At 43.3% G+C, this 576,716-nt stretch overlaps 2 protein-coding genes and 1 pseudogene across 4 annotated transcripts in view; 1 reads left to right on the top strand and 2 right to left on the bottom strand.

Moving 5' to 3' along the window:
* The window catches only part of TMEM163 (transmembrane protein 163), a 239,318-nt gene extending 132,518 nt beyond the window's left edge, over nucleotides 1-106,800 (top strand). The window contains exons 3-8 of the mRNA XM_030326471.1: nucleotides 5,529-5,572; nucleotides 6,947-7,038; nucleotides 58,559-58,655; nucleotides 95,974-96,085; nucleotides 104,374-104,515; nucleotides 105,792-106,800. Coding sequence (XP_030182331.1) covers nucleotides 5,529-5,572; nucleotides 6,947-7,038; nucleotides 58,559-58,655; nucleotides 95,974-96,085; nucleotides 104,374-104,515; nucleotides 105,792-105,852 — 548 coding nt within the window. The 3' untranslated portion in view covers nucleotides 105,853-106,800. The remainder of the gene's footprint in view (nucleotides 1-5,528; nucleotides 5,573-6,946; nucleotides 7,039-58,558; nucleotides 58,656-95,973; nucleotides 96,086-104,373; nucleotides 104,516-105,791) is intronic.
* Nucleotides 106,801-113,216: 6,416 nt separating this feature from the next.
* Nucleotides 113,217-449,126, bottom strand: MGAT5 (alpha-1,6-mannosylglycoprotein 6-beta-N-acetylglucosaminyltransferase). Of its 3 annotated transcripts, none has more exons than XM_030326467.1 (18): nucleotides 449,013-449,126; nucleotides 401,797-401,846; nucleotides 323,915-324,297; nucleotides 305,090-305,254; nucleotides 251,998-252,074; nucleotides 250,851-250,940; nucleotides 235,043-235,114; nucleotides 232,730-232,891; nucleotides 229,159-229,328; nucleotides 225,727-225,861; nucleotides 219,230-219,363; nucleotides 202,667-202,800; nucleotides 157,310-157,459; nucleotides 147,656-147,802; nucleotides 139,889-140,005; nucleotides 132,701-132,775; nucleotides 119,652-119,809; nucleotides 113,217-113,815 (listed from the first exon to the last, which is right to left on the bottom strand). In XM_030326467.1, exons 3-18 carry the CDS (start codon nucleotides 324,153-324,155, stop codon nucleotides 113,617-113,619), a joined length of 2,226 nt encoding a protein of 741 aa, XP_030182327.1. In that variant the 5' UTR covers nucleotides 324,156-324,297; nucleotides 401,797-401,846; nucleotides 449,013-449,126; the 3' UTR covers nucleotides 113,217-113,616. The 3 variants fall into 3 exon arrangements, with proteins under 3 accessions (XP_030182327.1, XP_030182329.1, XP_030182328.1); XM_030326469.1 differs by having other exon boundaries at nucleotides 323,915-324,294; XM_030326468.1 differs by lacking the exons at nucleotides 401,797-401,846; nucleotides 449,013-449,126 and having other exon boundaries at nucleotides 323,915-324,499.
* Nucleotides 449,127-477,349: 28,223 nt separating this feature from the next.
* On the bottom strand, nucleotides 477,350-479,081 carry LOC115520331 (annotated as a pseudogene).
* Nucleotides 479,082-576,716: the final 97,635 nt, after the last annotated feature.

Below are 576,716 nucleotides of genomic sequence, written 5' to 3'. Positions count from 1 at the left end.
AGATGGGACCTCATTCTTGCCGTAAATCTAGCCTGCAATGGAAATGGCATTCTTTGTGTAACGTTGTTGAGGGGCTCTCTGGCTCAGACCACAGTTGCCTTGCTGGTGCTCCCACCTCTCTGTGCATTTCCAAGGCACTTTGAACCTCCACACCCCTCTCTCAAGCTTGGGGCTTATTCAACTGCATGATTTGCATTTGGCTTTGCCCTAACAATGGGTTGCCTGGGTCTGCTCCGTTTCCCAGCTGTCTTTCTGTTTGAATTTTGAGTTTTCAGTCTGATGGACTTTCTGGCCCATGTGTGACTTAGTCGAGGAAGGTCTTTAACCAGACCTGTATAAATATTTATTTAAGACTTCTGTTGTCTGTGTGCTTCTGGGAGTGTAGCTGTTATTACCCCTTCGACACAGAAATGAAAGTAGAGTGTAGGACAAGAGAAAACCTGGGAGACAGGAGGTTCCATGGACAGAGAGGGACATTTTACTTATGTGCTACACCCTGGCTCACCTGACCCTGATGTGTGCTTCTGCAAACTCTCGGGGGCATTAGCAGTCCACTCAGGTAGGTGATTTAGCTCAGAGAAATGGATTTCAGAAACTGAGCTGTAATGAAGACATGTATGATAGTACGTTTTCCTGTTAGCCAGAAGCCCTGCAGCCTGCCCCCCAGTGTACATCATAAATCTGATTTCTGCTCTTCTGTTTTAGATCTTTGGCTATATTGTTAGGCGTTGGGTAATTTTCCCCCCCAATAAAATGGATTTCCTTTTTCTAATTTGAATGGCCATGTATGATGGTTGTAGAAAAATGTGGAAAATACAAAAAAAAATTGATAGGAAAGAAATCCATTCAAATATCCCCACCCACCAAAGACTGACCACTATCACCATTTGAGCTTTTTTCTAGTTGTTTGCAATGCATCTTAAAAACATGGTTGTACTGTAAAGCTAGTTATACACACGTATTACCCTTCTACCTCATATTTTTGTTCAAACAATAAGGAAATCTATTATTTCACATAACTTTCCTCCACTCCTTCTTGCATCAGGCAAAATGGCCTCACACATACCAGACATTCTATTTCAGGGCCTTTGCACTGACCCTTCTTGTTAGCTGGAAGGTTCTTCTTCTAGGTGATTTCATGGCTCACTCCCTCACCTCCTCCACGTCTTTGCTCAAATGTCATCTTTGCAGTGAAGCCTCTTCCGACCTCCCCATTAAGTTTTCACCTGTGCTAGCCAGATGCCTCCTGACATAGGCCCATCCTTTTTCATGGCACCCAGTGTTGATGACACCTATCATGCCACCTATGTGTTTATTATCAATATCATTATTCTAACTAATGTGCTCATAGAAGCATTAACTAAATGTACTTTTTGTCAACATTTTGAAATACCTTACATGTAGCTTAATTTTTTAATGGACTGTACTTTAATCATCACCCTGTTACTGGACTTTTAAATTGCATCCAGTGTTTTGATCTTATAAATTACATAAACCTATGATGAACCTTTTGTGTATAAAGTGTTTTTCCATATCTTTTTTTAAAATATGTTTTTATTTTTGAGAGAGAGAGGAAGAGAGTGCACGAGTTGGGGAGGGGCAAAGAGAGAGGGAGACACAGAATATGAAGTAGGCTCCAGGCTCTCCACTGTCAGTACAGAGCCCAACGTGGGGCTTGAACTTGTGAACCACGAGATCATGACCTGAGCTGAAGTCGGATGCTTAACCGACTGAACCACCCAGGGACCCCATAACGTGTTTTTCCATTTCTTAGTCATTAACAGAGATTCTTGGACATGGGATTACTGAACAAGGTAAATTGTATTCAGACTCATGGCTGCAAGTGGTACAAACTCAACTCAAGCTGGCTCAAGCAAATTAAAGGAAATTACCAGCTGACATATTTGAAAAATACAGGGGTAGACTTCAGTTGGGGCTGATTCCAGAGGTTCAATGCATGTTATCAGGGATCTGATATCCTTCATATCTGCTTTCCTTTGTGTTGGCTTCATTCTAAGTCAGCTTCTCCCCATTTAGGACAAAATTGCTACCTGTTGCCCCTGTTTTCGTGCTGCCAACTATACAGTCCCATATTGGAAAGACATCCCCTTCCCAGTATTTTTGGCACAAACTCTGGACAGGTTCTCGCTGGCTCACATTGAATTGTGCCCCTCTTGAATCTTTACCTTTGGCTGTGGGACAAGGGTATATGAGAGTGGAGCTGATGATGTCATCCAACACAAACCACACACACTGAAGATAAGGACGTAGCTCTCCCCAGGGGAGACTCAGGGTGCTCTTATCTCAATGGGGAATGGATGTGGGGAAGGTCCCAAAACTATAGATTTTCATTTTACTTAGGAACATTTTAGGAACTTTGTGCCTTCATAGGGGAGGAAAAAAAGGCACGGAAAATGAAGGGAGTCCAGTCACATCCTAAGCATGCGTGTTTGGATGTGCGAGGCCAGCCCAATCAGATGGTGGTCTACTGCTGCTCTCTCCAGGGAAAGGGAGGCAGGAGTGAAGGGGGAAACACAGGCCTCGGCTCCCTGGGGAATGAGGCTCCAGTGGCCTGTGATTGCATGCCTCGTCGGCTGTTGGCGGCCACTGGCTCCCAGAGTGCATGTTTAAATTATGAGCAGTGGAGACAAGTTCTAAATGTGAGGAGCAGAAGTGTTCTGGAAAATTTCCCTAGGGTGTTCTGATAGCAATGCTCTCCGGATGAATTTAGAGGCTCCTGACACTAGGGCACTCCATTCCAGAGCAGCAGTGGTGTTTGTCATGCAGGCCCCGCACTGCCAGCTGACAGCCTCAGCAGCTTCTGTGGCCCTTGCCTTGACCCAGAGCAATCTTCGTAAGAGAGCTCTGCTTCACGGCAGCCCCACTGCCTTCTCTCTGTGCCTCTTGCCAGCTGGCAGCATAATTTTGAGGTCGAAAGGGTCCTTATCTGTCATCCACTGTTGAATGTGCACCTGCCTTCAAGGTATTGCTAGACTTTTGTTGGACCTGTGGTGGCTTTCAGCTACCCTCAGCCAAGTATGATTGTGGCTCTGGGGGCACCTGCTCTGTAATCCCTACCTTGGTGGTCAGTCATCTTGGCTCTGGTCTGCTGTTCTCCAAGTGGGAACTGCCCACAAAGGGAAGCTGTCAGAGCCAAGGCCCTGTGGAGGGCCCCTCAGTGTACCCCAGATTCCCCACACAATTTAGCATTATCTCCCTTTGCAGCTTATCAGGGAGATCAGATGGAGCCAATTTATAAGTAAATGATACATGTTAGTCCTTCCCTTCTGTGAAGGACTCTGGTTAACCTGAAGCTCTTAGTCAAACTTTCCTTGGTGCACGGAGGATAGAATAATATTAATATTCCACTTGTGCTCTAAGTTATTCATCCCCTGGGCAAGCTTGAAGTACTCACCCAGTCAGAACTTTCCATATGATTCTGAGAAGGTTTGAAATCATAGACACTGACTCCAGCTCAATCAGGGAAACCCCTCATCAATGGCCATCTCCTTTGTGGGATTCCAGAGTCTCTAAGGTAAAGTTCCTTGAGTTTGTCAACATAATCAACTGGGTGTACACCTCTTTGAAATCTGTAATCCACTGTGTAAATGTGTGGTCTTACTGAATAGCTGATTAAAGCTTTTTACAGTAACCAGTAACAGTTTACCTCTTGGGAAAGCAGGCAGTCTTCTGGGGTGGCAAATGTGGTACTTTATCCATTGTGCCCTCCATTCCATGGTGCCCAGGGCAGACAGTGATGGGTGGGGACAGTGCGGGAGCTCTTCTTTATCTGCTGTGTATATTGAGCATCTGGGCAAGATGTTAGTAGGAGCTAAAAAGGTTTCCACTGCTGATGAACAAGTAATCCACAAAAAGCACAGAGCCAAGATACTGTAAAAACAGGCTGTAAAGTAAACAAAACAAAACAAAACAACAACAACCCAATACTTGTTTCTGTGAAATTTTATGAAGCTTAACAAGTTACCGAGAACTTGGTGCAAGTCAGGCTTAGCGTCCTCTAGTGTATCTTGGTGCTCAGTGCAATTCCTCAAGGGATCTCCTGCTATATTTGCTCATGTCAATGTGGCCTGCGAGTTGAGTTCTTTGGGAAGAGCCAGAGCCCCTTTGCATCACCACGGCTGTGTTGCCCACAAAAGCTACACCCCATCACTGCTCACAGCTGGCTCTGCCCTTCTCCTTATGCCCAGGAACAACGCAGGGATAATGACGCAGCTCATTGCAAGAGCCAGAGATGGTTGGGAATTGAATGAATTACATTGGTCTTACACAGCCTGAGGGCTGGAGTGTAGCTGACTCCCTGGAAAGGCTTGGAAATGTGAAGAAGCCAGAGGTTCTCTTGCCCCAGAATTGTATTTACCCTATGTTTGTCTCTCCACTCCTTGGTGTTTATAGCAAATGATGGCCAACTCCACTTCTGTGTTCTTAGGTTTCAATTCTCACAACATTAATCAACCATCTAGATTCTCTCTTGGTCTCAATTCTTAATTCACAGAAAATGAAGTATGCTTGGTTCACATTGGGTCAGATGACCCCATAAAAGCTGGGGGCAGGGGCACAAAGCACAATATGGCTGTCCAGGGCCCATTCCTGGATGTTATGGGGAAGACAGAGAATGGGGCCATGTGGTGAGCTGAGTTGGGGCTCAAAGGGTATGGACCTCCATGCCCCACACCTACGCCTCACTTACTCCATGAGTCAATGTTTTTCATACCTGTGCCTGGGACAATCTACTTCAAACCTTTGCTGACCCACTGGGTAGGGTTTTATTCTTTGTTGGAGGGTGGACGTATGCTTGATAATATGGCTTTAAGTCAAACTGAGAACAACAGTCTTTGAAGCTGGACATGGGCACAGAACAGATCACAGAATTAGACACACCACTCAGTTGACTTTCCCCCCAAAAAGGTAGATACATTTTTGAACATGGAGAAATGTCCTTATTACAACTTGTAGACATCTCTTATTTGTAGACGTCTCTTATTTAAGATCATTTGCTATGGTTTTTCCAAACTGTTTTCTTGACGCCTACACTGGATTTTCAGCTCTGATGGGAAAGAGATTTCTCTGAACTGTGTTAGCAGTGGCATGTGTGTGTAGATACCTCAACTAATTACCTGATGATGGGAACATTGTGGATAGTGGCACTTTTACCCTGGCAGTTTCATGTGGTTCCCAGCTCTCTGTTCCCAAGTGCTAAAGTCTCAAAGTCTCAGCAGCCATTTGATTGACAGGTGCTTGGGCATTTTCATTCTGAAGCCAGCCCTTTTGTGCTAGAGGATGCAGTGGGAAGGGTTGCTGTTGCCAGTGGAGTCCACAATCTTTTCACCTTCACTTTACTTTTTTCAGTTCATAGGGTTGACAAGTACAGTTAATTTTTAACTTAATGCTCTTGGAACTTTTCCACTGATATTTAAAAGGCCCTATCAACTATATTAATATACTCATAAATGAGAGAAAATATCCATGAGGTCTTAAAATATGCTGAATAATATTTTCTTTCTTTTTAGCTGTCTCCGTTATGAGGTACAGCGCCTCTGCTTTTGGGTTTGCAGTAAGTAACCTGAAATGTACTTTTATGAAGTTTTGCACGTTTTTCCTGAGCCCACAAATCTCACTCTAGGCTGGCAGTTCAGAGGGTGGTTAGCTGAAGAGAGCTTAGCGTGACAAACCTTTTATGGAAATAGCTTCTATAAAAAAAAAAAAACAACTACAATTTTGAAGGAAACAACAATGATACTCAACACATCTCCAGAACAGATTAGGGGACCTCATTTTCCACACCTGGTTGAGAGGATGGTTTTAGCCTGTTTTTCTCCCTCAAGGTTGTAGGTTTGAAAGTGGGTACACACTGGAGTGAAGCATTTACTGGTACAGGCAGAGGTGTTGGGGTTAGGATTGGGGCTGCTGGCACTAGACAAGTCAGTCTGTAGCCCCATTAGGAGTAACCTGGGTCCTGAACCTGTTTCCTGATGGGAATTGGTCAGAGAAAACAGGTCTCAGATGTTTTATAGGCTAGGCATGTTGCAAGCTTGGGTGTAGTTTCCCCACATTCCTTCAAGACAGTGCTAGTGCTTGGAGTTTTCCAGCTGAAAAGTGAGATGTGGTGCAGTGACTCATCTGGAGAGCTCCAACATCCTCCTATGTAGCTTTAGGGTTTCCTGTACCTGAGGGCATGTGTTCCTGTTCCCAAACCCACTTCTGCCCTTTGATGTGAGAACTTAAAGTTTTGGAGGTTGTAGATTGTTTTCAGAATCTTTTGAAAGGTATGGACAGTCTCTCCAAAAAAATGCCCCCCCCACACCCACCCCTCCCTTTTATCCCCTTTCTTCTGTCTCTGTCCCTCACACATTCACTCATTCATTCAAACAAGAACATTGAATTTTGTATACAATTCTGAAATGTTAGATTTCCCAGAATCCTTGGGGTATCTCACCCTGAACCTTACTCTCAGTCTCATCCTTGAACCTTATGTAGAACAATCGCATCGAGAGCCGGAAACATAGAATCCTTATCCTGAATCTTTTACTTGGGATGTAGGGGAAAGTGCTGCAATTATTTGTCTGCTGGGGGATATGGGTCAGAACAGTACAACTCTCCCCATATCTCCCTGTATCTCCAGAGCGCTAGAAGCTGGGGCCCAGGAAGCAGAGCCCACTGCACCACAGAGTGTGCTTTCTCAGTCCGTGGGAGCAGTGGGAGGTCTGAGGAGAAGCTATGGCACTGCCACCAGGCCGGCATGTCGGGTGACCTCAGCTCCATATGCCCAGGACCCAACATGAGGATGATGAGTAGCTTATATCATGATGATGTGAAGCTTCTTTGCTCTGAGATCACTGGCTCAGATTCCAAGCCTTTGTGTCTTGTGTCTTCACCGTCATGCCTTTTTCACGCTGGAAAACACTAATGCCATGTCTCCTTCTCCTAGTTTGATGCCATCCTCGACGTCCTGTCATCGGCGATTGTCCTGTGGCGTTACAGCAATGCTGCCGCTGTACACTCTGCCCATAGGGAGTACATGTAAGTGGATTTTTATCTTGTCCCAGGCTGCCGAACCCTTGCAAAGGAAGGCCATGTAATTAGGCTGTCAGCATAACTCACCTTGCAACTTTGGTTCCAGGGATGAGAATGAGGACCCAAGTTTACTTTGAGCATGCCTGCTGTGATATCAGCCGTATGATAGGCACCTTCTGGGATGGTCACAGAGATGGGACATCCTTTTATAATTCTCCCTGTCCTCTGCTCTAGAGTCTGGAGTGAATGTATGCTCATTTGTCTGTCCTTCTGTCCATCTATCCATCGATCTACCTATGCTTCAATCCATCCATTCTTCCATCCTCTTTCTCTATGTGTTTTTGGAATCTTTGTTCTCTGGAATTTTCATGCTTTTTTTTTCTTTATAAGTAAGATGACTTTTCCACTGTAATTTATGGGAGATATCTTGAGGGTGTTCTAGATTACCCTACTGGTCTTACATTCCTCTATTAGAGGGTGTGGCTTCTCCCAATCTCTACATCCTGTGCGTGATGGTTTTGTCTTTGAGGAATTTGAGTTTGTGACCATAAAACACATCTTTTCCAACTTGCATCTCTTTATTCCATTTTAAATCTCCAGGCTGATAGCACAGGTTCCAGAGTTAGATATCTTGGCTTTGAATCTTAGCTTACCACTTGCTAGCTCTGTGACCATAGGAAGTTGCTAACTGTTCTATGCCTTGTTTCCTCATCTAGAAAAGCAGAAAAACTACAATAACTCCTTCACAGAGATATTGTATATATTATATATGTATAATATAATGTAATATATGTTATATATATATATTAGAACAGTGTGTATATGTGTATATGTATGTATATATGTCTGTATATATCTATATATATAATAGATATATATCTTATATCTATTATATATATAGATATATATCTTATATCTATATATATATATTATATATATAGATATATATCTTATATCTATATATATAGATAGATAGATATCTTATATCTATCTATATATATATATAAGTTTGGCATGTAGTTCAGGAAACCTTAGCTGCCATCTTTATTATTAGGTAATTATTAAGGGGGCTCCCCTGAGACTGAGCCACCACTAGTCATTTACCCCACCTCTGTACTTTTGGAAAATTTAATACAAATGAGTAAATGTTATCCACAGTGTGATTTGTGTGGTGCCCAGACAGAAGGTTCTCTTGATGAGGATGCTGTGTCATACTTAAATGTATGAATGTTGAGATACAAACGTTAGGTGTTAGGGGACTCTGGTAGTAATATATCTAGGGTTGCATATGCCAAATGGAAAGCTTTTGAAAGATGATGCTATAGCTGATTCACAAATGAGAACGCATTTTATTTCATTGTTGGCTTTAGGTAGAGCATAGAAACTTCTTTTAAGTATTACATATTTATTTAAATGTACATTAGCTCTTTTAACAAATATGAAGTATCGAATGTGTGATGCCCCAGATGATATTGTTCAGGATAAAGTTGATTTTTTTGAGTCAACTTATGGTTGAAAAACTTAAGAGAACAATTGTAGTAAATTGATTTTGTGAAATTTCAAATTATGGTACTATAATGATCAAAGTTGAATTAACAGTGGTCCAGCCAAAGGAGCAGCCAGTGCAACAACCCAAGTGGTTGCTGGCTATGATTTGAGGAATACAGTGAGAACAATCTAGAAATATGCTCACGTTTTAAGAGTTAGTCCTGTCTCTCTCCGAGGATGATATGTTCTTTGGTTCTATAGTTGTACTGTCTGGTGCAACAGCTGCTGGTGGCTATTCTGGCACTTAGGTGTAGCTGGTCTGAACTAAGAGGTGTTGTAAGTATAAAATACACACTACATCCCAAAGACTTAGTAAAAAAAATTAAACATTTTATTCATAACTTTAAAAATATTGATTATATGTTGATATAAGAATATTTTGGATATGGGGCTCCTGGCTGCCTCAGTTGGTAGAGCGTTCAACTCTTGAGCTTGGGGTGGGGGGGGTGTGAGTTCAGGTTCCATGTTGGGTGTAGAGGTTACTTAAAAGTTAAAATTAAAAAAAATTTTTTTTTAATGATGTTTATTTATTTTTGAGAGAGACAGAGCACAAGCAGGGGAGGGGCAGAGAGAGAGGGAGACACAGAATCTGAAATAGGCTGTAGGTTCTGACCTGTCAGCACAGAGCTGGATGCGGACCTTGAACCCATGAACTGTGAGAGCATGGCCTGAGCCGAAGTTGGATGCTCAACTGACTGAGCCACGCAGGCACCCCCAAATCTTTTTTTTTTTAAAGAATATTTTGGATAGATTGGATTAAACTATTATAATTAATTTTACTTGCTTCTGTTTCTTTTTTCTAATGTGGCTTTTAAAAAATTTTAATTACTTATGTGGCTTATATTATAATTCTTTTGGGCCTTGACCTCAAAAGAGAAAGCTCTTCCCTCTCTGTTTTTTCTTACTTTAGAAATAATAATCCAGAATTTGATTTGCGATTCCAGAAGGAATTGAGTTCAGTGTTACTCAATTTCTCTCTTCTAATTTGCTCTTTTAAATCTGATTTCCTTTATGCTGAAATGAGTTTCTTACGTATTAGTCACAAATCTACAAATTATTGTAGCTTTTCCATAGAGTCAGGATCTCTTTGAGCATTTGCCAGGTGGCCTTGAGTTTTCCAAGATGAAAAGACTGATGACAAGAAATGTGTTTTGGTTTTCAGTGATTGCAAAATAGGTACCATTACAAAAATGTATATCTCTCATGATACCCCAAAGGCAAAAATTCCGAGTAGTTGCTTTGATAATTCCCAGATGATAGTTCATGCAATGATGCCAGTGAATTTATTTGGAGATTCTTAAATGTAGGGATTAAAACAATATCCCACAATCCATTGTATTGTTGGCTTTAGTTTAAAGTTTTAATCTCTGCCTCATCCCATGTAAATTAAAAATTCATGGAATCACTGCCAGATGAGAAACTGATGTTTGCGTATTAATGGGCATGAATGAATTATGAGAGGCATAGCTAGAAAAACCACTGGTTTTCAGTTGCTGGAGGATAATAAATGAGGAAATACCCAACTGGTCCTTAGTTAATTCCTCTAATTTGTCCTACTTTGACTCTAAGCTTCAGAGAGAATCTTGAGCTTGGAATTGCCAGTACAAGGAGCAGTGGGACCTTTGTCAGCCTTGCTGCCTGATACTGTGTGTGCTGGCTGGGTGCTTGATGCCCAGCGGAAGAGAGGATGCCTTTAGCATCACCATAGGGTGTAGCCCTCAATCGTTTTGTTTTGCACTCTTTTTTATTGTGGTAAAAAACACTACCACTGGATTTACCATCTTAAACATTTTAAGTGTGTGGTTTAGTAGTATTAAATATATTCATTTTACGGTTGTGAGCTCCTTCATCATGCAAAGCTGAAACTTCATACTTACTAAACAGCTTCCCTTTTCCCTCTCCCCCAGCCCTTTGCAGCCATAATTCTACTTTGTTTCTATGCATTTGATTACTGTAGGTACCTCACATAAGTACAATCATAAGCTATTTGTTTTGTGACTGGCTTCTTTCACTAAATGTAATGGCCATGGCAAGATTAACAAATGGCCCTCATGGTTGAGAAATCTTGCTTAGGTAGACAGTCCTAGGTGTGGGGCACTGATCTGAGAATGAGATGCTCAAACCCAGCATTTCACAGGCGGTTTGCCTACTGGTGTGAATTTAGGCTGGGAATGGGTGGCTGATGTCAGGCAAGAACAAAAGGTCAGGGACGTACGTTCCACCAGGTGTTGGCCAGGTGCTCCATCTGGGATTGAAGCAATGGTTGCAGAGTTGGGGAGGAGATGAAGGCGGTGAGGCAGGTGTTGTTTCCATCAGCCGGGAAAGGAGAGGGACCAGGTGGTTGGGGCTAATGGCAAGGAGGCATCCTGGGTGGTTTAGCCTGAGACTGACTGGGAGCATGGAAGGGAAAAAGCCAGAGGACTGGTTTGTAATTCACCGTGAGGCACATAGGCTGCGAGTATGTGGATGAGAGAGAACACACTGCCTCTGCTTCCAAGGTGGGGGAGGCAGCTTCCTCAGGGAGCAACCAGGTTTTTCTTAGGCCAACTGGTGAGAGCAAGAGTCAGAAAAGAGTCTGAGGATGTGGAGAGTGGGATAGGATGAACGTGTTTTGGGGAAGGAAGGGTGCAGGGCCACACAGGGGGACACAGAGGAGCGTGGCTAGAAGAGTAGGGTGGTGACGGTTGTCCTGGTGACAGTAGATTGCTCTGAAGCCACTAAAAGAATGAAGCACTATGTGTACATGTGCATTGTGATGTCCAAGTGTCATTAAGTGAAGAAAGCATAGAGCAAAACAGCGTTTAGGGTCTCTTCTCATTTGTTTTAACAAAAGAGGTTTGCATCCACACACACTGTTTAGGCATATAAAAAAAAATCTCTACAAGGATATAAAGGAGACTGGCAGCAAGATATCCTCAGGGAGGGGGACTGGGGACAGAAGAAAGAGAGGAGATGCTCTTTATATCCTTTAGACCAGAGCTGTCCAGCAGAAGTCTCTACAATAACGGACATGTTCTATAGCTGCACTGTGCAGTATCATCAAGCCATTACCCACATGTGGCCATTGACCATTTGCTATGTGGCTACATTTTTAACTTTATTTAATTTAAATTAATTGAACCATAAATAGTCACATGTGGCTGGTGGCTACTGTATTGGACAGTACCTCTTTAGGTAGCTCGATCATTTTTAATACATTTTTTAATTAAAATTTTTTTTTAACTTTTAAAATTTACTTTGAGAGGGACAGAGAGACTACGTGCAAGCTGGGAAGGGACAGAGAGAGGGAGAGAGGGAATCCCAATCCTGATAGTGCAGAGCTCAATGCAGGGCTCAAATTCATGAATATCATGACCTGAGCCGAAATCAAGAGTCAGATGCTTAACCGACTGAGCCAACCAGGCGCCCCTAATCCATTTTTTTAAAAACAAAGTTGTTACTAAATCAAAGTCCAGGGGACTTGGAAATGAGAGAAAGGTAGGGGAGGAAGGAGGTGCTGGAGGAGGTGGGTGTGGGAGAAATTAGTGTAGGAGGAACCTGGCATGGCCAAATGACACAGGGCATTTCGCGCCTGTCTCAGCCATTGTCAGCCTTGTGTACTATGTAAGGCCGTAGGAAGTACAGCTTCCTGCTGCCATCAGCTGTGGAGGGCCATCAGGATGCTTGCCATGGAAGGTACAGCTTGACGCTCATTGGAGGCCTCTGACATTTTGCATGATTTCAACACAGGTGGGAGGCCCGTGAACACTCCCCAGTCCCAGCTGTCTCCTTGGGCCATTCGTCAGCTTGCTGAGATGGAGAGGTGGAGGCAGATGGGAGGCTGTTCACCTTTACAGGCTTGAACTTCTGCAACACTGAGGCAAAAACACAACCTGGGAGGCTATTCACTTGTTCCAAATGTACCTCCACATGGCATGATGCTCAGCAGCATATTGGAAAGCAAATTTGAGAGCTCTGGGGTAGATATTCTTAGAGAGGCATAAATCCTGGTGTGTCTCTTCATGTGAAATAAATGGGGCACGCCGGTTCTCACCCATGCAGGGTCCTTGCTCTGTCTTCCCCCCCCGCCCCCAATCTGCTGAGCCAAATGCCTTGGCCTGAAAACTACCAGTCGACAGGATAGCTTTTGATGACTGGTTTCAGCAACATTCTTGCTGCTTTTGGAAACAGCTCTGGAAATTGAAAAAGAAAAGGAACTGATTCAGTCAAGAAATAGCATATCGGCAATTTGCTTTTGGTGTCTGATCTAAGAGGACTGCAAAGGCCAGGAGTTATACCAGGAACATAGTGAAGTAGTACCGTGCCTCCCTCCCCCTCTTTGCACAGAGCATTCGGTCTGTGCCTAAATCAGGGGCTTTGGGAGAGTGAACCATCTTTCCTCCACACTTTTCTAGTGCTCTTAACATTACCAAGCTCTTGAGTGTATTTTGAGTTAAAATACACTCAAGAGCAGAACGTGAACTGGAAGAATAAATAATTTCAGAGAGTCCCTCAACAGCTGATGAGAGCCAGTGTAGAAGGTAGAGAGCCTTGATAGTGGGACCTGAGCTCACATGCCTTGACCAGTTTGGATTTGGTCTTGCCTGAAGGCAAAGAGAGTTGCCATGGGAAGTTCCACAGTCATGGGAAGTTCTATGAAACCTGCCATGACACAGGCATGATATTAATGGGTTGTGGTGCTGTGGGCAGGATGTGTTAGAGAAAGAAGTGTAGGCTTCCTTAGTCTACTATGGGTAGAAATGTGTCCCCCAAAAGATACTGAAATCCTAATCCCCACTGCTACAGAATGTGACGTTTTGGGAAATAGGGTCTTTGCAGATACAACTAAGTGAGATGAGGTCCTAATCCCATTTGACTGGAGTCCTTATAGGAAGAGGAGAAGATACACCAAGACAGAAGCACATGTGACAGCAGGGGCAGTGTTCAGAGTCCTGTATCTACAAGCCAAGGAACTCCAAGGATAGTTGGCAAACGCCAATAGCTCAAGGAAGCAAGGAGGGATTCCACCCTACAGGTTTCAGAGGGAGCGTGGGCCCACTGCCAACACCTTGATTTTGAACTTCCAGCTTCCAGAACTGTGAGAGAGTAAATTTCTTTTATTTAAGCCCCTAAGTTTGTGGTCCTTGGTTACAGCAGCCACTGGAAAACTGCTGCTGTCCCCGAGAAGAGTCTTCTATCAGACCTGCACTCAACTGCTCTGTGACCTTGAGTGACGCACGAATTTTTCGAAACCTCAGTTACCTCCTCTGTGAAAGGGGGTGGGCTGTGACAACTACCAAATGGTGTTGTGGTGAAGATAAGACACGATACTGAATGTGACATGAGTATGTGCTCAAAAAATGTTAGATCACTTATTTTCCATCCTTGGAGTTTTGAAAATGTTTTTTCAATAGTCATACTGGGATACTTTGAAATTACACTTTTGTTTTAATTTCCTTTGAACAGTATAGAACAAAGGACTGCAAGGAAAAAAAAATCTAAAAACCCAGACATATACTCGCATATTGAGAAAGTTGCTTTTGACCTAGGGACATGGGGTAATAGTGTAGTGAGTTAAAAAAAAAAAGATTATTATTGCTTGATTTCCTGATTTCATTTCTTCATCCCACCCCTAAAACAAATCTCATCTGTGTGGAGCACAACAAAGTAATATATGATTTTTGTAAAAAGTTAAGGTGATTCATACAGGTACAAAGGACATAGCAATTGTCAGAGAGCCTTCCAGGGAGAACCATAGCTAAAGTTTAGTTGTGTATTGTGTTGGTGTGTGCGCATACATCTTTTTTTTTCCTACATACATAGAGATAATCTATATATACCCTTATGCAAACTGGTTTTTCTCTACTTACCACCATGTTTTGGACATTTTCCCATCTTTGGATAAATAGAGGTATGTTATTTTTTGAAAGCTATTCAGTATTCTGTGCATGGATTTAACATATTTTGTTAAGTACTTTTCTACTGAAGATGCAGGTTGTTTCCAGCTTCTTGGGGCTAGAAGCAACCTGAAATAACTGTCCTTACACGTTCGTATTGTAATGCTTGCCTTCTTATTTCTTGAGGATAAATTACTAGAAGTCTGGGTCGAAGAATATGCTTATAGTTCTGATGCCCAGTGTGAAACTGTTCTCCAAGTAGGTCATACAAATTTACATTCGCACCAGTATGGGTGAGAATGTCTGTTGACTCACCTTTACCAGCACTAAGTGTTACCATTCTTTTTGAGCTGAGCTACTTGTCCAGGTGAGAAATCGAATTCTCCACGTTAAGGTGCACATGTTTAGTTATCAGGCTGAGCATATTCTCAGATTTGTTTTGGCATTTGTATTTCTTTTGGGAACTGGGTTGCCAGAATTTCAGATGGGAATGAGGATCCTTTTGTTTCCTTTTTGAACCATTTCCCAGACACAGGCTATAGAACTTAGGTGACAAAGAAAGTACAACTTAATAACTGATCAGATCCTTCCTGCCTTGCCCCTCCCAACCCCACCCCCACCATATTCTTTTTTTGCAGTGCCATGGTTTTTTTTTTTTTCTTTCACAGATCTAAATACCTGCATTAATTTATGTATTGGTATATTTGTTGAGTGTCTATTGCCCTCAGAAGACTTTAAGCTCACAAGGGCAAGGGTATTCCTTAAGTGTCTTAATCTTTTAACCTTCTTCCACCTGGCATTTACTAGTTGCTCATTTAAAGAGATGCAGAATGAAAGATTGAATCATGGGAGCTCTTCATCTTATGTAAAGTTTCAATAACTTTTATTAAGATGGTAAGTATTTATTCAACACCTCCTGTGTGTTGGGTATCATGCTGGGCTTTGCGTTAGGCAGAGGTATTATTTGACACCTGGTAGAGAAGGGAAATAGTGTTTCTGAAGGCTCATGGCTGGTAATGGATACAACTGGGGTTTGAACCTACCTTCTGCTTGCTCTGAAATTTCCTTGTAATCATTATGCAACACTGCCTCTTCAAATGATCGTTTGTGTGTCTTTGTTTTACCAGTTTTTCATTCCAGCTCCTTCCCCTGCCCTACCCCCCAACCCTTCCTCCTGGAAATGCCCTTTCTTAGCAATTTGCTGCAAGCCAGATTTAATTGTAAGGGAGAAGAAAAGTGGTACGGATGCAGAAGGATTAAGAGCTATAAAAAAATACCACTGAAAATTCAGTCCTGGGCTTGGGTTCTAACTCTGGTAGGTAGGGAAATGGTTGGCTGCTGGCCAGACATAGATAAACTGCTAGGGCAGTCTAGGGGCAGGATGCCATGCCCAGGAGCAGCTGTCGTGTCTTGGTCCCTTGGCAAATGGCTGCTGTGACAAGTACCATGGCCCTCCTGTGTCTCAAAGGTCTTAGAAATGAAGATTATTTGTCTTAGCTGCAGCCTGGACTTCTTGCATGCTCTTTGAAGCTTTGGTTCTTATTTTCACGCCAAGTTGGCAGCTGCGTAGGGCCTACTGGATCCTGGGCCAAGGGCTCTGTGGGTTTGTTGTGAAGGAGCAGGAACACACCTTTGTCCGTGGCTGTGGCCTCTCCTTTGGCACCCACTGTTGGAACAAGGCATTTGTTGAGTGGAGAGGGTTCCATCTCCAAGGACACCAGGGCCCAACACTGTGAATGGGCCCGGCCCCTTCACCTGAGGATGGTCACTGTTTGGAAACCTGAGCCTGGAAGTCACCATATTTGTCATTTCTCCATCTTCCACTCTGGTCCCTGTGCTTTGTGGTGAACAGATTTAATTCAGGAACCTTCCTTGAAGTGGGGAGGTTTAAGATAGACAGGTGAGAAAGGGGTCATTCTCTTTTTGTGACCACTTTTGGTGGTGGGAGATTTCGGCAGGCTCTTTGCCTTCTCTCAGTGGTCCTATTTTCAGAGGACAGGTCTGTGGACTTGGTTACTCCATAGTCATCTTTGAAGTTTCAGGGTCAGAGTTTTTCAGGGCACATTTCTTCTCCCTTTGGTCTCCAGATCTTTTCCTGTGTGTTAGCTGTTGAACATTATAATTCAATTTAACTGTGTGTAGTACCATTGACTACTGATGAACACCAACTCTTGGTGCTGGTTATGGCTTGATGACTACTTTCTTCTTTATTACAGCTTGCATTTTCTGAAAAATATTTTATAAGGTACATATGCTATTTTTGTAATCCTATCAAAGATACTTTTTCCTTTTGGGGGAATATAAAAAGCAAGCCAATCTGGGAACAAGGAATAAAACTCTCACTCATCTCCTTGATGTTTATGCTGCCTTCCTTTGATTATCCTACTGGGTGCTATTGTACTCAACATCAGCACCACCGGGTGCTTTTACATATGATTACTCCTCTTCTGAAGGGACCTGCCACAGTGTATGCAGCCTTCCTTGGGCAAGGATGTCTATGAAATGATGGAATTTTTCATATGGAATTTTCCATTTTCATGGAATTATGGTGATTTTTTTCTCCCCATCTCCTGCCTTTCTCTAAATAGTTGCACCCTTTGAGTTTTTAGTCATCTGGGTTTTACCAGCGTCTCCCTGTATCAGGATTCAGCCTACTCATATCACTAAGTAGAAGGCATCTACAGGAATATTTGAGTTGTTTGGTTTTTTTTTTAGTTTGTTTGTTTTTTGCCTACCTCATAAAATTGTTAGGAGAAACAAATGAGATAATATAAGTAAGTTGCCTGGCACAGCATTTGACAAATAGTAGGTATCTTATAAACGGGGGTTATTTTTAATAGTAGATTGGCCAGGAAAAATAGAGATAAGGGTGTTTTGATTTTAAATGTTTATTTAGTTATTTTGAGGGGGGGGGGGAGGGGCAGAGGGAGGGAGAGAAAGAATCTTAACCAGGCTCTCTACTCAGTGTAGAACCTGATGCAGGACTTGATCTCATGACCCTGGGATCATGATCCGAACCAAAATTAAGAGACACTCAACCGACTGAGCAACCCAGGTGCCCCTAACCATGTTTTTTAAAAATAACTTTATTAAAATATAATTCACACAGCCTGCAACTCATGCATTTAAAGTGTATAAGTCAATGGTTTTTAATATTCATAGCATTGATCAAAACATTTTCATTGCCATGAAAAGAAGCCCCACTCCTTTTAGCTTCCTCTACTTCCAACTTGCCTTTCCCCTGCTCCTAGTCCTAGGCAATCACTAATCTTTTGGTCTGTATAGTTTAGCCTAATCCTGAGCTTTCATATAAGTGGATTTATACGCTCTGTGGTCCTTCGTGGCTCCACATGTTTTCTTCCTTCCCTTAGTCTTTCACTTTGCATAATGTTTCCAGCCTTCCTCCACTTTGTAGCATGTATCAGTATTTTCTTTCTTTTTATTGTTATATCATATTCCATTATATGGATGTCCCACATTTGGTTTATCCATTCATCAGTTGATGGACATTTATTTGGGTTGTTTCATTTTGGCTATTATGAATAATGCTGCTGTAAACATTTGTATACATGTGTTTGTATGGAAATAATGTTCTTATTTCTTTTGGCTTTGTACTTAAAAGTGAAACTTGCTGGGCTATATCATAACTCTATATCTAACATTTGAAGAATTGTCAAACTTTTCCAAAGTAGCTGCATCATTTTAAATTGCCATCAGCAGTGTATGAGGGTTCCAATTTCTCCACATCCTCATCGGCACTTGTTATTATCTGCTTTTTTAATTCTAGCCATCCTGGTGGGTATCAGTGGTGTCTTATCGTGGTTTTGATTTATACTTGAAGGTTCTTATGCATTTGAAAAGTCACCATACTTTCCCCCTGTTTGTTTCTTCCTCTTGATGCCATAGAACCTTTAGAAGCTATGTTACCCCTGCCAGTAAAGTAGTTTGTCTGGAAGAAGTTTCCTTCAAGAGGCCCACCACCCTATTGATAATGTCCTCTGGCCTCCTTATGGCTCTGCAGAGTCTGGCTTATGGCCTTATAGACTGAGTTTTGGTTTTAATGACACAAATACAGGAGACTCAGATTAATTAGGCTCATAGAACTGATGTATAAAAACAGGATGCCAATTTATTAGTGAATGTGTAGTATGGTCATCATAAGAATCTTGTCTGGATATCCATGTGGTTTTCTTAATTTTTCTCCCTGTTGGGAGAAATACTATCAGCATCTGCTGGCAATGGAAGATTTCCTTTTTCCTTTTCCTTTTCCTTTTCCTTTTCCTTTTCCTTTTCCTTTTCCTTTTCCTTTTCCTTTTCTTTTTCCTTTTCTATTGCATATTTTCAGAGTGCCTGTAGGCCCTAAACATATAGCTGTGGGTTTTATGGTCTGGTAGGGAGTCAAGGGGTTTTTGTGGAATTTTTGTTCTGATCTGATAGGTTTTGATCTAGAAGTTAAACTTTTAGGCCAGTCTTAACCATTGATTTTCTTGCCATGGTTTGGGGACTGTGCTAAGTACTTTCTCTGATTTGTCTCATTTAATCCTCAGAACAGTCCTATGAGGTACAGGTATCACTACCCCAATTATATAGATGAGGAAATGGATATGGAGAGGTACAGTCACTTGCCCAGAGTTGTAGAGCTGGGATTAATGCTAGTGATTTGCACCAAGCCCTGCTGGACTCCAAAGCCTGGTGCTGCCTTCATTTCGGGGCAGTACTGTGTTTGTCCTGCTCAGGTAAGAAGCCCCATGGATTCCCTGTGTGCTGATGACAGGTGTGACCGTGGGCTCAGAAGTAAGAAGACTTAGCAGAAAATAGCTGTGAACAGCCCCAAACTTTAGCCCCAACCTGAGAGGCAAAAAAAAAAAAAAAAAAAAAAAAAAAAAAATCTGTGTTTTAAGTCTGTTTCTGCTACACATAGTGTAACTATCCTTTGCTTTCATTTCCTTATCTGTTAGGTTAATATTAAGATTACTGTCTTAACTGCCCAGCAGGAGATATCAGAAAAGAACCAAAAAGAACATGTTTTGAAGGATTGAAAAAGGTGTGTATACACACATACAGATATCTATGGTATATAGTAAATAAATATTAAATTTTGTGTATAAAAGTAATATAGTTCTTTTTTGAATTAAAATTTTTTTTTTTATTTTTGAGAGAGAGAGAGAGAGAGTGAGAGAGAGAGAGACAAAGCATGAGCAGGGGAGGGGCAGAGAGAGAGGGAGACACAGGATCCGAAACAGGCTCCAGGCTCTGAGCTGTCAGCACAGAGACAGATGCGGACCTTGAACCCATGAACTGCGAGACCATGACCTGAGCCAAAGTTGGATGCTCAACAGACTGAGCCACCCAGGCACCCCAAAAGTAATATATTTCTTAAATGCAATTAAATTAATAAACTTAAATTCTTTAAATTTTAAAAAATTTTATTGTAGTAAAAACTCCTAATGTAAGATCCACCCTAAGGGAATGTTTAAGTGTGTATATACAACATTATTACTAGGGGCACAGTGTGGTCTAGCTGACTTCTAGAACTCGTTCATCTTGTACGACTGAAAATTTATGCCTTTTGGTAGGGCAGCTCCCTGTTTATCCCTTCCTTTTAACTTCTTAAACACAGGTCACCAGAGGGGAAGATCCCCAAGAGGACTTGAGTATTGGGCAGGAAGGCTGCTCTAAGTTTTAAACGGGAGGGTTAAACTCCCGTCCTCCGTAGCCTTCCTAGGGCGACAGGGAGGCCAGGTGTCTCTATTTGCTCTTGTGTTTGTTGCTACAAAGTGATTGTTTAGTGTGAGTCTTAGCACCCAACAGGATTTGTTCCTTGGCATTTTCAGCCAAGAAATCTTTGTCTTTTTCTGTGCATGCATTTTCAATGAGAAAACCTATGCAAAAGATAGGTTAGTGGCATGGAAGTACCCTAAAAACAAGCGATACACTGACCTTACCTGCTCTTAAAGTTTGGATTCTCCCTCTCTCCCAAAATGGCTAAGAGATCATGGGAACACCAGGTTATCACAGGTGAAATTCTTCCAGAATATTAAGGTACATGCTGGCATCTGAAATTGAGTATCCTTAAAAAATAGCAGTGATATGAAGAATTGTTTGGTAAGTCCTGTCTGAGAGAACAGATGGAAGTTTGAAAAAATGACATATTTAGGCCCCTGTATCTCAATACCCTCTTTTACCTGTTTTTTGAGCAAGCTATTTTGCTGGCTCCAGTTAAGACCAACCTGGCTAAACACCTTCCTCAAGGTTCATTTGGTCATTTGGATTGACAACTCAGGAAAGGTGGTCATGGAGAAACTTGCTTTCCTGCCTTTCCCAAGCATAGTAAGGATTCACGGATAAATAAATCTTGATGGACTTCCCGGAAATAACAATGAATCTCAACTTCATCCTGATTTTGAATTCTCCAGGTAATCTGCATTTCTGAGTGGGGAATGATGATCTAGGCATCCAGTTTGTGGTCATGTAGCTGTTCTGTCAAGGTGGTGTCCATTTTGTTTCATATGTGAGAAGGTGAAATGTATTTTGAAAAGGTCCAGTTGTGCTGATCAGATTCCTATCAGGAGATGCATTATCTAACACCCAACAACGAGTTGCTGAAAGCCCACAATGTGCCGGTACTTCCTGAGGTACCAGGAAACAAGAAATCCACCAGGTCCCGCTCTCATGGGCCTGAAAGGAGAGGATGGACAGTAATGTAATTGCAGAGACAAGTGAGAGCTGTGAAGAAAATCTTCCAGGCAAATGTAACCGGGATTATGGGGAGGGGTCCTCTGAAGCCAGGTGTCAAGGAAGGTCCTTGAACTGATACTTCAGATGGTGTGAAGAAGCCTGGAGAAAAGGTATCCCTGGGCAGTCGGGTTGGCAAAACAAAGGCTTAAGGGTGGGATCCCTCTTGGTGTGTCTGGAGGGTTGAAAAAATAGGTTCCTGTAGCTGGACTCAGTTAGTGAGGGAGATGATGCTTTGAGGCGGCCAGGGCTTGGGGACCCTCGGGAGGGATCTTGATTATATGAACAGTGGGAAGCCATGGGCAAGTCATTAAGCTGGGGGTGAAGTGATCTGATTATGTAATTAATGTCAGAGAGCTCAGGTGGTTGGTCACAAGGGAATTCTGCCATTCTTGTTCATATATGAGGCCCTATGTCATTTCTTTAAAAAATGAAAATATTGTTATTCATGTCACTGTGGTACATATTTGTAGAACAATACGTTTAAATTAACAAAATTTAAAGTGAACGTTTTCTCTCTTTCATACTTACCCTCATCCTTTCCTCCCTCCCCCATGAAATATAATCACAATGAACAGTTTGGTGTGTGTGCTTCCAGAATATTTTGTGTGTAAATAAAATATGGTACACACCCATATGCTTTATATACATACACGACTAAGTGTAAATGACAATAGGGTTGTCTTTGTCGACAGTGCTTTTGCAACATGCTTTTTTCCTCCTAATACAAAACCAAGGACATTTAAAAATTTCCTGCCTGTATATCTCACTCATTCTTTGTAATGGCCTCATGGAATTCTGCTGTTGGCTGTACCATAATTTATTTTGCAGTGTCGTATTAGGAATCTGAGTTGTTTCAGCTTTGGCTGTTTTATTTTTTTATTTTTTTATTTTTTAAAAAATTTTTTTTCAATATATGAAATTTATTGTCAAATTGGTTTCCATACAACACCGAGTGCTCATCCAAAAGGTGCCCTCCTCAAGCTTTGGCTGTTTTAAGCTGTGTTGCTGTTACTGCTTCTGCTTGAATCTATGCACACCTCTTTGTGTGTTCCTCTAGGCCCTGTGTTTGAAATATGGGGTACTTTTTTCAGTAATGAGAGAAAACTAAACTGTGAGTTTAACAATCCCCTGGTGCATCCTAGCCCAATCTGTATTCCGAATGAGGGTGAAGGCTGGTCTGTTGGCAAGAACGTGCCTTACACAGGAGACCTGTCGGTCCCCAAGTATGGTGGGGTTGTTGTTTGCCACTGATCTGTAATCTTGGTTATTCATGGGGTGGGTGGTCACTGTGATTGGAAATGCCGCCAGCCACAAATGCACGGGAGAAGGAGGAACATATGCAGGGAAGGGTAGGCTCACCTCTTTTATATGCACGTCCAGCCAGCACTATTCCCCAAGCCCCTGTCACTGTGTGGGCACAGCTGCAGGTCTGTATGAGATTGCTTTCCTGAATATCATGAGTAACTAAAGCCCGGGACAGGCTTACAAACAATAGGCTATGCAAAGCTGGGTCTGCCCTTTGCATAATTAACCTGAGACTCTGTGTTTCCAGCAACGTGATTGTTGGAGGCAGTGGCAAGCATGGTCAGGACCAAATACACATTTCCTTATTATTGAATTGATGCTTTGCAAATATCATATCTTATTAAAAGCAAAGGAACTGTGGGAGGAGGGTTTGTCTGATGAAAGGTTTGGGAGAAAGAAATGACTTGAGAGTTATTTTCTGCATGTGTTGTTACGCCTGATCTCTGTGGCAGTCCAAGAAGTCTGGCCTTATTGAAAGGTTTGGGGAGGAATTGCACAGTGCTTGAGACTAGCTGTGTGTTGTTTGGACCTGAGGTTCAGGTCTACCTCACCATACTGTGGTCAATCTCTGTCCACTGCTTCTTTTTACCTGTTCCAGGGCAGGGGAGGTAGGCACCTCCATGAGATACTATTTGGGGATAGGTTTAGCATATAAGCCAACATATGTATCCCCTGTTTTAAAGGAGGAATTTTGATGGCAAAGCAGAATAAATGTAAACCTCCTTACTCCCTCTTCTGCATCAAAACCAGATTATGATAGAAGCTGATAAAAGTTGGAGTTCAGGCTGGAAAGAATCAAGGCATAGTTGAGGAAATATAGAAAAGAATGTAAATCAGTTTCTTTTTGCACTTTAAGCTTTAAAATATTTGATTGACTCATTTCAGAGGAAGTGTGTGTGTGTTGGGAAAATTTTATTGTGAGAGAAAATCTATTTGCACATTAGCTACTTTCCAGAAATAATTACTTTGATTTATTCCACTCCCCTCCCATCCCAGTGGGGGGCCCAGGTTATTAGATTTTGTTCCAAAGACGGCATATGTTATTGAGTTAAAAGCCTTAAACTAGTAATTCAGGGCTTTTTTCTGAATGCATAAGAATGATTTGTGTAGATTTATTGAGGAAGACTTTTTGGGGCATTTCACTGGACCCATTACATGTTGGGAACTCCATTTTTTTCCTCCTAACTGCCTCTTTAAAGAGTAAAGTCATAGGGTGTCCATGGTGAAGTTATTCCTTGGGCATCTAAAGAAATGGGAACTTTTGTAAGATGAACTTGAAAGGAGAAGGAGACTGCCCCTCCTTCAGCCCCCTACATATTTCTTACTTTTGGTTTCAGACTCAAATGAGGATATGGGGCTTCCTAACCTGCATGATTATAATTTTCCTGTGAAGGCCTGGACTAGTCTCTAAATTGGATGTGGCGTTGGGGCCCTCAGGTGCTCTGTTTCCCTCGCCCTGTGTAGAAGCTCTCCCTGTTGGGGCACCTTGGTGGTTTAGTCCTATAAGTATCTGATTCTTGACTTAGGCTCAGGTCATGATCTCATATTTCATGAGTTTGAGCCCCACATTGGGCTCCACACCGACAGTGAGGAGCCTGCTTGGGATTGTCTCTCTTCCCCTCCATGGCTCATGCTGTCTTTCTGTCTCAAAATGAATAAACTTAAAAAAAAAAAGAAAAAGAAACCCTCCCTGTTGCATTGCTGTTACAACCTGAGTGCTGGCCCATCAGCCCTCACTTGGAAACCCGAAACATTCTTTTTTATGATTTTTGAAAACCAAGTAGAAAAAAAAAAAATCTGAGTAACAGTTAATGATTTTACATTAATGCATATTCATTATTTAAATTTTTTAAAATCTTTATTTATTTTTGAGAAAGAGACAGAGCGTGAGCAGGAGAGGAGCAGAGAAAGAGGGAGACACAGAATCCGAAGCAGGCTCCAGGCCCTGAGCTGTCAGCACAGAGCCCGACATGGGGCTTAAACCCATGAACCGTGAGATCATGACCTGAGCCGAAGTCGGACACTCAACTGACTGGGTCACCCAGGTGCCCCTAACATTTTTTTTAATGTTTATTTTTGAGAAGAGAGAGATGGAGTGTGAGCAGTGGAGCGGCAGAGAGAGAGGGAGACACAGAATCTGAAGCAGGCTCCAGGCTGTGAGCTGTCAGACAGAGCCAGACATGGGGCTCGAACTTACAAACCATGAGATCATGACCTGAGCTGAAATCAGATGCTTAATTGAATGAGCTACTCAGGTGCCCCTTTATTCATTATTTTAAAATTGGAAAATCTCAAAGTATACAAATCAGAATCACCTCTCATCCCACTACCCAGAGACAGTGGTTAATTCTCTTTCCATTTTGGCATTGAGGAGGGCACCTGTTGGGATGAGCAGTGGGTGTTGTATGGAAACCAATTTGACAATAAATTATATTTAATATAAAAATATAAAATAAAATAAAAAGGAAAAAAACAAAACAAAAATAAAAAAAAATCTTTCCATCTCTTTAATGCATGTGCACAGGTTTAAGTGCATTTTTACAAAATTGAGTTAATGTTAAGTGTTTTGTTGTACATCCTACATTTTCCTCACTTTCTAGAGTATGAGCATCTCTGTCATAAAGAATCTTAATAGACTTCACTTTAAGTGTTTCTTAATATTGCATCTTCTGGATGGTCCATTATTAACCATTCTCCTTTCGTTAAATACTTGTTTTTCTTCATTATAATACAGCAAGGAAGAGCCTTGTACATTCTTGCATGTGTCTGATTACTTTTTAGGAAGAAAATTCATTGAGATGGGATTGCTAGTCAGAGTTGTGATCCATATTATTAAATTATTCTGAGAAGTTTATGGCAATTTATATTCCATCTAATAAGTGGCTATTTTCATTAAAAATTTGTTTGAAGAGGCAAAGTGATGTCCATTACAACTCTGTTTACTTGTTAAAATAATTTTTTAATGACACTAGAGGCCTCACTCCAAATTGATTGTGTGTAACTAATCAAAATTTCTGGAAATGTTGTGTTAAATTAGGAGTTTAGTTCACCTAACTGTACCCTCATTTCTCTGTCTTGTTCATGAGAATGTTATGACAAACTTTTGACAGATGGCTTCATAAAATCAAAGTGTACAAGCCAAGGCAATATCCTGGTTTACTAGGGTAGTAAAGCCATCTATAAAGGAAACTAAGTTAGGCCAGTGTGATTTATTCTTGGTGAACCTTGGTTAGTTTGATGAAATCTTTTCATTTTGGAATGTTTGTAATAAATCTAATAAATCTGCTGAATTAAGTCATCTAAGTGTTTGAAGTCAAGTTCTTATTAATCTTTAATTTCTAAGATCTACTTAAAAATATGGAAACCCATTTCCAGACTTGAAGAATTGTTTCTTCCTTGCGCTGATTCCTTTTCAAAGACTCCTGACAGATTCTCTACAATAACATTGAATGATCTTTTGTATTTGGGTTAATGGGTTTTGGGACCTGGATCTTGTTAGAGACCAGGGGCTTCTACAGAGGTCTGTCCTGTTCCAGTTCTGTGTCCTCTTCAGCAGTTTTATTTTCTGTTCCTTGACTGGTTGGAAGGCCAGGAGAAAGAAATGAAGAGGAAGTGGTACTTTTTTGGCTTTTCTTTGTCTTCTAACATGGACCATTTGTCTTGAGTTGCAGCCTACCTGAGAATTTTGCTCTGAATGGCACTTGAAAAGATTTCCTGCTTTTGCCTTAAATATCAAAAAGATGTTTTTCAAAGCTCAGCCTATTTTGGACCTATGTCTAACATAGACTTTTACACTATTCTTTTGATTGTGACTCTAAGTTGACTGAGTATTTTCTTAAATCTCACTTAATCTGAGTTTCCCCCACTGTCATGATGATTTATTTCTGAGCGTCCTTTCTTTCAGTCTTGACATTTTTCAAGCTGGTGGTCTTGGTTTCAACTGGGACCAGAATGAGTCCCGAGGTTAGGAGAGGTAACAGTGGTGATCTTGCCCAGGACACTGGAAGAGCAGGAACAGGAAGGCCTATCAGAGGGTGGTCTCATTGCCACATACTTCTCTGGAAATTATAAAGCCCTTATACTTTGAAAACTTCCTTTCATACATGCTCCTCCCCTTCACCCCCTAGCCTTAAGCTATAATAGAGTAGGATTTGTGACTCTGGGACTTTTTTTGGCAAATATCCTTTGCAAGTGTTAATAATTTGCTGTTTCTCTCTGGAGCATTTTCTCTGACTTTTCTGAAGCCTTCTGAAGTGTCTTGACATGCTTTTGAAAGTTCTTTCCCCTTCGTTTTTTCCTTCCTCCTCCTTCCCTCCCTCCTGTCTATCTCTGTCTTTCTGTATAGTACATGTATATATATACGTACACAGTTGCTCACACACATATAAACATGTACACACATATGTAGACATACACTTGCACATGTGTGCATGCCTGTATAGAGATTTGTGGAGGAACCAGGGGAAGTGAGAGTGAAGGAACAGAGGTGAAGTGGTGAAGAATTAATTACCAAGAAGGTGAGATTTTTCCTAGTTATGGCCAATAAAGATAGTGGCTGACTTAGGATCTTTTTGACTTTATAATGGTGGGGAAGCAGTACTCACTGAATAGAAACCATACTTTGAATTGTGAATTTGGACCTTTTCTAGGGCTAGTGATATGCACTATAGTGCTCTCTCATGATGCTGGGCAGTGGCAGCTTCCAGTCAGCCACATGATCATGAGAACAAGCACCCGATATAGTCAAAACCACCCCGTACTCTCAGAGCCATTCTGATTTTCACATTCAGTACGTTATTCAGTAAATTACATGTACAGCATTCAGTAAGTTACATGAGATAGTCAACACTTTACTATAAAATGGGCTTTACATTAGATGTTTTTGCCCTGATGTAGACTAATGTAAGTGTTGTCAGCATTCTTAAAGTAGGCTATGATATTCGGTAGGTTAGATGTATTAAATGCATTTTCCACTTAAGATATTTTTGACTTATAATGGGTTAACAGGACATACCCCATCATAAGTCAAGGAAGATCTGTAGTCATGTCTGAAAAATAGTCTATGATTGGAAAGGAGGTGAGGAACACAGGCGATAGACTTACTGGAGTTAGTTGCTTGCTAGAAAACTAGTTATTCGCCACTGCTTAGTTTTGAGGTGAGAATTTTTATAGGATGTAACGTAGTTCAGGGGTCAGGGCTTAGACAATGGATGATGGGAGATTTCGTTTGTGTCTACCAGTATACCCACTGCACCTTGCTGTCTCATAGTGATATTTTATATAAGCTTTTATTATTAGCTTTCCCAGTGAAAATTTGATTGGGGTTGGTAAAAGACAAGGCATGGAAGATGAGTCTTAACCATGTCCTTCTTAAAATAAATTATAATGGCCCAATTAGGACAAAGCCAGACATAGAGTTTTAGAAACGGTAACATTTGGAATTGATTTCCTAAAGGACCTATTAGCCCACTGCATTGCTGGAGTGTTTTCACTGCCATGTCCAAAGTAATGTTAGCTCTGGTTTTAGGTACAGCAATTTTATTAACTGCATAAAGGCTGATGTCAGGCAGTTGATTTGTCTAACATAGTCGTACAGTAGGTCTTAATAAAGCTTCTCTCTGAGAGATGGTTGACATGGATAATTTACTTAAAATCTTTTACAAAGTTGGTGGTTTTATGAAATTCTATCGTTAGGCTAAATGATCCCTGAAGTGTCCCTTTTTCTTTGATTAAACCACAGAAAAATGCCTTTCTTTCTCCCTACTGGCATCAGAAAAGATAGTGTTAAATGTGAAGAGTGAAAGTAGCCATGGTTTGTGACCAGTTGTAGGGTGAGCATATCTAGCTTTGAAACAGCTATGAAAGTTTTATGCCCAGGCCTGTGGTTGGCACCAGAGGCAGTCACACCCAGGGGATATCCCAGACCTGGTCCAAACTATTTCTCCAGCTTTCTCTCTTCAGAAATCCTTTTCTGTAGCCTGGCAGATGAATTTGTTGTGCTATATGCAGGCCTGTGGCATTCCTATCTTCTTCTTCTCATGAAGTTCTCCTTCCTGTTGGCTCTTCACTCCACTTACTTTAACCTTAGTGCCCTGAGAGAGACACCCCCCTCCGGAAAGCTTTTCTGGATTCCACACTTGGTCTTCTGGTCTGGAAGGCTGATTGGAAGAGATGCCCCATGAAGTCCAAACAGGTGCTAGGGCAGGCTCTCTGTAGTGTTTTGCACGTGGTGCCCTCTTCCTTTCTGGTATGTTGGGCAGGAGTAGGGGGCAAATTTGGTTTCAGTGAGTCTCTAAATATAGGCTTAGAGGTCAAAGCTCCTTTGAGTGGTTCCAAACTGTGTACACTTGCACCTTTAACCCAGAGGTCAGTCTGAAAAACACACCATCTGTTCTATTGGGCACACCTTCATACAATATTTACGGGGTCACAACAAAGGAAACTAAAGCCCTCATAATGCTCCTCATTGACTGATTTTATGATGAGTGGAAGAACACAGTGATATAATTCAAAATGATCAGTAACTGCTAGGTGCCTGGGAACATATTATTTGCTGCAGTGCTGCTCAGACTCAGGGCCCCAGAATCCCATGAGGACTTGTCAGAGCACACACTGTTGGCCCCACCCCAGAGTGTCTGATCAGGAGGGATGGAATAAAGCCAAGAATTTGCATTTCTAACTAGTTACCAGGTGGTGCTGGTGTTGCTTGTCCAGGGACCACACTTTGAGTAGCAGTAACGTAATTTTTTGAAGACCATGATTCTTACATTTGCTACATATTAGAATCATCTGAGGAGCTTTTAAAATGCTTGATGCTTATCAGGCTATCCCGGTAATTCCAGTGAGCAGGCAACTTGGAGAACCATTGTTCTGAGTGTGTATCAAATTTTAATGACTTACATATCACTCTGGGAGGTTGAAATGCAGATTCTGGTTCAGGGGATCTGGATAAGGACTTGAGAGTCTAATGAGCTCCCAAGTGATGTCAATATTTTTGGTCTATGAGCCACACTGGGTTATGAAGCTCTAAAATACTGGAGTAGAACAGCATGTGTCAACCTCAGCTCTATTGACATGTTGAGCTGGATAATTATTTGCTGTAGAGATGTCCTATGCATCACTGGCCTCTACTCACTAGATACTACTTGGACCTTCCACCTGCTTGTGACAACCAAGTATGTCTCCAGACAGTGCCAAATGTCTCCCAGGGGTGATGGTGGGATAGATATCTCCCCTGGGTGAAAATCAATGGAGGTACATGACTTATTGAGGCTGGACTCAAGAGTCCTTCCCCACTTCTTCACATTTCTCTGTTAATGGAAGTTTTATTCCTTTGATCATGGGAAGAACTACTTATTCATACTGATCCTAAGTGCCTGGAAGAGACTGGAGTAATTCAAACCAAGATGAGTTACATATCTGCTCCTTTGCCTAAGGCAGAGGAAGGTGGCAGGATAGTGATGAAATAGTAGATGCCTGGGAAGTTGGAAGGTTTGAGATGGGGCACAGAAGTGACCTAGTAGTTTTCTGAATAATGGGTTTTGAAAGACGTTAGTGATAGCTTTATTTCTAAGTGAGATTTTGCTTGTCCCCATTGCAGTGATCTCTGAGTTAAAAAAAAAAAAAAATTGAATGCCACACCTCAGTTCCTTTCTGTTAAATAAAGTTTTTGGCATGTGACCTTTTAACAAGTCCATGAATAATTCTCTTAATTGACTGACTGGTGATGTTTTTATTCTGTGATGTAGCAGTCCAGTGACAGTGCACACAATCCAGCCCCCACCTCCACACCCACCGACAAGCTATTAAGTCAGTGAAGGGTGCAAATTGCTGATGTCTTTCATGATTTTGAGCTGGAAACCTTTTTACACAAAGCATGTTAATGGTTAATAAAATTACTGTGTACACATGTGTCAGTCTTTATCCACAGACCCTAATTCTCTAATTTGGCTGAACCACCTCTGGCATTAATGGGGAGATTGAATGTTGAGTTGTGATTACCCAGGGCCTCATTATATAAGCTCTGTGAGGGGCAGTGTCATTCTTTTCCATCTGTCAGGAAGCCAATGGGCTGGTAATTAGGAAGGCAATGGGCATTGCAAGGGCTGCTCAGAGCCACATGGCATTTCTCTTTCAACATGTATGGAATCTGATCTTTCATTCCCCTTTGTTTAAAAAAAAGCAATGGCAGGTTACTTTAATTCAAAATTATTGGGCAGAGAAATTAGAGCAAAATAGGGTACTTATAGCAGTAGGGCAAATTGTAATGAGCCTTAGATAAGCCAGTAGAATATTATGGTGGGAATAATAAATGACTCTCCTTTTTATTGTTCCCATAATCGTTCGTCCCATGTGGCTGGCAACCTGTCCCTACAAGACTGCTTCTGTTGTTGGCAAAATAACAGTCACAGTTGATAAAGTCTCTGTTAGATCTGAGGCCCCCACACAGGCACAGTGGATTATTTATAAATGCACCCCCACTGTAAGACTTTTTGGGGGGCAAATTATCCAATCCATGGACCCACAAAGCCCCAACATGCTGGCCCTTCAGACACTGTTAGTGCCAGAATAGTTTAAGAGACCAACCTGCGTGGTGACACTCTTTTCTTTTCGTTGGAGCTAGCTTCCCCAAATAAAGGGGTGCAAATTCAGATATTTTCTTCTCTCTGATCATTTGAGCCAACATCTTTTTTTGTTTTGTTTTGTTTTGTCTTCAGGGGATTTGGGTGTTGGGCTTATCAGCAGAATCGGACTCTGCCTCTTGTAGGAAAAAAACCCCGGTAACCAGCCCCAGTAAGATGCTCAAACAAAGGCCATCAAAGGACAGTGTCTGGTTCTCAGAAATTTTTCTCTCTTCCACAGATCCAGGGTGGGGCCATGGTGTGCAAGGTATAATATGTGCTTCAGATCATGCTTTGGAGAAACAGAGATGTGGAGCAAGATGACAAGCACACTGCTTGGTGACTGTAGGATGCTAGGTGGCCATGGTGTGGGCTTCTAGTGATACATATGGAGGAGGTCCACAGCCCAGCTTGGCAGGCTTAAACACGCTCCTTAAATCCTTTGAACCTTGGTTTCCTCAACTGCTCCAGGCGGTCGATAATATCTGTCTTAAGGGACAGTTGTGAGGAGTGAATGGGGTAGTGTAGACAAAGCCTCTCCCCAGTGCCCGCCACTTAGTAGGTGTTCTTCATCATGCAGGGCTGGAACTCACTGGTCTAAAGGAACAGCTCTGTCATCTGACATGTCTCCAGTGTTGGAATTACCGGTGAGCTCTTCCTACATGAAGTTTATGTTTACCCGTTGTGCACAGAGGTTATGGTGGTTTTGTGTGAACTCATCAGTGCTCTTTCAAAACTATTCTTCATCAGTCCAACATGTGTTACCCAATTTGGTTCTCGTGGCTCTGTGAGTTGGCCCCCATTGATGAAATGGGGAATCTGGTATCCATTCTCTGGGCACCCCCAAAAGGATCCTACACTCTAAAAAGGGCATAGAGTAAGATTCATATGCTGGCATGTCATGGGCATGGTTGGCATGATTAACATTTTGGACCAGATAATTCTTTGTTGTGTGGGGCTATCCTGTGTATATTAGGAGCTTATCAGCGTCCCTGGGCTCTAGCCACTAGATGCCAGTAGCACCCCTGTCCCAAGTTAATTCAGTAGAAAATGTTTCCGAACATTGCTGATGTCCTCTTATCCACTGGGGAACAGAATCACTCTGGTTGAGAACCACTAACTTGCTGATGCCTTAGAACAAAAGTTCTCTGGCCTCTTGCTTCATAAAATACCTGGAGAGCTTTGTAAAAAATAAACACAAGCAGGGCGCCTGGGTGGCTCAGTTCGTTAAGTGTCCAACTTCGGCTCAGGTCATGAACTTGTGTTTCATGAGTTCGAGCCCCGTGGGCTCTGTGCTGACAGCTCAGAACCTGGAACCTGCTTCAGATTCTGTGTTTCCCTCTTTCTCTGCCCTTCCCCTGCTCACATTCTGTCTCTCTCTTTCTTTCTCAAATTAAATAAAGATTAAAATAAACAAACAAACAACACAAAAAAATGAAAAATAACAACGCCTGCCTAGGCCCTACTACAGACCATAGTGTCAGAAATATCAAGGTGGAGTCCAGTAGTCTGAATTTTTAAAAGGCCCACAGCTGATTCTGATGAGCAGTCAGTTGGGGACCAGAGGCTTCCTGTCATGGTTCTTTTGCCAGAGGCTCTGGGTAGACCTGCTTGTTACAGTTGTCTTCTGCATGTAAGTTTACTATCTGCCCTACTGGCCCATGGGGTGAGTAATGGGAAAGTGAGGTTGTTGAGGAAGAGGCATTTTGGACTTCAGAGGGTGAGCTGTGGGCCCTCTATCACAGATACATGGGAGTATGGGCCAGGAACATGAGAGGAGTTGGCGTTTGGATCACTTACATCCTGTGCATGATCCAAATAGCTCCTTTTTTATTCCTTAAACCCTGTGCCAGGCACTGTGCTAAATAAGCTCTATTCATGAGTTAACTCACAACATTCCTACCGCCATCCCATTACACAGACAACAAGAGAGTGGCAGAAAGAGAAGTTAAATAAGCTCTCCTAAGGTCTTGATTGCCACTAAGTGCTGACACTGCAGTGTGGCCAGACACCAGTTCTGGAGCCCGCACTTTGAGCACTGCTCTGCTGCCTTGGATGGCTCAGCTGAGCTTTCATGGTTGCTGCCAATAATCAGGGCATTACGATGGATGTCACAGAAATTGTGTATGATAATTCCTGATGGGAGGTGTCCACATCCTTAATTAACGAGTTGACAATTCAGTCATTTTTAGGACATTGACCTAGTTCTTTTTGGGGGGGAATGTATGGCTGTGTTAACTACAGAGTGACAGGTTGTCTTTTTAAAACGATTCCTTCCTCTCTTCTTCTCTAAGGTGGTAGTGTGTACAGTTAGATAAATTATAACAAGGTTTCTTCCCTCTGTCATTCTGCATCCCGCCTGCCCCCCCCCCCCCGGCCTGTTGGCATAAGAGTTTGGTTTTCAGATGAGTATGTCGATGGTGGACTGGTCATGTGACCTGTCTTTGCCTCTACTTTGTGTTAAAAATGTGGCCCTGAATGCATTTGGCATGTAGTTATGTAGTTATGCATACCCGCCTCTCCCTGTAGTCGCCCATCACAGTGGACATTCATGTGTTTTAGAGATTGCTCACATCACTTTCCTTTTCTGACTCTCTGAGCTTTTCCAGATGACAGAGCCCTCAGGCCCTCCCCGCCATTTTGGACAGTGCCAGCCATCAGGAGGACTGGGGGCCAGACTCTCAGTGTTCATCTGGCCACAGGAAGCCCATATCTCTTTCTGCCTCCTTGCCCCTTGTAATGATTTGAAGGGTGAAAGTCTCACTTTTTTAAAAAAAAATTTTTTAACGTTTATTATTGAGAGACAGAGACAGAGCGTGAGTAGGGGAGGGGTAGAGAGAGAAGGAGACACAGAATCTGAAATAGGCTCCAGGCTCTGAGCTGTCAGCACAGAGCCTGCCGCGGTGCTCCAACTCACAAACTGCGAGATCAGGACCTGAGCCGAAGTTGGTCACTTAACCGGCTGAGCACCCCAGGCGCCCCTGAAAGTCTCACTTCTATGGTTCTCCAATCCCGTTTATTTGCCTTGCTCTTAGATCTGTGAGTTTCTTGTAAGATAACAGGGAATTATAAATTCCTATAACAGTTGTGCCCAATTGGTTGGAGACTTGAGTCTGGGTGAATGACCCAGTTCTGAGAGCCGTGGACAGATTTAATCTGCAAAAACAGGAGAATGTGAAGCTGCTGTCCTGGATCCACATTTGGTTTGCTCATGTGGATGTTGGTGGTCAGACTCTGAGTTTGTCCTTCATGGTCTTTTTTTTTAAGAGTATGATTGGGGGAGAGGGGCGGAAGGAGAGTGAGAGAGAATCTTAAGCTGGCTCCATGCTCAGTGCAGAGCCCAAAGCAGGGCTTGATCCTTTGAACCTGGGATCATGACTTGAGCTGAAATCAAGAGTCAGATGTTCAACTGACTGAGCCACCCAGGCACCCCTGTCTTTCAAATTCTTTCCAAGGACCTGGCTGCAAGTAGTTGATGGGGCAGTGATTCTGAGAGTGATCCCAGGAAGCAGGATCCTAGGAGAGGGAAGGGAGGAGAGGGGAGAGGGAAATAGACAGGAAGAGAGACAAAGACTGAAGATGTGCTATTGTGGTGGCTTCTGTAGTGGGGGCTTAATGCCACCAGCCTCTGAGAAGTATACCTCATGGCAACCTGGGCTGGGACTCTGTTGCAGAGCATGGAGTCACCCACTGGGTTGACAATTGCAGTCTGAACTGGCCCAGGGGATGTTGTGTGACTTCAAAACCGTCTGCTATACCTCCCAGCCCCCTGCGATATTTCAGGTGATTGAAATATTTCAGGTGATTGAAATAAAAATATCTGGCCCCAAGTTTACTTTGACATGTCTTTGTATTTATTTAGCACTATGGCAGGTTATGTTTAAATTCCTTAATTTCTGCAGTCCTAAGATAGGCAGAATGATAATGGATGTGTAAACACTAACGTTTATCTCTTAAGATGGTGTGATGGGTGGTGATTTTAGCTTGTGCTACTGATTTAGGGACCAAATCAATGGCCTATGTAAACTCAGTTCTGTGTATTAAAGAGAAGACTTAGCCTTTTGCGAATCTAGTAAGAGATAGCAATGTAGCTTAAAGTTCCAGAATTTTTAGGAACTAGCTCTTGAGGCAAAGGCTTAGGATTAATCATTCCTGTGCTTTTCCTAAGTTATAATAGAGTGAGGGTAGAGTATATTGATATTCAAACAATTTAAAATCATTTTTCTTTTAGAAAACCAGTTTCCCAACTCAGTGGATGAATAACATTTTCTTTTAAAATACTCTCTTTTTGTATTCTCTATTTTTTCTCTCTTACTCTGAGAAATGTCAGCCCTTCAAAATAGTAGAGCGTATAGGTCACAAGGAAGTTGCAGAAATAAGTAGATTCAGCCAAAAACATGGTGGATCTTTTTTGCCATCTGACAGCTCTGTAGTAATATATTAAAGGAAGCCCATAATTCACACATTGCTCAGTGTGAAACTTGTATTTTCTTTTTCTTCTAGCTTGCCAGTAGGTAAATGATACCTACTGTTCACATTATATTTTGGTTATGCAAATAAATCTGTGCCTCAAACCTATTGATTTAAAATAAAATCTTTAGTGAGCCAGAATTCCCATTGCTACATTTAGACTAGAATTTGAGAGTGTCAGGACCTTGATGATTAGTCAAAGTTGCTCATTTTCAAAGGAGTGAGACCGAGGTCTAGAGAAGTTGGACTATTTTCTTATTCTTCCCTAAATTAAAGGCAGTGATAGATCTAGAACTCAGAACTCCTGAGCCCCACCCCAACTCAGTGAGTCCAGCAATCCAACAGTTTGGACATAAACTCTGTGCAACAATTTGTATGTTTCAAATTGATAAAGATAAAGAAAATTCCAACCTTATCTGTGTTTCAAGGCTCACAATTTGGATTTGAGTCCAATTCAGCTGTTGACTAGCCTGTACAATCCTGGTCAGGCCCGGACTTTCTGAGCCTCTTTCTCCGCTCTTGCCTGAATCCCCTTCTCTCGGCCTAACTTGTCAGAAGCATCACTGATGAGAAGTCCACAAAGTCTGTGAAAGTTCTCTGGAAGTCACAGACTCTTGCCCACATGCCAGGGCATGTCTGCCTCGAGGAATTCATATCCATAGCACTTGGTCCTAAGATTCTCTCTCCGGATAGGGCATGCTAAGTGATAGGTTTTACCAGAAGTCCCAGGACTGGAAGAAAATGCTATAGGATTAAATTAGAAATGTTTTCTTTACCTACATATTACCAATGTTCAATATTATCTTACTGACATGTGGCATTTTATTCATCATCTTACTTACGTTCACAATTTTCGGAGGGAAGTAGTGTTTTTTGTTTTTTGTTATTTTATCATTCCTTTCTTACTTATAATTGAAAAATTCCGTGTCTTGGAAGAGGAAACATGAACAGTTGAGCTTGAATAGAAGCTTACTATACTGTCCCCCACAACTGTGCTGTAACTGACCCAAGAGCACAGCTTCCACCTGTGCCGCCACCCTGTGCAGGACACACAGGAGATGCTCCGTTAAAACCTGATTAATTTGCACCAAGTTTGAAACTTGATAGTGAGCAGCATTTGATGTCTTATGAGGATACGATAAAAGGAAATGTTAAAAGTGAGGTAGCTGGAGAAGGCATTTTAGAAACTTTCTTTGCATTATAAAAGTAGGACATACAGAAAAGTAAAAGAGAAAGAAGTCTATCTTCTCCCTCTTTGTTACTTTTTAGTGTATTTTCTGCCAAAAATTTTCCCCTAGTTTAGGTTAGACTTATTTGTATTATGTATTTAAAAAAATTTTTTTTAATGTTTATTTTTGAGAGAGACAGAGTGTGAACAGTGGAGGAGCAGAGAGAGAGGGAGACACAGACCTCCGAAGCAGGATCCAGGCTCTGAGCTGTGTCAGCACAGAGCCCGATGCGAGGCTTGAACCCACGAACTGCGAGATCATGACCTGAGCTGATGTTGGACACTCAACTGACTCAGTCATCCAGGCACCCTCGTATTATATATTTCTAATTTGTATATATGAAATTTTATATCCTGACTTCTCAGTTAATATTTTATCATTTGGACACTTTGTTATAGTCAAAAGCACTCTTAAATAGCACTTAATGGTCTCCTGAATAGTGTATCACAGTAACTTCAATATTCCTTTTGTGGCACATTTAACTTCTCCACTTTTCAACGTAAATAATGCTGCTATGAACATTCTTCTCCAAAAGCTTTTTCTTTAGGGATAGATTCCCAGGAGTGGATCAAAGGGAGTGTACAGTTTAACCCAATTACTTTAATACCACAATCAAGTAGGCTAGGAACACTGGAGAATATGTTACTGAGCAAATGATAAGAGTATTTTTTAGGGATGAAGAGAAAGAAAAGATTCAATTAACCAAATCCTGCTGATAAGCATGTGTCCTGAAGGTGCATGTGTCCTGAAGCTTTTCAGGTCCAGAGAGACAGGACAGGAGGGTTGGTGCCTGGTGCCTCCTGGGTGGTCCAGGGGTCATAAGGAGGCTTCTGTTCTTGTATATATTTTTTTTGATTCAGTAAAAATAATCATTCAAGGAGTGGTTTTGTACATATCTGTGACAATGGGATTGCCTGCTTTTTCAGGGGGACTAAACCTTGAGTGGACTCTTTGCCTGCAGAAACAAGCTGCCATCGGACAGGTGTTCTCTCACGGCTTTTTAACTGTCAGCCATGTGCTCCGGTCCAGGGGCTGCTTTTTTGAGATAGCTTTTTGCTGCTGCTGCTGCTGCTGCTGCTGCTGCTGCTGCTGCTACCACCGTAAGACTTTTCCCAGGAACCTCTATCTGTCAGTTTTGCTGCAGTAACATACAACTTCCAGATCTCAGTGACTTACTTAAACCACGCACGTGAATTTCTCCATCATTTCCCACTTAAGCCAAGTTTTGATGATAGCCACGTTCATACGAATGGAGTTTGTATTTCAAGTCTTGGGCTGGGGAAATAACTCCTCTTGGAGGATTTCTGTGCTATTTCACAGGACAGAAGTAAGGCCAAACCAGCCATGCAGAGCTTCTGCTCAGGTGTGGTGTATGGCATCCCTACTCACATTCGATTGGCCAAACGCAAGTCCCCCGTCCAAGACTGACAGTGGGTGGGATGCACAGTTCCCCTGCACAGAGTTGCTGAGAAGCACGTGGCAAGAGAAGGAATGTGGAGGATCAGTTGTTATGAACAGTGATGCAATCTGCCACAGGCCTCCTGGGAACTGACCTCCCCAGTTTCTTCTGACATGCATTCATCCTCTTGTCCACTGCCGTGCAGAACCTGCTCTCAGCATGAACTACCTTTTGCCCTAGTGCAAGGAAGTCTCCAGAAGCAAAGGATTTACTAACCTAGTATGTGGCCTTCCCATATTCCCTTGTCATTTTCCCATCAACAGGTGGTATCTCTCTCTCTTCCCTTTAATTTCAGCGGTCTGTGACTCACTTGTACCCACGGAACACTCTGGAACGATGCTGCATGACTTCCAAGGAAGGCCTGGCAGCTTCTACCTGATTCTCAAGGAACACTTGCTTTGGGGGAGTTGGCCATTCTATAGGAAGCCTGACTACCTGGAGAGACATTGGTTAACCCCTCTGGTTGAGTCCCAGCTGAGCTTGACCTTCCGGTCATCCCTACAGTGGGATGAAGCATCTCTGTTTCCCTTCCTTGTTATCATTTATCATGGATTCAGAGTCCATGGAAGAATATCTGATCAGGCCAAGCTTGGGTTGGGTGGCTTGGTTCAAGGCAGGCTGTAGTGGCTATCAGTTCCCCCTTTGAGAACAGTGGGGATGACAAGGAGGATTGAGGCCTGCTACCACTGAAAGGGGAATGGATGTGGAGCAGAGAAGCCCCAGCAGATGTTCCTAAGAGGTGCTGCCCACATCAGCTGTTGAAAATGCAAATCTAGGGGCACCTGGGTGGCTCAGTTGGTTAAGCCTCTGACTTTGGCTCAGGTCATGATCTCACAGTTAATGAGTTCCAGCTCCGCATTGGGCTGTGTGCTGACAGCTCAGAGCCTGGATCCTGCTTCAGATCCTGTGTCTCCCTCTCTCTCTGCCCCTCCCCTGCTCACACGCTGTGTCTCTCTATCTCAAAAATAAATAAACATTAAAAAAAAAAGAAAATGCAATTCTAATCCTCTTACTCCATCATTTTCAAAGTGGTCAGAGGCTCTGCATGGTTTTCATAAGAAAGATATACACCTTAGCTTAGTACATGATGTTCTTCACTGTTGACCCTTGTCTACCTCTCTGCCTGGCTTCCTGGCCAGGATCCCTTTTGGAGAATTCACTCCAGTCTTACTCAAGCACTGTGATTCTTAAAAAATGGTCGTGTCCACTTTCAAGGATATAAATACAATCTTTTGACTCCAGTTTATGTCCCCAGTTGAACTTTTCTCCAAAACTAAACTTTTATCTCCATCTGCTTTCTCAGCACCTCCACTTGGCTGCCTAGCAGACATCCCAAACATAGTGTGTCCCAAACTGAACTCCTGATCCCCCTCATCCCGCCACCCCTCAAAGAAACCTGCCTCTCTTGTGGTCTTCCCTAGCTCAGGAAGTGGTATCGCCATCCTTCAAGGTCACAAACCTCCAATCATTGAATCTTATTTATTTCAGGCTACATGTCAGCAAAACTTGTCAACTGTACCCTCAGAATATATCCCTGATCAGACCAAAATCTGAATCAGAAGATATCCAGTGGCTCACCCCTTGCACGTTGCATTCGTGGTCCAGAACCCATTGGTTGCCCCTCTGGTGGCCTGTGTCCTGCGGCAGCATTCTGACTGTCCTCCCTGGTTGTCTTTGGCAGGCAGCAGTGATCCTGTTAGAACATGTGACATCCCAGCGTCTCCAAGTCACAGCTTCCAGTGGCTTCCTATCTTTATAAAGGCCTAGATCCTTTGAGTAGATCTAAGAGTTTACATGACCCCTACCCTCTGACCTCACTTTCATCCTTTTCCCCCCTCCCTCGCTCCTCTTAGCCCCACCAGCTGCCTTGGGTGTTCTTCCATCATGGCTGCAGTCTTCTGCCTCAGACCTTGCTCTTCCTTCTGCCTGGAAGCTTCTTCCCCCGTATCTGCATGACTCCCTCCCTAGAGCAGTGCCTGTGGCACAAAGTAGGTTTGTCATGAAAGCATGCTGAACAAGTGAATTCTAATACACCTTTGCACATACTTTCCTTTTCCAACCTAGCTGTTTGGGTTGTTTCAAGTCACCTCCAATCTCAACTTCTCTAGAAGATTCCTGTGTGGTTTAAATTTTTTTGTTTTACATTTATTTTTGAGAGACAGAGAGAGAGAGAGACAGAGCAAGTGGGGAAGGGTCAGAGAGAGAAGGAGACACAGAATCTGAAGCAGGCTCCAGGCTCTGAACTGTCAGCACAGAACCCGATGCAGGGCTTGAATTCGCAAACCGTGAGATCATGACCTGAGCTGAAGTTGGACACTTAACCAACTGAGCCACCCAGGCGCCCCCTAGAAGATTCCTGTGTGGTTTAGATACCCTCTTTCTCTACTCTTTGAGGAAAAGGACTCTTGTGTCCATTGTATCTAGTACATGGCAGGCTTTTTGGCATCTGGTAGACCGTCAGGAAATAACCTTAGTCTCGAGATTGATGCGGTGTTTTTTTGTTTTTTTTTTTAATTTTAATAGGTGGTACCTGCACATTGTTTTAAAAAAATACAAAAAGCATGATACGGTATGAAGGGAAAAGCAAGCCTCTCCTTCTCCCTCTGTTCTCTGCAGAGGCTATTATCATGTACTATGCATAGACAAATTGAATTGATACAGATACTGAGCTGACACTGAAAAAAATTTTTTCCTGAAAATTCCTAAATGGTTCACTTCGAATAACCGGTTTGCCTAAGTATGATTTCTGGATATTCTTATTCTCCTGAGAAACAAAGGTTCATCCTGAAAATTCTTTTCAAATCTTTCTAAAAACCACCAGTCCCCTTCTTTCTTCACTAGGTGGCAAATAGTGAACTATCAGTAAACGTGCCTTGGATCTCACAGGAACCTGCCCCCTCCCCCACCTTCACTTTTGCCCTCTGCTAGCATCATTTCTTTTGAGGTTCACTGAAGTTACCTTCCCTTTGGTCTTCCTGCTTCCACTGGCCTGGTTCCCAGCAGAGTGGCCATAGCCCACCCTGTTTAAAACGGAAATCATTTCTCTGATCAATCCTTTGTTGGTTTCCCATCCCACCTGGAGTAAAGGCCCACGTTCTGGGTATGACCTTGAGGCCCTGAGCGGATGCTGCGTTCCAGCCATGCTGGGCCTCCTAGCTCTTCACTGAAATAAGCTGAGTTCCCTTCTGTGCACAAGCCCTTGCCCTCTGTTCCCCCTGACCAGAGTGTTCTTCCCAGGTAGTTAGCTGCATAGCTTACTCTCCTATCTTCTAGGTCTTCGGCTGAGTGTCTTATCATCAGAGAGAACACTCTTGGGTGTTGGCTGGCTTGAGTGGGTAGAGCAGTGTATGCTTGATCTCAGGATTGCGAGTTCGAGCCCCACCTTGGGTGTAGGGATTACTTAAAAATAAAATCTTAAAAAAAATAATACTCTCCTCATTTCCTCCTCTATGTTGTTTATGTTTCTGTACAGCATATGCTCATTTGTTTACCTTCTCATTGTCTGACTCTCCCTGGGTAAGCTCTGGGAGAGCAAGTGTTTATTCACTTTGTTGTTTGTGGCTGAATCCTTGCATCAGAACACAGTAGGTGTCAAATCAGTATTGATGGGTTCAAAGAGCCTGGGTCCTGGGTCTAGACATGCATTTCCCTTGTAGTGTATATTGGAAGTAGAGGTGTTAGGTAGGGTTTGTCCACTCTTAGGATGGCTGTTCCCTTTTTATTTTCTCTCCTTCCTTCTCTCCACACCACAGAAACAACAATGTGAGACCTGGGGGCCCCAGGAAAATGGCCCTGGGAGGCCAGCCTTAAGAGATGCCTCTTTGACTAAGCTCATCTGGCTGTCTGGGTATTCCTCCTCAAGCTTAGCAAGTCCCAAACTAGACTCCCTGCCAGCTCCCCACTTCAGCCTCATGATGCCTGCTCATCAATGGGCACCACTTCTCTTTCAGCCAGTCTCAAAATCGAGGTTGTCCTGGTGTCCACTGTCCATATCTAGTCAGTTTCCCAAGTTTGATCAATTTAGGTCCTTAGTGTCTTTTCCTTGTTGATCCCTCTCAGCTGTCCTGGCCCCCTGGTAGGGAGTCATCACTTTGTGTTCATGGCCACTAGCACTGTCTCCCAGCTGATCCCCTCTTAGTTTCCCTTCAACCCTGTCAAACCCCACCCCCAGTCAGAGGGTCTTTATAAAGCCCTGATGACAGACACCATGGGTCTTCCTTGCTTAAAATCCTCCAGTGACTTCCTGTCATTACTCAGACATGTGTGTTTCACCTTGATCATCTTTGTCCTATCCGCATACCACCTATGCTGTTATTTACTGAATATTTATCTAAATATAATCTTAATTTTTCCCAATAGAGTCTTTGAAGGCATGGGATGATAACCAAGTTTTTTCCTTCTGTATGTTGAAATACATAACTATTAAATACGACACTCTGGTCCATGTAACCATCTAAGAGCCATTGTGTGTGCCATGGATTTTGCATCTGCCATCTTGAGGGGACTTTCAGGACACAGAAGGACATTTTTCATGTGGTCCTCGCATGGCTGCTCTCCTTAGGCAAATGCTCTAGGAATAGCATCTTCACTTTTTTTAAAATCAAAACATTTTTTAAAAATTAAAGTACAGTTGACAGACAATTATTAGTTTCAGGTGTACAATGCAGTGATATGACAATTATACACATTACAAAATGCTCACTATGGTTAAGTGTGGTTATCATCTGTTGCCACACAAAGTTATTAAAATATTATTGACTAGGGGCGCCTGGGTGGCGCAGTCGGTTAAGCGTCCGACTTCAGCCAGGTCACGATCTCGCGGTCCGTGAGTTCGAGCCCCGCGTCGGGCTCTGGGCTGATGGCTCAGAGCCTGGAGCCTGTTTCTGATTCTGTGTCTCCCTCTCTCTCTGCCCTCCCCCGTTCATGCTCTGTCTCTCTCTGTCCCAAAAATAAATAAACGTTGAAAAAAAAATTAAAAAAAAAAATAAAAATATTATTGACTATATTCCCTATGGTGTATTTTTCATTCCCTGTGACTTTTTTATTTTATACAGTATTGGGAAGTTTATACTCTTAGTCCCCTTTGCCTATTTCATCCATGCCCTTCCCCCTGGCCCTCACAGCCTCACAGTTCTCTGTACTTATGGATCTGTTTCTGCTTTTTTGTTTTTAGATTCCACATGTAAGTGAAAGCATATGTTACTTGCCTTAGAGTGACTCATTTCACTTAGCATTATACCCTCTAGGTCCATATGTGTTGTTGCAAATTGCAAGATTTCATTCTTTTTTATTTTTTAAATATTTATTTAATTTTGAGAGAGAAGGAGAGAGAGCATGAGTGGGGGAGGGGCAGAGAGAGGGGGAACAGAGGATCTGAAGCAGACTCTGTTCTGTCAGCAGCAAGTTTCATGTGGAGCTCGAACCCGCAAACCAAGATCATGACCTGCACTGAAGATGGAGGCTCAACTGATTGAGCCATCTGGGTGCCCTGAGTTCATTCTTTTGTTTATGACTAATACTCCATTGTGTGTCTCTCTCTGTATGTTTGTCTGTGCGTGTATGTATATGTATGTGTGTATATCTATAGATCTATATCTATCACATCTTATTTTTTAAATTTTTGTTTAATGTTTTATTTATTTTTGAGACAGAGAGAGACATAGCATGAGCAGGGGAGAGGCAAGAGAGAGAGGGAGACAAAATCTGAAACGGGCTCCAGGCTCTGAGCTGTCAGTACAGAGCCCGACGCAGGGCTCGAGCTCATGGACTGTGAGATTCATGACCTAAGCCGAAAGTTGGATGCTCAACCGACTGAGCCACCCAGGCGCCCCAATATCACATCTTATTTATCCTTTCAGTTGTTGTTAGGTATTCAGTGCTTCTATTCCATATCTTGCATAATGTAAGTAAACATAGGGGTGCATATATCTTTTAAAATTAGTATTTCCATTTTCTTTGGTAAATACCTAGAGGTGGAATTGCTGGATCATATAGTATCTCTATTTTTAATTTTTTGATGAACCCCCATACCGTTTCCACAGTGGCTGCACCAGTTTACATTGTCACCAACAGTGTACAAGAATTCTTTTTCTTCATATGCTCACCAACTCTTGTTTTGCTGTTGTCTTTTGATACTAGCCATTCTGACAAGTATGAAGTGATAGCTCACTGTGGTTTTGATATGCATTCCCTGTATTAGTGATGTTAGCATCTTTTCACATGTCTGTTGGCCATCTATAGGTCTCTTTGGAAAAATATCTATTCAGTTCCTCTGCCCAGTTTTAGTTGAGTATGGTTTTTTTGTTGGTATAGAGTTTGTAAGTTCTTTTGTGTATTTTGAATAACAGCCCCTTATTGGATATATCATTGCAAATATCTTCTCCCATTCATAGATTCCCCTTTTGTTGATGGTTTCCCTCACTGTGCAAAAGATTTTTTGGGTTTGATGTAGTCCCACTTATTTTTGGTTTTGTTTTCTCCTGCTTGAGGAAACAGATCCAGAAAAATATTACTAAGGCCGATGTTCCAGAGTTTACTGCTTGTGTTTTCATTTTAGTGGTTTTATGGTTTCAGGTCTTACATTTAGGTCCTTTAATTTATTTTTATTTTATTTTTGTGTATGATGTAAGAAAGTAGTCCATTTTCAGTCTTTCTCATTTAGCCATCCAGTTTCCCCAACACCATCTATCAAAAGAGACTTTCTTTTTCCCCCATTGTGTATTTTTACCCTCCTTTGTTGTAGGTTAATTTGACCATATAAACATAGATTATTTCTGGGCTTTCTGTTCTTTTCCACTGATCTGTGTGTCTAATTTTGTGCCAGTACCATATTCTTTCGATTGCTACAGCTTTGTAGTATATTTTGAAATCCGGGATTGTGATACCTCCATCTTTTTCTTCTTTCTAAAGATTGTTTTGGCTATTGAGGTGTTTGTGGTTTGATAACAAATTTTAGGATTATGTGTTCTAACTCTTTTAAAAAAGCTATCACCATTTTGATAGGGATTGCATTGAATCTGTAGATTGCTTTGGAAGTATGGGCATTTTAATAGTATTGTTCCGATTCATGACCATGGTATATCTTTCCATTTATTTATCTTGTTTTAATTTCTTTCATCATTGTCATATGGTTCTCAGAATACAGGTCTTTCACCTCCTTGGTTAAATTTATTCCTAGCTGTTTTATTCTTTTTTGATGCAACTGTAAATGGGATTTTTTCTTAATTTCTCTTTCTGCCACCCTCATTATTAGTGTATAGAAATGCAACTGGGGTGCCTGAGTGGCTCAATCAGTTAAGTGTCCAACTTCAGCTCAAGTCATGATGTCACGGTTTGAGCCCCGCGTTGGGCTCTGTACTGATAGCTCAGAGCCTGGAGCCTACTTCGGATTCTGTGTCTTTCTCTCTCTCTGTCCCGCTCCTGCTCATAATCTGCCTGTCTCTCAGAAATACACATTGGGACACCTGGGTGCGCTCAGTTGTTAAGCACTGAACTTTGGCTCAGGTCATGATCTCATGGTTCTTGGGTTTGCGCCCCACATCGGGCTCTGTGCTGACAGCTTGGAGCTTGGAGCCTGCTTTGGTTTCTGTGTCTCCCTCTCTCTCTCTCCCTCCCACACTTGTACTCTGTGTCTCTCTCTGTCTCTCAAAAAATAAATAAATGTTAAAGAAAATAAACATTAAAAAACGTTTTTAAAAAAATGCAACATATTTCTCTATTAATTTTGTATCCTACAACTTTACTGAACTCATTTCTAAGAGGTTTTGTTTGTTTTCTGGTGGAGTCTTTTAGGATTTCTTTATATAATATCGTGTGATCTGCAAATAATGATAGTTTCATTTTTCTTACCAGTTTGGATGCCTTTTATTTCTTGTCTGATTGCTATGGATAGGACTTCTAGTACTATGTCGAATAAAAGTTGTGAGAATGGGCATCCTTGTCTTGCTTCTGATCTTAGAGGAATGCTTCAGCATTTCACCATTGAGTATGTTAGCTGTAGGTTTGTTATATGTGGCTTTTATCATGTTGTGGTATATTCCCTCTAAATCCACTTTATTGAATGTTTTTATCATGAATGGATATGCATCTTGGTCAGATGCTTTTTCTATATCTATTGAGATAGTCATATGATTTTTATCCTTCACTTTCTTAATGTGGTATACCATACTGATTGATTTGTGTATACTGAATCACACTTGCATTCCTAGAATAATCTCACTTGGTCATGGGTGAATAATCCTTTTAATGCGTTGTGGAATTCAGTTTGCTAATATGTTGTTGAGGGATTTTTTTTTTTTTAAATTTTTTTTTTTCAACGTTTATTATTTTTGGGACAGAGAGAGACAGAGCATGAACGGGGGAGGGGCAGAGAGAGAGGGAGACACAGAATCAGAAGCAGGCTCCAGGCTCTGAGCCATCAGCCCAGAGCCCGACGCGGGGCTCGAACTCACGGACCGCGAGATCGTGACCTGGCTGAAGTCGGACGCTTAACCGACTGCGCCACCCAGGCGCCCTGTTGTTGAGGATTTTTGCATGTATGTTCATCAGAGATATTGACCTATAACTATTTATTTATTTATTTATTTATTTATTTATTTATTTATTTATTTATTGTGTCTTTATCTGGTTTTGTTATCAGGGCAATGCTGACCTTGTAGAATGAATTTGAAAGCACTTCTTCCTCTTCTATTTTTTGGAATAGTTTGAGAAGGATAAGTATTAACTCTTCTTTTTTCACCCCTACTTCTTCAAAGCCTCTGTTCCTAATTCTTTTTTTTAAATTTTACTAAGTTTTAAATTTTAATTTCAGTATAGTTAACATACAGTGTTACATTAGTTTCAGGTGTACAAGCTATTAACTCTTCTTTAAATGTTTGGTAGCATTCACTTAGGAAGCCATCTGGTCCTGGACTTTTGTTTGTTGGGAATTTTTGATTACTGATTCAATTTTGTTATTAGTAATCATCTGTTTAGGTTTTATGTGTCTCATGAATCTAATTTGCAAGATTGTATGTTTCCAGGAATTTATCCATTTCTTCTGGGTTGTCCAATTTATTGGCCTATATTTTTCATAGTATTGTATATAATCTTTTGTATCTCTGTAGTTGGGATTTTGAGTTCTCTTTGATTTCTGATTTTATTTATTTGAATCTTATTTTTTTTTTCTTTCTTTTTTTAAATTATTTTGAGGCAGAGAGTGTGAGAGTGGGGTAGGGGCAGAGAGAGGAAGACAGAGGATCCAAAGTGGACTCTGCGCTGACAGCAGAGAGCCTGACACGAGACTCAAATTCATACACCACGAGATCATGACCTGAGCCGAAGTTGGACACTCAACTGACTGAGCCATCCCAGCACCCCTTCTTCTTTTTTTCTTTTCTTTTCTTTTAATGTTTATTTATTTTTGAGACAGAGAGAGACAGAACATGAGCAGGGAAGGGGCAGAGAGAGAGGGAGACACAGAATGTGAAGCAGGCTCCAGGCTCTGAGCTGTCAGCACACAGCCCTACACGGGGATTGAACTCACAAACTGTGAGATCATGACCTGAGCCAAAGTCGGACGCTTAACTGACTGAGCCACCCAGGTGCCCCTCTTTTTTTCTTGATGAATCTGGCTAAAGGTTTATCAATTTTGTTTATCTTTTCAAATAACTAGCTCTTAGTTTCATTTATTACTTTTTTTTTAGTTTTATTTCTTTTATTTCCATTCTGATCTTTATTATTTCCTTCTTTTTACTAACTTTGGGCTTTTCTAGTTTCTTTAGGTATAAAGTTCAATTGTTTATTTAAGACTTTTCTTGTTTTTTGGGTAGGTCTGTATTGTTATAAACTTTCCTCTTAGAACTGCTTTTGCTGTGTCCCAAAGATTTTGAACCATTGTGTTTCCTATTTTCAATTGTCTCTGGGTGTACTTTAAATTTCCCTTTTGATTTCTTTGTTGACCATTGGTTTCTTGGTAGCATGTTTAGCCTCCTATGTTTGTGGTTTTCTCCACTTGTTTTCTTGTAATTGATTTCTAGTTTTATAACATTTTGGCCAGAAAAGATGCTTGATATGATTTCAGTTTTCCTTAATTTATTGAGACTTGTTTTGTGGCCTAACATGTGACCTGTCCTGAATAGGGGCATGAACATATCCATGTGCAGCATCTCCACTTTTCCCTGAAGCAGGGCCCCATAGGGCTATGTCTTCACACTTTTGCTCATTAAGTCCACTCTGCATTGAGTGTCCTCCCTAGCCTTCCATTTTTTCCTGCTTGATGATTCTTGTCCATTCTTCTAGACCCAGCTCAAATGTCTCACTGCAGAGCCACCCTTCCTTCCCACTCTGTCCCCAGGTTGTATTTCACCACCTTACTCCATTTGTTCATTTTGTTCCTTGCCCATTTTCACATTCATAAGTAATGACTTCCTTTGATGATTTTCCTACATTTGTGCTCTCCGGTGGCTGTGAATAGATGACATTTTCCTTAGCCTCAGGACTTGGCATGTAGACCTTAAAATGTGAACGACTGAAGTACAAATCCCCTTCTAAAATGCAGTTACCTCTGGTGGAACAGTAGCTATAGCTGCGATTGGCTGACATTAGATGAGAACAAGAGTGAGACTTGGCATGTAAACCTGGGGAGTTGGAGGGCTTTACTGGATAGAGAAATGATGCATTCGTTGTGGAGGATACTAAAGGCATGATGCATCTTTGCAAAATTTCCTACAGCGGACCCTGCTAGCCCACATAAATTTACCTGATCCTGATAAGTAGCTTCTGGGCTTGCCTTCCTCCCTTCCTCCCTTCCTTTCATCAAGAAAATATAGAGGATGGATGGATGGATGGATGGATGGATAGATATAAAGAGAATATATACAGACAGCATGCATATATACATACATTGATGAACCTCTGTATTTTCAGTGCAGCCTTTAGAGATGTACTACCTGATGTGGTAGTCACTAACCATATGTGGCCATTTAAATTGTAATTAATAGAAAGTAATTGAAATGAAAGTTTCATTTCTTCAGTTATTCTAGCAACATTTGAAGCACTCAATAGACACATATGGCTAGTGCAGAATAGAACACTCCACCATCACAGAAAATTCTACTGGACTGCGTTGCTATAGAACCTAATTCTTTTATAAATCCCTTGTGTTGACTTTTGTCCCTAACATTGAAGCTAGGAAAAAAAGTCCTGTGTAAATGAGATTTTACTTGGGTGGGTTCTAGTCAGCTTGTATATTCATACGGATATGAACAAAGGGTTGTTTGTTGAGGGAGGTGGTTATGTGTGAGTTGGTGGTTACATGCTGAGGCTGATCTTACAGGGGAAGGTAAGGACCATTTGCCTAGAGAGCTCTGGTTTGAGGGAACATTCCTCATCCAAGCCACTTCCCTTCACATCACAACCTATTCACAGTGCAGCACATGTATGGAAGGTAGAGAAGAGAGATGGGAATGTGGGTAGGAAAGGAGATGGGGTCTAGAGTTTTAGGAGAATCAAGGGTAAGAGGAAGATGGTGATCTTGAGGCAAATGTTTGGCATAGCCATTATAGAGAATGAGAAATGGCTGATAAGCATTCATTGCTCACTTTCTCCTTCCCTTTATCCTGCCTCTAAATGGACTTTGTGGCTTTATTTAAAATGGAAGAATACATGGAGTGAGAGAGGACCTAGAATAAAATAACACAGATATTGTGCCTCTCTAAGTACTTGTGTGTATGCTCATCACTTGACAGTCTTTTATTTTTCATTACTTTAAATTTGAATGATGGCCCAGATTGCAAGTGCTTTGGGCACCAGGGTGAAAGATGATAAATAAAACATTGACACTTTAAGCTGTGGACTGAACTGATTAATTACCAGGGCTACTGTGTTTTAGGGCTTTTGTAAATTAGGGGATGACTAGACAAAACTTCTTCCGTTTGGCTGTTTGGGTCTCATGGAAAATGACTTAGAATTGGTATAAGACTTATGCTTTATTAATGTGAACCACAGACCTTCAAACCAACAATTGATAAGGGACAAGACTTTCAACCTGACATCTTTTTGGATGTGAGGGTATCTGTCAGTAGGTTTTGCCGTTATGATTTCAGAGGCAAGAAAATGAATGCTTACTGCAAGGTTATTCATAGAATTACAGTGCCGTGCACAGTGAGCAGTTTGTCGCCTTTAGCAGAAGAAAAAGAGATGGCCAGTGGCTTTAATCATTTCTCTAGATTTTACTCATCTTCTTTCAGACATTAAATATGTCATGGGTAAGACTAATACAGACTCTGTCTTGACTGTGCATCAGAAACACCAGAAGGGCTTAAAACACAGATCACTGGATGCCATCCCCAGAGTTTCTGATTCAGCAGATCTGGGGTGGACTCAAGAATTTGCTGTCCTAACAAGTTTCCAGGTGATGCTGGTGCTGCTGATCTGTAGACCACTCTTTGACACCCAGTGGTCCTGGTTAAATTCAACTTCAGTATGTGTTCATTTGGGGAATTATGTTGATGGGCACAATGCCTTTGCCTCTTTCTGAATCATTATGTTTTTCACCTCTGGGGTTTGGGCAGGAGGGAGAAGGAATCTGTGTTCATTCCAGTGACCTGGCTGCCCAGTGCTATCAGGCCCATGGACACATTGCCCTTTACTTGCCAGGCCAGCCTCTCCAGGTAAAGGCCAGGATGTGCTGATGGGGCAGTTACCCACCATTGCTCCCCCTTCTGCCTCCTCCCAAAGCAGGAAGCAGCATACACTTGCAGAAAGAAGCAGCCATATAGTGTTGGCTCCTGACCCAAATCTTCCCTGCATCCTGGAGGCCACTGCTCTCCCAGGGTAGTGGAGTTGTGAGGATGTGACATAGATGCCAAGAACCTTCTAGTGGCCAGGTGGTTGACTGGGGCTGGCCTCTGGGAGGGAGTCAGGAGACTGGGTTGTATTTGAGTGGACTTCAAACTCCTTGGGTGATACTGGGCAAGCCCCCTAATCCTTGACTTTCCCATTTTGACCACTTGTGTTTATGAAACACACTTCTTTCCTTCTCAGACTGAAAAATAGCAGAATAACAGAAACTCAGATCTGGTGAGTGGACTCCAGGGAATTTATGAGCTGATGTGCAGAACTCTGAGTGCCTGAGGACAAAGCTGCTATGTAAACACAATATGTTATTAATAAAATGTTAAAAAATAGCATCACACTCTCTGCTAATAATAGCTGGTTTAGGCTGTGAGAGCAACTTTGACACGCAAGCTCCTAGCACTGTTTAAGGAAGGGTGACTGTGGTTTTTGAATTTGCAACACATTTAAAACAGGATTAATATAGGGCTTTAAAACATTTTTAAGTGTATTCACAGGTATGTTTGTGTAGAAAATATGATTATACTTTGGTAAAATTCAACATTAATAAACCAAACCATCAATTTCTTTTGATTTTCATTACATTTCAGAGTGGGTTTACAATGTGGGCTATTCCATAAGCATTTTGGCTAAGGTATTAAGAGTGTCTTTCCCCTTCACGTATGTGTGAGTAAGTAGTTGATGTCCCTTAAACTCCATGTGGGAACACTTAGAAATCAGTTCCTGATTACTTAATCGGTTAGTGACTACATCCATTCTACAGATGCATATGGGGCACCTGCTATGTGCTCCTGTAGACACTGAGCTATAAAAATATGGTTCTTGGAAAAACAGAATATGACATCGGAAGATGGCGGCTTAGGAGGATGCTGGGCTCACCGCGTCCTGCGGATCACTTAGATTCCACCCACACCTGCCTAAATAACCCAGAAAACCACCAGAAGACTAGCAGAACAGATTCTCCAGAGCCAAGCGTAGACGAGAGGCCCACAGAAGAGAGTAGGAAGGGCGGAGAGGCGGTGCGCGCTGCACAGACTGGCGGGAGGGAGCCGGGGTGGAGGGGCAGCCCGCAGGCAAAGCAGAGCCCCCAAATCTGGCTTGCAAAAGTGGAGGGGCCGGAGGGAGTGTGTTCTGACAGCAAGTGGGACTTAACATCTGGAAGGTTATAAGTTAACAGCTCTGCTCAGAGAGCGGGTGGGCTGGAGGACACCGAGACAGAGAATTATGAGCCCTGGACAACAGTGCGCAGCTTGGCTGGGAACAAAGATGCTCGCCAGCACCATCTCCCTCTCCCATCCCCCAGCCAAAATCCCAAAGGGAACCAGTTCCTGTCAGGGAACTTGCTTGCACCTTGCAAACACCCAACGCTGTGCTTCTGCGGAGCCATCCCTCTGGTGGGTCTGACTCCCTCCCGGTGCTGCAGGGCCCCTCCCAAAGCAGATCTCCGAAGGAAAAGCCAGCTGAGCCTGCCCCTCCCAACCCGGTGCACCTTGCCGATCCACCCCAGCTAATATGCCAGATCCCCAGCACCACAAGCCTGGCAGCGTGCAAGTAGCCCAGACGGGCCACCCCACCCCACAGTGAATCTCGCCCCTAGGAGAGGGGAAGACAAGGCACACACCAGTCTGAGTGTGGCCCCAGCGGTGGGCTGGGGGCAGACATCAGGTCTGACTGCAGCCCCGCCCACCAATGCAAGTTATTCAAGACAGCACAGGGAAAGTGCCCTGCAGTTCTGCACTACTCCAGGGACTATCCAAAATGACGAAATGGAAGAATTCCCCTCAAAAAAACCTCTAGGAAATAACGACAGCTAACAAACTGATCAAAAACGATTTAAACAATATAACAGAAAGTGAATTTAGAATAATAGTCATAAAATTAATCACTGGGCTTGGAAACAGTATAAAGGACAGCAGAGAATCTATTGCTACAGAGATCAAGGGACTAAGGAACAGCCAGGAGGAGCTAAAAAATGCTATTAATGAGCTGCAAAATAAAATGGAGATGACCACAGCTCGGATTGAGGAGGCAGAGGAGAGAATAGGTGAACTAGAAGATAAAATTATGGAAAAAGAAGAAGCTGAGAAAAAGAGAGATAAAAAAAAAAAATCCAGGAGTATGAGGGGAAAATTAGAGAACTAAGTGATGCACTAAAGAGAAATAATATACGCATAATTGGTATTCCAGAGGAGGAAGAGAGAGGGAAAGGTGCTGAAGGGGTACTTGAAGAAATAATAGCTGAGAACTTCCCTGATCTGGGGAAGGAAAAAGGCATTGAAATCCAAGAGGCACAGAGAACTCCCTTCAGACATAACTTGAATTGATCTTCTGCACAACATATCATAGTGAAACTGGGAAAATACAAAGATAAAGAGAAAATTCTGAAAGCAGCTAGGGATAAACGTGCTCTAATATATAAGGGAGACAAATAAGACTAGTGATGGATCTCTCTACTGAAACTTGGCAGGCCAGAATGGAATGGCAGGAAATCTTCAATGTGATGAACAGAAAAAAATATGTAGCCGAGAATCCTCTATCCAGCAAATCTGTCTTTGGGATAGAAGGAACATACTTAAACATCATAAAAGCCATTTATGAAAAGTCCATGGCTAATATCATCCTCAATGGGGAAAAACTGAGAGCTTTCCCCCTGATACCAGGAACACGACAGGGATGTCCACTCTCACCGCTGTTGTTTAACACAGTGTTGGAAGTGCTATCATCAGCAATCAGACAACAAAAGGAAATCAAAGGCATCAAAATTGGCAAAGATGAAGTCAAGCTTTCACTTTTTGCAGATGACATATTATACATGGAAAATCTGATAGACTCCACCAAAAGTCTGCTAGAACTGATACATGAATTCAGCAAAGTTGCAGGATACAAAATCAATGTACAGAAATCAGTTGCATTCTTATACACTAATACTGAAGCAACAGAAAGACAAATAAAGAAACTGATCCCATTCACAATCGCACGAAGAAACAAAATACCTAGGAATAAATCTAACCAAAGATGTAAAAGATCTGTATGCTGAGAACTATAGAAAGCTTATGAAGGAAATTGAAGAAGATATAAAGAAATGGAAAAACATTCTGTGCTCATGGATTGGAAGAATAAATATTGTTAAAATGTCAATGCTACCCAAAGCAATCTACACATTCAATGCAATCCCAATCAAAATTGCACCAGCTTTCTTCTCGAAGCTAGAACAAGCAATCCTAAAATTCATATGGAACCACTAAAGGCCCCGAATAGCCAAAGTAATTTTGAAGAAGACGACCAAAGCAGGAGGCATCACAATCCCAGACTTTAGCCTCTACTACAAAGCTGTCCTCATCAAGACAGCATGGTATTGGCACAAAAACAGACACATAGACCAATGGAATAGAATAGAAACCCCAGAATTAGATCCACAAAAGTATGGCCAACTAATCTTTGACAAAGCAGGAAAGAATATCCAATGGAAAAAAGACAATCTCTTTAACAAATGGTGCTGGCAGAACTGGACAGCAACATGCAGAAGAATGACTCTAGACCACTTTCTTACACCATTCACAAAAATAAACTCAAAATGGATAAAGGACCTGAATGTGAGACAGGAAACCATCAAAACCCTAGAGGAGAAAGCAGGAAAAGACCTCTCTGCCCTCAGCCACAGCAATTTCTTACTTGACACATCCCCAAAGGCAAGGGAATTAAAAGCAAAAATGAAATATTGGGACCTCATGAAGATAAAAAGCTTCTGCACAGCAAAGGAAACAATCAACAAAACTAAAAGGCAACCAACGGAATGGGAAAAGGTATTTACAAATGACATATCGGACAAAGGGCTAGTATCCAAATCTATAAAGAGCTTACCAAACTCCACACCCAAAAAACAAATAATCCAGCGAAGAAATGGGCAGAAAACATGAATAGACACTTCTGTAAGGAAAACATCCAGATGGCCAACAGGCACATGAAAAGATGCTCAACGTTGCTCCTCATCAGGGAAATACAAATCAAAACCACACTCAGATACCACCTCACGCCAGTCAGAGTGGCTAAAATGAACAAATCAGAAGACTATAGATGCTGGAGAGGATGTGGAGAAATGGGAACCCTCTTGCACTGTTGGTGGGAATGCAAACTGGTGCAGCCGCTCTGGAAAACAGTGTGGAGGTTCCTCAGAAAATTAAAAATAGACCTACCCTATGACCCAGCAGTAGCACTGCTAGGAATTTACCCAAGGGATACAGGAGTACTGATGCATAGGGGCACTTGTACCCCAATGTTTATAGCAGCACTCTCAACAATAGCCAAATTGTGGAAACAGCCTAAGTGTCCATCAACTGATGAATGGATGAAGAAATTGTGGTTTATATACACAGTGGAATACTACGTGGCAATGAGAAAGAATGAAATATGGCCCTTTGTAGCAACGTGGATGGAACTGGAGAAAGTTATGCTAAGTGAAATAAGCCATACAGAGAAAGACAGATACCATATGTTTTCACTCTTATGTGGATCCTGAGAAACTTAACAGAAAACCATGGCGGGGGGGGGGGGGGAGGAAAAAAAAAAAGAGGTTAGAGTGGGAGAGAGCGAAAGCATAAGAGACTCTTAAAAACTGAGAACAAATTGAGGGTTGATGGGGGGTGGGAGGCGGGGAGGGTAGGTGATGGGTATTGAAGAGAGCATCTTTTGGGATGAGCATTGGGTGGTATATGGAAACCAATTTGACAATAAATTTCATATATTAAAAAAAAATAAAAATATGGTTCTTGCCCTTAGGGGATTTGTAGTGTAATTTTGATTAAAGATATATAAGCAAGATATTATGTAAGGCGACCATCACATCCTTTACATCTTGTCTCCTTAAGAAATGTAAACAAAATTCAAATCCTCTTTTTTGTGCATTGCAGTCATGTGTCTGCAGTCATCTGGAGAAAATAGGTTCCTGTAGCATTACTGTTGGCTGTCAGCTAGAAGCTCAGACATTTGTTTCTTCTCCCACCCCCTACTCCAGAGAAGTATGGAGATGAAAACTTCCTGAAGATGTTGTAAGAAACTGTCTGTAGAAGTGCTAGCACCCAAGTGGTGGCTGGCCTATTTGTGCCTCAGGGAGAGAAAGCTGCTCAGTAAAAAGATACACTACACATCCCTTAGGGATCATTAGACCTGTTCCCTCCTCACCTGGGATGACAGCTCCCTCCTTGCCTTCTGTCCAGGGAGTTGTGGTTTTCTACACCACAGTGGAAGCTCCCTAAGGACAGGGCCTCTCCTGGGTTTAAGTGCAGGACTCTCAGCCCCAGTGCACGTGGGAATTACTAGGGAGCTTTCAAAAAAACGTAGATGTCTGTGTTCACCCCCAGAGATTCTGGTACAATTGGAGTGGTCTCTGAGCAGCTGTTGAAAAAACAAACAAATAAACAAACAAACAAACAAACCATCCCAGACAAGTACAGCATGCCCTTGGGTTGAGAAGCACTGAGTTGGTGGTTAAATTTATCTGAAAGGGTGAATCACAGAGAGTCTCTCTTGTAGACACTCAGGAATTTTTTTGAATGGAGAAAAGCACATCACAAAATTTATATCGGAGGCCTACCCTGACTTTAGGCTCTTTTCCTATAATGGGACTGCTCACAGTCTTTGCAGAGAGGAGTGATTATTTCAAGTGCTGGTCACAGCTGGCCTATAGCAGTCTTCCCTGTGGGCATAGCTAGGTCTCAGGGGCCAGAGCACTGGGGGCATTGATTCCCCGAGCCCTGGGATTCGTTGGTCTTGCTCCAGTATTGTGTCACTAAAGACCCTCTATTAAATGGGCCTCATTCCCTCACGATACCTCTCTTGGCTGCAGCCTCTTTTGCCCCATAGTCCTGCCAGGACTGGTTTACCAGCTCCAGGCTCAATGCCTCAAATCAGTGTTCTTCCCTCCTGCCACTGCATCAGTGAATACTTATTGCCTGAAGTATCTTTTCTCTATCTTGAGCATGTGTTCTCTCCTCCAGGCTCATTATGAGGATGTATGGCACCGGGGGCAGCTCACCCATTTGATTCATAGGGCCAGATCCTCTTTTGCTCGAGTCTGTACCAGGATCCCCAACCCATTCATTGCTTTTCCTACAATCTCTATATTTTGTGTTTTGCACCAGTCTGCAATGATCCCTTCTTCCTGTCTGTGTTTTTGAAAGACTAAAACCTACAACTAGAGTGTGCATTAGAAGCCTACTGAGTGAGCTCCAAGCAACCTTGTTTACCTGCTTATTTCTGACTTTTAGGTTTTGGGGACCATGTCTGTCCACAGGCTCATTAGGATTCTAAGCAAGTGTTACTTCAATGTTAGGTGGGCAATTTGAGGCCGTTCTGTTAATTCAGAGAAGGGACTCCAAGATGGACGAAGAAAAACGGTTTTATTTGATAGCTCAGGGGAAAGGGTTGAGGAGGCTGCCAAGTGATGGAGGCATCAGGTTGGGATAGAAATGATTTAAGGCTGACTGTAGTCATTCACTTTTTCCTCTTTTTTTCGTTTTCATTTCATGTTTTGACTCTTGTATTACTATCATGTCCTCCTGTTTACTTTCCATTTTCATCTTTGTTTCTCTTGCAAGTTGTTGTGTCTGATTTGCCAGAGAGAGCTCCTATGTCCTGAGCCCTCACAGACTTCTTACCAGCCCCCACCCCATTCCCCTGGCCGTACATCCTCTGGTTTTCCCCTTGACCTCATCCCTAACTTGCTCCTGCCTCCTCCTGTGGTGCTTTGGTTGATCTCATCCTGCTTTCTCTCCTCTCCTCTCCTTTTTAAAGAGTTCTACTCCCCTTTGGCATAAACACTCTATATTTTGTTGTTACTAATAATTCTTCTTTTTTATCTTTGGGAAAATACAATAGTGTCTGTCATGCCACATCAGAAAGAGATAGCCAGAGTAGACTTTGCCTTTGTTTAAGCCAACATCGATGGGTTATTTTTTGATGCTCATTTCATCTTCAGGTGGGAAATTTTATTCCCATTTTACAGGTGAGGATATAAAGACTAAAAGAAGTTCAGTAGGTTAGCCAAGAGCAAGCATGGTAAATGGTAAAACTTGGGATGTCTCATGCCAGAGCCTTCACTCTGCTGTTAAACACCGAACCTTCCAGCTGGAAGAGGACCAACGTGTTGTGTTGCTGGGCCTGAGGGATGGATTTAATGGTCTTGAAGTTCCTCCCATGTTGGCACTCATGGGATGCTCTGCGATTATGTAGGATAGTGAGCCCTTTTTCCATGGGGTTGATTTTGCTGATAACACTCTAAATTATATTCTCCTAGAGATGATTCAGTATCAATTCTGAGACTATGGACAGTCATGGTGGGAGTGTGGCAAATTATGGTTGGGTACCAGTGCCTTTTGTGTTGTGTTATTGCATGAATCAGCAGAGTGGACTTCTCACAGTTAAGATTCTCGATGTTTTGTTTCTTTACAGAGCCTGTGTCATCTTGGGGGTGATCTTCCTTCTGTCATCCATATGCATAGTGGTCAAAGCCATCCATGACCTCTCAACTAGGCTGCTCCCAGAAGTGGTAAGGTCCTTCTTCCTTAACAATTTTTCCTGGAGGTACCAGCCTCCTATGTTACCTCTTACAAAGGATTTACTGGGGAAAGTTGGGCAGGTGGAGAGAGAATAAACAATGTTTTAGGAGTGTAGAAGAATGTGAATGATTTGGCAGAGAGAAGCCCTGGGCAAGACAAAAAAAAACTTCACATAGTTGAGGTGGTTCTGGGTTCTGTGTCTCTCTCCTTAGATTTTTTTGACCATTTTTAGAGCAATACGTCTTTTATGTAAGAAGAAATGGGATGATGCTTGTATAGCAGAGTGATCCAATCTGTGCCCTTTGTCTATTCAGTGGTTATTGTAATAAGAATTATTTTTCTCTTTTGCATCTCACACAAATCCATTCACATTGGATTTTTCTGGCACAACTGACATTTGGATGCAGAAACTGGAGGATGCAATTTCATATTAAAGTCTCTTTGCTTTGTTCTTTGGGTGAGAGTCATTACCTGCAGTCTGATTCTCGCCCCCCTCTCTTAGTAATGCTGAAAAAAAAAATCTTTTATAGTCTCCTATCGGGTTATCTTCATAGAGAGCAGCTGGCTTACTTACCAAGAGACGAATATGCTGCCATTACAGTGATTCTCTCTTTAAAAGTCACATAGTGATTTAAATGCAAAAATATGGGCTTTTCTCTTAAGATGGAGTTTGATTTGAGTTTGGCTACATGCACCATCTTAGACAAGGCCTAAATTCTTAGAATTTTCGTTTCACTTTTAGAAAAATATATGTTAATTCTTTCTGGAGTGAGGTATTGCTTGTGTTTATGGGGAGGATTAAAATGAATGGGACATCTCACTGCATTTAGGAGAGAAATGACACTGGCTGCCTGAACTTGCTACCCCCCTCCCACAACTGAAATTGAGATCAGAGCCATCCTTCGGTAACTCACCAGGATCTTCACTGTTATTTGTTGTTGTCACAGGGGCCAGAAGCTTGTTCTTTAATATCTCAGCAATGGCAGAGGAAAGATGGATACCCGCCCATGGCTTTCAGGCTGTGTTGGGAGCAGAGCTAGCTGACGGGAATATTCCTATTTACTCCTCTGTGTTCTTAGTCTCACGATTGATTGTATTCCCTAACTCTGATCTCCCCGTGGGCTGGCATCCTGGACTTTTCCATCCTTTTTCTCCATCAAACTTGCTACCCTATGTTCCATTCTGTCAGAACCCGGACATTAGGTAAAATTTACAGCTGAAAGCATTAAGTATGATTAGTTAAGATGTCTGTCAGATAACATCTTTGCGTTTTACAGGGGATGGAAATATGCCTCCACTCTAATGTTTATTGGTGAGAATTTTCAGCACTAAGCTAGTTGAGACATTCATTTATTTAGGCATTAACCATTAATTTGAAGCTGGGCTAACTTGATAAGGAATGGGTAGCTGTGCTCAGGGACCTTTGCAAGGACCCTCCTTGTCTTTCTCTTGCTAGTGGAACTCTCTTTACCTGGGAACAGTCTCATATCATGTAGTGAAAATACTCCTAAGGGAAGAAGGTCACCAACTGAAACTACACACCAAGATATAAATGTCTGATGCCCTGTCCCATGTGGGCTTCAGAGAGGGCAAAGAGGTCCATGATTTTGCACAAGACTGGACCTGTCCTTGGAGAAGTCACACCCACTGCATCTTTTATCAGTTCTGGTGTGGGATTTAAGAATCAGACTCATTTATGGGCATCTCATCAGAACTCTAAGAAAAGAATAAGGTGGTTTTATTGTTTTGTTTTACGAGTTCAGCATTATGGAAAGATAACAGAGGCAGCAAGAAGGCCTTCTTGTCATCAGCTGAGTGGCACATGGTGGGGTGGGGGGCCAGGTGGTAGTTGACAGTGTTTCAGTCCCAAGTCTTTGGGTTCCCACTTACTGCTCTGGAAGTTTGGGGAAGCCAGCAGGCCATGGCCAGACCCCTGACCCCTGGCCTGCAGTAATTCAGCATGAGTATTTGTCTACATCTGAATTAGGAGGTGTAATCAGATGCTCACAGAAGCCAGTCCTGAACGCAGGAGAAGCTCTAGTGTAACCAGTGGTCTATGGGGACAAAAGTGTGCCTGGAGGAAAGGCCTGCCCTCTAGCGGTGCTGTGCAGATTTGCTGTGCAGGTGTGTGGCCCCGGGGATGTCAAGCCTTCCAAGTCTTCCAGACAGTGGAAGCCTGTGTTTAATGTGAAATAAATGGACAACTCATTAAATGTTTTTGAAAACCCTGGTTGGGAGTGGGTGGACAATTTCATGAAGGCCAAATAAAGTATGCCTGTGGCGGTTGAAACCAGGAAACTGGTCTTCAGGGCCATGATGTCATGAATTTAGGTCCAAGTTACAGCCTCATCCTTGCCCTCAATTGCATATCTGCCTTTTTTTCCCTTAGGGTGGTGGGGGGGAGGGAGGGAGAGGGCACAAGTGAATGAGGGGCAGAGAGAGGGGTGGGAGAGAGAGAAGTGGCACTCACCCGAAGCGGGGTTCCAGTTCACCCAAAGCAGGGCTCGAGCTCACCTGGTGCAGGGCTTGAACTCACAGACCATGAGATCATGACCTGAGCTGAAGTCAGATGATTGACTGAGCCACCCAGGCACCCCAGAACAGCCTTTTAAAAAAAAATTAGGGGCATCTGGGTGGTTCAGTCAGTTGAGTGTCTGACTTTGACTCAGGTCATGATCTCACAGTTTGTAGGTTTGAGCCCCACATGGGACTCTGTGCTGACACTCTGTGTCTCCCTCTCTCTGCCCATGCCCTGTTCATGCTCTGTCTCTCAAAAATGAATACACATTAAAAAAATTTAATTCCAGTGTAGTTAATATACCGTGTTAGTTTCAGGTGTACAATGTAGTAATTTAATAATCCTATACATTTCTCAGTGGTCATCATAAGTGTACTCTTTAATCCCTTTCTCATTTCATCCATTCCCCCACCCACCTCCCTTCTGGTAACCATGAATGTGTTCTCTATAGTTAAGAGTCTGTTTTTGGGTTTGTCTCTTCTTTTGTCTCTTTTTTTCCCTTTTTCCATTTGTTTTGTTTCTTAAATTCCACATATGAGTGAAATCATATGGTATTTGTCTTTCTCGTACTGGCTTATTTCACTTAGCATTATGCTCTCTAGCTCCATCCATGTTGTTGCAAATGACAAGACTTCATTCTTTTCTATGGATAAATAATATTCCATTGTATATATATATCTGCAGATCTCTATCCATTCATCTATTCTCTATCTTCTCTATCCATTCATCTATTAAAATTTTTTTAATGCTTTTATTTATTTTTTTGAGAGAGAGCACGCACGAGCGAGCACAAGCAGGTGAGGGGAAGAGAGAGAGGGAGACACAGAATTAGAAGCAGGCTCCAGGCTCTGAGCTGTCAGTACAGAGCCCAACATGGGGCTTGAACTCGTGAACCGCGAGATAATGACCTGAGCTGAAGTCAGACGCTTAACTGACTGAGCCACCCAGGCACCCCTGTATCCATTCATCTATTGATGGACACTTGGAGGAAATCTTCTGCGCTGTGGGTAGAAATGCAAACTGGTGCAGCCCCTGATGAAAAGAGTATGGAGGTTCCTCAAAATATTAAAAAAAAATACCCTACTATGCAGTAATAACACTGCTGGGTTTTTACCCGAAGAATACAAAAACACTAATCCGAATGGATATATGTACCCCTCTGTTTATTGTAGCATTATTTATAATAGCCAATCAATGGAAGCAGAACTACCTTTTTAGGTGTGATTTCTATCAGGTTGTTTTGACTGTGGGTTTGTCAGAAGCAGCATTTTCCCTACCCCAGGGCTGATCCCTGGTGGCTATTTTTCTTTCTTTCTTTTTTTTCCTAATGTTTATTTATTTTTTGAGAGAGATACATATACACATGTGTGTGCATACATGTGTGTGTGCATACATGTATATGTGCACAGAAGAGGGGCAGAGGGGGACAGAGAGAGAGAATCCTTTTTTTTTTTTTTTAAATATAACTTATTGTCAACTAACATACAGTGTGTACGGTGTGCTCTTGGCTTCAAGAGTAGGTTCCCATGATTCATCACTTTCATACAACACCCAGTACTCATCCCAACAAGTGCCCTCCTCATTGCCCATCACCCATTTCCCCCTCTCCTCCACTTCCCTCAATTTGTTCTCTGTATTTGTCTCTTTTGGTTTGCCTCCCTCTCTTTTTGAAACTATTTTTCCCTTCCTTTCCTTCCCCCTTGGTCTTCTGTTAAGTTTCTCAAATTCGACCCTGAGTGACAACATATGATACCTGTCTTGCTCTGACTGACTTATTTCACTTAGCATAGTACCCTCCTGCTCCATACACATTGTTACAAATGGCAAGATTTTATTCTTTCTCATTGCCAAGTATTATTCCATTCTATATATAAACCTCATCTTCTTTAGTTGCTGGACTTTAGTTCTTTAGTTGATGGACATTTGGGTTCTTTCCATAACTTGGCTATTGTTGATAGTACTGCTATAAACATTGGGGTACATGTGCCCCTACGAATCAGCACTCCTGTATCCTTTGGATAAATTTCTAGTAGTGCTATTGCCAGGTTGTAGGGTAATTCTATTTTTAACTCTTTGAGGAACCTCCACACTGTTTTCCAGAGCAGCTGCACCAGTTTGCTTTCCCACCAACCATGCACGAAGGTTCCCGTTTCTCCACATCCTTGCCAACATCTGTTGTTTCCTGAGTTGTTAATTTTAGCCACTCTGACCAGTGTGAGGTGGTATCTCAGTGTGGTTTTGAATTGTATTTCCATGATGATGAGTGCTATTGAGCATCTTTTCATGTGTCCGTTGGCCATCAGGATGTCTTCTTTGGAAAAGTGTACATTCATGTCTTCTGACCATTTCTTCATTGGATTGTTTTTCAGGGGTTGAGATTGTAAGTTCTTTATAGATTTTGGATACTAACTCTTTATCTGATATGCCATTTGCAAATATCTTCTCTCATTCTGCTGGTTGCCTTTTAGTTTTGTTGATTGTTTCCTTTGCAGTGTAGAAGGTTTTTATCTTGATGAGGTCCCAGTAGTTCATTTTTGCTTTTATTTCCCTTGCCTTCAGAGACATGTCAGGTAAGAAGTTGCTGCAGCTTAGGTCAAAGAGGTTGTTGCCTGCTTTCTACTCTAGGTTTTTGGTGGTTTCCTGTCTCACATTTAAGTCTTTCATCCATTTTGAGTTTATTTTTGTGTATGGTGTAAGAGAGTGGTCCAGTTTCATTCTTCTGCATGTTGCTGTCCAGTTCTCCCAGCACAATTTGCTAAAGAAACTGTCTTTATTCCATTGGATATTCTTTTTTTGCTTTGTCAAAGATTAGTTGGCCATACATTTGTGGTCCAACACTAAGTTCTCTATTCTATTCCACTGGTATATGTGTCTTTTTTGTACCAATACCATACTGTCTTGATGATTACATCTTTGTAGTAGAGGCTAAATTCTGGGATTGTGATGCCTCCTGCTTTCGTTTTCTTTTTCAACATTACTTTGGCTGTTTGGGGTCTTTTGTATTTCCATACAAATTTTAGGATTGTTTGTTCCAGCTCTGAGAAGAATGCTGGTGCAATTTTTATTGGGATTGCATTGAATGTGTAGATTGCTTTGGGTAGTATTAACAATATTTATTCTTCCAATCCATGAACATGGAATGTTTTTTCCATTTCTTTGTGCCTTCTTCAATTTCTTTTGTAAGTTTTCTGTAGTTTTCAGCATATAGATCTTTTACATCTTTGGTTAGGTTTATTCCTAGGTATTGTATGGTTCGTGGTGCAGTTATAAGTGAGGTCGCTTTCTTGATTTCTCTTTCTGTTCATTATAGGTGTGTAGAAATGCAACAAATTTCTGTACATTGATTTTCTACCCTGTGACTTTGGTGATCATATATCAGTTCTAGCAGTTGTTCAGTAGAGGCCATATAGAGTATGTCATCTGCAAAAAGTGAAAGTTTGATTTCTTCTTTGCTAGTTTGGATGCCTTTTATTTCATTTTGTTGTCTGAATGCTGATGCTAGGACTTCCAACGCTGTGTTAAACAACAATGGTGAGAGTGGACACCCCTGTCATGTTCCTGATCCCAGGGGAAAGCTCTCAGTTTTTGCCTATTGAGGATATTAGCTGTGGGCCTTTCATATATGATTTTTATATGATTTTTACCATATGTTCCTTCTATCTTGACTTTCCTGAGACTTTTTATTTAGAAAGGATGCTGTATTTTGTCAAAGACTTTTTCTGCATCTATTGACAGGATCATATGGTTCTTATCCTTTCTTCTATTAATGTGATGTATCACATTGATTGATTTGTGAATATTGAATCAGCCCTGCAGCCCACAAATGAATCCCACTTGATCATGGTGAATAATTCTTTTAATATACTGTTGAATTTGATTTGCTAGTATCTTGTTGAGAATTTTTGCATCTGTGTTCATCAGGGATATTGGCCTATAATTCTCCTTTTTTGTGGGGTCTCTGTCTGGTTTGGGAATCAAGGTAATGCTGGCTTTATAGATTGAGTCCAGAAGGTTTCCTTCCATTTCTGTTTTTTGGAACAGCTTGAGAAGGATAGGTATTAACTCTGCTTTAAATGTCTGGTAGAATTACCCTGGGAAGCCATCTGGCCCAGGACTCTTATTTATTTGGAGATTTTTGGTAACTGATTCAATTTCTTCACTAGTTATGGGTCTTTTCAGATTTTCTATTTCTTCCCATTTGAGTTTTGGTAGTGTGTGGATGTCTAGGAATTTGTCCATTTCTTCCAGGTTGTCCAGCTTGTTGGCATATAATTTTTCATAGTATTCTCTAATAATTGTTTGTATTTCTGTGGTGTAGGTTGTGAGCTCTCCTCTTTCATTTCATGATTTAGCTATTTGGGTTCTGTCTATTTTCTTTTTGAGAAGTCTGGCTAGGGGTGTATCAATTTTGTTTATTCTTTCAAAAAACCAGCTGTTAGATCCATTGATTGGTTACACTGGTGTTTGTTTTTGTTTTTTGGATTCTATATTGTTTATTTCTGCTCTAATCTTTATTATTTCTCTTCTTCTGCTGGCTTTGGGGTTTCTTTGCTGTTCTTCTTCTAGTTCCTTTATGTATGTGGTTAGGTTTTGTATTTCGTATTTTTCTTGTTTCTTGAGATAGGCCTGGATTGCAATGTATTTAACTCTTTAGACTGCCTTTGTTGCATCCCACCGAGTTTGGACTGTTCTGTTTTCATTTTCATTTGTTTCCATATATTTTTTAATTGCTTCATTAATTACCTGGTTGACATATTCATTCTTTAGTAGGATGTTCTCTCACCTCCATGCATTTGGAGGCTTTCCAAATTTTTCCTTGTGGTTGATTTCAAGTTTCATAGGATTGTGATCTGAAAATATGCACGATATTATCTCAATTCTTTTATATTTATTGAGGGCTGTTTGTGATCCAGTATATGATCTGTCTAGAATATTCCATGTGCGCTCAAGAAGAATGTATTCTGCTGCTTTTGGATGAAAAGTTCCGAATATATCTGTCAAGTCCATCTGGTTTAGTGTATCATCAAGGCCATTGTTTCCTTGTTGATTTTTCTGGCTAGAGGATCTGTCCGTTGTTGTAAGTGGGGCATTAAAGTCCCCTGCAGTTACCATATTCTTATCAATAAGATTGCTTATATTTGTGATTACTTGATTTATATATTTGGGTGTTCCAAATTGGATGCATAAACATTTACAATTGTTAGCTCTTCTTGATGGTTAGATCCCCAATTATATCATCATGACCTTCTTCGTCTCTTGTTACAGTCTTTAGTTTAAAATTTAGTTTATCTGATGTAAGTATGGCTACTCCAGCTTTCTTTTGAGTTCCAGGAGCATGATAGATAGTTCTCCATCCCCTCACTTTAAATCTGAGGGTGTCCTCAGGTCTAAAATGCTTTCAACAATATCTAAATCAAGGAAAGAGCCCAAATATCCATCAAATGATGAATGGATAAAGAAGACGTGGTTTGTATATAGAATGGAATACTACTTGGAAATGAGAAAGAATGAAATCCTGCCATTTGCAACAATGTGGATGGAGCTGGAGGGTATTATGCTAAGTGAAATAAGTCAGTCAGTGAAAGACAGATATTATATGTTTTCACTCATGTGTGTAACTTGAGAAACTTAACAGAAGACCTTGGGAGAAGGGAAGGAGGAAACATAGTTTCAAACACAGAAGGAGGCAAACCCATAAGAGACTCTTAAACACTGAGAACAAACTGAGGGTTAATGGGGGGGACAGGGGAGAGGGGGAAAATGGGTGATGGGCATTGAGGAGGGTACTTGCTGGGATGAGCACTGGCTGTTGTATGTAAACGACAAATCACGGGAATCTACCCCCATAACCAAGAGCACACTGTACACACTGTCTGTTAGCCAATTTGACAATAAATTATATTTAAAAAAACTGTAAATGTAAAATGAAAATGTAAAATGTAAAAAGAAAACCGAAAAAAATGAGTCTCTTGTAGACAGCATATAATGGATCTTAATTTTTTATCCATTCTGATACCCTATGTCTTTTTATAGGGGCATTTAGTCCATTTCCTTTCGGAGTTATTATTGAAAGATATGGATTTAGTGTCATTGTGTTATCTGTAGGTTTCACACGTGTGGTGATATCTCTGGTCCTTTGTAATCTTTGCAGCATTCCACTCACAGAGTCCCCTTTAGGATCTCCTGCAGGGCTGGTTTAGTGGTCATGAACTCCTTCAGTTTTTGTTTGTCTGGGAAAGCCTTTATCTCTCCTTCTATTCTGAATGACAGCCTTGTGGATAAAGGATTCTTGGCTGCATATTTTTCCTATTCAGTGCATTGAATGCATTCTGCCACTTCCTACTGGCCTGCCAAGTTTGAGTGGACAGGTCTGCTACTACCCTTATGTAGTAAGGTAATACTCTTGTAGGTTAAGGCCCATTTGTCTCTAGCTGCTTCAGAATTCTCTCTTTATCTCTGTATTTTGCCAGTTTCACTATGACATGCCATGGTGAAGACCTATTTTTGTTGAGTCTAAGGGAGTTCTGTGTGCCTCCTGGATTTGGATGTCTGCTTCCTCCCCCAGATTAGGGAAGTTCTCAGCTATAATTTGTTCAAGTAAACCTTCTGCCCCTGTCTCTCTCTCTCTCTCTCTCTCTCTCTCTCCCTCTCTCTCTCTCTCTCTTTCTCTCTCTCTCTCTCCTTCCCTCTCCCGCTCTCTCCCTCTCCCTCCCTCCCCTTTCCTCCACCTCTCTCTTTCTCATCTTAAGCAGGCTCCATGCTCAGTGCAGAGCTTGACCCATGACTCAGTCCAACCACCATGGGACTATGACCTGATCCAAAATCGAGAGTCGGACAGTCAACCAACTGAGCCACCCAGGCACATCAATGACTTTCTTTTTAATGTAGCTGCACAATTCTCAGAGTGAGAATAATTGCAAGAATGTGTAAGCTTTGACTAAGAAAGCTATGCAATTAGGAATTTCCCAACTATGAAGTATAGTGACTGAACTGTGGCTGTGTCGCTGGGCCCTCGGTGTCGTGCTGGAGAAGCCAGACCAGTGGGCTCTCCAGGGGCCCCAGCACAGGAATCTGTGCCTTCTAGTGCAAGGGCTTCATGACTAAATGGTGCAGTCTGTCCTGCACAACCTGCACATGACCACATAGGATCCTTAATGAAACAGATTCCAAAATAACCTTCTCAGACACTCTATCTGAACTGTGCTTCTAGAAGTCAGGAGAATGGGCAGTGCCTCAAGTGTAGTGGTTGCCTTGTGTCTTCGGGTTGCTTTGAAAAGAACATCACCTTCTTACCGTTTTTACCCCCAGCATGCCCTGCTTATGTTGAGAAGGGACAGGTGGTGTGTTTCTCCTTTTTGGTAGACGTGGGGGCTCTGAAGTTGAAGTGATCTCCTTGAGGTGGTCAGCGGCAGAGCCTAGGCTTGAACCTTTGTCTCCTAGTTCATAGCTGTCTTGGCTGCTGGTACTCTGGGGCTACTATGGTCCTGTTGTTCTTTGGCTTTTCAGGTCTGGCCCTCCTGAGCTCTTGTACTGAGAGGGGCTTCTGCTAGGGCTGTCTTGGAAGGGGAGGTCCAGGCCCCCAGCAAGTCCCATCTCTAGCCTTTCTGGCTACTCCTGCTACCTCCACTCCTTACCATTCTCTGTCCAGATTATTTGCCTCTTGAAAACCCCATAGGCAGGTGAGCCAAGAAGCAATGCAGAATGCTGTGGGACAAGTATGGAATGAGGGAGCCATGGGATGCATGGAACCACATGGAAGGAAGCGCTTTAGGGGAGCTGCTTAGCATGGCAGGAGGTATGTGGGTGTGGCAAGCTGACCTGTTGGAGGTGTGGGCCCCTCTTGGCCTGTCCTTACCCATGAGACCAGTTGCTTAGCCTCCCTGACCCTTTCTCATTTGTAAACTGGAGATAATACTCATGTCAGAGGTTTAGGATAAGATCAAATGAGCCATTTATTTAAAATAACAGTCATTAGAAGACAGTGCTACTGTTGAGGCTGCTGCTTCCAACATTCTGATTTTTGGTGTTTCCGAATCACTGATCAAAGTCACCCTGAGTTGTGACCTGAGATAACCACAGACTTGGTCCCTCAGTCCCCTGGCTGGATGGAGCTGGTGGTGTTTTCTCTGAGATTAGGGGGCCATAGCTAATCTTGGGCCAGTCTTTGGGAGAACACTCAACACATTGTGGGAAGACCTGGCCTCCAAGCCTACCTCCCAACTGATCAGATTTGTGACTGTTCGTAAATCATGTCTCTTCTAGGAGCAAGACTCTCATCTGTGTAGATGGGCGTCAGGTCACCTACTCCACCAGAAAGAAATGTTACAATGAATGTGAAAATGCTCTCTAAGCTGTTGTGCTTCACAAAAGAAAGAGTGTATCTTGGTTCTGATTCTAAGGCCATAGCAGTCCCATCCTTGCTCATGAGCCTCTCAGTGTCCTGTTTAGTTGGACTGGCTCATTGCTTCTTCTGCCTGTAGTGGACCAAGACTTCTTCACCCTGAGCTCCTAGCTATTGTCTGGGTCCAGTCTCCTTAAGTGGTCATGTGGCAGTAATAGTGATTACAATTGTAATTAAAATAGCTACAGATTGGTGATAAATAATATATGGCTATGTGTTGATAATAATAATCATACCATTTGAATGTCTGCTAGTCCCCAGACCTTCTGTCTAGGCACTGAGGATTCAAAGTCAAGTAGCACTAGTGGCTAGAGTTTTTTCATTGCTCTGCAAAGCCCTTGACTTCTTATAGGAGCTGGATTTTGCTCCCAGGGAATTCACAGTTGGAGAAAGCCCCATCTACTGATACATTCAGTTTATGGTGATAAGGGTTGCGATAGAAACAATCATGTGAGAATACAGTGAATGCTTCCATATTAAGCCTAGAGGTGGAGGAGGTGTGTTGGGGCTTTCTTGGAGGAGCAGACCCTCCATATAACATCTGAGGAAGAGTGGGAATTGGCAAGGTGGGCTTTTGCAGAGAAGGGGGTAGGGTGAAGTCTAGGAGGAGGCGGCTGTTATAGGCATAGCAGTGGCAGCAGGAGCCTGTGTTCATGTTTCTCCCCCACCCCCCTCTGTCTCTTCTCTGTTTCCTTTGTGCACCAGTGTCTCTGGGTAGGAGGAAGGAATTGAGAGAGAAAAATGCAAAGAAGGAGGAGGCAAAGGAAGAAGGGAAAAATAACTTTGTGTTATAAGTCAGAAATGTTTGCTTAGCATAATTTTGATTCTTCCTTTAGTAGCAAGGTTGTCCTTCAAGTCTCCCTTGACTATCTGTCTACTAAGTTCTTGTCTCAGATGCCAGCTTACCCACCAGAACAAAGGAACTTCTAGCAGTGAAAGTGAACCCCTTTCAGCTGCTCATTTTCTTGCTCTGTTTCATCTCCAGTCCTTGCTGAATGTGAAGGCAGCCCCTGGCATAGTGGCCATCTTCTTGCATTGGTGTATCTGTTCAACAAGTATCTCCCACACTTGAAGGTTGGGCTGGCTCTGCAGAAGGTCCGTGGTGTTCCCGCAGGAGCCGCAGGTGGGATTCCACTCTTAGGAGCAAAACCAGAGATAAACCTCTCATAAAGGACATTTCAGGATTGTACTTGCAAGGTTACAGCCAAGAACGTGCCCAAGGATTTTCCTACTTGTGGAAGTGACTGATTCTTGAATTCATAGGCTTTTGATTTGTAGGATTTGATACTGTTCCCAGCTCAGGTTGTGTAATGCTGTAGGCTCCTCCTTGTGCAGTAATCTGTACTGACTGTGAAGTGTTTAGCATTCAGCACTGCACTATAGCTTGGCTTGGTAGGAGTTATTTCTAGGCTCTTAAGCCGCAATTACTATGCTCTCAGAGAGTCTCTACCTTATGCAGAGGGTGGAGACAAGTTGACAAGTCTCCTTCCCACACCTCTGTTGTCAGCTTCCTTTCTTCCTACCCTTCCTCTCAGGACCTCTCCCCTTCCCACACTTAACCCTTTGAGCTCCCTCCTTGCCCACCTCCTTGGAAATCTCATTTCTACCCTCATTCCTTCTCTTTCTGGCCTCTTTAGTCACTCCCTGCCTTCTTACCCAGGCATTTTCTCTCTAGCCCTTTTTCCCCCCACCTCCCTTCAGCCTGTGCTGTTCTTGAAAGTGCTCTATCTGAAAACACTCACCCCTCCCTTCCCATTCTTCTTGTCACCTCATTTTCAAACCCTGCCTCCCCTCAGCCTGCACTTGGCAGTCTTACAAGCCCATTTGTTATGGTGTCCTTTTTGAGAAAAAAAAAAACCCTGTTGAACAGAAGGAAATGAGGAAGAAAGGTGGGGCAAGCATAAAGGTTTGGGGCCAGGTAAGTGGCTTCACAGAGGTGCTGCCCACCAGTCAGCTTGCCAGCCTCAGGTTGCCTGAGGCAAGTGCCTCATTCGTGGGAGTGAGTTTTTAACGGTTCCTTCAGCTGTGAGTGAGTACTCTGGGGCAGTGTAGTCTTGTGGCTAAGGATGTGGGAACTAAAGTCAGGGACATAGGTCCCAACTCTGCCACCTTTTAACTAGAACTATCTGGGCAGGTTGTTTATCCTTTCTCTGCCTCAGTTTCTTTCTTTATTTTTTAATGTTTATTTATTTTTGAGAGAGAATCAACGGGGGAGGGGCAAAGAAAGGAGAACAGAGGATTTGAAGCAGGCTCTGTGCTGACAGCAGAGAGCCCGATATGGGGCTTGAACTCACGAACTGTGAGATCATGACCTGAGCCGAAGTTGGATGCTTAACCGACTGAGCCACCCATTCATCCCTGTTTCTTTGTTTTTAAAATAGAATTAATAATGGTACTCTCTTTGTAAGACTGTTAAGAAAACAAAAAGATGTAGGTAATGTACTTAGCATATAACTATTGAATAAATGTTGGCTGATACTGCTGTTGGACCAGAGAAGAAGTTTCTAAGGAAGCTGGTGGACCTTTAGTTCTATAATTTCTGGATCTGCCATCAGCAATAGACAGATCATCTTCAGTATGACATGCTCTCAAGCATAACTCTGATTTGTATTATCTCATACTTAAAACACACACACACACACACACACACACACACACACACATTCAAGGTCTTTGAGATCCCCTCTGCCAATATCTCCTCAGCACTGCAAAAAGAAAGGCAGAAATTTGTGGTGTCAGACATCACTATTGTCCCAGGCTTGTTACCTCAAACAGAATAATTCCATTACCTCAGCAAGACTGACCTCTTCATTCATCATATAGCCAGGGGCCTACAGACTTCTACACAGAAGAAACTAAGCACGGATGAAAGCAGATTCTTATTGGCTTGAATGAGTTCAAGGAGAATAAAGAGTCCAAAAATAGATCCACACATATCTGGTTAACTGGTTTTCGACAAAGGTGTTAAGGCAATTCAATGGAGGAAAGGAAAGTTTTGTCAGTAAATGTTTCTGGAGCAACTAGGTAACCATATGGACAAAAATGGACACCAGCCTTTATATAGAAATTAACTCAAAATGGATCATAATCCTCAATGTAAAATCTAAAACTCCAAAGCTTCCAAAAGAAAACAAAGGAGGACATCTTTGCAGTCTTGGGACAGGCAAAGTTTCTTAGGTATGGCATGAAGAGCATGAACCATTAAAATAAAAAAAAAATTGAAAATTGGAATTTATCAAAATAAAAAACCTTGGCTCTTCCAAGATGCCATTAAGAAAATGACCAGACAGCACAGATAACACCCATGTATATCAGACAAAAGACTTCTATCCAGAATATATAAAGAAGAGCTGATGATAATAAGATCAACAACCCAGTAAGGGAATCCTCCCTTCCATTTCGTCTTTCTCCATAAAGTCTTTATGTCCGGTAGTGAAAGTTTGTTCTCCATAAGGACTTTATACATTTTTATTAAGATTATTCCTTGATATTTTGTGAGCTTTGTTGCTATTTTAAGGGTTAATACTTCTTTCACTTCTATATTATTACTGAATTAACACTAATGATATTTGGATATTGATCTTGTTAACCTATAACCTTGCTAGGTTTTGTTTTGTTTTATCAGTTGATTATTTTGGATGTTTTATTTGAACAACAGCTCCTCTCTCCTTTCCAATTCTAATATTTCTCTTTTTTTCTTATTTATTAGCCAAGGTCTTCAATACAATATTAAATAGTTTGCTGCTGATTTTGGAGTGACTATTCAATTTCTTGTTTGCTAAGAGTACTTTTTTTTTTTAAATCACAAATAGATGCTGAATTTTGAGTGCGATTTCTGTATGTACTGAGATAATTATTTTCCATTAAGAGGTTAATATTTTTAATTAATCAATATTCTAATATTGAGGCATCCTTGAATTCTTGAGACAAACCCTATTCATCCAGAAAGTATTATTCTTTTAATTCATTGCTCATTTTTGCTTACTATTTCATTTAGGATTTTTTCATCTTTGCTCATAAGTGACATTAGTCTAAAGACCCTGTCCTTGTGTACCACATATAATGAGTTCTGTAGCTTTTCTGTTCTTTTTCTGTGCTTTGGAGTACTGGTTATACTGTAGAAATTATTTGTTCCTTAAGTTTTAGTAGAACTTACCTGCCAAGTGGAGCCTATTGCCTTTTGGAGAGGCAGTAAAGTACATCCTCTGTTAAGATAGTGATTTCTAGAGCCAGACTGCCTCTGTGCATTAGCTGTGAGACGTGGACAAGTTATCTCACTGCTTTGGCTCCAGTTTTTTCCTCTGTAAAATATGTATAATAAACACAATATTAGTACCTATCCCATAGAGTTGTAAGAATCAGCCCAGTTAATTCATGTAAAAAGCATTTTAAAAAGTATTCAGCACTTTGTTCTATTATTATTATCACCACTATTCCTGATTTTTTTCCCCCTGCTGCCTCAAACATTTTTATAGTTTATAGTTTTGGAACAATTTTCAAAATTCGTTTTTCTAGAAAATTCCCCATTTTATCTAGACTTTCAAATTTATTGCATTGAATTTGCTCATATTATTTGCAAAAGATTTTTTTAAAAACCTTAAATCCATCTGTACTTATGTGCCTTATTTTATTGCTAATGTTTATTTGTGCTGTTGCTTTTTGTTTTTTAAGCCAGCTTACCAAAAGTTTATTCATCTTTTTAGAAAACCTGCATTTGATTTCATGGATCACGCTGATTTGCTTTCTACTTCATTAAGCTCTCATCTTTAGTAGTTCCTGCTATTTTGTTCACACTTGGTTTTTGGGGGCGGGTAAGTAAGTTTTATGTTTTTTATTTTTCCTTTTTAATTTTTGCTGTTGGCGTTTCATTTTCCCCCGTTTTGTTTTCAGACTAAGAGAGGGACAAAATAGACATTTATGGAAGGTGCAGCAAAAACACTTTGCACAGAAGTGTGTTCTGCACATTGTATCTTTTAGGCGCTGGGCAAGTTTTAGATTCTGACCTCACCTACACTCTGCCAGATAAGGACCTCTGATGGACCCCTGATATATATATTATATATTACATATTACATATTATATATTATATATTATGCATTATGCATTATGTATTATATATTATGTATTATATAATATGTATATTAAAGCTTTTGTTTCTTTTTGAGAGACAGCGAGGGTAGGAGAGGGGCAGAGAGAGAGAGAATCCCAAGCAGGCTCAGTGCTGTTAGTGTAGAGCCTGATGTGGGACTCGAACTCACAAACCACGAAATAACGACCTGAGCCAAAATCAAGAATCAGATGCTTAACCGATTGAGCCACCCAGGTGTCCTGAAGGCCTGATATTTATACATGTGAAAAACAATTCAGATTCTCTGGTGACTGAACCACAGTGAGAGCTCTTAGGGTAACTGAATAACAGAGCAGGGCAGGAGTGTAAGTGTGTTACCCAGTGTGATGTCAGGTTTCCGTGTTGAACATCGTGTACAGCTGCTAGGCTGTAGTCTCCAGTTATTCAGTCAAACACTACTCAGGTGTTGCTGGGAAGGAATTTCATGGAAGTGATTAATGTCTGTAATCAGTTGACTTTAAGTAAAGGAGATGATCCTCAGTAATCTGGGTGGGCTTGATGCAGTCAGTTGAAAGACTTTAAGAGCAGAGAGGAGGCTTCCCTGAGGAAGAAGCAACTCTTCCTGTGGAGAGCAGCTTCAGCTGGTGCCTGTGTTCCAGCCTGCCCTTCTGGCCAGTTGGCCCCCTGGATCTTGGACTTGCCTTGCCTGTCCCCACAGTCATACAAGTCATCTCCTTGCAGTACATCTCTTAATATGGGTACCCTGCTGGTTCTCTTTCTCTGACTAATATACTCACAAATTACTGCCCTGAAGTATTTTCTTTATATTGAGTTTTGATTTTTATCCAAGTAGTGCATGTTTATAATTTAAATTACCATTTATTCTACAAGAGTCATTAAAAAAAAATCACCCCCTTTCTAGAAGCAGCCATTTATAACTTTCAATCTCCACTTCTCTAAGCAGCATGCATATGTTGCTACTTTTTGCTTTGTCATTTACAGGCATGCTTTCTTGACTTCTTACTCTGGTGGGCTCTTTAAGCATCCCTCATTACCTCCCAGTGTATTTGCATTGGCATTTTGATTAGATCAACACTCCATATTATTATGAGGATTGTAAATATTATTTGTAGTTGAGCCTACCTGGCTTTACTTTTTTCTTTTATTTTTTTCTTTCTTGCATTACACTGTGTGTTCCCTGATGCTAGCAAATGACATGTAATATAAATTACACACACACACACACACACACATATGTGCACATTCTAGGTCAGCTCCACAGTTGTTATCTTGGGATCTCATTCACTGTAATCCTGGGTTGTAGCTTACTGGATCCCATGTTGTTGTCTTTCATGGCATGTTCCACTGTTGGGGAGGAGCTTATCCTTAAGTAGCTTTCTAAGAACAGATAGAAGGAAGGCAACATTTTTTGAGACTTAAAATGTCTGAAACTGTTGCTGTTCTAGCCTCACACTATTTGGTAGGTTCCCTGGATGGAAGTGAGTTTCTGAAGCTCCACTGTCTTCTAGTATTTCTAGTGTTGCTTTTTAGAAATTTAATGCTATTTAATAACCTGCTTTTGTTGTTGTTTTTGTTGTTTAAAGCCCTTTGGTCCCTCTAGAAGGCAAGATCTTCCATTCGTCCTCAGTGTTCTGGCTTTCCCAAAGGCTGACTATCTGATTATATTTAAGAAAAATGTATTTATGATTGTATGGGGGTGAGACTTCTCAAATATGATCTTAATGCTAGAGCGGGAGATTTTAACCTAGTTGTTGGGTTCATGGATGGTATTTAGAGGATCCATGAACTTTGGTTGGGAAGAAATCATGTCTTCTTTTGCATTTACCCTTTATCTGAAATTTAGCCTTTTCTTCCATCATAAAATTAGGCAATAAACCACAGCTGGTAATATTAGAGTCCTTGTAACTTTGTCACCAATGAAAATCAGATCTTGTTTGTCTAAGACTAGTTTTGGCAGATATCTCAAAATATTTTTTGTGCTTATCACAAAATAACTGTTCTTAATTGATCTGCTTTTATATTTTGCGATTTAATACATTAATTTAGAAGCACCTATTAAAGCACAGTTTTTTATATCCTACTAGATGTATGCTACTATAATTTGTTTCTAAGTCTACATATTTTATTATTTTATTCTATGCACTTAAAGTCATTTTCTCTATTCTGTGGGTTACTCAACTTTGTGGGGTAGTAGGTAAATTACCTTAACATCTCTTTTCAATGCAGTAATAACCCCTGCCTCCAGCGGAACCTGGCGTGCCCAGTGTGAAGAGCCTTTGTTTTGCTCTCTGCAGTGCATATGCTTTATTGCCTGTTGGGGAACTGTACCAACACACTCAGCAGTGGGGGAGGGGGCCCAGGCCTCTTAGGGACATTGTCAGTTAATCTCACCCCCCCACCCCCACCTTTTAGTCCTACCTCTTTCACTGCTGTTGCAGTAGCACCTAGTGGCATTGATTCCTGAGCTTTCAGGAGTTCTGATATGTTCTCGCCCTTACCGCCTACTCTAAGATTCCACCATTTTTTGCACCTTCTGGCAGGTACAACTCTTTTGTCTACTTTCCCAACTGACATAGTTTTGTGGCTATTGTCCTTGGGGTTTATGCTTAAAAAAAAAAAAAGAAAAGAAAAAAAGAAAAAAGAAAAGAAAAATCCCTGTGCTTCCATTTAGTAGTTCTTGGAAAACCTGTATGTTTGTGACTATTTCAGTATCTTCAGGTGGAATCTCTTCTGATTTTTAAGGCATTGTCAATGTTCTTAGCATTGTGAATTGTTTGCTCTTTTCCTTTTATTTCATCAACCTTGAAAGTCAGGGCCATCAGGCAACTTTAGAGGAAGACTGTCCTATATATCTACGTGTAGTAGAATTTAGGTCAGACAGCTAGGGGTTTGAATACCTTCTGTATTACTGACCAGCTGTGTGACGCGACCCTAGGCGGGTTACTTAGCCTTTTTGTTTGTAGTCATAATTTCTACATAGCAGGAATCTTGAAATGTTTATGTTTAAAATGAGATTAAATTGTCTATTAAGGCTTTGGAAAAAAGCCTTGTCTGTAATGGGCATTAATAGTAGTATGGCTTGCATTGTTAGGATTGTTACATAAGGAAATCTCTAGTTTGATATAGGGGTATTGGCATGTTATTCATACCAACAAAGGTAGAAAAGCAGGCAGCCAGAAGATCGTGCTTCCTTTGTGAAACAGAGCTGTTCAAACGCAGCAGTAGCTCTGTGTCATGAGGGGTTAGCTGACGCGTTTTCATGCTTTGTTCAGGTTTTAGGGACCCCCAGAGGGATCACTTCCTTTAAATGTCCCATGGTTACAGGGGGAGAAAGTGTGTGATTGCCTCCAGAATGGCTCATCTCCAATTCTGTGGCAGTCAGCATTCAGGGGTTAGGATGCTTGCTCCCCGTGAGCCTGGCTTTCCTATCTTGCATCAGAAAACAGCAATCAGACTGCCGCCTCGTGTGACAGAAGCCAGGCTGCCTCTTGGCATGGCAGCCAAGCACTTGAAAGTGCCCCCCTTGTCCCTGACGCAGTCACAGTGCCTCGGCTGACGCCATCTTGTCCTCCTCTGAAGCACCTCGTGACCCTGGCAGTGTCAGCTCTGTGGTGCCCATGGAGCTGGGCATCTGTTCCCTTCACACGACTGCAGGTCCTCCACTGTCAGGGTGGCCAATCTGGCCAGAAATCCCAAGGGACTGGGATCCCAAGCCCCACCAGTGGCCCAGGTCCAGTGGCTGCACAACCTTTGTTTGCATGAGTGTGTGAACACCAACTCTTGACCGCCTGACGTCAAAGTGGTCTGATGCTAATTTAAAAATTGTGAAGTCATTTAATGTGAATCCGTGGCAATTTGTCAATATAATTTAATAACTGGGGGGAAATTGAGGGCTCATGCTTGGTGTAATTTCCTCCACATCTGCCATTTTTCTCATTGGCTGGGGAAGGGGGGTGTGATGAAAAGATCTGAGGATGAGAGTGACTTTTAATTTCACCTGGGGCCATAAATCGATACACATTTATTATTCAGCCAGCACTAGCATTTCCCTGGATAATTCTGTAACACATGTAGTGTCAGGATGATTTGAAATTTGTCCTCATTAGGAAAGCAAAGGACGCCTTTTTTTTGCAAGCATAAGCAAGCGAGCCTCCCTATCCCCCCACGTGCTGTCACACATCTTATGAAAAGGGAAAGTGTTGTTCTTGGGGGAAAGGGCAAGTTGGATTTTCAGACACAGCCCCTGTCTGATGTTAGTGGCCACAGTTCACTGTGACCTCAAATTGCAACTGCTGATGTCAACAATGATAAGGAATAAGCTTAAAGTAGGAGGTGACAAGTGAAACTGCAAAAAAAAAAAAAAATCATTTGTACGAAAGGTTTTCCTGTGAGCAGCACCATGAATAAAATTGCTTTGAGATGAGGCTGTATGGAAAGATGGGGGTGGTTGCAGGAAGGATGCAGAAACTCAGTGCTATGGTGTTAGAAACTGCCTCTGGCTGCTGATCAGCCAGAGACACGGGTTGTCCATTTTATGTGATGGTGTGAATCAGTCACAAGAGGACTATGGCTGGCAGGTGTTCGCTTACCTCTGTTTTGGGGCAAGGGTTACTGGTGGGAGTGATGGGCAGTGTGGTAGCGTGTCTTGCTGCAGTGACAAAATATCATAGATGGGGTGATTTGACCAGTAAACCTTTATTTCTCCCAACTCTGGATGCAGGCAAGTCTGAGATTGAGCTGCCAGCAGATGTGGTGTCTGGTGAGAGGCACTCTTCCTGGCTTACAGATGGCTGCCTTTTTTTTTTTAAATGTTTTATTTATTTTTGAGAGAGAGACAGAGTGCGAGTGGGGGAGGGGCAGAGAAAGAGGGAGACACAGAATCTGAAGCAGGCTCTAGGCTCTGAGCTGTCAGCATAGAGCCTGACACGGGGCTTGAACTCGCAAATTGTGAGATTATGATCTGAGCTAAAATCGGACACTTAGATGACTGAGCCACCCAGGTACCCCTGGCTTTTTTTTTTTAAAGTTTATTTTATTTATTTTGGGGGGGGGGTGAGGGAAGAAGAGAGAGGAAGGGCAGAGAGAGGGAGAGAGAATCTCAAGCAGGCTTTGCACTGTCAGTGTGTAGTCCAATGAGGGGCTTGAACTCATGAACCATGAGATCGTGACCTGAGCCGAAGTTGGAAGCTGAACCCACTGGGCCCCCTAGGTGCCCTCAGATGGCTCCCTTCTTGCTGTTGTCCTCACATGACAGAGAGTGAGATCCTTGTGAGGACATTAATCCCATTCGTGAGGATGCCACCCTCTTGACCCAGTTACCTCTTAAAGGCCCCACTCCTCAATGCCATCACAGTGTGGATTAGGGCTACAACAGATGATTTGGGGTGGGGGGGGACACGTCTCTAGCAGGGAGAGCAGGTGGAGGTGTGTGAGCCTAGCAAGTCAAAGGGGTTAGAAGGTTTCCCTGAGACAGCCTGACAGCCAAGACCTTGGTCAATGACTAGGCTGGACTTTTTAGAGGCTGCTGGGAGAGATTGTTCTAGCAGCTTGTCCACTGGAGTTCATTTCACCCTGGTATTTTGACCTGTAGGTACAGCTCTCGACAGCAGGTGGTCTCCTGTGTTAGGTGTGGGGACCAGACCCCACCAGCTTCCTTCCTGTTTCTTCACCTGTTCCGTACATTGTCAACCCCCCATCTCCTTAGGGAAGCTGACTAGAAAAACCTGGTGTCAACAGGAGGTGTTTAGATTGAATTATAAAAAAGCCTTTCATGTGGAGGGCTGTGAAACTAATCACTAGAGTAAGACACAATGACAATACAGAACACACTTGGTGCCTGCAGCACATGGCTACATCTCAACCACATTATATTGACAAGAAAGAAGCCAGACAGAACAATACATACAGTGTGGTTTCGTTTATGTAAAATCCAGAAAATAGACGAAATTACTCTCAGGTGATTGTAGTCAGAAAGTGGTCGCAGGGGGTGGAGAAGGGGACACATAGGAATCTTCTATGGTAATGGAAATGTTCTATATTTTGTTTTGTGAGTGGTTAAATGGGTGTTACTATTGACATAATGCGTCAAATCAAATGTCTAAAAGCTGCGCCTTTTATTGTATGTTAATTACACCTCAATAAAAAGGTATATCATATTTAAAACAAACAAAACTAATCCCTAGATGCCCCTTTGAGGCTGGGTGTTAGTCAGCTGTGATGAATGTTAGCTCTGTGTTTGTTTGCTGAACTCAAGGCTGATTGCCTTGCCTAACTGCTTCCTTTGACCATTTGCCAGGTCGTAATGTTTATCGGCACCTCTCCTGCACTTGTCTCGACCACCTCCTAGCCTAGCTTTATCCCAGTTCAGAGACAATAACCTGCTTGTTTCCAAATCAGTACTATCCAAGAAAGCTTTCTGTGATGATGGAAATGTTCTAAATCTGCACTCTCCAACATGATAACCAAGAGCCATATGTGGCTACTGAGCATTTGAAATGTGGCTAGTCAAATGAGGAACTGAGTTTTCACTTTTGTTACTTATAAATTTAAATGGCCACACATATGTTTAAATATGAAAAATACTATTTTTAAAAAAAAGATCAGGGGATGGGGAGGGATCACCTCACTGAGCAGGTGATATTTGAGCACAAGTATGATGCAAGTGAGGGAATGAGGGAGCGCAGCGTGAGCGCAAGTCCTGAGGTAGGAGCATGTTCCATGTGCTAGAGAAGAAGGGCAGAGACTGGAGCAAAGTGAGAAAAGGGGAGAGTGGTAAAGGTGAGGGCAGAGGAGTCCGCTTCATCCACTTGGTTTGGTTCAGTTTGGCTGGCTGGGAAGAGGTGGAAAAGATCTTCCTCTTATCAGTGCACATCAGGTCGTAGTGGCTCTCATCTGCCAGGTCAGCAGGCAGTGTAAGGCAGTGCAGGGTCCCTGTGTTCTCCTAGAGAAGAGCTACCCAAAGTCCAGATCCGGCAGACCAAGTTCTCCTGAGCTGATATGTGATAACTATCACACATCTGACAAAGGTCCTCCCCCAGATCAGGATTTATTGCCTCCCCTAATTGCCTTTGAATCCTAAAACTAATCCTGTGGCTTTCACCACATTCCAACCTGGGCTTAGAGAATTAGAAGGGGTTTGGTAGTGTCAGGCTGCCCCAGGAGAGGTGGAGCATGGCTGGGAACACTGAGCTCTGCTACTATTTCTCTGATGTCTTTGGGGGGAATCACCTGCTCTTTCCTAGCCTCAGTTTTCCCATCTGCAGCCCAGATCAAATGGTCTTTAAGTCCTCTTCCAGCTTTAATGCTCTTTCATTTTAAGAGTATGTTATACCGTGTGCTCTCCCTTGTCGGGTGGTGGTCCAGATTTGGGGGGTTGGCTGTGGTGATGCTGGGGTGTGTCTCAATGACTCAGTCTCTTAGATAAGATGGGATTAGTCTTGGTGTAGACTAATGAGTGGGGTGGAAAGCTTTTTGTATCACTGAAGTCTGTCAGATTCTTTGAATTCATCCTGAAGAGATTTATTCCATTGAGTTAAAGCATTGCTTTTCACATTTGGACATCAAGGAAGTAGGAAAATTACAGAGGCATTACTAGCTCTTGGAAAAACTATCTATTTATTTATTCTAATAGGCCGATGGACTATTGGCCTTTGTCACATGTGGTCTGAAAGACAGAGTCTGTGTTGAAAGCAGGCTAAGGTAGCTTCTGCTAAGCTGTCCTGAAGTTTGGGTTGGGAGATCATGGGCAAGAGGAGCTCAGCAACGGTGGTGATGGGCATGGGGAGTGTTCTTGCCATCAAGCCTCTATGTCCCACAGTCCTGGCTGGCAGGGAACAGAGGGATATGTTCAGGTCCATCCCATGTCTGTCTGATATCTTGGAGCGTGAGTGTGAGGGTCAGGCCTTCCAGAATTTCAGCCTTGTTCTCACCGACATCCTGCTTCCCTCCAACAGTCCAGGTAAACAGCTGGTGCTCAAGAACACTCCCTGAGTGGTACATCTTCCCACTCCAAGGTACATCCCAGCATCCTGTTTGACCATTAGAGAACCAGTCAGCCTAGCCTCTTTATGCATCCCCTCCACCCCCAAAATGCCTTTCCTAAGTTAGGTTTTTAACACCACGCTCTTGGCTTTCCCTGAGGGTTAAGATGCAGTGGCTATGTGGATAAACATTTCTGTGTCTTCCATAAAATGGCTTGTACAAGACTGCTGATTATGATTTTGACATCCCTCTGTATACTACAGTATGTTTTTAAGAATTTTTAATTGAATGGGAGCGCCTGGGTGGCTCAGTCGGTTAAGCACCCGACTTCAGTTCAGGTCATGATCTCACGGTCCGTGAGTTCTAGCCCCATGTTGGGCTCTGTGCTGTCAATTCCGAGCCTGGACCCTGCTTCAGATTCTGCATCTCCCTCTCTCTCTGCCCCTCCCCTGCTCACGCTCTGTCTCTCTCTATCAAAAAATGAATAAACGTTAAAAAAACATTTTAAATTTTTAATTGAAGTGTACTCCATATATAATAATTTCAGGTGTACAAAATAGTGATTCAACAATTAAATATATTACAAATGCTCATCACAATAAGTGTAGCTACCATTTGTCATCATACAAAATTATTACGATATTAGTGACTATATTCCATATGCTGGTCTTTTCATTCTTATGACTTATTTATTTTATAACTGGAAGTTTGTACCTCTTAATCCCCTTTACCTATTTGGCCCATTTCTCCCCATCCCTCTCCCCGCTGGCAGCCACCAATTTGTTTTCTGTATTTATGAATTGGTTTCTTTTTGTTATTGTTGGTTTGATCATTTATTTTGTAGATTTCACATGTAAGTGAAATCATATAGTATTTGTATTTCTTTGCCTTATTTCACTTAACATAATGCCCCCCTCTACGTTCATCTGTATAGTTGCAAATGGAACAATTTCATTATTTTTTATGGTTGAGTAATATTCCATTATATTCCAGTATATATACCACCTTCTTTGGCCACCCGTCTGTTGATGGACATTTGTGTTGCTTCCATACCTTGGCTATTGTAAATCGTGCTGAAATAAACATGGGGAGCATGTCTCTTTTTAAGTTAGTGTTTTTGTTTTCTTTGGGTAAATGCCCAGTAGTAGAAGTACTCGATCATATGGTAGTTCTGTTTTTCATCTGGGGTGGGGGGGAACTTCTGTACTATTTTCCATGGTGGCTGCACCAGTTTACATTCCCACCAACAGTGCATGAGGATTCTTTTTCTTTACATCCTCACCTGCATTTACTTTCTTGTGGTTTTGATACTAGTCATTCTGATTGGTCTGGGGTCATATCACAAAAACTTTTTCTTACATTGGAGTAGACACTGAGGTAGATGAGAAAGGATCTCTCCTCTTAGTGAGCTTGTAGGAGGAAGAGACATTGTCGGAAGTAAGTGCAAGGCCGTGTCACGGGACCCATGTGAACCTGGTCCAGAGGGAGGGGCGTGGAGTACAAGTGTTAGTTCTTAGAATGTGAGTTGTCAGGAAACACTTACTAGAGGAGGAAACACTTGAGATAAGTCTATAAAAAGGAGTGTTGACTCATTCAGACAGTGCAAATACATCATTCAGAAATTCATGAGACTGGAAGTCAGACCCTTTGGGCCCATGTTCTACTACTGACCTCTCTAAGCCTCTGATTTAATCTTCATAATAACTGTGCTTTGATCTCTGTCTTTAGACTCACATTATGATAATGAACATTATGTACATTATGATAATCTTCATAAGCTAAATTATGTAAATATTAGTAAGGATCACCTAAAAGGATCCCTGAGATAAATTGCTTTTTAATTTTTTTAATGTTTAAAATTTGTTTAAAGTTTATTTATTTTGAGAGAGACATGGCATGAGCACAGGAGGAGCAGAGAGAAAGAGGGGGAGAGAGAATCCCAAGCAGGCTCCACACTGTCAGTGCAGATCCTGATGCAGGGCTTGAACTCATGAAACCGTGAGATTATGACCCGAGCCGAAATCAAGTCAGATGATCAAGAGACTGAGCCACCCAGATGCCCTGATGAATTGCTTTTTAAAAAAATATAGTTGTATTGAAATATAATGTACATACAGTAAAATTCACCCATAGGATTTGATGGGTTTTGATGCATATAAGTCACAGAACTACCAACACCATGAAAATATAGAATATTTTTGTCATTCCAAAAGTTCCATTATGCATTTCTGAGGTTATTAATTACCCCCTCTCCTTAACCATTGAACTGCTTTCTGTCAGCATAGTTTTCCTTTTCTAGAATGTGATAGAAGTGAAATAATAAATTTAGTCCCTCATGCCTGCTTTCTTTCACTTAGCATAATGCTTTTGCAGTGCAGCCATGTTCTTGCTGAATGTGTTAGTTCACTGCTGACTAGTATGCCATTGTAGGCACACATCCCAGTTTATCCATTCACCATTTGTTGGACATCTGAGTTGCTTTCAGTTTTTTGACACTACGAAAATAGTAGCTAAGGACACTGGTGTACAGGCTTTTGTGTGGACACAAGCTTTTGTTTCTCTTGGTAAATACCAATGAATTTCTGAGTCCTATGGTAAGTCTCCATTTATAAGGAAGGAATGGCCAGTCTGTTTATACAAAGTGATATATATTCCTACCAGCAGCATATGAGAATTCCATTCACCCCACATCTTCACCATTGAGGGTATTACCTCTTTTTAATTTTACTGCTTCTAATGCGTGTGTATGTAGTCATATCTCAGTGCTTTCAATTTACATTTCCGCGTTGACTGATGATCTTGGCTATCTTTTCATGCGCTTATTGGCTAGTCATATATCTTGTTTGATGAAATGTTTATCCATATCTTTTGCTCGTTTAAGAAAAAACTGAGTCATCTGTTTTCTTAGGGAGTTGTAGAAATTCTTAATATATTCTGGATACAAGTCCTTTAACAAATATGTTTGCAAATATTTTTTCCTTCATTTTCTCAATAGTGTCTTTCAAGCAGCAAAAGTTGTTAATATTTTTGGTTAGGTAAAAATATCTCAGTATAGATTTGGTTTTGTTGCTTTTAGGAGTAAGTTTAAGTGTCTTTCATAGGTTTAAAATTAATTGTTGTTTCTAATTGTCCTTTGCCCACTTTTCTGTTAGTTTTTTGGGCTTTTTTTTTTAGAGATTTCTAAGAACTGTTTATATATTAGGGAGGTTAACCCTTTGTGATAATATTTTTTTCCTACTGTGTATTTGTATATAACATATCCCCTGCATATGTTTTACTTTTTATGTAGTAAAGTATATCAATTTTTTGTAGCTTTGAGATGGTTATAAAAGGCTTGCAGCATGACAAGGTCATAAAGAGGCTTGCCAGCATGGACATAATCCAGGTATCATTTACCTTTAATATATTTTTGTCCATGGCTTCTGAGTGAGTAGCTATTTTTTTTTAACCTTTTTGCCCTGATCTTCTATTAATTAAATAAAGATTCAGCTGTGAGAAACCATGGGGCCCACTGCCTTTAACAGTGAAAACTGAATACCTAACCAGGAGAAGGCTATCACCCTGTTTAACAGAGTCCACAGTTCAGTAAAACATGAGAGAGATTGACGAGACCATAGAGGAGACACTCTGGTACATGTTACAGCTGGGAACAAATCCAGGTCCCGCCATTAGCTGAGTGACCCTGAGCAAGTCGTTTAGCCTCTGTGCATCTGTTTCTCCACGTCAGATTCCCACGTGGCTGGGCTATGAGAATTAAATGCGACATGACTGGTATGGCTATGCTTTGAAAGAAGTCAGTGGCGGCACATACCTGCGCGGGTTGCAGTTTCTCATCATTAGCCATATCTGCTCTGGCTTCCTGACCTTTGGGAAGGGATCCTCTCAGAAACTCCTTTTTATATACATTCAGGACTTTCTCAGTCAGCGTGGGAGATGCTGTAACAAAATACCATAGATTTGGGGGCTTGAACAACAGGAATTTATTTCTCATGATTTTGGAGCCTGGAACTCCAAGGTCAAGGTGCCAACAGGAGCAGAGTTTGGTGAGGGATCTCTCCTTAGATGACAAACAGCTTGCCTTCTCACAAGGGGCTCACCTGGCCCTTCCTCAGGGCATGCAGGTAGAGCAAGAGAGATGTCCTCCTCTTTTTAGAAGGGGACAGATCCCATCATGAGGTCCTCATTTTCATGGCCTCATCTAACTCTAATTACCTCCCAAAGGCCTCATCTCACAACCATTGCATTGAAGTTAGGGGCTCAACATACACATTTTGGGGGAACACAGTCCATAACAGGGACTGATGTGTCAAGCAGGCTGATGACTACTTCTCTGTGACATTATGTGGAGAGAGGAGAGCCAGGTGGGCTTGGGTGGGGAAATTACAGAGGATTTCTAGGATGTTGAAAGCTGGTTTTGGGAAAGGGAGTTTGGCAGGTCTATGCTAGCCTAGGTCCTAGGGTTTACTTTTTTCTGAGGCAGAGCAGTGCAGCAGTGGTGAACAAAACCTCCTAGTTCTGGAGGAGGCTTTGAGATGGCCACAATCTCTGTTCTCCCAGACTTTAGGAAAGCGGTTTTTCCTTCAGAGCTGATCCTGGAAGCAGAGGGTGGTTGGTAGAAATAATCCACGGACAGGAAAAGCCTGAGTTTTACATATTGGCTTCTCCGCATTTAAATATAGCATTTACTCTGTGACAGCATTAGTTTGCAGTCTCCTTGGAAGCTTCCTGGGTGTAATCTGAAACCGTCCCCCATAAGTGGAGGGCAGAGACAAACCAAAGAGAGACAGCCCACTCCAGATAGGTAGGTGGCAGGTGTGATAAGCAAGGGGACTTAAAAGGCTTGTCTTGGGCGGCTGCAAGACGAGTAATTTCTGCTTGCCAGAATCTTAAAAGTTTATATAGAGGTTATAACTGCATTCAGTCACATACGTTGTCCAGACAGCCTCAACACCACATTTCTGTCTCAAGGCTGTATCCCTGGAGCACCTTTTAGGAATGGAAGGGTGGGGTGGTGGAGACAAGTGGAACTCACATTCCAAGGACAGAGGAGGGGGTGGGGAACCTCCAAGTGTTCAGGTCCAGTTTACAGGCCAGCTGGTGGTCATGTGTTCTTGATGACCTCCTCCAACATTTCAGCCCTCATGACCGGCTTTTACAATCTTACATGCCCCTGTTCCACCATTCTCTCTGATTGGTCAAGCAAGGGGGCCCATTGGCTTGGAAGTGGCTCATTTGGCAGCTATTTGGCAGATGTCACAGCAACCATGCAGGCATGTGCAAGAGGAAAAACAAGTAAGACAGTGATTCCCATAATCAGGTGACAGCTTTTTCCACCAAGAGCCCCATGATTCAAACAATTTAGTAAGTCCCCTAGGCTGGGGATCACATCACTCGGTATTCACTTGTACCATCATGTGATTTAATAAAGATGACACACTAGCAGACTCATCAGATACGAACAGAGAACCTTCTGTTCAGATAATCGTGCAGTAATAATGTCCAAGGCTATCCAATTTTGGAGGATAGCTTTCTCATTACCGACATTTCAATAAGGACAGGACTTTTGGCTATCATTTAAGGATTGCTGGGTGGCTATAACCTATCCCCAGGCCAGTAGAAGGAACAAAGATGGCAGTCAAATGATTGTACCAGTGGGAAAGAAAAAAATGCCCACCTAGCTTTGAGGATGGGGAGGTTGGCAGCTTTAGAAACTTGACCTGGTGGTGTATGCCCTATGTGTTTGCTGGGGGATGCAGCACTGTCAGGTATGAGGATGATGGATTGGGGGCGAGATGTGACACACCAGACCCCCATCTTTGCCCCTCTTTCAGTGGTGCATGCATCAGGGCAACAGGATCTCGGTGGAGATTAATTCCACCTTACCCCAGGGTTTGAAGTAACTCACCCGCCTTGGCAGACATCGCACTGCAAATTCCAGTAGGTAACTCCTTTTCCCTGACTTGAGAGGGCTTGGTGTTCTCTTGGTGTTGATCCACAGTGAGAGTCAGGGCAGTGGCTCTTTACGGCAGCTTCCATACCTTTATGGTATTGGGGGCCTCGGCAGGGGTCCCTGGTCTGGCATATGGCATTACAGACCCTCCTGATTGCTCATTTAAATGTATTAAGACCTGAGACAGTACTTTAGTCCACCCGGTTGCAGTGGTTTTACTTGTTAGTAATTTAGTCTGCTGCTTTAATACTCTATTTTCCTTTATACCAACCCTGCTACTTATGGGTTATAGGGGAGGTGGAACCTGCATTCAGTGTCATGTTCTTTTGCCTGGTCTTGCTTGTTATGACGTTTGAAATGTGACCCCTCCTGATCACTGTCTGTTCAACAAGGGTGTCCATACATGGTACTTAGCTTTTTAAATCCCCTAAAGGGGCAGCCTGATTTGCACAGTGACATGGGAAAGCTTAGGGCAGGTTCAATGTCTGCCCAAACCAGGGCATATTTAGAACCCTCACTCAGAGGGAGGGGACCCGTTTAATCAATTTGCCACCCTCACCGGTTGAGAGCTGTGGTAGTTGGCCTTGGACTCCTTTGGCAGTTGCCTTGGGTGTTTAGAATACACATGACACGCTGTTACAGCAATATCCAAGTCACTGTGTTTCAAGTGTCGTTTGGCATCCTTGGCAATATGCCATCTCATGACATTGTGTTGGCCACTCTCTATGTACCCAGTGTTCTTTCGGTATCTATTGAAGGGTCCATTTCTGGGGCTCGTTCTGGGATAGGGCATCAGCTTCTTTTTTTTTTTTTCTTTTTTTAAAATTTTTTAGGGCATCAGCTTCTTGATTGTCAGAGGTATCCAATGCCTTATTAGCCAGGATGTAGAAAATAGCAAGGACTGCCTAGGGCTCTTGCAGGCAGACCTAATGCCCCTCCATACATACTGATCCCACAAGGGTCTACTTATGATTCATCCATCCCTTGGTTTCTCACTGTCTAAGCCATAGGTTAATTTCTTTAGGACAGCCCAACTGTCAGTGCCAAGGGTTAATAGCTAGGTTTCACAGATAGCTCTGGGCAGCCAAGTGGCTGTTGCAGTTGATTCCTTCTGGAGAGGCTCCATCTGGAGGAATGCTATACACAGTGCTAGGAGCAATTGCTCTGTGGGGGTATATCAGGGATTGTCCCCTTCCAGATCTGGGACCCAAAATCCTAGGGGCACTTTCTCCTTTGTTGTCTCTGCCACATGTTGTGGTATGACTCATACCTTCTGGAGTCATAGACACATCTTACTCAAATGGTAGCTCTCGATGGGAGATGCCCAGAGCTTTCATCTGTGTCATTAATATCCTTGCCTTCTCAAACATGACTTGCTGCTCTAATCTCCAGTCCCATATGTGCCCTTTCTTTACCAGGTGGCATGAGAGAGAGGGGCACTGTGCCAGGTGGGGAATATAAATCATCTAAAAACTCCAGATCCCTACCAAGGCTTGTATCTTTTTCACACTCCTAGGGGATGAACAGGCTGGTGTCTTATCAGTCACAGCTTCTGAGACAATGAGAATCTTACTTGACCAAACAACTCCTTGAGCCTTATTGCGGCACCTTGGCCTTGAGTTTTCTGTGGGTTCACTGCCCATTTTCCCCCTTGCAGATACTCCAGCGAAGCCTGCACAGTGCCTGCAGCAAAGGCAGTCTTCACATGTTAACGTTAGATCATCAGTGTCATGGGCCTGTTTTACCGATAGGGGGAAAGGAGACACAGGGACAGGTCTTAAGTTACCATCCCATGACATATTGTGGGGCTATGCGGGTAGCCTTGAGGGAGTACTTGAAAAGTTCATTATTGTCCCTTCCACATGAGGGAAAATGGATCTTAGTTATCAGAAACCGTTACTAGTCAGAATCTTTTCTATGAATCTCCTTGACGATGAAGTACTTTTGCAGGAACACTTTTTGTCAAAGCATCAGAATAAAATCTGAAAATGACAAAAGACTTAAAAATGTCCAAGGTTAAAGATTTGAAGAGAATTCATTAAAACATAATTAAGAGAATGTGGTTATTTTTATGACATACATTTTGAAATTATGACTGACAGTGTTTTACCAGGACATACCAGATTTTTAGAAATTTCAAACAAATATGCCTAAAGGAAGTTTAGCAGCATTCATATTTGACAATGCTTCCCAAGAAATTTAACATACCAAATAAGCCTAATTAGTTCAACATCTTCCTTTCATAAGGAGAACATACATCTTTTTTTTTTTTTTTATAAAATTTATTGTCAAATTGGTTTCCATACAACACCCAGTGCTCATCCAAACAGGTGCCCTCCTCAATGCCCATCACCCACTTTCCCCTCCCCGTTTCCCCCCATCAACCCTCAGTTTGTTCTCAGTATTTAAGAGTCTCTTATGGTTTGCCTCCTTCCCTCTCTGTAACTGTTTGTTTCCTCCTTCCCCTCCCTTCCTGGTCTTCTGTTGAGTTTCTCAGGATTTATATAGGTGTGAAAACATGGTATCTGTCTTTCTCTGCCTGACTTATTTCACTTAGCATAACACTCTCCAGTTCCATCCACGTTGCTACAAATGGCCAGATTTCATTCAAGAACATGTATCTTTTGAAATATTCTGGGGACCCTCTGGAATATTCCAAAGTTTTTTCATAGTTAAGATTTCATTGAGAATTTGATTTTGGGGAAGCTTGTAAAAAATACCCAAAGGTTTAAAAACACTTGATTAAATAGGATCACAGGTCACGGTGAAATAATATGTAGTTATCTATTTAACCAAAGTGACAAAGACTTCAAAGGCAAATACAGAAAGTTACACAGTTGTAAAAAACACACTCCCTTTTTGTCAGAAACGCAGTTTTGTTAAGTAATCAAAGACATGATAGAGATAACATGAAGCACAGGAAATTATTTTGACACAACAATCTTTTTTTTTTTTTTCCCTGGATAGATTACTTAAAAGGTAAATAAAAACTTCATAATCTCATCAAAAGAAGACCAATAGTGCAAGAAAACTGTCCTTTTAGCAGATGAAAGAAAACTATGTATTAGTTTTATGTTATTTAGTTCTATGTTATTTAGTTCATGTTTGTTATTAAAGCTTATTTTTCTTGAAGCCAATTAAATAGGGCTCCTTTACAGAATAATTTTGTCAGTACCCTCTGGAGGTATAAAAACAACACACACACATAACATAGATCCATAGACATACATAAACATACAGATATAAATAGAGACCCCATCACTTTCATTCTGAAACCTGATGGAGGCTGATGACTAGATTTGGGACAAAGAAATTCCTCTAGCAGTCTGTACTTAAAAATCCTCTTTCCCCCTTTTCCTCCTCAGTTTCTGTTAGGATTCTTGTGGTTATCTCCTGGGGTGCTTACATTTCAAAGGCAAGATAAGATTTACAACTTAAAGGGACTGAGAAAGAATGCATGTTTTCTCCTAGGAGTGTTTTAATTGCCATTTAAAATTTTCCTTTGTATTAAAGGGTGATGGCATGGGGCTCTTTGGTCTGTTTCCTCACCAGTTACCACCACATCCTCCTCTTCATTCTCCTCACTTTACCAGAGATTCCACAGCTTAGCATCCTAACAAGGCTTTGTCACAAGAGCCTAGATCTTCACTCAAGGTCCTTGCACCCTTCTAGCTTTGCCAAAGGGCATACTAAGGTCTCTGGCTGTTTATCCTGCTCTCCCACCTTGTTGGCCAGCCCTGAAGCCAGCAGAATATCGGACCACTGCATGTCCTTCTCTAACCTCAGCTGTTCCTCCAACTCCAACCTGAACTCCAGCCTCTAGTTGGGCATCAGTGTCCAGCCGAACTGCCCACAGTCGAGGCCAGCACACTGTGGCACCGTTTGTTTCTCTTTGCTCGGTGTCTTTTGTGCGGTTCCTCAGATGAGTGCATTGAAACAACTGGTATTTCTGGGCCACCTCCGCTCTCACATAGTGGTCCACAAGCATCTAATACATGGGCCATCTCTCCCCACATAGAAGTTGATGGCCAATTTAGGATTTACCCTGCAGATGCCTCATTCCTGGCTGGCTCACCAGCTGTTAGTTCACAAGCTCCTCAGGGCTTCCCAGGTGTAATCTGAAACTGGCCCCCATGCATTGAGGGCAGGGAGAGATAGAAGAAAGAGGAAGACCACTTCAGATTGGTAGGTGGCAGGTTTTATTAGCAAGTGAACTTACATATGAGGCTTGTCTTGGGTGGCCACAAGATAAGCAGATCTCCATAAACCTGTACACCAGATCTCAAACGTTTATATATAGAGGTTTTAACTGGGTTCAGACACATACCCCATCCAGACAGCCCCAACACCACATTTCTGTTTCAAGGCTGTATCCTTGGGACAGCTTCTGGCAGTGGGGAAGGCAAGTGGAATTCACATTCTAAGGACAGAGTGGGGGGTGGGGAGCTTCCAGTTGCCCGGTCCAGCTTGCAGGTCACCTGGCAGTACGTCTTCTTGATGACCTTCTTCAGCAGCCAGGCACCGTTTTAAGCACTTTGAAGCATCCTTCTGAAGTAGTATTTCGGGTTCAATCGGAGAACTGGAACCACTCTGAATAGTACAGAATAGGGTTTTATTGCAGGGATGAGACTTTGCAGGGTGGTTGGGGGCTGCAGAAAAAGCATCTGTCAGGCTGTTGTCCTTGAAGTCAGCAGGGCTGCCTGGAAGGAAGGAAATGTGGGTGTAGAGCAAAGCAGAGCAAGGACAACTGGTACTGGAAGATGGACTGGAACTGCATTTGACCCCTACTGGCCTAGCCTCAGAGACATGGGTGATCTGTAGCAGAAACTTTGACAAGCCACTGTGGGTCCCACTAATAGTTTTTCCTCTATTTATTTACATTTCATTGTGCATACTTTTTTTCTGGGTAACAAGTTCCCTACGTTTCTTTTACAGCAATGCTTAGCATAGTTTGGGGCTCGTCATTAGCACTTAGTGTGGCTGTTTGGTGGAATCAGTTACTGCATGGATAATGTGCTTGGGCCCTTTAACACCAATTGCTACCTTTTATTGCACATTATCTGCTACCCCATGGAAGAGAGAATTGAGATTTGAGAGTTCGGGCTTGTTTCCCCAGTAAGCAGTGGAGTCCAGATTTGAGCAAAGGTCTGCTGGTGCATCACTGCCCTTCAGCCAAGGCCCTGTTCAGCAGTGAGCCCCCTGGGCTTAGCAGACCCAGGAGAGGACTGCCAAAGCCATAGTGGCTCTTCTAAAGATGCACCTGGGGGGGCACCCCAGCTCTTTGGGACTCAGATGGGGTGAATGCAGACTTTCTCTCCTTCTGGGAATTTAGAGATGAGGGCTTTGTCAACAGAGAGATTGAATGGAATCAGAAAGGCTTCAGATATGAGGAGAACAAAGTGAGAATTCAGCCTCTGAATTTGGGGTCTCAGTGTGCTTGACTGTGTCATTCTCCCAACTTAGGCTTTCTGAAGCCTGTCAGCAGCTGGGTCTACGTTGATATGTGATTCCTTAATCACAGTTGCATTATGTCCTGTGGGTGCCAACACCCATGATTAGAATGAGTCCCTGCACAAAGGGTGATGGGATTTGGAGATCCTTGCCCCACCCTTATCCTCATCCCCTGTTGACCCTGCTTTGTCACCTCATCCACAGCAGGGACTTGGGATCTGCCAAGAGGCTAAGTTTGATAATTTGAGGAGGTAAAATAATAATAATTCAGTGAGGTGATTATTTTAAAGAAATTTAAAATTTGAAATAACTTTAGATATATAGAAGAGTCACAAAGATATTACAGAGAGTTCCTGTATACCCTTCATCCAGCCTCCCTGGAGGTTAATATCTCACATAGATTACTAGGGCACATTTGCCCAAACTATGATATTACCGAAACTGTTAACAAAATTCCAGGCTCCATTCCATTTTCCCCAGCTTTTCCACTTAATATCCTTTTTCTTTTCAGGGATCCCATCCAGGATGCCATGTTGGATTTAGTCCTCCTTCTCTCCCTAGTCTCCAATTAGTTTCTCTCGGTTGTTCTTTGTCTTTCAAGACCTTGACATGTGTGAAGAGTACTGGTCAGGCATTTTGTAGACTGTCCCTCAGTTTGTTTGGTGTTTTTCAAGATTCAGCTGAGGTTATGGATTTTTGGGTAGAACACCAAGACGTGTTCTCATCATGTCACATCAGGAAGTACATGGTATTGGCATAACTTATTAATGGGTTTATTAATGCCAGGCTTCTCCACTGAAAGGTTACTATTTTCCCCTTTTCATGCCCTATTTGTTAGATACCCATCATGAGCCCAGCCCACACTCAGGGAGGAGGGAATTAAGCTGCACCTCCCAGAAGTATTCACAAAGGATCTGGGCACCTAAGTTAAAATCAACCACTGTCGATTAGTATTGTGGGGGAGATGCTTTCATGCCTTGCAGATATCATGTTTCCAGGGAGGTGACTTTTCAAATGACTTTATTTAGTTTCAAAACTGGGAAAACAGGCTGTCTTCCTTCTTCCCAGCTTTCTGTTGCTAGGTTAGTGAATTTAGATAATAAGATGCTTAAGGAATCCTATTTCTTTGTGTATATGTAATGCTTTATCACATTTCTGCTGGAAGTTGCATTTTAATATTGGAGAGAGTCTGGAGGCTGAGTCTCATGGCAGTGACGCATGGGAGCTCCAGGCTGAGGAGCTCGGTGGACCGTAATGTCATGAGATAGTGGTGCCTGCCTTTGTGTGTGTGACTCATTCATTTGCTTGCAAAGCGAAGGTAAAAACTTATAGGAAGTGCTAAGATAACGTCAATAGCAGACTATATTTTTAGATGCCTTTTCCCCACCTTGACGGCTATATTTGAGCTTCTAATTGCATTGTGTGAATGTAAGGCTAAAACATGGTTCTAGGTAGCTTCAGCCATAATTGACCCTGTGGCCAATTCAGTTGGCTCTGTGTTGAAGTGTTCTTAGTCCAGTGGTGTACTTACATGTTTCCCTATTCTCCAGCTGCTTTTTGAATTATTTGTGAAAAACCCCACATAGCGCATGCTGATTTTCGCATTTTGACCAATTCTGTTATTGATCAGTGATTGCCAAACACTTTGGCAGAATAACATGAAGGGGAATATCCTGAAGGAAAAGAAATACTTAATGTCTAAGGAAATATAAATCTGGATTGTTTTTGATCATCTTTTCCAATTCCCAGTGACACAGGTAACTGAGGTATGAGAATAAGCAACATACTCCCACCTGGTGGCAGCATACTCACCTGATTATTTGTTCTGGGAACAAAGCTGATCTTTAAGGCAAGTGGTTTGCAGATAATCTGCTCTAGCAGGAGGTGAACTGTTGAAATCTGGAACTTTTCTCTTCTAGGATGACTTCCTATTCAGCGTCTCCATTTTAAGTGGGATCCTTTGCAGCATCTTGGCTGTGTTGAAGTTTATGCTGGGGAAGGTTCTGACCAGCAGAGCACTCATAACAGATGGTGAGTAAGGCCAGTGTACCTGATTTCTTGGGGCTGAGCTCCCAGTGAGGGAAGATACTATTCAGTTGCTTGTCCTGTACAAGAGCTCAACAATTTGGAATCTATTCCTCACCATCCTCCCCTCCCCAGGCTGTTTAATGACTCTCAGAGTTCCCATATTAGGGCAGATATCTGGTACCCTGGGAATTTAATAAACTTCATGAGTCACCTCCACTCGGACTTCTTAACAGGGTAGATTGGGGCTTGCCAGTCTGTGGTGTTTGTTAAAAATACAGATTCCAGAGCCAGACCCCAGGAAGTCATAATTACACCAGCGCCCCAGCCCGTTCAATGCACACTGAGATTTGGTGCTGCCTCCATGGCCAGTCCAAGGGGCCAGGATCCCACGTCACACCAGGGAAGATGGACCCTGTCGTGTCTAGCGCTCCTACATGACATTTTGACCACCAGCTTTCCAGTCTTTCCCAAGTGCCACTTCCTTCAGGGCCTGGTGTTTGCTTCTGGACTTGGAATGTGCCACCTTTCTCCTGGGCTGCGGAGGCCGTTTGCCCATATGAAACCCAAGCTTTTTAAGCAGTAAAAGCGGTTTAAAATAGCAGAAGGATCAGCGACTGGCACTGAGCCCTCCTCTTTGCTGTTCTGTGTTCAGCAATGTGAGGGACTCTGTGTGTGCAACCCAGGTGGCCCAACCTGGCTTCTCAAGCTCCCAGGTGAATCCCAGGGCAGGCTGGGGGCGGGCAGGATTTGGCCCACATCAGGCCCTGTGTTTGCTGCTGTTAGAACATGATGCTGCAGTAGCAAGGGACCACCTGGGTTTTACAGAGTTCTTTTGTGCCTGGTACTGTGCTAAGTGCCACGGTAGCTGTGGAAACTACCTCCTAACACAGGATCAGAATCACCTCTTTCAGATTTCTGTCCCATTGTTGTGAAGGGTCCTGGCTCCCAGAAGTGGAGTTGCAAATTAGTAACCTCTCTGAGATAAATGAATTGCTTTCTCCCAGAGCCGGATCTGAAGAACTTGTGGTTCAGTCACATGAGAATGTCTGAGGCCACACCCTGGACCAGTCTTCTGAGGTCTCTGTCACCCACTGAGACACTGTGGCTTTATAGGCAGTTTGCATTAAGCTGAGCCTAGTATATGGTCCCATAAGACTCTGGCCCATATGGATGTCCTTCTCTCTCTGGGGGCACACCCAGAATCTGAGCAGGAGTGGTCTTTCTCTGTGATCTTTGTGGTCTGGTGTTTTGTAACCTGAGAAAGAAAATGCCTTGTGTAGACACAGAGTCTTTCTCTCCTCCGGGATGAACAGCACAGGGTGTGCTTGGCTGAGAGCTAAAGGCTGTATGGGCATCAGGCAGGGGTTTGGGTGTGGGTTCTCCAGCCACCTTTGAGATTCCTTTATGTTGCTCTGAGGGACACCACTCTGACAGGGCCCTGTAGGCCCAAACAGGGCAGAGGCCTGACTGGACCTGGCTGGACCCTGGCTTCTCCAGTGGCGGTTCTGTGCCTCCTTCTCTGTGTCTCTTTACCTGGAAAATGAGGGGCAAAGGAGGCAGATGTGGGGCAGGCTGGGCCGGTCAGCACAGCTTTCCAGGCTCCCAGTGGTATGTCCTCACCTGGGGCTCTTCTTCCAGTCTTGAGCTGGGCCCCTAAGTCACAAAGCCCCCTGGCTTGCAGAGCATCAGCATTTTATCTGTTTACTTGACTGCAGTGGAGACACAGGCAGTGTTTCCCCAGAAGCCTGAGTGTGGACCCAGCAGTCAGACCCGCCCTCCCACCCCCCCCCCATGATCCTGGAGCTTGACCCCTTCTTCTCAGAATAAGGGGCCCTCTGCCTTGAGTGATAGTTTTACTTAAAGTTAGATATTCCAGATACTGAGTTTCTGTTTAGGCTTCATTGTCCTTCTAAACTCCCACCATTTTATAAGGTGTATCAAGAAGACCACAATGATAAGTATGTTTTTTTTTTTAAGTTTATTTTTATTTATTTTGCAAGCAAGCAGGGGAAGGGCAGAGAAAGAATCCCAAGCAGACTCTGCACTGTCAGCACAGAGCCCAATGAGGTGCTCGAACTCAGGAACCATGAGACCATAACCTGAGCCGGAAGCAGGAGTCAGATGCTTAACCAACTGAGCCACCCAGGTGCCCCCATAAGTATGTTTTTTAAAATTTTCACTTCTGACTCTTTAATTTTTACACACAAAACCAACTACACACAAGCAGTCTTGCACCAGGGAGGGGTCATGGCAAAGAGAAGTGGACAGTTTGAGTGATAACTGTTCCACCAACAGGTAGAAGTTGGGGGGGGGCATTCCTGGGAAGAGGGGATGGTATGGGGAGAGAGCCTGGGGTACCTGAAGGGTGCAGGGGGAAGGGGCACAGGGCAGATCCTGCAGGACCTCAGATCCACAGTAGGATTCTGGATGTTTTGTTAAATATTTATCAGAGGAGGTGACATGATGGATGTTTTCTAAAGAGCCCTCTGGCTGTCAGGGTGGAGGACAGAGTGAAGGGAAGGAGATCTGCAGCAGGGAGAAGTCTCTGGGGGAGCCAAGGGGGTGGCAGCAGCTGGGGACGGAGGAGGGCAGAGGGCTGGAGGATGGGGGGAATTGAAATGGTGATAGTATTTGTAAAATGGGCTGGGCTCCGAGTTGACTTGTCCATGGGGTTGATGAGAGACACACACACAGAAGGACAGAGAGCACTGTTGCAAAGTGCAGAGTGGCCAGTTCCCCATCCCAGGCCTGTTACCCATAAGTGGCCCCTGGGGGGTCCGCGAGCTCTACAGTCCCTTGCTTGGTGGGAGCACCAGCCGACTGTGCAGCAGTAATTACAGCCTCCTGCTAACTGGATCATCTGGGGTCCCAGTTTTGCTCATTCATTGATTAGCAGATCTTAGGGAACTGTGTGTAACTATCTCCTTTCTGTCCTTCCATCCCTTTGGGAGGCAGGGGCAGAGTGGGGTTCAGGAGCCATGCCTATCTTTACTGTCAGGGGCTTTTCCGAGGGGCTGGTTCTGGAGGGCATCCTTTGTGGCTGCCTGGGAGTGCCCCTCCCATGGTCTGGCCAAAGGCTGGGGGCAAGCCCGGAGCTTCTCTTCCAAGAGGGAACTAAGTTCTGGTGCAGGAAGGGTGGGCAGGCCTCCTCTGTCACCTGGAGTGGTGGCCCTTTCCACGTTGGAGCTGTGTGTGAACTGGGTCAGGCTGACTCCACCAGATCCTTTGTTGCTGGGTTGTGTCCTTACAGCCAGAGAGCGGATCTTTAGGAAAAGGGGGACAACAGAGTATGGGCAAATTCTGGAATTTCCCACTCTTGCCACACAGTGCAATAAATCTTATTTGGTTTTCTTGCTTTGAATATTCAGTCAACATGAGATTGTTCCTGTCAGCACTAGGCTGAAGTTGGCTTTGTGTTATTTAAGGGGGCGCCTGGGTGGCTCAGTTGGTTAAGTGTCCAACTTCAGCTCAGGTCATGATGTCACGGTTTGTGGGTTCGATCCCTGTATCAGGCTCTGTGCTGACAGCTCAGAGCCTGGAGCCTGCTTCAGAATCTGTGTCTCCCTCTCTCTCAAAATAAACATTAAGGTAGAATGACTTTGTGCAGCAAGTTAATAGTACAAATCAAACAGAGGAAGATTGTGGAAAGGTACCTGGGGGAGGTTCCGAGCTAGGGGCCAGCAGGGACAGATGGAAACCTGAGTTGGGCCTGGGCCAACTGTCCTCATTCCCTCAAGATCTAGAACACCAAGAGGCTATGATGGCTTTCAAACACATGAAAAACTTTAATTAGAATTTTCTGCATAAAATTAATGTGTTTAATTACGCAGATTCTTACCTAGTCATTAAGGTCAGAGCTTCTTAATATTTTTTTAAAGATAGAGACAGCGAGCAGGGGAGTGGCAGAGGGAGAGGGAGACACAGAACCTAAAGCAGGCTCTGAGCTGTCAGCACAGAGTCCGACGTGGGGCTCAAACTCATGAACCATGCCTGAGCTGAAGTCAGACACTCAACCGACTAAGCCACCCAGCTGCCCCAGAGCCTCTACTTAAAGCCTCTGATGTTATTTTGCATTCTTAATGTGATAATAGCACTTACGCTTCACAACAGCTCTGGTTTTAACCAAGGGGTCAGGAACAAGCTGTGAGCCTGGGTGGGGGGACCCAGCAGTGAGTGACCACCGGGCCTTGTGTGCTGCATGCACCTGGCCAGCATTACTGTGAGCTGTGGATTCATGTGAAATGATTGGCTGCAAAGGCTCTCAATTCAGAAGGATGTGGCAGGGCAAAGAGGGGATTGTCCCTTAGTCCCTGGTGCTTGTCCCAGTGTTCTTGCGCAGGCTTACGGAGGTGGGGCTGAACTGGCTCCGCCCTAAGCAAAGGTGAGCAGAGCCAAGCAAGTCGGAAGCTGCTCCCAGAAGGTGTAAGTGAGGGGAGACTCAGTGAATTCACTAGCTGTGTACTAGCTGCTTGCGTGGGTTGGGCCCCCCCGCAGAGCAAGGTGACTTGGTGGAGCTGAGCGGACACCTAGTGGCTGACTGGGGGACTCTCACTGTTCTCTGTATCTTCTCTGAGCTCCACCTGCTTCTCTGAGGGCTCCAGGGGCTCACCTGTGCCCCTGATAAAGATGGAGCAGGGAGCAAATGAATCCAGTGTGCCCTGGGGCAGTGGTCAGCTCCTCTGTCTCCCCCTTTCTTCTAGCCACCCTGAAACAAAATTCCCCCAACTTTGAGAAAGCCCAAGATGTTAACTGCAGCCCAGGTAGCCTGTGTCCTTGTATTAAAAAGGACAGGAAGATTCAAGGGATAGCTGGAGGCAAGAGGGTCAATGCGTGCTTCTCATAATAGGAAGGGGAAATGGGATCTTGATGGATCAGTGGACAGGAAGGAAATTCTGCTTCTCCGGACCTGCTGTTTGCCTACTTCGTGAGGGGTGGAGGCACCACTGAGGATGTGACTGCAGAGGGCAACATCATGGGCTAACCAAAGAGGGAGGGAGGGCCTGGGATGGACTCAGCTGGCACAAAGCTTCCCACTGCCGTGACAAAGGGCTACTGGTGGGCTGTGATGCTTTTAAAACATAGGGTTTAGAAGTGTCTGCTACAGGCGCTGCATGGACAGTGGAGATGGAAAGGATGGTGAGCCCATTTCTTCATGGTCTAGAGGTAGGTGAGCACAGAGAAGCCATAGATAACAACCACACAGGGGCCACACTGACGTGGGGAAGCCAGGAGGCAAAATGGGGTGGGGCCTGCTCTCTCTAGGGCACCTAGAGGTAGCTCTTGGGCTGGCTGGCCATCAGAGGAGACCTCTGGTGAAGGGTGGAGGTGCTCACTGTGGGTGGCAGGCAGGGATGGCCTGGCTAGACATGGGAGTGCAGGCAGAGCCCTCCCTAGCTCCAGGCTCCCAGCAAGTCCTGGCCTCTGTGTCCTCATAGTTCCCTGGCCTGGCCTTTGGAGGATGTGGCCCCCGGATGGGAGGAAGGTGGAGGTGTTTGCCTTTTCCAGTCCCCATCACCTTTATTCAGGTGAAATTGAGTTGGCATCATTCTCCAGGCATGACCCTTGAGCAAGCTTGGAAGGGAGTGGGGAAGCTGAGTCTCCAGGTAGCCTCTGACTATCCCTCTGCCTTGCGGGAACAAAATCTCTGCCTGAGCTCCCAACCTCCCCTCTCAGGTGGGGAGCGGGGGCGTCTCTCCAGCACTCTAACCACAGGCCCTGCCTGGGATGTCTTCCTCTCTCAGGACAGCTGAGTCCAGCTGCTGCTAAGTAGGAGCCCTCTTGGCACAGCCCAGGCCATGTTCCATGCCTTCCTACCCTCCTCTCCTCCATCTATTAACTCATTAATTAATGCAGTAATCACTTCAGCCTCTGTTCTGGGACTTGGAATATATCAAGAGAGAAAACCCCTGTCCTTAAGCTTATGTCTGTAACAAGAAAAACAGTACAAATACCGTCTTCGGAAGGGAAGAGCTCTGCAGAAGGATGATAACAGCACAAATGAGAAAGTAGGAGAGGAGGGATGGGTACGGAGGAATCACTTTCAGGCACTGAGAGTTCAGGCTGGGAAGGAGGCAGCATGAGACACCCCAGAAAGAGGGGTACAGGCTGACGGTGATGAGTCTAGAGGCTCTGGGGGATGCCAGGGTTAGCTGATGCAGGTGTTAGTGTGGTTGGAGCACAACGCACTGGGAGGTCCGTGTGTGTGATGGGGGATTGGTGGCTGGGGTTGCTCATGTCAGCCTTGCAGAGTTTGGATGCTATTCAGAATTGGGCAGCTTTTCGATTGGAGGCCTTCAGCTGCTATGTGGGGAGGAGGGAAGCAGGGAAGATGCTGAAAGGCTATTGCAGGGGTGCAGTCAAGGGGCAGGTGTGCAGGGGTGGTGAGAGGTAGACTTTGGGAGGTAACAGCTGGAAAGAATCACTTGACTGGTCAGACTTGATATTTTGGGTGTGAGCGATGTTAAGGATGGGGTCCTAGATTTTTGGACTAGGTGGATGGTGGCACCATATACAGAGAAGGTAGCAAGAGGGCCAGGTGTTTGGGTGCAAAAATTGAGATTTTCACTTCAACCATATTCAGTTGGAGATGCTTAGGGGTGGGTTTCCAGCTCAGCAGAAGGTCAGAACAAAGAGAGCATGTGGGGAGGACACAGGCAGAGGAGGGGTTCCCACAACTGCACCGGGGAAAGGGGCGCCCCCAGGGGAGAGGAGAAGGATCCAGCAGCAGGCTGGGGAAGGGATGGGTGGAGGAGGGCAGAGAGAAGAGCCAGCCCTGTGAAGCAGAGCACAGGTTATGATCCCTGGCAGGTGGCAGCCTGGTCACTGATGACCTCGCCACGGTGGAGCCGGAGGAGGAAGGGTGACTGGAGCAGGAGCCGTGGCAGGGAGACAGCTCTTCCAGGAGTTGTGTGAAGGGCAGCAGAGCTGAGGTTGTGGTGGAGGTGGCATGGGATTCAGGAAGGAGTCTGAGAAGGGGGATGTGAGGTTTCTCCCAGGAAGGATGCTTCAGGAGCGGGGACAGAGATGAAGTTGGCTCTATGCAGGGACAGCAGCTGCGGACAGTGGGTGGTGGGTTGGTGTTGGGAAAATGATGTAGTGTTGTCTGGACCAACGTGCTCTAAGCAGTCTGTGGTCATGGCAGCAGCAGAGAGCTGGAGTGGGGAGAAGGCAGACTTGAGGGGAGAGAGGGAGGGTCCCATGCAGTGACCATGATTCCTTGCCCGCTAGGTCCAGCTGTTCCCATCACTGGGGAGTGGCCTGCCCAAGTCCACTCCCTGGGTCCTGAGAAAGGGGTTGGATGTAGGCGTTGCTCAGCTCCTCTCTCCCCTGCTCTTTATCTAGAACCTCTCTCCACATGTATGGCCCCCTGTGTATGCACATGAGGTGGTTCAGTCCCGATCTTCGTGCTTGAACCTGATGCCAACGCTTTTGAGTTGAGCAGGTGGAGCTGCCCCAGACACGCAGGGGCGCCTGTTGTGGGGGAGGTGCGTGGGCCTAGAGCTTCTCTCGGGGTTACTGTCAGGCTGAGACAGGTGTGACCCCCGGCGGCCACTCCAAGCTGTTCATTCCCATGTGGCTTTTGAAAATTCACAGGTCAAATGAAGTGGGGATCAAATGAGGCACCGTCTGTGAAAGGAGACTCTGGTCAGTATCTGTTAGCGCCAGTTCTGTTTTGATTGCCATCTCTGCAACCCTGTCACAAATTCTAGACTTTGCATTTCCTTTCTTGGAGAGTGAAAATCCCCAGCTGATGTGAGGCTCTGGAGGGAAAGGACATGGGTTCAGGTAGAGTCCCAGCCCTGCCTTTCTCAATCTGTGTAACCTTCGGTCAACGGGTTGAACCTCACTCTGTTCAGCTTAGCTCTCTCGCTGGTTAAGTGGGATAAAAATCTGACTTGATACGATGCAGAAGATTCCAGGTTGGTCTTTGGTCCAGCAGACATTTGAGCCACCAAGGATTTGAGTGTCTCCTGTGTGCAGATGCTGTCTTGGACCCTCCAAGTTCAACAGGGATAGAAGCCCCTGCTCCTCCTGAGGTCTGCATTCTCATGTGTGGGACAGTGACGACAAACGTGTCACATGGGCCTCGGTGCCTGGCGGGGCCTGGACACTTGCCAAGGCACCATGTGGGTGTCTGAGGTGGTGGCTGTCACTCTCGAGTGCTTCTGGGCAACGTTCCTTGCGGCACATGCTCCGGGATGTGGAGGCACGCCTGGCCTTTGGGTGGTTTCATTGGTGGCTAAGAAAGTTTACTTGGCACTGCTGTCAGCCTCTCTTTGCTGTCTCTCCAGGGTTTAACTCCCTTGTGGGTGGCGTGATGGGCTTCTCCATCCTTCTGAGCGCGGAGGTGTTCAAGCATAACGCGGCCGTCTGGTACCTGGACGGCAGCATAGGTGTCCTCATCGGCCTCACCATATTTGCCTACGGGGTCAAGTAAGTTCTCCTTTTGTCTTTGCTTTCCCAGTGGCCAGGAGTGCCATATTTTTCACTCCTGACAGTCACCCCTTGCACCTGTGACACTCCTGAGCCTGGGAGAGATTAGGTGACTGGAAAAGCCCCCAGCAGGGGTCAGAGGTTTTTGTGGCTGGCACAGAAAGGAGCCAAGGGCTCTTAGGAGTTAAAGCCTAGGCCACTTGTCAGAGGCTTACTTCTATCTGTGGTCTTGAGAGCTTGCTCCATGGTCTTCCTCTTCACTCTTTGTGCTTGAGGATGTGTGTCCTTCCCTTTCTCTGTAATGACACACTGGGTAAGCACCTCCTGCTGCCTGCTTCTGTGGAATGCTTAGGGGGCAGGGCCCAGCAGCATCACCCGGACAGACCCCACCTAAGGAAACTTTTTACAAAAGGGACTTGTCAGTGCAAAAGGACCACTTGTGAGGATAAACCCACCCTAAGTCCTCTCATTGAAGAAATGCTGCCCAGCCATCACTGACTCGGTGTTCACACATCCAGGCTAGAGCCGGGCTTTGAGAGAACCGTTTCTAAAAGGTGTTGTGTTTCTAATTGTTGACACACTTCCTGGCTCCCGTGAGGATAGCTATAATAAAGATGGGCCGTAAGCGTTGGCCAAGATGAGGAGACACTAGAGCATCACCCATTGCTGGTTTCAATGTCAAACAGGAGTCGTTCCTGCAAATGTTCAGCATCGGAGTTCCCACTTCTTGCTGTCTACTCTGGAGCCATGAAAACACGCAGTGACTTGCACATCAACCATCACAGCAAAGTTATTGATAGTAGGCACAACCCAAAAGTCTGTGAGTGGATGAGTATGGTAGAGCCGCACGGTATTCCTCAGCCCCAGAAAGAACGAAGTATTGCCCCACGCCAAAACATGGAGGAACCTCAAAGACATGGTGTCAGCAGCCAGTCACGGAAGGCCACGTTATGTGATCATGTATGTGATTCCACATATACGAAATGCCCAGAATAGGTCCAAGCATAAAGACCAAGAGTACATGAGCAGGTTCCAGAGGAGGGGACCACCGGGGCCTGACTGCAGGGGCGCTGGGGCGATAGAAATGTTCTGGAATTCGACAGTGGCTAATTAGGGTTTGTGCAATCTATGAATATACCAAAACACACTGAATTGCTTATAAAAAGGTTGAATGTTACTGTATGTGATTTATAGCTTTAAAAAAGCCTTCTGTTTGCTTCCCCAAGTGCTTAAGCTCCAGGGCTGTTGGGGTGACCTGCGTGTTTGCTTTTTGCAGACTCCTCATTGACATGGTGCCCAGGGTGAGGCAGACCCGCCACTACGAGATGTTTGAGTGACAGCGGCCAGCGGGGCCAGAGCGGGCTGCTCGGCATCCGCAGGAAGACAGTCAAGAGGACCAGGTTTCCACGCAGGCAGATGGTGCCAATATTTAACTGAACGTCCAGTTACTTTTTAGGAGGTTTTTGTGTTCCTGGGAACAAGGTCTGCCCAGCTGGTCGGTCCACACCGCTCCCCCTTGCTCCACTGCCCCTGTCAAATATGTTAGGACAACACGCACAGGGGTGAGGACAGGCTTCCCCACCTCCAGCGAGAACTGACCTTTTTTACTTCCTGGAGTAAAAATGTTTTTGTGGGTAGGATACAATCTCTACGTGGCAGAAAGCTCCTCTGTGGTGCTTGAAGCCTGATCTGGATAGCACCTGCCCAGACCCACCTCCACTTCCAGACTCTCGTATCTCGTGGCAGATTTTAAGGGAAGACCGTACCTTCTGTCCCTCACCCCTTTACATACCCAGAACCATCAGTATAGATCACTTCCTAATTTCTATCAAGGTATTTCATTAGTTTCATACTGTTTTACTAATCCCCAATCTAAACAGAGTTCAAAAGGAGACCATTCTATTTTTAAAAGTACTTAGTGATACACGTATGAGCTTTGCATGGTTGAACTAAGCACATGACCCTTTCTTGTACATTCAGAACCTGAACATACATGTAAAAACAGGATCCATTTTTGAGAGATGTGAAACTACAGTTTATTTGTAATAAATAATTATATAATCTATCCATTTATGCATATATCTATATGCTGTGTTAAGTGGTAATGGTACATTACAGTCTGTTAGAGATGGCTTGCCCCTCTGTAAGGAACAAGATGTTCTCCGTTGATGTAACGTTAGGTATACATTCTGTAAAAATGTTCCCCCGACACACAACATTCTGTACCTCTGGCACTGCAGCTTGTCCAAGCAACAGTGTCTGACCAATAAAGACCTTTACCTGTTTTGTATGGTACGGGGAGGTTATCTTGGAGCGTCACCGTGTTGGGTAGGTACTCCGGTGTGAAGGATGATGTGGAGGTGGTGAGTGGGGAGACCCTGAAGGACGGTCCTAATGGGCTCTGCAGACCCTGTGAGGTAGGGTGGTTGCACATGCATGTGGGCGTGCCTGGGACTGCCGGGTTCTCCCCAGCCCTCACCCCTGCCCGCCATGCCCCATCTCCCATGGGGCTGTCTCAGGCCGGCTGAGGGGAGGTGGTTCGTTCTGAGGGGTCACTGACCTTGAGTCAATCTGACGCTTCCCGCGTAGCTTCCCTCCTCCAACAGCATTTTGAGGAGGTTCTATGGGATGTTAAAATGTCACATGGGAAAAAGGGTTGACTGTATGAGTGGGTCTGGGAAATGCAAGATTCGATAGGTTTCTTTTTTGCACGTTTTCTCGCCGTAGCTCATCTACATTGTGGAAGCTCAGGGAGGGGAAGCTATGATGTAGTACCCCCCCCAAACTTAAGCATTCAAGTTTTTGCTGGCACTTTTGGGGACCTGAGTCCCATAGATGCATGATGAGAACGGCATGGTGTCTGTGTTCCAGGCAGTAGCCAGGAATACCGCCGGCTGCAGAAAGGCTGGCCGTGACCTTTGCTGTTTCCAGGGCATCTCAAAAAGAAAACAAAGCCCACGAATCCTCTTGCCAATTCTGTTCCCTTGTAGGTGAATGTAAAGCAGGGGGCGTGCTCTGACATCAGTATTGGGGGATGTGATAGAACACTCCATAGTAAAACCGTTCCCTCCCCACCCCTTAAACATACCTTCTCATTAGCATTTTCCACAGGGTGTTTGCAGATGGTGGGATGTCCTCAGTCACAGCTGGATTTGTTCCATCGGTGACCCTGCACCCCCTACCACCGACCCCCAAAAACCACTGCCACCTGTCACACAACAAAAGTTTATTGAAAAATAAAGTTCTCCCTAGTTTTCTCTACAACAGTGGAAAACAAAGCAGTGTTCTCTATGCCGGTACAGTACACTTGGACAGCGACACCTTATTTGTAGAATCCTGCACTACGTCACCCCAGAAGTGAACAGTAAAAAATGGTACCAGGAGCTGTTTGGGGACACAGACACAAACGGCCGTTAGCTTAAGGACATCAAGGTTATGACAGCAACTACAGTAGAAGGGGTATCACCATCTCCTTTGGCATCGATTATCCTGCTCTTGTCCTGTTAATACTTGGGCATGACAGCAAAATGCTTCCCAGGTCTGTCCCACCTTGGCATTGGAGGAGGTGGTGGACTCTGCTAAGTTCCCATCCTCCGGTGCCAGCAAGGCTTTCAAGGCCCGTGGCACTGCCCACCTGAGTGCCCGCTACCACCCCTGCCCCCCCCCCCCCCAGACATAGGCCCCCCACCACAGGAGCACACAGCTGCCCTTTGCTGTGCCTCAACACACGGGGAGGGTGGGAATGGTCCTAAGGCGCCAGAGAATCTGGGGTAAAGGGAACGATGCTTTTAAGAAGGTAAATTCCAATCTTATACCCAAAGATTTACAGGACTGCTGATTCAGTAAAGCATCCAAAGGAACCTAGAAAAACCCTACACTCCAGCAAATTCCTCCATATTCCCAATTGCAGTCTATCCAGAATAGTGCCAAGAAAGACAAAACTCTAATAAATCAAGGAAGAGAGACTAAAAACCCAATAAAACAAAAAGCAAACTGACAGAGGTGTATTGGGAAAACACCACTGAAACGCAGTAGCCCTCAGGAGTGATTCTAACCCCCCCTCCCCCGCCACCCCTTCACGCCCCATGACTCCATTTTTGGTCAGTCTTGGGGGTCCCCAGGCTGAGCTGGCCTGGAGGGGAGGTGAGTCTTCTCGGGGACTGGGGCCAGAACAAACACATGGCAGCTAACCAGCCCAGGGTCTGATCCCTGTGGGTTGGACTGTGGAGGAGCCACCCTGGCCGGCAGGGAACAGCAAAGGGACTTCCTGGGGGATGAGAAAGTGTTCAATTGGTCATTCCTTTCTCCGTAAATAACAACACAGAAAGTCTTTATTATTTCATTTCAGAGGAATGTAGTTAAGCTTGATTTAAGGGGTAGAGTCTGTTAGAGAACTTATTTTAATTTCTAGCTCAAAAAGTTCTGCAGAGAAGAACCCTGGAATGGTCCAGAAGACACCAGAGGGGTGCAGTCCAGCATGTGGGTCACCCTTCTCATCTCCAGTTTACACATTCCTACAGCCTAGTTTCATCTGGGGCTGAAGTCAGGCATAGTTGCAAATCAGTGCATTCACTAACATTTCAACCAGCAGGACGGGCACGCAAGGGGCTTGGATAACCTATACCAGTAATTCCTACCACATTCCATCAACTGGGAATAGTATTTTCCTGTAGGTATTAGTTCCTTATTTCTCAAATTTTATGAAATGCTAATAACAATACTTAACATTTACGAGGGCTTACTACGTGCCAGACACTGCTAAACACTGAATCCTCACAAAAACCCTAGGTGCTACAAAAGCTAGGGTAATTTTTTTCTGCCTCTGAGACTGTACAGCTAATTTGGCCTTTTGCTATAAAAACTTGAGTTTCTGGTTTTTGTTGAAGCCAACAAGAATGAAAGGAACTCACCCTCGGCTTTAGGAAATTCCCACCTTCCTAAAGAAGTCTGGATCTACTTATGTCCATCCATCTCTTGCCCTTGGGGGGTGCGCTGCAGCCCTACGGGATGGATGGGATTAGAACGAAGCCAATATGGAAAATAAAATACTTTCAAATAAATAAAGCAATCCAGGCTTGGAACAGTAACACAACAGAGCCTGTCGTTAACAAAATACTTTTTTTTTTTTTTAATCAAGGATTTGGGGGTCATGGAAGAGGCTAGTACTGTCCCAATTATATACACAATCTAGGTAAACCATCTTGGAGAAATGGGGTGGCCTCCCTCAGTCTGGTCTAAAAAGCACAAATGCACCTGTACATAGCATACGGTTTCATCACCTTTACTAAACCCTGTGTTCCCTAAGGAAACAAAAAGGGTGCCTATTCTTTTCCCTTTATGATGATCAGAAAAAGTGTTTTGGGGCTAGTGCTGCTCATGAACTCAGACCTCACCCAGGGCATGGCTGGCAGGCAGCACGGGCCCACTAGCACACTGGCAACCAGCTGTTCTCGGAGCCAAAGACCCGGAGCGGCCAGGGAGGCACAGACTGGTCTGGAGAAAGCCAGTCCTTCTCCTGAGGGTTCCTGTGGCCTCGTACGGGTGTGTGGGCATTTATGCTGTGGCCCAGGAGGCTTGGAGGGCATTTCTGGAGCCCAGCCTGCGCATCTGCAGTGATACAAGGATGTGTCTTCTAAGCTGGAGGAGTCTGTGATCTTTCTTAAATGGTACCCAGATTCTAAAAACCAATCCCAAAGAAAAGTGAAAAGGCACATCAAAAGTGAAAACAATAAATATCAAAGAAACAGATTTCTAATATTTCGAAACATAGAGCAAACACACACAAAAAAAGCCAACTAAAGCAGTGACAAAAACCCAATCCAGGCAAAAATGCAAAAAGTATCTCCATTTGTACATGTGCAAATCAAACTATATACATGAGATACATGAGGTGTTTACTGGCATTAAAGTAAGTGTGTTTCCCCTTTCAGGAGTTTTACTTCTCAGAGTGTTTATGTTTCAAAGGAAAGCTTTCTCTCTTTTAATAAATTAGATAAATTTCCCTCATTTTTTTTTCTTTTAAGAATTTAGGATAACATTGCGGGGTGGGGGGGGGGTGGGGAGCAGGAAGCCAAATTTCACTTAGAAAAAAAAAAATACAAAAACTTACAGACCAGGCAAGGTGTGCCTAGGACACAGGAAGACACTGATCCTGACTCGGGATTTCTGTCCCTGTGGAAATCATCAATTAAAAATGGGTTTAGGGTTCCGTTCAGTTTGGCAGTAGCAGAACCACCAAAGGCTCCCAGCTCCTACTCTAAGCACCCTTCTCTCCCAGGGCAGCCAGGGACCGTGCCCCTTTCACACAGTGCAGATGGAGATGCCCTCTCCAATTTCCTCCTGTGGGTCACAGACCAGACTTGGGCCACGCTTCTGGTGGCCTGGGAGCTGCTGTACATTTGGGTGTTGCCGCCTCTGTTCATAAAGCCCTGGACAGCTGGGGTATGGGTTTGCCCGGGAAGCAGCAGCTCCCACCTGCAGAACTCTTCTTACTTCTGGCCACTACTGGGCTGGGGGGTGGGCAGCTGGGATCTTCAAGTGCAGGAAATAAAGTGCTCTGCTGGACTGCTTGACCTGAGTCCTGATACAGAGGAGAGGAATGGGGAGGTGGAGAGGCCCTGAGCTCAGCAAACGGGACAGCCATAAATCCCTGCAGCCTTTGGAATACCATGCAGGCACAGCATCTTTCTGGGAATATTGCCTTCCAGCTTCCTTGTTTTCTGAGTCCCTGTGCTTATTTAAACAGCTCTGCAAAATGGGTTAATCTGGCTGAGCTAGAGAAATCGGTCTCAGCCCAAAGGCTCCCCCTGCTGGTCCAATGCCTGCATGACATCTTCACTTTTGGAAGCTCCCACAAAAGCCCAGGAGAGGGCGGCACTGGCCCAGGAATTGCAGCCCTGGGAACTCAAGCAAATTCCTACAACCTAGGGTGAAACCAAGAGACCCATTCCTAGGGAAGAGCTGCTCCTAACAACACAGAAGGCCGTTGCTTCTCTCACAGCAGGCATTGCCCTTGCAAAACTTCAGGAACACACACACACGTATGCACACACACTCACAGACACACACACACACACACACTCACACCCTATAACCAAGACTCCCTTTGGACTTATACCCTTGCTGCTGGGCCCAGGTAGAGGCTGTTCTCTGCTAGTTCCTGAGGGGCCCCTGCACCGATGCTCAGGGCAGAGGTCTCCCTATCAGAAGTCTGTCACACGTGCTCGGGCCACCTGAGAGGTGGGGAAGACCCTGGCTGCTCCGCCTCACCCCCTTCACTCTCTGGGATCAGAGGTACAATTCAGACCCACTGATAGACTAAGAAAAGAAAGGCTGGCTGTGCATTTGATATTACTTCTGCACTAGGGAAGAATCGAGAAGCAGGCACAATCTAACTTCCGCTACCTAAAGGCTCCACCTGCCGTGTGATCCTCGTGATTTAGCTCACTTCCCGAAGGCCCACCCAGCCATCGGCCCTGCCGAACAGTTCTGTCTGGCCAAGGCTGGGCTGGCTGTCTCAGATGGCAGGGAGTGGGCTAGGAAGCACAGGACTGGTGTGGGAGGTGGGGAGCACGGTGCTAGGTGACCAAGGCACTCAAAACCACCAGTGAGGGCTAGATGGATGACACCACAGCTCATAACTGGGATGTTCTGTAAGAGGGAGAAAAGGACTCATTGTTATCAGCATGGAGATGCCAGGGGCTTCACAGGAAACACACACACTTCTAGCCGGAGCACTGAAACAGTGCTGGGTGGGGGCGGGGAACTCACACCAAGGCAGAGACTGGGGACTCCAGGGTTTGGAAGAGGCATCCAATGACTGACGGGGCCAACCTGCCAACTCAGAATATGCCCCTCAGAATAGTCATGCCTTGAGGAAGAGCCAGCATCAGACTCCAACCCCATGCAAGACACACACACCCACACCCAAGGGTGAGCGGCCAGCACTGCCCACCACATTCGTCCTGGCCTGCCCTATTCCCCTGGCCAACATCAGGTCCACTGAGAGCCTCATTTCTGGGACGTCGGTGACATGAGACATGAGAAGGACTAGACACAAGTGCGTGTGTCTGGAGCACAGCTCTGGTGGTGGAACTGGTTCTCAGGGGCCAGCTTCACGGGTGTCCACACCCCAGCTCAGATAAGCCTCTTTAGGGGTAAATAAGCATGACCTTTAGTCCCCCTTTTGTACTTTCCTCCTTCCAGTGGCATTTAAGGGAGGGTAGATTTACCACAAAGTAGCAAATGTCAATTCCTCAGTCGTGTTCTTTCTTTCCCAGAGAGATCCTCATCAGAAATTAGGGCCAAGGGGTGTGTGTGTGTGTGTGTGTGTGATGGGCAAGTGGGAGGGTCAAGGAAAGGAGCTCTCACTGCAAAGCAGCCCCATCTTTGGTCCCTGGCTGGGCTCTCAGAACAACACAGGCACGTCCCCGCACCCAGGAGGTGCACGTCTTCTAGCTGCCATCTGTCAAGCACACACAAGATTTTCTTTTGTTCTGCCACCATCCACTTTGAGGAGCCAGATCCCCGCAGCTGCCCTCAAGCGAGCCACCAGCCCCACAGTGCACCCTGTCTCCCTCCTGCTTCCTTCCGGAAGCAAACGGGAATAATAATACAGTGAAGGTGGACAGTAAACAGTGGGAAATCAAAGAAACAAGACATGTGATCAATCCCTCTTTGCCCTCCCCTGTTCCCCCTCCCACCCACCCAAATAAATAAGTTAATGGGTTTAGGAATGTTCCCATATCAAGTTCTTTCCGACAAGCTCCATTCCTCCTCTGGTTCTGTTTTAAATGCATCTTGAGACTCTCCTTCTACCTCGGAGCAGCCTCATAGACACAGTCTCCTCAAGAAATAAAAAATGAAGTTGTGCCAGCGAGAAGCCAGGCTCCCCACTTGACATCTGCTCTTGTTTCACTTTGGGGAAAACTCTGCCATGGTGCTCTGACCGCAGAAGGAGCAATACCAAATTGAAACCTTCCACCATCAAGTTCAGGCTCTGGCAAGAGTCCCTGAATGACGTCTGCCCCCTGGCCCTGCCCCGATGGTGTTGGGGCCACCGTTTCCCCAGCAGAGTGCGTGTGGGGCCGAGTCAGTGGCCGCTATAGACAGTCTTTACAGAGAGCCACCTGGCCCTTGATGAAGTCCCGGCAGGGGCAGACCCTCTGGTGCCTGGGGTGGGCGCCCGCACAGCTGAACAGCAGGAGGTCACCTTGAAACACACAGTGCTTGTTCTTGGGGTCGAAGGAGGGCACCAAGATGTCCTTGGCCAGCTCTGAGCTTTGGCAGATCACCTCATATCTGGAGAGGAAGAGAAAGGCATGAGGGTTGGAGATGCGGGCACTGTCCTAGTCATTGGCACCTCCATCCCACTTCAGGTGTGGGGAGCACACTTGGTTCATCTGCTGTAGAAAGGACAGGGTAGCTACCCTCTGACCTAGCAATTCCCTCACCACTAGGAATCCAGGCTGGACAAAGGTGTGTGTGTGTGTGTGTGTGTGTGTGTGTGTGTGTGTGTGTGAATGTGTATTCAAGGCTACTTACAGAAGCACTGTCTGTAATGTAACCTGAGGAAGGTTAAGTAACAGAATGAGAAGGAGACTGGGATCAGCTTGTGCTTAAAAAGGTAAGAGGGTTACACCCTAAAGCCTTAACAATGGTTACTTCAGAGGACTGAGACTGGGGCAAAGATGGACATTATTTAATTATTTCCAAAAACAATGTTTAATGTTTTTATTGATGGTTTAAAAAAATTCATGGGACATGGCCTTAGTCTCCCACTGGAGGGCAATCAGATGGTCTCCCAGGGGAGGGTGCTGTCCCAGGGCATCAATTCACTGGACCTCCACAGTCACCTTGGTGTGTGGCAATAGCAGCTTCCCTCCTGCCCACTTCCTGAGACATGAGCGCCTGAGGCTTCTGGACATGTGGAGCATGAGTCCGAATCCAAGCCCTGACTGCAAACCCTTGTGGCTTTGCTTCCTCGGGTTGGGGATAACCAACCGTGTTGGCCTGTTACCTCAAAGAAGAGCTGCATCCTTTTTCTTCTGGCCTGAGGTACACCGGTCCCACCCACACAGTCTCCCCCTTGAACGAGGAGGCCTCAGCAGGTGCCCAGCACCGTGTCCTATATGCCAGGTGGGGACTAGTTCAGAGAAGAAAGTATAGGGGGGCCAGACAGATCTGAGTATGAGTCCTGAATTTATCCCTTATGAGCTGTGAGACCATGGAGAAACGACCAAGCCTCTCTGTGTAGAGGGGGGACAAATAATCCTTAACTCACAGGGGAGATGCAGAAATTAAATTAGTGCTTCCAGAGCACTGGGCAGAGGGTAGCTCTGGGTTAAGTATTTAATAAACAGCAGCCGTTATCATTACTACAACCACCGCCACTGTCACCATGATCACCCTGGCCTGGCAGACACTGGCTCTGTCACCTGCCTCCCTTGCCGGAGGGTGTGAATTTACACACAGGCCAACCATCTCTGTTCTGCTTTGTTCACATAAATCTTGATTCTTGCTGGCAAGATGGGGACCCAGATGGGGCACTCTAGGCTTCCTGCTGCCTCTGGGAAGCTTCCAAATGTCAGGGGAAAAGCATCGTACTCACTGTTATTCCTGCCCCCTCTCGTCTTCCTCCAGCTGATAAACTGTCTGGCCCGTGCCTGCCCTTGCCAATGTGAACTGGGCAATTCCCAGCACGTCTGCTGGGGCTTCTGAAGAGTTCTCTGGGGGGGGCGCCTGGGTGGCTCAGTCGGTTGAGCGGCCGACTTCGGCTCAGGTCATGATCTCGCGGTCAGTGAGTTCAAGCCCCGCGTCGGGCTCTGTGCTGACATCTCAGAGCCTGGAGCCTGCTTCCGATTCTGTGTCTCCCTCTCTCTCTGACCCTCCCCCGTTCATGCTCTGTCTCTCTCTGTCTCAAAAATAAATAAACATTAAAAAAAAAATTAAGAGTTCTCTGGGCCTGCCTGCCTGGTCCCTGGTGCTCAGGAGGGCTTCACCCACTGTCATGTTGTTCCTGTAGTCACCAGGGAGCTCTGTGACTTCTCTAAATGCCCTAACACCTCTGGTCTTGGTGTGCCAGCTGGGGGGTGTGGGTGCCCAGACAGTGATGGCACAGACAGGAAGTGGGGATTTATGGATTTCCTTGAGAAAAAGGGAGTCAGAGATTTGGGGCTATCAGGTCCTTCTCACAGGACCCCTCCACTGGCCTACGCACAGAAAGGGTTCTCCAAAACTCAACTGTGCATTAGAAATGTCCAGATGGAATGTAGCTTTAGAATACAGATTTATGCTTAGGTTATTTCTTTATTTAGGTGAATTCTAGCAGCTGCTAAGTCTTAGCTCCAGCCATCTGCCTAGTAGATGCTGACCCGAGTTGGAAATCTCTACAACCAGTCTGAGACCCCACGGGAGGGGTATAATTGGGAGAAGCCATGAAGAAAGCCTCCTGGCTCCTGCCCCCGGTCACCTAACTGAGACCCTAGGCACATGCTCCTGGGATGTGAGCACACACGTGTGCCTGTTCTGTGAACACGTCTCAGCTGAGGCTGCAGCAGAAGCGGCCTGCCTGGGGATGGGGTCCAAATACCACCACACAATGCTCAAGCAGCTGGTATTCCCCAGAACTCCATGTGACCTGCCACGAGGCAGCTCCCTGAGGGTTCGGCTAATATGGGGCCCCACACACTTGTGGATGCCATCCAACCACCTGGCCCCCAGGGAGCTTTCCCTTCTATTAGCATGTAGGCCCCTGTCCCACAGCACTGGGCAGGCAGGAAGAGCACTCCACCATCCTTGCTGAATTAGTTGCTAGAGTGCATCTGGAAACCAGCCTCCATGCCCCAGCAGTCCTCACTCCTCACCGGTGGATCCCCTGCCTTTTCAGAGCATGTGTGTTGTTTCAGTTTTCCTGTTCCTGTGATGTCTGTCTCTGTCTCTGTCTCTGTCTCTCTCTCTCTCTCTCACACACACACACACACACACACACACACACACTCCCTCTCTCTCTCTCTCACTCACTCAGAGACCCTTAGCACACTGTTTCCTCTCTGTAGGACCCTGTGGTGATGACCTCTCCCCAAATGGCCTCTTACAGGATGGCAGTGGGATTCTGAGGCCCATCAGCTCTTGCTTTACATTTTATAGCTCTTGACCAAGAATAAAAAGGCAAAGCCCCAACTTTGGGGATAGAAACAACCCATTCCTCCTGACATACAGACACACACAGGGTGAAGGGATGCAAACAGGGTCCCATCTGCTGGTCTCTTCCCCGCTCCTGAGTTCCTCCCCTCTCTCACCCCCCTCCCCCTGCCTATTCCAACCCTGAATCCACCAAGTCCCCCAAACTCACTTGTGAACACTCGGACTCAGGCACCAAAATAGGTAGCAAACTTACAAATGAGGTGTCCCATGAACACATGCTCCTGTTTATGGAACTGAGGTCCTCCCTACAGGGCCACACCAGCATGGACTTTGGTTCTAGCTGGGGCCTCTGCCTCTGGACCCCCACCCCTGGTCTGTCTGTGTCAGGTCAGGCCACACCTGAATCATGCATGTTCTATGCACAAGACTTTGTGGTCGCCTCTCCAGCACTTACGACAGGCTCTGCATGAACAGGAGCTCCAGCATCAGCTCTCTGATTCCCCCTGATTCAGGACAAGAGCACAGGACATTCCAAAGGCCTTGATCTATGTGATATGAGGATAGATGGACCTTCAAGGTCACGGACTCCCAAAGACTAAAAGGAGATTACGCTCAGACCAGGCCCCAAGTTGGAGAAGAAAAAGTAGCATGGGCTTGTGGGAGCCACTCATTGCTAATCGGCCATGAATATGGATGAGCCAGGATTGTGTCATAGTGAGGAGGTACTCAGTAGACCACCAGATAGCTGGGGTTCTACAACATTATCGGTATTTACAAGTGCAGGAACAAGGTATTCAATAGGGCTCTTACATTCAGAGAATTTCACGCAGCTTTGTTGCAAAATTAGCATTCACTGCAGCCTCCTTGGGAGAAAACCCACGTAGCTATGATGGGGTTTGGGAGAGGGTTGTTAAGCAATCCCATGGCACAGGGCCTGGCCATGGGACAGCCCCACAAGGCCTTCCACTCTAATGGGCTCTGCATGGTATGGGGAGGTGCAGAGGAAGGCTGGGGAGGCGACTGGTTTTCTGGTCTCAGCGTGGCAGCCTCAAGCCTGCTCCACTGCCCAAGGCTCTTTGGATGAAGGGGCTGTTCTGCTCTGTCTTGGGCACCAGCTACACATTATCTCACCCTCACACAGGATACCCCCATTTTACAGGTAAGAAAATGGGTGGAGCAGAGGAAATTAACCCATTGGCTCTCCTTCCTGTCCCTCCACTGGATCTAGACCTTTGTCCCAGAGACAGGCCTGCTGTGTGGGGCTCTGTCCTATCTGAACCAGGTCGTGATCATCATACATAGGTGGGAGCCCGGATTCCTGCCTGGCCGGGAATCAAGGACCATGCAGTAGAGGAGTCTCACTTGGGTTCCATTCCCAGGATGCAGCTCCTTATGTTTCCTCTTCCAGAGGTGGAGACAAGGAATGTACACGGACAGCTCTGTATGCACACTCCCTAGTCTATCCCCAGCGAAACCACACTTCCAATATAACCAGAGAGAGATACTCAGGGTTCTCAAAAAGCAACCTTGCTACAGAAGTTATCTGCAAAAGGAGCCAATAGGAAGCCCCTCCTGGAACCCGAGAATTCAGGATATGTACTTTGGAAATGGAAGCTTCTAGTACCATGAGTCTTTCCTTAAATATCAGACCACCACCCCCCCGTCACAAAGTTTCACTGGTCGCGGAGTAGGGTGCCACACTGCCTCTCTTCTGGCATTTGTTTTGATAGTGGAATCAAGGTAGCCTCTGAACTCGGCCTTCACATAAAAAGAATGGTAAAAAAAAATAGCATGCTCCACATCCTTGCTTGAGAGCTTTCTTGCAGGTGAGATGCTACAGGCCAAACTCTCTAAGAAGGGTTTTATACCACATTTGAGAATAAGAAGACATACACACAGGACCAGGCCAGCTCAGACCTCTGTACACAGACAACCACAGTGGCCAACCGCTGTAATAGGGCAGGAAGCCAGCATGGGAGACAGGCAAGCCATGGACAGTGAGTGCACTATTCCTGAAACATCCTGCTCGAGACTGGACGGTACCACTGGATGGTACCACGGCTCTCCTCAGTACCTAGGGTTGGGACATAGCAAGTCTCTTAAGGGAAAGTGCTTAATCAGGGCAACTAAGGGGGGAGGGGGAGTGGCTAGGTAATTAAGTAATATGTGGCCCAGGGTGGGTGTAATAGAAATTGGGAGCACAGATTTAGCACGGACAGAGGTCATGACTCAGAGGCCAGAAGAATCCTCATGTAGAAATTTGGGATCTGCAAATGCCAAAATCAAAATGCCAAGCAAAGGGAAATGAATGGGATCACCAAAAGTAATGCAGGCAAGAGGAGAAAAAACTCAAGCGATACAGAAGGCCTCTTCTGGGCACAGCTCTGGCCTGTGCTGCACCCGCCTCCCTGCCAAGGGGCTGGGAAGTCAGGCCTGCTCAGGCCCCTGTAATGTACCGAATTCCAAGGGTGTTGCAATCAAGTGCAAAAGGGGATGGGAGCCACAGCAGGGGAAGGTGGCAAGGGATGTGCCGTGGGCAGTTCTAAGCCAGCTCCTTACGCTGATTTTTCATTCCTCTCGGGCTCCACGCTTCAGCATGGACCATGACCTGCCACCTGCACGGATCAAGCTCTGCAGACCTGGCTTCTGCCAGGGGAGCCCAGGGGCAGGACCCTCCATGTTTGTGGTTCTGCGCCCATCTCCATTCCCACAGATCTTGGGTGTAACATGAGCCAAATGAACACATCCCACAATATCCAATTCCAAACACCGTGTTATTTATGCAAATACAACACCCCCATATGGATTCCAAATATATCAGCATGCCAGGTGATCTCATCTAACACCAGAACTGCTGGCCTAACGTTCTGTGGGGCAGGGCGGGGAGGGGGACCGTGCTGCCACCTGCTCCCCAAACCCTGTCCCTCTCGGCACAATGGCAGCCCGGAGGTGAGCTGGAGTCTGGGCTGGCCCTCCCCACCCCTGCACTTACTTCAGCATGTCTTTGTCCTTGTTGAGATGCTGGAAGAAGGAAGGTTCGCAGATGAGCTGGTTCTCCTGGCACACCTGTTTGCAGGACTGTCCGGGCTCGGCGAGCTTCACCTGCAGGGCACTGAGGGGCGGCCACATCACCTGCCCATGGCAGAAATCCTAAAATGACAATGAAACCATCAGTCCAGGGACCAAGGACTCAGGTGGGGATGCCTGTCACGCCAAGCTGCCCACACAAGGTGAAGCATCCCGCCGAGAGAGCAGCGAAGGCCAGGAGGTGGGAGCCACACACACTTGGGTTGCAACCGGGCTCAGCCGGAACACATCCTTAGGCCAGGTCTTTACCTCTCTCTACCCACCAGCTGCCTCAGCCACAAAGGGGGACAACAGTATCTCCCACGCAGGGCTTGAGGATGAATGGGAGCACAAGGCATGTGCACAGCATCGTGCCTGCCAGTAGCTGCTGTTAATCCTCATCGTTCCCATCCATCCACCATGAGAAGTCACTGCCCCTGAAGGTGTACCTCTGGGCCCACCTTCACCAGCTGTTCTGTTCTGGCTCTGATTCCCAAGGCTTTGACCGTGTCTACTGAATTTGGCAGTTACCTCATATGAGTGCTAGTTCAGACTTCATGAAGAAAGGGAGCGTGCATGTGTGGCTGAGAGAGCCTACTGTGGGGCCACGGCCTTTGTGGCGCTCAGGGCTCGTTAGGTGACAATAATAACGGGGCACAAATGTCACAGCTAGAGAAATAGTCAGAAGATGTAGGATAGGACGTGAAGGGACCTGCCCCCCCAACTCCCTCCCCTCCGGCCCCCCCTCCCCCCACAGAGAGGCACCTGCAGCATAGAAGCTACAGTGGGTATGCAGAATGAGGCAGGGCCAGTCATTCTGGGATCTAGAGGGAGTGCAGGAATCTAGTGTGTCCCAGGAAGTCACAGTGTGGGTAGAGGGATGTGACGTGGGTGGGAGGGCCACTGTGTGGCACGATTGGGTGCCCTGGGTGACGAGCAGACCAGGAGGAGCTGGAGAAAGGGCTGATGAGGAGCAGGAAGCTCTCTGTGACCTGGAACCCCAGGCTTGCACTTGGGCTGTGCTGAGGCAACCCTGAACAGGTACCAGTGGTGGGAACTCATGCATGTCTGGCTCCCAGAGCTTGCTTGGCTTGCACAGTGTAGTTGGAAATCTTGGGAAACTGCGGAGTCCCTGGGCTGTCCAGGCTGCAGAAGGTGGCGTCTGGGCAGGACACCTGAGCAGCCACGTGTGCTTAACTTGTTCTTGGGGCAGACTAGCTCTCGGGAGTACTCAGAGGGGTTCAGGACCCTGGGCTCTGAATTCCACTGATAGGAATGCACCCTACAGACATACGGGGACACATGGGGTTCAAAGAAACCCACACAGGGTATCACAGCGGCACTGCCAGAGTAGAAGCAAAAGACTACAGCTAACTGTTTAAACACAAACTATACTCCAAAATGCAACAGATTCCTATGTCCTGACATGCAGACCTCTTCAGGACATACTAAGGGCTGAAAGAAGCAGGGTGAAGGCTGGTGTACAGGGTGTCTCCATTTGTGTCAAGCAGTGGGGGAGGAGCTGGAAAGGTTCTTCCAAACACTCATCAGCTCCTTACAAGAATCTGTCTGGTGTGGGTGGTGCTGAGAAGGGAACTAAGTAACATGGTCTGGAGTGGTAAGGAAATTTACTTTTCAGTGTACATCCTCCTGGAATATTTTGTGTCCTCATATGTTTCCTTTCCTTGCTCTGTGTACATGAGCTGATTTGTAATCTCAGGACCCTGGGCTCCCAGAACTGGCACCAGCAGAGGAAATGTTTCATACCCCCCCTGGCCCCTGGGCTGGTCACTTGGAGCATTGCAGGCAGGGCCTGCCACTGTCCTGTCCCTTAGCAATGAAGTGGGTGCAGCCCCAGGGAGTGGGCCGGAGCTACACCCAGGAGGGCCCTTTTGTATTGCTTGCATTTTTTTTTAAGTTTGGGCTTGTACGACTTTTAGTGAGCCAAAGAAAACAGAAAAGAGCAAAGGGGACACTCCCCAGGCCCTGCAGGCAGCCAGTTCTGAGGGTACATCCTGACTCATTAGGAAAGTGAAGATGATGACACTGAGACTTCTTAAGGCTCCTGCTTCTCTTCGCCTCCTCCCTGAAAGACGTGATACTGTTACATGGTGAGAAAGTTGACTGGCAGGTAGTGAGTAGTCAGTGCTGGGTTCTATTCTAGTTTCCTCAAATCAGTGACGCAGACCCCAACAAGTAGGGCAAACCCACTGTGGCCCTCCATATCACACAATTCTATAATGAGGGGACTGGACTGCTCGAGGCTGAGTGAGTTTGGTGGCTAACGAAGATAAATCCTTTACTGCGTGTGGTTGAGACACCTTGAACACCGACTCACATCAGCTGAAGACAGAAGATTCCAGAGAGCCTAACAATGCAGAGATGACAGAAATACACTGGATTGTTTAGAGATATTAGGATCCAGGCTAACCTGCTGAAAGTGATGCATGGTGGGAGGGGGAGCAGAGTGTCTGGGCTTACCACAGACGGCACAGTAAGCAGACCCTACTTGACTCCTCAGATTCACGATGATCTTGAACACAATCCATGTGCCTGCTAAGCCATGGGCAGCACAATAACTGGGTGACTGCACAGACCCACGGCACCCCACAGAAGATCACTGTTCACTGGTGGCTGTCCCTCCCTTCCCTGGGAGCATATGGAAATTCACTGGCTGGCCTTTGGTACTCTGTCCATCCAATGAAGATGGCTGTCACCAAACAGGAAGAAGGAAAGCACGTGATGATCACTGGAGTTACTGGTCAGCACTGAGTAGGTGCACAGATATTTGGAAAACGTTAAGTGTTGCTTTTTGGCTCTTTTTCTGGCTCACTAATGCAAGCAACTTTGCTTATGATTCTTTACAAGCCATCTTAGAACTTCTACAGCCTTTAAATATTATAATAAAGAGATTTTAAATCCAACACCAAAGCCTGCTGTGTGACTAGACAGGATGGACAAACACACAGGAAATCAAATCAGATTATACTGTCTATACTAGGAGCCACGTGAGAATTTTTCTTTGCTTCCAGAATTTAGCTTGGCCCAACCCTGGATTAGGCTGGGGAACTGGAAACCCAAGAGAGCTAATGGCTCAAATTCTGGCTTTTATACCTTGTAAGAAAACACAGAATGTCTTTTCTCAGATGACACCTACAGGCAGTTAGAGTGGAGGGTAGTATCTCTACACTTGTTGAGTCTGGTGGACTCTTTTTTTTCTTTTTTAAAGTTATTTATTTATTTTGAGAGAGAGAGAAAGAGCGCAAGCAGGGGAGAGGCAGAGACAGATGGCGAGAGAGAGAGAGAGAGAGAGAGAGAGAGAGAGAGAGAGAGAGAGAATCCCAAGTAGGCTCCACATTGCCAATGCAGAGCTGGATGTGGGGCCTAAACCCATGAACTGTGTGAGGCCTGAGCAGAAATCAAGAGCTGGACACTTAGCTGACTGAGCCGCCTACGCATCCCTGAATCTGGTAGACTCTTAAGACACTGTTTCTCATTAATTCTCAGCCTTGTGAAGAATGTGAAGCAGTCCAAGGAGTAAAACCAGAACAAGCAGAAATACTCTGTCTGCTGTGTTAGGCCAGGAGGTGATGTGCCAAGGAAAGTGCTTCGACTTAAGAGAGAGCAGATGTGAGCTGTGCCCCCGTTCTGGCTCGGGCAGGTTACCCGCTCTGCTCCTGCCTGCACTGCTTGTCCTCGGAGCGATGCTGACAGACTGTAAGGGACAGAGCTGACAGAAGGCTGGCCAACAGCCAGGTGCTGCACTGACACTCATCTCCTGACTCTTGCCCCTCCACAGAGGGGTCGCCTCTGCCCTGTACAGGGGTTGGGGGCACAGCAGCGCTGGCGTCTGCGGAAGCCAGGGCAGCCCTGCATACGTGGAGCCCAGCACATCCTATGAAGGGCAGGTTGGCACTGTGAGGTCTGCGTGAAGGGATGTGCCCTCAAAGCTATGCTGCAGGGTGGACCTGCCCCATTTGCTCATTTCTTAGTCAACCACTCTAGCCGGCCTCTTCCAGGCTCCCTTCAACAGGCAAGCTGAGCTCAAGCGCACATGAACTTTTGAGCCCCAGTCATGCTTGCTTTATGGCTCATGGGGGCTGCTCTGGGGGCCAGTAGGATAAAAATTAGTAAAAATAGCAGCGGGACCTTTTGAAGGTTTGGTGAGCCATCTGGAAACTCTGAAGATGTCCTGGTAAGCATGACACCAGGTGAGGCAGGAGGGAGTGTGGGGACCAGGGTTACGATTCTGGCCACCAGGTACGGTACACCCACAGATGGCCCTCGAGCTCTCTGCCTGCTTTCACAGCTACAATGGAGAAAATATCATTTGTCCTTCAGTCCTTATATAGTTCCGGTGAGATAAAATGAGGGGACTCTCAAGAAGGCACCTAGAGATGGTAGAGATAATATTGCAAGGTAGAACATTATTTGCTACCAGATCCAGAGGTAAATGTTGAATAGGACAGGACAGGACAATTCACCTGTGAAAGCCACCTCTTTGCCCAGGTGCCTGCAGAGCACAACCAAACTGGCAGCCCGGTAACAGGTCTCGCCTCACCTCTGAGTGCAAGCCCTCACTGTTTCCTCCAACCTTGGAACAGGCAAATATGTCAATGCCGACCTGCCTCGTCTTCTGGCTGGAAGCACTCATTCTGTCTTACCCATTCACAGATGCATCCAGTCAACAAAACACTTGCTAAGAAGCAGGAAAGCCCACGGGTTCAGAACTCTGGACTGTCTGGGTTTGAATCTTAGCTCCTCCATTTATTAGCTAAGTAATCTTGGCTAGTTGCATAATCTTTCTCTGCCTCAGTTTCCACAACTTTAAGATAAAGTATCATTTGGTACCTCACAGAGCTGCAGAGGGGATTCAATTAACTACACAGTAGTCCTCCATCCCCCCACAAACCTACTGCCATTTGCAGTTTCCTGTGGTCAACCATAGTCCCAAAGCTGATGATCCTCTGAGGGTTTGTCAGAAGGCCAACAGTAAGCCTGATGCTACCTCACAGTGCCTGAGTGATTCACCTACTTGGATCTCCTGACATAGGTGTTTCATCATCTCATAGCATCACAGGAAGGGTGAACACAAGACAATAAGCTGTTCTGAGAGAAACCACATTCACCTAACTTTTATGATGCTATATTGTTAAAACTGTTTTATTATTGCTGTGAATCTCTTTCTGTGCCGATATATAAACTAAACTTTATCATAGGTATGTGTGCACAGGAAAAAACATATTATATATATTTGATACTACCCGAGGTTTCAGGCATCCACTGGGGGTCTTGGAACACATACCCCGCAGATCAGGGGTAGCTACTATAATGTTTAAGTGTTCAGAAAAGTGCCTGATACAAATACTGCCATCTACAGGTTGGCTCTTACTATTACTCTCTGTGCAAGTGACTTTTCTAGGCCCTTGGGTACTGGCGACTCAGAAAAAAGGAATGAAACCCCTGCCTCCTTATAGTCAATGAGAAAGACAGAAATATATATATATATATATATATATATATATATATACACACACACACACACATATATCATATATGTATATATGTATATATATGTGTGTATACATATATATGTACATGCATACATTATAAATACATGTATACATACATTTATATATACACACACATACACACGTATATATATATGTTCAAAGGTGGTAAGGGCTCTAGGAAAGAATGAGTGAGGAAAAACGGATTAAGATTTGTTAGGGGAGAGGGTGTCTAGATAAGGCACCACTGACAAAGGGGACATTTCAGAAAAGTCTCAAGGAGTAAAGGAATAAGCCCTGCAAGCATGTGGGAAGAACATTCCAGGCAGAGGCAAACCAAGATCACAGGCTGTGACAAGGGAGTGCTTAGCAGGTTTCCAGGGGACCACAGAGTTACACGTAGTAGGAGCAGAGTGTGTGTGTGTGTTGGGGGACAAAAGCAGCAGGAGATGGGGTCCAGGAGGTCCGAGGGAATCACCCCACACAGCTTTGGCTTTTCCTTAAGAGTAAGATGAAAGCCACTGGAAAGTTCTGGGCAGGAGTGAGAGGATGTGCTGTGCTCAGACAAGACAGCAAGAGCAGGAGCAGAGGCAGGATAGAGAGGCTGGGCTTGGACTGACCCAGGCATTGGAGTTCAAACACACCTCTGTGAAACATTCGTATCATGTGGTGGCTTTGAAGGTTCTCATTCAAACTTCACCAAAACCTATTCAAATCTATGCTGGGTGCTGGAAACATGAACATACGTGAAACACAGTCTCTAGGCTCAAAGCCTCAGCGCACAGTCTGGCAAGAGAGGCCAACATTTAAAGAATTACAGAAGAGTAGAAAGTAGAGGTCCAAACAGGATGTAAAGGCCACCTAGAGGAGGTAAATGACTAACTCTCAGGGGATGGCAAGTGTGGTGGTGGGAGCACTCAGTCAAGGGTCCCAGGAAATAGAGATTTCTGGGTTGGGTTTTGTAGGCTGAACAGGAGGAAGTACCACAAACATGGTGCTTTGCAGATAACTGGTGCTCAATAAAGAGCTGTTGAACTGAAATGAATGGTTTTGTCCTCCTGAGGCTTTGAGAGTAGAAGGAGAAACGGACAATATCTTCCTAACTCAGAGTGGCTTTATACAGCCAGAATGAGACACAGTCGTTTCCAATCTGGTTAATAAGACCATTTCGAACACAGAACACTTGCATTCCTCTCTAACAACTATTCCAACCAGCTACCAAATTCCCTTAAATCTGCATGACTATTCTGAAATTTTCCTGCAGTGACTCTAATAAGGAAGGTTTACTGTCAACAAATTTATGAGAAAAAGCAATGTTTGAATGAGTGAAGACAACTTACTGTGGAAAAGAAGTAAGGGTGCTTGCCTTTGCAGTGAAGGCTTAGTCCAAGCATGGAGAAAAAGTGACTCCCAGAAACAGCCAAAGAGCTAGAGAAGATGATAGAATGCTGCCTCTCTGCCCCTCCCCCATGAAGTGGAGGGGCCTGCCTGTTCCTCTCTCCTTGTTTGTGATAGGATCTCCTCCACAAGCCCTCTAGCCCCATCCATCCTGGCCAAACCATCACTACATCCATGACAGATTAGGTCCAAGTGGATTTCTGTAAAAATTCACTGTGTGAAGCCAAGAAGATGGGTTCAGATTCAGGTTTGGGGGCAGGATCTAGAGGAATTAAGGCCAGGAATTTGTGGCAGGGGGAGGGAAAGGGACAGGTTTTAGGCCTTGAAATTGGGGTCTGGGCCAAATTCAGCCAGCTCTCAGAAAGGTAAGGATCACATTTGTTATTTAGGTTATAGCTGGGAGATACAGGGTCTGGCACAAAAACGGTGTTTAATAAAGACTGGATTAAAGACTTCTGTTACCCATTGGTACCCAGCATTCTTGACCTGTGCTGTCCTCAAAAGAGTCAATTTTGTCCACAGGTGGTCCCTGGACTGATTCTTAGCAGTGGGCGTGGATGTGTGTCTCCACAGGTACAACAGAAGGTGGGTGTGATGCTGAAGTGTAGCGAATGGTCTCCATGGATGACCTCTACGCGTGCAAATCAACGAGCCAACAAGCTCACTCTTAAAGCAGTTAGACACAGATGTCCCACATCCTCTACTTATCTTGTATTGAGACACTACCCGGGAGAAAGGAAAATGTGCATCCGCATGCATGTGACTGTTCATAGCCACACTCTTCACATTAACCACAGGAAATAACACACATGTCCGTCAACTGGTGAATGGATAAACAGTGATGTATCCATACAGTGGAACACTATTCGGCAATAAATAAAAGAACGAAGCACTGCTACACGACTCTGCATCAACCTCACAAACATTATGATGAGTCAAAGAAGCCAGCTGTCTCTAGAAAAGGCAAATCTACAGAGACAGAACACAGACCAGTGTGTCACTGGGAGCTGGGGCGAGGACTGACTGCAAAGAGGCACAGAGGCAAAGAGCTTTTTGGGGTGATGGGAATGTTGTAAAACTAGATGGTGGTGGTAAGTGCACACCTCTATCAATGTGATTAAAAAATCATTGAATTGTATCCTTTCACAGAGAAGTTTATGATCTGTAACTTACATGTCAATGAAGCTGTTTAAAAAGCATACCTCAGTTGGGTGCTGGGTTTCTGCAGCAGCAAGTAGCTGAGGCTTTCCGAGAACCTGCTCTGTGTCAGGCATTGTTCTCAGCCCTACATGATTCCTCCATCCACCTTATGGGGTAGGTAGTGTTATCCCCACTGCACAGAAGCAGCAATAGGACAGGGAGGTTAGGAACTCGCCCAAGGCTACAGAGAGTGGGGCAAGAGCCAGACTCCAGGCTCCAGCGCTTAATCATTACTCAGTCTCTCTGAGATGGAGAATGGCTAGGCAAACAGCAGCCATCCATTTTTCCAAAGAGCAAACATTCCCCAAATTAAAGGCAACCCTCTCCCCTCTTTAGTTCCTTTTCATCTTTCCCTGCATCCTCTGTCCACCATTCCTTGCTACCCTGGACTATTCAGATTCACTACCAGGCTTGTCTTTGCATCTAGAACACTCCCCAGGGAGGTTTAAGATGGTCCCCGATAAGCCATATTTCCCAGGAGCTGAAGCTGATTTCACAGTGACTCTTGGGAATTAACTCATTTTTCCCTCTGTATCTTCAGAATGCTTTTCCCATGAATTATACAGCTCTTTAATATGAGCATAGTCATTCTGTGTATTTACAGGGTCTTTACAGGAAGTAGAAAACAAGACTGAGGAACAAATGCATGGTTTTCAGAAATCAACCTGAACATTGCCGTTCCTTCCGAAGGACCCGCTCTATACTCTCTGGCCTGAGGCAAATACCTAAATCCTTCCCAAGAAATGCGTAATGAGAACCTTAACAGGCCTGGATGCTCAGGTTAGTGAAGAAAAATGCTCTTGGTTTTAGATTACAAGGGATTTTTGCCTTGCCACCACCCTCTGGCTTTTCCCCCACGGCTAGAGAGAGCACCTCTTGAAGAGATCTGCTTTAAAAGAGCACACAACCCAAATCAACATTTCCAGTCCAGTAAAGCAGGGGTGGTGTGTAGAGGGGGACATTAGGAGAAAAAAGCAAGTGGTTTTCCTCAAGTCAGGACTCTTTCCCACTGGGTGAGTGAGCCCAGGGTTGGCTGGGTATGAGGTAGGTTTCCAGCTGTCAACCGCTCACGGTACATTGAAGCCTGGGGCTTTCTCAGTTGCGGTCAATTGGCTTCCTCTGGCTCTTGCTGCCTTGTGTGAGCATGACGGACAACCTTGAAAAGGTTCTGAGATAAAAGCTTCCCTGTTCCCCTCGCAGATCACACAGAAGACTCTGAAGGCAGAGATCAGCCTAATTAGGGCTGCAGCACTACTACAGTTCGAGGGACCAGAAGCTTGGGCGGCCAGCACCTCTTCAGAGCTTGAGGCTTTCCTGTTCACACCAGCAACACCCCTCTCTCCAGTCTCACTGCTCTTTGATAATATTCTCTCTGCAGAAATAACAAACACTCTAAAATCCTGAGGCCTGGAGATATTTGTCAGAGGTAGAAGACCCAACCTGTGAGTCAATGGGGTCTTGACTTCCCATCTCCACTCTGAAGTTGGGGCAACATTACGGCTTCAACAAAACTCTCCCATAGAGGCTTGGGATGAACTTGAAACAGGTTTCCTGAGGGATTGTGGGCAGCACTGAAAGAATGTTTAGTAGGAAATGCCCCAAACCAAGATTCCTATAAGGATTTTCCTAAAATACCAATGTGACAGTCCCTCTGCCCTCATCCTCTTGTGCCAGAATCAAATCTGCATTCTTCAGCTGAACCTGAGTGTCGTCTTACTACGTGTTTCCTCCTCCAGCCTGTCCAACCTCACCTCTCTTCAGTCACAGCTAAACTTCTGATAATTCACCACAATTTCTCTTTTATTCCCCAGGCCTTTGCACAGTGACCTGCAGAGTCCTCCCTGTACCCATCGCCCCTCCCCAACCCCAGTTTGCCGTCAGGACTCCTCTCCTGCAAAATGCTTCTGGATAGACTCTCCCCATCTCTCCCCCTGAGTGATGTGATCCCTAAGCATCCCAGTTACATGGTGGCATTGCCTATGGACTTGACCAGCGTCTCTGTGAGACCCAAAGCTACCTGAGGATGGGAATTCGTCCCTTGACATCTTCCCTGCCTCCCAGCACAGTCCAGAGGGAACTCCAGCTGACAACCATTCACCCAGTGGATGGGTGAATCAACAACAGCAGGCAAAAAAGAGGCCTTTGGATTTCTGCGAACTGCAGAGCTCTGCACAAGTCTGGGCCAAGGAGCTAGAGTGAAAGCAGTTGTATTAGCGTGTATTCCAAATCCTAAGGTCCAAAATGAGCTTCTTAGCTCCTGGGACACAGGAATAAAAAGCATAAGCACGTGCACATGCTCTCTTTCATTTATTCTTTCCTTCCAATGGGTGTTACTGTGCCCCTACTGTGTGCTGGGTGGGGCACTTAGGACATAGAGGTGAATGGACCAGGTGTGCTCCTGCATTATGGAGCATTTAGCAAGGCCAATGCGGGGAATACCAGCTTCCTGTGTGAAGGGAAAGCTAGTAATAGATTTACAGCGAACAGCCCACATGAGAACTTTTAAGGACTGGCTGAGATTCAATGGTCTTCAAGCCTCCAAATGAACTTGATAAAGAGTCTTTTTTACGTGGTGGTGAATAACCATCTTCCCTGGGAGGAAGTGGAGACAGGAAAGGAGGAAGTGGTTTCAGAAGCTGCTGCAGGGATTCTAGTAAAATCTCAGCTTGGTTCCTGTAATGGTGGTAAGAGCTGTGATAGCTTAAAACTCTTTGCCAGGGGAGAACCCACTGCTCCTCTCTGCACCTTCGGGAAGGGCCAGCAGCTGGCTCCGTGAGGTAAAAGAAGATGGGAAGAAAAGCTCCAGGGCATCTGCCACCACAGGCCTGGGCTCAGACCAAACCAGCAACAAACTTGGAGCCCACAACTGCAGATCTTGGTCCCCATTATGCAGACAGAAGTTATTCCTACCACCTCCCAGGATATTGCGAGGATTAAATGAGACGGTGTGCCCGTGACATGTTTGGTACTCACGGCCATGACATCTGTAGGGAAATGGCTTTTCCAGTTTAGGATGCTGATGTCGTCATTCTTTTTTTTTTTTTTTTTTTTTAATTTTTTTTAATGTTTATTTATTTTTGAGAGAGAGAGACAGACAGAGTGTGAGCAGGGGAGGGGCAGAGAGAGAGGGGGACACAGAATCTGAAGCAGGCTCCAGGCTCTGAGCTGTCAGCACAGAGCCCGACGTAGGGCTCAAACCCACAAACTATGGGATTGTGACCTGAGCTAAAGTCAGACACTCAAGGGACTGAGCCACCCAGGTGCTCCTGATGTGGTCATTCTTAATGGAGGCATTATATAAAGACTGAATGAGGGGTGCTTGAGTGGCTCAGTTGGTTAAGCATCTGACTTTGGCTCCTGTCATGATGTCACCATTTGTGGGTTCAAGCTCCACATCGGGCTCTGTGCTGACAGCGTGGAGCCTGGAGCCTGTTTTGGATTCTGTGTCTCCTCGCTCTCTCTCTCTCTCTGCCCCTCCTTCACTCATGCTCTCTCTCAAAAATAAATAAACATTAAAAAAAAATTGAAAGACTGAATAAGATGATGATTCAGATGCTTAGCTCTTGGGGTGAAGTCCAATGAGTTGTATCGTATTGCATTATATTGTATCACAATATAATTATAGACTATGATAGGATATATAGCACCATATTATGTAAGCAACAGTACTAGTTTGCATGTATGGAGCACTATGTGCTAGCTCTTTTCTAACCACTTCGTGCCTACAAATTCTATTATTGTCCTTATTCTATAGGAGAGGAAACTAAGACCCAGAAAGGTGAGTAACGTGTCCAAGTCATACAATCAAACAGTTGTGGGGGCTGCAGAGCATGCCCTCTGGCCACTAACAAGCACCCAGAACAGCACACATGCCACCCTGGAGCCTGTGCCTCCTGCTCTCCCCCTCCAACAGCAGCATCCAGTGCATCACCTCAAACCTTTCCTTGGAAACCCACCCTGGACCTCCAGTCTATGCCTACTTACACTTTCAACAAGCCATTTCTATTTTAGCCTGCACAGTCCCCATCCCCTATTGTGTAAAGATCTCTTTATCGCTCCAAGACATTCTGCTTTGCCCTTGAAGAGGAGACCCCCATTTCTGAAATGTGGTCAAGGAGTTCATACTGCTCTGCCCACAGGGGTTCTGAATCTATTTGTAGCTGTGAGCTGCTTTTGAAGACTAAGGAATTGAGATTTTATAGAAGGATGCCAATGGTGCTCTTGGCCTTTACTGCCCCGAGCACAAGCCACAGTGTGCAAGCTCTGTTGGGGGTGATGGGACTCATGGAACCCTCCCCCTACTTTAGAACCGAAGCCCTCCTTTGATCTGTTTTAGATACTTAGGTTTTGTGTAAAGTTTCATTTGAAAAGGGGTCGTGTTTTAAAAGATGTTTGAAAACCACTGAAAAGTCCTAACATATTTGGAATTTTTGAACATGTATTAAGGGAATGCTTAGAACCCCCTGGTTTTAATCCTTGCCTTTTTTAGGGTAATAAATGAAGATCTAGCAAGATCAGAAAACCATTTCTCTCTCTCCCTCATCACCCAAGTCTTTGTGATGCCCCTCAGAACCCATTCTGGGCACAAGTCTGATAGTTATGGAGGTCTTCACCTTGATCATCCAGTCTCTCCCATCCTAAGTTTCCGTTATGACTTTCTACCATCATAAAAAACATTCTTAACCCAAGGACAGGCTAAGTCCCCTGCATGACCATGACAGTGTGTGCTTCAAATTTTCACCAAGCATTTATCCAGCTTCTGGAGTCTTCCAAAGCAGGAAAATAACCACAGAAACATGGTGAGCTCTTAGCTATTCATGAGAGCTCCCTGGGGTCATGGGCCAAAAGAACATCTGAAGAGCCTTACCTGTTTTTCAATGAAAGCATTGATTCTCTGCAACATCCCCTCACATGTGAATTCATATGGCATGTATGGCTCAATCTGTGGAAACAGAACATGGTATCATGAAAGAGGAGGACACAGAACCTAGGACACTTACCCAATCCTCCCCTGATTCACTCACACTCAGGTGTCTCATGAGGGGATAAGACTATGAACTTAGATGTCAACAGCCCTGGGTTTACAACCTCACTCTGCTCCACACTAGCTGTGGGACCCTGACCAAATTACCTACCATCTCTGAGCTTCAGGTTCTTCATGTGTAAAATGGTGATAAGAAAAATCTACCTCTTTTAAACTGAAGGTTATATAAATAAAAAAAAAAAAGAGTAAAGTGCTTAGTTCAGGGTCTAAAACACAGTAGGCATTCAAGAAAAGGTGGAGCGTATCATTTGTTAGAAGTAAAAGCCCCACAGGGCAGGCTCCATGGCTGCTGGGCTGTCTTTGTATCCCAGTGTTGAGCTGGGCAGCACACATAGGAATTCAGCAAACACCTGTTGAATACATGAATGCTCAATGGTGTAAGAAAAACACATGATGGTTACTTTAAGGACCCATTATGGTGACTAAGGCATTGGTCTGCATTAGCAGGTGAGGTGAGCACATACGTAAAGAACTTGTGGGGCAGAAAGAGTAATTAAGTGCCGCCAAGGGTTCAGCCACAGGTCTTGGGAGGCCAGAAGGTCAAAGCAGACTTCTGCTTATGCTGGGCTTTTAAAGCCATTTATGATTCTAGCAAGCCAAAATGGGGAAGGCATTTCAGGTAGAGCAAGTAGTGGGTTAGACATTCAAGAAGAACAGCAGGTGGGTAGAGCTTGGGATCAGGAAGGCTGGTGAAACAAGGCTGGGAAGAGGTTCACTGCATTTCCACAAAAGGATTTTTCTTTTCTTTTAATTTTCTTTTCTTTTTTCTTTCCTTTTCTTTTCTTTCTTTCTTTCTTTCTTTCTTTCTTTCTTTCTTTCTTTCTTTCAAGAGAGGGAGAGAGAGAGAGAGAGAGAGAGAGAGAGAGAGAGGGAGAGAGGGAGACAGAGGGAGAGACGGAGAGGGAGACAGAACGCATGTAACAAGTGCGGGAGGGGTGGAGGGAAACAGAGAGAAAATCCCAAGAGGGCTCCACACCTAGCTCAGAGTCTGATGTGGGGCTCGATCTCACCACTGAGAGATCATGACCTGCAATCAAGGGCTGGATGCTCTACTGACTGAGCCACCCAGGCAACCCTTCCACAAAGGGATTTTTATACTAAGGAGCCTAAGCTTTATTTGATGGTATATACCAGAATTATACACTGTCAACTTCACCATTAAAGCCCTGCTCCTAACAATTGCCTTCTTATGAATTTGAGCATCTTACCAGATTCCGGGATATCCCAGAAGGTGCTTCTCTGGGGTTGGGGAGACAATATGATCAATATACTGACACCTGGGAAAGGGGAAGAATGTAGGTTTTATCTCTGCTGCGCAGTATAATATGCCAACGTTACAAGGCTTGTGTTTTGGGGGCAGCCAGCAAACACCACCAACTGAAATGGAAATTTCACTTGGCACAAAATCACTAGGAATCTAGTCTGTTACAGCTTCAGAGAACCCAACAGTACTTGCCAGCAACGGGATGGAGGGCCACCTTCACTATCTCCCACTTAGGTCTATCTACACTTGCTTATCTCAAATTTATAGGGTGGAGAACTGGATAAAACACTTAAGAGTTGAAGCCTGAGTAAAACGGAACAGTTGACAGAGAAGACATCCTTCCACGGGCAGCCAAACAGCTGGTATCAAGGCACTTTTTCCCCTTTTGTGTGTGTGTTGATTCACACATTATATGTGAAATCTTCTTTAACCATGACTGTTAATTTCATATCTTCACATCAGCAATCATAAAATCACACAGGTTTTATCTCAGCCTTTCCTGCCCACAACCATCCAGATAGAGCTAAAAGAGGCTGAGCCATAAGTATTATACTATTAAGGCAGAGCTATTCTGCAGGAACACAGGTCATTTTGTTCCTTAATAGATCACCTCAAAAGAGCTCAAAATACCTAGAAAACTGACTTCCATGTTGCAAGCCTGCCACTTCTCATCTCAAGCTTTTACACTTGCTCTGCCCTCTCTGACCCAGATATAGACCTTCATAGCCCTTTCTTTTAAAGGATATTTATTTACTCAATTTATGAGTGGTTCTAGAAGCTTTCTATGACTGGCCTACAGCTATGTCTCCTCTTAAAGGCTCACAGAAGGAATGGAAAGAAACTATAGCAGAAGACTTGGCATTTCAAGCTCATTTATATGGTGACAAGTTGAATTTCTAGAGTGAAATAAACATGAGTGGCCATCTGCCATGACATCAACAGATCCAATTATGTGATGGGAAACAGGCTGAATACTCTGGGGCCATTCCTACAACTTATTCCAAAGGTCATTTATTAGAAATAGAAGTGAATTAATTCAAAGGGCTCAATGCAATAAATACAGAAAAACGGCTCTTTCTGTATCCTCCTACAAATCTAACCCAATTTAACCAAAGGGATGCTGACTCATTAATTGCTTTGTGGCCCATTCACTATTTTAAATAATATGAAGCCAAATAATTTTCCTCTACAGGAAAAGCAAAGCAAAAAAAAAAAAAAGTGGGTAATTGTATTCTTAAACCAGCCCTACCAGTGAGTTCCATTAGCCATCCTGCTGTGGACAGGAACAGGGAGGGCCCTCTGTGTGGGAAAGTTCTCCAGACTCCTGGCTTTTGATATAAAGAACACTGCTAAGCCTTTGATGTGGGAGCTATTGTGTGGATTTGAGTAGGGGGCGTGTGATAATTTTCTGCATGATAATCCTTCAGCAAGTCAAGGCCTCCTTGGGGAATAGAATGTAAGGGAATGCTCAGTCCACATCCCTACTTGGAGAAACCCAAGTAGGGCCAGTTGTGGAGAAACAGGGGAAGTGTTCTTGGCCATCCTGCTTTGTGGGAAAAGGACTGCTTTTCATATGGCCACAGGATGGATGCCTGCAGGCTGCACTGTGTAGTTCCTGCTACAAACTTCCCAATAACTTCCCACCTTCTCCTTCCTTTTTTCCTCTTTACCTCCCTTCTTCTGAGATGTACTGTCTCTTTAGTACCCACTCATTAAGTCAGAGTACAGTTCCTACTGGGAAATGCTCTCAGAGATCAGCTGACCCCACCATGGTCCCACCTGACAGACGCGGGTTGGCATCACTCAATGAGAGATGGTCTCAGAAGGTACCAGAAGACCAGGAGTTGAGTCCTAATGATCTCCTCTATCTACTAACTTTAGGATTTTACATCAGACATATTCTGCAATTTCTGTTGATGATTTCAAATGGCAACTAGGTCATGCCATTCCCCTGCTCAAAACTTCCCATCATACTTAAAATAAAGCTCAGAATCCTTGTCATGGCCTGTTTTAAAGGCCCTACACGTTCTGCCTCCAAGGATCTTTTTATGGTCTCCATTACTTTTGATGAGAAATTGGTGGTCTTTCATATTTTTATCTCCCTAAATGTAATACATTTTCCTCTGGCTGCTTTCACATTTTTTCTCTGGCTGCTTTCAGGATTTTTTCCCCTAACTTTTTGTTTTCTGCAGTTTGGCAACGATGTATACTTAAGTGTTTTTCTTAATATTTATCCTACTTGGGGTTCATAGAGCTCCCAGGGTCTGCAGGGTGATGTCATTCATTAATTCTTAGCCATTATCTTTTCAAGTATTTCTTCTGGCCATTCTCTCCTCCTTCTGCGATCCCAATTACACATAAACTGGGCTGTCTGAAATTGTCCTACAGGTTTCATATGTTCTTTTTAAATTTCATTCTCCCCACCCCACCCCCTTTTTGTTTCAATTTGCATAGTTTCTATTGATAAGTCTATTGAATAGTTCACTGGTAGTTTCCTCTGCTGATAAGATCACTGAAAGAGTTGTTCATTTCTGATGTATTTTTCAGTTCTAGCATTTTTTCCTTTGGCTTTGAGAAAAAGTTTCCATCTTTCTGCTGAAATTCCCCATCTGCTCACATATACTGTCTACCTTTTTTAACAAATCTTTTAATACTTTATCTTAGCACTTCCAAGTTGCTTTTGAATAAATTCCAACATCTGGGTCATCTCTAGGTGGGTCATGCTACCTTGACTTTTTGAATGTCATGAAATTTAAAGTCTTGTAATTAAATACGAGAAAGCTTGGCACTAAATTTCTGACCCATTTCTAACAAGCATAAGGATTTTTGTGGCAATAAGTTTTTGTATTAATTTCATTACTGACTTCAGCCTTCATTTAAAAGATATTTATTTACTCAACTTACTTAGTTATCCTTCCCTTTACTTCATTCCATGTTTCTTCTCCTTTTTAAATTTTATATTATCTTAACACACTAGTCAAAAAGATCTAGGTTTCAATCCAGGTGTTTTACTACTTACTAGCTATGTGATCTGGGATAAATTACTTAATTTCTTTATTTCTTTATTGTTTAAAATTTTTTTTAATGTTTATTTATTTTTGAGAGAGAGAGAAAGAGAGAGAGACAGAGTGTGAGTGGGGGAGGGGCAGAGAGAGAGGGAGACACACAATCTGAAGCAGGCTTCAGGCTCTGAGCTGTCAGCACAGAGCCCAGTGTGGGGCTTTAACCCACCAACCATGAGATCATGACCTGAGTCAAAGTTGGATGCTTAACTTGACTGAACCACCCAGATGCCCATAGTTAATTTTTTTTTCATAGTTATTTTTTTTAAACCTCGATCTTTTCATCTGTACAAGAATTAAGTGAGATTAAATGAGACTAGGCTCATATAGATATAGATAGATTCTAGATGTGTAGAAGGTTCTCTCTACATAAGAGCTACTATTATAATTACTCTTTTTTTTTTTTTTTCCCTTATGTGATCTTAGTTTTTGGAATAAGATGGAAAAAGATTGATCAGTGTTTTAAAATGTAGAGCACCAGAGGTTCCATGGGGTGAAGTAGGAATGATCAAGTACAACTCCGTGTGCCTCACTCTCTGTGCTTTGTATCAGGCATTCCCATTTGGTGGACAAAAGGGATCTAGTACCTAAAAAGTTTGTACACAATGATCCAATATTTTCTGCCTTTATATTAGCTTTTAAATTACTCATCTTCAAGGGCATGTGCACTTAAGCAAGTGCTGTGGGTTGAATTATGTCCCTCAGAAAGATAATGCTGAATTCCAAACTCCCAGGAGCTGTAAATGTGACCATATTTGAGAATATGGTCTTTGCATAGGTAACCAAGTTAAGATGAGGTCGTACTGAATTAGAGTGGGCCCTAGTCCAGTATGACCAATGTCCTTCCAAGAATGGGAAAGTCAGGCGCGCACACACACACACAGATTGAGGTGCTATAGCTGCAAGTTAAGGAGTGCCTGGGGCCACCAGAAGGTGGGAGAGGCAAGGAAGAACTCCCCCACTATAGGCTTTGTTTGGAGGGAACATGACCTTGCTGACATCTTAATTTTGGATGTCTAGCCTCTAGAACTGTGAGAGAATAAATTTCTGTTGTTAAAGCCACCAAGTTTGTGGTTCTTTCCTATGGTAGCCCTAAGAAGCTAATCCTCTGAGGGACTCAGGGACTCAAGAAAGAAAGAAAGAACCATCGATCTCCACAGGAATGACTCCCTGGTGGTGGAGCCATGGATGTGTGGCAGATATTCTGAGGTAGCCCAGTGGGGCCACACTCCACTCAACCTCTTCCCCTTTATTCACACTGCGCCTTGGACCCATGCCCATCTGGGTCCACTTCTCGGTTTAGCTTTGCAAATTCCTACTCATCCTAAAAGACTTAACTCAGTGCTGCATTTTCCTGAAACTTCCCCCTACTTCTGCTTCTTGATCTTTTGCATATTATTTTTGGCACTGAACATAGTCTGCAAACACCTATTCCTCTCTCTCTTAATCCACAGGGTAAATCACTATACTGGGTACAGAGTACAGCAGTGAGAGAGAATTCCTGTCCTCATGTTGCTGACAGTCTAGCGCAAATCCAGACTGTTGGTAACAAAAATAAGATGATTATATATGTATTAGTAATAGTGACTTAGTAATGTCAACTAAACACTTATTATGTGGTAGATGGTATGCTTAAGGGCTTTACATTATCTCACTGAATCCTTACCAATACCTATATAGTAGGTAATACAAGCCTACTTAGAGATGAAGAAACTAAGGCTCAGAGATTAAGTAACTGCCCTAGGGGATGCTACAAGTAGGTGGTAGAGCTGGAACCTCAACTCAAGCGTTCCAGCCTGTCTTCAGTACAGCCATGTCTATATGCTTCTCTGTGACAGAGTGTAAGCAGTGTCTGGAAGGAGGAGTCCAGATAGCAGGGTGCACCCGAAGAGCGTCCAAGGCAGTCTAGGGGTTGCGAGAGGCTAATTTGGCCCATTGCTACTGGGTGGTGAGCTTCTACAGGCAGGGAGCTAGCCTCAATTGTCTACAGAAGTGAGTGTCCCCTATAGGGACTCCAGGGGTGCTCTGCATATGGTAGGTACTTAATTGGGGGCACCTGGGTGGTTCAGTCAGTTAAGCTTCTGACTCTTGGTTTCAGTTCAGGTCATGATCTCATGGTTGGTAAGATCCAACCCGGCATCGGGCTGAACAAGGAGCTTGCTTGGGATTCTCTCTCCCTCCCCCTTTCTCTCTGCTCCTCCCTGACTTGCATATACACATGTGCTCTTTCTCTCTCTCAAAATAAAAAAATAAACTTAAACAAAAAGATGTGTAGGTTAAAAAAACCAAATAAATAAATGTTATATAAAAACACTTCCCAGTATTTCCTTAATAGTTCCTATCATTCTTACTTTTTGTAGGGGAGCATGTTTGTGTTTTCCAATCTCGGTGAGAAGTACACAAGTAGGCACTAAAACAAGTGTAATTCAAACTCCTACTACTGTATCTGGGACCCAGCAGTCATGCCAAAAGGGTCTATAGAATCCACACTGGAGTACCAGCTCTGCTCCTGTCTGCCAGAGCACTCATGAACCCTCCCCCGGCCACATCCTACACCATGGCCCTTTTCTCATCCCAGAGGGAAGCTGGCGAGGAAAACTTCTAATTACTCAACCAGAGGGCCTGTGAGGCCCACACATTTCAGTTCACAGTACAGATGGGGGAAAATGGAATAAAAGAGACAACCTTTTGACTTAAAATTGCTTTCACGGCATCCTCCACTTCCTCCTGATTGCTGAGGTCAACCGTCCAAACATGGGGCCGGCCAATGAACACTTCAGCATACGGATGCTGGGATGTCAGCTGGAAAAGAAAGACCACCTCAGTCTCACAGATACTTTTTGTTTCTTCCACCTTCTGTGCTAGATGAAGTGTTATGCTTTTTATGGCATTGTGCTTGCATAGGTAACAAGACATTTTTGTCCTTCCGTGATGATCAAAACCTCCTGAGGACCTATAAGTGGAGACCAACAAAACTGTCAGAGCTCCACAGCTTGAATCCCACTTGGAAAAAGGTCAAAACCAGGGAACACGGCAGTTGGTACAGGTGGCTTCAACCCCCAAAGTCACACCAAGATATAATGAACATTTCACTCTTGGTCACAACCCAGCCCTGAAAATCACCTAGATCAAACTAGTATCTGTTATAAAACACCAATTGGGACAGGTAAGCATAAATAAATTACAATACAGTCAAAAGCTTTAAAGTCATAGAAGGGCGAGTAATTGTATATATGAAATGTGACAGAAAGAAATAAGGCTACAGAAACACAGAGAATTTTGACTTGCTTTCAGGAGTGATCATTAGCATAACACTGGACCCTCAATACTTCTAAAGATAATATGGATTCAGCAAAGTTCTAAATTCAGAGGTTTTATTTTAAGAACAAAGGTGGCCAAAGAAACCCAGTATGAAAGCTGGTGATTCTCAGTTCTTGAAGAGTCCATTCGTTGACAGCTAAATTTACCCCTCCAACTGCCTTCCACCTTTTTCTTGTATCCTTTCAGGCAGTGGTGAAGGGAGCTTTCTGGACATTTGTGAGAGCATTCTCAGCTTGCACAAATACTGGGGGTGCTACCCTTGATCTGTGAATCCATGGGTGAGGACTAGGGAGTGTAGATGATGCCTCACTATGGGTTACAGTCCGGCCAAAGGCAGGCCATCCACTTCCCGTACAGCTTCCATGTGCCCTGCTGGCTTTCATGTGGGTTCACAGAATCTAACTCTTTGGCACGGTTTTAATATAGATTGAATTTCCCAGGAACATAATTACCATGTAAATCAAGGGATGTTTGTACTCTGTTTTCATTGGAACTTCACCAATAAGCTGTTACCAACTTTGGAAAAACTAGGGCAGTAAAGTCAATGTCACTCAGATTACCTGAGTCTCCATTACAACATACCCAAAACCAGTCTGTGTTTGTAGCTCTCACATAAATGGCAATTACATATATACTTATGTATGTATAGACACTTTTTAACTTGGCTTCTCCTTTATAATATCACTTATAAGCAAAAAGGGCTAATCATGTTCAGCTGTATGTTTTACTCTTCTCAGACACAAACTTACTCATTCTAAGGAGGGATGAGACATGTTTTCTACTATAGTTCTTGGGAATGGTATACTTCTTAACTACTTACAGACTGAAATATGTATTTCCTTATTGTGAATGATTTTCCTTTATATTAGAGTTAATGGAATCATTCTTTTTTGAAATTACATAAGTAGGCAGGGCATATTATTTATTAATTTTGTTTCAGGACACAAGAGTGGATGTTATAATATATTTGTAGTAGAAACAGGTACTGGGTCTGGTAGAGTTGAGGCTCTTGCTTTAGAGGCTAAGCTGGTTCTCTTTCTTTCTTCCGTCTCTGGTATCCTCAGAGGATGGGGTGATTTAACTGGCCTCTCTCCATCTCACTCCTAGCCGCCATTCTTCATATCCCACCTCACCACTTGTGTGCCCACACTACTTAGGGCAGGGAACTCAGAATATAGGTCACCAGGCCTCAGCCCCCAGCCGTCAGCAGCATCCTCTCAAGAAAAGCATGATTCTGAAGAGAAGATATCCTAGACTCTGCTCCTGCCTCCTCTGTCAGAATCATGCCCCTTGCTGGCCTGTTACGTTCCCCTTTCTTCTGACCTGTACCCTCTTCTTTTGCTCAGCCACATGGTCAGTGATAGAACCTACAAGATGACCATGGCCTCATAGGCCTGGAAGCACCCATTTTTCTTTTTTTCCCTCAGCTCACATTTTAGATTCAACACCTATCAATGAAGCCCCTGGCTGGCCCAGGCACTGTGCTAATCACCTGCATCTGCATAATTTACCAGGTTTCCGGGGTATCAATGAGGATTTTGAGATTTACAGTGGTTTACAATTCTGCAAGACCACAGTGCCAGGAAGGAGCAGAGCAAATTCAAATCTAGATCCTTCAACAACATATTAGCTTTTGACAGAAAGGAAGATGACAAAATTAAAGTATTTATTGGGTTCTTAAGCAAAGACCACATGAAGCTCAAAGTAAGCTCCAGGCTTTTAATCCGCTCTTACAACTTGCCAACCTGAAAAAAACACCTCAGGACTGAATTTATGCCTGAATTAGACCTTTCCTGAAGATGAGCAAAACGTCACACCATTTTGCTTGGTGGCCTTGAGAACAAACTGATGACTTCTTCCAATGGAATCAGGGTAAATTAAAGTTGCTGTCAATGTCCCTATGCAGCCATTTACATATTGGCAGTCTCTCGCCCCCTCCCCTTGATAAGGTCCCTGTTTTTTTTTTTTTTTTCCCAAGGTTGCTCCAAGCATTTGGAAAATACAAAATGCCGAGGCTTTATTATTTTATTCATTTACATTTATTGAGAGTTATTTAATTTTATGAGTAAGGCGTTTTTGATTCATTATTCCCCTCTGAATGTTATGCTCCTCCCCATTAATTTATTGAGAACCGTCTGATCTGAGCTACATCAATCAGTAAATTTACTGGAGTATAGTTTGTAAAAGTAATGAAAATCTTATTAAATATGAGACATTACTTCAGAGCGGCTATTAAATTTCTAAGGAGAACATGAGTTCTCTTTATGGAAAAAAATCCTGAAGCCAGAGAATTTCTAATGGTTTACAAAATGTCCAAATAATGATTAAGAACCTACTAATGTGTTTCCCAGTATAAAGATAAAAATCCAATTTATATCACATTGAAAGTATGGCTTGAACCAACAACATTACTTAAGGCGTTATGGAACTTTTTCCCTCGAGTGTACATCGTAGTTTTAAAAATTGATCCAATGTAAAAGACAAAAATAAAATGAAACTCTCATTTAGAAACTTAGACTTTTTTTCTCTTCAAAGCAAAGGAGGGACATATATGCAATTTATATGGATTGATTTATACGGATCAATTTTTGCTTAACTGGAAAGACTAGCAAGGGAGCCAGAAAATTGCTTTGTAATTATGTCTACTTGGGTTAAAATTTTTCCATTTGCAGAGTAAAAAAAAAAAATAATAATAATAATTTCTAGAGATTTTTGACCCTTCAACATCTATAGAACTCTCGATAGCTCTCTCCCTGTGAAAAGTAGCTTTGGCCAGGGGGTTTTTGTGGCTTTTTTGGGCTGAAAGAGCAGAGTGAGTGGCCCACCAGGCCTTGAGGTCAACTTCACTGAGTCCTCCCAAAACTGTGTGATGTTGCTGGCTCCCAGCCTGCTCTCTGCACTGTCTCTAGCAGAGAAGGAGACAGACATCGGATGGAACCTGCCCTCCTGCATAAAGCAAAGTGACCTTCTTGGGATTTCCCCGCAGCTCATCAACATTCATGCCTCTTAAGCGTGAAACCCCCTTTCCTCCTTTGCCTTTATAGCACAGTTCCTGCACCACCTCCTTTTCAGTTAACCCAGCACACTCTCCACTTGGCAGAACTCCCAGGAGACACCCTCTCAGTGACTGACTGAGCTGTTTCTTTCCATATCAAAATTTGAGCTCCTGGAAAACAGGAAATGGGTCTTGATAAATTTCCCCAATGCAGCAACTAGTACCATGGACCCTGTGGGGACACAACGAGCATCTGTCAACTGACCTTCTGTATCCCGGCCCTCCTGCGGAAGCCCAGGACTGATGGAGTCATCTGTGTGAAGTCACTTGCTGAGCAATGGCTGAGGATCCCAGAGAGCCATTCTAACTCGAGTCTCATTTACGTACTGGTGGAATTATCTAAAGGGATGGGAGGGACCAAGCGCCTGGTGGGGGCAGCTCTTACGCCTATTCTCTTTAAGCCATGAAAAATCAAAGCCCTTCACGATCTCAATGAAAAGCAAATTACTAAATGATGACAACTGATAGGAAATGATGAACATTCGTTCTTCAATAATTTCATACTGGCTGCTCTGATCTATGTGACATTACATCATTCACTGGGAAACAGATTGTGCTTGAGTGTCCTAAATTTTTTTCAGGAAAAAATACTCATTTTGTACCAAAGAGTCATCAAAATCTTTAGAATCACCAATAACAAAAAGGTGCCAGTTGTCAATATAGTCGTAAAGATGCTTTTGATTTATCACTGTCCAAAGGCTCATATATAGAAACAGCAGTAAAAAGAGACAGGTTTCTTTGCTGCTCATGTATTCAAAAAAAATCACAATGAGGGAAAAAGAAAATCACTACAGAACCACCAGAATAACCGTTGTAGGCAAGACCAACCAACATATTGTAAAAATAAATGGGCAAAAGGTTGAAGAAAACCAGAATATTTGCATACTTTCAAAATATTTTTTCCATTATAGAGAGAACCAGTAACTTCATAGTAAAGACACCTAGCAGACCCTACCTTAACCAAGAGATCAAGGTTAACACCATCAGGAATGAGACATATTGGTATCACACACCTCCTGATATGATACACTGAGAAGACCACATCACTTCTGTGATATTCTTGCCAAAAATGCGTCATCTCAAACTAACCATGAGACAACATCAGTCAAATCCAAAGGGAGCAACAGTATACAAAAAGCCCAACGAGTACTCTTTCAAAGTGTTAAAACTGAATGACAATTAAGTTACTGAACAATTGTCCAGATTGGAAGAGATTAGGAGCCGCGGCAATTAAATGCAACGTAGGTCCTGGATTGGATCCCAGAAGAGCAAAGGGATATTAGTGGAAAAAATGGTGAAGTCCAAATCGAGTTTGTAGTTTAGGTAACACTGGTTAATGTCTTAGCTTTGATTACCATAGTTTTGTAATGTGTTGCCATTAGGGGAAGCTGGATGAAGGATATACCCAAACTCTGTACTATTTTTGAAACTTTTCCATAAGACTAAAATTATTTCAAAACAAAAAGTAAATTCCAACAATTCCACTTGTAGGTATATGCCCCAAAGAATTAAAAGAACCTCGGCAGATACCTGTACACAAATGTTCGCAGCAGCATTATTCACAAAAGACAAAAAGTGTAAACAACCCAAGTGCTCATTAACAGATGAACAGACAAATAATTAAATGTGGTATATCTACACAATGGAATATCATCTGGCCGCTAAAAGGAATGGTATTCTGACACATGCTATGAACTCTAAAAACCTTAAGCTAAGTGAAACAAGCCAGTCACAAGAGAACAAATACTATATGATTTCACTTGGTAAGTTTAGAGAGACAGAAAATAGAAGAGAAGTTGCCAGGGGCTGTGGGGAGGGGAGAATGGGGAGTTGTGCTTAATGAACACAGTTTCTGTTTAGAATGATGAGTAAGTTCTGCAGGTAGGTGGTGGCAATGCTGCACAAGACTTTGAACATACTTAACACGAGTGAACTGTACACTTAAAATGGTTAAAATGCTGTTTTAAATTATGTATGTTTAATCCCCAAAAAAGGGGAAAAAGAAACAAAATTACAAATAATTATTACAAGGTGGGCAGAAGAACTTCAGAGATTTCTTACACTTAAATTAAAATGTGGGCATGATTTATCAGCCCAAATTTTCTTTTTTTTTTTTTTTAATTTTTTCACATCTATTTATTTTTGAGAGAGAGAGAGAGAGAGCACGAGCAGGGGAAGGGCGGGGAGAGAGAGAGAGAGAGAGAGAGAGAGAGAGAGAGAGAGAGAGAGTGTGAAAACATGAATCCGAAGCAGGCTCCAGCCTCTGAGCTGTCAGCACAGACTCCGAGGCAGGGCTTGAAACCATGAATCATGAGATCATGACCTGAGCTGAAGTTATCAGCCTAAGTTTTCTATCCCAAACTCCAAAGGTTCCAGAGAAGTCAGTTACATCTCTGTCAGTTACAGAGATTCCTAGATTGAGATGTTCTCACTGCCGCGGAACATCTTCTTGAATCTTTCCAAGAATCAGCTCTTCAGTGCCAGGTTGAACGCTCCTGGTCTGTGCCCTGGCCCCTCCCACAACACCTGGCACACAGGTGTGCAGTAGGTATTGCTGAGAAATGACTTCCTCAACAGGAACAACTCCTCAATGTGAAGAATTCAAATTTATTTTATTAGCAGAAGGAAAAGCAAGTATGCAAGACGACACACACACAGTTAACCCTTTTCAGAGGTTGTGTGGGCAACAGGTTCTTTTTGAGGATAATCTGTAGATCGCAAAAACCTATGGATCTCTTCCTCCATCCCCTTTGGGACTGTCACCCTGACTGACAGGGAGGGTCAGAAAAGAGAACTCTCAAAATAATCAGCTCGGTGAATTGGTAAGATCTCTGACTGATCAAAAACAATAAGCATGGAAAATGCATTTCATGTTCTTTCTTTTTTTTTTTTGGTGTGTGTGGTGGGGGAGGTGTCAGAAGAATCTACCCGGAAAGGTTTAAAAGTAGCAGAAGTGAAAAACGCATGCTTTAATAACAGCGCTGCTGGGGTGCCTGGGTGGCTCAGTCGGTTAAACGTCTGACTTCGGCTCAGGTCACCATCTCATGGTTCATGGGTTCAAGCCCTGCACCTTTGTACTGACAGCTCAGAGCCTGAATCCTGCTTTGGATTCTTTGTCTCCTTCTCTCTCTACCCCTCTCCCGATCACGCTCTGTTTCCTTCTCTCAAAAATAAGTAAACATATAAAAAAATTTAAAAATCTTAAAAAAAATAATAGTGCTGCTATATTGCATCTATGTCATGGGTTTCCACCTGTGTCGTCCCCCAGTAGAAAGCCCCAAATGACAGGGGCAATCCAAGGACTCTAGCTCATAGAGGTTTCCTCCTCGTGAGCAGCCCACAAAGCCACAGAAATAATAAGAAAATCAATCTTACGGTTTCTTGCACACACCTGTTTCTGACTAGATACAGAAACACCCAGCTTGATAACTCACATGCTCTAAATGACTTGTTTATTGCCCCAAATCGAATCCAACTGCCTTCAGTGGTGATTCATCACCCACTATGGATTTTCAAGAGGATCTCTGAAAGCAATTCAAATAAGGCTTCTGCAAACAGTTCAAGCATCAGAACGGTGCCTCCTGATGGTGGCCTAAAATACCAGGCACATGACTTCAGTCTCTCAAGGTTGACAGTTAAGGACTCCACTGCCCACCCTTTATTCCCCACAGCCTATCGTGGGAGCTGGTTCTTCAAAAATACACATTAGCCAGTTGATTTCTTTCTTCAAAAAATTCTAAACATTCAGAAAGTCAGAGCTCAGTTACTTAGAAGGCTGGAGATGTCTGCGTGCCTTAGGAGAGGGCTGAGGCAGAGTGGAAAGACGCCACAGTTCACAGAGGGACAGAATTGGATGCAAGTCCTGGCTGTGCCACCACCAAGTTAGGAGACAGCATCGGCCATTCCTCCCTGAGCCCCTGCCCATCCTCCGCCTCCTCCTTCCGTCCAACTATGTCCAGTGAGGTTGATGATACCAACAGCCCAACGTTAGGGGATCTGAATGGGCTCCTAGCACTCAGTAAGTAGCTGGTATTCATATTGTTGAAAGTAGAATGATTGTTTTGATAGATGCTTACCTCTCTCAGTGTTGGCTTGCCAATGAAAAAGTCTGTGTTTTTGCTGCTTTTGGGTGGGCTGAACTTGGGATTCAGAAAAGCACATCCATTTGCGATGGCCTCCAGGGGAGCTGGGCCCTCATAAGGGAACCCGAGTCCAACAAACAACTGTAACACAGAAAAGCACACCACATATAAACACATCAGTCAGGACTGGCGTCCCTGGCTCACAGGGGGCTCTTCTGTGCTTCATTCCCATGTGGAAGGCCCAGAGACTCTGGAAGGTTCCCAGACCCTGGGCGGGGATGGGGCGTAGTGGTGGTGAAGAGAAGGAAGCTCACATCAGGAACTGCAAAACAGTACCAGAGTCTTTTACAGGATCATGAAGCTGCTCAGCTCATTATGTTCTCCTCCTTTGTAAAAACAAAAACAAAAACAAAAAAAACAAAAACAAAAGTGAAGAAATACGCGTGGAGGGGGCTGCGGGGGAGGTGGGCGGTTGAGGAGGTACGGAGGTGGGGGTATTAAAAGAATAAAAAACAACAACAAAAACCAAGACCCAACAATAATCTTTCTGTAACTCACCAGGAGACATGACTGGAAAAACACTTGCTTAACTAAACAGAAGGTTTCTTCATTGAAGCAAAGGAACAACAGGCCCTTTCAGTGATGCTGGGTGGAGGGACAGAAAGGTCACTTGGTGGTTTGATTACAGTTCAAACGGAGCTGCTTTAAAATGATGGTAGGTCAGTAAACACAGGTTTTCATAATGGGGTTTTCACTGGGGGACACCAACAACTTTGTTTTTATCTCCCCCCTCAGTCGAGGGGAGAGGGTGCTGAGTGGCTAAATGGGCAGCCAGCAGTCTGCTTTCCCAATGGCAGACAATAGATGGCGGCAAAAACACACTCTTCAAGTCCTCGCGCAAACTAGCTCAGAGCTGCTGGGACAAAGGGGCCTTGCTGCAGCTCCCTGGCAATGGTTCCTGGGTCCAAAAATGAAACGGCATCTCAGGGAAATGCCTCACTGCATATCCCCCTCTCGGGACCTTTTACACTGCTGGAGGGCTGTAAGCTATCGACGGCAGGGTCCAAGTCTGGGCTTGGTGAGATTTGAGATCTCCCTACCACACCAAGGAGCCAATGCTGAGATCACTCCAGCCTCCAAGGGCATATCAATCGCCAAAGGATAACTGGGCCCCAGGGTATCGTTCCTTCTGCCATCACTGAGGAACACCCACACAGCCAGGCCCCCCCGAGAGGGAAGGATATTGGTGAACTGGATATATCGCATGCCTGATTCTCCTTTCCTGGGGCCCTCTCCCCAACAATTCTATCTTTTGCAGCTGCTAAAATCAACTGTTACTTAGAATGGTTCTGTCTGGGGAGACTGGAGTCCAAGCTGCCAGGTTCCCTGGGCACCACTGAGAGATGCAGAAAGTATGTGCTGGGCACTCAATTCCAGGACTGAACACTGAGCTGGCACCTGCTGGGCATACAGGAGAATCACGGAGCCCCCACAGGAGTTTTTCTGGGACAAGAAACAAAATCCCAGGTTTTGTGGCTAGACTCCCTATCCTATGACTGTATGGTTTTTTGCACGAAACAGGGTAGTTAACTTTTTTTTTTTTTTTGCTTGTTTTATCCTTTTGTTTCTTGTAAACCTTGACATGAACAAATATACCATCAGGGACATCCACTGGGTAAACTGGGGAGAGAGGCTCTGAGTGGCCAGCAGAGCTCCCACTATTGGCTGGGGGCATTTCCCCTTGGGCAGATCCACTGGAGACATGGGGGTGAGGAACACTTTGTTAGCAGGAGCCTGGAAGATAGAGGATTTAAGGGGCATTTCCACCACCATCTGGAGGCCCTTTTTCTGGATGTTCTTTATTCTTACTAAGTAGCTGAAAGGAGTGAGATTATCAAAGAGAACTTAAGCATACAGGGTGTGGCCTGAGCATGTGGCTCAGGGGTGGGAATGGGGGGCGGACGCCTGACAGCAGCAGGAGAAATGGAAGGCAAGAGTGGGAAGGACTAGTCCCAAGAGATCACAGCTTTGTTAAATATGAAGAATCCAGGGTTACCATCCTTCAGGCTTTTGAGCTCTGTGATCTGCTCCCTATCAGAATTTGGGAAAGATCTCCCCAGAGGAAAGATGACCTCTCTCAGGTGGTGGTTGGGTACAGGAAAGCACAGGGTTTCCAGATCCTTTTGACTCTGAGAAGAAAGGTGCTGGAACATGCAGACAGGGGTCTCTGTGGGTTTAGCCAGAGACCTGAGCCTACAGTGAGTCCTGACCTCTGAAAATCAGGGCCTGCCATAAAGTGCTGATACCTTCATCAACTCTAAATTGCAAAGAACTTTGGAGGAAATGCAGGAAGCACAATGATTGTCTATTTAAATAGAAAATCCTGGGAAAAAAATGTAATTAGCTCCTTCAGACCAATCTGAACCCATTAATTAAAAGGATTTGAAGCTGTTGTTTAATGGACTTGAATGTGACCTAGGTTTAATGATATCTGAATAACAATTTGCACCATCTTTGCTGCCCTGCTGGCATCAAAATATCTCAGGACACATAAAGTAAACATTTTGGGCTAACTCTCCAAAGCCTCACAATTTTAGAATGAAGCTTAAGCAAATACCATACAATTTCTTGGCAACGAGTTTTCTCGTCACACTAATTAGGATTGCAGGAAATGCAAGACTTGGAAACACCAAAATAACAGTTCTTTGTCACTTCTGTCAATAAGCAATTTTTTCTTGCTTCCCGTGTACTCATTACCTGTGACGTTATAATGGAGCAGATGTATTAAGGTCAAATAACACACTTGAGGTTTGAATCACAAAAGTATAGGCAGAGAGAGTTCATCACCACCAAAGAACATCCCGTAAACTTCTGAATGCCATGGCCTTGCCACACTGGTGCCTTTACCACAGTAAATTTCCTTTTCCCTAGTCCCCAGCTTCCATTGTGCTCCCTACAGATATCTTTAGCATGGGGGCAACAGACACACCATTAAGAATGCATTCAAGCACAGAGGCTTAACTTTTTAGGAGGAAATTGGGCATATTTTATTTATACTTCATCTGGCCTGCAGAAGCCCAGAATCTAATGAGGATATTCCAGATGACAGAACATCTTCACGGCTGCAACTCTGTCCCATCCGTAAGCATTTTTTTTTTTTTTTTACATTTTTTAACGTTTACTTTTTTACATTTGAGATAGAGACAGAGAGACAGAGAGATCAAGCAGGGGAGGGGCAGAGAGAGAGAAGGAGACAGAATCTGAAGCAGGCTCCGGGCTCTGAGCTGTCAGCACAGAGCCCCACACGGGGCTCAACTCACGAGCCATGAGATCATGACCTGAGTTGAAGTTGGATGCTCAATCGACTGAGCCGCCCAGGTGCCCTCAATAAGCAGTTCTAAATCCAGGGATTAAATGCTCTGAAATTAAGTTTTTGAAGTACTATTAAAAGAGAATGGATGGAGCACCACAGATTTTATTCACAGCATAGGATTGGGACATTCCTACATGTTGACAAATGGTTCAGTAAAACCACTCAGTCTTATTACTCTGTGTGAAAGGAGAAACAATTGTTTTAAACCCTTAACTGGAGTAGTTAACATGGACTCCTTTCAACACGGATAAAGGTGGCTCATAGGAAGACTCTACATGGGTTTAGCCAGTTTCCAGTCACTCTTGATGGGGAACAGCAGGATAATCCAAAATAGAAGACACACTCTCAACATAAGCTTTTCTGACTAGTTTGAACTAGCTAAATTGGCGGAGTGGCTCGGGAGGGAGTTTGAGCAACGAATCAATCTCAGCTTATCCAATAAACTGAATATTGGCCCAGTGATCGGGACAATGCGGTAACTAACTGTACGGGGTCTAACTGCAGACCAAAGTTCAAATCCTGACCAGCTCACTTCCTAGTTCTGTAACTGAGGGAAAGCGTTACCTGCCACTTCCTATAGATTATCGGAGGTCCATTTATAACATTCTCTCCACCTATGGGACTGGAGTCAAGGTCACGCAAGCTCTCTACACTGTTCATTCATATGTAAAATGGTGAAAATAATAGTTACTTCACAGGGCAGGTGTGAGGCTTAAATGAGGTATTTCATGCACATGATGTATTTCAAGGTTTGGAACTGAAGTAAACGTTCACTGAACAGTAGTCCAAATTCAAAACCAGATTCAACTTCATGCAGCTGCATGTACATGACCTTGTATTGTTTAGCTGGGGTTTAGGTGTGCCCGAGTTGTGGTTGTGGGTTTTACACAATGTTCAGCACCTGCATGCGTATTTACGAATTCTCACTGTTTCATAAAGTAGCTGGACTTTTTAGAAAAAAAGGGAGAGACGGCCATTAGAAGAGGAAGCAGACATGGTTTACAGTGACTGCCTCATGGAAAGGCCAGTCCCAAGAGCATGTATGACTGCTAAGCCTTACTTGTTTATTCTTCATATAATGATTGGAAATCCCCGGATTTTTGGTAATAGGTATACATTTTATATCTTTAAAAAGAATCCATACAATGGCTGATTGTGGAGGAAATGTATTCTCCTGAGAGGTTATGCCTTCAAGTGGCCTGAAGGGTCCTTTTCTGGACATGTGTCTTCTCTTTTGTACTTGATGATGAAGAAACAGAACAGTGGCCAAAATCTCTTCCATACAGGTTTGGTTACACCCTCTCATGGGCTGCCCAAGCTGCTAACCTAAACTACAAGAAGATTCTCTTGTGAAGAGGTAGAAAGGCAAAGGAGACAAGACAATGATATGTGTCAAGTATGTTTAAGTGCCCAAAGTTTGTCAGAGTCAGCTGCTATGTCAGAGGCTATTTCCTGGAGACCAGCTCACTGGGTAGACACCCAGATTATCCTTGTTTTCTAAAGGTAGCCTTTCAGAAATAAAACAAAACACAACCAAACACAAACCACAATATCAAACCCAAAAGTTCATACACTTCAGTCATTTGGAAACCCCAGTTCATAATCCAATGTGCTACAATTCACTATACATGCACTGACTTGGAGATGGAGATGGTGGGGGGGGTAAGCAAATATTTGGGTAAATTGATAACTGTGGATGTTGGCCATTTTCCACCATGACAGCATGAAATGTTTACCATTAGAAGGTGTGAGGCAGCACAACAGGCCTATTCACGTCACATTAAGGATGGGCTCTCATAGTACTGAGCACAGAGGACTTTCACGATAAGAGATAATTCATGGAGAAGGCACAGGTGAGGGTGAGAGAAAATGGCTGTCACTGCCATAATAAATCCCCACGGTCATGTGCACCATGATGACACAGATGCGCTGTGTTAAAATGTGGCTGATAATCAGTTCCTGTCCTCCAGGAGCAGTCTCATCCTCTTATATGAGTGGCTTCACAAGTCACAGTGCAACATTTTACACAACTAAATGGTTGAGCCTGCTTATAATATCCCAGAAGTTCTATGTCGGTATTACTATTTTTTATTATTACTACCTCTACCTGTGCACTTTTTGCATTGCTATAGTTCCCAGTTTCCGTACTGGTCTCCTCTACCATGCCTGTACACTCGTCTTGGGCAAAACTCCTTAGTCATCCCTGTAGCAAGAATGCCTGGAATGAGGCCTGGAATGTATTCAGTAGGGAAAATGAGCAAAAGAATAAATACTAATAGATGAGATCTTTCCAGCAGTCATGTGTCTTCATGAGGATGAAGAGATGTTGAATGTTTTCATGTGTATTTGAGTGTGTGGATGCACTTTTGTCCTTGAAGTCAGAGCAAGTACTGAATCATCTCGCTACAACTGTGCAATTGTACATACATACATACATGGGAGGAAGAGGGAGAGAGGATTACATGTGTATACAAAATGTTTTCCCCATCTGGCTGGAATAGGAATAACCTTAGATACTGGCCATAAGATGAAGCCTCCTTGACTGTCTGAGGGTGAATATTTCAGCATCTGAGACAGAACGTGGACTGCTCTGTCGGTAAGTAAGCCCTTGGGCTCTCCCTCACAGGCGACACCTGTGTGATGTGTAGGCAATACCACGGAGAGGCAGGCGTGCAGTGTCAGAAGGACAGCGTCGCTTGCTGTGGCAGTCTTGGAGATTTAGGTGCGTGATTCATGAGCAAAGCAAGAACTCAGTTTTTCAGGCATGATCCCAAGATCCCAGATGGCTAATGGATTTCATCTTGACTCTTTCCTTCATTCTTTATATAATTATCTGAAAGCCTTCTACAAGCTAGGCACTGTTCTAGACATTGAAGATGTACTTGTAAACAGAACAAGCAAAGCCCCTCTGCCATCATGGAACTGCATGAGAGTCTGGTTCCAGGGGTGGTAGCCCTGGATTCTTGAGAGACTGGGCAACTATATCCAAGCTCATGGGAAAAGTCATGGTTGATGGGGGTGGGGGAGGTGGGTGCCAGAGCTGGGGATGGGATGGAAAAGGGACAGCATATACTGCATATCCTCCAATCCTGCCCAGGCTTCTAAGTGAGTTCCACAGCTAAGCTGATGAGCTGATAGATTAGGGAAACAGGTCATGACCCACCCAAGTGCTGGAGGGTGAATGGCCAGAGGTCTGGGTACCAAGGGTAACACCACAGACAGCAGTGGCTTTCCCTGCTTGTTTGCCACAGCCAGAATTTGCTCTCGGCTTTTACTGTAGAAAAATACGTTCTCTTGCGGCTCACTCCAAATGTGCCTCCAATCTAATACAGGATAGGAATGCTCCATGCTATCAGGAGCTTCCCATGCTAAGACTGGGGAGGAGGTGGACATGAAGAGGCTAAAATTAGCAAGAAGAAAGAAATCACATCAAAAGCGATGAGGACTTAACCCCAAAATAAAAACATGCCACCCTGTGCTGGCTTCAACTGCACTCCCGGAGTCTGCTGGACTGAAAGCCTTGTCTATAGTCTGCCGATAAATAATTAATGCATCCAAATTTATATTCCTGTTAGAAGAGTCTTTTAGATTCAACAACTCCCTGGCTCTTTTAGCCCCTTTTTAGTGTCACACCAAATTCCTCCATCTTCATAGGCTCCCGGCAGCCGGACTCTGCTGATGACACATGGGCCCCTGTGGCATGCCAGGGCGAAATACTGCTGAGCAAAGGGTTTCCTGGGCCTGGGTGCAGGGCTTCAAAGACGTCTCATAAAGAAAAATAATAAGTGAGGAGCTGATTAAACATCAGTCAGTTCAGCCCGTCTCCAAACCTGAAGCAGCACCAGACTTGCTTTCCTCTCCAGTGAGCCCGAGGAGCGTGTGAATCTCATTCGTTCTACCGACATTTACTTCTCTGTGTCTCCAGTTCTCCACTTTCAACGTGGATTGGAATAAATCGCTTTTAAATTGCTCAGAGACACAGAGGAAGGAGTTAGAGGCAGAAAGGGTTATAAATGCAAAGCCTGACTGGTCTTTAGTGTCATTATTTCAAAGCCCAAGATCCATTCATTTTAGTGCCTGCTGCTGTGTTCTGGGTATAAGGGGAGTCTCGGCAACACAGCGCCTCATTTCCATCATATTTGCCAACTGTTTTAGCCATAATTCCACTCGGAGGGCTTTAATATATTCTAGTCAGACGAACAGGCAATACAAAATGGGATCAGTGACATCCTGTGAAGGCACCCGTTTTTCAAGGATAAATATATGCCCCTCACACTCAAAATTCGGTCTGCAGTCCTTGGCTGTTAGGCAGTCTCTGACATCACGGCCCGGATATTCCAAGCCTCTTCTCTTTTCCTCCCTGGGATATCAGCGGCCTCTGCTTCGGCCTATTCCCCATTCTCTGACAGGGTAAATGGATGGTAGGTAAGTCAGGGTTCTTTTAAAACTTCCAAGGCTGAGTAAGACATTCACGAGGCTGGGTTAATAGGAGTGCGCGAGACAGTAATGACACGCTGTTGAGAGCCAGCGTTGCCAAATGTAATTTTAAAGAGGCTCGAGCTTTTTCCACCAGCTGATGTGGGGAGAAGTAAAATGAGGCAAATGGCAAAAATAGCATTGCCACTAAAGGGCCCGGACATCCTCACGATTCTAAAATGTCATCCTGAGACAGAAAAAGAACAGAAAGCCAAGAGTGCAAAGTGGGGAACACACTTCACTCCGGGGTTGCCACACACGGGCATCAGACTACAGATGACCTTGTAAGGAAATGAAATCTTAATAAATACAAACCAGATCTTTGGCCAAGGAGATAAATAATTCATCCATCTATTTTATTCATGGCACCACACAAATGACTTAGAGATAGAAAGGATCAAATGCAGTTACATATGGAGAAACTGAGGCAGGAGGGAGATGCTTATTCTGTTGGGAAGGGAGTGTCCAATAAATGTTCTCCAGTTTGGGTGTTTATTCAGGAGGATGGTGCCTTGAGGGCCTAACAGACCTTTAATTTGCAATAAAAAAAAAAAAAAATCATGTGTAAGGGTCACCCCGCCTAGGCAAAGTCAGTGACTGTGAGCAAGCCAAATGCTCTAGCCTACTTTCTGCTGTTTAAAATGAAGTTAACAGTACCTTCCCCATCTACGGCTTTGTTTGTGAGAATCAAACAAGGCAGCATATGTGAATATGCTCTCCCAAATCCAAGTATCATAAAATGATAAAAAGTCGCTATTAAGCCACAGAGCCTCTCACCCACTCAGCCTCCCTGCTACCTTAAAAATGAAAACACAGCCAGTCAGGGCCCAGAACTGAGAAAATCACTGTTGGTAATAAGCTGTCCTATGCTTCAAGGCAGGGCTCACACTGGCTTTCTTACTCTTACATCCCTTGCACTAGGTCTGGCCCTTTAAGGACAAACTCTGGTTTATTTGCAAGTCCCTAACATAATTTGGTACTTTCATGGCAGAATTACAGGCACCGGTTCAAAACAACGCATTCAGCATGTCATTAAAATAGACCTCGCTCAGTGGCTCCCCCCGCTGCCTGCATCATGGGGTCTGAAGCTGCCTACACCCTGGGGTCTATGCTTGGGACAACCAGCCCCTCAGCTCCTTACCAAAAGTTACCTTCCACTATTTCCCAGCAATAGAGCAGCTGGGTTGCTTTGTGGCTCTCTCCTGAATGTGTCATCTCTGTCTCCACCACTTGACTCTCCTTCTTGTGTGTCCTAGGTATCACCTGCCCCCCACCCGCCAATTGTTCATCTCCCACATCTTTCACAGTGTCTTCCCTGCTCCCAGAGCCTGAAGGGACTCTTCCCCCATCTGAACTTCTTCAGGGTCCAGTACAAATCTGTGAATGAAGAGGTGCAAGAAAAGCCACTTGGTGGCCCGATTCCTTGAGCAATGTTGATTAAAGAGGTAGGAGAGCTGAGCACCCCAGGCTTGCTGTGAAAGCTGCTTCTTTATCGCAAGGTCTGACCCTCAAGACAGGACCTTACCTTTTCTGTTTGCCACTGTATTCCCAGCCCCTCGCTTGATGCCTGGCACGGAGTAGGTCCTGGGTAAGCAGGCTTTCAACTGTAGCAACCTCTTTCCACAATTCACGAACTTTTAAGCTATAGCTGATCTAGAAAACCACTGCCCAGAAATGACTTCGTAAGTTACTACAGCATTGAAAAGACAGCACGAGAGATTCTGATCCCGTTTTCAACACCAACAGAAACAACCAGTAAACATCACTGATGGATGTTTTAAAAATTCCTATAAACCTACCTTGGTTTCTCGGAGAAGAAACTGTAGGTCCCGCCCACTTAGGATGCCATGGTTTTTCACATAACTGGGAATATTCTTCGTGCTGGAGCCATAAACGGTCGCATGCACTTCCATGTACGTGTGAATAATGTCCAAGTAGATTTTCTTATTCTAAAGAGGGGACACAAGGGGAAGGCATTTTTTTCTTTCATCCTTTTAACAACCTGTCTCATAGCTGGAGGCCACAGAGATGGAGTTCTTCATATGGAAATTGTAGGAATTTGGCAATCTGACCCCCAATATTTCTTTTAAAAGTGATACGCCTGGATTTTGAGGGCAAACATAGTCATATTGCTGCTGTACAATTCTGTAAGGAAGAACAGAAAATATAGCAGTATATTACTGAATACCAATGATAGCTCAAGGCCAACTTTTTTTTTTATCTTTTTAAAGTTTATTTATTTTGAGAGGGGGAAAGAGAGAGAGAGAGAGAGAGAGGGAGTGAGCACGAGTGGGGACGTGCAGAGAGAGGGAGAGAGAATCTTAGCAGGCTCCATGCTGTCAGTGCCTGATGCAGGATTCGAACCCGCAAACTGTGAGATCATGACCTGAGCTGAAACCAAGAATTGGAGGCTTAGCCAACTGAGCCACCCAGGTGCCTCTCAAGGCCAAGAATTTTAAAGTATTATCCTCACTTTGTAAATTATTAGGGACCCAACACTTTGCATTTGGCTCCTCTGCCTTACGGAGGAGGATGTTTGGGGAAGGAAAGCCCAGCGAAGGCAGTCAGTTGGGCTGAAATATTTAGCTGGAGATGCTAAGCTGTCCCTGAGGAATGCAAACATCCCCAGCTCTTGCCAGCATTTCTAGTTATGATTAACGCATCTTGTCAGAACTGGATCCCACCTACTTCGGATTGGGGGGAAGATGAGAGTTTCCCACAATATACATTGATTGGCTCAGTAGCTGGAGAGATCATGAGAATAGCCAGGTAGACAAAAATGTAAAAAAGACTAAATGTAAACTTTGATGAACCCTGAAACATTCAAAAGTAGTTTTATTTTTATTAGAAGCAAAACAAAACCTCTTTTCTGTACTGAATTTCGAGGCACATTTTCTAAATCAAAACCACCTGTGAGGCAGAAGTGACTTTCCCTTCCTCTTCACATTTCCGTGTGACTAAGAAGCACAGGCTGGATTTGGTAGGTTGCTTTTTTTTTTTTTTTTTAATTTGAAAAATTCAAGTTCTGTAATGTTTTCCAGTTGTATAAAAGTGGGACAAGTTTTTTTTCCCCCATTCTAAGCCCGTTTTCACACACTCCAGGAAAATGTATTAATAGCCAGTTTTATGAGTAAAGACTGCAAGGGATGTAGGCATGTGGCATCAGCAGCCACAGAGCTTGGAGACAGGCAAGGGGCTCTCATGGGGGGAGGGCAGCAGCACGTTTCTGCCTCCCCACAAAGTTCTGAGCTGGATTCAGGGTCTGCCCTCTGCCAGGCACTGCCCTGGTAGAGAAGATCACAAAGGATGCTCAATTCTGTGAGACGCATGTCTCAAACCCCATTATCAAAAGTCTTTATGGCTGGAAAAACAAGTCTAGTTCCCATTCTCCATTTTATGCACCAAGATGATTTTGTTCAGAATCAACCAAGTCCATGCCTGCCCCCTAATGTACAAAGAAAATGAACACGTGGACTGAAAGTTTAATTTTCATGCCATGTTTAGTATGGCTGGAAGATACTAAATTTATCACTTCAGAGATGTACACCCTTGAATTAATGCAGAGGTGACTAGAAACAGTTTTATAAACTATGGCTTCCTATTTGTAGGCTGAAACAAATTTAAGATCACCTCGCTGATATAAATTACTTTGAAGGGTTCTATCATACAGTTCTTGTGCCACATGTACCTGGTAACTCCTGTCCCCACAAAACCCCTTCTCAGGGATCCCAACCTCATCCACAGCCCCTGGTAGGTGGGGACGAAATCTGGTGGCCCTGCCCCCTGACACTGCTGACCAGCCCAGGGTGGGGTGTGCCTGACCCAAGGGGGACCCATCTCTAGGCTAGGCAGGAGCCTGGGGCAGTGTGGCCAGGCTCAGGAGGAGAAGCTGAGCCAATAGGAGCCTGTCTCAGGAGCTCAGAGTCTTGTACACAGAGAGATCACTGCCAGATGGCTGTGGGCTATAGAGCCAAAAGGTCACTCAGTGCTGGAATCTGGGTAATTATGATCCAGATACAAGTTCTGAGGAAGCCAGCTGCCAGTTTTGGGGGGTGGAAGTAGAAAGAGAACCAGATGAGAGCTGAAAGGAGGAAAGGGGAAGACTGAGCCAGACAGTTGGTAATAATAGGGACCTAGACATCACCCCTCTAAGCATGACACAGAGAGAGAGCAAGAAAGGGATAGGAGGAGGAAAGGAGATGATAAGATAGAGTGAGAAAAGAAAACAGAGAGACCCAGAAGAGAGAAAACCCGGTCCCACTCCATCCACAGCTGTTCCCTATCCTAAATTTCCCAGATCTTTCTGGACTCTTCCAGTAATAATAACAGCAGCTGCCCAAATGTTTCCCCACCCCACAGTTTGCTTGAGCTACTCTGGGTGGATTCTTATCATCCAAAAGGAGGCCGGTCAGGACATCTTGCTGGGCTTTTGTTCAGGGATTGGGCAGGCCAGGCCTCTCTCCTTTAAGCAAAAAGAGACATTTCCTTGTGAAAAGCCAGCTGCTAACTAGTGAAGATAGACCAAAGGCCCATGAACTAGGTCTGGCCAGCGGGTGACAAAGAAGAGTGAATGGCCCACTTGGTTCCTGTCCTGGAGAATCCTCACTGCAGACAGACACTCGCAAGACTGGGATTCCTGGACCGAATGCCTGGGGAGTGAACAATATATAGGATACAACACATGTATCACCATCAATCCCAGCAGAGGTTGGGCCTCCTTGAAACACAACAAGGGGGCAAGCTCAGAAGCATGTGCAGGGGCTAATAATAAAGTCTGTGAATTTATTAACATTAAGGCCGGGTCAAATCAGAAAGGAGAAATTACCTTCAGAGAGGTAATTTCAGGAATGAGAACAAAATCAAACAGGTTATCAGAGGAAAACAAATGTTTCCAACAGAACTCTAAGCTTTGAAGCTGACCTGACAGCTAGGTGATTCACCTCAGGCCTCTTGTTGCCGCCTGTCAAGAGTTGCGCAGAAATGTGCTGAGGGTGAATCACGCCATGGGCTCCAGGTAAAGGTGCAGGGGAGCCGCTCACACACACCTCTCACTGCCTACTCTACTTTCTCACTCAGTCGGTGCTCATGCTACCGACGCTGCCCTGTGCATTCAGACAGGACAGAAGCTACACTGTGAGATGCGGTGGGGGATCGTGGGGCCTGCTATGCTGAAGAGCATCCCAGAAGGACAGGGCCACTAGTTTCCTGGGAGGTGAGCCAGGGACAATGAGAATACAGAAGGGAGCAGGGCAAATAAAACTCCCCTCTTTCTCTCTTCTGCAGACTATACCAAAGTAGAGTTCTTCCCTGCAAACCTTCCAGGAGCGCAGAGCGCCCAGGGACCACGCTGCAATGTCTGTTCAGCAGGAGCCAACATGGCTGTCCGCTCCATCTTGTCACCATGAGCTTCTCCTGGCCTCGCTTCCCTCCTCCTCCACTCCTACAGCCTCTGGCCTTGCACCTCCTTCCCCAGTAAGGAATAATACTTGCATCTGCCTCAGGCCTTTTTTCTAGAGGCCCTGGGCTAAGACCTTAAGCTCCTAACCCTTCAATTTACTGTCCTCAGGGCTAGTTTCCAAAAATGAAGATTTAGTTCCCCTATATGAAGTTTTCAAAGGCTCTTCATGGCAGTGAAAGATCAGCTTCTCAGCTATGCACACAGGCCCTTCACAATGTGGGCTTCTCCAAGCTTTCTAGCTTCATCTCCTGTTATTTCTTTTCCTTTATGTCAGGTCTACCTACGTTTGGCTCAGTCTTTGCTCCCAAACCTCTTCTGCTCTCCTGCATACATATCACCTGCCACTGCCTCGGCCTGAAACCCCCTTTCTTCTGGCCTCCTTTTCTCTCCTGGACTCCTCCCCATTCATCCTCTGCAAGATGCCAATCCCTGGGCTCACCCAGGTGAAGTTAGCTGCCACCTCCTCTGTGTCTTTAGTACTATTAAATTAATGAAACAAGGAGGCCATTAGACTGAGGTGGCTCGAATGCCACGGTGGCCTACATAAGCTGAGCTGGCAAATGCCTCAAGGTTATGAAATAAAAACGCTGGAGACAACCAATCACAAACAGCCAACAAGGCTGTAAGCCATAGCCAATGAGATAATTTCCTTTCTCTGCTTCGCACCTCCTCTACGTAAGTCTTTCCCCAGCTACTGTCAGGGAAGTGCTCCTAACTGCATCAGGTTTAGAGCTGCCTGACTTTGATTTTTCTTCCAATAAACTCTTAACCTTTTTAATGTGCCTCAGTTTATCTTTTTAACAGTCACTTCCTGCTTGGCCTCTTTGGGCTGCTTTATCATTGTCTTCCCACCCAACAGGACTGTGAACTTCTCAAGGGCAGACACTGAAGACTCAGTGTGCAGGGGCCTGGCACAGAGCAGGAGCTCAGGAAGCAAGTACTGGCTGTATGAGAACACAGAGAGGACACACCGAGCACAATATTATTAATGGATCTCAGACTTAACTCTGCCACTGGGTCCTGCCCACCTTCCCACCCTGCCTCAGAAGCCAGATTCTTCTTTCTGCAACAAAACCTTCTCCCAGCAAATGAGCTTAAGGTCCATGACTTTACCTAAGGGTGTATTTTAATGAAAATAAAATGAGAGGTACAAACCACACAAGCTGTATTTTAGAGACGAGCTGTCTTCCTTATAACCTAGCTCTCTCAGGAGTTTTGAGGTAGAAAGACAGGAGGGAGGAAGGGACGGAGACATTAAATAAAATAAAATAAAATAAAATAAAATAAAATAAAATAAAATAAAATAAAAACACAGAACCCTACACCTCATCAGCCTGTTCTGAAGTCTAAAATTCAACAAGGATGAACAATTCTTTTATTCCAAGATTAGAAGTTCTAAAATGCAAATCTGTGAATTTCAGCAGTGAAGTAGGAACAATTTGCATTATAGAATAATTAGATGTTACAGTCCTTGGCTCATTTATTGCAAGTAACCACCCAAGGTTAAGGTGTGTATTGGGTGTGTGTGTTGGGGAGGGGTGGTCCTTGCTAAGTCTCAGTCAGGCCTCCTAGAAGTCTGGAAGTCTCTGGGAAGCTAAGATTCTACAAACCTACCACCCTTGACCCCTTCTCTCTAAATCCTTACCTTTCCAGGAGAAAGGATGATGTTTAATAATTATAGTGGGAATAATAAGGGGAACCTTGCACTCTTGTCTCCAGCCTGGACTGTGGCCCACCTACGAGCCCATGGGCAAAACAAAAAGAAGGGAATTTTCTTCCTTTCACTGTGCCAGGCTCCACACTTATTCTTGACTGGACCTCATGTGGCATAAATTACAACTCATCCAGGGCAATGGGCGAGTAGTTGCATGTAAGCTGCACTCTGTAAGTATGATACCAGTGGTTCTAGAATCTACCTACCTCAGAGTTTTGGGTGGAGAGGATAAAGAATGGATGTGGAATGAGGGAAAGGGAAGACTATATTCACCAGTCCTTGACTTACTCTCTACTGTCTGGTTAGGTGAACATTTTGGTGTTTGGCCTAAAGAGGTGCTGAAATTTCGGAGATTTCTCAGAAGAAATTTAGACTTCTGTGGCTGAATGGGTAATGTGCAAAGAGCCATCAGCCCTGTTTTTGCTGATGGAACGAGGAATATGGGATAATATCATTTCCCAATTATATTAGACACCTTTTATATGTGCTGAGCTAGAATTGGGAATACAATGTACATGAAAGCTGTTTAAATACACACCTTTATTTAAAAATATATAGTGCTCACACTACCCCCACACCATAAAAAGGGACAAGCTAGAAATGAGTCCCAAGATGGCTAAAGCCTTCGCCTCCCAGCCCAACTGGAACCCAAGCCCGCCCCACCCCCAGACCTTTCTGTCTGAACCCAATGATTTGCTGGCACACTTCCCCATTTTCCCAGCACTTTCAGGTTTCAGGGATCTCTGCCTCAGCACGAGAGCTTTCTGCAATTTAACAAATGCCTCTTAAAGGGCTCTGGGGACCTGCCAGCCAGTTTGTGAAAACAATCAACTCTCCTTTCTACTATGGGAAGGGCAGGAGGTCTTCAAATTGTAAAGCTGGCTTCCCTCACATCCCCTCCCCCCCATGCAAATGCAGTCACTAAGGGATAATGATGCCCCTTACTCTGCTCTGATTGCTAAGGCCAAGAGCAACAAAGCCCACCAGCTATGCTACTGTGCTCAGAAAACAGGCTGATGGGTTGAAAACAGACCCTGCCACCCCTCCAGGTGTCATAATGGAGGGAAAAGAAAACCAAGAGGCGGCCTTGGCAAAACTGAACTTGCATTTTTTTTTTTTTTTTAATAGAGCGTGCATGGGGTCAGTGAATTGGAGACTGAACGGAGGTGACCCAGGAGTCTCATCCACTGCTGACAGAGTGGAGGAGATGCGGTCTTGGTGGGTTTAGACCAGAGCCCAACAACCAGATGTGGTCTAAAAGCAGAGGACAAGTGGCCACTTGGCGGGACTGTCCTGTGTGTCTTCAGGGAAGGATTCAAAGAAATACGTTCACACCGGTAGGCGGTGTAACAGGTGTGAACCTGGGCCTTCTCCTGCCAATTAAGTTGAGGTCCCAAAGGCCAGCAACCAAACAACAGGTACCAAGTACTCAAAGTACCACCACCCTGAAGGGGAGGAGGGAGGTCATCCCTGGGAAGCTGTTGGCTGGTTTCCCTTCTCTACCTAAGCAGGTGAGCAAGGTTCTAGAGGACCACTCAGAGAGCCTCACATGCATCCCTGGGCACTTCTGGGGTACACAGATTAGTGCCAGACCCAAGCTTTGAAACGCCTCATGGTTGGGGCCTGGAGCTGGGAGGATGCCCTCCAGGAGGAGTCAGCAATGGCCAGAGCTCCCAGGGTTTCTCAAAGGAATGGATAATGGTTTCCTTTGGTGCAGGTGTGGACCACACAGAATGGTGCCCAGCTGGATCCTACGGGGAAGGGCTCTGTTCCAGGAGGAGGCACTGGGAGGATGGGCTGCTGGAAACAGCCTTGGGAGGGTGCCATAAGTCCATCTCAGGCTTCTCAGGCAAAGCAGCACTTAGAAGCAGAAGGAAAGGAGCTTAACTTGAGATGATGTTCAAAGTTTCCACTACTAAATCAGAGTAGGTATTTTAATTACTGCACTTGGATGTTCTTAGAACTAAAAGTAACAGAGTTGTTTTTTTTTTTAATTATTAATTGCAAGTTTTATAGGACTTGCCCAAAACTGCATCCAAGGGGCAAAAAAGACTTGTACAATTCAAGAGAGAAAAAAAGTTGTTTCATGTTTGAATTCAACAGAATCCCACTCTTTCAACTTAATGTTTACATATATGAGATGATCTTAGGTAGAGCACAGATAAAAATTCTTAATTTTAATAGTTGTAAGCCTATTAAATATGGCTTAGAAAAACACACCCATGGCGTTTCATGTTCATTAACTCTTTAGGAAAAAGCTAAAATAACTATTTTCAAAATGAGTCCATTAAAAATACTAAGTAATTAATAGTCCAGGTGGGGTATGCATGTAACAAGTCTGGATTTGGTGTGGATGACTTTAGTTTGGAATGCTTAAAAGAAGTGTGTGATAGAGAGCCTCACTTCACTAAGAGGTGAGGAAAGGCCACATTCTGTCATCCTTCCAACCACACTGGTGGCAAGATCATGGCAGGGGACTCAGGTCACTCCCTTTATCAGACAGCAGGACAGAGAAGGGCAAGAGGCACCAGGCAAAATCTGAGCAATAAGGGTGCAGAGAGAGAGAAGAGGTGGGTGGATGGATGGGTCAGAGAGTCTAAAGGAAAAGGTGGTAAACTCCCCTCCCTTAATGTCATCTCACTTTGCAAAAAAATCCAGGGATGGAAAGCTTCCTCATAAACCACACTTTTGCCCCGTGGGAGCTGCCAACTGCATACTCCTCGGCAAACACCGTGCCTGAGGTTCACTCCCCGGGTCTGACCTGGAACGACCTTTTCCCTGGTGAACTTCTCACACTATTTGAAGAAAGTCTTTTTCTTGGGTAAATGTGTGCAAGGCTATTCAGAGTGAAGTGTGTAGGAGACAGCGGACCGGGCTACAACCTGCAGGTTACCCAGTACTGCTTAGATAAGCCTGGACAACCTGCTTTATCTTTTGCAAGTTCAAGTTCCTCAGCTGTAAAATGAGGGGCTTGTTGATTTGAAGGTCCTTTGAGCCCTAAAGTCCACAATTTTTAAAAGATATTTATTTATTTTTGAGGGAGGGAGGGATGGAGGGAGAGATAGGAAGTCAAGGAGGGAGGGAGGGAGGGGGAGAGAGAGAGAGAGAGAGAACAAGTGGGGGAGGGGCAGAGAGAGAGAGAGAGAGAGAGAGAGAGAAAGACACAGAGTCCGAAGCAGGCTCCAGGCTCCAAGCTATCAGCACACATCCTGACCTGAGCCGAAGTCGGAGGCATAATCAACTGACCAACTAAGCCAACCAGGCACCCTGTCCATGATTTTTAAATTGTGACTTAAAGCACCTTCCTCCATGCCTTCCCAGAGGCTACACAGCTAATAGTCTGCAAAGGAAATGAGGCGCAGAGACTGCTGATGGCCACCCAGGTTCCCTCTCCTACCAGCAAACCTGTTCCTGATTGTTTAGTGCTTATTGTTAAGGTGAATAGAAAACTGCCCTCCACTGAAGACAGCCAATGACCTAGGGGGTGGGGGGCAGTTCCAACTCTGGAACCATCCACCTTCCACCTCCACTTCCCTCAGAATCAGACCCAGGCGGGTCTCCAAGTGAAAATGCGTGAAGTACCTGCACCTGGAGCCTTTGCCGCCCAAAGGGGATCATTTGTTAACACTCCTCCTTTAGGTCAAAGATTATTTTCAGTAGTAACCATAGAATAAAGTGAATAATGACCGGAAAAGTGGACACCTTGTTTTCTGAACTTTGGATATGTCAATAAAGAATTAAAAAGGATTACCATGTGAAAACAAAAAAGTAATAGATTATAATACTTTTTAGTAACTTCAATATACTCTTTTATAAAAGGGGAAAAACCTATCTCTATTTTCATCTCTTCCATCACGTTTTCTATTTTCATTCATGTGTTAATAAATTCTGTACATCTGTCACTGACTGTCAGAATCCATTCTTCATATATTCATGCTAATGGACAGTACAGCTATACTTGTCCATCTACCTTATAGTTCATCGCAAAACACTTTTACCAATTTCAAACAATTTCTTTCATATGTTGCAAGACACATATACAACACACAAAGTGACAGGCAGGACACATATCTAACCTGGTTATCACTGCATGCTGGGATGAAAAGTAATTGCTTTCCTGCAATTTCTAGCTTTTCCACAAGTAATTACCTTACAAACAGGAAAAAAAAAAATAACACTTATGTCCAAAATCACAGTTGGCAGTCCTGAAGGGACACATTTCACATGTAGTGACTAAGGTAGAAATCTGGGAAGTGAGGGGGCAACTAGGAAGAGAAAAGTCATTATGAGCCAGAACCCACCTCCCTGGGGAAGCGCATACTGCGTGCATTCTAGAGACAGGGCCCCCCATAGGCCTCACCCTCCTGCGAGGCTCTCCCACCCCAGAATGAGAATGAAAGCTACAGTCTGCTGAACCCCACACAAAGGACAGGGGTTTATACTCCAGTGAAGTGTTTCTCTGTGGACTGTGCAAAAGCATCGGGGGGGGGGGGGTGGGTGACTGTGACCAGTTCTATTAATGTGATTCTAAATTAAAAAAAAAAAAAATACAAAAACAGGATACCATGTTGTAGAGAAACACAGCAACACATAGTCAGGGACTGAAAAACGTTTCATTTTCTACTTAATTTCCTCTAAGAGAATACAATGATTTGATGCTATGGTAGTATTTGTTCTTCTCTTCGGAGCCCTAATGAGTATAAAAAGCACCTCTTTGGGGGTAATCAGGACAACTGAACAGATTCATACAGATCACAAACGTGCCCTCTGATGCCATCCCAGATCATGAGTGCAAAGTCTGCACGGGAGGGTGACATCTCCGAGGAAGACATAATTTAGTGTGCCAGGAAGTTCTCCTTGTTGGAATGGATATAGCCAGGGTGAACAGCACTGCTTCAAAAAGACACAGGACTTTTTGGAGATCCTTTTGCTTGGTGGCTCTTACCAGCAGTAGGCATTCAGGGTAAAAACGGTCTTCGAGAATGGATGGCAGGGTTGGGTCACCTGTCACCAGTCCTGCTTCATTATTCAGAGTCAGAGAGGAGAGAACTGGTCTCTGCCTGTGGCTGCCTTTCCACCGGCAGGCCAGGCCTCCACCCCTCACCCCCTATCCCTGCATTAATCTGAAGTAATTTGGCTGTTTCTGGGCATCCATCCACATCTGTGTAAATTTCAGTAGGCAGTATGGGTCAAGAATGAAAAGATGTAGGGTTTTATTCTTATACCTGCCCTATTATCTCATTGGAGCACCCACAAAAACAAATGAGATTTTTTTTATTGTTATGTGAAGGGGTCACAATTCCCACCACATTGTCTGATACACACACACACACACACACACACACACACACATACACACAAAATCACACACCCCACTCTCCACTGTGCCTCTCCAAGCTCCACCCAGCACTCTGTTATGTCAGAGACAAGGCACAGATCTCAGAGCGTGCAATGTCTCCATGTGCTGTAGGGCAGGCCCTTCACTCCCCAAGGGGTCTTCTGACCTCGACACTGGGCCTCTGACCAAGGGGAGCTCCACCTGTGAGTGAGACAGCACAAGCTCGCTTCTGGTGCTCCTCATCTCTGTCAAGCTAGAGTGCATAAGGGCTGTGCTTGGTAAATTTCCTCTCCAAGGCATTCAGCCCAGTGCCATACCCATTAATACCCACGACTTCATCATGATGGATGTGTCACTTTGTAATAATGTGCATAATCTCTCTCCTCAGAATAGGAAGTGTCAACACATCTTTGTTGTAAAGGCGAGGACCTGACATGTGATAAACCAGGCCATTTAAAACACAAGTTTCTCTTGGGCCCCTTCCTTCCTCTGCTCCAATCAAATGGAGAGCAATGTTCTAAATTCCAGGCATAATCTCTCTGCATTTTTTGAGGAAGCCACAGTGTCCAGACTGAAATTCTGATTTTGGCACAGCAGTGAAGGTTCCCTTCAAAAGGACAGCTAACCACTGGCCTTTACATGAAAGATTGTTTTTTAAGAAGGAAGTGAAAAATACCTCCTTGAAATAAATCACATCTCTTGAAATTTCTTCCCTTCATTCCTGACTTTTTGAAAACATAAAGAGAGCAAAGTAAAAGTGATCAGCTTAATTCATACACATTTGAATCTAAAATGCTGCAAATAAGTGTTTTTAGAAGGAAAAGCAGCTACAGTATCTAATTTAGAAACAGGAGCTTGAAAACAGACACAACTATGATACACGCGGAAGCAAAGCTGAGGTCTCATAATCAACTATCATTTTGGAAAATCTCTTTCGTACTTTTCATACTCTTCTCTCCCACGCAATCAGTACCTTTCCTCCATCTCCTCACATTTCTCAGGCACGGAGCTCTGAAGGTCTTTCCCCAACTCAAATGCCCACCATAACTTGTCCTAGGGACGTAGGTACAGGGAAAAGGACCAGAGTCAGATCTGGATTTCAGCTTGAGCTCTCCCTCTGTGCCCTTGGGTGAGTGGTTTCACCCACCTGCACCCAGATTCTTCAGGTAATAACCACTCTCCCTTCCAGAGAGGCCCCAAAGATCATAGGAGATGATGTGCATAAGTGGTTCTGGAACTACAAAAGGCTGTGCCATGGTTTGGATGTTCTCAGGACTTCACTTTCTAAACTTTGTGTTCTGTACTAGTCAAGCCTTTCTTCTCTATGCCATGTTCATGGCTAACTGTTGCTTCCAGTCTTTGTTTTAGAGACTCCTTCCTCCTTAAATGCTGCCTGCCATTGACCATCCCAGGCAGTCCTCCTTTTGAAGTAGTCAGAGTGACACTTCTTCTTGACATTTTCCTCAAGCAAATCACGAATAGCATGACCTGTACCCTCCCCCTGCCCTGTCTGCCAAAAGACCCCTAATTCCCCCCTCTGTACTGTCTCCTACCTTGCTCAACACGGATTGAGCTGGGTGTGTGTCCTTACTGTCCTTCATTTCCAAGCTCCTGGGGTGTGTGTGTGGGGGGGGGGGGGCAAGGACCTAGTCCATACACCTCTGATCATTAGTCTAGAAACTAAATGAAATAGGAGTCCAAGAGCAGAGACCTCTAAGGTCTGAAACAAGGCAAAGAGCACAGAAGTCTGAGAGTTAGCCTGATACTGAAGATGTGACATTTGTTCAGTAAGACAAACCATGCAGTGGGTAAGAAGGGGTCCACTCCTGGGGAAGATCTGGGCCCAAATCATTTCATGTTTGAAAGGAACTCTGCAGTGACTGTTTAGCAAAATTCAGTTACCATGGTCCCAGATTCCGGGGTTGAGGGGTTTAATTCTCATAGACTAGAATATACATCATGTGACTTAAATGTGTCCTCTGTGATGGCACAGGCAACTCCAGACAGATACTAGTGGAAACAGAGTACAGTCTTTGGAGAAGTCCTCCCTCTGAAATGGGTATGGGGCCCTGCCATGCGATTCAAAATAAAATTCCATTTCTGCAAACAATAGAAACTTTTATGTTGAAGGTAATTAACTTCTTTCCACCTTTTCTGACTATAAAAATTAGCTGAAGCTGAATTTTGCTTTTGGGGTCTGGTTTGTTTGGAGGGTACCAAGTGTTTGCTGGAACCTCACACTCTCCCTGATCTAACTAATCAAGTGGACTGCACAAAGTAACATGCACTGGAAGATTCACCGGGATGGCAGAAAAAAATATGAAAATCTTTGCTTACGGTTTTCAATGTTATTATAATGTACATAGTATTATTACAGCACTATACATTTTTTTAATAAATTAATACCCATGGATTGGGAGGTCCTGATCCGCCCCCCCTTTTTGCACTGACATGGTTGCCACAATCAAAAACAAACTGAAGACCAAGTGGCAGTCTAATCCTGAAGAGAAGCTTGCAAATAACCACTTGTCAACAAAATGGAGTGAACAAATAAAATTCTGTCTGCATCTATTTTTCCTAGAAGGAAGGCTGGGAAAAACCTGATGAAACCACACCAATGCCCCTGTCTTGGTCACCTGTAGTTCCCAATGAGAAAGAGTAATTATAAAAGGGGAGTGACAATTAGCTTTAAAATTCCAGTAGAATGTGGTAAAGGGACAGTGAACATCCTCATTAAAAAGGTTCAGAAGAGGAGGCATTTGGTCTCCTGTGTCTTTGACAGAATTTCTGAGCTCAGGGCTATGTACTTTCTCCCCCACAGTCACCTAACACCCACTTAGGCAGAAACACAAGTACTCCACATTTATTATCAGAGCAGCTTGCCATATTCCACATTAGTTCTGATCTCAAATTTATTCAGGTCACCTTCACACACCATTAACTAAGTTACCCACCAAGCCATTAGGTACCATATGTGCATGACTGCAGGCCTCAGGGTCTCCAGGAAAAAAAAAAAAAAAATAATCATGGGGGAACCCATCTAGCTGGTAGGTCTTCTAGTTCAGCTGGTAAAGCATATGGAGGTAGTGCAGAGGCCAAGGCTTTACTCTACTTGAAAAAAAAAATCACAGTAAGAAAGCTTTCCTTTAAAAAAAGGAGGGACTCTGGAAAAGGCAGGGGGTGCTATCTCAGTGCAGATGTTAGCTAGGTCTTTTCCCCTCAGATGGCTTTTCAGACATTCCCAAACTTAGCATTTATGAAATTTAAATGGGCTAAATTTAAAAGTCAATAAAACATCAGTAAGAATAACTTCAGCAGACTGAGAAACATCAAATATATTTAAATTAAGTGAGTTCATAAAGACACTTAATTAGACTATCACCATTTGCGAGCACTAATGAACTAATGGATGTAGGCAATGAGTCATAATGGCTGAGAACATCAAGGGAAGGAAGAAAAACAGACTTCAGTGTCTCCCAACGTTACTACCCAGCCACACCTATGAAGTGGCCTTGCACAATTACACCCTAATCTGATCAAGCTGTAATATCTTATCTACCCATTAAAGAAAGAGGGGAGAGGAGGAGAGTAAACCACACCACGGGTGTGCATTGAGTAAAATTCAGGCTAGGGGAAACTCTATGGGATAAATTGGTTCCTTTAACAGACTCCCATTAAAAGGGAGTTCAGGAACACCCCCAAGCACAGTGTGTGGCTCCTGTTGGCAACCTGATTGAAGAAAATGAACAGACATTATGAGGCAATCTATGAAATCTGAACACGGGCTGTGTATTCAACATAAAGAACTATCAATTATTTTTAGGTGTGATAATGGTATTGCGGTTAATTTTTTTTAAGAGTCCTTGTATTTTAGAGGTACAGGCTGAAATACGTGGGGGTGAAATGATGTCTTGGATTTGCTTTAAAATAGTCTGAGGGTGAGGGATACAGAGGAGACAGGAAGAGCTGGGAGTTGATAATTGGTGAAGCTGGATGGGTGCATGGAAGCTCATTATGTTATACTTTCATTACAAATTTTCTATGATAGGGACGACTGGGGGGCTCAGTTGATTAAGCATCCAACTTCAGCTCAGGTCATGATTTCACGGTTTGTGGGTCTGAGCCCCGCATCCGGCTCTGTGCTGACAGCACAGAGCCTGCTTGGGATTCTCTCTCTCCCTCTCTGCCCCTCCCCCACTTACTTTCTCTATCTCTCTTTCTCTCTCTCTCTCTCTTTCAAATAAACTTAAATTTTTTTCTGTGATAAATGGATAAAATTTCCACCTAAATAAGAGTCACTATAATTTATTCTGAGAAAAGCTTTCAAACTCTCAAAAGTGAGAACGCTTTTTTGTTTTTGTCCTTGACTTTTGGGGTAAGAGGTGGCAACTTCTAAGCTTTAGACAGCTCTAACCTTATGTTTTAGTTCTCTGCCTCTCCTTAATTCATTTTTTTTTGTGCATCCTTCTAAAACCCCAGCTCTGACCCCCATGAAATCAAACTGATGATTCTGTTGTCTCCTGTGTCTGCTGTGATCACAGAATTCGGTGTGGCAAGTGTCCTGATTCTCTCACAATCACCCAACCATTCATCTTCTGTTGGGGCCTTCTGCTGACAGTCTCCCATTCACAGACACATTTTTCTTCTGGCTTTGGAGCTCTTGGGGACATAACTGAATATCCAACCCTTCACAGCTATGGGACGACTGCTTTCCCCTACTATTCCCTGCTCTTTCTTGTTCCCCTTCAACAAAAAACTCTCTGTGTTGTTCAGGACTGGCCGTGAGGATGGGTGTGATTCCTCCCTCCCCCTCCAGCATAAGGGGACATGACGCAAGAGCTCGCCAGGTGACTTACCGGCAGGTGACTTACTCTTGGCTAGAGAGGACTTCCAGCTGCACAGACACAGCCAGACTAGTGGGTGTGGTGCCCCTGCGTGCTGAGCTCACAACTCTACTACAACTTTCTATGCAGGATTTCAGTTAATCCTCACAACCATCTTAGGAGGAAAGAACTAACTGCTATTTACACCTTACAAATGGACAAATTGAGGCCCACAGACATCAAAACACTTGCAGCAGTAAGGTCATCTAATAAGTTATATGGCAGAATCAGGATTGGAATGAAGCTCTTTGCCACCGTTCTATAAAAGCCAGTCTTTGTGTCAGCTTGTTAAAGAGAACACAATATATGTATCTTATATCTGGTCAAGTGGCCTCTGACATAAACCTACTCTGATAAGGTTTTTGTTGTGTTTTTATTTTCATCTTCACCCTAACTGTTGCTTATGCTGAGATGTCCCTTGCACACGTATTACCTGGGTATATACTACTACCCTCCCCCTACCCTTTCATTCAATACAAAGACTGGCTTAGTACATATCCACTTTGTGGTAGAGACAGCTGTTGGCTACCCTCTTCTTCCTTCAACAGAACCACACTTTGATCTGGGGCAGCAACAGTCCCCACTGAGAGATCATTTTTCCCAATGTTATTAGGAAGTGAGGTAAAGACTGGGTACAACTTCCATGAGGGCTCTTTAAAGTGGCTTGCCTTAGCAGGGAAGTACACCCTTTCTATCCTTCCCTTCATTCTCTTGCATCCTAAGTGGATTGAGGACATAACAGCTGGAGGTCCAGCAGGCATCTTGGACCAAGAGGTAACTTTGAAGATAGGCATCATTACTAAGATGGCAGAGTAGAAGGACAGAAGCAGCCTGGGTCCCTGATAATAGGCCACTAAAATAGCCCTAAATTGCCTTTTTTAAATTCCTAATTTAATTGATATACTTACCCATTCCAACATTCTAGTTTTGGGAAACTACTACTACCATTTTATCTAGTTAGTCCCTCATTTGAATGGCATTTCTTCTAACACCTCTGAGGTTATTTCACCTTTCTGCAGTTTCCATCAATAGCTTGTTCAAACATTTCTTATTTTGCCTCTGACAGCTGCTCATATTCTGACACTGAACTGATTCTCCATAGTCCACTCACAAGCTAATTTTGCACATTTAAAAATAACCCATTACTATACTTTGCAACAAATTTTTGCTTTGACATTCTTTTAAGGATTTCTGTCAGCATACCAAAATGCTCTCAGAGCTTACTGTGATGTGATTCTGGCTGATAACAAGGTGCTACTCACACCTTATCTCACCTTCCAAGGCTTTAGTGTTGCTTAGCATGGCTGTTGCTTAGCTGTTCCATATTTTCTCCATCCATTAGGAACAATAGGACCTCACTTTATAAGCCCTGTGTAAAAAATGTTAGATATATCTTCCTTCTAACAAGCATTTATCAAAGTCTCATTTTTTTGTATTTCTTCCTCCTCCAGAGAATGCTCAATATTCTATACCATCAGTGGTTTTATTATCTTTCTCTAGCGTCATATTAACAACGATTTTTCATTTTCTGCTGTCATGCCCCATACATGTGTTGAAACATATTTTTAAGTAAGTACCCAACCTTACATGTCTTTAAAATTTTTCATATGTATGTTTATAACCTGCTCTTTGGGGCTTACCTTGCTACCTTGCATTTTAGTGGCATTACAAACACTATTGCCCTCCACATTCACCCCAGTTTGTCTGATGTGTATTTGTACATAATGGAGCCCATGTGAACAGGCTATTCAATCAGCAGCTGAGAGTTTCCCAAACTGGGAGCCAGAAGTGAGGGGCTTTAAATGGCAGGAGAAGGATTAAGTGATTAATGGCATTCCAGTCCCCCTTTTATTCTTCATTCTCTGTAGATTTAATATACCTTGTGGTGTATACATGCTGTCTTGACGGGACTGCTGCCCTGAGATTTTTAACGCTTACTTGAAATCTACTTGGTTTTGGGGCCAGTCACTGGATTCAGTTTCTCTTGCCAATCCTGCTGTTTCATGAGTAATATTATTTAGAGAAAGAAAAGAAGTGAGAGAGAATAAAGGAGGAGGTGCAGGCAGTTCTGTTAAAATGCATGTTTCTTCAAGGTCAATAAGCTCATACAGGAAGGATAAAGTAGGGAAGGATGTCGGTGAAGCACGTAAGTCACTGTGGTTCACGTTCTATCTTTCCCCAGCACATTAGTATTCTGTAGACTCAGTAACAGCAGCTTCATGCAAAATACATCACTTAGATGCATGCAAGAAGCCACACAGGGACATGGTAGTACACAACACGCCTGTTTTGTGGCCACAGGCTCCGTCATGGAAGTGCTCCTGTGGGGTTCTTGTCCCTCACTGTGCACACTACCCTGTTTCATATAGTAAAAGTAGCCTCAAATCATCCCAATGTCCCCCACTACCCAAGCATGCTAATTGGATTTGTTTAAGGGTAAAGTTGTGTATTTACTCTAGTATATTACTTTTTAGGCTTTAAATGTGTCTTTTGAAACTCTGATACCATTTTTACTAGGCTTGTTATGTTTTATAATGGCTGTGGGTTAAAGGTGTTTAGATTTGCATTGGCCTTGCTCAACTCTGCTTTTCTCATAAATTCTATTATTAGTCTGTGACTTCATAATTTGAGATTTCTCAGGAATGCAAATACCATGATCTATCAGAAGTGCTCATACATTGAACTTCAAAAATGTAATGGTGACACCAAAATAAATTTCCAGAACTTAAAATAAATGTGTATTCGTAAAAAATCAAATAGTTATGAAACCATTTGCATTTTTAAAAGCTGGGGTTTGATTTTATAAATATTTTATGGTTTAGAGAACTAGGAGCTTGGTTCTCACACACCAGAGGATTGGCCAGAATTAAGTAGGTGAACAAAGAACCCCTGAAAAACTGACCCAGTTACATTCAACACATTTCCTTTAAAGGCAGGCTACAAGCAAGCCCTCAAGGACAGTGGAACAATGTAGGACTAGGAACAGTGGCCGCCTGGAAGGACAGCTGAAAAAGCAAGAGTCTCAAGCAGAGCTGGCATTTAGGTCAGGGGTCCACCACTTTTTTCTTAAAGAGCCAGATAAGAAAAAACCTTAGGCTTTGTGAATTAAGAAATTCAATAAGCTGCAGGATATAAAATCAATATACAAAAATCTGATGCATTTCTATATAATAATGAACTATCAGACAGAGAAATTAAGAAAAACAATCCCATTTAAGGTTCCATCAAAAAGAATAAAATACCCAGGAATAAATGTGACCAAGGAGGTGAAAGACCTGTATGTTGAAAATTACAAGACATTAATGAAAGAAATGGAAGAAGTCACAAATTAATGAAAACATATTCGGTGCTCATGAATTGGAGAAAGTTATATTGTTAAAATGTCCATACTATCCAAAGCAATATATAGATTCAATACAATCTCTATCAAAATTCCAGTGACATTTTTCATAGAAATAAAACAAACAGTCCTAAAATTTCTATGGAACCATAAAAGACCCCAAATAGTCAAAGCAATCTTGAGAAAGAAGATTTCAAACTCCCATTACAAAGCTATAATAATTGCAACAATATATGTTATTGGCATAGAAACAGACATTAGATCCATGGGACAGACCAGAGAGCTCACGCATATATGGCTCATTAATTTATGCAAAAAGAGCCAAGAATATACAACGAGTGAAGGATGGTCTCTTTAATAAATAGTGTTGAAAAAACTGACAACTACTTCTTACATCAATCACAAAAATTAACTCAAAATGTATTGTAGACTTGGTAAGATCAGAGACCATAAAACTCCAGAAGAAAACATAGGTGGTAAGCCCTTAGGTGATAAGCCCTTGGCATGGGTATTGGTAATGATGTTTTTAATCTGACACCAAAAGCAAAAGTAATAAGAGCAAAAATAAACAAGTGGGAATATATCAAACTAAAAAGCTTCTACAGAAAAGAAAACCATCAAAAAATGAAAAGGCAACTTAGAGAATGGGAAGAAATATATGCAAGTCATTTATCTGATAGGGGTTTAATATCACACACACACACACACACCTCATAAAACTCAAAAGCAAAAAAATAATCTAATTAAATAATGGGCAGGGGATCTGAATAGCCATTTTCCCAAAGACATGTAGAAGGCCAACAGGTACATGAAAAGGTGCTCAATATCCTTAATCAGGGAAATGTAAATCACAACCTCAAAGAGATATTACCTCACACCTACTGGAATGGGTATTATCAAAAAGACAAGAAGTAATGGTGAAGTATGAAGAAAAAGGAACCCTTATGCACTGCTCGTGGGAATTTAAATTGGTGCAACCATTATGGAAAACAATATGGAGTTTCCTTAAAAAGTTAAAAATCGAATTACTCTATGACCCGGCCATTCCACTCCTGGGTATTTATCCAAGGAAAACAAAAACACTAATTCAAAAAATATAGGTACCCCCATGTTTGTGGCAGTATTATGTAAAAATAGTCAAGATATGGAAATAACCTAAGTGTCCATCAATGTATAAATGGATAAAGATGTATAGACATACAATGGAATATTACTCGGCAATAAAAAAAGAATGAAATCTTGCCATTTGTGACAACACTGTGAGAAGACAGACCTTAAGGGCATTATCCTAAGTGAGATAAGTGAGAAGGACAAGTCAGAAAGAGATGGACTGATGCCATATGATCTCACTTCTGTGTGAATATATATACATATATATATATATATACACATATGTACATATGGCATATGCATATATAATATATGGCATATATATACATATATATATACATATATATATGTGTATATATATATATATGGCATATATATATATATAAATGGCTCATAGATAAAGAGAACAGACTGGTGGTTACCAGAGGTGGGGGGTCGAGGAGGTGGAAGCAATAGGTGAATTTTATTTTTTAAAGTTTAAATTGAATTAAAAAAAAATATTTTAGGCTTTGCGGACCATGAAGTTTCTGTTCCAACTACTGGCCTCTGACACTGTGGGTGAGAGCACCCACTGACAGTAGTAAAAAAAAAAATGGGTGTGGATGTGTTTCAATAAAACTTTATGAAACAATGAAATTTGAATCACATGTATTTTTCCACATATCACAATTATTCTTTGATTTTTTTATTTTTTAAGCCATTTAAAAACATAAAAACTATGCTTAGCTCATGGTCCATACAAAAACAGATGGTGAGCCTCTGGGTCAGTTTGCCAACCCCTGATTCAAAGGTTTGAGATCTGTTAAGGATGCAATCAACCACGTATAAATAACAATTGGATACCAGCTGGTAAAAGTGAACAACAGTACCAAAAGTAGCCGAGGGTGGCCAGCAAGAGGAAAATTTCAAAGCAAATCTTTTTATTTTTATTTTTTAAAGTTTATTTACTTTGAGAGACATAGAAAGTGCAAGTGGGGGAGGGGCAGAGAGAGGGGAAGAGAGAATCCCAAGTGGGCTCCATACTGTCAGTGCAGAGCCTGATGCAGGGCTTGAACTCACAAACCATGAGATCATGACCTGAGCCAAAGTTGGATGCTCAACCAACTGAGCCATCCAGGAGCCTCTCAAAAGCTGGGTGATGGGCATTGAGGAGGGCACTCGTTGGGATGAGCACTGGGTGTTGTATGGAAACCAATTTGTTAAAGAACTATTTAATAAATAAACAAATAACATACATACATACATACCACCCCCCCCCCCCCGCCAAAAGCAAATCTTTTAAAGAAGTACACAGTTCACTAGCTAGATAAATAATGGGTCCTTGGATAACTTCTCTTTTCAGTGTTTAATTTAAATTAGAGGTGCTTTGTTTTATAAGAAAACTAGAAAATTCAGTAAGTTATGTACTGTTGTTTAAATAAACAAGTAGAGGGGCATCTGGGTGGCTCAGTCAGTTGAGCGTCCGACTTGGGCTCAGGGCATGATCTCATTGCTCATGAGTTCCAGCCCTGTGTGGACTCTGTGCTGGCAGCTCAGAGCCAGGAACCTGCTTCAGAGTCTGTCTCACTCTCTCTCTCTGCCCCTACCCCACTCGTACTCTCTCTCTCTCTCTCAAAAATAAACAAACATTAAATAATCAAGTAGAGGGGCACCTGGGTGGCTCAGTTAAGTATCTGATTTCAACTCAGGTCATGATCTCACGTTCGTGGGTTCAAGCCCTGTGTCAGGCTCTGTGTAGACAGCTCAGAGCCTGAAGCCTGCTTTGGATTCTGTGTCTCCCTCTCTCTCTCTCTGCCCCTCTTCCGCTCATGCTCTGTCTCTCTCTCTCAAAAATAAACATTAAAAAATTTTAAAAAATAATAACAATCAAGTAGAAAGTTGATGCTGTATTAGTATGTTAGTTGCTAACCACAGCTTCTCTCACCCACAACAGACATCACTACTGTTTCTTAGTCAACATAAGAGGGAGAAGTAGTTATCAGCTAATAGAATCCTTTAAAGCAGAGAAAAATGGTAAAAGATACCTATATATCATGAATGTTTTATTTTAACCTAAAACTATAATGCGATCATTCAAGTTTCCTTAAAATGTCATGTAAACTTAAAGGTACTTGCGGAACAATGTAAATGGAGCCTCGAAATTTTTATTTTCCCATTATTTTACTGGTTTCTAAACCACCCATAATTTAGCAGCAAATCTGTTTTCTTGGAGGACTAACCTTCATCAAATCCGTTCAAAGCTACAACCATGTTGGTACATAAATGACTGTTCTTTATTTTCACGTTACATTGCATTGGTTTACGTAAATAGATAATAGTTAATGGGACTATGTAATTCCAAACAGGTATGTGGCATGAACAGGTTTTGTAGCAGACACACCTGATGCTTGCTGTGCAGACAACTCAAAACATGGGTGCAGAAGGTCATGGCCACTGGCCGGGGGTGGGGGAGACTGCGGTAGCTCCAACTTTCTGAGGGCTGCTGGCCTAGGGATGTTTGACAAAGGCAGCAGCAGACACAGATTAACCAGATCTTTGAGAAGTGGAGGTTGGTCAAGAGACCCTTATCTCTACCCTCACCTCTCCAGTACAGTAGTTCTCAACCCTGGAATCATGGTGGGGGTGGTGCAGAGGATGAAAAGCTCTAAGTTTGGTTCACCCACTACCTATACCAAAATCATCTCAAACATCTGTGATCCTGAGGTCCCATTCAGTCTTACTGCATCCAAATCTTGGGATGATCCCTGCTTCTGCTGAGCTCCCGGTGATCCTGATGCATGCTCTATTTGAAAACCACCCTTTGAAATAGCTTGCCTGGCAGCCTAAAACTTCCCACAAGTTGCTACAACAGTGGTGGTTAGCCTTGGGTGCCCACTAATCACCTGGGGAGCTTTCACCTGGGTGACAGAGATTGGGATCCAACTGGTCGGGGGAGGAGCCTGGCCACTGGTATTTTTAACAGCTCTCCAAGTAACCTAAGAGCGGCAGGTAGGGCTGGGGACCTCCACAACACTCCAGGGCTGACATTATAAATGGGCAGCTCCTATAGGCTCTTCCAGATTCCTGAGAACTCAAACCAGTCTCACATCACTGGAGTTTATTAGGCAAGTAACAGTTTTCATTAAAAAATACACATTTTGAATATATTTTTCCCATAAAAGACCTACATCCATACTTAGGAAGGGCCCAGGGAATGTAGGCAGCTAAAATCAACTTCTAAAGAACTGCTCATTGAAATGACTGAGAGAACAGACCTCTAAAGGCCAAGTTCACAACAGCTGAATGCAAGTTTTGAAACTGCTAAGACCATGAAATTCATTAGGGAGTCTGGGCAGGATTTCCGAAAAATGTTGCCATTTCTGGAAACAACCACTCTTACCAGGAATTTATCTGGATACCTGGAACCACAACTATTCTATATAGTCAAGATAATCAGGTCAAAGACAGAAATTCAACTTTCCCATGATTCAGAAAGAAATCAGAACTCTTTTCAACACAAAATGCACAGCCTCTTCTATTTTTAAGGGCTTTACTAGAATTTGGGGAGAGGGTAGAGGTACATTAAAAACAGTACCCCACTCAAAAAAGAGGGGCTTCCATCATTCTCCATGTCCTTACTTTGTTCTACTATTGCTTATTCAACATTTCCCTGTACTATATAATTATTTAGTGATCTATTGCCCTCTTTTCCCTTATTCAAATACAAGCTCCTTGAAGACAAGTTTACAACCTATTTACTCTTAGAGTACCAGACCTTAGAACAATGTCTGGCACCCAAGACACATGTATTTTGAATAAATGAAGCAAGGTTCTTGCCCTGTGGAAAGTTAGAAATTGAATATAACCCACTTGGCTGGGGCAGAGCAAATACACAAATAGCTAAATATGGCAACAGCTAACCACATGGATGGCAGCGAAATAACACGGAATTAAGACAGAATCTTAAGAACAACGGCTCCCATTCTGGTATGGCCCCAACATTTACACCCTTCTCCTTTGACATCTCCATAGCAAACCTGCTGGCAGTAGATAAGGAACTCGAAGCTCAGAGAGAACAGGTGGCTTGTTGAAAGCTACAGGTGCTGGGTGGTGAGGGGGCAGGGGAGTGGTCTGCCCCTCATCAGAGCCCCCCCACTTCCACACTACCTGCAGCACAGCAAGCCTGGGAAAAGTTCACCTGCTTTGTAATGGCATAAAGCTGTTTTCTAACTGAAGTGCAATCACAGACAATAAGGATTTGGTGCTGAATAATAAGATGTAGTAAGATAATAGCTACCATTTATTGCACATTTACCATATGCCAGGAACCACACTGCATGTATATTTCTAGCTTACTCCTGCCCCAAAGCCCGTGAGATGTGTACTATGATCCCTATTTCCTGATGAAGTTTAAAAAAGTTGGTGGGTAAAGAGGTTTGAGAAACAGCGGACCAGAAAATGATCTCTTAATCCCTTTCTTAGCTCTAAGAATCTGAGTGACACCTTCCTTGACTTAAGGGAGAGGAAGCTGCCGCAAACCTTCCTTGAGAACTTACTATGTGGCAGACACTAAATTAAGCCCTCTTTGACCTTCCTTATTTCATCTCTACAGCCCTATGACCCAAGCACTGTCAATGTCATTCTTGTTTTTCCAGAGGACAAAGCTGGGTCCGTGGAGGTTAAAATGTATCCAGGGCCAGGGGGCAACTGATGGAGTCAGGACCAACTCCAGAACCCATGGCCTAATCCCTTCGCCATGGGAACACGGCTCCAGGATGCCAACCACTCTTTTTTTTTTTCTTTTTCTTTCCCTGAAAAAGGCTAGAGCTGCTATTATTAACGGAATCAACAGCACACTTCTCTGGGTCCACCGGTCCACATGTTCACATTTCACTCTCTTCAAATATTACTTTGTTACTCCTGTGTCCAGGGCCTGGCCAGGCAGTGAGGATTCACCATGTGAATGGGACCTCTGGGTGCCTGCCATCAGGAAGCCACAGCGTGGCCCCAGCCGCTGGCTTGTGGAAGTCCCGGCCACATCAGAGGCAGCACTCGCCTACACAGCCACTTTTTCTGGGTTCCAGGTGCCAGGGGACTGTCGCTGTCTGCTGGTTTGCCTGCATGAAATTTAATTCTTTGAACTCCATATCCAGCTGGTGAAGGGGAGCCCTCGAAAGTTACAGATGTTTCCCCACAAGGACAAGAAACCGCTTACACCGGGACCTTTGTGTCTCTTCCTGAGCCGTGACTCATCTGTCTTCTGGGTCACGGCCAGAATCATGCTTCCTTCTTATCTCATTTCTGAAAGAACAAAACTAGAAGGGAACACGGGACCCTGGAGACAAGTAATACTAGCGCGTCATCACAAGAGAATAAAATATTCAGAACAAACGCACATGTGTTTCTGCAAAGCCCTAAGCAAATATTTCTAAATTGTTTCATCCAACATTGTTAATTCATTACAGCAGAAGCTTAAATATAGGGAGAAAGAACTGAGAGAAGCATTAGAACAAAGAAGAGCAGGAGAGAGAGGTAAGAACAGAGAAGAGAAAGAGGGGACAGCAGATACGTGGATGAGGCAAGGCAGAGGGCCTGCAGCCAGGTGCCCATCCACTACAGCCAGGATGCAAAGTGGTGAGCACTAAGGAATTATCCAGGCCAACCACCCACTGAGAGCCGGGGTGCCTCCACAATAGCCACGGCTATTGAGTATCTATGGAGAGATTACTATGTGCCCAGCCCTATAGTACATATGTTCATTGGTGACAATGACCTCAAGCATTCCAGATAACCCTGTGGGTCAGTACCTACTACCCCCATTTTACAGCTGGGAACACTAAGGCTCAGATTAGTGAGGTGTTGGGTAGAAGTGCACATAGAGAGTAAGTGGTAGAGCCTGGAAATGAATCCTGATCTATCTCTAAAGCCCATGCTCTTAATTGCTACATCCTGCCTCTAGGGTTTTCTATACTTATATGACTGGACAGCCTGTTAAATCTGACTGTGGTAGGGGTAAATTAGAGAGAGACAGAGATGATATACTAAAAAAAAATTTTTTGCAACCTTGCCACAGGCTCTGTGTCCCAGCTGATAAGCTCTGAGCTCACACACTCTGGCCCATCCTCATGGTCCCCATGTCCCCTCCATGGCTGCAGGACTTGGGGGCTGTAGGGGCCACTAGAGAACCAGGCACAAAAATCCTTTTCCTTCTGCAATGTCTTTCCAGCACCCTCTACTGCCAGCTGCAAAGGAAAAATATTTCTAGGGCCCAGATTCGTTTTCACAGAGCAGTTAGAAAGGATGAATTTGGAGGTGAGCAGCACTAAGCCAGCATCTGGCAGAGAGTGGAGGGCTAGGAAAAGTGGCTAGGCACATGCTGGGTGTAGAAACCACATGGATTTTGTTGAAGACTGCTAGAATTAAGCCTGAGGAACCTGCCTGGACACACACCTGGTGATAGGGCCAGTGTGAGCATTAGTTTGTTCTCTGTACAAGAGAAGTTGGCAGCAGGTCTGATCTAGAAAGAGGTGCAGAGAAACCAGTTGAGGAGAAAGGACCAACCTATGAAAAAAGTTACCAGTTTTGATGGTAGGATCCCTTGAAAAACCAAGTCACGTCAGCTAAGGAAGCCAGAGCCCTGGGAGGACACAGGCTTTTGACTTTGTCTCTACCAATACTGTCTCTGATGTGCTCTGCTATCCCAACTGTTGGTTTTGATGAAAGAGAAAGGGGTAAGCGAATGTGCCATACACACAAAATCCATTTCCCTTCCCTTCTACCTTGTTATATGAATCTGAACACTCTTGAGGAACAATGAATCTGATTGCTAAGCCAATCACAATTGTACCCTCCTCCACTTTCCCTGCCTCCCCTGTGACCAAGGATGGCCATGTGACCCAGGATGAATGATGAGAAATATACTGGAAAGATGACCAGGGCAAGCTTCTGTGCCTTTTTTTTTTTTTTTTTAATGTTTATTTATTTTTGAGAGAGAGAGAGAGAGAGAGAAAGGGAGAGAGCATGAGTGTACACACAAATGGGGGAGGGGAAGATAGAGAGGGAGACAGTGAATCCCAAGCAGGCTCTGCTTTGTTAGCACAGAGCCTGACGTGGGGCTTGAACTCATGAACTGTGAGATCATGATGGGAGCAAGTCGGACACTCAACCGACTGAGCCACACAGGTGCCCCGGGAAGCTTCTGTTTCTTAATAAAAAGAACAGACATAGCCAGCTCCGGCCCCTTCACCCTTTGTTCTGCTCTGACCACAGATACGATACTTGCTTGGAGCTGCAGCAGTCTCTGTGAGCAGAAGGCAGTAGGCCAATGTGCTAATAAGGATGACAAAGCAGAAGGACAGAAGAGGTCTGGGTCTTTAGTGATTCTAATGTGGACAAGCTGCCCCTACCCCAGGCTGCTGACATCAAGACCTTGTTATGTGAGAGGGGTAAGCCCTGTTTGATCCCTGTTGGTGAGGCATTTTGCTCATTTCAGCTGAATGCACTTCTGGTGGATCCAAGGGAGAAGTTCATGGGCATGCTGTCCAGCTTGGGATAGTTTAATAAGTATTTTCACAAGTATCTCTTGTCTGACTCTTATTTCAGGCATAACAGGTGCTCTGAGCCCATCTGAAGGGTAAGCACATGGTTGAGGCACTGATGTGATTTGGTCAGAGCTGGGATCTGTCCAGGTCTACGGAGGTCGTCACACGTTGGATGGCATCGGTAGAAACACCTACCCTGTGGGCCAACTGAGTTTCAGGTTGGGAGGCGCAACCCTTGCATTATGATCCTCCAAGAGCTAGTACATTCTCACAAGATGTAAGTAAGCAAAACTCATGTATTGTTTTGGATCCTGGCCTCAGGTGAAGAATGGAAGAAGGCCTGGCAGTTCCAGCTGCATCCAATAGGGTACTGGGTAAGGAGGAGGGATCCTTTGCCTCCTACCCATGGCTCACCAACAAGGTTCTTCCAGATTAGGTGGCACTCTGTGCTTAGAGGTGCCTGAGGAGGAATTACCCTGTGGTCCAAGTGGTGAGGGATTTGTCTGCAAAAGCAGCCACACCTTTGCCTCTCCGAGTTATTACTCAAACTGCCAGTGTTTTTTGTTTTTTTTTTTAATTTTTTTAAATGTTTATTTTTTAGAGAGAGAGACAGAGTGTAAGTGGGAGAGGGGCAGAGAGCGAGGGAGACACAGAATCCGAAGCAGGCTCCAGGCTCTGAGCTGTCAGCATAGAGCCTGATGCGGGGCTGGAACTCACGAGCTGAGGGATCATGACCTGAGCTGAAGTCAGGATGCTTAACCAACTGAGCCACCGAGGCACCCCTCAAATTGCCACTGGTTTAAATGACCCAAATGCCAACTCCACAAAAATATCATTGTGGAGTTCCGAGGAACAAAAAACAGAGACACTAATTTAGGATAATTCTTTCCATCAACTGCAGCCAATGATCTACATCACTTCTAGCCAATGAAACAAATTTTATTTTAAATGGGAAGAGAAAAGGGAAGGGAGAAGGAAAAGAGAGAAGAAGGGAGGGGGAGGAGAGGAAAGAAGGGAAAAGTAAAAAGGAGGGGGAAGGGAGGAAATAGAGGAAAAAAGGAAAAAGGAGGCCTTTAGACTAGGCACAGCTTCTCTTTGGCAGGGGGCGTGAAATCCGTGTCTCCCAGACCCTGATTTCCTCCTGGGAAAATGCAGTAGCTGTGCTGTCCCATAGGGCTGCTGGGAAGCTCCTGCCTGTCTGGCATTACTCCCGGCAAGTATGCTAGCACCATCTGGAGGCCTGGCCAAATCTTAGCAGGCTCTGACGACCTGGAATGATCACTAATTGGTCTGGAATGACAGGGGTGTACCCTGTTTTACTCCATTCTGTGCAATGGGAATGGTGTCCTCTGGGCTTTTACGGTGGACAAGTCTATGGGGTAGCTCTACACACTCCTATTCTGCAGTCAACACCCCTCAGCAGCCTGGACGGAGAAGGACAGAGGTCAAGGCTTCATAGGCCCTTTGCCTCCCACCAACCATAACCACTGGCCCTCTCTTCCCTCTTCCACTAGGAGATGCCTGTTGGAACTTAATTAAGGAAATGAGGTGGATTCCCCCAAACCAAGAGCACGTGGACCAGAACTTATGTCTTGTGAGTTTTGTCAGCAGACTCTTGACTTATCCTTCAAAATCACATGGTACTCTACCACCTAGTGTTTGATTTAATTTTTCAAATTCCCCTATTTTTCACATGGCCAGATCAGTACTTCTGTCTCTGACCAAGCTCCCAGAGGGCAGACATGTCTCTGCAAGTCCTGATATACAAGTAGGTTCCTAACTGGTCCTAGATGACAAGAGTCATTACAACAAATCGTTACAAATAATAAAAATGGCCAGATTTTTATTATTGTATTATATTATTATAAAAGTCTTTAGATTTGAGACAAAGGCAAAGAAGTCTCACCCATTCAGTTTCACTAGCTCTCCCACTAAGAATCCTACAGAACTATTTGTCGAAATGTGTCCTATGCCATCATGGATTTAATTCGGCCTCTTGAGATTTGAGGAGACATGTACGAGAAAGAAGAAGTTGCCACAGAGAGACAGAGCCCATTCCTTAGGAGGCCATAGAGAGGACTGGCTACAGTATATGCCACTTCAACTCAAAGCTTGACTCAGCCATTTACTGCCTGGGAGACCTTCACCTCCACCTGCCTCTGTGCCTCACTTGAAAATGGGGTTAATACCAGTGTTGACTTGACCGCGTTGTTTCGAGGATCATGCCTGGCACACAGGAAGTGCTCAAATATTGGCAGTTACCATCGTCACTTCCCCAAGGGGCTCTATCCAGTCAGAAATAGAATCAGGGAAGGGAGAAGCAAAGGCCAGCCAGCTGTAAACATTCCAAATGAGCAGAGATAACTCCAGTGTTCCCTGGAGCTCCACAGTCCCTAGAGGCTGGACCAGGATTCCTGAGGGGGAGTCCTGACTTATCTTGAGTACAGATGGACTCTCAGTACTTGGGGCTGCACAGCCAGATTTTATGAGCATATGCTGCTTATATGATTTTTATTTAAGTATGAAATTGTATATAGACACTAAATATGATTTTAGAAGCACACACAGTACATTTATAATTTTTTTCTAAATTGGTTTATCACTGTGTCTCAATGTTATATTACCTCTTTGTATAATACAATGGTGGATGATGTTTCCAACAAACACCCCACAAGGTGAAATATGCTCCCACTCTGTATTTTTCAGATAAAACTCTATCGACAAGCTCTGTCCTTGCAGGACCTGTTTTAAGGTCTCAATGACAGGACTCTTCAGTGAGGTAGCAGGTTCCACAGTGTAAATTCCATGGTTTAAGCTTCTACCAAAAATTATTTCTCAAGAATTCCAGTGGGAATGGGAAACTACCTGGGGGCCATCTCACACTAGCAGCCACATACCTTTTCTCCATGGCAGTGCAGACAGCAGCAGAAAGAGGTCAAACTGCCTTCAACTGGACTATTTGAATCCACATTCCCAGATTTTTCAGTTGCTTCTCTATTTCCTTCTAAAACAATACTGCTACTTTGCTTTTCTCTCCCAAGAACAACCAGAAATCCAATTTCTGATTTCTTTCTACAGCCACGAGTTTGCTCTCTATGCTAAGCTTCCAAACAAGGGTTGATGTAAAGACCACAGGGAACTCATTTAAAAGCATCCTTTTCTCAGGTATGTCTGAACTGCTCCCCAGCAGTGCTCATGGGGAATGAACTTTATTCTCCCAGGATGAAGCTGGGACAGCCCCGGGACTTTCAATCCTGAACCAAAGAAAGAATGAAGACATCCAAGTTCCTCTCCTCCCTAGGCAGCCTTCCTTGAGTTGGGAGGGTGGCAGCATCCTTGGCAATCTCTCAAGTCCCCTGGGACTGAACAACTTCAGTCGGGCTGAGAAGCTGCAAGGAGGTGTGTGGGAACCCCACCCGCCCCTACCCACCCCCCCCCATAGTTTTGCCCTGGTCCTCAGTATCTCAGGATCCAACAATGCATCTCTGCCCCCCTGGCCCAACCACTGCTGCCTGGCATGGCTGGGTATAGGTATGTCCCCTCAAGCTGCAACTCTGCCTTTGGAAGAGTTCAGACTATACCTAGAATTCTCATCCAAAACAGTTTTCCTATACGCTGTGCTTTAACAGTGTCCAATAGGGGGAAAATAACATCATCGATACATCATTTCAGTTATTCTTACACATCTGTGCCCAATCACATTCAGAAAGCTGGGACTCTCAGACTGCCCTAAGTTCACAGGATTAGGTCTCTCCTTCCAAGCACAGTCTTAACCCTTTCTTGTTTGAATGAACAATATTGCCATGCTGCACGGGTTCTTGGACTTCTCCCCATGCTATTCACCATTTGGCCACCTAAGGCCCTTTGGTCACCACCTGGATGCTGTCCCCCTGTCCACAGTGTGCGCTTTCACACACTTGGACTCGCTTAGTGGCTTCTGTCCACGGACAGCCATTGCTCTTCTCCCTCTGGTTCTCAGACAGCAACTTCTTTCCCCATCCCCTAATCACCATTGTTCCCAGATCGGCTGCCAAACTGTTAGGGTTGGAGTAATAGTAAAAAGCCTTGAGGCAAATTACAACCACAACAGCTGTGTTTACTAAGAGTTACAAATGAACTCATCCCAGCACAATTAGAGCAGGCAGGCAGTGCTTTGGAACCTTCCAGAAGCACCCCACCCTCAGGATGTTCGCTGGCTGCCTCAGCCTCCTGCTACCCAAGCCAGTCCTGGCTTTTGGAGGAGACCCTCTGCTGAGCACAAGGGGCCTCTTTTCACCCATGATACTTTTATATGTTTTCTTCTCACAGCTGCACTCATTCGCACTCAGCTGTTTATGCCTCTGGGAGGATTGCCAGTCTCTGACAGAGTAGGCAACTGCTGGCGGTTCTCACGAGGGGCACCAAGGAAACTACTCTCCACCCTGAGGCCCCTCAAACGCCTCCCCAGCCACCTGAGACAAGGCCTAAAATTCTCCCATTCATCATCCAAACCTTTGGACCATCAGTGACTTTTCTAAAGTATAAATGTTGCGGTCCAAGGAATGACATCAAGACTATCACTCCTCCATACCTTAAGGTGGGTTTGGTTCTCCTAACCATCTCTCAGACTTTATCACCTGTGAAACTGATACGTGCGTCTATGTGCAAGTGCTCTGTAGCCACTCCCATTTCTGCAAAGTGTCATAGGAGTGACTGAGCTAAAAGGCAAGCATTCCTGAGAACCTCTGTCAGCTGACTGTACCCTTGCATGGATTTATTTAGGGGACTTGCTATTACCATGGAAATAAAAAGGCGGATCTGTGGGGGACGGGCCATGAGGCTGGTGTGCTGCCCTAGGAATCAAGGGCCCAGACTCAGGATTCAGCCTCGTAAAACAAGGGCGTAAGCATTGCTCACAGTGTGAGGTGGTTGTTGACCACACGGCAGCCGTGCACCGTGTGTGGAAAGGAAGCAAGTAGAATTTTTCTGTTGTAGGAAAATGGGTGACTAGCTGGCACAGTGTTTCCCAAACTTGCCTTCTTAAAGAAATCACCTGGAACATTTGTTGAACATACAATTCCCTGGAGATTCTGATTAGACTAGCTGGAGGGGAGTCCCTGGCATCTGGGTATTTAACAAATTCCCAGGTGGAATTTAACATAGGGCAAATTTGTTTACCATTGACCTAGATTATGAGAACCAACTTAAGCTTTTGGGCCATTCCCTGGAACATAGATTAGAAATCATTTCAGTAGGAAAAAAAAAACAAAAACACCCAATAAATCAATGCTATGCCAAAGAACACACCAGGTGTCTGCATGGACTTAACACAGAGTTATGGTTTCCAACTGCAGCTATGGGGGGATCTGTCAGTGGAGTTCTAAAGAGAGGTCTCCATTCATAGGTGGAAAGAAACCTGAAGACTTTATTACATTATGCAAGAGCAATGACCTAACAGGTTCCAGGTACTAGGTACAGAGTTTCCAGCCATGCATTTTCCCTAAACAATGCCAACCTCCACCCCCTCACTGCCAACCCAAAGAAAAAACTTAAGAAAAAACTTAGTTTCAACCACAAGGTAACCTGTCAGAGGCAGCTCTGGAAGCTCCTATTAGAGCTGGGCTGCTGACTGGAAAGTGCTCATGGGATGGGCTCTGAAAAAGAAAGAAAAGTCTCTGAGTCTAACAAAGATTTTAAGAACCTATGGTTCCTGCTGGAGCTGTGTGAGGGGAAAAAGGAACTTGGTCTTCTGCTTGGCCCACCCTCATGCCTCAAAAACTGCCAGACTTCTGAACAGGCCATTCAAGAGATGATTTGGCCTGGATGAAACATGGAATTCAGGATTGCATTCAAAGTTCCTTCTCAAACTTTACCTTCTTCAGAGGAAACCTATTCTCTGAGAGAACTAGACAAAAGTATCTTCTCCCTTGCCTCCCCAGTACAAGGTCAAATATTCAAATACCTCTGAGGGCCAAACACAGGGGTTAGAGAAGGCCCTGGAAGGACTGTCATCTCCAGAACAACCCCTAACCTATATGTTGGTGCAGCCACCACTAAGCTCCAGCCAATGTTTGGCATGTGAGGAATTAAGAGTCCAATTTGCCACACCATCTGCATTGTCAAGAGAAGCTCGGACTTCTGGCTTTTCAGATGAACTCTCCCAAGTGGAAAACTTCCCCAATTTAAAAAATATTATACTGGTTAAAGAAAAATGTCTGTGAGTTAAAACTGGTCTGTGGGGTCTGAGGCTGTATCTGTTACTTTAGGCATACAGCTGGGCCTTCACAAAAGAGCAGTCAACTGACCAACATGTTTTCTTTCTTTCCTTTTTTTTTTTTTTTAAATGTTTATTTATTTATTTTGAGAGAGAAAGAGATAGAGAGCGAGCAGGGGAGAGGCAAAGAGAGAATCCCAAGCAGGCTCCACACTGTCAGCACAGAGCCCAATGCAGGGCTCAAACTCATGAACTGAGACCACGACCTGAGTCGAAACCAAGAGTTGGATGATTAACAGACTGAGCCCCCCAGATGCCCCCCTCCCCAGCATGTTTTCTCGATAGTGTCAGCCCATGAATAAATTCTTCCTCCTTGGAGTGTTCCTTCCTGTCCCTCGTCTTCCTACCCTTTTCCACCTGAATTCTACAAACACAGAACCTCTGAGTCACTGGTACAATTTCGGCAGTCCAATGTCCTACTGGAATTAGGGATACCTCTCTCAAAGCCTTGCCAGTGTCCCTTCAGCCAACAATGACAGGGGGTTATGGCTTCTCAGGTGGCTCACCTCATCTTTGGATGGAGCTGACAGTTGAGTTAAGCTTCCTCCGTTATTCTCTGAAAGCTCAGAAGGTTCACTAGCAGTCCACTTCCCACCCTTCAGAAGGTCATTCAGGACAATCTGATTCCTAATTTGTTTGCCATCCCTTTGGAGTCCTCACCCACCCACCCGCCTCAGTGAAGCCTTTTTTTCTTGGCCAGACATGTCATTTCTTCCATCAGCCTACATATAGTAGGCTCTGAGTCCCCCCACATTTTACTCCTTTCAACCCAAAAGTTCTAATTTGCCTAGATAATAATATTAGTAACAGCAAAAACTAACAGACATTAATGAATACCAAGCATTATAGAACTATAAAACTAACAGTTTTACATTTATTAACTCATGTGATCTTCATAGGGACCCTCCAGTAGGTGCTATTATTACCACTCATTTTATAGATTAGACAACAGAAGCATAGGAAGATTAAGGCACTTGCCTGCAATCACAAGCTCATCGGTGTAGAGCCAGGATGGAGCCCCACCAGTCTAGCCCTGCAGTTCATGCTTGTAGCACTGCCAGCCTCACCCAGCAGAGGAAAGAAGTGCCCCAACATACCCTGAGCATTACCAGGAACTGGAGTATGCTAGGTGCCCTCAAATGGATGGGAACTACTGGCCCTTCATTCTACATGTTATGCCTCAACTGAAGGTCCATTATCAATTCTTGGCAGCTTCCCACACTGTTGACTCACATGAGCTTACTGTCAACTAATCCCTTAAATCTCTTTTACACACATGGACGCTAAGTCACAGCAACCTCATCCTTTTCTTGGACAGTTGGTTTTATGGACTCTGTGCCTGGCCTGGCCCAATTATCATCCCTGTGCCCTATTTCTGATGGCCCATAAAGTTGTCCTGTAGGCCATCTTCTCTGTGCCCTTGCTCTTGAAGGAATTAGAGAAGGCCAAGAAAGAGTTTAGATTATAGAATCACAAGAACTCTAGGGAGCAAAACAAGAGAACATTCAGTCCTCTGCCTCATTTTACAGATGAGGAAAGCAAGACCCAAGGGCTAATGAACTGCAAGGAGGCACGGCCAGGGAGTGGTGTGGCTGAAATTAGAATCTGGGTGCCTGCTCTTCCATCCAAGGCTCCTCCAACTGCTCTAGACTGTCTCTAATCAGTGTTTCTGGGCTGAAACAGAAGTACGACAAGGAGAATATGTTCTCTCTGCCAGTGGACAAGGAAACCTCAATGGGTTTAAGATGAGAGCAAAAAGCTTGCTGAAACAGGCAACAGAAACAACAGACCACAAAGCTGATGAGACAGGAAAAAAGGCTGCCCACGGTTTCTCTGAGTTCCCAATGTGATGTTCAAACCTGCACTCATTTGCTTACCGCACAATGATGTGCTTACAGCGGATAGCACCCGGGGTTCGGTTACAGTTAGCACGCAACCAACACTGTTTTTGAACAATCCTTAAGTCACCTACACCATAGTCCTTAGAACTTAAAAGCCAATGGTTTGTTTCAGATATTTCTCTTTGCATTTGGTTTCTCTTTTCTGTTCCCTTCCCCCCAACTCCAAGCTTGTACTTCAACTTGGCAGAAAGGCTATGTGATTTGACTGCACTTTAACATGTGCCAGAAACTGAGCCAGAGAGGAAACAATGCACAAGTGAATGAGGATGGCTGAGTGTCTGCCCTAGAGAGGCTTATACCCCCAGAGGATCTTTCCTACCTAAGCTTGGGGAATAAAACTGGGGAGAGAGAAGGATGTTTTGGAATACCTTTTTAGCAAGAACCATGATTGCATTAATTTTCAAGCAAACTCAATAGAATTGATTCCAATTTCATTATTTCAAAACGTATACCCATTTAACTCAAGGTAGGTTTAAATTTATCTGGTTTATCTCTGCATTATCTGGGAAGAAAAGTCTAGCCAAAAAAAAAAAAAAAAATTCAGAAAAAACAAACAGGACAAGGTTTAACCTACCTATAAAACTGTGTTCGCTTCAAGGATTCCAATACATTCTTTAATTACAAAGGTCCCTGGGGGTTCATTAAAACAATATACTAAGAGCAGCTAATTCCTATTGCAAAATAAGATGGCATTTTTCCAAACTACTCCCATTTCCAATTTTGCATTAATTTAAACTGAGCCCAAGTCAACCAAATTAGTAAGCTAGATAATTATATAGTTTTTAGAATGGGATTCTATCTCAGACTCAGAAGTTGACTAGTCTAGAGACTTTCAACATGTTTGGCTGTTTAAAGCAGTTAAACCCTTTCCCCAGTGAAGTCTTACTGGGAATCCAAACCTATGCCACAGGTAAATCAGAGCTGCTGTGATAGGTGGGGCCACTATGAGGCTGCCCCCTGACTTCCCATAGTAGCTAGTCCCCAGGGCTCCAAAGAACATAGGGGAATAATTATTATTCTCACTCAGGGGTTAGCAAACTTGCTCTGCAAAGGGACAGCCAGTAAACATTTTATACTTTGTGGGAACATACAAGATCTGTCACATATTCTTTTGCTTTTTTGGTTTTTCTTTTTATGACTTTCAAAATGTAAAAACACCATTTTTAGTTTGCAGGCCAGAGGCCAGGTTTGTCCCACAGGTCACTGTTGGCCAACATGGATTTATTCTTAACAGCCCTACGGAGGTATAATGGGCATATAAGAAACCACGCATGTTTAAAGCATACGATTTGATACGTGCTGACATAAAGATCTACCGTGAGCCCATCACACCATCATCAACCACAGTGGACATGAGCCCGCCTGTCTCTCACCCCTCCCCAGGCAACTACCCATCTGCTTTCTGTCGTTATAGGTCAATCTGCATTTTCCAGAGTTTTATATAGGCAGAATCAACCTTGTAGATTCTTTTGATGTTTAGTTCTTGCCCTCAGCACTAATTTGAGGTACACACATGTTGTGTGGATCAGTAATTCATTCCTCTTCCCTAAGACTTCCATGCATACGTTTGGGGGTGCCTGCCCCCAAATCACAGAGATGCCGGCCGAGCTGGCCCCGAGCCGGGCCCCCAGCCTCCCTGCGCAATGTCCTCCTTCCAGGCCATTTCACTGCTCACGTCACCAGGGTTTTTGAAAACCTCCTGACACATCTGTGGGGGCTGCAGAGTCGGCACCCATGTAGCTCCACTCCGTTTCCTCAAATCCCTTCTTCCTGTGTCCCTGGGACCAGAGAGCATAGGGCAATGCCCAGAGCGAAACACATTCCAAGTCGTATGTGAAGATTCCCAGATAAATCAGATAAATTAGATGAAATTGAGAGGAGATGGATTCATTCATCCAGTAGTTAGTAAGCACCTACTATGTGCCAGGCACTGTGCTGGGTAAAGCACCATCAGTGAGCTCTGCCCTCAAGGAGTTTAGAGTCTAACCAGGAGAGGTTGACAGAAAAAGAAATACATGATCACAAAATGATTAAAATTGTTTAAAAGGAAGGAAGAGGATGCTGTGATAGAGGTGGGGGGGATGACATCTGGTTGAGGGTGCATGTGACAGGGTGGCCCCTGGAGGCTAGGGCTGGGGCAAGCCAGAGCCGGCAGCAGCCAGCCCTTCCAGCCGGCAGCTGTGCCCCTCGGGGGGAAGGGAGCGGTGTGTGGGACTCCATGTAGCCAGAGCCTAGGGGAGCTGAGGGAGAGGGTGGGTGCAGAGCAGACACGGCTTGCTTGCAGAGAACCTCACTAAACCATTTGACAGAGACGGCATTTCACCATAAATGTAAGGTGCTCTAAGTTTAAAATGAAGCCACTGGAGGGTTTTGAGAAGAGGAGTAATACAATGCCATTTATATTTTTAAAACAATCACTCTTGGAACGCCTGGGTGGCTCAGTCGGTTAAGCATCCGACTTTGTCTCAGGTTATGATCTCACGGTCATGAGTTCGAGCCCCGGGTCGGGCTCTGCGCTTACAGCTCAAAGCCTGGAGCCTGCTTTGGATTCTGTGTCTTCCTCTCTCTCTGCCCCTCCCCCACTTGCTCTCTGTCTCTCAAAAATATACATTAAAAATATATATATATAAAATAATCACTCTGGCAGCTGCTGCTGCACAGAAAACAAAGTTAGAAAGCTAGGAAGTTAGGGACAGAGAAGGCAAAGCTTGCATCACATTTCTAGATGGCCTAGTGCCCAATTTCTTAGGCCTCTGGCTATGGGCCTACGTGTTGTCTTAGACCATGCTTTAGAACTACATGGTCGTTGATGTTTAGATAAAAAGAAGCTTTTCAAATTCAGTGGGGACTAGATGAATTTGGCTGCTGCTGAGCAGGCTAGGGCTCAGATAAGCCAGGCCCTGGGGGTCCAGAGCTAGTAATAATTTGAATTGCTCACAAAGGTCTATCACTTACTCTTTGCAAAACTGGCTGAAGGGCCGTCGCAGGCCTCCCCGTTTGTGTAGTGAGCAACCAGGAGCAGTGTTTTACCTGTTACACCAGCCTCTGCCCAGGACGCCTGCTGTGCATGTTAGCCACTCAAGCGGACCTTGCTTCCTGGCTTCTGAATCCTGCTCTCAACATGGAACCACCTTCCAGGGGAGGGACACAGGACAGCTCCTCAAGCAAAGGAGGCATGTGCCCAAGAGGGGAGGTGAGAGACAGAGAGAGCCCTGATCTTGGTTCTGGACTTGTCACATCATGTGCTGCAGGACCTTAGCCAAGTCCGTCCTCCTCCTTGAATCAGTTCCTCATCTATAAACCAAGATGGTGAAAGAGGGTTGCTGCTGTCTCACCATCTCATGAGGAATCGGGGAGTGCCTCCTTAAGTGATGGCTATGGAGGGCTCAGAGAAATGTTAACCCTGCACTAAGCTGAGATCCTCTTTCACCACCAAGGCGACAGTTATCCAATAAGCGGCAGACTGTGTGAAATGCCTGTTAAGAAATGCCGGGCTCAGGGAATGAGGCTTTGTCATGGAGTAACAGGGAATTTGGTAAATTGACACTTTGTTTTTCCATGTGCTGCTTACCCATCAGCCTCAATCATACAGAACATGATCAAGAGCCCCTGGAATAAGCTAAAAAGACATCTGATGAGATCCATGCCTAGGACGGTTAGCCAAATGTGTCCTCCAAGAGAGACTTGGTTTACATGGGACATGGTGTAGTTTCAGGGTTGGAAAACTTCCTGTAATGTGTCAGATAATAAGTATTTTAGGCTTTGCTGGTCATAGAGTCTCTGTCACAGCTATACCACTCTGCCATTTGGGTGCAAAAGCAGCCATAGACAACAAACAGGTGTAGCTGTGCTCCAGTAAGACTTTATTTACAGAAATAGGTAGAGGCCCAGATTTGGCTACAGAGCCAGAGGTTGCCAACCACTGATATAGTTTAAAAAAACTGGAAAGTGGGGGCTCAGTCAGTTAAGTGTCTGGCTCTTGAATTCAGCTCCGGTCGTGACCACACAGTTCAGGAGATCACACCACACGTTGGGCTCTGCACTGACAGTATGGAGCCTGCTTCGGATTCTCCCTCTCTCTCTCTCTGTCTGCCCCTCCCATGCTTGTGCCCTCTCTCTTTCTCTCTCTCAAAAGAAATAAATAAACATGAGAAAGTATTTATAAAAAATGGAATCTGAATATCTTTGGACAGGCTTGTATTTACCTGTTCCTCACAGGCTCTATTCTCCATCTTATACTCCCATCAATTCCCTCTATGTCTTCTATCTGGCCCAGTAGTGCTATTCATAATATCACTGTGTGGACTCATTGTGTGCCAAGCCCTCTTCCAAGCATTTTGCAAATATGAAGTCATTTAATCGCTATAGAAATCCTGTTATCATCCCTCTGAGAAAAGAGGCCAAGTGAAGTTAAGAACTTGCTCCCGATCAAGCAGCTGATGCAAGAGGCAGAACTTGAACCCAGCGATCCGGCTCGAGCCTGTGTCCTTGACCACTATGCAATACGGCCCAGCAGGCACAGATGCTACAAAGCAGGACAGCAGATGACACCACGCCTCTCACTTCCTCTCAGGGCCCACAGCCTACCACAGGTTTACCCCATTCTAAGGGGCCAGGTTCCACAAATGTGCTAGTGGGAAATGAGACTGGGTGGGTTGGGTGGGTGGGGGGGGTGAGTAGGTCACTGTAATCAGGTGCTAACAGTAGTGAGAAGTAGCGTGACAGCTGGCAGCCTGACAAATATAGCAGGAAAGCTAAAGGAAAGAGGAAAAAGGAATTATTTATTCACTGGTTGGCCAGCTAGTCAGGGCCAGGGACCTCACACAATCCCCAACACCCCTAAGGCCATGCTATCTGAAATGCATTTTCATCAACAGCACCTGGGTGGTTGTGAGAAACACCCCTGGGGGTCTCAGCCCCAGCCCTGAAGGTCTGAGTCTGAATCGCATTTTAACAAGATGCTGGGTGATTCATATGCAAGAGTACATCCCAGAAGCCCTGCTCTATGTGGTAGTGTTATCATACCCATTTCACAGACCAGGACCCTAAGGCTCAAAGCAGTTAATCACCTCACAAGCTGCCCTGGCTGGTTGTTCAGAGGCTGTGCTTATTCCCCTGAGGTGCTCAAAGCAAGACCTTTAAGACATTTACCTTCACAGCAATGATACATCGGTAAGTAATGAGAACACAAAGGTGGGATCACAACTATGTAAAATGCTGACCCTGCATCATCAATACAAGATTCAGTTAGGCTCAGGATACTATTTTTATTTTTTTTTTAATTTTTTTATTTTTTTTAATTTTTATTTATTTTTGAGACAGAGAGAGACAGAGCATGAATGGGGGAGGTTCAGAGAGAGAGGGAGACACAGAATCTGAAGCAGGCTCCAGGCTCTGAGCTGTCAGCACAGAGCCCGACGTGGGGCTCGAACTCACGGACCGTGAGATCATGACCTGAGCTGAAGTCGGACGCTTAACCGACCAAGCCACCCAGGCGCCCCTCAGGATAGGATTTTTTTTTAAATTTTTTTTAATGTTTATTTATTTTTGAGACAGAGAGAGACAGAGCATGAACAGGGGAGGGGCAGAGAGAGAGGGAGACACAGAATCTGAAACAGGCTCCAGGCTCTGAGCTGTCAGCACAGAGCCCGACGTGGGGCTCGAACTCACGGACCGTGAGATCATGACCTGAGCTGAAGTCAGACGCTCAACCGACCAAGCCACCTAGGCGCCCCTCAGGATAGGATTTTTAAAGAAATATGGAAATAAATAATACAGCTAAGCAAGACAGCAATTAATATTACTTTCCACAATGTTTTGAATGTCTTATTTTTACAAAATCAACCAATTTTTCATTTCCTAATGACTTTGGTAATAGGATGTTGAGGGGCCTTGAATCTGGCCACCACACTGGGTAGACTTCTAGGCACGTGTTAGTGGATGCCAGTGATCAGACTGATCAGTGGATGCCCCAGAGGAAGACATCAAGAACTCAGACCCATAGGTTCCTGGGCTAAGACAGACATCTGTACTTGGGATTAAACTGTTAGCAGTCTCATGTGGTGCTAAGGGTCTTGGCTGCTTAGTGATGCTTCCTAAGTGGGTGCCTTTGGCATTCTGGCAGCAAGGTCCCCTCCCACCTCTCTACTATGTACTGTAACATCAGGGTAAAACCACAGGTCCGTCTGCCATCAATTTCAGGCAGAACTGGGGGGAGCTTAAGAGGTAGCCCACTCCTTCTTAGCCTCTATATTTAACAAATTATGTTTCTTCATAAGCATTTGCAACGCAGGGACGACAAATATTTAGGAGCTATCCTACATATGACTCTAAGGAACAGAAACCCCTTAGGATACTGCAAGGGAACAGAGTGTGATAAAGGGATATATGATCTACAAAAAAAAAAAAAAAAAAAGCTTTGAGGAACTCTGGCAGCTACTTTCTCTTTCTCTGCACATTGCATGGGTGGTTTCTGTCTGTTCTTCTTCCTTCCTGGCTCCTCCAGAGCACCCCACCTCTCTCAGGGTGGTACCTCTCTTCCCTGGGGTTCTGTTCCATCATTCTCTCAACAGCATCCTGTTTCCAAATCGGTCCCACTTCCTCATTACTGCACTCTTGGGAAGCTTCTGCCTCAGCCTGATCACAACTCTGGACATGTCCTTTTGATTCCTGTCCGTGCGGCTCATGGTCCCCTCTTTTTTCCAATGCCAAGGGAAGAATCTCCTGGGTCCAGCTTGGCTTTCTGAGCCAGAATCATGGCTGCCAAACACCAGTGTGCTGGGCTGCCTTGGGTCAGAGGACAACTCACTGAGCCATTGAGGCAAGGGCAGAGGAGGCATGTGGTGGCATCCCCCACTCAAGTGCCCCAGCAGCTAGGCAGATTCCCTCAAAAGAAGGGAGGACATACAACAGGATTGAAGGCACAGCAGATATATTCAGAATTTCAGTGAGTCTTAGAATCTGAGGGAGAAGGAGGACATCCCGAGATGGTCGACTTCAAACATGTACCTGCCCACATGCCCCCCCTAAAATCCTCAGCCTCCCAGGACAGAGGTCACCCCTCTGCCCAAACAGATTAGAAACAAAGGAGATTGGGGGGGGCGGGGAGAGACTGGGCATGGATTAGGAAAAACAATATATAATACTTCCTGTGGGCTAAAGGCAGTGATGAATGCAACCCTGGAAATGTGGATGCACTAACATCACACTTAAGGTACATCTGTTTTCTGTGCACACTCACTAGCCACTATGAGGACGGGGATGTCTTGTTAAAAGTAACAATTCTCACGCACTGTATTGTGTTCAAAAGTTTGAGATGTCCTGAAGTGATGTAAAAACCTCACCACATTTTTCATCTTTTGGGCCTTTTCTCATCCAAGAATACTGGGCAATAGGGGTGCCTCGGTGGCCTTCGATGGTTGAGCATCTGATTCTTGATTTCGGCTCAGGTCATAATCTCATAGTTCATGAGATCAAGTCCTGTGACAGGTTCTGCACTGACAGCATAGACCTGCTTGGGATTCTCTCTCCACCGCTCCTCGCTCCCACCCACCCACCAGCCTCCCTCCCTCCTCGCCCCCCTTCAAAATACATAAACATTAAAAAGAAAGAGTACTGGGCAATAATCTATAAAAGTGAAGTTAACACCCCAGATTTGAGGTATTCGAAGACTAATTTAGACACACTGCCACTCACCCATTTTTAATACTTGGATGACTCATAGTAAGAGGAAGGTTGGGTCATTTGTGGAGTTTCAGAAGGATTTCCAAATCATGCCACAAATCCCTTGGGCCAACACAGCTAACACTTCTGGGTTTCTGACTGGCATCAACAAAATCATTCTTTCAGAGTCAAATATTCCTTTATCCCAAAAAAGGTGATCAAAAAGCTTTCAGAACCAATGTATTATTTTGTTTTTCTAGGGAAACTGAAAAACTGCCAGAGGCACCTAAAAGGAAGCTGCACTTGGTTCCAAAACAGAAGTGATATAATTGCAAGGTCAAGTTCACACAGACATGCAAACTATTTCCTTTGAGCAGGTGTGGAGGAGAGAAAGGAGTGACACTTTTTTTTAAAGAGCCCATGTCTTCCTAAACCCAGTGCCATGATTCACTCACTTCACAACTGAGCTGAGAATGACAACACCCAAAGTGTCCTTTTTAACCTCTTTGGTTGAAAGTCAGCTGAAAACTGCTGACACAGGGCAGGTTTTGATGCAAAGGAAGCAAAGATGTCTAAGTGCATGGGAACGTCTTAAATAACCATTTAGTCTTGCATGATTTTATTTTACTCAAGAGGAGAAAATGAGAAATAATGGATGTAAGAAATAAATCTTATTTACCAGCTCAGGTTTCTTAGCCTCAGCACTGCTGATATTTTGTGCCGGGTAATTCTGTTGTGGGGCTGTCCTGTGCCCTGTCAGCAGCATCCCTGACCTCTACCTCCTAGAAGCCAATGGCACCTCCCTCAGTCATGGCAACCAAAATGGTCTCCAGACACTGCCAAATGTCCCTTGGGGGTGAAAGTGTCCCCCGATGAGGATCACAGCACTAAACTAAGGGAGAATTCTAGTTGTTTATAGCAAAGACAGTTACCTGGAATTAAATCAGTTTCCCTGGAAATAGGCTGATTTAACTGTCCCTTTGGTATCATTAGCATCACAGAACTGAAGAGAGGACAGCAAGGCTTTTCCTTTTCTGAACACAGGGTCAGAAAATCAACAGCAGGGAGTTCTTTACCCCATACACCACTTGTGCTCACTCAGTGGTCAGATTTCCAACTTCCTCAATACAAGAGACACAACAAGAGACCACAGTCCCTGATCATCCGGGAAAGTGATAGCTTTTATGTTTAGGAAGAGTCATGTTTTGAAGTTCTGGAGACTGTTGTGTCCTATACAAACATGTCCTCAATCAAAATTATGGCAGTGGCATACACAGGCAGACTTTGCATATAAAAAGGTTTGGAAGTCATGTCAACAGATCACACTCTCGTCCAGCTCCTCTCCTATTGTACCTCTCCCAGATGGACTCTGGAAATCATCCAGGAGCTCCCCAAGTCCAGTGATTTTGGAAAACTTGGCTCAGGCTACAGCCAAGGATGTGGCCTCGCCCGAGATCCCTCAGAGGAAAGTGCCTGTAGTCAGTCCTGGCAGGCGTTTTCCCTTCCCAGGTAGTTGGTGCTGCCCACAGCTAAGAAGGCATAAGAAGACCACTGCGCTCCCCCAGGCAGAGAGCACTGCTCTAGCTTCACACACCATGTCCCAAAAGGCACAGGCAGAGTCACCTGGTACGGGAGCTCTCCGTGCAATGCCTTGCTCCAGAAAGATATCCAGCCCTTGAAGGGCCCTCGCTTTCAGAAGCAAGTACAGGATGTGAAAGAAGCTGTAACATGTCACTTCCAACAAAGAGTGGAGGGGTTTTCTGTGCAGCCACTGTGCAAACGAGCAGATACAGCCTTTATTAGATACCCACATGCTGAACCGCCAAATCCTTGCATAGTCTTGTTCACTTCTAAGCAGATCCCATTAAGCCCTGGGCACTTGGCTTGATTACTCCCTGGATCAAAGTTAAATTAAATTACCCAACAAGCTTCTTTTCAGAGGCAGAGAGAGAGACACACACACACAGACTGACTCACCTTCCAGAAGCTATCCACTTTGCCATACACAAGGGACTGGTTCTGCCTTTTGATTTCGTTAATGTGGTGGATATCGCTGGAGTTTAGATGCTGCTCAACCACAAATCCCAGAAAGCTGTTGTCTGGGGTATGAGCTGATGTGGAAAGGAAAGGACAGGGCAGTTAGGATTTAATCAGCAAGAAGAAGCAATGATCACAAATTTGAGATAAACCACCTTGCACATAATTAGATGTTTTCATTTTACGCTGTTCTATTTCTTAACCTGGGAAGGGGGAGGCAGGGGATTACCTACTCCCACATATTCCTAGCAGAACCTTCACATAAGAATTCTCTCCAGGATGGATTAACCTGAACCAAATCCTGCCTTCTTCTCCCGCCACCCCCGCCTATAAAATACATCTGTCTGAAAAGCATTCTGCTGTGTGCTCTCCTCCTTCCTATTTCCTTAGCACAAGGCCCGCTATCTCCCGACAGAAATGTTGCCTTCCTGGCTTCACCGACAAATGGCCAGAGCAGGGTTGAATCAAGGGTTCTCATAGGGGTGAGGCCGCTATTGGCAGCCCCATGCCATGTGATCTCATGCCAGCTGGGTAAAAAGGGAGCTGGGGGCCAAACCAATCAACGCCTCCCCTAAGAATTACTCACTAACGGGAGATGTCCTTATGGAACTACACTGAACAGATGGAGGGAATGAAGACAGAAAGAAAGGTGAAACTCACTGGGATGTAAGCCACCCTGAGAAGCCAACCACCACAAGGAGCAGTGTCTCGTCTACAAGACAGACTATCTTGGAAGAGCAAGGCATCTTCCTCTGGATCACTTTTCACATGAGTTCTCAAACTTCTCTAGTTCAACACTTGATCCAGTGGGGAAGCAACCCCACACCTCCCTCCAACACTGGTCTCTTGTGCCTATCATTTTAAGAGGAATTTCACTGGAAGGCAACAATCAGAAAACAATTCTCTGTAGTCGAAACAGAGACCCTCCTCTGCTACACATTCTGCCCAGAGAAATGTGTTTTTCAGGAAATGACCCTGCAGAGGCCCCATAATATTAAATAAAGCAACTGCTCTGCTTGATTCTGACCTGAATAGAGCGGCTATAAATACCCTAAATGGAGAGACACTTAATATTCAGACAAATCCACACAATGCGGGGTACGTATGGCTTTGATCACACTCCTTCCCCAGGGAGGTGGTAAGCACACGGAGCAGGTTGGCCCCCTTGTCTTACTCCGGTTTCCTCAGGCTGCAGGAGCTCTTTCCCAGGCAGGGGACCTGCACAGGAACCCTTTACAATGGGCAGGGGGAGGCCTGTGCAAAGACCTAGGAACCTAAAGCCCCAGGCCTCACTCTCCTCTGCCCCGCACACAGACGAATGAGGGAACGCCAGCGGAAAGCCGTGAACTGTGGACATGAACGAGCTGCGTAAATACTGTGTTATCACCATCTAGTCTCCCAGGCTTCTGCCTAATGGGGGTGACAGAATGAGGAGATAATAGGGTTGTGACTGGGGAGTTGTGTTCGGTCTGGCCAATCTGTTATTTCATTTCTGTGTTCTTGAACAAGTGCCCAGAGGCGACGGCAACGGCTGCAGTTGGCTGGAAAGTAAATGAGTGAATAAATTCTACTGTCAACAAGGGGCAATGGTTGCCTTTTCTTTCTCTTTGAGGAGCTGCTGGTGAGGGGCTTTGAAGGAGGATGAGGGAGGGGAAGAGAGCACAGCACATTCAAAAGGTCAGTAATGCAGCTTAAAACATCTCTTTGTGAAACTTCTAGCTGTCAAAATTCTGAAATAAAAACTGTCTAAACTTTGAGTCTGTCTTTTTTACCTTCAGAAAATGTATACGGTGACTAAACCTCCATGCTTTATGTAATCTTCTCTGAAATTCAGTTATCCAGTCCCTATATGGGCACTTCTTTAAAGGGTGAATTTTGAATCTATCATCTGAAACAACTTAAAAGGTGAAAAAATATAACATACTAAGGTAGAGTCAAAAATAAAATCATCAAAGCCCAAAAAAGAAAAGAATAACTCATACATGTATGTACTTTTGCGTCAAAAACTCCCATAGCTTATGGCTTAAACAGTGAGGGTGAGAGAGCCAACAACCTATTTAAAAAACTTGTGAGGGGCGCCTGGGTGGCGCAGTCGGTTAAGCATCCGACTTCAGCCAGGTCACGATCTCACAGTCCGTGAGTTCGAGCCCCGCGTCAGGCTCTGGGCTGATGGCTCGGAGCCTGGAGCCTGTTTCCGATTCTGTGTCTCCCTCTCTCTCTGCCCCTCCCCCGTTCATGCTCTGTCTCTCTCTGTCCCAAAAATAAATAAAAAACGTTGAAAAAAAATAAAAAAAAAAATAAAAAACTTGTGAGAAACGGTGGACTCTTTACGACTGCTTTACAACTGTCATTTGGTACTAAATCAATTTTGACATTGTATGAACAATTACAGAGACATGCTCTTCTCTGAGTTTTCATGCCAACACTTTATTTCGACTCCCCTCCCTAGTCTGGAGGTGTTAGCTGGGGATGGGCAGCCTGTAAGCGCTGGTAAGGACCGTGGAGAAGACTCAAGGCTGCACCTATCAATGGCACAGCCACATTTCACTGGCGCTGGTCAGACCTCCCATGAATCTTCCCAGGGAACGCCGAACCTGCCACAGGACACCGGGCAAGGGGTACAGGAGGGGTCATGCAGCTGCAACCTGCCCAGGCAGTGATTCAGAAGTAGCCACAGGCCCTGATGTGGCTCCCTTCCAAGGAGCTGGCCAGCAGCTGGGTACCTGCCTGGTGACATCGTCCCTGAGGGCCATGGTCTCAACACACATATTCCTAAAATCAGTTAATAGTAAGTCAAAAGTCATCAAGAGAGACTGAAGCTCTCCGAAATGACCTTTCTGTGGAGATCCAACTTCATCCCAAGCTTTGTCTTTTGCTCTGCCTGAAGATGGGGATAGAGAATTTAGCTGTGGTGGGAGGGTTTCAAAGAGAAAGTATTTACATGTCAAGGTAAATTTTAAAAATTTCATCATAGGGGCACCGGGGTGGCTCAGTTGGTTGAGCATCCGACTTCAGCTCAGGTCATGATCTGGTCCGTGGGTTCGAGCCCCGCACTGGGCTCTGTGCTGTCAGCTCAGAGCCTGGAGCCTGCTTCAGATTCTGTGTCTCCCTCTCTCTCCGCCCCTCCCCTCCTCGCACTCTATCTCTCTCACACCCTCTCTCTCTCACACACACAAATAAATAAATGTTAAAAAAACTTTTCGTCATAAGTGGGATACAGGAAATCCTGCACTTTTGGAAATTACTCATCCCAGGTGGTGAACAAATGTGACTTTGTTTTAAATGGCTAAGATTTGAGTACTGTCTATGTGCGGTGTCCTGTGCTAAGTGCTTTACAGTGACTGTTTCATTTCATCTTCATGACAATCTTTTAACTTGTTTGTACACATGAGAAAATGGGGGGAGATACTTCAACTACCCAAGTCTGCACGCGAGGAAATTACACATTGGGATTCAGAGCCACACCAGCTGGTCTCAGAGCTCAAGCTCCTTAAAACATTTTAACATACAGCCTCGTGGTCCAAGTATTTTATTTTCTGGGCTCTGTCTACAGTGGTAAACATGCTTCTGAGGAAAATAATGCTACAAGGTAGACCAAAGTACACACGAAAAGACCCAAGGGGGAAAAATGTGTCTAAGATTACCCCAGTTTCTTGAGTGACTTATGCTACATATTTGTGGGACCAAGCTGATTTTTTACATGTGACAAACAGAAGGGGATTTGCTAAACATTAACAGTAGCCTTAAAATAACTCAGAACAAGTATTTTCTTTTTTTAAGAAAAGCATTATTTTAAGTACTTTGGAAGCACCTATTTACAAATGATTACAAATCAGCCTGATGGGCTTCCTAAGCAGATCACAGCGATGATTTCTTCTAAGAACTATGGGGAGGTTAGCTTGATAATTCATTCAACAACAACCACTTTAGAGCACTCTGTAAAAAACCAGGTTAAATGCGAGGTGTTGAGAGACGACAACACCAAGAGGAGTCTCTGCCCTCACAGTTTGCCAACTACTTAATAAATGAGGCATTTATTCCTACTAAGCAATAATAAATAACATCCTCATTTCAAATTTAATTCAAGAATTTTATTTGGTCAGGGGCTCAGTCGGTTAAAGCACCCAACTCTTGATTTCAGCTCAAGTCATGATCTCCTGGTCTGTTAGTTTGAGCCCCACATTGGGCTTGGTGCTGAATCTGTTTGGGGAATCTGTTTGGGATTCTCTCTCTCTCCGCCCTTAGCCCACTTATGTGTGTGCGTGAGCACACTCTCTTGCAAATAAATAAGCTTAAAAAAATTGCATTCAGTCAAATCGACCCTTCCTTCAGTGCCTACATCTCTGAAGTCTGTCTTTCCACCACTAAGTCCTAAGCACTTGCACTAAAATGTGCAAATATTCGTTTTAAAAGTTGCTGTGCTGGCCTTTAACCACAGCTGGTGCTTCAGCGTTGAGGACTCCCACACCAGCAGGTCGCCAAGGGCAGAAACTGCAGACCCACCCTGGGCTCCTCCCTCAGCCCTTACCAAGTCCTGATGATGTTCACTTGCTCAAAAATCTCAACCCTCTTCCTCCTCTGCACCACTCTTAGTTTTGACCTTGATTCTTGTCAGGACTTCTGTAATAGGGAAGTTTTTGTTTTGTTTTGGCCTCATCGAAATGACTATTTAGGTTTTCCTGATTATGACAGAGACATAGCCTCTGTGTAACACTTTCTACTGTAAACCATAGAAAAAGATGTAAGAAAAAAAGATACCATCCATCACCTTACCACCTAGAAATAACTACCATTGGTGGATTTTTCCCCTATACTTATGACTTTTTTATCCTAAAATCAAAACTGGATCTTACTATACCTACTCTTACTCACTTACAAATGCACCATAGGCATCTTTGTGGGTTAATACCCACAGCTCATCACTGATTGCTAAATTAGTATAGTATTTCAGGGCATGAACTCTTTCCATCAGCTGGGATGCCCCATGGTTCTGGTCTGCCAGATCGCTTTACAGAACCACACTTACCCCAAGTCATGCAATTCTGTTTTATTTAGGTGGTTGGAGTGCCGCCAGTCCTGACCCCTTGGCTGTCTCCATGCCCCATGCCTCCAAGGATAGACACATAATACAGAAGACTCTACGTGACTATGGCTCATTTTGAAAGATAGGTGTGTGATCCAAGTCCCACATATCACAGCTGCCCCAAGACAAGTCAGCTACTTCAATCACCAAGCAGACACGGTGGAAGTCTAGAGCTGCAGATGTTATCTGTGTGCCCATGTGAGAATGAAGCCAGCGAATCCAGAGAAAGGCAAAGCCAAGAGAGGGAGAAAATAAAGATATCCTCCATGCCCAAATCCAGCTCAACCTAAAGCTGGTTTCAACTATTCCCAGGGACAAGAGCCAACGAACCCTTGTGACCAAGTTGACAAGACAGAAATCCAGACTAATACATCCTACAAGATGTTTAGGATCTACAAGATGTTAGGATCCTACAAGATGTTTCCAACTCGAAATCAACTAGTATTGTAGATGATCACACTCTTGTAGCTCTTTATTTCTTTTTAGAGAGAGAGAGAGAGCGCACACACAAGCAAGCAGGACAGAGGGGGCAGAGCAGGAGAGAGGGAGAGAGGAATTTTAAGCAGGCTCTGCGCTCAGCATGGAGCCCAATGCGGGGCTCGATCCCACAACCCTGGGACCATGACCTGAGCTGAAATCAAGAGTTGGACACTCGGGGCGCCTGGGTGGCGCAGTCGGTTAAGCGTCCGACTTCAGCCAGGTCACGATCTCACAGTCCGTGAGTTCGAGCCCCGCGTCAGGCTCTGGGCTGATGGCTCGGAGCCTGGAGCCTGTTTCCGATTCTGTGTCTCCCTCTCTCTCTGCCCCTCCCCCGTTCATGCTCTGTCTCTCTCTGTCCCAAAAAAAATAAATAAACGTTGAAAAAAAAAATTAAAAAAAAAAAAAGAGTTGGACACTCAACTGACCGAGCCACCCAGGCGTCCCTCACTCTTCTAACTTCTGCAGTAGATTTCTGAGTGGTCTCTGTACCGTCAGCCTTGCCCTTCCTCCTTCCCTGCTCCCTGTTCCAATACATCATCTGTGATAACACAGTATTCTTTGCAACAATCATGTAACTGTGGCAGTTTCTGGCTGAAAATCTTCACTGCCTTCTGGATGAAGCACGGGCCAGTCTACCTGTCATCCCAGCTTCATTTCAGGTCACCCTCTGATACTTCTGCTCTCTGATGACCTACTCGGGGTTTGCAATGCATGTTCTCCATCTTGTCTTGTGCTGGCACGTGTCTGGTGTATCTTTCACCTCCTCCTCCCTTGAAGGCTCAGCTCCCTCCACCTCCTAGTTGAGGGATTCCCTAACTTCCTGACACTGAGGTAAGTAGCCCTCCTCTTAGTCCAGGAAGACTTACAGCCCCGTTCACACGTTAATATCTCCCATGACAGATTGCATGCTCTTTGAGGCTGAACCATGTCTTATGCTGACTCCCAGAGCATAGTAGGAATTGAGCAAATATCTTTAGCACACACGACTAAGTCAATGGGGAATGCTTAATTAACTGGTGTGACAGACTCTTGTAGGTTGATCTACATTAACAAGCATCAGAGGTCATGCCTAAACTATTCCCAGCACCAGGCTCTTTGCACAAAAGTTCCACAACTAAAGCCTGTTCTTCGTGGAATTAACCATTTGCCAAGGTGGCTTATCACTCTATTCCAGAACCTAGTTCATGCCTCCTGACAGGTGTTCAATAAATATTTTTTTAATTGATAAACTAACCTATCTTTGAATCTAGGTCACAAAGTTGAAGATGGGAAGAAAGGAAACAAATGAGTGATGCCGAGTTGTAAAATTTTAACATCACAGGTTTCTAAGTACTATCAACTCATTCATCAGCAGCACATTTGTTGAGTACTCACTATGAGCCAGAAAACAACTTAGGCAGAATTGAGCATAGACCAGTGAATAAAACCAGCATAAATGAAGCTCCCTTTACTGAGCTTACATTCATTTGGGGACACAAAGAGTAAAATAATGCAATGTTACAGATAAAAAAAGAAAAACAATTGGTTTGGTGACCAGTATTGAAATCTAGTTAATGATATGCTGAACACCTATGGATTTTCTTTTACGCATCAAAAAAAAAAAAAAAATGCGGACTAATGAATAGAGAGAAGGGAGACATATGGATTGATAGGTCACAGAACAAGTAAAGAAAACTGTTAATTGTGGAGTCTAGGCTATGGGTTTCTTTTGTACACTTCTTTCACCCTTTTTGTATATTTGAAGACTTTGTTAACAAAGAGGGTAAGAAGAATACTGACTGCCATTCAGGATGTTGGTGCAGATTCTGATGATGTAACTGGCATCATAGAAAAAACTTTACTGAAAAATGCAGTCACATCACCCCAGAAGTTACCTGCTTTTAAAAAAACTACACAGCTAGTGATGTTATACTTCAAATTTTACCAAAACTGAATTTTTTCAAATGGTGGTGATGATGAGCTCAGAGAGAGAAAGAAAGAGAGACAGAGAGAGAGAGGGAGGGAGAGAGAGAGAGAGAGAGAGGGGGGGGGGGGGAGGGAGAGAGAGAGAGAGAGAGAGAGAGAGAGAGAGAGAGAGGGGGAGAGAGAGGAGAGGTCAGGATGCAAGCTAGGGAAACTATCATGTACAGCTGGGCCGAAATGATGGGCACCTGAACTGTTGACAAAGGCACAGGAGAGCAAATTTTTCAAGTGTCAAAAAGCAATTTAGGAGGGAATGGACTCCTCAGAAGAACATCGCTCCTGAAGGCTGAGACTCAGACAAAGGAACTGTAAGCCTGATGCTATCACTCACCGGTCTGCACAGAAATAAAAGGCAAGAGTCCTCCTGATCGAAGTCAAAGGCCAAAAGGCAGTTTGAATCACAAACAACTCCTTGGCTTGTCAGGCCCTAAAAATAAAATTGTGTATGGAAGCAACTGATCTCAGCTGAAGCCCAACAGGTTTATCATTTGCATTAAGGGAAATTGGCTCATTTCTTTAAGTCCTGTTTTGTCAGGCAGAATTTTTTGGTCTACAAGCCACTATTTCAACCGGATCATGCAAATAAACGTGACCGTGAGCCCCAAATTCTGGGAGAAATTCAGAGTTAGAATGTCAACGACAAGAAGAGTATGAAATGAACTCTGGAAATCCCAACCACATGAACAAATTCCATGGGAAGAAAAGAGAGCAACTCGAAGCCACTGGCCCTAAGAAACTTTTGTAAGGTTTTTTATTTATTTATTTATTTATTTTTTTAACCTATTTTGGAGGGGGAGGTATCACTGGCATGCAATGTTACATTAGTTTCAGGTGTACAATGCAGTTTCAACAGAGAAGCTTCTGTAATTTTAAGTTTGTATAACACATCTCACTCTTCCTTACCTTGTTGCATGGACTAAAACAGAACAGGCAATATTGTTCAATTTAATTTAACTCAATTACTATTTTATAAATGCCTACCAGAAGCCAGGAATTCTTCAAGGTGTTGGGAGTTTCAGCAATGAACCAAACAGACAAAAGCTCTATTATATGTCTCAGATTCCAGGGCAGGGGAAAAAAAAAAAAAAAGTGAAGCATAAATGTTGCCTGGTAATACATGGAAAATAAAGCAGGGAAGGGGCACAGGAAATGGGGCGAAAAAGAAGTTGTATTTAAAAGAGGGGGACTCATGGTTGGTCTTACTGCAGTGACATTTGAGTTAAAAACCTCAAGAAAGAGACATAGAAGTCTAAGGGAAGAATGTTCGGAAGATGGAATAGCTAATCCAAGGGTCCAGGGGTAGAAGCGTGCCTGGCCCACCTAAGGCACAGGGCAGGGGGCTACAGAGCAGTGAGGAAGAAGACATGGAGTAAGAGACAAGGCCAGACAGGTACTGGTGCCTTGAGGCCACTGGGATGACTGGTCTTTCCCTACAGTAAGATGCCATGTCTTTGTGAGCATCTTGGTGTCATGATCTAACTTATGTTTTCATTAGTGCCATTCTGTAGTTGGGGAAAATGGAGTCTTTTTATTCTTCATTCAACAATTATTTATCACCAGTGATGTTTACCACTTTAGGTATGGAGGACTGAGCAGTGAGTATGCTTATGGGGCTCACAAGGTAGGAATTGGGGCTGGAACACAGGTGCAAGAATCGTAGAGCAGCAGTGCCTGGCTCAGGGAGAGAAGGTTTTCTGGGGGACAGGACGCTTCCCTGAAGGATAAGCAAGGGTATATGTGTTGGGGGTAAGGGCTAGGGGCTTCCAGACCCAGGAACACACACGCAATGTGCATGTCAGAGAAAACGTGACATCCTGGAAGATGCATAAAAGCCAAGAGGAGGTGAACAGCATGAGACAGACCAGATGGTGTAAAGAAAGGAGAGGGGTGGAGGTGAAATGGGAAGGCTCTCAACTAATGCCTCCAGAATCCCAGCCTGCTCTTCTCTTAACTCCATGACAGCTCCCTGTCTTTTCTGCCCCAAACTTCTACATGTATGGAGAAATGCTGAATACTCCCCAGCCCTGACTGCAAGTGCACAATGTGAGCACCCAGAAGCCAAACTGGTGTCTTCAGATTGTGAATGACAGCCGAAATGTTGCAGGCTCTCAAAACATTAATTCAATAATTAATTAAAAATAAACCAATACAAACGGATTTTGTGTAGGGAACAGAAAATGTTCTCTGATGGTGACATGAACGGTGAGGTTGTTCAGCGGATAGTTGGATGTTACTGAAATTTTCCAATGATGGGATGTCTGGGACAAACTTGCCTGAGACCGGGGGTGAGGAATCTGGTCATCACTGCTATTTCTACTTTCAGCTATCGTATCCAGGGAAGGGGAGGAAGAAACACAACTCAGATAAAGACGTTTCACCACTGATGATGTTTTTACATAAGCCAGATGAAGCTGTGGAAGAGGGTGTCATGCAGGTAATGACAGCTATCCAAGTACGGGTAACTCCAGGTATAAGTCGTCAACTTCAGGGCTTTATTTTCTCTTGGAAATGGGACGGGAAAATGGCTTGCATTCATTTATTGAGGTACAATACACCTTGTTGGGAACTGAGAAAAATAAAAGACAGCCTTTAGGAGTTCACAAAAAGCAGTATGTACCTTAGAGCACAGACTGCCGACTGAAATAATGCCTAAATATAAGGTCAAGCCAAGTCCCTGTCAAGCCCAGAGAAAGCAGTTAATTTTCAACAAGAAACAACAAAAGTTTCCCCAAATAGGTACAAATTAGGAGCTAGTCACTTGATGGACTATAAAACAGCCTTGGAAATTGTGATTTTAAAAGCAGAACCTCGAAAAATATTTTGATCTCTTAAGTGAAGGGGGAAAAAAGGAGATACAGAATTTCATTATGTATTTACAACTACGTAAAAATATACCCACGAAAAATAAAAATAATGCTTATATTAGGGTATGGGGGGCCTTTTTCCATCAGGGGAGGCTTTTTCTGTTTTTGAAACTAGATTACCTTTGTCTTCAATTTAACTGGGATGATAGGGGAAGTCTTTTAAATAGACTCTTCAAGGAAAAAAAAATACAGTTTTGCTCTCAGAGTGATTTGAAGGAAGCAAGAGTGGGGAGGCATCTGGGGGGGTGCATCTTCAGAGACCAGCGGGCTGTCAGGGGGACTGGGGCCAGCATCCAGGGAGGGTTACGGAGGTGGAGAGAGAAGGGCAAAGGGAGGGCACTGTGGTCTCTGATCAGGGATAGCCCAAACCAAGTTGAGCTCTCAAGATCTCACTGTGGGGCAAGAGATGGCCTTAGTGCCCAGCCCACAGGCCACCCGGAGCGTGGACAAGAGGTGAGTGCAAGCACGAGGGGCCCGCCGTGAGGGAGGAACCACCAGACTTTGCAGCTTCTTGGAAAAAATCATCACTCAGTACATGTCGCCGAAAGGACTCAGTGTTGTCTGACCACTCAGTTGGTCCGTGTAGGAGCCACTCAGGGAGGCGTCCAGAATGGTCTTTGATGACACGCACAAGAATGCCCTAATGCAAACCGAATACACAAAGAGAACAGTTTCCATGAAATTCTGAGATCTGGGGCAAACAGTAAAGAAAAATCAGGTTTTTCAACTTGTAAAAACTCCACCAATTTAGGGAGGAGATGAGTTAGAGCAGAAATAGAAGCTGCTTTAAAGCAAGAAGTGTGCTCTGAATGTTTAAAAGCAAAAGCGCTCTGGTCAGGACAACCTCAGGTCACTGATCCTCCAGATGTGTCAGCAATGGTGCCTTTTCTTTTTTTATCCTCCTCTGGGTCCTTTCTGACCAGCTTCCCCAGCCTCCCTCTGCACTCCACACGTGCCCGAACACTGCTAAATCTGGTCACACAACAGCCGGACTGGAAAGACAACAGACTTCTACAAGTGCAACACTATTTCTGCGGAGCCACACTTTCCATTTTGCAACTTACTAGCAGAGCACCATCTAGTGCACCTGTAATACATGTGCAGATTTATACCTCAACTACACAGTGCCTACTATCAACCCACACAGTAAACGCTAGTAAATTTGTCGCATTAAAAAAAATTAACAATACACAAATATAACGTGACACTTCCTCATGTTCAAAGCAACAGTCTTCCCCTTCAGACCACTAGAATAGCCACATTTATCCGGAAGGTGAGGGAATGGATTCTGTGGGGATGACTATGGTAGACCGGATCCACCCTTTTGACACATGGAAAGAATGGGACCCCCTCTTGAGGAGGCACTTGAGTTCTCTGTGGGCAGGCTTTGGGAGTCACTGTTTTGCATCACTTCTCCAGCCCAGACACATCACAACATGATAAAGGTCTCAAACTGCTTAATTTCCTTCTTCATGTCCCTATTTCCTCCATTTAAGACAGTGTCATCCATGAGAAAGCTTGCCATCAACCTGTGATGTGATGGCTGAAGCAACCACAGACGACCACTTGCCTTGCTCAACTGTCTCTTCAGGACTACCAAAATGATTATATTTTTAAGTTTATTAAAAAAAAATTTTAATGTTTATTTTTGAGAGAGAGACAGACAGACAGAGCATGGGTGGGGGAGGGGCAGAGAGAAAGGGAGACAGAATTTGAAGCAGGCTCCAGGCTCTGAGCTGTGAGCACCGAGTCCAACATGGGGCTCAAACTTGTAAACCATGAGATCATGACCTGAGCTAAAGTCGGACACTTAACCGACTAAGCCACCCAAACACCCCGCTGATTGTTTTTTTTTTTATTTTTTTATTTTTTCAACGTTTATTTATTCTTGGGACAGAGAGAGACAGAGCATGAACGGGCGAGGGGCAGAGAGAGAGGGAGACACAGAATCGGAAACAGGCTCCAGGCTCTGAGCCATCAGCCCAGAGCCCGACGCGGGGCTAGAACTCACGGACCGTGAGATTGTGACCTGGCTGAAGTCGGACGCTTAACCGACTGTGCCACCCAGGCGCCCCCCTGCTGACTGTTTTTAAAGTTTATTTATTTTGAGAGAAATAGAGAGAGTACAGGCAGGGGAAGGGCAGAAGGAGAGGCAGAGAGAGAATCCAAGCAGGCTCTGTGCTCTCAGTGCAGAGCTGGATACAGGGCTCAACCTAAGCTGAAATCAAGAGTCAGACACTTAACTGACTTGACTGAGCCACCCAGGTGCCCCCAAAATGCTGATTTTCTAATTCTTTATTCCTTTGGCATTTATTAGCTGTGATTTCTTCATGATTAACAATTTTCTTTCATCAGCTCTTTGATTATCTTCAAGTACAATTTGTCCTAGAAAGGCAGCATCAAAGTTGGATTCTTTCCCTTTATTTTACAGAGTACTGAAGTGGTGCCCTGGCAACTTTGAAAGGGAGACAGATTGATTTTGTGGGTTTTCTTGTTTGGAGGATCATCCTGGACTCATGGAGTATCTGTCACCGGTTTGACTGCAGTCCTCTGTAGCTGTTCTTTGTGATTCTCAAACTACCCCATCTTTGACTCGGGCATCCTTCTGACTCCACCCCCGTTTCCTTGCTTTCTGGCATGTCAACACGTCCCATTATGAAGGTTTCCCGCGCTAGACCTGGGGTCAGCTATTTATCTGAGTACGAGGTTCCCTGTAGTGGGAAAGGTATGTAAGGGTTCCCAGTCTGAGCACCAAGGATATTCCTTACAACTGGGTTGTCTTTACTCTTGATCCTTTTCAAAGTACAGAGCTAGGAAACGTTTCCTTCTTAAAGATAAAGAATGAGTTTATATTGATACTTCCTACTTAAGCTGAAGATTATACAGTCTTTACTTAAATTCTTTAAATATTCCCCCTGATCTCATATCCTGAAAATTGTGGCTCTTGGAGTATACCTGTAAAGGTTTCAAATATCAATTTAAGTATTTCCCATTATGAATGTATGGACCAAAGACTGAGCTTTAAAAGTCACTCCCGAAGTAATTGTTTTCTCTGTGTGGGACACTCACACTCATCTGATAGATAGAACACTGGGCCTGTTTCATGTTTTCAATCTGTTTTCAGTTTTTAGTGATGATTTTTTTTTAATTACATAAAACATTTACATGGTTGCAAAGTCAAAATAAGGTACATTAAAAAAACATCTACTTTCTATCCCTGATCCTGCACACCTTTCCTCCAAGGGAGGTCACTTTCATCGGCTTGTTATTTATGCTTGCATAATTTCTTTCAAAAGTACAGGCAAATCCATACACACTAATGTACGCACACACTGCCTTCTTAGACAGAAGCGAACAGGTTGAGAAGTTGCCTTGCATTTTGGTTTTATCACATAAAGTATCCCAGTCATCTCCACAGACAGTGGGGACTGCCCTCACTGCTTTTTTTTTTTTTTAAGTTTATTTATTTATTTTGAGAGAGAGGGTGAGAGTGTAAGCAGGGGTGGGGCAGAGAGAGAGAGAGGGAGAGAGGGGATCCCAAGCAGGTTCTTCACTGTCAGTGCAGAGTTGGATGCAGGGCTCAAAATCATGAACCGTGAGATCATGACCTGAGTCAAAATCAAGAATCAGATGCTTGACCGACTGAGCCACCCTGGCGCCCCATCTGCCCTCACTGCTCTTTACAGTTCCACATTGCTTCCCTCTATCAGTGGACCATGTCATTCACTCAGTCCCCTATTAAAAACATCTGGGTTATTTACAATCTTTGCCTATTACAAATAGTGCCACAAAAATGACCTGTGCACACACCATTTTTAATTTTTGCTCACTTATCTCTGGGATAGACTCTTAGATATGACCTGCTCAGTCAAAGGAAAGATGTATTGGTAGTTTTGCTAAATTGTGACAACTACAGTCCCCCAGTTAGTACCATGCTCACTAGCAGGGCGGGAAAAGACGGACCCTCACCACTGGAATAGCTATGCTGCCAACTTTTGGATTCTGGACAACCTGATCCTTGGGACATGGTGTCTTGGTGAAGTTAAGATATGCATTTCTCTTTATGATGAGTGAGGGTAATGTGTTTTCAAATGTTTGGAGCAATAAGCTTCTTTTTCCTCTAAACAAGTAATGGCCTTTGTCCATTTTCCTATTGCATCACACCACTTTTTTCTTCAGTTTTTAGAAGCTCTTTATATATTAAAGAATACAACCCTCCAAGATAGAATTTGCTTATGTTTTTGCCCCTAGGTTCTTTTTACTTTTTTTCCAAAGGTCATCAAATGTATCCGTTTTCCCCGATTCCTGCTGAATTCTGAGTCACTTAGGAAATTCATCCCCTTCCCAGGTAAATGCGAATTAATCTATGTTTTCATTTTAATTTTAAGCAGTGAATTTCTTTCAACTCAGTTAACCAACATTGCTGAAATTCTCCATTCACAGAGAATAAAACAGGTAGTTAGGACTCTGAATTTCAACATTGTAAAAGAGAACTTTATACTTTCTGGAACACTTCCTATTTCTATTTCCTGGATACGGGCAACACCATCTTGTGGATGGCATACACATAGCATATCATTCAGACAAGTCTGGCCATTTTAGACACAACTAACATTTGATTTGATGAAAATCACTGGATCGCATCTTATGTTATTTTGTACCACCTCATCCCAGCCCCTCAAAGTTACACAACAAAGTCAAACCAAAGGCTAACTCCAATCATGCCTTACTGTACTGGCCAGCCATCTGACACCCAACATGCCATATATTAGTTTATCCCCTAAACTGTGCTCCAGGACAGGCTGCAATAGCAGGATGATCTAACTCCAGGGACAATAATCATGTTCACCATGCATGTAACATGCTCTCACAAATCCTTCTGGGCTAAATAAAATGCTTGGCCATGAGCTGATTTTTAAATCACCATCTCCCAATTGCCATAACCCTTCTTAACTCTTCGGTCTCATACCTCACATCGCAAGCATGAGTCCAATGTGTTCTTCGTGATGTTTAGTGAAACTGAGAAAAAGGTCATCTTCAGGTGACTGCAGACAAAGGGGAGGGGCAACCACATCGGGAAAAACTAGGCCACAGGTCCCTTGGGTCTTAGCAAAGCAAAGAGATTCACAGCTCAGATGCTAACTCCAGGATGAAAATCTCTGGATTAAAATCATTCTGATAATTTTGGAAAATGTGAATCTCCACTCTGAGCATCCCAATGAACTGATGTTTCACTCACGTGACTTTCATTTCCAGAATAGGACTTCATCTCATCACCAAGGTATGCGGACTTCAACCATAAATTTATTTTTGGCATGATCACTATCAAATTTGGGATTTTCCTCCACAGTCCTCAGCTAATTATAAATGTAATGAGGCTAGAGGTGATAAATTGATAGCAGCAGTAAGAAACGGTAAAAGTGGGAAAGGAACAATACGGAAACAGAAAAACGCAGATACCTACTGCTGGGGTCAGTTAGGACATCATTTTTTAGGTGTCCATTTAACACCTCCTAAAATTATCACCGCTCTTGGCAACAACGCACCTTGTGAGCAAGAGAAAGTGAGATTTTCATTGTGGGGCCTGTACTTAAGAAGCTGATTAAGTATGAAACTGAGCTTAAAATAGTTTCACTTAAAAAAAAAAAAAAGCTGACTTTTTTTCTTTACGAGGTTTGATGCTTAAATAATTAAGACTTATTTTTTTGGAAAGTGTATCTACACGAAAGACCTCATTCCTCATCGGTAATTAAGGGGACCCTATGCAGCACCAAGTGGAATGAACTGTGTTTAGTGGCTGCCAGTCCAGAGTCCACGCGAAGTACTTGCCCAAATGGTTTCCAGTGATACTTTGTGTTGAACATTTTTTTCCTCTAGAAAATTTCTAAGCCTTTTCGCAAAATGCTCACATGGCCTTTCAATTCCAATTAAACAAACAAACAAAAAAACAAAAAAAAAAAACCAGTTACTCCCAAGGGAAAGACTCCACAGCACACATTCCTACAGCTAAGAGCCCCTGGGAAATCATAACCCAAAATACATGGCCATCTAGTTTCTTTTCCCATTTGTCTTCGGTGGCATTCTGAAAAGCCGAGGTAAGGCATGGATACTCACGGAACATGGTATAAAACTGCTGTGGGTTCAGATTCCATTTGCCCCAGGGCGTCTTGTGGCCTTTAGACTGGGCATAGTTAGCATGGTTGAACTCTGGCTCCGTGCCAAATGAGTCCAGGACTCGGAGCATGCACCTAAAAGGAAAAAGCAATGTGGATAAAACTACAACCTTGACCCCGAAGTTCCGAAGTTAAAAGTTCTAATCCCTCCTGCAGGGACAGCCAAAAATGGACAAACACTTTTTAATTGTTTTTAATGTTTATTTATTTTTGAGAAAGAGAAATAGTGCCTGTGTGTGGGTGGGGGAGAGGCAGAGAGAAAGAGAGGAGACAGGGTCTCAAGTAGGTTTCACAACGACAGCAGAGAGCCCAATGTGGGGCTGGAACTCACAAACCATGAGATCGTGACCTGAGCTGAAATTGGGAGCTTAACCGACTGAGCCCATGGGGTGGCCTAATAAATACTTTTAATCAGAAACCCTACTGGGCAGGCAGTGAGAGACTCCAGAATACATATACCAAACATCGCCATGTGTGACTTCTGAGCCCAAACCATTACAAGCAGATCCCATCTGCTCCAGGTTAGCGGACTAGTTACAGAAGATTGCTCAGATACCAGCAAAATAAAAAGTCCCATGATAGCTGGCATTGTAGACTGCCATGGTCCCTACTGTACCCCTAGCTAAGGCTGAGCATATCATGGTACCTATGAGCAGTTGTTGAAGAAACAAAGAATTACCATTTTTAGAAGTGGCTTTGGTCTGAATATTTGTGTCCCTCCACCCAAATTCTTATGTTGAAATCCTAGTCCCCAAAGGTGATGGTACTGGTAGGTGGGGCTCTGGGGGTGATTAGGTCATGAAGGTGGAGCCCTCATGAATGGGCTCAGTGTTCTTAAAAGAGATCCCAAAGAGTTCCTCTGTCCCTTCCAGCAGGTGAGGACACAAGCAAGAAGTCTGAGATGTGGATGAAGGAGAGCCTCACTCAACTACGCCAGCACCCTGATCTTGGACTTCAGCTTCCAGAACCGGGAGCAATAAATGTTATTTCTAAGCCACTCAGACTGTGGCATTTTGTTACGACAGCCCAGACAGACTAAGAGAGAGGTTTTAGTCTCCAGAAAGCACGAGGCATACCTTATCTCTTTCAACAGTCACTTATCATTTTCATCAATTAATAAGAGTATTTAATTTTAGGTAGAATTTAGAATCTCACTCAATAGGCAGTGTTGATTACAAGTATTTAACGGTAACAGAACATTACCCTTTTCTTCCAGAGCCTGAAGAAGTGAAATTGAAGATGTTTCATTGGCTTTTTCAGCAAAGTGTTCAAATTTGGTCAGCCCAATCTTCTCTACCACTTATTTTAAGATCTTTATGTCAAAATTTTTTTTTAAAGCAGTATTTTGTGACATGAAAATTAGATGAAATTCAATTTTCAGTGTTCAAAAATGAAGTTTTCTTTGAACATGGCCATGCCTAATTGTTTACCTATGGTCTATGACTACTTTTACTCACTAACAGTTAACTTCAGTAGTTGCCACAGAGACCATGTGGCCAGCAAAGCCTAAAATATTTACTACATGGCCCTTTACAGAAAGGGCCTGCTGATCACTGCTTTAGAGTACTCAGAGTGACCAATCCCAATCCCAAGAAAGGAATCGATGCTGAAACAGAATTTACTGAATTTGCTTACATTCATTTCATTACTGATTCTCAAAACATTAATGTAAATTTAGCTTGTGCCTGGCCAATAAAAATAGCTCTGTTTTCTGTGGTTATACATCCTCAAAACTTCTGGATGGCTGTTAATGGACCAATAAGCATAAAAGCAAATACATTTTAAAACCCACATTTTAGAATCAGATAATAGCAAGTGAGTTCTAAGTATCAGATTCCATTTATTTCTTCCTTTTCTCACTATTATGAAGGCATTCTCTCAACTTTTTTTTTCTTTTACATCACTGTGTGATTCAGAAAAATAAAATGCAAACATCAGATTGGATTTTCCAGAAAAATCAAGAGTAGACTGCCATTTTAGTGTGAGGATTTTCTCATCAGAGATCACCACCATTTGTTTAGACAAGGAAGGGAGGAAAAGGAAGAGGGCAAAGGAAATACAAGCCGACCATACAAAATGTTTCCTTATTTTTGATTCCTGTGTGGCTCTCAAGGAACATGCTACCATTACACTGACAATTTTCACAATATCACAAAGAACACATCTTCAGCCTGGCAGCCAAGAAGTGGACAGAAATGGAAGCCCACAGTACAGGAAAAAGAAAGCTAGGGACCCAAGAACTGACCAGTGTGTGTTTTCCCCATTCTCTGAATAGCTCGGGAACTTCCTTTACTCTTAATAAAAGATTCCCATTCCTTAACTTATATACTCTTTAATATAAAAACTTTTATGTAAAAAACAAGAAAAAAAAGAAAGAAAAGAAAGGACACTTGGGTGGCTCAGTTGGTTAAGCATCCAACTATTGATTTCAGCTCCAATCATGATCTTATGGTTTATGAGATCAAGCCCTGCATTGGGCTCTGCACTGACAGCATGGAGCCTACTTGGGATTCTCTCTCTCCCCCTCCCACAAGCTCCATCACACATGCTTGCTTTCTCTCTCTCTCTCTCTCTCTCTCAAAATAAACATTAAAAAATTTATATAAAAATCCCTTTTTAAAATTTAAACTTCTAACATTAATTAACCCTTTAACTTATATTTTTAAATAAGATACAAAAGCCACTGGTTGAAACCAGTGCATTTTCTTCTGCGAAAGATGGCATCGTTCAGAAAACAGCAGGGATGACAGTGCTTGCTCTGTAGAAGATCGTTGGAGAAGAGTAGGACACAGAGGGACACACACTGACAGATGGAGCTGCTCAGCTCCTGTCGAAGGGCCAGGGCTGGGACTCAAAGATTACAGTGCTCTGTGCAGGCACAGTGGGGAGAACAGGTCACCCTTATCATGAGAAACCTTTGTCTTGAAGGCTTTGGCTACTTCTACTCATTTGCAATCGACTCTAGCAGGGTATATTCCTCTCTAGCTTTGGCTTGTTATTTTAACTTTGTGTTTTATTGGTTTTATTGTGAATTTGGATCATTAAGATGAACCCTGATGAGTAAAGAGGACTGGTAGGAGCCTAATGCCTGCAAGCCCAGACTTAGACACAGTGCTATTGATGTTTGGCTTCTTCCCAGCAGAAAGCCATAGAATGAATGACTGAATGTCTGAGAAACTGGTAATTCTACATCCTTATACTTAAGCTTTGGTTTGGGAATCATCCATTTTTTTTTAGCTGACCTGGGTTTGTTTTATAAACCAGAGGCAGGGGAATGATCTCTGTGTACAGCAGAGAAGCTTTAACATTATAGTTTTGCTTCTTTGATCACATTCTACAGCTGTGTGTTTGGAACTGGGTTTGTGCTATTAATATTTATGTAGTTCCTCTAATGCCTTTTGTGTGTTTGAAGCATCAGGAACAGCCCGATGACTTAAAAAGATATTTGCCTTGCTGCCCGAGGCAGCTGGCCTCCTTCTAACAGGAATCGCTGCAGTAATGCCAAATGACTCCTGGAACATTCTCTTAGCTGCAAGCCACACTACTATAAGATGGACGCTCACAACTTCCTTGGCAGGACCTACTTTCTACTTTGGAGTTTGATGTAAAATATGGTTTATCTTGGGGCGCCTGGCTGGCTCAGTCAGTTGAATGTTCAAGTCTTGATTTCAGCTTAGGTCATGATCCCAGGGTCATGGGATCAAGCCTCACTGAGCTCTTCACTGAGCGTGGAGCCTGCTTGGGATTCTTTCTCTCTTTCCCTCTGCCCCTCTCCCCCACTCACATTCTCTGTCTAAAATAAAGCAAAAAAAACCCATGGTATATCTTGTACTATTTGTGTTTCACTTTCCTGTGTGTCCTCAATGTCAGCTAAAAACTCATACGAAGCAAAATAGTTATGAGTTTTGCAGTCCCTAGGTATACTAGTTGCATGTAGGCATTGGGTTTAACTGAATTTCTGGGTCCCCACATAAACTGGACAGAATTTACAAATATTTTTCTGAACACCTGGGTGGCTCAGTCGGTTGAGCGTCCAACTTTGGCTCAGGTCATGATCTCACAGCTCATGGGCTCAAGCCCTGCATCGGGCTCTGTGCTGACAGCTCAGAGCCTGGAGCCTGCTTCTGCTTCTGTGTCTCCCTCTCTCTCTGTCTGCCCCTAACCACTCACATTCTGTCTCTGTCTCTCTCAAAATAAATAAACATTAAAAAATTAAAAATTTAAAAAAAGTATCTTCCAAGATCAACAGGACTCAAGGTTTGCTCCTAAATGAAAGATCAGAGTTAATGGATTTAAGGGAATTCATACCATCTACCATCCACAAAGATGAATTCAGACAGTCTTGAAAATGTCTAATCTTCAAAAGGGAAAGAAATGGGCAAGTAACTTTCTAAAGGACCTGTTTGGTCTTTGGATGAAATCTTACCTTCATCACATAGCAAAGACCGCAGGGCCAAAGTCCTAACAGACCTCCTGCCAGCTAGTATCACTAATGTGGATAATTAATTAAAGAAAGGGAAGATAAATATTACACCCTTCCATAAAACCCCTCTGAGATGGTCCCTTTTCATCCACAAGTTTCAAATACCCATCAGTGGTAACCATTTTAATAATGAACAGTCCTTTTTAATTGACCTAAACACTACCACTGAGGACACTTTTCCATCCCAACAGCCCTTCTTAATGGTGAGGATATGTGAGTCTAGAGATGCCCGTAAGGCCTTGTTCCTTTTGCACATCTACCAGATGCCTGCCATTTGCTAAATGCCAGAGAACAAGAGCTCTGCTTTTCTTTCTTTCTTTTTTTTTTTAATACTGAAGCTAAAAAGGGGGAAAAATGATTATTTACTTACATGGCTTATTAACCAGAAAGAAAGATGGTTATTTCCACATAACTGAGAACAAATGTGATGAGAACATAACTGAGATGTATGAAGGTTTCAAGGAAAAAACCAAAAAGAACAGGAAAAAAGGGGTGCAGAAGGTAGAGTGTTATCCTGGCCCAAACCAAGATTCTGCTTTTGCTTTCTCATGAAACTATATCCAAAACAAAATGAAAAATACACAATCTCTTCTCACTGAATCCCTTTCCTCTGTCACTGAGTATTTCACTGCCCAGTGAGAAAAATTACAGCTACTGACAAGAAAATTCTACAGAAAATGGGTGTTTTCTCTACTGTGTTTTGGAGAAGATTCCTACTATTTTGACTTTTTATTTCCTTTGAATTTCTAAAGGACTTGCAATCTGACATAAGCTTAAAGTTAATAAATAATGTTAAACTAGAAACTAACCTGAAACAGACCTAGTTCAAGTCGTTAAGGATTCAATTACTGGTTAAGTTAGAAGAACACATCAAAACATCTCTTTACCCAAAAACAATAAAAAAGAAACACATGGAGGAATTTCTAAGTCATGCTAATTGAAAGATTTTCCAAATGTTTTCTTAGGAATTTGGTTTAAACTGTAGATCAACATTCACTATCAGTCAAGTGGTACTAACATCATGCTTTTTAACCAAATTTAGGTACCACTGACACCATTAAATAAAATATGATGTTTATTTACATTTATTGTAAACTTTGAGAGACCATAAATAAAAGTCAGTACCAGCTGTAGTAAGTGGAAGCTAACAAAAAAAGCATGCTTCTTCAAAAATTATTATTAAATTCAAACTGGATACTTTGCCTAAGGCTGAAACTTACAGCTACACTCATTTTGTTAAAAATGCACGTAAGTGTTACAAGACATGCTGGAGGTATGGTAGCATCAAACTAAACCTTTTTTAGAAAGATTGGAAGAAAATGGAAAAATTGGTAAACTTCATTATGTAATTCACTGTTATTTAGTGCCATGCTTGTGCACGATGTAAAATCATTTCAAACAAAAAAACACGGCCCCACTCCCACACTGCAGAGAACAATGGGTTCTTCTCTGAAGTGATAAAGACGTGCACTCAAGTCATGCTCAGCAGGGGTCTTGTCCTAAAAAGCGCAAGACCCCAGCATTCAGACAACGTATTCACAGCTTTCTCTTCCAAAAATGACAACTGATGAGGGAAAGGCGAAGAGAAATGAGTCATCCTATCAAATCTGAGGAGCACAAGAAGTGACATTTTCCACGTTTTATCCGAATTGTTACTTAAACAAATGAGAATGGCGTAGGCACACTGAGAGAGGTAAGCTGAGCATCAGGGAAGGTAAAGAGGAAGTTGGACCCTTTCTGTTCTCTAAAAGAAATCAGTGAAAAGAATGAATAGCCTTTGAAAGTATAAAGTCACTGTGGAAAATCTGAATTTCAATTAGGAATGAGAAACCCGCTCCACACTATCCAAAAGATAATATTTGATAAGCTTTTTCTGTCTGTAACCATGTTACCCTTGTTAAAAAAATAAAAAATAAAATAGCTCTATAAACTTTAGGACAGCATGTAGCACTTACTGGTAGTGCACCCAGGATGGTCCAAGAGTTTTCTTGAATTGAGCAAGTCCCACAATATCAATATAAATGAGCTCAACGATTCTGTCTCCTACAGTTGGGCAGCCAGATCGGTTTCCTACAACCTTCTTCATTATTCTAGGAAAAGGGCACAAGAGAGGAAACATAAAAAAAAATAATTTATTTCAAGCTAACTACACTTAGCAACATTAATACCCAAATATACCTCCCAAGAATTTTGTCGGGGAGGATGGCATAGCCTGTCTCAATCTGCTGCCTATCCAAATTCTACCCACTCATCAAGGCCTATCCAGAGCCCAGATTCTGACTCTGGCAAAAGCAAATAGTGAGGCACACACACACGCGCGCACACACACACACACACACACACACACACACACACACACACACACTTTGAAACTAAGGAAGAGCTGGCTCTGAATCTGTCTCTACTATCTAAATCCACTAGCAGCTGTGAGATTTCAGACAAGTCACTAACTTCTCTGGGTCTTTCCTTCTCATCAAAAACAAACAAACAAAAAAACCCCAACCTACCACAAAACAGGATTTGTTACAGAAAAGACAGTAAGATAGCAACCTGTCAGATATTCTTTGGGTGGTTACATGAGGCATTAAGTAGAAAGTGCCTAATGTATATCAGATACTCGTTGAGTTGTGACTCTCACTTTCCCCCACATAATCTGTTCTCATTACTCCAGACCATACTGACCTCCTAAATGTCCATTTCTAGCTGCTACAATATAAACTTCTATACTGTCTTATATTGTTTCCTATTTTTTTTCTGTGTCAAATTTTCCTTCCAAGTAGACTGTATTACATACCTGGCACCATGGCTTATGGTTTTTCACTACCCTTTCTTCCATCCACCCATCTCCTCACCCATCCATAGAAACCCACCCTTGCATTGAGAGCACCCACGTACCTGATTGTATGCCAACTTCAGACGCGGGAGAAAAAAGTGCTAACCAAACTACACTGCCATTCACCCAAACATCAGTCATCACTGGTGCCTTTTATCCCTGCCCACACCCCATAACTGTCCTTCACCGAATTATGGCAGTCCTACTTCAAAGGAGGGCTCTGCTCTGCAGCTCCACACTGACACTGCTTCAGGCACCCTTCGCCTGTCATCTGGCCTACTGACCTTACAAGGCTGTGTATTTCTTCCTGAGAATTTGAAAATACTTCTGTACACAGCCAGGTAGTGAATCCTCTCATCTTTGCAGACCACATGTTCTCTGCCTCAACTATACAACTCGGCCCTCATAGAATAAAAGCAGTCTTAAGCAATACATAAACAAACAATCTGTGTGGCTGTGTTCCCATGGAAACTTAGTAACAAAAACAGGCAGAGGACTGCATTTGGCCCGCTGAGCCAGAGTTGGTAGACTCCTGGTCCACCTTGTCTCTTTAGGGGTTCCCAAACTTGTCTGCACATTGGCATTACCTGGAGACATCAAGATACTCATGCCTGTGTCCTATCCCCAAAGATTGTGATTTAATTAGTCTGGGACATAGTCTGGGCTCTGGGAGTCTATAAAGATCCCCAGGTGATTCTAATGTGCAGGCATATTCAGGAACCGCTGCTCTATGTCGCACCCATAATTCTCTTCTTAAATAAAACACATCTGGTCCCATCACCAATGCTTAAAGACCTCTATAGACTTCTTGACCAACAAATTAAGTCTCTGCCTGGTAGGCCCTTATTAAGCCTTTTCTGATCTCCCTAGGAAGCAATTGTCCCTAGGGATCCCACATTCTCCATTTATTCACCCATTCATTCATTCATTCATTCACCCCATCTCTCATTTGCTCAGTAAATAGTCACGAGCATCCAATGGGTGCCAGGCACTATTCTAGGTGCCACATACACCATAGTGAGCAATATTCAGTTTCTGCACTCCCTTGGCTTACATTCTAGCATTCATGCCTCAATTAGTACTAATCACAGTGCAATTAGTGTAATTATTCTATAATATATTAGCTGTGATTACCAAAAGATTGGCATTTCCTTGAACACATGCTGGTCATCTCCTTACATCCCAGAGCAAGAACTAGTGCACAGAGAGCACTAATGAACGACTACTGAATGTACGAATGCATCTACTTCATGGGTCATGTACACAACATGTTTTAAAGTAAGCAGGAGGCAGCACATGGAAGGGACAAGGGTGGTGTTTAGGGGTTCAGAAGATCTCAGGTTGATCTAGATCCGAAAGAAGCATTGTAGTACAGTGGTCAAGAACACAGTCATAGGATAAAACTCAAATCCTAGCTCTCTCACATGTTTTCCACGTGACCTTGAAAACCTTAGTTTCCTCATCTTTGAAATGCAGAAAGCAATGACACTTATTTCCAAAAGTTTGTGCTAAGGGCTGAGTAATATAGAATACATGAAATGCTCAGTATCTGATGCACAGTAGGTGCTTGACAAATGTTGGCTGTTACCAGTCATCATCAATATTCCAGTTGTCATAACTGTTGACACTACACTAATGCCCTTATCATGGTTTTAGCATATAGAACTCATTTAAAATATGACACTGTATCATCTTGCTGATATTACTGCTTTCACCTCAACACTGCCATGTATCAGGTGTGTGGACTTTGGACCTAACACATGTGGCCTCTCCGGGCATCAGTACCCTGGACAATAAAGTAGATGCAGGGTGGGATATATTTTAACACCCTTCCAGCTCTAGAATGTTCTCTCAAGGCATTTCATCTGGAACATTTGACACTGCAACACAACCACTTGGCTGCTGGGTAGAAAGTCTCCGTGAGCAGCTATCCAAAAGGGATAGCTTTTGGATAACCCCCTCCAAGGGGGTTATAAGCATTCCTGCCTAGCCAGCTGTGTCAATCTAAAAAGAGATTAAGAGAGGGCTAAAGCCAGAAGTAGGTTTCAGTGAAACAGAAAAGCCAGGTAGAGTGAACAGAGTCAGACTAGAAAGTTGGCTTTACTGAAAAAAAGGATGGAATCAGAGCTTTCAAGAAACTCATTCTACCCAAATTAAATTATAAAAAAGGAACCTGCTCTGTTGTAAGATTTAGAAAGCTTGAAGTTGAGTAGGGAGTGGTATGAATTTCAGCAAGAGACAGGGAATTAGGAAAGTCAATAATGTTTTCTGGTGCACATGTTGGAAGCACCTGTAATAGCAAAGAATAAGCTCCTTAGTTTGAATTTTCTGGCATTCATTTATGAAGCCTCTGGAGCCTGCAGCTACAATGAAAACATATTATCTTTTTCACAGTGTATGTATTTAGCTCCTGAAAATAATCTTCTTATCTCCTGTTTAGTGAATTATCACTTTCATTTTCCTCCACAAGAAATTACACACTAATAGAGGGCTTTAAGAGTTTACAATTTCTTTTTTGTATTCTGATTTTAAAATTGAAAAGTAATCTCCTTACTCCTTGAGCTCAGCCAGTGAAGCTGAAATCCTAATGTCATGGCCCAGTAAGTACAGAGATGTAATTAAATCACTCCACTGAACTAATTCACCAAGAGGGCCACCACTGAAAGCTGTCTCTGCTATCTTAAATCCAGATTCCTTAGTCAGGAGTCCCAGGTGAACAAGGACCTGAAAAAAACAAAACAAAGGAGAGGCATATATTGATTCCTACTGAACCGAGTACAAACTCCATAGTAACACACCAAAAGCAATCAACCAATTCTAAAGTATTGTTTACGTTCTAATGAAATAATGTGCCGTAACATTTTTCTAGAAAGTACCCCAAAAATGGAAGGAAATAAAGTCACTACTGCCCTTTCTATGGCTATGAATAGGAGATATGGACAATCTGTTTTGAAAAATAAGGATATATTTGGAGAATCAGAATTAATGGAGAGTAAGCCAGAGCAATAAAATATCGTTTTAACAATATTGGTTTTTTTTTTTTTTTCCCCACAGCTGGGATATTTTTAAGGTTTTAACATAAAAAATTTCAAACATATCCCAAATCAGACATGACAATGTAGTCAATTCCAACATACTCATCACATAAATTTCACAGTTATTAACTTATGGCAAATCTTATTTAATGTATACCCTTCATTTTCTCCCAACCACTATAGCTTATGGTGAAGCAAATCCTAGAGAAGATACCCTTTCATCTGCAAATATTTCAGTTTGTATCTCTAGAAGGAAAAAATCTTCAGTTAAAAATATAACGGTAACATCACTATCACCCCTAAAAAACTATTAATTCCTTGATATCATTCATTTTCCGGCTAATGTTTATACTTCCTCAACTGTTCCTTTTTTTTTTTTTTTTCTCCCAAGGGCAGTTTTTAGAGTCAGAAGTCAAATAAAGCACATAAACTGTTAATTGTCTCATTTACGTCTTAGGCTTCTTTAACCCCATCCTTTGGGGGTGGGGAGAGTTGTCATTTATTTGTCCAAGGGACTGGGTAGTATTTCCAGTAGAGTCTCTTACACTTTGGATTTTGCTGATTATACACCAGACTCTTCCATCCCTTGTATTTATAGTAAATTAGTAATTAGATCTGCAGGCCTGATCAAACTCACATTGGATGCTTCTGGCAATACTACTGCATTGGTAGTGCTGTGTACTTCCGCCAGTGGGGACATCGTGTGTCTCTGGTGATGTTAGCAGCTACTGATGATCACTAACTAGATGCATTAATCCACAGGGGTCGCAAAATGGTCATATTCTATCACTCCTTCTGTACTTACTAGCTAAAACATCCCCCTCTCCATCAACTATTTGGTTCTGTTGAAGTACAGTTTACATAGAAAAAGCCTGGTAAATACTTGACTCTTGCCCTTCACTTACCGGTTTTTTAATTACCAATTTGCTCTTTAGCATACTCTAAAGACCATCAGTGAAATTTTTTAAAGGTGTCATTATCAAATCATGGATAGAAGTATATTTGGTGTGTTTCAATAAACCGTAGTTATAATCCTTATGGATTATCACATTGTCCCTTCTTGCCAATGGGAGGCTGTTCAAGTTGGCTTCTAAGTTCTTCTGACATAGTTCTAGTAGGCTTGGAGAGTTACTTTGCTCTCTGGTATGACAGGTGTCCCAAGCTCATCATGTACAACTTCTATCTCAGACCTTCACCAACAATTTTTCCAAGAACCTCTTGGAACCTCCATCCAGTGGAGATGATATCCAAAGTTCAAGGTCTAGAGACTAGGGGACTCTGGTTGATCAGTGTCCATAGCCTTTTTCGATGGACATAGCTGGAAATTTATGTCTCCTCCAGGATAAAACAAATCATAAATTCATTCTGGTACTTCCCCTTCAAACTCAGGATTATAGGATCTTTACACAACATTACCTTACATATGTTATTTCCTCTCTCCCACACTGAAAATCCCACTTCTCAAGGATACTAACATAAGTATTTTGCTTTATTCTAATATGCTCAAGGGATTCACAATGAGAATATCTACACCATCACCAATTACACAATTAGTAAAACTCTTAAAATATTTTGCAGTTTTTTGGTCCTTTGTGATACTCCTTCAGACATGCTGACTGTGCTCTAGTCACTAAGAACAGCCCTTCTCCGTGTGTTTACTGCAAAACTGAGTATGTAGTCAGTTCATGTTTTCTTTTCCTAGTAATTTTTAGGTACGGTTTTCTTGTAGTGAAATTTTGTTTTACACCATGTAAAATGCTTCTAGCACCAAATCTACAAAGTAAGATGTGTTTAGATAAATCTAGTTTCTATGCCTCCATGCTAGTCCCTCTTTCCCCATATTTGACCCTTTTTATTGTGGTACAACATATGCTAACACAAAATTTAACGTTTTAATAATTTTTAAGTGTATAGGTGAGTGGCATTGAATACATCTACAATGTTGTGTAACCAACACCATTATCCATCTCCTTTATTTTTAATTTCATTAAAATTAAAGGATAAAAAGTTTATCCTTCTATTTTTAACAAGATGAGGAAGCATAAATGTAATACTATATATAGGTCATGTGTGCGTATGTACAAAACTTTACGTATACTTGTAGGTATACAGATATATACAATTCTTCCTTTTAAAAATAATGTTCACATTTCTCCACCTAATATTTATTCCTCCAACAATATATCCTAGAGATTATTGCATAGGATTATATAAAAATACTCTATTTCTCACAGCTCACCTGGAATTTGGACCTCAGACTCTTCTACAGAGGACTATTTGGTACCTGAACATTTGGAACTGCTGTCTCATAAACTCAAGGAATCTAAACTAAATGGAAGCAATAAAGTATGACTTGGGGTTCCGCAAGTTCATCTGTATTTCCTTTTCTTGAGGATATCAAATTAGTCAAATTAGGAATACCAAAGTCATTTTTAATTAATTTTTATATGCGGATACTAAAGACTGTTTAATTTGCTCTGCTGTTTGTCATCTGAACAGTTAATCTAAAGCCAAGGCCACTGAACCTATAACTAACAGGGTATAAAATCTTTCACGCTCAGGGTTATTCCAGAGGTTTTCGAATCAAGTCCTCATGAACTTCAAACAAACTGCCTCTAGTTTAATTGACAGCATCTCTCTCTCTCAGGAAGATAAGCCCAAGTACCAACCCAACGTAGCAGCAGTGGAACTTACCAGTTGCCCAAACCCCAGAACTGACAAATACCCCAAACAGGAGACTGCCATTATAATGGAACAGCCTGCTCTCCAAGGCTGTACCTGGGTAGAGCCAAGAGGGTTAAGTCTCCTGATGCCACAGGAGGAGACAGTCAGGATGGTTCAGAGGGAAATCTTACAGGCAGAGATTCCTGCTTGGCTTCACCCAAGGAACATGTGTGCCGGTCCCTGGTAAGCAGGATTATTTTAACTGGGGAGAGGAAAGCCCAAAAATGGCTGTACAAGACACTGAGCAGATTCGCCCTGAGGGAATATCATTGGAGACATGACATTCCTCTTAGTCTTGTTTCCAAGCAAAATCCGATTTTAAAAGAAAACTGGCATCTAACTGAACTGAATTAATCAGAAGCTCACTTTCTTCCGCTTTCTCTTTTCAAGATTCTGCTTTTCTGCCAGGGACTTGATTGCTTGGATCCATGCATCAGCCATTCGCCGGATCCGGAGTCTCATCCACCGGAATTCTTCATGCTTTTTCATCATGCTGTAGAGAATATTAAAATCTGTACGGATTTCCGCCTAGAAACAGAAATTTAATAAAAAATGAACAGAAGATAAAAAGTCAGAAAGCATAATAGTTGTCATGATGTGACATTTGAAAACTTGAAAGAGATAGTCAATTAAATATAGGGCTTCAAAAGTGAGGCTTGTCTGCTGCACAGCTTTGCTTTAAGGCCCCAGGATTACAAATTAAAGGCCCCTGACTGCTGATATGCTGTAAGGGACATCATTAAAGAATTAGAAATTGAGAAAGGCAGCACAGTCATTGCAAAGCCCTGAGTTATATTAAAATGCCTTTTTATTTTATTTTTTTTTACAAATGGTATGCTTGATGTACCCTGAAATTCTCCACACCCGAATTTATCACCCCTTGGATCAACTGGGAGGCAGCAGACTCCAGGAAAAAGTAAAATCAATTCATAACAGGCTTGTTGGCATTATGGGGGTGCCAAAAAGCCTTCTTGTGTCCACAAAGTTAAGCAGGGGACAAATGCTCATCTTACAGTTTTGTCCCAGTCCCAAACAAACAAAAGTTCATTATTTTCTAAGGACTTTAAAGCCAGGAATACCATTTTCCTACCACAGCTAAATAAAATTTAAAATTCAGGGGGCACCTGGGTGGCTCAGTCGGTTAAGCACCCGACTTCGGCTCAGGTCATAATCTTGCAGTGTGTGAGTTCAAGCCCCGCTTCTGGCTGTGTGCTGACAGCTCAGAGCCTGGAACCTGCTTCGGATTCTGTGTCTCCCTCTCTCTCTGCCCCTCCCCCACTCATACTCTGTCTCTGTCTCTCTCTCTCAAAAATAAATAAACATTTAAAAAAATTTAAAAATAAATAAATAAAATTTAAAATTCAGGACAGAATAATTTAAAAGCCAGGAAGAACATTTTTCTAATGTAGTTGGATACAACCAGTGACTGAAACAACAGAAAAACAGTAACACTTGTATTTATTTCATCTAACATGTAGAACATGCTAACTCCCTCTCTCAAGAGTCATCACACTTCATTCTCAAAACTCACCTGATCCCTCCTTGACCCAGCCATCTCCCAAGATTCTCACGGTCTACAGCATGGGTCAGCAAACTGTGGCTTGGGGGCCAGATCCTCATCCTTCTTGCTGCCTATTTTGGTAACCTAAAGTTCCACTGGAACATGGCCATGCCTGCTCATTTATATCCTGTCTATGCTGCCCTCTGCACTCAAGGTCAGAACTAAGCCATTCCAACAGAGACCTTACAGCCTGGTAAGATGAACATATTTACCATCTGGTCTTTTTAAAAAAAATTTTTTTTAACGTTTATTTATTTTTGAGACAGGAAGAGACACAGCTTGAACAGGGGAGGGACAGAGAGAGGGAGACACAGAATCTGAAGCAGGCTCCAGACTCTGAGCTGTCAGCACAGAGCCCGACGCGGGGCTAGAACTCACAGACCGCGAGATCATGACCTGAGCCGAAGTCAGCCGCTTAACCGACTGAGCCACCCAGGCGCCCCTACCATCTGGTCTTTTACCGAAAAACTCCGCTGATCCCTGGTTTAAAGAATAAAGACTTAAGCTTTTGGGGTGGCACAGAAAACCTTTCACAGTCACTCGTGATCTTTTCAATCTCATCTTCCCCCAAACCATCTTCATCCAAACCCCTATGGCCTCGTCCACTGAACCATGCTCTACTCCCTGAAAACCAACTCTTGCACGTGCACCTTTCTGCTGCACATCAGATACACCTTCCTCTCCCTGATCTACTATGAACTCACTCATCATTTGGAATTCAGCTCTAAAGACACTGTCTCTTTGTGGACCCGTCCTAAGCTCTGAAGGCTAAGATCATCACTTCCACATTCATTTCCACCGGACTGTCATTCAGCATTCGCACAGGTGCGGACATTGTTTTCAACCATCACCTTCATTAGGTCACACAGCGCCCCCACATCTGGCACCAGGTCTTATTCCTATGGGTAGCATATCACTCAGGAACCCTCAGAGAATTGCTCAATAAACAGACACTACGGCTTAACTGATTTGACCATCCAAATTTGCACAGGGCTGCGGCTACAAGTTCTTCAGTTTACCATTATTTCAGGTTACAGTTGGCATTTCTAGAAGAGTTCACACATATTACTTAGCATCAGAACCACATTGTAAGCCTAGTTCCCAACATCCCAACTCACCAATGAATTATGATCAGCTTCTTCATAGGGATTTTTTGCTCTCCAAGGTAAATGAGGACACCAGTTTTCAACCTGAAAAATACATCGGAGACATTAAGTATGCTGGTTCACCTGGAAATGATTTCATGTATGAACAAAGCACCACGCACCCTTCCTGGCACATGGTGAGCACTACATTTAAGTGGTTATTACTACTATCAGTCAGACTTTCATGATTTCAGCTAGTAGTACAGAGACAGGTGCCCCTCAGACAAAACAATAATAGCAAAGGTCTTGTGGAGCCCACAGTCCACACTTTACATCTGTCCTTCAAAGTACTTCACAGTGACTGATTCCTTCACCGGGTAACCCTCAAGTGTCTCCACCAGAAGGAGAGGGGGTCTTACGGCAGAAAGGGACAAGACTGAGATTGCAGGGGAATGAGAATGGAAGGCAGGAATGATTCATTATCTGCTGTGGCATGTCTGGAAAGGAAACAGCAGGGCATTTTAGGCACGGAGCTCAATCTTTTATCTCAGAATTAGGAAAGCAGCTGATCGTTTAAGGCTAATTGATCAAGGCTTTCCCTCATTTTCTGGCTGTTCACTGCACACTATCTCATCTCAAGGAAGAAGATGGTAAAAACTATTGGAGAAAGAGATCAAAGGATAAAGGATTAAAAAAAAAAAACACCTCAGTAATCTTGTGAGAGCCATTCTAGAAGATGGACTGCTCTGTCAAATGCACAAAAGTTGAGAGAGTTGGGGGAAAGAGGAAAAGGTTTTACAGAAATTACTTCAAAAAGGTTATGGAAGAAAAGTAGGCAAAAATCACCATTTCTAATAAAAGAAAAAAGAGAACTGCACTGACTAATCTTGCTGGCCATACAATTCCAAGGTGGCACATTACCCACATACAAATATGCAGTGAGATTATTAAAGATGGCTAAGAAAGAGCCATGTAAAGTATTTTTTTCTACAATTTTTCTCTGGTGAGATGGACTTGTAGGAACAGAGCAAGTGGGCAGGGGGCACTCGGAGGGCCAGCGAGCAGGCAGGTACACGTACGGCCACTGCCTTGGAGGTCAGTGACACAGGCTCGGTCGGGATGGTCTGCCCTCCAGCCCTGGGTATGTTTTCAAATAAACACAGCAGTTTCCCTAATCTAGAAATTGCTCTTAATGCAAGGTGATTTTTACTATGACCAAAATAACTGGGTGATTTGCATAAAGCCATCTGCCGCTGCAAATGAAGTGAAAGCAGTAAGTGGAGGGGAACAAAGCTTGGGGGAGGGTGGAATCCCTGGATAGGAAAAGAGCAATATTCTCTTTTTTTTCTTGTGGCATAAAATTAGACTCTACCATATTTGTGAATGACTTCAGAGACTCAAAAGGACTCCCCAGGAGGAAAGCTGAAATGGCTTCTACTCATAAAATACGAAAATACTAGCTTGCCTTGGATGCCCGTGTCTAATTACGGAGACCTTACAGCAATATCACCAGGAGAAGCAATATCTGGAGCTCCACAAATGTGAAAAATGAGGCAAAATCAGCCGAAAAGCAGCCTGCAAGCAGATGAAGCCTCAGCTGGTCCCAGCAGCAGTGCAAACATCTGTACCTTGTATTCTTAGAGCAGAATGAATTATTTAATTCAAATTAAATTTTTGTAAATGCACTAAATAAAACATTGCTATGAAGCATATCTGCAACGTGAAGGCTTCGAATGGACCACAGCTAGCATTTTCCATTGTGAGAGCTTCGTCCTCATACAAGGATGACGAGCAACCAGAGCACAGATCTGAAGTCAGCCTCACACTAAGTCAGTCACAAAATGTTCACGGCAACACGTCAGGATAAAAAATTTCCCCACAAATAGCATAATAGGGAAAGATGAAACAAGACGATGAATAAAGAAAGTCAACCGAAAGGAGAGGGATTAGCGAGACGAGATACTGATAAAGGAGAACACATTCCCTCCTCACTCTTCCGTCCTAAAAAGAATCTTCCAAAACTCCCTCTGATGAAAATACTGTCCAAAGTGATCTTCTGAAATATGACTTCGCTACAGAATATTCAAAACTTTAATTCCTCTTTGAAACTGATCACCCATCTCACTTCTTGTTACTCTAAATCACTGGGTAATATTTTGCAAGGCTTCAAGGGCATCCCTGAAAGTGCAGAATATGGAGTCAGTGTATTGTAGCTTTTAGCAAGGCATCTTTCTGCTACATGTTCACTCGTAATGGAGGACAAACCAATCATGAACATCTTGACACCTAATGAAGATAGTGGGGTTTTAAGGTTGCTGTTTTTGTACACAGTGATAGGGTGACTGGCCAACAAAATAATTAAATTATACATAAACCTATTTCTCCATGGGGAGAAAAAAACACTTTCTTTTCCCCCTGAAACCTCAGAGGATTACCAAGATTGGAAGCAAGCCAGTACTGGCAATAACTCTAAGTACTGAAACAAACAGCCTTCAAATGAGCAACATTTTCCTAAATAAGAATGTCATTAATAACACTCAGGGAAAATCTTGCTCAAGGCTAATAACTCAACCTCCTAATCCCTAATTTTGTTTTCTGCCTGATTTACCTGGGGCCGTTTAAGGAGTCTAACCCCCTAGCAGGGCATCCTACCAAGAAAGCTGGACCCCAGCATGAGCCCACCGCTTTCCTGCTGTGGATGATTTCTAGTCCAAATCATTCTTACCAACTCTTCTGTTCTCAGAACCCTCAGGGCCTGCATCGGCCTGCTCCCTTTTCCCACCCATTCCTTTGGCCATACCTTTCTAACTGTGACCCTGGGGGCCCTCCCTGGGACAGGATTTTGTATTTGCCCTGGGAGCAGGAACGCAGGATGTGGCACTGTCCACTCCCACCCCTGCCTGGCTCCTGGGCACTGGGGGAGCTCTTCCTCACGCCCACTTCCAAGGATAGTCCGCAAATCACCACAGCACGTCTAAGAACTGAAAACCACCTGAGTTCATGGCAATAGGCACACAAAAATCAATAGAGGAGCCAAACCATTACTCAAATAACCTTCAATTTGAAGGCAAACTCCTTTCACAGAACCAATCTTTTTAGCACACTATCTTCAGGCCACAAAATGAAGAGGAAGGAAAAACAGAAAAAGACCAACCACGCTAGAAATTTGGAATGTTAAAATGTATTCCACAGAGAGGGACCTATCTATATATCACCTTTCTGGAATAAGGAGATACAAAATTAACTGATTTGATTTTTGACATGTCCCCTCCCAATGATGTAAAATTCTTTGACCTGAGAAGGTTTTGCAGCTTAATCACACACAATGTGAATAAAAACAAAGGCCCTCAACGGCTCAAGTAGGTCACGCTTACTATCAAGGTCTGTAGTAGAATGGACAATTCATTATACTTAAGAAAAAAGAAATTGCTGGTAGATACATTTACAACTCAAATTAGATTTTATATGTTTATTTTTTTAATGGTTACTTTTGAGAGAGAGAGAGATAGAGAAAATGAGCGGGGGAGGGGCAGAGAGAGAGAGAGAGGGAGAAACCAATCAGAAGCAGGCTCCAGGCTCTGAGCCATCAACACAGAACCGGACCTGGGGCTCGAACTCACAGACTGCCAGATCATGACCTGAGCCAAAGTTGGATGCTTAACCGACTGAGCCACCCAGGTGCCCCTTGAGTTAGATCTTCCAAGAGAGAAAAGAAGTAGTAAGATTACAGCAAAAACTAATAGGAGATTTAACACACAGATGCATGTATTTATGCATAACTGGTATAACTCTTTATAGTAACGTTCTACTCTTCTGAAAGAATAATGATGAGACACTGTTACAGCCTCTTCTCTTGTGATTAATGTGAAGTGTTTTGCTCTAATGGATCACTGACATATAGAATTTCATGCTGTATTTTTCAGATAGTAAGTGCAATCAAAATTAAATGAGAAAAGTGCATAAGAAAGGTGAGCTTATCTCTGGATGATGGTGTTATGGGTGCTTTTCATTTTCTTCTTTATGCTAATCTGCACACGATGATTTTTTATAATGAATGTTTATTAATAGAATAATTTTTAAAGGAATGACATTATACAAGCATACATTTACTGAAGGTTTATAATAAGTGAAGGTCTCTGGGGAAAGAAACAAATAAGCTAGCATGCATTACATCATTTGAACCCCTGAAGAGCCCTGTGACACAGGCACCATCACCAGGTTACATGTGAGGAAATCAAGGCTCCAAGGGGTTGGGGACTTCCAGAGGTAAGCTCACCAGTGAGCTGCAGGGGTGGGTGACGAATGCGGCCTGCCTCTCCCCTGACCGGGACACATTACAGCCATCCTTAAAGGTCATCCTTCATGGAGAACAGATAGCTGCTGAGTAGGGAAAGAGCCCTGAATGTGGAATTAGCCAAAATGAATTCTGCGCCCAGCTCTACCAACAACTAGCATATAACCTTAAACCACTTGGCTTCTAAGTGTTCTCAACTACAAAATCAAGGAGCTGGCTCCACTCACCTCTTGTAATCCGACTGATTAAACTCTAAGATCTGGAAAAGATAATTTTACATCATCCTATGGGGCCAGTTGATTATATATCTGAAGGATATAGTTGACCATGTATCTATTCATTTAATACACTGACTATACATATATAGGCACACACATATACATACATGCATTTGTCATACTGATGACATATCAAATCAAGTTACTCATTCAGATATATACTTAAAAAAAAAAAAGACTTCTCTATCCCACTCCCTACCCCACTCATTCCCCTTTCTCAAGTTTTAAAATGCCAATGAAAATGGTCAAAGATGTCTACACATCAATAAGTGGTTTAGCTCTCCAGACTGGTCCTCTGCATGAAACACCTGAGCCGATTAATATTTTGGCCATACTGTTTGTTCAAAATGGTTGTGTATGGGGGACAGGTGAGGGAATAAAGGATAAAAACAAAAGCTATACTGTCCTGGGAGCCAAGCACTAGGATAAGCACCTGATTACCTCATTTGGTCTTCAAATAATCCCTTGGGAAAGGCCGCTTATCATGCCAGATGAAGACACAGAACAGGAAGGACCCACAGCTGAGGACTGAGACGCCATCTGTCCTGCCCCAGAGCCTATATGCTTCATCCCCACGTGATGTGCACAGAAACCAGACCTCTGTGTCCTACACTCCCGCAAGCACGGTCTTCAATGTTAAAATATTATTGCCTAAATCTTTTATATAAAATCCTTCAAAACAAGTTTGCTCTGCTCCTACTGTGTGGCAAGTGCTATAAAAGCAATGAAAGCAGGAATGGCTCCCTGCTGGCAACTCTTGCCCCCAACGTCTGTTCTGTACAGCAAGAGTGATTGTTTTAAAGCCTAAATTGGATCACATCCTACGCTAACTCAAACCCTTCAGTGGCTTTCTCCTTGCACTTAGAATAAAACACAGAATTCATACTGAGATCCTATAGAATTTCACCTCAATCCTTACGTTGCCTGCCTCACTCCCCCTTCTCTACACATGAGACCATCCTGGCAAGTCCAAACAGAACATTCCTACCTCACACAGAGGTAGGAATCTTGCCAGATTCATGTGTATATATTGGGGGTGGGGGTGGGGGAAGGATACCCAGTTAAATCAGAATTTCAGATAATGATTTTTTTAAAATACAAGTATGTCCCATGTAGTCTTTGTCACCTACTTAGAGTTTTAAAAAAATTACTCTTTACCCAAAATTCAACTATCATTGAGTACCCTGTATTTTACCTGGTAACCCTCAGGACTTGGGCATTTGCTATTCTTTCCATCTGAAACACTCTTCCTTCCAGAGAGTTCCGTGTGTCAGTCCTTTACTTCCACACTATGCTCTAACTTCTCTTCAGAGAAGCCTTCCTGACCCACATACTTGGCCACTCTGTGTCCTTACTCTACTTTTTTTTTCCCCCTTGGAACACTCACTACTTGTGCAAATTATATTCACAGTTTGAGTGGTGAATAATTCAAAGACATGACTTGAGCACTAAAGATATTCACGAGGATATGCTTTTCCACATATGTGGCATTTCCCCATTTTCATCACTTCGTGAGAACCTTCCAACAATACAACCAAGGCAGGTGAGACAGGCTTTCCCTTGATCTCAGTGAAGAAGAACGAGATGGAAAGCTATAGGCAACATAGGTAGTTGTATCCAGGCAGGCAATGGAGCCTCATGTGTTTTCTAGAATACGGTACTATTGCCCCCTATCAAGGGAGGCAGGAATGTTTTCAGCAAAAAGTTCCAATGTGCAAGAGGGAGCCAAGGGCTGAGCAATCCAACATAGTTCTCTGGTGGTTAGGGAAGGGTAAGAACTTAAACCAAAGCTACAGTAAGTATTCCACGTGCCAAAAACTAGTAAGGTGCTAAAGACAGCATGTCATAGAGTTTCAAAAATCCACCCCAAATCACTGCAGGAGAAGCAGCGTCAATCTTCCTTCACACAGGAGAGGCAGCAAATGAATTCCTCTGCAGCCAACCACACGGAGATGCACTGACATGCTTCCTATGACCAACCAGCTGTCCCCAGGCATGCTTCCTGCTGTGCAAGGCCCAGTGGCAAACTGGACCCACTGGGCTGCATCACACTTTGATAGCCAAAGGCACCCAATTTACACAAGTAGTCACATTCTAAACACGGGGAGAGTTCCTCTTCTCTGTTCATGGGCAATTTTGCCTGAGGCATAGTTCCAGGCAAATAATGCTAAAGTGACAGTGAGAATAAAACATGGGCAAAAAAGCTGTGTCTTCTAATAAAACTGGTCCATTCCATTCTAACCATCCAATCTGAACCCCTGCAACGCCTCATACGTCTAATATGAAAGAGTATTATCTTCAATTGTTAATAAGTGCTGGAAATACCCCTGGCTTCACATCTCAAACTTAATGTTTTAACAGATTTTCAATGCTACAAATTTCACATTTTTCTCAAGGTTAGAAAGTTGATAGCTGGGAGAAGTTAGAACAAATAAAACTTCTATTGCCTTTTTTTTAAAAAGCCTTTAAATAAAATATTTCTTTCAATAAATATGTATGCCAGACACCATTATTTCTGTGAACAAGAGACAAAAATCTCCCCAGAGATTAATTTCCACGCACTTGTTTTTAATAATGGATGTTAGGGGCTCCTGGGTGGCTCAGTCCGTTAAGCATCCGACTCCGGCTCAGGTCATGATCTTGCGGTTGGTGAGTTCAAGCTCCACGTCGGGCTCTGTGCTGACAGCTCAGAGCCTGGAGCTGGCTTCAGAATCTGTGTGTCTCTCTCTCTGTCTCTCTGCCCCTCCCCTGCTCATGCTCTGTCTCTGTCTCTCAAAAAATAAATAAATGTTAAAAAAAATTAAAAAATAAATAAATAATGGATGTTGATGGTCACCCCAGGACCTTTAAACTTATTGTTGCCACTGCCCACTTAACACCTCTGCCAGACATGTGCACCTCTTACTCTCTCACCTCCTTCAAATTGGTCCTCAAATACCAACCTGTCATCTTCTCAGTAGGGCATTTCCCTACTGGTCTATCTAAAACTGACACCATCAGAGCACCTGGCTCGTGTCAGTCGGTAGAGCATGTGACTCTTGATCTTGGCGTTGTAAGTTCGAGCCCCACGATGGGTGTAGAGATTACTTAAAAATAAAACCTTAAAAAAATAAAATAAAACTGACACCATCATTCCTCGTAAGCACTTCTTAGTACCCTCTCCTGTCTTATTTTTCTCTACGTCACTTATTGCAATCTAAAAGATATATATTTTACTTTTGCTTTTGGCTGTCTTCCCCTATAAAACATAACCTTAATGAGGAATGTTCACCTTTCTGTTCATTGTTATATCCGCCAGCACCCAGCAAAACCCGAGAGCAATGAAGGCTTCTGGCACCCAAACTGTGCTCTCCTACTAACAGGAATGAGTGATTCTTGAAGAAGTGGCCAATTTCAGGTCTAGGGTAGAAATTGTGTAGGATGAATCTGGAAGATTTTGTCATACTAGATAAATAAAAACTATTAGAAACCATCAGAGTCATGTCAAAAGGATTCAGAAGACAATATTAATTGGCTCCCGTTGGCCAAAGAAAGGGCAGTTTGAGAGCCAGTAAGAAAATAATTGGAATAGATTGAACATATCAAGTATGTTTTAATCAATGACTTCATAATGATAAAACCAAAAAGCATACAAACAAAATACTGGCCCAATGGAAGATGTTAGTAAACCAAGAGAGACACAATGGTTCCTATGAGAGCTGCCTCTCCTGGCAACTACATACTAGAGGAGGGGTCACCTCTCCTCATCAAGTATTCCTGGTATATTAAGAAGGAACCCCTAATGAATTAATGAACCCAGGTGCCAATCATCAACAGGTGCTAACATCATAAAAACAGAGACACTGGGCACTGCATGCCTCCTGAGAGAAGTAGACAATACCATCCATGGAGAAGTTTTGCAAAAAAAAAAAAAAAAAAATTAAGTCTGACTCTGATCAGGTCTCAGACCTACCTATCAATTTACAGGAAATAAAATGGGGAAAGAACCTGATTATACAATGACACAAGGATGTAATCATCAGAATTCAGAGTATAACAAACTAAGACAAATGAAGAAGTTTCTTAAAAACAAAACAAACAAACAGAAAAAAAAGGGGGTGGGGAAAGAGATGGAAGGAAACCTAAAATTAAAAAGAGACTTTAGAGACACCAACAATTCTAATGTATGCTCACTGCTTGAAACCCAGTTCAAATAAATAACCTTTAATTTACAAGACTGCCTAGAAAATGCAAACACTAACCTGGGACTATATGATATTAAGGAATTATGTTAATTTTAGATATAAGATGGTATTATTATCAGTTACACTGGGAGTAGATTCAGGATTTCAAGGAGTCTTAAAGATGCATTTTGAAACATTCAAAGATCCTAAGACCTTTGGATTTGCTTCAAAATAATGGAACCAGCGGAGGGAGTAAATGAAATTGGCCATGAATTGACAACTGCTGAACTGACTCATAGGTACATGGGACTTTGTTATACTCTTCTCTTTGGTATGTTTGAAATTTTCCACATTAAAAAAGTTCAAAACATAAAAATTTTACAGTGATTTTATTGGCATGCAATTGAAATGGCAAGAGACAGTATTGAAAAGTTGGCAAAACACAAATTGGAGGCGACTGCACTGAAGCCCTGTCTGACACATGGGTTTCAAGGAAGGAGCCAAGGGGTGTTGGTGTGAGGTTTGCCAGTCTTGGAATTTTCCCTTCTAATTTTTGTTAAGGCGGCAGGCAGAGCAAGAATTCTAAGCACAAATGATGTCGTATGTGAAACTTACCAACAGGAGGCGTCACCAAGAAGATAAGCCTGGAGGACTGTGGGGGAGTCTGAGCCCACAGAACCAACAGATCCGTTAGGGTGACTGACAAACACTGAGCTGTAGACTCAGGAACTGTTTTAAAAAAATCAATTTTCTAAGGATGCGTTAGAATTCAGGTAATAAGAGCAGCGAAAACACACGGATGAAAAAGGTACCAGTAAAGGCTGAGCTCAAAAAGTAGAAAGAAGATCATAAATTTCTGCCACCTGCTTTACTGCCAAGAAATATTATCTCACAGAAAGGGGATTCCCCATCTCAAATGGTTACATGTTTAAAAGGTATGTGTTGGTTTTCTCAGGCAACAGTCTAGTGATATTTTTAAAGAACTCCCTGACCTGTCCCAAAATGTTACTTATGTTTTTTAATTCAGGTTTTCTCCCGCAACCGAAACAGTCAATTCTTCATCGCTGCCCACTCTGACAAATTAGTCTATGCAACACCATTTCTAAGTTATCTCTAGCAGCCAACACAGCCCATAAATCCAAATCATTGTACTGGTTATTAGGATTTCATTTCATGCTCGCATTCACAAACATTTAAGCTTTCAACCTTTGCTGTTGGGCATTAATCTTGGCATTAATCAAGGGATTAAGTACGCTGAATTTAAACTCAAGGTTAATAGCATACTCAGCCAATATTAGTTTTACATATTGCCAAGGGAAAACAGAAAGAGGCAAAGACCTTTCTGCCTGTTGTTTGTGAAATAGAAGACACAGATTGATGAGTAAGGCATGAAATTGCTTCTTTTGTTCCTTCATGAAGGAGTCTCACACACCTACATACACACACATACACACACACTCATTAGTCCAGCCCAAATTGGCATTTGAAGCAACAGGCTTCTATAAATCCTAAGATCCAGCCATCGATCGCTGGGTAATTTGCTTATTTCCGAGCAACTATACATGCAAAGGCAACATAAGTGTTTAAAAAAAAAAACAGCACAAACAAATTAAGAAGTCTAGAAGGGTATGATAGTTGCTAGTTGCTAGAATAACTGTGTAAAGAGAAGAAGAAAACTGTGTGGGTGTCAGGTATATCAGCATCATCTATCAATGTAATATCAAGAGAGGTAAAGAAATTCATTCTAAATTTCCTAAAATCTGTTAGCAGTAAAAGGCCCTGCAGAGAGCTAAGTTAATATACCTGAAACAATGACAGAGTAATTACTTTATAGAGCCTTGTCTCTATGAGGGGAATAGTTACATGGCTCACAAAAACAGATACAGAGAATAAACTGCCCGATGATCTGGAAATGCAAGGCTGCCTAATGAATCATTCATTCACTGTCACCACTAGGAATGGCTGAGCACCTGGTTTTCATGAGTTACATCCTCAGGAGAATCAGTGCTGTTTCTCCTTTTGAGGGAGGGTATCAAAATTTTGAGTATTCAAAAACTAGCAATGAAGATTCATTAATTCAAATTAGCTCAAATAGAGAGCCATATTTCAAACACAACAGGCTTGGAACATAGAAGTGAAAGCAAAGTCAAAGGTAGTAAATCACTTATTTACCTGAGTTCAGTTTTCCTTTGACATGAAGGGGCAACAGTAACATCAAGTGCAGAAACACTAAGCACTTGACCTCTCTGAGCCGCTCTGATTTGGCTATTACTCTGAGCGGGGGAGAGGTTTAAGTGAGGTTGTACATTTGAGGTGTCTGGCCTACAGTGGGGCTCAGTAATGTTTCATTCTTCTCCTAATGTCTTCCATCAAACAAGGGCAACACCAAACTCCTTACCACCACATCCAGTCCCTAGTCCACATAGCAAGCATCTGTGGGAATAATGTGGGGAAATATTGATGGTTGCACTTTCTGGGATTTACTAAGAAAGACGTGTAGACTGCAAGTTGGTGAGGGTACAAGCACAAGTTTACAGCCCCATAATTCAGTGGAAGTTGGCACATGGAGACGACCCAGGGGAAGAAAAATGAAGGCAGAGTGCCACCTCCTAGGACCGGGCTGAACCTCAAAGCCTCAATTCAACTGGTGACTGACCGTTGTTACTTCAAGTCCTTTTTTTATCTGTCAAAGCTCTGAGGTTAAACACAGAGATAGAAGCCAGAACTGGCTCTTCAAGAAGGATTAAGAGGAAAAGTCACTGGTACATCTGTTGATCAAGTAAACAAATCAAATGAAGATGTCTCTCTTAATTGTCCTTCCAATTCCAAGAGAAACCTGGCATATGATATGTGGTTAAATGAAGTAACAAAAAAAAGAAGGAAGGTTTCAAGAAAGCAAGAGGGAAAACAAAACAAAAGCCGAGACCAGAAACCAGATGCTGTCCAGGATTTTTAAAATACTAGCACAGAATTAACTGGCTTTAAAAACCACCTCTAGTCATTTCAGATTAACGACGGCAGGGACGCAATGTTCTTCCACAGGGCCAGCTCACAGCTCCAATGCAAACACAAGGGCCATATGCAGAGAGAAGTCACAGGGAATGGCTGAATTTCTACATTACCAGAAGTCAAAGGATCTAAAATTAAATTAGAATGATAAATTAGAACCAGAAATTGGTTCTAATTATAAAACAAAATCGAGCTCCCACATAAAATGTCCCCATAACTGAACGCAAATAATGACAATATCAAAACCCATAAAAGTGCCGACCATGTTTACTGAACGTCATCCATCTGCCCGGCTCTATTCTAACCATGTTACCATATACACTCAGGAATTCTCACGGTAGGATCCTTTAAAGACAAAGTTAAAATTACTACTTTTGAAAGGCAGTATTTGCCATCCAAGAGGCCACAGTGGTGAAATTCTTCTCCAGCTCTTAAAGAGTACCTATTAAGATGCTATGATAAAACGCATTTTTTTTTTTTTTTTTTAAAGGCCAGAGTTCCAAGGTTATTTTCAGACTTAAACTAAAAGGGTTTCCTGGTTCTCTCCTCAGGGAAATTCTCTCCACCCTGTCCTGGCTCCACCACCTGCCTCCATTCTTCCTCTTCCATTAGACTCTTAATGAATGCATACCATGGTGCCAAGAAAACTCCTTCTCACCAATTGCTGACATTCATTGAATATAAGGGAGGTTCAGTAAGTGCTCACTGAACTGAATTCAGCTGAACAAAAACAAAAGCCTGATCATCTGCATAAGAAGAGTGAGGTAAAGGTTAATAAAGCACCATTCCACACCTTGGAAAGGGAAAAAATAGTTACAGGTTCTGCAATGAAACACCTGGGCTCCAGTATTAAGACTACATTGGGGCGCCTGGGTGGCTCAGTCGGTTGAGCTCAGGTCATGATCCCTCGGTGCTTAAGTTCAAGCCCCACATCAGGTGTGCCACGGTCAGTGCAGAGACCACTCCTGATCCTCTGTCCCCCTGTCTCTGCCCCTCCCCTACTTACACTCTCTCAAAAAAAACCCAAAAAACCCAAAACAAAAAAACATTAAAAAAAGAATATATGTGGGGCGCCTAGGTGGCGCAGTCGGTTAAGCGTCCGACTTCAGCCAGGTCACGATCTCGCGGTCCGTGAGTTCAAGCCCCGCGTCGGGCTCTGGGCTGATGGCTCAGAGCCTGGAGCCTGTTTCCGATTCTGTGTCTCCCTCTCTCTCTGCCCCTCCCCCGTTCATGCTCTGTCTCTCTCTGTCCCAAAAATAAATAAACGTTGAAAAAAAAAATTGAAAAAAAAAAAAAAAAAGAATATATGATTCATCACATCTTTGCACAGCCCAGTCTGTCCCACACTCATCAGAACCTCACTTTTCTCTCACCTTATCGACATCCTTCCTTCACTGTGAGTTGGGTTGCATGGCAGTTTCAACGGAAGGGAACTGGGTCACCAATAATCTCAGTCCCTTTCCATCTGGACTGTTCTCCCACACCTTCCCAGCTCTGGCTCAGGAGATGGAGGGAAGGCTGACATAGGAGGTAATGCTCTACCTGTAACTCAGTAGCACACCCAACATGCAAACTCTCAGAAAGGCATGAAATTAGCCTCACCTGTCAATCAGGGAGCACAGCTGGACTCTGGCTGAATTCCATCAAGTGGAAAGAGGAAGGCAACTTTTGAAAATTAAACTGAATGAGGAACCTTTTCCTCAGGGCTAGAAAGGTGCTTCTAAATTGACTTCTCACTGGAGTACAGGTTCACCCAAGACCCCAGGCCTTACTCCTCTGGAGAAGGAGATGAGAAGGTGGGGCACAGGCCACCTCAGCCAAAAACATGCTCAAATGCTACAGAATTAATTTGCCGGCAGTCTGCTAATAGGAGCATCACACAACCAACTCTCTGGGCTTTTAATTTCCGAGAGGTATTTTAACTATCATTAGCTCTGAGGCTTCTTATGATGGCCATGGGGTGGCCATGGTGTGACCATGTTAAAAAAAAAAAGTCTCATGGGGTGGCCATGGTGTGACCATGTAAAAAAAAAGAAAAAAGGTCTCAGTGGATCTTAAAAAGGAAAGGGACATAAAGTAAAGAGACACATTGCACAGAATTCAGGGCCATAGGCCCTGTGGCAATACTGGTTTGGCCTCCATCCCCCAAAGCTGTTCCCTGTCACCCTGTGACACAGAAGAGAGGTGCCTGAGTCCCACATGAAAGACTATGTCATTTAGGCTCAAAACAGAGGCATTCTCCTAACTGTGTGGTAGCATCATGGAGCCGTTATTATGGCAATAGCACATGCAAGGGCACATCCTCTGAAATTAGACAGCACCCAGTTCACAAGCCCCTCGGGCTGCCTTTGTCCATGAACTGTGGAGGGGAAGCCAGCTTTTGATCCCCTACTCAGTTCTTCCCCTGTACTTGTCCCCATATGGTCTTGAATCTACCCCACCTCCACCATTTTCTCCAGGGTGACATGAGAATCATCAAAGCCTGGGACAAATTTCAGATGGTCTGTAAAATGTCCTGCAACACTTAAAAAAAAGAAAATAAGCTGCAATTTAAATTCAAGGGTAGAAATGGAAAAGAAGCTCAGATAAAAAGGTAAAAGGAAATAACTCAGCCTGTAAGCAAATTGCTAACTCAGCCAAAAAGCCCAGGAAAGGATGCTCAACATCATTGATCATCAATGAAATGCAAACCAGGGGCACCTGGGTGGCTTAGTCGGTTGAGCATCCCTTTCAGCTCAGGTCATGATTTCATGGTTCATGGGATCGAGCCCTGCATCAGTGTCTATGCTGACGGCATGGAGCCTGCTTGAGATGGTCTCTCTCCCTCTTTCTTTGCCCCTTCCCTGCACACACACTCACACACATACACACACTCTTGCGTGCACACACACTCTCAAAACAAATAAATAAACTTTAAAAATTTTTAAAAGAAAATGCAAACCAAAGCCACAATGAGTTACCACTTCACATCCATTAGCACGGTTACTTCAAAAAACAAAAAACAACAAGGGCTGGAAAGGATGTGAAGACACTAGAAGCCTCATGCCTTGCTGGTGGGAATGTAAAAGGAGCAACCACTTTGGAGAAGTGTCGTGGCTCCTCAATAAAATAAAAACAGAATTACCATATGATTCAGCCATTCCACTTCTGGATATACACCCCAAAAAACCGAAAGCAGGGTCTCAAAGACTGAGATGTACAGCCATGTTCATAGCAGCATTATTCACAATTGCTAGAAGGTAGAAGCAACCCAAATATCCATCAATGGATAAATGGATAAGCAAAATGTGGTATATAATATAATGTGGTATTATTCAGCTTTAAAAAAAGAAGGAAAGCCTAACATATGCTATAATATGACACGGATGAATCTTGAGTTCATGATGCGTAGATAAGGCACTCACAGAAAGGCAAATGCTGTATAATTACATGAATAATGAGAGTAGTCACAAGCAGAGTAGTCACAAGTCAAATTAGAATGGTTGTTTCCAGGGACAGGAGGAAGAGGGAATGGAGAGTCATTGTTTAATGGGTAGAGTTGCAGGTTTGCAAGATGACGTGTTCAGAAGGTGGATGGTGGTGATAGTTGCATCGTAATATGAATATCCTTAATTCCACTGACCTATACACTTAATGGTCAAGATGGCAAATTTTATGTTACATGTATTAGACTAGATTGTTTGTTTGTTTTTTACTTTGAGAGAGAGAGAGAGGGAGGAAGGGAGAGGGGCAGGGGGAGAGGGGGAGAATCTCAAGCAGGCTCAGCCTGGAGCCCCACATGGGGCTTGATCCCATGACCCTGGGATCATGACCTGAGACAAAACCAAGAGTCAGATGCTCAATCAGCTGAGCCATCCAGGTGCCCCTATTTTACTAGATTGTTTTTAACTGAGGAAAGAAAATGTAAATAGCTACATTAGCCCGGGTTTTTTTTTTTTTTTTCCCCTCAAGGGAAAAAAAATCACCCTATTAAAGAGCAGAGAACCTATTAAAGAAGGAAAAGACAGGTCCACCATGTAAAAACAATACACAAATTTCAGGCTGTACAACAGGCTCACCACTTACTTCCACACCCTGAAGCCAAAGAAGCAACTCACCTCACTGAGGTAAATAAAGAAAGAGCAGGTGGACCCATCCACTCCGTAGTCTGCGTAGCAGGGATCCGAGCGCCACATATCTTTCATCCACTGAAACAACAAGAGCCAGGTAAGGACATCTACAAGCAGACCGTGTTCGGTGGCCCTGTACATCCCATGACAGAGAAGGCTATGAAGGGCAAGGAGAAGTGAATGGCTCAGACTGGGGCCTGAGGTTCATTGTCAGTGAGCTGAGGTCAGGACAACAGATGCCCAGTTTCCAGATGATTCACAGGTAGACGCTGGCTTGAGCTGGGCCTTAGCAGAGGTGCTCACGGTGGAGGAAGGCCGTGAGACCACCAGGCAGTAAAGCCCAGGACAGGCAGTGGCCAGGCGAGTTTTATCAAGAGCAACTGCCTAATCAAAACCCCTTTCGCCCAGAGAGCTACAGTTGCATAAGCCACAGGACAGGTCCTGGAACAGACAGTGTGAATGAGAGCAGGCGTGCAAGGTGTGCATGGCATGTGTGAGTCCCACAGAGGAACCATGTTAATGCTTCTGGGGTTTGCGCTCACCATCCTAAGCATACACTGGAACCAAGACTTTTCTCTGAAAACTAGTGAGTAGGGCTGTGGTCTCCCTCAGGGCAGGCCATATAAAAAGAACTTTTAAAAAAAAAAATCCCAAGAGTGAAAGAGTGTCCAAATGTCTCAGGTTACTCAGCTGCAAATGCAAATGTGACATTTAAATCACAATCTGGAGACCTCGTGGCAGGGGGGCCTGGGGACTGGGGGAGAGGGAAGTTGGGCTCTATATAATGGCAGCTCCTTGTCAATGGCCCTTGAAGGATCACCTGCTGGAGGCTGGGAAAGCCAGGGGGAGGCAGCTTCAAAGACACAGCAGGAGCCCGAAGTGGCCCAGGCTCTTTCACTCTGACCAGTTAGAGCCATTGTGGACTGACCCCATGAAGTTGGCATAAGCACACAAGGGTTGTCATGGCCACAGCCCCAAACTGGCAGAATTGAGGCATCCCTTCGATAACTCCCTTAAAGGGCTTGCTTGCCATCTGTATTGCTGGGGAGTTAGAGAGAGGGGAGGGGAGGAGAGGAAGAGGGTGTTAGTGAAGACAAAAGGTGAAGGGAATGAATAGACATTACTTGGGCCTTACCTTGATTTTCCCCTCGCAGTGGGGGTAGCCATCCATAGGAGGCAATACACATTTTTCTTGAGCTCCATTAATGATATCTGTAAAGATGAAACAGAACAAAGGATACCATGAAGTTTATGAAACACAAACCTACCATCTTTGTAAGCAATGGGCAGGGAAAGAAACAGAAACAGGAAGTCTATACTGGGAGCCATGCTCTGACCTGTGGAAGCTCTCCAGCTGCCAATAGGTCCAGCTGGCCTGCAGTGAGGACCTGGCCCAAGAACAGCCCACCTGTAGGATGGCCAGAGACCTATGATGCATGTGGCCCAGCCTGAACGGGTGAGCTACACCAATCAGAGGGTTTGCTTGGAAATTTGCAACTTGGTAAGAGAAACCAAACAAGTGGAGAGCAGGAGATGAAGCCATGAGATTGGGAGGGACCACCAGAGCCATGTCAGGCTGTGCAGACAAACTGAGGTCAGGAATACCTTCGTGACATGTGCTTGAGCTGAGAAGCTGGCAAAAAATAGGCAAATAGAACAGTAGTATAGAGGAGGAGAAAGCCACCAGACACATCAGCAAGGTACAGCATCTTCTGGACGTGGTTCTTACATTTCTGCAAAGATCTCCTTATGCTTCAAATATTTCCTCACAGTAAACTCCCTTTCTATTAGCTAGCTCTAGGGGATTCCTATTCCTTTTGATGACAAGAGTCAGAACAAAAAAGAATGCCTTTAAAAAGCTTATGTTTAGTGGTGGACCACAGACAAACAAGTAAACCACTGAACAACAGTGTAATAGACATTATGTTGGGGCGGGCCAAGGAAGGACACCCACCCCAGTCTCTAGGGTCAAAGACGACTTCCTGGATCTAGTGACATCTTAGTGGAGATAAGAAGATGAAGCAGGAGTATGCCAGGTGAAGGGGCAAGGTAGAGATGGTGTTCAAGGAACAGGCTCCAAATGCAAGGACGCGCACTGAGTCGAATGCAGAAATGGGAGGTACTGAGTGGTCAGAAAGGAAATCAGGCAGGGCCCAAACCAGAAAGACTTCAAGCAAGCACCCTGATAAAGACTTTATTTATTTTTCAAGTGTTTATTTTTGAGAGAAAGAGAGAGATTGAGCGAGCGAGCAGGGGGAGGGGCAAAAAGAGAGGGGGGCAGAGGATCCAAAGTGGGCTCTGTGCTGACAGCAGACAGCCCATTGTGGGGCTGGAACTCATGAACCACAAGATCATAATATGAGCCAAAGTCAGATGCTTAGTGGACAGAGCCGCCCAGGCGTTCCTGCCCTGATAAAGACTTTAAGCTGAGGGAAGGGAAGGGCAGGGCACTGAAGGCTTCTAAGAAAGGAATAGTTAAGATCAGACTTATGTTTAGGAATGATCATTTTAGCTGGAAACTGGGACAGCTCTAAAACTACATGTTTCTCTTTGAGGACCAACTGTATTTTCCAGACACGTTTGGAAAATGTCACGATTACTTATGGCTGACAATTTTCTGTTCAAAGTACTAATGAGAAATTAGATCCCAAACTACAGTATTGTTTGACTGTGCTATTGAAACAATGTTGGTGGCTGCTGGGGCTAAAACAGAAATTGTACCTGTCCCTTGAAAATTAGTTCCTCTGACAGCCTGAAACAGATTCTTCACCTCTTGATTCAGTGTTCTCATCACCATTCCACCCGCCACCTGGATAACTACAGCATAAAATCAATACCCTCCTTCTCATGGACTGGAGGCAGCGTCATTTAGTAGTGAACATGGACGATACTTAGCTTGTCAGAGACTCTGTTTCTCTGTCTGTAGCACTGAAATAACTGTACCATTATTTCATCCAGCTCTTATTAAGTAAGTTAATATTTGTGCAAAGTCTAGTCTGGCACTCCCAACAGCTGACTCTCGCCACAGACCACAGTGAGTGCTTAAAAAGTTGGCATTCGCTACATAATTCCATGCCACTTATACTCTATCTAAGAAAGCAGTATTTCAAAAGCACAGATCTTCTAGAAACGCATTCTCTGTGTTTTTGAGATAAATGCAGGCTTGAGGTGGTACATCTCCCTATAGCTCTCCTCCTTTCTCACTTGTAAGGGGACAGCCAGCCTCAGAATCCACTAACAAATGCCTCACCAAAGGACAGAGGCACTTTTCAGTGACTACTTATCCTATTTTTGTCTCTGATTTTGCTTGGTAACATTTACCAAGCAAATAAATAGCACAGGATCCAAGACAGCAGAGTCTGAAACAGCTGGGGGTCAGGGCAATCAGACATTTAGAGGGATGATTACGGAGAAACTCCCCCCTTCTTTCACACACTATAAGCACTACACCAGTTCCAGACATCCAGAGCCAGAAATTATGGAAACTAGAGACTATAGAGTTAGAGGTATGGTACCATGCAGTGAACAGAAATCACCAGATGGTAACATAAACCAGTAAGTCCACGCAGGCCTGAAAGGAAAGCCTGGTTGCTGACAGCGTGGGTCCTTTCCATAAAGAGTTTCAAGGAATAACAATATGTTATGCCAAGGGTTGGCAAACCTTTTCTCCAAAGGACCAGAGAGTAAATATTTGAGGCTTGGCAGGCCATACTGTCTCTGCCACAACTATGCCACTGTGGATTATAACAGGAAAGCAACCACATATAATAGGAAAATGAATGGGCGTGGCTGTATTCCAATAAAACTTTGTTTTCAAAAACAGGCACAGACCCCTATATTTGCTACGCCAAGACAGTCACAAAATGAGGATCCTAGTTGCTGCAAAGATCTGATGAAATGACTTTTTTGAGGACTCCTGCAGACACTCCTCTGCCCCTACTCTTTCGCCACCTGGTTAAAGCCCCGCCCTCGAAGACCCAGCTCAAGATTCACCCACGGAAGAATTAGGCCCAATCCCTCCTTCCCATGCCAAACCAGAATTTAGTTAGGATTTAGTGCTGCCTCCCTCTCAAGTCCCTCTCACAGCAGTGAGTGATCTCGTTCTTTCTTCCACATGTGCCCACTTGCCTCCTAGGATGTAAGACGGTGATGGGAGGGTTATGTCTCCATGCCCCATCACCAGGCACTCAGTAAGTGCCGGCTGACTGAATAAACACACCTGTTGCACCTGCTTCGCCTCTCCCCGCTGACTCTTCAGCTCACGGACAACCAGACTGAGCAGAGAGACCTGTGCTGGAGCAGCGTTTTTCCTTCTCTTCCACCTGGCAGTTCGTCAACTAATCCATAAGGGTTTTCTTTGCAATTCCATTAATTTATGACGGGTTTTCTATTTAGTTACAGAGTGACGAGTTTGCATAAGCAATGCCGTCCAGAAGTGGAGTTAAATGGCTTGAGGCTCTGGGGTTGGAGGGATCCATGAAAGGAAGAAATAGAAAGTGCTGGCCTTCCCAGGGAGGGATGGAGCTACTCCCTAAATCCAACCACCAGTAACCTGACTCCCAGGAAACTGAGCACAACTCCCCATCACCTCCCAGGTCCTAAGGGGTCTCAGCACATCTAAAAGGAAAGCTCCCCGTTTTGTTTCGATCACAAAGACGAAAACTCATTCAATGACGTTTTATTAGTCTGTACACAGAGGACACTGCTACCTAGAGAAAGACCCTGCAATATAAGGTTGGTTAAAAAACAAAAATTCAGGTCAAAAAAGGTTAATGTTACCGCTTTTCAGGGGATATTTAGCTTACTTTATATTAAGCACTTTCAAAAAAGGGACTGGATTCTGCCACAGTATGTTACCGGAAGCTTCTTCTCTTTGACATTCACCTGATGTTCTTTCTCCCAGTGTCAAATTTTTTCATGGTAAAAGGGCAAGGGGAAAAGAAAGATGATCACGTAAGCAAAGAAGCTCAGCTCTTACTACTGTTCAGGATTCAGTTTCATCCCTTACCCTCCCAAACCAGCCCAAGTGTGTCTTTCACCAAAGACTTCACCTCTGCACTGACCGTATAGCATTGTCAACCAGGTATTACACAAAAGGCAGACAGCCTAGGCGTGAAAATTGTGTTATTTTATCAGTCACCTGGACCCACACAGTACAGCAGGGGCTTGGATATTGGGTTTAACCTAAGAAAACACTTTTCTTGGGGCACCTGGGTGGCTCAGTCAGTTAAGTATCCAACTTTGGCTCAGGTCATGATCTTACAGCTCGTTGAGTTCCAACCCCACAATGAGCTCTGGGCTGACACCTGGGAGCCTGGAGCCTGCTTCAGATTCTGTGTCTCCTTCCCTCTCTGCCCCTCCCTGGTTCACACTCTGTCTCTCTCAAAAATAAACAAACATTAAGAAAAAAAGAAAACCCTGGGTGCCTGGGTGGCTCAGTCAGTTAAGCGTCCGACTTCGGCTCAGGTCATGATCTCACAGTTTGTGAGTCAGAGCCTCGCGTCGGGCTCTGTGCTGACAGCTCAGAACCTGGAGCCTGCTTCGGATACTGTGTTTCCTTCTATCTCTGCCCCTCCCTAACTTGTGCTCTCTGTCTCTCAAAAAGAAATAAATGTAAAAAACAATTTTTTTAAAAAAAGAAAAGAAAAAAAACCCTTTTCTTATGCTCAAAGATGCTCACCACTCAGGAACAACACGTGTGCAGGAGGAACAGAAGTGGCAAAAGAGGTCATAAACACACACAGAGCAGGTGTCCCTGTCAAGTGTGGAGTCAAGTTCTCCGTGACAGTCCCCACATAGGCATATATGCTGAGGGAGAGATGTGCTGAAACAGTGGCACTTTCAATAAATACATGGAAGCAACAGAGACAAAGAGATGGAATCAGACACACTGAGGATTTTTACTCCTGCTTGCCTGCCTCTGAGGAAGGAAGGAGGGCACAGACAGGCTCAGAGACAGTTGAGGACAGAAATAGGTGATGTAGGAAATGAAAATGGGTGCTAACTTCCCCGGAGGTATCACCTGCCTTCCTAAGGTGCTGGCACATACATGGTTACATTTTATACTAACCACAGCCTCCTGAAAAGGAAGGCAGTGACCTCATCTTATAGCTTGGAAAGGGGAAACTTTAAAATCCTCATCACTTACCTCCAAACTCAGCCCACAGTCACCAGGACTGTCTCTCAAACGCCTGCTGCCTGCCACGTGCTGAAATGTCAAAGCTGTATCCCTACAAGACATGGGCTGCGCCCTCACGGTGTGGGGGTGGAGGGTCCTCATATGACAGAGCAAGATACACGTTACCTGAGCCAGCCCCCTGGAAAGCAGGACAGGCCCATCGGTGCTTTGGCCCAGTGCCCAACACAGCACCTGGCACACTGCCAGATGCACAGAACTCTTCTCAACAAACAGATGGACGCATATAACAAAGGAGTGAAAAGCTCAAGTTCCAGAAAAGGGAGTAAGAGAGACAGAAGAAAGGGGGTAGGAGATCCTCATGTCTAGTAACTGTACCAAGCATTTCAAGTTCTGGATTACACATCAATAGAGGCAAAGGAATTTGGGTTTGACATAAGGAAAAATGGCAGGAAGGTGCAGCAATCAAAGAAGAGTCATTTCGGATGCATGGAGTAGGACATGGCCTATCCCCCATGTGAATTAATTCACACCTTACTGGATTTTAAAAAGAGAGGCTTATAGTTTTGTGAGAAATACAGCATGTATGTCATCACATTTTACATCCGATGCAAGACTCACTGGGTACCGTACAAGGATCCCTCTATGTTTTAGCTGCCCACTTCAACACACATACACGGAGAGACTGTCGTGTGCTTATTCAAAGCATCGTCAACTACTAACCATGCTGCCTCATGAAACACTCACCGATGCTAACTTCAAGTTAATAATAACTGCTCTTTACTGCTGAACAAGAGAGAAATCAAGAGATATACATATATATTTAAAAAAAGAAAAAAGAGGAGGCTGTAATCAGGTGTCATCCTTAATCCTGATTCTATCAAGGCTCCTAGGTGGTGTTGTATATAAGAAACCTGAGTCCATAATCCTAGGCAATGATGATAAAGTGAGGACGTGGAGGGGACAGAGAAGGGGAGGGGGAGGTGGTCATAAGTGAGTCCCACACAGAACAGTTACTTCAGAGTGAAAGCTGACCTTACCAAGAAGACAGCTTCCTCTGTCAACACTCAGTTTTCTGTATATTAATTATAACAAGGATCACTAGTGTTTGAAATGGCACTTGTTTTCAAGTGTGGAACACTGGAGAACATATTTATACAACAGTACCATTAACTCTGGATCTAGAACTGAATATGCATCTGAGAGGTTAAGGATGTCTGATTCCCTCAGAGCTATTTTATAGGGAGGGGGAAGGAAAGTAAAGAAAAAAGTAGGTTAAAAAAAAAAATCTCAGAAACCTCACCCCAGGAAGTTTTAGGGAACTGAGTTTAGTCTCCTCGTCCACTTCCTTTGCCAAAAGCTTAGATAACCATCTACACGAGTGAGGGCTCGATTCCGCCAAAAGTCACCCCACATATATTTCCTCTGAAAAGATAAAGGGTCTCCAGTGATTGCATTTTGTGTGTAGGACAAGGCAGTGTTTCTCTCAGAACACCTGATAGGAACATGCAGCCCCCGTTATCAGATGGCCCCTGCTGAGCACCCACGTGTGCACGCCACTGGCCCAGCTGTTCCTCGCCATCTGGGAACGGACTCCATCTCTGCGCTCAGCCTGGAGACGAAACTCCTGCCAGCACTTCCATCAGCTGGCCTGGCTTCAGGAGCTAATAGCAATAAATCGGACAGAAATCAGCCATGGTGAAATATAATCTCCCATTAAAAATGACCTCACCGGTCATTCTCAGCTTGGCAAATATTCATTAAGGGCCACTTTACATTGGCATTATAAAAAAAGTGATTTAATTTCTATAACTGAGTCACTCCAGCCCCAGGGTTCACGGGAACAGGAAGCTCTCTGCCCACCAAAAGGAGCCGGGGACAACAGTGGGTAACATACACAACTCACTCACAGACCCTGAGGGATATATACTGGGCACCTTGAAAAGAATGGTGTGTATTTTGTTTTTTAACTTGGGAAGCTAGAAATACAATCATTGTGCCAGAAATTTTTACAGTTGCAAAGGACTTCTGAAGCCCTCTCAGAAAATTGCTGATGTTTCCTGATGCGTTTTAGAGGTTTACAGAGATGAAGTGCTTTATTCATCCAGTGATTAAGGAAAACTCATTAAGCATCTCCCATATGCAAGGTATGCTACATGTTCAAGCCAGGCCTCTATCATCTAGTCAAGATTATTACCACCACACTGTTCCCAGCTATTAAAAGGCCCACCACTACCATCACCACCACCTTCACGTTCAGCACAGGGAATCTCAAAAGTCAATAATGAAGACTGAAATGACAAATTCTTATTCCTTGCTACACCTCCAAGGGCCTTATGGACTTGCTCAACACTGAGAGCCTCAGGACTGCCCACACACCAATGCTGTGGGCGTCATGCAAGTCAACGAGAAAATCATATTCAATGTACAGCTTCTCCAGGTACCTTTCAAGAATGGAACCAATATGGAAAAAGGCAGTTGTGAGGACCATGAAAACACAGTAACAGCCAAATAATCCTAGAGTATTTATGCTGCCCTTTGTCATACCCTCTTGCAATATTGTTGTGGTTTTTTTCGGGGTTATCTGCCAAACAAACTTTCAAGTCAGCATTAATAACGTTTTCCATGTTGTTGGTGAAACATAATTAAAAAGAGGACCTTAGCATAAGATTTCCAGTGTGAGAGGCCAAGTCTAAAAGAATGTCACACACACACACACACACACACACACACACACACACCACCCCTCCATTCTGATAACACTCCAGGCACTTTCTATTGATAAAAACATGTCAGATTCCTAGGAATATCCAGGCAAAAACAGGGTGGTTATCACACACCTAGGAGCACATATGTGTAGTGGGCAGAAAATCTGCCACTGACAAGAAAAAGAAAGTTTACCATCATTAGTCATCAGGGAAACGCAAATCAAAACCACAGTGGGATAGCATGTCAGCCAGTAAAAGAGCTATAATTAAAGACTCAGATAGTAACAAGTGTTGGCAAGGATGTGCAGAAATCAGAATCCTCAAACACTGCTGGTGGTAATCTAAAATGGTGCAGCTATTCGGGAAAACAGTCTAGAAGTTCCTTAAAAAGCTAAAAATAAGAGTTACCATCTGATCCAGCAATTCCGCTCATAGGTACACACCCAAGAGAAATGAAAATGTTCTGTCCACACAAAAACTTATACACAAATGTTCACAGTAGCATTATTCTTAAGAGCCAAAAGTGGCAACAAACCCAAATGTTCATCAAGTGATAAATGGATAGACAAAATGTGTCACAGCCATGTGACTATTATTCAGTCATAAAAAAGAATGACATATTGCTTCATGTGACAACATGGATGAACCTTAAAAACATTAAGCTGAGTCTAAGAAGGCAGTCACAAAAGACAAATAATTTCATACATATGAAATGTCTAGAATAGGGAGATCTATAGAGAGAGAAGTAAATTGGTGGTGGCTTAGAAGTGGGGGAAGTAGAGGTTGGGAGGGGGTAGTGAAAATTCACAGTACAGGATCTCTTTCTGGGGTGATAAACATGTTCTAAAATTGTGGTGATGTGGTAGCACAACTCTGAATATACTGAAAGCCACTGAAATGTATACTTTAAATGGATGAATTGTATGGTACGCAAATTATCTCAATAAAGCTGTTACAAAAAATCATAAAAAAAACAAAAAACTGCCACTGGTTCTTTCAACAAAGACTGCACCTACATGAGCATCTGTAATGCTTTTAGCACCCTCCTAAGAAGTGTGTCTGCAGGAATACAAAGCCATCTTTACCTCGAGGGAGTCTAGAATGTAACTAAAACTCACACAACAGAAAGGGTAGTTAACATACTGTGCAATACAGAATATGATCTGGCAACAACAGACCACAGATGTGCAGGCAAGAAGAGGAAGAAGCTGAGTGCAGTGGCCTAGACTTCTCAGGCCCCCTGCCCTTCTCTCAGTTCTCATCTCCCTTCATGCCACCGTTTGGCTGAACACCTGGCCACCCAGTTAGGGCCTCTCTTGTAGCTCAGTGGGACTTTGTTTAGGTCAAAGAGATGGGATGGGAGAGGAAATTGTCAGCAACCTCCAACTTCAGGCCAATCCATGTGGCTGAATCTATAGTTCTTGCCCACTTCCTGTGGGCTGGAAGATGGACACGCAACGGCCTGGCAACATGGGGGTCAGGAGTCCTGAAGGGCCGGTGCGGAGCAGCACCGTCAGGCCTGGACTGCTTGTTACTGGGTTATCACATGAAACAGAAACCACCCCGACTCATTTGAACACTCATTTTTAGGTCTCGGTGTTACAGGAGCTTAATTTGTATGTGTGGTCATCAGCAAACAAGTGAGGTTTCTGTTGAGCTTTAAAGTACAAGTAGGAATAGTCAGGAGGGAATGTGAGAACTGAGCACACAGACGAACAGCAATAGCAACGGCCAACATGGACAGAACGCCGACTACGCCCTCCTAGAATTCATTCCCGTGCATTATCTCACATCCTCCTCCCAGGAAGCCCAAGCAATAAATGCATGTAATCCCCATTTCATAGAAGACACTGAGGCCCAGAGAGATTAAGTAACTTGGCCAAGATCACAGAATCAATCAGCCCTTCTTAACCCTCTCTGCACATTAAAATCACTTGGGGAGCTTTTAATAAGATACCCCACCCTCCCAAGGTTCTGATTTAAATAGTCTGGGGAATGCTTCAGCCACTGTCCCTTTTTATGCTCCCCTCACCTCAGATGATTCTAATGGGCAGCCACCGTTAGGAACCAGTCGACTAAATGGTAAAATAAGGCAGGGAAACTCAAGAAGAGGAAAGGCCAGAAATGGAAAACAGATTTTTATCTCACATTCCAACTCCCAGAGTGTTCTACCAAAAAAGCAAGTCCATCCCCAGTGGATAAGCATTACCAATCAATCATCAATGTCTGAGAGGGTGAAGGGGGACCAAGTTGGCTAAAGCAGAGGACGCAGGACAAGAAATAAGGTTGGAAAGGGCAAGCTTTTGTAGCACGTCACGCTACAAAATCGTGAATTCCAGCTTAGGAGAACACAATTCGCGTCCACAGGAAACAGGAGGATGGCTGCACACACTTGCAAAGTTGGGTAGAATGGTGTGGGGCAGTAATTCAGAGTCAGTCTCTGAGTAGAGAAGCAACATGCTGAAAAACACGAAATAAAAAAAAAAAGTTTTAAGGGGGCACCAGCCATAGTTTAAGAATAAGATTTTGACCATAGCACTCTAAAAGATACTACTGTATGAAGTCTTCAGGAAAAGAGTTTATATCTAAAGTGAGTTGTCATCAAGGAGTCAAAATGTGTCTTTTGCTGGTCAGGAAACTCAAGATATTCTCCAACACAGGGTCTATAAAGACAGTAGTCAAGGTTCAACCCCTCCTTTTCATTGATAGCAGTTTCTAATGCCTTTCTTAAATTGCCCTTGAAACGTCATTTTCACTTAATTAAACTCTCACCAGTGCCTACTTTGTAAGTAAGTAGTAAATCCTTTGCAAATTTTCACAGGTATTTTTAAGAGGACAAGACATCAGCCTCTCAAGTTATAAAGCCATAAAAACCTGTGCTCTCTAATCTTCAAACGGTAGATTAATCCTCTCAAAAAATGCCATCATGGCCACCATGCTGGATGTCTTCTCACTAGGAAGCAACTTGTTCCTGGAGGAGGCATGGTAAAACATCCTAAGACAGAGCAGCACTCCTGTACGCTGTTATTTTCAAGTACTTGACCACATCCCAGCCTCAGCCATGGAAATGGTAGAAAAGGTGAGCAAAGAATTTGTACTGTAAAGGGCAGGACTGGAAGGGTCATCTAAGAGACCTCAGCAGGGAATATCTCTCTACAACTGACCAGCTGGACAACCTAGGCAAGTTAGTGAACCATCACGAGTCTACATTTCCTCATGCAATAAATAAAGTCAGCAAAACCTTCTACATCTGAGTTACCACTTCCGTGCCAGGTACTACGCCTGGTGTTCATTCTACTGCTTCACGTCACCCTCAGGACAACCTTCAAAGTCAAATGTGGAATGCCGAGGGAGATAAGACCATGAGGAAGAGAGACTGCCTCCAACACACAGAAACGTCCCCACACCAGCTCTCATTCACTCAATTCATCTATTTGCTCAATACCCTTGTCCTACTGTCTGCATACACTTTATGTCTGTGTTGCCCATCTCTGATTCATTTTATGTCACAATGTTTGGGAGAGTGTGAGATACAGGCAGTGATTAAAATGCTGTGGATTTATGGAAGGAAAAAAAGTTCAAGTCTTTTGAAATAAATAGCACAACAGCATGTACTATATATTCTAATAGCTCTGGGATTAGAAAATAAAACTGAGTTTGCAATATGATTTGGATAATCAGAGTTCTCTTTATGCATAAATCTACATGTATTCATTTCTATGCAAATGCCATATTCTGTAAGTTTATACTTAATTTCTGCTATCATTTCTTCTGCAACAAAATGTTCTTTAGCATTTTAAGTAATAATATAAGGGACATAAAATATTCCACATGGGTACTATACGCACACACACACACAAACACACACACACAGTTACAATAAATGAGCACAGCAGTCATTAAATTGGGAGAATACATGAAAAGCAAAAGAAAGAAAAAGGAAAACAACAAAAGAAAAAATTATACTGATGTCATATTTCCAGGAAATAAAGTTTCAGTAGGTAATATTTTTCAAAATAACATACCATACTGACAGATTTGGGTGCATCCCCGGTCGTCAATTTATGTTTAAGAAAATATGCTGGAAAGTAGGTGACAGTCATTAAAAATTCAACACTATGCTTGCAAAACTACATCAAATACTCAGGTTGGGGACCCAAAGTGATTTTTACACCTATTTTTTTTCCAATAAGCCAGGTAGCACACAGCCCTTGCTTATTGGAAAAAAAAATAACTTGCCCTTCTCACATGAAGTTGACTGGTAGAGGAAAGAAAGCATAATGCCCCGGTTGGAACAGCAGCATGCCCCTGGAGCATGGAGTGTATGCCCCTTTCTTCATCTCCTCCAAATACAAGTGATTCCATTTTTCATCTAAACAGGTGACTTAAGCAAAGCTCACACGTTTCTGACTGTTCTCTCAAATTGCCAAAGGTGCTTGGAGTTTGGGTTTTCTTAGGAAACTAGAGAAATGTTTACACTGTGTGTGTGTGTGTGTGTGTGCGCGCGCGCGCGTGTGCACATGTGTGTTTATTTCTTTGAAATTGAAGGAGAAAGGGAAGAAATACAGGGTTAGTAACTGTGGGAGATGGGCTAGGCTATTTTAATTGTACCAACTGTCAAAAATAGGTGTGTTCTTTCCACATTACACAATGACCCTTTTTTGAATTGCCTGTCACAAGCCTTTATGGCAGCTGCTATAAAGGACAGAGATTCTAATTGGACACCCAAGACATCTACAGGCAACAAGGAAGTATTTTGATTATTCTTTACATAGGCTATCAAGATAAATTTTTATTTTCACTCTCTCATAGGAACTGAGGTTTTCATTTTGTTTTGGTTGCTTGGTTATAGCTTCCCTTCTCCCTTTTTAGCATGGAAAAATAAATTATAAGTTAATTTAGAATTAAGATGACACCCTGATAGTAAGTTTGGGCTACTGGAAAAAGAAACTGAAAATCAAAAAAAGAAGCTAACGTCCCAGAATACTGAGGATGTAAGTTTGAAGAAAGGCTGAGAGCTGCTTAATTTTTAGGTCTCATTTGACTTACCCAGAGTTGCATGAAATCTGCTAGGCCATTGGCATGAAACCTACACACTATGCCTGTTAGAAAGGTGCTTGGCTAGGTAGGTCTCTTAAAAATGAGGCTGTCTTACAACTTAATTCCTTTTACCTCTCCTAGCCCTTAGTAGGTTTTTCTTCCTGTGGAAAGAAATCATGCCTGGTATTTAGACCATGTAAATTTGGACAGGGATACTCAGCTTATCAAGTTGTAAGAGTAATGTGCACATTCTTACATACTGTGTTACCCTGAAATCCTATTCATTTACTCAATAGAAAAGGCTAGTAAATGAAACTCAAAGGTTTTCAAATGCCTGGGAATTTGTTTCAGGAAGTGGTCTATCCTTAGACTGGAATTTTCATTTTTAATTCAGTCAGTTCTTGGAGCGTTCTCATCTTCTAGTGGGGGGATTATTACTTGAAGATCTCCTTCAGAAGACCCGTCTCACCATGCCAGTATCCAAAACAAACTGCACTCACTCACTCCCTAGCCAAGGTGTCCAGGGCAGAGGGAGGGGCACACTCTCCTTGCCAACCTAGAAATGGTGGTTATTGTACCAAAAGCAAAAAAGACCTGACATACATACCAAGGGGCAGGAGAACTTCAGAGCAGTGATAGGAAAACAACTAAAACTGTTTGCTGGCCGTGGCAGACTGCTAAACTGCCCTACTAGGGCAGTAACTAGGTGATCAATTTAATTTGGGATTTTTTATAAAAGAAAGCTGAGAAATTATATACTGGCAATTGTAGAGAAGCTTACCCTGGCATAATCTTCCCACAGGTAATACTTACAATAAGACAATGAAGAGTAAGGAAAAGGGGTAGACAGAACGAATTTGATCCTTAAAAGAAGTGAACTGCACTGCCCTGGATAAGATCCACATTTATATCACTTTGCCCCTGAGGGGGACCTCTCAGTCTGGGTGGTGAGAGATGACTAGGAGGTAAGTAAAAGGCTACAGTCTTAGGATTATGTTTGGGCAATCAGGGTAGCCAGAAATTGAGATAGGATATCCCCAAAAAGAGGGAACCAAAGAAGGGGAGCCCTAAAATCCGCACATAAACTACCCTGAAATCTTTGAATTGCCCCATAAGAGAGCATTTGTAGGAGAGACTCCATGGAAAGCTCTAAAGGTATTCAAAGGCTGAGCTGCTATTTACTGAAGGGGAGTCTGAATTTGAATCCTCACAATACAGAGAGGTTTGGTTAACATTTCAGGCCTTCCACTGGAACCCCAGAAAGTCCTTGCATCAGCTCCAGGACTTAATACTTCCTAAGACTAGGAAAAAAAACTGAAACAGGCATACCCAACCAACTATAAAATCAAGTCTTGGTAAGTTCAAGGTAGTAAGTCAGTAATTTAACTGCCTGCTAGAACAAAAATCAACACTCTTCTGAGGACAATAACAGAATACAGACACACTACAATGTGTCATTATTATGTCCAATATATAATAAAGAATTAGTATACAGGCAGAGACAGGAAAAAAGTGAACCAAAGTCAAGAAAAGCAGTAAACAAAAATATATTCCAAGATGATGTAAGTGTGGCAGTTGACAAAGAAACTAAAGCAGCTATTATAAATATGACTAAAGACAAAGAAAGGAACACTTAAAAAAATAGACTGACAAAAATAGAACTGAGAAGTTCATCACCTAAAATGAAAAATTCACAAAACGGAATTAACAACAGTTTGGAGATGCAAAAGAAAGGATCAATCAACTGGAAACAAATGGAAATTATTCAATCTGAAAGACAGAAGACAATAAAAACTAAGGAGAAAACACTTACAGAAAAGAGACAAAATGGGGAAGAAAAATACTTAAAAAAATAATGGTTGAACACTTTCCAAATGTGGTGAAAAACATTAACTTTAGATCCAATATCTCAATGGAACACAAGCAACATAAAGACAAAAACAATGACATTTCTCAGCACCACACTGCTAAAAGCCAAAAATAAAATGGTGAAAGCAGCAGAGAAAAATGAGACACATTACATAAAAGGGTACAGAGATAGAAATGTGACCTGACTTCTCATCAGAAAAAGATGGAGGCTAGAAAATAAAGAAACAGTATTTCCGAAGTGCTGAAAGAAAACTACCATCACCCTAGAATTTTCTACCAGCATTCTTTATCTCTGCCCTTGAAAAATGCTGGCCCCGCAACAGCCATTTTCAGGTAAGTAAATGATGAGAGAATTCACCCCAGCAAACCTGCATGGCAAGCAAGAAAGAAAAAAGTTCTCTGTGCTGAAAGGAAAATAGCATCAAATGGAAATTAGAATCGTAGAAAGGAATGAAAAGCGTCATAAATGCTACTACCGGGGGAAATATCAAAGACTATCATTTTTTCCTTCCCTTAATTTCTTTATCAGTTGACCGTCTAATACGAAAGTCATAATAGGGTATAGTGAGGTTTAAAACATTTGTAGATGTAGGGGCGCCTGGGGGTCTCGGTTAAGCGTCCGACTTCAGCTCAGGTCATGATCTCGCCGTCCTTGAGTTCGCCCGGGTCGTCCGGCTCTGTGCTGACAGCTCAGAGCCTGGAGCCTGCTTCCGATTCTGTGTCTCCCTCTCTCTCTGCCCCTCCCCCACTCACGCTCTGTCTCTCTGCCTCTGAAAAACGAATAAACCTTAAAAAAAAATTAAAAACATCTGTAGATGTAAAATATTTAACAATAGAACCAAGGGTGCATGATTAATGGAACTAAACACAAAGTTAATAAATATTAACCCTAGGCCGACTGTGCTAAGTTGAAAAGGTATATCAAAATCTCTAGAACAGGGGACAGCAAACTACAGCTTAGAGGCCAAATCTGGTCCATGGTTCACGGTCCACTGTTTGTTTTTTGTGGATTTTTTTTGGTAAATAAACTTTAATGAAATACAACCACACCATTCATTTACACATTGTCTATGGCTGCTTCTGCACTACAATGGCAGGGTCAAACACCTGTAACAGAGATCATCGGTCCACGAAGCTAAAATATTTATTATTATCTCGTGTTTTATGAAAACGTTTGTCAACCCCTTTCCTACACAGTCCTTTTGTCAGTGTGACTATTTACAGATTTTTTTTTTTTTTTTTTTTTTTGGGCATCTAGGAGCTAGAGCAGTGATGATTTACTTCCACCCAAATCTCTTTCATTTCAAGGCAAAGGGCCCCAGTTTCTATAGAACATCCACATCCCAAGGTGAGAGGCAAAAAATAAAAACAAGAGGTATTACTATTGTCATCATGGACTCCAGTTTAGTCTTCTGGGTTCCAGCAGGTTCTTACTTTACTCTAGTTAACATATATCCTCACTTCTTGGCTGCCTAGCCTGCATTTCAAGCTCCAGGGTCAGACACAAAGACTTAGAGAAACTGTTAAACCAGCTCCCACTACTCTGTAAGGTCAAAGCCCTTCAACAAATTCCTTAACATACACACTTGTGTGGGCATGTACCTGCACACACACACCCACACACATCCGCTCCGAGTGTTCTACGGTTCTATTTAATCCCAACTGCGAGACAAATTAGCAAAGCCAAAATTGGTTCCTTGAAAAGATGAATAAGATGTATAACCCTTAGCAAAAGTGATCACAAAAAAGAGAAAACATACATGAGCAATATAAGCAATTAAAAAAAGGATGTTACTACAAGTCATGCAAACGTTAAAAGAATAAGAGAAAATTATTAACAACTTACAGGAATACAGTCTACTACTTAGAAGAAATGATGAGCTTGTGTATTTCTGGCAGCATTATTCCTATTAGTCCAAAACTGGAAATGACTCACAGGTACATTATCAGGAAAACAGATAAATCAATTATGCTATATTCATAAAGCAGAAAACTACTCTGTAATTTAAAAAAAAAAAAAACCCCTACTGATATAGGCAGCACCATGGATGATTTCTAAAAAAATATTTTGTTGAAAGAAGCCAGACACAACAAAATGTTTATACTGTATGATTCATTTTTATGAAGCCCAAGAACAGACACAATTAATCTATGGTGATAGAAATCAGAAAAATGACTGCCTATGGGGGAGGGAGACTGAATGGAAGGAGGCAGGAGAGAACATTTTGGGGTGATGAATATGTTCTGTATCTTGCCCTGCAGGGCTGGTTTTGTGGATGTACACATTTATCAAAACTCATCAAATGGTGCCACTTAAGATCTGTGCCTTGCATTCTATGTAATTTTGCTCTGACATAAAAATTAAGCTAAGTTGCTTTAAAAATGTATGCTTTCTCTGTGATTGAGGAGTACAGATGAAGGAACACTATTTTCCTTTGCTAATCTCCACTAACCCTTTGCCAAGCACCTTCAGAAGGCAAGGCTTATTCTCCAATAAACTCATACAGGTCTTAAAGCATCTCAAATAATTGTACTTTCCAGGGCCTCCAATATCACCTGTTTTACTGTGGAGTGACTGTGCTAGGGGCTCCCTTAGTTTACACTGGTTAAAAAAGCACAGAGAGAGCTGACATTTAATCTTTGTTCTGGAAATTATAATCTCAGAGCCAAGTACAATCTGTTGGTAATGTGTTTTTCTCGATTACTGACTGCATCTAGGTGCCCCTTATTTGGAGTGGACTAGTTAATGGAGTATTTACAGTCCTCAGCCTGAAGCTCAAGAGGGGTTTAAATAATGGCCTTTGCTCTAAAATGTAGCCACGTGTGTGCACAAAGAGTCAGCAGTCCTGAAACATAATCATCCGAAAAGACACTTACAGAGGAAAGCCTGTGATTTCACTCCTCCCTGTCTGTAGCCTTTGACAGAAATCACTTGAATTCAGTTTACAACATGCAACCTGATTTCTCACCCTGTGATATGTGGCTTGCTTCCTCTCAAACTAAGTGCCTAAACAAGTACTGAAAAGGGAAAAGAGTCTAAGTGAGGGAAACAGGAGTAATTAGGAATTTTTCATTTTTCTGCAATCATACAGTAATTAACTGAAGGGTCAGAGAACAGTTGCTCCTGCAAAAGTTACAGTGAACAACCAATACTGGGAGGAATTAATCTCACTTTACTTCCATTCTGTTCACTAGAACACAGACATTAATTTAATCATAACTTCTGCCACCTACTTGCAGATCAAAAGGCAATCACTATACATCACATCAACGAGAAAGAATAAATACCATATGATCATTTCAATAGATGCAGAAAAAGCATCTGACAAAGTACAACATCCATTCATGATAAAAACTCTCAACCAAGTAAGTTTAGAGGGAGCACACCTCAACACATATATATATATTTTTTAAAAAATGGCTAACATCATCCTCAGCAGTAAAAAACTAAGAACTTTTCCCTTAAGATCAGGAATAAGACAAGAATGTCCACTCTCACCACCTTTATTCAACATAGTACTGAAAGTCCTAACCACAGCAATCACACAACAAAAAGAAATACAAGGCATCCAAATTGGTAAGAAAAATGTAAAACTCACTATTTGCATATGACAGGACACTACATGAAGAAAACCCCAAAGACTCCACCAAAAAACTACTAGAACTGATCAATGAATTCAGTAAGGTTGCAGGATACAAAATCAACATACAGAAATCCATTGCGTTTGTATACATTAACAGAAGTAACAGAAAAAGAAATGAAGAAAAAAATCCCATTTATAACTGCACCAAAAAGAATAAAATATCTAGGAATAAACTTAAGGAAAAGAAAGACCTGTACTCTGAAAACTATATAGCACTGATGAAAGAAACTGAATACTAATGCAAAGATAGTCCACGCTCATGGCCTAAAACAACAAATATTGTTAAAATGTCCATACTACCCATAGAGATGTACAGATTTAATGCAATTTCTATCAAAGTATCAGTAGCATTTTCCACAGAACCAGAACAAATAATCGTAAAGTTTGTATGGAACCACAAGACACCCCAAATAGCTAAAGCAATCTTGAAAAAGATGAGCAAAACTGGAGGTATCACAATCCCCGATCCCAAGATATACTACGAAGCTGTAGTAATCAAAACAGTATGGTACTGGCACAAAAACAGACACCGATGAATGGAACTGAATAGAGAGCCCCAAAATGAACCCATGATTATATGGCCAATTAATCAATGACTAAGGACACAAGAATATGCAATGGGAAAAGACCATCTTTTCAACAAATGGTGTTGAGAAAACTGGACAGCTACACGCAAAAGAATGAAACTGGACCGCTTTCTTACAACCTATGTAAAAATAAACTCAAGATGGATTAAGGACCTAAATGTGAGACCTGAAATCATAAAATTCCTAGAAGAAAACACAGAACACAGAGAAATTTCTCTGACATCAGCCATAGCAAGATTTTTCTAGATAGGTCTCCTCAGGCAAGGGAAAAAAAGCAGAAATAAACCTTTGGGACTACATCAAAATAAAAAGATTTTGCATAGTGAAGGAAACCATCAATAAAACAAAAAAACAATCTACTGAATAGGAGAAGGTATCTGTAAATGATATATCCAATAAGGGGTTAATATCCAAAACATACAAAAAACTTTTACAACTCAACAACAAAAAAGCAATCCAATTTAAAAATGGGCAGAAGACATGAACAGACATTTCTCCAATGAAGACATCCAGATGGCCAACAGACGCATGAAAAGATGCTCAACATCACTCATCATCAGGGAAATGCAAACCAAAACCACAGTAAGACATCACCTCATACCTGTCAGAATGGCTATAATAAAAAAGACAAGAAATACAAAGTGCTGTTGAGGATGTGGAGGTAAAAGAACTCTCAGGCACTGTTGGTGTGAATGCAGACTCATATAGCAATTGTGAATAACAGTTTGGAGGTTCCTCAAAACATTAAAAATGGAACTGCCATACGATCCAGTAATTCCACTACTATTTACTCAAAGAATACAAAACCACTAATTCAAAAAGATACATGCACCCCTATGTTTACTGCAGCTTCACAATGGCTAAATTATGGAAGCAACCCAAGTGTTCTCATCAATGAACGAACATATAAAAAAGATGTGGGGTGTGTATATAGCATTGAATATTACTCAGCCATAAAAAAGAATGAAATCTTGCCAATACAACACAGCTGGATCCAGGGAGTATTATGTGAAGGGAAATAAATCAGAGAAAGACAAATACCATATGATTTCAGGTGGGGGGATGGGAGAAATAGGTGATGGGGATTAAGAGTACACTTATCATGATGAGCACTGTGTAATGTGTAGAATTGTTGAATCTCTATATTATACACCTGAAAGTAACAGAACACTGTATGTTAAGTATACTAAAATTTTTTTTTAAATAATACAAATAATAATAAAATATAAAAGTAAAAAGCAAGGATTCTAGCAACATAAAAAATAAATGTCTCATTTCTTGGAATGAAAACTCCCTAGAATCACAAGAGTAGAACAAGGATATTATTAAAGATAATAAAAAAATTTTATAAAGTAATCACTAATGAGTTTCATAACTATATGACAAAAACTGAATGATACCAAATGAGAGATATTCACAGAGTTCCATGAATGGCAAAGGGAAAGCCAGGGAGGTGGAAGCTGGGAAGAGGCAAGGTTTATATGTTCCAGGGATGAGTGCTTCCTATAGGAAGGGAACATTGCCCAAGGAGGTTTTTGGACACACATTATGGGGTTAAAGACAGCTTTGAAGAGGAAACTTCTTTTTTTTTTTTTTTTTTTTTTGGATGGAGCCTATCCATACCCATTTTGAAACTGTTAAGGAATAAAAGACGAGAGAGGGGGTAAATATTAAATGTTTATCTAAATATTATGTTAATCCTAGATAAGAGAGGGAAAGAATTTCTCCAAGTTCTTTTAGCTTTTCCTCCCATTTGGCTTGGACCTACCACTATGGAATCAGAACAGACAGTGCAACCACCCTCATCAATACTAGTAGTTCATCATGCTGAAACAAGATCCTGATGCAGATGTGTCCCATTTTAAAAAATATTTTGTTTTTGAGAGAGCACGAGTGGGAGAGGGGCAGAGAGAGGTGGCGGGGGGCGGGGACAGAGGATCTGAAGCGGACTCCGCACAGACAGCACAGACAGCAGTGAGACCAATGCGGGACTCAAACTCACAAACAGGGAGATCATGCCCTGAGCCAAAGTCAGACACTCAACCAACTGAGCCACCCAGGTGCCCCCTATTTTCAAAAATAAAGCAAAATCAAAGAGTTACAGAAGTTTACATAGAAATCTTGTTTCCATTTATTCAACTTATTGAAGGTCATTCAAGTAACTTTCAATATCCAACACAGCCTGCAGGTGTAGCTCAAATTCTCCCTTTTGCATGAAATTTTGCAAGAATACTTCAGCTCAAGTAGATACCCACAGGCTGCCTGTGAACTTCTGTAAAATTTTTCATCTGTACTGCACCCTCTAGAGCTTGTCTTGTGTTCACTTTGTCCTCTAATTGGGGTATGTTTGCATGTGCACAATAGCATAACCCAAAAATAATTGCAAAGTCAATAAAGACTAAATTCTGCAGGGTCAGTGGCCATGTACCAGTCTATTTTTGTATTCCCCAGAATAACAGAACAACAACGGCTCCCACAATTGATACAGGTTCTGTGAATTAAATATGGTGATGGTGGTGGGGAAGGTCAAATATGAACCCCTAGGGAGAAGGAGAAATGACAAGCTCATGTGTTTCTGGTCAAGATGGAAAAGTGCTGTCAAAAAGACCTGGGCAAAAATATTATTCTCAAATGGGGACATCTCTCTTTTCAGAGGAAAGGGGAAGAATCATTTTTTAAATGTCACTTTCTTACTCCATTCTTCTTTCACCCTCCTCATTCAGAGCAAGTTAGAGTTTGAACCTGCATTCATGCTTGTTGCCTTGCAATCATCTCAGCTTTTACACATTATACCTAACCAGCCCAATTCCAACCCATGGCCCCTATGAGCCAAACACAAATAGCCCCCAACCAAACATCAACACTCAACCACCATAGAAAACCACCCCTTCCCCTGTTCCCAGCCCAGATTTGGTTCTTTGAGGTACTTCGGGTAACATCTAACGGAAACAGACTTCAAGGGACCATACAAATTCATCTGTGGTCTTGAATTTATGTCACAATGAAAATAGTTTCCAAGAACTGGAAACTGAGAAATTTATTTTGTTGGTGTTAAATTTTGATAAGCAAAGATTTGTACCAACAGAATTTGACTTGAATGATGTCCAGTTCCCTTAAAAATAGCTCTGCAATTCTCTGGGCATTATTAGAGATGGTGAAAAAAAATATGGACAAGACTTATGGAGTGGAAAATGGAAATAATATTCTAATGCTAAATTTTTAATTATATTATTTATTCAGAGAATTCAACATTAACATATAAAGAGATACACATTTATACTCTAAAAGAAAATAACTGACCTTAAACAATTTAGCTAAAAAGAAAACACAATATTCTTATGGACTTAGTTTTTTTAATAATCTAGGTTATTTTTTCTAAGTCTTTATAGAAATAATTTGCTAATGTTGCCTTTTTCCTGATATTAGGAGAAAAGCATTCAGTTCTTCTCTATTCAATATGATACTACCTGTAGATTTTTCCTATGATGTTGAGAATTTTTTTCATGAGTCAATGTTGAACTTTCTCAAATGCTTTTTCTCAATCTATTAAGGTGATGTGTGATTTCTAACCTTTGTTCTATTACTATGGCATTATGTGAATAATTACTGAATGTTAAACCAAACTTGCATTGTTGGGATAAATTTCAATTAGTCATGATGTGTAATCCTTTTTATATGTTGCTGGACTTGGTATTTTTGGATTTTAAGAATTTTTGTGTTTGTGTTCATAGGAGTCCATAGTCTGTACATTTCTTTGTGAGGTTTTTGTTCAACTAAGTAATAGTGGATGCATAGAAAGAGTGGGGAGGGAATGCCTCCTACAGTTTATGAAAGTTTGTGAAAGATTGGGATTACATCCTGTTTAAATATTTGATAAAGTTCACAAGTAAAGCCAAGTAAGCCTGGAGTTTTCTTTGTAGGAAGAGTTTTCAGGACTAATTCAATTTCATTATTTGTTATCAAGTTATTCAGACATTTTTGAGTCAGTATGGATTATTTGTGTCTTTCTAGAAATCTGTCCATTTCATCAAAATAATCTACTATGATGGCATAAACTTATTCATAGTATTCCCTTATAATCTTTTAAATTTCTGTAAGGTCATTAGTAATGTTCCCTTTTCAATCATGATTTTGGTAGCTTTATCTCCTGTTCCCTTTTTCATCAATCTACCTAAGAGTTTGTCAATTTTCTTGATCTTTCCAAAAAACCAACTTTTGGTTGCACTGATTTCCTCTATCGTTTTTAAATTTTGTTTTAATGTTTATTTATTTTTGAGAGAGACAGTGAAAGAGTGAGCAGGGGAGGGCCAGATAGAAGGAGAAACAGAATCTGAAGCAGGCTCCAGGCTCTGAACTGTCAGCACTGAGCCCGACACAGGGCTTGAAACATGAACCATAGGAACACGACCTGAGCCGAAGTCGGACGCCCAACTGACTGAGCCACCCAGGCGCCCCAGATTTCCTCTATTGTTTTGATTTCTATTTCATTGATTTTCACCTTATATTATTTTCTGAATCCTGTTTGCTTTGAGTTGGTTTTGCTCCTCGTTTTCTTGTTTCTTAGTGTAGAGGCTTAAGTTATTGATTGAAACCTTTCTTCTAATATTAATGTTTAAACTTCTAAATCACAATGTGTTATCAACTCAACGTTATAGTTATTTTTATACAATCTTAAACAAGAAAAAAAAAACATACCCACCTCTATCTATAATCTTGTATCTTTGTCCATACATTTGTCTTATATTGTGTTCTTTACTTCTTTGTGTGGATTCAAAGTTAGCATCTAGTGACATCTTTTAGCATAAGAGATCATTTAGTTTTTCATGTAAGGCAGGTCTACTTAGCAACATATCTGAGTCTTCATTTGTCTGAACAGGTTTTCATCTTGCCTTCGCTATTGAAGGATAGTTTTGCTGGAAGTGGAATTACTTGCTGTTTTTTTCTCTTACACCACTTTGTACAACACTGCTTTCTAGTTACCACTGTCTTTGATGGGATAAGTTGTTTTTCTCTTATTGCTTTCAAAATTTTCTCTTTCAATAGTTTGACTATGATGTGTTTATGTGTTAATCTCTGTGTTTTTTACTCTGGATTCATTGAATATATTGGTCTTTATCAATTTTTTTTAGGTTTTCAGCCATTATTTCTTCAAATGTCTTTTCTGATCTTTTTTTTTTCCTCTTCTTCTTCAGCTCCTGGTGTGTGTGTGTGTGTGTGTATGTGTGTGTGTGTGTGTATGTATGCTATATATATATATATATATATATATAGCATACTAATATGCTTGAATACACACAGGTCTCTGATACTTTACTATTCATCATTCTTTTTATACTCTATTCTTCAGATTGGATCATTTGTAATTATCTTTAGGCCCACTAATTATTTCTTTTGACATCTCAAATATCACCATGGGTCCCTTTGGTGAACGTTTTCATTTCAGTTATTTTACTGTTGAACTCTTGAATTTCCATTTGGCTCTTTTTTATAGTTTCTCCCTAATTGTGTCATTGTCATCATATTTTCCTTGAATTTTTAAAACATGGTTTCCTGACATTCTTCTAAAAGGTGTTTTGAAGTCTTTGCTAAGTTCGTGATCTGAGCCCACTCAGTTTCTAGTAACTACTTTTCCCCCACAAGTATACATCACCTGCTGTTTCTTTGCATGTTTCATAAATTTTTGCTAACAATAGACATCTTGGATATATATTATAGCAGCTCTGGACTCTGATCCTCACTCCACCTCCAGAGCTGTTGTTGCTATTTTTTTGTATGTTTAGCAATTTACTGAGACTAAATCTGTGGAATGCATTTCCTCCATTGTATCTGGCTGTTGAGATGTCTGTGCTTAAGTTTGTGAGTTTTTTTAAATTTTTTAATGTTTATTTTATTTATTTTGAGAGAGAGACAGAGCCTGAGCAGGGAGAGGCAGAGAGCGAGGGAGACACAGAATCTGAAGCAGGCTCCAGGCTCTGAACTGTCAGCACAGAGCCCGTCGTGGGGCTCAAAGCTACGAGCCTTGAGATCATGACCTGAGCCAAAGTCGGCTGCCTAATTGACTGAGCCACCCAGGTGCCCCTGGTTTGTGTTTTAATTCTAAGTTTTTAAAGTGTTTAAGCTTAGAGTCCTAGGGATCACCCTTATGTCTGTGCAGCTTAGTAGCCAGCCAATATTGGTCTGAGATCGGTTTGTCAGTAGCATATTCAATATTCAGCAGTATTTAAATCTCTCCAGGCTCTTATTTTCTGCTATGTCCTCTTGTGTTGCCTCTGTACGTACACACAAGTTCAGAGTCAGCTAAGGAGGAGAAGACAGTGTGGCCCTCTCTGTTCTCTCCTGCACAGATTTGTGAAGAGCTTAGAAAAGCTACTTATGCCAGTCTTCTTTCCTAGATCTCCATACTAAACATGTGGCTAGTCTTCTGGTTCACTGCTTGCCCCAAACCAGAAGGCAACCTTAATCTAGCTCCGCCAGTTGTGCTCCCCTTTGTCTCCAAAGATCACTACTGTTACTGACTGGACATGGGATTTTGCTATACTCCGCTCCAAATCACATCAGCCTCCCCCTCTATGTCAATGAAGCTGCTGGTTTTCTCAGCCTGCCCTGCCCTGCTAGAAAGTACCCTGCTGAGCTGGGGTCAAGAACAGCAGCAACTCCAGGCATAAGGCTATCAACTCCGCTATTTTAGCAAGGTAAGGTAAGTAATGGAAAAAAGAGAGGTTACATGACATAGATTACAACATGTACAAAACTCAGCTGTATAAAAAGATTCTCTATTTTTGTCTGTCTTTCATATATGCTGTAAAGAATAACTGGTTTTTCTTCCAAGGATTAAAATTAATTTCAAAAAGTGAAAGGGAGAAACAAAAGAGGGTCAAAAAAAAGAGGAAGGAAAAGAACCTTAAATTCTAGTCATATGCTACAAAGGGAAAAAAAAAAGAATATTTAACAACCTTCTACCAATGTAAACTTGATGCCAAGGATATTAAGAACAGGAAATCAGACAAACTGAATGCGCCAGCCACTCCCTCAATAACAAACCAAGAAATTTAACATTTAGTGTTTAGTGCCCACAAATTCCAGAAACTGATGTCCAGGTTCACCTAGCTATATAAGGTAGTAGTGGACTTTTAAATTGTGTGAGGTTTTTCTTTTTGTTTTTTGTATTTTTGGAGTACTAGGTGTCCACCCCAATTTGCTGGTACACAGCCATGTAGAAAACTACAGCAGCTCAAATATAAATTGGCTCTGCCTCCATGCTAGATGAAATTTAATGCATTTAGTCTGTTGCCCACTCCCTTCTCCCTCCACCTCCCCTCTTGGCCTAAATGGCAAATCTAAAGAGTCAAAATTCAAATATGAACAAACAAACATGTGCTTGAAGCTGCCAAATGCTACTAGATGAACAACCCTTCACCTCCGAAGGCTTTCACCTTGCTTTCTACCTCTCAAATAAAGCCGCAGTCATTCTGAGGTCCCACCACAAATCCTAAACCCAGAGATTCCCATGCTTTGGAAGGAAAGCTGTGAAACCAGAGCACTCATCCCCCTTATCCTCAAGGAGAACCCGGATGAAGATGGGGGAGTATTTGTCATGAGAAGGTTTAAGAAACTGAAATACAAACTGCAGCTTGGTGCCACTCAAGCTTCCTGAACCCGGTCCTGCTGGGTATCAACACTGCCCCACAGTACTCCTGATGCTTCCTACAGAAACTCTCAATAGCCCTTGCCCGTTTGGTTGAAGCCAGCAACATCACTGACAGGTCGCCAGCAAGGCCACTACTTTTGCTCTTGTAATACTTAGGGAGAATCTGTGTGCTGTTCAAAATGGAATGAATATCCGTCATAATGATAATAAAGCCACCTACTAAAATAAAGACCGAGACGAGAGAAAGAGAACAAAAGAGAAGGCCAATCACAGGGAAATCCATTATCGACACCATGAAGATTACTGTCCTATTACATTCTATTTCATAGCTCTAATGTCTGGGCATGACTGAAAGAGGACCCCAGAATGACTGCATTTTCCTTGCCTGACTGAGGAGAGCCACATAGCTGATATGGGTCTCTATTCCAGCCTCAGCACATCCTTCTAGCACAGTCTGGCTCTACTATGACTGTATTCAACTTAACCGTAATTTCTAGATTTTTCTGCCCACTCCAAGTCTCCAGTTTTTTTTTTTTTTCTGGCATCTTCAAACCCCTTCAGAGCCACCAAATGTAAATCGATGTATATGGCATTGAAAACCATGTATCTGGATCTGCCTTTTATAAAACCACAGCCCTCACCATGCAGAACCACCATGCCCTCTGACAGAACTTGACCTGCACTGGGAAGAACTTGGGATAAAAACCCTTTGTTAGACTCTGTTACTTTGTTGTCTATATTTGTCCCAGAAGTATGAATCTCATACCCTGACTACTAAATCCCAGTGGTTTCTGAAGCAAAATCACGTAACATCCCAATAAAATTCTTATGTAGGGACTCTAGGTTAAGACTTGGAAATAGAGGAAAATAAAAATGAAAACATGAAAATGTAGACACTTACTTTAATGCTGGCATGAAGGTCTTCCCACTGCTTAAAAGGTCCATGAAGCCACACAACAGGTGGTGCTATTTGTAATGAATATCAGGAACAGTGCAGGTCAGCCACCATGAAAGAATGTGGAGTACAATTTCATTTCTCTCCTTTATTTGTCCCTCACTCAGGCACCAGAAAAGTGGACAGGCCCTCTCTACTGAATTGGAAATGCTGTGTGAAGCAGTTCAAACACTACTCCCTGCATGATTCACCTGCTTGGACACTCCAACATCCAGAGAACAAGCAGGCAGGAAACTGGAAGGGGAGCCAAGGGATCAAGTTGCCTTCCAGAGCATGTGGTCCAGCCCTCCCATCTCCCCAGTGTGTTTTACACCTGCCATAGTGCTCTGTGCAAGAAGGGACCTAGAGTAAGGACAGAAGAGTTTCTCACCTCATTCTAGCAAAGCCACAGACTCAGCCCTGGGAGCTGCTGTATAGCCCCATGTCAGTCAATCTAGCTTCAAGGGGCTTGGCCGTTATCAATACAGACAGTTTTCCAGCTTGGCTTTTCTTCAATTTACAGGAAGAGGAATAAACAGAGGCAGGGAAGGAGAAAGACGGAGGTAGATACGTGGAAGAAAAAAAAAAGCAGCAAAGCATTTATTCATATTAACACCTGCAGGCATGCATTAATTTCCCTTCACACTTTTTATACTAAAATCACAGCATGAGTAACCATCCTTGTGCTTAGAACCAAGTGCCCACTGATAATGCATTTGTTTGCAATTTAATGAATCCACCATTCATTTTTCAATCTGCATATTTTCCACTCACTGAATAGTAACACTTATTATCATATACATGTTATAAAAGCATGCAGAAGGGGCCAGGGTGCACAGTGGTACCCAAAACAAATTGTCATTAAACAAGAATACACTACCTCTCATGTGTGAAGGTCTATTAAGGACCTATACTCACCTAGAGGCATGACTGCTTGCTAGTTTTACCAGTGACAACAGTGGATTTGCCCTGAGCCAGGCACATTATCTGGGAAGGGAGGAGTGGAGGCCCATAACCTCTTTCATCGGGAAGCTATCTGGAGGCCCCACCTTGAAACTCAGCCTTCCAGGTACCTACCAGTTCTTATCAACTTAGGTATCTGGCTCAACTACTGTGACTCTTTAAAATGCTGTATAAGCAGGAAGTCACGTGCTTTGATAGATTCCCTGTGTGTCATGGAAAGTCTATAGGAGGTAAACCAATGGTTCCAAGAGTTGTTCATGGAACAGAGAACTTCAAATGGAAATTCAGCCACCAGCTATGGCCCAAGTCAAAGAAGAAGAAAACCCACTCAGTGATATTTGGGACCCTGGACTGGCTGGGGTGTGGCAGGGCAGGGCGGGGAATAAACCTAAGTCCTATTAAAGTTGTAGAAGTCTGGGTTGGAACCCAAATCCTCTAATTTCATAATTAAAGAAATGAGAACTGAATGTATCCTTAATGAAAACTACTGATTAGTGGGGTGCCTGGGTGGCTTGGTCAGCTGAGTGACTGACTCTTGATTTCAGCTCAGGTCACAATCTCAGAGGTGAAATGAAGTGCCGCATCAGGCTCTGGGCTGATGGTGCAGAGCTTGCTTGGGATTCTCTCTCTCTCCCTCTCTCTCTGCACCCCCCCCCCATCAAAATAAATAAATAAACTTTTTTTAAAAAAGATATTGATTATGGCTGGCAACAGAAGCAGACCCTCCTGTTACCAGATACCACACGACGGACTAGAAAGAGCATGGAGCCAGCTCTCCTGCTTAAGGGCAGGACCATTTGAGCACATGACATTCCTCACTGTTCTCCAAGACAGACCACTGGTGGAACATTCTAGTACTGTTTCCTGTTCTACCTCTCCTGGTAGACACTTCATTCCAAAGACACAGACACAACCTAAAAAGGACTCACTAAATGAGGCACTGTTTATCTGCCAACGTGAAGGAAAGCTTCCGTTTTACTCATTCATTCTAAGTGAGCCTGACACTTTCACAAATTAAAAATGTCAAATGCCAAACAAAGAAAAGATGATATTATCACATATGTCATCCCATCCTGGCCTGACACAACCTCCGTGTGAAAAAATTTGTGAGGGGAACCCTGTAGATACATAATCATGGAAGGTCCCAAGAGGACCAGTTTTTGTCTGATACAAGGGGGAGACGAAGCAACGCTTGATGCTGCCTGAGTGACCACCAAATAAAGAACATCATATTATTCTAGCAGGGCCCAAGTTTTATAAGCTTCTAGGAAAAACTGACTCTACAAGTAATCTTGGCAGCTGCTCCATAGTTAGCATAAAAATATCCTCACACCAGCCAATGAATGACCCTAACTTGGCCTACAAAGCTTCCTGCCTCAGCTCCAATCCCTCCTGCCCTCACTTGCTGCACTGGGGCATTGGGGCCTCACTCTGGACTATGGACATGCCAAGGAATGGACTCCTGGACCATCTGTCTCCCAGTTGGCCATCTCCTCAGTCTTCAGTGTCTTTCCAGGTAGTGGCTCCCTCAGTTCATTGAGATTTTGGCTCACACTGCACTTTCTCTGAGGCCTTCCCCAACCATGCAAAATGCACTCTCACCCTGTCTGAGGTAATTTTTTCTCTCTCTTAACCTTGCTGGTTTTTATTTTTCTTATTGCTACTTGACATTATTATCATACACAAACCTGTTTGTCTACTGCCTGTATCCCCAACTAGAATGTAAGCTCCCTGAAAGTGATGTCTTTGTCGCCTTCATCTTACATTATGGCCCCAGCAGCTAATAGAGGCTCAATTAATTTTCAGACTCCGTGTATCCTTTTTTTTTTTTTTAATTTTTTTTTTCAACGTTTTTTATTTATTTTTGGGACAGAGAGAGACAGAGCATGAACGGGGGAGGGGCAGAGAGAGAGGGAGACACAGAATCGGAAACAGGCTCCAGGCTCCGAGCCATCAGCCCAGAGCCCGACGCGGGGCTCGAACTCACGGACCGCGAAATCGTGACCTGGCTGAAGTCGGACGCTTAACCGACTGCGCCACCCAGGCGCCCCAGACTCCGTGTATCCTATGTAATCACCAAGTGATTGCTCTAGCTCTACTTGGCTCCACCAAACAGAAGTGTTTTCTGCTATGCTTTCTTATCACCATGGTAAATTCCTAACGAGTTGGGTCTTGCTTTGCATTTCGGTCCCTCTGGTGTGTTCTTTCTCTGCTGAGAGCAGACACCAAATAGAGACAAAGCCACAGAATTGGCAAGCCCCTCCATCACAGTGATTAGTTATGCCTGGACAACCTGATGGTGGCCATTTTCAGGCGGGGGTGGGGGGTGGGGGGGCATGGGAAGGGAGGGAACGCCCCTTTTAAAACCAGCCATGGAAGCCACATGTCCAATGGGGAACTGAAGGAAGATCCAGAGAGGTTTCAGAGGGACCATTATGGGGTTGGAGTTCAGTACAAACCAAAGTGTTAAGACACAATACGAGGTGGGAAGGAATGCAGGTTTGCATGTGAAGACAAAACAAGAAGGAAGAAGGCAAGCAAACCACCAGCCCCCAATTTATTGCACTGTTAAGTGGAAATGGTCTCTATCACTTGCTTTAATTTCCTACAAAACCCCCTCTGGCCACATAACCAGAGAAAGAACGAACACACAGCTCCCACTAGAAATGGTCAAAGAGTCAAAGAGAAGAACACACCACCGGGCATCAACTGGAAACGAGAAACCTGGTGGGGGTGGCTCTTCTGGATATCGCTCCACTGGTTTCAAGTGTACGCTTTCTGAAAGAGAGGATGGACGTAAGAATACGTGTGTAGAACGATCAGACACTAACTGGTCTGTCTCGAATTCACATAGCCTGGAGACGTCTGGACATTCTGAGAGCCAGCCCTGAGAATAAGGCCTTTTACCAGAGGGAGGTGTCTAGGACCCCTCCCAACCTTGGTGGAGGACTCAGAGCTAAGAGTTATCACAGCATAGGGATGCCAGACGAGGTCAGGAAAGGGAAAGGCACAGGGGGTGCAGTCCAGAGGTCACCAGGCCTAAGCTTTAGAGTCCTCTCCTAGTGGACTCACAAATGACAAGCGTAATGACTTCCAGGAGGAAAGCACATGTTTGGCATAAACATATTACTTGCACAGTTTAGGCAGAGTGAGCCACTCTTACTGGGGAATGGCAGGAACGCTCCCAATATCCCACTTCCCAGATGCCAGCCATGGGGCCAACCTTGCCAGCAGGGCTTTCCAAGGACAGCACCCTCAGACCTGCTGTGCTGACCCTTTCTGCATATACAGCTGTACACCATACCTGAGTCTGTCACATCCCTATCCGTTAATACACAGTGTGCTGCCGTCAGCACGCCCTGCCTCACACAGCGCGTGTGAGCACATGAGAAGCAGTCGCTGACAGCTCTGGGTCCAGGCCACGAACGACGGGCATTGTGTTGGCATATACTCAGGAAGAGCCACAGAGGGGATGTGAGCACACAGCAAGAGAGAGGCAGTCTCCGAGAGCATGGCGCCCAGCAGTCATTCTCCTCCTAAAGTCCGCGAGGCAGGGCCAGGTCTACATGGCAGAAAAGCAGCCCCATCGAGCAATGACCATGCAACAGGTGACAGCCAAGCCAGGGTGCTCCACCCCGGCAGAAATACAGCCCTTGAGAATTCTGGATTCCAAGGAAATGGAGGTGATGGCCCCAATGGTGAAGCCACAGGAGGAAGCCTGGGGCCCTACAGACAAGTGAGCTGAAGGATGTCTAAAAACCACTGGTGGTTTAAACATGTGAAGAGTCTTTCATCTTCCACATGCTAACCACTGGCATCTGTCTACTGCTTGTTATTTTTTAAGTTCATTTGTTTTGAGAAGGGGCTGCAGAGAGGAGAGAGAGAGAGAATCCCAAGCAGGCTTAGCATGGTTAGTGCAGAGCCCGATGTGGGGCTGGAACTCAAAAATCGTGAGATCATCACCTGAGCTGAAATCAAGATTCAGATGCTTACTGAGCCACCCAAGGGCCCCTACTGCTTATTATTGTTTAAACACAATTTCTTTCTGTAGTGCTGTGAAAACAGCAACAACGAGAGGTTTGACCACATTAAGCCCCTTTTGTGTATCTGGTATTTCTAGAAGGTGTGGGGAATGGAGAAAGAGAGGGAAAATGCAAGTGGGATGGCTTTGGGGTACCATTTGGCTACAAAAGCAATATTCCTGGAAACCAAGTACTTGGGAAATTTACAGAAGGGTAGGATTTCACTCACATATACCGTCTGAAGAAAAAGAACTGCCAGTGTCAGCTTAGTTATTAGTTTTTGCAGCAGGCCTGACAATCACACTTATTAGTTTTTATTCATGAGAATAAGGAACCATCAATTTTCACGAGCCTTTGCAAATACTTACATGGTGTTAAGCAACAAACAAATGTCTAGTTCAAGGGTTGGTGAACTTTTTTTAAAGGGCCAGACCATAAATGTTGTAGATTTTTTTTTTCAACGTTTTTTATTTATTTTTGGGACAGAGAGAGACAGAGCATGAACGGGGGAGGGGCAGAGAGAGAGGGAGACACAGAATCCGAAGCAGGCTCCAGGCTCCGAGCCATCAGCCCAGAGCCTGACGCGGGGCTCAAACTCACGGACCGCGAGATCATGACCTGGCTGAAGTCGGACGCTTAACCGACTGCGCCACCCAGGCGCCCCTAAATGTTGTAGATTTTAATGATCTTTATCACAAGTATTCAACCTCTGCCACTGTCATGTAAAAGCAGCCATAGGCAATACCTAAACCAATAAGCATGGCTGTGTTCAAGTAAAACTTTATTTACACAAATAGGCTGTGGGGTCCATTTTGGCCTATGGGCCATCTGGTCTAACTCATATATAGCACTTGAAGAGGCAGAAACAGGTCTAGAATGGCCACTGAGGCTTTTAGCTGAATTGATGTTGACCTCTCTGATAAGAAATGCCTATCATGTGCCAGATAAAGCATTTCAGTGCCTCTATCCTCAAAGGAGGCTGCTAATGCCATGTCGGGGAGATAATCACACAAAACCAACAAAATAAAGGAGGCCTTCATTTCCAGACAGCAGCAACAGAATCCAAACTTCAGTGGGTGCTCAGGAGAATAAAAACAAAGACAAGAACAGGACATTCATATAATATACAAGTCCCATGAAACAGGGAAAACATTCCACTTCTCTAGTAATCACAGAAACACTTGTAAAATATCATTTTCTATATATTATATCAGCAAAGTTTTTTTTTTTTTTTTTAAGAAAATACCAAGTATTTAGAGAATGTAAAACAGGAATACTCATTTAATTGGTGACAGTGTAACGTGTAATGTCGATCAAGTCTTAACACGTTAACAAGAGAGAATTCAGGTCACAAAGAGCAAAGGTTCGCTCTCTGGAGACGCTGGAACAAAAAAGGTTCTAGACCTAGGGTAGCACAGACACTAGAGAAGTGCAAGTGAGGTCTCTACTCCCTATTTTCAAAGGCCCCTGTCTCCAGCTGTGCAGCAGAGTTTTAGCAGTGACACTTTTGGTCCCCTGGGCACTTGCGAACTCATCTCTGAGGAAACTAACCAGAGAGAGAAAAGACAAGTACAAACATCTGGGGTCTTCTCATGCCATCTTTGGTTCCCTGTGAGAAGACCCAGTAGCTGTCAACCCTCATCCACGGCAAACCACAGCACTGCATACGGCCTTCCCTCAAATATGAAGTAACACCGATAGGTTACCAAACATTCAAGAAAACACTCTAACATGAAAGAAATCAAAATGAACTCCTTAAGAGAAAGAGAGAGAAAAAGAACAAAACTTAGAAGAAACAGCAATAATGCAGAAAACAAAATTATTTAATGATACGGTAATCCTGGAATAAATATCTAACAGATAAGCAAAAAATATATTGATTCATAAAACCAGAACAAGAAAAGGATGCTATTTAAAGAAAGAAAGAAAGAAAGAAAGAAAGAAAGAAAGAAAGAAAGAAAGAAAGAAAGAAAGAAAGAAAAAGAAGGATGGGGCTCCTGGGTGGCTCAGTAGGTTAAACATCCGACTTCAGCTCAGGTAATGATCTCATGGTTCATGAGTCTGAGCCCAGCATCAAGGCTCTGTGCTGGCTGACAGCTCAGAGCCTGCTTTGAATCCTCTGTTTCCCTCTCTCTCTGCCCCTCTGCTGCTCTCTCTCAGTCTCTATCAAAAATAAAGAAACTTAAAAAAAAAAAAAAAGTAACCTTGAGAGAACAAGCACTCTGGTAAATGAAGACTAAAATAGAAGAATTAACACATTCAGGAGAAAAGCTGCATACAAAGTTGTGAAAATAGTGCAAAAAGATGAACAGAAGGGTAAGAGGAGAGCAAAGTTAAGCATAAAGAGAGGGGAAATCAATCATGTATGTGCAAATTCCAATTACTGTTCTAAAAGGAAACGTGAGGTAGGGTAAGGAGCAAGGACGATTAAATAAATAGTTCAAGAAAACTTTCCACACAAGGAAGACCCAAACATCTCAATGGCAGGAGTCCATGAAGGGGTCAGAATCATGATGAAATATGGCCCACACCAGCTCAAGAAATGTCAGAACACAGGGCAGAGAGTAAATTCCAGAAGTTTTCAGAAGGGCCACAGGTCACACCCAGGTAGGAAAATGCCACTGGACTTCCCAAAAACAACACCAAAAACCAAAGAAACAGGTTTTCAGGTTTTTAAGGAAAATAATTCTTACACCTAGAATTTTACATTCAACTAATATTACATTTAACCAATGTATCATTCAAGATAGAATAAAAATATTTTCCATTAACTAGACTTATTACAAATATCAAATCAATGTATTGTTTATCAGAAACTAATATGTGCCAATTATGCCTCAATTTTTTAAAATCTTATTTTCCAATACTCAAGAAACTTCAAAAATTGTCTCCCCTTGTACTGAGGAAACTACTAGAAGATGAGCTTTATCCGGTTCAGGGAATAAACCAAAAAAGAGGAAGACATGAATCCAGGAACTAGGAGACCCAACAACACAGGAGAAGGGAAAGGTTCTTCCCAAGGCACAGGAACAGACAACCCCAGGACAACTGAACAGCAGGTCCACAAAGCCACCAGGTCAGACTACAGCAGGGTAAAAGGCTCTGGGAAGAAAGGTGTTCAATAAAAAAATGTATCTAATGGACTCTTTGATCTGCTGGCCATATGAAGAGCAATTCTGATGGAAAAACTCAGAGCTGAATTTTGGTAAGGCCAAGAATTTTTGTCTGTTTTGTTCACACTGATGTACTTCCAGCATCCTGAAAGTAATTAGTAAATATTTATTGCTCTAATTAATTAAAACTAAGAAATTTAAGAATTATTAACTCTGAGAGAAACAAAAAGATGTACCAAAAAGGCAATTCATTATCATACCATTTAACTGGATGGCTAAGCAGTGTCTTTATAGAGTAAGCACTGACCCCTCATTCAACAACAACAGCATCAGGATATCAGGGTTCTGGAGGATGAGGGAGAATGTGTGGGCAATGGTGTAGAACCACAAAATACAATGTAGGTTTGTAAGTAGTGTCAAAAAGCTAAGTTCCCATCCCCCGTTACAGAAAATCAGTAGATAATGTTGAAAATTGCAAGATAAGGAAAAGCAGGATAAACACGTTAATGAGAAATATGAAAACATATATTAGAAGAAATAACTCAAAAAGTTAAAGGTATATTTGTATTTGAGGAACTGAAGTCAGCAATGGGGGCAGAAACAGAAGTATAGGGCAGGGGACTGTGACTGTTATACGCCCATGGTATTTGAGGTTTAAAATTATGTACATGTCCTAATTTGATAAAAAATTAAAATTAAACCTAAAAAATGCTTATACTTCAGGCCTAGTCATTCTAGATTTAAGAATTTCTCCCAAGACAATAATCAGATATAGGGATATGGGTTCACTACAATCATCTTTGTAACAGGAAAAAAGGGAGGAGAGATTTAAAAATAGGAACCTAGTTAAGGAAATAAGATTATATTACATAGTTACTTTAAAAATAAAGCTTTTAGGGGCACCTGGGTGGCTCAGTCGGTTAAGTGTCCGACTTCAGGTCATGATCTCATGGTTCCTGAGTCCAAGCCCAGCATCGAGCTTTGCACTGACAGTGTGGAGCCTGCTTGGGATTCTCTCTTTCTACTCTTGTTCTGCCCTTCCTCCCCATTTCACCTCCCAAAATACATGAACTTAAGAAAAAATTAAAGCTGGGGCACGTGGGTGGCTCAGTCAGTTGGGCAGCTGACTTCGGCTCAGGTCATGATCTCACGGTCTGTGAGTTTGAGCCCTGCGTCGGGCTCTGTGCTGACAGCTCAGAGCCTGGAGCCTGCTTCCAGTTCTGTGTCTCACTCTCTCTCTGACCCTCCCCTGCTTGCTCTCTCTCAAAAATAATAAGCATTAAAAAAAAATTTTTTTAAGAAAAATTAAAGCTTTTAAAGAATAAAAAAAAAATGAGAGAATGCTCCCTTAAAAATCAGGACTTAAAAATTACACGGAGCACAACTGTAGTTTTTATGCATAGGAAAAAGAGTAGAAAACAATAATCATATGTTAACAATCATGTGCTCTAGATAATAGGATTGCAAGTCCTTTTTATTTCTTACTTATTCTTTTCTCTATTTTCCAAATTTCCTACAATGACTTTGCATCACTCTATCAAGCATTTTTACAGTGTTTCCAATTTTTAAGGCAGGAAAAAAAATGAAAATTGGAAAACAGTTCTTAGTATTTCTCGAGAGAAAATGATCTCATTTGGAATATTTAATGGCAAGAAGAAAATTCAACGGCAATTAATACATGACATCAAAAAAGAAAAACAACAACAACAACAAAAAGAAGACCAAAAAAATCAAAACTCAGAAAACAAAGTATGCTTAGCACTGGAAACATTTACCATCACATCCAAATCACAAAAAGGTCCTGGCTCTTAGATTGTCTTCCCTCCTGAGCTTAAACTATTCTTGTCTTTAAAAACACCCCATGTGTCATCTTTCTGCATGATGTTCAGTGAAATTCTATCATCCCAGCTGTGGGCAGCATTTCTGAACACAGACTCAGGTTCAATCCAACTGGGGTCTGAATCCCGCTCAGGCTTTCACCAGCTTGGGCAGATTTGACACCATGTCCTACACTGCTTTGCTTTTGAAATTGGAGTAATTATTTTGTAGGTCTGCTCTAAGAAAAATAAAGTATTTTAAAATGATTATTTGTGTCTGTTACACAATAAGCCATCGATAAACAGTGGTCCTATCTTTTTTGGTTCTGTTTTGTAAACACCCACAGATCTGATCTGTTCAGCTACATTCAAGAATAAACACCGTGTACTCAGCCCTCCACGGACTCCTCAGAATCGATGTGCCGCAAGTGCCAGGTTTGAGAATGGGTGAGAGGAGAATGGCTACAAAGACCAGTACTGGGCAGTGACTTGCCCACCGTGTGAAATGTTTACAACTGCAGCTTTTACTAAGAAAGGGGCTGTTTCAAAGGGAACTTGATCAACTTGGAAAGGATGTGTGAGCTCTCTTCTGCAAATAACGAAGGTTCAAGAGACACAAGAGGTGTTTAGCAGCAAAGTAACAAGCTATTCGGTTAGAAAGCAAATGAATCAGAGCTCTATTAGTTGGATTGGCATTTACTGAGGTCAATGTGTTAGAGCCACACGAGGCATACCTAGGTGATTATTTTCACCATAATTTCATATAATGCTTTAAGTATTTTCTGTATCACCTTCAATAACTCTGCCTTGAATTTCTACTGTCAAAATCTATAGAACGGCAAAGTATGATGAGATTTGAAGGATGAGGAAGGTTCGCACCATGATTAAGGAAGTGTTGAGAAGACCAGAGATAGTAAAATGTTTCCTTCATACTCAAACATGGTAAAGCATATGATTATGAAAAGTTAGAATAAGCTTCTCATGAATTTCTGGCAAAATTCTAGAGAAGGTTATTAAACAGATGACTTAACAGTACTGAGAATACCAATTAAACTAACAGTATCCACAGCTGCCTCCCTGCCCCTTCTTAAAAGGGTACTAAGACCAGGAATGGGGAAAAAAGGGAAATGTCCCATGACAGGACATCTTGACTTTAACCCCTTCACACTATGATGGGAGAGTGACAGGCTAGCTAGCTATATTTGTACGGGGTGAGCAATTATACTAAAACAATGTTCACCTATGGAACCATGTCAACTTGGAAGCTCTCTTAAGTGTGGACTGAAAGCCAAATGAAATACTGAAGACCCATCTGGAAGAAAAAACTAACAATTCAGCAGACAACAAAAACGTTCAAGAGTCAATATAACATTTAAATATTTACAAAATAAGTAAAAATAATACTTAATAGGGATCAAGGCAAAATTCCATATTCCGGGAATATAAATAAGTTTTGACATGAGTGTGACAGGGGAGGCCAAAGAAGAACAGGGATAGAGAGACAACTTGGCTTAACAAGAGCCCATACAGAACACGCTGGAAGCTTTGGTCCTGGAGTCACAGCTGCAGCATGCTGTGGTTGCTGTGCGTTCAGGTTACACAGAGGCCCAGGGCACAGAACCAGAGGGCAAGGCCCCTCTTTTCCTCTGAGCTCTGGATCCCTCCTTTTCTGGAGGAACGAACACAGTTCTGGCTTCCCACTGTAAGTGGAGAGTACTGGCAAGCTGGAGTGTGCTCAAACGAGGGCAACCGGAGGGGAAGGGATCAAGACTCTGTACCAGCAATGGCCCGGTGGCAGACCCGAGGATGGTGAGTACGTATGCCTGAAAAGAAATATGCCACGGGACACATCACCCAAGTCTGCCAAGATGAGTAGGACTTTGTTTGGAAGGCGAAGCCAGGATCAGCAAGTGGAAGCACCCACCAAGAGCTGCCCGGAGAACCTAGGCAGTTATCTTTTACAGTGGCTGAGCCCTCCCAGGGCCCCAGGGCACAGGCTGGTGCTGCACTCCAGGGAGCACCATTCATTTGGACCAAGGGCCACAGAACTTTTTCTATGAAGAGCAAGATCATAAGTATTTTCAGCTTTGGGGGCCATAAGGTCTCCATGACAGCTTCCACAACTTCTCGATTCTGGAGCACAAGCACAGAAGCAGCCATGTAAGGAAGGCAAACAGGCAAGACTGTATTTTAAATCTGTGTTTACAAAAATAGGCGGTGAACCAGATTTGGCCCATGGGCCACAGTCAGCTACTCTTTGACGGAGACTATGATGCAAATGTGGTCCACAGAATTCGTGTGACATCTAGAATTGTTCAGATAAGGCTGGAGGATCATGCATCAAGGATTTTGGAAGGTCACAGTTCCTCATTTCGGAGGGAAGATTAGGTCATGCTAATCTCTTTCACTTCTAAAAGGCCATGAGGGGCACCTGAGTGGCTCAGTCGGTTAAGTGTCTGACTTTGGCTCAGGTCATGATCTCGTGGTTCTTGAGTGTGAGCCCCACATCCAGCTCTGTGCTGACAGCTCAGAGCCTGGAGCCTGCTTTGGATTCTGTGTGTCCCTCTGCGTGTGTGTGTCTGTCTGTCTGTCTCTCTCTCTAAAAATAAACTTAAAAAAATAAAAAATATAAAAGGCCATGAAAGCCTGGCTCTGAAAAAAGAAATAGACAAAATGGATGATCTCACAGTCAGTTCTGACAGCAGCAGGCCCAAAACCCAGACCTCCTGGGTCCTGGTCCTATATTCCTTCAACAGAGGTCACAGCTCCTAGCCTGGTATCCTTCAGCTTGTGGCTGGCTGATGTTCTGAAATCTTCTTAATGCCACCTAGCCAAGCCAGCCACCAAGCCAGCCTTTGCTGCCCTGGCAACACACAGAGAGAGCCCAGTGGGCAGGGGAATCTGTGAGTCTCCCCACCGGGAGACTAAGACCAGAGTTGTCAGAGACTGAATGTCATCTACAGAAGGGAGCTTTGTGCAGACTGGAAGGTAGGGCCAGACCTTCACCCCATGACTCCCAAGATTTTAACCCAAGTCAAAGGGAGCAGGGTAGTTGAACTCAAACAGTAAGAAAATTTGGACCCTGGATCTAGACATACCATTATGACTTACTTATCCAAGTACCATCTTTCAGGACACATTAAACCATGACCAAAAACCCAGTGTAGGTAAAGCCTCACAAATACCACATAGAACTAATGACAACTTCACTGTGGCTTTCTGAGGACTCAAGGTCACACACTAACACTCCCAAACCAGAGGATGGTTTCTGTAAAAAATGAACACTACATTCTTCAATAATGATTTTTTATTTGAATAGACAGGAACATATATACAAGAAATTGATCTCCACAAACTATGCCCACCTCATGACCAAAAGCCCAAATCCCACCCAAAATGTGTGATCCTTCTGCTAAAGTCTTGACTATATTTAGCTTATTCCTTGAAATAAATAGAACTTTCCCCCACTTTGGTGCCTCTCATACAATTTTAAAGCTCCTTAACGTTGGTTAAAAGGTCTATGGAACAAAGTCACACAGAGAGCCTTTTAAAACCATTTGCCGAAACCATTTTGATCATTATAATGATGACCATTATTTTCCGAGCACTGTGTGCCAGCCCTTCTTCATATGCACTTTTTCATGTGGCCTCCCAATGTCCTGGGAGCTAGCTTCTACAGTAGAGATGAGGGGATAGAGATGTTACTTCCCTCCACATGCTGGCCCAAGTCACACCACTGTTGGAACTCAGATTCAAACCCCAGCAGCCCGAGCATGGAGCCTGTACTCCTGTAGCTGCAAACACCTGGGTCTCATCATGTTCCATCTACATGGAACAACCTCCCTCAGGGATCCTCATGGCTCCCTCCCTCATTCATTTCAGTGTCTGTTCAGTGTCATTTCAGAGGTTTGCCCTGACAACCTACCCAATGTGAAACAGTACCCCCTTCCCCACTCTCTCCTCACCTGATTTACTGCTTGATTTGCAAATTTTTAGCAGAACTTTATCTTTTTTTTTATAATAAAAAAGTGCATAAAGTCTTTCCTTTTGAAAACACCACCCTATTATTACATAAAGTCAAAGATAGAGATTGTGGCTACTTTTCGTCACTGGTAGCCTAGAATCATGAAAACCACAGCTAAGGGAACCCCTCGGCACACTTAGATGACAGGTCAGCATGTCCAGCCACAAGCAAGCACTCATCATGGGCTTTCTTGGCCAACTCAGCTGCTACTAACAGCCCTCTACTTTAAGGGAATAACAGTCCTCCTTACATGGCATAGGCATGGGCCAAAACCCACCTTGTTAATCCTCACAACATTGCTCGAAGTAGAGGGAAGGCAGTTTCTCACCATGTTATTCTGTTTGATAGGGGCCAAAATGTAAGGAGAGAACATAGCTCAAACCATCACCTATAAGACACCTGGTTGGGATCAAGAGAGCCACTGAGGAGAAACCACTGGAACTTCAGTCAAGTGGTCTATTATGTTTCGATGGCAGACACCATTAGATTAAGCTTTTACTAATCTTCTCTTTGCCCCAACCCCAATGAACCCTGAAATAAAGTCCTAAATATTTACTTTGTTCTCCTGCTAATCTGCCATAACTTGTACTGCTCATATTAACCATACTTAATGAAAGCAATTATTGAGAAAGTTCTATTAGCATAAAGTTTAGACAGGTTAATGACTGTCTTCCCTTGAGAGCTGAGCTCTACAGTACAGGAATTATCCTCCCTACCATAGAGTGAGAAGACAGGGAGGGGTCAGGCACAGTTTCCAGACTTCTGCAGTTTGCTGTCACCAGGACTGCATGACTTCTACCATAGGATTATGAAAACTCCTCTGTGCCAATTCCTGTCAGTCACTCCTATCCCTATCCTTGTCCTTAGGATGGCTACAGAGTTTAAAGGTCATTCCCAAGGCCAAAAGGTCAGGAAAAGCCAACAGGTCCTCTTGAACTAGGGTGAAAGAAGCTCTAGGCTGAGGGTCAAGAAAGGTATTGTGAGCACTGCCAAATACTCGCTCCTTCCTCCTCCAGTATGTGGTGTGGTCCTCCATTCACAACAGAAGCCCTAGTTTCTCACCTGGCTGCATTTCCGCTGTCTGACTCAAGGCCTGGCACCATCCAGGCAGTGTTGGTTGTATAAAACATACGGCAGTATTTGCCAGATTATGTTTGTGCCCCCTCCCTCTTACTGAGGTTATTAACCCCAAAGGGCAGTGTCTGTGAGTAAGTGGGGTTAAGACACCATGCCAGGCTCTCAGATACATGATCTCACTGCATCCTCACGGGCATGTGAGGATAAGCGTTGGCATCACTATTTCCATTGTACAGAGAGTGAGGCTGAGGCTCAGTGGAAACTAGATGCCAACAAGGAGTAAAAAAAGGGGGCCAGGAGTTCTGTTCAAGAGTGTCTAACGCCAAAGACTAGGTCTAGCCTGTGACTGCCAAGCAGCTCCCAAAAATCCCTTTCCCCAGGTTGTCTATACTATTTTCCCTACAAAATACAGCATTAGGACTGGGTAGTTTACACACTCAATAAGCAATGACCATGTACACTCTGGCTCACAGGTCAAATTCTCAGTCCAGTTAAGAAGTGCATGTCCCAATGGCCAAAAGTTACCAAGCTCTTAATTTGTGCCTGGCCTTGAGTGGTTCCCATTTATGAATTCATAATCCTCAAAACAATCCCCTGGTACAGGTACTTTATCACTATTTTACTGATGAGGAAACTGACTGGGTCTACAAAGACACACAGATAGGTAGCACAGCTAGAACTGGATCCAGGCTGTCAGCGTCCAGTCTGTGTCTAAACCACAATCCTATAGCTGCCATTCAATCTTATCACCAACAAGGGGGTGTAGGGAGAGCATCAGCACAAATCCTTCATTTGACGCTCATTGTAGCCCTTCTGTAATGACTGTTTTAAGAGCCCATCTCTAGCTGCATGGAGGTAGAAAGTTCCCACTGTGAATGTTGACTTAAAAAGCTCACCAACATGAAAGGTCAAGACAGTTTGAAACCAGCTAACAGTGTCATCGGCCAGCTCTCACAAGGCCAATCAAAATGCAGTTTCAACTTTCTGTCGACCCCAGACACATAGTCCCCCTGCTGGCTCTGTCAATGCTACAGGTCCTCAGCTTGACATAAATGGACTTGGGTGCTGTGATCCTGAGCATGAGGTCTGCTGAATGTGCAAAGGTAAAGGAGACATAGAAAAAGGAGACCATTGTGGCCAGTAATGAAGATGACATCTGCTGCCCAGAACTGTGGGGCAGCTGTGTCCTTCTGAGTGACACATCTAACTATATACCTCTTTGCTTCCTTTTTAAACTCAGCAAAAAATTTCAGGCCACCTTCACCACATCGGCCTTCTCTCTTCCTTTTCTGAGATACACTGAGAAGGAAAAAACATCAACAAAAACTAGTAACTGATTTTCATTTAGATCGTCTAATTTTAGAAGCTATGGGTATGCAAAGCCAAAAAGCACAGCTTAAAAGAAAATCCATCAAAACCCCACAAGCTTCTGTACCTAAGAAACTGTTTTAACTACCCAGAAACAGATACAGTCCCCCACCCTCATTGAAACAACTTTAATTCTACAATTTTTCCCAATTTTTAAATCTCAGGCTTTGGAATGCCTCTACTAAAATATGTGTCAATAAAAACAGGTAAAGGATGGGGGTGCCTGTTTGGCTCAGTCATTTAAGCTTCCAACTTTGGCTCAGGCCATGATCTCATGGTTCAGGAGTTTGAGCCCCAGGTCAGGTTCTGTGCCAACAGCTCAGAGCCTGGAGCCTGCCTTGGATTCTGTGTCTCCCTCTCCCTCTCTCTCTGTCCCTCCCCTGCTCATGCTGTGTCTCTCTCTCTCTGTCAAAAATAAATAAACATTAAAAAAACAAACAAACAAACAAACAAACAGGTAAAGGATGGAGTGCCCAAGACAAGGGAGTATCTGTGAGAAACCACATGCTATGCTGTGGCTGCAGAATGTCTACTAAATCAATACCATATGTAGACTGATAGCACAACTGTATATACATACCTCATTTAGCCAAATTAGACTAAGTGGGATCGGTTGCCTTCTGATTAAAACAAACAAATCTATTTCACTATGTCCCATCTCTGATCCACTCAACAGCCCTGTGTGGGGACATTTTTATAAACAAAAGTAAAGCCTACACAAGTGTCAAGGTCAGTCCCACAGTGCACGTTCCTAAGGGCTCCTGTTCTTCACCCTCAAGTGGCTGGGAAGAACAGGATTCTCCACAGGAATACATACTCTGATGTTTTAAAATGAAGAAAAGCCACGTACTCTTTGAAAGGTCAGTAAGAAGTCCAAAGGCATTAAGATTGGTAGGTTCCTGTATTTCTGCAAGGACTATTCATTCGGGGCAATCTCTTGTAGTATAGCTAGTTGGAACTGTTGAAATCCTACTTAATAACTAGCCACCAAAAGTTACAAAACAGATTATCTTATTACAACACCTTAGTTTTCAGAAAGTGTAGTAGAGCAAAAGCATTTTCCCCTTTGAACAAGTTAGCAGTCAGCTTTCCAGGTGCTTCTGGGACTTACTAAACTATTCAGGAAACTGTCAAAGCAGGCCGTGGCAGACACAGTGATCTAGAACTGACCACGTGGTCATCACCATCCTGATAAAAGTTCTAAGACAGTGGTTGACCTGGCACATGTCCCAGAGAGGGAGAAGGGCATTCAGCTGGACACCTATTCAGAATCTGCTATCTTGCCAGACTCCCAGCTAGGTACTGGGTCCAAAAGAAAAATGTAGGGTATTTTGCCCATGCCTTTAAGGAGCTTAGAGCCTGACTGTGGAGACAGGCAAAGCATGGGAAAGTCCAAGGATGTACACAGCACTCGTGCGAATACAAAGCAAGGGCACCAGAAGGCTTGGAAGGATCTCAGGAAGACTTTTTATGGGAAACAGTGCTTCAGATGAGTCTTGGAAAAGATGGTAAATTAGAGCCAGGAAAACGGAAGGTCATTCCAGGCTGAGGACAAAAACATGTAAATGTATAAGAGCATAAACAAACAGCATGGCATGGGTGTGGCTGGCTCGAGCACAGCTGGTGCACTCAGCCACAGCAGCCTTTAACACAGGAGAGGACGTCTGGCTGGCTCAGTTGGTTAAGCGTCCGACTTCGGCTCAGGTCATGTTCTCACAGTTTATGAGTTTCAGTACCACATCAGGCTCTGTGCTGACAGTTCGGAGCCTGGAGCCTGCTTCGGATTCTTTCTTTCTCTCTTTGTCTCTCTCTCTCTGTCTGCCCCTCCCCTGCTCATGCTCCCTCCTTCCCTCCCTCCCTCTCTCTCTCAAAAATAAACATTTTTTTTTTAATATATGAAATTTATTGTCAAATTGGTTTCCATACAACACCCAGTGCTCATCCCAAAAGATGCCCTCTTCAATGCCCATCACCTACCCTACCCTCCCTCCCACCCCCCCATCAACCCTCAGTTTGTTCTCAGTTTCAAAAATAAACATTTAAAAAAATAAAATAAAATGGGAGATGAAAGGTCAGCATTCTAGAAGCTTTGTCCTCTGAACCCTCAAGAAAAGTTGGAGTCAGCCTTAGGACAACTGTGGGTATCCAAACCACAGTGTGGTAAGGGTCTCTGGTAGTCATTCCTATTTTATCTGCTTGCTGCCTGCAATCTGTTTAGGGACCCTGTCCCCAGTTTGAAACCCCAGGGTGACCTGCATGATCCAGTCACATCCAATCAAGATGTCACTGAGCACTGTGACTAGGTCATGGATAGGCAAGATGATCAGAATCTTCTCCAAGAATGTTGCCAGAAACCTAGAAGCTTCTGTGACCCTTTCTGCCACCACCCTGGGAAGATGGACTTAGAATGAAGCCAACTCAGAAGGCGGTACAGGAGTTTCTTAAAGATGGTCCCCACGTCTGTAGCCAGCAGTGCTGAGCTTGGCACCATCTCTGGAACTAGCTAACTGCATGGGCCCTAAACTCCCTTTCTGTTTACGGTTTTTTGCTTCTTGCAAAGAAATTATTGATAAACAGGTGGGTTTCCTACTAAGCCTTTCATAAAGGTCAGGAAGGATTGACAAAAAAAGGTCTATTTGGAAACTGAAAGTTTAAAGCACTCAAATGAAGAAACATGTATGAAAATATTTTCTAATCTATACAGCACTACACAAATATTAGTCATTTCATTCACTATCAGTGGTGATATTCTAATACAACAAACACTCATTTAGTGCTGACTTTCTATGAGGCATGGTCTAAGTAGTTTATTTATCTCACTTAATCCTCACAAATAATCCCCATGAAATGGGTAACTACTATTTTTTCCCCCAATTGTACAGCCATAGAAAGGTTAAGAAAGATGCCTAAAGTCACAAAGGAATGAACTGACGGAGCCGAGAGCTGAACCAGGGCAGCCTGGCTGCAAAACACTGCCCTCCGCGAAGTCTTTCATGTCCTGAGCACTGAAATCAATGTCCCAACTTCCTTTACGCTGATATTCCTAAACAAGTGGCTCGCAACAAAGCAATCCACATTGACATATGGGTACTGTCTTCACAAGATCCCGCCTTTGCTGGCTTGTTTCATCAATAAAGGCATCACCCAGTCATGACACCAGCTCCTCCCTCATCCTCGCTCATGGTCCACCAGGTCCTGCTCACATCAGCTCCACCAGACATGGGTTTCCAACACCCCCTTCCCCTGGGCATCACGCACATGCCTCATTTTAGGCCTTCCCCTGCCCAGTGCACTAAACTCTCTCACCTGGCTTCCCAGAGGACCCCCTTTAAAGCACCCCACTTCCACATGGCCACCAATTCTTCTCTGAAAATACAGGTCTCATCTTATTATCCTCCTGCTTTATTTAAACCCTCCTCAGCTGTCACTGCCTACAGAACAAATACAAACTCCTGAGTTTTACAAGGAAAACTCTTCATATATTCCCTCAACCTACCTTTTCAGGATGGTCTCCTTTTCTACTGCTCCAAACACGCTGTGTAGGGTGTTCCGTGCTGTAAAGTAGATATTGGGGGACCTGTCTTATTTTCCTTAACTAATTTAATTTACTCTCTCATGTCTTGATAATTATATACTCTGCTTAAAATTAATAAAATAGAATTTCCTCTAAAACATTTTTGTAATTTAAATCCACTCTCTCAGACTACTTTGCCATCATTATTCTGAATTAGCAGCTCTTTCATGAAAAGAAATAATTACCTTCTATATAAGCAGGAGTAAAATGTGTGTTGCCAAAAATTTACTGGTTTGGGTCCAGGAAAGGAGTTTCTTAAGGTCAGGAGCCCAAAAGTGCCTTCTGGGAATTTATGGAAAACTCTTTCTTGGAGGTCTCAAAGATCGGTTGCAAAGCTAATAGTTGTTGGGGCTGAGGACTTGCAACAACAACAACAACAACAACAACAAACCTTGCTAGGAAGAGAGGAGGAGACTTTAGGTCTCAGCTGGCTCATCAGGAAAGTACAACATCTCCAGCAGGTTTCTGCAATGGTAATAAGTGGAACACCTCCAACAATATCCTGTAGATATGAGTTTCTCAACCACAGTAGAAGTGATATTTTGGGCTAGATAGTTCTCTGTAGTGGCAGCTAGTCTGTGCACTGTAGAATGTTCAGCAGCATCCCTGGCCTCTATCTACTGGACGTCAATAACACTTCCTCAGTTTGACAACTGAAATGTCTACAGACACTGCCAAGTATGGCCAGGGGGGCAAAATCGCCTGCAGCTGAGAATGAGGGCTATAAATACCATGCTCAAAGGTCAGCATCACTTCTTCTGAACTATAGTTTTCTTTGTCTTCCTCTTCCTGCCCTCCTCCTTCTTCATGATAAAAACCAATACACCATGACCACACACAATGTGAAAACCACACCAACAATGACAGATTTTTCTAGGAAGATACCATAAGAATTGTTCCTGACAGGTAGCCACATATTTATTCCTGCCCCTACAAAGAATGAAACAGAAAGAGACATGCAGGAGATAGACACAGTTGTCTCTTGCTCTCTGCCCCGTTTCTTGGCAGCATTTGGGGGGGTGCCACTGCCCGGCTGTTACCTGATCCTGAGAAAGCCATCTGTTAAGCTGAGCACAGGGTTGGGGCACTTCAGGTGCTACCCAACCCACAAATGACAGTGTGGGTAACCCAAACAAGGAAACAACACAGGTGCAACTTAATTTCAAGGTCCATTAGCAGCACGAAAGGGGGAAAATTGCACTTCCAAATGCAAGTCCTGAAACTCAGCAGGGACATTTTTCATTTTCAACTTTTAAGTGGTAGAATAATAATTATGGTTCTATCATTATTATTATTATTATTATTATTATTGAGAACAGCATCCAGGCTCAAATATGTTGCACTTCACCTGCAATACATTGCATGTGGCTACTGATGTTTGGAAAATGCTGGGCTAGCTAACATTCAGTTTAGACTAAATATTAGAAAACAGCCACTGGAGTTGTGCCTGCATCTTCAATTTTGTGGCTGTGTTTCCCAAATGACCTTGTAATTGTAAGTGATCGTAACAGGAAAGAAATGTTATCATTAAGTTGTGCCTTCTAGCTAACCCTGAATGCTGGCCAGTTATTCAGCTTATGTTGAATGACAACAACTAGTTTTTTAAAGTATAAATAAATAAATAAATAAATGCAGAGGGACACATGCACTTACTGCTTCAACTGATGGAGAGAGAGGCACAATGCACCCATTACCCAAAATATTATAATCTAGAGTTGTACCCATCACATTCTATAAAAGCTCCACAGCACAGAAGTATCTGTACAAAGCTCCGACATGACAGACCCCCCCCCCCAAAAAAAAAACAAAAAATTCGACTTCATTGATGATGTCTTCTAAGATCTGAGAAAGGGAAATAAGATATCAAGCACCACTTCCAAGCAATTCCCCACGAGCAGAAATGGAAAAGAGAAACCAGAAGGAGAAACTTCTTTTAGCAGTGAAACCAAATGCCATCCCCTCCAGCATAATCCAATCAATGTGGGCATTTACTGAGCACTCCCAACAGGGAGGCTTTGAATAAGACGTTAGAGACAAAACAGATTAAGTGGACACTGTCAGTCCCCAGAAGGCCAGCATTGTCATTGTCACGTATTTTTTTACCTTCTCCCTATGTTAGCACATGGCAAAGATGCTATTCCAGTTCCAATGCCATTCCCTCCACTTCATCATTTAAGATAATAAAAGTAGAGAAAAGAGGAATTGGTCTTTCCAAAAACAAAAATGTCATTCTGAAAGTGGATAATTTTGGCAAAGAAACATTTAAGTTCTTTCAGGGAATATATCTAGAGAAACTGATTTACTATGCAATTGGTTGAAGGGTGTGAATTTTTCTTAAATCTGGGTTTTCATTTCTTCGATTCACCTTCATCTTCAACAAGATAAACCAAGCTCGAAAATGCAGTTCAATCTAATTCTTGATTTCAATCAAGTTCATTTCCAGCTAAACTTCTCTAGGGGAACATCACTTGCACATAATAAAAAAGCCCAGGAGTGATAAATTCGGCAAGAAAAGCCATTTTGGATAAAAGGTACAGAGAACACAGCTAAACAGAGAAAGGGAGCACTCACGCATGCGTGCACACGCGCACGTGCACACATGCATACGTGTACGCGCACACACACACAGAGCTACCCCTAAAAAGAAAATAAATTTAAGGAACCCTTCTTCAACTGCTATGGTACCCAATTTAGAAGCTGTTTATAGCCAACCAGAAGATATATCAGCAAGCAATAAGACACAACAGTAAGCAATCAGAAACATCAGCAAGCAATAAGACACCAGAGTAAGCAGTAAAGACACACCAGGGAGAACATTTCTGAGCAATTACCACATGTCTTAATGCAAAAAGAGAAAAAGAAAAACTTCACTCAATCAGCATTGGAACCCTATAAAAATGAACCCTCTCACAGCTCAAGTGCCATTTCTGCTACGACAAGAGAGGTAATGAGGACCGTATGGCCACAGATCAGAGAGAGGGCAAAAGCAGCAATAAATGGTTGTTGTTTTTTTTTTTTTTTTCCTGAACAAGGGTTATAAATTTAAGTTTTTGTCCTTCTTTTTGGCACCACAATCTACAGGTATGGCAAATAGTTTAGAAATATGTTGTTTGACTGACAAAATATAAAGGCCCCACCACCCTCTGGGAGAAATAAAGTAGGATGCCTCCATTCTTTCTTTCACTTCTATATCCATTGTGGCCATCACAGTGGCTAAGGGAGGAAAGCACATGCACACATAGGGACAAGCTTGCTTTTGCAAAGGTTGGTCAAAGAAACAGACAATTAGACACAGAGAACTTTTTTTTTTATCAGACAGGTTATTAAATATCCCAGAAAACTGTCAGCTCTCCAGGAACCTCTAAGAAAATAGTAACCTATTTTTCTAAACTCACCCATTTGTGATGATTTACAAGATGATTTATAAGAAAGATGGAGCACACACTCTATATGGTGCTAGGTCTTAAGCTGAGCTCAGGGGGTTCCAGGTCCCTATCAAAGGTCCCCCCTTGCCCAAACACTTAAACTCCATGAAACCAGTGAAACCACTAGTTTCTTGTAAATGTTGAGAAGACAGAGTACAATCATGTGCCTCCAAGAGTTCCAAACAGTAACTGGTTATTTACTGGGAAGTTGCTAGATGTTAGTTTCCTCCCCTTCCTTCCAATTATTTTCTGGGTCACGATGCATTTCTAGTCTGTAACTCTTCCATGAGGCCCCTATGCCTCAATCCTACCCACCTTCAAAATTTACCTTCCTGTGTGAGAAGCCTTCACAGCTACCTCCACTTACAGGATCACCATTTGTGTGATTTTATGCATATATATTATTTTCCTAAGTGTCCATTAAAAATCTCAAAGCATATCACACACAAAATATACCAAGGAGTGACAATGAGGTTAATTAATTATTAGACACAACTCTAAATTTTCTCCCTCCTCCCCCCTAAAAGAACACATGAAATACTTTGGTTCTTTAATTATTCGTAAACACAGAACCAGTGGCACATCAAAAGGAGACCCACTCAGAGCCAACAACTCAGAGAATGTGTTCAAGAGGTTTGTGTTACCTGAGTAAGCTAGCTCCATACGTGGGGCTGGAACCCCATGTGAAAGAAGGAGCCACCAACTCCCTCCCTCCCCTATTTCATTCCTGGACGTCTACCCACAATTCTGTACCCTGGGGCTTGGAGCCCAGGCAGCGAAGTCTCCCTGTAAGCCTGGCACACAAACAGGACAGTCAGCGGCAGCAAGATCCCTTACCGGGGCCGAGAATGACAACAGGTATGTTTACGTGGGCCTCATAGAACAGAGGCAGTGGGAGGCAGCAAAGCTAAAGGCAGAACACCCCACTCCACGTCTGGAAATAGGATAATGCAGAATGCCATGAACTCAGAAAGGACCTCTTCAATAGCATTTCCTACTGGGGACAGGAATGGGGGAGTAGAGACCGGAGAGGCATGGCTTCCATTTATTAATAAGCAGCTCAACACAGTGGGAGGTTTTCTTGTCTAATTACAGAAGCTGTTGGAAACTGCAGGGAAGATAGGATTTATGGCCCAGATGACACTGTCTCTGTGTTGTAATTAAAAGTTATTTTTAATACCTTTGTTTGGTTGGATACTTTGGATTATTAGAAATATATTTTGTAATTTAACACTTGCTAAAGGGCAGAACAGAACAAAAAGGTAATACAACAAGCTTGCATAATGTGAAACAATTAAATGTTTTGACACTGGGAGGTAGGAAAGGAAAAGAATTGCTCCCACTTGAGTCCATGCACTTCTACAAGTCAGGGGTAGAGGTAAACCAGAAAGTACTAAGTTAGATTTTCAGAGTACCAAAAAATAACCCAGCTACTTATTTTATCCACTAACTAGAATTTGGATACCACCACCACGAGTGTAGACAACTCACAACTGTTCACCCAAAGCACCTCATCCTAACCTTGAGCTCTTCGCTCTGTCCTGGGTTTCTAAGAAATGACAGTGGTCACCCTAAGAAGACCAAGTCCTGGCTCAACCACAAAGACCCAGAGGCCAACCCCAGGCAGTGTAATGGGGAATCTCATGTAAGCGATGGACAATACATGCTGTGTGTGACTTGGGCATTGTTTTTAATCCATTTTTCTTCTCTCATCCAATTTTAAGAAGGGACTAGACAAAATGCATCCCAGTGAAAACTGCAGGGTTTTGTCCATGAGCGGCTACAGAATCAGGCCAAGATCAGGCAGGGGCCATTTATTTCCTAAGTGCCATTTCTAGAATTTACATTTCCCCATATACACATAGGAGGCATTTTCTACAACGGTGGCTCTTCTTGAACAACAGGAAGGAGACAGTCTATTATATGGAACAGACTTTTGAAACTGATAAAAATGGGAAGGAGAAAGAACCTCTAACCGGCATGAGCTTCCCAGATAACCTGTTTCATTTCATCTTTATCCATGCTACAAATCTCCTCATTAAATGTGAATTCCAGGAGCTCATTTCATGAAATGTGTCACAGAAACCACCAGATATTACACATCATGATGAGACTTAAAACGTGTTTTAACACGTTCATCAAAAATAAATTTAAAATGAGCTTTTCCAGGGCCATACCACGTTTATGGGATTTATACCAGTAAGAACCACTGTACTGCTTTACTCTTTTCCCAGTTGTAAGCGGGGTCTGACTCCATGTCAGGGACAATTGCTCTTACCTGCCACATTAATTTTCTCAAGTGCTACCAAGCTGGGAACAGCCGTGGTGGAGTTGGTCGAGTTTGTTCCCGTGCCATTGATTACAAGATTGTCCACCTTTGACTCTAACTTGCCAATGCGCTGCAAGATATTATCCAAAAGCACAGCAAGTGTTTTCTTCAGATCTGTGAAAGAAAATGCAAAGAGTTGAAAAATTCTTTGGCCCTTGTATGTTTGTCTGGCTCATGCGCTCGCTCGCTCTTTCTCTTCTCCCCCCCACCACCTCTCTGTCTCTGACATGAAGAACAAAGGGCGGCACAATCAAAAAGTACTGCTTAAACATCTGCCCTAACAAACCATATCTGTTTTTTTTTATTTTTTTAATGTTTATTTTACTTTTGAGAGAGTCACAGCACAAGCAGGGAAGAGGGACAGAGAGAGAGGGAGACACAGAATCCAAAGCAGGCTCCAGGCTCCGAGCTGTCAGCACAGAGCCCAACACAGAGCTGGAACTCACGAACTGTGAGACCATGACTTGAGCTGAAGTCAAATGCTTAAGTCAAATGCTTATCTGACTGAGCCATCCAGATGCCCCTTTAACAAACCATACCTTAAAGATGACAGTGGCCCAGAGAGCACAAATCAGTCTGTTCTGCAGTTCATGTAAGGCAGTAAGTGACATAAAATTAATTCCAGCTACTAAGTTGATAGAGAAAACTCTGGGTTACTTAGCATCCTATCAAAGCACTCTATTAAATTCCTCCTTATAGCATGAAGGTCTGACCCACAGAATCCCAACTCCAAAGTGTAGATAACATCTTGAAGTAACTTCTGGATCAATTTCATTGTTATTTTTAGTGCTATATACTCTAGTATGTCCTAATTTTTTGTTTTTTTTTTGCAAAGTCTTTATTTCGGTTGGTTACTTACAGAAATAATAGAAACTACAGTTCTAGATTCTAGGCATGCTGGGTAACTCAAAGGTATCTGTAGTGAAATTTAGAAAGATACTTAAATTAAGACCAGATTCATTCATGCAAGAAATTTTTACGAAACAAGTGCTACATGCCAGGCACTGTTCCAGATGCTGGGGCTATTTTCCCGTGATGCTTACATTTAAGAGCTGATTCCCTTTTGGGGAGTCTGGATGGCTTTGTTGGTTAAGTGTCCAATTCTGGGTTTCAACTCAGGTCATTCATTCACTACCTCATGGTTCATGAGTTCGAGACCCGCATCAGGCTCTGTGCTGACAGCACGGAGACTGCTTGGGATTCTCTCTTTCCCTCTCTCTGCGCCTCCCCTGCTCATGCTCTCACTCTCTCAAAATAAACATAAGCAAAAAATAGAGTTGGATTCCTTTCCTACACATCTGACTGGGTTAAATGCTGCACTTCTCTCTGGACAAACTACAGACACTTTATCCTCGTGTATACGTAAATGTTTACTAAGTTTGTACACAAGGTATTCCACATGTACAAGATTAATTTAGCTTCTCTTCTCTGGAAACTCATAATTAAAGAAAGATATTGACTTGTACATGTGAGGAAGTCAGAAGGACAACAGGCCAGCCACCCATGTGAATAGAATCGGGCCTCATTAATGAATTGGGAGCCGTCCAGGGGAGAAGTGCATGATGTGGGTAGTAGGGTGTGCAAAGTCCTAAACAGGGACAAACTCAAGGATGCCACTTCCCCTCCTACTAGGAACAGGGTGAACTTGAGCCGAGCAGGTGATCTCACCTGGCCAGGAAAGAAGTATACACTAGATCAATTCACCAACCCCAGAACACAGCCAAATGACGTTGAACCCCGGCTGCGAGGCACTCGGGCAGTCCCATTTTGCCAAGGGGACAGGAAAGTCATCAGAATGGAAGCAAAGGTATATCATTAGCATGGAAGTTTGTGTTTCTTAGTGGTTTACAGATGGGAGGCATGGCTGGAGCGGATTAAAAATTACCAGCAGAAACCAAGCCTACACCTTCGTCCTGGAAGCCAGGTGTTCTGTGCTGGGCAGAAGCATGGTCTCCCCACCACCCTCCCCAAACCGAACATTAGACTTGTTCACCCTGTTAACTTCTGGAGTGATTCGTCGGTTCATTCTAACAAACACCAGAGCGGGCCTATTTTTTTGTGCTTCAGCATGTATACTTCCTACAGGTAAGAAGAAGCTGGCCACAACATTAAAGCAACAGAGCTAAAAATATCATTATAACCGAGAAGGGCAGAAGGGAACTAATGTTTCCCCAATGCCCATTGCAAGCCACACGCAAATCTAAGAAACCCCCTTCTCCGTGAGGTAGGTGAGGTAAAATGACTTCATTTTACAGATAAGAACATGAAATAACATGCTCACAGCTATAGAAATAATAAACCAGAATGGGGACTTGAGTCAGGCTGGCCTAATTCCCGGCTGCCTCACTGGCCCAGCCAAAAGTCAAGCGCGAGAGCAGAAGAAGAAACCAAGTGTGAAATTCAGTGTCTTTCACCCATACCATTGTGATTAAGGGCCCAGACTCTGGAGCCAAGGTTTCTGAGTTTACGCCTTCATTCTCCACTCCTATTTCCTTATCTGTAAAAGAGTGGTAAGAACCCTTGCCTCTTTGGGGTTGTTACATGGGCATAACGAGTTACTATGTATAAAATGTCCTTAATAATCACTACGTAACAACCTGCGTAGACACAAAAATGAAACCTTCCTCTGGGAAATGCTCTCATCTTTCCTCAAGAAATCTCTTCCTGAGTGATGCAGAGAGCTTTGCCACTTTATCCAAAGGGTCATGAGCTCGCTCTCCTCCAAGAGCTGCAGTCCCACGGTCTGCATGACTCACAGTCTGCCCCTGGCACATCCTTAGCTGGCAGAAACAGCAGGGGTCAGCCACCAGCTCTGCTCTTACAGTGAACCTAAAGCATCAACTGCTTTTCCAGAATTCTGAAGATTGCCAGGGGCCAGCCAGGCAGATGGGGGCAATGGTACCATGAGGAAGCAGCCAGTGTTAAGAAACCACCCCTCAGATAAAGGACAGCAACGTCCTCCACCTCCAGCCTCTTTGCCTGCAGGCTCTCGCACCAGCCAGAGTCCACACAGGTAAAAATGGTATTTAACTACTACCAGCAATTGAGATTAGCTAGACACAGAAGCCCTGAACCTCTAGAACAGGTTAAATCAGGGTTTCTCAGCTTTCACACTATTGACACTTTGGGCCGGGTAATTATTTGTTGTGGAGGGCTGGCCAGTGCACCGAAGGGTGTTTGGCTTCTAACCAGTGAATAACAGTAGCAATCCTTTCATGTGACAACAGAAAATGTCTCTGGACATTGCCAATGTCCCAGGGGGAGGGGGGGGGAAACAACTGCTCCCATTTGAGAACCACAGAATTAAGCATATTCTCCCAACCCTCATCTTCCTCACTGCCCCTTTGTAGAGAGGAAATGGAAGTATGAGAACAGTCACTGAACTTGCATTATGTGTGACTTCAATTCACTGATGCCCCTGAGGCATTGCAGGCATTGCTACAAATACAATGGGAAAAACAATGAAAGAATCGGCCCTCCTCCCTACAGGGGCTTCCTGAAGCCTAGCCCAGGGTGATGGTCTCTCAAGGGCTGGTAATCTTTTGCAACTTTTCGCCTTTTTGTTAAAAGGCAACAAGGACTACTGGACAGAGCCCCCTAACCCAAAGTTACTGGTGACAGTCACTGGTGGAGCACCCTCTTAGGTAGATTACACAACTGTCACGTCAACATTAAGATTATACAAACAAATGGAAAGACAGATTCCATGCTCATGGATTGGAAGAATATTGTTAAAAGGTCTAGACTACCCAAAGCAATGTACAGATTTAATACAATCACTATCAAAACACTGACAATATTTTTCACAGAACTAGAACAAATAATCCTAATATTTGTACAGAACTGCAAAAGACCCTGAATAGCCAAAGCAATCTTGAAAAAGGAGAGCAAAACTGGAGGTATCACAATTTCAGATTTCAGGATATACTACAAAGCTGTAGTACTAAAAACAGTATGGTACTGGCCCAGAAATAGGCACACGTATCGATGGAACAGAATGCAGAGCCCAGAAATCAACCCATGACTGTATGGTCAATTAATCTATGACAAAGGAGGCAAGAATATTCAATGGGAAAAAGACAGGCTCTTCAACAAATTGTGTTGGGAAAACTGGACACATAAAAGGATGAAAGTGGATCCCCTTCTAACACCGTACACAAAAATAAACTCAAAACGGATTAAAGACCTAAATGTGAGACCTGAAATCATAAAAATCCTGGAAGAGAAAGAGAGCACAGATATTAATTTCTCTGACATTGGCCATAGTATTATTTTTCTAGATATGTCTCCTGAGGCAAGGCAAAGAAAAGCAAAAATGAATTACTGGGACTACATCAAAATAAAATGCTTTCACACAGCAAAGGAAACAAACCATCCACAAAACAAAAAGACAACCTACTGAATGGGAGAAGATATTTGCAAATGATATATCCAATAAGAGGTTAATCTCCAAAACATATAAGTTCTTTATATTTATATTTATATTTATATTTATATTTATATTACACAACTCAACACGAAAAAGCAAATAAGCCAATTAAAAAATGGGAAGAAGGGGCGCCTGGGTGGCGCAGTCGGTTAAGCGTCCGACTTCAGCCAGGTCACGATCTCGCGGTCCGGGAGTTTGAGCCCCGCGTCGGGCTCTGGGCTGGTGGCTCAGAGCCTGGAGCCTGTTTCCGATTCTGTGTCTCCCTCTCTCTCTGCCCCTCCCCTGTTCATGCTCTGTCTCTCTCTGTCCCAAAAATAGATACACGTTGAAAATTAAAAAAAAAAAAAATGGGCAGAAGACACGAATGGACATTTCTCTGAAGAAGACATGCATATGGCCAACAAACACATGAGAACATGCTCAACATAGCTCATCACCAGGGAAATGTACATCAAAACCACAATGAGGTATCATCACCTCACACCTGTCAAAATGGCTAAAATGAAAAACACAACAAACAGTAAGTGTTGGCAAGGATGTGGAGAAAAATATTCGTGCACTACTGCTAAGAATGCAAACTGCTTCACCCCTCTAGAAAACAGTATGGAGGTTCCTCAAAAAATTAAAAACAGAACTACCCTATGATCCAGTAATCACACTACTAGTTTTTACCCATAGAATACGAAAACACTAATTCAAAAAATATATGCACCCCTATGTTTATTGCAGCATTATTTACAGTAACCATATTATGAAGCAATCTAAGTGCCCATCAATAGACAAATGGGTAAGGATGTGGTACACACATACACACAAACACACACATACAGGAATATTACACAGCCATAACAAAGGATGAGATCATGCCATCTGAGACAGCATGGATGGACCTAGAGGGCATTATGCTAAATGAAATAAGTTAGACTAAGAAAGACAAATACCATATAGTTCCACTCATAAGTGGAATCTGAAAAAAGAAAAACAAAATGGCAGAATCAGACCTATAAATACAAAGAACAGATACCTGCCACAGAGGAGAGGGTGAGGTATGGGCAAAATGGGTGAAGGGAAGTGGGAGGCACAGGCTTCCACATATGGAACGTGTAAGTCACAGGAATAAGAGGCACAGCATAAGGAATAGAGTCAATGATATTGTAACAGCAACGTAATGGGACAGATGGTAGGTACACTAGTGGTGCACATAGCATAATGAATAAGCTCATTAAATCACTAAGTCATAGACCTGAAACTAACATAACATCATGCATCAACTATACTTTAAAAAAAAAAAAAGTCAAAATAAATAGAAGATAGTCTTTCTTGATTCCTAAAATACAGTCCCCAATGAGGGTGACCCACCATCTCTTGTTGATGCCACCTACCAGAGAGTGACCATTTTGACTGTGTGACATGGTACAACTAAAGGAAGTCACGATGATGAGAAGGATGCCGACGGTCACTATCACAACTACGACCCTGTACCACCACCACCACCACCGCCACTGCCCTGCCACCGCTGCTGCCATCGATTGAGCTCTTTCTGTGTGTCAGCTACTGTCCTCAGCACTTCTCACGGATTAACACATGCAGTCCTGCCATGAGAGTATGAGGAATGTATCACTGTTACCATCTCCGCTTCATAGATGATAAAACATAGCAGAGAAGTTAAGTAATTTGTTCCAGGTGACTGCAGTTTGAGGGTTCAATCTCAAACAGTCTGGTTCCAGACCCAACAGCTCTTCCCTACCATGCCACAACTGCCTCTTAAGAACCACTATGGACCTGCCAGCCAGCAAGCATCTCTGACCTGCTGCTTCTGAACACGCTTCTCGGGACTAACCTCTGGGCTTCTGCCATGTGTTTTTGTTAAATCATATGCCAACCATCCTCAAGATTCACTGATGCCACTCTTCTGTGACCAACTCCCCACCACCAAAAATAATCAAGAGTCTCCATTTCCAAACCTGCAGCCTTGAAATGAAAATGGAATATAAAGCAATCAGAAAAGTTGGACTGTCTAGGCACTTTACCTGGACAGGGATGTTTTCTTTCTCAATATGAAAGAAGGTCATTTTCAACAAGCAGCTATTTGAGTCACTATTTTAAGATAGCTGGACACAAGATAAAAAATAGTGTCAATAAAACACACAGGGCTTCAAGCCCATCTTTGTATCCTTACCAACTGGCACATGATAGTCCTCAGTTATGTGTGTGTTACATAAGTAAATGAACAAATGAATGAATGAACCAACAAGTAAATGGACTATGGTCTTCCCACCAATAAAGCTAAAGAAATTATACCTCTGTAGGTGATGAAATTATTTCTCACCTTTGCATTTTACAGTTAAACCTGCAAAAAATACAAGTCTTATTGCAATTTTAAATTAATACTAGAACATTTTGTGTTTTAGTCTTAATGATAATCCATTTATCCAATAAGACTGTTCACCCAAGAATAATTTCTACAGAGCTTAGCAAAGAAATTAGGGCAAATATATTCCTCCAAATTCTAGTGTAACATTTTTATATTTATCATTGTGTTTTACAGTTATTATAGCAGTAAAATGTGTCCTCAGCAGGATTACATTTTTCAATTACTAAAAGGCTTTTAAAATTTTGTTTGTGCTTCAAAGCCTTAGCCATAAAAATTTAATCCCAACATCACTACCGCAATTCTGTATTCCTAAAACTTACTGTACATGATAAAGATGAGATCAAAGCAATTGAAAACATATAAAATGTCCTTCTGGGGAAAGTAAGCTTTGCTTTCTATCATGCCAGAAGTGCTTTGATCAAGGGCAAGATCGACAAAAATCTCAGAACAGGTGCCCTGACAGCTTCTTTAAGTTTTCACGTTCAGAAAGCCATGACTTTAGGGGGTGAGTAGGAGCTGGAAGATGCTACCACATTCCTGAACAGGACAGTCAAGGAGAGTGCACTGTCAGCTAGACTTGCTGCCTGAGCTGGAGCCCAAGGAGATGGGATTTCAGTAGAAAGGGAGTCCTACTGGTAGGAAGAAGGTCTATCAGTATATAGGTCTATTGGCTAAAGCTGTTGAGACAGGACAGCAAACCCCGACTGCCCAGATCACCCAGGCAATCAGTAATTGAGGAATGATCAAGAAAGGCAGCACTTGGGGCCGATGCTATCCTACTCCATTCCCTTGGCTCATGCTTCCAAAGCAGTGGCTCTCCAGCCTGCTGTCCTCCAGGCCAACCTTTACCAGGCTCTGTCCTCAAGGCACTCCATCAGAATCTATAGAACCCCACGAATCAAGGACTCTGGGCACAGCCACGATTGGCTATGTTTAAGGTGTGGCCACCATGATTCGCTGACACAGAACCAACTGTGCAATGAACAAGGATTTACATATGAACTTCAAAAAATAATTTGCATCTGTGCTTGCTCCTCATCCAAGTCCCTCTTCACCAAGGCTGCCCTGAGAGGCAGAGTGCCAACAAGAAACGGCTTCACTTGCTGCTTGGGAGAAACTAGCAAAGACAGGGCGCTAATGAGAAAGGAAGGTGCTAATGAAAAAAGAATTAGCCCCAACCTCTCATTTCCACTCACTGCCAGGAATGTCAACTTTCATCAGTTATGTATTTTTAATTTTAAAATGACCTTTCCACAGAAAGATAATACAGTTTTAGTAATACGCAAAATACAGTCCATTCATCGCATACAAGGACACTGTAGTGTTGTTTATTATAGACACATCGGGACACTACCCAAATGCCCAAGAAAAAAATTAAGTTATCTATGTCCATCCATTCATAAGAGAATAAATCACTGGATTGGAACTCAGGAAGGGCAGAGCAGGTGTCTTGTCATCTCTGTTTATCACCACTGGCTATTAACATCAGGAGCTCACTGATTATTTTTTGAATGGATGGATGAAAAACACATGTATGGCCATTAAAAATACCTGATGGCATAAGGAAATACAACAAAGAAGAGTTTTAAAAGCTGCACATAAAGTATTCCAATTTTTTTTAGAAATGAGCAGATGTGCATGTATCTCTCCACATTTTAAAAAAGGACAGGAGGGAAATCAAAATTTATCTGGATTTGGAGGTGAGAAGTATTTTACATTATATTCTTCTTTATTTCTAAGAATGGTAAGGGCACCTGGATGGCTCAGTCAGCTGAGTGTCTGACTTTGGCTCAGGTGACGATCTCTCGGTTAGCGGTTGCCAAGTTTCAGACCCGCGTTGGGGCTCGCTGCTGTCGATGAAGAGCCTGCTTCAGATCCTCTGTCCCTCTTTCTCTGCCCCTCCCCTGCTCATGTTCTCTCGGTTTCAAAAATAAACATTTAAAAAAATGGGCTTGGATCATCCTTGCCCTTGTGTGTTTTATTGACAGCATCTTCTATCTTGTGCTGAATCGTTTGGAAATGGTGACTCAAACAGCTGCATAAGCTGAAAATGAACTTTTCTTCTTTCACGTTAGGAGAGAAAACAAGCCTACCCAGGTTAAGTGCCGAAAAGAGTCCAAGGTTTTTCATTACCTCCAGTCTATGTGTCCTCTGTTTTATATGAATATTCACTGTACTCTAACAATCATGAAGGCATAAAAAAAATAAACAAAAAAATAAACGCTATTTGAAAATACATATAGTGCAGTGAGTTCTACCCTTACAACTAAAAGATAGTGGCCCCAAGACCTGATGTCAGGTAAGAAGACACCTCCAGAAACATTTCAGTGACTGACCCTCACTGCCTTCTATTTGAATTCTTTTTTATTTTTATTTTTTAACATTTATTCATTTTTGAGAGGCAGAGAGAGACACAGAGTGTGAGTGGGGGAGGGGCAGAGACAGAGGGAGACAGAGAATCTGAAGCAGACTCCAGGCTCAGAGCCTGACGCAGGGCTCAAACCCATGAAGGGAGAGATCATGACCTGAGCCAAAGTCCAAAGCTTAACGGACTGAGCCACCCAGGAGCCCCTCCCATTTGAATTCTTAAAGCCACCTGGTGGGTAACCCACCTGTACTTAAAGTCACAAACATGCCCTCTTCCCGTAGCTGTCACAGGCACCCACACCATGTCTCAGATGCTCAGTATTGCTGACTACTGCTCTCTCCCGGGTTAGGCTGCAAGGACACACTTTAAGCTTTGAGTCCAGTGCATACCAGAAGCAAATGCTATTCCTGAGGTGCTACAGGGGGTGTCGCTAGTATTTTAAGGAACTTTCTAGGCAGCGGAATCTGAGAAAAGATCTTATCTAAGCCTGTTGACGATATCAAGTGCTTTATGGAATCTACAGATATCCAGAATGGAACTCTTGGGCTGTTGTGTCAATTTCCTACACCTAGCCAGCTGCACGTAATAGGAGTCAAGCATTTCAGCCCTTTCTACAGAAGAGAAATGAACTTGGGCTCTGGGAGGTCAAGCCCACTGTTATGGAGGGTCCCGATCTGACCTGTGGGCCCACACCTCCCTGTCAGGGAAGGGCAGCCACAGCCCACTACTCCCTCTCCCTCACCTCCTGTACCAGGAACAGGACCCATAGCAATGCCTTCTTCAGAGACAAAGTGAGCTCACCAAATCCAGCTCATCTCACAGCCCGCAAGGGAAAGCCTTCTCTTTTGAACAGGGTAACGACCATCACATCTCCCACTTCCAAAATGCTCAAGTCACTCTGTGGAGCAAACACACTTTAAAAAGGGATCCAGGGAGGAGCCAAACAGCATGTGTCTGGAGACCAGGGCAGCTGTCCTCGAGCCTGGCCAGCATGGGACCCAGCAAGGGTGCTGCCAAGGCAGGCCTGCCTGGTGATTCTGGCAGACAAGCATCACCCAGTCTTGTGAAGGAGGGTAGTGGCAAGCCTGCCTTCCTCACTCCGGGGGAGAGCTTACTTCTGCTCAGGTCATCCCCTGTAAATGCCGAGGACAGCTACAGGAACACGTTCCTGAAGCCCTGTGTTCAAACACAGAAACAGTGTCTGGTTCACATGAAGAATTTTGGTTGGGTGGTAACAGATGTAGGTACATGCAGGCCAAGGTTAGTGATAATTCACCACGCTGAATGCATTTCACTAATCTAAGCGTTTAAATAAGCTTTGTAACATGTAATCCTTACAACAAGCCTATGAAGTAAGTGATATTATTATATCTCTATTTTTAAAAAGAGGAAGCAGGCTTTTAAAACCTCATTTACCGGGGCGCCTGGGTGGCTCAGTCAGTTAAGCATCCGACTTCAGCTCAGGTCATAATCTGGCAGTTTGTAGGCTGGAGCCCCACATCAGGCTCTGTGCTGACAGCTCAGAGCCTGGAGCCTGCTTCAGATTCTATGTCTCCCTCTCTCTCTCTGCCCCACCTCTGCTCACATTCTGTCTCCTTCTCTCTCCCAAAAATAAACAAGCATTAAAAATTAAAAAACAAACAAACAAAACACTACATCAGTGTCCTGCCCAAGATCACACACCTGGTAAGGAATCCTTCTATAGCCACCTATAAATGCTCTCTAACTACCTTCCAGAATAAATGCCCCCAGGTCAGAATCATGCATAACAGCTACTTGGAGCAACCTGGACAGACAGTCCACAGGCAATCTCTTTCTGTTTCCCAGTCTTACTAAAAACACTACTTTCAAATTAGCCCCAGCTGTAACTGTTCCACACAGGTAGAGTGAGGACAAGGGGGCTGCTGCTAATCACTTTTGGCTACTAGAAAGTGCCAGGTACGCACTAAGCCCTGGGCTACAGCGGGAAAAGAGAGGCAAAAACCCCTGCCCTCTGGGGGCTTGCATGCTACGTGGGGGAGAGAGACGATGAACAAATCCAATGAATATGTGCCGATAGGAGATTTAGGCGTTATGAAGACTGAAAATGAAAGAGAGAAAGAACAGAAGGAGAGGAGGAGCTACAGGGGCAGGGAAGGCACACACATGGAAGAGCAAAGGCAGATTCTCAGGGACCAGCATCGCTCAGCCACCACCACGCAGCCGGTCCCAGAAGACAGCTGTGGCTTCTAGGCAGATGGGGAAGGGTCAACAGCTCTTGAGGGTGGCCACACTGGCACGCCATTGTGACAGGCTGCCAGGCAAGGGGAGCAACCTCACTTCAGGGCCCAGGACACCCTGAGTCCAAGAGGCACACCCCACCACGCACATTCTCTCCTCAAGCTGGGACTTGAAGCAACAGTGAAGCAGGAAACAACAGGCCTCATCAACCAGGGGAGCAGAAGAGGCTCCAGTCCCTTCCGGAGACACACACTCTGACTGTCACCCCTGAGGCGCTCCTCAGACGTGGGGCCTCACTGGGCGTGCTTGGGAACCGGGCCTGGCTCTGCAGAGGTGGGGAGCCTGGAGGGGAGAGCCACGTGGGGGGACAGCCACCACACACCCCTGGAGAAGCCCCAAGCCCAGAGAGCCCTGGTTTAGGTCCTAAGCTTTTTAAAGCAGAAAAGGCCTTTATTTAATCACACCAGCCACATCCCTGTAATCACGTCCTCCTCAGACACACCAAACAGCCCAGCTCTTTTTTTTTTTTTTTCTGCCTACCAGTGTCCCTCCAAATCAGTGTGTTTCCCTCAAGGGTGAGCATCGTTGTTTCGACAGTGGTGGTGTTCCCCATCACCCCAGCCCTCCAACACAACAGGCCCTTGATCCTATTTGTAGGAACAGAGGCAAAAAGGAAAAAGCAAATAAGTAAAATTTTAAAACACCATTCACAGGCTTTTTAAAATTTTTCTTTTTAATGTTTATTTATATTTGACAGAGAGAGACAGCGCACGTCGGGGAGGGGCAGAGAGCGAGGGAGACACAGAATCTGAAGCAGGCCTCAGGCTCCGAGCTGTCAGCACAGAGCCCACGAACCGTGAGATCATGACCTGAGCCGAAGTCAGATGCTTAACTGACCGAGCCACCCAGGTGTCCCCACAGGCTTTTTTATCTCCAGTGAAATCCAACCTAAGTTTTCTTCATCTTCTTTTTCATAGCAGAGGTGGAATGAAACACATGTAAAGACTCTTCTGACTCTCCAAACGTTACCCCGGTCTGTAATACAGGGCAGGGGCTACCTTTTATGAGCTACTTCAGGCAGCCACACTGGCATCACCGTGGGGGTCTCCCGTTAGCCTATGAGCAGAACCCCAAGTGATGTTAACATCTCAGAAATGGGAATCCCCAGGTCAATGAGGGCCACCTAAAGCCCAAAGGAGTTACTGCTCCGCTGCACCTTGATCTGCAACCAAAAACCCTACCATGTTTCTCCAGGGCTTGCGGTATGCAAGCCCCACCTCGTTAAGGTAACAGGAAGCACTTCCTTTCTACTTACCTCCCTTCCCATGGTGGAGGTAACAGTGGATAACAGTGCAGGGTCAAAGCCCCCAAGAAGGGGCAGGCCAGGCTCACTCACAAGAACATCCATCCCCCTTCACCTCCCTCCCTCTCCCATCACACTGAGGTCCACAGCCCACAGGGCCCACTTTCCACATGGTTCCTGGCTTACTTCGTTCAGCTACAGCAAGTCTGTTGGGTCCCTAGAGGGTGCATGCAGGCCTTAGGCACACACCCTGCCGTCTGCCTCACTAACTGAGCTCTGCCCCCACCTCTGCACCCTACCCGGCAACCTCTGGTGTCAGTAGGGCTAATAGACACCTCCCGAGAGAGGCCTTCTTTGAACTTCTCATCCCAAGTAGCTCCTCAAGTGCTTTTTTTTAAAAATCACATATCCCGGGGCGCCTGGGTGACTCAGTCGGTTAAGCATCCAACTCTTGATTTCGGCTCAGGTCATGAGCTCACGGTTCCTGGGACTGAGCCCCACGCTGGGCTCTGTGCTGAAAGCTCAGAGCCTGCTTGGGATTCTCTCTCCCTCTCCCTCTCTGCCCCTCCCCTGCTCATTCTCTACCTCGCTCTCTCAAAAATAAACAAACGTCAAAAAAATAATAGAATCACATATCCCTGTGTCATTTTTCTTCCTGGAATTTATTACTATCTGATGGTTATGTCAGTTAGTGTTTCTCCCTTCCATAATGAGCACAGACTCCATGAGAGCAAGGACCTTGTTCATCTTTTCCTAGCTGTATGCACAAAGCTTATACAGCACTGCTATATATCTGTAAAGGGCACAGTCATTTCCCAAAGCGCTAGGCTTGAAGGCTAACAGCCAATCAAGGGGACAGCAGAGGCTCAAGAAGTCAGGGGGGACCAGGAGACAGGAGCTAAGGCAGAGCAGAAGATCAAGCAGGGAAGCCGGCAGCAGGGAAACAGAATACTGGGCATAGGGGAAGGGGGTGGCAGAAAAGCTGGTGACCAGTCCAGAGCCATGTCCCGGCATCCAGAGCAGCAAACAGGCGAGAAAGGTCAGCGTGAATAAGATGTGGATGGGCCACAAAGGGAGGTAGTCTCTCACTGCCCCGGGTTCCATTCCTGTTAACTTAGAGAACACAGATGGACCGGGCCTGTGTCATAGCTAAGAGGTGATCACTGAGCATCAGAATTTGGGTCAGGCCACCAGAGACAGAGATCAATTCACCTCAGAAATAAGAAGGGCATTGACTAGGGTGGGTAACAGAATTCATGACACAATCCCCGCGACAGGCATGGCCCTGCCACACGGGCCTGGGAGAGGCAATTCAGGCTGCACAGAAGGCCCTGGCTGTGCACATTCCCCCAAGAATGGACTGACAGACGAGCACACGAGAAACGCCCTCCATCCCCCACGGACGAATGTTCCAACTGTTCTACACGGGCTACCCGGGACGTGTTCCAGGCACTACTTCTGAATTACCAAACCCCAAAAGAAGTTGAGAAGTCTCTTTTCAAGTCAGAACAAGGATGGGGGATGAGAAGTTTGAAAGTCCTGCTACCATTTGAGGACTAATCAAACTAACTCCCCCTGACATGCAGCACCTTGTTCACACAGTACAATCACATGGTAAGATAGGAACGGATACCCACTCTCAAAGTAGTATGGGTCCCTAGGGCCCTGGCCATGCAGCCAGGATGTGGCAAAGCCAAACTGGCTGGCTCCCCCTAACCACTAACCTTATACCTGCCACTCAGAAGCACTTTCAGAGGACAGAGAAATAAGACATGTTGACGTACATCTTATAAGGATGTCTTCAGTGAATTCAAACGCAGAGATGAAAGAGTCTTAGCATACCAAACAAAATCCCTTAGATAGACTCCCCTGGGGATAGATCAGGGCTTAACAAACATTTGGGAGGGGGGGGGGCGCCTGGGTGGCTCAGTCAGTAGGTTGGACTGACTCTTGGCTTTGGCTTGGGTTGTCGTCTCATGGTTCTTGGGTTTGAGCCTTGAGTTGGGCTCTGTGTTTGTGGTGAGGAGCCTGCTTGGGATTTTCCCACTCCTCTCTCTCTGCTCCTCCCCTACTCCCTCTCTCACAAAATAAATAAACTTTAAAAAAAAAAAAAAGAAAAAACATTTTTGGTAAAGGAGCAGACAGTATAAACCTTTTAGGCTTTAGTCCCTGTGGCAACTACTCAACTCTGCCATTGTAATGCAAAAACCCCTAGAGGACAAACCAAGACACAAGGAGGATTCCAAAGGCTTTACAAATAAGAACAGGATGCTATGACCCACAGTGAGCTTGCTGACCATAGCTTAGACCCCGGAAGTCCTGGGAAACTGTGGAGTCAAGGAGGGACACTCCAATGAGCGTTTCAGAATGAATCATGGGGACTACTGAAAGATGGAGTCAGCAGGTTTTAGGTGTCCCGTAAAATAAATCCTGTTTTACCATGTTTCTCTGTTACTACAGTTGTTATCAATAATTGGGAGTGGTTCTGTTTCAGTAAAAGTTGATTTACTCAAACTGACAGAAGTCCGAATTTGACCCACAGGGAATAGTTTGCTGAACTCTTCAGCTCTAGGACCTCAAGCCAGGGATTCTAAAAAATCAGTAATAATCTAAAGTTAGCTATTACGATTCCTCAAATACCTTCCAGGGCTACTGAAGACACGTTTGTAGCATACTGAGAGCCTCTGATGATGCCAATATGGGGATGGGAGAAAGAGGGTGGTTTTCTTTTCTGGTCTATTAATCGGATTACTTCGTAGTGGGCACAGATCCCAGCCATAAAGGATCAGTTCTTCATTCTCTCAGAGCAGACGTCTAGCCAGCGCTCTGTACACGGGCTGCATCTGTGGCCGAAAAAGAGATTGCAAACCCATGTCTCATGCGTCTTCATCCTCACTCCACCAATCCAACTAAACCACTGAACATCCTGCAGTCCCTGCATCTTTTTTCATGTGTTTTTTTTTTAAGTTTATTTATTTATTTTTAGGGAGAGAGAGAGAGAGACAGACAAACAAGGAGCGATCAAGGGAAGGGCAGAGAGAGGAGAGAGAGAGAATACCAAACAGGCTCCACGCTGTCAGTGCAGAACCCTATGGGGGGCTCGAAGTCATGAACCGTGAGATCATGACCTGGGCCAAAATGAAGAGTCACACACTTAACTGACTGAGCCACCCAGGCGCCCCGGCATCATCTTCTGACATCAACCACCAGAGCTGCCTGGCTGTTGATGTGCCCACAACTGGTACTGATGGATTCCAGGGGAAGCACACATCAGCAGAATGGCTCTCCAGCTTTCTATGACTGGCCCTGGACTATATCGCCTTGCTCAATCCCAGTTGTTGATGCCCAGAACTGAGAAATGGAGAAAGCTAAGCTGTTCAATTTTAAGTGACAGGAACAGGTATCTGCTTGAAAACTTCCATAAGATGCTGTTAGTGTTTGTTGTTTCACTCTTAGTGCAGTGATTCTCCAAGGTGGGGAGGGAGGCAATTTTGCCCCCAATGTCTACACACATTTTTGGTGGTTACAACCAGGGGGGGTGCTACTGGCATCTAGTGGGTAGGGCCACCCGAGATGCTGCTCAACATCCTGCATGAACGAACAATCCCCACAACAAAGAATTATCTAGCTCCACATGCCACAAGTGCCCAGGTGACAAACTGTTTTAGTGGGATTTCGCCACATGATGATCCAATGCCTCAAGCGCACAGGCACAGTCCAATTAAATTCCACAAACTCAGCTCCAAAGACCACTTTGATTGACATGCCTAGCTGATGAAATGAAAAGAGAAAAACAGCAGTGTGTGTTGCATTTGCCGACAGGGCCTGTTTGTTTGTTTCTTTGTTGTTTTTGAGAAAAAGAAAAATTACTTTGCTAAGGTTTATCTGTGAAAGGAAATTGGAATCAATTTTCATAGTATCTTTGAGCTCCAAACTCCTATGTTTATAAGCATATAATGTGGGGCTGAAGTTCTAACAGACTACTCTGGGGTTCTGGTAACTTTCTACAACACATGAGGTCTGTGAGGTTGAAAGCTAAGACCAGATCACTACCCTTTAGAAAACCGAGGAAGCCTAGCCTAGGAAGATGTTCAGCAGCAAACAAGAAATAAAAACATTCAAAACAACTAGGAAAATTTTAATTCTATAAATTTATCATTTATGGGTTTTCTTCTTTCCCACGGAAAAAGTGTGACAGACTGAGATAAACAGAAGGAGGAAATTACAAAGGAACTACTCCCCTATTCCCCAAAATATTTAACACGGAATGTACCGAACCAGAAACCTGAAAGAGGCGTCTTTTTTACTTGTTATATTGACTTGTTACACATGAGTGACACTAATGGTGACGATTTGCTTTATTTATTCGTTCTGATGGCTTACCTACAATATTTGGGAAATACAGAAGACTGAAGTCCATGATTTATTTAAAAATCCACTCTGAAAAACTACCTAGTTGTTTTTCAGTGCGGACTCTCAAAATGGAGTCTTTTTTTAATCCATAAGATCAAAAAAAGGTGGCATTTATTCAGGCATATTGAGAGCCCATGCCTATTGACATTGCCAAATCCAACAGATTAAAAGCAGACAGCGTGATTATTCCAACAGTAGGCACTACTGACAGTGTTCAGTAGGCACTGAAAAAGAAATTTCCACATTCTACGTTAAAAACAACCATTTTCTCCTTACCAAAACATATAGCTGAAATTTAAAAGTAACCACATTTCCTGGATCCTTTCAAAAAGAAAAACAAATTATGTCAAATTAAGTATAACTTCCTGTGTTTGAATTCAAGCTTCAAAATGCTGCTATACATTTTCAGGAAATCACCATTTGAACTTCATATACTTTAGAGTCCGTAACTGCGGTGTCACAGTGTATAACAGCAAACCTTTCCACCTCAGCCAAATCCATTCTTGCATCTCATTTATATTACACCTCTGGGTCCCAAACCCTGAGGCCACTAAAGTCTGCATTCAGTGACTAGACTTGTTAATGAGCAAGAATGACAGGACATCTTCTATGGAGTAAGTCCATTCTCATCCTTGGTGATCATAGGAGAGCTGGGAGATAGGTGCCCCACGACGTCCTACGATCCAAATTTCATCTACAATTTTTGTTTGTATTGTGTATGTATGCTTTTTTTCAAGTATTTTGCATATATCCATATACACATATTTTTGTGCATATACATAAAATATCAGAAAAATATACAGTGACATGTTAATTGTGGTTAGTTCCTAGAGTAGGTTTATATGTGATTTTCTTTATTCTTGGGTTTCTCTTTTGCATGTCTACAGCTTCCAAAGTTTTCTATATTAAGCATAACTTTTGCCAAAAGAAAAATAAATAATATTCTGTATGTATTTTTTCCCCCTCAACCTCATTTCTAGAAGAGTTTTTAGGTACCCAACAAAAAAAGCAACGTGTACAAAAAGACTTCTTTCGAAATAAGGGCAATGAGAGGCAAGGGCAAGAAACAAGAGCAGGCAACACTGAAGAAGCTGAAGACTAAAGCTATTAGCCAGCACATAAGACCAAGTGTCCTACATACCAGCCAGAGGGAGGCACACGTTGGACTCTGAGTTTCTCATCCCCCCCCCCCCCCCCCGCCCTCGCACCCGCCCTGTCCTTACCTCACCCTCCTCCCCTAGTCCTCCTTCGACCCTGCATTCCTCCCCACCCTCTGTACCTTACCACCACACAGCCTTAATTAAGTTTTGTTTAGGGAAAGATAACAAGAATATTTTTCTACATTCCCTGATCATACTCCCGGATGAGATCGTGCAATCCAGAAATGTGCTGCGGGAAAGGGAGCTAGCTGCACATACAACCAACTGAGTGCTACTGCTCTGCCCCCACTGGTCCTGGGACTGAGTGTCAGTGTGCACAAGAACTCAGTCTCCCCAAGGACATGGCTTTAACTTTCTAAAAGTGTCCCTCTGTGTGCAACTGCCTGCCACGAAGGCAGTGGCAAGGGAGGCACTCAATCCATGATAAAAACCAAGGCTGCGAGCCTCTGGAGTCACTTTGAGGCAAAGCCACATCCCATCGAGAAGCCCCAGAAGCACTGCGCTTACCGTAAGCTGTCATGACACCGGCGTATGGCCCATCCACCACATTCCGGTTTTCTTCTGCCAGCGCCTTGATGTACCTCTTGCTGAGGTCCAAGATCTGCTCACGCAGCATGGAGCTGCTCTCAGGCTGAGTTCGCTGCTGGATGGTAAAATGCAGGAGCATCATACCCCAGATAAAGCCAAAAGTCACAAGGAAAAAGCCCAGCTTCTGAGAGGACAACTTCCACGGAGTAAAGAAAGCCATTGCTCTCCAGCAACTTCACCTGCCCTTGGCTCTTAAAGCGCAGAAGGGAGACACAAGTTCATGGTGCAGGCTGGGTTTGTGGGCACATCGGTCTCACTCCGGCTCCTGCGTCAGCTGATTTCCTTTCCTCATTTCCATTCTGCTGTGAAGAAGGGGGAAAGTTAGTAGAGTGGTCGTGGCCAAACACAGTGAAACAAACCAGAAGCCACGTTTTCACTCAATTGGCTCCAAAATGCAAACTTCCTTTTTTCTTCATTTGCTGGTTCAATATCTTATGTTATGATTCCAGATCTGTAAGCTGAGAGGGGAAATCTGGCTAGGCGACAAAAGCTGCACAAATACAGAGGAGGAAATGTGTGTCTGACTATGTTAACAGGTGTAGCAGGGCTGTTCCAGTCTGGACCAAGTTCAAAAACAGGAAGCCTGTTTTACAAGGTGGGGAGGAGATGGAAGGGTATTCTACTGAATGTCAGCAAAAACCCAAGTGGAGGGCAGAGCCCTATCAACATGGGGTAGTCGTGTGCATCTGTAAATTGAGCTTACAAAGTCATTAGTATGTGCTCTGGCAAAGATTAGAGCATGCTGCTGGTGAGGTGAGCAGAAAGTGGGCGCCTCCTTAGGGGGCTAGACCAGGAAAGGGGAGAAAGTCCCCGTATTATGTAAGTGTGGCCAGCTCTCATTAGCAGTGTCCAGAGAGAGAGGAGTTGAATCTCTCAGGAACCACCAGGTGGCCTCTCCCCGGGCACCAGCGCAGAGAAGCTATGCCAGGGTACCCGGTGATCTTCCTGTTCTAGCTACCATGAGTGAAAGAGGCACCTCGGCACTCATTTGCATACTTCAACTCAGAAAATATGGAGCACGTGATTAAGACTCCTTTCCTGTAACTCTCACTTTCACTCACACCATGCAGCAAAATGTGAGGTACAAAGGCACAGTTTCGATCCTGATCAGGCAGATCCTATTTGGTGCCCTATTCGGGCCAAGGTCTTAAATCAGTCTTCCTAAAAAAATGAGGCTCAAGTAGAGGTTGTAAATGGGTTATAAGTAGGCCAAACTCTCCAACCCCTCAATCAGAGTCTTGGGCCCAAGGACTAGCCAGCTTACAAATGGCATCATTTTCTAAGTGTGCCAAGGGAAAAGCTGAGCGGTGACCTCCTATGGGGTACTAACCCAGGATATATTCAGAGTGTGCGTTATGTTTTAGTTCAAAGCATTCTTCTTTGTAAGCATCTAAGAAGAAATGATGGTCAGCTCTTGGAGCATTTGGCTTTCAGGATCTATAATACGGTGGATCTATGTTGGTCTTCCTTTTCACTGTTTCCTCACCTGCGAACAGCCATTAGTAGCTTGTAGTATCACTGCCAACAGCAACTGATAAATAAATTCTAGGTATGTCCCAGGGAGTGGGATAAATGCTTTTCGTGCCTTAGTTCACTAAATTGTTAGAAGAGTCCTACATGGTAAAAATTACTAATATCATCTGTTTTAGAGATGAAGAAACAAAGGCACAGAGAGATGGACTTGCCAAAGGTCACCAGCTATGAGGCAGAAGGATAAGCTAGGGACAGCCTAGGATAGTACAGCCTGTCCCACCATGCCCTGTCTCCCTTATGCCACCCCTCTTTCCCCACCAGCCTGTTTATCTGTGGCCAACATCTGTTTGTACACACACTTAAAGGGTTGTAAAAAGCAACAAAGAAGAAAATGTGACAGAAATCCTATGTAGCTCAGAAGCCTAAAACACTTACTACTGGCCCTTAACAGACCAAGATTACCACCCTCTGAATTCTAGGCAACTGGCTCTGCAAAGCATGGTCCCTAACTCCACAGCAGAAGCACCAGTGAGAAATGCAAATGCCCAGGCCCCAACGCACACCTACTTAATCAGCAACTCTGGAGGGTGGGTGAGGGGCAGGCAGCAATCAGTGCTTCGACAAGTCTCCCAGGCGACTTTGATGCCTACTCAAGTCTGAGAGCCTCTGACCCAGGCAGATGGATGTCACCTCTATGCTATACCACTGCACTGTCTATACAGTGTGGCTCAAACTCCCTTTTGCAATACTGTAACACTTCAATTCTTCCATCCCAGGCACACCCCCTGCACCTGCTGGTCAGTTATCACCATAACCCCACACCATAACTCCTTCTCCAGGGTCTCCCCGTATTCACTCAAGCTGCTCTCCCTACCTGGCTGTCCCTCTGCAGATCACACTGATAAATCCAAACCTGGTCTGTTCCCCAAGCTCCAACTCTGGTCACAATGGCTTCAGACAGCCCTTCAGACAGCCCAAAACGTCCCTTGCTAGTCTTCAGTTTAAACACTTGTCTGTTAGGGCGCTTGGGTGGCTTAGTTAAGCATCTCTTTTTTTAAATTTTTTAATGTTTATTTATTTTTGAGAGAGAGAGAGAAAGAGACAGAGCATGAGCAGGGGAGGGACAGAGAGAGAGGGGAAGACACAGAATCTGAAGCAGGCTCCAGGCTCTGAGCTGTCAGCACAGAGCCTGAAGAAGCATCTGACTCTTAGATCATGACTCAGGTCATGATCTCAGGGTCATGAGACTGAGCTCCGCATTGGGCTCTGTGCTGACTGTGGAGTCTGCTTAAGATTCTCTCTACCCCTCCATGTGTGTAGTCTCTCTCTTAAATAAAAAGTAAAATAAAACACTTGTCTATATAGATTATTTGCCAGTTTCACCTGAGTGGGATCCTATGACATCCTCTAAGGGACCCTCCCTCCATGTGCATTCTCAGAGAAAGACACCAGCCCCAGGGGCACAATACACCACCTGCTGCCCAGCGAACTTGTCCTCCAGGCACTTTATTTAGCCCTTCCTTTTCTTTCTTTCTTTTTTTTTTTTGAATATATTTATTTTGAGAGAGTGAGCAAGTAAGCGTGAGTAGAGAAGGGGAAGAGAAAGAGGGAAAGAGAGAGTTCCAAGCAGGCTCTGCACTGTTAGCCCGACATGAGGCTCTAACTCACCAACTGTGAGATCACCACCTGAGTCGAAACCAAGGGTCGGACGCCTAACTGACTGAGCCACCCAGACGCCCCTTCTAAATAAAGGTGAGCAGCACCTGCCTTTTCTTTGCTCCACTCCTTCTATGGTGGCTCCTGAGCACTTCCTGCCACCGGTCCCCAGGGACTGAACAAGCAACACAAGAGAGATCTCAGCCTCATGGGGCTTCTGTTTTAAAGCCACCACTCGAACTGGGGGCTGCCCCTGGGTCCTTAGGAAGTGACTGCACTTCCTGTTTGATAACTCACAGCAGTGAGTCAACTGTACCCCAGGGCTGAAGGGATTTTCCTAGGGCAAGTACGCTACATGCTATACTAAAATGACAGTCATCTGGCAATCTTCTTTACTATTTTAAGGGGGAACCCCTAATGTATGAAAGAATTACCTGTTAACTTTTAGACACACAACTCCACTCCACTTCATCAGTGAATCCCCTGAAGAAGCTGCTAAAGGCTGCAAAGTGGAAGCAAGGGCAAGGCCAGGTCCAAAAACTGAACAAGGGCCCCCAGTAGAAGGTGGCGTGCTTTTCTGCCTTGACCTTGGGAAGAGTCACAACTGCTCAGGTGGCACATTTGCAGGGCAAAAAAGGTGGTCGAGAAAGCCAGCCAAGGTTAAATGACACCATCTCAGAGACATACAAATTGGGAGTGAAAATCCCCAATCCCAAGCTCAGAGAATAGCTCTGATTATTGAGGGCCCAGATTTCAAGTAACCACAGAGCTGTCAGAATAGTGTCTTCTCCAGTGGAATCTACAGTGTGAAATAACAGCACCTATTCTAGCACAGCAACAGCACATGCAGAGAAGTGGATTAGAACTCATCTGTACAATTCCTACCAACATAGAATTTTAAAAACCTCTTCCAAATCATTATCTGGAAGACACCCCTAACTTCCACAGTAAAGGGAGGACAACAGGACAGCAATCCTCACCAGAAGGTGCTGGAGCCATGAAAGGACTTAATGATCACCATCAGTAATGGCCACAAAATTCATCAAGAGGCTGCAGAATAGTGATCGAAAAGCAGTCAATCCAGCAGAGAATCTGCCTGTCTCCAGACTTTCTAATGTAGGTAGAATCCTCTGGCAAAATGGAGCCAATAGACACTAAAAGGGCAGACAGTCTATCTCAGAAGCCCTTGTTGCCAACCTGAGTAATGCCAGCCCAAGGTCACGACTCCATGAAGAAGTCTGCACCAAGTGTGTTTGCAATGAGCTAAGCTTCTAGGTCCATCACTGCCACTCAATGCCCTAAGACCCATTTCTTCCATTCCTGTGCTTCAAAAATAGCAGCATTCATTTCCTTCCTTCCCATTCACTCCTCCACACAAGAAAATCTGGCTTCCACCTTTCCAAAACTGATCAAAGATCTTTGGCAAGGAAATAGGTCAGTTCTCTTCATTTAAAAAGTAAAAGCATATGAAAAGATGAGCAAAATCATTAGCCATTAGGGAAATGTAAATTAAAACCACAATGAGATACCAATTCATACCCACTAGAATGGCTATAATCCAAAAAGATAGACAAGAACGAGTACTGGTGAAGATGTACAGAAATCGGAACCTTTATATATTATGAGTGGGAATGTACAACCGTGTAGCTGGTGTGGAAAATATTCTGGCACTTCCTCAAAGGGTTAAGGGCATAACTGCGCTCCTAAAATTCTCCCTGAAGAAATTAAAGTATATGCCCACACATAAAAACTTGTACACATTCACAACAACCTTGTTCATAATAGACCAGAAAACCCCCCAAAACTCAAAAGTCCCTCAACCAACAAATAGATGAGAAAAATACATATAACGGAATACTACTAAATCAGTAAGAATAAGTTAGGTTGCAATATGTGCTACAACATGGATGATCCCTGAAAACACTATGCAAAGCGATAAAAAGCAGTCACACACACAAAACTACATATTGTATCATTCTACTTTTATAACATGTCTAGAGGATGCAAATATACAGACCCAGGAAATATAGCAGTCATTGTTCAGGGCTTGCAAAAATGGAGGAATTGGGAGGTGACGACCAAGGGTTTATCTGGGGGATAATGAAAACGTTCCAAACTTAATTGTGATAGTTGCACAATCCTGTGCATGTATTCATAACACTGCATTATAGACTTTTAATGAGAGAATTTTAGGATATATAAATCATATCTCAATAAAGCTGTTACTGTAAAAAGCAAACTCACCTCCAAAGTTGGGGGCACGAAGAGGAGCTGTACTTAGGAGAAAGGCAAATGAAAGGCAGTGGCATGGGCCACTGCAGACCCAGCAAGGACCCATCTCTCCCCGCCTCCCCATTCCCCACAGCCCAGTCAAGGCCAGTGGTACCATTACTAAGGGCTGACCACAGGCCTACTAAGAGAAGGAAATTACATGGAGAAATCTGCCACCAGCTCACCAGACATGGCTGCTCTTACAAGCTCCCAATCAACCTCACACGCTGCCCTACAAGGCAAGGCCTGCTTTGCCTGCCAGATGCCAATTTCTCAAACCACGTGCGAACACAGAGAACAACAGCCCAGCTCCAATGGAGACCGAGGAAGCAGTTCTTTCAGGAACCCATCCAATATCCTTGGGGGGCCCATTTCTTACATCAGGAGCATTCTCTTTAGAAAATGAAGGAGGCTGGGATTGCCTGTCCCTTCAGGAGCAATGCCAACCCCAACCACAGAGATTTCATCTTTTCCTACGGCCCCACAGGACAATCCCTTCACAGCTGGCTGGTCCAACATCCACATGGGCCAGGTGTGCTCAAACCAAGTCATCCACATCCTTCTTCTGTCCTAGCCATGCACCATGTACCACTTCAACTACTTCCTATCTTCCTTCCTATTGTGCAGTAACATTCAAGAAATCCTAAGTCAACCATGCTCATCCATGTCACCTTGGGGAATCCTGCCCATATCTCACAACTGAACCCCACCTTCTGCATAAAGCCTCCCATGACTCCCTAAACTGAAGAGAGCTTATCCTCCCTGGGACACTCAGAGCAGTCTGTGCTTCTTCTGAGGGGCTTCTTACCGACTACTGTATAGGATAATCCTTTCTTACATCTCTGCTACAGGGTGTATAGGCACCCTAAAGACAGGAAACGCAAGGAATAGTGGTATCTTGCACACAGTGGATGGTCATTAAGTGTCTGCTAGATGAAAGGGCAGGATGGTGGAAATGAGATGAAGAAACACAAGTGAGCAATGACCTCCAAGACCTCCTTCTGGTGCGAACCACAAAGAACCCGGGCACTCTGAGTCTATATTTGTACCTTACCTGTCAGAAGTTTTTACCCCAAGATCTTGTCACATCGCAGTGGGAAATGACTGTGCCCTGATTAGATGGGGTTAAACTACAGAGGATATGGTGGCAGATAGGTAATAAAAGAGAAAGAAAAAAAAAAACAAAACAAAAAAACACAAACCTCTAGAAAAAAAATTCCAGAAGGGACAATGACTGTGGGAACAAAAAGGTATCTAAGACAAGAGACGTGAAGGGGAAAAAGTAGGGGGGGTGGGGTGCTTGTTTCATAACCGGTTTTCCAAGATGGTATGATCACAGAAAGATGCCAGAAGGGGTGGTGAGGAGGAGCCAAAAGAATACGTGCTCCCAGGCCTGGAAACCTTGGGTCTACAGCTTGCTCCACTCACTGGCGCCATGTTATCCTAGATGAGTCCGTCTCAGTTTCTACATGTATGAAAGGGGGAAAGTCACAGAAGCACAGAACACTGTCAGAGCTGGATGAGTAGGGGGTAAAGGATCCTAGTTACTGGTTTTCAAACTGTGGCTTAAAGGACTTCAGGGTTCCCAGAGAGGTTTCCATCTCTGAGGCTCCAGAAATGTTTTCGTTTGAATTTTGGTTTTCTTCACTTAAAGTATGTTCGTTTGGGGGCGCCTGGGTGTCTCAGTCAATTAGGCATCCAACTTTGGCTGAGGTCAGGACCTTGCAGTTCACGAGTTTGAGCCCTGTGTCGGGCTCTGTCCTGACAGCTCAGAGCCTGGAACCTGCTTTGGATTCTGTGGCTCCCTTTCTCTCTCTCTCTTTGTGCCCCTCCCCTGCTCATGCTCTCTCTCTCTCAAAAATAAAAACATAAAAAATAAAAAAACTAAAATGTGTGTTTTTTTTTTTTTAAGTTTATTTATTTATTTCAGAGAGACAGAGACAGCACGAGTAGGGTAAGGGCAGACAGAGAGTAGAGAGAGAGAATCCCAAGCAGGTTCCATGCTGCCAGTGCAAAGCCTGACATGGGGCTCGAACTCACAACACGGTGAGATCATGACCTGAGCAGGAACCAAGAGTTGGATGCTTAACTGACTGAGTCACCCAGGCATCCCTAAAATATGCTCTTTAAAAAAATCTGTTAGAAAAATTTTTACACAAAACTTCCTTAGCTATCTTTGTACATGTGGAGTTTGAACTTTGAACTTCTATGTTATTTGGTCAGAATGTTGATGCTTGGCAGTGGTTTTGTTTGCTTATTTGTTCTATAAAATTCAAAACTACATATATATTCATATAAAACTATATGACAAAGAACTGTCTGATACCCTAATTAAATGCTAGATGTGAGTCAGTCATAAATTTTAAGTTTCAGAGACTTCTTTGTCTGATTCCCCAGAGAGGGAGAGAGAAAATCCCAAGCAGGCTCCATGCTGTCAGCACAGAGCCTGATGCAGGCTTGATCCCATGAACCATGAGATCATGACCTGAGCTCAAATCAAGAGTCAGGTGCTTAACTGAGCCACCCAGGTGCTCCTGGGAAACTACTTTTAAAAAATAACAGGCATCATTACCATTTGCCATCGAGATGAATCTGTGTTTCCACAAGTCTGCAACCAAAATGTGATACAGAAATCAAGTGGGTCCTAACCTTGTAAAGACCATACACCATCTTACCAAACAACCCACTGCACTCCCCAGAGCAACTCACTGGCCTAATCGACTTTTAAAGGAAATATGATAAATTAAAATATGTAAAATACCTTCAGACAGACTGGGACACTATGTTAGGTCTTTCTTAGGAAAACAGTAACTAGGTACAGACCCTCAACTTACAAAAGAGGACACTGAGGGCCAGAAAACGTTATGTCTTCCAGTTAGAGTCAGAATCAAGCCAGGTCCTGCTTCCTAACGCGATGTGGTCTCCAGCATACCTAGCCACATCTAACCAGCTGCCTGCAGAAACTCAAAATGGAAGAGACTTACCAATATGAAACACAAATCAGAAATCACACCCCAGTGATATGCAGGAACTCTAAGTCTAATGCCATGTCCCACCAACCTCAAGGGGTTGGAAGAATCAACAGATAGGAAGAAAAATACACATTAACGGCATTACTAGTATAGGGAATAGAGACGGTCTGGGGGGAGATTCTTGCTCTAAATAGGGTGGCCTCGTGCCATTAAACGTAGAGGCTGAGGAGAACAGAAGGAAACAGAAGGCACGTTTTCCCTCCAAAGTAAGTCCAAAGTCCTGGGGAGTGGCTCTGAGGTTATTCACTAACCTGGAGGGCCCTGACACATAGGCCCAGTACCACCATCTTGAAACCAGTTGTAGGGCCCCCCCAGCAAGTGCCCCAAATCTCAAGTGGGAATCCTTGACAGCTGTGAGGACCACTGAGCTCACCTCCCATCCTGGGGAGCAAAGGATCTCAGGAACTAACTGCAGTGCTGGCTCCAACAGGTGTGAACAGGAGCCCTTCCTTTCCACTTTCAGGACTTGGCCCTCTGACCCATTCTAGTACTTTTCTTTATAAACAGGAAAAACACATTCTCAGTGAAAACAGCCTGCTCCCTTTAGACCTGGTTAAATAAGTCCTATTTTGAGTCACTAACTGAAAGACACCCATTAAAACAACACACCTTTAGGATACTTGGGGAAGCTTTTTTCATGTCTGGGTTTCAGTGTTGTTCTTCTCTTATGTCTGGGTTTTAAATGGCCCAGTCCCTTTTACATGTGAAGCAATCAAACCAAGACAGTCCTGTGCCCAGTGTTTTCATTTCTTATGCTGCACCTGCATCCTCAGTGGGTGGGGAAAGAGAAACCTCCAACCCCACCCATCTGAAGTAGGTATTTTGCCTTCCACTTACATTGCCTCCCGAATGCAGTTCAGGGCTCCATATCCAGCATCAATAGCAAACTTAATTTTCGAATACAGTAAGAACGTTAATGACTTTGCATCTAGAACAGGCCCTCCTTCCTGCCGGCCCTATTCTAACCCCGCCCTCATTCTCACTCCCAACCGTCCTCTGGCCATTTCACAGAGGGCCATCTCCACCAGAGGGCGTGGTAGGGAAGGCAAACAGTTGGAAACCAACACTTGATCTCATTCTGGCTTAGCCTCTTTGGGTGTGCACACTACTGGACAGGTGGACAAAGTGGAAGGTGGACAAAGGAGTAAGAATGAAGCTGTCGCTGGAGGATCAGATAAGATCGTCACATGTTCTGTGAGTTTCACTCACCACGCCCATAGGTTATTCACAGTTCACAGAATTTCCCATCCAAAAAAAGTGAAACCACAGCAACTCCAAGAATTCAGAAAACATCTATTAAAACAAAGCAAAAAGCACAGCTTTTTGAAAAATACAATAAGTTCCTTTAATCCAGGGGCTTCTCAATCCTTGGCATAACTGACATTTGGGGCTAGATAATTCTTTGTCATGGGGCACTGTCCTGCGTACTGTAGGATGTGTAGCACCATCTCTGAATTTCCGCCACTAGATGACATTAGAACCCTCCACTCCCAACTGTGACCATCAAAAATGCCTCCTGACACGGCCAAACGTTCCCTAAAGGAAAAAAGCATCCTGGTTAAGAACTACTGTCTTAACCAATTAGGAGGACCTTACCCACTCAGTAGGAAGAGACTCCAAAAAGGTCAGCCCCAAGGACGAGGTTGCAAGGTGAGGAGAAGCAAACCAAGGTAAATTCAGGAATCAATCACCAGCCCTGAAGATGAGCAGGCACAGACCCTGTGCTAAGGTTGAAGGCCACAGGGAGGAGGGCTGATTCCTGATGCTGCCCCTAGCTGCCTGACAGACAGAGGAGTCTCTCTTTCACATCCTTTACTGCCAAAACTATCTTGGTGCCAGATGAGAAGCTCATTCCAAGGCTGGCTGTGCCACCGTTTACTAATTAGTATATGGCACTGGGGCTCTACCCCACAAAGACCCTAGTCTATAAATCAACAGACACAGGGAAGAAATCTTGGAGAAGGCAAAAACGAGCTGCATCAGTTTTTAAAAATCCAGCAGGACTGTCACCTGGCTTCTAGCCCAAGAAACCAGGAACTCACATTATCACAGGTTGATGACTAAGGAGAAAGAAAGGAATGGTCTGTGAAAAGATCACAGTGTGTAAATTTGTTAGGTAGGTCTCCTCAATGTTAAAATGCTCAAAAGATTCACTTTCACTGAAAGCCAAAGGACAGAAAAGCTACAAAATAATTTTATGGTAAGTATACAATACACTTTTTTCTCTGAGGATCAGACTCTGGCAACTTCCTGTATCTAGAAAGCACCCGTGAAAACAACAGGCCCCAAATGGCATCACTAATTTTATTTATTTTTTTTTTTTTTTAAATTTTTTTTTTTCAACGTTTTTATTTATTTTTGGGACAGAGAGAGACAGAGCATGAACGGGGGAGGGGCAGAGAGAGAGGGAGACACAGAATCGGAAACAGGCTCCAGGCTCTGAGCCATCAGCCCAGAGCCCGACGCGGGGCTCGAACTCACAGACCGTGAGATCGTGACCTGGCTGAAGTCGGACGCTTAACCGACTGCGCCACCCAGGCGCCCCAACATCACTAATTTTAAAAAGTCAAAAATACCATCAAAATCATTTCCAAAAAGGGGGGCAATGCCTTCGAGATAGCAGCTCATTATTCTTTAAGTGCTCCCTGAACCCTAGAAACCAATCATCCCACCCATAAGACCCCTCCTTCTCCAGCTGGCGGACATAGGCTGGGTGCTGGCCTATCCCATGAGTGTTTCAGCTGTACTGTCTGCAGAAATGGGATGGCCTTCCAAGCACTTGATTTGATAAAAAACAACCAAGTTAAATTGTTTGTTTTTTAAACTAGCTGGTAAGCGAGAAGGTGCAAACACATGCATATGTGCAAACACACACAATGTGACGTGGCCAGAGTCTTATCCAATTTAAAACTTATAATGAACTTCTCATCACTTCTAAAATGGGGCTACAGTAAGTCCACATGGAGCGCAGACCCCTAAGCTTTGGCCGATCCAAGTTATAAATGCTTCAGGACTGGAATTTTTTTTAAGTTCATTTATTCATTTTGAGAGAGAGAGAGAGAGAGAGAGAGAGAGAGAGAGAGAGAGAGAGAATGAATATGAGAATATCCCAAGCAGGCTCCGCGCTGTCAGCTTACTTAGAGCCCCACTCAGGGCTCAAACTCATGAACCGTGAGATCATGACCTGAACCAAAATCAAAAGTCAGATGCTTCACCAACTGAGCCACCCAGGTGCCCCCAAAACTGGATTCTCTTAGGGAAAAATTCAATCATCAGGTGCTAATTGATAAGCTGACTTGTCCCCCAATTATTAAATTTAAGTTAACTCTCCTAAAAAACTAAGTATCTTGGGTCAACCTGACTGTGACCTGGTTATAAACCCTCAGATTACACAAAATGATAAATTAACTCAAGCTAGAATGAAGCATCTCAGTAGAGTTTTCTGCTCTCCAAGTTACAGACTGCCTAAACCTGGGACTCTCTCAACTTTGATGCCATCTGTAATCACCTGGGCTCTTTTTTAAAAAACATAGATGTCCAGGTCTCACACCAAAAGATTCTGATTCACTTTGTCCGAGGTGTGGCCCAAGCAGGGGTATTCTTATTTTAAAGCTTCTTTAATGATGTTAATACCAGGCCAGACATGAGAACTGTGACATCCTTGGAAAGATGCTCCTTTTATCAACTCTGTGGTTCCTATCCAGTGGGACCCAAAATGTGACCTTATCTGAACATTTCAAAAGAGTTTATCTTGTGATAAACTCTCTGCTCCCAAATGTAAATCCACTGGCTTACTATACAATCCTCTGCAAGGTACACTGATTTTCTCCTTAAAGAACTGCAAGCAGCTCTTACCAGGCCAATGAACAAGGAACCCTGTCCAAGGAGGCAGCCTTTCAGGAAGAGGTAGTCCACTACAGAGCCCTGTTAGATCACCACCAGACCGTGGAAGGACTTACTGAGAATAAAACTGGACTGTTAGGGCTTTTATCAACCTCTCCTTGGCATCTGGCTCCAAAGATGAGAAGTTATTTGAGGTTATTCTAACACCCTCAATGTCTACCAATGTTTGTAGTTACCAGCACTTCTATTAACCCTACTACTCAAAATCTGGTCTGTGGACCAGCAGCATTGAGAGGACTATAGTTAGAAATGCAAAATCTGGGGCACCTGGATGGCTCAGTTGGTTGAGCATCAGACTCCTGATTTTGGCTCATGTCACGACCCCAGGGTCACTTAAGATTCTCTTTCTCTCTCCCTCTGCCCTCCTCCCCTGGCTCTTGCATTCTCTCTCAAAAGAAAAAGAAAAAGAAAAAAGAAATGCAAAATCTGAGAACCAACTTCAGACTGAATGAATCAGAAATGGTATTTACAACAAGATGCACATTAAAGTCTGACATGCATTGCTCTTTCTCTCATCTGGTATAGTACGAATGGGGGCAAATCAGACACTAGTTTTCAGGAGGGGATGATGAATATGGTGCAATTTCCCTTTTTTTGTAATGTACACAGAACTCAGTGATTTGATATTACTTTTGAATAAGCTGGAGTCATGTCACTAAGACTAGCTGTCTTACGCTCTTATTACTGTAAAAAACATCCAGCTGAAGTGAGACTTATAAATACAGAGGGCATGGTTTTATCACTGTGAACTACAAGGACATGTAAGACAATTGGTCATGCTTTCTGACCGTGGGGTGTTGACCCACTATGCTAAAATCAAAGACAGCTTATATACATGTATTCCAACTTTTAACTCTGTTATAGCAAATAATTCCATACAGTGAGTCACCCCAGGTAGCCTCTCAACATACACCTTGCTCTGCTCAAAGCTCAACATCACTGGGGCTGAGTTGTTGTTTTAAAATTGCTGATGGGCTCACTTTAGAACACCCACTTACCAGTCACTAGTACTTTCCCAGCTGAATTCAAAGTGAACAGCCTTCAAATAAGGTAACCATATTCATAAGCTGCCTTAATTTGGCATAGACGATCTCAACCAATATTGAGTTTCTGGAAATGCCTCTATATCTGATATTTTCCAGGGCACATAAATGACTTTAGAGCCACTGAAAGCCTTGCAAAGCTTTGTTGAAAGAAACTGTATCTGAAGGATGACTTAAGGGATACACAATCCATCCACTGTTCCAGATTGACTTAGCTCAACTTTTTGTGACAATGATCTCCTTTAACATTCTCTCTCCCTCCCCCCGCCTCACACACATACACACACATACACACACACCCCTTAGAACTTTTTAGTCATGTCTTAATTTTTACATATATATGGCCAAGATGGAACATTAAAATAAAAGCACATTTCGTTTTTAAAACAAGACAGTGAGGTTTATGAAGTTCAGTCATCTTGATATCATCTTTGTTAATGTTCAAAATGATTAAGGACAAATCACCTTTTGCCCATTTAGTCTGTAACACACAGCACTTAATTCAGTAAGAAAAAAGTATGATTTGTCTATAAAATCAATTCCAGGAGTATATATTTTTTTTAATTTTTTTTAAAATGCTTATTTTTGAGAGATGGAGTGCAAGCAGGGGAGGGGCAGAGAGAGGGGGAGACACAGAATCTGACACAGGCTCCAGGCTCCGGTGTGTCAGTACGGAGCCCGATGCGGGGCTTGAACTCATGAGCCATGAGATAATGACCTGAGCTGAAGTCAGATGTTTAACTGACTGAGCCACCCAGCCACCCCCAGAATTATGTCTTTTTTTTTTTTTAATGTTTATTTTTGAGAGAGAGACAGAGTCAGAGTGAGAGTGGGGAAGGGACAGAGTGAGAGGGAGACACAGAATCCAAAGCAGGCTCCAGGCTCTGAGCTGTCAGCACAAAGCCAGACATGGGGCTCGAACTCATGAACCGTGAGATCATGACCTGAGCCAAAGTCAGACACTTAACACACTGAGCCACCCAGGAGCCCCAAAAGTATATCTTATTAGTATGCATTTGGTGTGGGAACCAATGTATATTCAAAACTAGATAGCAATCTAATTAATAGCCCCAGCATCAAAACAAGACAAGCATCAAAACAAGACTGTCCAATGTTTGGATTTCTTACATCTGAGTTTAAAAACAAACCAAATGGTTTATAAAGGAAGGACTCTTCACTTCCTCTGGACATGTCTTCCTGCAGAACGTGCACTCCATTTTGCAGAAGAAGCCACAAAGGGGACTATTCCTGCTCCTACATCAGCACATTCATAGGCCCCTGGGGAGGGGAGGAAGGACAGCATCTAAGCTGGAGTGGCAGGGGGTGCTGCTGGGTTTCCTGCCCTGGTGGGGGGGGAGGGGCACTCTCACTCTCTTCTGGCCTCCAAGGGTCAAAAGGACAGGGCTTCCCCACCCAGCAGAGCCCACCCTTGGCTACCAGGCCATCACCTGGGCACAAGTGTGGATTCCATCTCGGGTAGATCAGAAAGTTTTGCAACCTAGACGTATCTTCCAACTCAGCTTTACTCTAATGTACCTGGCACTGTACTTTCATCTTTGTCTGGCTTCTTCTATTTCCTCTAGTTCAGAACCCAGAAGGGATGGTGTGATTAACTGGCATCTTCAAACCCCCAGAAGCTTATTTTTATATTTTTTTCTGTTTGGTTTCCAAATATCAGGGTAAGACAGGTGGTTTCCAGTAGAAATATGAAAGCATTTCTCCAAAATAACACATTGCAGGTGTATGAATCTTTAATCCTAATAAATTAAAAGATGAAATGACTATCACAGTCATAATATTTTCTCTTTCTAAATATTGATTTTTAAGAAATACTGTAAGATATGCCAAAAAAGAATTCTGATCAGATGAATGCAACGTTTGGCGAGAGGGAAGATAATCCGGAGGAAAATCGGCAGAATTATCAGCTCAATGCTCAATAATTCATACTTTGACCTGAGGGTTCCTAATGCATCCTGCCTTTAACCAACAGTCCATTAGGGATATAAATAAACATTTTTTTTTTTATTATAACATATCATTTCAAACACCTCCCAGCCTCCTAGTGCAGAATACTCCTCTGAAAGCTACTAACCATGATCTAAGCTCTCGGTAAATGCTGATGGGTCTTCCAACTCTCCCATCTTAAAAAGGGATCAAGATTGTGTATGTAAAAACATGTTTTATTTAATGGCCTTCAAAACAAACAAACAAAAGGTACAACAGACAGACATCACTGTCATTTGGAATGAAAGCTCAGGCAAGGTACCCTCAAGAATCCCCAGGGCCTGAGAACTACCAGATGGGAACCACTGGCTTTGGAGATTTCTAATCTTCCTGGATTTGCCCTGGTGCTGACCACAGATCTCGAAAGAAATCTTCAAAGCAATGCATATTTGACCTAAAATAGAAAGCAGTTAAAAGCAGGGAGGGTAAAACCAATCACTAGGTTTTCACTATAAACCTGGCAAAGGCTGGAGCGCCTGGGTGGCTCAGTTGGATAAACGTCCAACTTTGGCTCAGGTCATGATTTCACGGTTCATAGGTTCGAGCCTTGCATCGGGCTCTGTGCTGACAGCTCAGCAGTTCTGATTCTGTGTCTCCCTCTCTCTCTGCCCCTCTCCCACTCACACTCTGTCTCTTTCTCAAAAATAAATAAACATTAATTTTTTTTTTTTAACTTGGCAAAGGCTTTGCTGATTATACTGCATGCACCCAGGAGGACCTAGAGAAGGAAGTTCTCTTTCATCTTGATGGGAAGAATATCCATCCAGGCATCTGAACAACTGGTCAGATTTTATTCCATCACACAGTACACTCTTAACTGGCATTGCTTCCCTCTTCATGAGAGCTTCTAGGGAAAGCTCAGAGCCAAAATCACAGTCCCCTTCCAGAAGGTAAACTGGTGTCTATTTTGGATTTAAACCTTATTCCTGACTCTTATTTTCCCATCCTTCTTTTCTCCTGGCCTCATTTTTTTTTTCCTGACTAAATTTTAAATGTATTTTTATCTTCCTGTATTATTTGTTTATCCTCTTTGGAACATATCATGATACCACATAATTAAACAAGGAAGAGCAAGACAGCTGTGGTAGGTAGAATAATGTACACACCCGCATCCCCAGAACCTGTTATATTACATGGCAGAGGGGAATTAAGGGTGTAGATGGAACTGAGGTTGCTAAGCAGCTGACCATAACACAGGTTTATCCTGGATTATCCTAGGGGGGTTCCATGTAATCACAGAGCCCTTCACAAAGTGGAAAAAGGAAGAAGATAGATCACAAAGACAGAATAATCTCTCCTCAAGAAATCTATTTACTAAGTTGTTTGTATAAAACCAAGGACCCTGACATAACAAGTCTGGTCATTTAGTTTCTACTGCTAACCTCTAGTTCTACTCCTGTAGTAACAGATTAGGAATCTTCAAAGTATGGAGGGTTCCCTAATGAAGACTACAGCACAAAAGGTAGCTGCAGGAAAGGACAGGCATTGAGAGCCAGTTAGCATAAGGGCAAGAGAGATCTCAGGAGTGCCTGGGAGCACCACTCTAAGTAGGTTCCAAAGAAAGCCAATTTTCATAATAATGACACCACATCACTCATTAACAGGATGTAAATACAGAGTTCTGGAAGATTTCTAGAAAAATTCATATAGGTGAGCTCTTCATCTATAGATAAATAAGGCACTGAAGGGGGACAGGGCGCGAAAGGAGAGAAGACTGTATGATAAGACAGGAAAAGCACTGATGGGGTCAAAAGCCCCCCGTATGTCACATATGCTGACCATGCGTCTTCTCTTCTGAACCCTGACTGCGACCAAACGATCTGCTCCATGAAGGTGGGGCTGTCCTAATTATCACTGTTGTAAAAGCTGGCAGTTATCACCTTTATATATCCTCTTAGCTTATGAGGTAGGTGGTACAACAGCCCCCATTCACAGTGGGGGAAACTGAGGCACAGACTACTCAGTCTATTCAGGGTCAGCCAGCTACCAAGTGGTAGAGCTGTTAGAGACTCTAGCTGTCCAGCCTCCTGACCAGTGCTCTAGGATGCATTAGCCAGATAGCCTGATGTCCAGAAGGTATCCAAATTGTTGAAATAAATACATGGAGCAACCTTGAAAAAAAACCAAAGGGATTAAATCACGTGACTGGGCATATAACAATAAATACTTCATCAACATGACCTGCTTTCCACTGAGGATTGGGCTTTTGCCCCCGCTTCTTCAAGGAAACCCTGTATGCCAAATATTTTCAAATGAGGAACCGGAAAGGTATGTAACAATCACCTGGAAGTTTTTTCAAAACCTGGAATTTTTTTAAAAAAATACAGCTCTGAGCAGAGGCCTCGCTTATCCTCCTCTCCAAATTCAGTTTTTCTCATTCTGGGTTGGGCTTCTCTCTGGGGATTTTAAATGAAAACAACTTCCCAAGTGATCCCACAAACACCCCCTCATTTCCCCCTAACCCCCAGCCCAGTCAGGGAAACATCTCTGCTACAAGGTGTCTTGGCTCCCATGACAGAGAGAAGAACCCAGAACAAATTGAGTATGGAACCTCATGGTGGGAACTTAATTTTAAAGAGATGAGGAGGAACAAGTAAAATTTAAGCAGTGAGCAAAAGCAGATATGCTCCTAGGACTAGCCAGCCAGGTACAGAGCAAGAGGGCACATCCCGTCAACTGCAGCAGCTATCCTGGGGAAAATGAGAGATTACTAACACATGTCACCAGTTTAGAAAGAGAAATCAATCTATTTTTCTTTTGCAATTTCATCAAAGTGACATCAGAGTGGCATTTTAGAGTATTTTCCAGAACACTGGACAAAAGGGCAATGAGAGGCCAACTAGAGAACTGAGACCCCATCAGACAAACATTTATGAAAGGGCTCGATGTGTGCTCTCCAGGGTCCTACAGATCATGGAGAAAACACTCAAGGTTCAAGAGATAGTCCCTGCCCTTGGAGAAAACTCCCACTCCCCCCAACACACACAGGGCAGCACAGAACGCTGCCAACTGGGACCTCTAGCCAGGGCTCACTACCAGTGGGTCTCAAAGATTCAGGGACTGGAGAGAAGCCCCAGGAGGTTTCATGGAGACCCATGAACTGAACTGAGTTTCTTTCTTCATTATCCATCATTTCCAGAACTCCAGCTACTGCCAGGCCCCAGGTTAGACACCAGGAGTTAAAAGGTGAATAAAACAAAGTTCTTGAAGTCACTGAGTGCAAGTGACAAGCTTAGGGAAAGGTACACAGCGCTGGAGATAGCTGGATTCTCTGCAGGTAACAGACCTGGGGGGAACCACCCTGGACTAAAGGGAGGGAACTATGAGGCAAAGAGTTCAAGGACAAGGGGCAGAGCTTTGAACCAGCCACTTAACATTTTGAAGACTTCGTTTTGTCTGTCCTTAAAATCAAGCAGCAGAAATAGGTGCTAAGTCCCTACCATTTTAAGTATCAAATGAGAAGAACAAAATTTTATATGCTAGCTATTTTAATAATTCAGGATGACCAGAATATGATCGTGGAAGGAGGGGGGGGAGGGGCAACAGATTATAGAAATTGATCTACAGTGAGAGAATCATAGACAAATGAAGCCATTATGCAAACAGAAAACCACCAAAGTTCATTTTAACTGTGCCCCCTCCATTTTATCCCTTGTTTCAAATACACTAAATTCATGTCACTTGCCTCTCATAACCACTAGATTTACAAGCCCATTAAAAATACTTTTATAATCACTCCATGCAAAAAACCGTGGTCATTACTATAATGATTTAAATGCCTACAGCAGTACAGCAGCAGCTGGGGGGAATTTATTAATACCTTAGCAAAACGTGCTGTGAATACGCTATTGGGATATTTACTTTTTAAAAGTTCCTAGTTTTTTCCCCAGTGAGTTAACATTTAACTGACACTGTGACTGCCCCCAAATCAATGGGATCAGGTAAACTGCTTCCTCATTTCCTCCAGGAGCATTCTCCCCATCAAAAACCACACCCCAGGGTCAAGCTAAGGCACTGGATCAAGCTAAGGCACTTTCTCAATCCTTATTGGGCATCAAAATCACCAGGAAAGACTTTTAAAATGTACCTATCAGCCCAGCCCCCTCCTCCAGATTACAATTCGATTGGTCTGAGAAGGTCAGGAAACCATTATAAATGTTAAGCACCCCAAAACTTTAAGGTGCAGCTAGAGTTGAGAATTACTGACTTAAAGTATCCATCTTACCAGATGGATAATTAAGTAAGCAGGGAGAAAAGAGGAGGAATGCGTCTAAAGGAGGGGGTGAAGGAGGGGGGCCTGGGATGAGCCAGAGACCACATGCCCCATCTATAAAGGGAACCACCTCTCAGCTCCAGCCCCTGGGTAACTTAAGGGAACATAGTCTGGGGTGACCAGATTGTTCACACTTTCCAGAGAATCCAGAAACCCAGCGTTTTGGGTCAGATCTGTTTATAAATGGTAGCACTAATTTAGTTTTTTTGTTTGTTTTCATTTTTTTTCTTTGAATTCTAGGTGGGCCAAAGTTTAAGGGAGTTTTACAATCTTGCTCATCTGCTCAGTCCACATCATAACAAGTGTGTTACTTTATCCTATTTGTCTAACCATTCTTAACATTCTCAACAGCAGACAAGTACTGTTCTTAAAACGATTTCTGATCATCACTGTCAGTGGCTACAGAGCACTAGCTTTTAGTCCACATGCTCTACCCAGTGCAACTTTGTGAATGAGTCACATCTAACTGCCAATCCTAAGAAACTGGAAAGACGACTGATTCTAAATCATCTAGAGAAAAAGAGAGATGCAGGCCCCAGTATTCAGAAAGTCTAAGTGACAGGCCCAGGACCACCAAAGACTGAAGTTAAGGATGACCAATGCTGTCCAGTGTTTGCACTGGAAATGCCCCCCCAGGGGAAAACCTCCCATCACAGGCAGGGTAAGATGGTCGGTCACCCTAGATGAAAGACAGAACCACACTGCTGTCCCTTGTGCATGCCCGCCCATCCCCTATAATCTGATAATTCTTTATATGAACATACATGTTGGTTTCACAGTTTGCTCCCTGTTAAGATTCATACTCCTTGAATGAAGAGATTCATGTCCTTCTGCAAATGGACTCCATATACGGTGGGAAAAGTCCTTGAAGTCCCTTGGTCACTAAAGATGCCTGCTGGTGTTGTCCTTGGAAAATATAGGCATTCTCCTACTTCACTAACACGAAGTAGGAGAAACAGAGAAATGAATCAAATGAGTAACTAACTTTAAGCTGGATGCCTCTTTGTCTCCTTGGGCCATGAAGTCTCCTTCTCCTCTAATGAGGTCATTACCCACCAACAAGGGAAATGGCACCTAGTGTGTTCCCAATTCTCCATTCAGAGATATACCTCAGAAGGCAGCTTCTCACCCATGAAAGAAGTTTGCCTTTGTGTTCCTCTCAGAAGCCCGCGTTAGAATTACTCAAGAGGATCAGAACTGAATGCAGAGTATCTTGCTTGGACAGGGAAGAAATCGGAAGTGGTACAAAGATTTGAGAATTCGATCTAGATTCAAATCTCAGCACTGGCATGAATTGGCCCTGTTCTCCTTTGGAAAGTTATAGAAATGGAGATCCTGTCTACTTTGCAAAGGGTCTAGTCCATTGCTTAGCCCTTGATAACAGATGGGTATTCCTGAAGAAGTCTCAGGACTCCTGTAAGGAGCCCCAAAGGCTTCTGAGATTCAGATGGGAGAATTCATTTAAAAACCTACTATCTGCTTTCTCTGACCCAGTTTTATTCTGAAGCAGATAGTGGTTTTCCTATTGCTCTTTATTTCCCTTTCTCAGAAGATGCAAGCACATCTGTGTGAAACACAAAAAATGCAGGCAAGTGTCAGCAAAATGTCACCACAACTGATACAAAGGATGCTTCTATCTGGTCCATCAGTTTTGATAAGGAAGCCAAGCTGAACTCAGTCACCAAAACGAATTCCCAGTATTAATAAAGATGGCTACTTCAAACCATCTCCTAGGTTAGCACCTACAAGTCTGAGATGCATTCCACTGAATTCATTATAACCTATAGTAATATTCCATCTCTCGCAGCAAAACTACTCTTTATGATTCACTGTATGGAGCCATACATTGGCGGATGCTGTATTTTAGAATTATGACCAAAACAAGACCAAAAAAACAACAATAAAATAAGCCCTGTGCCTTTATGTTTTACAATCTAAACAAGATAAAACAAAACAAGATTTACACATGCCTGGGAAACAACTCACAGTGACATAATTTTAAGAGAACTGCATCTTAGATTCAAGAAGAATAAATGTCTGTACTATTCTTCTAGCACAAATCCTGTTGTGGCAGTTCGACTTGTCACGTAAGAAAGTTATGACCTTAAGTCACCAGATAGAATTACGCTGCTCAAATTTATTCTTGGCAAGCTCTTTGGGATATAATCCACTTTATAAGGATAAACAAGTAGTAGCTGTCAAAATCTTACACACACTACCACCACTCCCAGAATCAAGTTTGTCCATGCTATTCCTAAAGTGTTTGCCAATGAAGTCAAGAAATAATCCAATAGTTCATGAAACAGGAAGTGCTACATTCCAACCTGGCAAGAGAAATAGGCGTTAAAATGCATTACTGAGGTCTGTAGTCTACTTAACAGCAAGATCTCCACGTCAACTTCCTGGTTTTAACATTGTATTAGAGCATATCAGATGACACCATCGGGGAAAAACTAGGTTCATGGGACACTCTTCTCACAAGTTCTCATGAAATAATTATTTATAAATATAGCTTTTTTTTTTTTAAAGCATTAATTATTGCCTATTTACCTATTTGGGAAGATTTTTCATAACACAGAAGCCCAAACCCCTTTCCCTGTGCTCCCTTTCTACTTACGGGTCCAGCATGGGACCTATCCCTAAATACTTTGAAAAGGGTCTACAGAGGATTCTGAAAAACCTCCGCTGTTCAGTGAGAACCACTACCCCAACAACGTAAGTCACTGGAGACTTTTAAGAATGGAGAGAACTCCATATCTGATCTTGGCTGCTGTGTAGGGAATTTGAAGAAGAAACTCGGCTGGAGCCCAGGAGCCCAGGGAGGCAGTTCGTGCAACTCTGGGTGACAAATGAGTCAAATAAAGACCTCGACAGAGTAGTGGTGGGCATAATAGGTAGAAACCAGGAGCCAGAAACATTTAAGAGGTCAAATCAGCAGAACAATGGGCAGTGACCAGTGGAGGGAATGGGGGAGAAGGAAGCTTGGATGACCACTAGACCTAGAGCTTGGTCAGCTGAGAAAAAGTAGTGTGTCATTCACCAAGACAGGAAATGGGAGGAGCCAGTCTGTGAGGGAGGATTAAGAAACCTGCCTGAAGGTTCTACAGCACTCTATGATATATTGCTGACAGAACAATCTTCTTCCTGAGTGTAAAAATTCCCCCTCTCTCAGCTGACTGGGCATAAAGTACCAGGAGATGCACAATTTGGCACAGCAGGTGCCAAGGGCGATCACTGCTCTGCCACAGCAGCCGTGGTCAGTTCATTCTCCCATCCAACCACATATGCAGTCACATGACCCCACAGACCTCCAGTTAGAAAAGGGCTATCCAACTACCCAACTGAGATGCCCCACAGGATCTAGAGGTTCTTGGATTCTAGTATTCCTATAAAAGGAACTAAATGCCACGGGGAATCAGAGGTAAAAAAGACTCTTCCCCCCCCCCCCCCCTTCGAAACTGAACTGCTTACAACCAATGTTTTCACATTTTTCTTTCTGGTAGGAGTCCAGTTATGGAGGACGGGAAGAGGGTCCTGCACAAACACTTCCCAGGCAGAGCACCACAGCTCAAGTTTCACTTAGAAATGCATTTCTTTGAGAAGAGAATCAAAACTCCAGGAACCCCTTCAATAAAGAAACATTCCTAAAGGTAGAAGGGGGCTGAGAAATAGCCAGCCCCTATTACCTTCTCTAAAAGGATCCTTTCTACAATGTCACTGATTACCAGAAATTAGCCTCTTCACCATGTTCTTCATTTTCTACCCCCCTTATCTTCATCGACAGAGAGGCCATTTTCAAATGAAGCACTGCCACCTCAAGTCCTCAACAGACACAATCTGTCCCTTCTCCAAATCCCAGAGCACTCTGTATCATTCTCCTGACCTTCATTAAATGTCTGTGCCACGGCTGTTTCTGTATTTGTCTTATTTCTCTGATTATTTTACTGGGGATGCTGTATATAAAGTACTATTTCTTGGGGCACCTGGGTGGCTCAGTAGGTTGAGCATCAGACTTTGGGTCAGGTCAATGATCTTGCAGTTCGTGAGTTCAAGCCCTGCATTGAGCTCTCTACTGTCAGCAGAGAGCTGGCTTCAGATCCTCTATCTCCCTCTCTCTGCTCCTCCCCAACTTGTACTCTCACAAAAATAAACAAACATTAAAAAAAAAAAAAGGAGGTACTATTTCTTGAGCACTTGCTATGTACCACCTAGGTGCTTCATGTATATCTGAATTAATCCTCACAGCCAGTATAATATCCACTTCATGGATGAGAAACCCAAGGCTGAGACACTACTACAGGGCACAGCCCCTACCCTCTGTGCTAACCCAGACTGCCATTCTGGTAGGCCCTAGTTTACTCCACATCACATATGTGATGTGTGAGGTTTTTGTGCCCATGTCCTCTAACACAAAAGTTCTTTCCTACAAAAGATAGTAATTATTTGCTTAAACTGCATTCACATCTCCCAGCCCCTCCCCCATGAGGGCCACCCTCCACCCATACGCTCTTTAAATTTTTTTTTTCAACGTTTATTTATTTTTGGGACAGAGAGAGACAGAGCATGAACAGGGGAGGGGCAGAGAGAGAGGGAGACACAGAATCAGAAACAGGCTCCAGGCTCTGAGCCATCAGCCCAGGGCCTGACGCGGGGCTCGAACTCACGGACCGCGAGATCGTGACCTGGCTGAAGTCGGACGCTTAACCGACTGCGCCACCCAGGCGCCCCTACCCCATACGCTCTTTAAATCAATAGTGTTCCCAGTGGGGCTTGAGTCTTGCCAAGCACTGGTACTGGCACTGTCACATCCCTTAATCTGGATCCCTTACTTCTGTAACTTTTCTATCATTTCCATCATCATCATATAGCGCCTACTACATGTCGTGTACAACCTTAAGGCTTCACAAATATTAACCTGGCTTAAAGTCTCAATAATCTTTTAAGGCTAATACTCTTACCCCATTTGACGGATGAGGAAATGGAAATACAGTAAGGTTAAGTAGCCTGCCCTAGGCCATTCAGTTACTAAGTGGTTGAACAAAACGGAGTTAACTTTTCTGAAAGCCACAGCAAACTTTGGCTCTTATTCAACCTTCCTCCTCACCATACCCCAGTTAAAAATCAACATGGCTTTATTTATCATTGGAATTGTCGTTAAGCCAGGTTTATCCATTCCGGATTGGTATAATTGATTATTCCGAATGTAGGTGCAAAACTTCCTATTTATTCCCAATACATTTCATATGGTTACTGTGGTCCATTGTTCTAGCCCATTGGTTTTCTTTGAATATTTTGTAGATCCAAATTCTAGATGTCATTTTTACCTATCACTTGTAACTTAGATAATTTTAAATTAGATTCCTTCAGCAATCACTATCACAAGATCCTGAGAGAAGAGGATATAAAATAAAACAAACAACTAAGTAGTGATAGAAAACGAGGAAAAGTAACAGTTCAGACAAACCATCAATTCTCCAAAGTGCTCCCCATGGAGGCTGAAGGGGGTGGGAAGTCCACCCATCAAGAAATCGTGCAACTGTTCATTTACTGTGCAGTAATCTCCCCTGAAAGAATGGTGTCCCCAGTTAAAAAGAAAAGTTCCAGGGCACCTGGGTGGCTCAATCAGTTGTGCGTCTGACTCTTGATTTCTGCTCAGATTGAGCAGATCTGCATAGACCGAGCCCTGCATGGGGTTCTGCATGGACTATGGATCCTGCTTAAGATTTTCTCTGTCTCTGTCTCTCTGTCCCCCGCTCTGTCCCTCTCCTCTACTTGCTCTCTCTAAAAAAATAAAAATAAACTTTAAAATATTAAAAAAACAAAATCTCCTTATGACAGGACATCTTAAAAGGAAAATCTATGGTGATCTTCTGACATGTGGACAATACATCTGTACACTCATGTACAAGCAGCATTTACCCACCCCCCACCACTGAGGTATGTGGCCTATTTGATTTTATTTATCTTTCTTTGGTAATTCTATCACTTTATTGAGATACAATTCACATACCATACGACTCACCAAGTCAAAGGATACAATTCACCAGGTTTTAGTATATTCACAGAGTTGGGCAATGATGGGAACAGTTTTAGAACATATCCATCACCCCAGAAGATATCCCATACCCTTTAGTTATCACCTCCATCCTTACCCCAAGCCATAGGCAATCACTAGGCTACTTCCTGTCTCTAAAAGTCCCTCCTGTGGATGTTTCATATAAATGGAACCATAGAATATGTGGTCTTTTGTGACTGGCTCCTCTCACTGAGCATAATGTTTTTAAGGTGCATCCTTCTTCTAGCACGGATGGATACTTCATTCTGTTTATAACCAAATAACAGTCCACTGTACAGATAGATCACATTTTGTTTATTCATCAGTTGATGGCTCTTATGACTAAATATGCTATATAAACATTCATGTCCAAGTTTTTGTATGGACATATTTTCATTTCTCTTGTTTTTATACCATATGACCTATCATAGGTCATATGGTAACTCCACGTTTAACCTTTTAAAGAACTATGAAAACGTTTTCTAAACAGGCTCCAACATTCTGCATTCCCACCAGCAGTGTATGAAGGTTCTCATTTCTGCACACCCTCAACAACATTTATCTCTTTGTGACCACAGTCATCCTAGTGGGTATATAGTGGTATCTCTCTGGTTTTGATTTGCACACCCCTGATGACTCATGATGGTGAGCGCCTTTTCATGCACTAATTGACTATTTGTGTCTCTTTAGGGGGATCATCTATTATTTGCCCAATTTTTAATTCGATTACTTGTCTTTTTATTATCGAGTTTTAAGAGTTTTTAATATACTCTTAATACAAGTTCCTTATCAGGTATGTAATTTGCAAATATTTTCTCCCATTCTGTGGGTATGTTATGAGTCTTACCTTCCATCTTCAAAACTGATTGTAATTATTTCTCTTTATAAATAAAATGATGTTATTTATTCATTTGTGTCCAGTTATAAAGAATTAAAAATGCATTTACATCTGTTTTCTAGCTATTTTTATCACCATTTGCTGTGGTATTTTTTAAATCTAAGTGGGCATATCTCATGAGCTTCTTAACACATCACACTGTTATAAGATTCTTTTTAAAGATAAAATCATGACTCTTACAAATATAAAATGAACATCTATCAAAGATTTTATTTAGCTCATTCATTAAAAGGGAATCAGAAGGCTATCACAACAGATTCAAAGAGAATACCAAGAACACACACATATGTAGGCAATCAGGAAAGTTAAAATAAATTTGTTCATATAAAACTGGTTTCTTGGGAGGGATCAGCAGTCCCTCCACTGAACAGAATTAACTTCAATTTCTCTGAACAAGAATCATTTCCATTACTATCACTTGCATCCATTACTATAACTCATCCTTTTCTATAACTTGCCAAACTAAACACAGTTCAAAGAAAATGAAAGGCACAGATAATCCTGAAAGGTGCACTGGATACTAAGTGATCTTTTTTGCCTATTTCAGAGTCTTTCACAGTTTTTCCTGACAATTCTTTTCTTTTTTTTTTTTTTTAAGGTGTGTTACATCATTCAGCATTCAATCATGCAATGGAAATCACACAGCAACTGAACAAGAAAGTTGAACAAGAAAATCTTAACATAAACGATCATGAACTCCAACCAGGGACTGGGCTGACAAGAGGCTGACTAGCACCAAGTAATACAAGGAATTCTAAAGCATAGACAAAGACTGGCTATTACTCCAGGCATGAGACAGAACACATAAGGAAGAAGTACCCACCACAGGGTAGAGATACTGATTTTGTAAGAAAGGGTACAGCTAGGACTTGCTATATGACACAGAAGCCATTGTGGTGCCAGTTGGCCATCTGGAAACGTGTCGTGTAGGGTACTAAAGAAACGTGTTTAACCTTTAGAACAGTTTTGGAACAAAGAGGTATCTCAATGGGGGCACTGTGCTACAATATCACCCAAAGGCATTCCAGGGGAAACTGCTGGTCAGTATGTGCTCTTGGCTGCCACAGGCCACTAGAACAGGGCACTGGAGATGACACATACTCTGGAAGAGCCCTTCCAGAGAGCAGAATCAGACTCTAAAACTCCTGCCTCCTGCAATGCTTCTCCAGTGCCCTCTACTGGCAAAGCTTAACGTGGTGCTAGCTGCAAAGGAAAACTATCTCAGGGCCCAGATCAAGTTTCACAGAACAGACAAAGCAACAAATTTGAAGTTGAGAGGCCACAAGTCAGTAATGACACATTTCTCAAATACAGTTAGGAAATGGCAGACATGTATCTAGGGAAGGTCACTTGTGTATTACCCTCTGGCTGGGGCCTATTTTGCCCTGTCGTCTGCCACAGGCTTACCTTCTAATACTAAGAATCCTTCTCAAGTCTCTTTCAAAGGAACACCGTTCTTCACTTCCACTTGACTCTTTTGTCCCTGCCCTCCTAAACACACACACACACACACACACACACACACACACACACAATCACACACATACATGATAACGACAGGTGCTACTGTTGTAACTGATCCCATGCTAATTCTGTGCTATTCTCATTACCATGCCCTGAAACAGTGACCAAGAGATCTCTGACCTTTCATCTTTTATCAGAAAGCTTACTCTTTTTGTATAAATCCTTCCAATTTTGTACTGTTATTCTCACTTGGAAACCACTGCCACGAGCCTGGTATTCTCTGGATCCAATTCTTCCCTGCTGGAGCCTTTAAACCAGGCTGTGCCTGATCTCTCTAACGGGTAGCAGGTGAGCGGAAATCTATGCTGGGGCCCTGGTCTAGGTAAAAGGAACATGGCTCCTTCCCACTTGCAATCTCCAGAGCTACTGACCAGACAACCTGTTAGCACCAGCAGCTGCCATTCCAGAATGCATGCACTGACAGAAGCATGTGCAGTTCCCACCCACCATAAGCTCACCAAACATTCTGAGGCCATGTGAGATGCTATCCCAGAGTAAGCCAAGAGCCTTGTCTCATTGAAGAAGCCCTCCCTGCCCAGTTCACCCTCAGAAACCATGCAGTGAAATTCAAAGGTAAGAAAGTATGTGTTAAGAGTTGAACTTTTCCAGAATACAGCCTATTAAAAACATCCTACTAATAGAGAGGCTGGTGCCAACTTTTGGAGGGGGATGGCATTTTTATTTGTTTAAGGCAAAAGCTGTACCTCAGAACTTGAGGGCTCATAAATGCAAGACCCTATGGAGAATGAATGCAGGTCCTGCCAAGATGAGCTCGTCTCTAAAACTCACCATTTCAGGTTTTAATTTTGGGGTTCAAGCATAAACAGCTATTAGAAGAGAGTCATAAAGGGGCACCTGGGTGGCTCAGTCAGTTAAGTGTCCAACTTTGGCTCAGGTCATGATCTCACAGTTCCATGAGTTTGAGCCCTGCATCGGGCTCTGTGTTGACAAGCTCAGACCCTGGAGCCTGCTTTGGATTCTGTGTCTCCCTCTCTCTCTCTGTCCCCTCCCCTGCTGTGCTCTATCTCTCGCACTCTCAATAATAAACATAAAAAAAATTGTAAAAAAAAAAAAATCATAAAAAGACAACACCCAGAGCTCAATCCACTATACGCCCTTTAAACTGTTTTGATTCACAGACTATGACAATTCCACGGTCAAGTCTCTTACTGTTACAACCCATGATTCCCAAGAAGGAGAGAAGAGACCATGCCCTGGGACCCAGACCCTGGGTACGTATCCTTTTGGCAGGAGAGAGGATGGAAGAAAAGATGGGAGGGAGATAAGGGCTGTGCTTTGTGGTGAAGCAATGAATCAGAGAGGGCAGAACATCAAAAATACTTTTGTTCATAAGGATACACCCTCGTTATCTGATGCTAGACTAGAAATCAGGTCAGGAAGACTCTTAATTTTTTAATTAGTTACCAACAAGTGAAAAACAGGGAGATTTCACATAAAAATCTGGGTTTCTGGCGTCTCCTGAAAAATGGGACTAGCCACTAAGACTGTACTCATTCCTATGAGGGGACCCTGGCAGGAATGGAGTACTGGGTCGTGGTTCTCCAACCTCCCACGGAACCTAACGCAGGCTACTTCACACCTCTGTGCTCCCTGACTCACATGCTGGTTTAGTTGGACAGTAAAGCACTGTAAGATCTAACGATGGCAGGTCGTGTTTGCTGCTTTCGTTCAAAGTATATTTCAATGTAGTGCTTAGCACATAGTTCCAGCAACTGCTAAATACTAGGCGCTCAGTATCAAATAAATGATTGCTTAAATTCTATTGGACCCTCTGCATACACCATCACATTTCATTCTTAATTATCATTGTTAAAATATTTGCTCCCCACTTTACATATGACATTCAGAGAGTCAGCTAACTGTACTCCCAAAGCATATCCAGCAAGTAAGTGATTCCAGAATTTGATCCCAAGTTACTGGACTCTAAAGCAAAGGAAGAGGTGTGGAAAATTAAGTCAGGGTACAGAAAAAGAGATCCTACTTCAAAAAGAAGAGGAAAAAAAAAAATGAAAGGCTGATTTACAAACAAGAGACTTGTTTCCCAGATAGTCTTTGTTCCGTAACTGTAACCAGAAAGTAAATATAAGGTAGGGTCATTTGCAAACCTCTTAACAATCTTGCATCAAGAGAGCCAAAATCTACCTCCACAATCTTCAAATGGGGTTTATTCTGCCACAGAGATTAGTGACCATGTTTCCGCTAGGCAATTCAGAAGGAAAAGCATTAAATTTAAACGTGACATGCCTTTAATTGGAGATCACGTAACATGCCTTCAACTGGAGATCATGAAGACACAAAGTCTTAGCAGGGGAAGTCATTCCCCTTAATGGGAAGCAGGAATTCTTAGCCAAGGGGTAAAGCAGTGGAACAAGTACTCAACACACAGTTGTCTCCCAAGCCACACACCAGCAGGCTGGTAAGCAAACAAATGATTACTTAAGCTACTTACGTGAACACACAAAAGGTGCTATTCATTCAGTTTGAGGAGGCAGGAGGGCAGCTCCCTCAAGAGGTCAGAAGTCTGGAAAAGCTCTAGAAATGTCTTAATCATCCCTACCAATGTATATTGGTGTTAGCGACTACAGGGCAGTAGGGCTAAGAGCCACCTTCTCTTCTGTGTTGTCCCTTATGCCATCACAAGACACAATACAAGGAGATGAAACTACCCTCTTCTATGTTTATCTCCTTGGAGCAGACTTCTCACAAGCACAACCAGTGTGCTTGAATCCTCCAGACCTTCTATGGTGATTGCACCTGGCAGGCATGATGTTATTTTTCTATCCCCACCTCAAGGAGATAGTCAAAAAAGGATTATTTTTCTGATCTAATGCATTTGCCTGTGAACGCTCACAGAAAGGTACAAAACCAAAGGTACAAAATCAGACACAGGCATATAGACAGGTGTCTAAATCAGTTTGCATGAAAATTCATCATCAACATGACAGGCAATCAGAACTTCATCTGAAACACCGAGGGGACAGACCCATGACAGTACGCCTCAGAGAGATCTGGCTGCTGCCCAAGGAACAGGCTGCAAGAGAACTTGACTCCTTGAAGTTTACTGTGCCTGCGAATCACCTCGGAATCTGGTTACTCGGTGGGTTGTGAATCACTAGGCCTTCCAAGTCTGCCTATCTAATATGGCCCCGGGTGTTGCTGACACTGCCATTCTATGCGCCCCACTTTGAGGAGCAAAGGCCAAGGAGCTCCAGCAGGGGTCACTGCCATCTTTGCTCCCTGCAGCTGCACCCTGCTCTAACTTGGGGGCCGGAGCGAAACTTGCCACAGAGGACAGAGCTTGGTGCGGTGTGCTTTAGAATGGAAATTCCTAAGGCAACAACATTTTTTTTTTTTTAATCAATCTATTAGAAGCCACCCCTTAAGGGGTAAGGGATTAGTACAGAGGGTGGGGGTGGGGGGGGACACATTCTCAAAAATTCATCTCAAGCTCCTTTAGTACCACTTTGTTTAAATGTCATAGTTCTGGATCCTGGACTTGTGCCTTGCCAGATGCCCCAAAAGGGCTTCATCCTCCCTAGAAACAGGTTTCTGTGTGCTCCTGCAGCCTCTATCCTTTGCTTCCAGATCACGTATTATAATTTCAAGTCTCTGTAGGCTTTCTAAATAACCCAGGCAGGGCGTCCTAATATCTGGAGGCCACAGGCTCCTATGGGAATCTGATAAAAGCTATGAACACTCTTCTCCCCAAAAACACACAGACACTAAAGGTTATTTAACATCTCAGGAGTTTCCTAGACTGTGCCTGAATCTATACAATAAAGCCTGGCTTCTGCAAGGCTTGTTTTAAAGATACAGGTTAACACTCAGAGCACTTCATTTTTAAAATGCAAATCATTTCCAACAAATACTCCATGGGAGATACCAAGTCCCTGTCTCTGGAAACTTACTGCAGATCACGAAATGCCTGCAAACAGGTCGCATACCTTGTTCCAGAGCAAGATGACAAACGAACTGAAAATTTCAAGACAAAGCCACAAGCCTGGAAACAATAACTATGATTGGCATTGCTCCGACCCACATTTTCTTCAAAGCGTGCAAGAAATCGTGGGATGTGTGCTGGTTATCCACAGAAGGACGGCGGGATGGAGGTATGGAGAGGAGAAGCAGGAGAGGAAAACTAATTAAAAAGCAAATGGGGAAAAATTAGCTTGGAAAGGGCTCACTGAACTGCTGACAGAATAGAGTGCCGAGGTGAAAAACAAATGCAGAAGAGATTTGGCAGAATCCGAAAGGAACACGATCAGAATGAGAAATGAGGCCACAGCCAACTCCCAGCTACGAGCTGGAGACAGAAGCAGTCAGAGCGACATTTGTGGGACAAGGCAAGAAAAAAGTTCCCTGGACAAAAGGGGACTGACTGTCGGAGACAGAGGGATGAGGAGGAAAGTGGGTAGATCCCTGCTACAGAAAACAAAACACAACAGCATCCCACAGGCTCACACGTGTGTGCGCCTGCGTGTGCACACACACACAGCCCACGAATCTACCCCATCGCAAGCTGATGCTCTCATCAGAAAAAAAGAGGAGACCAACTGCAAATGGGGGACAATGAGCCGCCTGAGCTGCCACAAATCAGCTTATACCTACAGACAAAAGCCTACCTGATGGTGCAGAAGAGGATGTGCCCGCACTTGCAGGAGCCCTTCCCGCCTGCCCGCGCCCCCACATCATCGGGCCGTCCTGCTCCTTTCCATTAATGCACAACCTGACAAGGCAGAGACATCATCTCATGCTCCTTTCATCTGAGCCTTTTTCTAAAGAGACGGGTCATTTGACTTGGGGTGGGGGAAGTGGTACATAGGAAAGGGACAAAATATGAATGCATGTGCCTGAGTACATCACTTTGAAACCAGAGCTGTGTTTAGAAAGTAAGTTTCCTGAAATGAGAGCCTGGGGGGGTGGGGGGAGGGAGATCCTCTGGATGAGGATAACGATGTGCAGCAGTGTCCCATTTCAGCTCCAATCTCAGGCACAATTTCAAGTCCTATTTGCTGCTCAAAGGCTCATGAACTTCTCTGCAGACCTTCCTTTCCCCAACAGGGGTACCTGTGCTGTGTTTGCCCTGCCTTCAAGAAAAGACAACTGACCTAGGAAGAGTCCAGTTACGGTGGCAATGCTGAATTAACAAGGGTAGTAAGGTAGCCACTGTTACTAGTGCTTACACTGTGCCAGGCTCCATTTAAAGCTCTTTGCTTCTGTGAACTCATTTATTCCTTCCAAATAACCTGGCGAGGGGAGGGGGTGGGGGAGGGGGGAGAGTGCCATCTCCACTCTTCACAGATGAGGAAACAGGTCAGAGAAAATCATGCACGGCCCAAGGTCACACCTCTAATAAAAGAACAGGGCAGGATTCCAGCCAAGTACTCTTAATGACTTCACCAGAGGTACCCAAGCTCAAACTTGCTCACTTTACGGCGCTGTTACTGATGCAGTAGTTTTTCATGATACCCTTAGGCTCAAAAGTAATAGTTAAAAGCTCCATTTCCTATGCAGTTAGGTCCCAAACAACTCAATGCTAATAGTTGAGTAGTGTCTGGCAGATGTAGCTGTGTTTTCCTCAAAACTTGGGAATATCCCATGGCACCCTTGTGACTCTCCTGTGATCCCCACAGAGCCCCTCAGCACATGATCTGGAATCCAGAGAACTACATTTCCCTGCCTTCTTCTTTTTGATCAGGAAAGAGCATTAGGATTACAACAATCATAGTCTTGTCTCTTCTTTAAATTTAGTGCAGAGTCACTGGGATGGAGAAAAAAATTGTGCTAACAAGGGCCTTTTGGCCATCATTATGTCTCAGCCCTTGATGGCAAGCTTTTCCACCTGGCCCAAGGACACTCTTCAACCTTAATTCCCGCCATTCCCCCCCTACAGGAAACCAAGCATTCCGGAAGCAGCTCCTGAGGTTCTTTTGCTCCCCTACCCACGCAGGCACTGCTCCACCTGCTTGGACACCCTCTCTTTCAGCCCTTCTCTTCAGTCATGTCTGCTCCCAGTTCCTGGGTGACTCAGTTCCTCTTCTGAAGCTGCACCACTCAGATCTGGGGCACTCGGTCTGGGTTCCCAGCCATTCTGGACACAGACTTCCAGACTTCCTCTAATTCTCTCGTTCTTGGTCGCCTTCATGTCCATCTCTCCCATCCCTTTGGTTATGACCTTCTGCAGGGCAAGGCTGGTATCTTACTAGTCTTGGTGGCTTCCTTAGAGACTATGCACAATAAATGGTACATAGTCCCTCCTGAGTTTTTCTTTTTTTTAATGTTTATTTTTAAGAGACAGAGAGAGACAGAGCATGAGTGGGGGAGGGCAGAGAGGGAGGGAGGGAGACACAGAATCTGAAGCAGGCTCTAGGCTATGAGCTGTCAGCACAGAGCCCAACGCAGGGCTCAAACCCACCAACCACAAGATTGTGACCTGAGCTGAAGTTGGACCCTTAATGGACTGAGCCACCCACGTGCCCCCGACTCCTGAGTTTTAATGACTAAGGAATGGAACAAGACAATGAAGGATTGCTCAGGAATCCCAAGGATTATGGGATAAATAATAAAAGAATGAATGGCAGAAGGCCCAAATTAAGGGTCTCCCTATACCCATGGCCTGTGCAATGAGACTCTATAGCAGCTCACATCAAAAAGGGTCTCTACCCTATGCATCTGGCCTGGTCTTGCACTTTGCTTTGAATGATAATGCAGCAGAAGTTGAGGTATGCCAGTTCTGGACCTGGGTATCAAAAGTTTTTCATTGCATGGTTCTGTTTACCTCTTAAAACCACAAATATATGTTGTGGTTTGTTATAAGCTTATGGTTTGTTACAAGCTTATAACATATATGTGCTTATATGTTATAAGCATAACAAAAATGACTTGGGCTAGCCTGTTGCAAGAGGGAAGACCATGTGGAAGGCAGTCCATCTATCCCAGGTGAGACCATCCTAGACCAGACTCAGCCAGCCAATGCCCCAAATATGTAAGAAAGCCCAGCTAAGACCAGCAAACTGACCCCCAGTCATGTGAGTGAATCCAGCTGCAACAAGAAGAACCACTTGACCCCACACCCAGGAACACCAATAAAAGTCTTCCTGTTTCCAACCACTAAGTGCTGGGGTAGCTTGTCATGTGGCAATAGCTAACTGACAATGAATTAACAGTCTCACTTCTAGGCAGCGATGTCTGTAGAATGAAGGGCTAGGAGTTTTTTGTTCTGTGCCGCACTGAGAAGCACAGTTCTTGGGCGGCATGGCCCACATGTCAAGAGGTGTTCAGGACGTGCTCTGTGGAAGGTATCTGAACAAGCGATTTCTAAACTGTACGAGGGATTTACTTGAAGTTAGCTTCCTCAGTGCCCTCATCTGTAACACTACCACTCTGCATTCTGATCAGCTTTCTTGAGGAAAGGAAGTATAAAAGGACCATCAAGAACGCACTTCCCATTACCCTTCCTGGCAGCCAATATAACAGTGGTCACATGTACTGGTGGCCGATCTCGTCCACCCTCTACACACACCACCTGCCCGTGAGCCAGCTCTCAGTGAACCTACCCAACAGTCTCTGGTGATGCCATCAAATCCTTCTGGAAAGGGCAATGTATAAAAACATTTTTCTAGTCAGGATCCCTTTTTGTCCTTCAGTTCCCTCCCTGTTTCCCCCCTTTAGTCAGTAAAATGCCTAGTTTTGTGCTCCACATGTCTCAGTACAGACAGGTCTTCGGCACTCGGCAAACTCACTCTGGTGGACCTCTTCTCTCAGCAAGAGGTTAGATAAGAGCCCGCCTTTATTCTTTTCTGATTGTAAAGTCAGAAATGCCCAGCAGGTCAGGAACCCCCAGGGCTTGCCTTCAAAATTGAAAAAGTCCTAGTGACCAAACCTGCCTTGGCTGTAGCTTGCAGTGGTGCAGCAAGCCTCTGAACTCCACAAATTTCTGAAATAAAATACGTTAACAAACGGCCTTGCTGAGGGCACACAATGCATTGGGGGCTGACAGTGTCTTTCCTTGATGTATTTCCTCTTGAGGGTGGCTTTCAGTTCAGTTTCAGCTATTAGCCACACCTATTTCCCAACACTCTCCCAGGAGACTCTAGCAAATTAGGAAGCCTTGCAAGCCTCAGTTTCACATAATGCAAGTGGAGAATCAAATGAGATTGAATGAGAGAATATGAAAATCCAAAGCCTTGGTACAGTCCTTGGCAGCTATCAGTACTCAAAAAAAAGTTTCTTTCCTTCATTTCAGCTACAAAAACACACTTGCTATAGTGCACTACACACACCCCAACACACAACACTCCTTCAGGCCACACTCATCCCCTTCCACCCAATATTAATGACACATTTGTAATGACAGTAATAACCAAGTCCTGAAAGTCATATCCCGAAAACATAGATATTCATTCAATTTCTCCCCAACGCCATGCTGGGTATGACAGACATGGAGCCCCTAAGGATCCTACCAACCTCCAGGGACTTTTCTCTTCCTAGAAAGGCTAACAACCTCCTTACACAATCCAAAGAGTAGCTAATGAGGAAACAAGTCATCAGGGTCCTAGGAAACAGCATCCCATTGCCCTACTGAAGGCAGTCTCTCTGCCAAGCCCACAGTGGCTTTATTTTCTGGCAGAAGCATCCCTATGCTAAGCAAGTCTCCTGTCTTATGCAGACCAGACCTGCAATCTATTCAGCCAGCTGGCCCCCAACTCAAGGGATGTCAAACACAGGAATCACATCTCTAGAGACCTCACCCCAACTCCCACCACCCTCTTTCACAGAGCACCTAAGACAGTGCCTAGATGAAGAGCAGACATGGGAAAGCAGCCTAAAAACAATGCCAGATCTGTCTTCATTAATCACCTTCCTATGCTGGGTGTGAAACTCTCAGGAAAATAGCCGGAAAATGACTCATTACCTGCTTACTTAAGGAGACCTGGGTCTCTCCAGCAGGCTTCACGTACCAGCACTGTTTTCTAGCTAAGCTTCAATTTGCGTCCAGAATCTTCACGTTAAGTCTTTAGATCATTAAACTGCCTTGACCAACAGCAACAACAACTACAACAAAAAGCCTGGACTAAGAAGCAGCTCTATGGTAGTGTTTTCAATTGTCAAGTGGTTCTGAGTTACTTCATCTTCATTTTCTGTCTTTGCAACACCCTCTGGCATGGTTAAGACAGGGGAAATTTCCCACTCAAAGCTGCAAATCGAGTTTAGTCTCAGGACTTGGATGTGACAAGCTTCAGACTTAGCAATCTTTCACCTGCCGAGTCCCCCATGTAGAACTGAAAGTGTCCAGGTTTGGTGCTAACAAATTCAACCAGACCAAACTGAGCCAGCCTGATCTGGACCTTGTTCCTTATTCCTGCTGATCTCACTGCAACAGACCAAACATATGGTGAGAGCAGAATGTTATTTCGTCAAAGCCACCAACTCCACAAGCTTCTCTCTGGCTGAATAGCTGAAGATCATGAAGTCTGTTTACAACACATCAGCCTCTTTGGAAACTTAATAATGTCTTTGCTAAGGTCAGGATCTAAAAACAGTGAAGATTACAAAGGTCATTATAAGCACAAAACAAAAGCCCATAAGCAACTCCTTCAGAATCAAATATAAAGGGTCAGCTGAAATCCCCAACATTGGAACAATGCAAACCACCAACATGGCCCAAGGTGAAAAGGACAGCAAATGCTACGCGTACTGAGGACATAAGGGACAGAGGTGCTCAGACACTGCTGGCAAATAGTCTAAGTTGGTACAATCTTTGAGGAAAAACCGGCAATATCTCAAAAGCTGAACATGCACATGCCCTGTGACCCGGAAGCTCCACCAGTCAGGGTATCCTCAACCATAATGTGGACCTATGTTCACCAAGAGAAATATACTGGTGTTTCGAGAAGCACTGTTCCTAATCGTGGAAAACTGGAAATCATCCAATTGCCTATCTGTGGTAGAATGGACAGGTCAATAAATGGACCAATAAATGTGCATATTCACACAATGGAATACTCTACAGCAAGAGGTAAGAATGGTCTGCAACTATACACAATAGTATGGATGAATCTCACAAACGCTTAGCCGAAATAAACATACAATAGTACATACTGCATGAGTTCATTTACAGAAGGAACACAGACACAGAACAAAGTAGGCATGTGCTGTTAAACATCAGGACAGTGGTTGCAGGCATAGGACAAGGAGTGACCAAAAAGGAACACCGAGGGGGTGTTGGAAGTGCCGGCAAAAGTCCTGTGATCTGGTGGTGAGGGGGAGTGTGTGTGCAGTCCGTGGAATTTCATCGATGAGGCTACACACCTGTGGGGCGCCCCCTTCTCTGCACATAGATGGTATCTCAATAAAAGTTAAAAATAAAATCAAGGGTACTAGGTCTTAGTATTGTGACTATTTGCCTCAGTGACTCTCCATCAAAATGCGATTAGTTAGGTGGGTCCAAGGTTCTTGATGATGGCTACTCTAGAAAAAGTACCTAGTCAGCTTAGGCACTCCCTGGTGCTGTGGCCTGGGGTCAATTCTTTCACTCTTTGAACCTCCCTCATTTGGTTAAAAAAAAAAAAAAAAAGCATGAATATTGGCTTGGTATGCTCCCAGCTTTAGTTTTTCAAGACTCTAAGATTCTCTGGGGCGCCTGGGTGGCTCAGTTGGTTGAGCGTCCGACTTCAGCTCAGGTCATGATCTTGTGGTAGGGGGAGTTCGAGCCCCGCGTCGGGCTCTGGTGCTGACAGCTCAGGAGCTTGGAGCCTGCTTCAGATTCTGTATCCCCCTTTCTCTCCGCACCACTCCTGCTTGTGCTCTGTCTCTGTCTTTCAAAAATGAAATAAACATTAAAAAAAAAAAAAAAAAAGACTCTAAGAAAGATTCTCATTCATTCCCCCCAATCCTGGATTTCATGATGTGCATCAGAATCACAGGTGGGAAGCAGGCCAAGGGTTTGGGGTCCAGCTGGGACCTAAAACCATCTGACAATGACCTCCTTATCTCAGAATGCAAGATTTCAAAGGAGAGACTCCCCAGTCTCACTACCTGGATGTGTTTAACGTTGTAAAGCCAGCCAATATCTGATTAGACAAAATGGCACTTCAGCCACCCAAGCCACCTATTTATGGCCCTGCAATTTCAGTCCGGTACTCCAATTTGCTGCCAGCCTGTCACTTGCGCGCCTTTCTTTCCTCCAGGAAAATTAAGTGATGAGGGTATGCAACATGAGGCCCTTATCCAAGTCAGCAGCATAGGCTCTATGGAAATAAATGCAAATATTCAAAAGGCCCTTCCAGACGGAGCGTTTCCAAAAAGCAAAACAGTATCTCAATGTCAAGGAGCAGAGGAGTCAAACATTTCACTTAAGCATCAGCTTCAGCAAATCAGCAACTATGCAACGTGGAGCTCAGCATCCCAGAAGGTCCATTTACTACGGTCACTCAACAGACACGCACGTCTCAAGGTCTTATTGACATCTCTTAAAAAATAATATGTCACAACTGAATCATAAAGGAGTATTTCTGGAGACGAACAGGAAGACGATGGAGAGGAGGGAACCACACTGCAAGCATTGGAAATCCAAGTCTTGCTCATAATTTTCCAGGTAAAAGGAGGTCCTTAATTTTTTTTTTTTTTTAGGAGGTCCTTAATTTTTAAGGAAGTTGGCATGCTCCCCCAATTCCAGAGAAATCTGATTTTACATTCTCTCAAAGCTGGCCCAAAGCGGCCCAGAAATCAAACTTCCTCATTTTAAGGTGTTCTAGGATGTTGTTTCAAAGAAAAGCCAATCCCATGCACAATTTCCCTGCCCCTAAAGAAGACCCCAAAGCAACAGAAAGAAGAAGACAGATAAATGCTGGTGACACAGGGTACAGGACAGGTCATGGTCTTTCCATGGACGTAGCTTCCTCTATGCTGAGAGAACAGTGACCCATAGGCAACACCTGGAAAAAACTGACATTGATCACACCAATGGGGCCCTTTCCTTTCCTGATTCTCTTTGTTATTTAATTATTTTATTCTCACCAGAGGCTGAGAGTCAGATAAAGTCTTATTTAAACAAAGAACATGATATAAAAAATTTTTTTAAGTTATTTATTTTGAGAGAGTGCGAGAGTGACAGCAGGGGAAGGGCAAAGAGAGACAGAGAGAGAGAGATGAGAAGAGAGAGAGCGAGAGAGAGAGAGAGAAGCCTAAGCAAACTCCTTACTATCAGTGCAGAGCCCAATGTGGGGCTCAAACTCACGAACCATGAGATCACGACCTGAGCTGAAATCAAGAGTAGGATGTCCTGACTGAGCCACCCAGGTGCCTCATAATAATTTTTTAAACGCCCAGCCAACAGACCAAGTAGATACAGCAAGTTACGTTTATTAAATTTTAAACATCCCTTGGATATTGAGTTTCACGGCTTACCATGGCTCAGGCAAAGGCTCTATTTTGACCCTATTCCTTTAACATTTCATACAGAAGTAATGTAAGTTCTCCCTTAGCTCTATCCCCAAATGAGATAGAGATAAAGGTTTTTCATGTATGTACATATGCGTGGTATTTATACTGCAAATACTAGAACAAGAAGCTGCACCCCTTGCTTGCTGGGAATAAAGGTAGGTCCACTCCCTGCTTGACAGGTACTCTGCTTGAAAAGCTCCTAAACTGGCTAGGCTGCCACCTGCTTAGCTGCTGAAGCTAAAACAAGTCTGTCTGATCACTCAGTCATCAAAGACTATCTTCCCTGGCCACTGGACTCCTGAGAAAGTCAGCATGGTCTAATACAGTTTTTTCTGAGTGTGGTACATTTAAACTGTGGTACACACAATATATACACTCTACTCTAACAGTGAAGTATTTATTTTAGCATGCCCAAGCACATCAAATCCCCAAGTGTGCATAGGCTGTCAATGAGAATGAGATAAAACAAAATAAATGACTTAGAATAAATGTGAAAACAAGTATTTTAAGGAACTAACACAGGGAGTAACACAGACATAATAAAAACTGTGGCTGAAGTTTGGAAAATAATGGTTCACTTAAAAAAAAAAAAAAAATCAGTCAAGATTCAGAAACCACTGGTTCTAAGGGCTGACTGGCGGTGTCCTTAGGGATCCTTCACTTATCTTCCCCAGGCAGGCCTCACTAGAATGACAGCAACAAAACTGATGGGGTTAGGAGACAGTGTGACAAATAGGAAATCTTTGAAAAATAGAACACAAGGTCTTTTCACCTTCAAACAAGGTGTGGCTGCTGTCCAGCTAACATTCATGAACCTTTACTGAGTTTTGACCACAAAGTAACAAGCCAATAGAGTAAAAGTGGATCCCTCTCCTGGCAGCTTCCCTGAGCTGTGGAAAGCCATTCCGCCAAGCCTGCAGGCACTGACCTCCTGGGGTCGGCTTGGTAGCAGCAGGGGACGGTACCAAGCGAAGCACAAACAAGACCTATCATTTCAGCCTGGTGTCTCAACTCAGTGACACTTGTGCAAGGCAGGGCCTTCCAAGCTCATTCATTGCTAGGCTCTTAAAATCACTTTTGAGCTTGGCAGGAGCAAATGATTAGAGTCTCCAGAAGGCAACTATCTTTTTTTTTTGTCCTGTTAGGATCATCATGGGGTTTGCCCTGTGCCTTAAGAAAGCTTGATCTGGAAGGCCAAAACGTGAAAGTGTGTCAGCCTCAGGTGGAGGAGGAGAAAACATGCCGTGTAACCACAGATGAGTGAGTTAGATTTCTCAGAAAGATCTAGTTCTTCACCTGACATACCAGTGTTGAATACCTGCCACCCTGTGGTAAGTCAAATAATGGCCCCTCAAAACGTCCCTGTCCTTACTCCAGAACCTGTGAATGGAGGGTCTTCCATGGCAAAGAAGAATTACAAGTGCACACGGAATGAAGGCTGCTAAGCACATGACCTTAAGAAGATTATAGTGGATTATCCAGGTGGGTCCCATGTAATTGTAAGGGACATGTGGATGAAAGAAGCACAAGAGTCAATGTCTAAAAAGTGTCAACAAGGGGCACCTGGTGGCTCAGTCGGTTAAGCCTCTGACTTCTGCTCAGGTCATGATCTCGCGGCTCATGAGTTTGAGCCCCGTGTCGGGGTCTGGGCTGACAGCTCAGAGCCTGGAGCCTGCTTTGGGTTCTGTTTCCCCCTCTATCTCTGTTCCTCCCCTGCTCACACTCTGTCTCTCTCTCAAAAATAAATGAACATTTAAAAAATAAATACATATAATAATAATAAAAAATGTCAACAAATGTTTGACCCAGATTTCAGCATCAATCAATAAAAAGTGTCAAGAAAGACTGGCTTTGAAGATGAAAGGGGGTCACGGGGTAAAGAAGGGGGCAGCCCGTGCAAGCTTGAAAAGGTTAGGTAACTTTCTCTGCTAGAGCCTCCAGAAAAGATCACGGTGCGACTCTGTATTAGTTTCCCCACTGCTGCCGTTAACACATTACCACAAACTTAGTGGCTTAATACAACAGAAATTTTTTCTTTCTCAGTTCTAGAATTCAGAAGTCCCAAATCTATTTTAGTGGGTTGAAATGAAGTGTCAGAAGGGTCATACTCCCACCAGAGGCCTGTGGGGACATTACATTCGCTGCTCTCCCAGCTTCTGATGGCTGCTAGCATTCCTTGGCTTGTGATTCTGTCATTGTAATCTCTGCCTCCATGACCACACTTCTCCTGTTCTGTGTCTCTACAGCCCTCCTCTCTCTGCTGCTCTGTTGTGATGCCATTCAGGGTCCATCTCTATAATCCAGGATACTCTCTCCATCAAAAGATGTTTCATTTACTCGTATCTGCAAAGCCTCTTTCCATCTAGTGAACCCTTACAGGGTCCAGGAGTTGGAGCCTAACATCTTTGGAAGGCATTGTTCAGCCTATTACAGACCCACTTCAGACCTGTGACATCTACAACCTTAAGATAAATTTGTGTTGTTTTAAGCCGTTAAGCGTGGTAATTTCTTACAGCAGCAATAGGAGACTAGTACACCCCCCCTTTCTCCCAAATATGCTACAGATCAAGAGAGGGCCCGGGTGAGTTGAGGGAGTTAGCCCGTCCCTACTATTCCCAGCAGCACCCTGGGGGCCCTTTGTATCTACAGATGACATCCCTCTTCCCCATCCGCTGTGAAAGAATGCCAAGATTTGGCAGGAAGTGGCCATTAGAAGCTTCAGAAATCACCCTTCCCTCTTTCCTCTCACCAATCACAAGCTCCTTAAATAAACTTTATGGTAATTCAGACAGCAAAGCTTAGGGGGAAAAAAGAACTGACATTCGTTTCAGGGAATTCCTGTTAATAATAATGAATATACTCCCATCCACAAATGTCAAAGGGCTTTGCTCAGAAAGCCAATAATCCCTACCACAAATATAAGACAATGTAACACTCTACAGGATCATATTCCTCAATTAGGAAGAGCCTCTTCAGGTAGCTCTTGAGCATTCCAGGGCTAGAACATCCTCGCTTTAAGCACCTATTAATCACTAATCTTTCTCAGGGCACATTATACTGCTGGTTTTTGTCATCTGTAGTTATTCTATTTTTAGAACTGCTCCTTTTCACTCATCTGCCCTCTCAGGACACTACAGCAATTCCCTGGCTGATTTCTTTCCCAGAACTCATCACGTTGGGACACCCCCAGGTTCTGTCCTCAGACCTCTGCTCTATTCTCTCCTCTAGTGTGTGCACCCTGTCCCATGACATCAAATTCATCTATCCAGCCTGGACCCCTCACATGGGTGAGCACCAGAGCCAAATATCCAAGTGCCTGCTCATCGGCTCCACTGGAACGTTTAGGAACATCTTCAACACAGCCGGCCCCAAACAGATCTGCTGATTTCATGCGGAGGCACACGTCAGCTCAATAAATGGTACCCTGCTCAAACAAAACCCCATCCTCCCTCATCCTCCTCATTCCATCCCACCTTTCATATTTACTCCATCAGTAATTCCTTCAGCTCGCCTCCAATATTTCCCCCAGATCTGATTGTTTTCTACCATCTGCACCCCCTCAATCCCAATCCCAGCTACCTCACCACCCACCCAGGTCACAGCAACAGGTCCCACCCACCAGCCTTCACTCTGCACACAGCAGGTGGTCACCATTCTCAAGTATAAATCAGAGGTCACTCCCAAGTGTGAACTATCCAGGGGCTTCCAGATACACTCAGAGTCCACACTGGGCCACGATGTATGTGGTCTGGCCACGGACTAGCCCTCAATCTCCTTCCTTTCCCTGTTTACCAGCAGGCACATGCACTGGCCACCTGTCATCTCCTGGAACATGCTGAGGCTTGTTCCCGATTCAGGCCCTTTGAACTTGCTGCCCCTTCTGCCATGGATACCCTTCTCCGATCTAGGCACTACTGTCCTCTTCCCTCCCTAAAGCCTGGTCTCAAACGTGTTTCACTCTAGCCTAGTGAGAGCAACCCCTCAGTCACATGCTTTCATACTGCCCTACTCTGCCACTTTCAGAACACACAGGGATACCTGAAATGGTCTTAGTTTACTGATGCAGGGTGTCATTTCCTTCCAGTACAATACACACTCATTGAGGGCAGATCCCTTTGTGCCACAGTATCCCCAGCGCCTGGCACCTGTCGAGAGCTCCATAAATACTTGCTCATGAGCTGCTGAGTGGATTTACGACCCAAGGGCACTATCAGATTAGCTTAAAAGGTACTGTTTTAGTCCGTGTCTTTGGTTTTAAGGAAGAATGATTTCCTGGGCTACTACAAGAAGGCACCAAGCTCTCCATCCTGGGGTCATGCCCTTCATCCTGACTCCCTCTTTTGGCTTCTCTGCCCCGCGTGTGCCCTGTTCTCTCCTTTCCACCAGCCAGCTGGCTCCCTAATGTTCCATTTTGTATTGTTTCTGTTCCTTCACAGAGTTCTGGCTTGCCCAGGTTCTCAACCCCAGGGCACCACACCACTTGCAAACACTCAAGTTTTCTTTCGCGTCTCTCAGTTCACCTTCCCAAGAGCTCACGTCAGCGGCCTGGGAAGGAGGAGACACGGTACAGCACAAGTGCGTTCAGGCGGAAATTAGAATTTCTAGTACCGGGATGAAAAACACTCCCACCAGTAGTAAGAGCAAATGCATTTTGGTTCACTCTCCCTTAAAAGATTTGTACGTGACCGCAGGATCCTCTCAAAGGGGTGGGAGGGGTGTCAAACCTAACAGATGGTGGGAATCACGAGGATACATGCAATGAATATTGGCGTGAATGAGAAGGAAGATAAGGAAAAGGATCTCCATGCAAACATGATTAAGTAAGAAAAATTAAGCAGTGAAAGGACAAGTTTGATCCTTTTATAAGTGCCTGTACAAAAGCTCGTTCTTACATACAATGCTTCCTCTTGGCCCTTGTACAACCCTCCCATTTGTGCCAGGTAGTAGCTATGTTGGAGGTTGTGCTCAAATACTATCTAATGCTTACAACATACCAGCCAAGTAACTACTTCTTCAGGTGCAGAAATCAATGTTCAGGAAGGTACAAGGCCCGGTCACCCGCAGAGCTTAGCATGCACAGTACCTAGGGCCCATGACACTTTCACAGGCCCACGAAAATGCTTTTGTTCTTCTAAAATCAGACTATAGGGGCGCCTGGGGGGCTCAGTTGGTTAAGGTGTGACTTTGGCTCAGGTCATGATCTCACCGTTCATGAGTTCAAGCCCCACGTCGGGTTCTGTGCTAACAGCTCAGAGCCTGGAGCCTGCTTCAGATTCTATGCATCCCTCTCTGCCCCTCCCCCCCTCAAAAATGAACAAACATTTAAAAAAAGAAGAAATGGATTTTTTAAATGCAAGAATCATGGAGCTAGAAATGTACTTTACAGGAATCACCAAAATTGTGATCATTCCTCCTATGACTGACCCAAGGCTTACTTGGAAGACAACTGTTCTTTTTTTTTTTTTTTTAACGTTTATTTATTTTTGAGAGAGAGACACAGAGTGCGAGTGGGGAGGGTCAGAAAGAAAGGAGACACAGAATCTGAAGCAGGCTCCAGGCTCTGAGCTGTCAGCACAGAGCCCAACACAGGGCTTGAACTCAAGAATGGTGAGATCAGACCTGAGCCCAAGTCGGACACTTGACTAAGCCACCCAGGCACCCCGGAAGACAACTGTTCCTAACAAATATTAAGCCCTCAGTAGCCCCTTTCCCTAGAACATCTCTCAGAGCACTCAAGGTGAGTCAAGACTGACGGTTTCACATAGTGTGTCAAATCATGTCCCTGGACCCAGTAACTACACAGGAATGACCTAGGATGCTCCCTAAAAATGCGGATTCCAGAGTCCCAGCCCATTGCTGCACAATCACCAGGGGTAGAGCCCAGGCATCTGCATTATAATGAGAAGCAGTGCCAGGGATTCTGACCTGCTGTGGAAATTAGGACCTACTAGACAGGTGCATGTATGGGGACAACTACTTTTTTGCACAGTTTTAACATAATCTCAATTTTCCCAGAATGCAACTATCATGTACAGTGAGCCAAGAATATACTTTATTTGTTCTGAAGTTTACCCCAAGCTATTAACCATTAAAATAAAATTGCATCACTGATGGCAATGACACTTCTGGAATATGAGTCACCAAATTGACCCCATATTCAGAGTTGTTACATTTATAGGTGATTTTACCAGTAAGTACCGGGATCTGACTACCTCCTTTCGTCTTCTCAGTGTAGCAGGGGACGGGAGGGGCAAGCATTTAGATAAAGAACTACCTATATGATTACACATTACTTTCATTTCTCTTTTATATTAGTCAGGAACTTGCACTGGTGTTTTTAATTGTGCATGCTAGTAGGTTATATTATTTATCACCTGCATTTGGGATGGCACAGAGAGCATTACAAAGTAACTGTTGTAAAAGCAAACAATGGGCCTTACAGGATTAAGGATTTTAAAAGATCCTGGCTCAGGACACCTGGGTGGCTCAGTCAGGTGAGCGTCTGACTCTGGGGGGGTTCTGGGGTCCATGATCTCATGGTTCATAGGTTCAAGCTCCACATTAGGCTCCACACTGATAGTGCAGAGCCCGCTTGGGATTCTCTCTCTCCCCTTCCCTCTCTGCTCTTCCCCTGCTCATGCTCTCTCAAAATAAACTTAAACAAATTTTTTTAAGTGAAAAAAAAAAAAAAAAAGTTCGTGGCTCAAATCTATTCTTTGAGATGCTGTTGTTAATTTCACTATCAGGGGAAGTCCCAAGACACTCCCCACCTACCGACTCACAAAAAAAGAAAGAAAAAGTGAGCCGGCCGTACAGGCTGGCAGCAAGAGGCGGACACCCACAGCTGCACTCCTATCAGGGTCCAGACCCTGGGCCAGCCACAGGGTGGACAGGCTGGGCAAGAGCACAATCAACTTCAAATTCTCATCAGCAGTTGCTGGGGCAGAAGGCAGGGGTTGGGAGAGAACAGGAACACACAGATGTGGGTTACTGGCAAGTCCAAGGTCTTAGATTAGGTGGGTTCAAGGCTGTTCAGTAATAATAATAATAATAATGTTATAAAACTATTTGCATGTATTCATTAGTATCACTCAACTATTATATTAATAATCATAGAAAGGAAAATAGTTTAACAACCATACCCAATGCTGACAGCTTGTATTACAAACAGCAAACTACATATTAGCCTGGAGCAGTTTAAGCCTGAGTGTTAATCAGCAGCTTCTGGAGGGATGGGTAGTTGCTGTTCTCATATTAATAACAATAAAAAAAAAAAAGCAGCAGGCACTTGGCATGGGGAACGTGGACTCCTGAGCCATGTGTCAAGCAGATAAAGATGCTGGCGCCTGGCGGCCACCAAGGCCACCTCAAACCACCATTCAGTTTTCTCATTAGCATTGTGCAGCTGTTACCTCACTCGACAATAACACACGCCTCCGGGGATCTGACAGGCACAGGTCACCCTGAAGGCAAAAGGAGAAAAGGATCCGAAGACAAATCATAAAAATTGTTCCACCCTGACTCTGAGCTGTCATAGGTTGACTGGGTGTGGCAGAAGACAGTGGCTTCTTTTCTGAGGGGCCTCCTGGGGCTTTGAAGGGGCATGTGGCTGCGTACTCTCCTCCAACCCTCCCCATCATCCCATCTTTTTCTCCTACTCACTGGTTCCCAGAGAGAAAATATGAAAGCAAAGAAGCTCGTTAATACAAAGGGCAGGGCAAAAACAATTTACTTACTATGGCCAAAGCCTAAGAGAGGATTCTAACATCCCACCTCCCAATTCTACCAGTTCAAAGACATCAGACCAAAGAGCACCTCTTTGGTGCTCCCACAGACCCCACCTTTATACTATCACTTAACACTTGATTCCACCAGTTGGTTCACAGGTCAACCTGCATCAGGCCATGCCCATACCCATTTGGGAAACGGCACCAAGACTAAGAGCAAACACAAAGAGGGCCTTTAATAAAGGCAGTTGAACAAATAAATACCACAGGTAAATAAGCACCCACACACACACAAATTGAAGGGTAAATCCATTTTTCTTTCCTTCTGTATTCAAAATCCAAAGTAGATTATATAAAACCCAGGCAGTGTTGTAACTTGAAAGTCCATGCACGTGTGTTTTATTATGCTATATAGCCCTTTCAGTCTTTATGAGCCCTGATAATATTTTATAGGCAACATAGAGGAGGAGATGAAAACTAGGCAGAGCCCCAAATGGGGAAGGAAAAGGAAGAGGAGAACACACAAAGAGAGCCACAGCCCTGGGAATGTGGGGAACAGTGACTGGCCCTAGACATCCTTGATTCACCTTCCCTTTCCTGTCACCACACCAGTGGGAGTTAAGAAGGAGCACAGCAACATGGGGATAGGCAGGCAGGCAGAGTGGCCCAAACTTTCCTTCCGCAGCACCTCTACTAGTCAAGATGATCACAAAGTACAGCTTCTGCTGTGGCAGATCAAGGCCTTGATTGTGTGGGATCAATCTATTAAGGCAGTGATGATGGCAGGCCATGTCACTTCCAGGAAGGAAACAGAATTTGTAACCGGCCCGTGGGTCTCCAATGTCCACACACAAGCAGCTAACCAAGAACACTGGCACTGACGGAGACGTGAGGCCACGTACACGGCTTCCCTAGGCCTGTCCTCTTTGTTCCCTGGACTTCCCACTGCCCCTGAGGGAAATTCAAAACTCCTTCCTCTGGCCACAGGCAGACTGTGGAGATCTGGCCTTCTGCTACCTCACCAACCTCACTCCATCCTACTCTCTTACCCCCGACACAAAGCAGCACTTCGCTCCCACCTCACAAGGTCTCTGTGCATGTTTTCTCCTCTGACGGCAAGTCCCTTCCACGCTGACTCCTCTTGGACTCGTAATTCCAGTGTTGGGGATCAGGTTTTCCCTGACCATTGTATGAAATGTCTATTCCTCTTTAACTTTCCCTTTCCTTCGAAGGTGGATATTTATCTGAAACTACCCTGTTTACTTTGCATACCAGAATATAAGCTCCACGAGAACAGAGAACTCATCTGTTTTGTTCACCACGGCATCCTTGGTGTTGAGAACAGGGCCTTGTGCACAGTATGATCAACTATTCCTTAAGTGAGTGAGTGAATGAATGGAGAAGAGCTAATAGCTATCAGAGGTGACATCTTGAAGGACACTTGACCTGAACCAAATTACATTTAAGGACAGAAGCACAGAGTGTGAAGGTGAAGGACAGAGCATCTAAATAGTGGAAAAAAAGAGAGAGAGACCAGAGTAACTGCCAACACCTGCCATGGTCCAGAAGAACAATTGTGCCCCTCCCTGCCAAGGCAGCATCACTTCAGGTATCAGAGAAGTTTCCAGAAGAACTCACAAAGGACGATGACATCAAAGGACTTCCAAGCAGCCCTGTCTGGAGCATTCAGGCCAAAGGCTCCACTCCCTTGGCACAAAAACTGTTAACACCCTTCAAGCCTGACTATTAGTAATGCCCTTACCAAGGTCAGTCATCCACATATTTCTGGAATACTTCCCCAAACTTGTGACTTCCTCAGCCCTTATTGTGGAGCAGGAGGGCCAGGTAAAATAGTCCTGACTGTCCAAAAGAAGACACTGCTGTCTGCACAGGACTACGTAACCAATTCTTAATCTCAAATGCATGGACCTGAGACAGAAAATAAATCCTCAAGTATTCCACAACATACTTTCTGTCAATGACTTTAAGACCTTGTGTATGGGGCGCTATTTTTGTCAGGCCACTGAAGTCCTTTGCGATCAAGGACCATGTTCAATACTGCCATAAGCTCTACCTCCACATACAGAGACCTAGTCGGTACCCAATTAATACCTGTTTCCCTCAATCACCAACATTGATGAGCAACAATGGATACTAACCATTATGCAGAGACATTTCCCAAGGGAAGGATTTCTGGGTAACCTTCCCCAAAGTTAAAGGTTCTAATAACGAGGGGGGGTGGGGGAAGGCAAAGGAATCCAGGTCAGCCCTCAAAAGAAAATCCTGACTGGAGAGAGGAACAAAACCACAGGATGAGTATTTGATAGTTACCAAAAAAAAAAAAAAAAAAAAAAAAAAAAAAAAATCACACAATGTGATTTGTGAGTTGTTGGACCAGCATGCAGAACAGGGTAAAAATCATTATGTTTTTCTAAACAGAGATTTAATGCTCCATCCCCACAGAGCGAATGGAAGAACGAGGTACTGGCTACTGCTTTTAGAAAAAAAAAATGGAGCAAGCACATGAAATACAGCTGCAGCCAGCAACCAGCCCTGAAAAGCCAGCTTCCAGAAGAGAACAGCCTGATGGTCCACAGGTGGCACAAAAAAGAAAGTGGCTTTCAATCAACAGCTGGTCCCAAAGCTTTTACCACTTTGCCTGACTGGCAGCAAGACTCCCCAGCCCCATCCTAGGAGATTCTGTCTTACAGGATACACAAGCGTCAGAGTCCTCGGAGCAAACCAGAAAACATACTGCCCTCCTGTGAGCAGTGACGGAAGGGAGGCACAGACACACCGTTCAGAAAGGAAGGGAATTCAGTACTCGAAGAATGTAGTCAAATGATGTGGCAAAGATTTCCCTAAGAAACACTGGCTTCGCAGAAAAACTCCAGAATGGAATTTAATGTTTACTTTCAGAGCTATCACCAATTTTGGAAGATATGATAAGTATTTAATTTCTCTGAAATGATACACATGCAACATTTCCTGGTGTGCTAATTTCTACCTTCTGTTAACCAAAATGTTTTAAGACAACTTAGTATGCCATGAGAATACATTTCAAGGGAACCAGGGAGCTACACGCAAATACCATTCATTCAGAAAATCAACTTTTGTCTCTTTCATACTTACTGAGGGTCAGAAACAGCCCAGTGCCTAACACAAGTTGAGCTGTAATATACACTCTTCAGTGGGAGGGAAAATGTGATATATACAGTTACTAAGAGTTTCAAGTAGTAAGAGAAAGGTTACAACAAAGCGGTGGCCGGCAAATCTGGCCCACCACCAAACCCACATGGCAGAGGATGTTACTGATTCCTGTACACCCCTGAGAACCTGCTTAATTGGTTGGCTATGGTGGATGACAGGAAGCCACAAATTTAACCAGCCCCTCCTCCAGGTGATTTGATCATGAGACAGGTTTGTGAGCAGCTGCTTTAAGAAGTATGCCAAGAGTGGGTTGACTGTGTCCACCCACACTAACAGAACTCAGGTTCACAGGCTGCTTTCCACCCAAATGCCCCCAAAGATCTCAGCCACCTTGGAGGGAGTCCAGATGGCCCAAGACAGCCATGCCTCACGTCCAGTTGGACTCAAGAGCAAAAGACATCCTCCAGTAAACTTCCTGGACACTGCTACCAGTTGCTTGACAGGTCTGCAGAATGCTGCATCAGAAAGCTGGAAATCTTCAGACGTTGAGAGCAAGAAATATGCATGCCCAGCACTGCTTTGCATGGCCCAGAATGGTGAAGCTCATGGAGGGTTGCTTGACGATGGCTAATAGACTCAGTGAGTCTGAAGAGGGAGAGATAATAAAATCTATTTCGTTCTTTAATACAAGGAACTCCAAGAAACTAGGCTATGGCTACCCTTCTTGGTTACTCAGGGTTTAAAGAACCTTTTATTTCTAGTTACCAACAGATTCGGCTATGGATAACAAGGTTCAAAAAGAGCTGTGTTAGACAGCTACCATTCCCCCAAATTCTTCTTCTATAGAATCACAAAGTGAGCAGAGCACAAGTATCTCCTGCAGTGGGTGGCAACAAGATCAAATTCTGCCCAGTGTAATAGGGGTAAAGGAAATATGTGCAACTTCTGGGTCATATTCCCCCCCTTCTCCTGTCTACCCATCCTTTCTCCTCCCTTATCCTGGGCCATACAAAGAGCAGTACTGGAGACAGGACAGCAACCTGATAGAAGAAGCCTGGGCCGGAGACTTCAGCAGAACACTAGAATGCCACCCTAGGTGACTTTAGTGTAACTGTATCTTGTATAAGTCACTGCTGTCTTGGGTTTCTGTTAAAGCAGCTACACAAGAATCCTATAAAAGGGCTTTCGTTTCCACAGGGAATATGGTAAGAATAACTGATATCAAGAAACGGTCCCTCCATACTCACTTCTTCCTCCTTCACCTAACAATATGGTGGACACTATCGTCCTTGACTCCAAAGGATAGCAAGTTAATCAGGAGACCTCAAACCTCTCTAAAATCCAAAATCTCAAATTTTAAGTGTTAGACCCACCTGAAAATACAAGCTTTCCTCTTTTGGCCAATGAATGCCTCCATCTACCTTTTGAAGTGAATTTTCTTCCAATAATTACCACGTAAATTATTCACAATTTCTGGAACAAGTCTAGCATGGCTTTGCCAATGCTAATGCTGTTCCCTCTGCCTAGAAGGCCCTTCCTGACCTAGAAAATTCCTCAACATCACAGCCAAGTTAAAATGTAAATATGTCCCAACTCCTAAGGGCTTAGAGGACTTTTAAAAAATGTACTGAAGTATACTGTGGGGTATTTTCCTGTTAACCCTTGAGTCTGCTAGGTTCTCGATGGTAGGAACTACTTATTCATCCTTATATCCTTGACCACACCTCCCGACCTCCACCACTACATGCCAGTACCTGGGAGAGCAGGAACACCATCAATGTTCAGTCAACTAATGAATGAAACTGTTGAATTAACTGTGTTATCTGGAGAGGAATTTTGAAAATTCAAAGGCACAGCCTATGACTTAAGGAAATCTTGCAAATCCAATAAATACAAGTATCCCCCAGAAACTATTACACCTTAGTCTGTTTAGAAAACACAGCCTTTAAGGATAAACATGGAGCTAAAGATCCATGAGACTTATGAGCATCAACTATTATTTATTAGAAGTTGCACTTAATGGAAAAGCAATTTTACATCTAACAGAAAAACAATTTGCTAGAACACTACAAAATCTGAGCTGTCATTTTGTTATCATTTTGCTTTGAAAATAAATCCTACATTGAATCAAAAAGAAAACACTTATATATACATTAAACACTGTTTTAAGAAGCTTTCTTAGATATATCCATTTTTTTTAACACTAAGATCTGGGAAACAAAAATCTTACATACATCCCATGCTAGTACCTGAGCAACAGCCTAAAATCTTTTCAAAGAAAGAAAAGAAACTATTATTTCAAACATTAAGGATAGGTCATAGGTCCTAATTCCCAAGCACAGGGAAGTCTGTCTGGACCAAGTCTAGGCTCAGAAATTTTCCACTTCTGTTATTTGCATATAGCTTGGCAGAGGGACTAAACAAATTTCCAACAAAGGTTAGAGAACAATACCCTGAGAAAATTCAACTATTAAAAAATACCATGTCGAGGGTACTAAACAGAGGCCTAAGAGGAGCTACCTCAAATGATAAACTGGAATAAAGTTATTTTTATTCTGCGAGGATCATCTTAACATTTTAACCTGGAATTCCCAAAAGTAAAAAGATCTTCCTTATTCTTAAAATCATAGCATTTAAAGGTGGATCTTAACTTTCAAGATCACTTGTTTTAGATGCCCAGGTATATTAAGGGACTTGCTGGAGACACACCAGTGGTAAACACAGCAAAGCCTAGACCACACCCCCCAACCCAGGTGCTCACAGATCTAACCCGGGATCTTCTCCGACACAGCACTGATTAATAGGCTCCCACAATACCATCTTCACAAACAAAACCAATTCTGGTAAAGGTGATCACAGAGCCCATTATGAAGATCTTTCCAAAACACAGGCAGGTGCACACACACATCCCAGCAATAAAGATTACAGACATTTAAAAGAGCAACCTTACAATAGGATTCACTTAATGCAGCAGGTACTAAGAATTCAAAGATCAAGGAGACCAAAGCAAATGCATTCCACAAGGAGCTCACAGTAAGTGAAGGGGAAAAGAGCCTACATGAATTACAAAACCACATGCTATGGCCAATACTGGAGATAAAAACAGGGTATTACGGGACATTTCTGACTCCATGATTAAAACGTTTGGATCTTTCTTCCCTCTAATTTCTAGGGTAGCTCCTAGAAAATTATACTCTAACTTAAGTGAATTAAAAAGTAACAACTGTTACACACAAGGCCCAGAATGAAATCAAAAGACTCTTTCATAACGTTTGAAAAGATAAATCATTCTCAAAAAAAGGAAATTCATACTTGAAAATTTTTTCTAAGTCAAGTTCAAAAACGAATTCGAATGAAATACAATATCTGCTAATTGAGAACCAAGTACCTTCTTGGGCGGGTAAGGAATGAACCACTGGTTTGGGAACCTGAACAAATCCCAAATGTGGACAGGAATATTCCAAAGTCCTGGAGGTTGACAGTCTCCATTCAGCACACCACCAATGGCAACTGTGTTCTGGGGAAATCAAAGACCATGGAAGTAAAATGGACACTTGACCGCCACAGCCACAGCCACTAATAAAATACTGCTGGACCTAAAGAGCCTGGGCAACTCACACAGACCACGGAGAAGAGACTCCTGTACATCAGTACACAACAGCCCTCAACTTCAGCTCTGTACTGGCTTCCTAGGGCAGCATGGACCCTGAGAACCACAAAATACCAATTACAAGGAGAGATACAAACACTCACAGAAGGTATTTCACCATGGCCTTAACCAGTACAGAAAATGAGGGCCATATTGAGGAAGATTCTAGAAAGGCGGGGGGGGGGGGGGGAAGAGGCAGGATTTCAGAACCCACTTGAACGAATGGAGCAAAACCGTAATTCCATATGTAGTCTGAGGAGTCTATACCTCCAGGAGCAGGAACTGAATTCATGTTGGGAAGACCAAAACTCTTAATTCTAAACATCCTCCCCATTGTTATTTTACAACTTTGTGAGCCAAAGACTAGACTGATTCAAACGTTTTTTATTACTGCAAGACACCTCATCTTCGTTCAAGCTGCTGGCCAACTACTGGGTAGACTCAAGAGGTCATATTCTACCACTTGCCTCCTTGTCACTGCCCAAGGTTTTATTGAGAATGAATGATCCCAAAAGCAGGTGGGGCATCCTAACAGAGGTGATATTACAGCCACAAGCACCACTTTTTCTGGCCCCCTTCATGCACACCTAATGCATCCTGTTCCACCTAATGCAGAAGTACAAGTATGTGTTAAAGTTTCCGTTGCAGAATGCTCAGAGAAGAAATTTACTTTTCCCAGAAGCTGGCACAGCATATGTTTATTTAGGAAGACTTATCTACACAACACCAGCAATAAAACTAATTCAACTCATAGGAAATCATTCCAGAGAGACAATGTCACCTCTTTCTCCTTCCTAAAATCAAGACGGGGAGAGAAAAAAAAAAAAACAGAAACAGAAACAAATGCAAATTGCCACTGGCAGAGTTTCACATTTAAGGTGCACAGAACGATTCAAGAGCAATTCAAGGTTCTCGGCAAATGCCTATTCATTAAACCAGTAGGAGGTGCAACACCATCTGGCGCCCGTGTCCAGCAGAAGAATATTGCTCAGGATCAATGCTGAGCAGCAAGCAAGTTTATTTTTACCCTTTTGCACAAAACTACAAGGACATAAGTGTCTGCGTTAGGCATGCCAGGAAGACTTTACGAGACTGGAAAATGAGATCCAAAATGGGATCCGCAAAAACCAGTTTTCATCGTGCTTGATTAAACAACGTCCTTCCAACGTTCAGGAATCCCAGCAAACACCACAGTGTCTCCGCTAGAACTCTTTAAGAAACCACGAAGACGTTGGGCATGTAAAGGAGAGATTGCTCTGTATTCACGGAAGCCAAAAGACTTGGTGAGGGGGACGGTTTGCTCACGCTGAAGCCGAGACTCAGGAGTCTGGTTGGGCAGAAGGGCCAGAGGGGCAAGGACAGCACAGCCTGGGCACAAAGCCAGCCAATCGCTGGGTGCCAGGAATCCACTTGGCAGTGCTCTCCCTCTGGGGCTTGCTGTCTTTGAACCTCAACTTAACCAACAAGAATCTTCTTTTTCCCAAGTGAAGTTACTGCCTTTTTCTCTAATGGAAACATAACACTTACTCAATGCCAAAAAACCAGAAAATCACAAAAAAAATTTAAAACCATTTATCATCCCACCACCTGCAGATATCCTAGTAAGATTCTGGGATAGTTCTTACTTCCTCTCCACCCCTCCACCTCCTCTCTCTCTCACTCTCGCTTTCGCTCTCTCTCTCTCACGCGCGCGCGCGCACACACCACACACCCACACACACAGTGTGTACATACACGTATATATGTATCACGTTATTATACTTGCTTTTTTAGCCTGCTTTTATGTCTTAACACATTTTAAACACTGCCATGATAATATTTTTCAACCACAATTTAAAAACTAAATAGTACTCTGCTACACATAACATGTTTACTTAAATAATCCCAGTATTAGGCATTTATTCTTCTATATTAAAAAATAATAAATTTTCAGTCCTACCTTTACAATTTCAGATATTTCCTTAAAGTAAAGAAATTGCAAAGTCAACTAACAAGATTTTTAGGCTTTTAATGTCATAATATTCCCACATTTTCTTTCAGAAAAGTTATATCAATTTACACTCCTCAGAAATAAAGTGTAAGAATGCCCGTATCCCATATGCTTTTACCAAAGCTTCTATTATCTATAGTCTACTGTCCCTTAAATTTGACAATTTTTTGCCCATCAGGTGCCAATTAAATTATTTGCCTAAATAGGTACAAATGACTATTGCTAATAAAAACCACAACATTTACTAGGCACTTATGTGCCAGGTACTATTTATGGGTTTTACATGTTGAGGTATATTAATTCCATCATATGAATGGCAAAAATGAGGCACAGGAGGTGAGGTAATGTGTCCACCTGCAAACTGGAGTTGAAGTCTGTACCCACACAAACAATGGTTCCAGAGTCCTAGACTCTACTTAACCATGACACCATACAAATCACCCCGGCACTATCAAAAAGAATGAGAGGAAAGGACAAGATTAACACATGGTAGAGGGATTAATGAAAATGTAGCGTGCCAATCGCTCCCTAATCTTTATTCAACATATTCAACATGATTATTTGTGTGGTAGTCCTCTAAGTGATGGACACCGTCCTCTGATCCAGCAAACTAAATCGGAAGTAGACTATTAACTTTCATTGGCTCACTCACCAAAAAGTCACCTGGGTTTACTCCTTTGGCATGTAACAATATACCTGTTCACACTAATCACACAAAAGAGAATGGGCTTGTTTTCTTGTGTAAAAAAGGATTTGGGATCCAGCAGTTCCACTTGTAAGTACATATCCTAAACAACTGAAAAGACCATAACAGATACTTGCACACTCATGTTCACAGCAGCATTATCCACAATAACCAAAAGATGAAAGAAATCCAAGTGTCCGGTGACAGATAAGTGGATAAACAAAATGTGGTATATATATGCAGTGGAATATTATTCAGCCTTGAAAGGAAGAAAACTGTGACACAGGCTACAACACGGATGAACCCTGAAGACATGCTAAGTGAAAGAAGCCAGACACAAAAGGACAAATACTGTAGGATTCTATGTTACGTTACATACCTAGAATAGGCATAGTCATAGACAGGAAAAGGAATAGTGGTTGCCAGGGGTTGGAGTGGGAAGTACAGGGAGCTGTTTAACGGGTACAGAGTTTCAGCTGGGAAGATGAAGAAGTTCAAGAGATGAATGGTAGCGGTGATGGTTGCACAGCAAGGTGAATGTATTTAATGCCACTGACCACTACAAAATGATTATACGATTTACATTATATATTTTACCACAATAAAAACAAAACAGGATTTGGAAACAAAGGGCCTCCTATGAGTTTTGTATCTATTTAGGGTGCCTCAGCCACTTGGGCCCTAATCAGATCCTCATAAGCCCTTCTGGAAAGTGCTATCAAACAGAAGTTGGGGAGCATGGTATAAATGCTTCATAAAAGGTAAAAAAAAAAAAAAGTCTCTGGAAACACTAAATCTTTAATTGCAGGGACCAGCTTATACTGTGATGCTCACATTAAGTGAGTTCACATTTTCTTTGCAATACCAAAGGAAAAACAGAATCAAATAGACTGTAAAAACCGCATTTGCTACAGGAATCAAAGAATAAATGGGAAAATCAGGTGAGCCTTCAGGAACGACTACTGAGAATAACAAGAAGCCCCAGGAAAAGGTCTTATCACAAGCCTATAGATCACAGAGCTGAGGTCATCAGTGGTTTAGAACATCTGATGCAGAAAGACTGCCCATCCAAATGCTAGCACCCCATGTCCAATCAGATTTGGGGTGAACTTATTGAGAAGGCTACCTCTGGGGTTCAAAAAGACAACTCGGTCAGCAGCTTCCTCTATTCACACAGCACCACAGAATAGTTTCAAAGCTCTATTTTTTAAAGACTCAAATTCAAAAAAGCTGTCTTAGTGACTTATTTAATAGAAGGTCATTCTAAAATCCCAAAAGACCACTTCATCACCATGAGACTAAATAAAGTCGTTCCAAAGAAAGGAAAGCTAGAGCTATCAAAGCTAATATATGTTACTACTACCTCATCATCAGCCCAACCTGACACAGGAAGTCCAATCTGACATTGCATTAGAGCAGTTAACAAAGAGACAAGCAAAGAGCTGGGTTCCCTTCCCAGGCCACCATCTTGTGCCTTGCTCTCTCAAATATCCCCTATTGTACAATAAAGAATTTGGCCTTTGTCCCTGGTTCCTAAAAGGGATACTAACTCCTTGGAATTTCCTGAGTAACAAAAGTGTCTGTTATTGACAAGCCCCTTGGATCACACCTGAGTTTATGCTAAGAGATGAGAAGACTCAGACTGGAAGCTTATCATCAGGAACCAACCATGCGATTAGAATGCTGGATCTTGAGCCTGCCCAATCTTGGGAAGTAGAGGGGAGCTCAGATTGATTAAATCATTGGCCACATGGATGAACTCAATCATGCCTATGCAACGAAAAGCCCGATAAAAGCTCTGGACACCAAGCTCAGTGAGGCTTCCTGGTTGATGAATATGTTGATGTGCCAGGAAGGTGACCCTAACCCCAGAAGGAGAGGGCATGAAAGCTCGGCTTTGGAATCCTCTCAGACCTCACCCTTTGTGTCTCTTCATTTGGATGGCCTGGATTACATCCTTTAGATTAAAACTGTAATCCTAAATGCAGTGCTTCCCTGAGTTCTGTGAGTCATTCTAGTGAGTTATCAAACTTGAGGGAGTCATGAACTCCTAGATTAGTAGCCAGCTGGTTAGAAGCGTTAGTGGTTTGGGGACCCTACCTGCAGCTGGCATCTGAAGTAGAAGCTGTCTTGTTGGGGACTGTACCTTTTAATTTATGGGATCTGCACTAATTCCAGGTGGTTAGCATCAGAAATTTATTGCAGTATATCATTTGGTATCAGAGTCCATCCCCACCTTGCACACACACACACACACACACACACACACACACACACACAGACAAACACACACATTTCCAGTTGATTCAGGTGCTGTACAGGGATCCAATACCCAGGTTCAAATGACAGAACCTTTAACCGCTAAAATTTATGCCAACTATTAATGATCATAAAGTTTCCCCCATTTAATAAAACTGAAATGTTTCGAGTAACTGCTATCCCAGACATAATTCTAAGAATTTCTACATGTGTTATCTCACTCACTCCTCATAGTAAACTCATAGGGTCTGTGCTGTTGTTACTCCTGTTTTATAGACGATGGTGCTGAGGCACAGAGAGGTTGAGGAACTTATTCAAAGTCACATGGTAGAGGGGCCAGGATTCAAAACAAGTCCCTCTGTCTCTAGAAGCTGACCCCTAGTCACAAGCCTGGTGGAAAACTCATGAATGCTGGCCACCCGCCCCTCTGAGGGGCCCCAAGTCACCGCTCTTCTCTACCCCCACTTGCTCCCATTCTGTCCTTAGGACAGGCACAAGCTGATCTCCTTGTACAATGTGTGCATTCTGGTGACAGAATTATCCAGCTTCAACTGTAGCTCAGGAAAACTAACTGAGAACACAGGTAACACTGGGGGAGATTAATTATATCCCCAAAAGTCTTTTCCAACGACAACAAACAGCTAGACAGTACTAGATGTAAATGAAACTGGCAAATTTCACTGCAGTAGATGAACAGATTCAAAGTTAGTTGCTCCTTGGTTATTTCCCCTACCATAGGCAGAACCTTCCCATGATCAACAAACCCCTCCCCCCTTTTTTCCCTATTACTTATATTCTTCAGTGTGCCTCCCCTTTTTGATTAAATTGGTATTACACTTTGATGTTTTCGGTTTCTTTAGCATTGCAATTAGAACCTCGGGCAGTCATGGTGCTGATTTTTCAAGCAGAAATTATACAGAAAAGACCACAGCTGGCTGTCCTTCCACCTGATGCACGCCTTCAGTAAATATTTTGAGCATCTACGACTGCTGGGCAGCATTCTAAGGCACTCAGGCTCCACAATAAATATGACAAAAAGTACTGCCTGACACCATGGCACTCACATGTCCGCAGGAGACACAAAGAAGCAATGAGTGAGTGCGAGCACATATGTGTACATGCATACATGTGTAGAACTCGAGGCTATGACAAGTGACATTTTTGGGGTTTTTTTTTTTTTAGTTTTATTTTTATTTTTAGAGAGCAAGAGGGGAAGGGCAAGAGAGAAGAGGACAGAGGATCCAAAGCAGGCTCCGTGCTGACAGCAGTGAGCCCGATACGGGGTCTCAAATTCACAAACCATGAGATTGACCTGAGGAGAAGACAGATGCTCAACGACTGAGCCACCCAAGTGCCCCGATAAGTGATGTTTCTGAGACACAGAATGAGTACAGATGTGGGGGAAGTACAAGAAGATGTATATGGCTGCAGTAAAATCAATCATGGGAAAGGTAGTGGGAGATAAAGACAGAGAGGGGTCACATCCTTCTGACCTGAGGTACCCAACCCCTTGTCACCATCTCCCTCCCCTCCTGAGTCTATGCCACCAACACCTTACACTGGACAACTGTCATTCCTACCTGAGCTCTATGCCCCTTGCTCCTTACAGCCAGTTTTCCACACAAGCCAAATGACCTTTATAAATACAAATCAGATCAGGTCACCCTGACCCCAGGCTCAAAACTCTGTACATATACATCACAGAATGAAACCCAAACTCTGTACCTTGGCCAGCAAGGCTCTGCATGTTCTATCCCTACTCACCTCTAGACTTAGCACCTTGTTCCCTTCACTCTACCCACATGCCTCCATGATGGGTCCAGTCTGTTCCTGCCTCAAGCACCTATACATACTGTGTCCGCCACCTGGAACTCCTTTCACCCAGGACACTGCCTGGATTCTGTTGCCATGCAGGTGTCTGCACAAACATCACTCCCTGAAGCAGCCTCCTGGGCCACAACATCTAACACGGCACCCAACACTCGCTCTCTACCCCTTGTCTTATTTGATTCTTCTTCTCCCACCTCTCCACCTGACAGGTGACTCGCCAGTTTCTCTACTTCCTCTGTTTTTGTTCACCTCTGCATCCCCACTGCCTAGAACAGAGCCAGGTACAAGGTAGGAGCTCAATAAATACATGTCAAATGAAGGAATGAATGACTTTGATGATGTGGTCAAACTCATGATCTTCAATCCTGTGCATCCAAGCTGTCCACACCACCTGTTCAGGGACAACCCACTCTTGGATCAGTTTTTATTGGCTGCAAACCCAGAAGGCAACGTCTTCCCTTCCACAGAGCCAGCTGTTCCAATCACCCTATGATTCCAATACTAAGAGGACAAGGTCACCCTACAAAACCACTTGACAGCCCAACATTTACACAAAGACCCCAAAGAGCCACTCGGTTGATAAACTCACCCATAATGTGAAGTAAGGAGTAGACATTTCAAATCCTTTCCATGAGTAAATGGATAGACAGAATTTCCAAGTGGGCAGAAAATGTCTCCAGTGCCCACCTTTCATGCACAGACTCAGCCACCTCTCACTGAGCTCTTTCCATGTGGTGACTGTGGGCCCAGACCTGGGAACATGATAAGCCCCAACAGGCCCTAGGTCAGAGGGCTTCCTGAAGTCTAGTAGGGGAGACAGACAAGACTGGTGATATTTCAGCTCACCGCTTATATACCTCAATGCTTTGTACTTTAAAACTGCTGTTGGGGAAAACATGTATCTGTCCCTACACCTTACTGTGAGGAATCAGTGACTGACAGGTGTTCTGGTCTGGGAGGGTATGTCCTAGACCCCCTCAATGGAACACAGGCCTGAGTGAAAAGTGGGGATCTCATCACAGACTGGGGAAGGGGAAGAAAGACGGGGAGGAAAACCTCACGGCTGCCTGAAATTTCACCCCTAAAGCTGCCTTCGATACTTTCAAGGTGGTCAAAGCCAACTTTTCCATGGACAATGGTAGTGACGCAGCAGACAGGCTCACCATGACTAACAGAGCCTTCCCAGCTCAGGCCTGGGAAAGGAAATGTCCTTTTGATATTTGTTTGTAATCCAGGGGTCCTCAAACTTGTGAAGGCAGCAGAGCCTCTACCACGGTGGGCTCTCGAGACACCAGGGAAAATCCTGCAACATGGAATCCCTTCTTCTGAACCAGGAACAATCCAACCGACAGGACAGGGCACATATGGGCAGGGGCCTCTGCATCTTCAAAGAATGCATTCAATATTAAAAGTCACCTCTCTCTGCTTTTCTACAGAATTTGTTTTTTCCTTAGTTTTTCATCCCACTACCCACTGGCACTCACTGGCAAGTAAGTGAATGCCAAAGATCTGAGCAGGTTAGGGAAAGAAAGACTCAAATATATAGGAAAGCTCTACCCCATCACTTACTGTCTTTTTCTGGAATGAAAAAAGAACACCTTTATAACGAACTGGGGACACAACACCAAAATTACTATAGCAACAAAATAAGACATGCCACACACAAAGCCTTTATGGGGCTGCACAGTAATTATATCGAAAATGACAACCATTTCTTCTAAAGGATGATAATTAATATTGCCTTTACATAACTCACTTTTTCTTACCTCCCTCCTCCTTTTTTTAGTTTTTCTTTTTACTGATTATTTTCCTGCATGGCAATCAGCAAGTTAATCAACATCATCACTGTCAAGCATTTTCTCTGGGAGATCAACACTCTCATCAACACTTTTCCATACGCAGAGACATTCCCATTTGAAAAACAAGGGGTGGGGATGCGGTTGGGGTGGGACGAATATTAGAGTTCTTACCCCACAGCATTCTGGGATTCTGATACACCTGACCACAAAGCCACAGGAGTAGGTTCTGTGCATACACTCATGACTTAATACAGATGACTATAATACAGGGAAAACTCTCCCTTGCCTCTCCAATGCTCTCCCTGCCTTCCATTCAAACACTTCTGAGTACCTTCGTCAGGCATAGAGTATGTGACAATGAACAGGCACAAGCCCTGCTCTCACACTGTCATGAGGGGACAGACACATCCATTGATCATTAGAACATAAAAAGTGAAGTCCATTCACTTCAACAAGTGATTTGAGCACCTACTATGTGCAGGGTACTGTTCTAGATGAGGGACGCACAGCAGAACTTGTATGCACGAAAGAGTACATGATATATGCAGGATATCACAAGAACACAGAAGAAATGCCTCTCATCCTATCCAGGAGGATCAAGGAAGGCTTCTTTGAAAAAAGAAAGCCCTGGAAGGAACCCTGAAAGATGAAATGTGGATGGCAGAGCAAGGCATCCCCAACAGGGAAAAAAACCTGTGCATGGAACAGAGGCACCAATCAACAGTCACACTCAAGGGCATATTCCCCTACCTGCCTGGGATGCAGGGGGTAACAGGGGTGCCAGGTCGAGGCTTGAGCAGCAGACAAGGTGGACCAGGGACCTTGAATGCCACAGCAGGACCTGCGGCTCCCCTGTAGCTGAAGAATGGGTGGAGCCTGAAGGCCAGGAGTGACATGATCCAATTCCCCCTCTCAGATACAATTTCCTGAACTGGTTTTATTCGCAAGCACTGCCTCTCCTGCATCTGAGGCTTGAAGATGCAAAAAAACCAACTCTACCAACCAACACACAAAAAACCCGTATTTCGCAAGGGGATATAAAGAAGTTTCAAAGAATAAGGCATATAGGATTCTTCCCTGTTTTAATTTGAGATGGCTAGACACCCCTAAGCAGGGAAGAAAGAATGTTTTTTTATAGACCAAAAAATTAAGTGAGCAAAAAGCAGCTTCCCAGAGACAAACATCCCTGACTTAGCAATTTCGCTAGAGCTGTTCCTTTTCATCTCTGCTGGGACTAAGAGAAGCTGTGCGGCAAACACTTTTCACATCTTGTGTGGCCCGCTGCCACGTAACACCTCAGTCGGAGCCACACCAACCTCCCGAATTGGCCGCCACAGCTCATGGTGAATGAGCCAGCCTCTGACAGATCCAGAAACGGGTGAGAAGACAGATTCTCACCATGGATGACGGTTGCAGACAAGGCTATTTTTTTCTAAATAATACTTTTATGTTAATTGAAGAGTTCAACATTCCCAGGGGCCTCTTCAAATTGAGTGCTGAATTCCTCCCATTACGTGAAGGGCAATTTCAGACCCTCGCGGCCCAAACTATTCAACAGCCCATCCATTCTGTCTCCATGGACAAGATATGCTTACTCCTCAGAAAACGTTAGTGTGAAACTAATACACTGATGCAATACATTTCCACTGCCATGTTATGGTTTCCAATTCTAAATCCAATTACAAGCTTCTAGACGGTGTATGCAACTTACTGACCACACTATAAGCCCGTAAGCTACTCTAGCTTCCAATGAACTGGATTACTTCAACACACAAATTCCAATTTAATGTCCATACAATTCTCTGCCTTCCGCATAAAAACTCCAAAGCCCAGCAAGTCACATCATAATTAAGTTGCTTATGTTCTTCATTACAGAAACAAGCATATTAAATGGTACTACCCTGAAGGCCAGCGCTTCTACTGGTCAAGCCACACACGAACTAGACTGGAAATTTTTGTTAATCTACCACTGAAAGTCGTCAAGATGTTTAACTGCACATTTTGAAATATTTCAAATGTCTCTAGTCACAATCAAATTTGAGAGAGATGGGTTAAATTAGTCTTCTCTTTATGTACCGTATGATGAATTCCATTTATGTAACATCCAAAAACAGCACAACTGATCTGTGCTGTTAGAAGTCAGGCAGTGTTATGCTTGAGATGGGGGGTCACTGGGAAATCTCAACTACAAAGGGGCACCAGGGGGCCTCTAGGTATTGTTCACGTTTTGTTTCTTGATCTGGGTACACTGACACAGCAGTGTTTAGGTGTGACAATTAATCACACGGCACACAATTAACTTGTACACTGTTCTCTATGTATAAATCACAAAGTTTTAAAACATTAGGGTGGGTGTATCTGGGTAGCTTACCAGTTAAGCATCCGACTGGGTTTCGGCTAAGGTCATGATCTCACAGTTTGGCTCCCGAGTTTGAGCCCTACACTGGGCTCCACGCTGACAGCACAAGCCTGCTTGGCATTCTCTCTCTCTCCCCCTCTGTCTCTGTCCCTCCCCTGCTCGTGTGCTCTGTCTCTCAAATAATAAACTTTAAAAAATAAAAAATAAAACATTAGGATGGAGGGCAAGATGTCTACTTTCACAAAGACCTTAATGGGTCAGAACTTCAATCCTGTGTGGCGTTTCAAAGAACACTGATTTTACACAAACAGAAACCAGATCAACAGAAGCAACCAAGTGCTTCCTGGCCCACTTTCATTTCAATTATTTTTCTTTTAATGATTTTTTTAATGTTTATTTTTGTGAGAGAGAGACAGACAGACAGGACAGCAAGCAGGGGAGGGGCAGAGAGAGAGAGAGAGAGAGAGACACACAGATGTTTCGATTCTGAACTATCAGCTCCGAGCCCGATGGGGGCTCAAATTCACAAACTGCGAGACCATGACCTGAAGCTGAAGTTGGGCATAACTGAATGAGCCACCCAGGTAGGTGCGCCTCTATTTTCTTAAAGATCTCAATCTTCCTCACAGCATACCTAGTATAGGGATACTCAGGGTAGATCACTATTTAACAGTCCCACTTCCATTTGACATTATTTCCAGCAATGTGCATACAACAATCCATCATCGTTACATTCTTGAGTCTTTCTTCAGTTGTTAAACCAACATTTTTTTTTAAACCTGTCACTTTTATTTTTTTTTTTTATTTTAAAAAAATTTTTTTTTCAACGTTTATTTATTTTTGGGACAGAGAGAGACAGAGCATGAACGGGGGAGGGGCAGAGAGAGAGGGAGACACAGAATCGGAAACAGGCTCCAGGCTCTGAGCCATCAGCCCAGAGCCCGACGCGGGGCTCGAACTCACGGACTGCGAGATCGTGACCTGGCTGAAGTCGGACGCTTAACCGACTGTGCCACCCAGGCGCCCCAACCTGTCACTTTTAAAAAGTGACTTCTAAAATTCAGTACAATGTTTCTTCTATGAAGTGAAATATATACTTACCAAACAACATTACACTTAGGAGTTCTCAATCTTTCACGGTTAAATTTCCATCACACGTAAAAACTCCAAATGGTCACACAGAGTGACAGAACTGAAGAAACTCAAGTTCCATTTTTTTCTTCTTAAAACTGCGCTACCATTTATTGTAAAGCTCTCTGGAAACACAGGGATATGTTGTACCACAAGGGCTGGAGGCAGCAAGGGCACCTAAAGCGAGTTCCAACAGCTCTGAACTGTTAGGAAGTTACTATCAAAGCAACGTTTGTAGCTCAGTCCGCGAGTGTCAGGAATGCCAGGACAGGGAATTCTCTCAATTAATTTTCATATAGAATACAACGTTTATTAAATGGTAAGTAGTAGCATATACTAATCTTGTGTGTACGTACAAATAAATATTAACATATATTTACATAACATTATTAGCAGCAATTATTTAGAACTTAGACGAACCAGAGTCCTCCCCTCCCCCAAGTATTTTATGAGTATTTTATCACTGGCTTTGTTTAGAACCAACCACGTACTGTGATAACAAAAAGCAGACCAGGTGAGCGCAAGTCAGTTTCATTGCTTTTAGTCTCTATAGCTGACACACCCCTTGGTGCACACCTGGAGAGGACCACACCCAAGTGACCCACCAGGGAGCAGCAGCTGCGGCACAACCAGAAGCAAAAAAAAACCTGGGCGGCTCAGTCGCTTAAGCTTCCAGCTCTTTATTTAGCTCAGATCATGATCTCAGTTTGTGGATTCGAGCCCGTGTCAGGCTCCATGCTGTCAGCAAGGCACCTGCTAGGGATTCTCTCTCTCCCTCTCTCTCTGCCCCCCTGCTTATGCACACAGGGTGGGGACGCTCATGCTCTCTCCCAAAATAAATAAACTTAAAAACAAAAAGCAAACAAAGCCTTCTGAAGACACAAAATACGTGTCAGAGTTCAAACATAAAAGCTTTTGTATTTCACACGTTAAGAAGGCCCTTGTAGTTTACTTTGAAGGTGGGGAAGCGTTCTTCAACCTCAGCACTATTGAGTATAGGGGCTGATACTCTGCTGTAGGGCTGTCCTGAACACTGTAGGGTGTGCATGGGCACCCCCGGGCTCTACCTACCTCAGGGCCAGTAACACTCTCCCATCTTCCACCCGCTATGTGCCAATGTTCCCTGATCACCACCAGCTGAGAATCACTGTATTGGACGTTAGAACACCTTTGGAAAAGTACACAAGAAATCAGGCACAGCGCTTGCCCCTGGGAAGGGGCACTTTGGTTTGCTTTTTTTTTTTTTCCACAGTACCTTTTTAACTCTTCACAAGCACATCTATTTCTTATTGAAACATAAATACAAAAAGAAAACTAAAGAGACAAGGCAGGAACAATATTTAGGCAAGACTATGCCACTGTGGAAATGCCCGCAGCCCTCTCAAATTACCTTTATTTGTTATTATTTTCAAATATTTCCCTCACGAACAGAAAAAACAAATGAACATCTTTGCGAAACGTTCATTCTAGCCCATGAAAGACTTTCTATATACATGGAAATAAACAGTCATTTTATTTCTTTTAAGTTTTATTTTATTTATTCTGAGAGAGAGCATGCACGCATGCGCCCAAGTTGGGGACAGGCAGAAAGAGAGAAAGAGAATCCCAAGCAGCCTCTGCATAGACAGGGCATAGCCCAATGCCAGGCTCAAATTCACAAACTGAACCATGAGATCATGACCTGAGCCGTAATCAAGAGTCAGACACAACCGAATGAGCCACCCAGGTGCCCCTACACAGTCATTTTAAAGAAAATATTTCTGGTCCGTCCTTGGAATCACTTATTTACACACAATTCTACGCTTGCTCCAGATCAGGGTGGAATGAAAACAGAAAAGGAGAGTATCCGTGGCCAGGCAGGCATCCAGTCCCCAGGGCCTCAGTGAGAGCCCTAATCAATTTTGCAAAAGGAGCAAAGGATTTGAAGCCAAGAAGCCTGGGTTTCTGAAACTCTGTTCTACCACCTTCTCACCCTGGGGCCCTGCCCAAATCACAACCTCCCCAGACGCCAGTTTTTATTTATGAAACGGAGGCTGATGTGCACTTCATAGCGCCTCTGTGAGAACTAACTCACATGAAACACGCAGAGGTTTTTATGCACATGTCAAATATTATTACCTTTATTGCAGAGTTATACACATCATGATTCCCAACCAGAGATAACCCTTGGCTTTACCACAAGGAGTTGTATCATTGAAAACAGCCCTAGGGTTGGACTCACCAGCAGCAACAGCAGATCCATAAGGGTGGAAACAAGTATGAAACAGGTAACACAGCCAGTAGAGCACAGAGCAGCAAAGTGGCGGGCGCCAGACTGCCTGGGTTCTGATCCTACTGGGTGACACTGGGCCATTTCCTTCACTTCTACATGCCCCACAGTCTGTCTAGAAATTGGGGATAACACTAGTACAGCTGATGGTCATTAGCTGCCACAGTTAGGTTCTACAAAGTCACAGTGAACCTTGAATTAGGGAATGCTGAACCAATGCTCCCACGGGAAACATAGCATTAGGTTCCTGTGAGCCTCTAGCCACATTTCTGTCAACTGATCAATTCATAATCATGTTTTGTGTTTCTGTTTTAAGACACCTATTTCATATTGTTGACTCATTAACACAGCCAGTATTGTAACTCATGCCTCATGATGCTTACCTAACACACATCAATTGTCTGTAAGGTACATCACAGCCTTCCTGCACCTAGGAACACGAAACAGCACTTTAACACTATGTTCAGGGGCCATTTTAAACCATAAAATCACCCAAGAAAAGTTCAAAAGTTCCCCCAAAGGAGGGGTACTAATTAGACCACAAGGAGAATACTTAGGCACAGGGTGAGACATGAAACAAGAAAGTAGAGCGTTGCATTGGTCAGTGTCAGCTAGGAATGTGCACATCAGGCAACTCAAATCTCCCTGCACTCTGGGTGTGTCTGTGAATGGCCACAAAAGCACCGCAACTATTGATTTTGCCATTACAGATACGTTATAACAAGGAGGCAAATATCTCACAGAATCTTCAAACAACAAGGACTGACTGAACCTGCCTCACAGAGTTGCTCGGATGATTCAATGAATTAAGACAGATACAGCACTGAGAACTCTACCATCATGGCACACGGTGAGTATTCAATAGATGTTAGCCATTACTGGGGAGACAAAAGGCTCCAAAAAACATTACATGGTGTAAAAAGCCTAACAAAATGATGAAAGGGGGACATAGGTGGTAAAAGAGAAACACAGAGGGAATATGGCATGGAGGAAAGGTCCCAAAACTCCTATTTCTTTCCCTCAATCTCTCACTGTATCTATTTATTTCCCTTCCTTTCCACCAAGAGGTACATACCTTGTGGCAACCATCCACCTTTTTGTTCTTAGATCCATTCTCTGCACGCCATGCCCTTTTTGCAACATATGCTAGGAAACCACATCTCCCAAAGCCCACTGCCATCTGGTTTCCATGCAGGGTTGGCCTACGGGAGGCACCAGCAGAAGCCAGGAGGGCAGCACAGGGAGGAAGCCAGGGTCTCTGCCCAGCAGCATCTCCTCCATGGATGCAGCTCTTCCCACAAGGCCCCGCGTTACCTTTGTGATTCCACCACCAGCTCCCACCATGCTGCAGCCCCAGGGGTATGACAACTTCCTGGCTGCTAATCTCTGGATTGCCACAGATAGCCTTTTTGGTATCTCACTACTTCCATCCCCTCCATACTCACTTTTCTAGTCGAGTTCTCCCGCCACTCAAGTACACACAGGCTCCCGAAGGATGCTATGCCCTCCAACTCTGCCCAGACTCTCCCCCCATATTCACCTGCACCCCGCACCCTCCCACAATCTCACCTCCCTTACTTTGACTCTCTGGCTTCCCTGGATTGAGAGCAAATAAAAGTGTTCAGGGTTTGGGGGTTTCTTGCATGTGTGTGCGCTTTTCAATTCACTGTTGCAGGAAGAAAAAGCGTACGTATGGAAACATTAGAGCTACTTCAGCTTTTTATCAATTACATCACCACGGCCACCTTTCAACATGGGCTACTGGCTGCCCCTGCACCAATGGTTTCCTTCTGCTTAAGTGCTATTTACTTTTTAAATACTAAGCATTACTCTCAACTCATAAATACCTGGATTGAAAAAAACCCAAATGCGGCCTATGGCACATAGCCAATGTTCTCTCATAGTCAGCACTGGTCATTCCTGGCTGCTGACAGCAGCCTGTGTAATCACTGTCCGTGAATTGAGGCAACTTCCATTCTCTTTGCTTTCCATTGTTTCTCACCCCACTGCATAAAAATGTAATGCCTGACCATCATCATGAGCAGGCATAAAAGGGGGAATAAATGAGTTCACGTGGATAAAAGAATGTAACAGCGAACACGGTTCTGCTAAGTGAATCAGAGAATCGGGAGAAGGGAGGCTATGGACAACATTCGCTACTCAGTGAACCCACGTTCTCTTCTCCCCCAACACACAGCTAGACTATGTTTTCTGGCAAGGTGGGCCAGGTGACTGAGTTCTGGGTAATGGAATATGAATGGCAAGGGGCTATGTGCTACCAAGCCTGGCTGAAATATTCTACCTGGCTGGCTGCTGCATGCTCCCCACAAACCACAGACTACGACAGACATCCCTGCAGAGTGCATCTGGAAGGGCCTGTCTTCAATGTCAGGACCGATTTGGTCTTGGTCACCAAATGACTTCTAAAAGGATCATTACCCCACACCACCACCACTAGCCTAAAACTACGAACTAGAAAAAACTTACACTGGGTGCAAACCGACCACACACACAGCCACACACATACATGAAGGGAGATCCATTTGTTACAGAAGGTCCCTCATGCAGGACACATACCTTCCAAAAGAAATGGTCAGACATCTGCTTGAGATGACCAAAGTAGCATATGAAATAATCCCCAGCATGTTCCTTCTATAAAGATTTCTACAAGGAAACCCATTTGGGCGGGAGACTCAGGAATAAGCACCTGTTCCTGGTCCCCTATTTCCCGTCAGGGAGAACAGTGCTGTGCTAACCAATTTTCAACTTCTAGCATAAAAACCAAGAGGCAGAGATGCAAAGGTGGGCCTCCCAGCATATGAGGTACAGAGCTAAGACTCACGTCTCCTAAACCAGTGCTGCTCAAAGTTGGGGGTGGGGGGTTCACAGAGCAGGGCCAGTCTACAAAGTACTTAGTGTGTAAAGAATAAGCACCAAACTTGAGGGTAAGTGTTTTGGAAGCTTTTATGGCAATGTGACAGGATAATTTTCTGGCTTTGAATCCACTAATAAAACTGAAGTCTTGTATTCTGGACTTCTTTTTTCTTTTTTCTTTTAATTTCACTTCTTAATCATTTATTTTTGTTGTACCAATCCATGATGATTTAGAAGTTTTAAAAACCGTTGTTTCTCCAGTCACCAAGAACCCCCAAACTCTTCAGCCCAATTCCCAGGGTTCCCACATGGCCTTCCCCAATCCTCCCTGCCTCACCTGGGTTGTCCTCCAACCTCCTGGCTGGGCAACTCGCTCACCCACCCCCTCTCAAGATGGTATCTCATTAGATAAGTGGCGGCAAACTTCCCAGAAGCCTTTTTGATACACGAGCTGTGGGCACTGATTCCTGTAAGCTATCAGGAGGCTCTGATCAAAATGAAGAGTTAAGTGAATGATCAATCAACACAGCTAAAATAACACAGGACTCTGGTCCCAGAAAATGGTCACGGTAAGAGAATAAATGACTAGAAACCTGTCCATGGGCCTTACCCATGTTAATTAACCTGAGGGAGAGCCTCAGCCTGCCCCACAGATGCTGTCTATCCATCACTCCAAGCCTGAAGGGACAAAATAAAATGGCCATCACCTCTCTCCTCCAGGGAGGCTGACATACATGGGAAATTACATACTGGCTTTGGGAAACATAAGAGGCTCTCAACAGAGTGAGTCGTCTCTGTGCGTGGCACCAGGTATGATGAAGTGAACAGCCTTCATCATTGCAAGGCCATAGGACGTGGAGACAGCATTAGCTGTGCCAAGCAGCAAACTGAATTGCCCGTTACAAGGGAGTGCTAAACTAGGGGCGCCTGGGTGGCTCAGTCGGTTAAGCATCTGACTTCAGCTCAGGTCATGATCTCACAGTTCATGGGTTTGAGCCCTGCGTTGGGCTCTGTGCTGAGAGCTTGGAACCTGGAGCCTGCTTTGGATTCTGTGCCTCCCTCTCTCTTTCCGCCCCTCCCCTACTCACACTGTCTCTCTCAAAAAACAAACTTTCAAAAAAAACACAAAAAACAAGGAAGTCCTGAACTAGCTGGAGAGGGATTTAAACACATACACATCTTCTTGAAACTGAACAGAGAGAAAAGCAAATTGATAGCAAGGACATAAGGAAAGAATGAACAAAGGAAACCACAGGTAAGGGTAGATCCAGATAGCACCAACCATCCTCAGAGTGTGGGTATGCTGGGGGGTGCTACAGGTCTAGGTTCCAGGCAGACCCCATTTTTAAAAATGTCCAGGGTCTGTGTCTCCCTCTCTCTCTGCCCCTCCCCCGTTCATGCTCTGTCTCTCTGTCCCAAAAATAAATAAAAAAACGTTGAAAAAAAAAAAAATGTTCAGGGACTTGGGGTACCCGGGTGGCTCAGTTGGTTAAATGTCCGACTTTAGTTCGGGTCATGATCTCACTGCTGATGAGTTCGAGCTCTGTGGTGACAGCTCAGAGCCTGGAGCCTGCTTCGGATTCTGTGTCTCTCTTTCTGTCCCTCTTCTGCTCACACTCTCACCCTCTCAAAAATAAGTAAACGTTAAAAAAAAAAATTTTTTTTTAATGTCCAAGGACAGAAGTATGGTAATTTTAACAGAAGCACCTTTCACAGTTAAGACATGTGTCATCAGGAGATCAGAAAGGGAGCCACCAGATACGGTGAGGAAGGGGTGGAGGGGGGTACCTGAGTGTTTTAGTTAAGTCTCCGCACTTCTCTGGATACTTGAAATATTTAAACATTTTTTTTTTTTTTTCAGGTAAAATCAGAGAAAGATACATGACATTGTTTTGAAAGCTCTTGCCAGGGACCAAGAATTGTGATTAGGTCCAGTCAAAGCCAGGCATGTCTTATGAAGACAACTGCTCTACCCTTACACATGCGCCCTGGCGATGACACATCTTCTACCCCCACAGCCACATTTGTCCCTTCCCTCGGGCAGGGAGAGAAGCAGGGTTTCATCCACCATGCCCGTCCATCAGTACTGGGCGGGGGCTACCCGGCATGCAGTCCTACCGTCTCTGGGGCACTCGCTGGGCTCTGAGAGAGAGGAATGAGATGCCAATGTGCACCACAGGCAAAGGGCCAGGATGGTGACAGATATTCCTCAGGTACCAGTCTTCCCAAAGCCTGTGGTCACTATCAAGCTGGCTCAAGAGTCTCTTCCTACCCCACTGCAGGGAGGCTAGCCACCTACACACTGGACTTGGCTGCACAGCACACAGCCAAGGTCAGGCACTGACATTTCCTAAGACATGACTAATGTCCTGAGAACCGCAGAAAGAAATCTGAGCACAGGCAGAGAAGGGGTTTCATTTCAATCACATCTCAGGCCTGCCATCTAAGCCCCCACCTCTTCCAAGATTACTCATCTTTGACGCCAACAGGAAAACATCATTAACTTGAAATCCCATAATCTTCATGTGATGAACATATTTCAATGTCTATACTACCGGAATAATAAAACACACACCTTTTTCTACCAAAAACCTTTCCCGCTTTAGACTCATTCTTTCAGCTCGCTGCGCTGCCATGGACCAGGAGCTGTGCCAGCCACTAGTGCTGAGAAGAACAGTTAAGGCCAATCCTAGCCCTCAAGGAATTTACAGTCTACTAGACCCACAGTAAGTAAAAGGCATTCTGATTCCACTTCACACCTTCTTCACTTTCTTTGGCTGTATGTGTTCACAAGATCTCCCGGTGTGGCTCTGGTTTTTATTTTTACCACAAACAATGCATCTTTCTCTTCAGGTCAGTTCTTAAGAAATGAAAGAAGGTGGTTCTTTGAAAAATTGGGGCATTAAAAAAACCAGGTATGGGATCTACAAGGCCCATCTGAAGAGCCTTTAAGTTTGTTTGTTGTTGTTGTTGTTGTTGTTTAATGTTTTCTTATTTTTGAGAGATAAAGAGAACATGCGACCAGGGCAGGGACAGAGATGGGGCCGGGGGGGGGGGGGGGGGGGGGGGGACAGACACAGGATCCCAGGCGGGCTCTGCACTGACAGCAGTGAGCCCGATGTGGGACTCGAACTCACCAACCATCAGAACATAACCTGAGCTGAAGTCAGACGATTAACTGACTGCGCCACCCAGGTACCCCTGAAAAGCCTTATCTGACATCTATTTTCCTCTCTTTTCACAGGCTCTGTGGTAATCAGAGTTAAACAGTTATTTGTTCTTAAGAGCCTGACCTAAACTGATTCATATGGTTACGCATCAACATAAAGATAAAGCCAGGGCAACTACTTCCTAAGTGAGAATGGAGATGGTGTGGGAAGAATGGTGATCTGTTTCTCTGCCTTCAGGAAGACCCAACAATGTCCACACTCTTGGGAGGTGCCTAAGTGTGTGAAAGTCACCTGCTTCCTATTCTGAAGGCTACTTAAAAGGATTATAAGAAATGCAAACTCAGGCACCTGGGTGGCTCAGTCGGTTAAGAGTCAGTCTCTTGGTTTCCGCTCAGGCCATGATTTCACAGTTCGTGAGTTTGAGCCCACATCGGGCTCGGCACTTACACTGCAGAGCCTCTTGGGATTCTCTCTCTCTCACCCTGTCTCTCTGTCCCTCCCCTGATTATGCACGCTCTCTCTTTCCCTAAATAAATGAATAAATAAATTTTAAGAAAAAAAAAGAAATGCAAACTCATCTGTGATATGGCTTCCCAGTTACAAATGTCAATGCCAGCCAAGTCTGCTGTGTTGGGAACCCTTCCAACAATAGGTTGACAATAGCCCAATTCGACGGCTCTGGAGGAGGCTGACAGACAGCTGCTCTTTCAGTAGTCATTCCCAAAGGAGCCAACAGGCCTCCTTCAAAGGCAGCTAGATATGGCAGGCTCAAAAGGGAAGGTGACAACATATTTGGTGGCAGATAGACAAAGCCCAGGGGTGCCACACAATGCCAACACGTCTGCCTGCTCCATGAAGGCTGTCAACCCCACAGAGTGCACAGCTGAGAGCAGGAGGTAAGGGCAGACACAGACACAGGGTGGTGGGAGGAGGGGATCACAGCACAGGATAGGCAGAAAGATCTTCATTGTTCCCACAGCATAAGCCCCAGCAGCTGGGGATCAGGGACCTCAGACCCACCTCCAGGTCTCCAGGACGTCAGCCACTACCCCCAGCTGCCATGCCTGCCAAGCCTCAGAGGGCAGTAAACAAACTGCTCTGTCAGCAGTAAACTCACTTCCAAACAGACCCCTGAAGATACACTGTTCAGTTGTCCAGCCCCTGAAATGAAGTCCCATTACAATTAAGTCATGTGTGTACGTGGTGGGGTGGGGGAGATGGATTAAATGTGCCTATTTAATCTTAGACAAAATTCCACATCTTCAGAAATTCAGAATCCCTTTGAGGTTCCAAAAGAGACACTTCTTGTTTCTCTGGTTCCTCCCAGCAGGACAAACTCTGAAGGTGACAGCTAGAGAGAAGCCTCTGATAAAAGTCACATGGTCATATGATTTTCTAGCTCTAACATTAAGGCTTTTATTCCTATCAGACATTCGTCTGCTTGTGAGTTGCTGGCGTGTTTTTTCCCCCCACTGTGGTATTTTTTTCCCCTGTGATGTTGTTAGAGACAAAGTGTGTTCAAAGACCCACATACATCAAAGAAACAGGAATTAAGTATGTTTAATGTTTCATTTTGTTAGCCCCATAACCTTGACACCCAAATCCTATCAGACTGTGAAATCCAAATACTCTGCTCCCAAGTCGAACATCTCATTCATCAAGGTAACCCTCAAGGGTGGCCTGGACACTAATTTTAATTGCTACGGGCTATTCAGACAGTTCAAATAATAAAGTACTTAGCACATTTCCTCCCTCATAAAATATGTTCATAACTGAGGACTTAGTACATGTACTTCTTGAGCAATGGCTCCTTGATACAGACAGTTCGGAGACTGTGCAGTCTTTAGGAATCATTCTGTCCGATTCATCGGTTTGACTTCTATTCCCACCATGACCCTCTGTGTCAGGTTTGGGATGACTAGCTCTGAAGGAGCCAGCCATTCCATGTCAGGGTAACCGGCCATGATCAAGCTAAATCAAGTTGTGTTTGATAATGACTGAATAAAATAATCAATGGACTTCTGCTCTAGTCACTTAACTAATTCTAACCAGCTAAAATATCCTTACCCAATTATCCCAAAAGATTAAGCTCCACCAGGCCTTAACCAGGTAGGTTAAGGCCTCAGGATTGTCCCCTCAGGATTGGAACGGCACTAGCAAAGCCACCTCTCAGCCCTTTGGGACTAGGTGTCTATATTCTCACAGTTCCAAATGCTAACATCTGACTCAACTATTTGCACTTCTCCCTCCCAACGGCAAATATCCTGGGTCTGTAATCAGCCACATGAATATCTGCTTACTTCAGTACTTACATGGCCTAATGGATCCTCCTCCAATGCTCACTTCAGAACAGTAATCACTCCTGAAATCACAAAGACAAAGACACTGTTAAGTTTCTCCTCTTTAACTTCTTGACCTATTGCCAACAGGTTGACAAAGACCTTCTATGGACTTTATTTCTCCCATTTTGGAACCCAGTTGCCTTTCAACACAGTCTCCCAAAAAGAGATAGCCTAAAAATAGCCAGCTGGGAAGGCCGATCACTTCAACACCCAAAGGCATTCACCTAAAAAAAAAAAAACAAAAAAAAAAAAACAAAGTATGATCGCACGTGTTAAGACCCCAAATCATCCATTATTAGCTCAGTAGGAGCAAGACTATGTTTGGCAATGATGGGGCTTCTCCAAATCTCGGGAGGCATTAAACCCAAGCTTTTACCAATTCTAATGCTTTCCGGACTAGACTGCATTAATATACACACACAGTTCCAAATATATGTATGCACACATTTTTAAAAACAGATAGCTCTATTACCAAAAACTAAAGAGTTTGCAATAGAAGATAAACCCAACTGAATTACATGCCTGTTCATTCAAATGGAACAGATTACTTGTAGCCACTTCACCTTCAAGAAGAAGAAAAAAAAAGAGTGAAAAGCATTTTAGAAATAGATCTATGTGCTTCTGATAAAGCTAGTATTTTCCCTCTATAATATTCCTTTATAAAATAAAAGGGGGGGTACATGTCCTTTAACAGATATATACTGCATGTTTCTGATATTCCTGGAATTTGTCAGCAGAGAATTAGAAAACTGAAATAGTTCAACAGTGAGGGAGGGAAGGAGACAGGGGGAATGGAGGAGGGAGGAAAAAATAAAAACCATGATGCACAGACCCATCTTCAAGCGGACTCCCCAGAAGTATTCTAAGACTAACCAACTGCTTCACCACTGAAGAACCTCATGGAAGAACATGATGCATCATTTTCTGCTACAAAATGTCTGAATTAGGCTATTTTTTTTTAAGTTTATTTATTTATTTTGAGAGAGAGAGAGAGAGTACAATCAGGGGAGGGCCAGAGACAGAGAGGGTGAGAGAGAGAGAATCCCAAGCAGGCTCCGCACTGACAATGCAGAACCCAATGGAGGGGGCTTGAACTCACGAACAGTGAGACCATGACCTGAGCCGAAACGCAGAGTCAGATGCTTAACCAAGTGAGCCACCCAGGCGCCCCTGAGTTTGGTTATTTTTTAAATCGAAATCTTTTACATCAAAATTGTTATATGGTCTACAGCATACAACTAACTACCCCTCGCAGCATTAACACCTGTGTGTCAATGATCTCTGAGCAATACCAGACAGCTGTGTGCCAGGGCACTTGGAAGAGGCTCGACCAGCGGTCATTCCAAACCACCAACTCCAGCCATCAGTCCTACCTCAGAAATGTTTACTGAAGAAGGACAGAAGGTCAAGGGCACCTGGGTGGCTCAGTTAGTTAAGCAGCCGACTTCGGCTCAAGTCATAATCTCATGGTTAGGAGTTCGAGCCCCACATCTCTGTGCTGAGAGCAGAAAGCCTGCTTCAGATCCTCTGTCTTCTCTCTCTCTCTCTGCCCCTCCCCTACTTGCATGCACTCTCTCAAATAAACATTAAAAAAATTTTTTTAAGTGGACTTCATTTAAAAAAAAAAAAAGGAAGGATGGAAGGTTAGAAAGCACTCCGTCAATGTCAGTGATCGTGTGGCCCCCTTTTTATATCAGTCTCCATTTGGACACAGCTCTGAGGTGAAAGAACAGTTTATAGGGATGCAATACTGTGAAACCAAAGAAGCTGCTAATTCCACCAAGTCCAGTCATCAAGATGTATTTTAAGAAAACAATCCTGAGCATTTTGGTCAATACCAAAACCCCTTCAATCATGTGTAGTGGCATAAGCTAGCAAAATGAATATCCATGTGCCTTAGACCTAAATGATAAAGGCCTACTTTCTGTGTTTTTGCTCTTTTCTGTCTGTTTTCATCAACATCTCAACTGGTGCATTAAAGGGCAATTTTCCGAGTAAGGGCTGGGATCGAGCAGTTAAGATTGTATGATTTTTTTAAATGTGCATGATGTGCCTCCTCCCCCCACAAAAAGTTCAATGCTCTCAAATCTGAATTTTTCTTTGATAATACATTAACTAAAAACTCAACCTTGATTTCCCCTTAAGCATCAGACAAGCTATTCCTCAAGTCCTATGAAAACGAGTGCATTACCCTTGGCTCTATCATTAGCAAAATTCATGGTCACTATGAAACCAAAGGGCCATTCAATTCCTATCCTCAGCAAACTTTCATGTTCAACTCATCTTAAATTATCATTTGCTGAGGAGCTAAATAAGTAAAACATTAATGAGAACTTAGTCACTTCTAGTTAGGTCTCTAGATCAAGAAAACATGGAAGGAAGTCCTTTCTCCTTCCTCATTTTGTTTTTTAGTTTATTTATTTACTTTGAGAAAGAGAGACAGAATGGGCAGTGGGGAGGCAGAGAGAGAAGGAGAGAGAATCCCAAGCAGGCTCTGCACTGTCAGCACAGAGCCTGATGCAGGGTTCAAACTCACAAACCATGAGATCATGACCTGAGCTGAAACCAAGTGTCTGATGCTTAACCCATTGAGCCACCCAGGCACCCCTCTCCTTCCACATTTTCAGAACAGCAGCACTTTACAGCTTCATCAAGATTTCACCCACACGTTTGTTTTCTGGGCATTAATAGCCTCCCTCACTCTCTTCTTGGGCTCACGCTTTGATTTTCCTCCCTTTCTTAATTACACCTAAATTAGGAGAGCATTTGTAAAGCATCATGGGAATTCAATTCAATCTAAAAAGAAAAAGGTGGTGAACACAGGAGACAAAGTCAGTGAAAAAGTAGCCAGGAAAAGCTGGAATCCCATTTTCAACCAACATTTAACCCCATGATTTGTTATTTTGGATAAAAGAGATTACAAATGGGTAGCAAAATACCCTACTTGACCAGCTCTGCGCTCTAGGGTGGTATTCTATAAGGAATCTGCCCTGGAGTTTCTTGCCTCCCACCCCCTTCCCTTGCATGTTTGAGAATCACCACCACAGAACCTCCTTTGGATCCAGTAACACATGACGATGGTGGCCAATTCCAGACCTAGGGGTCTCACACCTCCTCGCCCCTCATGTCCTTCTGCACCAGAATCTTCTGGGTTGATCCCCTTCTCAAGTTTACACTCAAGTTTTTCACTGTCTTATTCCCTATGAACCATGTCTCTCCATGTCTCAGAATCATGATGCCAAACAACCGTGGACATAGCTCAAAACAGTCTTTCCCTGTCTCCTTTCCTGGAGGTTAATAAGCCAAGGTGGCTCACGGACAGCACCAACGCTGTTCCATACATGTATTCATGTGAGAAAATAGTTGAAGGGAGCGTATGGCTCTGTCCAAAGTATCTTCATGCCTACAGAAATCATTTCAAATGATAAGATGTACTTACTGGTACCCACGAGAGAATCATAAGCATGTTTATAAGCTTTTATCATTCAATCTTCCTGATCAAATATCAGATAATATCAGATAGTCACATAGCAAAAAAACAAAACAAAACAAAACCACAATGGCAATGCTGGCTTCAAATGGCTTTCATCTTATGTGGGGCAGGGCAGCTAAATTCACCACAAAGTGAAATTTTGCACAATTACAAAGATCTAAAGCGATCCTTGACATCAGAACTTACACAACTTAACCTTAAATACTTTTGGTTGCAACATACTTCAAAACTTTCTAGCACCTTTCCATTTCAGGGAGGCCTCTCATCGCAATGCCACTGAAACTTTCCCCCCAAATACAGTCCAATCTAAATCTGCCCCACATTGCTCATGCTGCCTGGACTCAAAGAGAGAAGTCCAATGCTCACAAGCTGTGTGAGGACCACCAAGTGGCTCTCTCAGTCTCCATCTTCTTGTGTCTGAACAGAGGTGATCATGGTGTCTCATTCACAGAACGGCAGTGGGATTCATCTGAGCTAACACAACACAGCCAGAACCACAGCTACCACCTGACAGGGAACCCTCCACAAATATTAGGGATTCTTACCGCTGTGGCTGCTACTGCTGAACGATCATTCATAGGATAAAAAAAGGCAGTTGTAGAACCAGTCAGAAGCCTGGAACCACAGCCTCTCGTAATGCTGGTTACATCAGATTTTCATTTTGCTAACAGCTATTTTGCACGGCAGGTGTGACAGTAACAATGATTCAGTGACCGGGGACTTGGCAATACCCTTAGTTAAAATGACTGTTCTCCTCCAGATGGTCCCCAGGTAAAATGTGTTTGATGGACAAGTAAAAAAAATTCAAACCTTGCAACTTGAGAATTCATAGGTAACTTGAATTCTAGAGGTATTTGTATCCATCAAAGTTTATCCAAGATTCAGGGGCACGCGGGTGGCTTAGCTGGTTAAGCATCCAACTTCTGCTCAGGTCATGATCTCATGGTTTGTGAGTTTGAGCCCTGTGTCCAGCTCCGAGCTGACAGTGCAGAGCCTGCTTCGGATTCTGTTTCTCTCTCTCTCTCTCAGAAATAAACATTAAAAATTTTTTTTAATAAAATAATGTTAAAAAAAAAACACATTTATCCAAGATTTTACCAAGACATGAGGACAGTGGGCTGGGAGAGCCAGGGACACCATTTATCTAGGTTTGCCCCTGTTTTTTATGGTTCACTCACAATGTCAGGAAGAGCAGAATCCCTTGACAAAGCTTGCACACCATCCCCAAGGGTGATTAGTATTTTCATCAAGATTATTTTAACAGACACTAAGGAATTAATCTTGGAATTCAGTTGCTTGAACCTTCCCCAAATTACACCTGTTTCTGTCCTTTGGCCCAAAGGTTCTCAACACGCAGTCTCAAATCAACAATATCAACATCATCTGTGAAGCTAGCAATGCAAAATCTCAGACCTCACCACACCCCTACTGAATTAGAGACACTAGGCTGGGGCCCAGGAGAGTCGGATGCTGGCTCAAGTTTAAGAACAACTTCCAATAGGCTATTAACACATGGGCTGGGGCATCAGAACATACAGCTCTTTTCCTTCAACTATCTGGCATTCCTCGGATCCATAAAACCTGCTATAGGATGATGTCAGCTGTTCCGTTTATTTTTAATTCTTCATGATGAGGCTGATGATGATTCATTCAGCACCTTATGTGATCACTTAAATAGTAAGGATCCTTCTTGCCCACCCCTAATGGAAGGTGACTGCTGCCTGTTATTTCTGCTGTAATTACAGGAACAATTCAGTAACAAAAGCTTGTCCTTTATCAACCTCAGCAAAAGCTGTGATAGAGAGTTATAATTATAACACTCCATTCTTTCCCATAATGTGTTCACAATAATGTATCCTTTGAAAGTGATCATACCACATGTCATAACAAGGAAACACAGAACCCAGGATCAAATTTAGCTTATTGTAAATAGAAATCAAAACTCCAAGTGTTTGGGCACACCTTTTCCAATTGACATCAAACAAGTACACGTTAGCCATCCGGCTGTATCTCATTTATTTAAGTGAAATATGGGGGCTGGGGGAGGTGATTTAATGCATTCTGTGGTCCTAAGGTAACCTCACAATACTCAACAGCTATCACCAGACAACACCCATCATCTAACTAATTATCAAAGCAGGAAGCATTAAGGAGCATTTCCTAAATAATAAATAATCCTTTTCCCTACCTTTAATTTGTTGATATGTGTATTAATTTGGAGAAGTTAATTTCATACTTGTTGTGAGGTCTCCCGATGAATTGTGAATACCAGCATATTATTAGTTTCCCTTTCCTTTTTGATTAATTTCACACTTATGCTGGATAAGAAAGGTTAGATTAATGATGTCTGCAAGACAGCGTTCAGTTCTTGTAAGATACTAAATCAACCTCATGTTCAAGTAAACACAGAATGCAGATAAGGAAATGATAATGGAATTGTCTCCAGGATGTGTTTAAGGTGCCATGCAAATAAATGCCCAGAAACCCAGAGTGTTTAAGCTGTAAACTCCACTGACTACTCCTCCAGAAGGGGAGGAAAATAAAGGCCAGAGTTCTGAAGACTGCAATATGCACCAATAAACCTGTGCCCTTACCACTGACCCCAGAGATGAACTGATTTATCACACTACAATTCTCAATTTTCCAAGGGTCCCTCTGTATATTACTTGTCTCTTCCCATCCTTGTGTTTTCTAGACTCTCTACAACAGTCTCAGGACTCCTAGCTCAATAGGTATTGAATAGGCAGGCCGCCTTCTACAGAGGATAAAAAGGAGCATAAACTCAGGCTCAACATGCAGCTTCAGTATGCACACACATGCTACTCCTATTTTCTAGGATAATGTCTACATTAACTGAGAACCTGCTACGTACCAAGACACCAGGTACCTTGTATAAGTTAACATAACCACAGCTCTTTGAGGTACAATTATACACAGTTTGCAGATGAAGAAACTGAAGCTCAGAAAGCTACCTAGCTTGCTTAAGTGACCACTATCTTCACACAGATCTGTCAAGCTCCCAAGCCTGGAATCTTCCATTCCACACCACTTCCCCAGAGCATGAGTAAATAGAACACTTATGGCTGCCTAGACATTATTCCAGAAGACCTGAAAACTACAGGCATGCCATCTTCCTCTAAGAAACTTCCCTGCCTACTCTAGCTCCAACTGACCTAAGTCTTGTTTGCATCTCAACATTTAAATACAATGTCACAGTTCTGTGCTATTAGACTAATGTCCACTACGCTATGCAGTGTCTTAACCCTCCCTGCACAGACAAGCCTGCCCAACTGAGACCTATATCCAAGTCCTAACACAGGGATCGGTCATCTCTGGTCTGGTCATGGTCTCAAGCAGTCCTATCCAGTATGGTAGCCACTTACTACATGTGGCTCAATTCAATCACAACAAAATAAAATTAAAAATGCAGTTCCTCAGACACACCAGCCACATTTCAAAGGTCCAATGTCCACACGTGGCTAGTGGCTATCATATTGGACAGTTCAGCTACACAACATCTCCGTCATGGCAGAAAGTACTACTGGGTGGTGCTGGTGCAGAGATATTCTAAGAAGGCATGCTCTCATTTAATATCCTACCAACAGTGTGCAGGAGGACTGAGTCTGTTTGCCATAGAACTCATCAAGGGCACCATCAGACCAACTGTGGCCATACCTATGGGTCTTTGGAGCTCATCCTTTAAGGAATAACATTCCGTGACAAGTTAGGTCATTTGTAGACTTAGAAATAAAGGACGGGCCTCGCAGAAGAGAAATGAGAAGACACAATCATCATAAGCCCTTCCATTTGAGAATAACCATGCTAACCAACTGTAGGTCAGGAAAGACTCAGCAGCAACCACAGCCGCATGCACAAGGGCGTCCCTGAGGCATACCCTCACTGAAACACTTTCTCAAGAAGTTAATCTCCCCTATTCCTCCTTGGTAAGACAAAATCCCCAAATTTGGTCTCTTGTTTCTAATGATTAAAGAAATCAATGCAAGGACACCACTTCTCAAATCACTCTCACCCAACTGCTTCACTAAAAGTTGGATAATTAACAATGAGACAAGCCTTTGGTGACAATCAAAGTCTGACAGAAGGTTAGAAAAGAGAGCCTCTGTCCCTGTGGTGACATCTGACCTGGAAGGAGTTACTTCAAAGATTTCCAGGAATTAAAAACTTGAGAAACTCTGGGTACAGCTCCCATCTAGGCCAAGATCCTAGAACATACTGTTGGTTACTATTAGATTAGAAAGCCTGGGGTACAGCACACAGAGTGTTAAACATCAAGGTCACTGACCTGACCTTTGAGGATTACAACCTCCTCAGTGCACTGAGCATAGCAGCTCTTCCCTTGGTCAGTTCTTCATTGCTTTCCTCTCCCATGCTCCCTCCTATCTGCACAATATGCCCAAGACAAGTCAGTCTCCATGGCTGCCAACATGGGTTATAAAGTGGTGGACCCAAGTCCACGTGCCACCTTCAATGCCAACTCCTTCAGGTAATTGCCCTTATCAGTCCCAGACTCCAGATCACACCTGGGCCTCTCTCACCACGATGAAAAAGTAATGAATGGGAGCTCTGTAGAGCTAGGAAAAGAGATGCAGGTGGAGAGTTGTCTAATAAAAATGCAAATCAATTCTTTCCTGTGGAGTGAAAGGGAGATAAACTAACACATTCCTCTCTTAGAGCCTATGAAAATCATCTGATCCTGGATAAATGTTCCTCTCTCGCCTCAGTCATATCAGTAAGGCCCACCCTTGCCTTTCTTCAGGGCATTACTCACCTTTGCCCATGGAATTACAAGACCTAATGAAAGTTCCAGCATTAACCCTTCCTGCTCAGTGGCTCACAACAATAGCTTTGTGACCTGGTGGACCTTCTCCAGCCTCATCCCCCTCCCTCCCAATCCATTCCTGATAACCTGCCAGATGCACCTCAGGAACACCCACCCCCCCCCACACACACACACACGCACGCACGCACACCGTCTCACAAGGTGGCTTAGGCCACCATTTCTAAGATCAAACCCTGGCCTTGTCCGCCCTCCTCAATCAGGGCAGATAAGGCACTAGTCTTTCTTATCCCTGTCACCATGTCTTCCCCACCCCCAACACATCCAACTTACCCCTCCCACATCACAAACATCTACTCTGGGAAACTTTCCCAAACCTGAAGTGCTGTTCCCTCCTGTGTGTGGTAACATTCAAAACCAGAATGTCAGCTCCTCAAGAACAGGGCAGGTCATACTTTTCCAGATCTCTGAGGAGCATGTTAGACTCAGAATCTTACACAAAACCGATGTTTCTCAAATATTTGATAATCCACTGAAAAGAGCCCCAATCCATGCTTGTAAGCCCATTAGTCTGACTGGATTCTCAGACCACTAAGACCCCTTCAATACACAGTTTATTCACCATAAGCCCATGGAGGCTCCATGCTGCAGGATGGAGCCTAGACTCTGGGCTGCCTCTGCCTCATGAAATCCAGCTCCACCACTTGCTTGGCAAGGCACTTAATACCTCTACACCTCCCTTTTACCTTCTGTGAAACCCAGGTAATAATAGTACCTACCCCCAGGAGCGCGGAGGGTTCGAGACAATGGTAAAGCACGTAGCCAAGCACCTAGCACCCAGTAGACATTCAACAAATGTTACTCTACCCTTCTTTCTCCTATTATTAGTAAGCCTCCTTCAGAGGACAGGGGGGGCACCTGGGTGCTCCGTCGGTTAGGCATTCGACTTTGGCTCAGGTCATGATCTCACGGTTTGTGAGTTCAAGCCACTCATTGGGCTCTCTGCTATCAGCACACAGCCTGCTTCAGACCCTCTGTCCGCGCCCCTCTGCCCTTTTCCCTGCTTAGGCTCTCTCTCTCAAAAATAAACATTTAAAAGGGCGGGGGGGGGGGGGGGGACATGTAGCATAGCAACAACATGGTTACAAGGATTAAAATCACTTGTGTTCAAATCCCAACTCTATTCTGATCCTGGCCGTGGGACCTCGGGGGAAATTATTCAACCACTAAGCTACAGTATCTTTATCTCTAAAATGTGATAAATAATCAACCTCAAAGAGTCAGTCTAAGGATTAAGTGAGGGACTATATCTGAAATTCCCAGTACATGGTGAGCAGCTCAATTAATGGCATTTACTAAAGAGGATTTTAATTCAAAACAAAACACAACTGGAAAAGGAAACAAAAAACAAACAAACAAACAAAAAAACCGTCGTGCTCCTTGCTCACATCTGTCATCTCCTTCCGGTCACATTCTTTAAGCTCGTAAACCAGGCCGGCCTTTCGGCTGACAACCCCCACCTCCTGGGTCATGAGCCAGAGTCCTCACACAGGGAATGCATAAAAATTACATTGAGAGCTGCAAGGAGACTCATTTCCTCAAGGCAAATATGTGCCTCCTCATTTTTATAGCTTTGTCAATCTCTAAATATTCATAGCTACTCATATTTACACATAACACTAGCAAGGCCATTCCTGAATGGAAAACACACTGCTACTATTGGTTACTTTTTGAAAAATGAATCTGTGATTGAAACCAGTCTAACAAAAAAGAGCCCCAAGTGCAGAGAGAAAAAATATTCACACATATGGAATGAACATTCCGGTGGATAAGATGTTACAAACTTCACTAAAGACAGTCCCAGCCAGGAGGATACCCTTTAACCGGAAGAAACATAAAACTCTTTCAGATACATTTTGCAAGGTTTTGCAAACTCAGAGGGGCAGTCAGAGCACAGGGAGGCCCGGAACTCCCACTCTCTGCCTACCTAGGGCCCCGGGGGTTACTTAGTTTCTTTCTACTCTTCCAAGGTCCCGTCCTGGGGCCCACGGGGCATCGCGGGTGGGAGGTGGTGGAATCCTTGACCCAGGTCTCAACTGCTGGAGGGTAGAGGAAGGGCACGAGGCCAGCGCTCAGAAGTTATAGGAGTTACCAGGTAACCAGGTTCGCGCTAGAAATACGTGTCCTCTGGGCCACAGCCTTACTGCACAGAGCTGGAAAATGACTTTTCTTCCGGGGGCTCCCAGGCCCAGCCCCAGCCACCAGAGCAGGGCCCAGCAGGCTCACCACACTGGGCTTGCTGGGGCACACGAGCTCTTACCTTACCAAGTCATCTGGTGCAGACAGAAGCTTCCCCTCTGATGCAGGCCCTAGGCGGGAGAGCTTGTCAGAATCCAAGAGGCGTGAGCTAACCAGGCTGCTTCACAAGGGCCTCCATCTCTCTGAAGACCCGCCAACTCACTGCGCATCTGTGAGTACTGCAGGCAGCTCTCTGCCCCGGGCCGCCTCACCTGCTCCAGCTGCCCGGTTCTCCCTGTTCTCCCCCGGCCCACACCCACCTCGGGGCTCGAAGGTGGGGCTCTCTCACACGGCCAAGTCAGCTGCACCCTCCGGGCCGGTGGAAGCCTGACGCTCCCGACAAGTATCGGAGAACATCAGTGAAAGCTGCGGGGCAGCAGAGCAGCGGCCAGCGTTGCTGGACGCTCACCTACCCGCCAAGGCCCCCGTGCAGTTTCCAGGACAGCCCCATTTGGGAGCTACAACCACGTGCCGAAGCAGGAACTGCGACACAGAGTCAGAACAACCTCAAAGTCGCACAGCTGACAGGTGGCCGAGCCAAGCACGTGCACCCCAACTGTCTCACCACAGAGCTCTCGCTCATCACCTCGGGACTGGCCCCTCTTGACCGTGTGCCCTTTCACTGACCTCTCACTTGAGTGCTAATGAAGAATGACGTCTCAGGTATGACAAGCCATCTTCAGGTGCTGGGTGCTAGGGAGCAGGGATGGTCACCTGTGTCCCCAGGACACTGGCCGACCCCTCCCCCCAACCCCATCCCCAGGGACAGCTGGTGCCCCTCATCAGTATTTCCCACCAGCGGCTCTGGCAAACCAGTGGGCACTTTGCAGGAGTGGAAACTGAGGCACACCACGCTAGCCTGGGCTGTATGGCCACACCAGTCGGACACATGTGCTTACCGAATTGTTGGGTGTAAATCCAGCCTCATTTTGGGCAAAACTCAGCAGCACAGAGCTCAGGAATCTGCATTTTCGCTCCCCAGATGATTCTGCGGCCCTTTTGCGAGCACGAGACCACTGCCCTTCTCCAGAGCAGCTATGTTCAAGGCACAGTTGAGAGAAGGAGGGAGCTCTTAAGAAAAAAAAAAAAAAAAAAAATGCTACCACCCCCAACTAAAACAAAACAGACAAACAAAAAACCCAGAATCTTCTAGGGAGGAAAGAGGAAGAATCGTGAGCTGCAAATAGTGATTAACTTCCTGACATCGCGAGCCAGCGTAAAGCACCAGCCACCTTTCTCTCTGAGCAACCTTGTCATGATTCAAATGATTTAACACTCCCAACTCCACGGATTCATTTAGCAGGCTCCTTGCAAGCCAACAGAAAAGGAGTGTGGAGTGAGAAAGAGAAGGAAGAGAAAAGACAAAAAGAAGGGTGGAAGGAGGGGGGAAGGGAAGAAAGAAAGAAGTTCTGGGGAAGGCTTTTACATGACACGGACAGAAATAACGGGGACCCTTCATACACAGACCATAGATTAGCAGAATTTAGGCTAGCACTGTCCAAAAAATATATATAATAGGAGCCACATATGTAAGTCTACATGTTCTCCAAGCCACATTACAAAGTAACAAGGAACAGGTGACATTAATTTTGATAACGTATTTTATTTAACCCAACGTAGACAAAGTATTGTAAAACATGTAATTGATATTAATCATTAATGAACTCGTTCACATTCCTTTCTCCACACTGTCTTCAAAATTCAATGTGTATTCTTGTGTCCCTAGTATAGTGGTTAGCACATTCACCTCACAAAATTTGATGTGTATTCTATATTTTCAGCGTATCTCAATTCAGATGAGTTGCATTTCAAGTACTCAACAGCCAAACACACGGTGCTAAGTGGCTTCCATGCTAGACAGCCCGGACAGACAGAGGGGCAGGTAAAGAGAAAGAGAAGCAGTAGGAAAAGGGACTTGAACAAGGAACTAAGGGAGTGTGGCATCCAGTCTCATCTATGACCCACAACCTGTGCTTATAAGGGGTTTGGGGTTATCAGCTTTCAGACTCAACAGAACATACATTAGCATGATCTGCTAAGACATACCTGGCATCCCCGTTTCTGTGCCCAAAAGTATCAAGCCCACAAGTCAAGAATACGGACCGTATGGACACTCAGTAACATTACGCTCAGCTGTGCATCACACACATCTGCAGACATTAAACAGTGGCCTGAACCCTTGGCACCCACCCACACAGAGCTCACACCTCCAAGGTAAACAGCTGGAGAGCAAAGCTCCTTTCTCTGCCCCCTGCGCATAAACTTCACCCAAGGAAATCAAAGAACAGGTACCACTTGCGGTGGGCAGAATGCTCCCCCACAGACATCTCTGTCCTGGACCTATGAACATGTTACCTGACAAGGTAAAAGGGCCTTTGCTGATATGATTAAGTTAAGGATTTTAAAAGCAGATTATCCTGGATTATCCAAATGGGCCAGATGTAATCACAAGATCCTTAAAAAAGGGAGGCAGGAGGGGTCAGAGTCAGAAGCAGATATAACGATGAAGGCAGAAGTCAAAGTGATTTGATTACTAGCTTCGAAGACGGAGCCATGGGGCATAGAATACAAGGCTGCCTCTGGAAGCTGGAAAAAACAGTCTCCCCAGAGCCTCCAGGAAACATGCAGCCCTGCTGACACCCTCATTTTAGTTCCATGAGACCTATTTTGGACTTCTGACCTCCAGAACCCTAAGTTAACAAATCTGTGTTATTTAAAGCTACTCGTTAGCAATTTATTATAGCAGCAGTAGAAAACTAATATACCATTTGTGTTTTGTTTTGGAGGGAGGGAGGGAGGGGGAGAAAGAGAGAGAGAGAGAGAGGAGGAGGGAGAGAGACAGAGAGGGAGGGAGAGACAGAGAGGGAGGGAGAGACAGAGAGCATGCAAATGAGTGAGGGTGGAGACAGAGAAGTGGGGCTTGCCCAAAGCGGGGCTCGAGCTCACAAACCGAAACTGAGCCTAAGTCAGATGCTTAACTGACTGCACCACCCAGGTGCCCCCTAATATATCATTTGTAAAGTAGTCAGCCAGACAATACACTTTGGTTAAAATGACCCTTTGAGTTACCGTTTACTGAGATCTTATTAAATCCCAAGCACTTTGCTGGATGCTTCACACTTTTTAAAATATACTTTTCCTTGGGGCACCTGGGTGACTCAGTTGGTTAAGCATCCAACTTCAGCTCAGGTCATGATCTCACGGCTCGTGGGTTCGAGCCCCGCGTGGGGCTCTGTGCTGACAGCTTGGAGCCTGGAGCCTGCTTCGGATTCTGGGTCTCCCTCACTCTCTGCCCCTCCCCCGTTCACACGCTCTCTCAAAAATGAATAAATGTTAAGATAAAATACACTTTTCCTCTGGGAATAATTCCCCATTTCCCGGAAAGTTGCCAAGACGGTACAGATTCCCTGTATACTGTCCAGAGTCCCTAACGTGAACATCTTACACAACCACAATGCGTTTCTCAAACCCAAGCATTCAACGTCGGCACAACACCATTATCTCAACTACAGATTGCCCTGGATCCCACCAGCTCTCCCAAGTATGTCATCTTCCCAAGAACCCCAAGAGGCAAGTACCATTCTAATCCCCACACGATGAAGGGTGATGCGGAGACTACAGAACATTCAACCTTGCTCGGGGTCACAGCAGTGAAGAAGTGGCAAGCCTTTTCAACTTGATTCCTTTGCTTTCACCCCTACACCATAAGCTGCCCTGTGTAGCATCATCCCCATCTTTTTTTTTTTAATTTTTTTTTTCAACGTTTATTTATTTTTGGGACAGAGAGAGACAGAGCATGAACGGGGGAGGGGCAGAGAGAGAGGGAGACACAGAATCGGAAACAGGCTCCAGGCTCTGAGCCATCAGCCCAGAGCCCGAAGCGGGGCTCGAACTCACGGACCGCGAGATCGTGACCTGGCTGAAGTCGGACGCCCAACCGACTGCGCCACCCAGGCGCCCCGCATCATCCCCATCTTATAAGCCAGGAAAGACCGAGACGCTAGTTACCTGAAGGCATATCCACAGGAGCGACGTCAAACCTGGACGTACTGGATGCCAAAGGCCTGGCTGCGGCAACACTAGTCCCCCGCTCCCACACGGGGGGAGAAGTTGCCGCTGGGGCCCATGAAAGCCCCTGAAAGCCATGAACACAGCATGGCGGCTGTGATGATGAGGAAGGAGATCACGCTTCTGGAAAGTGCCTACCTATTCTAGGACCACTGCAAACTAAGAGCTTTCTTGTCGCTCTCAGTCAGTGAAGAGGAGCCCGAGAGGGCCCACTCAAGTGTCCTTCACAAGGCGCGTTTCTGCAAGAACACGCCGCAGAAGGAGCTGCCATCAAGAACTATGCTAAATCTAGCTTCAATCAAACCCCTGGGGTCCTAGCTCTGGGGTCTTAACAGCATGATTACAACAAGCTCCTTTAAAACATTCTTCTCCTGAGGGATCCCAGACCTCAAACCCGTATAGCCCCTGCATTTGACCACCCGAGCAATAAAAGAAGTAGGAAGAGCAGGTGTTCCCACTCTGAGGTTGTTAACCGCACAGAGAATTATGCTCAGTGAGGACGGCAGGAAGTAGGGCAAACTTACCTGAAGCGCCCATAACAAGCCAGCTTGTTTATTTTTCTCCTAGCCCTTTATTCCCTCCATGACCTTCCATGACCTAGCATGCCTCTGGGCACTGTTGGAGCTCCCCTAGCAGTGGTTTTCAAAGAGTGGCCACCAGACCAGCAGCGCCAGCATCACCTGGAAACCTGTCAGATGTGCAAATTCTAGGGCTGCCTGGGTGGCTCAGTCAGTTCAGTGTCTGACTCTTGATTTGGGCTCAGCTCATGATCTCACAGTTCATGAGTTCTAACCCCATGGTTGGGCTCTGCACTGACAGTGTGGAGCCTCTTTGGGATTCTCTCTACCCTTCCTCCCCTGGCATTTTCTCTGTCTCCCTCTCCCTCTCTCTCAAAATAAATAAATAAACTTCAAAAAATAAAAAAATTAAAAAAAAAAGGAATGCAACTTCTAGAGCCTCACACCATGCTTACAAAATCAGAAACTGTGGGGGTGGGCTCAGCAATCTGCTTTAACAAGCCCTCCAGGTGTTTCTAATGCATGCTACAGTTTGAGAACCACTAAGCTCTATCTCCTGGCCTCACGGCTGACCTATGACCTAGAAATGTTATTTGGAAAGGTCTCTGCAAATAAACACCATGTCATACAACAACAGAGGGTCCAGGAAAGAAGCTCACAATTCCAGCTAGGGTAGGAGCACTCATTCATCACAAGTTAGGGAGTAGTGCAGGCCCTAAGCCAGGCTTGTGCTGGGTGCTGTAGGCCCATCCTTGGCTTCATGGAGCTTAAAGCACAGGAGAGCTTGAAGATCAAGCAACCCTACATACAAATGAATACAGAATTACCAACTGTGGCAGATACTATGAAAGAAAAGAATGGGGGTGGGGAAGGATACCACAGAGAATGATGTGGACCTATTTTCACCTCAGTCATCCAGGGAGGCCTCCCTGAGGAAGAAGCGATTACGTTGGCATAGGAAGGAGGAGCAGGAGTTGACCAAGAAAAGAGGAAAGGAAGCAAACATTCTTGGCAGAGGTCAAGCTTGTGCAAAGGCCCTGGGGAAGAAGAGAGCCTGGTGCTTTAGAGAAGCCAGCGTGGGTAGAAAACTCGGAAGGAAGCAGGAGTAACTGGCCTAGAGAAGCTGCCTGGCCTTGGATCTTGCTGTACCCCATAGGCTTCATCAAGAGCATGAGATGGAGTCTAAGCTTGTAAGGATGCTGTGAATTTTAGGCAGAATCCTAACAATAAACCTAACTAACATTCAGCACTGGTCTAAACACTCCAATAAACATGTAATCCTTATAACCACTCATATGCAGGTTCTAATAGCATCATCATCTCCACAGATGAGGACAGAGGTTAATTAAGTTGCCCTATGTCACCCAGCTGGTGAAAATTAGAACAGAGCTGAACCAACTTCAGCACTCAAGCCCTCAACCGCCTCGACAGGCTGCCTCTCAGAGGGAGAGAGGAGCTGTGGGCTGATGGCAGTGATCTGGTTTGCATTTCCAAAAGCTCTCTGTGGATGCTGTGTACACAGATGGAGGCAGAGACCACTGCATCCTCCAGGCAAGAAGTGGTAGTGGCCTGGGCCAGTGTGGTGGTGGAGACAGCTGTCCAGGCAAGAGAAATGCCCAGGTGGCAGAGAAAGAAGGGATTCTCCCAGAGGCTGCCTGCCAATTTCTAAAAGTCCCGAACAAAGTCAGTACGCGTCCTAACCCACCCCTGCATCTCCCATCACACAATTAGAATAAGGGCTAAAAAGAGGGCTCCCATCCTGTGGGACTAACCCAAAACACAGGGCTGTCATTGTGACAGAAATATCACACTCGGCCTCTTCAATCTGAGCCACTGTTATCCCTAAACTTTAACATTTTGAGGAAAAAGTCCTTCCCTGTTTAGAATGGATGCGGTTACTCACCAGGAAAAGCCACACATGGCCAAGATAGCCTCACACAGGACCCTCATAAACAATGATCAGAATCAAACTTAGATGTAGAAAGAGGCTTCTCGGTCATACTTGAGCAAGGAGTTTCATTTGCCTGGATTGCCTCACCCCTCATTAGTGAGGGTATGACAGCACATTTGTCAGAGTGGCTTGCAAAAGATCTACCTCTGACTTGGTAAAATGTACAGGTCTTGGAGAGAGCTCGTATTCAGCCATTTTCTTGGGTTAGATTTAGAGTCTGAGGAGAGCTGGGGCACCAGGGTGGCTCAGTTGGTTCAGCATCCGACTTCGACTCAGGTCATGATCTCACAGTTCGTGAGTTCGAGCCCACATCAGTCTCTGTGCTGACAGCTTGGAGGCTGGTTTGGATTCTGTGCCTCTCTATCTGCCCCTCCCCCGCTCATGCTGCCTCTGTCTCCAAAATGAATAAATATTAAAAAAATATATATTTTTTTAGAGTCTGAGGGGTGTGATCACTGTTAGCCGACTTCAGATGAAAGGGTCATCTTACAGAGCCTGAGAATCAGAGCCACTGACTGAGATCTGTGCCAGCTGCGGGGACACGCCAACCAACCAGTGGAGCCACTGGGTTTCCTGTCTCCCATGACAGGTGGAATGGGGGTTCTGCTGGGCTTCCAGTCTCCCCAGATGAGACTTGCTTTCGCCCTCTGCCTGGCACGTCCGGTCGCAGCACGGACCGGTCAAGCACGGAGCCTGGGGAAAGGGCGGGCAATGATAGCACGAGTTCCTTAGGTAAATCAGTCACAGCCTCCCTACTTCAGTTCTGAAAGGGCCACATGGATTTCAGAGCTTGGAAGGGTTGTGTCTTAAAACACTACAGAAGTGGGCAAACTGCCCCTCGGAAGCTCTCTTGCATATCTGTCCATCCCCCCACCATTCATGTGTCCCATATTCTTCCTCCCTACCCTCACTGCCTTAATTAGCCAGCAGGTCTCTCTGTCTTCTAGGTTGAAACTTTAACACGGAGTGGAAAATGCTGTGTCTTCCTCTTATTTACAAAAGTACTGAGATAACCACCTCTTGTTTTTTTAAAGGTTTCCCGTATTTTTTTCCCCTATGGGATAAGAGACCTTAAAAACAAAGCCACAATCCTGCCCCTGCCCCACAAAGAAGCTTCTAATGATGTAGGAAAGATAAAGGGATAGGATCAGAAGGAGAGCCCCATCTCTCTGGGCCTCAACCCCCAAAGCATTAGGCCCCGAGGACACTCCCTTCCCAAGGAGCCATAACCACCAGTGAATGCGCCACTCAGCAAACGCTCCAAGAAGTGCGGTAGTCTGCCATAAGCAAATAGTCCTCGAGTGGCCTGTAAGATGCCGAGTGAGTGGCTTAATCACCCAGCAGGGTCTAGTATGCAATACATAAAACTCCTCTGAGACAGCAAGCCTGTAAATGGAAAGCATTATCATTTGTAACAGGATTAATAACAACACAGGCTTGAAACAAACACACGCCACTGGATTACTTTTCAGACCTCTTCAGGGAGACCACTGAGTTCAATGGAGGGTTTTATTTCTCTGTTTTTAAACAAGACAGCATCTCCCACCATGTGACAGCAGGATCCCTCTCCAGGGAAATTAGCCCTTGAGCATCTGTCCTGCCAATGACAGGCTGTGTGAAGTTCAGGGGGTCAAAATGAAACTCAACAAAAAAGTGTAGTCTGGAGGAAGGTGCAGAGTAATTTTACAATGCTGAGATGACCAAAAAAAAAAAAAAAAAAAAAAGACCAAAGATCTGATCAAGCATCAGCACCTTTAAAAAGGCTAAAGGGGGTCGACGTCCTATGTTGCAGTGTTTCTGTTTCTTGAACCACCTGAGATGGGGCACCACCGTGCCTTGGGACTGGAATGGGGGACCGGCTTGAGACCTACCTGCCTTTTTAACAAGCTCCTTCAGTGCTTATGTTACTGATGCTGCAAACCCCTTCCCTATTTCATTAACGCACTGATGATCTACAGCTGGAGTCAGAGAACCATTCTACTTTTAAAAGAGGGTCTCAGTCACACCTGCATGTAACTTGGAGACAAAACAGTTCACAAAAAAAACAAAAAACAAAAAACAGTTCTCCATGTTCATCAGCCAAGACTCGGGCCCCATATCTTTCAACAGTAGTTAATTATTTAAAAAAAATAAATAAAATGACATTTGATTTACATTTACCTCATTTCTTTTCCTTCACTAAGGTCTCTGTGGACTAGCAGTGATCTAAAAAAGTCAACATCTGGAGACAAAAGGGAGAGCTGTCCCCATGGAAGGGAAGTTCCTGCAAGGTTCACTTCCTCATGCTCTGTCAGCCGGATAATTATGCAAAATGCAGACACACTCCAACCTTGACTCTTTCCAAGCCCGAGTCAGAGAAGGCACAGAGGCAACGAGAATCAAAGGACACCGAACATGGAGAGACAGGGTGTAGATTTGGCAAGAGCCCAATTCACAGCAGCCTCAAATCCAGACTTGTAACACTTAGAAGTCACAGAGCCTCACAGAGATACAATGGAGTTGAAACAGAAGGCATTTTGTCATTAACTTTGAACTAGTACCTCATTACCAGACCACACTGCCTATAGCATGCTGTCTCCATATATTTGTAACTCCTATAATTAACTTGCGAGAAGCATGATTAAGTTGTATTATGTTGCCCTGTGTTAAAAAGCGTTCCGTTCTTCTATGCAAACATTTAAGATTCCCTATGGTGTTTCTAATCTTAATATGAATTTGCTCACTTTTCTTTTTTTTTTTTTTTAAATTTTTTTTTCAACATTTTTTATTTATTTTTGGGACAGAGAGAGACAGAGCATGAACGGGGGAGGGGCAGAGAGAGAGGGAGACACAGAATCGGAAACAGGCTCCAGGCTCTGAGCCATCAGCCCAGAGCCCGACGCGGGGCTCGAACTCACAGACCGCGAGATCGTGACCTGGCTGAAGTCGGACGCTTAACCGACTGCGCCACCCAGGCGCCCCTGCTCACTTTTCAAATACATTGGAAGGCTCAACTTACGGAAGCAGCCCAGTGTCTTGAGCACTGAGATGCAACCTGTAGAGTGAAAGGAGGGCCACTCCAGCACCAGTGTGATTTCCTAGCTACCAGAGATGACTACCAGAAACCTCCAGGCATGGGTGTCACGAGGAGCAAGAGAGGGAATTTCCAAATTAACATCTCCTCGACTGGACCTTCATGTCTTTGGGATATGGCCTGCCCTGTGGCAGCCATGAACTGGGGGACAACTTACATGGACAGCTTCTCTGAGCTCAGAAAAACATGACAAATCTTGATTCAAGGGTTTGCTTTTTTTAGTAAGTGAAGCTCTTCCTCCTTTGCTCTCTGCCTCAATGGCCTTGTGCTCTTTTAAGAAAAGTGTAAATACGCTGCCATCCAAATCCTACAAGACAAGGAGAAGGAAATTTTACTGTGTACCATCTACATACTCCGTTCTCTGGAAGGCACTTCACACAGTTTCAACATCTAACGGCTCTGTGCCGGTTACGTGCTTATTGTTTGTCCAGCCCCGACCCATTCTCAGACCTATTCTGTGCCCTGACCACCAACAGTTGCAGACTACATCACCTGGGCTCCCCTGCCTGCTGGCCTTCCCACTGGAACAGCTAACCAAAGGCCCAGTAGGGGACTGCAGAAAGGGTGAAAGAGGTGAGGGCATTCCTTCCAAGCTCCCTCTCTCCTTGGATGCCACATCTTTGGGCACCATTCTTCTAGATCACAGCTCTTTCTGGGAAGCCCCTTTCCAATCCTAGATCTCATTGGGCTCTGGTGAACCTACTTCCTCCTCTTGCCTCCTTGGCCCTAGTGGTGATACTGGTTCTCCCCTACTGGCAGTCCCTGGGTGCCTTATCATGTCTGGCCAGCACCTCTGTGACTGACTGTCCCTTTCATTAGTCTTCATTCAAATCATGTGGGGTGAATTCTGTTTCCTGCCAGGAGCTCTGATACTGGCTCTCACTCTGAACACAAATTGCAAGTGAGATGAAATGCAAAGATGTGGGTCAATAAGCACGTGGAGGCCTTTGTATGAGTTTGTTAACCAGGTATATGCACTAAGCTAAGAAGAGCTGATAAGGCGAAATCATCATCAGTGTGGCCTTGAACCTAACTCCTAATCCAACCAGAGGATAGCAACCCCAAGATACAGGGGTAGGGTCTGTAGAGTCTCTATAGTAGGTACGCAAGGATTTTTTTTTTTTTAATTTCCCTTGTGCTTTCCACTACCTGCACACTAATAGGAAAAGGAACTCTGAGGCACCCAAGGAACATTTCAACCTCCTTTGGGGAACACAATCAGCAAGGAGGATAATGATAATACCTACCTGTCACAGACCTTGTACACCTTTCACAACAGCCCTGTGAGGAGGCATTCTTTGTCTCCAACTGACAGATAAGCACACAGATTCAAAGAAGTTTACACGGATAAGCGATATGCCCCCCAAGAGTCCCACACCCCAGATGGGCCAATGGTGTTCTTTCCTCTCTACTGCACCAGTTCTTAAAAGAAGGAAATAAGGATACACGGTCTCCAAATTACTCCTGAACTGGGCCTACAGGGATCAGGCTCCCTACTTTTAGGCAAATAAAAAAGACCAAAGTCTGAAAGAGAATTTCTAATCTCAAGGACCAATCTAGCTCAGAAATTGTAATGAGAGCTCTCTATGATAGAAGCGAAAACAATGTGTAAAATATGTCTGTATGGTGTATACAATACATACAATCCCACTGTATATATACCGTGTATCCCACATGCATATAATCCCACTGTAGATATACCGTGTGGATGTGTGGGTCTCTAATGACTTTATGCACAAAAATTGTTAGCAACAGTTATCTCTAGAAAAGTGGAAGAGCTCTGCTCTTCTGTGATGTTGGAATTTTCTGCCAATTTATGAGCATAAAACTTAATTTATTATTTAAACAATAAGGAAGGAAGGGAAAGAGAAGTAGAATGGTTGATCTGAACATACAGACCAATGGTTCTCAACTTGGGCTGCACACCTGGGTTCACCTGTAATCACTAAGGTCCCACCTCCAGGAGTTCAAATTAATTGGTGTGGGGTATGGCTTGGGCACTGGGAATCACCAGGCAATTCTAATGGGCAGGTAGAGCTGAGAGCCACTCCACCAGTCCTAGTCTGTTAGGGTAAAATTTAAACCCCAGGAGAAGAGGAGGGTCTTAACTTTTTGTATGCCATGGACCCCACTGGCAAACGAGTGCGACCCCTGGACGTTTGAATAATTCTTTTCAAAGGCATCAAATGAAATTCAAAGAATTTCAGAGTAAACAAACTATACTCAGATTTAGTTATCACACTAGTTTTTAACTGTGATACAAAAATGGGTGCTCTTTATCAAGACACCAAGTAACAAGATCTAATAGCAGCTGTTATCTACAATCATTTTGAAGTAGTGAGGAGTGTAATAATATTTGGGGATATCTGCAACCACCAAAATGTGACATGAACTTACTGATGACGAAATCAGGATACTTCCATAAATTTTTTTAAGTATTTATTTATTTATTTACTTATTTATTTATTTTATTTAGAGATTGCACGAGCAGGGGAGGGGCAGAGACAGAAGGAGAGAGAGAGAGAATCCCAAACAGGCTCCACATTGGCAGCACGGAGCCCCCCATGTGGGGCTAGAACTCTGGAAGCGTGAGATGGTGACCTGAGCCGAAATCAAGAGTTGGATGCCTAACCGACTGAGCCACCCAGGCACACCATGTCAGGATACTTCTAATACTACTGTGGTCTGTTGCCTATGTTCACAAATGAATAAAATGCCGAATTCCAGTTAGCATTCATTATGCATAAAGATGGAATGTGTTTCCCTCTCAACCTCACAGATTCCCAGGAATAGAGGGGGAAGGGGAGGCACTGTTACAACAGAGTTCCAGGAGCCATTCATCCCAACATCAGTTCTATCACCAGGTGAAAGATCTCAAACAGGAGAGAAGGGGGGGAAAATGCTAATTTCCAGGAGAGGCTGTTCCTTTCTTTCTTTTTTTTTCCTAACTCTGTTAGGCTCCTTCAAGCCATGAAAACGGTACATTTCCTGGAAACTAACTCCACTGTATATTTTAATTACAGCAATATTTTTCGAGTACCACTTCCTGTGAAAGGATCTGTTTCTTCCACTAAAAAGATTCAACTGTTTTATCTTCCTCAAGACATCCATCACATGAATGCCAATATCTTGGGATTTAAAAGGAGGTTTTCGAAACTTTCTAAGTGTTTAATCAATTGGTTCCTTTTCATACACTGCTACGCTGCCTGCATAGAATCGGAGTGCTTTTTTTCTTTAAACTGAAATTAGAATACCACTTATTATGTCTTGAGTGACCATTACACTTCAGGGACAGTGCTAGGCTCTCTTCCTGAGTTAGTTCTGATGCTCACAACTGGGTTGTACTACTACTAGCCCACTTACTAATACAGAAGTAAAGTGATCAGGAATTTCAAAACAGAGCCTGATGTTATCATAACTCTCTTGGGGCAGGGGCGGGGGGGGGGGGGGAACCCCCAAATACATTAATATCTGTGTTGAAATTCCAGTTATAAATGAAAAGGTAGTCATTTTTAACTAAACAACAAAATATTTTCCTGGGGTAGGAAGGGACCTTCACACCCAATTATCCTAGCAACAGACAGGTCACCTATCCCATTTGTAAGAAGTGAGCATGCACTCCTAAGATATGTTCATTCATTTTAAAATAATAAACATAAATATATTACTAACACCCAGGCCCTTGGTTTTAATGAAAAAAATATATAAGTTAAACTTTTCACATTTTTTCCCCATACCCTAAGGGTTATCCTGAGTCCCAGATTTTGGAAATCACTGGCCACCTGGAGCTCACAGGCCTATTCTTCTTCACAACGTTTCTAAAGACTCCAGAATGATGTTTAAACTTCTGCCATTCTTCCTCCATTCTTGAAGGAGTAACAATACTCCAAATAAATGCAGAGAGAAGCACAGTCAGATCCAGCAAGCAAGCACATGTCTTCATGCAGAGGTAAAGACCTGGCTTTGGGGACAGGCACCCAGCACTCCCCAGGGCCTGGCTACAGGATGTCGCAAACAGGCTAGGGAGGGTCTCCTGGCCACGGACAACATGATGATCTTCAAACAGGAAGCTTCCTATTCCAAAACCACACTAGGGCTTTTGAAATGACCCGACTCAAACATGTTAATTCAAAATATTCTCAGAACTCATTTCCTTTGATTTAATATCTGAAATGGGGTTAGGGGTAGGGGTTAACATTACTTTCTCTTCTGCCCCCTATGAAATCGGTTCCTTATGAACACATTTAACGACACAGGGTCAGGTTCATAATTAACGAGTTGTTTCAACATTAACACCATAAAAGAACTTGGGATGATGCCCCAAACTGTCCTTAAATCAGAATAAAGGCTGGGGCAAGGAACACACCAAAGATCACGAGGAAAACATGGGCTGGCCCACATCATGGATACCTTTAATCCAGCCCCAGAGGAAGTCTCAGAGATAATGCCCTTTGTTCTTTCTTATCCGTCTCTTCCGTCAGAGTGGCAGTCCACTAGAGGCGAGCCTAAGAGGAAACTGGAGGTGGGGTGGGAAGTGTCAAGGAGAAAGAACTAGCATATGGAGTCCTAGCACATTTAAGGGACTTTGCTGTATAATTAATTCCTTTAATTCCCCCCCAAACCTATCAAATAATCACCCCTCCAGTTTTAAGATGAAACAGATGTCAGAGAAGTGAATCAACTTGCCCAGAAGCACAGAACAGCAGAGTCAGAATTAGAAGCCAGGTCACCTTGGCTCAGGGCCAGTCTCTTCCTCCATGCCCACCCCCTCCCCTCCTCAGATCTTGTGAGCCAGTCTCAGCTCAAATTTCAATTGCAAGGAAAAAGGTATCCCAGGTTCAAAACGAAACAAAACAAAACTTCCCTACGTCATAATCTCTTGGGGAGAGGGGAGAACATCAGTGAATATCCAGAAAGTCAGAAAAAAAATGGGAAAAAAGATCCAATTTAAGAAAACAAAAACAAAAACAAAAACCCAACCCCCCAAAAACAGGTTTCAGGGGTGGAAATGAATTCTAGAAACTAGTGATGTTGGTGGGTATTCAAGTTCTACGAGTAATGTTGAACACATAGTTTGTAGTCACTTAAAAAAGGTGGTCTGTAGCACATAAGGGGTTTGCAAAGAGCCACTCACTCCAGGGAAACCTTATGCCCTTCTTATGCCCAACCAGAAAATGGTGACAGAGACACAGGAGACACAGAACTTCTGTTTCAGCAAGCCATGTGACCTGCTCTTCTACATGACTTCACCTCCAAACATGACTATCCAAGGACCTGTCCAACTGACCAAACCAGTAGTCCTCACCACTACTTTGGTCACCTATCCCATTCGTAAGAAGTAAGCATCCACCCCTAAGATTTGTTCATTCTTTTTAAAATAATAAACATGTATATATTGCTAACACATAGGCCCTTGATTTAATGGAAATAAATGTAAGTTAAACTGTTCACATTTTTTCCCATACCCATGGGTTATCCTGAGTCCCAAATTTGGAAATCACTGGTCTGGGCTTGCAACGCAGTAGCCACCTGGAGGTCACTGGTGACCTTCACCTTCATTCCACCTGAGCCACATCCCTGATACCTTATCCAGGTCAGCTGTCTTGGTCTCCACTCCCAACACTGATGGCCTGCCCCCACACCTAAGAGTTCTGTTTCCATTTTCTAGGGCTCAGAGCCGACTCCTCCCAGATTCCCCTACCTCCCTGAGCCATTTATTACCAAAGCCCTCTCTTCCCAAGTCCTTGTCTTCCCACTCTCATCATCCAGCAAAATGCCCAACAAACCTGATCTCATGCAAGAGTCTACCTTCTCTTCTGCACTCAAGCAGTTGAGCAGTACCAGAAAAAGGAGATGAATACACAGAAAGCACATGAACAGTGTTACCAGGTGACTTCACGCTCCCATCCTCCTCAGCTCTTCTGACACCAGAAAGTCGGGCTTTTTCTTGTCCTCAGGGCGCTCCAATTTCCCTTATATCCTCAGACCAAAGATTCCAAACCGGCACCCTCTTCCCCGGGTCTATTTCCAGAAGCCTGCCTGACTTGCTTCATCCATCCCTCAACATTCCTTCATTCATTCCAACAGTGCTCAGTACTGAGCACTCCCTGTGTGTCGTGCTGTTCCCATGCTGTTCCTGTAGGAGAGAGAACTGAATCTCACAGTGCTAGCATTCTGTCAGTTGTTGGGAGGTGATGAAAATAAAACCGTTACATAACAGGGAGCAGGCAGGGGCCAGAAAAATCTGGTCGTCGGATGTGACCCACTTTGCTTCCTTCCCACCTCTCCCCTTTCCAATTTTTTTTTTGAGACAGAAATCACTTATCACTGAATTAATCCTTAAAATGTACAATTCAGTCGCATTTAGTACATTCACAATAAAATGCAACCTCCACCTCTGTCTAGTTCCAAAACATTTTAATCATCTCAAAAAGAAACCCATTAAGTAGTTACTCCCCATTTTCCCCTCATCCCAACTCCTGAAAACCACTAACCTGCTTCAGTCTGTCTAGGGGGATTTATCTTTCTGGATACTTCCTGGCTGACCACAGATCTGCTCCTCCAGATTTCTTCCCTCCAGGCTTCCCCCTTCTTATTCCTTCCCCTCCCCCCTTTCCTCTTTCTCCCCCTTCCACAGGCCTCTTCCCTCCTCCTGCATGTAATGATCCTTCACCTAATGCGGTGGTCCTGAGACCCCAGACCAGCTCCTGACTACATCTTCAAAATCCCCTTTTGAGCTGGCTCTTTCATTCTTTAAAACCACCTTGACCTAAGTCCTCCTGCCCTCAAGACAGCTCCAATACCTCCTTCTCTTCTCAGCCTCTGATTCATTTGGTGGAATTTGCAAAGGTCTTCAGAGATTTCCACATTAAAAACTTAGGCAGCCTCATCTCACCAGAGCCCTTTGGTCATGTAATGCATGTGGACTTTGGTAACTGTGATTTCTCTGTGCCTCACTTTGCTCAGCTGTGAAATGGGGATCAGAACACTTACCTCATAGGGCTTCTATGAAGAAGAAGTAAAAGTACCCAAAGTGCTCATAAATATGCCCGACACCCCGAAAGGGCTCAAAAAAATGTGATCACTACAATGAGGATTATCCATCTCATAAAACCCATGTTCTGCTCTGGCAGGACCAGGCCTCTCTAGATATTCCCACAGGGTTTCCTTCTGGCTTAGCCTCCAGGGACTGTCTCTCCCAGGGTAACACTGTTTTCAGGGTGATGTCATACACTCTCTAGGCTTTAACCACCACCTGATATGAGCAATGCCTAACCCACACTGACCCCGGTCCTTAGCCTCCCAGACTCAGCCCAGCTTTGCACTCCTGTGGAAGTACCTAGGATGCCTTGAATTTACCATGTCCAAAGATAAGAGTCACCCTCCCCTCTCACCCCTCCAGCCTCCTTTCTTTCCCTGCACCTCCACTTCAAGTTGCTATGATCCCTTGCTGAGACCACCACAGGAGCTGTTCCCCTGCCCCAACCTCATTCCTGTCCCTTCCACCCCTCACACTGCAGCCAGAAACACCCCATCTGAAAATCAAAATTGCCCACGTCACTCCCTTGGTTAAACCCTTTCAGGAGCTCTCCACAGTTCTCAGGAGCAAGCCCAATCACCTTCCTAGGGAAAGCCCCATCTCCAACAGCCTCTCTGCCTTGCCCTCTAGAGGTGCTCCAGGAACAGCTGACCACTGAAGCAATGCCGGAGTTATCCCACATTATCTCTGAGAGTTATCTCCCTGTTTGGCATGCCTTTCCCACCTGATGTCCCCAAATTCGGCAGCACATTTTTCAAGGCTCAGTTGAGGCATCATCTGCAAGGAAGTTTTCCCTGATGCCCCAGATTAGACAAAGCACTCTTTCCACCTGACAATGCCCACCATTAGGTGTTTATGGATCTGTCTTCCTCTTGAGACTACAAGCTCCCCGGAAGACCCTATTGATTCTCATCCATCCATCCATCCATCCATCCATCCATCCACCCACCCACCCACCCATTCAACAAAAACACCCCAGAGCCTACACTAATCCAGACACTAGGAATACAAGTTAACAAGGCAAACATGGTTGCTGCCCTCAAGCAGCTGACAGTCCAGCAAAGGTGACAACAAGAAGGTGTGACGCCCCACCCCCACCCCCACCACATACACAAACACACCACAGGAGCTACAGTGTGGGTTCTAAAGCCAGGTTCCCGGGGTTCAAATCCTGGTTCCACCACATGTTAACTGTAAAACCTGGACAAGTTACTTCACTTCTTGGTGTCACGGTTTCCTAATCTCCAAAACTAGGACAATTGTACCTACCTTACAGGGTTTTTGGGGAGATTAAAAGAGCTAACAGATATAAATCAAAGGGAAGTATCCATAACTCCCGGGCACATAACAAACACTGATAAGACTCAGCTGTTCTTATTACTATGGGAACAAGGGGAGGGTTTATGAGAGGCCCCCACTGTAGACACAGGGTCAGACATTGCACTCACCTTTGTGTCCCTATGCCTGACCTCTAAGTACTCAGTAAATGTTTGCTGAGCCCTACAAAGACGGTTTGGTGGCTCAGCATCAAAGACTTATAGAGCTGGAAGTCACGCTGGAGAGCATCTGACCCAACTTGCCCACTTTTGCAGAAGAGACAGGGGCTCACAGAGCTAGTTAGTGGCAGGGAAAGCATGAGTCCTCAGACCTCTGACTTCCCAGCTGATCTTTCCTCCTCCATTTCCAGAAGACCCTCGTTACCCAAGCCAGCACAGCTGTTCTGCAGCTTCCATGATCTGTCACTTCCCACAGTAGAAAGGCTGCTGTTTGCTACCTAGGCCACTTCATTTATCCCCTGCTTCCCCTTCTCACAGTTCTCCTCCAGCCCTGTTTTCTTGTTCGTCTTGTGATCTGTAGTTTTTACAGTCTGGATGTTAGAAAGACAACAACCAGAGATTGTTGTATTCTTCAGGGAGCAGCTTAAACAAATCACAGGAGCAGGTGCAAATCCCTGAGCCCCCTGCCCCCCAATGTCCAACTCTCCTGGCCCACTGGTCACTCCTGATGGCGGAAGGCTTCATCACTGAAGGTTTCATTTGTTCACTCGGGGACTGTCTTTTAGGGGTGTTCCAAGGTTCAGAAGGCAGAGCCCCAAGGCACTTGGGTGTAGAAGGAAGGCCAAGTAACAGCTCTCAATTGAAAGTCAAGTCCCAAATTTCCAACCACATACCTCTTACCCATCCGCCTGCAGGGTCTAGGTTTCCAGCAGTGCCTTTGAATGGCATGTCATTCTTTGACACCGCTGACTTGATGAATGGCAATCCGGCAGGACTTTTTTAGGGGCCTGGTGTTTACAGAACTGCTGTTAGGAAACTTTTGCTTTCACACCTCAATGGGCCTAGAAGGCAGCAAGAGAATATGACATAGGGAATAAATAATCCTGGGAAGCTATGTGATGTTCTCTATTACTTTTCATGGTTGGGCTGTAATGTCAGTTATAAGTACCTTGAGCTTCATTTATCTTTGAGTCTGCACCTCTGCTGAGTGTGTTCACATGTGTGTGTCTGAGGCTCACAGAGGCACAGAGGCTCATCACAAGCCAGAATGTCCAATACTGGCAGTGCTATATATTCAAGTGCTGGGATTTCATTTTAACATCCCACAGTAATGATTATCCCACACAAATCTGCCTTGATAATAAACAGTCATGGACAGAGTGCTAAAAACAGGGGTAGTAAATTTCATCTACACACCTCACTATGGAAGAATCTACTATATCACTCTGTATCACCACAGCTACTGGCTATGAAGATGTTTGCCTGGATATGAGAGTTTATGAGTCTCACTTTATCTTTCTTATAAATGCTAAAGCAGACCCCTTCTTTTAAACAAATAATGGAAAACCACTTTTGAGGAAGAGAAAAACCATCTGCCTTCCCAAGAAAACCCTTTCTACATTTTTATATGAAAGAACATCCCTAGGAGACATTTCTCTTGCCAAAGGGAACTTTTACCTAGCCTCAGAGGCATTTCTCTTTGGCTCTATACCTAGCGTAAAACTCCTCTTTAGAAGGTTATTCAGTGTATGCCTGACCAACTCATCTGTAGATGAGGCAACCTGATCTAATACATCTCATGGAGAATAGGCAGGCCTTGGAACCAGAGCCCTGAATTAAACTCCCAATCTGCACTTTATTAGCAAGGGGGCCATAACTACCATGGATGCCTATAATCCCAGCATAATCATTACTAGCATCCTCTTTTACACTCAAAAGTGTTCAGATTTGGATGATAAAATAATATGGCCACCTGACAATCATGTGAGTCACTGCAGATGAGACATTTAACTTCTCCGAACCTCGTTTCACATTTGTTAAATGAAAAAAAAGGGAATCTAATTTACAGGACTGTCATCAGCATGAAATTAGACAATATGCTCCAGGCTTGGTTCCCAGGAGTGCCTGGTATTTCCCCTGAACACCAGCTAAATGCTCAAGAGGTCCACTTTTAGAGGTATTACTCTGTATGGGAGGTCCTCACCTTCCGATTGTCTGTTTGAAGACGGCACATAGATGTTCCACTTTTCATTGTGATAAGATCTATGAAATGGTAACAGGATCTATCTGAACCCAGCAGCTGCACATTTAACTCTGTCATTCACCTGACCAGGAGATGAATCACTCATGGATATTTAAGTTCCTGTCCTCCAGGTCTTTTGCATGTTTTTGATTCTTTCCACAAAGTCAGGATTAAGATCAAAATTCATACTACACCAGACCAAGTGAATGGGGCTCAAAATGGGAGGGGAGAGGTAAGAGAGCCTTCAAAATGAGCAAAAAATCACCACTCCTCAGCCAATGAAGTTGGTGAATTTCCTGCTTTCTCAAACTTTTCCCCAAAAGAATCCTGGCCTATGGATCCAATGTAGGGCAGTTTCCTTGATAAAAGGATCTGAGGTATCTCACTTTAAAAATCAGGCCGGGAGCGCCTAGGTGGATCAGTTGGTTAAGCATCCAACTTCAGCTCAGGTCATGATCTCACAGTTTGTGGGCTTGAGCCCCCATCAGGCTCTCTGCAGTCAGCTCAGAGCCTGGAGCCTGCTTCAGATTCTGAGTCTCCTTCTCTCTCTGCCCCTCCCTCACTCATGCTCTCGCACTCTGTCTCTCTCAAAAATAAATAAACATTAAAAAATAAAATAAAATAAAATAAAAATCAGGCCAAATGATGGATCTAGAGGGTATATATGCCAAGCAAAATAAGTCAGTCAGAGAAAGACAAATAACGTATTTCATTTACTCGTATGTGGAATTTAAGAAACAAACGAAGAAAAAAAAAGAAAGAAACCAAAAAACAGACTCTAAACTACAGAGAACAAACTGATGGTTACCAGAGGGGAGGTGGGTGGGGGCACAGGTGTAATAGGTGAAAGGGACTAACAGCATACACATCATGCTGAGCACTGAATATCGTAGAATTGTTGGCCACCATATTGTACACCTGACTCTAATAGAACACTGTATGTTAAGTATATTGGAATTAAAATAAAAAATAATAAGCAGGCTATGCATAAAAACTTACTTAAAACTTAAAAAAAAACAAAATTAGGCCAAGTGGTACCCCCAATTTTGCATATAAATCTACAGCAGTTGGTAGCTCACGATCAATAGAATGTTATTGTTCCCTTTTCCAAAGAGACGGAGAGAGTGAGAGAGACTCTGTCACTTCATTAATAAGTCTGTTACATACACATATGTTCTCCTCAGTCCGACACGACAGAAACGTTATCAGGTAACGGCGGGGGGCAGGGGTAGGCAGCTCCATGAGAAATGTGAGCAATCACTAAACCCACAGGAAAAAGGAGGTTAAAAATTTGAAACTACTCAGTTCCAATCTTCAGCATATGTTTTTCAAACAAAGAATAAAAAAATGTTATTCCCATTACTATGTAATATGGCTGTCCAGGATATTAATGTTGTATGCGTGAAGATTCCTCCCGACGCTCAACTTCTAAAAAATTAGAAAGGAAATGTTCAGCATTTTCATGCTCTAAATATAGACTTAGAAGCTGTGAGAGGAAAAAGATGCACATGGCAGCACAATGACTCTGTGTCTGGAGGACAGCAAAGAACAGTGCAGTGGGCTCTTCCATGGCAAAGTCATTTCCTACTGAGAAGTTTCCAGAAACAGAAAAAGGTTGAGGCCATTCCCAGAAATCCAGTTACAGCTACAGCACAGCACCCTCTAAGGCTGGGCTCACTGGGTGGCAAGGCAGCAATGAGACCATCCATGGAGCTTCTACCTGGACCCCAAACCCTAACTTCTAGGAAATGCCCCTCCCCCACAAGCCATACAGTAACAGAAGAACACCCCTGACAGCCATTTGTGCAACACATTTCTTAGGCAAGGGGCATTTCTTAGAGTTGTGTCGTGATTATGTAACTCTGAAGCAGACAAAGAGGAAGACAGAAGTTCTTATGTACATAGGGAATTTTCTTGCGGAATGTCTGTGGTTTTTCTCTACTTGAAAAACTGAACCAGAAATCACACTTCTGTTTAGGATTCAGATAACCAGTATGTTCTGGCTTTAAATGCATCACGTACCTTGTACTGATCAATACAGCCTTGCCAGAGGAATGTTCTGACAAACTTGTCTCCTCATGTCTGATAAAAGAATGAGCCAAGGGTGAATCAAGCTCATTCCTTTGACCAGGTCTGGTCTAAGAAGAAAATAAGCCAATTGGAGATAAACCCACATCCCTTCCACGCCCATATCTGGCAGTCCTGGGGAAAGGCCATGTTAAGTAAGAGGCCTTGTCAACTACCAAGATACAGAAGAGAGAGGACAGCGACAGCACCATCCAGAGCACTCTACCATTCTACACTGGGATTTCCACACCATCAATCCCCTTGGCAGACTGAGGAGATCTATGGACCCCTTCTCAGGACTTTTTAAATGCATAAAATGAAACACACAGGATTAAGGAGGAAGTCAATTATATTTAAATACAGTTACCAAAATATTTTTTCAGCTGTGATATAATAACAAATATGCTCCTTTATTCATTCATTAAATAACACTATCTAGCAGCAGGTGTAATAGCCACCATAGTTTTAATTTTTTTTTTTCAACGTTTATTTATTTTTGGGACAGAGAGAGACAGAGCATGAACGGGGGAGGGGCAGAGAGAGAGGGAGACACAGAATCGGAAACAGGTTCCAGGCTCCGAGCCATCAGCCCAGAGCCCGACGCGGGGCTCGAACTCACAGACCGCGAGATCGTGACCTGGCTGAAGTCGGACGCTTAACCGACTGCGCCACCCAGGCGCCCCGCCACCATAGTTTTAAAGTCATAATGAGTACTGATATTTTCAGATATCTGTCAGACATCTATGATATGAAAATACTGAATTTCTACGGGTGACAAAGTCATAGACAATACCAGTATTACTGCAATTTATAGCCAATATTCAAGAGCTAAGGACTGCTCCATTTTGGTTAGAGGTTAGTGAAAATCAAGATGTGAATATTTTCCCATGAAAGTTCACAGCTTGAGCTTGAAACCTGACAGAGTGGACTGCAGTAGTTCGTATGAAACTTATGTGATAATCTGATTTCATTCTCTATTCCTATGGCTCTTCCACAGGAGAGGATGATGAGGAGACCCACAAGCAAGCCCTGGCCCAGCAGGAGCCAGAAACCACAAACAGAGCAGGTGGAGGTAGGGGCGGGGGGAGGGTCTGCACCATGGAGAGTCCACCATCCACAGACAGAAGCAGTATGGGGCCAACATCTCTATTCCTTTTTTCACAGTCAGCTACACAAAAGGCAGGAGACACATTTTTTTTTTTTTTTCTAAATGGTTAGTGCCAAGAGTATTTAATTCAGTTGAATCATTAGGCTACAGGAAAAAATGACTTTACAAATGACTTCTCCTAGTGCTGTGTTCTAAACTCTATCAGCCTTAAAGCCCCCAGCTTATACAAACTTCTAATATCCCTTTACTAACTGAAATCAAATTCTTAGATAACCCTCCTAAACACAATTTCTAACATATATACTTGTTGCCCTAAGAGTAACATAAATGAGAATAAAAGGAAAATAACTGATAACAAACCTAACATGTATTTCCATATGCAATTAGTTGGGCAAGACAAATCTAGAAGGCATAATGGGGTCATTAGATGCTTGTGTATTAATGTCAAATAAAAAAAACAAATGGGTCAGCTACAAATGTGGACTGACACGGGTAACATGGTGATGCCATGGGTGGTATGTTTTTCCAAAATGGAAAACACCTCTTGGTAAATTTCCCAACAAAACAAAGCACAATCCTTCTTCTTCAGCTGAGAAAGTCAATGCTAAGTAAAAAATACAAAATGTTCTTTGTTTTCTTTTAAAATAGGTTTCTAGGTTCTGGTAGTAAACAGGCTTTGTTGTCCATGACTGTCTCACAGTGGGACATGGGATACATTTTGGAGTGCAAGACTGTCCTACCCATCATAGATGGTTAGCATCCTGGGTCCCCACCAATAAATGCTAGTAGCACTCCTCAATCATTAACAACCAAAACTACCCCCAGAAATTTCTAAAAAGCCCCCCATAAGACTCCCTGGAGCTAGCCCAAATCCACAATGCAATTTCCAGTTCTGGCCACTTCTGGGTGATGTCAAGCTGGGCCATTGAAGAGATACTGCCCAGGAAACTGGAATTTGTGTTACAAGGGAAAGACTAGTCTTGCTGGGTGGCTTCCCCTGTAGCTAATGAATGCTATTACCAAGAGTCCTGTCCTTGGGACAAAAAAAAAACAAAAAACAAAAAAAAAGAAAAACAAAAACAAAAACAAACAAACAAACGAAAAAACCCAAAAACACAAAGCAGGGGGAGAATTAAGATGGACTGTGGCCTCCTGCTCCTGAAGCCCTAATGTGAATTCTCCACTTTTATTGAAGCAAGCTCCATCAGGTTTCTGTTGCCAGAAGGGTCTTACTAATAACAACTGTCCAACCACCCACCTGAACTAAGGGAGGCAGCTAGGATCAAAAATACTCAGGAGAGGGGTGCCTGGGTGGCTCAGTCTGTTAAGCATCTGACTTCGGCTCAGGACGTGATCTCACGGTTTGTGAGTGTGAGCCCCGTGTCCAGCTCTGTGCTGACAGCTTGGAGCCTGGAGCCTGGAGCCGGCTTTGGATTCTGTGTCTCCTGTGCTCTCCCATGTGTTTTCTCTGTCTCTCCCAAAAATAAATATTAAAAATTAAAAAAAAAAATTCTCAGGAGAATCTATTCTAATGTCAAAGAAGCTACCTCATTTGGGGGACATTTCTCAGATTTTACGTAAACTCTCCATGGTATAGTTGAAGCTCATTTGTTTTGATTTCTTTTTTACTGCCAATAAATAAGTGAGCCAGTGACCATTCTTCACCTGGCATTTCAGATTCTAGAAAGATATATCCAGATCATTCTGAAACGCTTCCTGCCTCAGCTCCTTCTCATCAATCACGTTAGCCCTACAACATAAATAACACTTTTGTCCTTCCTTGACAGAGTTGGAAAATTTAAGTGTGAGAAAAATTTGGCCTTTAAGGGCCCAATGGGGGGGTCTGAATGAAAAAAACACTTTTTTCCCCAAAGTGTTTCCAACCCCAAAAGTCCATGATTTAATGTGTTTAAATTGTATTATGCTCAGGAATAATAGCACCCTAATTCAGAAATGTGGCAATAAGGACCAGTTGCCAGAAAGGTGTGGTGAAAGAGGCCAGGATCACTGTTTCTCTACCTCTTCCACTAATGGACTCCATTATATTACAAAAAAAAAGCACTGCTGCAATCTAATGAATAAATAACTAGCACTTGAATGGAATTTGTGTCCATTTTAATTCCAGCTAGTTTCCACAAGAAAGCCTCATTTACATTTGAAAAGGGGGTAGGGGGTGGATAATATTTCTTAAAATGAAACATTTTATTTATTTATTTATTTAAAATTTCTAATGTTTATTTATTTTTGAGAGAGAGAGAGGGAGAGAGAGAGAGAGAGAGAGAGACAGAGCTCGAGCAGGGGAGGGGAGAGAGAGAGGGGGAAACAGCATCCGAAGCAGGCTCCGGGCTCTGAGCCATCAGCACAGAGCTCAACGCGGGGCTCGAACTCACAGACCGTGAGATCATGACCCAAGCAGAAGTCAGACGCGCTCAACCGACTGAGCCACCCAGGCGCCCCATAAATGAAACATTTTAGAAATGGTTAAAAAGTTTCCTATATAACCCAGTTGGGTATAATGTTAAATCACAAAAACTTAATTGTTGAATCTAAGTTAATAGAACAGAAAGTCTGAGTATGACCCAGGGAAAGAAGTAGTTTTCACATGTGCCAGAGTTGTTTACTGTAACCTGCAGAAGAGTATCAGGAGAGCTAAAGGTCACCTGAACAGTGTCTTCTAAATGGAGGTTTGCAACTAACTGATGGGTTATGAAATCAATTCAGTGCAAGGGTCAGAAAACATTTTCTTCAAGAGCCAGGTAGTAAATACTTTAGGCTGTGCAGGCCAGATGATCTCTGTCACAATTACTCAACTCTGCCATTGGAGCTTGAAAGCAGCAACAAAAAATACATGAACAAATAGGAGTAGCTGTGTTCTAATAAAACTTTATTTACAAAATAAGCAGCAGGCCATAGTGCTGTCTCCTGACCAGCACTTTTTAAGTGAATGGAATGGAATGGAATGGAATGGAATGGAATGGAATGGAATGGAATGGAATAGATCTTTTTTAAGTTTATTTATTTATTTTGAGAGAGAGAGAGACAGACAGTGCAGGAGGGGCAGAGAATGAGGGAGAGAGAGAGAATCCCAAGCAGTCTCTGTGCTGTCAGTTCACAGCCCGATAACAGGACTCAAACCCACAAACTGTGATATCATAATCTAAGCCAAAATCAAGACACCAGGCCCCCCTGGAATAGAAAACATCTGAGGACATCAGTAGCAGGGGAGTAGCTACTGTTTCTTGAAACTCTTCCTACTGTTATATACATGTATATGTGAGTTAAGAGTTAATATGCGTTTATTACTGTAGGTTGGGGTCAAACCCACTGTACTAGAAATAACAAATACTTTGAAGAGGAAAAGCAAGTCTGCTTCGGACTTAAACTGATAAGAATTTAAAGGACATTCAGGTGAGGAAAGAAAGAAAGAAAGGGAAAGGAAGGAAGAGAAAGAAAGAAAAAGAAAAGAAAAGAAAAAAGAAAAGAAAAAAAAGAAAAAGGGTAGATACAATGGACAAGTTCTCCAGCCTAAACTATAACCTTAAAAGAATATTTTAAAATGTATTAAATGTGTTACAAGAATATTAATTAGGGGTGCCTGGGTGGCTCAGTCGGTTAAGCGTCACACTTCAGCTCAGGTCATGATCTCGTAGTCTGTGAGTTCAAGCCTCACATCAGGCTCTTGGGCCGGGCAGCTCAAATCCTGGAACCTGCTTCAAATTCTATGTCTCCCTCTTTCTCTGCCCCTCCCCCCCAAATAAACATTAAAAAATAAAAATATTAATTAGTTATGAGTAGTCCAAAATGATATTCAAACAGACATCAAAAATACTTCTTATGCTATTCAAACATCTGAGATGAGGGGTGTATCAGTTAGCAGTTGCTGTGTAACAAAGCTCCCTAGAACTCAGTGGCTTGAAACAACAATCATCGAATATTTCTACAGCTCTACAGGTCAGCTGAATGGTTCTGGTGATCTAGGACAGATTCACCTGACCTTGCCAAGGCATGTTCAGGAGACTCTAAGCACCCAACAGTTCAGCTGGAGGCTGGCTGGTCCAGGATGGCCTCAGCTGACACAGTTTGGCTCATCCCGTGTGTCTCTCAGAACTCTCCATTAGGCTAGCCTAGGCATGTTTGCCAGGTGGTGGCAGGGATCTAAGAGAGCAAGTCCAGCTGTGTAAAAGGCAATCAGAAACATGCAGGCTCTTTTAAACTTGTTCACAGGATATTTGCTAACATCCCACTAGCCAAAGCATCACATGGCCAATCCCAGTGGTGGGGGAGGGAAGAAAAGGGGACTGTAGAGTTATAAGGCAAAAAGTGTAGAGACAGGGAGGCCATTAACTGGGGCCATCAGTGCAATTAATCTACCACAGGCAATATTTATTGTCTGTTATCATGTTGGCAGAAGCAGAGAAATTTGACATTATTTTACATTTCCCTTACCATTTCTCATTTTGTTTTTCCATTATCACTTCTGAGGCAGAAAGAGTGAAAAGAACACAGACTTCACAATCAACGAGATCCACTTTTGCATTCTGGCTTCATGACCCGGGGCAAGTTTCCTTAGTACCTCAGTTTCCTCACAGAAGTAGGACTGGTGATAATTACACAAGGCTGGACACATAAATGTGCATAGCTCAATGTCCAACCAAAGCAGGACTCAAATCCTAAATACAGTGTTTTGCAAATAGCTGACTTTAATATATTCAAAAAGACGAGGGGAACTTGCCTAAATTTCCTATGACAGTAAAGTTCCTCAACAGAAAGACGGAGATCTACATAAACAGTAAAACAAACAAACAAACAAACAACAACAAAAAAAACAACACAATTCTTTACAAAGAGTTTAGAGCACTGTGGGAGGCAGAAAAATGGCCCCAGAGATGTTCACGTCCTAATCCCTGGAACCTGTGAACACACTACCTTACAGGACACACAGGATTACCTTAAGGACCTTGAGATGAGATTATCCTGGATTATCCGGGAGGGCCCAATCTAATCACATAGATCCTTAATATCAGAGAACCTTTCCCAGCTATCATCAGAGAGCCAGGTTGATGGCAGAGGGACAAGGACTCAGCTCAGCATCACTGGTTCTGACCGCGGAGGAAGGGGGCACAAGCCTACGAATGTGGGTGGCCTCTAGAAGCTGAAAGAGGCAAGGAAGTGGATTCTTCCCTAGAGTTTCCAGAAGAAGTGGACACTTGGTCTTAGCCGAAGGGGCCTGTGTTGTCTCTCTGACCTACTGAAATATAAAACAATAAATTTGTGTGGCTTTAAGCCACTAATTTTGTGGTTATATATAGAAAGATTGCGTAATCTTATAATCTTCATACTAAAGGCTGACAATGAGGAAACAGAAAAGTCTCTCTCAAAGTCACTGGAGTGGGAGGAAGAAACCGGAACTCGGAGAACACTAACCAGGCACGGCATCAAAAATGGAAAGCTGTATCTGATTCTGTTTTAGGGGCAATTAGAGAAAAGGTACTATGATAGAATAAGCAACTCATTATCATGGAAAACACTTTACTGCAGTCTATAGGAGAGTGTAATAAAATCATTAGCCATACAATCTCCAAAGACATCCTAGCTACAGCTGATAAGCCTGTGCTAGGAGAAAAACAGTATTAACAAAATCCTTCCACACCAACTTTCTGGAGACTTCTTTTAACCGAGGGCTACTCCAGATCTGCAGCTCCAATCTGACCACTCCTACTTCTTGTTGTAGATAACAGAACAATGAGGCAAAGAGTGCTAACAGCGTAGACATGAATACACACACAATTTCACACAGTAGTACCAGTTTGTTGGGTTTCATGAGCCCAAGAATTGTGTTCTCACTATGGAAAAAATGTCCACAAAAAGTACTCTGATTGATTTAAACAACTGAACTGTAAACAAGCACAACCAAAAAGGCCCTCAAAACTAGGAAAACACCTAGAATATTAAGGACAGATTAAGGAAAGAAGAGTTAGATAAGCATGCTGAACCCAGCCAAGAAGGCATACTAGAAGAATCCCACGTATGTAGGAGAAGCTAAGAGATGCCTCGTATGACACATGAAGAACCAGAATCACAGAACGTTGAACTGACCTGCATGGAGACAGCCGGCTAACTGCAGACAGGCCCGCCTGTCACGGTGGAAGTTTACCCAGGATGCCAGGATGCCCAGCTGATTATGTGAGCGGCCAGGGGCACAGGCCCTGTGGGAGGGTGCCTTCTAGAGCTCTGTACTCCTTTCTGAGAAGTCCTTGGGGCTAGATGCATTGTTTTTTTTAGCCAACCTAGGAAACAACTTTCCCTTTCTGAAGCTTATTGGACCTCAGAAAAGCAAATAAGAAACAAAAAAAGGAATGGTGAAACTATAGAAGAAAAATGGTAACATTCACCTAAGAGAATTACATCTGTATGTCCTAAATGATGGCTAGTGAAAGATCACCCACATAATGTCCCCTTGGGAGGCCCTTCCCCTCCAAATCCCCACTTAGTTCTGCCTCTAACCCCAGTGGCTCTGAAAAATTACAGGAGAGGGGGTGAGGGAAATCCCACAGAAATAGGAAAGAAATATCAAGAAATGCACCGAAGGAACACAGAAAGATCCTACTTAGCATGAGGCAGAGGTGGAGCTCTCCTAAAAAAACATGCATAAGAGAAAGAGTCAGTCATGTAGAAAACTCACTGGCAGGAGCACTAGTAAATTAAAAAAATCGGAAGTGAAAATAACAGATGGTTAAAAAAAAGGACCTACAAGGAGATTGATATCAAACTGCCTGTTCTTTTAATGTAGTTGTTTGGTGGGGAAGCTGTAATGAACGTATGTACACAGAATTTGGCCCAGCTTGTGGCAGGGTAAATCCTTAGCCTCGTTCCCCAGGGCACTGTGCCACATAACCACAGAACTCCGCGAGCCTGGTCATCTTCTGCTCTTTGAATCTCAAGTTCCCAAAGGAAAAAACAGCTTCACTAGGGGAAACAGGTTATTTCTAGGCGGAGTAGTAAGGACCAAGGCTTTTTATTTCTAAATATACAAAAATAAACATCCCAGAAGAATAGTGATAATAGAGGGTTGGTTCCTCTTAGGTAAGCATTTCAACTGTCTACTACAGGGAGTCTACCAGCAAGAGCAAAAACAACTTGAGTTTTCCTCAATCTTTTTTTTATTCAGTAAGGGAATTTTCTTTCTTCATGCCACACCTCCTTTGCCATATGTATGGGATTATACAACGTTAGGACTGAACAGAACTTTGGAGCTCATTCAATCCCCTCTTACTTTTCCACAGAAGAACTGAGGCCCAAAGTGGTCACAAGGGCTGACTTAATGTGTTCTTCATTTGCATACTGCCTCCTAACTGAACTTAACTCTTCTGTGTGGCCCTGACCAGGCCTAGACTTTAAACTCCTTGAGCACCTAGGGACTACTTATTAACCAGAAACACTCAGAATCTGGAACAGGCAGGAGCCCCAGGATGCCCAATGCAATGCTAGTCATACGCAAGGAATAAAATGAAAGGAAATGGTGCTTGCTGTTGCGTCCAACTGGAAGATTCCACCAAGTATGGTAATTCCAGTGGTCAGAGGAATATTCTTCAGGGCCTCAGCAATCCTTCCAGGAATCCACAGACACTGTGGGATTGTCCTCATGGGCCCTTTATTAGAAGCCCTGAGGCCTCTGCCAGGTCACCCCTTGCCTACCCCATGCTCCTATAGAATGGAAATCAATGCTGAGTGGGGCCAGAAGCCCTGAGACACACATAGACAGAGAGACAGAAACAGACACACACACACACACACACACACACACACACACACACACACAGAAAAGGAGAGAGAGAGAATTTAAGAGTGAAATGTAAAATCGATTCCAGACTGTATTCTTAAAATGTCAAACTTAACATTCAGAAGGGAATACCTCACTTAAAGGTATAATATAAGTTGCTCAGATTCTCCCACATGGGGATGGTAAAAAGATGTGGACATACCACCTGCTCTCCACCAGATTCCAAGGTGAAGTCGGATGTGTGCCTACAGGGGGTTCCAGGAGTGGGAGAGACAGATGTCAAATGACAAACTATCACATTTGCTTCCTGAATCATTTCTGAAGACAAAGCAGGTACACATCTGTTATCAGTTGTTATCAATTGCTCCTATAGACCAAGGGTCAGAAGTGAAACCCAGCTTTGTCACTACTGCCCACTGGCTGATAAGCCCTTCTCCCTCTGCACCTCTATGCCCTCAGCTAGAAAGAGAAGGAATCAGGAGGGATCTCCCTGAGCTGCTTTTCAACCCCTGAGTGTCTAAGCTTCCTCTTGGCTTTGGTTGGAAAGGAAGGGCTGGCTGGAACAGGGTGAGCTTGCTAGCCTTAACTAAGCATAGTGCAGCTAATATGGACTCCGGACCTAGACCACCTGGGTTCTAATCCTGGCCCAGCCACTTGCCAGCTGTACGTGACCTAGGCCAGGTTTCACGACCTTGCAAAGGTCTCAGTCTCCCAATATATAAAATGGGAATAACAATAGTATCCACCTTACTGTCGTAGCAAAGAGTAAAGGAAATACAAAAGAAACATTTGCAACCATGTCAATTACAGAAGGTAATTTTTTTTCATCCCATCTCTTTTTTCTTGCTCACCTCTTCTTGACACTTCTCCACTAAGACACATAATATCTGTGATGATCACCAACACAACACACTTCCATGGGTGGACTGAGACATGAAAGACTATTATACTTCCAAAACTATTATAGTGGAAGACTGTTCTGTGTAGGATACTTATGAAAAGCATCTCACCAGCATGACAGGACTTAGAAGCCGTCTGTGCTCAGAACTACAACACTAAGGACTGCAGCTTAGACAGGAGTGGGTGGGTGGCACACGTTCCCTCCAGGGCCAGCCACAAAAATCACAGAGGGATGCAAAAGTGACGCTGTTATTCTGTTCTAGGGGTAAAAAGTGAATCAAATGCAAACACCAGTATTTAACTCCTGCAAGTAATAAAGTACTTAGATACACCTCACTCCTAAATTCATGCCATGGCCAACAGGGTTGAGAAATACTCCTTAGCCATCGTATATAACCTCCCCAGCTGGGGCCAAGGTCCAGCAGGCCTTAACACAAGCATCGCAGGGTGGGGGCGGTTTACAGGGAAAACCCCACCAAACCCAGCCATGAAAGCTGATCCCCATGGCCTGTCCAGATTTTTCAGACCTGACAAACGGCCTCGACAGAAAGGCTCCTGTTCTCTTTGCAGCAAGTTATGTGTTCAGACAAGACAGCTCCGGGATTTTGAAGAAATAAAGTGATTCTTCCAACCCCTCTCCTGCACACATACAGCTTTCCAGATGCGACAAAGTCGGGGAAACATGAATTTAAGCAATGAAAGAATAAATAAATAACACAGCCCAAGTGGGCAAACACAGCTCAAGTCCCCATGCTTCCAGCCAACAGAGAACATGGTTAAAAGCACTAAGGCTCCTGGGACCCAACTTGGCGACCTTCCAAGAGCTATTAGTTTGCATTAACACACTGAAAGAGAAGGTCAGATAAATTAAAAGTGAGAAGGTAATTTTGAAGAAGGACGTCTTTATACTCAGCACCGGCACAGGGCATGGCTCATGGCAGCTGCCATATAAACACTCAATGAACACACCTGCAGCTGGCAGAGGTCACACCATGCTCAGATTTTTGATGTTGACACAAGATGCAAGATACCACAGAGACAAGACTTAGATTAGAAACTCTAAGGGGCACCGGGGGGCTCAGTCAGTTAAGTGTCCGACTTTGGCTCAGGTCATGATCTCACGGCTCGTGAGTTCAAGCCCCATGTTGGGCTCTGTGCTGACTATTCAGAGCCTGGAGTCTGCTTTGGATTCTGTGTCTCCCTCTCTCTCTGCCCTACCCCCACTAGTTCTCTCCCTCTCTCTCTTTCTCTCTCAAAAAAAAAAAAAAAAGCATTTAAAAAAATCTTTAAAGAAAGAAACTTTAACAAGGGTCGGGAGATCTTTACTCAATTTCAAACAAATTAGAAAGTACAATTATCCTTTGGTTATTAGGAGTGACTCTATACTTCAAAGCACTTGAGAACTTTCAAGGCAGCCTAGTAAAACTTGCATTGACAAGTACCAGATTTATTTGTGACCCAAACCTCTCAACTGTCACCCACAATGGCATCCTCCCCCAATATAAAATTATTCCCTTTCTTTTTTAAAAAGTACCTGGATTCTGGAACACATACATCTTCCTTCAGCCAAAACTATCAATTAACTGATCACCTGACACAAGGACCCTTTCTCAAACTTTGACACTCAACACAATAAACCCTCTGAGACAAAGCTCCTGGCAGTATATGCTTTCCTGATATTTACTACAATAATATCAACAAAGAAAGCCACCCCCCACCACCACCCCTCCTTTCTGGACCCAGAGGGCCGAAAGACACAAGGAGGACGGAATAAAATGAGTACCCACTACTTTTTACATCTCTTGGCAAGGAGCAGGGCAACTACCCACCTGGACGATCACAAGTGTGAGAGAGGACATGAACCTCCCAACCCAAGTCTTATGATGACCGCTCTATGCAGTTTTCTGGACATCTCTGCTGCACATACCGGTCACTGTCTGTCCCCTGCCAAGATCAATCTGAGGTGACTCTGCAATGACTTAGATCCCAAGCCACATGGAGCATTTGGAAAGGTGGTGTTAAGTGAGGGACATCTACAATGGACCCTGAGGAGCCACACTTCTAAGGGAGGAACCAAAGGCCTCCCCTTGGGCTAGAATCACAGGGGGACTAGCATTTCAATGCTTTTGGAGGCCAGCTGGGCAGAAGGCTGGCTTAGTTATTTTTAAACTGAGAAACTGAATGGGAAGGGAGAAAATTTGAATTCCTGTGCTCTCCTGAAATGAGGTCCCTTCCAGCTCCAAGATGCTACTGAAGAACATTGCATAGGCACATACTTCTTTATGAGAATGTACATATACATACATACGTGTGAGTGTATATGTCTGCTCTATTCACACTTGGAACACAAAGCGCTTGAAATGTACACTGCTGGGATCACAAGTCCCTGAGCTGCTTTGCAACACGGCTGGAGCACCCAGATGCCACTGACAGATATGGGCAGAGTCTGAGCCCCCAGTCTCCCGCCATCGCAGTCCGCCTTAACACCAGCCGGCAACTGCTCCTGTAGGTGCAAACCCCCAAAGCCCCAACCCAGGCCTGCAGATTCCTTTCTCCTAGTGATTCTGGTCACAAGTGTCCCAAACCCAGGCAAACTGGAACAAAGGTGGAGACCAAAGGAAAAGCCAGCACCCAGCTCTGCAGAGTGTGGGTGTCAAGCAGAGGCACTCGCTTCTCCTCTTGTCGCAGCACCTAGAAGGGGGAGAAGGGTCACCCTCTTCACCCTCCTCTATCATGGCCTTTTTCAGAACCTCTCCACTTCACTCCAACTACATTGGGTTAGTAACTGGAGAAAACTAAAAAGGCCTCTAGAAAATGGAGCGTCACTCTAATCCTGACAAAGTTAAGGTTGCTTACCTCAGCCCTGAACAAGAACAAGAAGAATTTGTAGGAAAGCAGGAAGTGGGGGTGGTGGTGAAAACTCATTTATTAAGTCAGATCTGTGATGGGCTTGCCCATCGCGAAAAACTTTGATTTCTTGAATCAAAACAAGGCAGGTCTGATCCTGCGACAAGGATCAGGATAAGGGTGATGCAGTAGCTAACATGGTGGTGGGTGGGGAGGGGGTGCTCGAGGAGTAAAACCCAGCCAAGTTGCTCAGGTCCTGATAATGAACACAGGCAGGGGCACCAGCCCCCCCACTTGCCTCTCTTTACAATGAGATCCTGCTGCTCATGCTCGAATCTGAATTGTGTTTCCAGGTGCACCGGGCAATCCCACCGAGCCCGGTACAAACCTTAGCCTTCCCCTCCCCAACTTCACAGCTCCATAAATGCCCAACCTTCCCTAAACAGGCGGCCACAGCCAGGTGCAAACAAACTGTGCCCTCCCCTGAGCCGGGCTTGGCAGTCAGAACCAGGAGCACCGGGCTCTAGACCCCGACCCCGGCAGCTGAGAACCTCAAGCATCGCCTGGTTCCCGCAGAGCACCCCGCTGGCGCAAGCAACGCGGCTGGACAATGCAAGCGCCACCTCTTCCCTCTTGCGCGCGGTAGCTACGAAACCACGGCTTTGTGTGTGACAGCAAGTGTGTGCGCGAACGTCCCCGGCTCACACACCCCCTTCCACCCAGTCTGCTCCCTGCGCGAGGTCCGCGCGCTCAGCGAGTGCATAGAGAGCGGGTCCGACCGCACCGCCAGGCCTCTGGCCTCCCAGCCTCGGACCTGGCCTCGGGGAGCGAGGGATGACATCCACACCCCCGTTCCCAGCCGCGGGGGCGGTCGGCGCGAGTAGCGTCGGGAGCTGAGCAAAGGCTAGGCAGGGGCCAGGGGCACCAAAGGGCTACAGGCGGGCGCCGCGCCCCCCACCCACGCGCTCGGTCTCCCCCAACTTAGCTCGCAGCCGACCCGGAGGGGGCCGGGGCGGCTCGCGACTCGGCAGGAAGTTCCCAGGGCCGCACTGAGCATGCTCTCGGGGAGTGTGTGCGCGGGTGTGGGCTCTGCGCTCCCCGCAGCCTCTTCGGCCAGGCAGCCTGGCGGAGCGCGCGGGTGGGATCGCGGGGCCGGCGGCCGGCCCCTAGGGGTGGGGGTTTCCTCGGGCTTCCTTGGTCCCCCAGCCCTAAGGAGCTCCGGCCGCCGCATCCTTTCTCTTCTGGGCCTGGGGCCAACCTCCCTTCTTCCTCTCCCCTGGCCGGTGGCGGAGCCCGCCCTGTGCGCCCGGGTCCCGGGGACCCCAGCTCGGCCCACACCCGCAGCGCGACCCCACCAGCCTCCTCCGAGGTCCGAGCGCCCATCTGCCATCCCCGGCAGCTCGCCTCCGGTCCGCGCCACCAAAGCCTCCTCTGGTCAGTCCTTTTCCCAAAGGGCCCTGGGGGGCCTCCTGTCTCCCCTGGGGAGGGCTGCCCCGGGCAGGTGGGCGCCTCAAGGCGCGTCCCCCGCTGCACTCCCGGGTCCCGCAGAGCGGCTGCAGCCAGGGCACCCACGCAGGCGGCGGGCGGAAGCCCCTGGCCGCGCCGCCCTCGGTGCAGGCTCTCGCCGCCCGCGCTCAGCTCCCCGCGCCCTCCGTGGTCCCCTCTGCGTGCATCTCTCCGCGGGGATGGCAAGCCCGACGCGATCTCCGCGACCCAGTAGCTCTCACCTCCTTGTTGAGCAGCAGCAGTAGCAGCAGGGAGCGCCCGCCAGCCGCTGTCCCCGCGGGGCCCACGACACGGCGGGGCACGGGGTCGCGGCGCCCCGAGCCTGCGGCGCGGCTACCTGGGTTGGATCGCGCCCGGGGCCGCCGCGGCTGCCGCCGGAGCCGCAGGGCCGCCGCCGAGCGGGCCGCGGCAGGGACGGTCTACAAACTCCCAGCCCTGGCGGGGCCGCGCGCGGCGCGTCCACACACGGCCCGGACGCGGCAGAAACACTCCTCGGGGGGCTTAGCCTACCAGGGCGAGGGTCTGTCCGCAGTTTCTTCCAACACCCCCCTGCCTAACCTCTCCAACTTCTCCCCGCTTCTGGGCTCTCGGCTCCTGAAGGCAAGGATTCTGGTCAGAGACGTTGGGCAAACTCCCCGCCCTCCCAGGCAGAGCGCTCAGCCAATTCGGAACGCCCCAGCTTTTCAGGGGCCGTCTGCAAACTCTCAACTCTGTGGGAGAGGACTTCTAGCAACCTTTCAATTCCGCAGCCCAAAGGGAGAAAGGAGCGAGGGAGACAGGTTAATCGTGGCCATAAATAATATTCTAGCAAGGTCAGGGTTAGTGTGCAAATGTTCATATGACGAAGCATCCTCCCGAGTGGTGCAGTCCAGGGGCTTTTAAGCACTAGGGGCATTCCAGCAGTGAAGCCCAGTGAGGGAAGACTGGGGGCTCACCCATTTACAGGTGCATGCAACTTTAATACATGTCCTGAGTCTCAGTGTCCTTTGCAGAATGGGTTATAGGTAGCCTTCTGAGTCTACCACTTGGTTTTTTTTTTACTTTGGACAAGTCACTTAGCCATTTGAATTCAGCCTTTTTATGAGCATGATGCTGCCTCAGGAGTCTATTTTGGAGATGAAATAAAACATGTGAAAAGTATTTAGGTATACTTGGCATATAGTAGGCGCTCAATAAATGAATCCCATCTCTCTTTCTTTTTCTTCCTTCTCTCCCTGGATTCTACAAACACTCCGGATGAGCTAGCTGAACATTGTACTATTGTAAATTCAAAACGAAATAAAACACATCCCATGCCCTGAAGGTACCACAAACATTGACTGAGAAGACATATTAAATCCAACCAAACCCTGGGAGAGACAATGTTGTACAGTTGCATCGCTGAGCATTATAGATCATTGTTAAGGAGGATCTAGAATGGAAGACGAGTGGCCTGGTGGATCACCTAGGGGTCAAAATGACAGCATTCATAACCGCAGCAAGTTTCAGGCCCTGTAACTAGTCACTACATCAGATTCAACTTCCCTTTACCTTCCCTGTGGGATTTCTCCATCTCTACTTCACTGTCCTCCTTAGGGTCTTCTGTCCTGAATTTAGATCACCCCACTCTACTGTCCACAATCCTCAACAGAGGCATTTAAAAACTGATCATGGAATTTTTAGACCCTAGAAATGACTTAGCCCCACTTTCTCATTTTGTAAGTGAGCTCTCAGGGCCACCCAAGTGGTTAGGGAAATCTTCTGACCCCAGGATCTTAGTAGAACACACCTCATGGCCTCTCTTACATTTAGCTAGCTCTCATCTCAAGGCACATTAGGTCAGTCCTACCTTTTACTTCAAGCTCAAGTAAACAGCTCTCACATTTTTTGAACGGATGAGACCCCAATTCTCAGCTGTCTGAAACTGTCCAGGTGATACTCAAGAGCCACAAGGAAATCTGTAAGGGCAGGACTATTCCTCTTAATAAGACCTTTTGGTGAAATCCCAGGAACATTGCGAGGCACGTATTTTTCTCAGTCCCTTGTTAGAAAATAAGGTCTCACAGTGCTTAGGGCACTAGAAGCGAAATAGAAGAAGAGTGACATCTGGTGGCCAAGACTTTCTGGGCTTTGAATATGGATGGTACAAATTCTAAATCTAGTAGATTTGCTTCAAAGCCAAGTTCCTGCGTGTGGTTAATAACTGTACCACCGGGTTGCCTAGAGATTTCTGAAAGATATCAGTCATTTAAACATCACAGACCCACTGCTATAGAGGATATTACATACAGTGATTATTTCAGGACCTTTTAAAAAATATATGTATATATAGAGAGATAAAGTTTAAGGGTGTAATATTCATATGTACACACATTATATGTATTTATATGATACAAATATATTTGTATTATATATATATATAGATTCTATTTATTTATATAAATAATATACTTACAATGCCTTTGAAGGAAATTAATACTATCTCAAGTATTTTTCTTATAGAATTAACATTATAATTTATATTAATAATTACTAAAGGATACTGCTTATGAACATAAAGATACTCACTAGGATGGAGTTGTGTATTTCATCACGTCCTCTCAAGAGAGAATTCATTATAAACTTAGAGAGGAAGAAAATAACACAGTGCGATTTCAATAGTGAAAGCCCTGGCTGCTGATGGTCAAGGTCATGCTTACCGGATGAACTGTGGTTGGTTTTTGGCATTTCCACCACTTGTGAACAATGGATGTTAGGTTAAAAGAAGGAAGATGTTTGGAATTACTTCACAACAATGCAACAGTGTCTGTTGGTATTGCTAAGTCTGCTCTACTTCTTTCCATATATTCGTCCCATGTAACATACTTTAGATAATTGCTCAATTATAAATGTAGAAAACACAATTCTGTCTACACAATCAAGCCCATTGTTTCTCAGCATCTCTTACTAAGCTCTGTGTGAATTACCCTGATCTCATAACAACTCATGGAGCAGATTTACTATACCCATTTTATAGAAGAAGCAGCCAAGACTTTGAAAAATTAAGTAATATGCCCACCAACAGGCACTGCTGATTAGGGCCAGAGTCAGGATTGAATCCAAAGTTTTCCAAACTCCAGAACTCAAATCTTTCCATTACACTATGATGCCCACCTCCAGGAAACTAAGAAGAAATGAAGATCAGGGCAGAAATCACTCTGAAGAGTACACTAAAATCTAAAGGGGATATTTAAGGTAAGAAACACAAATCACATTTCTTAACCTATTCAAGTTGTATGAAAGTTATAAGCAACAAATAACAATTGTGTACATAAACCTTATAAAGCTGGGACTATGTGCTTCAGTCTTAAAGCAGGTCTCTGTGAAATAAAAATATGTTTTGGTTGTTGTTGTTTTTTTTTTTTTTTTTCCTGCTCAGGACCTGAACTATCTTTAAAAGCTTGGGATTTATGTACTATGTAATCCCTGTGGAAGTTAAAGACTCCAATGGCAAAGGTGATCAAGTTTTTGAGATGGCGCTGCTGACAGTGGTAACAATGACCAGTGCCATGGTATTGATAGTGGAAGCCGGCATGGCTCATATACAGTGGTAGAGAAAGCAGTGTCTTCACCTTACCAGTTCTATGAAAAGATCTGAGCCGTTGTTTCTAAATGCATGTGCCTCTGAGCCCAACTCTAAGCTTTCCTTTAAATAAATTCCTCTTCTCATTAAATCAGGTAGAGTACGTTTCTTTTCCTTGTGGTTAAGTAGCCTGACTGATACAGACATTAGAATCGACAGACACAAACCCTCAGGAAAACAGAAGAAGTTAAGGCTGGGTTATCTAGTTTGAATAAGACGGGGGATTGAAAGTCCAGCTGGTTGACAGGGTTTTCATGCAGGCAGTTTAGGGCATGGAGTAGCAAAATGCTTTATTCAGTTAACACTGTGCTCACCTAGAATGAAGCACCCTTTGAAAACAGTTCTGGGGAAACCAAGTAGCAGCTTAGGAACACAAGAACTAAAGTGGGAGTAAAGTGGCTGTCGCTGTTGTTTTTTTTCCTGGAGTTAGCTTAGAGAAAGAGAACAATGAGCTCTGACTCCTAATTTCTCAGCTCAAACTCCTAAGTTTTCAGCTCAAAGGACATATACATGAGGGACTTCTCTGTGATTTCTAATACAGTTAAACAACCAAACAACAACAATAACAATAAAGTTTCTTTTTTCTAGCAACTAGAAGTCAAGATAGGTGAAAACTAAAAACAAAAATTGATCTTGTGGGTCACTGAATTACAAAATCACTTAAATTCACAGCCTAAACACTCTTTATCTGAAACCAAGGACATTGATTAGAACAGAGTAGAACTCTGATGACTGAATGGAGAGACACGAGAAAATTCAGATGATTTAATGTACATCACACCCCTCTATGTGTTGGCTTCCCTTGCCAAACAAATGAAGGCAATGATGAGGTTCCTAGCATACCTCAAGAGCCCAAATGAAAAGATAAACCCTGAAGAAAACTTAACCATCACATGGAGTTTTGACAGTCTGCTAACTTGTAAGAGCAAAGTCCGGGAAATACATGTGGCAAGAGATTCTGAAAATTCTAGACCAAAAAAGGAAGAAGGCAGCTTTAGATTGGGCTGACTCTATTGATATGGAAGCAGTTATCAAAATTCTAGACCCAAAGTGCTTATGTGAGCAGTTGGGGATAATATTAATCATCTGCTCAGTTGGTGCTGAAATCCAGACTTCATGGGGAACATAAATAATAATGCTAGCTGACACACATGTAGCTTTTGCTAGGTACCAAGCACTATTTAAAATGCTTTCACATATTGGGACACCTCGGTGACTCATCCGACTTTGGCTCAGGTCATGTCACAGTTCATGAGTTCAAGCCCTGCACTGGGCTCTGTGCTGTCAGCTTAGAGCCCATTTCAGATCCCTCTTTGTGCCCCTCCACCACCCTCTCTCTCAAAAATAAATAAACACTTAAAAAATTTTAAGAAGAAAAGTTATAAAAAAGGCAATACTTTCATATATTGTTATTCAATCCTAAGAATAAGTTTGAGATATGTATTATCATGTCTACTTATAAAAGAGGAAACTGAGGCATTTGGAGCTTCAACTGTAAGGGTTAAATTGTAGTGTAGGGCTAACCTGTAGCCTTGAGAAATAACAGCTTTGTTTTGACACCGTAGGTTAAGAGATAACAGCCTTGTCCTATCAATCAAAGGAACAAAAGTTCAAGGAAAATCAACTGGATTAGTGTTTCATTGGATTGGGGCAAGGGCATGCCTGAACTGTTTCTACCCCCATCTGGGAACTATTTCTTTGTTCTGTTCCCAGTTGATGATAAGACGATGTGGTTGGCTATAAAAACTCTGTACCCCGGCTGTTCGAAGCCGCACTCTGGTCAAGAGTGTCTGTCCCGATCGGTAGGCCTTGCCTCTCATTGCAATAAACTTTGTTGTGACTGTCATTGGTGCCCGTAGCGTTCTGTTTCAGGAGTCATGTGGATGCAACACAACAATTTCCCATATGCAGCTTGTAAGTGGTGAAGCTGAGATTCGAATCAGTTAGCCTGGTTCTAGAGTCTTGGTTTTTAAGATCTATGCTGAAGTTCTTATGAAGGCAACATGCCAGAAATACCTTGATACTATGTAGGGAAAGCAATCCAACAATTTAGGGAAAATGACATAAAAGATTCAGCAGGTGTCACCTACTTATCTATTCCACTAGTATGTTCTCCAAGATGCCCCAGAAGACATATTTGTCTCAGCACTGAGAAGCCCACTGGGGAAGGGAATGCCAGCATTTTTGAAAAGCACTGCTATGGCTTTTCTCTGGAGGCCAGACCTCACAACAGAGTTGTAGCCCTCACTCAGTTCCCAAATCTGCTGACCACCAACCAGGAGCCCCTTGAAAATAAGAGAGACTGCTCATTTCCCCAAACCCCAATGGAGAACCATCCAAAAGCCATTCCCAGTCCCATTTTCTTTACTACATGCTACTACAGAGTCTGGAAAGCCAGATTCTTGCATTCTCCTGTCTACAAGTACTGGGTGTTGGGGCAACCAGTGACCCAGTTCTGGCCAATGAGATCTAAGGAAAAGTGTGCTGAGGGATGCTGAAAACAATGATTTGTTTCCTTTTAATAGAGATGTAGGAGGAGATAGGTGCTCACCTTGGCCACCCTTGTACTTCTTGCCTTTGAATGAGGTCATGATGCCTGGAACTGTAGCAGCCATCATTCAAATATAGGATATAAGTCTAAATGTAAAAGCCACTCAGGTGATCAGTACTTATGATGAAAAGAACCTGAGCTCTTGAAGAACCACGCCCAAAACCATGTGCCTCCAGGCTTCTTGTTATGTGAGGGAAACAAATCCCTCCCTACTTGTTAAGATATAATCTATCTCCCTTTTCTAACACTTGCAAACCAAAGTACTCCTCAATGATAAAGTAACTCTTGAGAAAGGATCCAAAATAACAATACAGATATGTACTATGTATCTTCATTCCAACACACAGAAGAAATCCAAAACTTGTATATATTGCTATTCTGTCTTGCCTGAAAACTTTAAAGAGGATCCATTTATATCATTTACAGCAATATATTTTTAAAAATTCCCTTTCTCGATATTCTATCCACTTTGATCACAGCCTACAAAGCTCCAGGGCATCTTGCTCCAACTCTTTTTCTCTCTCTTTTCTCCTTGCTCCTTTCCTACTGCTTCCACCTTTATGATGTAGATTTCCTGGCTTCCAACAAGCAACAATGAAAAGGGAGGAAGGGGCCTTGTAACTGCAAAATTCCTTTCAGTGATGCCCAGCGCTCCTACATCAATAATTTTTGTTCCATCACATATAATTTTTTACTTTAACTTTTTAATTGTGTTTACAGTTGCTTATAGATTTCTGTATTTCAGATCCTATTACCGACTTTCATTTTATTTTATTTATTTATTTATTTATTTATTGAGAGAGAGAGAGAGACCACAAGTGGAGGAGGGGCAGAGAGGGAGAGGGAGAGAGAGTGAGTCCCAAGCAGGCTCCATGCTGTCAGCACAGAGCCCAACACAGGCCTCGAACACACAAACCTTGAGATCGTGACCTGAGCCAAAACCAACAGTTGGAAGCTTAACCAGCTGAGCCACCCAGGCACCCTATCATTGACTTTCATTTTTAAAGTAAAGATGCCTTCTCTTGGAAAATGAGCTGGTTCCAGTAGAAGACCAAGTCACATTTGAGAATGTCAAATGTCCACAAAGTGCATATCTTTGAATGCACAGCCTATATTAACAGCCTATATTTACATTTTTTTTAACATTTATTTATTTTTGAGACAGAGAGAGACAGAGCATGAACGGGGGAGGGGCAGAGAGAGAGGGAGACACAGAATCAGAAGTAGGCTCCAGGCTCTGAGCCATCGGCCCAGAGCCCGATGCGGGGCTCGAACTCACAGACCACGAGATTGTGACCTGAGCTGAAGTCGGACGCTCAACCAACTAAGCCACCCAGGCGCCCCATTAACAGCCTATATTTAAATATATTTCTATATTTAGAAATAACAGCCTATATTTAAAAAATAATTCTAATGCTTAAGATGGCATTACAGTAAAACCTTGGATTGTGAGTAATTTGTTCTGTGAGTGTTCCACAAGATGAGCAAACATTTCTAATAAACTTTAACTTGATAAATAAGCAATGTCTTGCAATAAGAGTAGTACTTGATACTGAATATCACATGATCACAACTGAGCCAATGGTTCTTGAAATTCTCTTTGATGTACGAGTGCTTTGGATTACAAGCATGTTTCCAGAATGAATTATGCTCACAAACCAAAGTTTTACTGTGTATGGAAAAATGGGGGAGCTAGGCTTATTTCTACATAAGATTGTGTTAATGGTCCTATATTGGTCCTATATATATATTCGTTGCTGTTGTAACAAATTACCACGAACATAGTGGCCTAAAATAACACAAATGTATTATCTTACAGCGCAGACCAGAAGTCCAGAATGAGTATTAATGGGCTAAAATCAAGGTGCCAACAGGAGTTGGTTCCTTCTGGATGGTCCAAGGGAGAATCTGCCCCTTGCTTCTTGTAGCTTCTAGAAGCTCTGGCACTCCTTGGCTCCTCATTGCATCACTCCAATCCCGGTTTCTGTTATCCTATCACCTTCTCCCTGCTTTGACCTTCTTGCCTCTTTTTCATAAGGACCCTTGTGATTATATTTAGGGCCCACATGGAAAAAACAGGATAATCTCTTCATCTAAATAGTCTAACAATCATAGGTGCAAATTCCCTTTTGCCATTTAGAGGGTCATCCACAGGTTCCAGAGATTAAGATGTGAACATATTTAAAGGATCCTTATTCAGCTTACCACATTCTACCTTCTGGCCCCCAAAGATTCACATCCATCCTACAGCAAAATACATTTACCCCTTTCCATTATGTCCCAAATTCTCAACCTGTCACAGCATCAAACCAAAGCTCAAAATCTCTCTGAATATTATCCGTTCAAGAGTCCCAAATCACTTCATCTAAATCAAGAATGAGTAAGACTCTGGGTACGATTCATCCTGGAGCAAAATTCCTCTCCATCCATAGATTTGTGAAACCAGCAAACAGGTTATTGGCTCCCCCAAATACAATGGTAAGACAGACCTAGGACAATAGTTATAGACATTCCCATTCAAAAAGGAATAAAATAGAGGGAAAGAAGAAGTCATTCATCCCAAACAATTTTGAAATCCACCTGTGAAAACTATTTCAAGGGCTGTGATTAAAAACCTTTGTGGCTTTTGGTTCAAATCCCTGAGGATGGGAGTTTATCCTGAGTCATTCTTTCTTTTTCATGAAGAGTAGAACATGTTTTCACTTAAGTAGTTTGATCCACCTGTTTCCTGCCTATGGAACTTGGGGAGTCCAAGAGTGTTTTTTTTTTTTTTACTTTGTCCCCTCTGTGTCCCCTTTGGTTCAAAGTGACAACATTTCTTTTTTTTTTTTTTTTTTTTTTTTTAGAGTTTGGTAGGCTTTATTAACTTCTTTTTTTCCATGTACATTTTACTCCCTTTGCTTTATTTTATTTATTTATTTATTTATTTGTCCTTTTTTTTCTTTCAATTTTTTTTTTTAATATATGAAATTTATTGTCAAATTGGTTTCCATACAACACCCAGTGCTCATCCCAAAAGGTGCCCTCCTCAATACCCATCACCCACCCTCCCCTCCCTCCCACCCCCCATCAACCCTCAGTTTGTTCTCAGTTTTTAAGAGTCTCTTATGCTTTGGCTCTCTCCCACTCTAACCTCTTTTTTTTTTTCCTTCCCCCCCCCCCATGGATTCCCGTTAAGTTTCTCAGGATCCACATAAGAGTGAAACCATATGGTATCTGTCTTTCTCTGTATGGCTTATTTCACTTAGCATCACACTCTCCAGTTCCATCCACGTTGCTACAAAAGGCCATATTTCATTTTTTCTCATTGCCACGTAGTATTCCATTGTGTATATAAACCACAATTTCTTTATCCATTCATCAGTTGATGGACATTTAGGCTCTTTCCATAATTTGGCTATTGTTGAGAGTGCTGGCTGCTATGAACATTGGGGTACAAGTGCCCCTATGCATCAGTACTCCTGTATCCCTTGGGTAAATTCCTAGCAGTGCTCTTGCTGGGTCATAGGGTAGGTCTATTTTTAATTTTCTGAGGAACCTCCACACTGCTTTCCAGAGCGGCTGCACCAATTTGCATTGCCACCAACAGTGCAAGAGGGTTCCCGTTTCTCCACATCCTCTCCAGCATCTATAGTCTCCTAATTTGTTCATTTTGGCCACTCTGACTGGCGTGAGGTGATACCTGAGTGTGGTTTTGATTTGTATTTCCCTGATAAGGAGCGACGCTGAACATCTTTTCATGTGCCTGTTGGCCATCTGGATGTCTTCTTTAGAGAAGTGTCTATTCATGTTTTCTGCCCATTTCTTCACTGGGTTATTTGTTTTTCGGGTGTGGAGTTTGGTGAGCTCTTCATAGATTTTGGATACTAGCCCTTTGTCCGATATGTCATTTGCAAATATCTTTTCCCATTCCGTTGGTTGCCTTTTAGTTTTGTTGGTTGTTTCCTTTGCTGTGCAGAAGCTTTTTATCTTCATAAGATCCCAGTAATTCACTTTTGCTTTTAATTCCCTTGCCTTTGGGGATGTGTCGAGGAAGAGATTGCTACGGCTGAGGTCAGAGAGGTCTTTTCCTGCTTTCTCCTCTAGGGTTTTGATGGTTTCCTGTCTCACATTCAGGTCCTTTATCCATTTTGAGTTTATTTTTGTGAATGGTGTGAGAAAGTGGTCTAGTTTCAACCTTCTGCATGTTGCTGTCCAGTTCTCCCAGCACCATTTGTTAAAGAGGCTGTCTTTTTTCCATTGGATGTTCTTTCCTGCTTTGTCAAAGATGAGTTGTCCATACGTTTGTGGGTCTAGTTCTGGGGTTTCTATTCTATTCCATTGGTCTGTGTGTCTGTTTTTGTGCCAATACCATGCTGTCTTGATGATGACAGCTTTGTAGTAGAGGCTAAAGTCTGGGATTGTGATGCCTCCTGCTTTGGTCTTCTTCTTCAAAATTCCTTTGGCTATTCGGGGCCTTTTGTGGTTCCATATGAATTTTAGGATTGCTTGTTCTAGTTTCGAGAAGAATGCTGTTGCAATTTTGATTGGGATTGCATTGAATGTGTAGATAGCTTTGGGTGTGACATTTCTTATATAACATCATCAAGAACCTTGTGGGTCTCCCATGTATGTTACAGAGATTCCCACCATTAGACAAAAGTCTCCTCTATAGGTTCTTCCTGGATAGGCCCATGAGATGGCTGAGGAAATCCATTAGTCACATGCTTTATCTCTTCAAGGAGCCCTCTGTGAGACAGAATATAGTGACATTTTATTTCTTCCCAGTACTTCCAGAAGATTGCCCACCCACACACTCAGCTTCCTCTCCAGGCTTTCTTTCCTGATTGTAAGTCTCCTAATTTTGGTCTTTTTTGTAATCTGGATAGGCTGAGAATTTCCAAAATTATTAATTCCTGGTTCCATTTGCTTAACATTTCTTTTCTCAATTTATCTCTTTCCTCTTGTATTTTACTACAAACAATAAGAATCAGGTAGTTTGCATCTTCAACACTTTATTTAGAAATCTCCTCAGCTGGGGTGCCTGGGTGGCTCAGTTTGTTACGTGTCTGACTCTTGGTTTCAGCTCAGGTCAGCATCTCATGGCTCATGAGTTTGAGCCCTTTGTCAGGTCTGTGCAAATACACAGAGCTTTCTTGGGATCCTCTCTCTCCCACTCTCTCTGCCCCTTGCCTGCTCACACATGCTCTCTCTCTCTCAAAATAAACTTAAAAAAAAAAAATCTCTTCAGTGAAATATGCAAGTTCATCACTAACAAATTCTTTCCACATATAGGACACAATTTAGCTAACCTTTCTACCACAAGAATCTCCTTTCTTCCATATTCCCACAACATATTTCTCATTTCCTCCTGAGCCTTTACAAGCAGTTTTTAACATCCATATCTCTACTAACAGTCTGTTCAAGGCAATCTAGTCTTTTTCAAACTTTAAATCATGCTCTCAATTCCAAAGCTACATCCACATTTTTAGGTATTTGTGACAGCAGCACCTCACATTCAGATACCAAAATCTGTACTGCTTTTCATTTGCCACTATACAAAAAAAAAACCCCACAAATTTAGTGCCTTAAAAAAACATAAAAGTATTCTCTTATAGTTTGGAGGTCAGAAGTCTAAAATCAAGATGTTGGCAGGGCTACATTGCTTCTGGAGACTTTGGAGGACATTCTGTCTCCTTGCCTTTTCCAGCTTCTGGAGGCTGTCCTCAGTCCTTGGCTCGTGGCCCTGCATCACATCACCTTTTCTCCTTCTGTTTCCCATATCCTTCTTCTCTCTCTCTTTTTTTTTAATGTTTATTTATTTTTGAGAGAAAAAGAGAGCGTTAGAAGGGGAGGGGCAGAGAGAGACGGAGACACAGAATCCGAAACAAGCTCCAGGCTCTGAACTGTCAGCACAGTGCCCGATGTGGGGCTTAAACTCACAAACCGCAAGATTGTGATCTGAGACAAAGTCAGACACTCAACAGACTGAGCGACTCAGGCGCACCCCCGTCTTCTTCTTCTAATTCTGATCTTACTTCCCTCTTAGAAGGATCCGTGGTTACATTGGGCTCACCCAAAAATCCAAGATAATCTCTCCATCTTAAAACCCTTACTTTAATCACATCTGAAAAGTCCTTTTGCTATATGAGGTCATATTTTCAGGTTCCAGGGATTAGGATGTGCCATTCTGGCATGCATTATTCAGCCTACCACTGGCCCTAATTCTTCACCCCTCCTTGGAACCATGTCCTTTGTGGTGTCATTTTGTAGCACCCTCTCTCTGTGGGTGGGGTGTCCTCCCCACCCTTGAACTCTGGGCCTAGCCCTGTGACTTGATTTAGCTAATAGACAGGAGGCAAAAGTGATGTTTTCAATGGGTCTTTCAAATCTCCTCCTGTCTTTTGAGCTATTTCCATTGCCCCAAGGAGTGTTTCTATGAGTCTAGTCCAGTGATCCCATGAGCTGGATGAGGGACTTTGTGGAGAAAAGCCCCCCATGCAAACATAGCTTAGGAGCCCCCAGCTGCTCCACAAACACAAGAGTAAGCCCAGGTAAGAGCAGATAGTCTCCACAGCTAACACTCAGATCTGAGATATGGATGCTTATTGTTGAATGCCACTGAGTTTTAGGGTAGTTTATTAAACAGCAATATAATTCTTTTATTTGCACAATAATTTTAAGGCCTAAGGAAGAGCTACCAATGGCCATATTTGTTCAGAATACCTAGAGTCATGTGAATTTAGCACACACATACACACTCTTCATTTTATAGCTTATTAAACTTAATTTGTCAGGGCTTTGCTAAAACTTCTTCCAAAGAAAATGTCTGGGCTGAATCAAAGTGGGACCAGAGAAAAATTGGAGAAGGCAATGATGTAAAAGAGAGGGATCATCTTTCTTGGAATGTCCTCAACAGAAGTTAAAATAATGAGGGAGACTTTCAGTCTTACTGAAAAAGACTTCCAAAGACCAGAAAATTATCTAAAGAACGCTTTCAGGCATTTTGTGTTGATGCTCTTCTTTGTTTTACAAATTTTGGAAATTAGAAAGGGTTTCTGAAAGTGTTTTTTGCAATACTGTTCAGCTGTCTTTTTAAAAAATTTATTTATTTATTTTAATGTTCATTTTTGAGAGAGAGACAGGGCATGAGTGGGGGAGAGGCAGAGAGAGAGGGAGACACAGAATCCAAAGCAGGCTTCAGGCTCTGAGCTGTCAGCACAGAGACCCACATGGGGCTTGAACCCACGAGTCATGAGATCATGACCTGAGCCGAAGTCAGATGCTTAACCGACTGAGCCACCCAGGCGCCCCTCAGCTGTCTTAATTATGCTGTTACTGTTGTGGGTGTGTAGCAGTTGTGTGCCAACAGCCGATTGTGTGCATCTCTCACTGACTCCGTGTTCCGTGGTTTTGGTGACATCAGGATGATAGCTAGCATTGAGCCATGGTGGGAGTTTTTAGATCATGGAAATCTTGCTTCAGTTATGGATGTGCGCATTGGGTCCTAATAGGAAGTGTATTTCTTACTCTGGGTCATGGTCAAAAGCTTGGAAGGCCATGGCCCTCATAGTGATTGAGTAAACTTCAACTCCCTGCAGTACTAACAATCTATTTGTGTACAACATTTCTGCCCCTGGACACAGAGCTTGACACGGCAGTAAAGCAAATGGTGACACTACCCAAATTAATTTGGAAATAGGCATTTTTCTATGGATGTTTCTGCTGTGGGTGTTCAGTTTCTGTATTGCTCTTTGTCCTCCATGCAGCTGCAGGAGCTGGGGGATAGGGTGTGTGTGTGTGTATGTGTGCGTGTGTGAATATTTCACCCTAATGTTTTCAGGCTACAAATTACAGTTTATGTCAGTAATGGGGAAAGAATGGGGATTTTGCTTGCATGACTTCCAAAGACAGTGGTGGTCCCTGCTGACCTTCTCTCAGTCCATGCTCCATGCCCCAGCAGTGCCATTCTTGAGTGAGACGGGACAGAGCTGGCTTTGAACCATGCTAGTGGCTCTTGTCTGCAGCCAGCAGGCACTTGCACAGTGATCTAAGAAACCTCAGGCTCCAGAATAATTCACCAGCTCTCTTGGACTGGGAACTAGATGCAAATCAAGTTTGCATTGGTAATGAAGTCTGGAACAATCTCTGTGTCAGACAAGAATCTTCAAATCTACTTTTGTGTGTCTACCCTTAGGAGAAGGGTGAGATGCTGCTTTTCTTTGAATTTCTATATTTTGATGAAACACACTATGTATTTCAATAAACAAACTGAACACTTTGATTTTTTAAATATATATATATATGTACATATATATATATATATATATCATTTTTATTTTAGAAAGAGAGAGTGTGTGCAAGCGAGGGAGAGGGGCAAAGGGAAAGAGAGAGAGAGAGAAAGCATCTCAAGCAGCCTCCTCACTCAGTGCCAGAGCCCAAGGTGGGACTTGATCCCATGACCTGAGCCAAAATCAGGAGTCAGACACTTACCCGACTGAGCCATCCAGGCGCACCCTGAACGTTTTGCTTTTGCTTCATGACTTTCTGTGCATTCCAAGCCTCAGGCATATTTAGGCCCTTGGTGCTTCTTCCTGTCCATTTCACTTGAATTCCCCATTTTCACTGTAACAGAAGTTTAGACAGGAGCACTGGGTAGATACTGATGTCAAGGGAAGCTTCCTGGAGCCATATAGTGCAAACCCTTATTAACACTTTGTTTCACAAAAACAGGACTTAACCCACACCCCAATCTCCAAAACCTCACTCTTTGACTTGATCAATTACTCTAGTCACTGTTGCCTAAATAGCTATGCAGAGGCAGTATCAAGTGGAGCCCTTACCCACCCCACAACTCCAAATCCAGCCCGACTGGGTCAATGAGCCACACCTATAGGGGAATATCAGCATTGTGACAGTGCTCCCAGAGAGCAACACTTAACCAAGAAAAGTAGAAAAGAGTGACAACAACAATCAAATTTCTTGGTAGTCGTTGTGGCTAACAGTACATTGCAGACACAGTTCTGGGTGTTTTATTTGTGTTAAATCACAAAAGTCCTTGGAAGGAGATGCTGTTAGTATCATTTTACAACTAAAGACAACTGAGGTTAAGTAACTTGCTCAAGATCACAGAGGCAGTAAGAGGCAAAATCTGGTTCCAAACCCAGAGAGGTTGGCCCCAAGTCTCAGGCTCTTAGCAAGATGGCATCATGCCCCTTATTCTGTAGCCTGGGTTGTTAACTAGTGAAGGGGCCCAAAGGGCCCTCCTCACCCTGTCCTTAGCTGTCTCTCCAGCCTCACCTTTTCTCACCTAACCCTCAAGGCCCCGAAGCTCCAGCACAGTTTGTGGAGGCTTTTGCACAAGCTATGTGCTTCCATGGGGCCTGTTTCAAAAGATAAATCACCTTTAAATGTTAGTGTTTGAATTATATACAGTAAAAGAAAAAATCTGATGCTGCATCTTATACTGGATTACAATGATTGTTGTGGTATGATGCCAAAGTCAAAGCCACTAAAGTAACAATAATAACCATCAGCTTACGTGTATTTGCTTGATGAGCCCTCACAATGTTAAATTTTACCTGAGCCCAAGGAAAACAACAATGGTTAAGAAATCCTCCTATCCTTTGGTTTTCTGAAATTCCCCACCCTTTGGGGTTTCAGAAAACAGCCGAAGGCAAAGAACCCTTCCCTCTTCCTTTATGACTTAGATCACAACAGCCTCCACTGCTCCTCACAATTCCCTTACCTACATGGCTCTATAAAACCCCAGATCTTCTTCCTTTTCTTTGGGATTCCCCATTAATAGACTTTCTCTTTATTGCAACAGCCTGAATCAACCCACCTCCTCCATCATCCAGTGCATTTTGTCTTTGACAGTTTGGTGCCATGACGCAGATAGGATTGGGTTTCTCCTTCAGATGCTCACTTTTACTCCACCCAAGTAACCAGACCCCTGTGTTGACCCCTTGTGCTCCATTTGTGACTGGTGACTGGGGGACCCATTGGTGCGTCTGACTTCAAGTCCTGTTGCGGACTCTTGCCCGTTGCCAGTACAGTAAGGAGTTTATTTTGATTCTTTTTGAGGACAGTTTCCCCCCACTATTTGAAAGTAGAGCGCTCCTATGAAATCTTTTGTAAACTGAAATGGTATAAAACAAAGAACATGTCCACTTTCCCAAAATTCGAGTTATGCCATTTTGCTTTTATGAAAGACTTACATTAGTACCTGTTTTTAGTAATGGGAAGAAATCTGAAAAGGATTTTCAGTTTTATGGAAAAAGCCGGTACTGTTCTCATGTAGGTCTTTCCTGACAGTGGAGTGGCAGAAGACAAACTTGTGGGAAGCAGAGGTACCTTTACTTGCTTGAATCCCAGCTTCATCCAGTTTTATGATCTGACCATTTGTGATTTCTGCAAATAGATTGATGGTTTATAGAGCTCTTGTCTCTGATGGGTGAGCGATGACAGATAATCTATCGTGTTACTCTTTTCCATTGTCAATTGGTCTGTTTTTAGCTCAAATCGATTAAGAATTTATACCCAATAAGAGAACAGCTCTTTGATATGAAGTTTTCTATATCTGTGTTTATGTGAAATTTAAAATTGAATCTATACACTATCTGGATTCATGTGTATATGTGTCTGTGAGTTTATAATATATTTTAAAATTCAGATGGTATTATCAAATTAGATTATAAAATCTCTTAAAAGAACTCTATTCTGATTGGCTTAAAGATAAATAAGCACTTACATGAAATGAATATTTCTAAAGTTCTCATAGGATACAGAGAGGCTATATCTTTGGGTTTGTTAACAAACTTGTTTACTTTTTGCCACTTTGAGAAATTGTACTAAAGGGGGTGTGTTTTTGTTTTTGTTTAAAAAAAAAAAAAAGGTGGGGGAGAGAGAGAAAGAGACAGCAGTTTTGTCCTAAAGTAAAATGATTGGTTGTTCCAAAATGAGAAATAGGAACTTTTAAGATAAACCTCAATAAGTATAAAAGCTTATAGAAAGCTTGAAGGAAGGGAATTTTACTTGACATGATCAAAGTGGGCTATGGTTTATAATTTACTTACAAGATTTTTTAAAATTTAATTGTTTTTAAATGTTTATTCATTTTTTAGAGAGAGTGAGAGAGGGTGGAGGAGGGGCAGAGAGAGAGGGAGACAATCCGAAGCAGGCTCCAGGTTCTGAGCTGTCAGCACAGAGCCTGATGCAGGGCTCAAACTCATGAACCCAGTCAGGTCACGAGATCATGACCTGAGCCAAAGCCCAACCGACCAAGCCTCGACTTTGGCTCAGGTCATGATCTCACGGTTCCTGAGTTTGAGCTCCATATCCAGCTCTGTGCTGACAGTGTGGAGCCTGGAACCTGCTGCAGATTCTGTATCTTCCTATCTCTCTCTCTGCTCCTCCCCTGCTCACACTCTGTCTCTCTCAAAAATAAACATTAAAATTTTTTTTTCTAAATCTTTGGCGCCAATTGTACTGATGAAAACTAGAATTTGCTTTTTTCTCAATTAAAATTGTTCCGGAAACTGGTCTGGATCATCCAGCAGAAGAACCAGCACACGGAGATCTTGGAAGGCAAGAGGTTTATTTTACACTGGTGGGCCCAGAGGAGATCATTCTCCAGAGATCTGAGCCCAGAGCATCAACAGAGGGGACAATTTATAGTCTGCCATTTCCGCATTCCTCATTAGTAGTAATTTGGCGCCTGAAGCAAGCAGGGTGGGAACAAGAACAGGGAAGGGGAAGGGACGTCTTGAGGCAAGGACTGAAATTCCCTTATCAGTCCTGTCGGCCATGATACAACAGATTTTTCCCTAACAAAATGACAAGGTTTTCTGAGATTATTGGTTGCTTTATCAAAGTTTATTGGTACCTTCTGTGTAATCTGCCCAGATGACAAAGATTCTGTGTATTATAAGAATAATTTCCTGTGCTTTATGTTGACTTTGTCATGTCTGTGATTATTTGAGAACAAAGTCTTTCACTTCTGAAAGAGCTCTTTTAGGTTGTTTATCATCACAGTATCTCCTATGTTTGCTTTTTAATTCTGTTACTGTCACTTCGATTACATTGGTAGCCATGTATTATTCTCAGCAACCCATGACCTAATCTTTTTTTTTTTAATTTTTTTAACGTTTATTTATTATTGAGAGACAGAGAGACCCAGAGCATGAGCAGGGGAGGGGCCAAGAGATGGAGAGACACGGAATCCAAAGCAGGCTCCAGACTCCGAGCTGTCAGCACAGAGACCGACGCCGGGCTCGAACTCACAAGCCGCGAGATCATGACCTGAGCTGAAGTCGGACACTCTACCAACTGAGCCACCCAGGTGCCCCCCCCACCCAACTCCCACCATGACCTAATTTTAACCAGTGTTCAAATTCTCCTGACAAGTTTTGGTATTTTGCACTTCCTAAATTGAATCCTAAATGGTGTCTTTAAGTCTGTCTTTAAGATTTCCCAGAGGGTCCCCAGAAAAATCGCAAGCAATTTGTTCTTTTCCCTTATGAGAAGAGAGGTGCTGGAAATAATTAGGCTTATTTGATATGTTACCATAGATGAGTTGTATGGAAAACATTGTCAAATCAGAAAAGATAGCTAACCTTCCCTAGGTTAAATCTGTATGGGTAAAATGTTACTAATATAAATGTTTAGAAATGATATGATGTATGGGAAGCTCCCTCATTGTCTGTGATATGCTTCTTTATTTTATTTTTTTTAATGTTTATTTGTTTTTGAGAGAGAGAGTGAGCAGGGGAGGGGCAGAGAGAGAAGGAGACAGAGGATCTGAAGCAGGCTCTGCTGACAGCAGACAGCCTGATGCAGGGCTCAGACTCACAAATCCTGAGATCATGACCTGAGCTCAAGTCAGCTGCTTAACGGACTGAGCCACCCAGGCTCCCCATCTGTGATATGCTTCTATTAACGAAAGTCTTAGTGCTACTTTGCATAATATTAAACAACAGTACACTGTTGTCATAATTTATTTTTTTAATGTTAATTTGGTAACAACTTTACTTCTTTAATTTGAATCTAGCATCCAGGCCAGTGGTTTTCAAGTGAGGATTCACATTACTTACCTACAGAATTTTATTAATATACAGATACTTAGGACCTACTCCACACTTACTGAATCTCTTTACTTGATGCTATCAGTATATTCCTGGTATATTTTAACTATGCACTTAATATTCATTGTATATTATGTCCCAGGATTATTACATGCTATATCTGATGATATTTTTCTCTTAAAGATTATGTTCATTCATTTTTAAAAGTTAGATGAAGGGGAGCCTGGGTGGCTCAGTCGGTTAAACATCTAACTCTTGATTTGGGCTCAGGTCATGGTCTCACCATTCAAGAGACTGAGCCCCGTGTCAAGCTCTGGGCTGACAGCGTGGAGCCTGCTTGAGATTCTCAATCTCTCTCTCTCTCAGTCTCTCTCTCTCAAAATGAATAAATAAAGATTGAAAAACAACAAAAGATGCAATATCTACTGTTCTTTGAAAATAGGACGAATCATCATGTTTATAGTTTATCTAAAACATGTCTTAGATTCACTTTGTTTTGCACACCACAGAAACATCTCAATTTACTTTTCAGCTACATTATTCTTATAATGAACTTTCATCAGATCTTTAATTTTTTGAATTTTTTTTAAAGTAAGCTCTGTGCCCAACATGGGACTTGAACTCACAGCCCTGAGATCAAGGGTCACATGCTCTACCAACTGAGCAAGCTACATGCCCCCAGATCTTTCACTTTTGAACATGATCGGTAATAAATTAACTACAATCATTTTGAGTCTTTTCTCACCTACAGATAAGTTTTGCTTTACTCTGATGCTTGCATGAGTGGTCTTGCCTGTACCACTTAGGTACATGCCCAAGTGGATTTTCTTCAACAGGAGACCCGAGGAAAGGGACTTTGCCAGGTACTTTTGGGCACAGACTTCTGAAAGCCTCACTGAAACAACTTAGAGACAAGTGGACTGAATCAGAATTTCCAAGACATTAGTCAAAAAACAGATGGGTTCATGAGATTGCTGACTCAAGTTGCAGTGGAAAGAGAATTTATTATATAGTACTGACTGATGAAGGATGAATGTGGCTTGTGTTAGAAATAGTGTTCATATTTTAATATCCTATTTTCTGGATATAAAGAAGCCACTAAAGTATCTTTTCTCTTAAGCTGTCTATAACTCATAACAATTTAATAGATTATGCTTTTAAAAACAGAAATGACAGGGGTGCCTGGGTGGCTCTGTTGGTTAAGCGTCTGACTTTAGCTCAAGTCATGATCTCACGGTTTGCAGGTTTGAGCCCCGCGTCGGACTCTGTGCTGACAGTTCAGAGCCTGGAGCCTGCTTCAGATTCTGTGTCTCCGTTTCTCTCTCTGCCCCTCCCCTGATCACACTCAGCCTCTCTCTCCTTCAAAAGTAAATAAACATTAAAAAAAAACCCAAAACCCAGAAATAACACATTTAACTTTTTCTCCCTGCCTGAGCTCTCCAGCATTCAGGAACTATTAAATATTCTCTCTTCATGGCAATATACGTATTTGAATAGGTTCAATCCTTACCAGTCTTCCATGTTAGCAACACAATTGGAAACATTAGTCATGCAACCATGGCCTTACTTGGAATGACATATTTGAGATTGATGCTCATTTAACCATATATGACCAAACACTTTTTTTTACTGTTTATTTATTTTTGAGAGAGAGAGAGATACAGAGCACGAGTCGGGGAGGGGCAGAGAGACTGAGACACAGAATCCGAAGCAGGCTCGGATTGACATGGGGCTTGAACTCACTAACTGTGAGATCATGACCTGAGTCGAAGTTGGACACTCAATTGACTAAATCACCTTGATGCTCCATGGCCAAACACTTATAAGAAACAAAGGTTGACTTTAGGGAGCCAATGCTTACAAAGCTGTCTTGGAAAAACTGTCCTTATATCTGCCTTATACTAAGAGTTTCTAGTGTAACAGGTGAGTATAAAAGTCACATATTTGGGGGCGCCTGGGTGGCGCAGTCGGTTAAGCGTCCGACTTCAGCCAGGTCACGATCTCGCGGTCCGTGAGTTCGAGCCCCGCGTCGGGCTCTGGGCTGATGGCTCAGAGCCTGGAGCCTGTTTCCGGTTCTGTGTCTCCCTCTCTCTCTGCCCCTCCCCCATTCATGCTCTGTCTCTCTCTGTCCCAAAAATAAATAAACGTTGAAAAAAAAAATTTAAAAAAAAAAAAGTCACATATTTGGGAAGACCAGCAAATTAGGATTTTTTTTTGGAACCCCAAGAAGAGTGGATTTCACTGAAATCTATAGGTACTACAGACGAGATCTGTGGTAAGTTCTTGCCTTGACTTCCTAGCTTCCTAAGGTTTTTAAAAGTCCAATCTGAGATTCTTTTTGAAAGCTTCCAGAAGAGCAAACCTGAGAAGACCTATATAATGGTAAATTATGATTCTTGCTTCATTTATATAAATCATCAGGCCATATCTGATGAGACTATCCTTATTTGCAGATCAGGAATAGCCTTTCTTTGAGATTATTTTTGAATAAGAGGAGGGTGAGTGTAAAGGGAAATTTTGTGTCAGTAGAAAACTGCATGGCCCAGAGCACTTTTTTCCCAGTTATCAGATTCTGGCCCTGTTGTTCATTGCCTTTGAGCTATTTTGTGCTCCTACATAAAGAGCAGATAATTTGATAAACAAATTCTGTCACTATGTGATAGAAATTTAGTTGACTTTCTTCTTTCTCCATCCCTTGGAAAAACCACTTGTGGTATCTATCTGAAAATTGGATTGGATCCTGTCACTTTGCTCACATTGTCAATAATACCAAATTTTCAATTCTTTTCATTTCCTTAGTATCTAGCTACAACACTCCACACTAAGTTTTTCAATTTTTCTCCCTCGTACCTGACCTGGTGTCATGGAGAACTAAAACCTGACCAGCCAGATTCTTGTCTATTGGAACTCTAAGTTGCCTTGCTCTGGGCCTTTGAAGAAGCTCTGAGAGCCAAAGTCCAATGGCTTGATATAAGCCTTGGAGGAGTCATCACTGTAGCAGACCATAAGCCAGATGTCTTCTTGGACAAGCTGCTGTCGGGGCCACTAAGGAAGCAGGTCCAGTTGAAATGCTCAGGTCATGCATGTCCATATATGAGAGGTAACCAATGTCATGCACATCCCCAGAGCACTGACATTCTAGCTTTAAGAAACCCAATGAGTGGTGTTACATAACTGAAAGATTTTCCTCCACTGACCTGGATTCCACTAGACTGGTTACCCTCAAGTTTCAACTCCTGACTACTTAATACAACCTTCTATATTAATACTTCTCTTTTTCATGTAAGATGCCTGATATCCAAAACTTCAAAAAAACTGATCTTGGGGGCACCTGGGTGACAAAGTTGGTTGAGTATCTAGCTCTTGATTTTGATCAGGTCATGATCCCAGATTCATGGAATCAGGCCCCATGTCAAGCTCTGTGCTGAGCATAGAGCCTGCTTGGGATTTTCTCTCTCACCCCCTCTGCCCCTCTCCCTGGATCTCACACACAGATTCTCTCTCTCTCTCTCTCTCTCTCTCTCTCTCAAAAAACAAGTAAAAAAAAAAACCCTGATTTTTGCCATCACCCCTAACAAATGGTTCAACTGATTTTTATAGGAACAATGCCAACAAAAATCCTTGATAGACTATTTCTTTTTTTTTTCTTTTTTTAAAGTTTTTATTTAAATTTCAGTTAGTTAACATACAGTTTATTAGTTTCAGTTGCACAATATAGTGAATCAACACTTCCATACAACACCTGGTGCTCATCACAGGATGTGCACTCCTTTTTAATTTTTCAATTTTTAATTAATTAATTTATTTTATACAAATGACTTTTTTTTTAATTTCATTTTTTATTTTTTAAAATTTACATCCAAATTAGTTAGCATATAGTGCAACAATGATTTCAGGAGTAGATTCCTTAGTGCCCCTTACCCATCTAGCCCATCCCCCCTCCCAGAACCCCTCCAGTCACCCCCAGTTTGTTCTCCATATTTGTGAGTCTCTTCTGTTTTGTCCCCCTCCCTGTTTTTATATTATTTTTATTTCCCTTCCCTTATGTTCATCTGTTTTGTCTCTTAAAGTCCTCATATGAGTGAAGTCATATGATTTTTGTCTTTCTCTGACTAATTTCACTTCTCATAATAGCCTCCAGTTCCATCTACGTAGTTGCAAATGGCAAGATTTCATTCTTTTTGATTGCCGAGTAATACTCCATTGTATATATATACACCACATCTTCTTTATCCATTCATCCATCGATGGACATTTGGGCTCTTTCTATACTTTGGCTATTGTTGATAGTGCTGCTATAAACATGGGGGTGCATGTGTCTCTTCGAAACAGCACACCTGTATCCCGTGGATAAATGTCTGGTAGTGCAATTGCTGGGTCGTAGGGTAGTTCTATTTTTAGTTTTTTGAGGAACCTCCATACTCTTTTCCAGAGTGGCTGCACCAGCTTGCATTCCCACTTGATAGACTATTTCTTAGATTTTGCTTTTTCCCACTCAGGAGGCTTATGATTGCTTCTGAGATGTTCAGGAATGAATAATACGCATTCATCTTGAATGACAGAGGAATCAACAATATTGAACTTCATCTGAGGTCTATGCTCAAGTTACAGTCAAGAAATTCTCCCATCCTTCTGTGTTCAGGGAAATGACTGACCACAAAAAATCACCCTTTCCCATATGATGTAGGTAAGACCCATCTCCACTCTTCTTCACAATTCCCCTATTTACTTGCTTCTACAAAACCCAGACCCCTTTCCTGTTATTTGAGTCATTGCTCATTATGAATGTTTTCTCTATTGCAATAGCCTGCATATCATCTTTTTAATTGTCTGGTGCATTTTGTCTTTCATACCCTGCAAAGTAGATTCTAGGTATGTCAATGGACTCTAGCTTCTGGTTAAGTTAGGGCCTACAGATAAGACTTGGCAGAAGACTGGAGGGAAAAGGGAGATGGTGTTTGGGGGATTTATTCTACTGGTTGCACTCTACACATCTTTCTTCTACATGACTCTCCCCTTCTGAGGTCCAAGACTTACACCTTCCCCTCATCCCTTCAGCCTGATGGTGATGACAGCTCCTTTGCCACTGGCCTCCTGGACACTGAACTTTCCCTGTGGCTATTCTATACCATGCCCCTCCCAATGGTCCCTTTGTAAATAAACATATAATGTGAGAGTGCTGTTTTCCCCTGGGACTCTGCTTGACAATCAAAATGTATTTTAGGACCTCAGGAGACATTTTGGTCTTTGGGAACCCATTCTCCAAACACTCTTGGGAAGGACGGTTTAAATCATTTTCAAAGAACAAGGTCCACCATGATCTGGCCCCTTTCTCACTTCTGTACTTCTTCTCACTCATGCTTGAGTGAATTCATGCTTGAGCCAGCTGAAATTATTTGAAGTTCCTCAAGCATGGAATGTTATTTTACCCCATCACACTTTGTCCCAGACACATACCCTTCCACATCTGCTAAACTCTTACCTATCTTTCAGGACCCGGATCAAGTATCTTTCTCTAGAAATCTGTCTCACCTGTACCTCTTGGGCAGGGTTGCCCACTCCCTCCTCCCCAACCCTCCTCTTGGACTGATCTCTAGTTCTGCACCTGCCACACTCTCCTGGAGAAGTTTGTCTCCATGTATGGCTCCCCTGTACAAGCCTTCCTTAATTTAAGATGGAATTATGTCCTGATAAACCCATCCTAAAGTGAAAATATCATAAGTGGAAATGCATTTAATATACTTCACCTACCAAACATTATAGTTTAGTTTAGCTTACCTTAAATGTGCTCAGAACATTTATATTAGCCTACAGTTGGGCAAAATCATCTAACACAAAGCCTATTTTATAATGAAGTGTTGGCTATCTCATCATTAATTGAATAGTGTACTGAAAGAGAAAAAGAGAATGGTTGCATGGGTGCAGAATGGTTGTAAGTGTATTGGTTGTTTGCCTTTCTGATCACATGGCTGACTGGGAGCTGTGGTATCACAAGAGAATATCATACTGTATAACATATAGCCAGGATAAGATAAAAATTCAAAATTCAAAGCACAGTTTCTACTGAATTCTTATTGCTTTCATACCATCCTACAGTCAAAAAATCATAAGTTGAACTATTGTCAGGGACTGTCTGTCCATTCCTAGGCCCTCGAAGGCAGGGACTGGGTCTCATTTAATTCACACTAACATAAGACTTGCATATATTTAGCACTCAAGAAATATCAGGTTTGTTAACTTACAATGGAATGAACTAAATCCAGAGTCCAATTCATATTGGTACAGCGAAGCAAGAAAGGGGCACTTGAAAGGGGAAGGGAGAGGTGTTGGATCTTGAATGTTGCCTAGAGTGGGCCCCACATTCCTATTACAGACATAATAAGAAAGGAGAGGAAATAAAAAGCTTCAGCATTAATATCTCAGCAACAAACCTGGTCATAATGAAGCTGAGGGTATTCAAATCGGTCTTTTCTCTAGGGAGGCAAACTACATAAATTAATACACTGAACCATGGCCTGAGGAGACCTGAGGCTTTAATAAATAAAGAGCTGTACTGGGCCAAACAAGAATATAACACTGCCAGATGTCCTGGCGTCTCAGTTACAATAACATTCTTTCCTGGGCCAGGGCCAGAGAGCAGCTCAGAGAACGTTAAAGAATTTTTGTGCTCCTCTTAAAATCCTCTTTGATTGAAGAGACAACTTTGGCATCTCCCCAAAGCAAAGTGGATGTCTCCAGTCTGCTCAAGGCTCCTGCTTGACTCCAGCTTGAAAGGAAAGGCTATTTCTGGATCCTTTCTTTCTGCACTGTTCTCTCCTCTGTAGTTTCCCATTTATTTTGGACAAAAAAACAACTGGTGTTCAAGATATAATTCTGTCCAGTGTGGCTGGGCCTTTGTTAACAAGATCTCTTTTATAGATAAAAGGAGGGCAATCTGGGAGATAAATGCCCCTACTACACCATAGAATATTAGAATATTTGAGCAAGAAAGGATCTTAGAAGTAATGTTATCCACTCTCTTGTCTTACAGACTAAAAAAAAACTAGGATCCAGAGTGGTGATCAAACTTGCCCAAGGTCAGAGAGAACACTCTCTGTTCTTGGAAATACCTCTAACTTTCAATTCATTCATTAGTCAAGTTACCCTAAGCATTTAATAAGGGTATAATGTCCTCATTCCATTATTAGAAATAAAGCTTAATTTTTACAGACTCACAGTATGGTAGAGACTTACAGAATTTACCTACACCTGATTTTCCTTCTCTTTTGGTCACATGAGATGGTTAGGCTCCTCTGCCCCCCTCCCCAGCTCTGCAGTTGGGAAAGACCACACAACTGGTTCTAACCAACAGGCTTTGAGCAGAAGTAGCTTGTGTCACTTCTGGGTCAAGACAGGAGATGCTGAATGTGAGACCCTAGCACTCTTCCCAGCTATAGTGACTGAGGAGGTTACTGGTCAAGCCTTCCATGAGCTTAGATCTTGAATGACTGTATGGAGCAGAGTTCTCTGCTGACCCACGTGAGACCTGTAACACATGTGAGGAACTTTTATTGGTTTAGATCACTGCGATCTTGGGGCCGTTTGTTACTGCAACATAAATTTAATCTGCTTGGGTTAATATGGGATGAGAAATGATGAACATTAATTTACAGTAATGTTTAAATGATTATAGGAGCTCTTTCCCTGGGATCAAGTTTTGGTATCAATTTATAGGGATGGATGAGACAAAGATCTTTTCTTTTAGGATTTTGTAATCTAGTACTGGAAAGAGAATGTGTATAAATAGTTATATGGGAGATTATGAAAACTACCATTGAAGAGCACAGAAAATGTATTTTGGGGGGAAGGAGATGGTCTCTCACTGATAGGAAAAATTATGGAAGATTCAATGCTCAGTGAGTATTAACTGAGCTCCTCTTATATGTAGGCATTGAAAGAAGAGGTCTTGAGAGGGAGGTTAGATTTAGAACTTCAGAGAAGTTAGGATCATTCAAAATTTGACTGGAAAGTAGATGAAATCTACTTCATTTATGTTTTTCACAAACTTCGCATTGAAATTTCTTGAGAATTTGAGAATCTGGAATTTGACGTTGAAAACCACTTTGGAACAAAATCAGAAGCCTCAGGCCTTTATTTTCTGAGAGTTGAAGAAGAGAATGGCATTAGTATGGTTGTTTGGAAAAATCCAGGCAGGACTCAGACTTTTGCATTGGCTGTGTCAATTGGGTAAGTTATTTAATATCTTATTTACAGACATGGATATAACATAAAATATATATGTTATATCCATGAGAGCTAGCCTGAATCAATGTTTTCCACCATGTGTTTTGAAAGTGTGTACAGTGAAACACTTGTTTCCCAAGACCCTTGATGGAAAAGTGTTATAAAGTCAGATAGCTTTAGGAAATTCTGTCCCCTTGATGAATCTGAGATCCCCTCCTAGAAATTCATGGTGCTGATTAGCTTATTAAAGTCTCTGAAAAGTCATCCCACAAAGGAACTTGTTTAGATTTGTTTAATCTAGTATTTCTCAAATTTATTTCACTATAGATCCACTCTCCTACCCCAAACTAAAAAGCAGAAAACATTTGTTAGTATCATCTGGAACAATGATTTGACATACTCCTTGGAAAATGCTGATCACCGACCAGCATGATTTTGTAACCTGAAGATGTTCCCTGCATTTTCTAGCTTCTTAGAGCCTCAGCAAATTTATTTCTCACTTAACATTTTCTGTAACTTTTCTGTGAAGAGCAGTATGCAAATAATCATAGGTTAGTCCAGTGACCCTTGTTCCAGATTCATTAAAAAAAAAGTGGGTAAGGAAAATAAATCTTTTACAGTTGATGATTGTTCTATACTTTTCATACATTCATTATCTCCTGATGGCTTTCCATTATGGTAGCAGAAGAAAGCGAGAAACTCTATTATCCTTATTTGAGGTGCAAAGCCTCAAATCAAAGACATGTTGCTATCCTCACAGAGCTTACCATTCAGTGAGGTAAAGGGAGAAGTAAATAATAATCATAATGGCCATCACTATGAAACTGCTTATTAATTGCTAAGCCCTATTCTAAGTGCTTTACGTGTACAGGCCTACCTCTGAGGTATAGTGGGTTCAGTTCAGAACACTGCAATAAAGTGAATATTGCAGTAAAGTGAGTGAAATAAATTTTTTTGGTTTCCCAGTACATATAAATCTTGTGTTTACACAAGAGTCTATTAAGTATGCAACAGTATTATCTCCAAAGAACCCAAATGTATAGACCTTAATTAAAAAACACTTTATTGCTAAAAAAAAAAAAAAATGCTAACCAACATCTGAGCTTTCAGATGTCGTAATCAGAGTTGTAATCTTTTTACTGGTGGAAGGCCTTGCCTAGATGTTGATGGCTGCTGACTGATGAGGATGGTGGAAGGTTGGGGTGGCAATGGCCATTTCCTAAAACAAGACAACAATGAAGTTTGCTGCATGGATTTGCTGTTTTTATGAATGATTTCTCTGTAGCATGTGAGACTGTTCAACAGCATTTTACACACAGTAGAACTTCTTCCAAAACTGAAGTCAGTTTTCTCACACCCTGCTGATGCTTTATCATATAAGTATATGCAATAGTCTAAATTCTTTATGGTCATTTCAACAACCTTCACAGCATTTTCACTAGGAGTAGATTCCATCTCAAGAAACCACTTTCTTCATTCATCTATAAGAAGAACTCTTCATCTGTTCAAGTTTTTCACGAGATTGTAGCAATTCATCACATCTTCAGGCTCAACTCCTGATTCTAGTTCTCTTCCTATTTTTGCCACACCTGTTGTTACTTCCTCTACTGAAGTCTGGAACCCCTCAAAGTCATCCATAAGGATTGGTGTCAACTTCTTTGAAACTCCTGTGAATGCTGATATAGTGACCCCTTCCCATGAATCACAAATGTCGTTAATGGCATCTGGAATGGTGAATCCTCTCCACAGCTTTTCAATTTACTTTTCCCAGATCCACCAGAGGAATCACTCTCTATGGTAGCTATAGTCTTATGAAATGTGTTTCTTAATAATAAGACTTGAAAGTTGAAATGACTTTTTGATTCATCGGCTGCAGAATGGATGTTGTTTTAGCAGTCAAGAAAACAACATTCATCTCATGTGCATCTCCATCAGGGCTCTTGGGAGACCAGGTGCATTGTCAGTGAGCAGTAATATTTGGAAAGGATCTTTTTTCTGAGTAGTAGGTCTCAACAGTGGGCTGAAAGTATTCAGTAAACCATATGGCAAACAGATGTGCTGTCATCCAGGCTTTGTTGTTCCATTTATAGGACACAGGCAGAATAGATTTAGCATAGTTTTTAAACATTCTAGGATTTTCAGAATGGTAAATAAACATTGGCTTCAACTTCAAGTCACCAGCTGCATTAGTTCCTAGCATGAGAGTCATCCTATGATTTGAAGCTTTGAAGCCAGGCATTGACTTCTCTTCTCTTGCTATGAAAATCCAAGATGGTGTCTTCTTCCAATAGAAGTCTGTTTCATCTACATTGAAAATCTGTTGTTCAGTGTAGCCACCTTTGTTAATTATCTTAGCTAGATCTTCTGGATAGCTTCTACGTCAATACTTGCTGCTTCATATTGCACTTTTATGTTATGGATACAGTCTTCCTTAAACCTCATGAGCCAACATCTGCTAACTTCCAACTTTTCTTCTGAAGCTTCCTCACTTCTCTCAGCCTTCAGACAATTGAATATAGTTAGGACATTTCTCTGGATTAGGCTTTGGCTTAAGGGAATGACGTGGCTGGCTGGATTTTCTAAACAGAGCACCAAAACTTTCTCCATATCAGCAATAAGTCTGTTTTGCTTTCTTACCATTCATATGTTCCATGGAGTACCACTTTTAATTTCTTTCAAGGATTTTTCCCTGGCATTCAAAACTTGGCCAACTGTTTGGCACAAGAGGCCTCACTTTTGGCCTATCTTGGCTTTTGATGTGCCTTCCTCACTGAGCTTAATCATTCCAACTTTTGATTTAAGAAATTAGAAATGAGTGACTTTTCCTTTCACATGAACACTTAGAGACCATTAGAGGGTTATGAATTACCCTAATTTCAATACTGTTGTGTCTCAGGGAATAGGGAGGTCCAAAGAGAGGGAGAGAGATGGGGAATAGCTATTTCATGGAGTAGCCATAACACATGCAACATTTATTGAGTTTGCCATCTTATATGGGTGTGGTTCACTGCGCCCCAAAACAAATACAATAGAAACATCAAAGATCACTGATTACATATCACCATAACGAATGTAATAATAATGAAAATGTTTGAAAGATAGAGAGAATTACCAAAATGTGACAAAGCGATATGACCTGAACAAATGGTGTTAGAAAAATGGCACCAATGGACTTGCGTGACACAAAGTTGCTGCAAACCTTTAAATTGCAATATCTGAGAAGCACAATAAAGTGAATCACAATAAAACAAGGTATGCCTGCATATTAACTCAGTTGATTCTCACAACAACCTGATGAGGTAGGTACCATATCACTGCCATTTCACAGACAAAACAGTTGATACACAGACAGTTGAGTAGATTATTCAAGATCACGCAGCTAGTGAGCATCAGAACTGGGATTTAAGTCGTGGCAATTCAGGTCAGAGGTATAGTGTTGAATACTGTGCTATGCTGCCCCTTCCATGAGATTCATATTAGGATAGATGAGCACAGATATAACTCCTAACTCAGCCAGTGAGTAGGCTCAGAAAATGTTCTTTGGAGGATGTGGCACTTAGAGTTGAGTCTTAAAGGTTGGAAAAGAATTAGCCAAGCAGAGATTAATAAAGAGTCTTCTAGAAAGAAGGAACAGAATATGTACCTGGAGATGAGGCAGCAAGTGGCATCTTTGGGCAACTGTGTTTAGCTTTGCAGGGCAGAAACATGGTGTGTGGGGAAGGGGCAGAACAGACTCATGAGGCTGGCAGGAGTCAGCATGTTCCAAGGTCCTGACATCTCCTCATTGAGGCACTGATGGGGAAGGGAGGCATTGATAGCTTTTAATTAGGGATGCCACATGCTCAGAATTTGTATCAATTTGGAAGGGATGACCTTATTGTCAAAAAGTCCTCGAAGAAGCTACTGCAGTAAGTAATCCATATGGGAGATGATGAAATCTTAAATAAGGAGGGATAGTGACATGAAAAATTAGAGACGGATAAGACATATACACGAAGAGGAACAAAGGGCAATAGGGATCGAGTGGATAAACAGAGAGCAGGTGACCAGAGACCAGCCAGCCTGGGACAGAATCTCTAGAGGAGGGTTTCTCAAGGGTTCTTTAGTAACACTAACCGTTTTGGCCATATAATTCTTTATTGGGGGTAAGTGTGTGACTGTTCCACACATTTTAGGATGTTTAGCATCATCCCTGGTCTTTGCCCACTAGATCCCAGTACCACTCACCCACCCAAGTTGTGACTACCAAAAAATGTCTCAAGATACTTCCAAATGTTTGAAGGTCAGGGCACTGCAAACAGGAGAGTAGACAAAATTATTCCCCATAATGCTTCTCAGTGTGTGGCCTGAAGACCAGAAGCTTTGGCATCTCCAGGGAACTTGTTAGGAACGTATATGCTAGACCAGGTATACTAAGTTAGAAACTCTCAGATGGATCCCAGAAATCTTTGTCTGAACGAGCCCTCCCAGGGAAATCTGAGAACCAGTAGTATCAGAGAAGAGAGAGGCAGATGAGGCTGAGGTCAGATGCTATGGACATCTGACCATAGGGTCGGGTACATCTGCCCTGAAGAGGGTATGTTCTAGATGGAGGTTAGTAAGTCCTAGTAACCCTGGTTAAAGCAAGTTCAGACCACTCTTTCCTGAAGCTTGGGTGTATGGGGTGGAGGGAGAACTACGGGATCGTGTAGGGACCAAGGAAGATGGTTTATCTTTTGGATAAGGCTTAAATACGCATACAAGTTTCGGCAAAGAACCAGTTGGGATGGGGTCTAAAACCTGAAAAAGAGAGTAGAAGGTCTAGGAGAGAGTAGTTCAGGGAAAAAAGGTGAAATTTGTGAGTAAACAATCCAAAATATCAAAGAAGGCAATGACAGAGACCATCGTGTGGTTTTGAGCAAAGTATCATGGGAAAGGTAGGGAAAAATTAATTATTTGGGTTCAAAGTTGGCCTTGGGAATAAACCCGGGCCCTGGGAAGGTCTCACTGAAGGTTCAGACCTGCCCTAAACCCATGCAAAATATCTGCTGGTTTAGGCCAAGGACAAAGAACTGAGTCCTCAATTATCTGGACATACCAATTAAAAAGAGTTTCCTTTATTTAATGAATTTCATCACTCACATTAAGAACAAGTTCTTTTTGCACGTGATTGGTCCATTTGTCTTGCACATAAATTCTGCTCTAGTGGTTTGGAAACTCTAAGTTCATAAATCACTGTACAATCCTGGATTCTTGGAGTGAGTGTACCTTCAGAGGTGAACTGGTAGCTGCCTTCTCTTTGGGCAGATAGAGCATATTTATACTCACCTTCACAGGTAATTCAACTGAGCACCCAAGGGAGGAAGAGCCTTGCTCAGAGGAACAGAAAGTCACCTTGTTAGTATGTTAAATGTTAAATGATGTTCTTTTTGGGGGAAGAAAGTCCACCTGATCCATGATTGGTCTGTGCTTGCAGTACAGATGATGCAGGGGAGGTTGGGGATAATAGGATTGTCTGTGTAGGAGAGGGTAAGAGGCAGCATCTAGCCAGCAGAATTTTCAATTAAGCTTCCAGTAACAGGCTTACCCCCTATCCTTTTGTCAGCCAATGCTGGGTACACCAAGGCGAACATGATCTGTTCTTCACTCTCAAGAAGCTTGCTGCCTAGTGGGAGCAAGCAAATAAATGCAACACGATGTGATAGGTGCTATTATAGTTGCAAATACAGGTGTTATGAGAGGGTACAGCAAGGAAAAGAAAAGAGCCATTCCCAACAGAGAGGAGGGCATGCGTGAAATCCTAGAGGCAAAGAGACATGGTGAGTGCGAGGAACAGAGCCCGGTGCTCTACGTATGACAAGGCATAGGATGCAGAGGACAGGGGAATATAGAGATGGATGGGGCGAGGCCAGGGCACAACAGGTCACAAGAGAGATTCCTAAACTTTCTCAGTTCACTGCTCTTTTAGTATGCCAGTTATTTTTCCCCAGTGCCCTGAGGCCCAAAGAAATGACACGTGGTAAGTAGGTGGGTCGAAGCAGCTTAATAGGTATTTATGTCCTAACAATCATTGCCATGTGAAAAAAACTCACATAAATTAAAGAAAAAAACTAATATCATGATTCCATTCTTAAAAGATCACAATTCCTTATGAATGGGGCATATGTAGCTGTTGGATACTATATAATTTCTCAAACCTTGGAATCAGATTGGGGACTGCCATTTTCATTTTCTGTTCCACATTGAATTTGGGGTGACATTTCCTTTTTATCATCATGCCCACGAAAACCCCAGCTTTTCAAATACATAATGTTCTCAAAAAGAATCTATTTTGGTCTAATGTGAAACTGTGAACTATCTCAGACTACTGTCCCCCCATGTGGAGTCTTGCTGCATTTCCATCAAAAGAGGTAAAATATCCTGTGTTCCCCTGTGAGTTCCCTACAGTGCTCTTTGACGACTCAATATGGGAAACCTGGGGTCACAACGTAGTTCTTGGTTTCTAAAAGAGGATTAGCACTGAAAGCACGAAACTCAAAACCTGGAGTTAGGATACTGAGCAATTGTTTATACTGTTAGGGAAAGACAGAAAATTTATGAACATATGCAAAGTAGATGGAGAAATGAAACACTGGAAGGTACAGATTATGGAGAAGGAGATATTATAGGCTTGAGAGATTATTTTTAATCCTTTAGGAATAGTTTTGTTTTTTGTTATACAGTGACAATCCTCAGCCTCAGTGTGAGGAGGAAGGCCTGTCAATGGCGAAGTTTGAGCCATTACGCTCCCCTTTTTGCTGTTTTTGTGATGGTGTGCTGTGTGCGTGCGTGTGCTCATCTTTTCTGTTTCAGCCAAGCATAAAAACCTCTGAAGTAATTGCTATGGTCTCCGGGGCTCTTATACCCCAATCCCCAGCTTTGGGTAAATTAGCAGAATTCTAGGATTTCCAGAGGACTGTAGCAGAAACAAATGTCAAAGGAGACAGAGGGAATGAAAAAAAAAAGAAAAAAGAAAAAGTCAGCAGGCAGCAAAGACATAATTTACTTGCGATAGAAAGACCCCTTCAGTGAAGGAGATAAAGGAGAGAATGGCTGACCTTTATTCATGGAAGATGAGATAAAGTGAAGGGAGCTGGTGCCATGAAAAAAAGCAAGGGGAATGAGAGCCTGCAGAGAGAGGAGCATTCTCCTGTCACTTGGACAGTGGTGACATTATTGAGTCTCTGCCCATGTTGCCTCTGACAGGAATTGCCTCTCTGGGACGCCTGAGGAATGGGCAGGGACACTCCTACCAAGAACAGGCAGCTGGCTGCATGGAGTGATTAGAAGTCACATAAACTTCCCAGCCCTGGACCAAAAATAACCTCCCAACAGATCTGCCACCAAGCCTGAAATGCTCATCATTGTCACGGTGCTTCTGAATTGGGGCACTGTGTCTCCAGGGTCCCTCTGTTAAAATAGAAAGGTGTTATTCTGGAAGGATAAAACAGTAACCCAACATTTGTCCACATTGTTAGCCAATAAAATCTAATGAACCACCTAATGTGTATTTTACTGTATCTAAAGTTATCTCTTCCTGTGTAATAGATTGTCCCAAAACTTAGTGGCTTAAGTCAGTAAAAATTTATATCTCACAGTTTGTGTGGGTCAGGAATTTGGGAGCAGCTTAGCTGGCAGTTCGGGTACAGGCTCTCTCATGAGGATGTGGTTAGGAGGCTGGCGGGGGCTGCAGTCTGCATGTGATGCCTTGAGTGCTTCCAAGATGGCTCACTCATATGGTTCTTGGCAAGAAGCTTCAGTTCCTCATCACGTGTACCTCTCTGGGGGGCTGTCTGAGTATCCTCACAACATGGCTGTGGGCTCTCCTCAAGAGTGAGTGATCTGAGAGGGAGAGAGAGAAGTAGGGAAGATGCTACAAATGTCATCCATGTCCTAGTCTTGGAAATCACACTCTCTCACTGCTGGCATACGCCATTCCTTGGGATGAAGTAACTAAGTCCAGCCCATACTCAAGGGGAAGGTAATTAAATGCCATCTGTCGAATGGAAGAGTATCAAAGATTTGTAGACAAATTTAAAACTCACCACACCTGATCACCCATCAGCCATGAAAAGATGGGGAATGGGGCAGCTAAGGATTTTTTTTTTCTCAATAGCTTTATTGTGGTATATTTGACATACCGTACAATTGATCAATTCAGCAATTTTTAGTACACAGTGCTGCACAGCCATCACCACTATCTAATTCCAGAACATTTTCATCACCTCAATAAGGAACGCCATTACCCATTAGTGGTCATGCCCCATTCCCCCACTCACCTGGCCTTGGGCAACAACTAAACTACTTTTGGAATAGGTAAGCTTTGATTGAAGAAGAAAAGACTGGAATAGATTTCTATTCTGTCTTCCATCTTGCTAAGGCTGGTCAGTGGAGGGCAGACAGAGGCACGGATCCGCATGGGACAGCAACACAGATAGGGCCAGGCTTCCCTCCATGCTGCAAGCTGCAGTCAGAGGTTACACGGAACTTCTCACCACCAGGAGCCAGAACACGGGCACTGTGTAGGAAACTGGCTCTGCCTGGCGGTCTAGTGGGATCCCTGAGGAGCAGATCAGCAATCTGACAGTTCCGGTGACTTGTAGGGGGAGACATGGACCTGAATGGAGTGCTCCAGGTAGACAGATGCTGAATTCACAATCAGATAGGTCTGTGTAGGGATCCCAGCTCTGCCACTGACTAGCTTGTGTCTTTAGTCAAGTTATATAATTTAAATCAAGCCTTCCTTGGAGAATGGCACAGATTCTCCTTTTGATTTCTCCCCTGCCTACAAGTTCCTAAGACCCACCTCAGAAGTAATAATCTTGGAGTTTTGTTGTAAGAATTAGACATATATGGACTATACTTAGCCTGAGGACTTTGTGTACAGCATGCTTCAATAAAGGATGGTTATTACTACTACTACTATTTACAAGGTTGCTAGGGAATGACTTGGATTTGGGCTGGGAGCCTCTCAGTAATCTCTGGGGTATGTGGGGATAGGAGTCCAGGCGAGTCCTCTGCGGATTAGTTTACTGCCGTTTAAGACACACCAGCCCTCTCTCACCTCCCCTGGGGCTGCTCCAGTCCTTCTTTTGAATGGAGGGTGAATCAGAAGTTGTTTTGTTCTCAATGTACTTCAAAAGTACACAAGAGCTTAGAAATACTGCGACATATGTGTATACATTTATATATGTGTTGGTTTCTCCCCTTTTAGATACACACCATTTTACAAGTACAGATATACGCAAATGCACGGCTTTGCAGTGTTAGCAGGAAAAAAAAAAAAAAAAAAGCGCCTTACAACGGAAACAAAACAACAAGCAGCTTGTCCCAGCTGCAGAGGCAGCACTGAAGATGCATTCGCTGGGGGAGCTCACCCCCTGGTCTCCTGTTCCAGATCTGTTCCAGAGAAGTATTACACAGGCCCATGGCCTCTGTTGCCCTGCTTCGTGCCCTCGGCCCCAGACATGCCTATGGCAGAGAAAGTATTAGGAAGAGAAGATTCTGTTGGAAAAAAAAAAGGTACCAACCTTCCTTCCCGAGGGTGGCATTCCCTGGGCACTGAGTGGGCACGGAGAATTTGCTCACAGCCTCGACACCCTTCCTTCCTTGCAGGGGTGGGGTGCCAGCCCTGCAGGGAGCTCTTGAGCAGGCCACTTCTACGACCTCCCCGTCCAACCACTCACTACTGGGTCCCCGTGTTTTATTTCCTTCATAGCTCCCCATCTCGAAATCTTTTGTTTGCTTATATGTTCAGTCTCCCCATACCAGGAGAGCAGAAGCTTCACCGGCATGAGGGAATTTGCCATCTTTTTACCCAGCATCCCAGTTCCTGGAACTCCGTGTGATGTACAGCCAGCATTTGGCAAATGTTGCTGCGAGAATAAACAGAGTGAGCCATTTGGTGCTATCTCCTTTGGTTCTTTCAAAACCTCAGAGATATCCACTTTTATTGGCTTTTTTTACAGATGAGGAAACGGAGGGTCCTTATTCATGAATGACCCACCTAAAGCCACACAGCTAGTAAGAGAGGAAGCCAGACTCTCAATCAGCTTCAGTCTCCAGATCCTTTGTTCTTTTTTTCAAATCCTGCTACCATCCTGTGTACCCCATGGTGATGTCCCTATTTCCAGAAAGTAATCCCCTGCCCAACTGTTTAAGGCTGATGAACTACTTGTACCATGTTTTTCTTCCTCAACAGGAAATTTCATCTTCCAGATTATGTCTCATAAGAAAGCCACCAAAGGAGAAGCTGTCCTGGTTATTATAGGCTTAGATTCGTGATCCTTTCCATGTATTTTTTTTAACTGCCATTAAGAATTAAGCAGAACTGATATGGAGTGATCTCCAAAACATAAATTTAAAAAGCAAGATGCAGAACATTGTGCATGGAAAGCTACTGTTTTGATAAAAAGAGACGGGAGACTGTTCAACACCTCAGTTATACTCCTTGGTTTTTTACCCAAATGAGGTGAAACTTAATGTCCACATGAGAACCTGGATATAGATGTTTATAGCAGCTTTATTCATAATTGCCAAAGCTTTGAAGCAACCAAGATGTCCTTCAGTAGGTGAATAGATAAATAAACTGTGGTAAATCCAGACCATGGCATACTATTGAGTGCTAAAAAGAAATGAGCTATCAAGCCGTGGAAAGACACGGAAGAATTTTAATTGCTTATTACCAAGTGAAAGAAGCCAATCTGGAAAGGCTACATACTGTATGGTTCCAACTATATGACATCTTGGAAAAGGCCAAACTATGGAGACAGTAAAAAAAAAAATCTGTGGTTGCCAGGGGGTCAGTGGGAATAGGGGGAGTACAGGGGATTTTTAAGTCTGTCTGATACTATAAAGATGGATACACAACAGGCATTTGTCGAAACCCCTAGAATGTGCAACACCAAGAGGGAACCCTAATATAGACTATGGGCTTTGAATGATAATGATGTGTCCATGTAGGCTTATCAATTATAGTGAATGTACCACACTGGTGGGGGGTATTGCTAATGGGGAAGGCCCTGCATGTGTGGGGGCAGGAGGTATATAGGAAATCTCTGTATCTACCTCCCAATTTTGCTCTGAACCTAAAATTGTTCTAAGCTTCTAGTTATAAAATAAATAGGTCACAGGGATGAAAAGTGCAGCATAGGGAATACAGTCAATAATATTGCAGTAACACTGTATGGTGACAGTGACTATACTTACCATGGTGAATTTGGGTAATGTGTAGAATTGTTGAATCACTGTGCTGTATACCTGAAACTAATATAACATTGTATGTTAATATATTTTGATTTTTTTTAAAAAAAGTCTATTTTTAAAAATTTAAAAATAAGATTAAAAAGGGAGGGGAGAGAATACTTATACACGTTTACTTGTGCATGCATTTCATTTTTCTGGCAGGATATGCAAGAAATTAATTGCATTAGCTATTTTCAGTGAAGTAATTATGTACCTGGAGCCAGGGGTTGGGTGGGGGAAGGATTTTTCACCGTGTATCCTTTTGTTCCTTTTAAATTTAATAGCATGTGACTATGTCATATACTCAAAAAGAAAAGATCTCACCTATAGACACTATGTTCACACCCAGAATTTGCTTTAGCTAAAGTCTTATGATACAGGTGAGTTCTGAATACTCATTTGGGGCTTTCTGTGCCTTTCCAACAAAAAAAATGGCAACAGAATCCTGGCTGGGGACTAGGGCAGGTCCCAGGTCAACTCTCCCCAGCACACACACTCAGACAAGATGTCCATCCTTGTAGGATGTGTGGTTCCTCGCACCGCAAGAGCATGTGCCTCTGGGAGAGCCACAGACTACATGCTCTGACTCTCTTGCCCTCCAGTCTTCCAGTCCTCCTAATTGGGAATGAAGACCTCTTATCCTGCCATCTTGCTGAGGTAGTCTTCTTTTCAGCAAAAAAGATGGAGCATGGATGAACTGGCTGTGGTGTGGGTTAGCAGGGGAGGAGGGGGCAGTCAGGTGGATGCTGGCTGAGGGTGATGGTGTGAGACAGTGGGGGGCGGGCAGTTGGAGGCTGGATGCTGTGGTGGTGTAGGTTAGTGGCGTGGGCAGGTGGAGAATGATGAGGGGTGGTCACATGGGCAGGTGGACACATGAGCGCACGTGAGCAGATGGGTGGATGGGTGGGTAGGTGGAATGGACTAGAGATGTAGAGATGCAGCTGGGGCCAGTGCTCAGGGCAGCAGTTACTTTCTCTGAGCACATTCTCTAAAAGGAAAGCTCTTTCAATAATTTCTCCCACCAGGTAATTTGTTGATTTGCTGGTTGTTAGTATTATGTTGAAATCATAACAAGAGCACGTGACACCAGACAAAGTTGGCAGAGGAAGTTGCTGCTCTTTTTCTAACCTGTTCACTCTCCGATCACCTATGAAGCCATTGCTATCACTGTCCCTGCCTCTAAGGTTGGGGACACAGGGGACAATCTGTCCACTCCTCTGCTTGGCTCTCATCCCAGTATTTTTCTCTTTGCTGACAAAGTGGTGAGATGTACCACGCTCAGCTTACCATCCCCTTCCCCCCTCCCTCCTAGTCTCTCCTGCTCTAGATGCCCAGCAGCCTTTCCATGCTGTCCTGGGTTATAAAGCAGAATGGCTCGCACAATGCTAACAACTGATGGCAGATGATTTCCTGTTTACTGCAACTCCTCCTTCCCGGGAAGCGAGAGCATGCTTATGGCTTCCCTGCCACTCGAGGACTCCAAACATCCCCCAGAGATTCCTTATACAGCCAGTGCCATAGCCGCTTGGGCACCCACTAAGCTCAGTGCCCTCTCTCGGGCACTGAAGGGGCAGAGGCTTAGAATCAAAGTGAAAATCTGTACCATCATCTGAGGAAGTCTGAATTCAGAAAAGGGAGGCACACGTCATACTTTAAAAGCCCAAAACATAATAACATAGTGCACTAGGAGCAGAAGCACAAGTGTGCAAGTAATTACAGACAGGGAGGCAGATGGCCTAATCCTCTTGGAATATGTGAGGAACACCTCCGCAGAACAATGTTAAGTAACCCCTAGCAGATGGAAGAAGGGCAGGCTTTAGCTCCTGTCTCATCTGCCCTCTCCACTCTTTGAAGGCTTAGAGAAGTTCTCCATCATTAGCATGTCAGAGCAACAGCTTTAAACAAAGGGAAAGCCCACCCCCACCCCTCACCCCCGCCACAGCTTTTTTGGCAGCTTGAAATACTGAGGATAAGACAAGTTTGAGGGGAGGAAATGCTTTACTGTATTTCCTCTGCCCTTCCGATTTGGAAGCATTCCACCTTGTGGCTGTCTCCGGTTGTGTCTGTCCCACTAACCAGGCTTGGGAAATGTCTGTCCTGCACCTCTCCTTGATTAGTGTGCTTGATAGGACCGTGATTCCCCAGACATGTCCCTGTCCTAAGCCCAGGAACCTGTGCACATGGTAGGTTACCTGGCAAGGGGGTATTAAAGGAGCAAAAGGAATTAAGCTTGTTAATCAACTGACTGATTAAAGCAGATTATCCTGGATTGTCGAGGGGGCCCAGTGTAATCTCAGGGTCCTTAATGTGGAAGAGGGAGGTAGAAGAACGAGCATTGGAGTGATGCAGAGGGAAAAGACTCAATCCGCCATTGCTAGCTCTGACAATGAAGGAAGGGGCCACCAGCCAAGGGCTGCCTGTGGCCTCCGTAAGCTGTAAAGGGCAAGGAAAGGATTCCTAGAGTCTCCAGAAGAGAATGCAGCCTTACTGACACCATGGTATTAGCCCAGTGAGATCCACTTCAGAGTTTTGATCTCCAGAACTGTAAAATAATCCCTTTGGACAATTTTCAACCACCACGCATGTGGTAAGTTGTTACAGCTGCAGCAGGGAATGAACAGAATTGGAAAATTGGATCCTGCTTGACTCAGGTCAAGGCAAGGCCTGCTTCCAATGTCTTCCTAGTGGGGGTCAGTTCCATCAACATCATCCATAAAAGAGGGTGAATCCTATCCACTGGCCTAGAAGGAGCTCCAGATGTCAGGAGCTGATCTTTGGCTCCAGATGTCTTGAGGTGAGATGAAATAAAATGGCACCCAATATTCATAAGAGGAGATGACAAGACCATTTTCTTAGAGGTCCAGGCATTAAGGGTTGGGGCCAGTTATGGTGAGAAAGAAGGGCATGAACTCAGGTGGCTGAAGCAGAGTGTGTTTTGGCCTAAAGGTTGATGAGGATCTAGGGAGGTGGATCCTGCAGGAGGATGCTGCAGCATGAGGGGTCCCCAGGGACTAGAGCACTCTAGATGGGGAGGTATAGATCCACTGTTGGGGGCTTCTGGGTGGCCCAGTTGGTTGAAGATCCGACTCTTGATTTCAGCTCAGGTTATGATCCCAGGGTTATGGGATCGAGCCCTGTGTTGGGCTCTGGGCTGAGCATGGAGCCTGCTTAAGATTCTCTCTCTCTCTCTCTCTCTCTCTCTCTCTCTCTCTCTCTTTCTCTCTCTCCCCCTCTCCCTCTCCCTCTGCCCCTCTCCCCTGCTCACACACTCTCTCTCCAAAAACAGAACAATAAATAAATAAATAAATAAAAATCATGGCCTGAGGGATTCACTAGCATACAATACAGAGTTTCTCTTGAAGCTCAGAATTTCTTGGGAATTACAAAGCTAAACCTTGTGGATTCATCAAAAAGGGGTAATGACCACTGAATGGTGTGACAGCTAAAACTTAAAAATTCAGCAGAAACTCATTACTGATTCATTCCTAAAATCTGTGTCTTCAATGCTCATGAGGTACAGAATTGGGCTTTACAAGCAGTTTATCTTTCCAAAGTAGAGGCAACATATCCTGTGTCCAAGCCTCTCCTATTCCTCAACCTTCCCCCTGCTGACTCCATCTTCTTTCCTCAGGATAACAGTGGGGAGTGTGGAGAGGAGAGGAAAGGTCAGCATTGGGTGGAACCCAGGAAAGCATTTCTCACCCATCCTGCCCAGTGGAGGTGATCCCCACTTACTGATGCAGGAAGTGTAACCCCCAAAGTGAATGGAGCTTGTTGGAGGCTGAAGGAATAGGGCACATGTGACCGCTGCAGCAATTCTATGGGACATACTGTGGGTTTCCTATAGCTAGAACCCAACCCTTAGGTTTGGAATTTCTGGAAGCGGAGCTCATGCCTGGTCCCATTTTTTCATCCCACCCCAATCCCCCATCCCACGTGCCAAGGAGAGTGCTTGGCACAAAAGGACACTCCATTAAACCCTTGCTGAATTTCATAGAATTGAAGGTGCAGCCAAGTTCCTGTCTCTCTTCTAGCAACTATAACTGAAGATCTCTTTTCCAACAGACTCCAAACTTCTCTCTGTACCAGGTCATAGGAGTTTAAATGGGATGATGTAGCATTGATGCAAATTGGAGAAGATGTCATTAAGTAAATAGTTCCAGTCTGAACACAACTGGAGGGCTAATGGACTTGGGAATATAATCTAACTTCTTAGTAAAGTAAACTTCTGGGGCGCCTGGGGGGCGCAGTTGGTTAAGCGTCTGACTTCAGCCAGGTCACGATCTCGCAGTCTGTGAGTTCGAGCCCCGCGTCAGGCTCTGGGCTGATGGCTCAGAGCCTGGAGCCTGTTTCCGATTCTGTGTCTCCTTCTCTCTCTGCCCCTCCCCCGTTCATGCTCTGTCTCTCTCTGTCCCAAAAATAAATAAACGTTGAAAAAAAAATTAAAAAAAAAAAAGTAAACTTCTGATGACTGAACTTGTCCCCTGTCCCAACCATACTTCAGTTTCTCTCCTTTCTTCTTACATATCCACTGAATGACTCTGTCATCTGAGCTATTTGCCTGTTCCTCTGCCTGAAATGCCCTCTCTGAATCCCCTTCTTCACCTATCTGGCAAATTTCTATTCAATTTCTAAGACTCTATGTGTCATCTCTACCAGGAGTCTTTTCCCGATGCTTCAGGTACCTCTTCCCTTCCCCATACATTTCTATCCTAGTGACTGCTACCTGTTTCAAACATAATTAATACTCTTCATCTTCAGAAACTGTATCATTTATCTTTCTATCACCACACACTAGCAAAATGCCTAGCATGTAGTAAATTCTCAATAAATGTCTATTGAATAACCCTATACCAGCAGCTACTATCAACTGAGCCCATTTTACTATGGACGTCACATTATTCTAAGCTTTATATATATACTGACTCATTCAGTTGCTTGAATAGTCATATAAAGTTATTTACTCTCCCATTCTACAGATTCAGGAACTGGGCCTGGAAAAAATGAATAATCTCCTATAGTTTTCCTAGTCAGTCAGTGGAAAAGCCAACATTCAAATCCAGGGTGTCTATCAGATTGTATGAGTCTTCTAAGGTTCCTAAAAGGGTTATAGGCTGCTGCTTTAGTTAAAGTAGAAAAGATTAAACACCCTAAAAGCACAAAATCCAATTTAAAAATGGGCAGAAGGCACAAACAGGCATTTCTCCAAAGAAGACATCCAGACCTCCAACAGACACATGAAAAAATGCTCAACATCACTTATCAGCAGGGAAATGTGAATCAAAACCACAGTGAGATATCACCTTACACCTGTTGGAATGGCTAAAATCAAAAACACAAGAAACAACTGGCATTGGTGAGGATGTGGAGAAAAAGGAATCCTCTTGCATTGTTGGTGGAAATGCTAACTGGTACAACCATTCTGAAAAACAGTAAAGAGGTTCCTCAAAAAGTTAAAAATAGAACTATCTTAATATCCAGTAATCACACTATTGGATATTTACCCAAAGAATATAAAAACACTAATTCAAAGGGATACATGCACCCTTATGTTATAGCAGTATTATTTATAATAGCCAACTTACAGAAGCAGCCCAAGTGTCTGTCAATTGATAAATGGATAAGGGAGATGGGATGTGTGTGTGTGTGTGTGTGTGTGTATTTATATATATAAAATGGAATATCATTCAGCCATAAAAAAGAACGAAATATTGACATTTGCAATGACATGGATGGAGGTGGGGCTAGAGAGTATAATGCTAAATGAAATAAATCAGTCAGCAAAAGATAAATATCATATGATTTCACTCATATGTGGAATTTAAGAAACAAAACAAATGAACAAAGGGGAAAAAAGAGAGAGAGAGAGAGAAAGCAAGAAACAAACTCTTAGAGAACTGATGGTTAGAGAGGGGAGGTGGGTGGGAGAGATGGGTGAAATGGGTGATGGGGAATAAAGAGTGCATTTATTGTGATGAGCACCAGGTGATTAAAATAAAAACTTAAAGGGGCACCTGGGTGGCTCAGTTGGTTGAATGGTTGAACGTCTGACCCTTGATTTCAGCTCAGGTCATGATCCCAGACTCGTGGGATCAAGTGCTGAAATGGGCTCCATGCTGAGTGTGGAGGCTGCTTAAGATCCTCTCTCTCTCCCTCTCTCTCTGTCTCTCTCTTTCTCTACCTCTCTGCCCCTCTTTTCTGCTTGTGCTCTCTCTAAAAAATTTTTTGTTAATTTAAAAAATAAACTAGAAAACATTAGAGTGATAGATCACATTATTTACCCCACTTGTTCTTCAATCCATACCCTCTGACTTGTGAGTATACAGTTCCCTCCATGAGAAGTGGAGTTTATTTTTTTACTCCACTGATGTTGGGTTTAGCCATGTGATTTGCTTTGGCCAAAGAAATGTTTATATTTGTAAAGTGAGCATAGACTTTATTTTATTTTTTAATTTAAAATAAGTATTTCATTTAAACTAAAAATACCACCCCCCACAAAAGAAACAAAAACAATTCACCCACAGAGCGAGCACAAACTTTAAATCTATCGGTAGGCATGGACTCATTCTTTGTGTTCTTGCATTTCCCCACCAGGAGATCATCTGAAACCACTGATCTGAGGAGAATGAGGGACAAATGGAGTAGCCCAAGTCCCAACCCACAGCCTGATGCCAACCTAGCTGAGGTCAATCTAACCACCCACACAGATGCCTGAGCAAGAAATCAATACTTCCGTTACATCACTGAGTTTTGGGATTCTTTATTAGGCCACATATTTTGGGCAATAGTTGATGAATGTATTTAAGATTGTAACTTTATAGACATTAATTAGAATAATGTATTTCCTTTCAGTGAAAGCTATAAAAGGGCCTCTATCTTTTAGACACATAGAAGTAAGAGTGTTGATGATAACTGCATTGTCCTGGATTGGTTAATTGGGGGACACTGGAAGGTTTTATTCCAGGATAGTTTAATGAGGGTCATTTTTCTGGAATAATTTCTTGCAGACTCAGACATGGTAAGAGAATACGCTATAGGTTTTTCTTTTTTTTTTTTTTAATCCCTTAAAGCCCTGCAGATTTTGCTGGCCTGTTATGATTTAGAAAAAGGAATTTAAACGTTTTTGAAGACACAGATATGTAACCTTAAAAAAAAAATTAACTGACAAACTTTGGATCAGGTGGCAAAACTATACTACTTACTTTCTGGCAAGGTTGCTCTTGGGAACAATTGTACCGCTCCACGGTTAAGGTAGAAGTATAAGATAGGGGCCAAAGAAAAGAAAGGATTTGGATTCAGGAAAAATATGCACACAGAGAATATCAAAGTGTTTAGCGTGTTCACATCACTCACACACACCTCCATTAAATTCTATGCTTTCTAGCAAGCTTCTGCCGAATCCTTAGTTGGAAAAGCCCTTCTCTGGGCTTTCTGGGTAGGAACATCAAGCTCAGAATGGTGAAGGTTCATTATAGGTTCCCCTTGTAGGAGCTCAGTCTTGCCCTTTCTCCGGAGCTGGGTCAGCCTCCTTCTTAGACACCAGGAGGGAGATTGAATGTTTGTGGTCTGAAGCATCCATTGTATAACTGCCTCAGCACCAGTGATTCTTACGATAATAAATTTCACGTTGATGAACTCATTGGGGGTGGAGATGAAGACCTTCAACACTTGAGGAGCCTTTCTTTTTCTACTGTGATTTTTCTTTAATTAATTGGACAAGTTCCCCCTTCCTCCAAGCCCCCAAGTGTAGCAGTGAAAGAATTAAAGAGAATTGTTAAGATTTATAACACCACAGTCTGACCTACTTTGGAGCAAGCACATTCTGGGGAGGAAAGGAACCCAAATTTTAACTGTTTTCTTTGTGTCTAAACCCTTCTCTCTTTTAGTTAAAGAGGGCCAAAGGCAAACATTGTTTCACTGAGATTTAGAGAATTTCATTTACTGTGAGGGATGGTTGACTAATAAGCTTGATTCTCATGTGAGTGAAGGCCATTACATAAAGGAAGGGCCTTTGTAGCTGGGTCAAGAGAGCAGTTTTAATTTTAGCTTCATTAAAAACTCCAAACTCAGGGCAAAAATCTGAGCACTTGCTATAGCAGACTAAATTGGAATAATAAATGTTTAACTTTTTCTGAGAATCTTGAAAACAGAATAGAGGGATGGGTGTAGGGCTGGGTGAGGTAAGTGGTGGGGGTTGAGGAATGACTGGTGGTGATGAGCACTGGATGATGTAGGGAAGTGTTGATTCACTGTACTGTACACCTGAAACTAATATTACACTGTACGTTAATTACACTGGAATTAAAACAAAACAAAACAAAAACCAGAGGGTGATGGATGTAGAACTTCAGACGAATAAACATCAGGTTACAGGGTTACTTGAAGTTTTCTTGAGCATGCATTCTCTTAAAAAATAGCCATGCCAAGAGGCCTCTGGGTGGCTCACTGGCTTAAGCCTCCAACTTCAGCTCAGGTCATGATCTCATGGTTTGTGGGTTCAAGCCCCGCGTTGGGCTCTGTGCTGACTGCTCAGAGCCTGGAGCTTGCTTTGGATTCTGTGTCTCCCTCTCTCTCTGCCCCTCCCCCACTTGCTTGCTCATGCACACACTCTTTCTCTCTCTCTCAAAAATGAATAAACATTAAAACAATTTTTTTTTAAATAGCTATTCCAAAAAATTCAGAGACAGTGGTGGAAAAAAGTTTCAGATCCAGGTAATTAGTCAAAGATTTCAGAAGAACTTTCAAATTCATGGCATTTTTAATTTAATGATCAACAAAATCAGAGTCAGACTGAACCCTTTCTAACCAGTAAATACTGATGTATGACCCTACATCTCTTAGAGGCCTCAGAGCTCCTCCAGGAGAGGAGTTTAGGAATTGATCGGGGGTGGGGTGGGGTACACACTTTTTCCTGGAGCTTCTTTTCTCCATTCCACTTAAAAAAAGTTATTTATTTTTTAATTTACATCCAAGTTAGTTAGCATATAGTGCAACAATGATTTCAGGGGTAGATTCCTTAATGTCCCTTAACCATTTAGCCCATCCCCCCTCCCACAACCCCTCCAGTAATGCTCTGTTTGTTCTCCATATTTAAGAGTCTCTTATGTTTTGTCACCCTCCCTATTTTTTATATTATTTTTGCTTCCCTTCCCTTGTGTTCATCTGTTCTGTGTCTTAGAGTCCTCATATGAGTAAAGTCATAAGATATTTGTCTTTCTCTGACTAATTTCGCTTAGCATAATACCAGTTCCATCTACATTGTTGCAAATGGCAAGATTTCATTCTTTTTGATTGCTGAGTAATACTCCATTGTGTGTGTGTGTGTGTGTGTGTGTGTGTATACACACACCACATCTTTTTTATCCATTCATCCATCGATGGACACTTAGGCTCTCTCCATGCTTTGGTTCTTGTCAATACACTGCTGTAAACATCCTCATTCCACTTTTTAGCAGGGTTTTTCTTACATGTAGTTCTACCTGCCATGTTATTCTGGGTCCAGCTCATCCATTCCACTGGTGCTCTGTTCCCTCTCCACTCTCTCCAGTATGGCACAACACACATTTACTGACAGCATGTATGTAACTAGAATCTACACATATTTATGGAGTCACTACTATCATCACAGGCTGTGTAGCCTAGTGGAAAGCACTAGAAGTATCAGGAGACCCGTGCAAGAATATTCATTTTCACCATATTCATGGTGAAAATATCCTAAATGTTCACAATCTGACAATAGGTAAAAACACTATGAAATATCCCTAATATAGAATACTACAGGTGTTAAGACATGGGTAAATTGTTTTTAAAATGTTGAATGAAAAAAAGAAAGTTGCAGAAGCCCAAAGTATGACAGTAAGTATATAAACTAAAGCATGCAGAATATATACTATCTAATATGTACAGGTGTAGTAAAGATAATGAAATCCTTGTGGGCATGAAGAATGACATTCAGGACAGTGGTCACCACTTGGGGGTCAGGTGAGGAGGAAGAGCAGGATGGGAGAAAAGGAACATGGGAGGCTTTGTTTATATTTTTATTTCTGAAATTGAGTGGTGGCCACAAAGTACTTGCCTTATTTTACTGTGCTTTTTTCTATGCCTGAAAAAGTCTTCATTATAATAAAAAATGAGAAAGAGGGTACTATTGATTGAATGTGACCCCAAATCTATGTTACATATGTTAGAACCTAACCCCCAAAGTGATGGTATTGGGAGGTGGCACTTTTGGGACATGATTAGGTCATGAGGGCTCCTAATGGAACTAATCCATAATGGGGTTAGTGCTCATAAAAGGGGCCCCACAGAGCTCCCTGTCCCCTTCCACCATGTGAGGACACAGTGAGGAGACAGCCATCTATGAACCAGGAAGTGGGCCTTCGCCAGACACCACACCTGTTGGCACCTTGATCTTGGACGTAGACCCTCCAGAACTGTGAGATATAATTGTCTGTTATCTATATGCCACCCAGTGTGTGGCATTTTTGTTACAGCTGCTGGAATAGACCAAGACAGGAAGTCAGCATCAAGGGCAAGGGCTGAGCTCTCAGCGTTGCCCCACACGTGCTCACCCTTGGCTCTGTTGGCCTCATTTTCTGACCCATGAGATGAAGGGTTGGCCTCGTCAATCTAGGATCTTGGGTGTCAGGCTGCAGGAAGACCGATGCCCCTGCCTGTCTGTCAGCATCCTCCTAATGGTGTGTCTGGACAACAGGAAAAAAGTAAAAAACTAAGTGACTAAGTAGAACCCAAATGCCTAGCATGCCTGGATATTTTAAAAAAATTGTCCTGATCTGCTACTGCAGCACCTGCTGAAGCCACTTCAGCTGGGTGGAACTCTTCCTGTGGTAGGGTCCCCTCCCTAAGGAAAGAAAAAAAAAACAACCCTCAAGGCAACCTGGCTATATGCATATGTGACAATATCCCTCATGACCTTGTAACATGAGACCACTTATCAGACTGCATGTTTGTGTGTTACCATATATGGGAGACAAAGAAGTAGAAAATATATAAAAAACTATGCAACATGGTGTTCGGGGCTCAGTTCTTCGGATACAAACCCAACTGAGCCGTGCCATGCCGGCAAGAGTAAAGTTGCTTCCTGGAAAGAAAAGCCTCAGTGTCACGACTCTCTGTGCAAGAATCCTGCTACATTCTGTTCTCAAACTCTTCTAGAGAAAGAACATTATACAGTTTCTTTTGGTAGCCAATTCTAGTAACTGGCGGTCACTACTAAGGAGTGCTAAACATGGGGAAATTCAGCTACAATCATCCCCTTTCCCTTTACCCTTAGTGTTTTTTATAAATTTTAAAAACTGTTTATTTTGAGAGAGGGAGAGAGAGTGAGCAGGGGAGGGTCAGAGAAAGAGGGAGAGAATCCCAAACAGACTCCACATTGTCAGCACAGAGCCTGACTTGGGGCTCAATCCCACAAACCATGAGATCATGACATGAGCTGAAATCAAGAGTTGGACGCTTAACCGACTGAGCCATCCAGGTACCCGTTCATGTTTTTATATTAGTAAATATAGAGAGTTAGGTAAAAATCACATGACATTATTAAATGTCACTAAAATACTGTCTTTTTTTTTTCCCAGAGAAGACTTAATGGCTTGATAAAATGCTTATAATACATAACATGAAATGACAAAGGAGGATATATTACTTTATATAGTATGATCCCAATTCTTCTCAAAAAAGTACATACACACATACACATACACATAAGACTAGAAGGAAATGCATCTAGGCAGTGGAATTATGGGCAATTTAAAATTTCTTCATGCTTAAATGAATTTTTCAATTTTTCTACAATGAGCATTTTTACAGTCATAACCAGCCTCATCTATGTGGATGCATTGCTATTTACTTTACAATGTGGTTTGTTTTGAACTGGAAGCATGTTTCTACCACCATCCACCAGGCACTCAGCCCTGCAGTGTGGAGGAGCCTGGGGCCCACTCTGAGTTCGTTAGCAGTGATGCTGCACAAACCCAAACCCTCCCCGAGAGTCATTTATACTCTAAGCCAGGTTTTCAAAAACCTGGTCTCACAGAGGCTTTTGAAGCTCTATTTGCCACATTGCAAAGGAACAAATGCCTTGCCAGAGAGGATTTGAATGCTTCCAGAGAGTTATAAAGAGTGGAATGGAGTCAGCTCTGATTGCCAGCATAAAGTCTCTGTCTAGGGAATGATAAAACGCCCCGATACATTTCCCCAGCCAGCTCAGCAGCCCAAGCCTTATGCGAGACATCCCCTTAAACCATACAAACGTCTCTGTCTTAGTCAGCTTGGGCTGCCATAACAAAATACCAGACTGCGTGGCTTGAAATTTATCTTCTCACAGTTATGGAGGCTGGAAAGTCCAAGATCAAGGTGTCAGCAGGGTTTGACTTCTGGTGAGACTTCTCTTTGTGGTGATGTAGATGGCAGCTCTCTCTGTGTCCCCACTTGTCCTCTCTTGGCCTTTGCTCCAAGCATGTGTGCAGAGAGAGCAAGAGAGGGAACTCTCTGGTATCTCTTCTTCCAAGGCCACCAACTGTATCAGATTAGAACCCCACCCTTATGACCTGATCTAATCCTAATTACTTCCTCAAGACCCTATTTCCAATATAGTCACATGAGAGGTTAGGGATTCAATATATGAATTTGGGGGAGGGGGACACCATTCACTCCCTAGCAGTGTCCTAAAACTGAATTTTGGAGAGCCCAATCTCTCTGTGGGGTCAGCCTGCCAATGCCCTCACCCCACCTGCCTCTTCATGGACCAGTTCTTTAAAGAGATGGGAAGGGCACAGACCAATGTAGAAATAGGTGGAAAACACACAGCTTTTGTGTGTCACATAGGGTGATACATAGTAAAGGGCAGCATCTGTGAGGAGACCTCCCTGGTTTCCTTAATAAACTGCCATCCCATCCTACACAGTTGCAAGTGAGGGGAGAAACTCCACATGTGCAGTGATCACTGGAAACTGGGCCCCAAAGATTTATCCTTCTCTCCAGAAGCCTCTCCCTACTAATGGTGGCCACGAAGGGACCTCTACTCCCTCCTAAGGATGTCCTTCCCAAAGGACATTGCTTTTCTCTTCTCTTCCCTGGTATATACAAGCAACCAGATGGGACCACTTCCCCACTGTTGACTTATTTGCACACTGAGTCATCTAGGAATTTCCTGGGTTGACAACTCAGGCTGTTTCCTCAGTGTTACCTCCTGCAAAGCTATTCCTAAAAAAGGAAATGACTAGTTGGCAGAGACTGGTTTTGCTTTTGAACAATTAGTAAAGTGACTGTGGAATGCACCTAGAATCGGCACCGGTCCCTACAGATGCCCATCACTGTGTTAGATCCTTTATGACTTATGACTGAGACTGGGCCATAGAGAGAATTTACCACCCTCATGGTAGAAAGACGACGTGCCTCAAATGACCCAACTCTCTGAAAAATATTTGTTGAAAGTGTGCGTGAATAAATGGCCAGTCAGGATGCCAAGCACAGCAGTGCTTCCCTTGTCATCATCCACAACCAACCACAACGATAATAGTTAATATTTATTGAGTATTAACTATGTGGCCAGAACTTCTGAGGTGCCCAGAGGGATCTCGGAGGGTTTGGGCAGGGATAGCTGGAAGGTAGCAACAGCATTATTCTGTTTTCTGTATTGGCAATTCCATAAAAGGTATCATCAGAGGGGCGCCTGGGTGGCTCAGTAGGTTAAGTGCCTGACTCTTGATTTTGGCTCAGGTCATGATCTCACAAACCGTGAGATCGAGCCCTGCATCAGGCTCCATGCTGACAGTGTGGAGCCTGCCTGGGATTCTTTCTCTCTGCCTTTCCCCCACTCATGTTCTCTCTCTCTCTCTTAAAATAAATGAATGTTAAAAAAAAAAAGGTATCATTAGAAAAAGGGTTCCACTGCTAAAATTTGAATAGCATTGCTTCTTGCAATACTCTCAATGAGAAAACCAGGCAGAGTTAGGGAAGGGCTTAGCAAATGTCACACAGTAAGTGGCAGAGTGACACTGGAAATTAGGTCTCCAACACAGTGTTCTTTCAACCAAGCTCCATTGCCCTCTGCCTGTGATAATACCATCCAGGTAACAATAAAGTGATCTCTGGATTATCAGTTGAATGCTGTATAATTAATGCCCTTTTGATTCCCCAGTATGTGCTGGGCATTAGGCTAAGTACTTTACAGGTATTAATTAATTAATTAATTAAATTCTCATGAAAATCCAGAGAAATAGATGCTGTTACTACCATTATTTAACAGATCCAGAAAATGAGTCACTGAGCTATTAAATAACTTGCTTGAGGTCTCACAGGAAGTGGGTGATGACACCAGGATATGAGCTCAAACAATACAGCTTCAGAGATTCAATCCCTGAATACAGCTTCTCTGACTAGTATATTATTCTATATCCCAAGACTGAAAAGAATTTACACAGAAGCAAAGATACACAGAGTTCACCCTCAACTTCTCCCTCTGCTCAAAGCTTCTTTTTTTCTAGTCACCCTACGTTCCAAACTTTGAGAAATGAAAATCATAGAATCCTCGATGGATTCGTTGAAATCCCTGCAGGGAAGAATTAGCAGTGAGAGAAGTATTTCTGCTTTACAGATGAAGTGCCTTACAGAGGCTTATTAGACACAAGTCACCACTTGTCATTCGGCAGGCACAGATAAGGTGGGAAATGGCATGTGTCTGAATCCCCAAACTCTGTTCATCCAACAGCATGAGTGGTCTAAGTGCATGTGGAACAAAAAGGTTGTATGTATGTGTGTGTGGTGGGAGGAGGCACAGCAGGGCATCAATGTTGACAGATGAGGATAGAGAAGTGTGCATGGGATGGGTACTCAGTGGCCTTAAAATTCTTCAGCTGCTGTGCATCACACAGAGGCCACTGGAAGCTTTAAGAGAATGAGTAAACAGCAGCTATATTCATGTTTTTGAAATATTATTTTGCATGGTGAAGATTGGATTAGAGTTGGATAGTCTCCTTGAAGACTATACAGGAGAGAGAGGGGTTCAAGGAACTGCATTAGGAAGCTGTTGCTATTTTCCAAGAGAGAGAGGCTGGTGCTCTGTTTAAGCAATGTCACAGATGCCTGAACAATATTTGTAGGCAATTCACATACCTGGAACACTACACATTTCAGAGATGAAAAAAAAACTTTCTAGCATCCCTTAGGCTCTCAGGAAACCCTCTAGTGTTGACTGGATATAACAGTGGTTAAAGGTTCATGGTGTGTGGATGCCTGATTAGAAATTTCAAACTAACTAACCCCTGTCCTTGGGGGTGGTAGAGGATGAAAATTAATGTGTGTATTTATTACACTGTTGATGCTGCAGAATTTAAAAGTAAAGTACAGAGCTGACAGCATTAACCAAGTGATGTGCTAGCAATTGACAGCTCAAAGGAAAGGTGAATTGAAAGATATCCTTAGCCTCCAGGATCCTTCTGTCTACAAGGAAGACAAGAAGACAAAATGTGCAACAGTTGCCTGATCAGATGAGGCAATGTACCATGAAGGATCTAAGTGCAGGTGGTAAGAGGGAAAGATGTTCTTGTAGTTGGTGGGTGGTGAGATGGACTGAGTCAGGAGTAGACTTAGCTTTTCACTCATTTAGCAAATGTATTTATTTAACAGCTACTATGTGTCAGGCACCGTGGGGAAGGATCTGTAAATGAATTAGACTGAAAAGTCCCTCCCTGTGGGGAGCTAACATTCTTGGAAACATTCTTGAAGGGAGTGGGGCTTGAGTTGGATTCTAAAGGAAGGGGAGCCTGATGGATAGAGAGAAGACATCAGAGGGGGGACAAAGAGTATGAAATCCAGACAGAAGAAATATTTACAGTGGGAAGCAATGAGAGACTTGAGGAGTGGTCAAGACAAGTTTTTGCTTAGGGAGGGGAGCAGCAGGAAATCAAATTGAAAGGTGAGTTCTGGGGGTGGCCTTGAAAACCTGGTAGGGGAGACTGAATGTTATCCTGCAAGCATCACAGAGCCCTGGGGATAGGATTCAAGCTTCTAGTTGAAAGGGGGAGGCAGCAAAGATAGCAATGAGCAGGTAGTAGGGCAGGAAATCTGTGGCCATTTCAGAAATTAATTATTTTTTCCTTTCTTGCTCTGCCTTGTCTTTTTCTCTACCCTCTAAGTTTTAAAGATATCTAAAATGTTGTAATTATGTTTGAATGCATAGGAAGAGTAGAATCAGGTGAAGACAGCGCAGAGATCCATGGAAATTATTATGTAAATGACTTAGCAGTTACACAGACTGTTCCCAGAGTGAACACTTGACCATTCTTCTACTGGCTACTTAAGTACACTGTGAGCTTAAGGATAAACCCAGGTGACTGATAAACGTGAATGGAGTGGGTCCCCGGGCAGGGTCTTCCGGACATAGTTCCTCCATTGGAAGTCCCTCATGGAGAATTTAATTTTAAAAGGATGATAATAAAATGGAGAATTAAGAGCCAACAAGAGGGAGGGAAAATGGATAACGTGTCCAAATTCTCTCTCTCTCTTATTCATACCACACACTTTATGGAATCTTTTATCATTCTGACACTTGCCATTTATATTCCCAGCATCCTCGCCTGCCAGATTTATTTTACTCTTACTATTGAGGAGAAACAAAGCTGCTTAGGCAATTCTCTAGATTGCTCTGCAAAATGAAGAACCCCTGTGATGATTTCAAGTGTCTAAAATCCCTTGAATTTTTCAAAACAGAGATGTGAACCATGGCTACTTTGAAAAGGAACATGGGGGCCATTCCTGTTTAACCCAGATGTCCCCAAGCTGCTGCAACCCAATGGTACAAATGCTCATGGAGCAACTGTGGAAATGCAAGGTTTGGGCACAGTCTCCCTGGTGATTTCTGGGAGTCTCCAGGAGTGCTTCACTTATGCTCAGAAACACGTCTGCTATGGGGCGCCTGGGTCGCACAGTCGCTTGAGCGTCCGACTTCGGCTCAGGTCATGATCTCATGGTCTGTGAGTTTGAGCCCTGCATGGGGCTCTGTGCTGACAGCTCAGAGCCTGGAGCCTGCTTCCCATTCTGTGTCACCCTCTCTCTCTGCCCCTCCCCCGCTCATGCTTGCTCGCTCTCTCTCTCTCTCTGTCAAAAATAAATAAAAAACATCAAAAGGAAAGAAAGAAAGAAAGAAAGAAAGAAAGAAAGAAAGAAAGAAAGAAAGAAAAAGAAGCACATCTGCTCCTGTCCTGCCTGCTGCCGATGTCCCTGAGAGAACACTCTCTTCTTGACCCACTGTTCCTTAAACCCTTGGGCTATTTGTGTCCTCCAATGATGAGACTTCTGGATGGTCTATGGTGGGCTCTTGTGCTTTATCATTGAGGTCCTGAAGCATCAGTGCTTGTATCTAGTCTCAATATGTCCTTATGACTTTCAGCCTTGAATCCCTCTCTCCATAGAGCTTAACACTATGCACATAGAGCTTAACTCTGACTATGCACATGTCAGAAATGTGCATAAGAATGTATGTTGCAGATGTGTTTTAATATTAAAGAACTGGAAATTATGTGGATCCTGAGAAACTTAACAGAAGACCATGGAGCAGGAAAAGGGAAAAAAAAGTTGGAGAGGGAGGGAGCCAAACCATAACAGACTCTTAAAAACTGAGAATAAACTGAGGGTTGATGGGGTGGGAGGGGAAAGTGGGTGATGGGCATTGAGGAGGGCACCTGTTGGGATGAGCACTGTGTGTTGTATGTAAACCAACTTGACAATAAATTTCACATAAAAAAAAAAAGAACCAGAAATAAATTGATTTTCCATCAGGAGAAGAAATTGGTGGAATAAATGGTGATATATCTGTACTGTGAAATAATATGCAGACATCAGAATGAATTAGAAATCTTTTGGATGATTTGGAGGGATTTGAGTTGCAAATAAAAGCTGTAGAAATGTATATGAAATGTGGTCCCATTTTTGCACAATTCAACCCAACATATGTTTTAGTATATGTGTATATGTAAAGGAGTTGTTTACTTTTGTCTTTATGTAAGATTCTATTAGTATAAAGAACCAAATGGAAGGACATAACTGCCCATTGGAGTGGGCACAGTGGTAAGATTTTTGGGCCTCATGTTAATTCTCACCAGAGAGCATCTCCCATGGAGAATGTCCACCTTGTGTGAATAACAGCCAGCCTCTCTCCTTGGCCACCCCAGGGCTTCTTCAATAGTTCCCTGAATGCCAGAGTAACAGAGATCAAGGCTATACATCTGGCCCAACAGCATGAGCTTCTTTTTATGAAGGCTGATCTGGCTACTGCCACTGATGAATGCCAGATTTCCAGCCAAATAAATTGTAGACAAGCCCTTGATGTGATAACATTACTCAAGGAGATCAGCCAGCTCTCTGGTGGCAGGTAGATCTCTTCAGATGCCTTCACCCTGGTGGGAGTAGCAATTGGTTCTTATAAGAATTGACACCTACTCAGGATATGAGATCCCCTTCCCGGCTGTCAGCATCACCATCCAAGGGCCTACAGAATGCCCGATTTACAAGCATAGAGCATATACAGCATTGCTTCAGATAAGTAAAGGAGGTGTGCCATTGAATGCATAACTGTAGGAGTCACTGATTCTATTATAATGCACATCACCTTGAAGTTTACAGCTTAATAGAAGGATGAAAACTTGCTAAAGACTCCATTAAGATGTAATCTTGGGCACAACACTCAGTGGTGTTGGAGTGTAGCTTTCAGGATGTGTTATATGCACTGAACCAATGGTCAGGATAGCAATGGTCAGGATACCAATGGTTTGTGTCTTGATAGCTAGATACATGGATCCTAGAACCAAGGGGTAAAAGAAGGATTAGCCACTCTTGCCATTACTCCCAGTGATCCACTTGAGGAATTTATACTTCCCACTTTTAACTTTATATTCTATTAGATTAGAAGTTTCCCAGGTTGAAGGTAAGTGGTTTTGAGGCATGCTTACACCAGAGGGTTCTGATGAACTCGAAATTACAACTGTTGCCTAGTCATTTTAGATTCCTTGAGTCAGTGGATCGTAAAGAACTCTATTGTTAGGGATAATTGACTCTGAATACTATGAAGACCTAGGGTTGCCACTCCCAATGGGGTAAGAAAGGAGCATGTCTGGAAGCTATGAAATGTTTATGCTTCAATCCAAGTGCTATGTATAAATGGTCCATCCCAGTAACCATGACCCAATAGGGGTAAGGGAACTAAGGCCCAACTCTGCAAAGATGAAGGTCTGGCTGAAGGTAAGGGATGTCTGGAATGGGTGTGGGGGAGACATGACACTCAACACCAATGGTATTGGAACCATCTGTAGCTGGGAGGACTGAAGCTTAGTCCACTAACTGTCCTGCATGATGCCTTCTGTAGAAATTTCTGTTGGCTACCACATTAAGGACCCTGTGACTGACCAGACTCCAATGAGGGCATGAGTGTTTCTGAGTGGTATAAGAAGTAAACCACATTTGACATCTCTCATGCCTCATGCCTTACATCTCTCCAGCCTATCTTTAACTATGTCTATTGTTGCAGTGACCAGCTTTGTGCAGATATATAACCTTCCAGCATCTTCCCTCAGCTGCATCTTATTTCTCAATGTCTACATGGGGGCCTCTCTGAAGCCACCCTATAGGTAATTTCTGAACCAGTCTGGCATCTGCTCACTCATGAACAATCTCTAAGAGAGCATTAATACTCCATGTGGCAATCCTTAACCAATGAGAGATAGAAGCTAGTGAATGAATATGTGCTTCCACCTTCTTTCCCACAGGTGGACAACTCTGAGGCGTATTCTACACAACTCCTTAGAGGGAGCCCTGGTTGCTCATGGAGTGACCAGCTCAATAAAGCACCCTTGCGTTCGCTTTTTTTCCTACCCTGCTTTATACTCTTTCCACTTCCTCATTCCTGTTCCCTGGGTCACTTCCCCTCATTCCTATTCCCTGGGCCACTTCCCCAAGTAAACTTGTATGCAAACCCTTGCCAAAGGCTCTACTTTCTGGCTAAGACACATGAATTACTTGCGGAAAATGGGGGTGGCCTGCTGATATGGGTCAGGATAGAGAGAGGTGGGGAAAGGTATCCTCAGGAAAAATCATCATTTGTGCTAGGTCCAATTTTTGCAAAATGACATTGTTGTGTGTATGTAGACATAAAGAGATGCTTACAAGATGGCCACCCAAACATTCGTGTTGGTTATCTTAGAATAGTGTGATATATTTTATTATATTTTATACTTTAAAAGTACAGTAAAACCTTGGATTGTGAGTAACTTGTTCTGTGAGTGTTCTGCAAGATGAGCAAACATTTCTAATAAATTTTAACTTGATAAATGAGGGATGTCTTGCAATACGATTATTACGTGATCCTGAATGTCACATGATCACAACTGAGCCAATCGCTTCTCTCTCTCTCTCTCCCTCTCTGTCTCTCTCACTGAAAGATTGTGGGTGATCATCTCCCATGCTCAGATGTTCGGTCTCAGGCCATGGTGTTTGGAAGAAATCAGTGATTTTTCAGAACATTGGAAGGTGCCCACAACTGGCACTATGTATATTTTGTCATTCAAAGCATCTATGGACAGTCCTTTGCTTTCCCATACAAGAGTAAGCTTAGCGACGCTTTGCTTCATTCTAGGTCAGGCTGCCTGCAGACACAGATCCTTTTCTCTGCTGTCTTATTACCAGTTACAGTGTATGACAAAAGTTGACTGTAGTCAACATCTGTGCAAGCGTATACAATGGCTCCCATGCAGAAGGAGGTTGAACAGAAAGGCAGTAAGCAGAAGGAGATGATTATCATGGAAGTTAAGAAAGGAAATCATTGAGAAGTATGAACGAGGTATGCAAGTGGCTGAAATTGCAAGATTTTATAAGAAGTCTATGTTGGCCATTTGCAAAATATTAAAGAAGAGAGAAGAAATAAGGGGCCTAGATGTAGCAAAAGAAGTCACAAGAATATCAAAGCAATGACCACATATTCTGGAAAATGTAGAAAAGTTGCTTCTGGTTTGGATAAACGAGAAGCAACTAGCAGGTGATACTGTGACTGAGAACTTTATCTGCAAGAAGGCAGAGGCCTTGTATACCGACCTTGTAAATAAACCGCCGGGTACGTCAACAGAAAACAAAGAAGGCTTCAAGGCAAGCAGGGGATGGTTTGATAACTTTAAGAGGAGAAGTGGCGTCCGTCCGTAGAGTAGTGAGGCATGGAGAGGCTGCAAGTTCAGACGCTAAGGCAGCTGAGGCATTCGCTACAAGTTCCAGAAACTCATGGTTTCCAACTGTTACCTGCAGGAGCAAGTTCTTAACTGAGATGAGATGGGGCTTTTTTGGAAAACGATGACAAAGAGGACCTACATTACTGAAGAAGGGAACATAATGCCCGGTCACAAGCCCATGAAAGACCATCTCACTCTCTTGTTTTGTACTAATGCAAGCGGGGATTTTAAAGTCAAGCCGTGCTCATATATCATCCCGAGAATCCACAAGCCTTCAAGAAATGCAAGGTGCAGAAGAGCCAGTTAAATGGTCTGTGGAGGTCCAACAGATAGGCTTGGGTCACTCGTAGCTTGTTCACTGAGTGGTTCAACCAGGTCTTCAGTCCTGCAGTGAAGAAATACCTTTTGGAAATTAATCTGCCACTCAAAGCCTTGCTGGTTACAGATGATGCTTCTGCTCATCCTCCAGGCTCTTAGAACGATTTACTGGAGGAATCTGAGTTCATGAAGGTCAAGTTCCTTCCTCCAAACACCACTCCAATCCTCCAGTTCATGGATCACCAAGTTATTTTGAGCTTTAAAAAGCTTTACACCAAAGCACTATTTCAGTGATGCTTCGAGGGACCAAAGGAACAGACCTTACCCTCCAAGAGTTTTGGAAAAATCCTTTCCATGTTGTGAACTGCCTCAAGATCATCGATGAAGCTTGGGATGGGGTCACAAAGAGAACCCTCAACTCTGCTAGGAGAAAACTGTGGCCTGATTGCATTCTTGGACATGGCTTAGAGGGGCTTGCCGTGAATGGGAGCCACCAGGTGTTGATGAAGTTGTGCCCTTGGGGAAGCCCATGGGACTGGAAGTGAATGAGGATGACATTCAAGAGATGGTGGAGGAACATGGCCAGGAGCGGACCACTGACGAACTGATGGATCTGCATCACGAGCAACAGCAAGAGGTTATGGAGGAGATCTCGTCTGCAGAGGAGGAGGAGGAAAAGGCAGAGGAATCCCTCACTTAAAATGAGATTAAGGAGATGTGTAAAATGTGGGAAACCGTGCAAAATTTTGTAGAAAATCACCACCCAAATAAGGCTGTAGCAGTGTGATCAATGAATCTGTTTAACGACCATGCAATGTCACATTTCTGTGAAATCCTCAAAAGGAGGCAAAAGCAAGTGTCATTGGATAGGTTCCTTTTTAAAGCTGCATGGAAAAGAAAAAAGATTCCAATGAGCCAATAGGCTAGCAGTGATTCAGTTAGTGACAGTGAAAGTCGTCCTACAATAACCTTCCTCTCTTGTCTCCCTCACACCAGCCACAAAGGTTTTCAAAGCAAACTGCAGGTTAATTTGTTTCTTTTTCTTTATATCTGTTTTTTTTATTATCTTGTATTGTATTACAGTATTGTAATCATTTTTATATAAATATTTTTGGGGTATGGAATGAATCATCTGAGTTTCCATTATTGCTCATGGGGAAATTCGGTTTGATATGCAAGTGCTTTGGATTACAAGCATGTTTCTGGAATGAATTATGCTTGCAAACCAAGGTTTTGCTGTATTGTATTTTTATAAATTGTTTGAAATATTTATAATAAACGTGTGATATTTATGTATACTGATCAGAAAAACATTGTAAGAAATAACTGGTGGGAAAGAAAGTAAGACTTCAGGCCAAGGTGGGATTTCTCTCTCTAAACATCTGTGCACAAAACACTTCCTCCTTCCTGAAGCCAGAAATCAGATCTCTCTGTATATATCGGTTCAATGTAAATACAAATTCCAAAGCATGACCAGAGCCCTCTAGCTCCATAGCAGGGGCAAGACTTCAATTTGAACTCAACTGGGATCCCTTGTTCTGCATGTGCATAGTCTTCCATCCCTATTGAAACTGGAATGACTCAAACCCCAACTTTTGGGAAAGAAAAAGAAAATTCTGAGCTCCTAGGGATGTGGTATTTCCTCAAAATTCTCACTTAAAGTAGATTGCAAGGGAAGCTAAGTGGGCTTACAGATTGTAAGAATGAATGGGCTCCTCTGAGAAATGCTGTCTTCTTATTGTCTTCTTTCCTTTGCTGGTCAGGGGTCACCTAATGGGGTAATAATCCCACCTGACATGAAAGGCCTCCCTCCAGTCCACAGTGTCAGATGTCTTATTTAAAATTGTCCTTATAGATGTCATATATTTTCACTCATATGTGGATCTTGAGAAACTTAACAGAAGACCACGGGGGAAGGGAAGGGGAAAAAATAGCTACAAACAGAGAGGGAGGGAGGCAAACCATAAGAGACTCTTAAATACAGAAAACAAACTGAAGGTGGATGGAGGGGGGAGAGGGGAAAATGGGTGATGGGCATTGAGGAGGGCACTTGTTGGGATGAGCACTGGGTGTTGTTATGTAAGCGATGAATCATGGGAATCTACCGTCAAAACCAAGAGCACACTATACACACTGTATGTTAGCCAATTTGACAATAAATCATATTTTAAAAAGTTTTAAAAACTAAAAAAAAAATTGTCCTTAATATGGGGAACCTGAGTGACTCAGTTGCTTAAGTCTCTGACTCTTGATTTCAGCTCAGGTCTTGATTTCAGGGTTTTGAGTTCAAACTCTGTGTTGGGCTCCACACTGGGCGTGAAGTCTTAAAAAAAAAAAAAAAAAGTCCTTAATACAGCTTGGCTCAATTCATCAGCTAACCAGGCCTGAATGGGAAACATGTGAGGCTGTGCTTTTGGGAGGTGGGGAAAGCTATTAAACCTCTGTTTTGAACTAGGATTTGAATTTTGGAAGATAGAGATAAGTTTTTAAATTTGAGGAGTATATAGTTGTGCCTCCCATAGAGGAAACCTTCCAGGGAGAAGATTCTAATTATGAAGGATTTTTAAATGTGTCCTAAAATGAAGAAGGTTGGCAAAGTCAGATCCAAAATCCTGGGTTGACAGGGGCTTTGTGTGCTTTTCAATCTTCACCTCAGAGTTTAAGAAAATTTCCCACTGGAAAAAACAAAAATGAAGACTGATGCGTAGTCATTGATTCAACAATCAAAAAGAGAGATAAGGCAGCTGAATGCAAACGCCAATTCAGGGATTTAAAAATACCGAGACTGATGTTTCTACCACGCAGTAGCTATTAAACAAACTTATAAGCATTATTATTCTTAATTGAAAACCGTAATTTACACACTGAGCCTCTCAGTTTTCACTGTTACCTTTCTCCCGTCGCCCAAGTTTGGGTTTTCCTTAAATTTCACATTCATTACCATCCTCACTCAACCCCTTTTTCCTTGCCTTAAAGCTTCTTTTACTTGGTCAAGAAAATGTCCTCAAGGGCATGGGTGGGGAGTGCTGGAGTAGTGTGCCTTTAGGATAAATCTTTCCTCCCATCTCAGCTGGCTACCTTGGAGGGGGGGGGCGGGGTCTATCCCAGGTCTCAGATGAAATGGCCAACCAGATGGCGAAGGATGGTGGCCTCAATTTACATAATATTTACATATTATGTAAACATTTGTGCACTCTAGGAACCTTCTGGGGTGCTGGAAATGTTCTCTATCTTGGCCAGAGAGACTGTTGGTAGGTATATAATATGTATAATCAGTTCTGTACACTTGGGTGTATAGAGGCTATACTTCAATGAAAAAGTAGTTAAAAATATATATGCCATATGTAAATTAACTATAAATCTATAATTGATAAACTTCCAACAACAACAACAACAACAAATATATATGCCTTGGGGCGCCTGGGTGGCTCAGTCAGTTAAGCGTCAACTTCAGCTCAGGTCATGATCTCCCAGTTCCTGGTTCAAGCCCCGAGTTGAGCTCTGTGCTGAAAGCTCAGAGCCTGGAGCCAGCTTCGGATTCTGTGTCTCCCTCTCTCTTTCTGCATCTCCCCTGCCTTCTTTCTCTCTCTCTCTCTCTTTCCCAAAAATAAATAAACATTTAAAAAAATGTTTTTTTAAAGAAAGAAAAATGTATATGCCTTCAGGGTACCTGGATGGCTCAGTTGGTGGTTACATGGCCAACTCTTGATTTTGGCTCAGGTCATGATTTCACAGCTTGTGAGATCAAGCCCTGTGTCCGGCTCTGCACTGACAGCACGGAGCCTGCTTGGGATTATCTCTCCCTCTCTCTTTGCCCCTCCCCTGCTTGTGCATGTGCATATGCTCTCCCTTAACATAAATAAACATTAAAAATATATATATATGTGTGTGTGTATGTGTGTTATGTGTGTATGTGTATATATATGTATTTAAAAAATATTCTGACTTTGAAACACAGAATAGAGGCCATTGTTGTTTTATTGGATGTTAAATACTGCCGAGGTAACTTATATTTTGACTCAAAAGCAGTTTTGTTTAGTACTGCAAAAATTAACTGCAGTTAGTAACTGCAAAAACATGCCTTTTCCTAGGAGGAAATTAGATCTAGGGAAGAAATGGACCTTTTATTGCATGGCATTGTAATAGGAGGCAGCGGTCTCCATTCAGTTGATTAGGTTCTTTTTCTTCTCAAAGTGACATTTGATTTATAGTTGACAGTATGCTGGAATGCGGTTCGGTTTCGAAACTGAAAATGCTCAGTTCTTGAGTGATTCGTGAACAGCTCCTGCTTTCAGGTTGCTTTCCCAGGAGACTGCCCTGGACACCCTGCCTGACTGTGCTGTTGGTGGTGCTCACTGGAGACTGTGGCTGGAGGGGACAATCCCTCATGCCATTGCACAGGCCAGCAGTCCCAGCTGTGCGTGGCTCCCGCTGCCCCCACTAGGCTCTTGAAACATGACAAGATGCTCTCCAAACCATTGGCTGGGTGTCTGTTTACAACTTGGAATTGTCTGCTTTTATTATATTAAATCAGCCACTCTCTGGGCAACCTGAACAAGCTGTTTACCTCTCAGGGCTTCAGGTTTTCACCTGGAAAATGAGGAAGCCTGTCAGACACAGTGGAGGGGAGTCCTGGTTGCAGGGGAGACTCACTTGGAGATTCAACTCAAATAGGATAGCATATGCTACATTAGACACTTTTCAAGCCTTTGACTTAAAGAATGTCAGTCATTAGATTTTTCAGACACGAAGGACATATTTTGAAAACATTTTTTTTTTTAATTTTTTTTTTTCAACGTTTATTTATTTTTGGGACAGAGAGAGACAGGGCATGAACGGGGGAGGGGCAGAGAGAGAGGGAGACACAGAATCGGAAACAGGCTCCAGGCTCTGAGCCATCAGCCCAGAGCCCGACGCGGGGCTCGAACTCACGGACCGCGAGATCGTGACCTGGCTGAAGTCGGACGCTTAACCGACTGCGCCACCCAGGTGCCCCGAAAACATTTTTTAATTAAGGTTTTATTTTTAAGCAATCTTTATACCCGATGTGGGGTTTGAACTGACAACCCTGACATCAAGAATCATATACTCCACTGATTGAGCCAGCCAGGCGTCCAGCGAAGGACATACTTTTAAAAATACATGCCTGATGGTACAATCTTCTTTACTCCCCATCTCTCTGAGTGGCATTTAGAATATACTAGGCCTGCAACAAAGGAATCTGAATATGTTCTGTTACCCGCCCACCTTTCCCCTTCACCCACCTCAAGTTATCCACTTCTTGTTGGAATAAATGAAATCATTGGTTACTATTATCTTAAAGCTATTTTCTTTTGAAATAATTGTGACTATAAGAAATTGCAAAAATAACACAGAAAGTTCCTATGTACCCTTCACCCGGCTTCCCCCAATGACATCTTACATAATCATCATTACTGGTTATTACTTGACAGCATGATTAACCACCTCCCCAGCCCCCTCTCCCCCAGAAGTCTGCCTTGGAATCTGAAAAAGCCTAATATCAAACAGCAGCATGTTTGCAATGCAAGCGTGAGGAGCTGAGACCAAACTTCATTTCCTGGTTCCTAATCCAGAGCTCATTGTGACTACGTGATCTGGCTTCTCAAGAAGGTTAAAAAAAATTCCCAAATGAAAACTGATGGTTTATTTATTTAAAGTAAAGGCAGTGAATAACTCATGAATTCATGCATTTGCTTATTATTCTTCCTTGCCGTGGAGATGGATGGATGAATTGATTCATCTCTCTGCCTACACATCTCTCTCCACTGCTCAGGGAAAATGAGATGGGTTGGGGAGGGCAGCGGGTTATGATGGAAAGGTGACAGGACCAAGACTAAAGATGTAGCCCTAGTTCTGCCAATGGAATGAATTTGGTGAGTCACTCTCTGAGTCTTCATTTCCTCATTTGTACAATGAAGGAGAAGGACTGGGTAGGGATGAAGTCAGAGGCTCAGATTGCACGCTTCTATGGAAATGGCATGGCAGGCTGGGCTCCCTAGAAGTGACTCTGAGAAGGGGTTAGCATGCAGGCTGCTTGTTAAGAAGGAGTTGTAGGAGCACCATTGTGGAAGCAAGGGGCTGGAGCATGACTGACAGAAGGAGAAGTTGAGACCCAATGAAGGCCTTGGCCAATTGCGTGGAGAGCTCTGGAGCTAGAATGCCTCTTGGTGTACCGTCATTAAGGGGGGGAGAGGCCTTTATACCCCACATCCATCCACGTGAGATGTCTCAGGACTAGCTGGGACTCTGGCAAGGCAGCTCTCTCTGCAGGGTCAAATCTTCTCACTCATGTTCTTGACTGCTAGGAAATTAAAGGTTTCATTGAAGGGTCATCTAGGAGGCTCATCACAGTGTCTCCACAATGTGAAAGCACAAGGTGCTGTTAATTAACAGGATAATAAGAATAATAGGATATTAACATTTACAAGGATATTAAAGATCATTCAGGGCAACTTCTTCATTGAATGGGAGAGGAAAATGAAAGGTTCAATGGCTCGCCTCAGGTCACACGGCCAGGTCAGGGCAGACAAAATTCTTGTCCTGGTCTCCATCCATTCTTTCCAGGACAGGGTAGCTCACATGCTCTGCATGTGAGGGACTCTCTGCAGAAGTGTAGAAAGGTACCAGGCAGGCCACCAGCAGTCCTGAGGGTGCCACCAGCCAGTCTCCGCCCTGGCCAGGGAGGCCTGAAGCCCTTATTGGTACTTTCTAAAAACTCTTCTACCCCCAGTCCATTAGCCTTTCCAAGAAAGTGGCGCTTATCCTGCTCGCTTCCGTTGAGCCTGTCTGGGGAATTTTTTTCAAGTCAATCTTTTCTCTTTGGTGCCTGGTTAAAAGGGCATTAGGATGAAGTCCAGTGACGATGGTGCTTTGCTGCCTTGATGCCTCTGGCCACATGGGAAATTCATCTATTCATCATCCAAAGCTGGATTGACAGAGCGCAGAGCCAAGCCTGAGACACTCAGGAGCTGGCATTTTCCCTGGATTTGCACAATTCATCAGCAGGGGTCGCCGGGGCCCTGGTTGGGGAGGCCCACCGGGCTGGATAATGAACTCTCTGGGTCTTGCTGAGAGCAGGCCACTGTGCTTGGCAGCACTTACCAGGGGGGTGGGAATCTGGGAGAAAGCATGCCAGAAATGGTTACATTTTGTAAGAAATGTGTCTTATCTTGTTCCATTCACAGAGGAAAAGAAAACATCGGCTCCAGAGCCAAACCGATTTCTCAGGGTAATCCATCTCTGTTCAGCTGCTCCCTGCAAATCTCTCTTGCATTAGGTTTCCTGGGCTTCAGACTAATGCACACGCTACATTCCTCAGAAATTTAGTAGGAGTCCTACGTATCTTTTGAAATTCGTGTTTCTGTGTCTTATCTCCACACAATGCATTAATATGGAAATTAATTTAGTGCTCATCAGATAGAGTGAATCCTCAAGGTATGGGTTTCTTTGAGCCTTGTTGAAAGTTCTCCCCGCCCCCCCTCTCTGGCAGCTGAATACTTACTATTATCCAAATAGGGGAAAACAAGTTTGCTGCAAACACATAGGAAATACTTGAGAGCTGCATGGATTCTCCAGCTTTTCAAGTCTGGATCTGATCAGGTTCTCCCTGCTCAGGCTCGCTTCTCATCGCTCCCACCTGCCACCCATCTGGGCACCCTTCAGTCAGACTGACCTCTAGAAGTTTCCTAAATGCTCACATTTTTTCCAAGGGTCTGTGCCTCTGTATACATATTCTGGTCCCGTTGCCTGAGTCACAGCCTTCCTTGCCTTCTTTACCTGAGAAACATTTCCTTCACTTCAAGACTGCTAAAATGTCACTTCCTCTGAAGGACTGGGGATGGAGCTCCTTCAGTACTGGGAACAAGGGGTTCCCAACCTGGGAACAAGGCTCCTGCAGGTGGGCATACCAGATTCCCTTCAGAGCTGAGATTCTGATTCACTGCTCCTTCCCTCCATGGAGAGAATTCCTGTGAGGGACACATGCTCTTTTTTATGAGAGGCTGACATTGGCCACTGATTGCTTTTATTTGGCTTCAAAGGGACGGACATCAGCAATTCCTATGTTAGGACCTGGTCTGCCATTATTGGTTTCTTGCACTTAGCAGGCCTAGCAAGAGGGCAACTTATTAAGAGTCTTCCTCTGGGTGTCTGGGTGGCTCAGTCGGTTAAGTGGCTGACTCTTCATTTCGGTTCAGGTAGTGATCTCACTGTTTGTGGGATCAAACCCTGCACTGACAGTGAGGAGCCTACTTAGGATTCTCTCTCTCCCTCTCTTTCTCTGCTCCACCCCCCACCCCCCACTTGCGTGTGCATGCTCTCTCTCTCAAAATAAATAAATAAATCAACTTAAAAAAAGTCTTGGGGTGCCTTGGTGGCCCTGACAGTTAAGCGTCCAGCTCTCGGTTTCAGCTCAGGTCATGATCTAGCTATTCATGGGTTGTTGGGCTCTGCACTGACAGGGCGGAGCCTGCTTGGGATTCTCTCTCTCTCCTCTCTCTCTCTTTGCCCCTCCCCCATTTGCCTGCAGCCCGCACTCTCTCTCTCTCTCTCAAGAAAAAATAAAATAAAAAAGAGTTTTCCTCAATGGATACATCAATGGAAGATTGAAGGAATGAAGTGTGAACAGGAAATTTGTTTCCAAGAGAAAATAGCTGGAAAAAATATTTTTCCTCTGATTTGTAAGATCATAGCTTTTTATTTTTTTAATTTTTTTTATGCCATTCTCTTAAAAAGAGAAAAAAATAAAAAAGGTAAAAGATTCTCCAGGTCAAAAGTCAGACAACATTCCACAGTTCTGAAAAATTGAGAACAGTGAATTCATTCCCCTTGGACCCAAAAGGCATGTGCAACCCAAGTGTCTGCCTTTCCCTTTGAGGGGTGCTTCCTCTGAAATATTTGCAGGGGGAAGAAGCTTTTATCAAATGTGCATCCCTGAGGTATTCCTCTGTGAGTCAGGCTCCTCTCCCCTCCCTCAGCACAGCCATGTGTCTCCTCCTATACCACACACCAGCCAGCTTCAGTAGCCCTGGACTCCTGCTCCTGGCCCCATAGTGTCACTGCCTCCACCCGGAGGACAGGAACCTGGGCAGAGCCTCTGACCTGTCACCCTATCCCTTTATTTTTCCCAGCAACCTCTCCTAAGGCCATCTGGGGAAGTGTGATTTCACTGAGGGGTGGGGAGGGGTAAGGAAGGAAATGGTGACATGGGAGGAAAACAGTTATTACACTGTACTTTATATTATCATCTGTGGTAACTGTGAGAAAAGCCCACTAGCTCTTCCTAGAGTGACACATGCCCCAGGTCCTAGCCTTGTTCCCTCCCCTCAGGTCAGCTTCCTTTGAAAGAGGACCAGAGGCTACTGGTATATTCGCTACTCACTTTCAAGAGGTGCCATTTACTTCGAGTGTAGTGGAAACAGTGCCCCTGGAGTTGTGCAGTGCAGCAGCCTGAAGAGGAGTCCCTTCAGACCTCCAGGGCTTCAGGAAAGGCCCACTGCCTTGGCCCAGAGGGCTGGGCTTACCTAAGTTCCGCTTCCCTCTCCTCCATCCAACCCCTCTGGAGACAGCCATCTCCAGCACTAAGCAGAGCAGGACTGTCTTCTGTGGGCCTTGGCACTCGAGGTGGGTCGCTTTTGAGCTCTTGCTGTCAATGTGAGGTTTACTCACACAGATTGTTCTTTCTGCTTTCCTGGGGGTAATTACAGACTCAACTCCCAAAGACATACACTAATTCTCTCAGATATCACAATTTCTCTAGTCCATATTAATAAAGTAAAATATCTCCCTACATAGAACATTTATTCATGCACTGGCCCCATCCCACAATAGGTTATATTATTTTCTAGTACTATTTATGGTCATGTGAGAACACTCTTCCTGCCCACCCCACCTCAATCCTTCTAGGCTTGTCTGGGCCTTTGTGAAGGAATAGTGTCACTGAGAGACCACTAATCCATTAGCGGCAATACAAAGAATACTGCTCTCCAGGGAGGGACACTCATTCTCTGATTTCACGTGGTTGTAGTTTCCATGAGGAAACATAGGCACAGCCTTTATACCCATTCTCAGCTCTGCAGGCAGGAAGGCAGTCACTGGGGACCTGTCCTGGGAGGAATTAAGGCATCAGCTTTTCAGGGGGCTCTCCACACCCAGGGAAGCCATGCCTTCCCCTGGCAGGGACAGCATGAACTCTTGAGAAGCACAAGCAGCTAACACTGTCCAGTACACAGCCGGGATACTGAGGGCTGTATGGAAGGATCCCCATTCAAAGAGGAAACAGATTACCTACCATAATGCAATGCAGGGGACATAGAGGACCAGAGAACTGTTTTCCATTCATATACCTCACCCTGGGTTTCCCCATTTTCCTACCCCAGTATTTGCTGTCAGAGACAGTTGTGGCAGCTGTAACTATGGGAGGGAAAGAGCATGGATTATTCACAATGGGCCACTGAAACACATTCATGATAAGTGATGTACTCAATTCAAGGGACATTTAATGAACTTACTCTGAGCTGTGCTAGGTGTATGTTGCTTAGAATAAAAGAGAAATCACACATGTTCTAAGCCCTAAAATGATTTCAGTCTAGTAGAACAACATTTCTCAAAATTTTAGGACCTTGATATATATAGCAAGAAATACCTTTTAAAAATTTTATATGTAATTGTGGTAAAAAACACATAATACAAAATTTGCCATCTTCACTGTTTTTAAGTATACACTTCAGTAGTGTTAAGTACTTCCCATTGTTGTGTAACAGATCTCCAGAACTCTCCATCTTGCAAAGGTGAAACTCCATACCCATTAAACAACAACTCCAGCAGAAGTCTATTTTATGTTGCAACACAGCATGTGCACACACACATACATACAGCTCACTGATATAAAAATCTCATGAAATGATACTTGCTCTCACTGCATGGGACACACTCTGATATTTTCTTCTATTCTATTCTCTATTCTTATTCTTATTCTTACTCTTACTCTATTCTAATTAATTTTGAAAATGCTGATCACGACCTCACAACTCATTTCAGTACACATTAGTTGGTTTCACACCTGTGCTTTGACAAACTCTAATATAGAATATAGACAAAATCACAAATAGCTATGTTATAAGGCAGTGTCAGGTTTGGGGCGTGAGGTGGAGAAAGAAAAGAAAGTTCCGGAGGATTCACAAAAGGGAAGGAACCCACTGAGTTAGCAAGATCATGAAAGGTCACTTGGGAGGAGGTTGCTGTCAGAAATCTACCTCCAAATCTCAGTGAGATTTCAACTGTGAGTAGGGGATAAAGGGGGAGAAAGCATGAGGAAAAAGGAGAATGCTCCAGGCGGATGAAGTATGAAGTGTGATCCTGACAGCAAAACTTAGTAAATGAATAAACTTGTGCCTTCATTTCCTTAGCTGTAAAATGAGGATAATAATACCGTCTCCCTCTTTGTGATATGAGGATTAAATGAATTAACCTATGTAGAACTCACTTTGAAAAGCGTCTAGTCACATAGGAAGTATGTGGTGCTGGCACATTGCTTACATTATACTTTCTTACACACATCACTTATAAGGCCATTTGTCCAGATTTTCTACCCATTCACAACATCACTGCAAGACACAAAATGGAAGATACTTTCTACTGAGAAGCTCCCCGAAAGCTGTGGAGTTATTGGCATGGATTTAATAGACTGATCTCTACGGAATAGTAAGTAGTAAAATAATAGAAGCAGCAATAGTAACTGGAGTTGACTGAATGTTCAAGTATGGTTTGAAGCCGTTGATGTGCATACTTTCATCTCACCTGTACAATAGTTACAACCCCTAACACAATCATTCAAACCTAAGCCCTGGGCTATATGGATTCCATGTCAGTTCTTCTTGGGGAGACCTCTGCCTCCATCAGAATCATGTTGGTGGTGAAGGAGGGAGTTTTTCAGGTAGAGATGTCTCTTTAAATCTAGACAGGCTGGGGGGACAGACAGTGGCAGATGGCAGGAGTCCTAGGTTCTTTAGGACAAAGGAGATGGAAATCTGCTGCTCCCACAGCTACCCAAGACTATAGAGAGCATTTCCTAGATGAATCTCTGACTCAGACTTGAGAGCTGGCCTGAACATTTCCCACCTCTGAGACCAATTTTATCCTCTAGAAAGCCCAGGCTAAAACTGTTTAGTGGCCTGTTTCCTGATGGCCACCTTATGAAGCTCTACCAAACCCCATGCTCCTGACCCAGCATGCAGATTATCGAGTTTGTTGTCCTTATCCTGCATACTCAGCTACATGACAACTAATTGAAGACCAGGCACGAAAGCTCTTACTCCTTCTTTTTTTTCCCCCTTTATTTATTTATTTTGAGAGAAAGAGTGCATGTGCAGGGGAGGGGCAGAGAGAGAGGGAGAAAGAGAATCCCAAGTAGGCTCCACACTGTCAGTGCAGAGCCCCATGTGGGGCTTGATCTCATGAACTGTGAGATCATGAACTGAGCTGAGATCAAGAGTTGGGTGCTCAACTGACTGAGCCACCCAGGCGCTTTCAAAGCTCCTACTTCTTACTCAAAAGACCACCTCCCAGGCCTTCACTCAAACCTGGGTGACTTTGACCCAGTCCACATAGCTTTGATCAGTCCACATAGCTGGCTTTCTATCTTGAAGCAGGTTAGAAGCATCATGTTAGAAGGGATTGGGATATGTGATGGCTAATTTTACATGTCAACTGGACTGGGCCAAGGGATGCCCAGATTAAACATTATCTCTAGGTATGTCTGTATGGGTGTTTCCAAAGGAGATTAACATTCAAATCTGTGGATCAGTAATGTTAGATGGACCTTCCCAGTGTGGGTGGGCATCATGTGATCCCTTGAGGGCCTGAATAAAACAAAAAGCCAAGGAAGGAGGGATTTGCCTCTTGTTTCCTGCTTGCTTGACAGATATCCCTTAATCCTGGGATATCCGTCTTCTCCTGCCCTTGGGCTAGGATTCATGCCATTGGCCCCTCTGGTTCTCATGTCTCAGGGCACAGAGTAGAATTACACCCCTGGCTCTCCTGGGCCTCCAGCTTGCAGAAGACAGGTCATGGGGCTTCTCAGCCTCCATAATCACATGAGCCAGTTGCTCACAATAAATCTCTTCCTACGTACGTATCCTGTTTGTTCTGTTTCTCTGGAGAACCCTGGCCAATATAGGGTGTGTGTGTGTGTGGGGGGGTGCTGTAGATGGGCATGCTGACTGAAAGACTGAGGGAAGAAGAACCTGTATTATTATATACATAATAAATGCACATGCACAGAAAACACAGTACCTGGAACTGTTTGGGGCATAACCACTTGTCATGTAGCCCAGTGGATCCTGCATATGGCAACCCACGGGCAGAAGGAGACCCTGAATTCTCAAGGCAGAGTTATCTGATGGGAGGCAGAAGCAGGCCTAAGTGAAGAGAAAATGAGGAAATGACTCAGAAGACATGGCGGTTAGTCCCAGGTCCACCATCTACTGGCTGTGTGACCTTCAGCAAGTCACTGTCCCTCTCAGAGCCCCAGTTTCACATTTGCCAAATGGGGGTGAGGTGTATAATAATAGTAGAACACCTGCTACAGTGTTCTTGTGAAGACAAGATAATATAGATAGAAAGTCCTCTGTGAGTTTAAAAGCACTAAGTAAATGTTTGAGTTTAATTATTCAGCTCAATGTTTAAGGCGAAGAAATGTGTGCAGTAAGATTTAAAAATAGCTCTTGCCAAAACTGGAGGAAAAGGGTTTTGGAAGGGAAAGAGGTGATTTTTAGTTCAGTGAAGAATCTACTTATGTGGATATCTATCTATCTATCTATCTATCATCTATCTATCTATCATTTTACCTACCTATCTGTTGACAAAAAGAGGGAAATGGAAAGTTCCACTGATGGTAAAAGAAGAGGTTCTGAAGTCACCTGTGTTTAAAGTATACGTTCGTTCATTCATTCATTCATTCATTCACCAACTATCTACCCTGGAGCAGGCCCTGGGCTAAGTAGTGGGGATACAATGGTAAGAAGAGAATGGTAAGAATATGGTCCAAGCCCCTTTGAGTCTAGGGGAAGAATAAAATAATCTCACCAACTAATGCATAGTTACCAACTTCAGTTGTGATTCTGAAGTATAGCATGGGGAAGCCAGTTTTCCTGGGTGTAAATTCAGTTTGCTGGCTGGGTGACATTGGGCATGTTGCTTAACTTCTCCATACCTCAGTTTCCTCATCTGTTGAATGGGGAATAACAATGGCACTTATCTCTTAGGGTTATGCTGAAGATTAAATGAGATAATATATCTAAGGTAGGATTTCCTAGCCTCAGTCTGATAGGCATTTTGGGCTTGATTCCTTGTCATGAAGGGCTGTTCTGTACATTACAGGATGTTTACATCCCTGGCCCCTACCTGCTACATGCAAGTAAACACCTTTTCCCCACAATGTGACAACTGACAAGGCTTCTAGACATTGCCAAATGTCCCTCTCCCGAGGGGCAAAAGTGTCTCTGGTTAAGAAGCACTGTTCCAATGCACTTAGAGCAGTGTTTGGCACATGCTGAATACTCAATATATATTAGCTTTTATAATTTTCATTAAGAAAAGTTACACAGAAAGACCTAGGATCCTTACATTGTCATTGACAATTAGGTTGTGGGACCTAATCTGGGGGAGATTAATGAATCTATGTATACCTTGTTTTTGTTCGTTTCTAAAACAATATTGATTATCACACATAGCTTACTTAGTAGATCTTACATAAAATAATGTATTAAGTATTAATCTAGTTCTGCATAAAGGTATCTAAAATAACATTTGTATCTTTAAGGCAGGAGTTGACAAACAGTAGCCCATAGGCAAAAACTAGCCAGTTGTCTGTTTTTGTAGAGCACATAAGCTAAAATAGCTTTAATTATTTTTTTTTAATTGAGTTGAAGTTCTTGTAACATAAAAATGAACCATTAACCTGGGAATGCAAACTGGCGCAGCCCCTCTGGGAAACAGTATGGAGATACCTCAAAAAGTTAAAAAAATAGAACTACCCTATGATCCAGCAATCACACTACTGGGTCTTTACCCAAAGAACACACATACACACACACACACACACACACACACCCCAAAATCAAAAACAAAAAAACACCTAATTCAAAGGGATGCATGTACCCCTTTATACATGTTTATAGCTATGCTGTGTTTATAGCATATGTGCTATATATATATATGCTATGTTTATAGCAGCATTATTTACAATAGCCACATTATGGAAGTAGTCATTGATCCATCGTCCCATTGATGAATGGATAAAGAAACTGTGGTATATATACACAATGGAATATTACTCATCCATAAAAAGAATGAAATCTTGCCTTCTGCAATGACACGGAAGGAGCTAGACAGTATTACGCTAAGTGAAATAAATCAGTCCGAGAAAGACAAATACCATATGATTTCACTCATATGAGGAATTTAAGAAAGAAAATGAACAAAGAAAAAAAAATGAGAGAGAGACAAAGCAAGAAACAAACTCTTAACTATAGAAAACAAACTGATGGCTACCAGAGGGGATGTGGGTGGGGATGGGTGAAATAGATTATGGGGATGAAAGAGTGTACTTGTGATGAGCACAGGGTGATTAAAATAAAAACTTAAAAAAAAAAAAAAGAACCATTAACCATTTTAAATTGCATAATTTAATGAAATGGCTTTTAAACTTTTTAAAAATTTATTTGAGAGAGAGAGAGAGAGACCTAGTAGGGGAGGGGCAGAGAGAGAAGGAGAGAGAGACAATCCCAAGCAGGCTCCACACTGTCAGTGCAGAGGGCTTGAACTCATGAACCGTGAAATTATGACCTGCCAAAACCAAGAGTTGGACACTCAATTGACTGAGCCACCCAGGCACCTCGCTTTGAAACTTTTTAATTCTTTTGAAAAAAATCGAAAGAATAATATCTCCTGACATCTGAAAATTATATGAAATTCAGATTTTAGCGTCCACAAATAAAGTTTTGTTGGAACACAACCCCACTCATTCAGTGGCTGCTTTCCACTACAACAGCAGGGTTAAGCAGCCATGATGGAGACCATATGGCCTGGAAAGGCTAACATATTTACTCTCCTTCTGGCCCTTTATAAAGAAGGCTTGCTGACCCCCAAATTTAAGGTAGTAATAAGACAGGGGAAATGAGATACTTGCTTTTGGGAAATAATGTGCTCCTCCTTCCTTGTCCTGTTTGCTGATTTTAGTGAATAACAGAATTTACTAAAAAATATGAGGCACTGGCATTTTTTTCCAATCTGAGGTAGTCAGCAGGAACTATGACCCTGTGGCCCCGGAGGCCAGTGAAGAAGACAGCACCGTGGGGACCAAGGGCAGACACTGTAGCCTTCCACTGCTGGACTTTCAGTTCTTACTCTTGACTTCCCTTTACTATCTGAGGTCCACGCTGCTGTCACTGAACCCACACAGTTTCAGTTTGGAAGGCTTGGTCATTTCTTTTCTTTTCTTTTCTTTTTTTTAACGTTTATTTATTTTGAGACAGAGAGAGACAGAGCATGAACAGGGGAGGGTCAGAGAAAGGGAGACACAGAATCCGAAACAGTCTCCAGGCTCTGAGCTGTCAGCACAGAGACGACGCGGGGCTCAAACTCACGGACCGTGAGATCATGACCTGAGCTGAAGTTGGACGCTTAACCGACTGAGCCAACCAGGCGCCCCAAGGCTTGGTCATTTCAATTCTGGTCATAAACAGAGGCTGTCCTTGATTTTATTCTTTGTTACCCATTTCTACCTATGATAGCTTTTCTGTAAAAACCTGGGAGGAAGCAAAATTTGCCACCACAAAATGTGTCCTTTGGGCATGTGGGTTATTTTAGCCAGATTATTTTAGTTGATTATTATTATTTTTTTTATAAAATTAAAAAAAAAAGTTTTTATATTTTTGAGAGCAAGAGAACAGAGGAGGGGCAGAGAGAGGGGGACAGAGGATCCAAAACAGGCTCTGTGCTGACAGCAGAGAGCCCAATGTGGAGCCCAAACTTACAAACCATGAGATCATGACCTGAACCAAAGTTGGACATTTAACCCTCTGAGACACCCAGGGTTCCCTAGTCTGATGATTTTTATGAAATAAAGGGAAGAATCTGTCTCCGTCCCCTAACTGCCTGAAAGAATTTAGAGATGCTGTGCCAGGAAGGAACCAACACCATAGATAGCTACATTATAATATGAACTAAGGGTTGGTAGACAGGGGGCAACTTTGCAAAGTGTGTTTGTTAAAATTCCTCTCTGTCCTATTGTTTCTGGATGGCCCAGCAAACATTTGTTTACTAAACATTTACTCTTTTCCATCTTCCTATGAATTGGCTTCCTCCCCTTGAAGCCGCAGTTCCCTACCCTCTTCTCCTTAACTCTGGATGGCTGCAAGCCTCAGTTGCCTGCCTGCCTACCCATGGGCCTCGTATTCTTATGGAGACCCTGTCAGTAGATAACTAAATCCTATTTTCTCCTGTTAATCTGTCTCATATCAATTTTATTCTTAGACCAGCCACAATTACCTTGACAGGTAAAGAAAAATTTGTCCTCCCCAATAACTCCATAAAACATTTGAGTGTGCAGTTTTTATCCCTGGTCGAAATCAGTTGACCATACATAGGGCACTGCTGCGTCCAAGGATTTGAAAAAGATTTCCATAACTACTTAGCTCATGTGAAGCCACTAGATTACTTGGTCTATAAAGTTGGTTAAAATATGGAAAGGGAGGACTTGAAATTATGCTTTCCTTCTGATGGGTCATAATGTAGGAAAAACCTGTGGAGTATTTATCTTGAGCAGATGGAGTTAAGATGGAAGCAGGAAGAGATGCTTACATGAGATACATTTTGGAGTGCTTCCCACACAAATACCCTAGAAAGTGTGTAAAACTTGACTCAACACTCAAAAAAAAAAAAAAAGGCCTTCTTAGGTACCCAGAAAAGACTTCCTGAGTGCTTTTCCCACAGCCCCACCAGAGTATGGCCCTGGGACTGTTTCCTGGCCTCTGCATCTTGATAAGAGCTGAGAATTCCCTTAGAGAACATTATCTAGATAAAATGAATAAAAAATACTGAGCTTTTTACCCTAGGGTAGCAAGCCCTCTTACTCATCTGTAGACCCCAACAGCTAAAACCAGAAATAGACAAGATTGCTTAACTCATGCTCTAATCAAAACCCACTGTTCTTATTTTTCAATGTGCTTTCTTGAGGCACTGATGAAGGTGTTTTGCAATGATTAAATCATTCCAACTGCCAAGCCAGAAAAGCCCTGATTGCAATGGAATGCCCACAAGACGACTCCCCACACATCCCCTTCCCTGCTCATGAATGTGAGCTGAACACATACCAACCCCCGCCCATGACCACAAGCTCTAGGCCTGCTCTCTTGTACACACTGCCTGTCCTTCCCACCCTCACCCCCAAATCTCTCTCTATAAAACTCTAGTATCCATCTTGCAGGCGGAGAGGTGGGTTACAACCACCTCTCCCTGCTGCTGGGACCTGAAATAAATTTCTCCTTTTCTGTTTTCCAAATCTTCAACTCTTGAAGATTGGCTTCTCTGTCGAGGAGTTTATCCAAATTTGCTTGGCGACAGTGTTGGCAAACCCAGCCAGGAGCTGTGCTTCCGATTTGTCCGGCCCCCTTGGGATTCCCTGGGTCGGAGCAGTTGGCTGGGGAAGTGCCAGGGCTCACAAGTTCCTTTCCTGAGTTAGCAGCTGGCATAGATCATTTGGTAACACTAGGAAGTTCTATTTTTCATGGTAAATGAGAAAGAGTCCTTGAATGCATATTATATAGATATGGAGGCCTCCACCGAATGAATATTATACTAATGTTGATAATTCTACAATTATCTATAATTCTATATATTATCTATAATATTCTATAATTCTATAATATATAATATTCTATAATTATCTATAATTCTAAATACCCTAAGAACCCCTTTGTCAAAATCCATCTATTGTCCTGTCCCTCAGGATCCTGTGTCTCCTGGGCTGGGTTTAAAGTAGTAGCCATGTCCACAATGTTCGCAAAACTTAGAGAGGAACTGGGAAGACTCACTACAAAGCTTGAAAGTATTTTTGATATAGCAGATCTTACAGAGGAGGAGGTTAAAACGGTTCTGGCAGGAGCTTTGAGCCTCAACAAGGGTGAGTGTTAATTCTTCCTGAGGTCAACCAGCCACATCTTTGTCCCCCCATCTGAAGAACTTTTAGATCCCTTTAGAACTCCTTATCTCTGTGTTAGGCTAGCTTGAAATAGAAAAAAATTAATACATGACATAAGGAAAGTGTACCTATGAGTTCTATATTAGAGATAATTATCCAAAAGTTAGTGGGGTATAAACAGAAGTCAGACAAATGCCCTCAAGTTTCTTAAAATCACATTAGGAAAGTCTTCCTCTTTTTTTTTTTTTTTTTTTGGTGGGGGTGGGCCAGGGGAAAAATGAGACAGTGATTGTGGAAGATGGATAATCTATACCATATTCATTTGACACTAAAAACAGTGTTGCTTTCAGCTTCTATTTTGAAGGCTGGCCTATGGATATTGAATTTGTCTTTAATCTTTTGATGTAACATTGAAAAGTGAGACTTTTAGCATCTGGCTGAAGTGTTTCCCAGGAAAGAGGACTTTCAGAGCTAAAAGCAAGTCAGGCAGATCCAGACAAACCAGTTCGGTCCCCCTAATTTCCTCCAGGAGCCCACGCCACCTCCACCACTATCATCTTTTAGATCATGCTCTGGGTGCTTGGGTACCCAGAATTCCTTGTACAAATAGGTCCCAGACTGCTTTTGGAACTTGCACAGTGCTCTCTCTTGAGTTTGTTTTTGATTGTACCATTGGTATCCACTTGCGTAGGCCCACAGTGTGTGGGGAAAAGGGGAATCTTTGCAGGTATCTGGATGGAGCTTAGCCAGATGGCTGGGTGTCTATGCATATGGAGCAGTCCCTGGGACTGTGCAACAGAGCATGGCTGGGAAGAGTAAGGCCAGACCTGAGCCTGACTCTGTCCATGTCCCCATGTTTGATATGGAATTTTCAGGAGCCTGAGAATTTTAACTTGAATATGGACTTCCAGGTCACTATAAAAGTATCTTTTTTCTACATAGGATGATAGAACATCTTTTATTTAAAAATTTGCAACTTTGATTTATAACTTTTAAGTGTTTGTAGAAATGATATGTGGATATCCATTTGTACTTTTATCCCAGGTCGTGGTAAATATCATGGATGGGAATTGCCTATCTCAGTCTTATGCTTGAAATTCTACAGGCAATTTTCCATGGTGGAGAATATTGAAGGCCTTGTGGGGGACATTCTCCAAATTTTAGTATATGGACAGTTTCCCCAAGTTTCTGAGAGAATTCAAAATGAAGCCTTCAATAAGCCAAGACTGACTATTGAATTCATCTGAGCAGCCATCCTGCTTTAAAACTTAAAGAAAGGGAGGAAGCTAATTTTAAGTTCCTCCAAGTTAAAAGTTTACAAGAGCAATGGATCATAACCTCACACTCTGAAGGTAACTCTTCTCTAAACCCCATCCATAAATTGCTACTATTTTAAAACTCAGGGCATTGGCAAAATCAGTGTCCTAGGAGACCTCAGAAACTACCACAAGTTGGCCGTATATTTAAACAGGATATAAGACGTCCTTCCAACTTGCTTCAACCACTCCTGCTAACATTTCTCTCGCCTTTCACCTACCAATCCTACATCCCATCACAGATAGAAATACACAGTTTTCTTACACTTGGGCTCCTTTTTCAATATTGTCGTTTGTGTATGCTGTCCACTATATGGTTATATGATTATTGCTATAAGAACAAAAGGAAAGCAGTAAGCCATCATCTCACTAGATGACTTCAAACTATCTCTGAACTCTTCATGAAGGAACACACCTTACTCCTTGGCTTTTATGTATACTGAATTTATACTTACTTTGTAAATTAAATATAGCTATGTTCTGTACTTTGAACATGGAATGTATGGACCAGATTCTCCTATCTGGACAAACTACAGTGGAAAACTAACAATGACTAAGGCACAAGCACTATACAGCTTGGATTTAACCCTTGCAGAAGTCTCATTTGTTTGTGGGCAGCTACCTGAATGAGATAAGAAATCAGCTTAGAGCACCCTCTGCTCTAACCGAAGTCAAATTGTCTATGTGGCCACTTTGATGCCCTAACACCTGTGTTCAAAGTGAGCAGAGGAGTCTGCTGCTTTTTTGAGAACTTACAGCACATTATTGCATATGTCACCCTGTTCATGCCATCGTTCCTAACTCAGGATCCCAACTCAGGTCTCTGGTGTTTCACTTTACCAATGCATTATTTCTCCTCTCCAGGATATTCTCATTCCCAATACCTTTTAACTCTTCTCCCATGGCCAATATCTCATATCACTTACACAGATGAGATTAGTCAGGAAATTGTGTGGGCTGTTGCAACCACTAAAGCTGCTTTTCTTAAGGATTATCTATTTCCTCTTGCCACTTACCAACCATGATACAACTATATGACTTAAAGAATGGGGCCCTGATGAGAAACAGTCCATCAGGAAGCCAGCAGTGTGTCTCCTTTACCCTGTTTACAACTTGTTTACACCCATACAGTCATCCCTTAACTTCCATGCCCCTTCTAATAGTCAATATTATCAGCTGGAGGGGACACCTGGGAAAGGAGATGGGCCAGAACAAATCAGGACCACCAGTGTGCCTGGATTATCCAGTATAGCAGCTTGTCATCATGTGTGCTCTCTGCTTGTAGTGCAGGAAGGTTGGTCCAGAACCATCCCAGACTTGATCAGAAATTGGATGCCTTTCACCCACCAGCAGGTCAAACACATTCAACCTTCTCTTATGAAATGGTAATCCCAAGTCTTACTTATAATATGCTTATTTTCTGGAGGGTCCAAAGATTTTCCTAGGAGAGTAGTTTCCAAACTATAGCATATATGACGACCACTTGAAGGGGTTGTTAAAACACAAATTTCTGGGCCTCATCTTCAATTTCTCATTTAATAGGCCTAAAGTGGGACGAAGGATCTACATGTCTAAATTCCCAGGTGATGCTGATGCTATAGATCTGGTGACCACACTTTGAGAATGATTGCCCTAGAGGAAAACAGATGTTTTACTTTGCTAAGACATTGCTCTATTTTTTTAAACATTTTTTATTTTTGAGAGACAGGGGGAGACAGAGCACAAGTGGGGGAGGGGCAGAGTGAGAGAGAGAGAGAGAGAGAGAGAGAGAGAGAGAGGAAGACGCAGAATCCGAGACAGGCTCCAGGCTCCGATCTGTCAGCACAGAGCCCAATGTGGGGCTCAAACTCGTGACCTGCGAGATCATGACCTGAGCCGAAGTCAGATGGCTAACTGACTCAGCCACCCAGAGACCCCTACCAAGACATTGTTCTAAAAACACATACCTCAACATAGACTCAGATTAAATTTACAATTTTATGGTATAAGTTTTCCAATTTTTGTGTAAAGCTTTAAACATTAAATTCTAACCCCAAGATCCATAAGCTTGAATTGCTTTGGGTAAGACAGAGAGCAAAAATTATGACATTAAGCAAGAATTAGGTAGACTTTTTGATGAAGATCTTAAAGTTTTCTCAGACTTTTAATGGTCTGAGGCCTTACCAATTATCATAATGAACATGTGGTTCTGCAGTCAGAGAGCTCAGCCCATGTAACATTGTAAGGGGATGGCCCAGGATGGTTCCAACTTATACTCTACCTGTTTTCCTGCTAACAGCAGTTGGCACACAATGAATGGCCCACAGATCATATCTGGCCTGCCAACTGTTTCTGTATGGTCTGCAAGCTAAGAATGGTTTTTACATTTTAAATGGTTGAGAGAAAAAAAAAACAACAACTATTTCATTAAATGTGAAGACTATATGAAATTCGAATTTCACTGTCCATAAAGTTTTATTGGAACACAGCCATGTCCATTGTCTTTGTGTTGTCTTTGGCAGAGTTGAGAAGTTGCAATTGAGTTACTATGACCCATGAAGGCTAAAATATTTACTATCTGGCTTTTTTGATGTTTTTAAAATTTATTTATTTATTTTGAGTGAGAGAGAGAAACAGCACGAGCGGGAGAGGGGCAGAGAGAGAGGGAGACAGAGAATCCCAAGCAGACCCCGTGCTGCCAGTGCAGAACCTGACACAGGGCTTGAACCCACGAAACCACGATATCATGTCCTAAGCCGAAACCAAGACCAGATGCTTAACCAACTGAGCCACCCAGGGTCCCTTGGTTCCATAGAAAAGACATTTGCTGACCCCTACTTTAGAGGGAAAAGGGGTCACCTTGTAGCATCCACTGAGTGGAGACTATGTGAAGCTGGCAAAGAAGTAGTAGAGAACTCTTTGGAGATGCAGGTCATATGACCTCGGGACTTGAGACATAGACTGGAAAGTGTTGAATTTCCATATTCCCATAGAATTGTTAACCATCTTTACTTCGCTTGCTTTAGCCATTAGCTGTGTCTATTAGAAAGACATTTCCTCCTGCCCTCTTGTCACATTCCTCATATCTCAGTGTCTCTGAGCTCCTACTCATCTTGATCACCTGTGCCCAATATCCCCAGCAGATAGTTTAGTAATCAGTTTCCTAACCTCAGCAGATATGCACTAGAAAACAAGTCAGTAATGGGCTTGAGTGTATGGCCTCCTTGGTGATGTGAGTCTTCTCTTCATGGCCTTACTATAAATATTTCATTTTGGAATAGTTCCATTGGTTGGGTGAAGCCCTCTAGATAGAAATACAGGTGGAACAATGCCAGGGAAGTTACTGCACACCCATCAGCGTGGTCACATACAGGCCCAGCAAGCTTCACAGGAGTGATGCATAACCATTAGGTCTCAAAATTTCATATGACTGGTCACGATGGAACATACTGGATCATGGCAAATTCCTCAAAGATACAATCATTCAGAAAAACAAACACAGATTTGTTTGAGTACTAAATTAAAATGCTATTTCATGATTGCAGAGTCTCAAGGATGACTGACAAGTTGGAACACTCTTTCCAACTAAATAGTTCAAAAATACTTGATTGAAAATATGAAGCTTCTATTGATAAAGCTATAAGTGCTTCTGCTGAAATATTTTCCTAAAATATGTGTGCTTTCATGGCTAGGAAAAGTGTGGGAATTTATTTGTATAAAACTAAAAATTATGAATTAAACTCCTTGAAAAACAAGAATTTCATTTTCCACCATAGTGTTAAGCTCAAAAACCTTTAACTTGTTACTAAAAGAACACAAGCCAAGGAATAAAAATTTCTGGTTCTATAAATAGCAAGAATGTGGAGGTATTTTTTGTTTTGTTTTGTTTTAAAGATTTTTGTGACTTTCAGAATCTTGTTATTCTAAAACATGTTTTTTTTTTTAACATAGAGAACTTTGTGTAATATCCTTTAAACTTTAGAAGGTAGTTAAAAAACAAGTATATAATGAGAATGGGAAATTTAACATTTTACTTTAATATAGAGGATGTGATTTGTTGTTTTTTCTCCATAGAGAGGAGTAATTGCTTTATGCAAATGTAACATAATGTGGGATTTCAGTTGAAACGAATTGAAATTGTGTTATGCTAGTTACAATTATAAAAAATGGCGCCTTTTGTGAATTGGTGCTAATAAAACTTTTAGTAGAGTCTAAAAAAAATATATGCATCTAGAGAAATGTTCCTGCCTGAACATTTTGGATAAATTTTATTTTATTTGAATAGGTAATACAGTTTCAATCAAATCAAAACAACACAAAAAAGTATGTAAGAGATGTTCACTCTTAGTTTTTTTCCATCCATTCCACCCAGCTTGTTCCCCATAGGTAACTATTTACATTAATTGTTGGTTTATTATCCAGTTTTTTTTTTTTTGCAATAGAAGCAAGTATGAATATTTCTGATTTCCCTGCTTTCTCTCATAAAAAAGTAGCATGGTAAAGGCACTGTTAAACATTTTGCTTTCTTCACTTACTGTACAACCTGTACATCTTTCTTTTCTTGTACATAGAAAGTCTCTGCATTCCTTTTTGTCTAGCTGTAGAGTACTCCACTGCATGGTTTTGCCATGCTCTATTCACCTGATCTCTTACTGCTGGAATCCTACTTGTTTCTAATCTTTTGCTCCTATTACCTTCAGGAATGTTTTAGAGTTTTCCTTTATAGGTTTCGTACATTCCATTTTAAGCAATTATATGTAGTTCTTCCTCTTGTTCTGAGTAAAATTTCACAGTGTAATATCTGTTGCATTTTTCTAATATTTGTTTATCATACAACGTATTTTATCTTGTTTAACTCAGTTATATTTTCTATTATTCTTTTTTAAAAATTAAGATGCAATTGACATATAACATTGTTTTCATTTCTGGTATACAACATGATGATTCAATATATGTATATACTGTGAAATGAAGTAAGAAGTAAGAAGTTTGGTTAACATCTGTCAACAAATCTGTTATGATTTTTTTTGTGATGAGAACTTTTAAGATCTACTCTCTTAGCAACTTTCAAATACACAGTATATTATTAATTATAGTCACCATGATGTACATTATATCCCCATGACTTATTTATTTTATAACTGGAAGTTTGTAGCTTTTTACCCCCTTCATCCATTTCTCTCATCCTCCACCCCCCACCTCTAGTGACTACTAATCTGCTCTGTATTTATGAGCTTGGTATTTTTTTCCCTTAGATTCCACATATAAGTAAGATCATATGGTATTTGTCTTTCTCTGTTTGCCTTATTTCACTTAGCATAATGCCCTTCAGGTCTACCCATGTTATCACAAATGGCAAGATTTCTTTCTTTTTTATGGCTGAATAATACTCCATTGTGTGTATGTATTTATCCATTCATCCATCAATGGACACTTAGGTTATTTTCATATCTTGGTTAATATAAATAACACTGCAATAAACATGGGGGTGTATATATCTTTTTAAGTTCATGTGTTTTTTTTTTCAGATAAATACGCCAAACTGGAATTGCTGAATCATATGGTAGTTTTATTTTTATTATTTTTTTTTGAGGAACCTCCTCCATACTGTTTCCAAAGTGGCTGTACGACTTTACATTCCTACTAACAGTGCACAAGTGCTCCCTTTTCTCCACATCCTCACTAATACTTGCTATTTCTTGGCTTCTTGATGGTTGCCATTCCAACAGGTGTGAGGTGATATCTCATTATGGTTTGGTTAGCATTTCCCTGCTGATTAGTGATGTTGAGAACTTTTTCATGTACTTGTTGGTCATCTGTATGCCTTCTTTGGAAAAAAATAATTGTTCAAGTCTTCTGACCTTTTAAAAAATCAGATTATCTGATTTTCTGCTATGAGTTGTATGAGTTCCTTATGTATTTTGGGCATTAACCTCTTATGAGATATATGATTTGCAAGTATTTCCTCCCATTTGGAAGATTGCCTTTCTTTTTTCTTATAGTTTCCTTTGTTATGCAGAAGCTTTTTAGTTCGATGTAGTCTTAGTTATTTATTTTAATTTTTATTGTCTTTGTAACAAAGCCAGGTCTATAGACCTGAATGATGGATGTGGAACCTGAAATGGCCTAGGGGCTTTGTTCCAGCCCTTTACAGCTGTAGTACAGGGCCATTCCTTCCTACTCAGGAACCTATCCAGTAACCAGTCAGCAGCCCTCCCAGGAGCCTGGTGGGAGCCATACCCACCATGCCCATGGGAATAGGCTTGCTGACTGAGGACACTATCTTGGAAATTCTTGTTCTAGAGCCATCAACTGAACAAAGTACTGGAAGCAGTGCCATCCATCTGGGGACTAGATAGGATCCAAGCCTGCTTGAACCCTTCATAACAAGCTGGCCAATTGTGGACTCCAATGCAGATCAAACAACAGCCTCATATCTGGCTTCAACCAAGCACAACTATGATTCAAGAGGTGATCCCATCAGCCCAGGGAACGGACAGGAGAAGGTCTTTACCTGATGAAATCAGCCTAATAAAGAATGGAAGAGATGTTTGTTCCTTTAAAGGCACAGACTCCAATGCAAAGCTACATGGATCACAAAGAACCATTAAATATAATACCACCAAATGAAAGTAATAAATCTTCAATAACTGACCCCAAAGGAGTAGACATCTATGGTTCACCTGACAATTCAAAATAATTATCTTAGCAAAACTGAATGAAATTCAAGAGAACACAGACAACTAAACAAAATTTAAAAAAATGCATGATGAAAATGAGAAGTTTAATAAAGAAAATGGAATTCATACAAAAGACCCAAACAGAAATCCTAGAGCTGAAGAATAAATAACAGAACTGAAAAATTCAGTGATGAACTCTAACCACAGATAATCAGGAGAAGAAAGAAAATCAGTGAATTCAAAAACAGATCATTTGAAAATAATCAGTTAGAAGAACAACAACAACAAAAAAGGATGAAATAAAGTGAAGAAAGCTTATGTAAATTATAGGACACATCAAGAAAATGAACATGTACATCATGGAAGTCCCAGATGAAGAAGAGAGAGAGAAAAGAGGGAAGAACGTTTATTTAAAGAAATAGTAGCTGGAAACTTCCTAAATCTTGGGAAAGATATGGCCATTAAAGTATAGGAAGTTCAAAGGACCCCAGATGTGATCATCACAAAGATTACTATGAGACCCATCACAATCAAAATGTTAAATGTCAAAGACAAGACAAGAATTCTGGAAGTGGCAAGAGAAAAACAATTCAGCATATAGGGAACTCCTGCCCCTAGCAGGACTATTAGAGGATTTTTCTGTGAAACCCTGCAGGCCAGGAGGGAGCGGGATGATCAAAGTTCTGAAAGAAAGAAGAAAAAACCCTGCCAACCAAGAATACTATACGCAGAAAAATTATCCCTCATAAATGGAGAGATAGACATTCCCAGACAAACAAAAGCTAAGGGAGTTCATTGCCATGAGTCCTGCCTTACAAGAAATGCTAAAGGGAGTTCTTTTGCCTTACAAGAAATGCTAAAGGGAGTTCTTTAGGTTGAAATAAAAGGACACTAGTAACAACATGAAAACATAATAGTAAAAAATTCACTGATGGGGTGCCTGGGTGGCTTTGTTACTTAAGCATCTGACTCTTGATTTTGGCTCAGGTCATGCTCTTACAGTTGTGAGATCAAGTTCTGCATCAGGCTCTATGCTGACCATATGGAGCCTGCTTTGGATTCTCTCTCTTCCTCTCTCTCTGCCTCTCTCTCTCTCTCTCTCAAAAATAAATAAATAAACTTCAAAAAAAAACACCCTCACTAGTAAACATAAATATGTAGTCAAATTCAGAATACCCTAATACTGTATTTACCCATAGATAAACTGGCTAAAAGGTCTTCTATGAAAATGTAACCAATACAGAATAGGAGTAGTTACATCAAACAAAATAAACTTTTAGCTAAAATTGATCACAAGAGACAAAGAAGGCCACTACGTAGAGGTGAAGGGATCAATTTATCAAGAAGATGTAACAATTGTAAATATATATGCACCCAACATTGGAGCATCTACTTAAAGCAAATATTAACAGAATTGAAAAGAAAACTAGACAGCAATACACTAATGACAGGGGACTTCGATAGTCTACTGCCAACACTGAATAGATCATTCATACAGAAAGTTATTCAGGAAATAGTAGTCTTGAATAGTATTACAGACCAAATGGACCTAGCAGACATATAGAACATTCCATCCAACAGCACCAGAATACATATTCTTCTCAAGCACAAATGGAATATTTGACAGCATAGATCATATGTTAGGCCACAAAGGAACCCTAAACAAATTTAAGAATACTGAAACAATATCCAGCATCTTTTCCAAGCACAATGGTATGAAACTAGGAATTAATAGCACGAGGAAAACTGAAAAGTTCACAAAGACATGGAAATTAAACAGCACACTACTGAATAACCAATGAGTCAAAGAAGAAGAAATCAAAGGGAAACCAGAAAGTATCTTCAGACAAAGGAAAATGAAAATCCAACATACCAAAACTTATGGGATATAGCCAAAAGCAGTTTTAATAGGAACATTTATAATAATAAATGCCTACATTAAAGAAAAAGAAAGATGTCAAATAAACAACCTAATTTTACACCTCAAGGACCTGGAAAAAGAAGAGCAAAGTAAACCCAAAGTTAGCAGGAGGAAGGAAATAATTAAAGAAACAAGAAAGAAAATAGAAAAAAAAGTGAAACTAAGAGTTGTTTTTTGAAAAGATAAACAAATATGACATACCATTAGTGAGACTCAACAAGAAAAACAAAGAGAGGAGTCAAATAAACAAAATTATAAATGAAAGAATAAACATAACTGATACCACAAAACTACAAAAACGTCACCTGGCAAAGACTGGATAACCTAGCAGAAATGGAAAAATTTGTAGAAACACACAGCCTGCCAAGAATTAATCAGGAAGACATAAAAAATATGAAGAGACAAATAACAAGTAAGGTGTTTGGATCAATAATCAAACATTTCTCAACAAAAAAAGCCCATGACAAGACGATTTCACTGGTGAATTCTACCAAATTTTAAAGAAGAATGAATGTAAGTCCTTTTCAAACTCTTCCAAAAAATTGAAGAGGACAGAACCCACCCAAATTCATTTTATGAGGCCAGCATTACCATGATACCAAATTGAAATTAAGGGCACTGTAAGAAAAGAAAACTATAGGCCAGTATCCCTGATGAATATAGATGCAAAAGTTCTGAACAAAATTCTAGCAAACCACATTCAACTCCACATTAAAAATATCATACACCATAATCAATTGGGATTTATCCTTGGGATGCAAGGATGTTTTAACATATCTGAATCAATAAATATGATATACCATGTTAATAGAATAAAGGATAAAATCATATTATCCTGTCAGTAAATGCAGAAAATTGTTTGACAAAATTCAGCTCCACTTCATGATAAAAAATTTTCAACATTGGGTATAGAAGGAATATAACACAACATAATAAAGGCCTAAGTGACAAACCCATAGTCAACATCATACTCAACTCTAGCCTAGTCCCAATTAGGCAAGAAGAAATACAAGGCATCCAAATTGGAAGGAAGAAGTAAAGCTATCTGTGTTTACAGATGACATGATCTTATATAGAGATAATTTTAAAGATTACACACACACACACACACACACACACACACACACACAATGTTAGGATAAAATAATTCAGTAAAGTTGCAGGATAGAAAATCAACATACAGAAATCAGTTGCATTTCTATATACTAACAATAAAATATTTGATAGGAAAACAAAGAAAACAATTCTATTTGCAACAGCATCAAAAACATTGAGATACTTAGGAATAAATTTCATCGAGGAGGTGAGAAATCTGTACACTGAAAGCTCCAAGACATTGATAACAGAAATGGAATAGACACAAAAAATTAGAAAGATATTCCATGTTCATCAATTGGAAGAACTAATATTATTAAATATCACTAAATAGACTGAAAGCCATCTATAGATTCAATGCAAATGCTATCAAAATTCCAATGGCATTTTTCAAAGAAAAAGGAAAAACAGCCCCCAAATTTGTATGCAACCATAAAAGACCCAAGATAGACTAAGCAATCTTGAGAAAGAAGAACAAAGCTGGAGGCATCACACTTCCTGATCTCAAGCTCTAATACAGAGCTATAGTGATCAAAACAGTATGGTACTGGCATAAAAACACACATAGATCAATGAAATACAATACAGCGCCCAGAAATAAACACATGCATGTGGTCAAAAATGTTTACATATTTTAGGTTCCCTACAAATCACCTAGACCAGGTTCCTCCCATTTAATGGGACAAATTTTCTAACACCTAAGTATAGCTTCAATCATCAGATTCCAACCACAGACATTAGCCTCTGAGAATATGGTGACCTAAGGATACAAACTAACCGTACTAATGAAAACTACCAGAAATGCTGTACAAAATATAGTTTTAAAATCTTCTCAAAAGCATTGAAGAGATGACAAGAGTGCCTGTAATTTTCAGGCCAAAATCTGAGTGAGAGGAAAATTACAGATAGCCACACAGAGACACAGACAGGTGGACAATATGAAAAAGCAATGAAGAGACAAGGAGAATATAGTGAGAAGTTCTAACATACATGCTATTGGAATTTCAGAAATAGAGGAGATGGAAAATGGGATAGAGGCAATGTTATGAGATTTTTTTTTTTTTTTAGAACATTGCCCAAATCCTCAGATTTAGGAGTATAAGAAACCCTAAGGAAGAGTACAAAGAAAAGAAAGAAATCCACAACTACAGAAAACTAATGGCAAAGATCTTAAGAGAAGACCAAAAGAAAAGACAGGTCACAACCAAAGGAGTTGCAATTAGATTGTCACCTGACTTCCCAACACCAAACATGGATGCCAGAAAATCATATCCTCAATCTGGTTCAAAACAACAACTGCCAACTTACAACTCAATGTACCCATTGAAAATATCTTTCAAGGATGAGGTCAAAATCACGAAGTGTTGTTTTCTGGCATCCACTATAGAGGTCGTGAAGATTTTAAGGAAGTCTCAATGAATCATATGGAGGCCCAAATGGTAGGCTCATTTGGGTTTTAATGTGGTCTGTGTGATTCTCAACATTCTTTGCTTGCTTTTGTAGCTTGCCACTGCTTGCCAGGAAAAATTGTTCTTTCCCTGCCCTGCAACTCCTTGACTTGATAGTTACCATGTGACATTTCCCTGTGTCATTCATACAAAAAACTATAAACTCGGTATAGTAAGATGGAGACACGACATTCTGCAGAAGAAATCTATCCTCTTTTCATCCCCCAGCAATAAAACTGCATGTCACATACTGCTGGTTTAGACCTTGGAAAACAAACAACAACAAACCCCTGAAGTTCTAGTTCTCCTGAACAAATAGAGTGACCTGTTTTAAAAGTCAATTATAATTGGGGTGCCTGGGGTGGCTCAGTTGGTAGAGTATCTGACTCTTGATTTCAGCTCAGGTCATGATCCCAGAGTCTTGGGATCAAATCCCGAGTTGGGCTCTGCACTGGGCGTGAGGCCTGCTTAAGATTTTCTCTCTTCCTTTCCCTCTGCCCTTCCCCCACTCTCTCTTTCTCTCTCTTTCAGGGAAAGGAAAGGGAAGGGAAGGGAAGGGAAGGGAAGGGAAGGGAAGGGAAGGGAAGGGAAGGAAAATAAAATAAAATAACCACAGAGTTTATCTTGCCATGTTGGCACATTTAGCCATGATCAGTTTGGTTTATTTTTTTTAATGTTATTTATTTTTGAGAGAGAGAGACAGAGACAGAGTGTGAGCAGAGGAAGGGCAGAGAGAGAGAGGGAGACACAGAATCAGAAGCAGGCTCCAGGCTCTGAGCTGTCAGCACAGAGCCTGACCTGGGGCTTGAATTCATGAACTGTGAGATCATGACCTGAGCTGAAGTCAGATGCTTAACTGACTGAGACACCCAGACGCCCCAAGGCTTTTGGGTAAATAATAAAGATTTCCTCAAAACCTGGAATTTGAGGTCTTATTTTCTTCAATAATGTATTAAAATTACTCTTGAGCAGAGTAGTTTAATAAGCTAATGATGTAGTAACTAAGACCTCAAGGTCTTCTTCAAGGGGAAAAAAATACCCATAATCTGTCAACCATCTTCAAAGGAAGGGACCCTCATTTTGTCGAGCAACCTGACAAGGTTGCTGAGGTGAATGCTCTCTGTAGTTGAGTGGGGTGAGGAATTTATAGTTGGGATGAGTGCATATAAGAATCTGGGAGTTAAAGAGCACACCCAGTGAGGATGAAGATATATACTGAAAAACAAAAATAACAAAACATCTTTGGAGAACATATCTATTTTCCATATCTTAACCTTCTATATGCCCTGTACTCCTTGGCAGTCTGGTGAAGACTATAGGTCTCCTTAAATGCATAACATGAAATATATATTATTATAAAGGAAACCAATTATATTGAAATTTAATTACCAAAATACATAAAAAACCCAAATTTAAGATATTGTAACATATGTGCTTTGTAGTAACATTTTACCCAAAAGAAGCAGTGGGTTTAATAACCGTCCTGGATTTCAAAGCAATGGTGAGCATAGGATATATTTCCAGATATAACAATTGTAATGTGATGTGAAAATGCCCGTGATTTCTGTTAGTGCAGGAATAAGGTCACAGGTACTGCCAACACTGTTACCTATATTAGAATGAAAGGAAATGCTTTACTTCAGTATTTTTGTTCAACCAAGGACACAGACCCTAGACAAGAACTCTGCTCTAGGGTGTAATGTAACTTTCCTCCTTCCCCAGATGTTCCCTGGCAAAGAATACCCTGGAATGCAAAGCTTCCATGAGAGGGGATTCTCTTAGGGGCCATCACAGACAAAGAAGTAGGATGCAGGCCCTATCACCTACCAACTCTTAATCCCAAGGCATTTTTTTTACTAAGTGCTCAGTGACCCATGGCTCTGCTCTGCTGAGGGTGGACACATGGCCCCTGCCTGCCACATCTTGTGCACACATAACGCAGGTGACTAGGAAGAACACACAAGGAATATCCGCTCATACAAGAAATGCACTTAAAAACCAGAAAATAAGTAGATTAAGTATTTCCCTAAGGTACATTAAGAGCCGCTATTAGGAAGGCTGAAAAGGTTTTGTGTTTCCTTCTACCTCCTCATATCTGTGCAGCACTCTTAACTTCTCAAAGCTTTTTGTCCATCTATTATCTAATTGGTTTTTCACAACCACCCTGAGGTTGACAGGGCAGATTTTTTTTAACTTCTTCCTCTCCTAAAAATATATATTTCAAACACAATTTGCCAAAATCTGAGCAAAAATTCACAATGGAATAAGCAGCGATACTTCTGAGAATATAACTGTTTCATCCTCAGAGGGAAAATTGAAATGAAATGAAGTATGTAGCACAAATAATCTCCCTCTGCTGTGAAAGCAGACAAACGGCAGTACTAAGTGCTTATTAAAGGCAAACACATTTTTAGGTCTAATTTTTCCAAAAAAGAATATGCTTATAAAAAATTCAAACAATCCAGTAGTGTTGAAGAGAATACGTTAAATTTTTCTCCCTACTTAATATAAAATATATCAGGCTGAGTCCAGTTAGCAGACAGAAATCACAATAGTTATTTGAACAGTAAGAATTTAATATAAAGAATTGATAACTAGGTATAAAGTTGTTAACTAGGTAACTGAGTGGATAAAAAGAGAGTATGGCAGGGGTGTGCAAACTACAATCTGTGGGCTACATCTGGCTTACTGCCTGTGTTTGTTAATAAAGGTTTTCTCCCCCTTCTTTTTATTTGAGAGAGAGAGAGAATGCATGAGCCGGTGGGAAGAGGGGTAGAATCTTAAGTGCACCACGCCCAGTGCAGAGCCCAACTTGGGGCTCCATCCCATGACCCTGGGTTCATGACCTGACCCAAAACCAAGAGTCAGACACTTAACTGACTGAGTCACCGAGGTGCCCCTTTGTTAATAAAGTTTTACTGGAACACAGCCATGCTCATTTACTTGCATATTGTTTATGGCTGCTTTGTGCTATAATGACAAAATTAAATAGTCTCAAAAGAGACCATGTAGTATGCAAAGTGTAATATAATTGCCATATGGTCCTTTGCCAGGGAAAGATTTGCTTACTCCTGCTCAGTATTACTGTATCAAGGAGGTAGCATTGTAGGAAGCAGCTTATATCTCTAGAACTGGAGAACAAAGAGAAGGGGCTGGAATTATTAACACTTGGAGGAGCCAAAACTCAGACTGCTGAGGGGAGGGCTGCACTCTGGCTGTTACTGACATCTCAGGGAGGGGACACCTTGAAGCTGACCCTACAGTGTTGGAAGACTTGCCTTAAGACCACGCAGCCTTAACAGCAGAACTGGAAATTCCTCCAGGAAATGGGATCTCAGAATTGGCTTAAAAGATGGAAAGGAGATGGGGCGCCTGGATGGCTCAGTCAGTGAAGCGTAAGATTTCACCCCAGGTCATGATCTCACGCTTTGTGTGTTTAAGCCCCATGTCGGGCTCTGTGCTGACAGCTGAGCCTGAAGCCTGCTTTGGATTCTGTGTCTCCCTCTCTCTCTGCCCTTCCCCTGTTCACAGGTGTGTGCTCTCTCTCTCTTAAAAAAAAAAAAAAAAAAAAAAAAAAAAAGATGGAAAGGAGAGAGAGACGGCAGTATGCCACATGGGAAGGGCATTCCTGTTCAGGGAACAGCTCAACAGGGAAAATGCAACTAAAGCTTAAAGGGAAGGTGAAAAGGGCATCAGATCCCCAGGCTTAGGTCACATCTCCGCTGAATTTGGTCAGGACCTCTAGGTGTGGCTCTCAGGCTTTAGTAGTTTGGAAAACTCTCCAAGGGATTTCCACTGTGGGGCAAGGGTGAGAGCAAATGCTTGGAAACAAGACTTGCATGCATACATATTCAGAAGCGTCCACCCACCCCATTCCTGCCTTGCTCATGGGATCTTCCCATCTTGGAAGGAGTCCATTGTTTGCAGGCAGAGGGACTCCCCTGCTGCATCGGGTGGGGAGGTGGTGATGGGTGCCAGAGAGGCAGCAGCCTGTAATCGCTCAGTGGAGACTCAGGCCTACTTGCTCCTGGTGCTGTGTTCACAGGGGTGAGCCCTTGTCATCAGACTGGACATCACTAGGAACAGCTTGGCTCCATCTCCTGTGTTCCTTGTGCCGTCAAGCCCCTCAGTAAAGCTCCTTTAATTGAGCCAGGTCACTTTCAGAGCATTGGCACTCATACAGTGAAGGTAAAACAACCTGCATGAGGGAGAAAATGCCTGCATATCAGGAGGCTGGAACAGGATCGGCACAACCCCCGGTAACCCTGAGTGAAGGCTCCCATGGAATGTGGCACCACAGGGACCCCAGGGATGCAGATTTGCTGTGTGGCACAGCCCGGCCTGCTAGCTGAGCCATCATCCTGGCCTGCGTTAGGCATACTGGTGCTCTGCACAGGGGAGAACACACTGAGAGAGGGAGCAAGAAAGCAAGACTGATTCTTCTTTAACATTTTTTTCTGCAACAAAAGTAGTATCTGTTCATTTGAAAAATTTTTGAAAAATACTGGAAAGCACAAAGTAGAAAATCGTCACTTGGATTCCACTACTCAGATACTATAGGTAGAGTTGTGGGATGATCAGCCTATACGTGCAATGCACACATACAATAAAATTGAGATAGAGCAAAATTTTGATCATATTGATTGTATACCCTTGTACTTAAAAAATTGTTTTTGTTAATGTTTATTTATTTTGAGAGAGAGAGAGAGAGTGAGCAGTGGAGGGGCAGAGAGAGAAAGAGACAGAATCCCAAGCACACTCCGCACTTTCAGGAAAGAACCTGATGTGGGGCTGAACCCATGAACCGTGAGGTCATGACTTGAGCCGAAATCAAGAGTCAGACGCTTAACCGACTGAGTCATCCAGGCACCCCACCTTGCACTTTTTTAAAACTTAATGTATCTTGTCATCTGTAGAGTTGTTGTTGTTGTTTTTATGTTTATTTTGAGAGAGAGGGCATGAGCAGGGGAGGGGTAAAGAAAGGGAGAGAGAATCTGGAGCAGGCTCTGCACTGTCAGCACAGAGCTCCATGTGGGGCTTGATCCTATAAACCATGAAATCATGACCTGAGCCGAAATCAAGAGCTGGATGCTCAGCTGACTGAGCCACCCAGGCACCTCACCTGTAGTCTTGTTTTTAATGCTTTGTTGGATTCTTTTGTATAGATAGCATGCTTATTTATGTATTTTAAGGTTTTTTTATTTAAGACATTTTAATTTATTTTAAGACTTTTTTTAAAGAGAAGTTTTAGGTTCACTGCAAAATTAAGGGGAAGGTACAGAAATTTCCTCCATACCCTCTGACCCCACACATGCATAGCCTCCCTCAGTATCAAAATCTCCCACCAGAGTGGAATGTTTGTTACACTTGGTAGGCCTACATTGACCCATGTAATCACTACAAGTCCATAGTTTATATTTGGGCTGACTCTTGTACTTTCTACGGATTTGGACAAATATATAATGACATGTATCCATGACTTTCACTGCCCTAAAAATTCTCTACAGCACAGTTTATTGACTCATTCCCTTGTTGTTTTTATTTTTCAGTCCTATAAATGAGACTATAATGGTCATTCTTATTGATAACTCTTGATTCACATAGTTGGCTATTTTTCAGCTCTCTTAAGTGCCAAGCTGGGGGTTTTCATACCCTTTACCTGACACACTTCCCTGTCTCCAGGATCTCTAATTTGTTAAGTTCTGTCTATCCCTTCAAGTTTGAGCTTAAAATGTCACTTCCTCTAGGGAACCTTCCTGACCCAAGGCTAGGTTAGATTTATCTCTCTGTGTATACCTTGCTAGCATATTTACTGTTCTTTCACAGCACTATACATCTACTTCTGTCTGGTTCTCTACCAGGCCCCCAGACGTTGAATAGGATCTGGTCCACAGTAGGTATCCAAGAGTTTGCTAATTGAGGGGCACCTGGGTGGCTCAGTTGGTTAAAGCCCTTATCAGGCTCTGCACTGATAGTGTGGAGCCTGCTTGGGATTCTCTTTCTTTCCCTCTCTTTCTCTGCCCCTCCCCTACTCAAGTTCTCTCTCCTTCTACTTCTGTCTCAAAATAAATAAATAAGCTTAAAAATATACATATTAAAAAAAGAGTTTGCTAATTGAATTCATACATATATCAAGTGTTCTATGCTTGAGTTTTTAGATATCTTTTCATCTTTCATAGAGAGAGTTTTTGAAGACTGATTTAGCTTCCAATTCACCCACAGTCCTAAGGCTGCAATGCATAGGTAGCTGATGATGAAGTCAAGAGTGGAGCCTAATCTTTCCAATGTTAATTAACTGTGCTTGCCTCGTGGCCACAATTAGCTCCACCAACCCAGGACTAGGAAGCATACCTTGGTTTCCCCAGAGGATATCTTCTTTACCAGAAGAATACCCATATTTCCATCCATCCACCCATCCATCATCCATCACCCACCCACCCATCCACCCACCCATCCATCTTATATAGATTGAGTATATATTATTCTTTTGTCAACAAATATTTATTGTCTACCATGCTCCAGACACAGTTCAAGTTTCAGTGAAAATGGTGGAAAACATCTCTCTCCTCTTATAGCTTGTAATTTATCTGTTATATGGAAAACATTATGCCGTCAGTTTAGAGAATATCTGTGAAGAAAAAGACATAGTCCCTACCCTAATAAACTTACAGTCTACTGATGAGTTATGGGAAACACACAAATAGCATAACACAAATGGAAGATCTGAGAGCTAGAAACTAAGAATTATGGGAGAGTGTTATTGTATTATCTCCTTTTATGTCTTCTGAAAGAGTTTCCAACTCTGTACATAATTTCAACTCTTGGTCTAATGGTGGGACATCACAAAAGCTGATCCATACCTCCGATTTCATAGTTGATTGATCCAGGGAAGGAACTCGACAAAGCTTGACCTATCTACTTCCTTCCCTAAAATATTTCAACTAAAATTGAGAGTTACCGTTTTTTTCTAAGAGTGTACATTATAAGAGGGAAAGTTCCAATGCGCTGTAGGCAGCATATTTCTTGCCATTTGGAGAAAAATGGGCTGCAGTGAAAGAATGGGCTTAAATGAAGAGAGATTCAGAAAATGGAGAGTCTGGTGGCCTTTTATCCCATGGTTCCCATTGTTCAGACAGCCCAGCCATAACTTCTTCCTTCCTTGTATTATTTGTTCAAGCCTTCCTTGTATTTCAACAGCCAACATACTCACCACTGGTATCTATTAGTTTGGGTTGGGTGTGTGTGACTTATAATCTAAAAGAATCCTTTCTGAAGGCTTTGCAAAAGAGGTGGAATATGAGCTGAATCTTAAATGATGAAACAGACTTAGGTGTTTTAAGTTTTGGTTTTTGCTCCAAGCCTGAGCTACCAGAGAAAATGTGTCAACGCACATTTCAATGATCATTTTTTACTTAAAAAAAAAAAAAAAAAAAAAAAACCAAAAAACCCAACCTTTTACCTGAAAGGCTGAAATAACCTTTTCACTGATAATATTAAAAACAGAAAATTTCAATTAATAGGGAAAAATTTAATGTTTATCCCCTATCTCTACAAAAACCCACCTTTGAGAAACAACAACTGTTAACAATCTGGGATGATCATCTAACACATATCCAACATAACCTGTTCTTTTCTTACTATGGACCTCTTTTATTTATTTATTTATTTTTAAATGTTAATTTATTTTTGAGAGTGAGAGAGAGAGAAAGAGAGAGTGAGAGAGAGAATGAGCGGGGGTGGGGGGGGTGGGGCAAAGAGAGAGGGAGACAGGATCTGAAGCGGGCTCCGTGCTGACAGCAGAGAGCCCAATGTGGGGCTTGAACTCATGAACAGAGAGATCATGACCTGAGTGGAAGTCAGATACTTAACCAACTGAACCACCCAGGCACTCTATGGGCAATCTTTTAAATTTTCTTGTTTTAAAAACCTTTTTGCTTGGAAATAATTTCATATCAACAAGAATTTGAAAAGTTAAAACAATACTATGAAAAGGAAACTCACCTAGATTTATCTTAATCTTGTTAGCTTTATCATTTGCTCTGTCTCTGTATCATTTGAAGGCAAGTTATGTATATCATGACCCTTTATCTATAAATTCTTGAGGGTGTATATTCTAAGAATAAGGCTCTTCTCTTCCATCACTATGGTACAGTTGTCAACTTCACAGATGTATACTGATACAATGCTTTAACCTACTGTCTACATCCCAGTTTGCCAGTTGTTCTAATAACTGTCTTTTATAGCACTCTTTCCTTCCAATTCAGGATTCCATCTAGGGTCAGGCATTGCATTTAGTTATCATGTCTTTATAGCTTTCTTTAATCTTGGACTTCTCCACAGCTTTCTTATATTTTATGACATTAACTTTTTATTAAAAATAGAAATGTCCTCCTTTTGTGTTCATCTGATATTTCCTTGAGATTAGATTGAGGCTATGCATTCTCTGCCAGAATACTGCATAGGTAAAATTATAGTCTTTTCAAAGTATTATATCTAGACGTATATAATTTACTTGCAGGAAAATGCATGAATCATAAATGTACAGTTTGATGACTTTTTTTGCATATTCGTATATTACATAACCAACAAAATAAAAATCTAGAATATTTCATGGGGTACCTGGGTGGCTCACTCAGTTGAACATCTGAATTCGGCTCAGGGTCATGATATCACGGTTTGTGAGTTCGAGCCCTGCGTTGGGCTCCATTAAAAAAAAAAAAAACAAAAAACACCTAGATTATTTCTATCCACTCAAGAAGCTTTCTTGTGCCCTTTCCCAGTCAATGCTATTCCCACCCCCCATGCCAAGAAACATTATTTTTCCTTCTATCACTGTATATTACTTTTCCATGTCCTTGGATTACATATAAATAACATCATGCAGTTGATGCTCTTTTATGTTTTACTTCCTTCATTTAACACAATGTTTTGAAATTCTTCTATGTTGTATACATCACTGGTTCATTCTTTGCTTTTTTTTAATTGTCTGTTAGTATCCATTGTATGAAAATCTCACAATTTGTTTATCCATTTTCTTGTTGATGGGTAATATTTGTAGTTTTTGGCCATTGCGAATAAAATTGTTATGAAAAACCTTTTATAAGACTTTTGTGGATATATAGTTTTATAATATCCTGAATAATTAGCTTGGAGTGGAATTGCTAGGCCATAGAGAAAGCTTATGCTTACATGTTTTAGAAAGTGCTAGTTTTCTAAAGTGGTTTACATTTTACATTCATACCAGCCATTTCTGAGAATTCTAATCGCCCACATCCTCACCATGCTTGCAGTTGTCACCTTTTTGTTTTAGCTCATTCTGGTGGTTGTATTGTGGTATTTCCATGGTTTTCTTTTGCATTTCCCTGATGACTAATTATTTTAAGCACCTTTTCACATGCTTTATGGTCATCCAGATATCTTCCTTTTTGAAATGCCTTCTCAACTCTTTTGTCTTTTTTTTTTTAATTGGGTAGCTTCACTTATTGATTTCCAAGGCATTCTTTACATATTCTAGATACAAGTTATGTCAGGTATAGATGGTGACTATTTTTTCCCAGGCTGTGGCTTACTTTTTAATTTTCTTAATGGTGTTTTATCAGGTTTTCATTTTGACCAAGTCCAATTTGACAATTTTAAAAAATAATTTCAGCCTTCGCATTTCACATATCCACATCATGTTAATTTTTGCACATGGTGAGAGATAGAGGTTAAGGTACTGTCCTGTATATGTTATAAGACATTGCTTCCAGCAGGACTCTGGATGCCAAGCATTGTATGACTGTGGATGTCTCTCTCTGCTCTCCAGCCCAGCTCTAGCTTCCTTTGCTGCTGTGACTACAGACCCAGCAAAAGTGACACAGGCAGAATCGGTGCACAGGGGACTAGTTCAGCATTTAAAGCTCTTACAGATTGCAATTTTCTTGCCAGCCACAAAGTTTTTCTAAGCTCCACTGGTTTCTCCTTATCCCTATAAAGTTCTTCTACCTATCATAGACTAGATTCTCCACGGATTTGGGTCAAGACTCACAGAGAGACATGCTGGTCTCTTCTCACTCAGGGAGGTCTCATCCTTTGTTGGTACTTTGGTCTTTTAGACTTCTTTCCTTCTGCAACTCTCTAATGTTATCTAAAAATACAGTTTGGGGAAGTCATAGCCACTTTTTTTCTGGTTGTTACAGAGAGTGTGATGATCCACTGCAATTGTCTACATCAGAACCGAAAGCTGGAAACCTAACTACATGACTTTCAACTGCTACTGACATGATAATTCCCAATTCTTTATTTTGAGTCAGGACCTTGCTAATGAATCCCCAAACCTCTCTAGTTATCCTAATGTTCTGTAAGCCTCTTAAATTTACATATCTTACATGGAACTCATCATCTTTTCCTGCAACTGGGCCTCCTACCTGGAATTTCTTGTCTTGCTGAATACCATTCCCATGCACCCAGTCACCCAATCCCTGGGTGTGTTGACTCCCCCTTTTCTCTTACCACCGCATCAGTGGGTCACTGATTTCACCGGAGTCCATCTGAAAAGTCTCATGTATCCCATTCCTTTGATTCTCCTGCCACTGCTCTAGTCAAGGCCCTTGTGATCACTGGCCAAAACTATTATAATCACCATCCTCAATGAGTTCTAGTCTCTGCTTCTTTCTTTCCCCACCTCCCTCTCTCTCTCTCTACACACACACACACACACACACACACACACACATTTCTGCCTCCTTTAAGAATGATCTTTCAAGAATATATCTTTTTGAACATTCAAACATGATCAAATCACTCCAAGACTTACCAATTCCCTATAGCTCTCTTAATTTCGCAGAACACAGTATAAATTGCTTAGAATTTCAAGTCTCTCATAACCTCGTCTAAACCTATCTTTTTAGGCACATGTACAGTTATTCTCACTTGGATGCTTAGGGGCCACTGATGCTGCACAGCTTCATGGGGCACCATTCACATGGTATTTCATACAAATGGCCTCCCATTGAATGTGATGTCATCGATATCCTTGTGTTTGTAGAAAACAGCCTTGCTATACTTTACTATCTCTGATTGCTCTCTGTCTCCCCCCTCCCCAAATGTACATTCACACCTTTGTACTTTTTCTCATCCTGCCTGGAATAATCTTTTTTAGCTTACCTACCAGCAATTTCCCCTCTTACTCCAAGACCCAGCTCAGATGACACCTATCCACTTCAGGTTTCTCTATCAGCCCCTTCACCTTACAGAGAGGAATAAACTATTCTACCATTACATTGTATTATTGGCATTTTTATACTTATCTCTCCTGTGAAGCAATCAGATTTTAGGGAGCAGCTTATGCATTATACACCCCCATCTATCAGTCTAATTTAGTCTTGCTAATTGAGTTGAAATAATTTAGTTGGATGGGGGTGTGACTGATTGTTGAGAGCTTTAAATATCAGTTTGCAGAAGTTGTATTTTATCCTGTAGACAGTGTGGGGAGGCATTAGGATTGGGGCCTGGGTAGGCGGTAGGTGATGAAATGGACTCTGCCATGCTTAACAAAAATGAGGCAGCATCAAACAAGAGAAGAGTCTAGTATGTGTGCCTGGGAAGGGCAGCTGGGTTGCTCATCCAACCCACATACCTAGATAATAATCTACCTCAACATTACAGTCATGTGAAGGCGGTTATTCCTACAGCGGAGAATAATTAGCCATTTTCCAAAACTGTTTCCATGTTAGCTTTCAGTTTTAGTGTCCTATTTAATGTTCCAAATGTTGATTTGTTTGAATCGTCCTGTAAGCACATTCCTCTATGTTTCTTGATGGCACTGGCTGGGCTGCCTCTGGGCGTAAAGAGCAGCTTCTTTATTGAAGACATGGCTACATATTGTAATTTCTGCTGGGATATATGGGCAAATAACCTCCAGCTCCAGGGCAGAGGTAGGTTCAGTCTCCGCTTCATCCCCTTGCCTGACTCCCCTTTCCTAAGTGGATCCCACTGACTAACCAACACAGCCTCTGGCCCCTCCAGGCCAGAGATGGTAGCACCTTATTTCACGACAGAATTATAGCACCCTTGCAGCTCCTTTCCTCCTCCCCCCTTTTCTTATTTGCTTTCTTTGTTTTTCCCTGGGTCCTGATTTTCTATTTCATTAATCTCATTGTATGTTTCTTCTGCTGAAAACCCTGTAAAATACATTTTGGAAAAAGACAGGCTATAAATAAAATCAAGAACAAAAGGAAACAATACATGTCTCATAAAAAAAAAAAAGCAATGCAAAAAAAAGCAATGTGCATTGTAGAGATTTTATGAAATGTAGTAAGGGAAAAAGAAGAAAGTGAAAACTATTCACTTAGGGAATACCAATATTAACATTTTGGTATATATCTTGTCAAATTTATATGTAGATTTATTCAATATAAGTTTATATAAAAATAATATGTATATATTGTAGTTATGTGTATCTATATATATTGATACATATACAGTCTATATCTCTATATCTATATCTAGACACATCAATATAGATAGAGATACGTGCACACCTAAATTGATCAAATGTTTCAAGAACAAATAATTGCAAATACTATTTTATAACCTGCTTTTTTATTCAACAACTTATATATTATCTCTCTATGTCAGTATGTATTCATCTAGCTTCCACATAGATGTAGTGGAATGAAGTTGGGGCATAGGATTTATTTCCCTCTATGTCTAAAGAGATAAAAGCAAAAAAACAAAACCAAATACAATATAAAAACTAACAGCAACCAAATTAAAACACACACACACACACACACACACACACACACACCCATCATAAAGTGGTGATTGAGAAGCTGAATACTTCTCTTTCCAACTCCAAGAAGTAGGACATGAGAAAAGAAGACTAATCAACAAAATCCTGAGAATGTTTGAAAATATCCACAAATTGGTAAGGAAAAAGAATAAGAGCTGAAGAGGAAGCTTAGGATCATTTCCATGTGGGAAGTAGAGGAGCTGCTGGGAAGACATGGGTGCAAAGAGGAAGCAACTGGAGCCAACAGTCTCCTATGACATGTAGTCTCTAAGGAGTCACGCTGCATTAAGAGTATAATCCAGAGCTGATGTGTAGCACTAACGTTGCCCACTTTATTAAGTGGAATGAACACTTTACAAGACATTTAGCTGAAGCTAACATGAGAGAGGTCAGAGACACATTTTCCAACAAAGTCTTCCAACCAAGACACAGTTTCCAATTTCCCTACAGAGATCAAACTAATTCCTTCCTCTGTCTTCACGTAGATAGAGTTTCATACTTAGCCCTTCAATTAAAGTTTGGAGTGATGGGAAACAGATTTCAGGAGGGAAGGAAGTCAGTGAGAATTCATTCCTCTTCCATCAGAGGAGAAATCGTCCCTGGTAAGCATAAGCAAGATAAGAAGAAACCAAATAACACTAAGTCAACGTCCTATAGCAATCAAAAATAATAGTAATAATATAAATAATAACAATAAGAGAAAGGAGCATAGAATGTAGTTGACAGCTGAAGATTCTATTCTGGGGAAAAGTAATCCAAGAAACAGAGGAAAATCCTCTGCAAATATTTATATTAATAGCATTTAACAAGAATTTGAATTCAGTTTTTAGAAGAGCCCAGAAATTACATGATAAATAACATGTGAAAGAGCTAAAAATGAAGGTTGCAAAGCTAAGGAACAAAAAACGAAGACTCAAGAAGCACTATCACTATAGAAGTAATAACTAAATTAGAAATAGAGAGGGATATAATAATTATGCCTGGAAATGTAATCACTGAGATCCAGGAAAAGCTAGAGATAATTTCAATAAATTTAAATGATTTTGAAAGAAACTAAAGGAATTAGAAAAAGAAAAGATAACAACTATGAAAGAAAGGTGGTAATAATCAGGTGGTGAAAAATATGAAGTAGAATACCCAACAAATGGAATAAAAAAATTATTAAAAGATTGAATAGAAGAAAAATTTCCCTGAAAGGAATGCCTGAGTTGGATGTAAAAGACCACTGTGCTGTAGAAAAACATTAGTCTGGATGGTAGACCCTGAGATATATCCTTTTAAATTTATTGGAGAAGAAAAAAGAATCATTTTTTTTTAGGTTGCCCTGAAGGATAAGAAAGTCTTTTTAACAAGAGTCAGGTTATCCTTAGACCTTCCATAGCAACACTCAGTGAAACAGTATCTACAATCATATGAGGGAAGGTATGATGAAAAAACACTTATATCAGAAATTAACAAACATAAAAGAATAGAGAATAAGTACATGTGAGCCATTCTGGAAGCAAAGAAGTCAACAACTACTTCGTAATAAAATCGAGTCAACCAACAGGTGAATGGAGAGGGAAAAAGAACTGGTGGAACAAGACGTGAAAGAACACAGTGAGATAACACGTACAAAGTTCATAGAATTACTCCAAGATTTTACAGCTAAGTTGATGATAGAGTAGAAAGGTGCAGACTCCCCTCTGTGCCCTGCCCCCAACACACACATACTAAAGTTCGGTTTGGTGCTGAGACCCAGAACTCTTGTAAAACAGGGAGCTGAAGTCCTTAGTGATGAGCAGGGGCTATGGGTGCCTTCTTCCTTGGTCTGATGCCGCCTTTATGCTATCCCACTATTCTGGCCTCGGTATCTCTACCACTACCTTTCTTGCTCTTCTAATAGAGCATAATGTTAAAAAGAAATTTTTAAAAAATCTTTATTTACTTTGAGAGAGAGAGAGAGAGAGCAGGGGAGGGGCAGAGAGAGAAGGAGACAAAAAGTCTGAAGCTAACAGCACAGAGCCCAACATGGGGCTCAAACTCACAGACAGTGCAATCATGATCTGAGCTGAAGTCAGAGGATCAACTGACTGAGCCACCCAGGTGCCCCTAGAGCATAATGTTTACTGTAGAGCTTTTGGATTTGTGCTCATCAGTGGGGTTGGACTGTAATGTTACTTTCTCATAGCATCTTGCTTGGTTTCCAAAATCAAGATTATGTTCACCTCATAATGAGTTGGAGTGTGCTATTCTTATTTTATAACCCTCTTGGTAGCTTAGGTAAGATTGGAATTGATTTTCTTTAGATGTTATTAATGTAATATGCATTTTAGTTGTGAATTTCTATATTAATAGCAGAGTAGTAATGAAGCATAGTCTGATGCTACTAGTTGTTTGGAATTTATTGAGATGTATTTTATGGCCTGGTACAAAGTCAATTCTCACAAATGCTAATGTGTGCTTCACATGCTCTCTCTTATCATTGGGTCTGGAATTACATGTATGGATATTAGGTTCAAGATAGTTTATGTTGTTCAAATCTTTTAAATCCTCACTTATTTTTTTGTTTGCTTAAAACCATACCTTTCCAAGTATATTAAAATCTCTCACTATGATTGTGAGATACATATCTATATATCTTAGCAGTTCTGTCAAATTTTGCCTTATATTTTTTGAGGTTATGCTATTAGATGCATATTATAGCAATTAAAGCAATCTTTTTTAAAATAGATATTAGAGACAGAGTGTGAGTTGGGGAGAGGGGTAGGGGAGGGGGGGAGGAGGGGGAGAGAGAGAGAGAGAGAGAGAGAGAGAGAGAGATGAGCGAGAGAGAGAATATCTTAAGCAGGTTCCATGCTCAGCACGGAGCCTAATGTGGGGCTTGATCCCATGACCCTGGAATCACGACCTGAGCCAAAATCAAGAGTTGAATGCTCAACAAACTGAGCCACCCCAGGCAGCCCTCAATTAAAATAATCTTATATCAAATGTTGAATAAGTTAAACTTTATTTCAAGAATGCTTTATGCCTTAAAATGATATATTCTGGTATTAGTGTAACTTCCATAGTTTTATTTTGGTTAATATTTACCCGGCATAGATTTTCCATTCTATTATTTTTGTTTTTTTTTCAAGCTTCCTGTATCTGCACTTTTTATTTACATACTCTCATATACAGCACATAATTAAAAAATTCTGGCAGTCTGTTTATAATGAACATTCAATCTATTTACGATATTGTTATTACTTATATTTTTAGATTTATTTTCCATCATCTTATGTTGTGTGTTGTATTGTTGTGCCTTTTCCATTGTGGTTTTTTTCTCTTCTTTTGGAAGAGTTGAATATTTTTTTCTTATTCTATTTTTTTTTTGTCTTATGGATTCAGGAGTTAATTAATACCATATCTATTCTTCTGGTAAAAGCCTATGAACATGAATGAAAATCCTTAATACTTAACTTATTATGAATGTAATAAGTTAACCAAAGTTAACCAACATGTTTGCTCAATATCTCAAATAATGGATATCAATTCCAGTCATGCTCTACTTTCTTTCCTTATACGTTCTTGTCATATATTTTCATTGTAATCTTGTTTTACTTTTTCCCACATTATTATTCTTTGATATTTATTCATTTCGTTTTTATAATATAGTCCCATGGTTCAAAAATTCAAAACACGGTATAAAAGGGGAAGGTCAATAAAAAACTCTTTCTCCTATCACTGTCTACAATCCACCTCCTCACACATTTTCCCACAAAGATGGATTTTTGTAATCTTCTGGTGTTTCTTAGTATTCACATACAATAGCTGTGAATATAAATTCTTATTTTTCTACTTTCTTACACAACAGCCAGCATACTGTAAATATATGTTCTATACTTTGATTTTTAAAATTTAACAGTATATTTTAGAAATCTCTCATATCAATACATAAAGATTGTCATTATTTATTTCAATGTAGCTGTACAATATTCCACTGTATGGATGTACAATGATTTATTTAATGAGGACTGCATTGTTAAAAACTTGGATTGTCTCCAATTTTTTTCTAATACAAACAATGATGCAATGAATACTGTAGTGAACACTGTCATTTTATATGAGGGCAGTTAAATCTATAGACCAAACTCCCAGAACTGTGATTGCCTGATCATAGAATGAATCCATTTTTAACTGAACAGATTTTTCCAAATGTCCTAGTGGATTTGGCTTGCTAATGCTTAGGTTAAAAATTTTGCATCTATGTTCATGAGTGAGACTGACTTATAATTTTGCTTGCTTAGAATGTTCTTGCTACATTTGGGTATCAGTATTATGTTTGCTTCAAAAAATGAATTTGGGATGTTCCCTAGTTTCTTTAGTTGGGTAGAGTTTGGGTAATATTGGCTTCATTTTTTATTAAATATTTGTTAGAATTTGTGAGGGAAGCCAGATGGGCCTGGGATTTTCCTTGTGGGAAAGCTTTTAATTACAGATTCAAGATTTTAATTGAATTATGTAGCCTGCCATTACCAGAGGAGGAAACTACCTATGGCCTCATTATAGAAAGATACTTTCACAGGTAAAAAATTGAGTTATTTCTCTCAATATAGAAAATTAATTTAGTAGTCAACAGCATAGTCTCAGAAACAAGGCTAACTTAATTTGAATTCTGATCCTGACACTTAATAGCTGTATAAATGTGGAAAAATTATTTAAGGTTTTTGCTCCAGTTTTCTTGTGTGCAAAATGAGAGTAATAATAGTGCCTACCTCATTGTGAGTTTGGAGATTAAATGGGTTAATGCAAGTTAAGCTCTTAGAACTTTTCTAGGCACATTACAGATACCACATAATTGCTTATTTCGACTATTGAAGATCTCATCCCACTACATTCTGGTTTATGTTGTAAAGAGGTTTGTAGTTTAATATTTATTCCTTTGAAATTAATTTGTCTTTTCTCTCTGGCTACTTCTATGATAGTTTTGTTTGTTTGTTTGTTTGTTTGTTTGTTTGTTTTGGGTACTTTCCAGTTTGACTATGATGCATCCCAGGCTGTATTTCTCTTTATCTATTCTCCTTTTAAAATTGTGGACAAGACTAATTTATCACCTTTAGAAAGTGTTAGCTCTTATTTCTTCAGATTGCTTCTGCCTCATTCTCCATTCTGGAATTCTAAGTATACATATGTTGTACCTTCCTAATTCATCCTTGATACTTTTTAACTTTGTTTATTTATTTTTTTGTTATTCTTTAATTTTCCCATCTCCTTGTCTGTGCTTAATTTCTAGTCTACCATATCTCTCTTCAGTAGTGACTAATCTGCTTTGTAGCCATTGAAGTTTTAAGTTCAATTATTAGGTTATTTTTTATTTTTTATTTCTGGAATTTCTCTTCAGCTCTTCTTATTTGGGTATACTCTATGTTTCTAGTTCTTGCTGATTTTCAAGTGCCCCCTCTATTCCTTTAAACATATTAAACATAATTATAAATTATACATCTGACAATTCTAATACCTAAAATATTTCATATTGTTTCAGACCTTTTTTCTTTTGGCTTACTCTCAAACATGATGCCTTGTTTTCCTCTGTTTTGTGACATTAAATTCTAAGCTGCTTGTATTCCTTGGAATTTGTTCTGGAGTAATTCTCAGGGACCCAGGATAAAGGTAGATCCTCCAAAGAAGAAACGCATTTTGCTTCTGCTCAGTGCCTTAAGGCAATATCACAGTCTGGTATGATTTGAAAACACATTTTGGGCTTAAGGTTTTTCAATCCATGAGGAAGTAGGAATTTGGGATGCAAATTTAAGTAAAATTTAAGTAAAATCAAGTAAAATGAATTTTAATATTCTGAAAGTAACAATTGTTAAATATCTACCTATCCAAGTATCCATAAGTGAGTCCATCCATCTATTTAGTTATGTTTCTCTGTGTATATGTGCTTAGAAAGCTGTCTGAAATGAAATCTATCTAACAGTAACAAGGTTTACTCCTAGGCAATGCAATCTAAAGAGTTTTATTTTGTGACCTTTGTTCTACTTGATCTTTGTTCTATTTTGTATTGCTTAATTTTATTTTATCATGATCACATTCCCCACCCCACCCAAGGAAGCCCTTACTTTAAAAACAAATAGGTGAACAGTTTGCTGTAATATATTAACTATCTCTCCTTAGTGTCTGATGAGACATCTTGCCTGGTCTCTGTAAGGGTAGGGCTAACCTGTAGCCTTAAGAGATAACAGCTTTGTTTTAACACTATAGGTTAAGAGATAACAGCCTTATCCTATCAATCAAGGGACGGATTAGCGCTTGATTGGATTGGGGCAAGGGCCTGTTTGAACTGTTTCCACCCGGGAACTATTCCTTTGTTCTGTTCCCAGGTGATAATAAGATGATGTAGTCAGCTATAAAAACTCTGTATCCCGGCTGTTAGAGACCGCACTCTGGTCAAGAGTGTCCGTCCCGATCAGTAGGCCTTGCCTCTCATTGCAATAAACTTTGTTGTGACTGTCACTGGTGCCCGTAGCATTGTTTCAGGAGTCGTGTGGATGCAACAGTCTCCCCTTGTGCTTCTGTCTTGTAACTGGATTCTTGCCTCTCTGTTTGTAACGTTGGATTAGAGTGTGGGCTCTTGTTCCTAATCCAGCATGTCCGGCTTCACTACTTGCTGACAGACTTGTACTGAGCCTGCCTGCTCGGTTTTCAAATCTGGCCAGCAGGGAGAATCCTTTGGCCGGAGCCCACTGTCCAGCAGGTCACTCTCGTCAGACCCTTGGTGCTGACTGCTGTCTTGGCATTGCACCAGGCTCCTCTGGTCAACCCTCCAGATGGTGCACTCTGCTGGTACAGCTAGAATCTCCAGTGTCTTGTGCTGGACCAGGGCTTCCCTTTGGGCAAAGCTTCTTGCACATGCCAGCTGTTGTCTCTCTAAATCTTTCCCTCCCTCCGTCTCTCCCTCTCTCATTCTAATCCCTTTCTTTTTCACCTCTCCTCACTGCTTCCCTCCTTGTGCTTTCCTCCCTATCCACCCTACCCCTTTTTCCTTCCCTCTCCCCTCAGCCTTTCTTTCCTTCCCTCCCTTCATCTTTCTTCCCTCTTTTTTTTCTTTTCCTACCCCCACTCATTTTTTTTATCCATATAATGATTTGTTAGGAGGATTACATGGAATTACAAAAGTAAGTTGTTTAACATACTCTCAGATACATAGTAAATGCTGTCTCTATGGGAGCCATTATAATTATTATGTATTTCTGAATTGTACTTTCCTTCAACACACATTGATCAATCTGCCATGCACCAGGCTCAGGGCTAAGCACTCACTGTTACAGTGAAGATTCAGACATGATTTCTACCCTGTCCTGGAGAAGCTCACAGACAAGTAGGGAGAATAGCAGGGAATGGACAAATGCTGTATAGCTAGCTGGCCGTCCGTGTCCCTGTGTGCAATGTATGCGTCACCCCGTATACAGAAGTCATGGATCGTCAGCTCAGGGGCAGAATTCAATAGAACCACTCCACAGCTTGTTAATGTTGTCTGTTGAAGGATTTGTTCCCTGAGCAGGGAGGGCAATAACATCAACAGACTGTTAGAGCCAAACAGGATGGATTCTAATGCCTTAAGTAAATAGCTCCTTTTGGTGTGCTCAGAGCCATACATCAGCCTGCTCAGCCTCTAAGCCAGGGATGCCCCTGAAGCAGAGTTGAAGAAATCTATATTTGAGCTGTTTTTATAAACAAAGGCAACAGACTGGAAATAAGGTGGGACGGTGGTGCTGGTGGGAGGCAGGTTGGGTCTCTGTAAGATTGGAAGTTTCTCTTAAAAAAGAATCCCCACACACTCTGTGGTTTTCATTTTGAGCCAGGTTTGAGCCTCCAGCACCACTTCGTGTGTGGACAATTTTGCCTTAGGAAAATGAGATATCCCAATGCATTCAAAGGACAAACACTCCCACTGCTTTTAAAAGTTAAGCGTGTGCGAAATGCACTACTTGCACCTGTGTTGGCCGTTTGGCCTTTGCAGCAAGTCTTCCGCCAAACCCCTGTGCACATTAGCTGTCCTGAGGCAGCGTGGGTCCGGCTGGGAACTGCAGCACATCCCAAGTTGCCCCGTTGCCAAGCCAGGGGCACGAGCTTCTCAGTCTTAACATTGTTTGTGCAAGTCCATCGTTAGACCCTCTCTCCAGATCCACTTTCCCTGGACTGAGCTCTGGATGTCCACAGCTGTCCACCTCAGGCTGGGTTGTGTGCACTGAACTTTTGGTACTGAACCTGCCAGAAAAACCATTCTGTCACCTGTCCCAGCCCCCTAGACCCGTGCTGTCTCCTACTAACCTGTGGTCAATCCAGATGTTCTATTATATGACAGCTTTCCTGTCTGGAAAGCGAGCAATGATCCTTACCAGGTAACACAGAGGCCAAGTCAGGGACTGGACATCTCCAACAGTTCTTTAGGGCTTAGTCTACTGAATAATTTCTGGTACCACAGCAGGCAGGTGAAGGAGATATTTAAGGGTCTGTGGGATTTGCTTCATCACTTAAATAACACCTAATTTGTGACTGCTTTATCTATACAAGAGACCGGTCTTTCCTGTAAAGTATCCACAGAACAAGGTTCAGATAAGGGAAGGACCAGCCCAGGCCTGGAAGGAAGAGTGAGAGTCTGACCCCTTGATCAGTCTCATTTTCTTGGACTGTGTAAGATGGTTCCCAACCACCAACTCTTTTTATCTTTAGAATAACAATTTTGAGATATATATATATATATATATATATATATATATGTATTTTTTTTTTTCAGATTTTAAAAGTAGTGCATGTACATTTTAGGTCATTAGAAAAGTTCAGAATATACAAATTGTCTGTAATCCTACACCTTTGTTATAGCCACACCACCATTTAGTATATGTACTTCTGGTCATAGACAGGTAGGACAGTAGGTAGATAGACAAGCCTAACATCATTACATTTATTTTTGCCAAGAAAATGGAGCTTCTTGACTCTCCATAAGAGTGGTTCTCAGGGTGTCATCCTCAGGCTAACAACATAGACATTATTTGGGAACTCCTTAAAAATATAACTCTTCAGGCCCCACCTCAGACCTCTCAGGAGTCAGTGACTCTGGGGGTGGGCCTAGAGATGGTCTGATTTAACCAGCCTTCCAGGTGACTCTAATGTACACTGAAGTCTGAGAACTACTGCTCTATAATCTGACCCTGTGAACCACTGTGCCCCACTCTGACTCCTACTCCATCTGCTACATGGGACTGCTAGAAAAGATGTTCAGTTTAGCTCATTGGAGTTTCAGCTTAGTCCATGCCAATAATTTATACAGTCCCTTCAGGTTTAATGCGTCTTCTTGGGACAATTGCTCAGTCTTTCAGATTCTTTCCTTGTCTGCCTCATCTAGGTCTTCTCAAAATGGCATTTGGGAATATGGGCCTTGGATGTCCTTGTCCACATGGCCAGAGGGACCCCTGGCCTTGTGCTGGTGTTCCCCTGGTGCTGAGAGACAGCTGGCATGGTCTCATCTTTGGACATTCTGCTGGCATGTGCTCCTGACATCTGTGACTGCTGATGTGTGCCCTGTTCTTTCTCAGATTGGCTAGGGGCCAGGGACCTTCCCCTGCTTGCTAGGTCTTTCCATAGCTCCCAGAGGTACTATAGACCCCTTAGTTTCTGCTGTATCTTGTATTTATTCTTGACTGGCTTGGTCCCCTCATGCTGTCGCCTGTCCCTGTCCTAACTAGGAGTCCATGACCTTAGGGGATGCTAGCTGGACTCAGTTGTGTCTCTTTGCCTTACTGGTCATGTGCCTTGAGCTTGCCTTGCACAGTGGTCTCTGCCCCAAGTTTCCAGAGGGACTAGGGTAAGGTTCTGTCTGCCCTCGGTCCCTTGAGCTCAGGGGACACAGCTTCTTCTCCCTGATATCTCCCCAACTGTCTCCATTTCTCTTCCCTCTTATCCCTCATGCAAAGCCACTGATATATTGAATGACCCTCTTTTACTAGTTCCCAGCTTTCAAGCTCATCTCAGGTGGAAATTCCTATTTTGAATGTCAAAAGCTGAAGAGTAATTCTTTCTCTTGGCATCTGTAACAATGCCTGGCCCAGAGGCAGATGGATGTAGGAAGGCAAAATAGAAAAACACAACAATATGTTTCCAAATCCTACCCTCTCATCATAATCAAATATATACACAACGTTCACATAATTTGGATTCTGCTGCACGTAGTTTGTGATGGGTCTTTTTTTTTGTGTCACTTATCCATATGCCATGAACACTGTTTCCATGTCATTAAATACTTTTCTACAACATGACTTTTAATGGCTCTGAGGAATTCAATTAAATGTCTGGTGGGAAGGAAAATACATTGCTATTTTCAAAGCTATTGGCAGTTTTTCTTGGTTTCTCTAGGGTGTGGCAGCACAATTTATGTAAGGGAGAAATTATTATTATTGTTTAATTGGGATAAAAGAAACACTTTAATGAGCCTTTAGATTACACAAAGGCAAGAACTAATGCCTTCACTGGAGCCAAAGTTTTAGATGAAGAAGGGAGATATGGGGTGCCTGGGTGGCTCAATCATTTGAGCACTTGACTCTTGATTTCAGCTCAGGTCATGATCTCATGGTTTGTGAGTTTGAGTCCCACATCAGGCCCCACGCTGACAGTGAGGAACCTGCTTAGGATTCTCTCTCTCTCTTTCTCTCAAAATAAATAAATAAACTTAAAAAAGATTAAAAAAAAATTTTTTAAGAAGGGAGATGAATGTCAGCAAAAATGTTGTCTCCTTGAGTTGTTCTGAGAGTTGTAGAGTTTTGACTTTCTTTGGGAGTTTGGAGTCAGGGATTTGTGGCCTAGGACCCAGGAAAGGGAGAAGGATTTGGATAGAAAATAAGAAGATGGGCCAGGACAAAGGTGAGATTGTCAGCAAGAAGCTCATTGTACTGAAGCACAAAAGATGGATGTAGGGATGCTGATGTCTGACTTTGACACTTAAGCTTTATTTTTATCTTATATTATTTTATCATAAAAATCAAGGAAAAATTATTGCCCACACAGTTGTACACCCCATTGATTCCTTGAGAAAGGAAGGAAGGGGGGCTGTTTCCATATTTTCAGTAAGGTGGAAGGAGGGTAAAAATACGGCCAAAAACATTAGACGTTAAGAGCAGCATAAGTCAGGAGGTGACAGCTGCCTCCAACTACTACAGTTACTCCCATGGATTGTGAGACACATTCAGGAATCCTTGTGTCATAAAGAATGAGAAGTCCAGTTACTTTACTTGAGTATTAAATAACAGGGTAACTACACAAGACTGGGTTACCTTAACCGTAAGTGTATATTAATTTATTTAAACATTTCTTATTTGGGATATTCCCCTCCCCACCCCCCATTTTCTGCTATCATTGGTAACATGGCTAGAAGCAGCCTAATAGATCAAGTTTGCATGTACTATCTGTTGTGTCCTTGGGGCAAATTCCCAGAAGTGGACTTGCTTGGGTCATGGAACGCCCATTTCAAAGGCTTATGATATAGAGCAAATTTGTTTTCAGTCTTTGAATTTCCCAGAAGAACAGTCAGCTGTAGCGTCATGAATCTATCAGAATTCCTAGTTTCTTTGGGTCTGTGAACCAGATGGAGGGTGTTCGGAGGAAGGCCTACATCCTGGGTTCAGATCCTGACACCACGCTTAAGGCCACACTGGGCCAGTCAGATATCTCTCTGAGACTTCCTCATTTCAGTATCAACCTCATAGGTTTGATTTCATGGAAATTACATTTAGAAAGCTCACGGAATTTTGTAGGTACTAAAAAATCCGTAGATATTAAACATACTGAGTTATCTGCCATTTCTTTATTTCACAGTGAGAGAGACTTGAAAATTTTGGTGTTTTTGCCTCCGCAACTCCGGAAAGAAAAACAAACCATGTGGAAGCTGCACGCTCTGGTGTCCGCTGCCAGCCATTAGCCCCAGTAATTTGATTCAAGGATATTTATGACCTACTTTTTGAATCACTGCAACCCAGGCGGTGCTATTTCTTATGTTCCCTTGCTGAGAAACCAACGGACAAGTAGAAATTGTGAGTTCTGTAAAAGGGTGGGTAGGCTTCTCTGGAAATTCTGGTAAGTCTGCTGTGCAAACACAGGTCTGTTTTCCTAGGGTTCCTTGCAGGGCTGGAGCCTTGGGGAGGGTTCTTCTTGTCTTCATTCTCTCAGACTTATTCTCTCAGACCCTCACTGGCAATAATTAGATCTCATCTGACAGGGAGCATGGGCCCCGCCTCTCTCCAAAATGCCTGCCTTTCATTAGGAATGGATCTTGTGAGTATGGACAACTGGCAGCAGAGGGAAAAGAAGTATTTGCAACACTGCCTGTGTTCCCTGACACCTGAGAGGTCAAATCCCAGAAACAGACAGCAGTTCCTCAGGAGAAGGTATACAGAGCAAATTAGTAGAAGAAACCCATGATTATAGTGTCTTTCTATCTCCCCGACACTGTTGTGGAGGCTTTTTCCATCAGGGCTGGGCGTGTGGGGAGGTGAATGAAGTGCGTCATGCTGGTGCAGGGGCGGATCCTATCTTTAGAATTTTAAGGGATGCCTGGGCGGCTCAGTCGCTTAGGCATCCAACTTCGGCTCAGGTCATGATCTCGCGGTTCATGAGTTCGAGCCCCGCGTTAGGCTCTGTGCTGACAGCTCAGAGCCTGGAGCCAGCTTCAGATTCTGTGTCTCCCTCTCTCTTTGCCCCTCCCCTGCTCATACTCAGTCTCTCTTCAAAACTTAAAAAAAAAAAAAGTCAAAAAAATTATTTAGAATTTAAAAATTTTCCTCTTCATGGATTTTTTTTTCATTAACTTTGATTAAAAAATATTGCTCTACTGGCTTGAATAATGCCCCCTCAAATTTAGAACCTCAGAATGTGACCTTATTTGGAAACAGGGTGTTTGTGTGTGTAATTAGTTAAGATGAGGTCATGCTGGGGCAGGACAGTCTCTAAGTCCAGTGCCTGGTGCCTTTGTAAGAGGGTCACATGAGACACAGAGACACAAAAAGAAGACCAGAAGGCCTACACATGAAGACAGAGTCAGAGAGTAGAGTGACACAGTGACAGGCTGAGGAACACCAGAGACTTGTTCAACCAGCAGAAGCTAGGAAGAGGCGAGGAGTGATTCATCCTTAGAGTTGTTGAGGGAAGCACAGCTCTGCTGACACCTTGGCTTCTGACCTCTAGCCTCCGGAACTGCGACCGAGTACAATTCTGTTGTCTGGAGCTATCCACTTGTGGTACTTTATAACGGTGGTCCTAGGAAACTAACACAGGTGCGATAAAATATTATTTTATCTTTTCAAAAATTTTTAACTTTTTTTTTGAGGGACAGAGAGAGACAAAGCATGAGTGGGGGAGGAGCAGAGGGGGAGACCCAGAATCTGAAGCAGGCTCCAGGCTATGAGCTGTCAGCACAGAGCCTGATGTGAGATCAAATTCATGAACCACGAGATCATGACCTGAGCCAAAGTTGGACGCTTAAGTGACTGAGCCACCCAGGCGCCCCACAATACTATTTATCTTGATCACCAAGTTTTTGGTATCCTCTTAAATTTTGTACCCAAGTTGAATGCCTTTCTCTCCTCACCCTAGTGTTCTCTGTCCTCTCCTTTATCCATTTGTTACAACCAGTGAGGAACACACAGAGGAAAACTGTCTATAGGCTTCTTCCAATATGACATATATGATACATGAATGATATTAATGTGACTTATTTTCAATCTTCGGTTGGTGAGGTCTGAGCATATCCAGGTTGTAGAAGTGCCCAATGGTATTTGTTCATTTAGCAAATACTTACTAGGGACAGACAGGGTCAGAAACTGTCCCAGCTGATGACAGCAAAATACACAATCTCTGCCTTTAAGGAGTTCATGGTATAGAAGGGGAGATACGAGATAGACTCAAGCATCACAGAAAGAGATGGTGCAACCAAGGGTCAGGCCCCTCCCCCTCCCCAGAGGTTTTTGTCTGCCCCAGAAGTCTTCTAGGCCCTTCACAAGAAATTCTCTAGACCTGCTCCTTCTCATCCATGGGGCAAGACATGAAAGCTGCAGGGTCTCCTTTGCCTTGTTCCCTTCCTCCTGATTCCCAGTAAGTGTGGGCCTCCTGGTGTTCTGCCAACACCTCCTCTCTCTTGGCAAAGGTTGTGAGAGAGGAGATCGGCCTTGTGGTGATGTCAGAAAAATGCCTGGAGCCAGGAGACCCACGCCAGGGTTCAGAAAGAGCGTTGTCAAAATAAAACTAGGAATACACATTCTTTGGGAATGTTGGGGTAAGGATAGGGCCCCTGAGTGGGGCTCAGAGTTCAAGAGACACTGGGTATCCACTGGTGGTAATAGGATAAATCAGATCTCTGCTGGTTTGGAGAGCCAGCTGGGAAGGAAGAGCAAGAAGGAAGAAACAGGTTGATGGTCCCATGAGCCTGGGACTTGTGGGTGATGCCATACTAGAATAAGAACATCAGAGAAAAGAGGGATGGGCTGTAACTCTGGTACATGACTTTCCCAGCTGGAGAAAACTCAGCCCTCTTGGAACCAGCTGTACATAAAACCATTTGCCTTAGTGATGCAAGTTAAAAATAGTGGTAATTTCCAGCTCCCTGAGTGTGGCCAATTATTACCATTATTATAATTGGACTGGAAATTAACCCACTGTATATGGAAGCCACAACATATCCAAACTTGTTTTCGGCCAGCTGGTATAGAAATGCTAGTGTTAGTGTGGTTGGTGTGTTCTTGGAAGAACTTGAAACAGAGGTGGGAGGTGGGGGGGCGGGGCGGGAAACAATGCCAGCCGCAGCCCTTGCTTGTTTCCAAGCCTTCTGCAGCAGTTCTGAAATCCAAAGCAAAGAGAAGCTGTACCATGGGGCTGACTGGCTTTGTCCATCCTGGCAAGGTAGCATCCACACATGTTCATCTGCTCTCTAGGGGGGCATGAGTATGTGGCTATGAGGGTGAGACCTCTGTGTTCTAGAGGGTCAGAAGAGGTCCAAGATCTCCGAGAACTCTAAGCTAACCTAAATTCTGAGGTTCACATAGGTTTGTTTATTGTGGAAAACCAGATGGAATGGAAAGAAGTTTCTCTGCATAATAAGAAGAAAGAAGGGATGAGATTCCCGCCCCCCCTCCCCCCAACAGGTGCCTTAGATGCAAAATTTAAGGAGGATCTCACTCTCAGGTTCACGCAAGTATAATGTCAGCACTGGCACAAACCTGAGAGTGACGGCCTCCTTACATTTTGTGACCTAGCCCCAGTCCTGCCCTGGAAGCCTGCCCCTGGTCCTAGCCAGTGGAGGAAGTGAGCAGGACAGCTGTAATGGGGTCACCTAAAAGGGGACTCATGAGGATAGAGGCTTTGTGGCAACTGTTTGTTGCCTCCCTGGACATTCATTTCTCCTACCTCCTTAGTAACAGGAGCCTGATTTTATTTAGAGGTGGTGAGCAATAAACCTAATTCAACAAATCCCATAAAAGCATATTTCCCAGGTGCCCCTGTACCTTATAGCTTGGTCATGAGACCAGGCCCCCTCTTTGAAAGAGAAGCATAAATATATGTCACATGAGCAGGATAGGCTGCTTAAAAATAAACTGGAAGAGGTCTCTCTCTCTCTCTTTTTTTTTTTTTTTTTGCCATTTGACTTTCCTCCTCCTAGCCTGCCATTTGGAAGCTCCAAGGCTTTCTTAGGTCATTAGTAACCTTGAGAATGGAAGCCACATGCTAGGGAGACACAGTAGAAAGAGAAATCTAGGTCCCTAATGACACTGTGGAGCTGTTCAAGATGCTGGCATTAAATTTCACATGAGACAGGTCTTTATAGATATGTAATCATAACTCAGAGATGAAATGGCTTCATATCTTCTTCCTATGAAAGGCCAAGCAGGAATTGAGACCAAGAGCTGGCCGATTCCAAACTTGTGCTCTTAGCTGCTACCCTGTGCTGCTAGCCGAGTACTCATGGCTCACCCTTGGGAAACAAGCTGTACAGGTGCCTGTCTGGGGCAGATTGAAAGTCAGCCCCTTCCTTGACCCAGTTGGAAGGTTTCTGTTAAGGACCCCTGAGTAGCTTGTGCTCCCTGAACCTGAAACCTGCTCAATGGCCCTGCTGTCGCCTACCTCTGCGGGCCAGGCCCAAGAAGTCAGCCACCTTCTGGGGGGCCTCTGAGCTCTCAGCTTTCAGGGCACCACCTGCACTGTGCTGATCCTGCTTGCCCACCCCCGAGGGCTTTCTTATCCAACCTCCACACGCTCAACTAGATTATGTTTCCATGAAATATTTATGCTTTTTTCCTATGGTCTTGGGAAATCTGTATCTGTCCAGATCAGGTGGGCTGACTGATAAGCCAGGCTGAGGAGAGGCACTCTTTTGTTCAGCTGCTTTGCCCTTCACTGTCAGGGGAGGGAGACGAGTCCTGAGGGCGTATGCTCAGGTTTCCAGGGTGGCTCAAGACCAGCAAGGCTGCCGGAGGCCGGATTCTGTGGGGGGTAGCTGGTAAACCGGATTGTTCTTAGAAAAACTGTTCAGCCAGCAGACAGGACAGGGCCTATCTGGTATAACTTGAGGCCCCCAGTCTTATCCCAATGCCTCCCAACTTCCCACTTCTTCTCCACCCCCAGATACTTAGGGCACTGCTGACATCAAAGACTAATTCTTTTCCTTTCAAAGACTTTGAGATCTTCAGCAGGCTCCCCAATCTGGTTGAAATTGTGGATTGTTTTTATCTTTCGATTCAGGCTTGCTGATCACATGGATACCTGATGGTGGGGGAGGAGGTAAGAGAGGCAAGGGAAGAGAAAGTTCAAGGGCGTAGTTTGGTTCAAAGAGTAAGGAAGGAGATGAAGTGAGGTGGGCCATGTTGCGTGCCTCTGCTGGGAGCAGGGGCCCCAATAAGGGGTTGATGCAAACAACACTGGTTATGTTATTGCCTTCTTTGTGGGACCTCAGGCTGCCTGCAGCAGCCCACTGGTGTCGACTATGCTGATAGGCGATAGTATTGGGGGCCTCTGGGCACCCCCAGTGCAGACCAGTGGGTACCAGTGACTGTGTCAGTGCTTGGTGACACCCATGCCAGCAGGGCTCAGTGGGGCCTGAGCAGGACATCTGCCACCTCTGTCACAGAAACTGTGTGATGGTTAATTTGAGGCATCAACTTGCCTGGTCCACGAAGTGCCCAGATATCTGATCAAACCTGATTCTGGGTGTTTCTTTCAGAGTGTTTTTGGATGAGATTAATATTTAAATTGGCAGACTGAGTAAAACAGATGGACTTCCCTAATGTGGGTGGGCTTCATCCAGTCAGTTGAAGGCCCAAATAAAACAAAAAGGCTGACTCTCCCTGAGTAAAAGAGAATTCTCCTTCTTGGTACCTTTCAAACTGGAACATCGGCTCTTCCTGGTTCTATGGCAGGTCTTGGCCTTTGGACTCAAACTGGGCTCTGTAGATTTTGGACTTGTTGGATTCCATAATTGTGTGATCCAATGTTTAATAACAAATCTCTATCTGTATTCTAATCGATTCCGTTTCTCTGGGAAACCCCTGACACACACTGTCAAGAAGCATCACCATGGTGATCCATATTAAAGGGTCACCATTAACCTAATTATATCTGCCATGGGACAGCCAAACTGCCACAGGGTAGCCCACAGGGCTAAGGAACACATGTGGAAATTTCTAGAATTATCTGACATAAATCTTTAGGAAGGGTGGCTTGTTTCCCTAGAGTGAGAGCAGAGAGAACATAGCTAACAAAATACTTTTCAGACCTTCTGGTAGGGTGAATAATGCCCCCCTAAGGATGTCCATGTTCTAATCCTCAGAACCTATGGCTGTTTTAACTTACATGGCAAAAGGGACTTTGCAGATGACATTAAGGATCTTGAGATCGGGAGACTGACTGTTCTGGATGGCCCAGGTGGGCTCAATGTAACCACAAGGGACCTTATAAAGAAGTAGGCAAGAAGGTCAGAAGAGGGGACAAGAGATGTGACCTTGGAAACAGGTTGCGGTGACGTGCTTTGAAGATGGACAAAGGGGCCATAAGCTGAGGAATGCAAGTTGCCTCCAGAAGACACAGAAGGCCAGAGAGACTAGCACAGGTCATAGCTGGGAAACGTGTTGTCACCCCCTAGGAAGAGGAGGGTGTTAAGAAGTCAGCCTGAGCAGACTGTGAGCCTTCCTCTAACTCAGGTGGCAGACACTGAGGATGCCCTCCGGCCCCCACTACACTGAGGCACTGACAATGCAGGATGAATATATATATGGGTGAAGTCACTGTTTGGGAGGGTTTTCTGATGTGGCAGCCAAATGCATCCTAACTGACCCAAACCTTAGCTGAGTCTCCTGTGGGCACCTCAAAATGTTTCATGTAAGGACCAAGGGCCTGGGCACTTTTTTAGGTTTAATTAGCACCCTTGCACGTAAGGCGGGTCCATCCCACCGATGGGAGAGAATGGTGTTGAAACCCTTTCCCATCCCAGGATTTTGTTCGACGCCAGCACAGGACTAGACAAGGTGGCTGCCAAGGTGAATGCCTTGGTGTACAGTGAGGGTGACCTGAGAGTTTGCACCAACGAGGAGCGGTGGAGAGAGCACAGCTAAGCAAAGAGACAACAGCCAAGGGTGTAATTGTCACTGCGGAGGGAGGCTGCCCTTCTGTTTTCTTGCCCCCCCACCCCCATCTTGTAGTTTTCCTAAGTTTGGCTCGGCTTCCCAAATAATCTGATTTTCACATTCTGTCTTTGTGTTTTCTTTAACTATTTTTAGATCTTTTGATTCAGCTTAGTTGGCAGCTGCTCTTCCCCCAAATACTTGAAGAACTTCCAATTCGGCATTTTGGATGAGGCGAGGACTCCGGGCTGGGAAGCGGCCTTCCTCCCACTGCAGCTCCCGCTCTACCAGACGAGGCCGGCTGCTCAGCAGGCGCCTGCTGCCCACGGTCGGCCTTCCCCATGGGAACGCGCCAGCCCCGGCTTTCTCACAGGCCGTGGGGGCTGCAGATCTGCGCCCCGCAGCGCTGAAGGTGGCCCGGAAGTCTTTCCTCCAGAGAACGTGCCACAGCCCTTCTCAGCCTTCTCCGTGTAGAAGAGGGTCAAACAGGACTTCTGATGGGCTCCATGGCACAGAGGTGCTTTTTAAAGTCGTCTGAGGTTTCAATACCACTTTATGATCTTTCGGTCATCCTGGGAGTACTCCTTCACTAAAGCCTGACACCAGTTGGTGACTGCCTGGGTTCAAATCCTGCCTTGGGCTCTTACCACCTGTATGGTTGTAACCTCTCTGTGCCTCAGTTTTCTATAAAATGGGTATGAGAGGGGCGCCTGAGTGTCTCAGTCAGTTAAGCTTCCGACTCTTGATTTCGGCTCAGGTCATGATTGCACAGTTTGTGGATTTGAGCCCCACATCGGGCTCCATACTGGCAGCGTGAAGCCTGCTTTGGATTCTCATTCTCTCTCTCTGCCTCTCCCCAGCTCTCTCTCTCTATCAAAGTAAATAAACTTTACATTAAAAAATGTTTAAAAAAATAAAACGGGTATGATAATAATAGTGTCTACCTCCTGATTTTGTTGTGAGGATTAAATGAATTGATACACATAAGACACTTAGCACTGTGCCTGATGCATAACACACACCACAGGGGGTGTTGCTGGCTGTTAGTTGTTCCAGATCTTTGCTGCTCCCCTCTAGCTCCCACCTCCAGCCCTGGCCCTGGATTCTCGGGCGATGATCCTGCTGTTTTCATTGCTGAGGAAACAGAGCACTCTGGCAGAAATGATCTCAACTCTACTCCACTTCCAAAAATTTGTATTTCATGAATTTTTATCCCCTTCTTTCTGATCTCAAAGGACAAGTGGCCCCTCCTCTTTGCCAGTGCTAACGCTCCACTTGTGGCCCTGATCCCTGCTCTTCTCAGCTCCTAAGTCTAGGTGGCTCTCCTGGGCGTCTGTGTCCTCTGTCACTTCTCTTCAAGGCTGCACTTCTTTTTAAAAAAAAAAAAATTTTTTTTAACGTTTTATTTATTTTTGAGACAGAGAGAGACAGAGCATGAGCAGGGGAGGGTCAGAGAGAGAGGGAGACACAGAATCCGAAACAGGCTCCAGGCTCTGAGCTGTCAGCCCAGAGCTCAATGCAGGGCTAGAACTCACGGACCACGAGATCATGACCTGAGCCGAAGTCAGATGCCCAACCGACTGAGCCACCCAGGCGCCCCAAGACTGCACTTCTTAATTACAAAGGAAGTGGTCGTTAAAATACATTCGTGATGGAAAAAAAAAATACAAAGAACTAACAATAATAATCACCCAGCATCTCATTTAACTGGCCCCTCTACAACCCATTTTCTCCTGTACCAAATGATCTATTTGTCTATTTCATCACCCCATTTCTCTGCTTCATATCCTTCCAAGGTCTCCACTTTATGCAGAGGCAAGTTTATCTTCCTTGGCCCGGTCCTGGGCTCTTCCTAATGTGGCCCAAGGATACCTTTCTATCCTTCTCGCCCACCCAGAGCCCTTTGAGACGTCCCTGACCTTTGCTCCTGATCTTTTCTCTACCTGGTAAAATTCTACCAGTTATTGAAGCTCCATATTAAATGTCATCTGCTGGTAAAGCCTTCTTTTAATTGTCTCCAGGCAGCAGTGATTGCTTCCTGTGTGCTCTGTTGCATTGTGTTCAAATTTCTAATAAAGCACTTATCACATCCCACCACCTGTGCAGGCTTGAATTTACATGATTTTCTAGATTCATGGACTTTGGCTGTTGTTGAGCTCAGCACTCCTGGGAAGGGCTGAAATACAGGCGATAGAGTACTTCCTCAGAGTTGTTCCAATAGACATTGAACTCACCTTTGGAACTAGCATATCATAAATGGTCCCAGATCTCAATTTGCAATTGGAATGGGGCATTTTGGTAGCTTATCTTGAGAGAGCCTTTATCAGGGGCACCTTTTCTGGTCTTTCCAGGAGGCGCAGGTGACTCATCTGTGCCAGGTTTTTTCTGCTGTGGTTTTGCATCCCTGAGTTTAGAATCTGCCACTCACTAAATTTGAGATGAGTGGTCCTCAAGCTTCAGCAGGTGTCAGAATAACACCATGGTGACGGTGGGGGCTGGGCTGAGGGGACAGAAGGGGGGAAGGAGGAGGATGTGTTAAAGTGCAGATGGCTGGGTCCCACCTCCAGAGTTTCTGATTTCTAGGATGATGGGGTGGGGCCCAGTAATATGCATTTCTAACAAGGTCCCAGGGGATGCTGCTGCTGTTGATTCTGGGACCACACCTCTCAGAAAATGGATAAGCTTGAGCTCTGCTTTCCTCCACTGCCCTATCCTACGTTTTCTCTCTATTTCTATGGCAATGACTATGGTCTTCCTTTGCTCATTAGCATTACTACTAGTGATTCCCATTAGTTTTTTTTTTTATTTTTTTTTAACGTTTATTTATTTTTGAGACAGAGAGAGACAGAGCATGAACAGGGGAGGGGCAGAGAGAGAGGGAGGCACAGAATCTGAAACAGGCTCCAGGCTCTGAGCAGTCAGCACAGAGCCCGACACGGGGCTTGAACTCACGGACTGTGAGATCATGACCTGAGCCGAAGTCGGACGCTTAACCGACCGAGCCACCCAGGCGCCCCTCCCATTAGTTTTAAACCTGTTTCTTGCTCCTCCCTGGCTCCCTTCCCTGTCTACTTATTATGAACACCCAAAGGACAAGGATTATGCCAGTGTAAGTTTTAAATCCTTAGCATCAGCAATGACTGGCACATACTAGGAGTTTGAATAAATGGTGGAATAATTGAGTTGCATGTCTGGTTTTGGCCCTGCTATGAAAGAGCTTTTTTGGCAATGAGGTAAATACTGTCCACTCAATATATATTATGGGTAAAATACAGGGAGTGATGCTTGAAAGCAGAAATGAATTAGAGAATTGGATAAAAAGAGTCTGCATAAGAGGAAGGCTAATTAACAACTAGTTAATTGATAAGGTGGAGGCAATAGCTGCCCTTGACAATGGGAGTGCCTGACCAGGCAGCCAACAGTCCAGGTGGCCCATGGAGCTGACTCCCGGGGCAAGATGGTCCCAAGTTTTCTTCCTTAACTTTCTCCACAAGCACACAGCCACTGCAGTATCCGTGAGAAAAACTGTCCCCAAAGAATTTTGTTTTGGAGGAAAAACATAAAGAAATGTGAGCTCCACACAGCTGCCCTGGCCCTAGTGCTTTGCTTTATATTAATAGAAAACCTGACTATAAAAATAAATAATGTCTATCGTCTCTGATTTAAAAAGTAATTTACGTTTTAGAAATTTTGAGAATACAGGGGTGCCTGGGTGGCTCAGTCAGTCAAGCATCTGACTTTGGCTCAGGGCATAAGCTCATGGTTTGTGAGTTCGAGCCCCACATTGGGATCTCTGCTGTCAGCAATCAGCTGTCCGTCCCCTCTCTCTCTGCCTCCCATCACCCACCTCATGCTTTTTTTCTCTCTCAAAAATAAACATTAAAAAAATAAATTTTGAAAATACAAAAAGTATCCTGGAGGACATAAGTCACATATAATATTAATACCCAGAAATAATCTGCATTTACGTGTTGAATTATTTCGTTCTTTTCAATACATTTCTCTCCACCCCCCACCACCTTTTCTTAGTGATATTTTGTGGGTTTTTAGCCTTTATGTATTCCGTGTCCTACTTTTAAAAACTAACCTGTCCTAAACATTTTGTGTCATTTTCCAGTCTTCAAAACCATGATAATTAAAACCATTCTTCCAGTCTTCAAAACCATTGTAATTTAAAAATATACAATAATAATTATTATTGATAAGTAAACCCAAGGATTCAGAATTGCATATAATGAGAAAGACAAATTTTTGCCTTTCCAAATGTACTCCCCAAAGGAAACACTGCTAAAAGCTTGAGACTTTTGGGGGGTGCAGAGACACATAGTAATTTAAAATTTGAAGCAAATAAACTAATGGGCTTATATCATTCTTTCACTTACTCTTAAAAAGGATTTAGAATTTTGTGGTCACTTCTTTTTTACTAAAAATAGTGAAAACATGATTTTTCATAGCTTCTCAATATTCTATTATTGAACACTCACCTTGTTTGGCATTTTTGAGTATTCTACAGAGTGCTTGAGATAAACACCCTATATATACTTTTTTGTTTATAGGATGTAAGGGTATTTTTAATGACTCCTGCATGCTAAGCGAGTCAGTATCAAGGATTCACTCTCCAAATAG

Source organism: Lynx canadensis, chromosome C1 (genome assembly GCF_007474595.2).
Source record: "Lynx canadensis isolate LIC74 chromosome C1, mLynCan4.pri.v2, whole genome shotgun sequence".
NCBI lineage: Eukaryota > Metazoa > Chordata > Mammalia > Carnivora > Felidae > Lynx > Lynx canadensis.
The sequence above is the reverse complement of the archived record's forward strand: the minus strand, read 5'-3'. Positions and strand labels throughout refer to the sequence as shown.

Excerpts from the sequence above, each read along its gene's own strand:
- MGAT5 (XM_030326467.1), bottom strand. The coding sequence starts at position 324,155 with ATGGCTTTCTTTACTCCGTGGAAGTTGTCCTCTCAGAAGCTGGGCTTT. Across the intron at positions 305,255-323,914 it reads CGGTGTCATGACAGCTTACG|ATCTGAAGAAAACACTTGCT; the intron begins GTAAGCGCAGTG and ends TTTCTTTCACAG. Across the intron at positions 132,776-139,888 it reads AAGCAATTTTAAGTCAAAAG|ATTGAGCCATACATGCCATA; the intron begins GTTGTCTCTTTT and ends CTGTTTCCACAG.